Source organism: Lepidochelys kempii, chromosome 8 (genome assembly GCF_965140285.1).
Source record: "Lepidochelys kempii isolate rLepKem1 chromosome 8, rLepKem1.hap1, whole genome shotgun sequence".
Lineage (NCBI taxonomy): Eukaryota > Metazoa > Chordata > Testudines > Cheloniidae > Lepidochelys > Lepidochelys kempii.
In genome coordinates this window covers 59,242,838-59,819,553 of record NC_136387.1, presented here as the reverse complement: position 1 = coordinate 59,819,553, position 576,716 = coordinate 59,242,838, and the positions used below count along the sequence as shown (strand labels likewise).

At 40.5% G+C, this 576,716-nt stretch overlaps 1 protein-coding gene and 2 long non-coding RNA genes across 6 annotated transcripts; 1 reads left to right on the top strand and 2 right to left on the bottom strand.

Annotated features, from left to right (window-relative positions):
• Positions 1-146,253: 146,253 nt before the first annotated feature.
• On the bottom strand, positions 146,254-154,843 carry LOC140915972 (uncharacterized). The gene is made up of 5 exons (XR_012160333.2): positions 151,550-154,843; positions 150,581-150,752; positions 150,119-150,301; positions 147,804-147,991; positions 146,254-146,618 (listed from the first exon to the last, which is right to left on the bottom strand). It is a non-coding gene; the product is annotated as an uncharacterized LOC140915972 (long non-coding RNA).
• A 2,650-nt stretch (positions 154,844-157,493) lies between these two features.
• Positions 157,494-168,829, bottom strand: LOC140915973 (uncharacterized). Its single transcript, XR_012160334.2, has 3 exons — positions 168,710-168,829; positions 163,721-163,810; positions 157,494-161,273 (listed from the first exon to the last, which is right to left on the bottom strand). It is a non-coding gene; the product is annotated as an uncharacterized LOC140915973 (long non-coding RNA).
• Positions 168,830-208,728: 39,899 nt separating this feature from the next.
• Positions 208,729-499,205, top strand: BRINP3 (BMP/retinoic acid inducible neural specific 3). Of its 4 annotated transcripts, none has more exons than XM_073356709.2 (8): positions 208,729-209,617; positions 230,032-230,317; positions 367,522-367,712; positions 380,944-381,134; positions 412,844-412,949; positions 416,481-416,717; positions 444,704-444,926; positions 497,750-499,205. In XM_073356709.2, the coding sequence occupies exons 2-8, from the start codon at positions 230,082-230,084 to the stop codon at positions 498,864-498,866; spliced, it is 2,301 nt and encodes a 766-aa protein (XP_073212810.1). In that variant the 5' UTR covers positions 208,729-209,617; positions 230,032-230,081; the 3' UTR covers positions 498,867-499,205. The 4 variants fall into 4 exon arrangements, with proteins under 4 accessions (XP_073212810.1, XP_073212812.1, XP_073212811.1 ...); XM_073356711.1 differs by lacking the exon at positions 208,729-209,617 and adding an exon at positions 211,068-211,314; XM_073356710.2 differs by lacking the exon at positions 208,729-209,617 and adding an exon at positions 212,431-212,871.
• The last annotated feature ends 77,511 nt before the right edge of the window (positions 499,206-576,716 follow it).

Below are 576,716 nucleotides of genomic sequence, written 5' to 3'. Positions count from 1 at the left end.
CTTAGAAGATAAATTAAATCTAATATTTCTTGCAAGTTTATCAAAAAAATTAGGATGTTCTCCTCTAAGATAGAATAACTATGTTTATTGGAAGACCGTGCTTGAATATGTTACAATACAAATTGAATGATGTTTACAAATAGCTTTAGCTTCCTGAACTCCCTACCAACCAAAATCATATGTAATTATGAGGAAATGTTCTGTTTTCTGTGTACTATACCTTTAAATGTAGACTGCTTGAGATGCCACTGCCATTGTGTGTTTCAGTTCACAGACTGAATTGCTAAAAGAACGAGTCACTGTGTCTCTCTCCAAGCCTAATTATGTTGCTGTTTTGTCATTTTTCTTCATCTGAAATAAGTAATCAAGACTGAAAAACATACACATTTTCCTGTTGGTTTCTGGGGAAAAAACCATAAGAATCAAAGACTGAACTCACTGGTGTGTTGCAGGTCACAGTCAAGGTGGTTAGGCAGCAGAGAATGGAGAATTTTATACTGTGCCTGAGTTTCAACAATACTGTTAATCAGTCATCTTCATGAGCACACTCACAAAAAAGAAAACCAAACAAAATGTAAACATGAAGGATGTTACATTGAGACAACATACTGGATTCTAGAAACTTTTATAGCTAAAAAGGAAGAAAAGCATCTACAGCAGACTCTCTCTCCCTCTCAACTAGAACAAAAATGGAAAAGAATCCTTTAATACTGGATTTTGTGTAAGCAATTTGGGGGATATCCATTCCAGTAATCTGATGAATGTCAAATACAGACTTTGTCATGGATGGAAAAGAGCTCATTTTCATTTTCTCAGGGCCAGAATAACTCTTCTGAAAACATGGATGAAAACATGACAATTTCCATCTTGGCCAACATTGGAGATTTAAACTAGGGAGCTGCAGAGCTAAAAGGAGTCAATTGTAACAGCCTGTGAACTGAGCAGGGGTTGGGGGGAGATAAGACATACACTGACTTAGAGGGTAAGAAAAGCTATGAGAGGGGCTCTAAGAGAGAAATTCTACAATGTTCCCCTGAGTCCCATTCAGAGCGGGTGGGTTTCTCCCACATGTGGAGCAGGCCACAGGGTCCATCCAGTATTCTGCAGATTCTAGAAGATTCTTAGTAGGTTAGAGCCATCTACACTGGAGGCGCAATGTCAGGCCTCTAACAGTCAGCACCGCCATGCAGAGAGGGCTCCACAGAACCTTAAGCCTTATTATATGTTCTAGATAACCTTCCTGGGGCGTGAAAGAAGATGTGTCAATTTTCCACACACCCCCATTATTCCCACTTGTATCCTTATCTTATAAAGGTGCTATTGTGTGGTCAAGAGCAATTGGGTGGACGATGGTTGTGGTATGGAGACGGTATCATGAATGTGACCGGGGAACAATATCCAAACTCATTTAATTGTTGATAGAAGCCTTTGCTGCCAAAGCCATAAAAAAAGTTTAATTTTCTTATTTCTGTACTCTGCAGTTTAGTTCATAATCTTTCACTAGCTGTACGACTGCATAGCGAATAGAATACTTTTTTTTTTTGGTAAAGTCTGTGACCAATTATGAAACCCTCCAAAGTCAAAGTGGTCATATGATCTTTATGATCACTTTCTTGATTTGTGAACCTGTTTCTTATGATGAATAGATGAATCAGCATTCATTTTTCATCTATAATAGCAATGCTGTGCTACCCATTATCAGAGGCTTCACTGTTTCTTTAGTTTTCTCAAGTAGGAAACATTCCATATTAAGGAAAGTAGACACATTTGATTGATAGAAGCCCAGATGCTCTCTCAGGCTGCCCTGGGATGTATTTGCTCTTGTTTATTTTTACATATATAAGGAATACAATGCTTTGTTGTAGCTACTAAGTCTTCTGCAATACAGTATGAATTTGTTTCCTTCGCACTAGTGAGCTATTATTGTTAATGTGTTGCTGTAAGTTATCTTTTAAATATTATTTTATGCCTTTCATCCTTGTCATTAGAAGGCTGCTAACTGATAAATTTATTTTAAATGACTATTGGTAGGTCTCTATGTCAACTCTGACATGTTTAAAGCATTGTCCACAGGGTAGATTTTATTGAAGTTCACATAAGTGTAGCCACACTTGATTTATTTATACATTTTTACTGCAATGCATCTAGATTAAAATATGTGTGAGCACTGACAAAATTTGAACTCTGGGTTCTCATTTAGTGATGAGAAAGTAGCATGTTGGATCTGCTAAGCAGAGGACTAAAACTCTCATCAGCCCACACCCCACTTCACACCCCTTTCCTCTGACCAGGTGAGCAGGAAGCTGGAGAGAAGCTGGAAGCAGAAACAGATGCACAGCCATGTGTAGAACAGGCTGTGACTGCCATACATTACAGCTGAGTGCAGGCCTGTTTGGGGATTTTGGAGCAGCAGCATTGGCTGGGCATGGAAGAAGTGCAGAGAAGCTCAATGAGAAACATTAAGTGAGCCTGGCCCAGAAACCCAAAAGCTCCTATTTTCTTTGAATATAGACTGGAATGGAGAGGGCCTCCCAGGGCAGCAACCCTGATGACACCTGACTCTTGATGGACTGCCCCAAGGACCCAAAAATATATAACCATCACTCACTCTGAACTGTAACAGTTTCAGCCTCTGTCCTTTGGTATTTCTCCTCCTTTAATAGAATCATAGAACTGGAAGGGACCTCGAGAGGTCATCTAGTTCAGTCCCCTGCATTCATGGCAGGACTAAGTATTAGCTAGACCATCCCTGAGAGGTGTTTGTCCAACCTGCTCTTTAAAATCCCCAATAATGGAGATTCCACAACCTTGCTAGTCAATTTATTCCAGTGCTTACCTACCCTGACAGTTAGGAAGTTTTTCCTCATGTCCAACCTAAACCTCCCTTGCTGCAATTTAAGCCCATTGCTTTCTATCCTATCCTCAGAGGTCAAGGATAATTTTTTTTCTCCCTCACCCTTGTAACAAGCTTTTATATATTTGTATATATATTTTGAGAGGGAGAGAGAATGAACCAAAAGCCTTACTAAAGTCAAGATATACCACATGTTCCCATCCACAAGGCTTGTTATCCTGTCAAAGAAAGCTATTAGGTTGGTTTGATATGATTTGTTCTTGACAAATCCATGCTGACTGTTACTTACCACATTATCTTATAGTTGTCTGCAAATTGATTGCTTAATTATTTGCTCCATTATCTTTTCGGATACTGACATTGAGCTGACTGCTCTGTAATTTCCCAGGTTGTCCTTATTCCCCTTTTTATAGATGGACACTCTATTTGCCCTTTTCCAGTCCTCTGGAACTTCTCCCATCTTTCATGACTTTACAAAGATAATCATTAATGGCTCTGACATCTCCTCAGTCAGCTCCCTTAGTATTCTAGGATGCATTTCATCAGGCCCTGGTCACTTAAAGATATCTAACTTGTCTAAGTAACTTTTAGTTTGTTCTTTCACTATTTTAGCCTCTGATCCTACCTCATTTTCCCTGGCATTCACTATGTTAGACATCCAAACGCTGCTAACCTTTTTGATGAAAATGTATATATATATCATTTAGCACTTCTTCCATTTCCACATTTTCTGTTATTGTTCCTCCCCCCCCCCCCCAACACCTACAGTGCTTGCCTCAAAGCTGTGGTACACCTGGCATGGTACTGGCAACCTAGGGGTTTGGTGTACTTTGGTACTGAGCAGCAATAATAAGTGCACTGGAATTAATCAGGTTTCTATGGAGAACCATTTCTCCATTTTATTTATTTTATGTACGAAAGCTATATCATCTACTTGGCATTAAAAATTCACAGTGCATTTCAAGGGGAGAACTTCATTATGCCTTGACTTCAAGCATTTTCTAGGAGAATCCTTAAATTATATAGACAAACAGTTTGCCACCATGGACAAAGTGACATTTTATCCCGAAGTGTCTGAAAAGCATGCAATTTCTGCCTTCTGTTAAGATTAAAGCTACAAGCCTCTTCTTTCATCTGGGTTTATACACCATTGAATAGGGTGATGATCCTTAACATCCATTAATTATTCACCAGGAGAGGGGAAAAAAACCACAGGAGTCTGCAGACAGATTATTACAAAGCTAAGCTTATTCATCTGCACACAAAATGTTACCTGAATTCATTGTCCAAGCCCCTGAGCATGACTCAGTAAGAATTTGAATATATTCATTGCTGAAAAGTTCCCATAATACCCTGAACTCTGTAACATGCAAATTAAAAGGAACAAACAGATTCCATTAATATTGCATCCTGAAAACCCACTTGCAGATAGTACACAGATGAGTGTTGAATAGGCGCAGAAGAAAACACCTAGAAACAGTGCAAAGGCAGATTGGACTTTGAGAGGAGATTTGAGCTGGAATAACTAACAGATATGTTAAACATTACCCACAGGAGTTGGCCTCCCCATAGTAGACCACCAAATATTGAGATTGAGGAACTTTTAAAGAGAAACTTGCATAATTAATGAAAAACAACAGGCATACGAAAGATTTATAAAAGAACAGAAGCATACTTATGCAAAATTCTGTCACATCCTATTCATAACAAAGACTGGGGATACACATAACCCCAGATGCCAGCTACTTCATGTAGTTCTACATTTGGAGAGAAAGTAAATATCCGTATTCTCTTCATAAGAGGCCAGATTCACCACCTTCTTGCTCCTTGTCTAGCTATTTATGTTCAAAATATGTATAATACATACAAACAAAATCAGTATGGTAATATATTACACACCTTTGAAGTCTCAGTTACTACACAGGATGTGAAACAGAGAATCAGGCCAAAAGGGCATGACCAACTCCCACAACCATGAATGGCAATGGAGCCCATGCAGCCAAAAGGTAGAATTTTGGCCCAGGTTAAGTAACTCTAAGTAGGCTGATCCTGTTTCCACTGAAGTCAATATGACTTTTGCCATTCACTTCAGAGGAAACAGGATCAGCCTATATGAGACCTGTGAATTGCAAATGCCAGATACAATCGTTTTATTGTGAAAGTCATATTCTTGTGGGTGGCTAAGAGAGTAAAGGAAAGTAAATGAGAGAAGAAATTATTTCATATAGAAGGCTTTCTGATGAGACCCCTTATTTTTACTGCACACTAATGTTTAGGCCCTTTTTCACACAGTTACTATCCTCCAAGCCAAATTCCCTTGCGAGATCCAGACCCATCAATGCTGCTACTGTATTTAACTTAATACAAGTTAATAGTAATAAAAATATAATAATTTCAATAGGTGTAAAATGTTTATACACTGAAGAAGGTCTATTTTGGGGTGTGTATGTGTGTGTGTGTATATATCTCCCTCTGTTACTATAGTTTCTAAGTGACTCAGTGTCTTTTAGTGTATATATCCTCACAAGACCCCTTGGAGGACAGGAAGTGCTATTACCCCCAGTTTAGAAATAGGGAAATGAGGCAGACAGACAAAGTGACAGGTTGAAGGTCAGAGGAAATCTGTGGGGAAACAGGGAATTGAAGTCTCAGGAGAGCACCCTAACTGCTCATCCATCCTTCTTCTCATTCTGATCCCGATGAGAAAAACAAGAGTTTTGTCCTTCTGCTGGAAAGGAAGATGGGATAGTTCCTATCGCATCCTTACCCCATGTGGCCACGAAAGGATGGGACACAACTAAGCCCTTAATTATTATTTGTTCTACACCCAAAGATGTACACAACGCACCTAACAGAACAGATAGCTAGAAAGATTTGTGGCCAACGTAACTTAATCTAGGCCAAGATTTTTAAAGAGACTAGAGATTCTGGAAGCTCAATTTGAGAAAGGCTAAAGGACCCAATTACAGGAAGGCAGGTTCTCAGAACTTTATGACTTATCTAGTATGCTCCTGACAATTGAGGCGACCTATTACTTTTGAAAATCTTGGTCCTAGGGTTAAGAGAAGACATAAAAGCTAGTGTGATTTATGGAGAAGTGGGCATGAGATGCAGTTGGCCATGGGTACACTTTTGTGGCCCTGTTAATTAATAAGAATTGGGATTTTCCTTTTATGTTTTAGTTTAATACATTAATAAGTTACTTACTTGTAGGCTCTGTGGTAAAAGTGAGACTTTACTTGTTCAATGCACTCATCTGCCATAGACATAACCGATATCTGTGTGTAGAATACCCGTGATATACCCATTGAAGACTGGCAAAACAAAATAGAAGATGTACAGTGCAGTTTGGAGGAGATAATTTTGCCTTTAATAAAATTAGTCCACCTGAACATAAGCAGAATATAATACTTATGGGAGAATTACATAACATAACCAGGCCTTCAACATCATGACTGCTGCCTCTCTAATTCTTTTTTTTTAAGATAGCTTTTGTTTTGGATTTTTTATGATAGAATTAAAAAAAAAAGTTATTCTCATGCCAAACTTCTTCTAACCCCACATTCTGTAATGTGACCCATTAATCACTTGTCAAATTGTGACTCCCTTATATGCATTCTTCGCATATGTCTTCAGAACAATTACGGTATAGAATATGCATGAATAGCATGTATTCCATAAATATGGATTCAAATTAGAGCATTCATTTAGTTAAGTTTTGTTTATTCTTAATATGCATTCACAGCATATTGTACAGCATAGCAGCTCCTTTGAATCTTTTAGAGAGTATGCTGTGAATTAATATTAACAAAAGCATAATCTGCAAATTATGGATCTTCATTACACATGTATTTGTGATGGACCAGAATATCAATCTTGTAGTAAAAGTCTTTATGAAAAGTAGTTACTTAGGGAGAATTTACAGCAGTTGCATTTTAAACCCCAATATTTTTAATTTGCAAGCGCATACCTACAGAGGCCAAGTTCACATTATGGATTATGGGTCTGAAATGCTGCAGTTTAATTGCAGTCATTCTATGTTCACAGTGATTTTTTTTAAAATAAATTCTAAATAATGTTTAAGACTCCAATCCCATTATGTACATTAGTTTAAATTTTAATTGTGCATTTTGTAACAAAACAATTAAACAAACAACAACAACAAAAAGAAACTTTCAATTTATCTACCCAGGCCTGATTGGCACATTCTGTTTCCTCATGCCATTGATGACACCTAAAACAAAACAATCTCCTTTCATGGCCTTTAGTGTCAGTGATAACATCTGTTTCAGGAGATGAAAACGTGAAATTTTAAATTAGAGGGCCAGATCTTATAGACTCAGTTTTAAAGACAGAAGGTACCATCATGATCATCTAATATAACCCCCTGCACATGGAGGTTCTGTGGCCTGTACTCACCCATTCCTGCAATAGATCCACAACCTCTGGCTGAGTTACTGAAGTCCTCAAATCTAGCACTTCTTAGGAATGTGTGTTTCTGCAGTATTAGCCCTGTTCTTGCCAGATTCTGTGAGCAGGGCCTGCCTCTAGCTCACAGCCTGATTTTGCTTTATATCTGCAAACTTTTGACTGCTACTTTAGCCCAGTCCTCAGGCCTCTGATACAAAGGCTTATGTCTCAGTCTCTCTTCCTACTACAGATCTTATCTATAACAATTCTCATTATCTGAGGAAATGGCCCATCAAAGTAAAAACACATATAATGGGATATGAAAATGTGAGCAATATATGCTCACATTATAGTGGTGTAGGGACACAAAAAACAAAACAAGGAGGTCAGCAACAGACATGGTTTATGTTATAGAAATCTTTCAGTGTGGCAGGAAGTAGGTGCAGCTCCAGAATCAGCAACGGCGAGCAATTGGCACTGTTCGGAATTAGGACTGCAACGATGGGCAAGCCTGAATTGTTTTGGATAATTACCTAAAAGTTCTTCAGTGCTTCCTTTTTATACAATATTCCTGCTTTCAAATAGGTGCACTCTCTCCCAATCTTAAAATAGTTTTTCAGCACCACATTGTTTGGGCAGTCCAACTACTGGCCTTCTGTCCTATCTGCAGTGGTGACAGAATCCAGGGAACCTCTATCTATTTGGAACTCAGCAGCTCCCTGAAGTTTATGCCTTAGAGTGGAGTACGTGCTTCCAATATCTCAAAATGTGCAAGAGTCAAACAAAACCATCCTCTCTGGGACACAATAACTGTACCAGGCCTGTCCCAGGGTGACAATTCTTCAGAAAAGATCCAGGTGAAGAGATTTGCTGAGTCTTCCAACCATTGCTGTCAGACTTGAAACTTTAGTTTTTCCAATAAGAACTGCACAAGTTTTATTCATGATTAAACATGTGGCAACTGAATAGGCACAGGGGCCTGCCACACACACTGATTAAATGGAATCCAAAGTTAATGGTGTTGGGAGCCACTAGTCTAGGGAGAGATGTACAAAGGGAAGTTGGGAGCCCAGCTCCCATTAAGAGTCAACATGAGTCAGTCACCTAACTCCCATTTTTGACTTTCAGTGAGAATTATTCCATTAAGTGCCCAAGGCTCAGATTTTTAACGGTATGTAGGCATTGTTCTGCTCAGTGCCTAAGTCACTTTAGAAAATGAGAGACTCCACAGTTAGATAGATGTTGCAATGCTGTTTGGAGCAACACCTAATACCTACATTTTCAAGTGACTTAAGCCCCTATTTGTAAAGGTATGTGCTTTGTTGGTTTTTTTCCTTTATTATGTTGCCCCAAACTAGTTCCCTAGTGTTCCTCAGAATCCTACTTCATAAAATCATTCAGACATGGATCTGTTACCTGAAAAGAACTAACTAATAAGCTAGAGGGGGGAATGTACTACCTTGACTTTCAGTGAGATATTGGTCTCCAGTAACAATTGAATTACAGCCCTCTAGGATAGAGATAGATTATTTCAAAACCTAGAGCACTCAAAAGTATATCCATTGATATTACTACAATTCCACTTGAAGTTTTTTAGGCTGTCATAGGTGAACTGGTAATATTTAAAGACAGGTATTTATGAGGTTTTAGTCAATAATTCCCATGTGAGGGAAACAAATTATTTGAAAGCTTCAGAGAGTGTTGTGAAAACAGCCCATATTCAAAAGGCATATATCAAAGGAAACAAGTTTTTATTTTTAAATAAAAATAATGACTCCTCAGAAGATAACATGAGTCAGTAGCTGAGTTATTTCAAAACAATCACTCCTGTTAAGATATCCCTGTGAACATGAGCATTAGGGAGTACAGAAGGTGAAGCTATTTAGATATACCAGACTGGTGGAATTCTTAAAAGAGGCAACCGCAATACTTATATGACCCTGGGAACAATATTTGAGAATACAATTTTTGTTGATTAAAGTAATAGTGTTGATGTAATATACTTAGACTGCTGTAAGGTGTTTAACTTGGTACCACAACATTTTGATTAAACAATAGAATATAAAATTAACATGACACACATTAAGTAGATTAAAAACGGAAAGGTTTCAAAATGTAACCATAAACAGGAATCATCATTAAACAGATGTGTTTCCAGTAGGGTCCTGAAAGGATCAGTTCTTGACCTTGTGCTATATAATTTTTTTTTTTTATTAATGACCTAGAACAGTGGTTCCCAAACTTGTTCTGCCGCTTGTGCAGGGAAAGCCCCTGGTGGGCCCGGCCGGTTTGTCTACCTGCTGCATCTGTGGGTTTGGCCGATCGCGGCTCCCAGTGGCCGCAGTTCACTGCTCCAGGCCAATGGGCGCTGCTGGAAGCAGCGGCCAGTACGTCCCTCAGCCCGCGCTGCTTCCAGCAGCTCCTATTGGCCTGGAGCAATGAACCGCAGCCACTGGGAGCCGCGATCGGCCGAACCTGCGGCCACAGCAGGTAGACAAACCGGCACGGCCTGCCAGGGGCTTTCCCTGCACAAGTGGCAGAACAAGTTTGGTAACCACTGACCTCGAAGAAAACATGAAATCACACCCTGATAAAATTTGCAGATGACACAAATGGGGGGAAATGATAAATTATCAAGAGGACAGGTCACTTATTCAGAGCTATCTGGATTGTTTGATAAGCTGGGGGCAAGCAAATAACATATGTTTTAAGGGGGCTAAATGTAAATGTATACATCTAGGAACAAAGAATGTAAGCCATTTGTACAGGATGTGGGATTATATCATGGGAAGCAGTGATTCTCAAAGATTGGGGGTAGCTGATAATTAGCTGAACATGAGCTCCCAGTGTGACACTGTGACCAAGAGAGCTTCTGCGATTCTGGGTTGCGTAATTAGGGGAATCTTGAGTAGGAGTAGAAAGCTTATTTTGCCTCTGTATTTGGCACTGGTTGACTGCTGCTGGAAAACTGTGTCCGGTTCTAGTGCCACAATTCAATAAGTATGTTGATGAACTGGAGAGGATTCTGAGAAAAGCCATGAAAATGATTAGAAATATGCCTTATAGTGGTAGACTCAAAGAGCTCAAACAATTTAACTTAACAAAATAATTTTGAGGGGTGACTATTACAGTCTATAGGTATCTACATGGGGAACAAATATTTAATACTAGGCTCTTCAATCTAGCAGAGAAAGAACACAGTACAATGGTTGGAAGTTGAAACTAGTCAAATACAAGCTGGAACAAGGCATAGATTTTTACCAGTGAGTAATTAACCATTGAACAATTTACCAAAGTTCATGTTGGATTCTCCATCACTGACAATTTTAAAATCAAGATTGAATGTTTTTTCTAAAAGATGCTCTAGGAATTATTTTGGGGAAATCCTATGGCCTGTGTTATACAGAAGGTCAAAACTATAGGATCACAATTCTTCCTTACAACCTTGGAATCAAGGAATTTAATTCATGGCTTTAGTATTAAAGCTCTTAGGATAGCACAGGTCTATCTGAAGACAGAATTGGACTTATTCATGTGTTTTATATCACTAATCAATAAGGGTAATGGTGATGGTTTGAAATTCTGACACTATCTCTCATTTCACCTGCTACTCATGCATGTGGTTTCCTTCAGATCAGAAAATTAAATTCCTTCCTGTTTGGTGATTGAGTAAAAGGACTGATCTCACTATTTGTATTTCTTTAAGGTTTACAAAGTTTGACGTATCTAAACCAAATGCTCATACCAGATGAAAGAACCCCATACTCATTATTGCTAGGAACATTATACAAAAACCTCTTACAACGTACAGTCCAAAACTACTCGGGGATCTTTAAAAGTTTCACTTTGGTGTATTCATACCTTTAGTAATAAAAAGGGTAAATGATCTAATCTTCAGGAGAGTTTGTATTTCTAAAGTCATTTTATAAAGAATCAAAGAGTGAGTTAGTTCATTATGTGAAAAAGGTCTAATAATTTCTCCCCTTCAAATTTTACTCTGTATGAACTAAGTTACTAGAATAAATGTAGGCCTACAGTAGATTGCTGGAGCTATATCTCAACCTGTTTGTGGGTAAAATGCTGGGTTAAATCAGGTTAATGTCAAAACCCCCATTTATTTCAACAGAACCAGGATTTCATGTTATTTCTAGCAGGTATATTAGCCTCTTGTCTCTCCAAGGAAATGGTGCTGAAGAAATCCAACATGGTGATTCCATGAGGTGAAGAGGTTCTCTATGCCTTCTCTCTCCATTACATACACACTTGATCACCCAGGGTTTGATCCAACTGTTACTGAAGTGAGTGACAATCTTTCTGTTTTCTTCAGTGGGAGTTGGATAGGTTCCCATAGAAACAGAGGCCATTAATGGAAGAAATTAAAACAAATCTGATAATACTTTCAATTTTCTATGACCACCTTAATTTTGTACATTTTTCCTTAAAGATGTCAAAGACACCATGGAGGCCACTTCAGCCCAATAATGGAACTAGTGCAGTATGTTACATGAGACCCACCAGAGAGGTGTTGAGTTTCTGTGCTGCAGAAGATTCCTGGCTCCACCTATGCTCAGTATCCATTTGCCAATTGCTTGCTGCCACATACAGGGATTCACAATGTACAGGAGATCTGGTTGAAATTTGGCTCCCTCTCCCCCCCGCACACACCCCACATCCAGTTTCAAAAGAAAATTAACATTTTTTGTTTCATGTAAAATTGTTTACTTTCAGTTTTCATTTACAAACATTTAAAAATAAAAAAATGGGGAAAAGGCTGGGAAAAGCAACAAAAGTAAGAGAACATGGGGGAAGAAAGCACTTCATTATCCTCCCACCATTAAAAAAAATAAATCTCCCTTTTCCAAGGAGAAAAATTAAATACATAAGAAAAAACCCACCTTTTCCTACTCATGTTTTTGTTTTTAAACTTTTTTCTCTATTTCTGCTGTCTCTCATTAGCAACAAGTAGATCAATATTAATTCATTGAGAGAGTTAGCTCCTTTATTCAAAGGAAGATGGTCCTGCCATCAATGCAGTAAAATAAAATAATAATGACTCCTATTTATAAAGTGACTTCCATTTAGAAGGCTCCCAGAATGCTTTCCAGCCTGTATAGTCAAAAGGAAACATTTGCTAGCTATTGCTGAGACAGAGTCACCTTTGGAGTAAAATTAAAGCTGTGTAAAATGTTGCAGTTTTACTGCAGAGGACTGAGAGGAAGGCACTATGGCCTGGAAGAGCAAAATTAAGATTAGAAGGGGCCTCAAATTCTGAACTTAGCTTTGCTACTGACTTGCTTTATGTCCTTCCACAAGTCTTTTCACCTTTCTGACTCAGTTCCTTTATCTCTAAAGTGAACATAACTTTCACCTATTTTACAAAGGTATGGGGATTAATGTCTGTATAATGTCTTGAATATGTAGAGTCCCAAACAAAAGTTACATATTAAGTGTTTAGATACCATAATGCTAAAGCAAATCCTATAATAAAAGGACACAGGACTGAGCTGCTGGACAATAGTTACACAGTATTTTATAGTGCCTGCATGATTATTTTCTTGATCACATCACATCACTGGGGTGTTCAAGAACTCATGTGATCTCATTACATTTCAATATTTACGTATATGGAGCAGAAAAAAAAATCATTCATCACGTTGATTATATATTTGAAAAGTTCTTCAAAGGAGGATTTATATTTTTTAGTCTGGTGCTCTTCTGTTTTTGAACATCTGACTTAAATATTGCATTCCAAAATTACATGAACCCTAGTGGTAGCTGATTTGAAAAGAGGATATACATGTGACAAATTAAGTATTTGTATAGCTTTATTTTTGGCATATCTACATCTACAGCACTGTGAAAATTAACTTTCCTGTGATATTTCAACATTGCAACACATTCTGTTCTTTGACTGCTTTTTTTCCTATCAACTTCACTAACTGGTGAAGCCCCGCAGTCATATAATAAATAGTATCAAGAATGACAGAAAATGAATCCATCTCATGAAAATATGGGGCCTGATTTTCAAAACTGATTAGTGACTTGCAGTGCCCAATTTGGGACCTATGTTCCATCTAAGCTGCAGAGCTGTGCAACAGCCTATTTAGCACCACGCAGGTGCTCAGGGAACCCACCCAAAAACTTCCCCATTTTTAACATTTCACAATGGGCCAAATTTGCCAATGGTTTAATTTTCTGGAAACCCAAGATTTATAGCATGAACCAATTCTGCACCACTGTGTTTGCCCGATGAAAAGTTTCTAAAAATAAATAAATGCATCCAGCACACTCTGAGTTCTGCTTATAAGCCTAAAATGGCCAGATCTTCAGCTAGAGTTAGCTGGAGTAGTTCCCATAGAGCTATGCCAATCAACACTAGCTAAGGATCTAGGCCAATGTGTGGTTTACAGGTCACTGTTCTCTCACGCCTTCTAAAACAGTTCTGTTGGGAATCAGATGAGAAAAAGGAAACTCTCAGATAAATACACTCAAATCAGTCCGTAATTAAATGAATGAAAAGCTATGCACATATATCTCTATTAAAAGTAGAAATCCTTCATATTCCATAGCCTTGTTGTACAATACAATGTGAAGAACAAAATGCACTAGTAGCATTTAGCTAGTAGTAGAAAGGACACAAAGAAGCAATACTCCTCCATTTACTTAACTGCAATTTGGACTTATTTTTCCCTATAGCTTGAGATTTAATGAGAAACTAAGATTTAGTGATAAACATGCTATTAAAACACGAAAAATGGTATGGAGAGAGATGGAGACAGTCATTACCATGAACATGCAGATGTTTTCTGTTTATATTATAGTGCAAGCTTCCATCAGACACTCCTAATTATAGCCTGTACACTGGTGTTCCTGCAATGCTAGCCATTAACCTTCAACTGAATCACCAGTTTTTGCATAAGGTGCATTGTCATTGTAGTGCTCTCTCTAGTTGAAACAGTATCAATATGTCCAGAATGAAAGATTGGTTTTTTCGGTGGTGGTGTTTTTGAAATGTGGCTTATAGCACTTTTATTGTTTTTTCCCCCATTTGGTCTTTTTTCCAAGACAAACCATACACACTAAACTGAGGATAAGCTATTTTGCCATTTACAAGTAGAAACAAAACAAAAAGATCTTGTAATTGCAGCATCAGTAATAATGAGTTTCTGAAGAATGCTTTTGCTCAGAATCAAGAGAAATACAAAGAGAATTACAGGAATAATTTAGGAAATTCAAAAGGAAAGATGTGCATTTATAACATGCAATTAAATTCAAGGCTATGCTTGACAAAAGAAAGGGAAAGCTGTATTGCACAATCCAGGGGTACATCATTTAACAAGCAAGTACTTCTAGTTTGGTTAATTACTACTTAAGATTCAATTCTCTCTCTCTCTCTCTCTCTTTTTTTTTTTAAACTAAAGGGTACAGCAGTGTTACGCTAGAGCAAGGTTATTACTAGTTTATCGATGAATTTCTGAAAACGCTTTGTTTTAAATGACTCAAATTTTCCTTACTTGAAGAAATACATTTTGAAGTTAAATATGCCAAAATTAACCAAGCCATGTGTTAAGAAATAAACCATAATCTTATAAATTAGGTTTGGTTAACCCAAGAAAGTATTATTTTTGACATTTTCATTTCAATCATTAAAAGGGATCAATATTTTTAAAACATAAAATCCATCATTCTCTATTAAACTTGGGGGAAAAGTTTGTTAAATTTCTATTGACTATGCATGTAACAAAGCCTAATTGTTAATGCAGACTAAAAATGTTTCTAATTTGACTATTTTGCTGTGGGTTTTATTTTATTTTTTTTAATATTTTTTCCAGATGATTCAGTAGCTTGATTCAGTATAGCTGCTACTTTGCCATCTGCACTGTGTTTTGAAATATGGAATGACTTTAAAGTTTTCAACTGAATGTTCATGGAGACCTATGGGTCTGCACACCAGGATCAAAATTTTCAAAGTGATCTGAGGGAAATCTTCTACTTGAAAATAGTGAAATAGACCACTTTCAAAATCTCAGTGTGGGTATCTTACTCAGCTACGGTTATTGCCTATCATCTTGTTCTCTTAGGTTGGAGTGAATTAAACTTTTAGGTCTGCAACTAAGAATTGTGACAGAATTGATTTCGCAGATATTTTGGCCTTCACAGCCCTTGGCCTCTCAAATAAGTTTTTCTTAATGTTGTGCAATTAACCTCTTAGACAGGCCTGAGGACCTTAATTTGATTAAGTTCTGACACAATTTAATGTTAGAAACCTAACACTGTTACACCTTTGTAAAAGTCTAAGAACATGTAGGTATATTGGCGCCACATCAATAAAAAGGTACAATCATCTTTAGCGCCCTGAGAGTGTGGTTTGTCTCTCTGATCCCCAGTCTCACTTCCAAGACTCACTCTGGAGGATATGAAGCAAGTTTTTGAAAAAGCGAGGACATTATCAAGGCCCTCCGGAAGAAGCGTACAGTTGCTGAGGGATAGTATGCCCACCAGAAATTCCAGATCGCTTTTAAATAAAAAAACCCCACCACCACAACAACATTCAAAGTATGACTTATCTATTTTAGGTGGGGGGGGGAAGCAATATTTGCTTGGCTATTTCACTGTTCAGTTGATTTTTCAAGCAAGCGAGATTTTCTCTATTACTCTATTCTCTATTTCTCTATTTTCTCTATCAGTTAGGGTGACCTGACATCCTGTTTTTAAAGGGACAGTACCGTATTTAAGACCCTCCTGCAGGTGTCCTGACTTTCTTAGGCAAATTGTCCCATATTTTCTGTCTCTCCTCCCTCCTCCCCCCCCGCCCCATCAGTACTAGTGGGTCCTGCTGCTGGCCAGATCCTTGCTCACCAGCTGGGGGTGGGGGGCATGTGACCCTGCATGCCCCTTAATGTGTTGCCTCGGGAAGACACAGTGCCAGGTACCATGAGAGGCGGTTATGTCCTGGAGGCTCAGCCAGGCATGAAGGGTGGCAAGCGCCAGGTAGGGTCAGGTTGGCTGGCCACACCCCACCTCCACATGAGAGAGGTGTACGGGAGTGTGTGCGTCACCCCTGCCCATGTGAGCCCTAAAGCCTTACAGATATGAAGGTAAATAAAAAGAATCCAACTACGCCGTATTTCTTTTAAATGGGGGCTCAGTCAACTGGATGTTAATTTGAACATTTGTACAACTGATTGCTGTTGAACTCATTTGAATAAGAGTAATTTTACCAGGTGTCCATATTCAGCACAGGGAAATATGGTCACCCTAATTAAAGTTAATATACAAAACATTCCTGAAAACATTGGTGCTAGAACAATCTTTACAGTTGGCGTGCTGAAGGCCGAAATCATGTATTTGGGCTATTACTACTTCAAGTCAGGGGGTGTGGCAGCACCTCCAAAACCTCTAGTTCCAGCACCTGTGCCCAAAGAAAAGAGACTTTGTTATATGCTGAGTGACTCAACATTAGCCAACTCCAAAATTTACCTGTTTAACTTTAGTTGGGTTAAGAACTTAATACTACTGGTCATTCCCAGTTACCCCAAAATATGTACAGATAATCAAGCTCTATAACAGACTTCCATTTACCTCTATTCCAGTACCCTATCTACTATCCCATATAATAAAGTGATACTGAAGGGAAGCGTGATTAATGAGGAATGATACTGAGTACAGAAATGGCTGGACATCCAAGAGGAAATGTCCCAAAGGGAGCTAGAACTATGTGACTGGATGAAATAGGAGCACTGAGGTATGCAGTGGTACACTGGAGAAGATCAGTATAGGTGAAACCAAAAAATAAATAATAGGAGAAAGAGATGATGATGGAACTGAGAATTGAACCCTGAGGGTCACCACTACATGGGGGGAATGACAAAAAGTGGAGGGAGGGAGGAATGAAGAGCTATTAAAGGAATGATCAGTAAGAAGTACCAGGAGAACAGAGGCCTTGATTTAACAAAACACTTAAACAACATACTAAAAGTGGTTTGCTGAATAAGGGATGAACTTTCTCTCATGCTAAGTGTTTTGATGCATCAGGGCCATTGTAACTGAGACAGGCAAAAAGGAGTAGGGTCAAGAGGATACATTCAAGAATTAGGGCAAAAAAGTGTGAGGTTTTAAGACAACCGTCTCCTCTTTCAAACCCTTTTCTCAAACCCACTTTTGCTGTGAAATCGACAAGAATTCCACTGATGGTTAGGTTGTGGAGCAGATTGTGTTATTTGATATTTATATATTTTAAGCCCAAGTGGATTGTTTTTCAAGAAAAATGAGACCCTCACAACAAAACAATATTTAGATGATTCAGAAGCATCTTTTTGCTCATATTTAACTGATTACTGTTGTTACCTCACTATTTCCCAAATTTGCTTGTTACAGCCTGTCTCTAAATTAAATTGTAAACTCATCAGTACCAGGGCTATGCCTCCCCATAGATTTGTACAGATGTTATCACAATAAAATAAACAAAGCATGCACGGAACACTCGGTTGGAAACAGGCGTAAAGGATGAGAGGGTCAAATTAGGAAAGAAGAGAGGGGATTGGCAAGGCTTCTTCTCCCCCAGCCTATTACTATCAGTTTTGTTTTTGCTGAGGTTGGCTAGATTCTAGGAAGGAAAAGGATAGGGAGGAGAAAAAAGGGTGTTTGAAAAAGGATTTAAGAAAGAAACTGAAGACAAAGGTCATCAGGGGCTATAGGCATAAGAGTTCATTAGGGAGAAGTAAAGTTCTTTGGAAAGGAAGAGGGCAGAGCTGAGAGACACTCGAGAGTTTTTTTTTTCCCTCCCTTAATGTGTTTTTTTTTTTCAGTAAAAAAAGTTCTATGTTCCTCTTAGTGATTTTCATATCAAGTGTGATCTACGTATAGGTAAAGAGAGCTAGTCAGCCTGCAAATTCAACTAGAGACCTGAAAACCAAGCTGGGATCCTTCCAGCTCATAATCACACCCCTCACTGCCCTCCCTTCCCCCTCCCTTCCCCCCCCAAAAAAGGGTTCTGTGGCCCAAGCAGGCCCATGGCTACACCTGTTCAATGCCTCAGTTTTGAGGTAAAAGGATTAGACAGCAGTACACACTTAGGTTGGTCACTGAAATAGCAAGTCTTATTGTGAAAGTGTTCTGGGAGTAGGTCTGTGACCATATGGATATGACCACATTTTAGAGTACACTACTTAGTTTGCAGACTCTTCATGGTAGGGGCCATCTCTTTGCTATATATTTGTGCAGTGCCCGGCTGGGCACTCTAAGCACTACCACAATGCAAACCAACAACAATGGAGCAGAATTGCATCTTAGCATGGAAGAGGCCAACATAGCCACCAGACTTTCTCCAAAGTAATTCAGTAGCACAAAAGCAAGGCTGGAGATAAGAGAGCAGATTTGCAAAGTAATGACGAGGGATTAGAGATGCAGACTGGAAAGTATGGGAGGGAGGTAAAGGAATTCAGAATAAGAGCGAGGATGCAACTAAAAATAGTGGAAAGGGAGAGACCAGGGTTAGAGCCCGAGATACTTTGGGATACTTTTAGTAAAACTGCACTGTATTGAACTCTCTAAGGGTTAGGCACCTAAAATAACTTTGGAGCAGAAAAACCAAATACATTTAGGTTTCAAATTAAAACACCTATATTCAATTAGCAACCTAACAAAGAACTGCTACATTTCTAAAGATGTTATTGAGCCATATCACCCATTTTTACTGGGGATGAAGATATTTCACAAGCTCAGTAAACCAACTTAGGTACTGAATATTTGCAAACACACATGATTCCCTGGACGAGAGCTCAGGGAATCATGTCATGTAAAATTTTTGCTATTTGAAATGACAAAGTTTACTTTAAATGCTATAACCAGAAAGGACAAGAAATGTACAAAATGAAATGTGTGCCCAAGTTACTAAAATGCTATGGTCTACATGTCTTTGTATTGCAATCTCCAGCAGGGCACTTGAGTCTATTGAAAAGGTTGGAAGTTACTTATTGGATTGGCATGAATACTGATATCAGAAAATGTCAAAGGTTTAAAGATGAGCTCGACATTCAAACTTGAAAACTTCTTTCCTGCAGGTTTCACAATAGCTGTAGAAATTGTTCAGCCTCTGGAAATGTCATAAATATACCCAAATCTATTTCATATACTACACCAAAATGATAGAAGAGAACATCCTTTCTTGATATTTTTCATTCTCAATTCAAATACATGATCAGCTTTTCTGCCAAGTGGTAAAACCAAGGACAAATACTGAACACGCACAGACACGGTTAGTCAAAAACGCAAAGGACCTCTTCTATGAGCACAGTGAGGAAGTATATGAGAACATGGTACAAACCTGTGTAAAAATTAAGGGCCAGATCCCTAACAACTGTAAATAAGTTTAAATCAGTGTAACTCTAGAAGCTAGACTAGCTAAGGATCTGGTCCTTACACTCTAAAGCAAGAAAGACACTCTACATTAGCACCTTTACTTTTTTATATGCTTTTTGCCCCTGCACACAGAAGAACAAACATCAAACTCAGATGCCTTAAGTTAGTCTCTGATTTTCAGAAGTTCTGAGCAGCTACAAACTCCAGTGAAGTCAAGGGGAGCAAGTGCTCAAGATCTTTGAAAGATCAAGCTATTTTTATTTAAGTGCTTAAATATGGTCCTTAGGGTCAACATTTTTAAACCTGAAGCCTAAAAGTCACTCTGTATTAATTAGTTTTCATTACTTAACTGCTGTCATAGCAACAAGAGATATAACGGCAGGTTCCGCTTGCATAATTGCATATCAAATACTGAAAACTTTGGGAAAAAGTAAGTAACATAAGTAGAGCATTTTCTTGGAATTTCAGTGTCTGTATAGTTTCCCACAAAAGGTACACCCTGGTGGATATGACCATGTATTTCCTTCATATAGAAAAACTAGAGCTGGGTAAAAATGTTCAGTCATAACTTTTTTTCCCACTACTGGAAAAGAAAAAAAACAAAACAAAACAAACAGATTCAGGTCTACCACAACACGTTGGGAATTTGTGCTGAATCTGGCACATCGTTTAGGTCCAAATTACACCCCTCCCCCCCCCCGCGCACCCCCCAGAAATGTCTATGTGAATCCTTTCAACGTTATCAAAAGAAAGTGTTTGGATTTTTTGGGCTACATTCACAATGAGGAGGAAGATGGGGATGGAGTGGTGCCGTCACTTACCTTATAACCCAGTGGTTGGGGCATTCACAAAGGGCTTGAAGAAGACAGATTTGAATCCTTGTTCTGGAGCAAAGACTTGAACCAATGTTTCCCCCACTCAGGTAAGTTCCCACACTGAACTAAGAGGTACACTGGGACAGGGTTCTCATTTTCTCCTACTGAAACTTTTCCACATTGTAGAAATGATTAAATATTCTTTAGCCCAGGGACTTGAAGCCAGGTTTCTCTCACAGTAACAATGGTCTAACCACAAAGCTAGACAAACACTCTTCTTCTCCCTCCCTCTCCCCAATGACTTTACAAATATTTGATACTAAGTTGAACAGCTTCAACAAAATACTTGAAAAGTCATTGGGCTAGAATGAGAGCAAGAATGAATTATTCTCTAATTCATAGATTAGCCTTGAGAACCACCTCACCTGTTATAAATCTGGACAAAGTACTACCTTCTGAACTGAGGATGGGATCCCTCCAACTTCCTTATGACTTCCCTCCACTCTCATCAAATATTATATATTTTATTAATATATTAATATATATTAGAGTGCTGTGGATTTCTCTCAACTGAAATTTTAGGTTGCCCATAGGTTTGCACACAAATAAGAAAAAGTAAATGTCCTTCAAATAATCTGACATAGCAAAAATACCTCCTGAAGCTCAGTGGGTGAAATTTACCCCCGTGCAAAAGGCCAGCACAAAGGACTGATCACCACTTAAGTTCTCAAAATAAGAACTGAAAGGGATTTAGTGTGCTGTTTTGGGTTTTACTAGCCCATTCACTGGGGTAGACTTTATCCAACAGGATAAAGGCTCGGCTCATGTGTATCAGTCCCACAAGGATTATTGATCTAAACCCCAAATAGGTCCATTTCTGAATATTCATCATTCTTGTAAGGTAAAATAAGCAGATTCATTGTGCACTATTAGCAGTCTGTGCCATGTGGCTGGTTACCAGGTCTTATCTTCTACAGAAGAAATTTGCTTACTCACTCCCATACTTTCACCCACAAAAGAAGTTTAGAAAGACAAAAACAAATGTAGATAACCACATGTACAACCTTAATCCCATAATGTACACACAAGGAGCACTGCACAACTTCTGTAGCCCGCCTGGAGCACACACAAGTTAAAAATGTTGGGTAAAAAGCCCCTCTCCATATTAGCTACAGAATGTAGGCAACAAGGCCTGTTAAATGTGTAACCATTGTGAGAGAGTTCCTGATTCACATCAGAATAAGAGTTATCGTGTTAAGGGAACAGTGGGTAGCTGAAATGGCTTGTAGGAACTTTTCCTTCCTTTACCCTTTGTTTTTTTCATCCAGAGATCAAACCTTCTCTATGCTTTTCTTTATTTTGTTGCAGTTTGGTTTTCCTTCTCACCCCAGGTCTCTGCTTTAAGACAAGGAGCTGTGATGCTCTGTAAAATATTTCTTCGGGGGAATAAATCAATGAAGAGACAATATTCTCAACCCCTCCCAGTGAGACTCCTGTCTCTGCAGCATCCCCATGAATGCTATTTTAGAAGACTGTGAGATTTTTAAAAGGCAGAGCACAAGAAGCAGTGAACCATCGGTGTGCATGAGGGAATGAACAGAACACATTACTAGGTACATTCTTCCATTAAAAAAAAAGTTTCCCCTGACCGAGGATAAACGTATGAATGAGAGCTATAGCAGAAAGGCATTCTGGGATTCTAATAAAGCGGTCTGAAAGGGACAATGCACATTGGATTATCAGAACTATGTACTGTCCTAAATAAGCCATTCTTCACCCACTTTCAGTCTTACCCTGTTGTAAGATCAAGCTTTTACTATTCTGGTTTCTAATGCAAATTGCATATACAAAACCTATTAGAATGAATCATATGTTGTGTCCAATCTGCTGTGTGTGGTGCTAAAGATTTTACTCGTTATTTTGGTTACACAATACTTTTAAATGGTAGAAGGGTGAGTATTGTGTGAAGAGAAAAGGAGTACTTGTGGCACCTTAGAGACTAACCAATTTATTTGAGCATAAGCTTTCGTGAGCTACAGCTCACTTCCTTGGATGTTGTAGCTCACGAAAGCTTATGCTCAAATAAATTGGTTAGTCTCTAAGGTGCCACAAGTACTCCTTTTCTTTTTGCGAATACAGACTAACATGGCTGTTACTCTGAAACCCGTTATTGTGTGAAGTAAACTCTTCTCCCTCACACAAATTTACAAAATCTTTAAAGCTCATCCATCACTAACTCCCCTGCCCCACCCCTCTCTCCCTCAGTCATCCTGGAGCCCTATCTTTGAAGCGAGAGAGATTCCCTTCTGCCAGCAAAAGATTCCCAAGCTTGCCGCTGGAATCCTACCCACCGTAATCAGGAGCTTGCTTCGTTTTTCTCCTTGTCCCCAAGTTACAAAAGAACTCTTCCCTGCCTTCAAAGGATCTGACAATAATAAATCAGAGCAGAAAACAATCAGTTGTCATTTTAGTAGAAATGAAATGTTTGACTTTAATTACTTATGGGCTTTAAAAAGTCTCTGTGGCCAAGAAGGAGAACAACAGTGCTCCTAACAGGAGCAAAAGGCAAAAAGTTCCTCTGTTTATGGTTATCTATTTTAATGACATGTGTAAGCAAAAGCAAAGTCTTCCAACTGCTACCATGGGTGGGTAGTTCTGAAGTTAAGTTCTGCTGGTATGTCTTGTGTGATCTAACAAGGCCTGTCTCATGTAGATCCTGGCTTCCGTGGGAATATCTTCCTGTTCTTTCAAGGCATTAAATTGTATACAACAGTGTTTTGTGCATTAAAATGACTTACCTTTGAGAACTCCCAGAAATGGAAAGTGAGCTGAAGCTCACTTTGCACTCAAAATCTTGCTCCAGTCAGGCTCAAGTGAAGCCATTTTCCAGAGTTCAATGTATTCCTGATCTATGCAATCAGTGTCTCTATTCAGAGGGCACATATAGCATAATTATTTAAAAAACAAACAAAATAAGGAGCTTTACAGAGGCAAAAAACTGGAATATTAAACATTTTCAATATAAATGTTTTGCTAGAGTCCAAAGATGGCCCTACTGATGTATACCCCCCTCCCCATCTTATTTATCCATAAGGAATTAAAAAATTCTTCAAACTTAATTAAAACATGTTCAAGGGCAAATAAATCTACATGAATGTAAACTTTAAGGGTTTCTCTAATAACTCAGTAAACTGTGAGCCCAAAGGGATGCAATAAGAATTAAAGTCATTCTTTAAAAATAATTTACTAACAGGATCTTCTGAAAACTGGAGAGTTGGAAATAACTTGTTGCTAGGAAGAAAATTAAATATTTTTCTAGGAAAATTCCCATTCATTTTAATAGTCTGATAGTATTACCATTTTCAAATCAATTACTGTTTCCTTGGTCCTTGTGTTTTCTCCTTAGCAGAGAACAAATGAAAAAGCAAACAATCACATTTGGTAACTTTGCCTTGACTTTCAACAAAGTCACATGTATTGCATAGACATACATAATATTAAAAGAATGCAAGCACTCAAAAGTTAGGAAATGCCAGAATTAAGAGGTTCAGTCTCCTCCTTACTGCCACCCCAAGGGCTGGCTCTACCATTTTTGCCGCCCCAAGCAGTGGAAAAAACCTGTTGCTGCCGAATTGCCGCCGCGGACGGCGGGACAGAGAGAAGCTGCCACCGAATTGCTGCTGCCGCGGAAACTCTGCCGCCCCTTTCTTACTGCCGCCCCAAGCACCTGCTTGGAACTCTGCTGCCTGGAGCCGGCTCTGGCCACCCCCACTCCCCAAACAGCTCACAGTCCCAGTCTCCTTGCCCAGCCAGTTTTAGTCCCTTCACCCCAACTCTCAGTCTATTTCCCTCTTACACTCCACCAGCCTCCAAACCCAGTCTCTGCCCACTCTTCTCTCCATGGGGTGGGGGTGGGGGGTTTCTCCTCAGCATTCAAATCAGAAACCTTTCTTCTCCAGACTGCCTGTGTCTAGCAGGGGGGTCATTGAGAGCACAAGAGGCAACATCCTTGTTTTCAGTTCAGGTGCCCAAACTTTGACCCAGCACCGGCCTGCAGCAGACCAGAGTCACAATTGCATGGAAAGTCTTGCTTTTCCCCAAGTTGGAACATGTCCAGTGTGACAGAAGAATCTTCAGGAAATTTAGTTGCTAAAATATTAGTGTCTACTGAGCATGTGCAAACTATGCTTATTCAAAGGCTTATAACTTGACCAGATTTTCACAAGGGTTGCAAAAGGCATGTCCTTGACACAAAAGCCACCCCTTTGACAAATATCAAGTCGCTGATCCAAAATATGGGTGGTGCTAGAACCTTTCAAATAAAAGGTCACTAGAATTTTCTAACATGTGCAAAACAACTTATTGAAATGAGTCTCGTTCTCAGAAGCAACTAAACAGTTTTAGCTGAAATTAAAAACAACAAAAATCAGCCTGAGGCAGACAACCAACATGGAAACTTTCAGTCCAAACAATTAAATTTTGGCCAAGTTATAAGCAGGATCTTACAAGGGGAAGTGCTGCACAACATTAATAATAGGTGGTGATTCTAGCTCCTCCTATAATTTATATATTTTAGATTATTTTACTGGAGACAGGCAAAGCCTGAAGTGATTGAGTGGCTGTCTTTTTACAAAACATCATTGGGTAGTTCAGATCCAAGACCCACTATATATTTGAACACAAAATTTAAGGTTGGTTGTGGCAAATAGAGGTGGTCTTCTTTTATACCCTACTACAGTTGTTATAACCACATTACGAACAAGATTGTCACTTGCTCCCTTCTACTAGCTAAGAGGACATAACGTGTTCAGCATTAATCGAGGCCCAGTGCAGCATCCCTGCCTCTGATTCAAACATAAGAAAGCTCCATCTTCTATCCCTGACTTCATTAATAGTGCTTCCCCACAGTTTAACCTCCTTTTTCAGTGTATTTCCACTACTGATGCTGTTAACTTATTCCTCAGCATGGGCTACCTGCATCAACAGTCTATGCAAGAAGGGGGGAAAAGTAATTTCTGCTTGTCTATCAGTTGGAGATGGTTAGGGAATATCCAGAAAGGTGCATGGGCAGAGCTGAGCCAGCACATAAGAAGAATCTTCTAGCATAGGCGCCAAGTTCTACTGATGCCAGTGGGTACTCGACCCCTGCTCTGCCCCGGTCCCCGCCCTGACTCCACCCCTGCCCTGCCCCGCCCCCTCCCATCTCCATTCCAACTCCTTCCTCCACCCCCTCCCTGCCCCTATTCAACTCCTTCCTCAAATCCTGGCCCTGGCCCCACCTCCTCCCCTGAGTGCACCATGTCCCCGCTCCTCCCCTCTCTCTCCCGGAGCTTGCTACAGCTGTTTGGCGGCAGCAAGCACTGGGAGGTAGGCGGAGGAGCGGGGATGGGGCATGCTTAGGGGAGGGGGAGGAGAGGGCGGGGCGCTTGGCTGCCAGTGGGTGCAGAGCACCCCCTAAATTTTCCCTGTGGGTGTTCCAGTCTATGTCTTCTAGTAGTATAGACCAGTGATTCTCAACCAGGGGTAAACATCTCCCCGGAGGTATGCAGAGGTCTTCCAGGGGGTAGATCAACTCATCTAGATATTTCCCTAGTTTTACAGCAGGCTACGTAAAAAGCACTAGCGAAGTCAGTACAAACTAAAATTTCATACAATGACTTCTTTATACTGCTCTATATACTATACACTGAAATGTAAGTACAAGATTTATATTCCAGCTGATTTATTTTATAATGATATGGTAAAAATGAGGAAGTAAAAAATTTGTCAGTAATAGTGTGCTGTGACACTTTTGTATTTGTATGTCTGATTTGGTAAGCAAGTCGTTTTGAAGTGAGGTAACTTGGGGGTAGGCAAAACAAATCAGACTCCTGAAAGGGGTACAGTAGTCTGGAAAGGTTGAAAACCAGAGGTAGAGACAAGTACCTGATTACTTCCTGCTAGAGGGGAGCCAAAAAGACAACTGTGACTCAGATTCACAATTTGTTCTCTGAACTGCTCCACTGGTGGCATAGCTACATATTACTCCTCACCAGGAGCTGGGAGTAATATCTTCATCTAGCCCTAAACAATTAACACAGAAGTTCTAAACATATAATATTATTTTGTCATTTTTGCTGTTTGTTTATGTTTTGTTTTTCACTCATTCAGTTTAGGCAATGAAAATAAACTGGAATATTCACTGAATGCAATTCCAAATAACTTGAAGTACTGTGCTACCACAAGACAGGCTTCACCCATTAGAAAACCGGACACAATTGGATGGAATCACAACAACCTGGATCTCAGGCCAAATCCCACTCTCCTAGCGTGTATTCGGGAACTTTATTCACCTTTGCTAACACCAGTTCAGATCCGCAGTTGTCAGCAACAATATGAGCATTCCTTAGCATAGACAAGGGTCTTAGAGCGTAGTCCACTGAAGTCAGTAGTACTATTGCATTAGTACAGTGAGCAGCATTTGACCCTCTGCTTGCCGTAGTTATACACATTGTCCATTGTCTTCAGCAAGATTACACTCAAGCCTTGTCTAATCTAGTGATGGTTTCCAATCTTGCCAATACTTTTCACCCAGACAATACATTCAGACTTTATGCATGTAGAAGGTAAAAATTAAATGTACTCCCCCAACTCAATACCTGGACATGGGGCTACAGTAGATGGGTGCCTATGGCTTGGGTAAAGTTGTCACAGCGCCTTCAGTGACCAGATGCAAAAGATTTATGACCACTAGATACATATAAATTCAGATCTGCAGACTCTCCTTTGGCCTTCCCTGACTATACACTTGCCTACCAGCCTACAATAGGGCTAGTGAGGTGACCATATTATGTCCTTATGACATAAGTAGTGCAGAGGGCCTTGCCCTTTCTCACTACCCAATAGATGAATTTCACCTAAAATTCCTACTGAAATTAAATGAAAGAATGCAAGTCTCTCTTCTCAAAAAGTTTTAGAATAAGAGAGAACAAGGAGTCAGTAGGAAAACCCATAAGCTTGCCATCCCCCAGTATAAAGGGTCCTTTCAGTGATAAAATTATAGTACTTTAACTGATGCAATGCTCCTAACTTTTCAGGTGTGGAGCCTTACCATCCTGATGATCTGCTCACAGACCTTCCCTTTGACAATTGGCACTCTCTTCCATGACATGTTAACTAAAGCCAGGGAACATGTGCATGTTGTATAGACCACCTAGGAGAGTATCTGAACACATTGTTTCTAACAACTACTGCTGGGACAAGTGCATAATAAGTTAAGCACAGTGAAGGAGTTCTAAAATTGCTAGTTAAAAAAGGAGCTATATACAATATGAGCAAAAGCACACTTTAACTGTATTATAAATAAAGCCCCCTTTCCCCCCAGTTGGAATAAGGGGGAGAAATAACATTAAACCAAAAAAACTAAATTGCCATACATTTCACGCTCCCCCCCAAAAAAATCAAGATGAAGTGTCATCAATACAGAGCAACAATGTACCTGCGGTGAATCACTTTGTAGAAAAAATAATTCCTTTCATGATGTTTTCTTCAAGTGTGAAAAATGTTTCATGCATGGTAATATTCTGTCTCATTCAAGCATACAAAATGATTGTGCAGCATGTAGATGGGGTTAATTATTTTTTCTTTACTTTTAACATATATGATGCAGGAGTACTTTTGTTGAACCCCTATTTAGAGCATATATTATCTACGTAGATAGCAGCACCTGCCACAACACACTTGGCTAAATTCTTGGTCTTGTTTCAACTGCTTTATGTTGCTCTTGTGGTTGAAAGGCAGCTTCATAGCCCACTGGGGACTCTCCAGGCAAACCATCAGATACTGGCCACCCCTCTTTAGGCATACACAAAGTTCAGGGAACATCTTGAGAGTGTGTCCAGACCACTTTGCACTCCAGAAATCCTAGGTTAGTGCAGTGCCCCCTAAGGGGCAGTCACCAGTTGGTAGGTCTAAGAGCAGCAGCCCTGAAGCTGCTCCAAGTTACATGGGTAGGAGAACTGATTCCCTACTGTTCCAGAAACAGGATATGGGAATATAAAGTTGATATAACGCCATCCTTCGAGTCCCACATCAAGCAGAGCTTGGCCTGACCCAAGAATCTCACTCACCATTTCTCCTGCGTTGTAACACGACATTGCCTAGAGTTGTACCTGCCCTAATATTTACTTTCAATCATTTATAATTGAAGTTTTAAAATTATGGAAGTGACACAGCTAGGAGCAATCTCTCCTTTATAGTATTGGTTGGGAATTAAGTTAACACACATCCCCAACTAAACCTTACAAGCCTGAGCCATGAATAGCTCTTTCCTATAAATTTATTACCTTTTGATGTTCTTAGTGAGCTGTCAGTTTACTTACTGAAAAGTCTGTGGGGGGGAGATATGCTAATTTGAGTTTATTTATTTTTGTTATACATTTGTTTAACAGTTTGCGTTTGGAAGACAAACTCAAGAAGTTTGGTTATGACACCTTTCCTTTATGAAATGCAAAGAACCTTAGTAATACAGTCACATAGCAGCTTGTTTACAATGATAAAAACTGAACTCTCTGACATCTACTGCTGACTTGCTGGGAACAGCTAAGAAGATTGCACGGAAATGGGCTATTAAAGAAAGAGCAACTCACTTAATTTTTGCTGGAAGAAAAGAAAGACTTTGCCAAACTTTTGTAAAGTCAAACTTATAATTATCACTCACAAAAGGTAAATTTATTGCACTTAAAGCCAGTAAGGCATTTTTAAATTTAAATATATCATTTTTGTGCTCTGACATTGAACATTACAGCAGAATATTTAAAAATACCCTGCACAATTTGAAACAGGATGTGTCACCTCAGCACTATCTATTGATTGAACAAAATCTCACTAACTGGAAGCTGAAGAGCTCCATCAGGCAAAGACAGCACCTACCAAGTGAGTTCAATAGACTCACTTGTGCCACTAATGATAATAAAGTGGAATCCAGACACCACCATTGTGATAAGAATAATAAATGGCTATTGAATCTATCCTGCAAAATTTTGCCTTATACAGAAAAAGGGGAATACATTGTCCATAAACAAGTCACATCCCATACACAACTACTCAGCAGCTCAACATAATCCTGTTGAACATAACAATGTTAGCATTTAAATTTCTACCATTTTAAATCATCTATGGAACACAATCATGCACAACCACTGTTAAAAGGAAATCAAAATGAAGTACCTTAAGGGGGCTATTTGTTATGGGTGAAATTTGCACAACACCCTCCCGCCCCCAAAGAGAAAGCCACTGGAAAGGAGCTTTGTCACAATGTATGGAGTCCAGTCCTTCAACATCAGGAATGTGTTAGGAAGAACAGTAATAGGTTTCAGATGAAACATGCTGGCTTCCATCTTTTATTTTTGACTAAACACCACTCTCTATTGTAGAATTTTCCATACAACATTGACAGGTTTCAGAGTAACAGCTGTGTTGGTCTGTATTCGCAAAAGAAAAGGAGTACTTGTGGCACCTTAGAGACTAACCAATTTATCTGAGCATAAGCTTTCGTGAGCTACAGCTCACTATGAAGTGAGCTGTAGCTCACGAAAGCTTATGCTCAGATAAATTGGTTAGTCTCTAAGGTGCCACAAGTACTCCTTTTCTTCATACAACATTGAAACATTTAGTGACCAGACAGCATAATGGCAAGAGATTATGATGACAGACTTCATACAGGGAACTCCAAAGAGGTTGCAAAGATAGAATCCATTTGTAACAGACTTACTATTCACTGCTGGGGTCCTTCCTTGTGGCTAGGTTTGATGCCCTGTTTCTTTAATCACTTGAGCCACAATCCCTCTTGCTCTCTACGAGCCACAGTGTTTCCTCTTCATGGCTTTGCCCTTTCTGGCCAGGTCACTGAAGAGTTTTTCCCTTCTAGAGCATCAAAATCTCACCAGATCATCTGACCAGATGTTTTTTTCAGGCAGTCTTTCAATTCAAGACTGTGTCACTCTCCCAGGGGCCAATAGAGGATCCCAGCCCTACCCACTACTCCAGCCCAGGACCCTACAATTAGTACCTAAGTTATGCACGGTCTCAACCCTTGCTGCCACTTCCCTGGCCTTCTTCCTACTTTGCCATACCTCTGGGTAAACCCCTTCCCTCAGGGTCAGGATCCCAGGGCTTCTACTTTCACCCTGACTTTCCTCCTTTTCTCCTCACTGTGACTGCAGAGCTCCACACTGCAACACCCTTCTCTCACACTTCCTGGTTTTAAACAAACCCCTGCCTACACCTGCCCCGATGGCTCCATCTTGTCAGTCAAGCCTAAATCTTCCCCCCAAGTGCAGCCTACTAGGTTAATTAACCTCTTCTGAGCCACCTTCAACCCCTGAAGGAGTGGTATCGGATGAATACCCCATCACACCACAAAAAACATTTAGGAACCCCCCTGAGTAGCAACATTATTCTACCCTAGAGACTGGAATATAACCCTATAGCCCTGTGGGGGGTTGTATAATCTTTCCAGATCTCAAGGATTATATTAATACAGAGAATAGCAAGCTATTAGGCATAAATTTAACAAAGTCAAATTATAAGTATTTTAAAAAGTCTAACACCAAACTTTAATTTTATTTACTGCTGATTTCCTGTCTCTTCAGCTTTATGAAGCTTAGTTAATACAAATTTTAAGTTCTTGATTACAATAGCCTTAAAGGAACATAATTGCAATTCTTAGTTGGGAGAAGCAACAAACGTAAGTGAGGATACAGCAGTAGGAAAGAAAAGTGCCTTTCTTGCCACAGATAAGGAATTTAAAAGAATGCAGTCAGTGGCAATGCATAAAATAACTATTTAAAGCACACTAAACGGAATGACTGCTGCATGATGTGCTTCTTTCAAAGTTCCTAAAAATCCAGACAGATCAGTATGCAAAGAGGTTAATACCAAGTCTGACTGACCAAGGAAAGAAAACCTTTCTCCAAGTGGGAATTCACTAAACCTGAATTTTCAAAGCATTGCAGGAGTGTTAGCCAACAATTTGCATTACCTTTGAGGAAGGAAAAAAAAGTTATGGGTAAATCCCATGTAACTGACAGTTTCAAGTACATCCCCAAGCAACACTAACCTTCTAGTGAAGTGGTGCCCAAACTTCTCCTGTCACGCCCCACACCTAACCAGTAATGGAATTTGTCTATGCCCCCCTCCGTTACTGCAAAATTGGCTCAGCAGAGGAGCTTGGCCTGAAAGCAGAGCTGGGGGAAGAATTGGGGATGTGGGAGGAGCTGGGAAGAGAGGCAGAGCTGGCCTGGGGGAGGAGCGGGAATGAGGGCAAGCAGGGGCTGGAGTGGAGCTATGGCTGGGGGTGGAGCAGAGTTGAGGATGTTCCCTTCCTGCCCCCCGTGGGAGCTGTCCTGTGCCCCCCCAAATATTCCTCCCTGCCCTCTTACGGAGGCACACCCCATAGTTTGGGTACCATTGTTCTAGTGACTGGTCCACATAAAAAAATAACCAACTAGTGTTCCCAACTAATGAAATTATTCACACCTTTCAAGTAATACAAATCTGTGCTGTGCTCAGTCTGGGGGGCGGGGGTTGAACCCTGATAACGATGACTCACACGGGAGGTTGTTAGCCTTTTCTGGAAACTACTGGATTGATCACAATAATTGATGGAACCTTGCCAATGGATGGGCTGCAGAATCACAATAATTTAAAGATTGGATGAGCTCTTCAGAATCACTAAATTGTGCCACCATATTGGGTGGAACAATTACAAAAAGTGTACATGACCTATAGTGGATAGGATTTCCTATTTGTATGATGGACACAAATAATTTATGGATAATTAGGAACACAATCAAGCCAATTTATTATATGGCCCACTTTTGTTTAAACAAGGAGCAGCTATAGGTTTTGGTTTTTTTAAAGTACTGCTCACTACCGAGTTATTCAGACAATTTTTAGAGATCACCTTTACTACAGTTTGTGAAACAGATCTGATTTTTATTATCTTTTTTGGAAATGCAATCAAGTACTCAGTGTTACTGGCTATGAAATACACTGCTATAGGTGTATGCATATACAGAAATACACACACTGTGCAACTCTGCACACAAGGTCTTCATGACTGTGTGTGGTTTTATTTGTTTTTAGTATTTACTAACCAATGTGCTTTACAAATGGAGGACATATGCTAAGCTCATCTTTTTCTATTCTTTGCTAGAATTCTGAACATTGTAAGCTTTGTGCAATATTTACTCTCTGCTACTGTGCTTCTCTTAGGGCAGGAAAATTTAGAGCAAAGCCAGCAATGTATCTGCTAATGGCAGATTGATTTGCCATAAAGAATATGGCTAAACGCCTCACATCCTACTACTTGGCATATAGCGTCAAACTATCTCATCTGTCTAGGAGATGGAAAGCCTGACAAATACAGCTAAGGGAGAATTACATACATTTCTCCAAATCTGGGATTTTTACTGATGATTTAGTGGTGGGCTGATCTACAGCAGCCCCATTAAAATCTTAGCAAATAATTAATGTTACTGCAAAATTTGCTAGGGATTATATTGAGATAAACCCATCTGTGACTGCATAGGGAGAGGGAATAAAGATGCTCATTCCGCCTTGTGTGTGGCCCATGTATACATCAGCCAAGTTTGCAGCCCTTGTGATCAGGTGAACACAGCAGCTGTGATCAAAAAGGAACAACATGGTGAACAGGAGGCATAGTCATGATTGTATCCCTACACATAACTCAGCAGATCTGGCTTCGGTAGGGTTAGAAAACTATGCTGCACTGTAGTGATACAACGACGCACTGGCGCGGTGCTTCCTGCTGCCCGCCCTGGGAATTAGCTCTTTTCCAGTGTACGGCGTGTCCTCTGCAAGCCGGTGTCTCGCCTGCTGCTGGCCCCATGTTCCTCCTGGACCTTGGTGCCCTTTACCTAAGGGTTCTGCCCCAGCAGTACCCCCTTACTTTAGGTTTCCCCTCCCAGGGGAACCCCCAACCCTCTAAACCCACCTTCTCTCAGTGGCTACTGCCAGTCATCATCTAGTCTCCACTCACTGCGGCAGACTGCAGTCTGTCATCGCCACTCATCATTGGCGAGGAGGTTGGACCAGCTGTCTCTGCCTAACCCTGGGCTGCCCTTTTGCAACCCCAGCACCTGTGTAGGCCTTCACCAAGGCCTGCAGCCTGGGGGTTTACCAGGTGGGAGCTGCCCTTGCCCTTGCCCTGCTCAGGCACCTTCAGCTCCCAGGCAGCTAGCCCTTCCCACTCCAGGGCTAGAGTGAGACTCCTCTGCTTCTGGCCCACAGCCCTCTTATAAGTCAGGAAGTCTTATAAATACAGTCAGGAAGCCCTAGGGTGATGAGATAACTCCAAGAGTGGGATTTTTAGAAAACATCATCTTGAGATTTGTGATGAAATCACAAGTATTGGCAAGAGACTAAGCTCCCCAAAGGGCTCTTAGAAGTGCAAAAACATGATAGCCCATCTCCTCACACATTTGTCCCACATGCACATGGTGAATTAGTGATGGGGTTTGGGAATGAAATGCTCTTCCTTCTTTTACCTTCTTTTCATTCTATTCCTACCTGAATTTTTAAGAGGGGTTTTCCCCTCATTGTTTCAATGCGTAATATCTTATAAATATTTTAATTCTCCACTGTATAAAACACAATACTATGGGAGTGGAGTCAGAATGATGTATGTGTGGTGTATATACAATAATTTACCATCTCTTCAGGAATAAGATAGGAAGAGCAACAAGAAAATATTATGGGATTTAAGAACACTTACCAGTGAGAAAAGCAGGTGACATAGTAAACAGCATTAAGTTACAAGATGGCCACTTAAGGGGAGCAGCTGCTTGCGACTGCCAAATTTAAAGGGCCAATACCAGAAAGGCATGATGGGAAAAAAGAGCCTTCAAAACAGAGTCCTTGTCGAAAAGGGGATTAAAAACAGTTAGGGAACTACAAAGAAAAGTACTATTGGGGCTTACACAGCCATTTAGGGGATTTATTTTTATTCATTTTAAATGGGAGTTGGGTGTCCAACTCCTTCAACAGTTTGGGAAATCCCAGTCTTTATTTATAACATGTGACTTTCAAAAGTACTCAGTGTTGGCTAAAGTCTGCTTCTGCTGAGTCAATGAGAGCAGAGTTAAGTCATTATCAAGTGCTGAAAATCTCCTCCCTCTCATGCAAACCACCACCACTTAGAGAAAGATTGCATTCTGTATATTTTATCTGATGACAAATATTTTTATTGTATTCTGTATATGTCTTTTCATTAAATACACTAAAATACATATTACAAATCAATTCTGGAACATGCAGTGCTCTTCCAAGTCAATTTTCTTCTTTAAAATTATCTTGCAAATGCAGTCGTCAGTAGCATGTATGTGCCCAACTTTAATATTCACGTGATGGAGAATGTTTTTGTAGCTATTATACAATTATTTACTTTTAAATGGAAAAGATAACAGAGAATCTTTCCTTCAGCATTAGTTAAGTGTTTTCTTTTCAATGTCTTTGGTATTAGTATCTACTGCTTTTATGAATAATGATGTATAAGGAAGCTCCAATACTATGGAGTAAATTATAAGGTGCAAATTTTTAACAGTGAGGGCAATTGACCATTAGAACAATTTATCCAGGGTCCTGGAGCATTCCCCAACACTGGCCATTTGAAAATCACAATAGGATGTTTGTCTAAAAGTTCTGCTCTACGAATTATTCTGGGAAGGTTTTATGGCCTGTGTGATCATAGAATATCACCGTTGGAAGGGACCTCAGGAAGTCATCTAGTCCAACCCCCCTGCTCAAAGCAGGACCAATCCCCAATTTTTGGACCAGATCCCTGAATGGCCCCCTCAAAGATTGAACTCACAATCCTGGGTTTAGCAGGCCAATGCTCAAACCCCTGAGCTATACCTCCCCCATATATAGTTATATAGGAGGTCAGACTAGATGATCACAATGGTCTCTTCCTGCTTTTGAATCTATGAAATTCTGATTTCTATTATATGGTTCTAAAATTCAGGGACACTGCTGTGAAATGATTCCCATGTACACCTGTTAATGAGAGCAGGATTTGGCCTTTGATATTTGAGTTCCCCCAGTTATTGAATGTCTCCTTATTTGAGTGATTGGTGGGGTTCAGATTTTTATTTATTGTTTCTCATTCTAGTTGGTTATTTTTCTTCCCCAAGCTGTGCTCTAGATGACAGTTTTAAGAAAATCTTTGCTAGTTATTAGATTTCACCATCTGAAAGCCCTTTTCAGAGACCAATTTGGTTAAATCCGTAATTTCATTTTAATTTATGAGGGACAGAAAATGTACACACCATGACTAAAACCTTGTTTTGCATATAACAGGATAAGAAAAAGGCATGCATTTCTCAATTAATCCAAAACCAAGAACCATTCAGTCAGTAACACTGAGAATCTCCATGTTCCAGAAGCAATAATGTATGAAGACCCTTAAGCTTCATCACGCCCTCCCCCCCCCCCCGCCAAAAAAAGCTGCTTAACTTGATACTTTTTCTAATTTTATCCAAACTGAAAAACTAATTGGCAAAGACCAAAATGAAAACTTCCCTCCAGCCTGACACTTCACCTTTCAGTATGACACATTGTAGTGTCCCTATAAGAAGTTCCTTATCCATCTTTCAAGTCTCATATTAATCCCCATCTTCTCCAATTTAACTAATAATTAACTAATAATTTGAAATTGTATCAAATGCCTTACTCAAATCTAGGTAGATTAAATCTACTGCATTTCCTTTGTCTAAAATATCAGTTACCTTTTGAAAGGAGTTGGTCTGGCACGATCTATCTTTTGTAAAATCATGTTGTATTTTATCCCAGTTACCAACCACCTCTAAGTCCTTCACTACTTTCCCTTTCAAAATTTGTTCCAAGACCTTGCATACAATTGAGATCAAACTAACAGGCCTTTAATTTCCCTAATCGCATTTTCCCCCTTTCTTAAAAATAAGAACGGTATTAGCAATTGGGCTTGCAATTTTATGTGCCACTTTAATATTCTTCTGTACCCCCTGATTTAGAGATTGTCTGTACCCCCTGATTTAGAGTCCTATTAAGCTGTTGGAGTTTGACTTTCACCTCAGATGTGGTAATTTATACTTCCATATCTTTATTCCCATTTGTCACTGTGACCAGAATCCCAGAGGAGTCAACTGAGGTCACTCAATTAGGGTAAACTGCAAAGAATGGAGCAGACAATCCCCAAAGCTGGTAGATATTCCAATACTTAGATTTACCAAGATAGCACAAAAACAGCTTCTATTATACCTCACTGATTACTCAGAAGTCAACACCACAGTTCCCTTAAACTAACCCAGCCTCAGGCCTCCACCTAGACACCTAAGTCAAAAAATGATGATAATGAAAATCTTATTAATCACATAAAAAAGTTCTACCAATCCCAAAGGATTGGACACATTACCTCCCAGGTTAATAAATATTCCAGATTTTACCCAAATACACGCTTACAGCCAATTCTTATTAACTAAACTAAAAGTTATTAAAAAAGAAAAGACAGAATGTATGGTTAGTACACCTACAGACATAAATACAATCTTGAGCTTCAGATTTATAGCAGAGATGGTGAGTATTTTAGCTGCAGAGAGTTCTTTCCAAAATAGTTCATAGGTTATAGTCAAATATTTGTATTTAGGGTGGTCCAGTCAGAACTGGGATCTCAGACCTTATGGCTTAGGCTAGCCCTGCATGAAGCCTCAAGCTGATATGAGATAAAAAGGATTGGGACCCAAACATCTTTATACAATTTCAGGCCTTCTTTGACAGCTTGGAGTCCTTCAGCGAACAAAGGCACTCATGTGGACTTTGAAGTGGACCCATTTCCTGAGCATCACTGGTAATTATTCACACAGATTAACATAAGGCAATTGCCTGTTTTTCTACCCTTCACAGATGATTTGCTATACATTTCAAACAGAGACGACTACAGCGATATCCTATGTTTACAGTTTAAATGTTAAGATGTCCTTTTGAGGTCTGAATTAACAGAATACAGCAGAGACAGGGACTGTTTGTTTACATTGTTGACCTCTACCAATATATATGTAAATACACAAAAACACAAACATTATCTACCCATATGTTTTTAAGGATTGAATTTGAGTCATTTGCCCTGCAGGGTGCATCTGTCCATGTGTCACAGCCACCCTGTCACTACCCCTAAGCTTTTTATTAGCCTTATTAAAAACTGAGGCAAAGTATTTGTTTAGGTGTTGGGCCATGCCTAGATTATCTTTAATCTTCACCCCATTCTCAGTGCTTAGCAGCTCCACTTCTTCTTCCCTTCTTTTCTTTGTATTTATATGGCTATAGAATCTTTCACTATTGGTTTTAATTCCCTTTGCAAAGTCCAACTCTGCTTAGTTTTTGGCAGTTCTTACTTTATCCCTACACTGTCTGACCTCCAAGAGGTAGCTTTCCTTGCTGATCCATCCCATCTTTCATTCCATGTATGTTTTCTGCTTTCACATATATACCTATTTGAGATACTTATTCATCCAGCTTGGTCTGCCACCCTTCCCTATACATTGTTTCCCCTTGGTTAGGATTCAGGCTTCAGATAGTTTCTGGACTATGACAAAGGCATTGCAAGCCTCCTCCACATTCAGATCTTTGAGTTTTTCAGTACAGTCCACTTCCCTAAGTCCCTTAATTTTTTAAAGTTATCCCTTTTGAAATGAAGGGCCCTAGTTGCAGATCTTTTTTTTTTTAAATCCTTCCATTTAGTATAAAGTGAATTACCTCATGATCACTCGAACCAAGGTTGTCCTCTACAACCAGCTCTTCTATGAGGTCCTCAATATTCACCAGTACCAAATCTAGAATTGCATCACCTCTTGATGGTTCAGTGACTATTTGGTGAAGAAATCTGTCAGCTATCACATCCAGGAAAATCTGGATCCTACTCTTATTAGTAGCACTTGTCCTCCAAACTATATCTGGGAAGTTAAATTCTCCCATAATCACACAAATGTACTTCATTAAAAACATTAAAGAGGTCTCTATACATATCCAAATCTGATCCTGGGGTTCTGCAGCATACCCCAAGTACTAGCCCAGTGAAACCTCTAATAGTTTTTTTTCCCCAAATTTATTTTAGCCTAAGCAGACTGTCTTATCCATTCCATCAATTCTAATTTCTTTACAGCTTATCTCATCATTAACCACTCCATCACCTTTGCCTTTATTTTTGTCTTTTCTGAAGAGCACATACTCTTCAGTACCTTTATTCCAGTCATGACGACTATTCTATCCCATTTCTGTTACTCCTATAATATCTGGTTTCACTTCCTTCACCAGTAGCTCTAGTTCCTCCATTTTGTTATCCAGGCTCCTTGCATTGGTGTACAAGCATCTTAATTGTTGCTGCTTGGCTTCACCCTCATTCCTCATCCAATTTGGGTACAGTCAGTCATTCTACTGCCAGTTTCACTTACCGGACTGCTAGCTTCCTTGGTATCAGCAAGCGTCCTTTCTGTATTACTGTATCCTTTCTTACTTGATTTTCCTCCCTCTCAATGTTAAAAATGAAGCATGGAGATTACATATATATCTCCCAGCTGCCTCCCTCAAGATTCTAGTTTAAAGCTCTTTTAATCAGATTTGTTAATCTCCATTCCAGAAAACAGTTTCCCTCCCTACTCAGATGCAGACTACCGATTAAATCTGTCCTTTGTCCATGAATACCTCCCAGTGGTCAAACATCCCAAACCCCTGCTTATAGCACCACTGTCTCAGCCACCTGTTGATCATCATACTCTCATCTTGCCTTTGTTCCCCTCTTCTAGGGACAGGTAGAATCCCACTGAAGATCACCTGAGCCTCCATTTCCTTAAGTTTCTTCCCCATCCTGGCATAGTCTCTCTTCATACGTTCCAGTGAGAATCTAGCTATATCATTTGTTCCCACATAAAGGACAATCAGTGGATTCTTTCCTGCTCCCATTAGGATCTTCTTCAGTCTCAGGTCCACATCCTTATCTTCACTCTCGGCAGACAGCACCCCCTTCTGTTCTCCAGCTCAGCTCTGGTGACAAGTCTGTCTGTTCTTCTTAATAGGGAGTCCCCAGTCATGTAGATCTGCTTGTCCTGGTGATGGTGTGATTCTCCAGCCTTCCTTTTGTTCTTTCTGGCTCCAAGTCCTCTTGTATTTTATTCTCCCTTGCAATCTTTGTATCTTCCTGGGGCTCTGAACTCAGGGTATCTCCATTGACTCTTTCCCTTTTCTAGTCACTCTTCTCTTCTTCCTTGTCCTCCCAACTTCAATCACTGCCTGCTGTATCCCTTCTCCATTTTCCAACTCAGCAAACCGAGTGCAGATGCAGATGATGGAAAGGGTGAAGGAATTCTAACCCCTAGACTGCCTGTCCTAGAAACAACCACCATTTGCTTCCAGCACACAAATGAGAGGAAAGGAGAGTTCTCTGTCTGCATGGCTGAGCAACCCAGATTAGGCATTTGGAAAATGAGCCATCACCCCCATACCCTTTTCGTCATGATAGGTGTTCTGGGGGAGAGCTCATTAAACCTTGACAAATCTGAGACTGTATACTCTTTGGGACACGGACTGTCAGTTACTATATTTATCTAGACCTAGTGCAATGTGATCCCAAACTGGGTTGGCCTCTAGGCACTACAGTAACATAAATGTGAAATAACAAAAAGTATAGCAAGAGGCCTCTTTCATCCCTTCCCCTGTCAGCCCTTCTTTTGTTCTCCTGCCCACTCACAGGGTTGTCAAGGTTCCTTCCACACTCTGAACTCTAGGGTACAGATGTGGGGACCTGCATAAAAAAAACCCTAAGTTTATTCTTACCAGCTTAGATTAAAAACTTCCCCAAGGTACAAACTTTGCCTTGTCCTTGAACCATATGCTGCCACCACCAAACGTTTTAAAGAAAGAACAGGGAAAGAGCCCACTTGGAGTCGTCTTCCCCCAAAGCCCTACACCCCCTTTCCTGGGGAAGACTTGATAAGAATCCTCACCAATTTGTACAGGTGAACACAGACCCAAACCCTTGAATCTTAAGAACAATGAAAAATCAATCAGGCTCTTAAAAGAAGAATTTTAATTAAAGAAAAGGTAAAAGAATCACCTCTGTAAAATCAGGATGTTTTGTAAATACCTTACAGGGTAATCAGATTCAAAATGTAGAGAATCCCTCTCAGCAAAACCTTCAGTTACAAAAAGACACAAAAACAGGAATATAGATTCCATCCAGCACAGCTTATTTTACCAGCCATTAAATAAAAGGAAATCTGAATGCATTTCTAGCTAGATTACTTACTAACTTAACAGGAGTTGTAAGGCTGCATTCCTGATCTGTTCCCAGCAAAAGCATCACGCAGACAGACAAACCCTTTGTACCCGTCCCCCCTCCAGATTTGAAAATCTCTTGTCCCCACATTGGTCATTTTGGTCAGGTGCCAGAGAGGTTATCTTAGCTTCTTAACACTTTACAGGTGAAAGGTTTTTGCCTCTGGCCAGGAGGGATTTTTATAGCATTGTATACAGAAAGGTGGTTACCCTTCCCTTTATATTTATGAGAAGGGTACATACTACATTTCATCTTGTGACACTTTTAGTGGTATTTAAGCAGAAAAATTTGCACTGCCATCATTAAGGAGGTACACTTGAGAGGGAACTAAAATGTGCTTATCACAAGTCAATGTAGTGAGAGCTGCAGGAAGTAAACAGATGACAAAGATCTCTGTTTACATTTTGGGCAGTCTTTCTCAGATATTAATGAATCCTTCTATTCCAATGGCAATTTGCAGATATTTATTGTAGGTGCCAAGCTGCTAAACCATTTCCCAAGAGATCCGTGGAACTTGCAGCAAGCAGGGTAAGATAGATATTTTATTTCTAGGGCAGCTCTAGCTATTACTATTGGTAATGAATTGATAGATGTTATTTATCCTGGGTACAGATCTGGGCAGTGGCACAAAGATGTTCTGTCAGTCAGCGATGGCTCAACCCTACTACAGCAAAGGAAAAATCTAACTGTTTTTCTGACAAACTACAAAAGAGTCTTGAATCATGTTGGTAGCTGTGCTTTTGTCCAATTCAAAACAAAACATCCTTACAGAAGATGAACTTAGAAGAGGAAAATACAATAATGTGTCCTCCACAATAAACAGAAAGGATAACATAGAAAGCAGATGTGTATTGTTGCAACATTTAACATGCTAGCTATCAGTCTTGGCTTTATTCGCTTAAACTGGAAGCAGATGCTCATAAGAAAATAAAGAAGAATGACACTTAAACAAAAGTAGTATATCTTCAGTGAAATTGAACCAGCTGTGCATCAGTAAAATAGAGTCAAGCCACCCTTTAGGATTAGAACCAGATATTCAAGGGAAAGAAGCATTTCTCAGAGTTCAAATGATTTTATTGCGTGTTCAGTTTATATTCCTACAGGAAATCAAAAGCCATAACTAAAGACTCATAAACAAAGTCAATTTAAAGATTTTTTGCAACGAACAGAAATACTTTATATGATATCAGAAGGCAACAAAAACATCAAATAATTTTCCCTAGTGTTTTTGTTTGTTTGATTTGTTTGAATTTCTAAAAGCTGAGAATTAAACTGCTTTGGAAGAATAATAAGTATTACCAGCCTCGATAGTATTGGTGATTTTATGGGTATGTTGGTCTTGGGGCTATTTTACATGACTGGGAGTGATCTGGGTTCTGTGCCCAGTTCTGCGTGACACTGGGAGTCACTTTACCTATCTGTGCCTCGGTTTCACTCCCTGTGAAATAAGGAGTAATAATAATTCAAATTTGTTAGTAAAAGGCTGAGATTCTTGGGTGGAACTTGCTATAGAGCTGCAAATAATATATAATAATTTCTATCTATCTAAAGCAAGTCAATTAAGTTTGCATACTTTTAAATTATATAATACTTGGCTAATATGACCATGTTTTAATTTTTTAAACTATGGTAGGTAAGGATTAAATTGTTCCTTTGCCATACATTCCAAGCAAGGGGCAAGGTGTAGTTCCCTCTCCCAGGAGCAGACAATCACTTTTCCTGGCATTGCCATGGCTTTCTATTGGTTTGAATGGACTTTGGATCAGGACTAGAGTGTCAATGAGTCAAATTATGTACTGTTTTAACTCCGATCCATTTCCACTTATTTCCAAGAGACTTCACAGGGTTTAAATCATCCGCACATAACTTGGCCTATAGTTATGTAGCCTTGTTCTAGCAGCCAATATTTCTGAAAAAAATGTGGTAACATCCTTTAGCACTCAGCATACCCATTGGAATATCAGACACTTTATTTGGGAATGCAGGTGGACACTTGGAGGGAATCAGATTAGTTAATCTTACTGCTTTATAATCCAAGAAGTATCTATTGTATATCAGTATAACTGCTGAAGTCCCTTTGGTGATGCAGCACCTATTGGTCTCAAAATAATCAGGTATAATCCAACAGTACTCCAACCCAAGAAACAAAGCATCAGAAGTTCAGTATCAGAGGTTAATAAAAAGTCAGATTTCACTTTTTTTCCTTTCAGAAAGAGAGAGATCTTCACTACTGTTTAAAACAACAGTACAAGACACAAATTGATTGACAAATATGCATCAATACAAAAGGTACTGTAGTCATTTCATCACACTTATTTGGCTTCACCACAGACCTATTTTAACCTTCCCCTTCTTCAGAGGCTTTCAGGTACAGATGCTTACTGTCCAAGGGCTAGTTTCTGCCACCCATATTTACCCTGACCAGTATCTTTTTTCCTTGAGGAGTCCTATGAACACCAACAGAACTCCTCAGTGACAAAGGTACTATGCAACAGCAGGTAAGAGTAGGAAATTTGTGACATAACTCGATAAACTTTGTCAAATAATACACTGCCAACATTAGTGCAACCACTGAACCATCCACTGATGGTAAGAAATACCATTACCAAGAAATTAGAAACTTTTCTCGGATACCAATTACTGCTCATTGTCAATCTTAATGCACTTAAGAGATAAAAGGTGAGTGAGATAATATATTTTATTGGACCAACCTCTGTTGGTGGAAGGGACAAACTTTTGAGCTTCACAAATCATAAGGTCAGGCCTTACTTTCCAGAAGCCAATATTGTACTAGAACTTCTGATATTTTGTAATGATCAGTGTGCATTTGATGGCAATACATACAGATGTGGGAAGTCCTGTAGAATTTAATAGGGATGAATGAAATTAAGATTTTGAGAAATAAAGCAGGGTTCATAAAAGAAGCTACTATATCTATATATAGAATAGTACCTTTTCTATAGAATGATTACACTATTGTATAGAATTCATTAGACTGGCCACCAACCAGAGCAACTTTACATCTGCTATACTGAAGCAAATATAAAGTTTTCTTCACCTCCTGCATTGTTTCAGCATAATTTACAACATAAAATAGAAACTTTCTTGCTATATAGTGCTATATTGTGACTGAGATAATTATAATACCCTGTAATTTTGGTGTAAGGTTATTTGGATTCTGTAAATAATGTAACAGCCTTATTCTATTCTACAAAAATCCTATCCTGTTTCAGCTTCTTTTTCCACAGCTAGCATGACACAGCAATTCTTGTAGACATTGTACCAATTTATTCCAGCAGAAACCCCTTCCTTTCCCAGTGCAATTTGGATGCCTGCTCTCTCGGGGTGCACAGTAGGGTGGAAGGATGGCTCAGTGGTTAGGTACTAGCCTGGGATTTGGGAGAACCTGATTCAATTACCTGCCCTGCCACAAACTTCCTCTGTGAGCCTGGGAAATTCACCAACACTCTCCGGTCTTTGGCTCTCCAACTGTAAAATGGGATGATAGCATTTCTCTCCATCACAGAGGTGTTGGGAGGATAAATACATTAAAGTCTGTGAGGCACTCAGACAGTTCAGTGATAGGGTGTCATGTAAGTATCTTAGTTAGATTGGAGCCTAGCCTGCAGTTCTCCAGGACTCAGAGGGTATGTATTTGAGCCAGAAGTGGGTGGGACCATGACCCTTCTTGCTTTCAACTGTAGAGCAGCACCTTGTTCTAATTATTTTCTTACCGTTGTGTTCCATAAAGTGTTGAAGTCTTTTGTAACGAGGGCCTGGAAGATGAATCTGATAAGGTTACTGTGATTAAGACACTGATGAGAAAATACATTTTGGAAATGAAGCCATATCTTTATGTTACATCAATGTATTAAAGTTTCCATTGGCATTTTGATTTTGATTTTAGTTTTAGTGATTTTCATCCAAAAGCATATGTTATAAAAAAAATTGGAAACCGATTTAGTAAAGCCAAATGGTTCCAGTATATAATAATACAGTTGGCAGTCTCAGGTCAAGCAATTAGTAATATATAACCCTGGCTAGGAATAAAAAGATGCATTACAGTAATAGAACGAGTCAGTTAAATGCATCTGATTTTAAAATGGTTCATTTAGTGAACATCTTACTGAAATATTAAAATGGTTGTAATCTGTGTGAGGACATTAAACCATCAATTGATAGCAAGGGTCAAATTTAACTGAGATTTCCTTCAATCCACAGAGTCAGATTTCAACTTAAATAACTTGCATGTCATCATATCAAATGGTAGAGCTATAAAACTGTGGTGTTCTTGAGCCAAAACTAAAAGGAGAAACAGATAACGGGACATGATTAATCTTTCTCTGGATGGGTAATTAATCAATATGAAGCATCTCAAAACTTTGAAAACTGTCAAGACTTTTTTTTTCTTTTTTTTCTTTTTTACACATAAAGTTCAGAAAGTTTGAAAATTAAATGGAAAATTCAGCAAGGTCTTTGACATCTCTATGAATATTTAAAAGCAGAGCCAATTAAAATTATCATTTCATAAAACTGCATAAAAAACGAAAGGGATACTAATTCTCCATGGCCAGTAATAAATCCCTCAAAATAAGAGCATGCAGTTTTGCTGTTTGTGCACCCATGTGTGTACTCTCTAGCTTTATTAGTTGTATCTGTTTCACATACAGTTCTTTGAATGCTTGTATCAAGGAAATGAATTCTAAAGGAGGAAGGTCAATGGGATTAACAAAGCAAACCACAAGTTATTTTATGATTTGTAGCTTGCACTATATTACATTGACCTACGCTGGAGAGTCAATCCAAATCAGGTTTCAGTTTCAGAATCTTACACAGTCCTAACATTTGAAAACCATTTAGAATTGTGCCTAAGTAGTTCGTAAATTATCATACAACACTTTACACTTAGACAGATATACAGCTTTGCAGCGTTTACTAACATTTTGCAGGTTAAGAATAGAGTTATCTTGCTAGCTCCAGTTAAAATAAAGGCAAATGTATAACTGATTCATTCATCTGGGGCTAGAATCTGACTTTAGGCACAGCCCTGAAAAAGATGTGATGCATTCACTGCACTAATCAAAGAGCAGCTCCTTGGAAGCACAGCACCTCAGACACACACCTCTGAGTCACAATTCCTCCCCTAGTTCCTCATTGTTACCATGGCACAGTAATTGATTCTTGGTCTATACCAGTGAGCTGAGAGAGTGAAGCTAAGCCACTACCTACTCCCTGTGCCATTGCCCTCCACAGCTGCTCCAGGGAGGATATTAGCATCGTATAGTCCTGCTTATTCCTATGAACCTGGATCCAACTTCTGGGTAGTCCTCATAGGGGTGCAAAAGAAGTTCTTACATTTTCTTACTCAGTTTTGTGAGCACATGCTTTAAGTCAAGATCTAGCCCATAAAGGATTTTTTTCATATTTTTTATTGTTTTTGTGGGAAATATGAGACCAAGCTCAGATTAAAGTCATGTAAAGGGGAAATAAATTACCTGTTCTTACATTATACAAGGCTGAAAGGCTTTACATAGTGCAAAGAAACAGCTCCACTCTGAGATTCCAAATGAGTGGACAATATGAATTCAGTTTTAAAATCCTATATGGAATTAGGTAAAGGAAGACAATTGAGACAACTAATGCGGGCTATAGGAAAAAGATCCCCAGACTTTAGCAAACTATTATTGTTATGCAATGGATCACTGTTTTCATGTGATTCTAATAACTAGAGTAATTTGATTCTGCATAGTGCTTTTTTATTAAGTGTTGAAATGCTAGGGTTCAGTCAAAGAGTTTGCTGAACTTTAAGCTTCTGAGTAGGCCCATTGACTTGAGTGGCACAGTTTTTGAGCTTAAATTTGAGCATGTGCATAAGTGCTCTGCTGGATCAGAGACAGACTGTCTTTCAGGATTGAGTTCCTATAATGTGTATTATAATCAAAACCAACATAATCAAACAAAGGGGTGAACACCTTCCAAATTTTGATTAATAATGTGACATTTAAAAAAAGAGAGAGAGGTTCTCTTAAATGCTGGGAGACAAAATAAAATAAAACCAAGAGATGGGTAATCCTGACCTTGAAAAGACTTTTCCTATTATACTAGCAATGGCAGCCAGATAGAGTCCATCAGTGTAATCTAAGAAAGAAAATATGTTCAAACTCCACTATAAAGAAAGTTTACAGTGTATACTATATATATACACTCTATAAAGGGAGAGAGAAAAATCAATCCATGATAGAACCTCATCTTTCCAAAATTTGGCCATGTTTTCAAAGTTTCTATCTCTGTGCACATAAAAATTGCACATGCATTTCTATCACATGAACTCACAGGTGACATAATTCACATGTGTAAACTCTACTTGTACAAAATGGCAGGTTTCAGAGTAGCAGCTGTGTTAGTCTGTATTCGCAAAAAGAAAGCTCACAAAAGCTTATGTTCAAATAAATTTGTTAGTATCTACGGTGCCACAAGTACTCCTTTTCTTTTTGTACAAAATGGGTTATGTGCTTGTAAATTCTGTCATGGGATCAGTCACAAGCACAGCATGCAAAAATGTTTGCACCTCCAAGCCTGTACTCATACAAATGCAAACCAGGCTGGGAACCACTGGAAAATTGTCCTTTAATATTCTATTTATTACAACTATTGGGGAGGGGGGAGACAGGCACAGTGGGGTTATATTAAAGCAGGGGTTCTCAAACTTCATTGCACTGTGACCATCTTCTGACAACAAAAATTACTACATGACCCCAGGAGTGGGTACCGAAGCCTGAGGTTCCCACCCCAGGTTAGAGGGCCAAAAGCCCAATCCCCACCACCCCAGGTGGGGTGGCAAAGCCGAAACACAAGGGCTTCAGCCCTGGGCAGGGGCATGTAACCTGAGCCCTGAAGCCCATGGGCTTCAGCTTTGGTCCGAGGCAGTGGGACTCGGGCTTCAGCCCCCAGCAAGTCTAATGCTAGCCTTGGCGACCCCATTAAAACGGGGTCACAACCCGCTTTGGGGTCCCAAACCACAGTTTGATAACCTCTTTATTAAAGTAATAACATGCTTAAAAGATACTGAAGAAAAACATATGCTTTCTGGGTTTTTTATTTTAAAGGCTATGATTCAAGGGAAGAAAGAATAATGTTAAAGTGCATTTCTGAGGCTGAAAGTATCATTATTTCTTGCATAGAGAAGATTTTACATAACAATGGTCATAATATTTCTGGGAACAGATGGCTCTGTTTATTGTTTTCAAACTTTGGCTAAAACATGAAAAGGAAACAAACAAAAAACTTCAACAACAATGACAAAGACAAACTTCAATAAAAACATATTTTTGAAATACATTCATCCACATTATACAGTGATCTAAATAAATATTGTTGAATTTTCATTAGTTTAGAAATCCCTGAGACCATGTGAACAGTGCTAAAAAACGAGGGATGGAATTTTGAGCAGGTTGTCTGGTTATATCATTAATGTCACATTTAATTTATGTTTGTGACCTGTAATTAAGGCTTTTTGTTCATTTTCCACAATTCAAAGCATATTTATAACAGCCTTAATGAAGCCAATTGCCAAGTAGGCATATTATTTGAATCAAAGACCTGAAGCACTCTCTTAGGTGATCATTTTCAGCAGCTTTATTCTTACAGTTCAAGATTTTATTATTTTGTTACTTCTTTCTGAAGTCAGATAACTTCAAGCCTACAATGTATCAGAAACCAAGAATACATTTTACTATACTTATTACATTTTCTATTCATTTAGAGCAAGAACCTATTGTTTCACCTCTGCTTCTGCTACATATCACTATACTGCAGCAAAGGTCTGGACCTTTTCAATTAGAAATCCATCAAGAGTAGACATACTTTTCATATTATCCAAATCTAAAAATCCTCCCACATTGCTCTTGTTTGGCTATTTATTTACTTAAAATATCACTAAGATGCTAAATTTTGTTTAGAAAATTAGAGAGAGAGAGTGAGACAGTGCATGTGCAAAATCCAATTATGCAGTATATAGAATCATAGGATGGGAAGGGACCTCGAGAGGTCATCTAGTCCAGCCCCCAACACTTATGACAGGAGTAACTAGTATGTAGACCATCCCTGACAGGTACTTGTGTAACCTACCCTTAAAAATCTTTAATGATGGAGATTCCACAACCTCCCTGTGCAATTTATTACAGTGCATAACTACCCTGAAAATAAGGAAGTTTTTCCTAATGTCCAACCTAAACTGCCTTTGCTATAATTTAAGCCCATTGTTTCTTGTCCTATCCTCAGAGGTTAAGGAGAACAATTTTTCTCCCTTCTCCTTTTGACAACTTTTTATCTACTTGAAAACTGCCATCACGTCCCCTCTCAGTCTACTCTTCTCCAGACTAAACAAACGTAATTTTTTTCAATCTTCCCTCATCAATCATGTTTTCCAGACATTTAATATTTTTTTTATTGCTGTTCTTTGGACTTTCTCCAATTTTCCCACATCTTACCTGAATGTAGGGCCCAAAACTGGACACAATACTCCAGTTGAGGCCTAATCAGCACAGAGTAGAGCAGAAAAATTATTTCTCATCTTACTTACAACATTCCTGCTAATACAGCCCAGAATAATGTTTTGCTTTTTTTTTTTTGCAACAGTGTAACACTGTTGAGTTATATTTAGCTGTGATCCACTACAACCTCCAGAACCCTTTCTGCAGTGCTCCTTCCTAGGGAGTCATTTCCCATTTTCTATGTGTGCAACTGATTGTTCCTTCCTAAGTGGAGTACTTTGCATTTGTGCATATTGAATTTCACCCTGTTTACTTCTGACTAAAATTCAAATTGGAGGAATAGTCTGATTCTCCAAAGCACTTGCAACCCCTCCCACTTTGGTATTGTTCACAAACTTTATAAGTGTACTCTCTATGCCATTATCTAAGTCATTGATGAAGGTATTGAACAGAACTGGACCCAGAACTGATCCCTGTGGGATCCCACTTGATATGTCCTTCCAGCTTGACTGTGAACCACTGATGATTACTCTCTGGGAACAGGTTTCAGAGTAACAACCAACCAGTTTTGCACCGACCTTATAGTAGCTCCATCTAGGTTGTATTTCCCTTGTTTGCTTATGAGAAGGTCATGGGAGTCAGTACCAAAAACCTTACTAAAATCAAGATATACCACATCTACTGCTTCCTCCCATCCACAAGGGTTGTTACTCTGTCAAAGAAAGCTATTAGGTTGGTTTGACATGATTTGTTCTTGAAAAATCCATGCTGACTGTTACTTATCACCTTATTATCTTCTACATGTTTGCAAATTGATTGCTTAATTATTTGCTCCATTATCTTTCTGGGTACAGACATTAAACTCTCTGATCTATTTCCCTGGGTTGTCCTTATTTTCCTTTTATAGATTGGCACTATATTCGTGCTTTTCCATTCCTCTAGAATCTGTCCTGTCTTGCATTACTTTTCAAAGATAATCACCAATGGTTCTGATATCTCCTCAGTCAGCTCCTTGAGTATTTTAGGATTTATTTAATCAGGCCCTGGTGACTTGAAGACATTTAATTTGTCTAAGTATTTTTTAACTTAATCTGTTGCGGTTCAAATACAAGACAGAACAAGGCTTTAAGCAAGCAAGCAGGCTGGTCTGCCAACGGGCTGGTCTGCCTGTCAGCTTTCCACCCTCTCTTTTATTTCTCTCCCTCCTCCTGCGCATTACATACTTCAACAGATAAAAGGAATACACTGTCTTTGTTTAATATTCTTATTTACCAATTTCTATCTACCGCATTCCTTGCTCTCGGGCCTTGAGCCCAGTCCTGGGAGGCTTCCCACGGTTTATGTCATCTGGGCGAGTTTCCAAGGTTCATGCCCTTGAGAGGAGCCGTGTGTGCACTGCTCCTACACAACACTCAGGGTGTGCCCTGAATGTTGCCAAGCGCATGAACCCTGTATGAATCCTACATCCCCTCCTTTTTTGTTTATTTGTGCTCAGCCATCTCATGGTAGCCATCAATTTGCTTTTGCAAGCCATTAACTCCCGGACAAACGAGGTATAACTCGTGGAGCCTGCTAGGGCGGGTCTCGACAAAGCCTTAACAAAAAGGAAATACATTGCACACAGCAACACCAAAAAATAAGCCCAAAAAGGTAAAGTGTAATTGGCCGGGCCCCAATTAGCCATGCTAGAGTACTTGGAAGAGAGGTTTGCGTAAGCAGTAAGCATCGTCTCATTCCCTATTTCCTCAGGGTGATGACATACTGGAATAAGGCACGTACCTAACAATTCTTCAGCTGCTACAAAATCAGATAAACAAAGGTGGGTAACATTTGCTATTGAAGCCAATATTTCCCATAGGTTATATGTCATTCGGGCCCGTAACGGAGGAGGCGCTCCCGAGTCAACCCCTATAGGAAATAGCAGGCACATAAGGCCACAATCAATACAGAATTAGCAGTGATTTGGGCGAGAATGGCCACAAACAGAGTCTCAGGAGTCTCTGGCTGTTGGTTTGCTGCCAGTCTTCGTTGAGCCGCGGCGACCAATGCTTTCACTGCTCCCCATGTCACAGGCTGGCTTGGGACTCTACGTCTCCTCCGTCTCCATCCTGCCATTGTCGACCCGGGAGGCACTGTGTTCTCCTCCAAGGTCAGCTGAAACTCCAGTATGGGGTTCGACAGCCCCTGGTGCCACACGCCATGCTGTTTCAGTGCCGGTCGCACACACTGGGCCAGAACTCACAACGGTCCTGCAGGGAGAGACATAGCGGCATATCCCCGACCCCAAGTAATTAAAGGTACTGGGCCCAACCATTGCGGATCGGGCAGCTAACGGTAATAGACATGCGGTCTTTCCAGTACCTCAGACTTATGAAAATACCAATTCGCAGGGGTCTGCTGATCTGTATTCAGTGTTAAATTATTTAAAGTAAACAAAAGGACATGCAATTGTTGCTGAATGTCTCCTAAGGTTCGGAGACGCAGCTCCCCTTGTTTTAATTGTTTGTCAAGCAAGATTTTTAGCGTGCAATTTGCACATTCAACAATAGCTTGGCATGTGGAATTATAAGGGATCCCGTGTTTGAGACGGACGTCCCATTGGGCACAAAAGGTGGAGAGGGCTGTGGAGCAATAGGCTGGGGCATTATCCGTTTTTATCTGGCTTGGGCGACCCATAACAGCAAAACAGGCTAACAAATGGTGAATAACTTTGGGAGAGGCTTCCCCATGCTGTTGGGTCGCCCAGAGGAATCCCGATTGGTATCAATGGAAACATGTAAAAACTAATAGGGGCGGAATTGTGGCACACGAGTGACATCCATTGGTCACAGCTGATTCGCTGCGGTGCCTCTGGGGTTAATGGCATAAGAAAAGGTAGGGGCAGCAGCGGCACAGTGGGGGCAGGAACGAACAATAGAACGTGCATGATCAGCAGGAATGTGAAACTGTCGGGCCAAAACAGAGGCAGACTGATTTAAAAAGGAATGGCTTTCAATGGGGTCAGAAAAGAGGGAATTTACCTGACCACATAATGCACGATCAGCGCGTGCATTGCCCTCAGTGAGTATCCCAGGCAGAGGGGTATGACTGTGAATATGAGCAACAAAATAAGGGAAATTACGAGTGGTGATGAGATACTGTAAGGACAAAAACAGGCGAAGAAGGTCCGCATCGACCTGAGGGGTAATGAGGGCAAGGGGTAAATGATCAATTACCTGATAAACATAATGCGTGTCCACAATTAAATTAAAGGGACAATCAGCAAAAAATTGAAAGGCCAAAATAACAGCAGCTAGTTCCAAGGACTAGTGAAGCTCTCCAAGCGCTGTGCATGCAAATATTGTTGCACAAGCGAATGAAGCGCTTTCAGCTTTTCTAGGGGGAGGGACCACTGGTCAATCCATACGGGCTCTAAGGATTGCCATACCAATGGTAATGCAGAGGGCAAGGTGGGTGGGGGAGGGTTTTGGGCCATTATATATTAATATCGAGGGTGGTGTCTAGCTTTACAAGTAAGTCACGGCCCCAAATATTGAGGTGGACAGGGAGCACAAAAGGGCGGATCGTAGCAAGGGCACAGCCTCCTGGTTTAGAGACTGTGACCCAAGACAAACTTTGGCGCCCGGGTTTGCTACCCCAGATCCTCCACAACTCTTTAGAAGGAACTGTTGGCCAACTGACCGGCCAGTCCTGATCATGAATCACCGTAACATCAGCTCCAGTGTCCACCAGCCCTGTAAAAGGAAAATTATTTAAAAGAAGTGTTAACTGAGGTTTCGAGGGGTGGAGCGACATTGTTAGAGCAACAAATTGAGAGGATGTGTCGTGAGGCGGCGACTGAGACAGCGTCGATCCAAAGCCGCCTCCGCCCCAGGCTCGATCCTCTGCGGCTGGCACCTGATGGGGGACTAAAATCAATTGTGCAATTGACCGTCCACGTGGGAGCAACTGAGGAAGATGGGTCCACACCTGAACCTTAATAACGCCGGTGTAATCGGCGTCAATGACCCCTGGGATGACAAAAAAACCCTGTTTCCCAGCGTGTAAGCGAGGGAGAACCAGACCCACAAATCCGGCAGGGAGAGGTCCCATCACCTGTGTAGGTATGGCACAAACCTCCCCCGGCAACTGAAAATCAGCGTCCTCCTGCATAATCAAATCAAGCCCTGCACTTCCGGCAGTCGCCGCCCTCATGGAGTCTATGAATTTTAAGGCAGAGGAACAGTTGTCTGAGTGGGGAACACCCCCGTTTGGCCCTGGGTTCGGGGGGGGACCCGTCGTGCGGTTTGCAAGCTGGTTGTCCTGGCCATCATCCTGCCAGGTCACCGGGCAAAGTGAGACCAGATCAGCTAATTCCTCTCCTGTAAGATCTGGGCGAGTCTTCGCTGCGTGAACCATTTGTTGCACCAGCGAAAGCCCCTGAGCAGATGTGGATGACCCCCCAGGGGGCCCCAGAGCATGGGGCCCCATGTGGGGATGGTGACCACTAACCGGTTCCATAGGGGAAGACAAAGGAGGCGGCAGTAATTGAGGCACTGGGGGCGAAGCAGGGGGAGGGATGGCTGCAGGAGCGGACGGGGGTGGCGAGATCGGCAGCCCCTCTATTGGCGTGGGAGAGGGTCTTTCTGAGGCGACACGCTGTGTCGCATCGCCAGGAGGGGGGATGGCTGCAGGAGCGGACGGGAGTGGTGAGATCACCAGCCTCTCTATTGGCGCAAGGGAGGGTCTTTCCGAGGCGACACACTGTATCGCATCGCGGCAGAGGTGCCAGGCATGTAAAGCCTGCACGGGCGCCTGAGGCTCTTTGTGCAATGTCTGGCCCAACCGCTCCCAGTCCTCTAGCTTAAGGGTTCCGGCTTCAGGGTACCACGGGCATTGGGCACTCACCTCCTGTAGCAGGAGAGTGAGTTCTCGAGTGGGGCAATCATGCTGAGCCTTACGCAGCAAATACTGTAGCTCATTGCGGTGTTGCACTTGCAAAGCAGAGAGGGAGCTTCCCATACTTACCACGACGAAAAATTTTCACCGGGATCCGCGAAGCGGATGAGTGACGTGTCTGAAACCCTTGCTGGGCGAGGTGAGTGCTGAGGGCCCCACGTTTGGGTGCCAGTTGTTGCGGTTCAAATACAAGACAGAACAAGGCTTTAAGCAAGCAAGCAGGCTGGTCTGCCAACGGGCTGGCCTGCCTGTCAGCTTTCCACCCTCTCTTTTATTTCTCTCCCTCCTCCTGCGCATTACATACTTCAACAGATAAAAGGAATACACTGTCTTTGTTTAATATTCTTATTTACCAATTTCTATCTACCGCATTCCTTGCTCTCGGGCCTTGAGCCCAGTCCTGGGAGGCTTCCCACGGTTTATGTCATCTGGGCGAGTTTCCAAGGTTCATGCCCTTGAGAGGAGCCGTGTGTGCACTGCTCCTACACAACACTCAGGGTGTGTCCTGAATGTTGCCAAGCGCATGAACCCTGTATGAATCCTACATTAATCTTTCCCTATTTTAGCCTCTGATCCACCCTCTTTTTCACTAACATTTACTATGTTCGATGTCTAATTGCTACTAATCTTTTTGGTGAAAAACAAAGTCATTTAACGCTTCTGCTATTTCCACATTTTCTATTATTGTTTCCCCCCCCTCATTGGGAAACAGGGGGAAGTTCATTGACCCGTAGTTCTCTATGAAAGGGCAGTATATGTAGTACAGTAGAAAAATTATTTTGCCTGTATGTCTTCCATAATATGCTCTTGGTTTATAACAGAGATACAGAAAACAAGTAAAAGATCAAATTGTGAATTGTGCTCAGCAAGTGCACCACTAAAATTATGGGAGAGGGGTGCTATTATTAAAAAAAAAATCTGCCAGTTTGGTGGCAACTGAAAGCATGAGAAATACTTCCTCCACTCCAGCCACCCTGTATCTGTTAAATTTGAAGCACCCTTGAGGCAGCTCATGATTACATATAGGCACTTCCATAGGTTGATAGGAGCAAACCCGAAGTCTCGTTTGAAGTCATCCTACATAAAGTCAATGGCTCTGGTTGGACACCTCTTCCCTACTCATGCTCACTGGAAGAGCTACTTGGAAAATGGTGAAAATAGTTCTTTAAAAAATGTGAAACATTTTGGACAAAATTTTGACCAGTGTTGACTTGTTTTAGTGGAATGCTGGTGCTGCTCCCCATCCTCATGCTGTAGCCTCAGTAGCTCATGTCTTCAAGTCACCAGGGCCTGATTAAATAAATCCTAAAATACTCAAGGAGCTGACTGAGGAGATATCAGAACCATTGGTGATTATCTTTGAAAAGTAATGCAAGACAGGACAGATTCTAGAGGAATGGAAAAGCACGAATATAGTGCCAATCTATAAAAGGAAAATAAGGACAACCCAGGGAAATAGATCAGAGAGTTTAATGTCTGTACCCAGAAAGATAATGGAGCAAATAATTAAGCAATCAATTTGCAAACATGTAGAAGATAATAAGATGATAAGTAACAGTCAGCATGGATTTTTCAAGAACAAATCATGTCAAACCAACCTAATAGCTTTCTTTGACAGAGTAACAACCCTTGTGGATAGGGGGGAAGCAGTAGATGTGGTATATCTTGATTTTAGTAAGGTTTTTGGTACTGACTCCCATGACCTTCTCATAAGCAAACAAGGGAAATACAACCTAGATGGAGCTACTATAAGGTGGGTGCATAACTGGTTGGAAAACTGTTCCCAGAGAGTAATCATCAGTGGTTCACAGTCAAGCTGGAAGGACATATCAAGTGGGATCCCACAGGGATCAGTTCTGGGTCCAGTTCTGTTCCTTTTAAAGCCATTAGCCACCCACTGCATAGAATATCCCATAGATATCCCATAGAATCATAGAATATCAGGGTTGGAAGGGACCTCAGGAGGTCATCTAATCCAACCCCCTGCTCAAAGCAGGACCAATCCCCAACTAAATCATCCCAGCCAGGGCTTTGTCAAGCCTGACCTTAAAAATATCTAAGGAAGGAGATTCCACCACCTCCCAAGGTAACGCATTCCAGTGTTTCACCACTCTCCTAGTGAAAAAGATTTTTTCTACTATCCAACCTAAACCTCCTCCACTGCAACTTGAGACCATTACTCCTTGTTCTGTCATCAGCTTCCACTGAGAACAGTCTAGCTCCATCCTCTTTGGAACCCCCTTTCAGGTAGTTGAAAGCAGCTATCAAATCCCCCCTCATTCTTCTCTTCCGCAGACTAAACAATCCCAGTTCCCTCAGCCTCTCCTCATAAGTCATGTGTTCCAGTCCCCTAATCATTTTTGTTGCCCTCCGCTGGACTCTTTCCAATTTTTCCACATCCTTCTTGTAGTGTGGGGCCCAAAACTGGACACAGTACTCCAGATGAGGCCTCACCAATGTTGAACAGAGGGGAACGATCACGACCCTCGATGTGCTGGCAATGCCCCTACGTATACATCCCAAAACGCCATTGGCCTTCTTGGCAACAAGGGCACACTGTTGACTCATATCCAGCTTCTCATCCACTGTAACCCCTAGGTCCTTTTCTGCAGAACTGCTGCCTACCCATTCGGTCCCTAGTCTGTAGCGGTGCATAGGATTCTTCCATCCTAAGTGCAGGACTCTGCACTTGTCCTTGTTGAACCTCATCAGATTTCTTTTGGCCCAATCCTCTAATTTGTCTAGGGCCCTCTGTATCCTATCCCTAGCCTCCAGCGTATTTACCTCTCCTCCCAGTTTAGCGTCATCTGCAAACTTGCTGAGGGTGCAATCCACACCATCCTCCAGATCATTTATGAAGATATTGAATAAACCCGGCCCGAGGACCGACCCTTTGGGCACTCCTCTTGATACCGGCTGCCAACTAGACATGGAGCCATTGATCACTACCCATTGAGCCCGACAATCTAGCCAACTTTCTATCCACCTTATAGTCTCCTTGCAGCTGAATCACTGTGAAACAATGAGGTACTATTGATGTAGGATGATGAGGTCTAGGAACACCCTGCTTCTAGCTAGCAGGGTGAGCATGTAATCTAATGGACAGGACAAAGAAAGAAAGCTAGGTTCTCTTACTGGCTCTGCAATTGACCTGCTATATAACTCTAGCCAACTGAAATCACCTCTCCATACCTCCACTTCTCCTCCGATCCTTTTTTGGTCTGGTCTAGTTAGACTGTAAACTCTTCAGGGCATGGATTATTTCTCACTTTATATATGAACACAGCCTACAACAGTAGGACTTCAGTCTCAGCTGTGGCCCCTAAATGCTACCATACAAATAAATAAGCATCTGATCTTGTTACATCAATGCCACTCCCAGGACTGAGGCATCCTCTTCAGTGACACTACCCTCTGGCTGTGCCACACTGTGTTCCCCCCTTCTGAGGGACCTGCAATCTCTGTCTAGCCACTTCTCTGAGTGGCAACTGTGATCCATTTTCCCAGGGCTGCTTCCCATAATGCTCCAGCACCCTCTTCTGCCCTTATCTCAGGGCCTCAGCCTGAAGTCCCTATCAGCTAGCCAGCAGCTCTCTCTAGCTCCCTCAGTCCCTGCTTTCAGCACTTCTCTGTCCCAGGTGTTGGCACTCCTTCCTCCTGTTAGGAGCCTGGTCTTCTCCCCTGGAGCTCCAGTCAGCTACTCAACTCTGCTCTGCTCTGCAGCCCTTCTTATATGAGTCTGCAGCGCCATGACTAGCTGCTCCTCTCAGTCCCTTTCTAACTGGCTGCCTCCAGCACAGCTTCTCTAGAGCTGCTTTTAACCCCTTTTCTGCCAGTGAGGGGTGGCCTCCCCATCAGTGCCTGTCTCATCCAATGCAGCTGGTTGTGCTAAATGCTTTATCCAGTGTTTGGGATACAGCTGAGAATTAGATGGCTGTAGCTCACTCTGAATCAGACAAACAATGTTAGTAGATTGGGGTGAGCAACCAACAGATGCGGAGGGGATTATATCTGCCTCGTTGATAGAGGATGTATACACCTGACAATTTTTTACTGGAGTTCACAACATCAGGGCTTTGTTATCCCCCTAGCTGCTGTTGGAAAGTCTTATAGCAAAAGCAGTAGCAAGGAATGGTTTCCCTCTTTAGGTTTTTGAGCAGGGAGGGATACAATGAATTTATGAGATGTCTAATTGGTTATTTTCTAATTTTGATGTTGGAGACTTGAGCCCAGGACAGGATTTTGTTTGTATATTGGTTAGTAATATTATTAAATACTGTATATAAAGCTAGTCAAACTTTTTATAAACTGTGCTTTATTTACAAAATCTGTAGCTACAAGCTACAATCATCTCTCTTTTGGCTGATGGATTGAAAACTGAAGAGGGGCCTAATTGCTTTAAAATATCTTCATTATACATGCTTTGACAAAGTGAATAGACTGTATAATTTCATTGTTCATGATCCAGATTACAAAGAATACTAAAACCAAACCATATATTTCCCCCTACCCTCGGCCATTGCTTCACCACCAGTGAGATTAGAGCTCAGATTCAATGCTTTGGGAAAGAAAGTGGAAAGTAATGCAGTTTCTGCCCATAGTTATATTTATTCATATATAGAACATCACATAATGCCAGCTAAGACAGAAGCCCATCATTCAGTTAATGGTTTACCCTGATCTCATTAACTACAAGCATACAGCAGAACTGCAGGATTGAATTCAAGTCTAGCTTTACCAAGATCACATACTACTGTTAATACACAAATCCCAAGTTCAAAAGTGAAGGAAAAAGGGCCATATTTTTAAAAGCTAGCCTCCTTTTATTGGGCCTCTATGTTAGATGCACATGGCTATACCTACAGTTATATATATGTATAATATACATGTATGTACGTAGCTTGTTTAAATGCCTATCAGATTTTTTGGGAGGGGGGAGCTACCTCTATTAGGTGCCTACAAATTTAGGTGACAGCAGAGTGGATTCTAAGGGTGCCTAAAATGTCATCTAAGTACCTTTTGTGTTTCCGATCTTTAATTGTCTACCTCTATTAGGCAGATGATTAAGGATCAGACACACAAAAGGTACTTAGATGACATTTTAGGCACCCATAGAATCCACTCTGCTGTCACCTAAGTTTGTAGGCACCTACATTCTCTCAGTGACTAAGATTTTGTAGTAAAAGTTCCCTAGGCACCTATGTTCTTGCCCCTGAGCACATGCATTGCTCCCTCATTCTAGGTGAAGAACTCCAAGAGAGGGGCATTCACCCATCTCGCTGAATCTCCCATTGGCTAGCTTAGAGAGCTCCCTGCCTAGTGTGCTGGTTTTTGGGGATCACACTCCGAGGCACCTGTCTCTCCCCGTGCATTGTATTGGGAGTCTAGGAGCTTAACTCAGACTTTGTGGATTGCAGTGTCATTCCTGTGGTTTTCTAGGTGCCTAAAATTTAGATGATGTGATGCTCAGCATTGCAATGCTTAGGTGACCATACCTGTACCGGTATATAATGGATAGTCCAAAACAAGGGGAAGGTGACTTGTTAAAAATCTCACCCAAAATATATCTAAAACTGCTAAAGGGGAGATGAAATAATGCAAGAATATTCAATAAATATGAAGAAAACTAAATTGATTCAGTGAGAGAAACTTTTCATTGATTGCCAGTGGTACCAGAGGGGGCAGAGACATAGCACATTTTTACATATTAATAAATCCCTCAAACATGAAGTGTTAGATTGAACAAAATCTACTCACACTGCTGCAATGCTTGCTGTCTAAAATCATCATTGCTCTGGGTCACACAATCTAGCTGTATACTGTTTGGAAAGAAATGGATAGATTCTCTCCTTTACCAGAGAGCTGGTTCATGATTTTGAGGGCCTGCCACAGCACATCCTAGGTTTGCTGCCAGATAACTATGTTTGATCCTTGGCTTGGGGTTCTTAACAGACTATGACAGTAGAGGATTGGCATAGTGTAACTCTGCCATATTCCCTATGTTAGAGGTGCGGGCAGAAGGGAACAGGTTCTGGTTGCCGGGCAGATGCATCAGCAGAATTCTCCTACACCAACATTGTTTCTCTATTTCAATGGTGCAAACGGGCTGTAGCCTGACTGGAGAATCTAACACATCCCCAACCTTGTGAGCAGGGTTTTCAACAAGATTCAAAGGAGGCAGGTGAAAAAAGCCCACAAATAAAAAAGGTATAAAAAAATGGTGACCTTAACAGAGGGTTAAATGTTGCGGGGACGAGGAATGGAAAATTACATTAGGATCATAGAATCATCAGGCTGGAAGGGACCTCATCTAGTCCAGTCCCCTGCATAGAGGCAATCAGGGGAAAAACAGTGAGGGGATCTGGGCAACATCTGAGATATCTATGCACAATGCAAGCAGGAGAGGAAATAAAGAGTAAAAAATGGAAGTATTTGTCCAGAAGCTAACTTAGCATCACAGAGAGTTGGTGGGATAAGTCTCATGACTGGAATATTGGTACAGAGGGGTATAGCTTGTTCAGGAGGGGCAGGCAGGGGAAAGGAGAGGTATTGTTGTAGTATATGTTCTTGATGTATTAATTCATTTGTTCTAGATGCACGTGTTCTGAGGTCCAGAAGGAGGCGGGGGGGGGGGGGGGAGAACAATTAAAAGTCATAATGAAGTTAAAAAGGAAAAAAAATATGGGTGATGTCATGGTAGGGGGTTACTGTAGACTACCTAATCAGAAGGAGAAGGAAGCGGAAGAGGCATTTCTAGAACAAATGAAAATAATAAACAAAACAAAAGACATGTTAGTAATGGGGGACTTTAAGTTCCCAGACATCTGTTGGGAAAGTAATACAGCAAAACACAAAATTTACAATAAGTTCTTGGAATGTACCGAGGACAACTTTTTGTTTCAGAAGATGGAGGAAGTAACCAGGGGCATAGCCATTTTAGACTTGATTCTGATTAACAAGGAGGAATTGAGGAAAGGAGGAACAACTCCTGAAAGCAATGTGGGTGCAAATGATCATGAAATGATGATTTTGTTATTCTAAATAGAGGAAATAGCAAAAGCAGCAGAATAAGGAGACTGAACTTCAAGAAAAGCAGACTTTAATAAATTCAGAAACTGATAGGAAGAAAATCAAAGGGAAATTGGACTTCAGAAGACCTGTCATTTTCCTCAAAGAAACAGTATTAAAGGTGCAACAGCAAACTATCCTAATGAAAAGGAAAGACAGGAAGAATAAGAGGTCAATATGGCTCCATCAGGAGCTCTTTAATGACCTGAAAAATCAAGTGAAAATCTTACAAAAACTGGAAACATGAACCAATTCCTAAGTACAAAAGAATCACAAAAGGCATGTAGGGACCAAGTCAGAAAGGCTAAGGCAAAAAATGAGTTACACTTAGCAAGGGACATAAAAGTCAATAAGAAAGGCGTTTTCAAATACATTAGGAACAAGAGAAAGATAAAAGAAAGTATAAGTTCCTCTACTTAGCAGGGAAGGAGAGCTAATAACAGATGACACCAAGAAAGCTGATTTCACTTCAGTCTTCACTAAAGAGGTTGTTTGTAACCAGATACTAAACTTTATTTCCTTATTTGAAAAGATTGCTGACTTGGGGGTAGGGAGGGAAGATATAGACATGATATATCTTGATTTTAGTAAGGCTTTTGACACAATCCCTTATGATATTCTCATAAGCAAACTCAGGAAATATGGTCTTTATTAAATTATATAAGGTAGGTGAAAAACTGGTTAGAGACTGTACTCAAAAAGTGGTTATCAGTGGTTCACTGTCAGACTCTGGGGACATATCTAATGGGGTCTCTGTTCTGAGTCTGGTACTATTCAATATTTTCTTTACCGACTTGGATACGGGATTGGAAAGTATGCTTGTAAAATTTGCAGATAACAGCATGTTGGGAGGGGTTGCTAGCATTTTGGAGGACAAAATTAGAATTCAAAAAGACCTTGATAAATTGGAGAATTGGTTTGAAATAAAAAAGATTAAATTCAATAAATACAAGTACCATGTTTAGGATGGAGGGGGAAAAATCACATGTACAACTACATAAGAGGAATAACTGTCTACACAGTAGTACTTCTGAAAAGAACCTGAGGGTGATAATGGATCACAAAAATTTAGATGATGTGATGCTCAGCATTGCAATGCTTAGGTGACCATACCTGTACCTGAAAATAATGGATAGGCCAAAACAAGGGGAAGGTGACTTGTTAAAAATCTCAATGATGTGATGCAGTGATGACAATGGTTAATATTCTGTGGTGTATTAACAGGAGCGCTGTATGTTTAGGACACATGTGGTAGTTATGGAGCTCTACTCATCAATGGTGAGGCTTCAGCTAGAGAATGGTGTCCAGTTCTGGATACCATACTTTAACAAAGATGTGAACAAATTGAAGAGAGTCCAGAGGACAGCGACAAAGATGGTTCAAATTTTAGAAAACTTAATCTGTGAGGAAAAAAGTTTTTAAAAAATGGGCGTGATTAGTTTTTGGAAAATAAGACTAAAATCTGATAAAGTCTTCACATATGTTAACTGCCATTATTAAAAGAAGACTAATAAACTGCCCTCCATGTCCACTGAAGGTAGTACAAGAATTAATAGGCTTAGTCTGCAGCAAGGGAGATTTAGGTTAGATATTAGGAAAATCTAACTATAAGTGTACTTAAGCACTAAAATAGGCTTCCAAGGGAACTGATGGCAGAAACCAACGGAGGCTTAAGAAGAGGTCAGACAAACACCTGTGAGGTATGGTCTAGGTAGGCTTAATCCTGCCTCAGAATGGGGCTGGACTAGATAACCTCTCAAGGTCCCGTCTAGTCCCACATTTCTATGATTCTGTGTAACCACATGATCTAAAATAACTGTAAGTTTTGTTTTTCCTATCCTCTTGTTTGTCACAAATATGGCAAAAATTACATTATAGTTTTGTAAAGAAACAAACTTGACAGGGTTCAATAGAAATGGAGTCTAGGTTTGATACAAAGGTTCATGAGTCTTAATGAAGCTTTCAGTTAAACTGTTCTGCATTTCAACTTTGTAACAAAAAATAAACCGGACAAGTTTTGCATGATTTTGGAGTGAAAACAATATAGGAGCTGTACTAGAAGAAACTGTTTTAATACCAGTTCAAAAAATCTGATTAAGCCTCAGTTCCATCAAGTCTTTCTAAATCTTTCTGAATTTATATTGAAAATAGCTTTGCAATGTAGCCGTTTTCAAATAACAGTTCAGAGGGAACCATTAATATAATTCATTTTCAACAACAGTGCAGATTCACGGTGTAAATAGATAGGGCTTTAAAGGGTCCCAGCATGATTTCCCAGCCTAATCTGGACAAGGATTTTATTCCAAGGATTATGTTGGCATGTCTTGTGCCATAGACTCCCATTGACTACAGGGAGCTAGCATTTCACCCTGGCTCTCTAGATGGCCCTACAGTATCATTTCTAACATGTTTTTAACAGGTTTCAGACAAAAACATTCCTGCCCAGACTGGTTTAGTCATTTCAGTCACATTTATATCTACACTAGCCTTTCCCCCCCTAAAATATATCTTTCTGTTTTTTCATGATGTTAGCAACAATGGGAGCTTTAGAGTAGGCCCACAGCACTGAACCAGCATTTTGTCTTGCCATCACTAAAGCAAATCTAGACAACATGGGCAAAACAAATCCATCATATAATGTAGTTGGGGGGAATGTTGTGTTCTTACACCATCTTCCAGCATGGTAGGTTTAATAGTGTAAATGGGTCTTTGAGTGACTAACCTCTTCTCTTGTATGTTCCAAAATGAGCTGCTCTGAACAACAGTCATTTATAGCAAAACTTGCTTCTCCAAACCATGTCTCCACAACCCGTTCAGCCAGTCAATAATATTGCTGGTTTAAGTAACCAGTCTTTATATTGTCACTCTGGAACATTTTGCAACTTCTTTAGGGTCTGAGTCTGTAATCCTTACAAATATTATAGAACACCTTCTCAAATGATTAGCCCCATTGAGGAAAGTGGGCCTTACCACAGGAGTAATTGTTATTCAGTGTAATTAAGAGGTACAAAATAAAGGCTTTTATTTTCTTAATTTATTAGATTCCTTCTTATTCCGATCTAGAAGCCTTGCAGTTTTTAGATCCATAATTCTGTTTATTTTCATTACATGGGTTTGTACACATATTCCTCTATCCTGAGAAGATCAAAAAAGAACATTATTCTCCAAAAAAATTGAAAATGATACATTTCTAAAGTATATAAGATGAAATTTGAGATGAAAGAAATACTATGGACCAAGTTGTAAATACATTAGATTTGTACTGTTCAGTAAATGCTTTACATGGTTGATGATAAAATAAACCTTAATCTAAGCATACACAAAGTTAATTCCCATTTTTCAGACAGAAATTTATATAGCTACAAAACCTATTTGTATCACAAATGTTGAAAATACAATAAGGTAGTGGGAGATTTATAAGAGTAGCTTACATTCTAATTAAGTGTCTTATGGACTTGTAGAAACTATATTTACTTTATTTATTTGATATGAGATGAGGAAAAGCTAATATTAAGCCATTATTGTTTCAATGTTATGAACCTGCAAGGCAAAGTGGCATGCTGTACACAACAGATTTATATGCACTAATTATTACATACACTCTTCAGGATACAAGATAAATGCAAAAGGGCAATTTAGATTTCACTATGTTTCTATACTGGTAGGGCTGGATGCCGAGTTACAAACTTTCTCTTTTGTTCCTCCCTGCTGACCCCAAAGCCTTTACTTTCACAGGAACAATAGAGTTGAGTTTTTGATTGTTATTTGTGCCTCACATAAAAAGACAAAAATAATCTTAGTCTTACACCCTTTATTCAGGCAAAAATACTATTGGGTGCATCTATACTGCTCTCTTCATATTAATGTCCCACTATTGCTATTGCTGATACAGCTCCACCAGTGGTAAGAAATCTAGGACATGTCTACACTACAGACTAGAGTACATTGAGAGGGAGGAAAATCAAGTAAGAGAGGATAGAGGAATGGAGAAAAGAACAGCAATAGGTAGAAGAATGGACATTAAGAGGAAGAATAGTGCTGATACCAGTCAGATAGGTGATGTTGGTTGTAAAATGACAGTACCCAATAAGGTGAAGAATGTGGGTGAGGTCAAACAGCAACAGTTAAGATGATTGTACACCAGTGCAAAGGGCCTGGGTAACAAAATGGAGGAATTAGAACTACTGGTGCAAGAATTGAAACCAGATATTATAGGGACAACAGAAACATGATGGAATAGCAGTCATGACTGGAGTACAGGTATTGAAGGGCAGTATGTGCTGGTCAGGAAAGACAGAAATAAAGATAAATGTGGTGGAGTAGCAATGCATATTAATGATTAAATATACTGTTAAGAAATTAGAAGTGATAGAATGGATGAGAGAGTCTGTTTGGGCCAAAATCACTTTGGGGAAGAAAGCTACTAGAGGTTCCCTTTATATAGTGCTGGGGTGTGCTATAGACCGCCAGGATCAGAGCTGAATATGGATAGAGACCTATTTTATATTTTTAATGACATAAATACTACTGGGAATTGTGTGATTATGGGAAACTTTAACTTCCCAGATTTAAATTTGAGGACAAGTGTTACAAATAATAGTAGGGCTCAGATTTTCCTGGATCTGACAGATGATAGATTTCTTCACCAAATAGTTGCTGAAACAACAAGAGGTGATGCAATCCTAGATTTGGTATTGGTGAGTATTGAGGACCTGATAGAAGAACTGGTAGTAGAGGACAACCTTATTTTGACTGATCATGAACTAATTCAGTTTAAGCTAAATGGAAGGATAAACAAAAATAGATCTATAACAAGGTCCTTGATTTCAAAATGGCTAACTTAAAAAAAAAAGTTAAGGGAATTAGGGAAGTGAACTGGACTGAACAATACAAGGATCTGAATGTGGAGGAGGCTTGGAATTACTTTAAGTCAAAGTTTCAGACACTCTCTGAAGCCTGTATCCCAGGCAAGGGGGAAAAAGTCATCAAAGAAGGGCTGCAGACCAAGCTGGATGAGTAAAAATTTCAAACAGGTGCATAAGGGAAAGCAGAAAGCCTACAGGGAATGGAAGATGGGATGGATCAACAAGGACAGTTACCTCTTGGAGATCAGAAAGTGTAGGGATAAAGTGAGAATTGCCAACAGCTAAGCAGAGTTGGACCTTGCAAAGGAAATTAAAACAAAGAGAAAAAGGTTCTACAGCCATAAAAAAAGTGGGATGTTTAAACACTGAGGAGATTAAAGATTACCCAGAGATGGCCCAGTAGATAAATAAAAACTTTGCCTCCGTTTTTAATGAGGCTAATGAAGAGCTTAAAGGTAGTGGCAGGGTGGCTAACTGCCATGAGGAAATTAAAATAGAAACTACCACACCCGAGGTGGAAGTCAAACTCAAACAGCTTAATGGGACCAAATTGGGAGGCCCAGATAACCCCTTCCCAAGAATATTAAAAGGAATTGGCCCATGAAATTGCAAGTCCAAAAGCAAGAATTTTTAATGAATCTCGGAGGTCATACCCTATGTTCGGAGAACTGCTTATCTGCTTCCTATTTTTAAGAAAGGGGGGAAAATCTGATCCAGGAAACTACAGGCCTGTTAGGTTCACATCAATTGTATGCAAGGCCTTGGAACAAATTTTGAAAGAGAAAGTAGTTAAGGGCATAGAGGTGATCAGTAATTGGGATAAAATACATGGTTTTACATATGGTAAAATCATGCCAAGCCAACCTGATTCTCCTTCTTTGAGAAGAGAACTTACTTTTTGACAAAGGAAATGCAGTAGATCTAATCCATCTGGATTTCAGTATTCCATTTGATACAGTTCCACATGGCAAATTAATACTTATATTGGAGAAGATGGGGAGTAATATGGGAATTGAAAGGTGGATAAAGAACTGGTTAGAGGGGACACTACAATGGCTCACTGAAAGGTGAACTGTCAGGCTGGAGGGAGGTAACTAGTAGACTTCTTCAGTGATCAGTCTTGGGATCAATCTTATTTAACATTTTTATTACTGATCTTGACACAAAAAGTGAATGTGCACTAATAAAATTTGCAGAGGACACAAAAAGTTGTGAGGGATAGTCAATATGGAGGACCACCATAAAATCATACAAGAAGATCTGGATGACCATGTAAAGTGGAATAATAGAAATGGGATGAAATTTAATAGTGCAAAGTGAAAGGTCATGTATTTAGTGACTAACAACAAGAATTTTTGCTATAAGCTTGGGATTTATCAGTTGGAAGCGACAGAGTTAGGAGAAAGACCTATGTGTGTTGGTTGATCACAGGATGACTATGAGACAATGTGATGTGGCTGTGAAAAAAGCTAATGCAGTCCTAGGATGCCTCAGATGAGGTATTTCAAGTAAAGACTGGGAAGTAGGGTGATCAGATGTCTCGATTTTATAGGGACAGTTCTGATTTTTGGATCTTTTTCTTATATAGGCTCCTATTACCTCCGACCCTCTTCCCAATTTTTCACATTTGCTGTCTGGTCACCCTACTGGGAAGTGTTAGTACTATTATACAAGGCAGTGGTGAGATCTTATCTGGAAAGCTGTGTGCAGTTCTGGTGTCAAGTGTTTAAGAAAAATTAATTCAAATTGGAACAGGTGCAGAGAAGGGCTACTGTATGATCCGAGGAATGGAAACCCTACCTTATAAGAGGAGACCCAAAGAGGTTGGCTTGTTTAGCCTAACATAAAGAAGGCTGAGGGTAGGTATGATTACTCTTATAAATACATCAGAGGGATAAATACCAGGGAGGGGAGGAGTTGAGTTAAGCACTAGTTTGGACACAAGAACAAATGGATATAAACTGGACATCAACGAGTTTAGGTTTGAAATTAAGTGAATGTTTCTAATCATCACAGGAGTGAAATTCTGGAAGAGCCTTCCAATAGAAGAAATGGTGGGGAAAAAACCTAACTGGGTTCAAGCCTAAGATTGATAAATTTATGGAGGGGCTAATATGATGGGACTGCCTATGATGGCATATGGCCCATGGGCGACTGCCAGTAGCAAACATTCTCAACAACTGAAGACTAGACACTAGATGGTGAGGGCTCTGAGTTACTACAGAGAATTCTTTCCCAGGTATCTGCCTGGTGGGTCTTGCCCACATACTTAGGGACTCACTGATTGCCATATTTGGGGATGAGAAGGAATTTTCCCCCAGGTCGCCTTACTCTGCTGCATGGAGCATGGGTCATTTGCAGATTTAAACTAGTGTAAAAGGTGAATTCTCGTTAAGAATGGTGAAGTGTTTAAACCATGATTTGAGGACTTCAGTAACTCAGCCAGAACCTAGAGGTCTATTACAGGATTGAGTGGGTTTGGCTCTCTGGCCTGCAATGTGCAGGAAGTCAGATTAGGTGATCACAATGGTCCTTTCTGACCTTAAATTCTAGGAGTCTATGAGAATTACGTCAACCTAAGTTATGTTGGCATACAGTCACTTCGGTTTTTTAATTGTTTGTATATGCCCACATGGCTCCTTGTGCCAGCAGTGCACATCCTCACCAGGAGTGCCTCTACTAATTGTAATGTCAGTGTGGGGCACTGAGGGACAGTTCCTGTAGACCAATAACAGTCTACGTAAGCAATGCAGTGTCTACGTTGACTCTGCATCAACCTAATTACATCCACTGTGAATCTATGCCGCTCAGGAAGCTGGTGCTACTAAATTGACATACAGAAGCACTTCATTGGTGGGAGCCAAATTTAAGTGAAGACACTGCCACAAGACACATAAGTCAATGCAAGGCAGCTTACATCAACCTAACCATGTGGTAAAGACCAAGCCTTAGTACAGACAAGGCTGCTGCAGATTCCACAATGTTTAGCACCTTGTTGATTACTCTTGCTTGGAGGAGGTCTAGATGACACAGAGGTAGATATGCCAGTGGCTACCAATCTTGCAGCTGTACCAGCAACAATTAGAACTTTCAGGAGAAAAAGGCTAGCAGTGTAGACAAGACCACTATAAGCAGTGGGATTTTTCAACGTGAGTGGAATACCCCTTCATCATGGATGCAGCAAGAAAGCTAAAAGATTTTTTATGTCTATTGAGCTTTCAAGTAGATGGCAACCCTAAATAGACTTGCATATAATGGCACATATGCTAAAGGAATACATTACATAAAGGCACAATTGCTTTTACCCTTTTTTCTCTCTCACCATTTCTTTCATCAGGAAGTAAAGCTTTCACTAGGTGTTTTTAAAAGCAACCACCTCTTTTTTAGCCACCAGAGAAATCAGACCCTCCATTTGCTCTTAACTACCATTCTCCTACTACATTATCACAAACCCTTTACACTAGCCTTTACATTAAATACATGTGTACAGTGCCTAGGACTGGGACCTTTAGGCACTGGTGCAATACAAATAATTGTTTCCAGTGGCATCCAGGTTGAGATGTGTGTTGCCCAAAAACAAAAAAGGCATCCTCCCCACTCCAAGGGGCTTATCTTCGGAGGAGACAAATGCAGGGCGGGTAAAGTCCTTGCTCCACTGCGGTTATTGACTTCAATAATACCAGGATTTCACCGAGAGGGAAAAGGTAGGAGAAAAGGTTAAATCTATTGTGATGTTTTAGCAGGTGATAATCAGCCAGGTCTTGATCATTTTCTTCATTATATTAAGATATATAGACCATCACCAGGTACCTCCACAACCTCATCATAATCGTTACTATCTTATTTAAATTAGGAAATTGTGCTCTGACCTATTTTCCACACGTTTAAATAGTTTAGAGTTACAAGACTGCACATTATAAGGAATATGTATTCAGATCACGAAAGCAATGTCTAGAAAGAATACGATTTCATTCATTCACAATTTTATCTACCAGATAAATTATTTTAAATTCAAAGAACTTTAAGACTCCTTTAATTATTTGGAGACAGTCAGTATGCTTTAGCAGAGCTCTAGGAAAGAAAAAGAAGCAGATTTGGTTGCCAAAAATATCCTAAGGATCAGACACTATTAAAGTGGGAGGTATAAAATCTCCAGTTAGTCCGATATATCCAAAGCAGGGATTCTCCTTCTTTGCTCTCAGTTTTTCTCCTCCTCTGACCCAGTCTCACTTTCATTTAATTGATTTTAGAACATGTTCTTTATCTTTGCTGATATTCCTATCATTAGTTCTTTGCAAGTATGGTGGTCTCTGCTGAATGCAAGATGGCTGGTTTTGCTCTATCGAGCTCCCCCATATCAGTATTATACACGTGTAGTGTCTCTGCTCCTCCAGGAACCTCAGTAATTCTGGGCCAATTCTTTGACTCGGACTCACATTAAGTAGTACTTCACTGCACAATGAAATGAAAGATACCACTTGAAGCAAGAGGTGGCAGAATCTGTCTTTATGAGATTAGAAATCAGAAGAGGCTACCAAATTTACTGTAATCCCACCATGGACTTTCTGAGATATCAGCAGAGATGTTGGAGGTACTGTGATATGGCTGGAGAAGGAGACAGAACACACCTTGAAATGAGCTAAGGGTTTGTTTGTTTGTTCCCCTTCTCTTGACTCTTAAAGGTTCATATTTGATTCAGTATTTGTGAGGAGTTTGTGGCCAGTTCTTTTTTCCCTGAACTGGTTTGACCATCTCTACTTTTGATTTATTTATGTAAGCCTCATGAGTCTATCAGCATTCAATTGAATAACCTTCATGAGACACATGGGTAAATTTACTCTAATTCCTTTGCAACTCTATTGAAATGCTAATGGAGGTAAGTAATAATTACAGTATATAGATGTTGCACAAGAGAAAAAGTATCTTCAATTCATTCAGTGTAATAAACAATTTCACTTAATGAATCTTGTGTTCATTTGTATGCATAAATATCTTGGTATATTTTGAGGCATAAAATTCTCATATGTAAATCACAGTTATCTATAGTCAGTAGATGTTAGCAACCAAAGTTCATAGAAGTAGAATATACTATTCACAATCCCACAAATTAAGTAAACTGCACTTGGAACTTTTAACTATTGCTATGTTCTATCCTGTTCCTCCTTTGTAGACATTTAAGGAAAGTACTAATTCTGTCAGACCTTACATAACATGGTTCACAATCAAAATACCTACTACTTTTATAATAGGGTCCATCCTATTCCCCCAAATCCTGGCACACAGCCTATTGAAGTTAACAAAACACGCTCTCATTGATTTCAGTGATTTTTGCTACAGGCCCCGAGTTAATAGAAAAAACCCCAAAGATTTGTGAAGTACATGGTCCAATTTTTAGAGAAATATCAAAATTTGCTTTTAAGTAATAGCTCAGTCAAAAGTTACAGACTTCCCCAAAGGATCCAATGGATTTGAAATAATGGCATAACTGAATAGAAACACAGGAATTAGTTAAAAGATGTTATTTAGCTTATCCCCTACCAGTTCAGATAAGAATTTTTCCTACAGCCATTTGAGATCTCATGAAGTTTATCACAATTATACAGCTACTGTAATTGATTCTTAACATTTATTTTTCCTCCCTTTAGCGGGGATACAAAATCCTGGTCCTATTTTTAGAGAAATATCAAAATTTGCTTTTAAGTAATAGCTCAGTCAAAAGTTACAGACTTCCCCAAAGGATCCAATGGATTTGAAATAATGGCATAACTGAATAGAAACACAGGAATTAGTTAAAAGATGTTATTTAGCTTATCCCCTACGAGTTCAGATAAGAATTTTTCCTACAGCCATTTGAGATCTCATGAAGTTTATCACAATTATACAGCTACTGTAATTGATTCTTAACATTTATTTTTCCTCTCTTTAGCAGGGATACAAAATCCTGGTCCTCAGTCACTTTACTAAGGAATACCATAAAGCCTGCAGAGAAATAAAAGCCAAGCAGATTCTCTTTCTTGCAACAGGGTTTATTATAACCTCCTCTTGGTTCCTTAATTGCTTCAGTGTGAAACTTGAGATGGGTTGTGCAATTTTACCTTGAGGTGTTGTGCCACACAGGAGTTCAGATTGGATTTTGTCTCCTCCTAGCACTTTTATGTGCTATTATTCCTACCTTTTGGTTCTTTCCACTATGTGTAGTGTGAGGCCTGGGAATTTGATTGCATACACAGTGATATCAAAATTACAGGTTACTTTATCCTTTATATCCAGTTTTTTTGCCGGAGTGCAGAATATGAAACTGCTTCCCCATATATGTGTTATTGGATTGCACACAAGGCCTCCATGGGTAGTTGCAAATTGTATGGAGAGCAACACCAAGCAGGGCAAACTCCATTGTTTCTGTACCTCTCTAACATCACTCCTTTTCCGCATGCCAATGCCCAGTTTGAGTGTTTCCAATTTGGCATTTCATTATGGTAGACTCAGATGTGGTTGGAATGATCAGTGACTTTACAGTTACAATAATGTAGCTTCTTTCTAAATTGTTTTAAGAGTATAACTCATTATTAGCAAGCAAATGTAGAGGTAGAGGCACATTGCATATTTAAAATGGATCCATTTCAAATATACAGGGCCAGACCCTGAGCCAGTGTAAATTGTCACAGCACCACTCAAGTCAGAGCTATGCCAACTTATGTCAATTGAGGAACTAGCCCCTAATTTTATTATCTTTACCATGCTAAAAGAAGGGTGCCATCATGATTAGGGGACTAACAGGGCACACTCACCCTTGGAGCACTGCCCTGCATTTGTGCCCAATGTCACCAGCATCCATGGCTCCTGCACCTCCTGCTGGCTGACCCCGGGTCTTACCAAGAGATACCAGGTCCTCTGTGGCTCATCCTTCCAGCCAAGTCACAAAGTTCAGTCCTATTCCAGGGTAACTGGAAGATCCAAATGAAAATCCCAAAAAATGTGTTCTGTCCCTTGGGATATTGAAGTCTTCTGGTTCAGCTTAAAACCCTTATCTCAGTGGGGTCCCTCCCACGGCATCCTATGTTACCTGTGGGTTTCTCTCTGTAGGTAACTCCTACCCCCTCTGCAGTATCTCCATGGGTATTGCTCCCTTTCCAGTGCCTGTCACAGGGATCAATTCTGTTGCAGCAGCCTTCCTCAGTCTGCCTACCCCAGGCCCTTCCCAGAAACCATGGGAAATCCCAGCCTGCTTCCTCCTGGGTTCTCCTCCCCTCAGTTGAGCTCCCTCCACTCCTTTAAGGAATAGCTCCACTTCTTCTGGCCAGGATGTAATAAGTTAATTGCCATTGCCCCAGCTGGGGAGTATGACTAATTGGGGTTCTCTCCTTTGCCTTCCAGGTGATGGGTGTAAGGCCCATCACAGATCCAATCCAATCCAATCAGCGGAAAGTATCTCCTGTCAAGTAACAATGAGTGAACTTCAGGTTCCATTGGACAAAGGGTACTTTCTTCACAACTCTACCTTGTTGATAGTAGATTCGGCATCTCACCACAGGAGCTCAGCACTCTCAGAATTGGGTCCTGTCACCACAGTCCACTGCTTCTTCCCAACTCCAAAGCATACACTGACACACTCACTTTCAGTCAAGGAGGTTTATTTTCATAACAAAAGTTAAACAAAACACAGTCTTAACCCAACCCTTGGCCCTCCAGCTTCAGGACCACTGCTCCAAGCGGTCTCTGGCACGCCAATTCCTGGCAGCTTCCTAGCCTCAGCCAGCTCTGCTCCCCTCTTGGAGCAGTAGCTGCAGGGTTGCTTCCCTGAGCTCTTGGCCCCCTTGCTTCAGGGATCCACCACAGGAGTTAGCTCCACTTCAGCGTGGCATTTGCTGCTCAAGGCTCAGCCTTCTCAATTCTTTCTCCCCAGCTGCCGACTAGCAGCCCTTTATAGTCCTAGGTGTATCCCAGCCCTCTTTAACTAATTGTATTAATCTCACTTGTTCCCGTCAAGCGGAGCTGGGCTCAGTTTATTAAGGCTACATACCCTGTGACAGGCCCTATATTCTTTATGACATCAAAACCTAAACTATTTTTGAGAACTGGTCATGTGGTTCTTGCACACCCTGAGACAAGTGTAGGTTGGAATGGAAATATCCTGTCATGTTCCAGCTTTTGTTTATTCAGTCACTGCCTCGGATGTCCCACTCCTTTCTGTTTTTCTACCTCTGCTTTTCAATCTGTGAAAGTTATCATTAGGCAATGTGATCTATCAACATGCACTTACTTTTCAATTGTCTACCTTTCCACTCTCAGCTTGTCTAATCATTATTCAGACTTGGCACTTCTGAACATTCTCACAAATGAATACTATTTCTAGTGGGATACAGATACGAGCTTCTATCACCCACCTATTATACACTGACTCTTAATGGCTGTTTTATTGTTAAAACCTCAAAAACCCTGCTGAGTTAAAACTTTGCATCACATGTTTTTGCTCTGGTTAATCAGCCTTTGGGGCAGTGTAGGAATACAGGCATTCCTTCTTTCTAATGTGGTCTTTTTTATGCCTTTGTTTCATGCTCTAATGTCCTGTATACTAATATTGCTGCATGTAACAAAAAAATCGACATCTGTCACAAACTGCTCTAGCTAGGAATTTGTCTCAATGCATGCAGAGAGAATACATACTGTAACCCAATTGCATTTAAATTATGCATTAACATTAAAAGAAACTTCTCTTAATCTCTAAGACCTTTGGAACCTTGGTCTTAGCTATCTCCTGGACTTTATCACCTGTCCATCCTCAAGAACCTACACAAGTTGTCTGATGCTAGTGTCCCTGTCTTTCCAGGACCTAAATGTGTTACACCAAGGGTCTGATTCACCATTGTGTAACTCCCAGTTTTACGCCAATGTAGCTCCACTGATTTCAATGTAATTCAACTGATGTGAAACCAAAATTATGTGAAACTGAAGTGATGCAGTAATGAACCAAGACCTGTTTGTTCATTATTTGATTCATATGGTATCTGCTTTATGGAATCCCCTGATGAGACATCTCAAGTACACAACCACTCAAACTCAGAACCTGAAACTCAATTCTCACTTTATTTCTCCTTGCATTCAGTTGTTATCTGGGTATTGCATGTTGCTGTTGCTTGGCCTGATAAATTGAAAAAGTCAGCTTGATTAACAAAGAGACCCGTTTATTTCTCCATATTTGTAAATGCTGCAAGATCAGTACTTAAATGCTCCATGCTGCAAAATGCCCCATGCCAAGTCTCTATGCAAAATGCCCCATGACTTTAAAGGAGATTCTGATCACTGAGCCATTGACACATCAGTACTTAAATCATCCACATGTGGAGATGAATCCACCCAGATTTTGCCAGACCTAATTATATCAATATAAGAACATTAGTTATGTGCTTGTTCTCTAACATCTGGTTTAAAAAACTAAGAGGGAAAATATAATACTGAGTCAGGGGACAGAGAGAAAACAGCATAAAACCTTTACAGGGAACACAACTAATCCTACTATGAAAAAAGATTAGAATGATATTTAATTAAAACCAACTTGGGCTCAGCAGGACAGATCTTCCACCTGTTAGGCTATAGGAAATGAACTGGCATCCATTGTTATATGGACCGGACGTTGTCCAATGAACACCTGCAGTAATTTTTGCCAGTTGTAGCAGTAAAACAGTAACAGATAAGAATCAGTCACACTATCTCTCGGTGATCAATGAATTAATCCATTACTTCAAAACAACAGCCACAGATAAACATGGTCATAGGTAAACACAGCAGGATAGTTTAGTCTGTATGCTGCGTAATAGCTATTTTTAATCAACTGCTAAAAGAGATTCTCTTCTGGTTGGACATTCTTCAAATTGAGCTGCAAATTTCTGGAAGTAATGGTAAGTATACAAAAACTTTTCTAGTACATCAAGAATTCTAACCCCTTCATCAATCATAACAGTAAATTTGACCTCTGAATGTTTTATAGTAACATTTTCCAAGAACATCTGTGTCTTAAAATGAAGTTTGAAGACATTAATAATATCGTATTAGTACCTCTAATTCATTTGCTATTTAAGGACTGAATTGGTGTTTAACAGCCTAGAGCAAAGTTAAGGACCATTTAAATGTTCTCAGATCTGACTAATTATTCATCATTCATTAACTCACACCAATTGTTCTATCAAAACATTGAGTTTTTCCACATAAAATGCTAAAATTTCAGCTTCTTTCATTATTTTAACCATTATTTAGAAATATAAGGAGCTCTGAATATTTACATCTGAAGAGGTTCTCAGTTTTGTAACAAATGAGTGAAAGTTGTGCTGAATGGCATGTCTATATCTATGATATCTTCAGAAGATGAGGATGTCATATTAAATGCATCCAGCACCCCCTCAATGAACTAATACATGAACTAATACATGAATAACTCAAGTTTTATTAAAAAGAAAAAGAGGACTTGTGGCACCTTAGAGAGTAACAAATTTATTTGAGCATAAGCTTTCGTGAGCTACAGCTCACTTCATCAGATGCATCATCATTTAAGCCTCTCTACATGGGCTCCATATTATTATTAGATATTTAATTATCTGGTAATCAGGTAAACTGAGTGCTATCTTTCTGCCTTTTGGCATTGCTTCGGGGGGGTTATCTGGCTGGTCTCCGTACTTGTGAAAATGAAGGGCATGATGAGTCTTAATTTATTTCACATACAACAGAGAGGTCTACTCTGCCGTCAACTTGCTTATAGGATTATGACAAAGGTCTAAAATGCTTTAAAATCATGAGAGTTGGTGGCAGTAAGCCATCTTCCTTTAGCTTTTGCTGATTCCCAAACATATTTTGAATGTGTGCACTCTCACACATCTTGGGAGACAGGCCAGTCCTTGCCTACAGACAGCCCCGCAACCTGAAGCAAATACTCACCAACAACCACATACCACACAACAGAACCACTAACCCAGGAACTTATCCTTGCAACAAAGCCCGTTGCCAACTGTGCCACATATCTATTCAGGGGACATCATCACAGGGCCCTAATAACATCAGCCACACTATCAGAGGCTCGTTCACCTGCACATCCACCAATGTGATATATGCCATCATGTGCCAGCAATGCCCCTCTGCCATTTACATTGGTCAAACTGGACAGTCTCTACGTAAAAGAATAAATGGACACAAATCAGATGTCAAGAATTATAACATTCATAAACCAGTCGGAGAACACTTCAATCTCTCTGGTCACGCAATCACAGACATGAAGGTCGCTATCTTAAAACAAAAAAACTTCAAATCTAGACTCCAGCGAGAAACTGCTGAATTGGAATTCATTTGCAAATTGGATACTATTAATTTAGGCTTAAATAGAGACTTGGAGTGGCTAAGTCATTATGCAAGGTAGCCTATTTCCCCTTGTTTTTTCCTACCCCCCCCCAGATGTTCTGGTTAAACTTGGATTTAAACTTGGAGAGTGGTCAGTTTGGATGAGCTATTGCCAGCAGGAGAGTGAGTTTGTGTGTGTGTGTGTGTCCCCGGGAAAAAAAAAGGGGGGGGGGTGAGAAAGCCTGGATTTGTGCTGGACATGGCCCACTTTGATTACCATGCACATTGTAGGGAGAGTGGTCACTTTGGATGAGCTATTACCAGCAGGATAGTGAGTTTGTGTGTGTATGGGGGTGAGAGAACCTGGATTTGTGCAGGAAATGGCCCACCTTGATTATCATGCACATTGTGTAGAGAGTTGTCACTTTGGATGGGCTATTGCCAGCAGGAGAGTGAGTTTGTGGGTGGGGGGGTGGAGGGTGAGAAAACCTGGATTTGTGCTGGAAATGGCCCAACTTGATGATCACTTTAGATAAGCTATTACCAGCGGGACAGTGGGGTGGGAGGAGGTATTGTTTTATGATCTCTGTGTGTATATAAAGTCTGCTGCAGTTTCCACAGTATGCATCCGATGAAGTGAGCTGTAGCTCACGAAAGCTCATGCTCAAATAAATTGGTTAGTCTCTAAGGTGCCACAAGTACTCCTTTTCTTTTTGCGAATACAGACTAACACGGCTGTTACTCTGAAACACTAACTTCTGAATCTTTGGAGGTTTGCCCAAACCTAATTATTCCCCCTTCATTATTTAAACACAGATTTAAACAATGACCTACATAATAGTCAAATAACTGAACAGTAATAAAATACTCCAGGGAACAATTTTTCATTGGCAGTGGAAGGACTAAGTGACTTTACTGGTCTTCTCTATCTAAAATTCTATGATCCGAGTTCCTCCTTTCAAAACAATCATTGTGGTCACCAGTGGCACCCCTTTACACCTAAACTAACAGGGTTGGGAAGAACAGCATAAAATATGGCACTTTTTTAACAGAAATAAAAGGCAAAGGAAAAGAGCAGTGCGAGCCTCATGGGGAGGGGCATGAGCAGTGGAAAGATTTTCATGGGAAGATAAAAAGTGAGTGGGGAATGTTTCCTCAAGGCCTATCTTTGTAATTATTGCAATTCCTTTAAACATTTACAGAAGACCACCACTGAAGTTTTGAACACTGTACACTTACCCTGCACTTGAGAAAGTAGCCAGACTATTTTAGTACTTGCGCAATACAACGTATCAGGTTGCCCAGCATATACAGTGCAGGAAGGTCGGAAAAGGAAGAGTGAAATGATGGTCAAGAGAGCAAGTCCTCGGGAGTATTGTATTATCTCATTGACCAAGAAATCTGAGATTTGCAGTCCATCGTGCTGCATCTCTTTACTGGATAGGCCATAGGCTGGGGAAATGTTTTCAGACAGAGCCCTAGTGCCTAGTGCATTAAATAAGGTTGTCAATGGTTCGTCAAAGATGAAGTAGCCAAGGAGGATAGACTCAGTACTCTGGAGGTTAAAGCCTACTTCATAAAGACCTGAAAAGTATTTCTGTGTCTGTGCAAGGAAGTCTGCAGTGTTTTCTCATGTTTTCTCAAGACCTCAGTGTTTTCTTCTCATGCAAGGGAAAAGTCCTAAACATTTTGCTTTTAGCTGTGGCCCCATTTTGCCTGATGGAATCCAGTTTGGGCGTTCAATGACACTGGTAGTGCTATATTTTTCCCAGTAGCTACACTCAGGAAGTGGAAGAACTGAGATGCTGGTGGTTTACATAACTAGATGCAGAAAGGTATCCCAGTTTGTGTTTGTAAGTTTGTTCCTAGCTCATTTCTGTAGCTTTGAGTCTAGGAGCTACAGTTCTCAGGATGCACGAGAGGGGTAGGGAAGAGAGAGAGGAGAAGGAAAGGAAAGAAGGTGAGCTCTGTGAAAGAGTGAGGGCATAAACCTTAACTTTGCTATTATCAAGCTTCCTTAGTCTTCCTCAAAGGGGTTCAAGTACAAAACAAGCTGGCGACTAACGTAAAAGAACCACAGAGAAACAGAAATCCTACTTATCTAAGTGCCTGTACAAAATGGGAGAGATTTTCTGTGTACTTTCCTCTCTTGTGCATATGCACAAGGGAGCCAAAATTTTACCCATTATCTATCTTAGATTGCTCAATAATTCTTTATATGCATTAGAGTCAAACCTGATTATGGCCTTTAGGTATTATTGCAATGTATATGTTAAATCAAATATGTTAATACAGTAAAAAAAATAAAATAAGTTTATGTTACTTTCCTCTCTTCCTACAGAGCAAGACTACATTAGGGAAGTGATTAGATGAACTGAAGTGGGATCACAAGACCTGGGTTCTGGTCCCAGCTCTGTCACTGACATGCTGTGTGACCCTGACACAAGGTACTTTGTTTCTCTGTGTCCACTCACACCCCTGGTCTATTTAGACAATAAGCTCTTCAGGGAAAGAACAGTTGTCGCAGTGGTATTTATACAGAGTCCAGCACAATGGGTGGGGGTCTCTATATAATACAAATTAATAGGTTAACATTTTCCTATTACTCTTCATGAAAGACATTTAGAGTAAAAGGTTATATTTACCTGTCTCTTCCAGTTCAGTTCTATTGTTGAGATACTTGCATATTCACTTGGCTAAAATCTAATACTACTACAATGTACAGGGTTAGTACTTTGGTATATTATGTAGATTCAGACTGAAGTGAGAAACTATTGTTGAATTTGTGTAGAATTAAAATGATCTCAGTAAAACCAATTTTCTGAAAATTGGTATCCCTGCTATATCTATAAACATTTTAGTTAATCATCTTTATGTTCTTACTATACACTTGGGTCCAGAGTTGTCTCAGTACAGAGAGAAAGGTCTCTGTCTTTGACATAAATGTTTATTCTGTTTATGCTCTTTTTTAGGATTTGACCTATATAAATACAGTTTTATTCATATCTCAGTCATCTTCAAACTGATCTTTCCATCTTTTGGTAGCTACGTGTGTATGTTGTGGGGAGGGGTGTTGTTTTTTGCTCCCTCAGAGAGGTTCATTGATCTTGTTGACATTTTTCCATTCTGTCTCCTACAGTTCAATGATTCAGGCAGTTCCCTCATGTTCTCCTCTTTTTGTATTCAGATTTTTTTTAAAGTGTGTACTTTAGCTTAGTTTTTATGACATTTCTTTCAGAGTGACACTAGGTTCTATTCTGGTTTCACTTGGTTTTTCCTTTTTTTGTTCAGCTGGTTTTAACCTGTTCCTTTGTCTCTGGACTTTTATTATTCCTATGGGTGCACAGCCTTCATGGCTATCAAGTATATACTGTGCTATTACAGTTCAAGATGTCTCCCTGTGTGGGAGACAGATTATTCCACATCTGCCCACTGCAGGGTTCTTACACCTTCCTCTGAAGCATCTGGTACTGGCCACTGTCAGGGATAGGACACTGGACTAGACAACATGGTCTCTAGTAGGGAGATAGATCAGCACCCAAGGCTACTTGGTACTAGAGAGTTCCCCTTCCAGCCATGTACTAGGATTACTGCATGGAGAATCCAACCTATGCTGCTCTGGATTCCCAGGTTTTTTAACCCCCTGAAGTCTGAATGGAGTACAGCCACTGCCCAAGTGCTGGGGTCCTTAGGCATATTCTCAGGGCAGAGACCTATCCTGACATCCCCTTTGAGAGATGGAGCCAGTTGCCCACCTGCCTACCTTCAGATTCCCAATTACTGAAACTTACCTTTGGGGTGGAGTTCTGGGAGAGGGTGTGAAGCTCTAGGAGAGAGTAAACTCTCTCAGGGGTATGCAGCAATTGTAATGTAGTTTACACAGAGACACACTTTTCTCAGAGTCTAACACCTTAATGCTCCTTTACTTAATCATAATCATATAAAATGCACATTACACCACAGCCCCTGCCTCAGTTTCCTCAACTCTTCAGGACACTCTTTTGGACGGGGGTCAGAATCCCTACGGTTGTCTAGAGTTCTTCTGCTTCAGTGTATGGCTTGTGGATGACAACATGCTGGGTTGCTTCTCCCTTGTGGACTGGAGGAAAATAACCCCTGAGAAGAACAGCTTCTGCCCTTTTAAAACCTTCTAGCTACATCTGTCAGGTGACTCCCTTGTCAGCTTATCTACATGAGCACAAACTCTGCCAGGAGACTTCATTGCCAGGTGACCTCTCCCCTGCTAAACCAGTTGTTTTGGGTCAGAGCTAAGCTTTTGTCTAGAGTGACTAGATCTCCAGTGACTGGGTACTTAAAACAGTTACCCTCTGATATCAACCCATTATCTCTACATGTTGGGACTTCAGGCCAACACAGAAGAAAACAGGCAATAGAGAAGGCAAAAAAACCCCTGCACATTCCAAAAGGAGTTTGCAGCCTGACACAGATACATAGAATTCATCATTTCACACAGACTTCTTAGATTGTACAGACAGGTTTCTAAGTCATCACAGGCCCTTATTTAGCAAGATACTAAAGAGACCACCTGCATGTTTAAAGTTAAGAACATGCTTAAGTACCTTACTGAATCCAGACCAAGCTGCTCCTAGAACATGGGTCTCTACCACTTGAACTAAAGCAGAACCACTATTATCTGTCAGTAGTATCCGGGCCTTTACATTATATTTGTAAACCATCTGCTAGAAGATGATATAATCACAGACACTTAAGAGGAAACAGAACAGGGAGATGGTGCATCTAAATGCTTAGCTAGTGCATTAGAAATTCTTCCTAAATTGCACATTGGAAACCCATGTCTTCAGTATTCCCCTCTTCACTGTAGGCCAGTGCTTCACAGGAGTAGCTGGATTTGGTGCTGAACAGATGCACAAGAGTGTTGGGGAGGCAGGAGAAGAGAAACCTGTTCCATATACTATGGGGTGATTGCAAAGCCGCTCCATTAAAGCCACCTTACTCCAGTAGCTGACTTAAGCCTTTACTCAGATCCCTACGGTAGGGAGTAGGAAAGATAATGAGTTGATCTGTGCAGGAACAGATCCTCAAAAAATGCCAGCTCATGCCTCACTACCTTCTCCTTGTATACTGCCACTTAAGACACCTTTCAGAGCTTATCAATGTGCCAGGGTTATGTACTCGCTGTATTGTTCCCCCATACCTAGCATTCCCTTACACTGTAGAATCCATATCTCCTGACCCCCTTCCGTCTATGGCCATGGAGGAGAATAAGGCTGGATTTATCAGATATAGTTTTGCTGTATCATATTATCTACTTTCTCTATTTCTGGAAGTTGAGCCTAATCTCCACATAGATTTCTACATTTGATTCCTTAGTTATTTGACATATTTTGCCTCTGTCCTTTTTTATGCACTTCCACCTTATAATCTGCCATAGCAATAACAAATTCATATTTTATTTTGTATCGACACTGATTTTTCCATATCATTTTTGAACTTTACTTTTAACAGTATCCATTTGTATTTCACTGTGAATGACACCATTCCTATTATTTTTTTTGATCTGGATTTTTTTTATACTCTTGTAGATGCAATGAAGGAGAAGTTACATTTGCATGAGTCATTGGAATATATCAGCTTTTGTACTTTACTCTTTTACCAGTATACCATAATTCATAACTAGCAGATTTTAGGAGTCCTTCCCACCCTCAGTACTGAATGTTAACTTTGATTAGCCTTCACTATATAGCACAGAAATACAGCCAAAGGACCTCCAGTAGTGTAAATCAAGAGATAATTGGGAGGTGGTATGCAGATATCTAAGAAGCAAATATGGACCCCTCAATTTAAGATGCAGATATATGTTCACCTTAGGTTCACAAGAAATCTTAATTCCTTCTCCTTTTATAAATGTTAGGGGTTTTGTTTTGTTTTTGTTTTTTAAAGTTTGTATACCATGTATCCCTCTGTGACTATGAATCCCTGGTGGTACATATTACTGGTTTTACAGTAAATATCTGCATTTGGTTACAGTGCCCTGAACCACTGGGCATATTGTGGAGTTCTTTGTACCATGTAGATGCTGCTAGTGTAACCCACACACCTCCTGGGTGTGGTGTTCTGTCCCATCTAGTGGCACCAAGACCCCTTAGAGAGAGTTAATGAGTCTATTCTACAGCCTTAGCTAAGGGGCATAGGGCTTTTAGCTCATGCAGTAGAGGCTCATGCACTAAGCTCCAGAGGCCCCAGGTTCAATTCCACCTGCTGATGACTGGGGTCTGTCGGTGTTAAAGTAGGATACCTATTAAGCATGTATACACAGCTTATTGGGTGCACTTTATGCTATTTCTGTGCAACATAAGGGCTTGTAGTATCATCCCCTTAGGTTTTTACTCTTCATACAGTCAATGCCTCTGACAAAAGCAGTAGATTTATTTACTGACCGGATTCTTTCCGACTTTAAAAAAAAAAAACCCCAGTCTGTCAGACATTATCTCAAAGACTCACCTATTGGGCCATTCCCTTAGACCCCTCTATATCATAGCATCCATTTTCTGAGATACCAGTAGATTTGACATGATGTAGAACTTTCTCTGGCTTCACTGGTCTCGGATAGTATAGAACATTATGTAACTCTTCAGGTAGCTTGTTATACTTCCAAGACCAAAAATATAATTCCCATTAATGAGAATCCCACATCAGAACAATGTTCTAGTCCTATTACATATGGACATCTCTGAAAACCTGAAAAGTTTGCAACCTACTGGAAGTCCACCACCAGCCTTTTAAAAGCAGAAATTGCTGGAAGCTTAATGAAAATTATTGAAGTCCACCACTTGTGAAATCCACAGACCACCACTAGAGACTGAGCTTTTGGCTAGACGGGGGAGAAACCTAATGCTTTATGTACCATTAGGAAAACACACCAAATTCTGGAATTAACCTGTGGTGTGGATTTTTCCTTGAATTTAACCTCATGCCACTCCAGAGTCTATGATGATTTTACAGAAATCTCTTTGGTAAAAGAAAGGAACATAATTTTAACGTGATTTTCTCAGCAAAACATACCTGGCTGAGCCATAGGCTGTCACAATTCCTTGTTAAACTGCCTTTCTAAGTGCCCTTTTCCAGCCCACTCCTTCCTCCTGTGAGTCTCACCCCTTCCAGTGACAACCCATGCCTCCACGTTTTTGTGGGGTGGGTCTCATCTTTCAACTGCACTCCAGCTGCGTCTACATGTTTTATCCTCTTGCAACCATGATATCTAGCAGGCCCAAATGGGTTTAGCACTGGCAAGAGCCCATGTACAGTAATAGTTTGCAGTAACACAAACAGCTTCTTCAAAACCAGCTATAATCTATTTGCCAAAAAGGTCCACAGTACTCAGAGAAATTGATTTAAAGCAATGACGTACATGCATACTATCTAAACTATGCCTGGCATTCCCCGTAAGCCCCTACATAGAAAAGTCTTAGTCTTGGTGCACCCCCATTTTCTTGGAGATCAACATACAGCCTGCTCGCTGCAGACCCAGATTGTGAGTCAGTCAGTCAGTCTCAGCCTGCTGCAGATGACAGCTTTTCCCTTCCTTCCCTACAGGGCAGATCATTTAACAGGTCAGTGTCTTTTGACCTCCTTTTTCAGAGCCATGGCAAAACAGCTATAGAATTGAGGATGGGGCAGACAAGTTTCCTCTTTGCGGCTTTTAACTGAGCTATTGCGTACACAAGTGCTTGTTGGAATGCTCTTTATCTAGATCATTGTGTTATCTTTCGTGCTTGGTGCCTGTGACACTAATGCCATAGCAAGGAACTCAAACACAGAAGCATGTACAAAGTTGTTAAAAAACAAACAGATATTTTCCACTCCTTTACAGGCAGCTTCTGGTGAAATACAGAGGTCAAAGTCAGGCCAGCTGTTATTTTCACTGGGCTTGAAAAACCACAGAATTTGTGGCTATAGGAATTATTAGTACTTGGCCATCCCTAACCTTTTCAGAAACATTCTCTGGATCAGTGATGGGGAGAAGAAAAGACAAAATAGTTTTCTAATAGTTACTCTAGGGAATAATCATGGGCAGCCATACACCGGGCAGCCATTCTTGACAACTTTTTTATCCTAAGGCATTGATTATGCCAATGCTAAAAGAATTTAGGGTGGAACAGCTCAATTGCTATGCAGTTTCAATTACAGAGTCATGCAGCACACCTGTACCCTCCATAAACACACATTGCTTTTTATCTGGTCATAGCAGGCACTGTTGTGCAAGTTGGACAAACAACAACTCTTCTTGCCATGCCATCTATTTTAGGGCTATTTGGAAAAGAAAACAAATAGAAAACATGAACTGTTGAGAGTTCTCCATTTTGTTGGCATTGTTCTCCTCATGGACAATTATCACAGGATGATATTTCCAAGTCCTCTAAAAACAAACAAGCTTGGTAGCTTGTGCATTCAAAAAAGATTGATAGCATATTATAGATATTCATTAGTTTGGCTCATGGTGGATCAATCTGACAGCATAGCATTAGAGGACTAAAATTCCCAACTAAAGTGGCAGTTCAGAAAATAAATTTCAAGTAAACAGTTACAATAAAATATGGAATCTCAATTCAGTATTTTTTGAAACAATAAACCTCAGCTTTTCAATTGCCTTTTTGTCCCAAAGAAAGAAAAAAAAATTCTGACCATAGAAAATTTGGGGTTAGATGTTTCACTTGGCTTAACTGAGTACAAGCAGCAGTTATTTTGAAGTAGCCATGGGGTTTTCTGTCTACCAGATCATATTTTTTATAATAAAAGTGAACATGAATTAAAATATATTTGTCCCATTGATCTTCAAAGCCCAGATTAATGCAACTAGAGTGGCCTGGTAAATGGATATTGCTGCCTTGTACCGTCTGAGGCAATGTTAAAAGCTTCTGGAGAAGATCAAGCAATATGTTATAAGTTCATTAACAGAGTTTTACTTTTCTAAATCACTGTGTTACAGATGTTATTTGAGCTTTTTCCCCTTGCTGCTGTTACCTATCTTACCCAGTCTTGAACATTTCTTTCAGAAGACTATGTAATTATTTCCCTTTTATAATTCATTAGAGTGTCCCAGAGGCTGGAAATTTTCCAGGTCTCTGTTTTGCTTACACATTATTGGCAACAGAAATAAAGAGAAAGGGGGAATATGCTGGAACAGTGCCACTTGTAACCCATTTAATCAAAAGCATTTCTTGGTGCAGAGCCTATTACTCAATCATGTCCTCATACTCCTAAATAATTAACTTTTAATTTAAAAAAAATCTAAATTATTAGAATGTCCTTGAATTGTTTAGAGTTTGATGTTCCTGTTCACTCTTGTTTTTACCAGCTTAGGCTGGTTGGAGAAATTAAAATATTATTAAAAATTACGTGAGGCCAGAATACTCTAATCTACCCAATGCATTATCTGTAGGTGAACCTAAAATATTTCAGTTCCATTACTTTGCTTCTCAACATTACGCTAAAGGGTTTTGAATTTGAAGCAGTAAAGAAATAAAAGGTAAACTTATATTTTGATTGAAGAGTGCAGAACACAGATTCTAGTAAATACCCACCAATGATCATACTAAAATAAAATTCCCTCCACAGCAAACTCCTAAATGGGCACCCTCTGAGAACGACTTTGTAATGTGTCTGGAAATTTATCAGACTGCTGGCTGACCAAACTCCAGCTCAAACTCTTCTGCTGATCACAACTGCACGTTTAGGGCACAGGTAGGCAATCAGTGCCAGATCGCCTGGTCCCGAACCATTTACTGTTTTAAAGGTAACAATATCATCTTGCATTTAAACTGCTTTTCAGACTTAAGGATTTTTCAAATTGTATATGACTGAGGTCACTTCCCTGAAATCAGCCAAACTTTTAAGTTTCAGGTATTTTTTTCCAATCACACAGCAGCATGAGGGGCCACTAGAGGCATAATTCAAAACTTCAGTTGAGAAATTCCTGTCACTTTTAAAAGGCAGATGTCATAAACTGAAATGCATGCATCTTCTACAGCAGCATTACACTGGAGAGGAGAGTGATGATTAGCACAGGAGCACAGTGAATATTCTATTTGGCCACATTTACGGCTGTTCCGACATTTGCTTTCTGTGAACCTTCAGGAAGATGAGCTTTAAAAGGAGAAAAATTCACAATAAGCACACTTTAAATTAAAAAGCTTCAATAATCAGTATAAGTAAGTTTACAATTATATAACAATTTGGGCTGGGTTTGTTCTTTGTTCGTTACATAAATTGCTCTGTAGGAACAGCTGAAGGAGTTGGCTTTGCTAGTAGTAATTATATTTGTTGAGTCTTAACAGTATTCTTACAGTAGATATATAAGAGATATAGACGCTATTAATCACACTTCAGTGTGAGGGGCAAGGCCACTGCCTTCACCTCCCAATATTTTGTATTTTCATCATTTATATGAATTAGAAAAGTAACAACAATATTAACTTCTGAAAATACATTCTCATGGGAACACTATATTAGAAGTCTGAGAACAAAAGAAAGTTCCCTAACATTATCTTCCTAACATTAACCTTTCAAACACCAAGCAAACTTAATGAATATAGTTTAATTGCTTAAAATGCTTCTACAGCCAAACAGTTTAACAACATGAATTCTGGAGTAAATGTTTAAAGACACCCTTCAGCAATATCTTTGTTTTTGAAGTGGGATAGAGGGTTCTTTGTTTTGAAAGGAAGAGGTGAAAAATCAGAGAGGTAAAGATTTGAATACCTAAAGAAAAAAAATAGCCACTGTTACTAAGATACATGGTTAGAAAACAGTTAAGGCCCCATTGTTTTCCCACTGAAGCTAATGGATTTGATACCTTTGACTTGAAATGGAGCAGGATCAAGCTTTGCATCTTGACAAAAATAATTAATATCTTAAATATTAATAAAGTTAAATATTCTAGCTAACGGTGGGCCTCATCCTGCTCCCATTGTAGAATTATGTAAACTGCATCTTATTTCCTAGCTATTGTTTTGAGACAGTAGGGGCATATACCAGAGTGATAGGTGCTCTAAAAATTCCATATGTGGACTGACTGATTCTGTGAAAAATCAGCTTCTCTTCCTTTTAGATCCTCCTCATTAGCGCTTGAGTTCACACCAAACCTTAAGGGTTGCTTGATGGTGAATGTAAGTCTCAGCTCTCTACAATACCTACATGGTTCTGGTTGCAGGCAAGTGTCTGAATGTCTTTCTAACCAGCACAGGGCAAACCATAAAAGACATTTTTACAGTCATGCACACAGTATTTTCATCTGTACACATGCATACTCATGGGATAGCAGGTTGCAAGTTGCCTTGTACTGTGATTAAGACCTGAAGAGTTCTGTAAAAGCTTCTCTCTCACCAAGAGAAGATGATCCAGTATTATTTCACCCACCTTGTGTCTCTCTGATTAAGACTACTAAAATTTTCACACATATTCATGGATACGTTATCAGTTTCACATATGATTCATGTCACCTCTATTTCTGGATAGTCCTAACTCCTCCAGGAAGTAGCCTCCTACATTCTGGAAGAGTTTTCCCTTAATTCTTCTTCAGTTTACCACTATAACCTTTAGGGATGTCGGACCACACATAATTCCTCTGTTTTATTCCTCTCTTCTGCAACCTATTGAGCAGCACTTATTCAAGAGTAGACCCACAGATCTCAAAGAATGCACTTACATAAACAAGTACAACTCAATGAATTAAGAGTTGCAGAATTAGGAGATATGGTAATTTTGATATTATCTTCTCACTAGCAGTGGACAATACTGTGTGGAATGTAGTGCCACCTCCAGATGACAGAAAACATTGCGATGGAAGCTTAAAGCACAAGGACACTCTCCTTCCAACACCTCTTTTATTGAAATGATCAAATAAAATGAGAAAGTAAAAAGCATTAAAAAATAATTGAGAGGGGTTTTTTTGTTTGTTTTTTTAAATATAATGGTATTATAAAATTATTTGACATCCTGGATTTTTAACATTTTGTAATGATTGGCTAGAAAAGAAAACTTACAAACCTATGGTAGTGCCGGAATACTTGATACTAAAAAGAAAAGGAGTACTTGTGGCACCTTAGAGACTAACCAATTTATTTGTTTGAAGAATTGCAACTTTCATGTCTGTAATCGCGTGACCGGAGACCAGAGAACACTTCAATCTCTCTGGTCACGCGATTACAGATGTGAAAGTTGCAATTCTTCAACAAAAAAACTTCAAATCCAGACTCTAGGGAGAAACTGTTGAATTGGAATTCATTTGCAAATTGGATACAATTAACTTAGGCTTGAATAGAGACTGGGAGTGGCTAAGTCATTATGCAAGGTAACCTATTTCCCCTTGTTTTTTCCTACCCCCCGCCCCCAGACATTCTTGTTAAACCCTGGATTTGTGCTGGAAATGGCCCAACTTGATTATCATACACATTGTAAGGAGAGTGATCACTTTAGATAAGCTATTGCCAGCAGGAGAGTGGGGTGGGGGGAGGTATTTTTTCATGCTTTGTGTGTATAAAAGATCTTCTACACTTTCCACAGTATGCATCCGATGAAGTGAGCTGTAGCTCATGAAAGCTTATGCTCAAATAAATTGGTTAGTCTCTAAGGTGCCACAAGTACTCCTTTTCTTTTTGTAAATACAGACTAACACGGCTGTTACTCTGAAATACTTGATACTAGTTTCCCTACAGATGGCCAGTAATTTATTCTTTCTTATCAGCTGATTTCTATTAGTCACTCCTTACATCCATGTACTAAATAGGGCCTAATTCTGCATTCCTGACTCACAGTGAATACAATTTACAAGAGTAGCTCCACCAAAGGCAATGAGATTATGTGCATCCATAAGTGCTAAGCATAAAAGTTGCAGCATCCACCCCATAATTTTCCAATATTTGGTATCTCAGCAAGTATCTAAATCTGTCATAGTTTATCATTAATCACAGGTTGAACTCCACTCTGACTTGCAAAGTATTACAAACAGAACAATAAAGAGGTGAAATATGTTTCACCATATGCTGTGATCTAGGATATAGTAAATAACTAATGCAAATAGTCTAATAATGCCAGATAAAAGATTCCTTTGTAATTGTTAAACAACAATTACAAATGCTTCATTTACTTATAACAATTTCTCATTGTTCTGGAGAGCAAACTCCAGTTGAATATGCTTAACTATTTGTTAATATTCCAGAATAATCTCAGGCAAAGTGAAAACAAAGCTATTTAGATCATGATGTCTTTATACATTAGGAAGGAACTCGTGGGTTTCCTGTTATGGAAAAAAGAAGTTGGATTGCTTTTGCTTTTAGACATATGTAATTGTGAAATAGTTACCTGGGGCTGAATTTTTTAAATATTTTACATGCCTGAAGAGGTAGAAAGATGCTTAGTGGAAGTTGGGTGCTTTACCTGCTGAAGCGTTTGGGGGGTGGGTGGGAGGAACGGGACAGAGAACAACAACAACTAGGCACCTATTTGCATCTTCATGCACCTAAATGCCTTTGAAAAATAAGTGTAAGGATAATATTTAACATTTTGTTAATGTATAAGCCTCATGAGATGAGGCTTAAGTAGCCCAATCTATTTCACATATAAGGAGAAAGTTGACAGGTGACTTGATCACTTTGTATAGGGACTTACACACGGAAAAGATATCTGATAGAGGAGGGACTTTTCAATCTTGCTGACAGGGTCATAATATCAAGTGGCTGGAAGCTGAACTTAAGTATGTTCAGCCTTGAAATAAGATGCAATTTCCTAGCAGGGAGGGTAATTAAGGATTGGAACAGTTTACTAGGAGAGGTGATGGACTTACCATCACGTGGCGTCTTTAAAAAGAGCTTTGATATCCTCTAAGAGATAGGATTTCCCAGCTTCTGGGGAAAAAATTCTATGGGCCATGGGTGCAGAGAGTCCCCTAGATGCATAGGGACCTTTGTGATCATCTAGTCAGACCTCCTGTATAACACAGGCCACAGAACTTCCCCAACATAATTCCTAGAGCATAGCTTTTAGAAGAAACATCCAATCTTGATTTTAAAATTGTCTGTGATGGAGAATCAAACACAACTCTTGTTAAGTGGTTCATTACCCTTGCTGTCATAGAATCATAGAATATCAGGGTTGGAAGGGACCTCAGGAGGTCATCTAGTCAAACGCCCTGCTCGAAGCAGGACCAATCCCCAGTTTTTGCCCCATATCCCTAAATGGCCCCCTCAAGGATTGAACTCACAACCCTGGGTTTAGCAGGCCAAAGCTCAAACCACTGAGCTATCCCTCCCCTTTTTTCCAGTCTGAATTTGGATAGCTTCAACTTTCCATCATTAGACTGTGTCAGACTTTTCTCTGCAAGATTGAAGGGCCTATTATTGAATATTTGTTCCCCATGTAGATATTTATAGACCGTAGTCAAGTCTATAAATTCTCCTTAACTTTCTCTTTGTTAAGCTAAATAGATAGACTCAAAGAACACAATCACTATAAGGCATATTTAACCATATTGGACATAATCCTTTAATCATTCTCATGGCTCTTCTCTGAACCCTCTCCAACTTATCAATGTTCTTTTTGAATTCTGGGCACCAGAACTGGACACAGTATTCCAGCAGCAGTCACACCAGTGCCAACAGGTAAAATAATCTCTCTAGTCCTACTTGAGAGAACCATGTTTATGCATCCCAGAATCACATTAGCTCTTTTGGACACAGAACCACACTGGAAGTTTCTATTCAGGAGATTATCCACCAAGACTCTCAAATCTTTTTTTCAGAATCATTGCTTCCCAGGATACATCCTGTAAGTATAGCCTATATTATTTGTTCATAAATGTATACAATTATAATGAGCCATATTCAAATGCCTATTGTTTGTTTGTACCCAGTTTACCAAGTGATCCAGATCATTCTGAATCAATTACCTGTTTTTTCCCTATTATTTACCATTCCCCCAATTTTTGTGTCATCTGTAAACTATCAGTGATGACTTTGTTTTATTCAAGGTCATTTATAAAAATGGCATAGGGTAGTGCTTTTCAACCTTTGGTTCACAGACCCTGGGGGTCCGCAGACTAAGTCTAAGATTTTCAAAGGGGTCCAAACTGCCATTTGACATTTTCTAGAAGTCTGCAAATGGGGGAGAAAAAAAAATTGAAAGCCATTGGCACAGGACCGATCCCTGCAGGACCCCACTGGAAACACAGCCTTTCTATAACGATCCCCAATTTATGATTACATTTTGAGAGGTATCAGTTAGCCAGTTTTGTAATCCATTTAATTTGTGTCATATTAACTTTAAATTGTTCTAGTTTTTTAATCAAAATATCGTGTGGTATCAAATCAAATGACTTACAGAAATGTATCATGTCAACACTTCTACCTTCATCAACCAAACGTGTAACCTTATCAAGAAAAGATGTTAGTTTGACAGGATCTATTTTCCATAAAAACATGTTGATTTGCATTAATTTTATTATCTTCCTTCAATTCTTTATTAATCAAGCCCTATATCAGCCACTCCATTATCTTGCCTGGGAGTGATGTCAGGTTAACAGGCCTGTAATTTGTTGAGTCATCCCATTATAAAAATTTGCACAACATTAGTTCTCTTTTAGCCTTCTGGAGCACTGGGGAAGTTCTAAGACATATTGAAAATCAATATTAACAATCCAGCAAGTTCCTTTGCCAGCTCTTTTAAAACTCTTGGATACAAGTTATCTAGTACTGCTGATTTTAAAATTTCTATATTGAGCTTGAAAATGAGCTCAGGGATTCTGAGAGTAAGGCTCTAAATCTGGTTCCTTTGATTATGTTAGTTAAAACCTGAGATTTCCTGCTTCATTAAGGATGAACAGGATAAAGACAGTTTTGCAACTTGTGCAATTTTATTAAGTCTCACAATATCTGGTGTTTTTATTAAAGCTCCCTACAGCACAAGACACCTCAAATGGGGCAGGGACAAGGAAGGCCCACAACCTGCTCCTTCTACACAAAGGCAAGCAGAGCTGATTGCACGGTGGGATGTATGCTGCACACACTGAATGGGATATAGACCTTTGGGGCAAAATTCTTCCCAGAGCTCCCCCAACGGAAATGTGGCACTCTCCTGACTCAGGCCTGCATCTAAATAGCATCCATGAGCTACAGATAAGTTTGTTGAATATCTGTTGGTCTATTAAAGAGTCAAAATTATGGGATCTTTACAAAATTGTGAACTGCAAGTATTCAAAAGTAAAGAGTTGGACTCCCCAAAATTATGAGATTATTTTTAAACCAATAAACTTTGGATTCTTTGTTTGCCATCTAGTTTCTGACCCTTTAAATTATACTAATTTCACAATTTCAGGCTTTTGTCTCCATCCATGGGAAAGGAAGGGAAGAAAAGAAGAAGGTAAAAAAGATGATCTTAGCTATCACCTGACATCATAAATTCAGGCTTTAATAATAATACCAGATATTGTGAAACCTAAAAAAATTGCACAAGTTGCAAAACTGTCTTTATGGATGTTATAAACTGTTTTATTCTTAAGGAATCATAGAATCATAGGACTGGAAGGCACTTTGAGATGTTATCTACTCCAGTCCCCTGCACTCATGGCAGGACTAAGTATTATCTAGACCATTCCTGACAGGTGTTTGTCTAACCTGCTTTTAAAAATCTCCAGTGATAGAGATTCCACAACCTCCCCAGACAATTTTGTTGCTCTCCTCTGGACTTTCTCCAGTTTGTGAGGCCTAATCAACATGGAGTAGAGCGGAAGAATTACTTCTCGTGTCTTGCTTACAACACTCCTGCTAATACATTCCAGAATGATGTTCACTTTTTTGCAACAGTGTTACACTGTTGGCTCATATTTACCTTGTGATCCACTAGGACCCCCAGATCCCTTTCCTCAGTAGTCCTTCCTAGCAGTCATTTCCCATTTTGTATATGTGCAACTGATTGTTCCTTCCTAAGTGGAGTACTTTGCATTTGTCCTTATTGAATTTCATCCTATTTACTTCAGACCATTTCTCCAGTTCGTCCAGATCATTTTGAATTATAATCCTATCAATCCTTAACGAAGCAGGAAATCTCCAGTTTTAGCCAACATAATCAAAGGAACCAGATTTAGTGCCTTACTCTCAGAATTCCTGAGCTCATTTTCCACATCTCGCGCAAGCCTACTTCCTGGTGGATACATGCAGCGTCCACAAGATGATACCATGCCATATAAATAGCAAAGGTAAAAAACATTTAAATAAAAATTAAATTACAGACAAAAATTAAGCAGAGATATTTGGTGATAATCAGGGGTGGCAGAACTGAGGAGCATGGGGGTTAGTGCACATGCAATGGAAATATGGAGGGCTCTACCTCTGTGGAAACTTGTGCATGGAGGAGTGACGGGGTGGGGGGGGGGGGGGGACATAGTGAGAGTGATACTTCAAGGGGATGGAGTGGCCACTGTGGGTCCTGCAAACAGGAAGCAGGACCTGGAGAGATTGGAATGGGCTGGGAGCAAGTAAGAATCCCGGGATGACAATGATGAGTCTTAGTACCTCCCTTTACTCCCCCTATGCACCCACATTCACAGGGAGCTTCCACTGCCGAGTGGTAATAATGGAATTGAATATGCAAATTTAACACAGAGCAACCAAAATGTATCTGGTGTTGCTGATAGAAATCATCAAAATGTATATTTACACGACAATCTTATCTAATGCTACTCTAGAAAGACAATTTTGTTATTATCCATATTCAAACTATAGATCACTAAGTAAAGAGAGTCTTACCAGTGCCACTCAGACTTCTAAAGTCAGTGTAATAGTCTAATCAATGTTAATTGCTAATTAATCCAAAAGTGTGTCTTTCTAGACAATTCCTGCTGTAGTCAACATTATATTGATGTGTAATTGACCTAATTATTCAGTTAATATGTTATCCACTGAATTTAGCCCTTTTTTCCTATTCATAAATCATTTGCAAACTGGTTTTGATTTCTATGACTCTATTCCTTATTTTTAAGAAATTGCTAAATAGCTTGTGATCAAGTTTATGTCTATGGTTTGTTCATGAGATACTCATAACATTTGACTGGTAACAAGTCACATCATGTTATTTCTGTCCACTGATTAGACTAGTAGACTTTTTAAAACAGGAGAATTAACAACTATGCATGGTGAATAATCACTAATTCATGTCCATTACTATTGTAAGAATTTTAGGGATTTGCAGACATTTTCACAAATGTTGACCACATCAAGGAATCCAAATACAGGTGAACAAGGAATGATTCAACACCTACAAATAATTATGGAACAAAGTAACCATACTTACTCATTAATAGAGCTGGGCCAAAAATTTCAGGTAACACTTTTTGCTGAATTGGATCAACTGAAACGTGTCACAAATTCAGGATGAATAATACTCTGAACTTGTGGCACCTTAGAGACTAACCAATTTATTAGAGCATAAGCTTTCGTGAGCTACAGCTCACTTCCTCAGATGCATATCGTGGAAACTGCAGCAGGCTTTATATATACACAGAGAATATGAAACAATACCTATTCCCACCCCACTGTCCTGCTGGTAATAGCTTATCTAAAGTGATTTCCAGCACAAATCCAGGTTTTCTCACCCTCCACCCCCCCACACAAATTCACTCACCAGCAGGAGAGTGAATTTGTGTGGGGGGGTGGAGGGTGAGAAAACCTGGATTTGTGCTGGAAATCACTTTAGATAAGCTATTACCAGCAGGACAGTGGGGTGGGAATAGGTATTGTTTCATATTCTCTGTGTATATATAAAGCCTGCTGCAGTTTCCACGATATGCATCTGAGGAAGTGAGCTGTAGCTCACGAAAGCTTATGCTCTAATAAATTGGTTAGTCTCTAAGGTGCCACAAGTCCTCCTTTTCTTTTTGCGAATACAGACTAACACGGCTGTTACTCTGAATACTCTGAACTGTTTCAATAACAAAAAAGACTAAAGTTTTGTTTCAGGATTTTTTTGAAGCACTTCATTTTTTAATTTGAAATGACTGTTTAGAATTTTAGTTCTATTTTATTTTTTAAAAAAGAAGGCTTTTAAAAAACCAAAAATGCTTTCGAACAAAATGTTAGATTTGATCCAAAAAGTGTTGGTTGTGGTGTTGTTTTTTACTTTTTCATTAAACCAAAAAAATTGAATAATTTTTTTTTGTTTCGAGTCAACCCAAATTTTCAAGATTTTTTGGTTTGGTCACTGAACTAAAAAAAAGACAAATAATTGTTAACCTCCTCTCCCCCCCTCTCCACCCTGCCAAAAACCCCTCAGTGTTATTCAATAAGTCCCTGATTCAGCAATACTTAAGCATAGGCACTGACTTTTATTTTTCCCCAGGGCTACTCCACCCCCACTCTGCCTCTTCCCACCCCCAGCTCCACTCCCTCCCCCAAGGCCCCACACTCACTCCACCGCTTCCTGCCCACATTCCATCCTCTCCCTGAGGCCCCCGCCTGCTCACTGCTTTCTGCCCTCCCCTACGCTGCTCCCTAAGCCCCTGATTAGCTGATCGGAAGTGGCACCACTGCTGTTGAGCGGTGGCTGATAGGTGCACTATTTTTTTTCCCCGGGGGTGCTCCAGCCCTGGAGCATCTATGGAGTTGGCACCTATGTACTTAAGCATGTGCATAGTCTCACTGACTTCAGTGGAACTACTCACATGCTTAAATTAGCTATGTACAGGGCATTCTACTCACTCCACATAGACACTTATACACGTTTCCTAATATCTGAAGGCTGTGCCTTTGCTCAGAAGCAAGTGGGGGGAAGTCCTCAAAGGAAAAGTGTTACATGCACATGACTTTTTTCTATGCATCTTTACACCGCCCCAGATCACGGTGCTAACTTGGCATCTTCGGGCATCTATGAAATTCACACAGTGTAGGCAAATCACAACAAAAGTTTTCCCATACTGGATCAGACTCATGGTCCATCTAGTCCAGTGTCTTGTCATTGACAGTGGCCAATACAAAATCACCTGATCTTCATAGGATAGTAAAAGAAACCCCATAGTGGGCAGAAGGAATAGTTTCTCTCCCCTGATGTATATAACTAGAACAACAAAATGTAAATTTGAAATCTGCTTTTGGCAAGCATTGAAGCTTAAAGTTTGACCTTCCAAAGTATTCATACAAATAAAGCATAAATGCGCTGATATATGCGGAAAGCCAATGCAGAAGGGTTGAAAACACTGTTGAATCAAATTTTGAGTTTGATTTTCAAGGCATATTCACAGAAAAATAAATCCACCATTCACTTAGTTCCAGTTTTATACTTACTGGAATATTCTGTAAAGTTTTCAGTTCAAAAATGAGACTTCTTTAATCAATCTTTCATTGTATAGATCACTAAATTTAGTTTGAAAATGCTTGAAAGAGTTTGTGTTTAGCAGCTTTTTCTAGTTATGAAAGTCACACTGAGTTTTCAGTAATAAAAGAAGTCAATAGCTACTCAACATCTTCTACCTTATGCATGAATCACCAACCTGCTCATGGTCATACAAATAATAAATACTTCAAACTATCTAAAATTTTAGAACATTTCCATTCTAGAAATGCCAAGTAGATGACAATAAATGTTTAATTATTACCAGGTTTAAAATGGTCCTTCTATTAAAATCTGAAGAGAAGTAAGTGACAAAATTTCAAAACACTGAGTAGAAGATATATTCTAGGAAACACAAAGTGTAACACTAGAAATGCATTAGAAGGCTGAAAATCCTTGTCTGCTCCTGAGAAAAAAAGAATTACGCCGAAAGCCTGCATTAGTGAAAAGTGTCAGATGATCTAAGTAAAACTTTTATTATTTTGACCTTACCACTTTTCTTGCATAGTTTTTCCCCTGACAAATGAAATGTTATTCAATAGATTAATCCACTAACAGTTTTAAAATACTGTATATTTTATTTGCTTAAAATACTGAAATATCCAATACCTATGTTATAAATATACAATACATCAAAAATTAAACCGATATTTTCTGAAAGGAAACAATGTTAAATGTCTTATTTTATAGTTGAGAGTAAAAATTAACTGAAGTTGTTGTCTTTCATTTAATTTGGTCCACATACTTACCATATTTGTCAATAACCTAGTCCTATAGCACTTACTCGCATGAACAGTCCCATTGTCCCCCATGGAACAACTCAAGATCAGGCTGTTTGCATGGAAAAGGACTGCAGTCTCTATCTGACTTAGGCTTGATCTTGACACACATACTGATGTTGACCAATACCTTATGCCACAGGCGGTCTCACCGATACCAGTGGTACTACTTGTGGGGTATGAGGACAACACAAACTGGTCTTTGTTTGGTTCTTTGTGAGTAATCTGCCCCGTACTGGAATGAACTAGTGATGACTGGATCCCAGCATGATACCTTTATTTGTCTAGCTATGACAGAGGAAAATCTTCATTAGTATTCCCTTTCAAGCTTCCCCACTAGAAGAGCTGGAATGTTCCCCTGTCCCTCTAGCACAAGCAGATTCCTGCTATTGCAGTTTACTGACACAATAAAATGTCACTGCATAAAAGATATGAATTTGCTATTTATTTATTTAGCTCAGTGGTTTGAGCATTGGCCTGCTAAATCCAGGGTTTTAAGTTCAATCCTTGAGGGGGTCATTTAGGGATCTGGGGCAGAAATTGGGGATTGGTCCTTCTTTGAGCAGGGGGTGACTAGATGATCTCCTGAGGTCCCTTCCAACCCTGATATGCTATGATTCTATTTGGATTGGTGTTTCTACTGCAAGTTTTATTGTCTATAAATAGGTGAGCAGGTAAAAAATTAAACATCAAACTCGGAATTCTTTATTTCTCACGGATGTTTTATAATTCACCTGCACTTTGTCTGCCTTTCCTTCTTTCTCCTGCTCTATTCCCCCTCCCTCCTCACCCACCATGCCCAGACAGAGACAATTGTACAGGACATATCTGGAGGAAAGAAAGCAAGCCATGCATTTCTAACTCGTTAAAGCTCCAGCACTTGCAGACACTCTGAGCAGAACCTATAACCATGACTATTAATTTCTCTTTTGTGATTTCTTGCTTTTCAGTACAATACCTTTGTGCCTGAAGTGATATTTGTTCAAGACTAGTAGCCTGTATCAGTTGGCTGGAGAAATAAGACTTCACTGTAACACAAAGCATCAAATAAGAGAACCTGTTTAGTATTTTGCAAAAGAGAGTTTCCTGTTTTTTTTATTATTTCACAAAAATGTAAAAAAGTCTGACTTCTCACTTGAAAAGTCCTATCTTCCCCATATGAAAGATATCCCTGAGTGCCATGGTGTTCCTCTTAGTCCCACAAAAGGAAAGACCAACAACTTTCCAAACATACCATAAGTCTCATGTTTGAAATGTGCTGCAGTGCGAATACATAGTAACGATACCTTGCACTTCTATAGGTCTGAAAGCCCAGAAGAGCCCTGATCATGGGACGGCTATCTTCATCCAACCCTGCTAAGACACCATGGGATTCATGGTTGGGGGGAGAGGGTGGTGTCAGAGTTTAGGTGTCCCTCCTCTGCCATACCTCCCCAGAACAGCCTTAGAACTTTAGTGAGTAACTCAGCACTAATTTCAGTCATGTGAATCAGATACTGTAGTGATGGGGACAGACAGATAGGCGAACCCAAACAAGAACTGGTCCTTGGTAATCTGCACCTCAACATTATGTAATAGAAATTATGATTTGTACATTTGCTAAATGTATCATTATATATAATGCACTATTCTTATGGTAAATCATCATCACTGTGCGGTCATGCACACCTGAGTATTTTACAGACATAAAACATTTCCCTTTAACTTACTTAAAAATATTGTTGAGAGACTTCTTGGCCAAAACTAACTTTTAGAAGTTTTTTTTGGCAGTAGCTAGTTTTTTAAAAAAGTGAAATTGGGGACTTTATTCTTTAAATTTCAAAACAGTTTGGCTGAAGGCACAGTGTTCTTGTTATTAATGATTTATTTCCCACCAAGTATCAAGTACATGATGCTGCTCTTTCCACTGCCAGACAAGTACAATGAATGTGTGGGTATTTCAGAGACAAACTAAGGAAAAAAGTGGCTTTTGCCATGAGTCACCATTTTTCATACACAAGGTGGCTTCCAATGAGATATGTGAAGTCTTTCTACTTCACTGTCCAGTGTTAGAAATAATACAGCACTGACTGGGGAAAATCCATCACTAGAACCCGTTCAGGTAAATATGGGAACCCTATGAAGTGGATTGGGCCCCTAGCTACTAGGTCCAACATTCAGTGTTGGACTTTCCCCCTGTACCTATCACCGTCTTCCAACAGCTGTCCCTCAATTAGATGCTGAGAGAAAGATAATGAGCTAGTCTCTCTTGGAGTAGGGACAAAAAGGCACAACTTTCAGGAGCTGATTCTGTCTCAGGGACAGGGTTAGCACAGGGACAGGGTTGGCCCAATTTAAAGCTGCTGCCAATGAGGACCCTACACCAATAGAGGAATGCTTCAGCAGTCTGCCCAACCCCTACCCTCCATGCAGAGGGTGAGGCAGAGGCATAGAGACATTCCGCAGCAAAGATGCAATAGCTGGGAATTAGTCAATACCAAGGAAATTTCCTGCTGAGCATTTGCAGCCAAATTACAGCTCTTTTGTGGTACCTGAGTAATCTGAACTCAGTAATCTGCCAGAGAATCTGGCCCAATATGTCCAGAACTGCTATGCACATTTGTGGAGAGACTGTAATAAATGGAGGTTTCCAGGTAAGTAGGATGGGGAGACATCCTGATTCCACAGGGGATTAGAGTTATTACTGCGGAACTCTCAGGCAGCATGAAACAACTCTCACTCCTCTTCCCAAGATGCTGGAGTGGAAGTGTGCATTACACTAGCATTTTCCCTTGCCTGTGTGGAGAGCCCCCCCTTGCAGCAGCATTTTCTCAACAGGTCTCATTTACCAGCCCCAGCTATAGTTTTACACAGGGTGAAGGAAGGTAGTCAGAGAGTAGGGGAAGGGAGTAAGCAAAGAGAAGCAGGTCTGTGTCTATTACGTGTAAGGGTAAGTCACCCATTGTAATTGTGGATGATGTTAATTCTGGCTACAATGGGATTTTGAGCTCAATAAACACTATGCAGATTACCCATCTACTGAAAGCAGTGCAACTCTAGAAGACTAAAGGCCTGGTATCGGAAAAGACTCATAAACAGACTATCAGGTGGGGCTCGGCAAGAAAGATTTGCTTGTTCAGAATCTTATTAATTTTCTGTAGAACCCTATTGGCTTTATCCCTATTATATTTCATAGAATTTTTCTAAGGGAATAAAGTATTTGAGACGGATATGGAGAACAAATATTTCAGTATTTTTACCTTTGGCAAAACAAACCTAGTTTATATTGGGCTATGAAAAAAACTATTGATATAAGCACTCATTCATACCAATTCACAATATTAAAATACTTAATAGTCAAGCAGGATCCTAATGGAATGCTATGAAAGATCCAGATAATCAGAGATCCATCCACTGCTTTGAAGACGGTGGAAGCTTGGTCTATTAAACTTCCATATGTATAAGTAATTTATTAAGAGTTTTTTAGTTGTATGAAGCCATTTTGTATATAAATAGCAGAAAGCACCAGACAAGATTAATACTTAAGTGCCTGCCAAATTTCTTGTTTAATTAAATATGCCTTTTTCATACTAAATGAGAGGAAAAAAACCTGAAGGTACTGAAAAGCTAGACTCAAAACAACAACAACAAAAAACCCACAAAAAACCAAAAAGCCAACACACACCGTCACCAGACTTGACTAATTTTAAATAATAATAGAGTTTCATTGTGGTAGGTCTGAACAAGTAGCTTTACCATTTTTTTTAATAAAGTCACTCTGATATGCACTTTAAACTCCATTTCTACTTCCATAGAATCATAGTACTAGAAGGGACCTGGCAGAACTAGGTATTATCTAGTGGTTCCCAAACTTGTTCTGCCGCTTGTGCAGCGAAAGCCCCTGGTGGGCTGGATGGTTTGTTTATCTGCCGCATCCGCAGGTTCGGCCGATCGCGGCTCCCGGTGGCTGCGGTTCGCTACTCCAGGCCAATGGGAGCTGCTAGAAGTGACGCGGGCCCAGGGACGTACTGGCCGCTGCTTCCAGCAGCTCCCATTGGCCTGCAGCAGCGAACCGCGGCCACTGGGAGCCGCAATTGGCCGAACCTGCAGACACGGCAGGTAAACCAATCGTCGGGCCCGCCAGGGGCTTTCCCTGCACAAGCGGCGGAACAAGTTTGGGAACCACTGATCTAGACCATTCCTGGCAGGTGTTTGTCTAACCCGCACTTAAAAATCTCCAGTGATGCAGATTCCACAACCTCCCTAGGCAATTTATTCCAGTGCTTAACCACCCTGACAGTTAGGAAGGTTTTCCTAATGTCCAACCTAAACCTCCCTTGCTTCAATTTAAGCCCATTGCTTCTTGTCCTATCCTCAGAGGTTAAGGAGAACAATTTTTCTCCCTCCTCCTTGTAACAACCTTTTACATACTTGAAAACTGTTATGTCCCCTCTCAGTCTTCTCCTTGCCAGACTAAACAAACCCATTTTTTTCAATCTTCCCTCATAGGTCATGTTTTCCAGACCTTTATGCATTTTTGTTGCTCTTCTCTGGACTTTCTCCAATTTCTCCACATCTTTCCCGAAAATGTGGCACACAGAACTGGACACATTGCTCCAGTTGAGGCCTAATCCGCACAGAATAGAGCAGAAGAATTACTTCTCATGTCTTACTTACAACACTCCTGCTAATCATCCCAGAATGATGTTTGCTTTTTTTTCAACAGTGTTACACTGTTGACTCATATTTAGCTTATGGTCCATTACGATCGCCAGATCCCTTTCCACGGTACTATCTGTTTGGTACTATCTGTTTGGCACTATCTGTTCTTGCCAAATCCAGACTGACTGTTACTTACACTTTTTTATCTTCTAGATAATTGTAAATTCGTTGCTTAATTATTTGCTCCATTATCTTTCTGGGTACAGAAGATAAGCTGATTGTTCTGAAATTCCCCGGGTTGTCCTTATTTCCCTTTTTATAGATGGGCACTATATTTGCCCTTTTCCAGTCTTCTGGAATCTCTCCTATCTTCCATGACTTTTCAAAGATAATTGCTAATGGCTCACATATCTCCTCAGTCAGCTCCTTGAGTATTCCAGGATGCATTTAATCAGATCTGGTGACTTGAAGACATCTAACTTGTCTAAGTAATTTTTAACTTGTTCTTTTCCTATTTTAGCCTCTGATCCTACCTCGTTATCACTGACATTCGCTATCTTAGAAGTCCAATCACCACCAACCTTCTTAGTGAAAACCAAAACAAAGAAGTCATTAAGCACAAATACATTGTCTTTATTTTGCTATTTTCCCTCCTACCATTCCTTAGAATAATGAACTCTATCATTTCATGATCACTTTAATCCAAACTGCCTTCCACTTTCAAATTCTCAACCAGTTCTGAAATAAAAAATTGTCTCCAATACATTCCAAGAACTTGTTGGATAATCTGTGTCCTGTTGGGAAAATAACACAGCAAATGTCTGAGTAGTTGAAGTCCCCCATCACCACCAAGTCCAGGATGATGATTTTGGATGATTTTGTTAGTTTTTTAAAAAAAAGCCTCATCCACCTCTTCTTCCTTCCTCCCTACCATGACATCACCCGTGGTTTTTATCCCTTTTATCCTTACCCAGAGACTTTCAACAAGTCTGTCTCCTATTTCCATCTGAACCTCAGTCCAAGTGTATACATTTTTAATGTACAAGGCAACACCACCTCCCTTTTTTCCCTGCCTGTCCTTCCTGAGCAAGCTTTACTCTACTATACCAATATTCCAGTCATGCATATTATCCCACCAAGTCTCTGTGATGCCAACTATGTCATAGTTCTGTTTATTTACTAGCATTTCAAGTTCTTTCTGCTTATTCCCCATACTTCTCGCATTAGTATACAGACTTCTAAGATACTGATTTGATTTCCACCCCCCAGTTCTATCTTGTCTCTCCTTTATCCCTGCTATAACAGCCCATGCTCCCCCCAAATTCTGATCCTTCTTCCAAGTCTCCATGTTTTTGACTTACCTGTGGGCTTTGGTCACCTGCCCTCTTCAAACCTAGTTTAAAGCCCTCCTCACTACATTATCCAGTCTGTATCCAAATATGCTCTTCCCCTCCCTGAACAGGTGGCCCCCATCTTGCTTAGCAGTCCTTCCTGGAACAGCATCCCTAAAACCATTTTATTTTTCATTGGCCTAAAATCTGAATACTAGTTTCACACATCTAAAAAAAAAAATAAGCTGCATTACAACATCACCTGGAGGGTCTAGATCAGGGTCTCAATTTGCTTGAGGCTGTACCAACAAAGCAAGACACAGTCCCTGCCCTAAAGGCTTTACAATCTAAACAGATAAGACAGACAGGTGTGTGGAAGTAGCATTATCCCCATTTCACTGACAAGGAACAGAGGCACAAACAGGTGGACTCTCAGTCAGATTTGAAGCCATACAGTCTGTGTTCTAGTGCAGTGTATTAGCCGCATGACTATCCTTCCTCCCCAGAGGTTCTGAAACAACGTTAAATGTATCATAGCATCCCATCTCATGATGGAAAGTGATTCCAAATTTTGGACAACAGAAGGCGTTTTCAGAGGGATTCACCTCAACCTCAGGAAGGCTATTTTTTTATTCCTCTTATTCCTTCCCCCTACCATCTAATAAAGGGGCTAGATTGTTGGATATAGAGAGGAAAGGGACCGTTTGATGCTGTTTAAGATATGCAAGGGTCTGTTCATGAAACAGCCTCTCATTTCTTCCCCTCTCAACTCCTATGCGAGTCTTCAGGGGTTTGGAGGGCTTTGAACCAGGCCTCAAGACCACAGCTCACTTTCACTCCCATAGTAGGAATCACTATTTTATCTCAGAAGTTGTTTAAATTTGTTATTATTGAAAATGCCTATAAACGCATCAAAGGGGAAAAAAAAACATAAGAGGAGCATACGCCGCCCACAATGGGTAACAAACTGCCCCTTTTAAACTATGAAGTATATATTCTTGTCTGGAAATAGAAGGTTTTATACAACTATCGTCCCATGCACCAAAGTGAGAAGAGACCCTTTTGTTGATAGGCTACTATTTATTCCAGTACAGTGCTTAGCAGAATGGGACTGAGACCTATTGGCATGACTGTAATACAAATAAGAATGATCCTGGGTATTCTCCTGACCTCCTGGTATGGATAGATCTTGAGACTCCACTGCAGTAATCCATTTCTCATAGCAACCATATCTCAAATTAGCAAGAGGATTGAGTAGGCCCCATGTAATACTGCAGAACTATACCTCTTTCCCACCCTCCTTGTTCCCCCAAATATGCTTTCCAATTTGTATACAGTTCCTCAGTCTTTATTATATGTGAATTATAAGTGAAACAGTAAAAATAAATTTTACATCTGTTTAGCTTTAGGAGAAGTACTAATACTGAATGCCTGATTAGTAAATAGAATCCTGGAAACAGCAGTCAGTTGCTGTAAGCTACTGTTCACTTGGGGCACTTCGGGACATAAACAAAGTTCAAGATGATGTTTTCTCTTGTTGGACTGGCACATATTAATTTGGGCAGCACAATTCTTTCTTGGCATCCTCTACGTATCATGTCCCTGTACTTATATTTGTTTTAGTTAGCTGGCATTAGTCAAAAAGCCTAAAATATATTTCAAAAGGATGTTCCTTCATTTAGAGCGGTTTCATGTCTCTACTGTTCCGGTGATTTTATTTATATACCAGAACACGCTCTCATCCATTATTGATTAAGAGCAACAGACTGTTCCTAGGGAAGACAATTCTAGCTGACTATTGCATAAACCAACCACTCTTATTTACCCTTTCCCATAGCAGAAGAGTGTGAGATATTGAAATTAGAAGGTTGTGTCTATAGAGGGACGAGACAATTAATCTTGCATTGAATAGAAGAGTAATATAATTAGCAAGTGTCAATAAAGGATTGTTGTGTTAATTTAGATAGATTATACGGACTTTTGACAAAAAGAGTCAAAGTTGTTAACTTTGTTACTGTGCAACATTAAACAGTTTTAGAAAAGGTCTGGTATACAGATACCTCAGCCAGCTTAGTATCATGACTAACATACCACTAAAAAAAATCTTTTTAAAGATACAGAAAAAGGGAAAAGAGAGTTAACACATTTTAAATGTAAATTATTAAATACAGCTTTAACATCCACTGTTCCCTTTGGCTGTAGAAAGTTTTTAGAAGGACCCTGCCCCTCCTCCCACTCCCCATCTGACAACCTTAGAAGTTATTAAAGAAGGAACTGTTCTTTTTGAAGAAAGTTAGTTTAGATGGACCGGAACTGCTACTGTTAGAGTTCAACCCTGTTTTCTAGAAAATAAAAAACAAAACACACATGTGGGGGTGGAGTGGGGGAAACTGCAAGCATGGCAGACAGTCTTATCAGCCACACCAAGAACTGACAAACTTGTACCAGTGTTGGGCTGTTCAGGGCATTGCACTTATCTGCCTCTCTGGTCACAGACTGACAATAGTGTTGCAAAATATTCAGTCTTGGCTGGCTAAGATAGATGTCAATTAAACAGAAGGAAAAAGGAAAGGGACAGAAAAGAGATGAAATAACATGGGGAAGGAAGAGGACATGGTGGGAGGGGGAGAGACGAGGTGACAGACCAACATCACAGGTGATATTTGGGATTTAGCTGGAGTCGGTAGAGGTGGTGCTGTCATCTGGTTCCCTCTCTGTAGCCTGGTCTGGATATTTCCCAAGATGAGGATGGTGAAGATCTGGAGTCCCAGGAGGTGATAGGGATGGAAACCATGATGGTGAAGCTTGCTCATTCCTTTCCTCTCATCTTTCAGTCAGCCAGCGTCAGACGCCCCAAAAAGGAGTGAAGGGCAGAATAATCCATTCCCTCATTATTTTGTCCACCAGTTAGGCCTAAATTCCAACACATCCATTTTGATTCATTAGTTTCTGGTTCTACTCTTATAGTGTTTACCAAACCTTAACACAGCCCTATCAATAGGGCATTTTGTTAAGAGTAGTTCTCACTGGCTCCCTTTAGCACCACCCTCTCCCATCAACATATCATTATAGGTAAATCCAAAGGCCCAATTATCACAATCTCATAAAAATACTTTTGTATTCCTAAAAAAGGACTGCTTGTCATTATTCTAACTAGGATAAGAATTTTAAGGGCAATCAAACCTCCCCTGTTAAGGAATAACATGATCACATGGGTCAGATTGTGAATCTGTTACTTAGACTGATGGGACATTAGTTACTTATTCAAATTGTCCCATTGAGTCAATTTAATCCTCCCCAGTGGGATTACATGGCTCACTCTGGCTTCATGTGGATTCAGGGAGATATCTGCTTCCATATTCAATACTGCACAGTTATGGACATCATAAGGGCTTCATGTTTTCCCCTAAATCATTGATATTGGTCACTGCAGGAGACAAAATATATTAGGCTATATGGAAAAAAAATCTAATTGTGTGTTTAAAATTGTCTACTTACCTGCAGTTGTGTAGAGCTATTATTCTATTCTAATTAGTAATACCTGACAATGAAAACTAGCAAGTGCAATTAGTCTATTAATTGCTGTGGTATAGATTGGATATAACTTGATTCAGTCAAGCAAACTATGGGATGTCAACTTTTCTATTGTTCTTTGCTCATTCCAATTTACTCTCATACATATCAGCTAGAAAATGTGGACTGTTAAACTATTTCACTGAATCTGCAGTATTTATTTTGAAGAAGAAAAAAAAAAGATATACCATCTAGGCTCAGAAGAATAATGACACAGAAAATATCTGTGTTTGCATTACTAACAATCCTCTGGTTTATATGCAGAAGAGATAAAGTAACAGTAAAATATGAGGTTATTAATCAAATCCTCATGCAGCATGACTGGCTAATCCAGGAAAATTTTCCTTTCTTCCTATTCTGAAAGAACATGTACATTGTTAAAGTTAGCATATCCAAGCTCAAGCAATAAATTCATATGAAATACTGGCCTAACTGCCTCCCCACTCTCAAGGAAAGGCACTCTGTGAAATGGTTGGACAGAATCCTAAAGCCTTTGCTCAATCTAATTCAGATAGAGACTTCCGCTGAAGTCAAAACACATTGAAGTCAATAGGTTTCAGAGTAACAGCCGTGTTAGTCTGTATTCGCAAAAAGAAAAGGAGGACTTGTGGCACCTTAGAGACTAACCAATTTATTAGAGCATAAGCTTTCGTGAGCTACAGCTCACTTCCTCAGATGCATATCGTGGAAACTGCAGCAGGCTTTATATATACACAGAGAATATGAAACAATACCTATTCCCACCCCACTGTCCTGCTGGTAATAGCTTATCTAAAGTGATTTCCAGCACAAATCCAGGTTTTCTCACCCTCCACCCCCCCACACAAATTCACTCTCCTGCTGGTGATAGCCCATCCAAAGTGACAACTCTTTACACAATGTGCATGACAATCAAGCTGGGCTATTTCCTGCACAAATCCAGGTTCTCACATCCCCCCCACCCCCATATACACACAAACTCACTCTCCTGCTGGTAATAGTTCATCCAAACTGACCACTCTAGCCCTCTACACCAACATTCCACACAAAGATGGACTACAAGCCGTCAAGAACACTATCCCCGATAATGTTACGGCTAACCTGGTGGCTGAACTTTGTGACTTTGTCCTTACCCATAACTACTTCACATTTGGGGACAATGTATACCTTCAGATCAGCGGCACTGCTATGGGTACCCGCATGGCCCCACAGTATGCCAACATTTTTATGGCTGATTTAGAACAACGCTTCCTCAGCTCTCGTCCCCTAAAGCCCCTACTCTACTTGCGCTATATTGATGACATCTTCATCATCTGGACCCATGGAAAAGAAGCCCTTGAGGAATTCCACCATGATTTCAACAATTTCCATCCCACCACCAACCTCAGCCTGGTCCAGTCCACACAAGAGATCCACTTCCTGGACACTACAGTGCTAATAAACAATGGTCACATAAACACCACCCTATACCGGAAACCTACTGACCGCTATTCCTACCTGCATGCCTCCAGCTTTCACCCTGACCACACCACACGATCCATTGTCTACAGCCAAGCTCTGCGATACAACCGCATTTGCTCCAACCCCTCAGACAGAGACAAACACCTACAAGATCTCTGTCAAGCTTTCTTACAACTACAATACCCACCTGCAGAAGTAAAGAAACAGATTGATAGAGCCAGAAGAGTTCCCAGAAGTTACCTACTACAGGACAGGCCTAACAAAGAAAATAACAGAGCGCCACTAGCCGTCACCTTCAGCCCCCAACTAAAACCCCTCCAACGCATTATTAAGGATCTACAACCTATCCTAAAGGATGACCCAACACTCTCACAAATCTTGGGAGACAGGCCAGTCCTTGCCTACAGACAGCCCCGCAACCTGAAGCAAATACTCACCAACAACCACATACCACACAACAGAACCACTAACCCAGGAACTTATCCTTGCAACAAAGCCCGTTGCCAACTGTGCCCACATATCTATTCAGGGGACACCATCACAGGGCCTAATAACATCAGCCACACTATCAGAGGCTCGTTCACCTGCACATCCACCAATGTGATCTATGCCATCATGTGCCAGCAATGCCCCTCTGCCATGTACATTGGTCAAACTGGACAGTCTCTACGTAAAAGAATAAATGGACACAAATCAGATGTCAAGAATTATAACATTCATAAACCAGTCGGAGAACACTTCAATCTCTCTGGTCACGCGATCACAGACATGAAGGTCGCTATCTTAAAACAAAAAAACTTCAAATCCAGACTCCAGCGAGAAACTACTGAATTGGAATTCATTTGCAAATTGGATACTATTAATTTAGGCTTAAATAGAGACTTGGAGTGGCTAAGTCATTATGCAAGGTAGCCTGTTTCCTCTTGTTTTTTCCTACCCCCCCCCCCCCCAGATGTTCTGGTTTAACTTGGATTTTAACTTGAAGAGTGGTCAGTTTGGATGAGCTATTACCAGCAGGAGAGTGAGTTTGTGTGTGTATGGGGGTGGGGGGGATGTGAGAACCTGGATTTGTGCAGGAAATAGCCCAGCTTGATTGTCATGCACATTGTGTAAAGAGTTGTCACTTTGGATGGGCTATCACCAGCAGGAGAGTGAATTTGTGTGCGGGGGTGGAGGGTGAGAAAACCTGGATTTGTGCTGGAAATCACTTTAGATAAGCTATTACCAGCAGGACAGTGGGGTGGGAATAGGTATTGTTTCATATTCTCTGTGTATATATAAAGCCTGCTGCAGTTTCCACGATATGCATCTGAGGAAGTGAGCTGTAGCTCACGAAAGCTTATGCTCTAATAAATTGGTTAGTCTCTAAGGTGCCACAAGTCCTCCTTTTCTTTTTATTGAAGTCAATAGGAGTTTTGTCTGAAAAACGATTGTTCCACAATCCTGACTTCTACAAAAGCTCCTATTGTAGGTGAGGGGGAAACAGTTAATGACTCATACAGGGGGCAAGAAGATTTGGTAAATACAAGAAACCACGGGAAACCTAGATCTAGCCAAATGCAGGCCTGTTGTGGTGTCACAGGGCAGCTTCCAAGTACACACTATCCTGACAAGTCTCTTTTAAGAAAGTTTATTGTCCAAACACAAATAAGTAAAACAAATAGAAAGTTTTTTAGCTCACCCTTTGTCTTTGGGATTCATGGCGACCCCTGCCAGGAGTCTCTGGTGATCCTGCTCCTTACAGTTCCCTTCTTCTAGCCAGCTCTGCTCCCTTTTTTGGAGCACCTGGCTCCTTACTCCAGGGACCCGCCGCAGGCATTAAATCTACTGCTCTGTGGCTTTTCTTCCCTAGGCAAAGGAATGCAAATTCACGCCTCTTCTGATGCTCTGACAGGTCTTTATGGACACAGATATAGCTCTGCCCCCTTTAATTGGCTCAGCTGGGACCACCTGCTCTGGTACAAGCGTGCTGGGCCAGGTCTACTCACAGGATCCAGTTTTCCCCTGACAGGTGGGGGCAGGTCAAAGGTACCTTTATGCTTCCTTTTGTGGAACAGCTAATTTGGCACCCACTGCAAACTGGAGAAGCCTTAGCTGCTCTAATAACCCCAAGGAATCCATTCTAGTGGCTGGGGATTGCGAGAACAGCCTGTGCTCTGGGCACAAACTCTTCCCTTTGGAATATAGGGCTGGCTGTGCACCACCAAAGGATTCCTCCATCTGGGCACTCTCCAGGATTAAGCCTGATGTAAGACTGCTTTATGTCACTGCAACAGTGTAAAGCAGGCTTAGAGGGGCCAAGGATTTGGGATAACAGATGATGTGATGGGCAATCACTCGTTACCGAGTGTCATAAATATAAAGGGAAGGGTAAACACCTTTAAAATCCCTCCTGGCCAGAGGAAAAACCATTTCATATCATGGCTCCCAAAGTTCCATTAAACTTCTCCACCATGACATTTGTTTGATGGTGGTAAGGAGTGGCAACCAAGTGATTTACCCCATGAGCTTCCCAAAGGCTTTCCATAGTTCCTGCCAGGAAATTAGTTCCTGCATCTGTGAGGATGTCGGAGGGCCAACCTACCCTGGCAAAAATGTCTGCTAGTACTTGGCACACACTTTTTCGCCCTGGTTTTGCTTAGAGCTACTGCTTCTGGCCATCGGGTGGCAAAATCCATGAAAGTCAGTAGGTACTGCTTCCCTCTGGGTTTCTTTTTCGGAAAACGACCCAGAATATCCACAGCTACTCACTGAAATGGAACTTCAATGATGGGGAGTGGCTGGAGAGGGGCTTTGACCTGGTCTTAGGGTTTTCCCACTTTTTGGCATACCTCACAAGACCGGACATAGGTAGAAACATCCTTACCCATTTCCTGCCAGTGGAATGACCTCCCCAAACAGTCTTCGGTCCTGTTCACCCCAACATGGCCACTAGGATGATCGTGGGCTAAGCTCAAGAGCTTGGTCTGGTACTTAGTTGGAACTACCAACTGTCTCTGAGGATGCCAGTCTTCCTGATGTCCACCAGAAAGAGTTTCCTTTTATAAAAGTCCTCTTTCTACAACAAACCTGGATCGATTAGAAGAGCTGAGAGGCGGGGGGTTGCTCCGTGCCACCGTCCAAGCTTTCTGGAGGCTTTCATCTGCTTCCTGTTCGGTCTGGAACTGTTCCCTTGATGCTGGAGACATGAGTTCCTCATTGGATTGTGGACCTATGCTTGGTCCCTCTGGAAGCGATGTAGGGGATGGGGCTGTTTCCATTGACTGTGAACCGCTCTCCGCTGGTGCACTAGGTTGGGGTTCAGGCTCCAGCTGAGCCTCTTGTGTAGTGTTATCGGCTGCTGCCGGTTCAGGTTCGGTGGGGACCTCTGGTGTTGGGGTTGCAAGTACTGGATTCAGTGCTGGTAATGGGTCTGGTGCTAGTTGTTCCACCAGTTCCGGTTCTGGGACTGGCTCTGTCTGGGTCTCTGGGACTGGATCCACTACTGCTGTTGCAGACATTGGCCTGGGGTCCAGGTCCATCACCTCTGACCAGGTCCTGGTAGAAGTTTCTAGAAGAGAGCTAGGCATGATGGCTTGTTTAGCCTGGCTGTGGGTGACCATTCCCACCCTCTTGGCTAGCTTCACACGATTGGCCAAGTCTTCCCCCAACAGCATGGGGATGGGATAATCATCATAGACTGCAAAAGTCCACTTTCCTGACCAGCCCTTGTACTGGACAGGCAACTTGGCTGTAGGCAAATTGAAAGAGTTGGACTTGAAGGGTTGAATCGTCACTTGGATCTCTGGGTTGATTAAATTGGGGTCCACTAAGGAAGCATGGATAGCCGACACTTGTGCTCCGGTGTCCCTCCACACGGTGACCTTCTTCCCGCCCACACTCACAGTTTCCCTCCGCTCCGAGGGTATCTGGGAGGTATCTGGGCCTGAGGACCTCTGGTGTGATTCCGGTGCAATGAACTGTAATCTGTTGGGGTTCTTGGGGCAGTTGACCTTTACATGCCCCAGCTCGTTACATTTAAAACATCGTCCAGCTGACGGGTCACTGGGGCGAGGTGGGTTGCTGGAGAATGGTGTGGTGGGACAATAAGGTGTCTGGAGGGTTCCTTGGGGGTAGAGGTGGGGCCTTGGGCTGCCCCTGATAGTAGGGTGTGGTCTGAGGTTGTCTCTTCTGGTATCCACTCCAACTGCAACCAGTTTTTTTTCTTTTCTGCCACCTCCACCCATTTGGCTCCAATCTTCCCTGCCTCGATTACAGTTTTGGGCTTCCCATTTAGGATGTATCTTTCTATTTCCTCAGGAACACCCTCTAAGAACTGCTCCATTTGCATTAGGAAGGGCAAATCTTCTGGAGATTTAACACTTGCTCCCGACATCCAGGCATCACAATGTTTCACAATGTGGTAGGCATGTCGGGTAAATGACACGTCTGGTTTCCACCTTAGGGCTCTGAACCGCCGATAGGAATGCTCGGGTGTTAGCCCCATTCTGACTCTCACCTTGGTTTTAAACAGTTCATACTGGTTCATGTGTTCCTTGGGCATTTCAGCCACCACCTCAGCTAAGGATCCACTGATCTGCGGCCTCAGCTCTACCATGTATTGGTCTGTAGAGATGCTGTACCCAAGGCAGGCCCTTTCGAAGTTTTCTAAGAAGGCCTCATTATGATCGCTTGCCTTGTAGGTGGGGAACTTTCTGGGATGAGAAGTGGTACCTGGAGAAGGATTGCTAGGGTTTGTTGGTATATTCTGCTGAGTCTTTGCCTTCTCCATCTCCAGTGCATGCTTCCTCTCTTTTTCCTTTTCCTCCTCTGCATGCTTCCTCTCTTTTTCCTTCTCCTCCAGTTCTTTGTCCCTTGCCTCCATTTCTTTTTCCCTTGCCTCCATTTCTCTCCTGTGGGCAGCCTCCATTTCTTTTTCTTTCGCCGCTTGTACATCCATCTCCATCTGTCTGAGTTCTACCCATCTTTCATGTTCCTCTTGTCTTTCCTCAGCCTCAGATTTGGCTAATTCCAGCTTCTGTTGAACAGTGCAGTCTGTCATCCTAACCTCTCTGTTTTTAACTAACTTTACACCCAAAAGTTAGAAATAAAACAAACAAAAAAAAACTTGGCTTGCAAAATTTTGCTGTGCTGTCCGGATACCTAAGTTCTCTGATAGTGATTGTCAGCCTACAGAAAAATCCTTAAAAAAAACCCCAAAAACCTAACACCTTTGTCTCCAGGTAAATAGGCAGAAAACCCCTCTAGTTGCTCTTAGGTAAAAAAACAACTTCAGGTCTGTGAAGACTTGTGAATTTCCCTGCAGGAGGTTAACTACCCTGCCTTTAGGTAGAGAAAACTCCAGCTCACAAAAGACAATCCCCTTTTGTCTCCGCTCTGGCCCCCAAGCAGGGAAAAAAAAAACAACTCTAACTGCTTTCAGCTTAAAACCTGCTTTCCAGCAGCCCAAAGGAAAAAAAAAACCTTTTAAAGTTTTAGTTCAAAAAATCTTAAATTGATCTCAAAATGATTTCACGTTAATCCCACCGCTCTGCCACCATGTCAAGGTTCCTTCCCCACTCTGAACTCTAGGGTACAGATGTGGGGACCCGCTTGAAAACCCCCTAAGCTTATTTTTACCAGCTTAGGTTAAAACTTCCCCAAGGTACAAACTATTTTACCTTTTGTCCTTGTACTTTATCGCTGCCACCACCAAACGTCTAACAGATATATAACCGCTTGGAAAACGTCTTTCCCCCAAAAATCCTCCCAAACTCTACACCCCCTTTTCTGGGAAAGGCTTGATCAAAATCCTCACCAATTTGCATAGGTGATCACAGACACAAACCCTTAGATCTCAAGAACAATGAAAAAAGCAATCAGGTTCTTAAAAGAAGAATTTTAATAGACGACAAAGTAAAAAGAATCACCTCTGTAAAATCAGGATGGTAAATACCTTACAGGGTAATTAGATTCAAAACATAGAGAATCCCTCTAGGCAAAACCTTAAGTTACAAAAAGACACAAAAACAGGAATATACATTCCATTCAGCACAGCTTATTTTCTCAGCCATTTAAACAAACAGAATGTAACGCATATCTAGCTAGATTACTTACTAAGTTGTAAGACTCCATTCCTGTTCTGTTCCCGGCAAAAGCATCACACAGACAGAGAGAGAGGCTTTGCTTCTCCCTCCCCACAGCTTTTGAAAGTATCTTGTCTCCTCATTGGTCATTTTGGCCAGGTGCCAGCGAGGTTATAACCCTTTACAGGTTATTAACCCTTTACAGGTTAAAGAGTTTTTCCCTCTGGCCGGGAGGGATTTTAAAGGTGTTTACCCTTCCCTTTATATTTATGACACCGAGTATGATCATCTTCCAAGGGAGTTATGGGTCCTCAGGTGGCTAATAAGGCCAATCCTTGAACCACAAGTTCTATTGCAATGAGGGCAGATGTTTTCAGATTCAGCAAGAGGCTGTTGACCTTGATTGGAAGCCAGTCTCTTCTTCCTTCTGCACCTCTTGTCCTCTTCAGCTTGTAAGTGAACAAGTTCAAAATGCAGGGGACCATCACGTAGGACTTCACTCCATTTTAAGCGATCCTGGGCAAGTGTCTCCCAAGTGTCATTGTCAATATTACACATTTTTAGGTTGTCCTTCAGTAAATCCTTATAACGCTTCTGTTGTCCACCCTTGTTACAGTATCCTTCTTTCATCTGAGAGAACATGACCTGTTTTGTAAGGTGATGGTCTGGCATCCGGTGACCAGTCCAACGTGACCAGTCCAGCGGAATTGCGGATGGATGATCATTGCCTCAATACTGGTGGTCTTTGCCTCTTCCAGGACACTAATATTGGTGTGCCTGTCTTCTCATTTTATTTTCAGAATCTTATGAAGCAGTGTTGATGGTGCCTCTCAAGGACTTTCAAGTGGTGCCCATAGGTTGTCCAAGTTTCGGACCCATACAACAGTGTTGGAAGAATAACGGCTTAATAAATAAGAAGCTTGGTGTCTGTTCAAATGTCATGATCTTCAAAAACCCTGTGCCGTAAAAGAGAAAAAGCTACACTGGCACAGCTCAGGTGATGCTGAATTTCTGCATCAATATCTGCCTTGGATGAAAGATGACTTCCAAGGTAGAGGAAATGATCAATATCTCTCCAGTGCCACTCCGTTGATTTTGATAGATGGGACATGTAATACCTCATTTGAGAGGGCTGATAGAGCACTTTAGTCTTCTTGATATTAAGAGTGAGACCAAGACATGCGTAAGCATCGGCAAACACATTCAAGATAGTTTGAAGATCTTTCTCAGAGCGGGCAAAGATTGCATTGTCATCAGCATACTGAAGTTCCATAATAGACGTTGTGGAGATCTTACTCTTGGATTTCAGCCTGCTAAGCCTGAACAGTTTTCCGTCCATTCTGTAAATGATTTCAATGCCAGCTGTAAACTTTCCAGCAACTAGGTAAAAGAATGACAGCGATAAAAACCGCAAACATGATTGGAGCATGATACAGCCCTGTTTTACTCCCGTTTGTACTTTGAAAGGTTCACTCCAGGAGCCAGTGCTGCTCAGAACAGTCCATTTCATGTTATCATGAAGCAATTTTAGGACATTGATGTATTTATCAGGACATCCAATTTTAGAGAGTACAGTCCAGAGGGCATGGCGATTCACTGAATCAAAGGCTTTAGTTAAATCAATAAAAGCCATGTACAGTGGTTGGTTTTGCTCCTGACACTTTTCTTGCAGATGCTGTGCTGTGAAGATCATATCCACAGTTCCACGACATGGTTGGAAACCACTCTGACTCCAGTAAAATTTCTTCCGATGGGGCAGAAGGTGAGTTGCAAGGATCCATGCCAGAACTTTGCCTACAATGGCTAGGAGAGAGATACCACGATAATTTCCACAACAGTCACCACACTATCCTTGACAGATAGAGGACTTGAAACCAATGGCATGGGCACCATGACGATTAGAGATCCTCTATTTGCTGCAGCCTTCATCCACCTTCACATTCACCTTAACATTACACAACAGTTTCACCTCCATTGTTCAGATATCCTCTGTCTGCTCTGCTGTTAGGGACTTCTTGGATCACACTTTGTCTGGAACCTCATCCTTGACCGTTCTGCCCTGGGTAGCCTTAAGGGAGTACATAACTCCAGGCAGCGTCGCTCTCAGGGTCATTGAGACATGCAAGCCTCTCCACCACTACAAGGTGGTGATCCATGGAGAGGACAGATACAAGTATTATAGAGCTATACTAGAACCTTAATCTTTCCACTCCAAAAACAGAGGCCTCCAGCATTTGAGCTAAAGTAGTAGTCCCTTAAAGCTGACAGTAGTTACTGAACCATTGTCATCTTGGTGGACCAGCCCCTAGAGGGGCCCACCACACAATCATGTTCACAAAACTCAATATATTACCCCAGAGCATGGCTATGCAGCTGCAGTCTCTACATGGCCTGACTGTTATAAAAAAGCCAGTCAGCTGCCAACCAGCTGAGTGGCGAACAGCAGAGAGGCTAACAGAGGGAGTTTACCTGGGATCTGTCTGAGAGGAGGTACGCTAAGTGCTACATTAGGGGGGCTGTGTTGGTGAGTATCTGAGTGTCTGTTGTGGGGACAGTTTGACAGTTTGACCGTGTGCTTGATTGATTGTTTTAAAAGCGTGAATTGGGAGTGCTTTGTTCCAGGTGAGCCTTGAGTGGTCCTGACTGTTATAAAAAGCCTGTCAGCTGTGAACCAGCTGAGCGGTGAACAGTGGAGCGGCTAACAGAGGGAGCTCGTCTGGGGAGAGCCCACTGAGGCTTACATTTTGCCTGCTTCTCTGAGTAGTCACTTCTCTGAGTAGTCACTACAACTCCTGAGGAAGCTCGTAGAAGGAAGGTAATATGGATGGGGAGTGTTCAGCTGTTGTGACCTGCACTGGATGTGCCATGTTTGTCTTTCTTCCACAGGACAGAAGTGACTTTGTCTATACAAAGTGCAAGCTGGTCTCCATATTGGAAGAGAAGGTTCAAGATCTGGAGAAACAAGTATCAACCCTGCATTGCATAAGAGAAACTGAAGATTTCCTGGCCAGACATCAGGATATGCTTCTACGGACACAATGTTCTGAAGATTCAGAGCAGGCTGTGCAGCAGGGATAGAAGGACGGTGAAGAAATTTGGCAGCATGTGACCTCCAGAAAAAGAAAGGGGAGCGTCCATGTACGAGCAACGCAGATACAGGTAATCCAACATTTTCATGTTTTCTCCACAGGTACTAATGCGGAGAGTGGACTAGATGATGCATCTGAGGGAAGGGAACAGAAGGAGACTCTGCCGATTGGAAGGCATGAGATGCACTCTCCTAGGGATGGGGGTTCCATGACCACCGCTCCGAAGAAAAGGAGGCGGGTGGTGGTGGTCAGGGACTCTCTCCTGAGGGGGACTGAATCATCTATCTGCTGCCCTGACCAGAAAAACCGAGAAGTCTGCTGCTTGCCAGGAGCTAGGATTCACCATATGACGGAGAGACTGTCGAGACTCATCGAGCCCTCGGATCACTACCCCTTCCTGCTTCTCCATGTGGGCACCAATGATACTGCCAAGAATGACCTTGAGTGGATCACTTCAGACTACGTGGCTCTGGGAAGAAGGATAAAGGAGTTTGACACGCAAGTGGTGTTCTCGTCGATCCTTCCTGTGGAAGGAAAAATGCCTGGGTAGAGACCGTCGAATCGTGGAAGTCAACGAATGGCTACGCAGGTGGTGTTGGAGAGAAGGCTTTGGATTCTTTGACCATGGGATGGAGTTCCAAGAAGGAGGAGTGCTAGGCAGAGACGGGCTCCACTTAATGAAGAGAAGGAAGAGCATCTTTGCAAGCAGGCTGGCTAACCTAGTGAGGTAGGCTTTAAAGTAGGTTCACCGAGGGAAGGAGACCAAAGCCCTGAGGTAAGTGGGGACGTGGGATACTGGGATGAAGCATGAGCAGGAGAGCGCGAGAGGGGAGGGATCCTGCCTCACACTAAGAAAGCAGGACAAACAGCAAGTTATCTCAAGTGCCTATACACAAATGCAAGAAGACTGGGAAACAAGCAGAGAGAACTGGAATTCCTGGCACAGTCAAGGAATTATGATGTGATTGGAATAACAGAGACTTGGTGGGATAACTCACATGACTGAAGTACTGTCATGGATGGATATCAACTGTTCAGGAAAGACAGGCAGGGCAGAAAAGGTGGAGGAGTTGCGTTGTATGTAAGAGAACAGTATGACTGCTCAGAGATCTGGTATGAAACTGCAGAAAAACCTGAGAGTCTCTTGATTAAGTTTAGAAGTGTGAGCAACAAGGGTGATGTCGTGGTGGAAGTCTACTATAGACCACCGGACCAGGGGGATGAGGTGGACGAGGCTTTCTTCCGGCAACTAACCGAAGTTACTAGATCAAAGGCCCTGGTTCTCATGGGAGACTTCAATCACCCTGATATCTGCTGAGAGAGCAATAGAGCGGTGCACAGACAATCCAGGAAGTTTTTGGAAAGTGTTGGGGACAATTTCCTGGTGCAAGTGCTGGAGGAACCAACTAGGGGCAGAGCTCTTCTTGACCTTCCTGCTCAAACCGGGAAGAATTAGTAGGGGAAGCAAAAGTGGATGGGAACCTGGGAGGCAGTGACCATGAGATGGTCGAGTTCAGTATCCTGACATAAGGAAGAAAGGAGAGTAGTAGAATACAGACCCTGGACTTCAGAAAAGCAGATTTTGACTCCCTCAGGGAACTGATGGGCAGGATCCCCTGGGAGAATAACATGGCGGGGGGAAAGGAGTCCAGGAGAGCTGGCTGTATTTTAAAGAATCCTTATTGAGGTTAAAGGGACAAACCATCCCGATGTGTAGAAAGAATAGTAAATATGGCAGACAACCAGCTTGGCTTAACAGTGAAATCCTTGCTGATCTTAAACACAAAAAAGAAGCTTACAAGAAGTGGAAGATTGGACAAATGACCAGGGAAGAGTATAAAAATATTACTCAGGCATGAAGGACTGAAATCAGGAAGGCCAAATCACACCTGGAGTTGCAGCTAGCAAGAGATGTTAAGAGTAACAAGAAGGGTTTCTTCAGGTATGTTAGCAACAAGAGGAAAGTCAAGGAAAGTGTGGGCCCCTTACTGAATGAGGGAGGCAACCTAGTGGCAGAGGATGTGGAAAAAGCTAATGTACTCAATAGTTTTTTTGCCTCTGTCTTCACAAATAAGTTCAGCTCCCAGACTACTGCACTGGACAGCACAGCATGGGGAGGAGGTGACCAGCCCTCTGTGGAAAAAGAAGTGGTTCAGGACTATTTAGAAAAGCTGGAAGAGCACAAGTTCATGGGGCCAGATGCGCTGCATCCGAGAGTGCTAAAGGAGTTGGTGGATGTGATTGCAGAGCCATTGGCCATTATCTTTGAAAACTCGTGGCGATCGGGGGAGGTCCCAGATGACTGGAAAAAGGCTAATATAGTGCCCATTTTTAAAAAAAGGGAAGGAGGCGGATCCGGGGAACTACAGGCCAGTCAGCCTCACCTCAGTCCCTGGAAAAACCATGGAGCATGTCCTCAAGGAATCAATTCTGAAGCACTTAGAAGAGAGGAAAGTGATCAGGAGCAGTCAGCATGGATTCACCAAGGGCAAGTCATGCCTGACTAATCTAATTGCCTTCTATGACGAGATAACTGGCTCTGTGGATGAGGGGAAAGCAGTGGACATGTTGTTCCTTGACTTTAGCAAAGCTTTTGACATGGTCTCCCATACTATACTTGCCAGCAAGTTAAAGAAATATGGGCTGTATGAATGGACTATCAGGTGGACAGAAAGTTGGCTAGATTGTCAGTCTCAATGGGTAGTGATCAATGTCTCCATGTCTAGTTGGCAGCCGGTATCAAGAGGAGTGCCCCAAGGGTTGGTCCTCGGGCCAGTTTTGTTCAATATCTTTCTTAATGATCTGGAGGATTGCGTGGATTGCACCCTCAGCTAGTTTGCAGATGATACTAAACTGGGAGGAGAGGTAGATATGCTGGAGGGTAGGGATAGGATACAGAGGGCCCTAGACAAATTAGAGGATTGGGCCAAAAGAAATCTGATGAGGTTCAACAAGGACAAGTGCAGAGTCCTGCACTTAGGATGGAAGAATCCCATGCACCGCTACAGACTAGGGACCGAATGGGTAGGCAGCAGTTCTGCAGAAAAGGACCTGGGGTTACAGTGGATGAGAAGCTGGATATGAGTCAACAGTGTGCCCTTGTTGCCAAGAACGCCAATGGCATTTTGGGATTATAAGTAGGGGCATTGCCAGCAGATAAGAGGGATGTGATCGTTCCCCTCTATTCAACAGAGGCCTCGTCTGGAGTACTGTGTCCAGTTTTGGGCCCCACACAACAAGAAGGATGTGGAAAAATTGGAAAGAGTCCAGCGGAGGGCAACAAAAATGATTAGGGGACTGGAACACATGACTTATGAGGAGAGGCTGAGGGAACTGGGATTGTTTAGCCTGCAGAAAAGAAGAATGAGGGGGGATTTGATAGCTGCTTTCAACTACCTGAAAGGGGGTTCCAAAGAGGATGGATCTAGACTGTTCTCAGTGGTAACAGATGACAGAACGAGGAGTAATGCTCTCAAGTTGCAGTGGAGGAGGTTTAGGTTGGATATTATGAAAAACTTTTTCACTAGGAGGGTGGTGAAACACTGGAATGCGTTACCTAGGGAGGTGGTGGAATCTCCTTCCTTAGAAGTTTTTAAGGTCAGGCTTGACAAAGCCCTGTCTGGGATGATTTAGTTGGGGATTGGTCCTGCTTTGAGCAGGGGGTTGGACTAGATGACCTCCTGAGGTCCCTTCCAACCCTGATATTCTATGATTCTATAAGCCCTCCCTGCAAAGCCACTGTTCCTCATTATCTTTCTCCCTCACAACTGTACATTAGATACCTGAAGCTCTCGGAGGCTGCAACTCCTCCCACCATCTATCTAGGCAGTTTTAACATTGTCAAGGTTACAGATGAGCTACACTTTAGACACCTTTTTGTGCCTCGAGTGTACCCCTCAGGTGACAGGCCTGGCTTTCTTCACCTCTCTCAAGGGTAGAGCCACATAGTTTGACTACTCAGGGATTGGAGCTCAGCACTGCAGCCCGATGTGAACTTGAGAGGCCCAACTGGGTTTGGCATCTATAAGCCCTTTTTTTCCAGGAGCCTATGAGTAACAAGCTAATTTGAAGTTGCATTTGCTCCATAGCAGAAATGGAGGGAAGGCAGGAAGAAGAAACAACCCCCACCCCCAAATCCCAACCATATTACTGCCAAGCTAGATTTACACATGGAAATCCAAGTGATGACACCACAGGGAAAATAGCCTCTCTACAGCTTTCACCCCTTTCTGCTCCCTGAACTCCATACAGCTCCACCAACATACATCTCCATCAGAGGGGCCTCTGTGCAGGGCAATGAAAGATTGGGGACAGAGCAGTGGAGGCAGCAAGCACAGAGGGCCCTCCATATGTAAACCAAGATAAGACAATCTGGCTTGATATATGATGGGGCTGGCATTTTTCCACATAATACATGAAAATAGAAAGTTGTGGGTTGCTTATACCTCATCTTCTGCTGCTGGCATAAGCTCTAGGCATGCCTTCTCAGGAACCAAAACCAACTATTTTTGAGCCCACAAGCTAGTGATTTCCTCAAGTTTTCATGACTAATAAAATCTCTAATTCCTGTCTGCTGTCATCTTTTTTTGTCATTACTCATGTATGTGGTATATTTTAAGGATTTATATACATTATTAATGATAAGTGGATAAATGGTTTTTAATCACTGACAAAAGCTGAACAAGCTTCCAATGCATGTTTGCTCATTCATACATCTAATAATGAATCAGCACCAATACTGGGTATGTTAATATGTGCAACAAGCATGATGTAAAAAAATACATAACATATTGGATGATATTTGAGAATAATGCAACCCATGTATATTTGTTAGTGATGACTTCAGTGAGGTTCTGCCAACTTTCAATTCAGAGGCTTTTGCCCCCCCATCCTCCCAAATCGTCCTGAGTCTGTGCTAAGCTCCATTTGGCAGGGCTATTTGTGTATCCAGGGATGAGATGGGGAAGAATAGGGAAATCTAACACTTTGAATTCCTATTTAAATAATAAAAAGAACAAAAAAACCCCAAACACTCCCTTTCTATATAAATAGTATTGTACTCTACAGCAGTTAATATAACAGACTCTTACAATGATAATACTGCAGATGCTATATTTTGGATAATTACTGTAAGTTGGTTTGTTTTTTAACAGAAGGTTATGATTAAGTAGGGAAGCACCATCACTTGCAAAGCAAACTTAAATAAGTGTACATATTAATACCTTAACACAATTTAGTCTTTGCCTTAAAATTTTGGAAGTACAGCAGGGGTGGGCGGGAATGGACCAGGAGAACCCTGGTAAACCGACCCAGAAATATTTTCATCTGGGCTTCTTCTTAAAATTAATACCTGACCCTTGGTGCAATCCGTTTCATTCCAATGCAAACACTGTAGCCTTCAAAAGTATTTTATGTGTCAGACCTAAATGTCAACTGAAGCAGGAATGATTTAGCAGTATCCAGGGATGGGGTGAACTCCATCAGAAACATAGAGGTCACCTCAAGCCTCTCTCTAGTTTGATGTTGAGTTTTAAAAATGGGTTCCCATGAGCTCCCTCTAGCACATCACTGTATGATTTATTGTGAATAGTATACAAGTAAGGGCTATGCTTTTCCCTAGGTTAAAATATACAAGAACTATATTAGTGCTATATGATTAATAAAGATGGGCTGGTTTTAGAACACTAGGTTATGTAGAAAAATAAGTGCTTGCTTTAAATTTCACATGAAATGTATATTTTCTTCTCTAATAAATATTCCTCCAAACCGTAAAAGTGTCAAAAAGTGCAAATTTGAACTTGAAGTATGGCTGGAGAATTATCTTGACTGCTCTGTTAAAGTTCTCAATAGCCATATTGAAGAAATCCAGAGTTATGAAAAGCCCCTGATTAGAAGGTCTGAAGACAATGTTTGACATGGAACATCACAGCTGATACCACTAGACATTGGTCCCATGTAGAACAGTTTCAAGCAGTTCCTTGCCTCTGTGCTCTCACCTTATCCTACATATCAAAATTGCCTGTATCAGATAAAGCTATTTCTGGTTGCTACAAAAATTTGTTTGCAATCAGGTACAGATGCCCCTTCCTCACAGCCATCAAAGTGGTGGACCTGTACTTGTTGTACCAATAAAATAAAAACCAGCAGGATCTTATTAAAGGGAAAAAGGCAAAATACCACATTTACTGTGAATACAGAAAGAATCATAGTAAGCAGTTAGTTATAGTTATAACATTCCATTCAATCTCATATTTATTCACACATTCATTCATACAAACATACACACACACACACACACAGGTTCTGCAAGGTTGTTATCATAGTTACCAGCCTTAGAGTTGCTCATGCCAAGCCACTGGCCAGGTGGCCTGGACATGAGGAGGGAGCAGGGCCTTGTCAGATGCTCATCTGATGCTCCTGGAAGTTGGTTTGCAGAATCAGACCCCAAAGTTCTCACTTTTTAGAGTCTATTTTTATAGGAATTTCTTCCTATGCCAGTCTATGGGAATTGCTTCATCATGCTGTTGCTGAATCAATCGCAGATAGCACATTCCTGACGGCTCCAAGATGTTATCTTGTTCTTTGGTTCTCCCATTCTTGAGGCTGTTGGGTGGATTCCAGTCTGCCCTCCGGGGGGGGGGGTGGTCCTCTGGTTAATTCCACTTGACGCCTTCTTCAGCCGATGGACACTGGATTCTTAGGCTGGCACCTCCCTGATCATTCAGTTATTATCCACACCAAGCATCCATCCACATACATCCTCTATCTCTATTTTAATCACAATTGTTAATACAACAAAAGGGCAGGGAGTCTCTGGTTGCCGTTTCTGTTGTTAGAGTATTGCTTTGAGTCTCTCTCTCTGTGAATTGCTTTGAGAACAGACTCTGTCTTAGAATGTACTAACACAGTTAGCAGCTTGCAAGTTTCACACATAGAGGGAGAGAAACAGTACCAAAAACCAAGAGACCTCTTAATTAGTAATACCCTGGAATTTGAACTATGGGGAATCAAACGCATTTGTGATTTTAATACAGAACTTCTTTAATATGATCCAACATACTCATGGCCCATCCAACACTGTCCAGCTTCCCTTAGGCCCCAATTTAATAGTCAATCTTTACTCACCTCAGTACAGCACTTAATCATCATGTGCCTAAATTCCAGTGAAGTTCATGGCATTTAGGCACGTGCTTAGATCATCTGCTGAACTGTGGCTTTGCTGCTGTAGTACCTCCCTTTCCCTTCCTCTGGTAGCTCACCCTTTGCCCTACTCCCTCCCACAGCCTTACCACGTTTTGATAATTATTGGCCCATTGTGGCCACTGTCCCTCTTTCAGATTGACTTATTTTATGCACCACGGTCTAACAGGATGAAATTGAACAATGGAAAGCGTAGGGTGAAACAATTAGGTAAGACTTCCTAAAAAAGATCTTTAAACTGTAGAATAGTCTTTTTAGGGAAGTAATGCAAGTCTAGCATCGGTGTTATTTAAAACTAGATTTTGCAAATTCCTGGCACACACTTTAGAGATGAATCCTATAAGTGGCTCTCAGGGGAGCATTAGATGAACTAATAGGTCTCTTCAATCTAGCTTTTGTATATAGTTAGCCAATAGGTATCTAGAGCCCAACTCTCCTTTCACGCTAGCATTAACTCAGTTGAAGACAATTGACTTATACTGGTGAAAAAAATTGTAAATGAGTTCATAATCAGTCCTAGTAGCTTTTATTTCTGCTGAACGGGTTAACCATTATGACATTTAAACTGTCATCCTTGGGCTTCAGAGTTAACATTCGACAAAGATGAATGGAAGTAGTCCACAGTTCTCTTTAGTCAATTGTTGAAGGCTGTCTCTCTACAAGATTAAACTGCATCCATTTGCAGAGGAACATGTTTTGTTGTGTGTCTGCTGCCATTAGAGAACAAGATTCGCCATCACTCCATAGTGCTTTGCGAAAGTAAATTCTGCTGAAACTAATGGGGCCACTACCAAAACACTATAATGGAATTCCAGCTTCTGGCCCATTCGGCTTGCTCTTGAGCTTCACTTGTTCAAAACAAGTGACTTGTAAGAGATTGCTCAAGCTTGCAGTTTCTAACTTTACCTTCTATAGTTTACTGTCACTTGACTGTGACTCCTACACTTTGATTTGCATCAAAGGGGGGGTAGCAGGAAAGGAGGAAGGAATGAGTATCTTAAAGAGTTAATCTTTGTGAATGAGTCTTTGATGAAACAATAGCGTACACTTATACATTCTAGTTTTATTTTTTTATTAAGATTGGAACAAAACAATGTTATTCTATTTTGGGATTTGCATTCCTAAGCACTTTATTCATAGATATTTCAGAGTACTGTATTGGATAGGATGCAGCATATTAATCTTTCAGAAATTTGAATTAACCTTTTAAACAAGAGTTTTCAGGACAGAAAAAGAAAGGGGACAGAGTATTTAATCCAAATGACATCCTGGAATTAGTTATATTTTTCACAACTAGATAACAGCTTCTATTGAAATAAAAGGAAAAGTGAGAGAGATATTTAATCCTAATGACACTTTGAGTGTAGTAATGTTTTCAGGATTGTGCTACCTAACAGAGATAGATAATGTTATTTTTTCTTTTAATGGAAAAGTGCAGAAAGAAAAGGGAACAGGCAAAAAAAGCCCTCTATTTGCAGGAGAGGTGATGAATTTAACTCTATTTAAAATAAAGGTTATTCTCTTAGTAACTCCTTAAAAGGAATGGGCATATTTTCTGCTGTATTGACAGGGAAAGGTAATCCTAGGAGATTATATTTTAGCAAATCACTAATCACAAAGAGCAATAGCTTAAACCATATGGTAAACACAGAAGATGAGCTAAATCTGTCATTGCTTCCCTGCCTTTGAAAGCCAAGGTGTTTTTTCCATGAGAGAACAATGTTTTTCAGATGTTTATGGTGAAGCTGTGACTACTGAGATTCATAACAAGTGTATAAATTTAAGGGTATCAATAGATTTTCCCCATGTGTATTTCCACCCTCTTCTCTCCCCCCCACCCCACGGCGGCTGAATCTGCATCAGATATCCATTATACAAGAAGTGTGGTACATCAGAGAAATAAAAAGAAGTGGGAACATATACACACATATAGAGAGTCCACATACAGAGTCTCATTGTTGACAACCTCAAGTGTTGAGAGAGAGAGAGAGAGAGAGAGAGAGGACAGACAAGTCAGGCCTGAAAGTCATGAGAGCTTTAAAATCCTCTGTGTTTTAAGCCAAATAAGTCTGGGATTCACTTTTATTTTCTAGTGGCTGAGAGTCTTTAGAGGTGATGTTTTCAAACTTCTCTATGCAACTGATGAGGGCTAGAACTTACTTAAAAAAAAAAAAAAACCTGACTCTCTCACATGATCCCCTGACTCCCTGGTCTGGGACTTTCAGGGAAAAAATAAAGACAAAAATAAAAAATAACTTACACCCACACATACCATATATTGCAAGTCTGGCAACAGGCATTCCTTTCACAGGCAAAATAGACTCCCAATGAAATCAGAGGGAGTCAAGGGACATTTTGGTCTCTCCCCCACTTGCCCTCTTTGAGGAGTGTAGCAGCTACTTAGTTTATTAGCCACTAGCTGGAGAAGAAACCTGTTCCTGTGACAAATGGATTAACAGGTTCCTCTCACCTAATGTGGAATCAGAGTGTGACGCAGCAGTTCCAGGAGGAGAATGTTCTTTACTTCATCTTAGTCACATGACATAGGTCAGGGTTACAAAAAGTTACACTGCAGGGTTAGGATCAATTAACTCCAGTGGCTTTGAATACAGGTTGGTCTGTCATTTGTGTTTTAAGTGCTGACAGACAGTTGCCTGGAAGTTCACAAGATCAGACATTTCTAGGCAAATTGGCCTTCGTCCTCCCTGCACATTGGGCAAATGAATACTGAGGCTGGGTGGGGGAGCAAGGAATCCTCCCTACAGGATGCAGAGCTACCCTGCAAAGGCAGTTTCAGCCAGTTGCCCCATACTTGCCCACCTGGAAGCTGGAAATCCCAAGGATCTCTGTAGAAGTGAATCTTTGGACCCCATAGTAACTTTCCTATGCTCACTCATTAAATGGCCTCCTAAATCCTACCTGCTCTTCTAGAGCAGAAAAAATACTGCGGCCAGGGAACCTCCCAGAACTTTTGCTGAAAGCAAAAATATTGTAGTCTTATACATTTGGAGAACAAAACAGTTTAAACATGCAAGTTCGTCTACTGTTAAAGAGAAGTTATATACAACATAGAATAGGCATATGAAGAGTCACTTAAAAAAAGCCAGTCACAGAAATCTAATGATAACACATACTTTTAAAGATGAAATACAGACATACCAAAATAACTTAGTCTTTTGGCCCTGGTCTACACTGGGGGTGGGGGGATTGATCTAAGTTATGCAACTTCAGCTATGTGAATAATGTAGCTGAAGTAGATGTACTTAGATGTACTCACCCCGGTGTCTTCACTGCGGTGAGTTGACTGCTGTTGCTCCCCTGTCGACTCTGCCTGCGCCTCTCATGGTGGTGGAGTACAGGAGTCGACAGGAGAGCGCTCGGGGATCGATTTATCACATCTAGACTAGACACGATAAATTGACCCCCGCTGGATTGATTGCTGCCCATCGATCCGGCGGGTAGTGTAGACATACCCCTAGTATTACAGCTCCAATGACAAACATCAGGCTTTTCAATGAGATACGGTGGGCCAGATCCTTAGCTAGTGGAAATCAATTAGAGCTACGCTGATTTATGGAGGCTGAAAATCTGGCTCATAAGTACATGGGAAAACTTAAATAACTCAGCTATTTTGAAACTTCTCAAAGCACCGAAAGTCAGGAGTTTACAAAGAATATGAACTGCCTGGAAAATTCAATGTTTAAAATTAAGTAATTAAATATGAAGAACTAAAAATAAAAATAAGTAATATTTTCAAGGTATGTATAGTTTATTAAAAAGAAAAGGAGTACTTGTGGCACCTTAGAGACTAACCAATTTATTTGAGCATAAGCTTTCGTGAGCTACAGCTCACTTCATCCGATGCATCCGAAGAAGTGAGCTGTAGCTCACGAAAGCTTATGCTCAAATAAATTGGTTAGTCTCTAAGGTGCTACAAGTACTCCTTTTCTTTTTGAGAATACAGACTAACACGGCTGTTACTCTGAAACGTATAATTTATTGTAACAGCACTGGAAAACAGCTGAAATGAAGTTTTGCAATTAGGAAAACATAAGATATGGAGAGCACTACACAGCTATTTATGGGTTTGCTAAAAAAAGACATGGTATGTTTTTGGATGGTTGAGTCTAGGTACAATTTTTCAAGAGAAAAGAAAAAAAGATACATTCCATAGTGTGACAACGTTTCTCCTCTACCTTGGTGGGTCTTGCGCTTATTGGCGGATTTGCTCATATTGGAGCTTCACCCCAGTCCTCAGTTTGGCTGTTTTCGTGAACCCACAGTCCAGGTCAACTCCTCCTGTGTCTGACCAGGAGTTGGGAGGTTTGGGGGGAACCCAGGCCCACCCCCTACTCCAGGTTCCAGCCCAGGGCCCTGTGGAATGCAGCTGTTTAGAGTGCCTCCTGGAACAACTGTGCAACAGCTACAACACCCTGGGCTACTTCCCCATGGCCTCCTCCCAACACCTTCTTAATTCTCACCATACCACCTTCCTCTTGGTGTCTGATAAAGCTTGTACTCCTCAGTCCTCCAACAGTATGTTTTCTTACTCTCAGCTCCTAGCGCCTCTTGCTCCCAGCTCCTCACACGTACAACACAACCTGAAGTGAGCTCCTTTTTAAACCTAGGTGCCCTGATTAGCCTGCCTTAATTGATTCTAGCAGCTTCTTGATTGGCTGCAGGTGTTCTAATCAGCCTGTCTGTTTTAATTGTCTCCAGAAGGTTCCTGATTGTTCTGGAACCTTCCCTGTTACCTTACCCAGCGATCAGGGACCTACTTAACCTGGGGCTAATATATCTGCCTTCTATTACTCTCCTGTAGCCATCTGGCCTGACCCTGTCACAATAGGTAAAAGGAGATGGTAAAAACCTCAAAAAGGTACTGAGTTTGCTTTATCTTTTCATTTTGTTTCCACTGAACCCCAGAAGTCCAGGGGTCTATGTAAATGAAAAATCAGGAAATTATTTCAGTTTTTTTTGAACCTCAAATATAGGTTCAGTTCTGTTTCCTTGTATTGAGTGAGAATATAAGGTAAAGGGACTTAGAAGGGTAACTACTCTTGAAAATCAATGAGAATTAGGCTTCTAACTTGTTTAGGCACTTCTGGAAATCTTTAGGCACCTTTGAAAATCTGGCCCTATGGGATAAAGACAAAATAACTGGAGTCTGTTTTCATAAAATCCTCTTCCCCTGCCAGGAATAATAAGGAACCAGATTTTTCTGAGAAAATGTTATACAAACTCTCTTGGGCACTCATTCAAATATGCCTAACTCTAAAGATGACTGTCGGGTGATATATGTAAAAGCAGGTGGACTATTTAGTCCAGTTCTCTGTAGTCAGGCACTCATTTGGCAACACTGCCACCACTTAGCACTCACTTCTATTATGTGGAGCAGCTGCTACTTTTTGGAAGGGGTGAAGAGGGTGTTAGGGTGGGATTTAGGATTGCAGCTTGCTGCGGTCAACACCAGGTTCTCTTTGATTCTGTAAAAGAGTAATTTTTAAATATAAACAATAATTGATGAGATGTCAATACCAAGAGAGGGAAAATTGATTTTGTAGTGAGCCAGCCACTTGAATAGGCACTGGGAATGGCTGGCTCACTACAAAATCAGTTTTACCTCTCTTGGTATTGACACCTCCTCATCAATTATTGGGAGTGGACCACATCCGCCCTGACTGAACTGGCCTTGTCAACACTGGTTCTTCACTTGTAAGGTAACTCTCTTCTTGCCATGTGCCGGTATATTTATGCCTGTATTTGTAATTTTCACTCTATGCATCTGAAGAAGTGGGTTTTTTACCTATGAAAGCTTATGCCCAAATAAATCTGTTAGTATTTAAGGTGCCACCGGACTCCTTGTTGTTTTGGTGGATGCACACTAACACGGCTACCCCTCTGTATTTAAATATTCATAATTTAAGTGTTAAATACAGGTTCTTTGTGCCTGACTGAAGAATACCAGAGCACCTTCATTAGCAATCTCAGCAGAGACACTCTGGATCTAGAGAGCCAACAATTCTTTCATTCACTAAAGATGGTCCCTCCAGCTCAGAGTTGAGGTACATAGGTAGGGGGTTGGAGTCAATACAGCTCCTTTCAGTCACTAAAATCCCCTCTTTAAACATATATAGGGTGACCATATTTCCCTATGCTGAATACAGGACACCTGGTAAAATTACTCATATTCAAGTGAGTTCAACGGCAATCAGTCATACAAATATTCAAGCTGACTGAGCCCCCATTAAAAAGAAATATTGTGTAGTTGGATTTTTTTTAATTTACCTTCTTATCTTTAAGGCTTTAGGGTTCACACAGGGAGGGGTCACACACACACACACACACACACTGACTCCCATACACCTCTCTCACACGGTGTGTGTGTGCGCGCGCGCATGTGTGTCTGACGAACCAACCTGACCCTCCCTGCCTGGTGCTTTCCACCCTCCATGACTGGCTGGGCCCCGGGAGGTACCCGCCTCTCATGGGCTCTGGCACTGCATCTTCCCGAGGCAACACAGGAGGGTCATCAAGGGTCACATGACCCTCTCCAGATTTCTGCCAGGGTTCACACCAGAATGTGGCCAACAGCAGCCTTTCAGCACTGTGCAGGAAGGAAGAGACGGAAGCTGTTTCCAGCCGTAGGGGAGAAGGAAGTAGGGTTGCCAACCTTCCAGCATTCCAGGAGTCTCCAGGAATTAAAGATTAATCTTTAATTCAAGATAATATCATATGATGAAACCTCCATGAATTCATCCAATGAAAGTTGGCAATCCTAAACAGGAGGGGGGGAGGAGAGATTACCTGGCCTGTGTCTTTGCAGAGCTCATCTCTCCCCACCCCATGCCCCACTGCTCCCGTGTGGCTGGAAGCAGCTTGTCCCTGCCTGCCTGCACAGAGTCAAAAGGCAGCTAACTCCTCCAGGCTTCTCCTGGCCAACAACATAACCCAGCCGCTTCCTGTCCCACTGGCCACAGCATGGGCAGGAAGGGGTTAAGTCCTAAGGAGGCATTGTGCTCCAGGCCCAGAGAACCTGACTGCAGGAGCCTCAGCAAACTGACCAGAGAGGTGGGCTCACCATGGGACAGTGCCTAGGGGATGGAGCAGCCCTGCACTCCCTGTGGGCAGGACCCAGGACTGAAGGGAGGGGGGAGGGGTGAAGAGGGTGCTAATCCCCTGCCTGAGGGGTTGCTGTGGAGCCTGCAGGGTTGGAGCGCAAACACGATGGAAATCACTTCTCCCCCAACTCTAGAGCTTAACTCAGAGGCAGAGTCTTCCTCGTGCCAGCGCTTTCGCAGGGCTCAGCGCCTCCTGGCCAGCACCCTGAGCTGGAGGGTCTTGGGCTTTCCTGGGGCACCATCCCAGCCAGAAGTAGTGGGGGAAGGACAGAGCCTGCTGGCGAGCTGAGCGCTCTGACCAGGGGCTGGCTGGAGGGGGATATGAAGGAGCAGTGGAGTTGGGGGTGCAAAGGGTAAAGCAGGGGGAGAACAGCAAGAGCGGAAGCACATAAAGGGCCAATGGGTGGGCAGCAGAGGCGACATGTAACCATCCGCTCCCTGGCGCCTGCCTGGACTCACCAACCACTGCAGCTCGCAGCCAGTGCCAGCTGGAAACAGGACAGGGTTGGAGCCTTGCTGGCCAAGAGCTGGCATGCAGAGGGGGTTGCACTGACAGACCAGCAGGGGGAGCAGTGGCCCCGTATGCTGCATCTTCACCCCTCCACCAGCCTTGCACAGCAACTCAGCACAGCAATCATTGGTCACCCCCCACTACTCACCGATGGTGGGTGGGCAGCTGGCGAGCAGGCATCTGGCAAGCAGGCATCCAGCCAGCATCTGGACCTGCCAGTACTGATGGAGGTGCGGGGGAGAGAAAGACAGAAAATACGGGACAATTTGCCCATTTTTAAGAAAAAGTCGGGACACCTGCAGGAGGGCTTAACTACGGGACTGTCCCTTTAAAAACGGGACGTCTGGTCACCCTAAGCATACAGAAATGGATTCTCTAGTATCTGGCACTTTTGAGTTACTCAGGAGGTAGCAAAGGACTGGAAACTACCCTCAATTAGCGAACACAGTATCCCCCTTTCAGGGGAGCGGAGATATCCTGGCCAAAGCCCTGTGCTTTTGAACGCAAACATGATACATATCCCTGAGGTGCAGTAGTGATCAAGGAGTGGAGTAGTTGCCACTTGTCCCAGCTTCTGTTTGTCACCATTCCAAGTTTCTCTTACTTGCCATTACATTTTGGCCTAGTTCCTTCACTTTTCTATTTCAGGATGAATTATGCTGGCAATATTATGTAAGTTAACAAAATAATGTATACGGGAATTAGAAGTACACCGTATGCCAAACTCTGGCTATAATTCTTCAGTTCTGCATGTTGGCTTATGTGCAGTCCCTTTTCCAACCATTTAATACAGTACTTGATCTATTTTTGCTCAGTGGTTTTGGATACAACAGAGAAGCATCTAACTGAAAATAAATTATGTGTTTTTTATAGATATGAAATATTGTTTGCTCTAGAAACATGATGCATTTCTATTTTTGTTCAAACTATTTTTGGTGGATTTCCATGCATAATAACTTTTATTTAATATGGAATTTGTTAAAGAAACATAAGAGAGCTGGATAGAGGTGCAAGATCACGACTTCCTAAGTCAGAAAAAGACAGGGTATTTTAAAACCAGTTATTCTCTGTATAGAAACACCAGCTAAACTTCCGTGTTGACTCCAACTTCCATTCTCAACAAAACCAAAACATTTATGTTCGCCTAGACCAGGGGTTTTCAAACTGGGGGTTGGGACCTCTCAGGGGGTTGTGAGGTTATTACATGTGGGGTCGCAAGCTGTCAGCCTTTACCCCAAACCCTGCTTTGCATCCAGCATTTATAATTGTGTTAAATATATAAAAAAGTGTTTTTAATTTATAAGGTGGGTGGTCGCACTCAGAGGCTTGCTATGTGAAGGGGGTCACCAGTTTGAGAACCACTGACCTAGACCCTACTGCACTCAGCCAGATGAGTCTAACTTTTACATTTTTGTAGACAGGTTTCCCATAATCAGTCTTGCAGAAACTGACAGCTAATAAGCTCAACTCAAGGGAAGATGCAAGAACATAAGACTGGAAGGGACCTCTTGGGCCATAGAGCCCAGTCCCCTGCAACTACAGGCAATCAAGTTGTAATTCCTTTCGTAAATTTATCAAAAGGGAGCCCCTTTCCTGCCAGCATACACATTCCCTTACTTATCCCATCTTAGTATTTTTCTGCCTTAGGAAATTCTTAAGAATAAAGATGAAGGTTAAAGATTTTTCATGGTGTATTATTTATATTGTGCATAGCACCATGAGGCCAGCAGCTCAGGGTTTCTTTGTGCTAGGCACTGAACGAACACTGAAAACAATATTCCCTATGCTGAAGGGCTCACAGTCTAAACCACAAGACATAACGGATGGATGAGACAAAGAATAAAGTGTTGTAATTCACAATTCCCAGCAGCTATCAGCAACTTGACCAAACAGTTTAACACTCAGACTTCTCACACAGACACTCATATATAAAGTTTAAGATCATCCCCGTTTGGAACACTATCCAATCCAGACTCTACCATCTTCAGTATAGTTCAGATTAAGATTTATGCCTATACTTCTCCTGAACTAGAATTAAATAATTATTCAGCCAGCTTTGGACACAGTCCTGCAATGAGCTCTCCATAGGTGAACATATGCAACTGCTTGGAGCTGGATTAATTTACATGGGGCATCACCAAAGAGCAAGGATCTGTCTTTCTGGGTGAAATTTTCCAAAATGCCTAAGCGACTTAAGAGCAAAAGTCCCATAGAAAGTCTTTTCTAAAATGTTCAAAAGCACCCAAGTCATTTGGGAGACTTAAAAAATTCACCCAAGAAGCCTGTGGCAGGTGTGGAGCCCACATTAGGAATTAAATAATACAAGGGGAATCTAGTTTTCCCCTCCCAGTTTTACTTGTATTGTCTTCTGAGATATTCAATGGGAGCAGTCTGAGCTCTTCTATCTTTAGAAAGACTTATTACTTGTCAATGTCCCTTTAAATGACTGATAATTATCAGTTGTTTATTTTGAAATTCTTTTCAACTTTTTTTTCTGTTTGCTTTGATGATCAAGGTAGTCTCATGATCCAGGACAAAGTAAAGCTATGTTGCAGCTATGTTGCAACTGTTAAAATAGACAGTACCGAATGAGAATACCCCTATGCTGGTGGTTATCCTTCCTTATTTTTATTAGCTCTAACTGCATTAAGAAAGGGATGTGAAATTGAAACAGCTTAATTTAATTCACTTACTGAAGCACACGCACACACAAATAGGATGTCACAGTGTAAACTACAGTCCTATAGCTCTGAGAGTACATTTCCCATATGTTAAATTGACAAAAGCTGAAGGAGTATGGTGAAGAAACTTGTTATCAGGCCAATCAAGTTCCCTCTCACTTAGCATAATGCAATTGCAGTTACCTTTTCTTATTCTTCTGGTATATGACTGACAAAAGACTTTGATAGCATGGTGCTATCAAACAAACCTTCCTTGGTATATCACTTCTGACAAATCTGCAATCAATCTATACTTCAAGAATTAATGTTAGCTCTAATAAGAGAGTAAATGAAAATGTGGGCAGCTTCCAGCGAAGCTATTTCCTGTTTCCATATATTGGAGGAGATTATTTACAGCTATGACACATTGTACACAGTTATGGTAGTAAATCTGGTTATTCAGAGAATAATGGGAGCTGTGTAAATAGAAATACTTAAGGGTAAGTATTATATGAAAGTTGCTTCTGTTCAGGACACTAAAGTGAAATATTAACGAACATTTATTTCTAATAAACTAGGTTGTTGAAAAATTCCCACAGCATGAAATGCTAAATCTGGATTAAAAGTTGGTAGTACTTTGAAATCTCCTGTGTCCATGTGCAGATAATAGTTGAAATATTCTATTTTTAAAATCCGTAATAGCAGCTGCTACTTAGTATTGATCATTCTAGAAAAGAAGAGGGTGTGCCTCCTCTTTGATCTGTAAACAAAACAGACATTTGATCAAGAAAAGTTGATAAACACTCCGTGCTCCTAATTAACTGAGCACCTATTTTCAACATCCTACAGATGATTCCAGGCTAACACAAGGATATTTTAAACAGGTGCTTCTCTAATAGATATGCTGAGTGAATACTTATCCTCTTTTCTTGGCCAAAATATCAGACTCTTCAGTTAACAGAAGCTGGTGCCCTTCCATAAGTAGGACCTCCCATAAGATTTCCCCAACCTTTACAGGCAGATGGAACCTTGGCCCACAGTTTGCAGCACTATGCCCTGCACAGTCTGTCTAATATCTGTTGTAATCAGTGGGCAATCCTGTTTAGCGTCCAGACTTTCCACATTTCCAGCACACCAAACCTTCTGTGGCATTTAGTAATTCACTCCAGTCCCCCATGGGTCCCTAATCAGGGCATTGCCTTGACCAAAAACCTGCATGTCTCAATCTCAATACGTAAGAGCCACTTTTGTTACTTTGGAGTTGCCTGTTGTTTGTCCATCTGGGAGTGGTCTGACTTCCCTAGTTGTATTTCCACCACTTCCTGAAGACTTGATTGTATAATTGACCCCTTCACTCTCACTGCTGAGATCCTGATCTCTGTGGCCCTGGATCCTTGGTGCTGCTCCCCCATGCTTTCCTGGCTCATGGATATGCTCCAGTTCATTTGCTAGCATGATAGCTTTAATTAAGAGTCTGCAATTTTGCCTTCCAAAGTTGTATTCATACATTCCCTCGGCCTGCGTTAGCAGTGACGTGATCTTGCGCTAGGCTATCCCATACTGCGGTGTCTCATCCTGAGTAGATTTCTGTTGCTAGACAGAGTATTTTCAGTCTGCAAATGCTGCCCAATCCCAGTCTTCATGTGAGGGAAGCTCAACCTGCTGCTCCAGTGCCTCTTTTAGGGGAAGCAAGAGCAGTCATGTGCAAGCCTGCCATGCCCAGCCTTTCAATGGCAACAGCAACCCAAGCCTAACTTCTTTCCTTCAGACAAGTGAGTCACCCCTGCAGCCTATTTAAGGTGTCAGAGAAAAGACATAATAGGTGGGATGAGACAAACAAGTGCCATGACAAAGGGAGGACAGGATAACAAAAAAAAAGTGTATGCTTTAGTGCAGACTAGCAGTGTGCATAGGGCTTAAATAATCAGTGACAGTAAACCAAGTTCACCACCTGCACGTCGTGTCTTCCTTCATTTGCTATTGTTGCTAGTGATTTTAAAGAAAAAAATACTGGTATGATTTTATTGCAGTTCTAGCTATATGATATTTATCATCAGTCTAGCAAATTAGGCACTTTACAGTCTTAAATATGGGCTGTTTTGTTGTAGTCCATTACAATTTCTATAGTACCAGTGGAATGCATGGTGTCTTGCAGACAAGAAACAAGAGAGCAGGCATATATTCTGATCTGTTATACTGGTGTATATCCAGAGTTACTCCACTGACTTCAGTGGAGTTACTTTGGAATTATACTGGAAACAAATATTGATCTCCATTATCCAAGACCCCTATCCTAGCTGTTCACATTCTAAAATCCTGGATCTCCCACTGAAGACAGTAGGAATTGTGAACACTCTACCCTTCTCAGAATCAAGTCTTTAATTAAATAAATATGAGTGACTGGTATAGCTTGACCAGTGTTCCTAACTCAGGTCTAGACTTCAGAACCAACAAACCAATGGAACATTTAGTGTCCATATACTATATAGGAAGAAAAATTGCACATGCTCCTGTTGATTTCCTGTGACATGGTCCACTTATCCACTGAATGCTCCATAGACTCCAGGACATGATAGCATGGAGAGAATTCTGTGGGGCTGGAACAAAAGCTGAAGGTGTCAGCAGAGCCGTCAGTCTAGTAGCCACAAGCGTAAGTTATTGATCAAATAGCTCCTTCTGTGCTCTCTTCCTCCCTCAACTCCTGGTTATGCTCCATGAATCTGTCTGCAAATCTCTCCTTGTGCTGTGCAGCCTCTCTTTCCCCTTCTCTTGCATCCTTAGCCTTCTGGTATTCAGTGTGGTATTTCTGGCACTGTGTCTACGGATTCATTTTATCTAGAATCTCTCCCAACAACTCATTGCTGACACTTTCTCCTTGCCTGCAGCAGGTGGGCCTGGTGCCCTAGGCTCCTTGTGCCACGTATTTGCCCGCAGATGTGGAAGGGCATTGAACAGAAAGTGAAAGAGCACGTTATCTGGCCATGAAGGAAAAAAAAATACATTTTTCACTTTATGAAAGGGGCAGTTCTAATTCAAGGTCAAAACATGATATTGTATTATCAATGGGCTTTGTTTTATTCTCTCTCACACTCACACAAACACATCAACCACTCAGACATCCTTTGGAGCAGCTTTGAAAGCCATCAAATATTGTGGTAAGAGGCATATTAAAAATTGATTGAAATGATTTCTACATGCCCTGGATTGTATTGTGGGGGAAGAGGAGAGGTGTGCTGTAGGAGAAGGGAATGAGAAGTGAGATTGTAATTTGGGGAACCTCAACATATACTTGTAACAATCATCAATTAACTAGTAAAACTTTCATAACTACTTGTTTAACTTTCTTCCTTATTTCATGGTGTCCATTTTGAATTCCAAGGGGTGTCAGGGTGTATGTAGGGACAAGAGGGGAAAGAGGGAGTGGCTGGAGGGTACCCTAGAGGAATGGTATGGGTTCTGCCCTGAATGGAAGCACACCAAAAAAGACAACTTGTATTAAATCACTTAATGGACCCATAAGCCAGAAATCCCTCTCATCTATACAACTAACTAGGTAGCAGAAACTTACCAAGTGTCAGGACTTGCTCTGATGCTGATTCTGCAGCAGCCTACTCCCCAGAGCCATCCCCAAACAGCTTCTCTGACTACAGGGTTAGGGTGTGCTGTAGTTTCTCTGGTGGGATAGCTTCTTCCATTAGTAACCTCAGCACCAAGGTCATTTCTTGCCCTCCATTTGGTGGCTGGCTCTGCTCTGGCGGTGCTTGTTGCTGGGGGATATAAGGGTACCATCCCTCCTCAACAGATTGTTGTGTGTTACTGATGGTGCAGTGCTCACTGCTCTCTCCCCACTCTGTATATCTTTGAAAACTAAATATTTTTACAGCAAACCTGTCTTTTTATCGATTTCTGTACAGAAACACAACTTGTGTTGAAGAGCGAGAGTGTGATTGCAGATAGTCATTTCCACCACCAGTCCACAACCAGCAAGGACTCAACAACATATGTATTTGCATGAATCTGCTAGTTTTTGTCCCAATTTTTCATTTTCAAAGTGATTGACTGCTGATGGCCCACAACAGCTTCCTATGATATTATACAAAGCTTTATATTTCAGTCAAATGCAGGCCCAAAGATGTCCAAGTGGGTTTCATTCCTTGGACATCTTTCGGCCAAATTAAGTTGTGACATAAATGTTAGCCTAAGTTACATGTTAGGTCTAAATGAGTCACAGAATGGGTATAATTATATTTAAATGGCATAAAGCAAGGTAGCTTGTAGCAATTTGATATTCCCTTTGGATGTAAAATTGGGGCAACTTACATGCTAAGGAGTTAGGAATAAGTAAGAGCATAGAGGTTTCCTATTCCATCCTCAAAGACAATTTGCATTCTGGTATAAAACTTGCATTGACTTCATTGTGGGTTGGGTCTGCTTTTACTGGGACTGAATTTAGTACCCAGAGAATAAGTCAGGATAAATTATCTATGACTTGATTTAAAACAAAAAGAAAGTCTGGTCCAATTTGTTGAATGACTGTAGTTTTTCCATTTATCACACTCCACTCCTCCGAGAACAGCTCCCATGCTTTGCTACAAGTCTCTCCCTTCATCCTCAGAAGGGTAACAGCTTCTGCGTTTTTGTGGAGAATGTTCACAAGTCTAAGGATTTTACTTAGAACTGGGTGCAGGTAACAGAATTTCCTCAGTTTCAGTAAGGAACTGCCACGGACATAAATGCATTGGATGCTAGTTATTGGCCAAAAATTTGAAACATAAAAATGATTTATGTCCTCCCGCCTCCCGAAATGTAAACTTTTGAAGAACAAGGGAAACAGTTGTGGAATAAACAACAGCTGTTCAGGGCTCAAGCTATTTATTTCCACAATTATCCACTATTCAGCAGAGCAATTCTTAAAGAACTGTGGCAAATCATACAATTTTCCAGTAGCTTCATAAAATAACCTCCAAGGTGATTTCAGCAACAGCACCTTGTCACTAAAAATGCTTTCCAGGTAATTGATTTTGCAGGTGCTGATATAAGCCTTTTAGAATGGGAGGCATAATGTTATCCCACGCATAATGGTACACTATAACCTCTGTAGCTCAGTAGAAGTGCACAACCTCCACCATTATTATTAACCTAATTTTGTACAGTTTTTAGGAAAGTTAAAGCTGAAAAAAAGATCTCCTACCAAAAAAAAAGAAAAAGAAAAAGAAAAAAGGGAGCTTATCAATAAGGGTGTCAGTTTGTTAACCAATGCAGTTTTCAGTTGTCTAATTATTCAGTAGTGTAACATCTCAAAAACCAATACAGAAAATAAATTGATAGACAGTTATAAGAATAATGGATAAAAACACACTAAAACATAAATCCCCAGGAGCTATTTTCTAACATGAAAACTTTCTGTATCAAAGAGTAAATAGCAAGACCCTACTAAATATCCAGAAACAAAATCTGGCAGACTTATTTGCATAATTTTCTTAACCGCTTAAAGGTGTTGATTTCATTGTATGGATCCAAGCTCATGGGGCTTTCCCAAATTTTAATAAAACTTTGGCTTGTGATATACATGAATTAGGCTGCAATGTTCAAGACTGGAACATTTTGAAGACAATAGCAAGTTTTTTTTCATGATAAATCTACATCCTTGTACTCCCTTCTAAATTGTACCATTTCCAAACTGACATTTAAATGACTGCAGAGATGTCATATCCTTAATTGTATTCACATGCTAACAAGACTGACAATGTGGATTAAAAGTGGTTGCTTTACAGGTCTGAAATGGACAGAAAAACAAAACACAATACAGGTTGTTAATCTTTTCTATCATTAGTTCCCTACCAGAGCATCAGATTGACTTCTGTAACCTGATCTCATGATATTGATTTGGATCACAGTTAGAGGTGAATCTGTTTCTTATTGTTTTGGCTGCCAATTTGGTCCTTCCTGGAATCAACTTTAAATACCAGCCCTGACTTGCACTTTCACATACAATCAGGTGTTTTCATGACTGGAAATATTTAATTATAGGTAGTTGCCAGCCTGCAAACTGCCTTTTTTATTTAATTTAAAACAAACAAAAAAAACCCCACCATGATTCTTACCACTAAACATTGTATTTTACTAAAAAACAAAACAAACAAACAAAAGCAAAACAACCAATATGAATGTTTTGCAACATCAGCAAACTGCATCTCCTGTAAGGAATCTAATTAAAGAGTGCATATAAGTAACTAGCTCTTGAGGAAAAAGAGGCTGTCTGAAAAGCGAGATCACATGTGGTATTAATATTCTCCTTTACCATCTAATCATACAGACAGCAGAAAAATAAAGGGTTATACTATAATAAGTTGCCTTTCAATTCATGCTAATGAAGTGAAGCTTAGATTTATCTGCAGTATGCAAAGCCTTTGCTTAGATCCAGAACAGAAAAGTAGAAAACTTTTTTTAACCTAGTACATCATCCATTCTATAGATAGAGACTGTATTTGGAACTCTGCTCTCTAATTATTTTATTTATCACATGTAACATAACTTGGTACATATCTCAGGGCATGTCACCCAGCTCTGCTGCAGTGAAAAATACAAGGAAGTCAAGATGCCCCAAGGGGGCTGATTGTAATTGATCTACCTGCTCTCAGACAACATAGTTATGCCCTGTGCTAATACTAAGAGCTTTACACCATCGAGATGAGGAAGAAGTGTAGCTCTCCAGCTGGGTCACCCCTTTGGGTTGGGCGCAGCACTACAGGACCTTCCCCTCAGATGCTGCCTTCTGAGGACTGTTCAAGCTCAGTAGTAGTCTGGTTCTTCTAGTGATTCATCTCCCCTGCCAGGTCAGAAAGAGTCCTACCTCTTCCAAGGTATGAATGTCCCAGATAAACATCATCCATCACAATACTAGTCATCCATACATTATTTTCCTCCCCTCCTGGGCACCCCTTCAATCTTCTTTCAGAATGACAAGTTCCTCCCAGCATTCCTCAGCAGAAACCAAATAAAACCAAACAAAAGACTTAAGCCTCTTCTGCCTGCCTCAAGCTTCAGCTTTTAGCCCACCTAGTTTCTCCTCAACTCCCTGTTCCTCTTCCAGAACACTGACCCCACATAGCTCCCTCTCTAGAGCCTTACCCCTGTTTCAAGCCCACCCCAAGACTAGCTCTACTCCTGTTTAGTTCCCTTCCCAGAGAGAAGGCATTCCAAATCCCTTCTTTCCAAGTCTCTTCTCTCTGAGCTCCTTCCTTTGTAAAGTAGATGCAGCCTCCTCCCTTGCTGGGTCTCATAAACTGAGGTTAACATACCCTGCTCCAGGTATAAGCAACTGAGCCCTCAGCCTCCCATTAACCCTTCAGCTACTGGTGTGGGGTTTGTATACCATTTTCCAATGGAAAATATTGGAATATAATAGCGAACCTTTTCATATTTATACCTGTTTATTACACTGAATGAGAGATTTGCTGCAAAAGTAGAACGTACAGTTAGGCCCCACTTCTGCATTTCTCCTGCACCTAGAATTCCCGCTGAGATCAGTGTGAATTTTTGGTAGAGCAGTAATGCACGTACAAGTCCTTGGTTAGTTTTACTGTAGCACATGATTTCAATATATGCCCCGTGAAATGTGCATCTATATTTATTCAAATAATGACAGCCTATGTTTTATTTCCATTAATTTTCCAAAAGGAATACCATTAATTAGATATTAAAGATGTTAAAATCTATAGTATTCTATAATATAGTATAGTAATTACTACAGTATTCAGAGTATATGTAGAAATCAATTATTGTTTTCTATTAAAGTAGGAGTTATGGACTATTAAGCAATGTCTCAAATGGATTGAGGTTATTACTGAAAAAAATGGAAAACATTCTAATTCAATGTGCTCATGAACTCTCATTTCAAAAGCCTTAATAGTCAGTATTTCAAAATGATGTAGCATTACTAATCAATACAGAGGTAGGAATGACCACCAGATTATATCAGGCCACTGTGTAATGAAAACTAATGAAGTTTATGGGGAAGTGACACATATTCACATGCTTGCAAATAGGATAAAATACATTAATTTGATTCACAATATATAATTAGCTAGTAAACCCCAGACTACATCAGACCTTGACTGCACTGCTCAGCTGCTACTGTAGAATGTGTTTCGTGTAGGTCTCTAGTGTTTAACTGACAGGGCTTCCAGAAAAATCACAAAAGTTAGAGATGGAGATGGTAAATTAGTCAATTTTCAATCTACATGACAGTTCCTATGCCATCTAATTTGAAATAATTTTTCAGTTAAGATTTTGAGAGACATGATATTACATGTATTACTGAAAAACTAATGTCTTACACATACAGCATTCCCCTTCTTCCATTATTATTATTTTTAAATAAGGCTTCTCTGTATAAACTCATGTCACTTATTGCTCATGGTTTTGTTAACACTGATTGCTATAGTTATTCAAGTAGAGTCCTATCCAAATCTTATTGTCATTAATGAAACTGGCTCAGAGCCTTAATTCTTGTTTAAATTTCAGTCTCCCGTAAAGAATAATCCTAGTCAGATCTCAAGAGGTGTTAAAAAAAAAAAAGTGGTGCCCACTTGTATTACTACAACCCCCTGTCTATATTATACAATGTATATTGCAGCTCAGTACACAGAATATTTTTAAAAGCTAAAATATGCCAGTATAACAGAACAAAGTCAGCATAGTACCATCAGACATTTAGATGGTAAAAACTAAGTATACTATTCAAATGATTTACTGGGTCTCTGGGGAAAAGGCTGGCTAACTACACAAGCCACTGACATCTCTTTCCCATTGATCGATGAAGTGGTCCGAACTAGTGTTGAGGGAAGCATCTCACCCTCAATCCCAACAGGTGCTATAAAGCTAATGTGGTTTTAGTGTGTGAATGAAAGAAAGGAATACATGGCCAGTACTAAGAGGAAAAGACCCTTTTGAATATGTAAACTGCAATAATTTTAGTAAAAGATAAAATAAGAGGTAGCTTTGGAGATCCCTACAAGAAGATGTATTTGAGAGATTTGGCGTAGCATATTTATGTTCTACAGTCCAAATTCTCAGTTCAGAGGAGTTCTGTTGTAGCTTGCAGTAGGCACAGCCCTATCTCTATTCCTGTATAGGGTGCATGTGGAGGAGTATTCAGTGGCTATATGTCATCATGGATCAACCAGCGCCTATCATATCTCAGACCTTTTCCACTCTCTTCCCCCTAAAGTCTTTCCATGCTAGGACACTGTAAAGCACCCCCTGCAGCACAGCTGTGCAGTGTCCAAGAACTGCACTCAGGCACCCTGAATCTGGTCAATCCTGAATTAGGGGATCATACCAGTTGCACCGTATTCAGGGTCCTCTACACCCCTGGCTAAGGGAGAAGGGTGGACTTGCCATTTAAGTTGGCATTTGCAAAGGGACGAATTTAGGTGCCCCACTCATGGAAATTCAATGAGGCGGTACATTTGAAAATTTCATCTTCTCTCAACTGTCTACCCCAAGTGATAGTTCTAAGATTCTTTATATAGAATCAGCCAAGCTTTTAGTAGATTCTTCCCCCCCCTTGTTACAAATCCTACACCCTCTCTCTCTCTGTTACTTTTACTATCCGTCACTTTATGACTTCATCGTTGCCCCCTTCCTTTGAAGATTGTACCAGAACTTTTATAAAGCAGCAGGCCCTTGTTTTTTTTTATTTATTTTATTATGAACATCAGATAATATCACTATAGCTTTGGGACGCTATTAATAAATAAGAGGTAGCTACTGTGAAAAAGCAATTTCATGTGTTAATAGGGGAAATGTTTTTAGAATTTGCTTCACAAGAGAAGAAATGGCAGCATGTCAGTTATGTGAACAGTATGGGGTGAATATAGTAGAATAAAGAGTTGCTTAGATCATTTTTAAAAGGATGGGAAACTAGTGCATGAATTAAACACAAGGAAAATATTTTATCCTTTATTTTTATAGTCATGGCTAATTTTCATTTGCCTTTCATTTCTTTGTAATAATCGAATATTCAGTATAATTATTTTTCACTTTGGCATACAGTGGAAAAGGTGCTTTCCATTAGTTAAATTATGGTACAGCCAACAGTAATAAGCTTGCAATTACATTGTGGTTTTCATGCCAAAGGATACCAAAGTGCTTTAGACATGTTAAGGAAATTATATACAGACTTTATAGATTAATCATATTCCCCCTTGCTGAAATACCAGTTATGGTGTATAGCAACACTTCATGCAGTTAAAGAGCCAGATTCTGCTTTTGGTTTCACCAGTGCAAATCTGAAGTATTTCCACTGACTTGTTACACTGGTGTCAGAGAGAGTAGATTTTGTCCCAAGGAGTTATGTCCAACTGCAACATAATAGGAAACTTAACATAAGCCAGATATAATATCCGAAATGGAATTTTAGCCAGGATATGAGTATTAGCATCTCTGCCCTTGTTTAAAAAATATGTATCAATGAATCATGATTATGGGTAAACTAGTGTGAATCAGCATAATAGTGACAATACATAGTTCTTATATAACACTTTTTACCCATAGATTTCCCTGGGGCAACTGATTCTATGTTTAGCAACCTATCCCTGCAGCAGGCAACCTAACCTATGTCTAACCTAACTCCATCCCTGCAGCAGGCAGTTAGGATATAACTGTCTCTGAGAAGCAGGTTATCTCCTAATCGCCACTAGTTAGAGGTTAGTTTATTCCTGAAAGCATGAGAGTTTGTAACACTTGTTATAAAAGATTATATTCTTAAATCCCTCTAGGTATGTTCGCTATATACATCTATATTACTTATAGATACTACTGATGCTAGAGGACAGCTCATCGTCCCTGCTAATGCTCCCCTTCCTGTGACACAAAATGGCTTAACTGACATCCTGTTTGGCTTCTACATGGCTGCCAGCCCAGCTGTACAAACTCTGATCCTAATCTTCCCTCCTAAATTGACCCTCCAATCCTCTAATAATTTTGCTGCTCTTCTCTGAGCTTCTTTCATTTTCTCAATACATTTCTGGTGATGAGGTGTCCTGTGCAATGTTTTGTCCCTGCACAGTGTTTTGTCACTTGTATGGGTTCAACCAATAAACAAGACCCCTTGCACTGCACATCAAACTTGAGCTACATTCTGTACCAAGAGCACTGTGTTCTGTAGCACTCCAGTGCAACAAACAAAATATTTTGTGGCAGCTTCTGATCACCTGAAAACATGCCATTTTGATTGGATTACATTTGAAAATGGATGATGCAGATCACTACTAAGGCCTTTCAATTCTATTTTACCTTGCCCTAATTTTTTTAATCATTATGCTGCAGAATTTTTCTTTGAAAATGCACTGCTATTAAGGTATATGGTAAAGCATAAAGTCTGACAATTGACTAGGAAAGGGAGTTCTTGGTTTTGGCAGGAGTGAGAGGCAGTTTGAGGGATAAGTGCATTGGCTAGAAGTTAAAATAAACCACTGATGTTGAAATCTGCATGGTTAGGTTTCACAATTAACACAGCTCATTGAGGTAAAAGGGACAGATCATACCTCAGAATTGTTTCAGGCTGTCTGCCAACTCAGGAAAACACCACTGCATCAGTCTATGCTTCTTCAGCTAGAAGTGTTATTTAAATAGTCTTGGGTTCTGGAACATCTGCCTCCAGCCAGAAGTGGATTCTACGGTGAGTTCTGTAACCAGGATATCCAGGGCTCTGCCTGCAGGCAAAAACTCCACACTACGGTAAGTTAGGATGGAGAGAGAGTACCATATTGAGATATTGCAAACTTTACTAGCAACTTGCTTCCTTAAGAGAACAGCATCACAACTGTCAAGCATTTCTTCCATGTCAACTACTTATTTATTGAAATGAGTAGAATTTAAACAACTAGATCTGCCGCAGGTGTTTACTGGTGTTATTCTATTGACTTTAGTTTATATTAGCTAAGGATCTCCATTACAAATGCCATCTGATTACTTCCAATAATTATTACAAGCTGAAGAGAATGTAACATTCCAGGTGTGGTTGCACTAGAGCTGAACTGACATTACTATTACTGCCCTGTGATAAGATTTTTATCTATACAATTCAAAATTGTATTGGCTTTTTCCCCCTGTCATACTGCATTACCACCGCATAGGCAATAAATTACATATCAGTCCTAGGTCTCTTTCAGCATTAATACTTTTCACATCTCTACCTACCCTCTCCAGCACTGAAGATTTGGGTTTCAAATTATTTTTCCTCAGGTCTATTAGCTTGACATTGTCAAAGTTCATTCTCACTGTGTGACTCCCTTCTCTGGTTTTTAATTCCTTTCTCTAGGTCCATCCACATTATTGCTCTGCCCCATCATCTGTGATTTGTACCTATATCTAGGTACTGGTATAAGGACTCAAATTTTCAATAATTTATGTTGAAGGTGCAATTTTTACAGGCAAAAGTTTTACCTCCACAGAGGCGGACTGGGCCTCAGTTGTGTTGAAAACTGATCTCCTGGAATTAATTGTGAATTTACTGATGCTAATGATATTAAGTACTGTTGCCTTTTAAAACCAGGTTACTCTGATTACTGAGTGAAAATTTCTATAAGATGCCTATTGGTCTTCCTCTACAATTCACATGATATATTGTTGACCCTCATGAGCGTTCAGCACATTTCACCACAGTCCATTTTCTCATTGCAAAATAAAAGTTCTTGTGCTGATAGGCACCAATCCTACATGCTGTTCCAGGCAAAGGAACTCCTCCCTCCAGTCTAACAGAACCCCTAGTCAGACTGAAACTAAAGAGAATGGCTTTAGATTTTCCCATCCCATAGCTCCTGGAAATAGATGCGGAGGAAAAGTGAACTAAAATAAGATATATTTGTTTAAGTTCTGCCAAGCCAACTGTGTTCTGAAGCCTGTGACAACAGTGAGAAAAGTACTAAAAGAAAAAGGCAGTCACTCACTCACTTTATTATTGCAGAGTATGTGGGTGAATTTAACCTGCTGATGAAAAATGAAGAATTTGGTGGTTGCGTTTTAGCAGTGATTCCAGAGAGGTCAGGGATGAAATAGCAGCAGATGGAGGAATGGACATAAATAAAACAGACCCAGTAGCAAAGGAGAGGTTCAGCAGCTGTAGTTGCTTACTTGACACTGTCTTCTATGAGATTGTCGCTTGCCTGCGGCAAGATTAATTCCACAAGCATCTTATTAAAGTCAGTGTAGCTGGTTGGGTTTTCCTATAGATTTGTCTGGCAATTTGTTTTAAGTAATAGAAACACAGATGTTGTTTAACCTTATGGTATACAGAATTCATTGAAGAGTTGGGATAATAGTTTATTATAGTTCTCACAAAGCTACCATCAGGTGCTCAAGAAGAGGAACATCTTTAAGATAAATTGGATGGGCTATAGAAAATTAGCCATCTGAGATGATTTTGTCTTCATCTCTCTCATTCCTAGTTTCCTCATAGAAGATTGAAAAACTCTTGCAGATTAGAATCAAAGTATTGTGAGAAATAGGAATAAATATGCTATGTGACTGCTCAAAGGCGACAAGCCTTTGGAGCGTGTGTGATGTGATAGACAAAGTTGATCATATTATAAAAGACAGCCTTTCAGTGATATCAGAGTAATATTTCTTATGTGGTGTTTCTGGGCTCTAATGTTCTTTAAAGAAATCACTGGGGTTTTTGGTATATTAATAGCAAAGACCATTCTTCTAAGAAAGTGTAAAGCAAACATGAGCCTCTGACTACAGGAATATCTCACAACATTAGCAGAAATTGCCTTATATGTCAAAGTACAGTAATTCACAGTATGCAGTGTAGTTGTAGCAGTGTCCATTCCAGAATATTAGATGTTGCCTCACTCACCTTGTCTCTCAAAGCAATCCACAAACTGCTGGATGATGGTTGCAAGTTTCAAAGCATCTGGGATGGAGAGGCAGATTGCCACAATTTGGCTGTATGTAGCCTTTTAACCAGTGGCTAAGTGAAGGCAAGATAGAGCTTCGCCACCTCAGGGAGAACTCGGAAAGATTGTGCTTCAGTGAGCTCCTTTAAGAGATAATATTCAAGACAATACTTTGATATAAAGCCCAGTTCTTTCCTGTGATAGTTTGGGTCTAAGAGAGGTGTTTCATACTACTAGAAAGTGAGTTTCCAAGTTCCCATTCAGGACACCCACCGCATGCTTCTAGTGGTGGGAGGCCCTACCTACAATTAGTCAAAACTCAGCATTTCCATTTAATAGGAACTTGACATTTAGAATTTTTTGTTCCACTCAGAATGAAAAAAATTCAGAATTTCCTATGTGTGAAAGAGTGCCCCACTCACCACTAGGATGGTGCCTTCTCTTGATGGTTCTGGGGAATAGCACACGAAGTCAACACCTCTTCCCACAGTTTCACACCATTTCTCCAGGTCTGCAGCCCCTCTCTTGCTCCAGGAACCACTGCTGCCTCTTTGTGACTTGTCCCTCTGCCCAGGTCACCAAATGGTTCCCCGTCTAGTGTTGGAAAATCTTTCTTCACCAGCAGTCCTAGGCAGTTTTCCCATTCACTGCCCCACGGGTGCCACTTTCCCAGTAGCTGGCTAGGCAATTCAGACCAGCCCTCTACTCCGGGTTCTAGCTCGGGGCCCCTCTAGTCAGCAATCAAGGTTTGTTCTACTCTGGACCTTGCTGCATTTCCTCAAGCCCTTTCCTAACCTTTGCGTTCTCCCTTCCTTCTCTGAGTCTGCCAGCTTCACCCACTCCCTCCTCCTAGGGAGCAACTGCAGGCTACCTGTCCTTATAACCTCCAGATACTCCTCCCTTCTCCCAGGGAGTGACTGCAGTTTTTCCCAGTTGCCCTGTTCTGCTGCCAATTTCCTGCCTCTATAAATCCAGCCCAGCTCATTCCTCCTCAGATGGACTCCCTCACTCAGACAAGGCCACCTAATTCACTTCAGATTCTTTTCTCTCTTTAAATGAAAGAACACACAGAGTTTAGCAAATATAGACAAGGTAATGGTTAATTCAGTTAAATGACAAACTATTCAATGACAATTATTCAATGCCTCTTTTTAAAAAGTGTTCTTTGGTAGGAGTTCAGGTGGAAAATTGCTATAGATCTGCTTGGGCTCCCCTAGATTTGTTCCAGTTGTTTCCTAAGGTCAGTGCATGCATACACAGACATCTGCCTAAGCACACAAAATCCAAGCAAATGTTTATTTGATATGACTTTTCAATGTATAACTTAAATACTAGATTCTTGCTCCTGACACATTGATTACAGAAAAATAGCAGAGTAATGCTTTACTCACAATAGGTAACGTGTCAGAATCTAGTCTGAAAGCAGATGGCCATTTCCGGTTTTCACTCCCTAAGAAGTTGAATAGGACTTGACACTCCTGCATTTTTAAATACAATTTCAGTGTTAATAAGTTACTGGTATTACTTACAAGCTTTATTACCCCCATTTAACATTCTTACATTGGGTGCTCATCATCAATTCTCCAAGTGCCCCATCAAACAAAAAAAATCCACAAAACACCACACACTCACACAGCACTGGGGTGAAATTTACAACATAACTTTAAAATTGAAAGGCCTTCTGAAGGTTTGTGCCAAAATCTGTGCAAATGTAAGAAGTATACAAAAACATAAGATCTACTGCTTTGTTAGAGGATGTTGTTGTTAGATATACTGCCATATATTCTCTGTGCATACACAAAATATTGATTCATAAATATATGCCACTTAAAGTCTAAGTTAAAAAGCCAACACCATTGCCACTAACATTAGTGGTTGTTGTAGAATGTTAATGCACACAGAAGTACACAAGGGAATTGTAATAGATAATATTTTCAATGTCCTAGTCTGTCTTCATTTACTTCAGTGCTTTGTCATACTTATTATACTACAAAGATGTTGCAGAGATATTTCTGAAAGCTATTCATGGAGAAAGCAATAAGCACATAGATAGATGGCCTAGCCAATACCTATGCTTTGCCTCTGAAATATTGGAAGTTATTGAAAGTTTTAATATTCATGTATTAAACTATCAATTGCAATAGGGATACAAACCTTCCACTCAAATTCTATGTCAGGTAAAGTTGCTTGTTATAAAAAATGCATAATCTTTCTTTAGCTCATAATATCAGCCTAAAGAGATAGCTCCTGCTACATTGAAATTATTTTACGGAGCAGTTGTGCTTGTCAAGAGAAGTGTAAGGTAACTCAGGTCCACTGAGAATCATCTTTTCTTCTCCCTCTCCCATTGTGTTAAGATACTATAATTTAAAACACAACAGTAATATTTCCTTGCTTCCTTTCACAACTTCTAGAGATTTATTCTTAAGAATCAATGCAGTCCGCATCAACTGATCTCAACTCCTTAAGTAAGAAAACCTCAGCTTTATTTGCAACACTCAGCTACATACAGTGTACCAAGATCATTTCCCTCCATGGAGAAATTCACAGGAAGAGGGAGAGAAGAGACAAATTTCACCAGGGTAAAACCTGGACTACCTGTGGATCTAAGTGGGGTTGGAGAGGCAGCAGGGGTTCCTTCCACCCCAAACTATTCTGCAGGAGCTGTGCTGTCAGGGGTAGGGCAGCCAGGAGGAGCCACAGTTTCACTAGTGGCTAAGTCCCACTGGGCTGCGATAGCAGCTATGGAGGTGTCCCCAAGCATTAGTGTTCTTTTTCCCATGGGGTTGGCAGAAGAGAATGCAGCAGAAAACACACGGTTCCCAACTTCAGATCCACCCATCCCAACTCCATGCCCAAGACTGTACACACCCTATTCCACAGCAGCCTCCAGTTTAGGGTGGAAGAGGAGGCAAATATGCCACAGTACTGGACCGCTCCTTGCTTCCTCACCAAGTAATCCACTGGGTCTCAAACCTTTCTGCTCACAGAAAGGGAAAGAAGACTGGATCATCATTAATTGTGTGACCTGCACAAGAGCCTGACCTAATCCCCATTGACTTTAGCAGGGGGCACAAGGGGGAAAGTCTCCTGTAGACTTCATTGTGCGTATGTCTATTCTATCAACTGTAGAAGTGTCCATGCACAGGCTTGTGCCATAATCCTCCTATGGCCCATGTGTAAACCCCCCTGAAGCACACCTGAAGGCAAGTGGAGGGAGAGCAAGTTAGCACGCCTGAGGAATGTGGGTAAGTACACACATAAACAGCTGAATAGGCCTGTACCTATGCCAATTTACAGGGTGTACCAGGTCTCAAGTTTCCACCCTTCCACCCACATTCCCACAATGCACAGAAGTTTTTCCTTCCCGACCTTTACACAATGTATAAAGGTCCTCATACACCCGTTTTCACCGGTAGTAGCGCATTGCCCTGACAATATCAAAACAGACTTCCACTGCACTCTTCTCAGATCAGTACAGATGTGAATAATAGATACAGCTCTGAAAGCAGGCACTTGGCCCATGGACCATAGCTGGGTGCTGATCAGTGTCTGGATGGAGTACACCATTCTCCATGACTTAGGCCTGAGCAGCAGGAACATTTACTTGTACTGGAACATTTCACAGAGGCTGCAGCAGCAGGCATAAACAGACTCCATCCCAGTGCCAGGAACGGATTAAAAGCTTGAGGCTCCTGTAAACTGTAGTTTTCTCAGTATAAGGCAGTGACTAAGAATTTGCAGGTGTCACATATATACTGTTCCTGAGTGGCTGGGAGAGCACTCATATAACCTTGCTGGCAGAGACTCTACATGTTAATGTTTGTGTGTGAGCAAAACCTAGAGAGGCTGCTTTTCATAGCCAGCAAAGCAGTGAAAGAGGCATCCTGGGCTGAAGTGTTAAGGGGACAAGCAGTTCAGTGGTTCAGGTTGTACCCCGAGGAATGTCACAGTCTCTTTCTTCCTGAGTATGATGAGCTGAAGGTGTTTTTGGGGGTTTAGAAATGGACCCCAACCTTCCTACCTCACGTAATAGAATTTTTGTGCCACGACAGTGGAAATATTTGAAGCTTGCCCCAGTTTCAAATATTTGCAGTCCTAGGAGAAGTTTTCTGTGCTGTAAACCACGCCCCTTCCTTTCCTCCTCCCCCCTCCGACTAATCTTCAACTCAACGGATGTCTTACACTTAGGCAGTAAAGGGAGAATCAATTAGTTTCTTAATGACATTAGTGAATGTGCTGAAATTTGAAAACCTAAATAAATAAATAAATAAACAAACAAACAGAGCAATCACCCAGCATCTGCTGGTACCCTATACAAACTCCTCCTCTCTCCCTCCCCCCATAAAAGGCCATAAACCCCTTATAAACCCATAAGTACTTTGAAGCAAACCAGGAACTAGTGATGTCCACTAGCTGTGAATTGCACTTGGCATTGTTGACAATTCTAAATCACTACATTAGCAAAGTGGTTTACCTTCCTCCCTGCGTTCCACCTCCCCAAATAATCCCTCAAACACGTTAAAATATTTAAGTACTCTCAACAACAGGTATTTCAAAAGAGGTGTGACTTGTATCACATAGTTCAGGCATCCAAAACTTATGTAGGCACACTAATGATTGTTTCCATAATGGAGAAAACCCACACCTAAAATAAATCTCTAAACTGAATGTTTCAATTAAGTCAGTGGTGTGTAAATTTTTGAATAGTTCCCCCCCTTCCCGTTAATGGAAACTGACCACACCCTCTTCCATTACTGCACAGCCAAGGCTTCCTCGGCAGCAGGGCTTGGGCTGAAGTCGAAGCTGGGCCTGGGGCTGAGCTGGTCTAGAAGCATAGCGCTCCCTCCGCCCCCCATGAGGGCTGGCTCAGGCCCCATTGTGTGTCCCTGTCCCTCCCCCCCCCCGAATGTTCCTCCATGATCCCCTAGGGAGCATGCACCCCCAGTTTGGGGCTACTGAGTTAAATACTTTGCATGCCAGTGTAAGCATAGCCTTAGTTTTGAATTGAATGCAAGGTTTTCCTCACCCATCCAGCAGATAACAAGGTGGAAACCTCTTGACAAAATAATATGCAAGAATCTAGTGCATTTGAAGCTAGGGCCTTGGCTACAGCATGGCTAGGGCCTTGGCTACACTTGGGCATTAGAGAGCATTAAAGGAGCCCTGGGCACACTAGCTCACTGCCTGTCCACACTGGCAAGGCACGTAGAGCGCCCAGACTCCGTGGCTGGAGCGCTCCTGGCAATACACATCGGCAAGTGGAATGATATTTGCTGCACTTCCGCTGGAGCACCAGCACGCCAGTGTGGACACCCTGGTCCTATAGTGCACTCTGATCGGCCTCCAGAAGTGTCCCACAATGCCTGTGCTAGCCACTCTGGTCATCTCTTTGAACTCTACTGCCCCGCCCTCAGGTGACAAAATATCGGACCCACCCTTTAAATTCTCTGGGAATTTTGAAAAAATCCCTTCCTGTTTGCTTAGCCAGGTGTGGAGTGCTCTCAGCAAATCTTTCCAGGTGACCATGCCTCCACACGCCAGGTAAGCCCCAGTGTGGAGCAATGGCAACAGATGGACCTCATCAGTGTTTGGGGGGAGAAAGCTGTCCAGTCTCAACTGCGCTCCAGCAGTAGGAATTACGATACCTTCGGGCAGATATCAAGGGACATGATGGAAAGGGGCCATGACCGGGAAGCACTGCAGTGCAGGGTTAAAGTGAAGGAGCTGCGGAATGTGTACCCCAAAGCCTGTGAGGCAAACAGCCATTCTGGTGCTGCCCCTGCGACCTGCCATTTCTACAAAGAGCTGGACGTGATACTTGGGGGCGACCCCACCTCCACTCCAGGGACCACCATGGACATCTCAGAGCCCAGTGCAACAAGGCAGGAGGAGGAGCAGGAGCAGGAGCAGCAAAGCGGGTGTGAGGGTGCTGAGGCAGAAGAAGACACGCCAGAATCCCTAGCTGCATGCAGCCAGGAGGAAGGTAGCCAGTTGGGGTGGCCGGTGCTTGGGGAAGGACAAACACCAGAGGAGGTTCCCAGTAAGCGGCTTTTATTTGGGGAAGAAAGTTATTCAGTGAGGGCAGAGGAAGGCTAGGGCTGAACGCATGCCTAGATGTGGAATAGAGCATTGATGTGCTCTCTCACATTGCGGGAATCGGCCTCAGTGATCTCTTCAAAGGTCTCATCCAGAAATTGGGCAATGCGCTTGCGCAGGTTTCTCAGGAGAGCCACTGTGGTCCTTATCCCAGTCAGGCTAACTTGTCCATGCCACTGTGCTGTGGGGGGCGGGGGGACTATTGCTGCACACAGGGAAACTGCATCTGGGCCAGGGCAGAAGCCACACTGCAGTAGAAGACCCCTCCTTGCTTCCCTGGTCACCCTCAGCAGCGAGATATCTTCCAGGATGAACTCCTGTGGAAAATGTGGGGACAGTGTTCAGTATAGGGGCCCAGTGCTGCTGCTGGCTCTCCCAAAGGCACAGAAACCCACAGGACAGTACAGCCGTGAAACAATCAGTCATACTTGACCCTGTGTTTACTCACCATTTTGGGGCTCCCATGTGTTATATGCTCTCAGTTTGGGACGGGCAAATTATGCTATTGCGTAGACTGTGCTTGCCCTTAAATACAGGGGAATCATTGCTCTGTCTGGTGTGAACAATGCTGCCTCTGTTAAGTGTTGCATTTTGCCTTTACAGATGCAACCTTGAAATCTCAGGTCGATGTTATCACTGGCCAAAAGACTCCAAAGAATCAGAAAGAGGCCATGTAGAAGCAAGGAAGACATCTTGCATGAAGTAATGCAGCATTCAAGTAATGAAAATCAAAAAGCGCAGGAGTGGTGGGCGAGTGAAAGGAGGGTCCGCCAGCAAAATGCAGATCGCCGGCACGAAAGCACGGAGCGGCTGCTAAGCATCATGTAGTGCCAAGTGGACTCTATATAGGTGCTCGTAGCAATGCAGGCGGAGCAATACCACCGCCCCCCCCTCGCAGTCCTTGTCCCAAAACTCTTTCCTTGTGCCCCCATGTCACCTCCAACCCACTTTCCCCAACATCCGGGTTCTTACTGCCACCAGCTGCCTCCATACCTGTAGCTTCACCACCCAGCCCTGCAAACTATGACCCTTACCCACTGCACTCAACCCCCATCGCCATACAGTATAGCCATCCTGAAGTGCAGCACTCATTGCACAGCACTCCAGCCAGGACATACGCAAATCTGTGATTGTACCGTTCCCCACCCCACCCCCTTGCCCTTTGTGTTTCCCAAGGAATTGTGTCTCTTTTCAATAAAAGAATTTTCTTTTCAATAAATGGATTTTTTTGGCTTTGAAAACATTCTTTATTATTGCATAAAGTAAAAAATACGTTAGCCCAGGAAAGAAACAGGCACTGCAAGTCAGCGTAGCAAACACAGATTCCTACTCACATTGGAACCACTGCACTTCACTCCCGTGCAGGGCACCAGACATTACCGGTGGCTTTCAGCCTCTAATTGCTCCCTCAAAACATCCCTAATCCTTGCAGCCCCGCGCTGGGCCCCTCTAATAGCCCTGCTCTCTGGCTGTTCAAATTCAGCCTCCACGTGTTGAACCTCCTAGTTCCATGCCTGAGTGAATCTTTCACCCTTCTCTTCACAAATGTTATGGAGGGTACAGCATGTAGATATAACCACAGGGATGCTGTCATCAGCCAGGTCCAGCGTCCCATACAGAGAGCGCCAGTGGCTCTTTAAACGCCCAAAAGCACACTCCACAGTCATTCTGCACCTGCTCAGCCTGTTGTTGGACAGCTTCTTGCTGCTGTCAAGGCTCCCTGTGTAGGGTTTCATGAGCCACGGCATTAAAGGGTAAGCGGGGTCTCCAAGGATCACAATGGGCATTTCGATTTCCCCTACGGTAATCTTCTGGTCTGGGAAAAAAGTCCTGGCCTGCAGCTTCCTGAACAGGCCATTGTTCCGAAAGATACATGTGTCAGGCACCTTTCCGGGCCAGCCTGCATTAATGTCAATGAAACGCTCACGATGATCCACAAGCGCCTGGAGACCCATCAAGAAATACACCTTCCAATTAATGTACTCGGAGGCTAGGTGGGCTGGTGCCAGAATTGGAATATGCGTCCCATCTATTGCCCCTCCACAGTTAGGGAAACCCATTTGTGTACAGCCAGCCACAATGTCATGCACGTTACTCAGAGTCACGGTTCTTCTGAGCAGGATGTGATCAATGGCCCTGCAAACTTGCATCAACACGATTCCAACGGTCGACTTCCCCACTCCAAACTGGTTAGCGACCGATCAGTAGCTGTCTGGAGTTACCAGCTTCCAGATTGCAATAGCCACCCGCTTCTCCACCGTCAAGGCAGCTCTCAATCTCGTGTTCTTGCGCTGCAGGATGGGGGCGAGCTCTTCACAAAGTCCCTTGAAAGTGGCTTTTCTCATCCGAAGGTTCTGCAGCCACTGCTTGTCATCCCACATTTGCATGACAATGTGATCCCACCACTCAGCGCTTGTTTCCCGAGCCCCAAAGTGGCATTCCATGGTGGTGACCATGTCCGTGAATGCCACAAGCAAACTCGTGTCATAGGTGTTACTCGAGTCGATATCATCGTCTGAGCCCTCACTGTCACTTTGGATCCTAAGAAATAACTCGATTGCCAAACGTGACCTGCTGGCGAGAGTTGTCAGCATACTCCTCAGCAGTTCAGGCTCTATTCCCACAGACCGAAAGGGAAGACAGTGCACGCAGTACAAAAACCGTTGAAAGATGGCACCAAATGTGGACAGAAGCAAAGGGAATGTGAACCGATGCATCACGGGGCATTGGGACAAGACCCAGAATGCCCCGCACTCCCCACCCCTTTCCCACAAGCCACAGCACCAGAATGGGAAGAGGAGCTCTAAGGGATAGCTGCAATGCTGCTGCACGTACCGTAAATGTGGCCATACTAGTGTGCTTGCAGCTGTCAGTGTGGACAGACTGCAGCGCTTTCCCTACTGCCCTCTGCGAAGGCTAGTTTAACTCAAAGTGCTCTACATCTGCAAGCGTAGCCATGCCCTAGGTCTCTAAAAACATTTGAGGGAAGGTGTCTCCCTCATGAGTTCTGTGAAATTATCTGATGAGCTTACCCTTTTCCTTTGTAATGCAGCCTTTGACAATCTTAAAGTTAGCGAAAAAGCTATTAATGGTTTCTATAGCAAAGTTTCACAGGAACACCTAACTTACCACCACACAATGTAAACCATCCTCCCAGCTTATGAGAGAGAGTGAGAGAGCACCTTGCAGAGATATCTTCAAGATGTCAGTCTTTAAAAACAGATAGTAACCTTAGTAACCTAACCTTACAGTTAGTAACCTTACCTTACAGATTAGTCCAGAGTCATCATTACTGGTTGCAGTGAAGTAACATCAGGAATGAATTTGGCCTGCATTTACTTCCAAGTCTCTACTAAACAATTTCTGAATTATTTTCTTAAGCTGCTCTTTAAAAACTTTGGGAAAAAAATTTTCCCCAGTGAGAGATCAGAATATCTAGTTGCATGATTCTGATCGAGTCATACTTTTTCATTTATCACATTCATTTGTATATGTGGTATTTTTTGCTGCTTATTCATTGGGACCCTGATCCAAAGCACAAACACTGATGTTAAACTCAGTTGCTAAAATTTCTAAAGTTAATTGCAAATACTCACCTGCTTAAAGCTAAGCATATGTTGGAAATGTCTTAAGGGATTTGGACCACCTTGCTTATTGTCTACATTTTAGATTATGAGCTCTCATGGACAGGGGATTACCGGTGTTTAATACAATGGGGGACCCAATACCTATTTGGGGTCTAAAGGTACTACCACCATTTAGGTAAGCTATTGGGTTGACTCATTATGACTATGTCTACACTATGAGCTAGGGCTTTAATTCCCAGATCAGACACACATATGCACATTTGAGGAGACCTAGCATAAGTGAGGTACAAATAGCAGGGTAGCCAGGATAGCTTGGGTAGTGGCAGCAGAGCCATACTCAGTACATATCCATCAGTTTCTGGTGGGTTTGTACTCAGCATGGCTCAGCTTTGCCTTTGCTTCTGCTTTTTTGGCTCTACTGCTGTTTATACTCATATTTATACTTGACAAAAGCTGAACTAGTATGTGTATGCGAGCTGTGGGGGAAAAAAAACCCTAGTTGGTAGCATAGATGTAGCTGAAGGATAAGTCTATATTGCAAAAAAACTCCATGGCAGCAAGTCTTAGAGCCCAGGTCTAAATACTTGAGCTCATGCTACGTCACTAAAAATAGCAGTATAGAGGTTCCTGTTTGGGCTCTGAAATGTTACGAGGGGGTTGGGTCTGAGATCCTAGGCAGCAATGTAGACATTCCTATTTCTAGCACTGTATGTTAGCCCAAAGTCCTTATTCCTAGGCTCTGAGACTTGCTGCTGCCCGTGTGGTTTTGCAGTGTAAACATATCCTAAGAGACCCAACCCTGCAATTTCTTTCTTGAATAAATAAGACCAAGCCTCATACTTACAACTGCTCAAATTTAACAAACCGAGGTGTTCAAAGATCTTTTGCCAGTTTGAAATGAGTAAGTGGTGTAGTAGATTCCCCGCCCCCCTATACTTTGAAAAAAAAAAATTCCTTATGTCCCAACTTTCTGGCCAGCTCTAGTTGCAGTATAGTCTGAAGAATAGTCAGGGGACAGCTGCAGAAGCCAATTTTATGGACATCCTCTATAGAGATCCCCCTGCCTTCCATTTCTGTTAGAGCCAACTTCCAGCCTGCTGAGTAGGAAATACAGATCATACAGTTAGCTGGGGGGGGGGGGAAGGGGGAGGGAGAGAGACACACCACACAATGACATTTGAATATTGAGAAGTAGCCTCTACTGTGTAGATAGCGCAGGGTTGTAGATTCTCTCTGCAACTTCGAGTTCAGATGCCAGACTCGTATAGATGTTAAAAAAAAAATTACAGGAAAGCAGTGTTCTTATCCCAGCATCTTCATCCACAGTGATATTTTCATTTCTTTTCAGCATATTGGCTCCCTTATGACTTGATCCTGTACCATAGGATTCAGTGGGAGCTTTGCCATTAAGGCGGAGTATCACTGCATCCTGAGAAGAAAATGAAAGACTCCTATAGGAATAGCCTTTTAACAACAGAGGGTATTACCTTTCTTTTGACCAATTAGAAAGGACACCTATAAAAGTATGAACCATTTTAAAGTAGTAAAGAGTATGGTCCTTCCAGGGGAACTTTGCTACATTGGTTCTTGTAACCAGTACCTAGACACCCTGGTGATTAGCATACTTGCAATATACCTATTGATAGCTAAATAAGATCTTATTTAAACTACTTTAAGTTCCCTTTATGACTTTGTGGGTGTGCATTCCAATTGTTACAGATGGTATTTTTTTCTAATTATTAATGTTGATCAGTCATTTTCTATTAGAAAATTTAACAATCATAGAATACCAGGGTTGGAAGGGACCTCAGAAGGTCATCTAGTCCAACCCCCTGCTCAAAGCAGGACCAATCCCCAATTTTTGCCCTCATCCCAAATGGCCTCCTCAAGGATTGAACTCACAACCCTGGGTTTAGCAGGCCAATGCTCAAACCACTGAGCTATCCCTCCCCTCCTCCATAATCATATAACCAACTTATCACATGAAAGCATAGGTGCCAACTCCGTGGGTGCTCTGGGGCTGGAGCACCCATGGGGAAAAATGGTGGGTGTCGGCAGCCCCACTATCAGCTCCCCCTCACCCCCAGTGCCTCCCACCTACCGGCAGGCCCCGCAGATCAGCACCTCCCGCTCCTTCCCTGCGCCTCCTGCCTGCCACAATCAGCTGTTTCGCAGCATGCAGGAGACTAGGGGGAAGGGGAGAGGACTGGGGATGTGGCACATTCATTGGAGGGGGTGGAACTGGGTGGGAAGAGGTGGGGCAGAGCCTTGGAGGAAGGGGTGGAGTGGAGGCGAGTCCTGGGGCAGAGCTAGGGTTGCCAACTTTCTAATTGCACAAAACCAAACACCCTAGCCCCACCCTTCCCTGAGGCCCCACCCCCTGCTCACTACATTCCCCCTCCCTTGGTGGCTCGCTCTCCCCCACCCTCACTCACTTTCACTGGGCTGGGGCAGGTGGTTGGGGTGCGGGAGCGGGTGAAGGTTCTAACTGGGAGTGTGGGCTCTGGGGTTGGGCCAGAAATGAGGGGTTCAGGGTGTAGGAGGGGGCTCCAGGCTGGGGCAGGGAGTTGGGGTATAGGAGGGGGTGAGGGCTCAGGCTGTGGGTGGGGATGAGGGGTTTGAGGTGCAAGAGGGGGTTCCTGGTTGAGGGGGGTCAGGACTGGGGCAGGGGGTTGGGGTGCGGGCTTACCTCAGCAGCTCCCAGTCAGCAGTGCAACAGGACTAAGGAAGGCTCCCTGCCTGTCCTGGCTCCACGCTGTGCCCAATAAGCAACCAGCAGTAGGTCTGGCTCCTAGACCAGGGGGCCAGGAGGCTTTGCGTGCTGCTATCACACATAGGCACTGCCCCCCCCCAGCTGCCATTGGCTGCAGTTCCCAGCCAATGGGAGTGTGGAGCCGGTGCTCAGGGCAGAGGCAGTGCACAGAGCCCCATGGTCCCCCAGCCTCAGAGTTGTACCTGCTAGCCACTTCTGGGGTGCAGCATGGTGCCAGGACAGGCAGAGACTTGCCTGACTAAGACCCGGAGCAACGCCAACTGGACTTTTAACGGCCCAGTCGGTGGTGCTGACTGGAGCCAGCAGGGTCCCTTTTCGACTGGGTGTTCTGGTCAGAAACTGGACACCTGGCAACCATAGGCAGATCTGGAGGCTAACTCCCCCTCCCCAGGACTTTGGAAAGTTGGCGCCTGTGCATGAAAGCAGCATGAATTCCTACATCCTGCTTATACATGCTATGGTCCCTGGAGTCTCAGATTCCACTAAGACACTGCAGTGTTAGATACCTGGTTTTACATTTATGTTCCTCAGAGGGTGTAATCCTAGGGTATCATTTAAACACCTCAGCTTCTCCCTCTGATTCCCCTATAGGATATTAATAACAAATGTGTAATCACCATGCATTTGCTATGCTAGGATAAAAAAGTTCACCAGGAGTTCTGTTCCTTCTGTGGCTATATTTGCAAAACATAAAATGTGTATCACATAGTTCCAATATAGGGCCCACTTCTTCCCTTTTTAAGTTCAGATGGGAGCAGGAATGAACTCTAAGCATGACTTCAAATGAATTTGATTGTTCCCAATGCCTTATTCACAATGCCTTATCTTCCTTTGTAAAGTGCCTTGCAGTTATATGCATGCAAGTGATGAGGATTTTGTGCAAGGCAGAGTGTCAATCAAATGAACAATATGGTTAAAACAGTCACAATATACCACTTTTCATAAAGAGATACATAGGTATAAGCCTCTTTCACTTACATGAAGGAGGTTTGCCTGATCATTTTCAAGAGTCAACCTCCACTATAACTTGTGTTTGCAAACTGGTCCTGTCACAAGAGATGGGGAGCTGCCACCTCACAAAAGGCTTATGCCACAAGGCTTACCTATCCATCTTTGGTTGCACAACCATGTCTGTTTCCCTCATGAAGACAGGTCTCTCTCCAACAGGTTGGTAGTTCAGCCCTCCAGCTTTTCTATGGTATTAAATGAAAATATTAGGGCTGTCAAGCGATTAAAAATATTAAAACAATGTAAAATTTTAGAGCCTGCAAGTCCACTTAGTCCTACTTCTTGTTCAGCCAATCACTCAAACAAGTTTGTTTACATATGCAGGAGATAATGCTGCCCGCTTCTTGTTCACAATGTCACCTGAAAGTGAGAACAGATGTTCTCATGGCACTGTTGTAGCTGTGCTCACAAGATATTTACGTGCTAGATGCGGAATTCATATTTCGCTTCATCCCACCATCCCAGGGGACACATCTCCATGTATAAATAAGAAGAGGGCAGCATTATCTCCTGTAAATATAAAAAAAGGTCTGTGTCTTAGAGACTGACTGAACAAGAAGTAAGACTGTGTGGACTTGTAGGCGCTGAAGTTTTACATTGTTTTGTTTTTGAGTGTAGTTATGTAAAAAAAAATCTAAATTTGTAAGTTGCACTTTCACAACAAAGATTGTACTACAGTACTTGTATGAGGTGAATTGAAAAATACTATTTCTTTTATGATTTTTACAGTGCAAATATTTGTAATAAAAATAATATACACTTTGATTTAAATTACAACACAGAAAACAATATATATGAAAATGTAGCAAAAATCCAAAATATTTAATAAATTTCAATTGGTACTATATTGTTTAACAATGCAATTAAAATTGCGATTAATCACAATTTATTTTTTTGAGTTAATCACGTGAATTAACTGTGATTAATTGACAGCCCTAAAAATATGGATATAATAGGCATCACACAAACTTGCGGGAATTATGCGAATAAATGGGACACAGTAATACTAGAGTACACAACATACAGAAATGACAAGTAAGTTGTGCTGGTAGGGGAGTGGCACTGTGTGAGAAAGAAAGCAGAGTCAAATAGAGGAAAAGTCTTAAATAAATCAAACTGTACCATAGAATCTCTATGGATATAAATTCCATGCTTGAATAATAAGAATACAGCGGTAGCAATATACTACTGATCATGATGGTGATTGTGAAATGCTCAGGAAGATTAGAGAAACTATGAGAATAGAAAACTCAATATGGGATTTCAACTACCACCATATTTACTGGGTACATGTCAGCTCAAGATGGGATACAGAGATACAATTTCTCGACACCATTAATGACTGCTTCTTGGAGTAGCTAGTCCTGGAACCCACAAGGGAGAGGCAATTCTTGATTTAGTCCTAAATCGAGCACAGGATCTGGTCCTCAAGGTGAATATAGCTGAAATTCTCAGTAATAGTGGCCATAATGTAATTAAATTTAACATCCTAGTGGGAAAGAAAATACCAAAGACGCCCACCACAGTAACATTTAATTTCAGAAAGGGGAATGGCATTGAAAGTGAGGAAGCAAGTTAAACAAATTAAAAGAAACAGTCACAGGAGTGAAATGCCTGCAAGCTGCATGGAAACTTGTTTTTAAAAACACCATAACAGAGGCTCAAATTAAATGTATAAGAGGACCAAAAAAGTGCCATCATGGCCAAACAAAGCAAAAGAATTGGTTAGAGCAAAAATGCATCCTTTAAAATCTGAAAGGCAAATCCTACTGAGGAAAATAGAAAGGAGTATAACCTCTGGCAAGTCCAGGGTAAAAGTACAATCAGGCAGGCCAAAAAAGAATTTGAAGAGCAACTAGAAAAAGACAAAAACAAATAGGAAAAAAAGTTAAGTCCATCAGGAGCAGGATACCTACCAAACAGTCAGTGAGGTCATTGGACCATAAAGGTGCTTAAGGAGCACTCAAGACAGACAAGGCCACTGCAGAGAAGCTAAATGAATTCTTTGCTTTAGTCCGCACTGCAGAGGATGTGAAAAAGATTCCCACACCTAAGCCATTCTTTTTAAGTGACATATCTGAGGAACTGTCCAGACTGATGTGTCAATAGGGGAGGTTTTGGAACAAGTTGAATAATTTAACAGTAATAAGTCACCAGGACCAGATGGTATTCACCCAAGATGACAAAATATCTCAATGCCACGCTAAATCCATGATACACCTTCAACTTGAATACCATGTGCAGTTCTGATTACCCCATCTCGAAAAGATTTAGAATTGGAAAAAGTACAGAGAAAGGCAACAAAAATTATTAGGGGTATGGAACCTCTTCCATCTGAGGATAGATTAAAAAGACTGGGACTCTTCAGCTTTGAAAAGAGGTGACGGTGGGGTAGGGGGGTGATATGATAGAGATCTATAAAATCATGAATCGTGTGGAGAAAGTGAATAAAGTGTTTTTTACCCCTTCAATTAATACAAGAACCAGGGATCACCCAACAAAATTAATAGGTAGGTTTAAAAAAAAAAAGGAAGTACTACTTCACACAATGCTAAGTCTACCTGTGGAACTCATTGCCAGGGGATGTTGAAGGCCAAAAGTATAACTGGGTTCAAAAAAAGAATTAGATAAGTTCATGGACGATAGGTCCATAATGGCTATTAGCCAAAATTAGAGATAAACCCCCATGTTCCAGGTGTCCGTAAACTTCCAAGTGCCAGAAGCTGGGAGTGGATGACAGGGGATGGATCACTCAAAAATAGCCCTGTTCTGTTCATTCCTTTTAAAGCATCTGGAACTGGCCACTCTTGGAAGACCGGATATTGGGCTACATGGACCATTGGTCTGATCCAGTATGGCTGTTCTTTTGATGCCCATTTTTTCCTAATCTGGAGAAAGTTCTCTTTAGCCAAGCCCTTCCTGGGTGCCCCCCTCCTCTATCCACGGGGATCTGTCTCAGCCCCTGGAAAGCACTCCCAAGCTCTATGTCCTTTTGAGGCACTATCCATTATTGACAACAGGAAGCTTTTATATCCCAGTTCCTCCTTTCCCAAAATAACATATTCAGTCCCCTGATTCCTAGATTACAAGTCCCATGACCTGAAGGACAGGCATCAGTCTTTCCTTTTAGGATATTTCAGATCCTACATCTTCCTCAGAGTTTCAATTTGCCTTGGATATATTGGCAAAGTCTGGTTAATCTTCCATCATGGTACATTTCCCCTGCAACCTAAACTGTTTTTGTTGCACTTTGCTATGGACTTTGATCTTTCATTCTTCATATAATACACTGACCAGAATTGCACACAACATTCCAAATGGGACTTCACTATTGTGCCATATGACAGACTAACTTCTGCCAATTTGTACAACTCACTCACATAGATACAGTGTGTGCCAAGACCTTGTTTGCCCTTTTGCTGCTATGTGATATTGTGCAAATGGCTAATATATGATCCTGAATCACCCTCAGGTGTCTCTGCTGTTCTGTTTTGTAAGGTATGTTCTTATTTATGCTGCAGTCGCTATGTTATTGTGGTCTCCACTTTCATGTCACTCTCTCACACACACACACAGGGAAAATCTTGTCTCCCAAGACAAGTTGGAATGCAGGAACTTTGAGGGATAGCAACCTCCCTGAGGCTCCAGAGATAGCTGTAGAGGTTTCTTCTCTGGTTGTACTTTTTCTTCATGTGAGGAAACTATAGTATATCCATATCATTGTAGATTTCCCAGCACCTCTGTATGAGGTCAGCCAAATAGCACACATGGTGCACATTTCCATCCTAGGATCCCAGGCTCCTGGCTCAGTACAGCCATTTCAGTTTCTCTGTGGGCAATGCTGTAGCCACCATAGGACAAGAATTTCCCTATAGAATTTAAGAACCATTGATCTCTGAACCAAAATTATTCATGTTATTTCAAGTTTGTTTGCTGATCTGTATCTCTGTAGCCTCCCTGTTTTTGAGGCCAAACATAGCTCAGCCGCCTCCAGGCACAGCGGAAAAGGAAGAGTGAGCCCTGAAGCTTAAATTATACAGCTTATTTATTTACACCTCCTTTTCATAAGCACCAGCATCACAAGAAGAAAGCAGAGATGAGACTTGCTTTTCCAGTTTTGTTCAGAGGGCACAAAACAAGCCGTTTAGGAGCAACATGAAAGCTGGCTTAGCTTTTAGGTCACAAAAAGTGGTGTTTACACTAAATATCTATTCAGAACCTCATTACTTCAGATGAGCTCCTGCGTGTTATTATTGGAACTATTACTTTAATATGTTTTAGGAGTAGTTTTCTTTCCTTGAGTGAAGCCTGTGAAATTGTGGGCAAGAGCATCTGACATGCACATTTAAATGAAATTTTAGCTTTGTGGATTAGACTAGTGCAATTACAAGTAAAAACCTACACACTAAAATATAGTATCAAATAATGGCTTCACAGGGATGATTGGTGTCTAAACTCCAGCTTCAGCCCTTGCCTAGCTCTCAGGACAAGACAAAAGAGGTTTAAATCATGTATTTTTCTCAAATTATTCCAGAGCGCTTGTACCAGGATGCAGAGGTACTATCTGGGCTCCTGTGCATCAGACCAGAACTCCACCTTCCCTTTCCCCTCCCCAGTGTGAAGGAAACAGGTATGAGAAGGGTTGCTGGAAAGACTGGAAGAGGAGAATGCCTAGGGGAGGAAAAGACTCTGTGAGAATCAGTGAACCTTCTCATAGGAATTTTAAAAAACCTCAAGTGTTGAAATTTTGTATTGGAATAAAAATGGTTCTATGCAGTGTAGTTGTAGCCATGTCAGTCCCAGGATACCAGAGACAAGGTGGGTGAGGTAACATTTTATTGGCTATACTTCTGGTGGTCCAAGACAAAGATGCTACCTCACCCATCTTGTCTGTCTAATCAAAATGGTTGACAATTTGTGATGTTCATGTCAACCCACCCCCTGCCCCAGTGCACTCCGTTTTTCCAAGCAATGTGTACAGCTAGTCAAAATGTGTGGACTTTTGAGATGCTGAACTTATATTGAGAGCATTTTCATTCCTCCCCCAGTGCCCAAGCCCCCTTTTCAGCAGTTCTATTCCCTACCTGAGTCCCAAGGCCTGTTGATATCCCGCTGAGAAATGCTCTTGTTCGTAACTCTTTGGTTTGTTGCTAGAGGGTCATTCCTGCTGAACGCACCTTACTGCCTCTTGCTGTGTTCTGATGCTGCTCACTCATCCCACTAGTTTACAAATAAATTATTCATAGCAGCTCCTATGAGCTGAGCAATAGCTCACACACTCCTGCTGAGAGAGAAAATGTTCAAAGTCCAGCAGTGTTTAAAACAGGACACCGAGTTTCTCTCAGTATTTTCAGAAGGTGCAATGGGATCTTTTAGCTTCCTTTTTGAATCACCTTTGTTCACAATCACACATTAAGATCAACACACCCTTAGGACTGCAGTGAATTGCGTGTGATCTTCATGCCTCAAGTGATGTGTGACTTGGATCCTTGTCAATCTGGGAAAAGGAGAGCAACAAATGGAATCATTTTAATACTGGCTACTTATCAGCACTGTGGTTATCAGCAAAAATATGGGGATTGGGCTCCTTATCCTTTAATCTTGGAGGCACACACTTTAAGCTTATGGTGCCTTGTAGTACTGGATAAGTGACTTAAGTTCATCCAAATGTTATTTCCTCTGCACTTTCCTAACAAGTTTTTCTACCTTAGTCTGTCCAAGCAATTTATATTACAAGTGCAGAAATTCATTAACAGTTTAGCTCCAGATCTGCCAATCAATCCAAATTACAGCAGCTACTATATGGTGGTTTATATATTTGGATTACTGCCCATTACTGAATGAAAAAAAAATCTACTCAGAAGCAAAGGTGAACTGCAGCATAGGACAATAGAGCCAAAGGTTTATTTAATTTACTGCCTTCATTTTCCATCAGCTTTACTGTGGCGATCCTAGGTACTATAATAGTGTTAACACAAGCTAGCATTCTCAGGCATTATTGTAAAGCATTGGCTGTGATGATCAATGAGAAGTCAGTTCTTATTTATTCTGCTATATGGGCAAATACCTTTCAGATGGCCCAAACTGAAAAATGCTGGTATGTTAGAATATGAAGTATCACCACAAGTTTGGAAATCTGACTGAAAGATTGCTTTACAGATTCATTAAAGATAAATTGGTGCTCACCAACAGTACTGCTGTTGTGGATCTCCTGTATTTAGTATCTAAGATCTTAAACTCAATTGTTGTGGAGAACAACAAAAAGAATCAGACTTTAGGATTATCTGAAATCTTCAGAAGTATTGAACTCACCACTAATATACCATGGCCATATAATGAGCTACTTTACCCAATTTCTTTGCATGGATACACCAACTGAAGTAAAGTTCACGTGGTCTGATGCTAAGTTTGTTCGTGGTTTGTTTGCTCTCTCTCTCTCTCTCTCTCTCTCTCACACACACACACAGAATCACTTGCTGTAATAGAACAAAGCTGTACAGCTTCAAGCTCCAAAACAGCCCTCCTTCAGAGATTCCAGGGTCACTTTCTACTTCTGCCTTCTCTTGTTAGGCCTTCATCCCTGTGTCTTGCAGAAATTCTTGGCTATACACTTCCCATGTTCCACTCCCAGCTCCCTTTTTTCAGAGGACCATCACTGAGGTCAGACTAATACCCTGGCTGCTGCTCTTACCAGGTTGCCTCCAAGACCTCCTCAGGCAGCTTCTGTTACAGAGCTCTTCAGCATCATTCCCCTCTACATGGAACCATATCAGCCCTAACCCAACTGATGGAGCTTTCCCAGACAGCTGCTACTCTCCTTGCATCATCATCTGCTCTTTCTGCAAGCAGAAAGCTCTTGATATCCTGTTTCATAGTTTACTTTCAGTCACCTGATCAAGTAGGAAAACAAGAGAGGTGGTAGGTGGGGCCTCAACTTCTCTTACAGGCCTGCCTCTCCTGTGACATTATCTTCTGTGACTACTAGTAGTCCTGGGAAGGAACTGTGCTTCAGAGATGCTCCTGAATAGTGGATTGGGTGAAAGTGACAGAGCTCCAACCATTCTCACCTGTTCCCCACTCACCTTCTCCAAGGCAGAGGTGTATGCCCACTTTCTTTGGCATGTCTGGACTGAAGGTGCAATGTGGGTCAGAGCAAGGGTCTATGGGGGAAGGGAAGGATGGGTTCTAAATCCCTGGTGTGGTGATTCTGGGAATTCACAATCCATGCATGGTTTTGTTCTTTATAAACCTTGACTTTTAGCCACCTCCCCTCCACATTAATGATGGTGAAAAAAGACCATCAAAATAGAAACTGAGTAAAAACAAAACAACCCCCTCCCCTGCATCATTCCCCACTCTATTCTGAGACTTATCCCCCTACATACAAACACTGGTGAAAAAGGGGTTCAATCCTGAAATTTCTTCCCCTTAGCAAGAGAGATCTTAATGCTCTTTTGACCTCCCGTGCATTACATTGGGATTTTGAATATTTTCATGTATTCAATTCCATGCTTCCCCCCCCCCAAATCTTTCTTTTAATCATAGAAACAATGGGCCAGATGATTATCTGCTGTGAATCTATATAGTGACACACAAAATCAGTGAATATGCCTGTACATGGTTGAGGATCTGGCCCAACACCCTCACTGGGAATCGGTTAAGTATGACTATATCTGCTGAGAGTGGCAATGAGAGAGTCATTGCAGTGTCTATGTATTTTTTGATTGTGGCCCTCTTATTTTCATTCCTCCTTATGGCTAAAACTAATGAGCCACTGGATCTGTCAGCCGAAGTGACAAATTCCTAACACAGCCGCCGTTAATTTCTTGAGAGAGCTGAATGTATAAAATAAATGCATTTAAGTACCCAAATTACAGATTTAGGGAGTTGATTGCTATGCATTTTCAATTCTAATTTCATTTTATACCATTCCTGTAGCACATATACCATATAGAAACATTTTGTATCCTTTAATAATTAGTTGCATGACATTAGTTTTGACATCTTAGAAAGACTTCTATTACCTTAGCTCATTCAGAAACTCTTGTTTTTAAATTGACAATTTGCATTCTTCATCAGGTTACAAATAAATTGCATTTTAAGCTAAAAATACAAGCTGTTTAAAGCAGAGAAGGATAAAACCTCTTAAGTGATTTTGTCCATCCCACTGTTAATGAAGAATTCTTCCTAATAGTACAACTTGAATATTTTACTCCTTTTGCAAGCACTTAAGCATGTGCTTAACTTCATTACTATAAGTAGTCCTGTGGATTTGACTACCCCTGGAAGTAAAATTAAGCGCGCGCACACACACACACACACACACACACTTGTTTTACAGGATTGGTGCTTACTTGTAAATGACTCAAACAAAGCTTCTATCCAGATAAAGCTCCTATTGCTTCCCTTGAGAAACTATTACATAGATAAAAAGACCACACTTATTATGAAGCAACACTAATGGCTTCATAGTTAAAAATGAAGCTGGTTTCCCATTACCATTCCCTCATTTTTCTTCCCGTCTTACATTTCCCAAAGAAACGGCACATTTTAACCAGAATGGTTAGTAGTGATTGGACATCTAACAGTGAAGGAAAATGAAAATGAGGTCGGATCAGAGGCTAAAATAGGGAAAGAACAAGTTAAAATTTATACACGTTAGATGCCTTCAGGTCACCAGGACCTCATGAAATACACCCTAGAATACTGTAGGAGTTTACTGAGGAGATATCTAAGCCATTAACAATTATCTTCAAGTAGTCATGAAACACAAGAGAGATCCCAGAGGACAGGAAAAGAACAAATATAGTGCCAATATATAAAAAGTGAAATAAGAACAACCTGGGATATTTCAGACCAGTCAGCTTAACTTCAGTACCCGTAAGATAATGGAGCAAATATTCAAGCAATTTACAGACACCTAGAAGATAATAAGGTGACAAGTAACAGTCAGGCATGGATTAGTCAAGAACAAATCATGTCAAACCACCCTAACAAGCATTGTGGATGGGTGGGAAGCGGTAAATGTAGTATACCTTGACTTTAGTAAGGCTTTTGATACTGTCTCACATGAACTTCTCATAAACAAACTAGGGAAATACAACCTACATGGAGCTGCAATATGGTGGATGTATAACTGATTGGAAAACCATTCCCAGAGAAAAAACAACAAGGAGTACTTGTGGCACCTTAAGAACAAGTACTTATGACACCTTAGAGACTAACAAATTTATTTGGGCATAAGCTTTCGTGACTAAAATCCACTTCATCAGATGCATGGAGTGGAAAATACAGTAGGCAGACCAGATCTTCTACAGACCTCCCTACTGTATTTCCACGCCATGCATCTGATGAAGTGGGTTTTAGCCCACAAAAGCCTTATGCCCAAGTACATTTGTTAGTCTCTAAGGTGTCATAAGTACTTGTTCTTGTTTTTGCGGATACAGACTAACATGGCTACCACTCTGAAACCATTCCCAGAGAGTAGTTATCAGTGGTTCACAGTCAAGCTGGAAAGACATATCTAGTGGGGTCCCACAGAGATCAGTTCTGGGTGCAGTTCTGTTCAATAGCTTCATCAATGATTTAGATAATGGCATAGAGAGTACACTTATAAAGTTTGCCGATGATACCAAGCTGCGAGGGGTTGCAAGTGCCTTGGAGGGTAGGACTACAATTCAAAATGATATGGAGAAATGGATGAAACAGGATGAAATTCAATAAGGACAAATGCAAAGTACTCCACTTAGGAAGGAACAATCAGTTGCACACATACAAAATGGGAAATGACTGCATAGTAAGGAGTACTGCAGAAAGGGATTGGGGTCATAGTAGATCACACGCTAAATATGAGTGAACAGTGTAACACTATTGCAAAAAAAGCAAACATTCTTGGATGTATTAACAGGAATGATGTAAGCAAGACATAAGAAGTAATTCTTCTGCTCTACTCAGTGCTGATTGGGCCTCAGCTGGAGTACTGTGTCCAGTTCTGGACATCACATTTTAGGAAAGATGTGTACAAATTGGAGAAAGTCCAGAGGAGAGCAACAAAAATGATTAAGGGTCTAGAAAACTGGAGCCCAAGTTTTAGTTAGGGGCATGTTGTACCATGAATTTTTGCTTATTGCCCATGACCTATCCATGACTTTTACTAAAAATACCCATGACTAAAAAGTAGCTTTACTCATCACATGCAGTATATCGAATAAGGTTAGTCCCAGAAAACCTATTCCTCATGCAACCTGAAGAGATTATAAAGAGAGGATGCAAGTTGCTATACAATACAGCCAACCATAGGCACTGACTCTGTGAGTGCTCTGGGGCTGGAGCATCCACGGGGAAAAATTGGTGGGTGCTCTGCACCCACCGGCAGCCAAGCTCTCCACCTCAGCCCCAGCTCACCTCACCTCCGCCTCCTCCCCTGAGCATGCCGTGTCCCTGCTTCTCCTCCCAATGGTTGCCGCCTCAAAACAGCTGTTTCACGGCATAACAAGCTCTGGGAGGAAGGGGGAATGCGGCATGCTCAGGGAAGGAGGTGGGGCTGGGGCGGGGATTTGGTTGGAATAGGGGCAGGGAGAGGCAGAGTTGGGATGGGGCTGGCAGGAGGGGGGTGTCAAGCACCCACCAGCGCCAGCTGAAGTCGGCGCCTATGTAGCCAACTGATAAAGACATGATGATCTCTTGTGAAAAAGCCAAATCAAGTACAATCAAGAAGGATAGAAAATTCTGGGTTTTGGTTGTTGGCATTTATTATATTGTTAGACATAAAACAGATCCTAGATACAGTATGAAACAGAAAATTATATATAAATTCTGATGAACATAAATTACTGCTCTGGGATGAGGGAATAAAGACTCAAAAGAGTAGAGAAATTCTTGTAAAAATGTGAACTGCAAACTAAATCAAGGAAAGTAATGAGGAGATTTGTGGCTATTTGGGACTTTTTTATGAACTTGTCCAAGTTCTAAAGGTTACATTTCTGATAATTTTATGCTCACTGTACATAACTGGAAAAGAATTTCTGAATGCAGAGCTTAAGCAAGGTGCCTGAAGTTTGTCTCTCACAGAATTTCTGCTAGGATCTGGGTACACTTAATAGATGGCACTGCTTGCTTTCAGTGGAATAACGTACTTACTGTTCCATTGCCAACATTCAGCAATACTAGTTTGTGGAAAAGTAAACTAGGGGCATCCCCAAAGCCTATGTCATGCAGCTACACCTATTCAAAGGGACACTGGGAAAGTTTAAAATCCCTTTTCCACCCTAGATGCTGTGCTGCCGCCTAGGGCTTGACAGACCCACTTGGATGGCTATATAGCTGACAGGCAGATGCCATTTTTTTAATATGCACTGTACCCTTAAATGGTGAGTCTCCCTTCCTCCTGCAAGGGGAGCTGTGGGACAGCTACTGTTTTGAATTGCAGGATGATTTGCCCACTAACCCTAACATCCTCTAATACAGCCAAGAAACATACTGTGCCACTTGGGGGCTGGAGGGGTGCAAAGATGGCCTTTGTGTTCCTGTGATTCTGGATTGTGTGCCAAGTCAGCCTCCCAGCAGCCAGGGATCAGCAGGATATAAGGAAGTCCTTCCTGTGCCACCTATCCCCTAGACATCCCCTTACAATGGGCTCAGTAGAGGGTGGAGGGGTATAGGAGCTGCTATGTTGGTTCTGTAGAACTTGAGGAGTTCTCAGACACAGGGGTGATCCTCCTGCTGCCAATGCACCAATCATCATGTGACTTTGTAGTATACAGGGCAAAATAGCCGCCACACAGGATCCAATCTATGGGGTTTTTGTCTGTTTCTTAGACTTCATGGTGGTTTTTCGTTGCCTTTCTTAATCTGAAAATAAAACAAATGTATACTGAAAAATAACCTCATCTGCTCTTTATGTGTGCGTGGGGGGAAATAATTGCTCGTAGCAGGGCATGCTATGAGAGAAGATTTAAGACTGCTCTGCATTCTTTGCTGCTGCAGCACATGCCATTCCTTTGTACAGTATGGACATCACCAGTTTAGCTGTCCTTCAAGTATTTTCCCCTTTTCCGGTTATAATAATTGGCTTTTTATTTTCTTTTAACTTCATATTTCTGGGTGACAAGGACTACACTGTCCTCTCATACTGATCTTACGATGTCCTCAAAGACAAGACAAAATGAACAAAAAGGGCAGAGGGCAGGAGAAATTTTGTTCAGAGGCCATTATAGTGACAGCTGAAGAGGATGGCATGAAGAGGACCACTGCTCCCTAGAGCTTGTATTTATTTTATTGTATTTTATTTCCTTGACAATTTATGGAATATGCTCACCATTTTTCAATAATTGTTTATTGATCAAAGTTTTATATAACAAAACTAGAATAAACTTTTGTACAGTTTAGCTTCCACGCAGATTTTGGCCCAGATTCCAAAAAGCACATACACAAGTCCATTCTTGTTCAGAACAGCACATAACTGTGAGCTTAAAGATAAAACACATGCTTAGTGTTGCAAAAAGGGAAACTTTCCTGAACTGTCATCTTGAGTTGTAGATCTAGGATATTTTAGGATTACAGGGTTAACATTTGCTACAATACTTAGTTTGTAAGAAGGTAAATTTCACTGAGCTAAAATAACCTCTAGGAATATATAGAAAGCAATGTTTGTTATCCTCTTGTATTCTTGATAGCCACAGATTGCATTTTAAAGTGATGGAAAAATTACTAAAAACAGATAATACCATGAACTTCAGTACAGACAGAGCCAAGAGATGTACAAACATATCATGCCTGAACATGTCTTTTGAAAGAGCACAGCTTAGCCATAAGCATTGAACTCAAATCTCACCATTGTGCAGAATGCTGAAGTAGTTTTCTCTTTTCAACCAGAAGGAAGGTTAAGAGTTGCATGTACATGAGTCTGTGCTTCTAGCTCTGGCATTCAAGCCTCACTAGTAATGGTATTGCTATCTTGACAACTCCAAGACCCTGTAGTGATATCTCAGAACTGCCCAGAAAATCAAAATTGACATTCTCTACACAGGTGGTGAGTGTCGGAGCCAATAGCTAAACCCTCATTTGAGAGATTTTCATAGGAAGATGCCACATCTGTAACAGCTGAACATTCCATTTGCACCCCAGTTTGAATTTACACACAAAAAAATTAATAGTTGTGCTCTCAGTTGATGCTGAAGGTATAGAAAGAAAAATGCTTATGTAATGAACCCCTCTGGTTCTCTCATCCTGTTTGTTAATTGTAGTAAGGAGAAATGAGAGACAAAACAGATCTATTCATTTAGTTCTAAACACTATTAAAGACAGAAGAGACTAGCAGGTTGTTTATATTCAAAGTGTCTTAATGTGATTTTTACTTTTCTGTACCTCAGAGTGCTAGGATTGTGTCTATACTTGTGAGTATACACACATTTGTAGGCATAAATGATAGACATTATAATTAATTTGTGCTGTGACACAATCCCTGGAGCTGCTTACCAAGAATGAATCCCCAGTGTGCTATGCACTAACCAAAATACATAGTAAGAGACAGAGAGCTTGCAATCAAAATAGATAGCAGGTGAGAGAAAGAAAGGATTATTTAATTGAATAGAGGGGGAACTGCAGTGCAGTAAAGTTAATTCGTTTTCCAAGGTCACATGAAGTGTTTGTGGTAGAGGCAGGAAGTAAACCCAGATTCTCTAAATCCCAGTCTATTGTGTGTGAGTGCGCGTGGAAGGGGGAGGGGCACATCAGCATCTGATACATAATGGTCATTGAATCTGATCCTGTACCCTTACATACTTTAGTACCACTAACTATCAAGGAACTTGATGACTAGGTAATAGTGGTGCAGGAAAAGGTTGAGGGATTCAGCCCCTTGATTTTGTTTATGTTTTTCTGTTTCACCATCACAAGACCCAGTACAAAGTTTAGAATCTCTCAGCAGAAGCGGAGGACACTTAGCATATTACATGATAGAGACCATATCCAACTCCTTTTCCATAAAATAAAACAAAACCCTAAACTTTTCCCATCTGACCCCTAGTACTGCATGAAGGTTCCTAATTAAAGAGTGTCTGGAAGCCAGGCCCTGCAGAAGTTTAATGCTGGTAGCAAGAAAACACTTCAAAGCCCTGGTCTACACTACAGGGTTAGGTCGAATTTAGCCACGTTAGGTCGATTTTATAATGAATGCGTCTACACAAGCAACCCCATTCCATCGACCTAAAAGGCTCTTAAAATTGATTTCTGTACTCCTCCCTGGCGAGGGGAGGAGCACTAAAATTGACCTTGCTGGGTCGAATTTGGGGTAGTATGGACGCAAATCGACGTTATTGGCCTCCGGGAGCTGTCCCAGAGTGCTCCAATGTGACTGCTCTGCACAGCACTTTCAACTCAGATGCACTAGCCAGGTACACAAGAAAAGCCCTGGGAACTTTTGAATTTCATTTCCTGTTTGGTCAGCGTGGCGAGCTCAGCAGCACAGGTGACCATGCAGTCCCCCCAGAATCGCAAACGAGCTCCAGCATGGAGCGAACGGGAGACACTGGATCTGATTGCTGTATGGGGAGAAGAATCTGTGCAGGCAGAACTCCGATCAAAAGAAAAAATGCTAATATATGTGCCAAAAAAAAATCACACGGGGCATGGTGGAGAGAGGTTAAAACAGGGGGACACAGTAGTGCCACGTGAAAGTCAAGGAGCTCAGGCAAGCCTATCAAAAGACAAAGGAGGCAAAATGGTCACTCCGGGTCAGAGCCCCATACATGCTGCTTCTATGATCAGATGCATGGCATTCTAGGTGGGGACCCTACCACTACCCCACCACTATCCGTGGACACCTGCAGGGAGTGGGGAGTCTCATGCTGGGAAACTGTCCTAGGCTTCCAGATGAAGGGAACATAGCTGCCTATGCAACACAGTTTTGTTCTTCCCTGCTCACTGGGGAGTTGTGATACTTCAGCTCTGTGGGGATAGGGAGGCCAGGCTTTCTCTGCTGAAATTACTCTTCTTGATAGAACATTGCTATCGTGGCTTCTTTGCTTAGCCTAAATTGGGACTAAGAGTTAACAGGAAAACATCTAGTAACCAAATGGCCATAGTAGCTTTTGCAGGGTGGGAGGGTCAAGATGCATTGCTATAAACTTTAGTTTTTCAGTGTCACTTCCATTTCCTTGTGATTTGTCATGCACTGCACTGAACATCATGTTCAATAGACTTCAGATTGTGGCAGAGAAAAATCACAAATCTGGGGAGAAAACTGCCATATCTTCGTATTCTGTGCATAAACATAGACATTCAGCACACAGAAATTGGAAGCTTTTGAGTATGTAAACATCCACGTTGTTACCCAGGGTTCTTTCAACCCAAAGCTCTTGGTAACTTTTACTCTGTGCAATGTGGTGTCAGGAAATAAATCAGGGAGACACAGCCCTCCGACCATCAACACAAGAGGGCTTTCATTTAAAGCTAAACTTTACTTAGTGTCAAGCACTTACATGCAACAGTAAAACACCCCCAATCTTCGATAATTGCCAAAGCTGAGTGTGGCTCTTGAGTGGCACAGCGGGGCGGGAGGGGAGAGAGTTCCCCTACCTCAAACTTTTCCTCCTTATTTATACTTTAGTAATACAATCACGTCACTTAAAGAAAACTTGTTAAGCAAGCATTTTCAAAGGTCAAGCAAAGTTTTCAAAGTTCCTTCTGGTCATCGATTAACCAGGTGTGTTTTTTTCCAGAGTTTGCACACCTTGAGGCCCCTAAAATGCATGTATCAGCAATGTCAACACAATTCTTATCAGGAAGGATGCGGGGGTCAAGCTACCCTTTCTGTGGCACCCAAAACGCCCTTCCCTTCTGCCTTGCTTAAGCTAAGCCTGCTGCATGGTCACTTTATGGCCTGCTGACTTGGCTACTTTTAGCAATCAGCAATAGTGGTTTCAGGCACTTTACTGGTTTGCCAAAATCTCCCTGTACAACATGAGAAACTAAACGAGCTTCCTGAATTCTAAAGGAAAAAGGATTTATAATGCAGTCTGCATTTGGCGACCACAAATCTTCTGCAGCTGCTTAATATGAAACATGCAACTAGTCGCATTTACTTCAGTGAAATTACTCATGTGCTTAAAGTTAAGCATGTGTGTGTTTGCACACACAGTTTGGAAACTTCTTCCCCCCCCCAAAATCCTCCCAACCCTTGCACCCCACTTCCTGGGGAAGGTTTGGTAAAAATCCTCACCAATTTGCATAGGTGACCACAGACCCAAACCCTTGGATCTTAGAACAATGAAAAAGCATTCAGTTTCCTTACAAGAAGACTTTTAATAGAAGTAAAAAAGAATCATCTCTAAAATCAGGATGGTAAATACCTTACAGGGTAATTAGATTCAAAACATAGAGAATCCCTCTAGGCAAAACCTTAAGTTACAAAAAAGACACACAGACAGGAATATTCATTCTATTCAGCACAGCTATTTTCTCAGCCATTTAAAGAAATCATAATCTAAACACATACCTAGCTAGATTACTTACTAAGTTCTAAGACTCTATTCCTGTTCTGTCTCTGGCAAAAGCATCACACAGACAGACCCAGACCCTTTGTTTTTCTCCCTTCTCCCAGCTTTTTGAAAGTATCTTGTCTCCTCATTGGTCATTTTGGTCAGGTGCCAGCGAGGTTACCTTTAGCTTCTTAACCCTTTACAGGTGAGAGGATTTTTCCTCTGGCCCGGAGGGATTTTAAAAGGGGTTTACTCTTCCCTTTATATTTATGACAGAGGCATTCAGTGGCAGAGTCCAGGAAAGCATTAAGTGAGCGTGATGAGAAGAGACAGGATGCAATGCTGAGGCTAATGAGGGAGCAAACAGACATGCTCAGGCATCTGGTGGAGCTTCAGGAAAGCCAACAAGAGCAGACTGCTGCTGCATCCACTATACAACTGCCTGCCCTTCTCCCCAAGTTCCATGGCCTCCTCACCCAGACGCCCAAGAACACAGTGCGGGGCGGGAGGGAGGCTCCGGGCATGCAGCCATTCCAGAGGATGGCCCAAGCAACAGAAGACTGTCATTCAAACAGTTTTGATTTGTAGTGTGGCTGCAATAAGCAGTGTGCCCTTGTCCTCTCCTGCTCCCCCACCCCATCCAGGCTACCTTATCAGTTATCTCCCCTTTTTTTTTTAAATTAATAAAGAAAGAATGCATGGTTTCAAAATAATAGTGACTTTATTTCCTTTACGAGCTGTGATCAAAGGGGGGAGGGTAGTTGGCTTACAGAAAATTGAAATCAACAAAGGGGGCTGGTTTGCATCAAGGAGAAACAGACAAAAAACTGTCACACTATAGCCTGGCCAGTTATGAAACTGGTTTTCAAAGCCTTTCTGATGCGCAGCGCACCTACCTGTGCTCTTCTAATCACCCTGGTGTCTGGCTGTTCAAAATTGGCAGCCAGACGATTTACCTCAACCTCCCATCCCACCATAAATGCCTCCCCTTTACTCTCAGATATTATGGAGCACACAGCAAGCAGTAATAACAGTGGGAATATTGGTTGCGCTGAGGTCTAACCTAGTCAGCAAACAGCACCAGTGAGCTTTTAAACATCCAAAGGCACATTCTACCACCATTCTGCACTTGCTCAGCCTCTAGTTGAACTGCTCCTTACTACTGTCTAGGCTGCCTGCATATGGCTTCATGAGCCACGGGAGGAAGGGGTAGGCTGGGTCTCCAAGGATAACTATTGGCATTTCAACATCCCCAACAGTAATTTTCTGGTCTGGGAAGTCAGTCCCCTCAACTGCTCGAACAGCCCAGAATTCCTAAAGATGCGAGCATCATGCACCTTTCCCAGACATCCCATGCTGATGTCGGTGAAACATCCCTTGTGATCCACCAGCACTTGCAGCACCATTGAGAAGTACCCATTGCGGTTTATGTACTGGTTGGCAAGGTGGTTTGGTGCCAAGGTAGGGATATGATTCCATCTATCGTCCCATCACAGTTAAGGAACCCCATTGCAGCAAAGCCATCCACTAGGACCTGCACATTTCCCAGAGTCACTACCCTTGATAGCAGAACATCAGTGATTGCATTGGCTACTTGAAACACAGCAGTCCCCACAGTAGACTTGCCCAGTCCAAATTGATTCCTGACTGACTGGTAGCAGTCGGGGGTTGCAAACTTCTGCAGGGCTATCATCACTTGCTTCTCAACTATCAGAGCAGCTCTCATCTTGGTATTCCTGTACTTCAGGGCAGGGGAAAGCAACTCCAGGAAAGTTGCCTTATGCATGCAAAAGTTTTGCGGCCACTGGGAATCATCCCATACCTGAAGACTATTTGGTCCCACCAGTCTGTGCTTGTTTGCCGGGCCCAGAATTGGCATTCCACTGTATCAACCAGCCCCACTGCCACCATGATGTCCCAATTGCCACATCCCATGCTTTCAGGAATGTCTGTGTCCATATCCTCCTCATAGTTGTCCTTGTGATGCTGTCTCTTAGCCAGGTTCTGCACATACTGCAGTATAATGTACAAGGTGTTTACAATGCTTGCAACAGCAGTGGTGAGCTGAGCGGGCTCCATACTTGCCGTGCTATGGCGTCTGCATGGGTAACCCAGGAAAAAAGGCGCAAAATGATGGTCTGCAGTTGCTTTCATGGAGGGAGGGAGGGGAAAACTGATGACATGTACCCAAAAACTATCCGTGACAATGTTTTTGCTCCATCAAGCATTGGGAGCTTAACCCAGAATTTCAATGGGCAGCAGAGACCGTTGGAACTGTGGGATAGCTTTCCACAGAGCACCGCTCCATGAGTCGATGCTAGCCATGGTAGTGAGGACGCACTCTGCTGACTTAATGCGCTTAGTGGGGACATACACAATTGACTGTATAAAGTCAATTTCTAAAAATTTACTTCTATAAAATTGACCTAATTTTGTAGTGTAGACATTCCCAAGTCAGTTACTGGAACATGAGAACCATGTTTATTTCAAACATCTTGCAGACCATGAGGGAGATGGGGCAACTATGGACTTGCACTAGGGACAGAAGATGGATAGGTGTGGATAAGACATCTATTCATGTCAGAGTGACAATATACATTCGGAGTAGCACCTATGACAGATTCTTTCAGAAAAAAAACCTCACTTACCAATCAACACATCAGATATGCTAGATTCCCAACATGTTAATCATACAGTGCTGTGCTCCAACAGAGGGACATAGTAACAAGGACAAAGATAACTTCTTTCAACCCACACATCAGAGGCAATTAGAGAATACCAAAACATATAGAAAAGTAGGGCAGGAAGGGACCTCAAGGGGTCATCTAGTCCAACACCCCTTGTTGAGGCAGGACCAAGTATACCTAGATTATCCTCCACCCCTCTCAGGCTTCTTTTCTCCCAACTATATAGGACTATAAAAAAAAGTCCTTTCCTCATAGGTAAGTTAAACCTTTTATCATTTTTCAGAGTGGTAGCCATGTTAGTCTGTATCCACAAAACCAACAAGGAATCCAGTGGTACCTTAAAGACTAAGGGATTTATTTGGGCATAAGCTTTCATAGGTAAAAAATCCACTTCTTCAGATGCATGGTGGGTGTTTTACCTACGAAAGCTTATGCCCAAATAAATCTGTTAGTCTTTAAGGTGTCACTGGACTCCTCAATTTTTTTTTTTTTCATCATTTTTGCTGCTCTCCTCTGGACACTCCAATGTAGTCACAAATCTCTTAATGTGGTGCCCAGAACTGGATACAATACTCCAGCTGAAGCCTCACTAGTGCTGAGCAGAGTGGGACAATTACCTCCTGAGTCTTACATACAATATTCTTGTTAATATACATCCAGGTTGATATTAACCTTTTTTGCAACTGTATCACATTGACTTGCTCAATGTGATTCATTATAACCTTCAGTTCATTATCAGCAGTTCTGCCACCTAGCAAATTATTCCTCATTTTGTTGTTGTGCATTTTATTTTTCCTTTCTAAGTGAACTACTTTGCTCTTGTCTTATTGAATTTCATCTTGCTGATTCCAGATGAATTCTCCAATTTGTCAAGGTTGTTTTGAATTCTAATCCTGTCCTCCAAAGTGCTTGCAGCCCCTTCCAGCTTGGTTTCATCTGCAAACTTTATAAGCAGGCTCTCCACTCCATTATCAGATTCATTAATGAAAGTATTGATAGTATCAGACCCACAACCAACTCGTGTTGGGCCCCAGTAGATATACTGTACCAGTTGAACAGCAAACTATTAATAGCTACTCTGAGTATGATTATTGGTCAGTTTTTCCACTCATCTTATAGTAATTTCATCAGACCACATTTCCAAAGTTTACATATGAGATTTCCACTGGGATTGTGTCAAAAGCCTTACTAGAAGTCAAAATATATCATGTCTAAAATTTCCAACCCCCCTCCGGGGCCATTAGGACAGTACAAATTTTGTCCTATATCTAACCTAAAATCTCCCAAATAAGAAAGTTAGGTTTGTTTGGCCCGATTTCTTCTTGACAAATCCATGTTGACTATTACTTATAAGTCAATTTCTCCAGGTGCTTACCAATTGATTTTTTAATTATTTGTTCCAGTATTTTTCCAGGCATTGAAGTTATGTTGACTGGTCTATAATTCCCCAAGTCTTCTTTGTTCTCCCGTTAAATTATGTACTAATTTTGCCCTTCTCTCATCATCTGGGACCTTGCCCATCCTCCATGATTTCTCAAAGAAAATTGCTAACAGTTCAGAGATTGCCTCAGCTTCCCCAAGTACCCTCTGGTGCATTTCTTAAGGCCCTGCCAACTTAAATAAATGTAATAATATTTAATCCATTTTTCTCCATTTTGGCTTCTGTCCCTTCCTCTTGTTGTTAATATTAATTGTATTTATTTTGGTCACCACTAATCCTTTTAGTGAAAGCTGAAGCAAAGTAGGCACTAGACAACCCAGCCTACTTGATATCTTCTCAGCAGGGAAGGAGAGCTAATAACAGAAGAGTAATTACACTTTGCTTCATCTTTCTCTTGCTCCTAATGTATTTAAAGAACCTCTTCCTACTGCCTTTTATGTCCCTTGCTAGTTATAAAATTGGAAAGGCTAAGGCACAAAAGTTGTCTCTACATACTTGTGCTATCTGTAGTATTCTACCAAAGCAATTTGAACATGTTTCCACATTTTGTAAGATTCCTCTTTGATTTTTTGGTCATTAAAGAGCTCCCGATGGAGCCATATTGGCTTTTTTAGTATTCTTCTGATCTTCCCTTCACAATGGAACAGTTTCCAATTGAGTCTTCAATATTTTTGCTTTGAGAAGCTGCCAGTTCTCCTGAACTCATCTTTCCCTTATATTTTCTTTCTATGGGACCATACCTATCATTTCCCTGAGTTTATAAAGTCTGCTTCTTTGAACTCCATTGTCCTTACTCTGCTCATCAGTCCTTCCTTTCCTTATAATTATTAAATTAATTCATGAGCACTTCCCCCAAAATTGCCCTCCACCTTCAGATTTGCTACCAATTCCTCCCTGTTGGCCAGAATAGGCTCTAAAATGGCTGTATCCCAGGTTACTTCTTCTATCCTTGGAAATAAATATCTGCCTTCAACATATTCCAAAAACTTATTGGAAATTGTGTTTTTTCTATATTATGTTTCCTACACAGCTGGATAGTTAAAGTGTACTATTTCTACCAGAACTTGTGTTCTGCATATTTCTGATATTTGTTCAGGAAATTCCTCATCTGCCTCTTCCTGAGTTGGTGGTCTATAGTAGGCTCCTCCCATGAAATCACCCGGTTTTTATTTTGCCTTGTATCTTCACCCAGCGACTTCCAACTGATCTGCCTCTCACCAATATACACCAAGCCTCAAACGTGTATATATTCTTGATGTACAATGCAACACCTCCTCCCTTAAGCACCCTGTGTGTCCTTCCTGAACAATTGCTCTATACCAGTATTCCAGTTATGACATTTATACCATCAAGTCTTTGTGCCACCAATGAAGTCAACATTATTTACTCCTTTTGGTGAGCAGTTTTAACTCTAGAGTAAGATGTTATTACCTAGGAATGGCATGGAAATGGAAAGAGTGGAAAGAATGGAAATAGAAAGAGGAGTGTGGAAGCATGGTTGGGAATCATTAACTTAAAAGGCTAGAGACTCATTGAACTGAGCTTAGTGACCAATCTTGCAAGTATCCTGTTCCCTCAAAGACATACATAAAATGGGAATTCATCAAATGGCAAAAAAAAAAAAAAACACACACACATCCAAGATTAATCACATCTGCACTAGCTCAAGATAGTGTTTCTATCCAAAACTAAAGGCCATGTCAAGCAGCAGATTTCAGCACTGACCAGTCTTCGCCAAGCTGAAGTTAAAATTGAGAAAGATCAATTTTAAAACAGAAAGTGGCAAAGAAAATCAATAAAACAGAACTGAAAAAAAGTATTGTAAGAAATTTAAACTTGAACTAAGGAACAGATATGAGGCACGGGCAGAGGAAGGAGAGACTATGCAGAGACCAATGTGCTTCAAGCTGCAGCAGTCCCAGTTGGATATCAGCAGAGACAGATCAAGAGTTGGCTAAGCCAAAAGATGTGGTGTCTTATTGAGGAAAGAAAAATCATGGAAGAGGAAAAACTTCTGAATGCAAAGACCAGTGGAATATTGGAAAAGCCAGAGGAGTACAAGAAAGCAGTGAAAAGCAAAGGAAAGGAAAAGTAAATGGAGATATGTTGAAGACCTAGCAGCTGAAGTTCGTGCTATAGTAGGAAGCCAAAGAGTTATTTATCAAGTGACTCAAATCCTGGAAGTGGTCCAATAAAAAAGTAAAGATAGAAAAATGCCTACAACTGAGGTAAAAAAAAAGTACAGGTGGGCAGGGCTTTTCCAAAAGAGTCCTGAGCAGACCCACCCACACATACCTCAGCCCCAGAGTTGATGAAACATGTGAACTTGATCAACATCACCCCAAAAGGGATTTCAGAAGCATAGGCTACAATCAAGAAGCGGCAGGTGATCAAATCAAAGCAGAAATGCTAAAAGCATTTCACTCTCCCTCCCCAACAAACTAGCAAAGCTATTCAATGAAATCTGGGAAAGAGACTGCTCCTAACCTGTGAAAACATGGAATAATTGTCAGAATGGCCAAAAAGGGTGTTGTTACTGACTGCAACAACTGGAGAGTCACATTGCTCTGTTGTAAGGAATATCTTCTGTGATGTGATACAGAAAGAAAGAGGCAGTGCATGCAAAGTGTAAGGAAAAAACAGCTGAATTCAGACCCAAATGATCCTGTGTAGATCAGACAGTCACACTAAGGATGATCATAGAAGAATGGATGGAATGGCAGGCTCTCCTTATCAATGTCACTGGTTTTCAAAAGGCCTTTGACAGCCTGTATAGGGATCTTTTCTTTCTCCCCCTGCAGCCTAAAGCATGTAGGGCATCCACCAGTTATTTTGGTCTTGGGCTGGTCTGTTTAGGCTCTTTAGTGTCACATTGATGGATTTGGCTTCTTTTGCTATTGTTCTGTGTAACATTTCTCTGGGTTGCCCTCTTTTTCCTCTTTCCACTCAGTGTCCCTACATTATGGCATATATTGTGGGATGGTGACAATTTGGGGGTTCATCCAGAGCAAGAAGGGGTTCTGCCACCACCTACAACCCTGGATGCTTCAGTGCTGTTCTGCTTTCGCTCAGCACCCTGAAACCAGCAGCCTGCTTTACAGCATAATGTACTCATGCTGGCTTCCACAAGCCTGTTTACTCCTTGCAGGGTGACACCAAGAGCCCTTCCAGTCCTGATTCTCCCCCAAACCATCTGCCCTGGAGTGTCCGGTCCCTCTCACTGGGAATTCCCAGAAAGGTTCACTGCCTTTAAAGAGACAGAACACACACCAGCCTGTTAGTTTGGCTGAGGATTTTACTCTTCAGTTTGAAGCTCAGCACAGAGATGGTTTTGTAATAAAAAAAAAGATTAAATTTATACTAGAGGAGAAAGGTGTGATTACAAGTAAAATAAAAACACACTTCCTAGTGACAAGCTTAATTTCACCAAGTTACAGTCCCTGTGTAAGCAGGTTTCTCGCCTACAGTCTGTTTTCAGTTACTCGTAACTCCTGGAAAAATAGATCCTCTTGTCCCATAAGCTCCGAGCATAAGAACACCCATACTGGCTCAGACCAAAGGTCCATTTAGCCCAGGATCCTGTCTTCCAACAGTGGCCAGTGTCAGGTGCCCCAGAGGGAATGAACAGAATAGGTAATCATCAAGTGATCCACCCCCTGTCGCTCATTCACAGCTTCTGGCAAACAGATGTTGGGGACACCATCCCTGCCCATCCTGGCTAATAGCCATTGATGGACCTATCCTTCATGAATTTATAGAGTTTTTTAGTATTACATTATATATCTATTATATTCTTGGCCTTCACAGCATCCTCTGGCAAAGAGTTCCAAAGGTTGACTGTGCATTGTGTGAAGAAATACTTCCTTCTGTTTGTTTTAAGCCTTATGCCTATTAATTTCATTTAGTGACCCCTAGTTCCTGTGTTATGAGAAGGAGTAAACACTTTCTTATTTACTTTCTCCTCACCAGTCATGATATTATAGACCTCAAACATATCCCCCCTTAGTCATCTCTTTTCCAAGCTGAAAAGTCCCAGTCTTATTAATCTTTCCTCATATGGCAGTTGTTCCATACCCCTAATCATTTTTGTTGCCCTTTTCCAAACCTTTTCCAATTCCAATAGATATTTTCTGAGATGTGGCAACCACATCTGCAGGCACATCACTATTTACCCCTTTTTCCAGATCATTTATGAATATGTTGAATAGGACTATATATGTTCCAAATACAGACCCCTGGGGGACACCACTATTTACCTCTCTCCATTCTGAAAATGGACCATTTATTCCTACCCTTTGTTTCCTATCTTTTAACCAGTTACCAATCCATGAGAGGACCTGCCCTCTTTTAAGTGGTCATAAGAGCCTTTGGTGGGGAACTGGTCAAAAAGGCTCTGAAAATCTAAGTACACTATATCCATTGGATCCCCCTTGTCCACATGCTTGTTGATCCCCTCAAATAATTCTAGTAGATTAGTGAGGCATGATTTCCCTTTTAGAAAACTATGTTGACTCTTCTCCAACAAATTATGCTTATCTATGTGTCTGACAATTTTGTTCTTTACTATAGTTTCAACCAGTTTGCCCAGTACTGAAGTCAGGTTTACCAGCCTGTAATTGCTGGGATCACCTCTTTTGCTGGAGCTCTTTTTAAAAATTGGCATCACATTAGCGATCCTCCTGTCATTTGGTACAGAAGCTGATTTAAATGATAGCACTACTAGCTGTGGTTTGTAACCTACAATTTCACATTCGAGTTCCTTCAGAACTCCTGGGTGAATACCATCAGGTCCTGGTGACTTATTACTGTTTAGCTTAATCAATTTGTTCTAAAACCTCCTCTAATGACACCTCAATCTGGGACAGTTCCTCAGATTTGTCACCTAAAAAGAATGGCTCAGCTTTGGGAATCTCCCTCACATTCTCAGCCATGAAGACCGATGCAAAACATTCATTTAGTTTCTCTGCAATGGCCTTATCCTTGAGTGCTCCTTCAGCATTTTGATCATCCAGTGGCTCCACTGGTCGTTTAGCAAGCTTCCTGCTTCTGATGTACTTTTAAAAAAATGTTGCTATTACTTTGAGTCTTTGGCTAACTGTTCTTCAAATTCTTGGTTATTCAGAGGTTATTGCTTCCTTTTTGTCCCCTACATGTTGGATCACAAAATGTTTGGTTTTTTTTGCACCTCGGCTTGTATCTTCTCATAGTACAACGGTTTCATGAGGCAGGATGGTTTTCTGAGGGCGAAGTCTCCATCCTTTGTTGAGACTAAAGTCATATTCTCCACTGGCTTTGTTTACCATGCATGTGAGAGTGTGCTTTTCCTGGTCTTTGGCCACACCTTCCTTAATTTGCACTGGACACACAGTCAAGCCTGTGAAACAGCATTCCTTCATCTAGGACACAGTGGGCTTAGGCATTGTCTACCAACGTGTTGTAGGAATATATGTCAAGCACACATCTAAAATTCTTTAGACACCACCCATACATACATCACACAATATTAATAACCAGTGTTAATTTGCATGTGACATCTTTTATACAGATTATGACAACTGAGTTGGGTCAATAAGTGTGTCAGCCTGATGACTTACGATATGGTGTGCCCTTTGCTAGTTGGCATTCAAGGGCTCCCTGGGTCACAGGAATATTCTTCAGGCTAAGTCACCATCATCAATGCCATGTACTGCCGTGCAAAATGTTCTGTAAGGATGAACAACCAGAGAGAGTGGCTCAGCGTGTACACTGCTGTGAAAACAGGGCTGCATACCATCTTCACTGTTTGATAGTGCCATAGCAAATACATACACTAGCATAGCATAGTTAGATGGCAAATGCCTAGAAGACCCAGGGTTTCCTGATATTGCCTTATTGAGCAACAGCCCTGAAATGCTACTAACAGAAATATTGTGGCAAAATCAGTTACGCTAAAACAAACATCCTTGAAACTTAAATATCAAGCAGTATCATATTAGAAGGCAAAAAATATCAAGAAAGTTGAACATTCCATTTACCTGGGCAGCACCATACTAGCCAATGGAGACCTCAGTAAAGCAGTGACAAGGATAGAAAGGCATCCACAGCATTCACTAAACCCAACAACATATGGAAATCAAAGAAGTAAACCAATATCAAAATGGAACTGAAAACTTTCAACTCACCTAATCTCAGTGCTAACATATGGTTGTGAGACCTGAAGATCTATTAAAATATCCAATAGGTACTTATTTTCAAATGCATTTAGTTTTCTATGGAAGTGTTTCCAGCCAATGCCCAGAATCTATGAAAGATCTGAAGAAGTTACCAGCCAGCAGCCTGTCTCCACTGGAATTAGAAGGAAACATTGGACATTTATAGGACATCTACTCCAGATGCCAAGACACAGCCATGAAGCTGTTAAGCAGAAACCAACTGATGTGAGGAAATGGGGGGCAATGAAGAGAAACCTTAAAAAGGAACCCTTTTCAGGGAAGGCAGAACAGACAAACTTAACAGCATAGAGCAGATGGAAGCCTGAGCTAATGACAGAAAGCAATGGAAGAGACTAGTTTCTACCCTGGGCACCAAAACTGATATGAGAAGGATGTAATAAAATATACTGTAGCATTTCCATACAGTTGCAGAATGCACTCATCTCTAAAAGGCAGAAAGTTACTTTAAAAAAAAGTAACTAGAATTGATCATGGAAACTATTTCTCATGAAAAGCAATGTGTGTCCTTTTAAAGACAAAAGGCTTAGATTTAGTGGGCTGATCAAGTTGTGTTCATGCAGCTCTGGAGGGTGGGTGTTGGCGGCAAAAAGGTAGCGGGGGCTCCTCTATGTTATGCCATCTGCCTGTGTGACTAAGTGATACAGCAGCCTGAGATAAAGTAGGTGTTTTCTTTAAAAAAAAAGAAAAAAAAACCCAAAAACCAAACACCCTCCCCCCCCCCAACATTTTTAACAAGGCAAAAATGCATCTTTTATCTCAGAAATGCAAGTTATTTCATAAAGGCTAACATTTATGATTTTACAAATTAATACCCCATTTCTGAAACGTCAGATGATCTCATCTTTTTTCTAATAGACTATCCCAGTTTATAGAAAAACCCACACTTAAATACAAAAAAAAGAGAACAAAAACCAAATAGATTTTTCTAAAATAGTCACTATTTTCATAAAGGCAAAGCTTTTCTTCTAAAGAACAGAAACATTAAAAACATAAATAAAAAGGATTTAATCTACTCATAAAAACTGATTTTCACTGAAGGAAAAAGATTTTTTCACAGCAATACTCTTTTTAAATAAAAATGTTTATAAACTCAAAACATTATAGAAACAAGAAACCAGTAAATTCTACACAATACTATTTTTATATCATAAAAATTCTCTCTTCATAGGCCAGCTAAAAAACTCATCTTTTTTTGTTTTTACAAAAGACACACCATACTCGGCAAAGGAGGGAAAAAAGCAGCAAAAGAAATATAGCATTGAGTGAAAACTCATTGTTCAAACAAAAAAATTGCATGTGCTTCTTTATAGAGGCAGAGGAGTTCTGGGGATGGAAAACAAAGGTAGCGGAATCTCTATCTTGTGCCAGCTCCTTAAAGTCCTAGTGGCCCTCATGGCAAATGGGGATCAGCTGGATTGCAAAAAAGTAACTGTATTTCAAAATGGCATTATTTCCAAATATACAGCAACTGCCAGTTTTACTCATTTTCAGTCACATAAATTGTTATTTTTAGGGTAGTAGGAAATAAGCCCTTCACCTTCTTGTAAGTGCTCTTCAGGGAGTGGTGGAAATGTAGAGGAGATTGTTTTCAGCAGAACAGATCAAGTGTGTGTTTGTGAAAAGATCTGTGCCCAGATTCTCCGTCCCCCATCCCGATTTAGATGCAGGAAAAGTGCATCTAGAAGAAGCCCCCCCTCCGCATTCTGTCTTCCTCCAAGCAAACCTCCACAATGCTGTACAGCTCCACCCCCATCCCTGCTTCAGTGACTCCATCATTGTTCCAGCCCCACCCTACTCCTCTTGCATTCTCACTACCTGCCCTTACTGTCTGTTGCAGGAAAGGAAGTTTTTTTTCCTTTTAGGCGCCGCTCATCCTGTACTCAAGGGAGCGGAGAGAACGTGGGCCCCGATTTCTCATCTTAGCTGCCGAAATCCCCCCCTTCAGATGGTGGACACATTACTGTCTCTCCATACATTGAGTCCCAGTCTCCTTCCTATTCCCTTCCTAGCAAAGGAAGGTGCAGGTCATCTTGTGGTAAAGGAAGGAGAGAAGAGGACATGGAGGGACATAGCCAGGGGAGCACGGCATGTCATAGCACCTGGGCTGAGGCCAAACAGGCAGCATTGTAGTGTGGCATCTTCCCAAATGCCCTCTCATGGCCTGGGAGGGTCTGCACAACCCTTCCCTGTCAGACTCCCCCTCCTCAGGGCTCCAAAACACCACACTCACAGGTCAGTCTCACAGGTTCTTCTGGCAGGGCTCTGTGTGTTTATTAAGAAACAACCAATCAAAATGAGATCATGATCAGGTAACTGCCCTTCATCTCTTCCCACAATCTTTTCTCCAAGACTACTGCCAGGCCTCCTGTTCTCGGCAGCCCCTTTCTTTTTCCAACAGTTCCAGCAACTTGTCTCATTCCCCTGCCTTCAGCTTCATCATGCTCTTTCTCGGGGAGTCAGCTGAGCCCTGCTCAGGTGTGCCTTCTTAGTAACAAGGGTTGACTGACCCCAGGATCTTAAAGGGACAAGCCACCCTGTTACAGGCAGGCAGACAACATTAACTTGATGATGTTGGATGCGGCAGCCAGCAGCAAGGTCAAAGACTATAAAGTGACTGTCACAGAGTTCACTCACCACTAGGGATGTCTCTTCCTAGTTGCTCTGAGGATTAGCTCCTTCCAGGACAGAGATCCCCTTCTTCCTCCCATTCACACATCCTGCTGCCTCTCTCTGTGACTCTCCTAACGGCTTGGTCCTCCAGCCAGATCACTGTAGTCCTCTCCTTCTGGTGTAGCAAAGTCATAACAGACAACTGTCCCAGACAGTCTTCTGCTCTATTGTCCAGTCTGTACTACCTGCCAGTGGCTGATAGGGGAATCCAGACCCCCCTCTACACAGGGTTCTAGTCCAAGGACCCCATGTCAAGCAGCTGGGGATCTGCTTTCTCCCAGATCCTATTGCTCTTTCCCTAGATTCTTTTCTACACATTCTGGCTCTCTGGGTTTGCCAGCCCCTCCTCCCATGGAGTAACTGGGGACTGCTTTCCCTATAACCCTTTTCTGTTACCAACTTCCTGTTCCTTCTCAGCTGGGTTGCATCTTCAATCAGCCTTTCAATTCCTGGCTCTTCCTGAGGTGCACCCTATCAGGTTAAATGACCTCACTTACTGTGCTCTGCCTCATGTGGGGTGAACATCCCATCACATTGCCCTGAGGCTTTCCTCTGACTCCATGCTCCCCACCTCTCTACTATAGCAGGTGCTGGAAACAAGGTACCATGGCAGGCTGTACCCCTGCAGATCTGTACCCCACCCTCAGTGTCATGGATCTATAGGATCTGGTCTATGACCCAGTCTGTAACCAGTCCCTTAGGAGTGACCCCTTTGGTGTGCCAGACCCAAAGACCAACACAGTTCCACAGGGGCATGCCCGTGGCCTCTAAAACTTAAAACTGGGTCTTTGGGTATCAGCGATCCCTGTATCACTCTGTGGGTCCCCTCTCAGTGAGCATTTGCAGTGAAAGCAGGCAGCCTCTTCAAAAAAAAGGTAACATTATTGACTGGTCACCTGGCACACAGAATCTGAAAGTGCTTAGGTTGGCACAGAGAGGGAAAGGTTAAGCCATCGTCCATCCTGGCCAAGCCAGTACAATCAGCCGTACAAACTGTTGTGGTCTCCCTTTGTGGCTTTGTTTCACTCCCTTTGTCCTTAGTCCCACTTGAGAACAGCTGAGTCCCTCCAAAAACCAAATTGTATTCCTGTATCCTGACACTTTTTGATCCATTGTTCTCAATCCAAGCCCTCTGATCTGCTTCTCTACTGAGATGTGCATGTGTGTGAGGAATCTCCTTCCTCTTGACTGCTGATTGTTAGGTGTGAGTGTCCTGGCCGTTGGGTTCCTATTGTCGTTTTGAGATTCTCCATTGATATTGCTCAGTTTCAGCAAGTTCCAGCCAGTTGCTTAATGACCCATTAATTCCACCCCAGACCAGACAGTTACATGTCACAAACACTTCCATCATGTCTCTTGCTCTGCTCCAACAGCAGCTTTATTCCTTTTGCACCCTCTGGATAGCAATGCAAAGTACATAGGTAAACTGAGGCATGCATGGGAGGCATAAAAATATTGCAGAAAATTCCCACTTCATCATACTCAGCCAATACCTAATACATGTGAAATCGAAAGAAAAAAAGTAAATACTCCCTTATACTTAAAGGGAGTTTTTCACAGCACTCAGCATTGGCCTAACTCTGCTCCCATTGAATTCAGTAGTAAAATTCCCATTAATTCAATGGGAGCAGATTTAGGCCAATGATGAGTGCTTTGGAAAACCTCACCCTAAAGATCTTGCAATATAAAAAGTAGTATTATAGAACTCTCCGCAGCTATTTCAACATACTGTCTCTGACTTTAATAACGATTTTATATGATTTGCAGTGTGGGGAGGGGTTGTGCATTTACATACAAGGTAGAGGCCTAAATGAATAATTATCAGAGAGGAACATAGCTTAGTGAGATGATTATGCTTTTGCACAGAGGGACCTTTAATTAATATTGGTGCGGGGCGGGGCTGGTGAGGAGGATTTCTGGCTGGAATTAAATTTGCATAGAGAAGGTGGTCAAATCCCTGTAAATCTGCTTTAGTTACCTGAAAGAAAAATCCTACAGAAAACTTGTTAGTATAATTGTTTTAATTTTACAGTGCTGCAAGATATTGCAGGTAATGATACAGTAATTACTGTGCAAAGAGCACATTAAGAAACAGCATAATTCAAAATGACTTCATTGTTCCAATTGCTGATTTGAGAATGGAAAATACTCCCAGTACTATTATAAATAGCAGAAACATTGGCAAACTTTACAGAAAAAAATTCTTCTGTGATGTTTGCCAATTTCACCGCTCCACAGGTAGTTACATTGTTTAAATAAACCTTTGTAATATGCGCCACAATTACCCACTACAAACATAATTATTGTATTTATTAGGCACCTAGTCATTGTCTGATGGTTTAGGTAACTCACCCAGTAAAAATATTGAGCATATAAATGTATCAAACCAAACTAACATGCCATGTTAAAGGAATTTTAAACTCTTTGAAAACACTTTAAACCTAGGGGTCTCTGTGATGGCACTCACTCATCTCAGGTGCCACCCATTCTTCAGCCAGGGCAAGGTAGGTTCTTTTCTTTCCTGACTCACTCTCTTGACAGGTTTCAGAGTAGCAGCCGTGTTAGTCTGTATTCGCAAAAAGAAAAGGAGTACTTGTGGCACCTTAGAGAATAACCAATTTATTTGAGCATAAGCTTTCGTGAGCTACAGCTCACTTCATCAGATGCATTCAGCAGAAAATACAGTGAGGAGATTTATATACACACAGAACATGAAAAAATGGGTGTTATCATACACACTGTAAGGAGAGTGATCACTTAAGATGAGCTATTACCAGCAGGAGAGTGGGGCGGAGGGGAGGGGTGAAGAAAACCTTTTGTAGTGATAATCAAGGTGGGCCATTTCCAGCAGTTAACAAGAACCTCTGAGGAACAGTGGGGGGAGGGAAATAAACATGGGGAAATAGTTTTACTTTGTGTAATGACTTATCCACTCCCAGTCTCTATTCAAGCCTGAGTTAATTGTATCCAGTTTGCAAATTAATTCCAATTCAGCAGTGTCTCGCTGGAGTCTGTTTTTGAAGTCTTTTTGTTGTAATATAGCAACTTTTAGGTCAGAGATCAAGTGACCAGAGAGATTGAAGTGTTCTCTGACTGATTTATGAATGTTATAATTCTTGACATCTGATTTGTGTCCATTTATTCTTGTAAGTAGAGACTGTCCAGTTTGCCCAATGTACATGGCAGAGGGGCATTGCTGGCACATGATGGCATAGATCACATTGGTAGATGTGCAGGTGAACGAGCCTCTGATAGTGTGGCTGATGTGGTTAGGTCCTATGATAGTGTCCCCTGAATAGATATGTGGACACAGTTGGCAATGGGCTTTGTTGCAAGGATAGGTTCCTGGGTTAGTGGGTCTGTTGTGTGGTGTGTGGTTGCTGGTGAGTATTTGCTTCAGGTTAGGGGGCTGTCTGTAGGCAAGAACTGGCCTGTCTCCCAAGATTTGTGAGAGTGATGGGTCGTCCTTCAGGATAGGTTGTAGACCCTTGATGATGTGTTGGAGAGGTTTTAGTTAGGGGCTGAAGGTGATGGCTAGTGGCGTTCTGTTATTTTCTTTGTTGGGCCTGTCCTGTAGCAGGTGACTTCTGGGTACTCTTCTGGCTCTGTCAATCTGTTTCTTCACTTCAGCAGGTGGGTATTGTAGTTGTAAGAATGCTTGATAGAGCTCTTGTAGGTGTTTGTCTCTGTCTGAGGGGTTGGAGCAAATGCGGTTGTATCGTAGAGCTTGGTTGTAGACGATGGATTGTGTGGTGTGGTCTGGGTGAAAACTGGAGGCATGTAGGTAGGAATAGCGGTCAGTAAGTTTCCGGTATAGGGTGGTGTTTATGTGACCATCACTTATTAGCACCGTAGTGTCTAGGAAGTGGATCTGTTGTGTGGACTGGTCCAGGCTGAGGTTGATAGTGGGATAGAAATTGTTGAAATCATGGTGGAATTCCTCAAGGGCTTCTTTTCCATGGGTCCAGATGATGAAGCTATCATCAATATAGCGCAAGTAGAGTAGGGGCATTAGGGGACGAGAGCTGAGGAAGCATTGTTCTAAGTCAGCCATAAAAATGTTGGCATACTGTGAGGCCATGCGGGTACCCATAGCAGTGCCACTGATTTGAAGGTATACATTCTCCCCAAATGTGTAAGAGTTGTGGGTGAGGACAAAGTCACAAAGTTCAGCCACCAAGTTTGCCGTGACATTATCAGGGATACTGTTCCTGACGGCTTGTAGTCCATCTTTGTGTGGAATGTTGAAATTGTGGAAAAGCAGCATCTGTACCCATAAACCAGTCGGAGAATACTTCAATCTCTCTGGTCACTCGATCTCTGACCTATAAGTCGCTATATTACAACAAAAAGACTTCAAACACAGACTCCAACGAGAGACTGCTGAATTGGAATTAATCTGCAAACTGGATACAATTAACTCAGGCTTGAATAGAGACTGGGAGTGGATAAGTCATTACACAAAGTAAAACTATTTCCCCTTGTTTATTTCCCCTCCCCCCCCCCCCCCGTTCCTCAGAGGTTCTTGTTAACTGCTGGAAATGGCCCACCTTGATTATCACTACAAGAGGTTTTCTCTCCCCCCCCCCCCCGCCCCACTCTCCTGCTGGTAATAGCTCATCTTAAATGATCACTCTCCTTACAGTGTCTGATAATACCCATTTTTTCATGTTCTGTGTGTATATAAATCTCCTCACTGTATTTTCCACTGAATGCATCCAATGAAGTGAGCTGTACCTCACAAAAGCTTATGCTCAAATAAATTGGTTATTCTCTAAGGTACCACAAGTACTCCTTTACTCTCTTGACAGACACTCTGGTCCTGTGGTGGTCCGCTGCTTCTGTCACTCAGTCCTCTGACCAGGTCACACATTGATGTCAACCCCTTCCAAGATATATAAAGAGTTCAGCAATGGGGTCATGCTCTAGGTAAAACAAGGAGCTCCAAGGTCTGCCACCCCAGAATCAGGATCTCACAATCTTGACCATTCTGTCTCCTCAGGACCTTCTCTTGTCTATATTACTCATTGTGATCCAGGAACAGCTTGATGCCAACTGGCAGATGGTACAGAGGATGCACCAAGTTTTACAGGGATCTCTTCAGGCAGATATATGCATAATAATTCACTGGCAGGTGACATGAAGTCTCTACTAAGAGCCAATAGCCCATAGTTATATTAATCATTGCAAAATGTGTATATGGATAGTATTTGAATTATACACATCTACTGGAAACTATGTTTTTAAGTGATATGAGTCAAAACAGGTCCCTAGAATGTGATAAACAAGTTCACCAGACAAAAGTTAGTAGATGATTATCTCCCTGGCTGGTCACTATGTGTCTTGCAGTGTAAGTCTGGTGCTAATGAAGAGATTGTGAATTCACATGAGAGAAGATCTGTAGGAAAAACAAAAAATAGCAGGAGCGTGTTCTGATTCTGACTAAGATCAAAGGATTAGTCTGGTGTATGCAGAGAATGCCAGGAGACAACAGTATCCTTCACCAAGGAGACAAATGGCCAGTGTGTTCCATCTTATGAAAGGAGGGTCACAACCAACCTGGATGGAAAACACTGCAAAGACTTCGGGTAAGCTAACTTCATCAGGCAGGAAAATATCTTGTTACTTAAGTCTAGGCTCTAGAGTGCAAGTTACAATTCTGTTTTACATATAACCATTTTTTCCAATACTTTTGCTTGCTGCTTCTTGAATCTCCACTCTTTGTTAATTAAACTTATACTCATTTTCACTATAAACATATGTATGTGTTGTATGTTAAGTGAAACTGTGATCTAAGGTGCAACTAGCAAGCTGGGGTGTACTGCTTCTTTGGGAGCAGCAGATCTATGAATTCTGCAAGCATCCAGTGGAACAGGGGTGGGACACTCAGAGAGCTTGGGGGTTGCAGTATGCCTATCATTAACCTGTAGAGAGAGAACAGGGCCTGTGCAGGCCTGGAGGGAAGTGCTTGTGTTACCCATGGCTAGGAGGACTGCGGAGCTGTCCCCTTGCAGGCACAGACAAGGCTTCCTCACGCTAAGGGCACGTGCCTCACAACCCTGCATACCCCCAGGAAGCAACACTCCCATATCATGATACAGTTTCTGGCTTCAGTGATCCTAGGAGTTGGTAGAAAAACCCAGGCCCATTCTCCTCATACAGTTCCAATACAGGGCCTGGTGTTAAGCAGCTGAGTCCTGCACCCCAGAGCATTATACTGCTGCCTCCCTGGATCACTTCTTAACAGTCCCCTCTTTTCCCAACAGATAAAAACAAAACCTTAAATAATTGGAATCAAGGATCAAATCTTCTGAAAATCACAAGTCTCTTCCCTTTGGTTTGGCATAGGGTTCTCAACCCTCCTGGTTTTGCTGGGAGTCTCTCAGAAATGGGCTCTATCTCCCAGAGGCTACTGAAGCCAAACCAGAAGATTTTAGGCTGCTAAAAGTCTGGTGGTGCAGTGGGGCTAAGGCAGGCTCCCTATCTGCCCTGGCCCCGCACTGCTCCCAGAAGTGGCCAGCACATCCCTGTGGCCTCTGGGGAGAGGCCAGGTGGTCTCTGTGCACTGCCCCTGCCCCAAGTGCTGACCATGCAGCTCTCATTGGCCAGGAACTGTGGCTGATGGGAGCTGCAGGGGCAGTGCCTGCAGGCAGGGGCAGCACACGGAGCCCACTGCTCCCCCATCCCTGCCCCCAGGGACCACAGAGATGTGCCAGCCACTTCTATGAGTGTTGAGGGGCCAGGGGAATTAGGGAGCCTGCCTTAGCCCTACTGTGCCACTGAACGGGAGCCACCTGAGGTAAACGTCGTCAGACCCTACAACCCAAATCCCTTCCCCAGCCCTGAGCCCCTTCCCATAGCCAGCACCTCAAACCCCCTCTTGTACCCCAAACCCCTGCCCCAGCCCTGAGCCCTCTCCTGCACTCAAACTCCCTCCCAGAGCCCGCATGCCATCCTTCAACCCAACCCCCTGCCCCAACCCAGAACCTCCTCCCAGAACCAGCACCCAGCACACCCTTGCACACCCCTGCCCCAGCCCTGAGCCCCCTCCAGCACCCAAACTCCTTGTCAGAGCTTGCACCCTACACCTTCTCCTGCACCTTAACCTTCTGCCCCAGGCTCAGCCCAGAGCTCCCTCCCACACTCCGAACCCCTCGGCCCCAGTCTAGAGGACATGCCCCTTCCCACACCCCACCGCTCTGCCCCAGCCCAGTGAAAGTAAGTGAGGGGAGAGCAAGCAACGGAGAGGGCGGGTTGGAGTGAGCAGGGTGAGGCCTTGGAGAAAGGGCAGGGCGGGGGCAGGGCTTTGGGGAAGGGATGTGGGAGGGAGTGGCGCAAGGGTGTTTGGGTTTGTGTGATTAGATAGTTGGCAACCCTAGTTTGGCAACATCACTATAACCAGCTGTCAGACAGCAGGAGCACAGAACATAGGTCAGTTCATCTCCACTATTTGCTGCCTTAGTTAGCTGGCCAGTTCCCCTTTTAAGCTTCTCCTCCAAGCCATGCATGGTTTGCAGGTGGGGTAAGGCTGCCTGGGCCAGGAATGGCTGCCTAACTCCTTCTTTACTGGTGCAGGGTTAGTATGCCCTGTCACATGGCCCCATAGCTTTGGCATTTGGTCCCTATTCTAGTCTGAAATAGTGCACACTTGATGACCATCAGGGTATGGTGCTAAACTCATCTTGTCCCCTAGGTTTTGAAAATGAGATGGGAACAGGACTGTAAGTATGGGGAATTGTTGGAGGTGAAGGAAGATTAGAGTTATTAAAAGTTACCTGGCTCATTGGTGGTGGGTTATATTTCTGCATTTATGGATTTATTTGTGATGCGTTTTAGAATTTCTGTAAATACAAATAAATAAAAATAATCCTGATTTAGAAAGGGTTAGCACTAAGCGGCTTATTCAGGTTGTTAGGGAGAGCATTCCAAAGAGATGAATATATCAACAGTACCCAATCTACTTCTGGGTTGCTATTGTGATAACACTAAAGGCCCCAGCCAGAATCAGGGCCCCATTGTGCTAAGCTACATGAAAACACACTGGAAGGCACAGTTCCTATTCCAAAGCTTGCAACCTCACTTGGATCAAAGCACAGCTAATAAGTGTAACAGATTGTATGAGGGAAGTAGAAATGAAGGATTAGAATAGGATAAGGAGGTCTTGTAGTTACATAAATCAGTGGTGTGCATAAATTGATGGTTTGATTTCATTTAAGATTTGAAAAATAAATAAATATTATCAGCCATCCCTGGTTGTGGCTCATCCTAATCATTACTGTGTTGGCTGATTCCTTGTAGACCTCACAGCACAACCAATATCAAGATGAGTGTTTTTAGGACACAGTGTGCGAACCATGTTTTTATTGTTTTTTTGTGGCATTTTGTCCCACAAACAGAATAGAAGTGAAAGAAAGGACCTGCTTCATATCTGATGGAAACAAGCAAAAAGTAAGACTCTCGTTAAGTGGCAGGCACAATATAACAAAATAACTTATTTAGAAAATGATTTATTGCACCAAATATAAGCTTGACTTACTACTGTTTGTGTGACAATGGACTCTTACCATATCTAGTAATAGACCCATGGACTACAAAATTATTATTCTTACAGTACTATATAATGAGACAAAGTAAGTGAGGTAATATATTTTATTGGACCAACTTCTGTTGTTGGAAAAGACAAACTTTCTGCACTACAACTGGTTATGGGTGTCTGATTTGCAAAATCACTCCATGTTATTTCTTAATACCTTTAGAATAGGCAAATCCCCTCTATTCTGAGAACTTGTCTACATAGTGCATTAGTCCACACCAGAAGGGTGTAAATTCTAGTGCACACTGTTGAGAACACTAACTGGCCACATAGATCCTCCTTAATGTATGTTGATGTTGTCCTGTTTTGAACAGTACTATATTAGTGCCAAGCTCTGATCGGCTGACAGCTTCACACAAGAGGGATTTGTATAATTACTTTATGGTTATTTCTCAATAATTGTACAATGTATATGCAAATATCTTCATTCTAATTAGCTAATTGTGTATTGACCATATTCTGGGTCAATAAACTCCCATTGGCCTCAAAATTTACTTTCAGCATTAAAGTATATTCAGATATCTGATTTTTGCATCATAAACAAGAAGCAACCTTAAATTATAATTATATCACTGAATTAGCAGACAAAATCCAATGATTGGCTGAGATAGCCTCAAAAAGTTTCCTACTATTGCCTTCCAAACATTCCAGTAGTTTTTTGTGACCAAACATTGTTGAGTGAGAGGTTCATGTCACATTGTCCTTTTACCTAGTCATGTAACCGCCTAGGTTCATTAAAGTTGTTCCATGTGTATGAGTTTCTACATAGTGTCACTTTTCATGACTTCCTGTAAAGTATCAGGGGAAATATATTTTTCACTCTCCTTATACTCAAAAATAGCTTAATGTTTTGGCTCAATCTTTACAAAAATATCATTTCTGGGAAGATCCCTGATCCAGCAAAGTACTGATTCTGTGTCTATTTCAAATGTAGACTACATATGTAAGAATTTAGGTGAATCGGGGCCTAACTAGAAAATCGCAGTGTGAAAGGAGAAAGTTTCAAAAAATAACTGAAAACAGGGGTTTAGAATGGAAACACATATACAACCTTAAATGGGAGTTTTCTGCTGCTGGGTCAAGATTCAACAAAGAACTTATGTACATGCTTAAATTTGATCATATGCTTAAATCCATCCCTGTTCAGCAAAGCACTTAAGCATGTTGGTGTGCTTTGATAAATGAAAGTCAGCGTCCGAAAGTCCTACTAAGGCACTTATAATTGTTGTGTCTAAATACCTGCTGTTCGGGGTGAGGTAGGATTCACCTTTTTTTCTTCCTCCTTCTCTCTGAGATTGAATAGGATACCTGGGATCTTCAAAACCTCTGTATCCCCAAGTTTGGGAGGCTTGGGAATGGTTAGCCTCTAGGGCTGCTGCTGGCAGAAGCACATATGCTGTAATCAGCATCAATAACACAAACTGTTGCAAGACAAGAACTCTAAAAAACATATATTCGCTGCCTAATTTTTGATCCATTATGTTCAAGTGGGATCAGAATTAAGCAAACTTAATTCACACATCTAAACTCTTAACAGTCTTTCTAGCTCATTAGCCCCATGGCCCTGACAAATGATCAATTGCTTACAGTATTGTTTATTTATTTTAGAGAATGGAATATATTGAACAGATTGCTCAAAGAATGGTATTATATTAATGGTGTAACATTAGTGGCCCATGTATTTTGATTCTTATGGAGTAATGACAAATAACAACAAAGATTGTTTTAAATTCTGCCACAGATTTTTTATAATATGACTGTTAGGCTCATTTTTATGGGGGGTAACTACATCTATTGAGATAATGCACCAGATGTTAGGAAATAATTATCTTTTTGAACTACTGTCAGTAAAATATTGTCAGGTTTCAGAGTAACAGTAAAATATTGTGTTTTTCCAACTGCAAATTGCTTTCCCCACAGACCCTCTTCTCTCTGGGGCCTGAAACACAAAACCACCTTCCAAAGTCTAGCGTTGTCTTTAGGCAGTTTCTTGACACTACAGCAGGTGAATGGAGAGTTTTACCAAAGCCTTCCAGCCCTTGGTCCCTCCTTGGGCCTCAGTAAACTTCATTTAAACACATTGGCAAAATATATTTTATTGTTGCAAATACCCATGAATTGAAAGGACACAGCTGTACCAGGTTCTTATCAGTGCTACTTCCACCTTCAGTTGTACAGAATGGCGTTTGCTATAACTTATACATGTGTCTAAAGCTGACTCTTGTTCCAAGCACCAAGCACAACAGAGCTTCATTCGACTGAATCACTCTATCTGAAATTGTGTCTTGTTTTTTGACATGAATCACTGATATGCTTTGAAAAGTCCCCTATTTATGTCAACCTCCATTTATCCAAATACATTCCAGATTGTAACCTCTTCAGGACAGGGACTGCTGATTTCTTTGTGTTTGTACAGCACCTAGCACAACAAGGCCTTAGTTATCTAGATCCTCTGGGAATGACGGTAACACAATTATAGTGGGCTAAATTTTACCCAGCCCTGAGAGAGATCACCAATGAGGCAGTGGAGGTAAGGGGGGAATGGAAGGTGCAGGACCACAACCCCAAACATATTCACAAACAATCCTGTGCAGGAATATTGTGCAATCCTATTAGGAAATGGAGGCACTTCAGGCTAGTCACACTGCCCATGCTAGCTCCCTGAAAGGGAGGGGTGGGAAGAGGGCAGGACCAATAACTCCAACTACACCACACCAATCAGTGGAAGCACATGTTGCACTAAATCAGTGGATAGCTAAACTGCTGTTGACGTGTGTGCTATTCTAGAGTCCCAGGAGAAATTCTGTTTGAGTCAGTCAGAAGTGTAACCCATAGCATCCCACCCCAAGATGGTGCAAGTGGCCTAAAAGCCAGAATCTCCTCTTCCACCCCTTTTCTCTTCAGATAAACACAGTTTTGGCCATCTCTTGGGATTTTATTGGAAATCTCACAATATTTGATGCTGTTCTTAAAGGGCCAGCTGCTGGAGATAAGTAAATGCCACGGAATCTCAGTTTTTATTTTAAAAAGTCTCTAGTCTTCTTAGTTGCAGAAAAAAACTTGGAAATGTGACCAAGTCACAAACTAGCAGACAAAGGAGCCACAACGTATTTATATTTGTTTTTTTTTTTTTAATCTCCTGCTTTTTAAGTCAATCTCATTTTTGGATACCTTACCCATAATTTTTGAACAATTTGGGTTAGCAATTTGTTGCCATTTTACTTTACCTAACTTAAGCCTTCTATCCTGCCTTACCCATCTGACTGTAAAATTATAGCTGTTGCTCTACAACTACATCAGCCATACGAAGAAGAAGATCCATCTGTCTCACACTAGTCACTACTATATATAGATGCAAAGGAGAATTAATAGTAGATAAACAGTATTTCTGGTGGTGAAACCGCATCCAATCCCCACGCTGATTAACACACACACAGTTTCTGGCCCAGATGTGTTACTAGATTAATTTTCTCTTTGTGGAGGGCAGCCGATCTCAGAAGAGTAGGACAATATACAGCATCCCATGAAGTGAGTTCGGGGATAACTCATGCAGGTTTCAGGTATGTGTGTGAGTGTATGACTTTGTATTAAACATAGATAAATAACTTTTTTTTTATTTGTGGAAGTTAGGAAGAAAATATACAGAAGCAGCTCATTCCCTATGAATGAAATGTTGAAAAATACTAAAATAGAGCTCTCCAGAAAAGGCAGGGGAGAAAGTCACTGGACTTCAGTGTAATAGATGGAACCATGTCTCTATTAAAACCAAGATATCAAGGTCAAAATGTTTCTACCAAATAAAATTCTAGCTAATATTCTGTTTGTTTTGTATTGCACAAACATTCTATTCATTTACAGATTTAGTTTAATAACTCTGGGTGTTAAAAGAACTAGAGACTGAACAAGAAAGATTCAAAATCTGAGAAATGTGACAAGCCATTTAAAAAGAAAAATATATACGGTATAAATAGATGGCAATTAAATATTCACTGGTGGGTTTTCTTGCTTAATATGCAATCTTTTTTGACATTTAAATCACAGCTTTTTAAAAAAATCTCACTAATGCAAAAACACTGACAACATAAGGAGTCAAGAGATTAAGGCTTTTTGCTTTAACTTTAATTACTTTGTCATAATTTCAGTTAAGGGCAAGGCACTTTAATAGGTTATTACATTTCTCCTCCCAAGTGTTTCAAAAGTCAAGTACAGTTTCCTCGGACTACATATGTAGTGTATGAAATATTTAGATGAAAAGTTATAGCAGAATAGGATGCAGAGAATTTATTATAGCTGGTATGTAGGCACTTTAAGAAGATGGCAGTATTGCTCACATAAAATGTTGTCAATAGAAGATTTTTTTTGTAAGAAACCAATTGCAATCTAAGTGTCAGTGCTGTGTTTGCCTGATAAATTACATGCAGCCTCAAAAACTCCAAAATAAACTTGTATGTAGTTTTGGAAGAAAGATGAGTTCAAAAAAGACATTGATAATGAAGAAAAACAAAAACAAATTACTGTGTGATACATTGTTGCTGTGTGTATGTGCAACTTTCACACACATGATTAATGTTAATAACACTTTTATTGCACCAGTTTTTTCAGTATTTAAGTAAAATTCAACTGCTTGAAATTTCAGTATTCTGGCCCATAATGGATAATATCTGGTGACCTTATAGTAGGGCCGTTGTAAACATTAATGGTGAATGCACCCCTGACCAACGCCTGCACAAGTCCTATGCACCACTGAAGTGCTATTTTGTGGGCTCAAGTGGAACTGAAGCAGCCACTAGGTCTTGAGCTGATCCTCTGCACGGGGGTGAATTTCACCCCCAAATTGTTTTGCATTTATTTTCCTGAAGCTGTAGAACACATATATGAAATATAATAATAACAGAGTAAACATATTAAGAAAGATTAGGTGAGGTGTCACTTGCTCAGCAATTAGAGTTGGACTGCTCTGAATATTAAACATGTGGATGTGTGTGCTGTGAATACTAGACATCAAATGTAAATCAAATCACACTGTTTCCATTGCATCTTGAGATGCCTTGCTATGAAATTAAAATCACTATAATTATGAAAAAAAGATTAAAGGGCCCGATCTGAAGCCCCGTGAAATCAATGGAAGTATTTCCATTAATTATATTGGGTTTTGGATCAGGCTCTAAACAAAACCTTCTTGAACAGTAATCTTCTGCAAAATCAGCCGACCCCTCCCCCCTTATCCTTTATCAACAAGATGACTTCAGAACAGTTCTGGCTAGGACATCATTAGACTGGCATAAAACCTATAGAGAAAAACAGAAAGGCATTAGCATATCAACACGTCTTTATCTAAAAAGTATCCTTCAGAGCTTGCCAATGTTCTTAATAATAAACTCACACACAAAGATAGTGCTGCACGTGCACAACCTGGCACTGTTGATTTACCCTATCCATACAACTTCATCTCACTGACTTTCTCTTGTGTTTTCCTGGGGATTTTGTCCTTTTCAGAAAATGGACAATGTACTTATTGAATATCTTGAATCCACAAGTCTATTTGATAGTCACTGCGGGTTTTATGCACAACAATCTTTGTTAAGGAGAACACTGATCTTTACATAAACAAAGTGACCTTTCCTCTCACTAGCATTGGGGGGGTGGGGGGCGGAGGGAAAGCAAGGGGAAAGGAAGGAGGGGCGAGTCCTGTACTACTTTGACACTCGGGAATCACTGATGCTCTTATAAAAAGACTGATGGAAATGGAATATAAAAAAAGGTGTTGACCAGTTTACACACACACATCACAGTCGAGTACATATAAATGACTGTGAGAAAGCCAAACTGAGGGGTCAATGAAATCATCAGAAAAAAAAAATCTTACTGAAAAGCCGACATCGTCTAATACATACAATACAGCATAGTGCCTTGTATACTGCGTAATCCCTACAATACAACAAAGTGCAATGTGTATGCGGGTTAACATATACAGTCATGTTGCGTATTGATGGGGCTCACTGATCACTGGAAGCATGGTAGAACATGGCCAAGCTATGTTACGCTTGTAAAAATTCAAAGATTGCACAGTTTCTTGCTGGCTCTGCAGGCTATTCATGTCGACATATTAAGGCAGGCAATCAGGAATTAGCTTTCATTTAATTAATGTCAAATTGTCAACTTCAATATATGTCTATATACTGAGAGGGACAGTGAGGATATGGAGAAGGGGGAGCCCTGTGATTGCTTGCCCCCGCCCCCCACACACACCTTGAAATTCACTACACACTCAAGAGCCACTGTTATAGAAAAGAGAAAAGGAAATTTTCCACTAACCCAGGTCCTGATTTACATGCAGAGAGCAAGCGAATGAATAGCGGCGAGAAGCGGTGCGCGTCTTTAGCCACAGCAGCAAATAAGATTACTTACTTACCAGGGACGCTTTGCACCGGGGGCAATGTTTATTCCCTCGATCACCCACCTCAAGGAAATCAATCTCCTGCATTGTCCCCTCCCTCTCGCCCAAGGAGAGAGAACAAGATAGAGAGCGAGAGGGGAAAGATAGGAGAGAGGGCAAACGGCTACCTGGGAGCTCATTGTCTAATGTCCCTGTGGGTGGATAAACCTGGAAGCACAAAACCAGGCACCTGGGATCAGCAGACGCTCAGCTGGGAAGAGAGGCTGCTCCTTGAGGAGGAGGAGGACCCTTAGGGAAGAAGCCTGACTTAGAACAAGAGGGTCTCAGCTAAAAGGCTTGGTTAAAAAGTAGCCGTAGGGAATAGGGGGGGGGGTAATCTTACCCGATCCATACTGTAGCTATCGTGTGTTCAACTGCAGCCTGCGCGGCACGAGGATACAGGAACGGCACAGTCACGCCGGGGACAGCCGCAGCAGGCCAATTTCCCACCGCCTTTGCCGAACGCGAAAACCAAACACAGAACATAGCCCCCGCCCCCGTCCACTCCCAGCCCCCCCGGCCCGGGGACCCGGCGGAATCAAGCCCATCGCCTTGCGCGGGGGATTCACACTCTCACTGGGGGAGCTGGAGCCGCTGCCGGGGCGCCTAGTCACTTTCCCTTTCTCCAAAAGCGCCGCGCTCCCCGCGCAGCTGCTTTCTGCTCCGTCTTCCCTGTAGCATCTTCTACGCTACGCTTGTTCCTCGAGCAAATCACGGTAGATTGAGTCAATGGTTTGGTGTGGTTAGTTCCCTCCGCGCGCTTCCACACACACACACACACCCCATGGTGTTTGCTCGCGGGGGTTCAGAGGAAAGCCGAGGGAAAGGCACTGACTTACCATTCAACTCTTAATAATCATGAACCACAGCCCAGGGTATCTCTAGAGAAGTACAGAGCAGTGCAGTATCTCCGAGGTTGCCCCCTCTTGAATTCTCATTGGATCCTCCCCAGCTCCCTAAATCATCCCCGCTGCTATATCTATCAGGATGACTACAGCCACGCTCACCAGTATCTCATTGTCTCCACCACATCCCTGTACTTCTCTGTGCAGATTTCTCTGTGCTCCTTCCTCTCGAGCTGGGTTGGCAGAGCCTCTCCCCTTTTTTAACCTCTAGGAAGTCTCACGGTTTATTATTATTATTTCTCTCTTTTGCCTGAGGATCGTCACAGAGCCCACTCCCCTCCCCACACCTTGTCTTCACATATTTGTTTCTTTTTTCTGTTTGTTTCGTTGGGGGCTTGGGTGCTCTCTTTCAATCACTTCTATCCTTCCCCACCCCCCTCACACACACACACACACACACAAAGTGGGTTCTTTTCCTTGGTGCTGTGCCACCAGGAACTGCTGATTATTTCTAAAGGGCCACCACCATGCAGCTCACTTTTTTAGCTTGAAACTGAAGAGCATGGACTGTCTGCTTGGATTCTGGCTACGTTTCGCCCACAATCATCTCGCTTCCTGAAATTTCATCTGGTGAGTAAGTTTATTTCCCGCGCATGCCGTTTTTAACAAATTTGACACTAATCTGGAGTAATGTTTAGGTCTCGCCATGCTAATGCTCTATCCCTTTACTTTCCGAAGTCGAAGAATTACCAAGCATCAGCCCTACTTGACCACATCCATTAATGTTACTCACAGCCAGAGGCAGTAAGTTATAACCTGCACCACGATTACACTACATTCCGCTGCTTATTCATCATATTTTATTAATGTTTGATCAGACAATGTACCTGCTACCTACATCCCTTGCTTCCTTAACCCGTTCCTCAACCCCACACATATACACCGGCCCTCGTATGTATTTTGAAAGGACGCATTATTTCTATTCAATATAGGAGAATGGGTCCCATGAGAATAGTTGGGGGGTTGAAGGGAGCTGTGTCTGAGAAAGTTCATTCCTTTTGCTGATCCCCACAGAAGAAGGTTGTTCAGGTTGGTTAGGCTTTTGCTGTATTTTCAGTCAATTCAATCAAAGAGAAAGGGAAGGGAGAGATTCTCAGACCTGATCAAGTATACTCGTTGGAGCTGCACGGAAGGTCTTGAAGTTGAAGGTGATGTCTGGAATTTGGGTTTACGGAAAGGAGGCGTAGTTTGAGCATGCTGTGGACACCTCTCTTTCCCTTCATGACAGAGGAAGGGAATCCTGTGGAATTATAACAATCCTGGCATAATTCGAATCCTGGCATAAAGCGAATTTGCTCTCATCTCCTTCCTGCACATCCATTTCTGATCGCACCTTCTGATTCCACCCCTGCGCCCCCATACCTGTATTTTACTACAGTGCAGACAGCAGCTCAGGAGCCTGCTGTGTTCTCAATAAAACGCACGCACATTTACATGGAGCCCATCTTTTGATGAACTGAGGACTTTAGGTTTCCTTGAAAAAAACCGCAATTAGTATAGAAATAAAAAATGTCGGGTGTCTTCATGGAGCCATTTAGAGCAACGTCTTTTAACGTTCATATTTCTTTAATTAGAGCTCTTTCCACATTCAATAGTAGAAGATGGGGAGGGAAATACCTTCAACAGTGAGTTATTGGTTTAGTTCCAATACTGTCGAGGTGATTTGGCTTGAGCTGGGTATGGTAAGTAATATGATCATGTCTATCACATTACATACATGGATCACGGAAGGAACTCAGTTTGTGGTCTTAATAGGCAGATGGGCCAGTGAGAGAGAATGAGGATTTGATTGACTGTATTGGCTGGTGGATGGGAGAGGAGAGAAAAAGATCAGTGTTCTCTCAGTACCTGCTCCTGTCCCCGAGAGTCCCCCTTCCTTCTCCTTCAAGTGCTGGATTATCTGGGGAGGGAGGAGTTAAAAAGCCCTTCAGCCCTGGGATCCAGTTGAGAAAGTCCATTTCCCTTTCAACTCCTTTCCTCGGAGCTGAGCATGGAACCCCTACGCCTGGTCACCTTGCTATAGCTGTGTGTGACTTTCCGCTTCAGTCTTCCCTCCAGGGGAACCTATCGGGAGCACCATTATTGACCGTTCTCCTTCACCCATTCAGCCAGGGTTTGTGTAATTAATCAAATCCAGTAGGGGCTAGTGAATTGCGCTTCCTCTGCTGCTGCTGGGAAGGATCCTCCACTACCAAACGGGTCAGGGGAAAGAAACTTTCAGTGCAGTCAGATCCTTTTCCCCACCCCAGATGTAGCCGAATGTCTAGGTAAGTGCATGTCAGAGGCTCTGCCTAATTGTTGTTCTTAATTGTATTATTATTCTTAATTACAAAAACCCGAACAGTAAGGTGCACATTGAGGAGAGGGGATTTCATCTGTGCATCATCTACAAGCTGTTAAATGTTTGTACTCTGGAAAGGCGATTTATATTGCTATTTCCCAGGTTGAATAGCACCTTCTATGCCCTCGGAGGGGGTTGGGCACTGGTTAAGGTATAGCATTAGGGAAGCTGACTTGGTTAGATCACGTTCAGTTGATGGATGGTGTGAATGCATCGGAAATAAGAACTGACATAGGTTGGCCCGTGTGGCTTTTCGTACTTTACTGGAGGAATAAAAAGATCCTTTGCATACAAACACCAAATAAATCAATGCAATTAATGTAGTCTAAATGGGCATTTGCAGCCAGCAAGCATGAGGCATACTTAATAGAGAAGGTTCCCATTAGCCTTAATGTTTCATTTCCAGCGTTCAACAGTTCTAACCAGAGGAAACCCGCTGCTCACCACACCGTCAGGATAGATGACTCAGAAAATCTGTATCCTCATTCAACAGCCTGAAACTCCCTCCCCCGTCTGGTTTTGTTTTAAAGTCGTGGTAGTGCGTAAATAAAATTAACTCCCTTAGGGGGAGAGACCTGCAATATCCAGCGTGGTTTCCTTTAAGTTTGTATAATAGCCTTCCTAAATTGCCTTCACTGACAAAGATCACCAGCACCATCATCAATCATCATCATCATCATCGTCTCCCCCCCAGTAGCTTCATGGATCCTGTTCCAAATCTTAAAATGATTTTGAATCTTTCCATTGTGAGTGATAGAAACTAAGGTAGAGGGGTCTTTAGGGGGAGTTAGTTGCCTGTCTCCTTTATAACGCACTTCACAAGCAAGTAGGTCTGGTCATTAGTCTGCTGTTTGAATTCGACTCAACTCTTGAAAGTTTCGCTTTTCTTTTGGGCGGTGGCAGTTGGGGGAGGAGGAAAGGGCTGAGCCCTGGTAGTGTCTGTCCTTCACCGGCAGAGGGCGGGGTTCCCAGAGTGGAGTGAGCGAGTTACTTTTGCAGCCAGGCGGTGGCAGACTCTTGTAGTCTCTGGCAGCTGGAGTTCTCTTTCTCGGAGTTTCTCACCTTAGAGGTCACTTTGCTTTGCATCAGATTGAGGAGCACAAAGTGACCTGCCCCTGCACCATCTCGCATCCCCCACCCCAACAAAAAGCCTGTCTGAGAATTATCCAGGGGATTTGTTGCCTGCTATCTCCCCCCAGAAGATGAGATGCATGCATTTGTGTAAGCTTGCCAAATCTATGTGCACCCGGGGTGACCAGAAAGAGTTAATAAAGAGTGCAGGCTGCTCCCAGCATGAATCCTATGTGTACCTCATAGCTATGCTAGCCAATCATAGGCAACAGAGGTATGAACTATAGGATGGTGTAAAAGCTAAGGTAAAGAAATTTGGGTGTAAATTGTCACAGCATATTGGAGTACAGGAGTCTGGGCTGTCTTGGCTACTGCTGTCTGTGCACTTACAGACCATCATGCATTTTAGCAGGTAAGGGTTTTGTTACCAGCAATCTATACTGTGTCTTATTTCTGCATTCATGTGCATTTTCTGTGTACATTTCATTAAGTGTTTAATTGCATCCTGCCCTGAATTACTCTTTCACAAACTATTCCATACCATTTCGTTTTGGTTGATTGCACCATAGAATTGTTACTTTTCTGAAAGGGGGACTGGGGAAAACTGTAACATGATATCATTTAGTGTGGGTGAGGCGTTTCTTAAGGCTGTTTTAGTTTTAAATGTTAATGATTTCCTTTAGAGAAGAAGTAAGCATATGGAAAGTGTATTTGTGCACTACAGTAATTCATGACTGGCATACAAATATAATGCATGTGCTGAGTGAAAAATGTTCTCTGTATAATATTGATATCTGCCACAGATCCCCACCAAATAAAGGCCACTTTGAGACAGACTTATAATAAAACAAACCTTTTGTGCACTTTCAGTTAATTAGGGACACAGCTGTTTAGCTGGCTCACAAGTCTGAGAGAAGAAACCATAATATATTATTTGCTAGAAACTGTCATGTCTAACTCTTCTTTTAAATGTCGCACAAGAGAAGGGTTTTTTTAAACAAACAAAATATCTGTTTTTTTAAAAAGAGTGTAACTGGCACACTAAGCATATGTGGATAAATGTACGTTGACAGTATAAAGAGTAACTTCAACATCACAGGCTGTATAGATATTGGAGTTTAGGTAGTGCTGTCAATGCTCAAACTTCGAAGTGTAGCACACTCCTATTATTAAAAAGAATTAGATCTGGTAGCATAGCTGTATGGTATGATATGAAGAGACCTTGCTTTGAAAATAGAAATGTTTAAATTGTAGTGGAGGAAGCAGTCGTCAGACTCTGTTGCATTGCTCTCTGTTTCAGAGATATCACAATTTCATGTACAGACGAGATGAAAAAAATCTTGCCCTGAATAATTTTCTCTTTAAATCTTGTATATAAGTTTAGGGGGAAAATATTCAATGTTATTTCCTGTAGCCTTACAACCACCTGCATTGAGAAGAGGTAAACCCTACAACATAAATTTATCAATACAGTTTCTGCATTTGGAGTGTTCACTCATGAAATGTTGAAGGATTGAGAATGAACATGTTAACTAGCAAACATGCAAACCAGCAGCTGAACATTTTACAGATCTCACGGCAAAAGTCAGCATTTGTACAACTAACAAACAATCGCAACAACTTGAGAATCTTCGAGCAATATAATCACTGTCTATTCCTCCCTTATTCTTTCTATTACTGAGTGTCTGAGTTCTATTGTGAAGAATTAATTACACTAGTTCACTAGTTGTTCATGCCAACCTGTGTTTGAGAAGTTTTTTGTTTCTAATTTATATAAATGGTAGTGACTTTCCACTGCTCTCAAAATACGGGAGATACATGTTGACTTATGGGACTAAAATAGTTGATTTTATTTGGATTAGTTTGAAATCAGGTTTTCCTATTTGACTTTGATCAATCTAGAAAACATCTAATTTTTTAAATTCAATGGAAAGAAGTAATGTCCATCTAAAAGTGATACAAGCTTGTTTTCCTTCACCAGTAGCTTTCGCAAATCTAAATGGAAAATTGGGAGAAGATCAAGAATACTATCAATTTATCAGAAATATTTTAGTTCTCATTTAGCATACAAAAAGGTGGGAATTTCTAAATTGTAGTTTCTGGAAATATTCAATATTTATCAACTGTCATATGTAATCTGTGAACCCCTCTTTCTATTCCCCCAAAAGACTACTCTTTTTACATATCAGAGATAGGCACTGATTTTTCAAAACATTGGTAACGTCTTTTGGGAGTGAAATCACCAGAAGTACAATTTGACAGATGTTTCTGAAATATGCTTTCAGGAAGCTCATGTTAAGAAAGGCTAGCCCATGTGATTCTTAACATGGGTAACTTCATTTTATGAGACTGACATTTCACCCCTTCCTAATTCCAAACGTTACTATTGATGTGAAATTTTCAACAACAATCCTCCTTTAGAATTTATTGTCTTATTTAGTATGTCTGCTCCTCATGAAAGGCCTGGTGTTGCATCATTAAAAATTATGGGAGTTTTGTTATTGACTTCACTGAGGGCAGGATCAATCACCAAGAGTATAATTTGGAATAAGAAGTGGATTTTAATATTAAAAAAAACCCAACCCTCTGGGGACACTATTATATTACATGTTGCATACACACTAGTACCAGAGGACTTCATTGGAATGAATACTATTAAAAGAGACTAGAAGTGAAGTGTTATGGAACTGGTCTTATTGTTTTATGTCATACTGTTCAAATGATGTGTGATATATTATCGTACTTTCACATATAGCAAAAATGTATTAAGAGCCTCATTTTCAAAAGTGCACACCTCCCACTGAGCTGCAGGTGCCCTCTGAATATCAGGGCATTACATTGTAAGGCACATTGAAATTAGTGTCAATAATAAAGTTTTCTAGCCTTGAAATTAAATAGCCAGGTAGATATTGTTCTCCATGCACTGGGCTATATTATGGCATGAATTTTAAGCAGAACCCCCACTGAAGTGATTGGGGAGTTGTACTTAAATCCAGTGGTATCATATAGTCTATTATCAGAAATAACCAAGGACATTCACCAGAATGTTGAGGCTTTATGAGTTTAACTAATGCACTTTTCACAAAGACCATAGATTTTTTTCCCCTATCTTTAAAGGAAAATTGACCAGGTTATATATATACTGTTAGCTCAATTAAGATTATTAAACCATAGTGGTTTCTCTTATAACGAGGTGAGATCCCATGGCTTTTCAGTCAGGTACCTTTGCTGAAGCAGTCACATTAATGGTGATTAGAAAATGCTGCACATTTGCAGTAACACCTTCATTGCCAGACTTACCAGCCACTTGGTTAATGAGAGAAGCAGTTTTGTGACATCATTAATATTTTTACAATAGTTATTGTTTTAGTGAACAAAAGTCTTAAATCCAGCACTATTTATATTATTATTTAATCATTTTAAGTTCATATTATTCATAATTAAAAAGAACTATTGTAAGTCATATTAACTGAGGCTAATTTATATCCCTTTCTTTAAAACCAGCACTCACACAGCGATATTTACTAATTACACCCAGTACACTGAGCTTGACTGACTGCTAGTAAAGATCGTCTCTAAATTCAAACAAGGGAATATTAAAGTGATTCCATTTTTAACATTAGCCAAGTTTTCCATTGCAAATCTCTGTTTTTAAGGCGCTTTAAACTCAGATATAAAATATATACAATCGGTGCTGAATCCTGGTATTACCATTTGAGGTGTCAAGCTGGGAGTGAATGTTTTTTTTCAAATAAAGTATGATCAGTAGTCACTAGCTCAATACTGAGAGTGCATCCTTTTCTCAGTGGGAGACGTAGATGCTCAGCACTTCCTAGGATCAGATCTTACTCCTTAAATCTGTGCTGAGACTTCTAACAAGGATGCCAGTTAGTGTCAATTGCATCATTGTTAGTATGATTAGAGAGGAAGACCTGTTCATTAGGGAATGGACTAAGACCACCAACTTTTTCACATACAGTCATTGGATGGTAATTACTTTTATCACTGTTGACCTGGGATATGAATTTGAACCACCAGTGGCTTAAAAAGACAGAGGTTTTGTATCTCATTAGCTACTCCCCGAGCCATCTAATTACATATATTTTAACAGTTTCCCTCACATTAACTTGAGAGGCAGAAATGGTTCTTTTCATTTATATAGTTATTGATAGGTCCGATAAACTTCTGTAAGCAGGTTTTCTTGATTAGGCAAAGTCCTTGGAAAAAATCTCCCTAATTTATTACAGTGTTTCAAATAAATAAATAAAAATGGTGATAGTTTATAATTAAGAAAACCCCACAAACAATGGGTAACATTTTGTTACCTAAACTATAAGTCCTTGTATCTTCTTTTTTTATTAGAAAGATTAGAGCTGAAATGTCAGCTTTCAAGTATTAACCGTAAACATCTTTCCATTGGTACTTCTAAATAAAATTGTTTGTTATTTTTACTAGTTGCATTATATTATGGTTGGTAATATTGCTGAACTACAAACTGTTTTAGAACCAACTTATAGATACACTATGCAGTTTAAATCCCATCCTTTCTGCCGCTACAGAAAAGATTCTCTAATAAGTCAAAATTGTTCAAATACACCAGAAAATACAACATTTTTCCCAGATGAACATGTTTTAGGAACAAGACTGATTAGAAGCCTAGAATAATACACACACACACACACACACACACAGAGTAGACTGCCCAATCCGCATGACATAATTATTACTTCCAATCAAGCATTGTGTATCATCATCCTGAGATGCAGTTAAATCCAGCTGACTTGCTGAGATTTGAATCTTTGCTCAGTCAGCCATAAAGTTCCTGTGCTTAGACCCATAAATTAATAACTATAATGTGAACATTTAAGAGCATCTGGACATTACCCATATACTAGCTACAGGATTATAAAAACCACCTCCTTCCAGCTAGATAGTGTCAATAGTCCTGGAAAAGGAATACAAACAGTTCTGGAAAGTAGAACAAACTTTGCAGATTACAAGTACCTGTATAACAACACCTCGCTGTGATATAGTAGTTTTCACCCAAAGTACTTTACAAAGGAACTGAGTTTCACCGTTTTCTAGATGGAGAAACTGAGGCACAGGAGGTTAAAGTGACTTGCCCAAGATCATCAAACAGGCACAACCAGGCATAGAACCAGGGGGCTAGAGTTGTTAGCTTCCACTTTAGGCACCAAAGTCCCAGATAAAGGCGGTACCGCTCCTAAGCCCTGCTCAGCTGGTGCCAAACTCTGTAGGTAATTAAACTAAGTTGTTTGTGAAGTTTTCACAGTAAAAGTTCCCTATGTGCCAATGTTCCTGCCTCACTCTAGGAATCTGTCTCTTGCCTAAGACCCAGTGGATTCATGAATCAGGGGAAGACAGGAGTTCCTCTATCTACCTCACCTTCAGGGCCCAATCCACAGGTTCCTTTGTGAACGTAGTCCATGAGCTATGTACAAGCTGTCCTTTAAGTGTGAGGACTGGCTAGGAATAATGTGATGCTGTTCATGAAGCAGCAGCAGAAATTTGGCCCTCTGCTTAAGTGATATATGAACTGTGTGGACAAATTTTCTGCAGGTATAAATGGGTACAACTACACTGACTTGCATGGAGTTTTACTCATTTACCCCAGCAGACAACTGGACCCATAGCCTGTACAGTCAAGTATTAAATCTGTTATGGACTTTGGAGCCCATTTGGATGAAAGGCACTATAGAAATGGAACATATGATCTTTACTATTCTGTTTGATACTGCCATCTTTTAAAGTTTTGTTTTTCATTTGTTTATAAAATAACAGACTTTTTAAAAAATATATAACGTAATTGGAGTGGGGGGAAATGTGGTGAAAGAAAAATGAGACATCACTGAGACCTGCACTGCTGTAGAGGACTTCTGGCTGACTATGAATCCTAATTGGAAAAACAGGGTTTGACCTGCCTCACATGAAAATGAAATCCAGCCAGACTGAAAGTTTGTACAGGAAACTTCTAGAGCAGGTGACATCTCTATGAAAGTACAGGATGATGTCCATTTCCCAAGTCAAGTCACAAGAATCTCCCAAGCAGAGGATCAAACCGAACAACTCCAAAAATAAATAGACAATAATAATAATAATAAAATAATAAATTTAATAAAGAGCTACCTACAAGATATATTTGGGGCACCATTAGAAACAAGGGGACCAGGATAATGGGAGTAAGTGCAATAACATTTGAGAAGATGGACAACAGGAAGAAATTGAAGCCACTGAGCCTTTGGGACTTCAATATCAGGCAGCCACCCTTAAAGCTTCAATTCAAAACTGATCTTATTACAATTGATAGAGTGCTCTGCTCACTTGGCCCTCTTCCTAAAGCCAGAGAACACCCATATGTCATTATTTTCACTCTCCATTACTTTGGGAAGAATATTAGCATTTTAGCAGCTACCAGAAAACTTCTATTTTATCTGAAGTGCAGAAGGTTTCCTCCCTGCCTCAGGATTTGACTCAGAACCTCCAGAGACAGGAACTATAAATAGAGAGAAATGGTTCCTGGGGGAATAGGGCGAACAGCATCATCATCATCATATGTTGCACTTTTATGTGGCCTCTTTCATCTAATGATCTGAAAACACTTTACAGGCATTAATTAATTAAGCCTCACAACGCTCCTGTGAGGAAAGTGTTATCATGATTTTATGTATGGAAAGCTGAGATAAAGAAAGGTTAAAGGAATTGTCTAAAATTCCCATGAACTGGGCTCTAATCCAGTAGCCTCTTGCTGCAACCACTTTCCTTCCCCTAGTTGGTACCTAGTTATGCTTGGAAAGCTGTTGGTCACCAAAGGTTTTTGCTTTAGGGCTTGATCCAACCTCTATTGCAGTTAATGGGAGCCTTTCCTTTGATTGCAGTGGGATTTAGAGTGGGCCTTCAGAGTAGAAGGGGTGGAGCTAACAGTTTATATATCTGATCTCCACTTTAAGATGACAGGAATACTTCCTTAAGTTGAAATTGAGCATTCAGTTTAGAAACCAACCTGGGTTGAGCAGATGGATGGGAATAAATAGACCAGAGCTGTTTTGTTATTTGGTGGTGTGGCTTCTTACATATGCTCATGCTTATGTTTGTATATGTGTGTTTCTCACAGATATGTGATACTCAGTAGGCATGCTGGGCCAGAAAAGTCTGGCCGGGACAGATTATGAATGAGGTGGATATTAGTTCTCTTTGATTTCTGTGCTCTTCTGCAGTGGACAATATTGTTCTTGTCTAGTTTTTAGAAGCTTCCAGCTAGCTAAAACTTCCCTGAGTCTGATTTTAAAATAGGTGTCCTACAAAACAAATGAGTGAAAACATCTGTCTACCAATGGAATTTTCTATAGTGCTCACCCCCATAGTAGCTAAGTGCCAACTATTATAGATTCAGGGTTAACTGCACTTCTCTCTCCCCCGCTTAGCCTCCCCCGTCCCTTTGGACGGAAGGCCTGTCCATTTGCTGGATCAGAAAGAAAAACTCTGTATCAGTTCAAGCTCACCTTTTTATGCCAAAAATCCTTTTGTTGAGTCTCTGGAAAACCCAGCCTGAACCAGTATATGTAAACACCCCAGGAGATGGTGCTTCTTTGCGGTTGTTTACAATCCCAGGTGTAATCACTACTGTCATAAAGTAGAAACAATCCTACATAACCCATTTATAAATTTAATACAGTGATCCCCTAAGATACTGCATGGGGTTGCAATATCTGTCACACTAACATTGGCTACATATAAGTCTGCATTTGATGCCTTTGGTTGAGTGTGCCTTTTGATCTGATGAAATACTGGGCCTGCTGCTGCTGTCCCTGTAGGATACGTTCCTAGCATTCTCTTTTCGCAAGAGAGTTGGTGCCATTTCTATTATAAATACCCCAATATCATTTGAAGTTTTAATTAAAGTGTGTGGGCCAGATTGTAAGTGTCCTTGTGTAGGTGCACAGAGAGTTGCCATAAAGCATTTTCCTCTGCCCTTCTCCAGTTGCACAAAGATCTCCGCAGTAGCACTCCTTGTGTTTAGGCAGGAACTGCTCACCACTAATTCCCATCTTGGGACATAACCCCACCTTCTTTGCACCAGCCTGCAGAGTCAGGCTGGTGCACCACCAGGAGCAATCTTCCTGATTTTAAGGTGTGGCGCTTCCCAGCCCTGTTCACATGGAGAAGCCTGAGGAGAGAGCTTGTGACTGCCTGTGTCAGAATCTTTGTTGGTTGAGCTCTTCTGACAGCATGACTGTACACTGCATACTATGTGGGGCCGTGGCATAAATAGCAGGATCTAGCCCTTTGCAAGTTTTTCTACAAGAGAGTAGGGTGAGAAGGATTTTACATTAGGGACCAAGCACCAAACTCTGGATGTAATTTCATATGTCCCACAATGCCTAGTGTACATACACAGAGTTGAGATGGCAATTTCTGTGGATCCAGTAAATCCACTCCACCTGCATTTGATATCAAAACCTTTTCTCTCCATGCAAAGGGGTCAGTAACTTCAGAAAAAGGTTCTCACATCGCTTAAACACCCGAGGCGTAAAGAATTGCCTTTCTACAAGCAACCTCACCGGTGCCCTTGTGAGCATGGAAAGCGAAATAGAGATTTAATCGGGCATGCCTTTTATGCCTCTTGGAATTTGTGTAAATACAGATCCATAGGGCTTTCCGACTTGCAGCATGCTGTATGGCTCTAGAGTTGATAGTAAGGTATATGCTGGCTCAGTTTCAACACAACACTGGCAAATACAACAAAAAGACTTTTGGTTAGTATACACATTCCCTTTAATATAGACATATAGTTTTCCCATAATTTAACTGTGTTCTATCTACCAGATGCTTAGATAGTCATTACTGTAGTATTTAAGAGCCTCACATCAATAATGGATTTTATTCTCCAACATCTGTATGAGGTAGGAAAGTATTATTTCTAATGTAAAGATTAAGACCTGAGGCACTGGGTTGAATACGTGCATTTTCCTGTTTATCATAGATACCTAATCAGCTGCTATTTCTGTAGTCTCAGAGCTTCACAACACCCCTGCAAGATGGAGAAATGTTATTGTCCCCATTTTACAGGTGGGGAACTAAGGCACAGACAGACTCACTTGAGGTCACAGAGGAAGTCTGTGGCAGAACAGGGATTTGAATGCAGCCCCAGGTTATTACCCTACCCAGTGGATCATTCTTCCTGCCCTAACTGCTCAGGATTCTCTCAGCACAAGAGAAATGCCTGTCAATTCCACCTACTCTGGACAGATTAGGTGGATTAGATTTTTCCAGCCCACACTTTTCTAAGGCTGATTTACCAACTGAGGACTGTTTCCCTATCTGGGAGACACAAAACACAGGAAGAAACAATCTTGGGCCACCACCAAGTCTCACTCTTCCCATTCACTTCCAGCATCTCTTCTTTATTTGGAATATTAACATACAGGAAAGATCAAGCAGGAAACTGATTCCTTTGAGACTATACACGCCACAGAGCAAGAGCCTCCTCCACTAAGATGGGAAAATAACTAAAACTGTAATTTGGGGACCCTGCATCACATCATCAGCTAAAATACATAAAGACCAATGAGCACAAGAGGATGAACGTAGATTAAGAATACGGAAAGAGTATGAAGGTGCTTGTGATTTGGGTTCTACCTTACACATTAAGATGTAGGTGGCAAAAGATAAATTAGCTCCTTTACAAATATGATGGATTAAGAGAAAATCAAGTTTGATATACCTGACAGGTATTATATAAGGAGAAGCTAAAGTGATTGGCACTGGTGGTACACAGGTACAATAAAAACACACAGATGCATTCTATTAAGCACTCACAGGGATCCTTTGGAGTTAATTCTCTATAGGGATAGAAACACTACATATTTTAAACCACAGTAATGCAAGCTAAGAATGTGATCAAGATAATGAAATCTTACAATCCAGACAAACCAGATGATAGCTGCAGCAGTCAGGGTTGTCCCCTGACGGTTTAGATATTGCTCACTGCTAGAGGCAATGAACGATGGCTAATAGAACAATGGGATCACCTGGTACAGAAAACCCAAAGTTCCTATCAACTCATGTTCTCTGACCTCCCGGGTCATAATTTAAAGGGGCCCTAACCTGTTTAGATTTGGATTTTATAGTGAAGACAAAGGGAGGATATTGGTCCATTAAAAAGGTGCTATAAAAGAAAACACATTAGCTATGAAGAGCATATAATCAGGTAGGGCATCAGGACCTGGAGGCAGCCCGTGCTATTTTAGAGCCTGCAGTATAAAGCTTTTGCAAAATCTGTCTGGTCTGAAAAGTTTAACCATATTCATTCTTCTGAAACGCTCCCTCTACTATGGTCAGACACAGACACAGTGGAAATAATAATAAAAAAGGGCACGGACATCAGAATTCCTAAGAGATATCTGACCATGTCCTGCTATCCTGTGGGTCAAACTACAGGCTAACATAATGCTCAGACTCTGCAGGGTCAAAGTGACTGGAGGGAGGACTTTTCAAAAGTGCTCCCCATTGGCCTACACTCTGCTGCCATGAAAGTCAATGGTAAAACTCCTGATGGCTTCAGTGCTAAATGCTCAGTGCTTTTGAAACACCCAATCAGAAGGTTTAACATGCTAGACAAAAGTCTTTTGACTGCCCAAACCTGCCTGTGGAAAACTTTCTCTGGCAGGCATCCTTCTCAAGCAGTCTCTGTCCCTTTTAGAAACATCACCAAGAATTTATGTTAGGGTCACATGGGTAAGATACATTTTCTTTCTTCATGGGTCATAAGTGGTTTTCCCCACACAAAGTCTGTGTCAATCTCAAGAATCTCATGTAACAGCCGTCCCTAAGACGGATTTATTGTAGCTCTGTCCAAATGAAAGAGAATGATTGGCTGCAGCCAGCCCCAGTAAAAACAATTGTCCACCCTAAGTGCCTCTTACTTCTGGCCCAGACACACTCAGTGTCCTTCAGTCAGGAAAGCTACTCTCTGGGAGAGCTTCCCTTTCTTCCTTCCCCCACAGAACCCTATGCTCTGAAATTATAGCCGAGCTTTCAGGTAGTTATCTCCTGCTTCTCCTGGTCCTCATTAACTACTTCTTTGCCCTCCGAGTGCATAGAGTCTATGTACCCCTCTCCAAACTCCTACTCACACAAAGCACAATATCATGCCTTTGACTATATCAAGCATAGGTTCATATTGGGAAAGTGTTTACTTCAAGGATTCACTGCTTTCCTTCAAGCAACAGATAAATATTGAAGTAAATGGCCAAAATTCCCATATTGTTGGATGGTGTATGCTAGGAATGTACCTTGTCCTATTTGTTACTCATTCATTAATGACCCTTCTTCACAATCCATAAAGAATTCTGACCCAATCCATGGTTATAATGCTGCAAGGAAATCTCATAGCTCTCTATTCTTTTTTTAGGCAATAACTAGTTGAACTCATGGCTAGTGTTTTGCTAATGTTGGACAGTGTGGGCCAGATTTTTAAAGATATTTAGGGACCTAAAGATGCAGACATGCACATAGTAGCTTTTAAATCAATGACAGCTAGGCACCTAACTTGCTTAGTTACTTTTGAAAACCCCAGTAGGTGCCTAGGTGCATGTTTAGGTGTTTGAATATCTTTGAAGGTCTGGCCCTGTGTTACTCTTTTAGGGTGACTAGACAGCAAATGTGAAAAATCAGGACGGGGAGTGAGGGGGGAGGGTAATAGGAGCCTATATAAAAAAAAAACCCAAAAATCAGGACTGTCCCTATAAAATCAGGACATCTGGTCACCCTATACTCTCTCAGCTGAAGTGAGCTTTACTGCTTTGTGTGCAATGACTCTTCAGATTGCTTGTTATTAAGAACATAACAGTGGACAAAATTATTGACAATTACCATCGTCCCAAATTTGAAACACATCAAGATCCTGCTCTATTGAAGTCAATGGTAAAAGTCAATGGCAAAGCCAGAGCCCTAGTGTTATGTGCTTTGGTTATCTTTTGGAAAGACTGCACTGTATTTAATGCTTCTTTCCTCAATAGTACAAAAATCCACTTCCAGATTTCAGTTAGTTAGAGATGATCCTGTCTGGTCACTGTTTGAACTGTAAACCTCTTTGGGAGAGGGGCAAGCTATTTTCATTTCATGTGGATAGGTACATATGAGGCCCTGATCTGGGACTGCTGGGTGCTAGTGTAATACAAATACATGATGATAATATCTGAAATTGAAATCACTGAGACCTTTGGGCAGCCAGTGGGGTTAACACAATACTCATGGATAAGTGCTTCACTCTGACCATCTAATTTCCAAAGGGATAATTAGTTGTTTGTTTACCCATCTGACTGTGAATATTCCTGTTTGCGCTCTCTCTCTCTCTCTTTTGGTTAGATCTGAAGGAAATAGGATTCCTCTATTACTGGCTACTGAAGCAGAAACTCAAGCTTGGAAACATTACAATTTTCTAATATTTGTGCAGTGATGGAAATTATATTTCCTTCTAAATTACATATTATTTGTCCTTTGAAATGCCACATTTATATAAGTATATATGAGTAGGACTATGTTTTCTTTGCATTTAACCATAGAGGAAACAAAGGGCCAGATCACCTGTACTCCCTCAGCAGAGAAACCTTTTTCTTTTTCCTGCCATTCATTGGGTCCCTCTTTGGCTGCACGGTAGCAACTGCAGTGTAAATGCAAGGGAGAGTTATGACAACTCAAAGCTCTGGGAGTATTAACTCTCTCTCCTGTGTGGGGTTTGGGTGAGTGGGCAGGTGATAGTTCCTCAGATTGCCTGGTCCCCTGTTCCTCCTCCTCTTCCCTTCATGTGAGAGATGACACTGCTTTCTGCTCTGGTGACAGGAGAGCCACATGTGTTGTTTCATGTTTGCATGGGGTGGGAGCCAAGGATGTAGAGGCTGCTGGACAGATATATGAGCTGAAAAGAAAGAGGGGTGGGGGAAAAACATAGTCTATCATTAGATTCCATTTTTCCACAGTTCTAAAAGACATGCTTGTGCAACCTGCTAGGACACTTTGCTTCCACTGTTAAGAACAGCACACAGGAAGCCATTTATGGTTAATAAAAAACAACTTTATTGAACCTATTATGCAAGGCTACTCATCCTTATTCACCAGTAGATGACTATCTATCTATCTATCTATCTACAGACATACCTCTTTTATAGAATACTTTTAACATCACTGCCCACCTGGCCAAGAAGTCAAGGATACCATGTTTCGTTAAGGAAACCATGAATTTTGGCTTAAGGTGACTTTACATTGTTTCTTTCTTGTGAGGATTTAAGTTGGCATAATTTGCTTTTTCTTGAACATGCTGTTTAAGATGTTCCCGCACAAAGCAGCCCACATCTTAATTACATAGCTGAGATAGTTCCATACTTCTTCTGTATACTCTGTCCTGATCACATATGAATTAGCAATTTGTGTTCTGTAAGCAAAAGAGTGCTTTACGAGCCCAAGAAGACACTTCTATTTTGTTCTGTCTGGGGTATTATTCACTTTCCTAGTGGGTTTTCATGATAGTGTGATATAATTATATGAAATCAATACATTAAAAACAAAATGTTCTTCAATTGACAAAGGGGAATACCTATGTTGTTTCTTGTAACTGGAACTAGTAAAGTTTGTGTTAGTGGCAATACCTGTTCTGCACTGGTTGGGGCCAGATTCTCAGCTAGTCTAAACTGGCATAGCTCCATATCCTTCAATTTACACAAGCTGAGTATCTAGTTTTGATAACCCAAGAAGATACTGAGTCAAATTCATCCCCAGGTAACTCCAAGGAGGTCACTTGATTTATACCAGGGAGGAGTTTGGCCTATCATGTTCCTTGAATGATACCTGACTGCAAAAGCTAGAAGAGAGAAGGATGAGAACTTGCATCTGCAAGAGGTGGAAGAATGATCCTTCAGTCATGGATCAAATAATTTTGCAAAAATATCTGTGCTCATTTCAGTAATCTCATTCTGAGGCAGTACTTTTGAGAGGCAATATTTTGATTCATTTGCGTGGTTGCATCTAGTTTAAAATCCACAATCCCTATTTTCCAGCAGAGGTCCCTGTCTTCACATCCCACACCCCAAATCAACAGGAGTTCCACATTAAACTTAATGCCTCATGGAAGACTCTTGTGAAGCTCTCCGGCAGGGATTCAAACTATGGGCTTTGTTTGCTCTATCAGTCCTGTAACAGTCTTTGAACATTGTTTTCTGCGTGTGTTTTATTTCTAACAGCAACATTTCTTTCCCCCTGGTGTCATCCCTTCCCAATAAAGAAAGGGTAACTAAAACAAATGACTATGAGGAATGATGGTCTTGTGGTTAAAGTACTGGATGGGGACTTAGAGATTGGGGTTCACATCACAGTCTCACTGCACAACCTTGGGACAATCACTTAGGCTGAGATTTTCAAAGCTGTCATAGGGAGTCAACTTTTAATGGAAATTATCCCTAAGATTGCTTTAAAAATCATACCCTTAGTCTCTTTATTTTTCAGTTCCTCATCTGTAAAACGTGAGAATAGTCCTCCTTTACCTTTGGAGGATGTTTTGAAGATAAATATGCTAATGATTTGGAGATAGTCAAATACCATATAAGCTTCTAGATAGATGTAACATAAAATTTACACAATTTGTAAATGTACAATTTTAAAAGCATATATAGTATACTTAGTAGTTTCTATGAGACTACAGTGTTTGTAAGGAGCAAACACATATTTAAACTCCTGTTTTAGACTAAAATATAGATATCTTTTTAAAAAGTGGTTTATTTACTTCATAGACTATACTGGGCTCTTCAGTACTGTTATGCAAATCATTGATTTATGATATTCTGTTGGGTGTAGTGTCATAGCAAGTTATAGTACAGGATCCATAAAGGAACTCAATCAGTCATCATTATAATTTAATGGTCTGAAAGAAGCACCAGAAGAGTAAACTTCTTGTCTTTCATTCTTGCAATTTAAAACATTATTTTTTCATAAAAAGGCAATTTAAAAGGACTCGGTGTCTTAACTGTTAGTGGCAAATTGTCAGGGGAATTTAGCTGTACAAATCAGAGCCCTCCTACTCCCATTTGCTGCTGTCTATGCTGGGATGCTGTCCTAGGCTTCCAGATGAATGGAACATAGCTGCCTATGCAACACAGTTTTGTTCTTCCCTGCTCACTGGGGAGTTTTATGATACTTCAGCTCTGTGGGGATAGGGAGGCCAGGCTTTCTCTGCTGAAATTATTCTTCTTGATAGAACATTGCTATCGTGGCTTCTTTGCTTAGCCTAAATTGGGACTAAGAATTAACAGGAAAACATCTAGTAACCATATATGGCCATAGTAGCTTTTGCAGGATGGGAGGGTCAAGATGCATTGCTATAAACTTTAGTTTTTCAGTGTCACTTCCATTTCCTTGTGATTTGTCATGCACTGCACTGAACATCATGTTCAATAGACTTCAGATTGTGGCAGAGAAAAATCACAAATCTGGGGAGAAAACTGCCATATCTTCGTATTCTGTGCATAAACGTAGACATTCAGCACACACACAGAAATTGGAAGCTTTTGAGTATGTAAACATCCACGTTGTTACCCAGGGTTCTTTCAACCCAAAGCTCTTGGTAACTTTTACTCTGTGCAATGTGGTGTCAGGAAATAAATCAGGGAGACACAGCCCTCCGACCATCAACACAAGAGTGCTTTCACTTAAAGCTAAACTTTACTTAGTGTCAAGCACTTACACGCAACAGTAAAACACCCCCAATCTTTGATAATTGCCAAAGCTGAGTGTGGCTCTCGAGTGGCACAGCGGGGGCCGGTCTGCTGGTGGGGAACACAAGATGCATCCAGAGAGAGAGTTCCCCTACCTCAAACTTTTCCTCCTTATTTATACATTAGTAATACAATCACGTCACTTAAAGAAAACTTGTTAAGCAAGCAGTTTCAAAGGTCAAGCAATAGGTTTCCTTCTGGTCATCGATTAACCAGGTGTGTTTTTTTCAGAGTTTGCACACCTTGAGGTCCCTAAAATGCATGTATCAGCAATGTCAACACAATTCTTATCAGGAAGGATGCGTGGGGGTCAAGCTACCCTTTCTGTGGCACCCAAAACGCCCTCCCCTTCTGCCTTGGTTAAGCTAAGCCTGCTCATGGCCACTTTACGGCCTGCTGACTTGGCTACTTTTAGCAATCAGCAATAGTGGATTCAGGCACTTTACTGGTTTGCCAAAATCTCCCTGTACAACATGAGAAACTAAACGAGCTTCCTGAATTCTAAAGGAAAAAGGATTTATAATGCAGTCTGCATTTGGTGACCACAAATCTTCTGCAGCTGCTTAATTTGAAACATGTGAATAGTCACATTTACTTCAGTGAAATTACTCATGTGCTTAAAGTTAAGCATATGTGTGTTTGCAGGATCAGGACTAAACTGATCAATAGCCATATTCGTGCCTTAGACAAGGATAGTAAACCTTAACAGTTCCTTTGGGTACGTGAACGGGATGATGCTTATATCCTCAGACTACAGGGGATCCTTGGGTTCAAATCTACTGTTGCTCCATGCTTGAGCCAGTTGGCTTCCTGCAGCTGATGCGTTTATAATCCATACCCAGGACTTTCTAGAGTAATTAATGTACTGTCTAGAATAAGTGCATGGTGCATCTTTATTCAGCCACAGCACCTCTTTTGTAATGGACTAATAATTAGAAAATGTGTAACCGCAACACATCTATTTTATATGAAAATAGACTTCATTTCGGAAATGTTTGTAGATAAAGGTGTTGGTGTCAACCATAATACTCTCGGCCAAGATAAAAAAAATTCACAGCAGGGGCCTTTGTAAAAATGGTTATAGCGGTTGCTGTCATAATTAAATATGAATAAAAAGGACATTTTTCTTTGTAAATGCATCCACTAGAAAAAAAGATCACAGAACCAGACTCTATTCAATTCCATGCTGATTCAAAATGAAGTGAAGATAACAACTACATTGTTTTAATCAATCTATGTACCTTTATGGCGCTCAGCACCATAGTATCTATGAGGACCTCACAATCATGAATGGATTTTATCCTCACAAAGACCCTGTGAGTAAGGGAGGCATTTTCCTGTTTCACAGATGAGGAACTGAGGCACACAAAGATGAAGTGACTTTTCCATGGTCACCCTGAAAGTCTTTGGTGGAACAGATAATTGAATCCAGGTTTCCTGAATCCCTCCATTGTTTTGTCCACTAGATCAGTCTTCCTATCGTTTATAACATACGTGTTACTGGAACGTTGTATGCCAGTATTAAGAGGTAATAACTACTCCTTTGCTTGTTTGTAGGGTTTTAGGAAACAAACATACATCCCTTAGAGGTTTCCACGCAACAGGGAAATGGCACAGGCTACTGAGAAACTAAACCGTATGCTGTTAACTAGGCTAGTGGGTTTATGCTAATATAAAATGTAATAAAAATAGAGGCCACTCTCTCTTTAAGATGAAAGGAAGGAAACTTGTATCAGCTTCCAAGGAATGACTAGCGTGTACTTATCTAATTGACTGTATATTTTGTCTAGGTGTTGAGGGAAAGCTAAGAGAATGAAGACTCTAAGCCCACAGTGGAAGCATGATATGGCGATGCAGTGCTGGTGCTGAATTGTTCTCTCTGATGGCTCTATGGGAGTGGATAGCACTGAGTCTTCATTGCTGGGTTTTAGCGGTTGCTGCTGTTTCGGATCAGCATGCCACAAGCTCCTTCGACTGGCTCCTCTCTGATAAGGGACCCTTCCATCGCTCACAGGAATACACAGATTTTGTGGACAGAAGTCGACAGGGATTTAGCACAAGATACAAGATTTACAGGTATGAAGCCAAGGGAAGGCAATTATAGAGCTTTCATCCTTAGAAGTTATACATACATAATAAGAGTTCGTTTGTTTTTTAAGGGAAAGTGTCAGATGTGGGGACAAACTCATAGAGAAATTAACTTCTGAAATATATGTAGGGCCATTTTTGCATTATATATTATGGGAATGCTTGCTTATGCTGTTTTTGTCGTACTTTAAGAGATTTTGGTGACTGATAAAGTTGATCTGGAAATAATTGACAGCAACCATCTGTTGCCGAAATTCCTGGGCTCTCCTCCAAAGTAACATTAACTCCCAATAATATCCTTAGACATTAATTTATCTTCCCTAATTGCTGAGGGACAGATCATAGCACCCTTGTTCACCCAGAATAGTACCTTGCTTCTCGAGTAGTTCCGTTGACTGAAACCTATGACAAAACATTGACTTCAGTGGGGCCAGGATTTCACCCAGACTCAGTATCAGTAGCTTAAAATGGCTTAAAGATTTTAGATATAGGTAAGTCCGTGGTTTCAAAAGCAGCTTTTAACTTTGGATTCTTCATTCCTAAGGACCTGATCTTCCACAATGTGGAACACCCTTAGGTGCTATTGACTGGAGCTGTGGGTGCTCAGCCCTTCTGAAATCAGGCATTTAGTTGGCCTGTTTATGGTTGAATAGACAAAAACAGAGGCACCCAAATTAGAGGCCAGTTTTGAAAATGCAGGTTTCACTGCAGAATTGCTTTTGCAGATTGTCTGCAGCCTGCCAGTCCTCCGTCCTGCTGAATCAGCAGGAAGAACTACATCCCTCTTGTCACTATGACAAGGTAAACAATTCAAGACGTACTTTAACAAATATGTTATCTTTAAAAAAGAAATGGGAAGTAGAAGGGAGAATACAATGGGATGGTAGAGAACATATGGGTAAAGGGAAAGAAGGGAAAAAAGGGGTCACAGGAGACAAAGGGAAAAGGAGGGAAGTCTGACAGAAGACACATTTTTCTCTCTTAATGTTCTGAACACAGCCAAACAGTTCTCCACCAGCCAAAGTAAAGAGGCTTCAACAATACAGTACAGGCCATCTGTCAGCTTCTCCCATAATGCAGGCCCCCTATCTGCACTTAAGCCCATAAAATGGTTTACCTGTGTTGCACAGATTGGTCTGTGGCACTTTCCAGCTCTTTTGTAAACAGGAAGCAGTGAATTAGAGAAAGGGAAAAGATTATTTATTTATTTGCCTGTGTGTTCAACCAAATTGCTGGTAATTTGTAATGGGTTTTTTTTTTTAGAATGTTGAAGCTGATGCATTTTGTATGTTAAAACACCTTGCCTATTTCCTTTTCTTGTGCGTGCACCAGAGGGCGCTGTGTTGCAGGTTAATTTTGCTGTAGGATCTCCTGCAGCATAAAGAGGGATTTAAAAACATTTTGTAATAAAATGGGATTCAGAAATATGCACTGATGAAGTAATCTGTCTCAACAAAATAGTAGCACTCGATATGTACTGCATTTTCAGAGCCAGCCATCAGAGCCAATAATATAAAGTCTGAAAGAATGTATTTTATTTGTATTATTTTCTATTAGTCAACAGTGAATCAACATTATCTTGGTAACAAAATGAAAGAAGTGTATTTTAGTTTAATCCTTTCAATACGGTCATGGAGAATGTACCATGTCCAACCACCTTTATGACTACAAGAAACTGAGGTGATTTTTTTGTGTTGTTTTTTTTTTTTCCCCTCCTCCTCCAAGCCATCATTATAGAAACATTGTCAAGTCTGGCAGGTCTATAATCAGACCTGTCATATTTGTTTAAGTTTGTGGGTGTATTTACATTGCTCCATCCCTCAGAGAGCAGGATTTGTGTATATTTCAATACCATGCCTACTCCCCTCAAGAAATGTGCAGGCAGGCAAAACAGAAGAGTAGAACATTAAATTGCTACTGCTGATCAACAAGAAACAGCACCCTGTGAAGATCAATTCCCCAGATAAGAAACCTAACCGTAAAATCTCCGTATAAGAATACCACACTCTTAATATGTTGTTCATAACCAATGTTAAATATGGGAAAATACTATAAAATATTGGAGAATTTTTTAAAATAAAGGTTGTTTTTAATCCCTATTGATTTTCTATGGACTGTCACAGATACAGGTATTTGGGGCCTAGTTGTGCTCCTCCTGCCTGACAACCCTCCCTATTTCCTGCATGAATGCAACCCTACCATGTCCAGGGTTAAAGGAAGGTGGTGTCAGCTGCCTTCATGTCATCACATCCACATTAGCCCCAAAAGGCTCGCCAGTGGATTGCTGATGATGACTGGGGAGGGGATGAAATGGACTGAGAGAATGAATTATTTTATGTATGATTCCCTTCTGTGCTTCCCATTGAGGAGGTTGTGGGAGCATTGCTGGCTGGCGTAGCCTTTATAACACAGCAGTGATGGAATAGGTGGCGTGATTCAGGGCAAATAGTTTGAAGTGTTCCTTGTGAAGTTCATTTTTCACCAGAGTCCTTTTTCAGTAATGGGGAACAGATGAAGGTAATAGAATCCTTGTGTATTGTGTGGAGTAGCTGCTAGCATATGGGGAGTAGGAGCAGAGACTAAAAAACAACCTATAGTTTGGAAGGTAGGTTTCTGCACTGCAGGGACAGAACTAGCTGCGGCAGGCAGCAGCTCACTTGCTGTCTCTGCAGCCCAGAGCCCCACCAGCCAATATGGAAAGTGACCCATTTGATCTCTAGATCCACACCCCACATCCTTACACAACTGCTCTACTCAGTTATTGTCTAATCAGCAACAGCCTAAAGCTGACTAGGTGCTCATATAAATACATACAAATAAAATAATCATAGTAAAAGTGTTCAGCTGCTGGAAACCTGTATTTTGTGACATATTTAACTACTGTTCAAAAATGTATTGTTAATGGTGCCTTTTTTTCTTGTGGATGATGTTTGATCAGGAGGAGAGCACAACGTATGATTTTTGCTTTCCAAAAGCAGAAAAATTATGCTATGACTAAAATTCTGTTCTGTTTCCCATAGGATATTTTTGCTTTAGCAGCCTCAGGAGATGCAGTGAGAATTTAGAATAAATAAAAAATCAGTTAAATAATTCATTTCCACATTTTTGTATTTCAGTGTAGTATTTTCTATTACAATCATGTTGACAATAAAAACAGATCATTCATTTTATCTTGTTGTAGATCTTTATTCTCTAGCATTTTACTGTTTCTGTAAATATGCATTAAATGTCCTTATTTAAAGACACGACCCTGTATCATTAAAACCAGTGCAAGTTTTGCCGTTGACTTGAATGGGAGCAGGATCATGCCCTAAATGCCCAACAAAAATACAGAATTATTAAAAGCAGGACAAAATGATAGACCACTGACGTGTCAAATACCAAGAAGAATGGGATTTTACTATAACTAGTGCTATAAGCCTGATGGCTATGCTGAATGGGGGAGCTCTGTGGGAGCATTTTGCGGCTGTCTGATAACTATTGCCTGAAAACAATCTTATACAATTGAACTCAAGAATATTCATTGACTAAGAATCTCCAGTTGTAACTGGACAAGTTAGATTTGTTTGAAAACCATCATTCTCATATCAGAGGATAGATCAATTTTAGATGTTTTGTCTAGGTACGTCTGTCTAGATATAAGTCTAAGCCCACAATACAATCTAACTTCCTTGAGTTTCCATTACTTTAATTTTCATTATCCACTGGGTTCCCAAACTACATAACCTACCTACATTTTAGAAAGTCATGCTCTGGGCTAAAACACTTATCAAAATCTCCAGACCCGTATGTTCTAAATTCTACAGGTACAAACACCAAGATTATATGCTGATGTTCCTAATTTCTCTCTATTTCCTAATTTAGTTTGTATATCCATGTAGTAGAGAGAGAACGAATCATGTTGCACAAGCGCTCTCTTGTCACTATAAACGAGCATTCACCTTGCCATGAAAGTTATTGGTGGTATAAATCGTAGAGATAAAGTCAAAGGTTGGTACTGTGTGAGTGGTGCATATTAACTGAATCGTTTTTTTATAGAAGGTTCCTAACCTAAGCAGAACAGGCACATTTCTGAAGGAAAAAGGTGTAATTTCTCCCACCTCCTTATTTAGCTTTCAGAGAGTATAACAGCCAGTGAAAATAAAACAGGCACGTGAAGTAGGGAAGAACAGTGTTAGTGCCTGGCTAGTTGTTATATTTTAGTCCCTTAACTGAGGATCAATTATTTCTCTGTGTCTACATAGGCAAGTGATCTGATTCTGCAAAAGTACAGAGTGCTTTCAACTCCCTCAACACTAGGGCAGGGATGGAAACTAGCACACACGTAATTTGCTGTATTCCTGTTAGTTACAGGAATCAGAGAACAATGCAGTATTACAACTAATGTTATAGACTGTGCCACTAAAAAGGTAGTCATTTTCTGCACTGCAGTATGATATTCCCTATAATTTTCAATATGCCATGGACAAATTTAACTACTGCAGAGGGTGAATCTTTTGTTTTTTGCGGACTCCACTACAATTAAGTTACAGACAAAGCTGTGCAGGAAAGCACCAGGACTGCTTCTGAAGAAGTGTGCTGGCCTCTAAATTAGCTGGATTGCTGTACTGATATTTTATGATACTTTCTGTGTTGAATTTCAAGTTTGTGCTTTGTTACTGAATACTCACACACTACACAGTGTTACTTATGCAAATCAGCAGACAGGGAAGTGGGATCTAAAACCAGACAAAAGGAGACTTGAGAAATGCTAAGGATGGAAAGAGTGATTGGGAAATTGGGGAAAGCAGGTGTAAAGATCATTCTTTCGTGGATTGTTTAGAACATTACAACTATGTATTATGGACCTGACTGCACACTTGCCTTTGTCATATAGAGCTCCTTGCTAGATTGAGTAGGAATCTGTGTAATTTTTCTACTGTAATCTGACCGTTTCCTTCCAAAATTTGTGATGTATCAGCCAGGATTATTTCCTCTTTTTCTTTTCTACCTATTGCACAAGGCTTTATTCTGATAATGTAATGACAGATAATTTAGTCAGAAGGAGAATAATTTAAAATATGAATTAACTTGTTAGACTGAGCAGTGACTAAAACTGTGTAAACCTAACGAATGAACAATAGAAATTCACAGACAATTTAGCCCCCCGCCGCACCCAAAAATGATGAGTTTCTCACAGACCTGTAGAATTCTATGCAACCATGAAATGAACATCCTATTTTTTAAAATGCCCTTTTCTAATGAAGATGGTCTGTTTCTTTGTTGTTGGGTCAGGGATGCAGATAAGAAATAAAAAAAATGTTATATACCTAACAAATACTTACGTGGTAAAGAATACTGGTTTATCTGATGTATTCTAAATTCATTTCTAACGTACAACTTAAAGTAAACAACATTAAGAGCCAGATTATGGAGTTCTTAATAATATTCTTGAGCACTTTGTCATACAGGTAGTCCCCACTGAAGTCAAATGTGGTATTGGGGACTGTGCCTTCAAAGGCTGAGCTTCCCAAACAGAGTATCTGTGCAGGGCGCTTTGAAGCTTTTGTTATGCTCAGTGAGTTGGAAAGGGACACAGAATAAATCAGATCTCTTGAAAACTCCATAAACAGTGAGTGATCTCTCAACTACACAACTAGCAGCCGCACAAGCTGTCTTTCACTGCCCTATCAATGTAGCTTAACACTGAGCTGGATAGATCACCCCTAGATTAAAGAGGTGGTTCCATCTCTGTGTCTATAATGTCCATAACCACTCTGATGAGAGTGCTAATAATGCTAACTGTCGGTTGGGTTGTGGAAACCTCCTACACTGGGTGAAGTACTGAAACTATTGGCTACAATGAACATCAGACAGAAACAGCCTTTAGTTGCTACCAATTTGTGGTTGATCTGAATTGCTGAGCCAGAGATTTTAGGGGGAAGAGAGAGATTAATTCTCGTACCCACATTAAATAATGGATAATGAAGTTTCTGTAATAAAATGTAAGATGTTTGTATTGTTTTGGACACATAGCCTATCCAAATCTGTAGTGAGCATGACGGAAAGTATGGAGAAGTTTCTGATAGCATCCCTTTCAAATGACTAAGGTCACTTTACACCTTCCTTGGTTCTATTATTTCAATTTGTCAGGCTGAAGACTTTACAAGGCATTACTACTTCTAGTTGGGCTTTACTGTGACTGTTCTCTTTTTACGCAGAAGGGGCAGAAATGTCCTTTCCTTGAAATAAAAAAAACTTCTTCAGCATGCAGGGGGAAACCCAATTCCTCAGTTTCTGTGCGTTCCCATTGTTCCTTGTTTTGTCCTTAATGCTAACACAAACATCCCGAACCCCACAATAAATAAAACAGATTGGTAGTGATAGGCAAAGGAAACATGACCAAAGTGATTGGAAGGAAAACTATAGGAAAAATGAAGTGTGCTCAGACATTAATGTACTTTAGGCAGCTTTATGAAAGTAGGGAACCTCTGACTTCATCTAGGCTGAAGCTCTGGCTGCTTGTACATTGCACAGCATGCACAATATCATTGCTAGACACTGAGAACTGAGATTATAAATGCACTTCAGGGAAAACATGTTTACTCTCCATAACTGTAGTTTCAAAGACGAATAATCAGCAGAAACAGTCCAGTCTGCTTTTTCCAGAGAATCTCTGCATTGGTAAATTGCTTTTGGCTTGTATCATAATTGGTCCATTTCCTTTAGGGAATTTTCCATTCAGCCTGATGGAAAAAAGCATACAATATTCAGAGGGGATCATCATTCTCTGAAGGTGTGCCAAGGAATAGTCTACTGAATACACAAATTCCTCATTCTAAATCCAGTGGCTAACAGATCTGGGAAGGAGAAGAGGAGCTCCAAGTTTTTGGAGGCTTGAGATGGGGGGAACTTTGGTGAATGCCTAAAGTGACAAATACAACAGAAGTGCCATGTTTCTGCTGCATGCACCAGCCCATGTAGCCAGTTATGGGGAGGATAAGGTACCCTATAAAAAGAATGTAGTAATGGATTTAATAAACCTGCACACTTGAGAGCTCCGTGGATAAATGCCTCTCTATGTTCCCTCTGGAGCAGTGCAGCTCCATGAGGCAGTGAATTCAATGCCCAGAATGTCCCTCCCACTCAGTTTTGCTCATCACCTCTGTTCTAACATTACCCAGATTGATATTTGGCAAATCAAAGACAAATTCCAGGCAAATGAGCCAAGTCCAGTGATATTAATTCATGTGTAACTTCAATTCAACGTGAGTAAGTATTACAAAGTCAAGCCCAAAAAACTCCATAAGCTAATACCGAGTCCAGCTAATAGTTCAGATACTCACCTGTCTTTAACAAAAGAATATTGTATTGACAATTGTATAGAAAAAGAGAAAATAAAATAAAAGACAAGCAAATACAAATATAACTATGGGTCAGAACAGAAATGAATGGAAAGACTCCCGTTGTTTCCGAAGGGCCTTGGACTAGACCCCATATGAGTCCTACAGAAAGCCTAGTAAAAGCGACACTGAGCAGTTATAGAATAATTAAACATTATTTGGACCTTCTATATGGTAGAAAAGTCTTTACATCCAACTCAAAACTCTCTCTCTTTTGTCAGCTCTGTGTGGTTGGTCACACATCCAGTGTAACTAGAAAGGGCTGTAGATGTAAACCTCGGGCTCTTAGATATCACAGTGAGAAGTACCTTAGAAAAATCTTGTATAGATAGGCAGACACATAGATTGGTTGGCAGGTAGAAGCCCAAGACCTAAGACTCCAGATAAATCTGGGGTTATACCATTCTTTGTCAGTGCACGTATATCCTAAGCTTTTCCTTTTATGGTGTATGACCTGACCCTGCAGCCCTTCTTCGTATGAGTAGTCTCACTGAAATTGTGGGTGCAAGAGCACAACTGGTTAATATGAATGAAATTTTTAAGGGGAAAACAGCAGAACTTCTTGTGTTGAAATCTGTAGCTGGAAGAAGCCAACAGAAATGGATACTGATAGAGCACATCTTTGGACCAGGAAGAAATATAATGGTTAATTTCTAGACATTGGGTCTGATTTTCAAAGGTGCTGGACACCTACAGCTTCTACTGGTTTTAATGATTTTAAACTGCAGACCATAGGGACCTGATCCAGGACCTTTATTCTTGTGAGTAAAACTATTAACTTCAGTGTGGCTACTCTTAGATTCATAGATTCATATATACTAAGGTCAGAAGGGACCATTATGATCATCTAGTCCGACCTCCTGCACAACGCAGGCCACAGAATCTCACTCACCCACTCCTGCAATAAACCTCTCACCTATGTCTGACCTATTGAAGTCTTCAAATCATGGTTTAAAGACTTCAAGGAGCAGAGAATCCTCCAGCAAGTGACCTGTGCTCCATGCTACAGAGGAAGGCGAAAAACCTCCAGGGCCTCTTCCAATCTGCCCTGGAGGAAAATTCCTTCCTGACCCCAAATGTGGCAATCAGCTGAACCCTGAGCATATGGGCAAGATTCACCAGCCAGATACCCAGGAAAGAATTTTCTGTAGTAACTCAGATCCCACCCCATCTAACATCCCATCACAACCCATTGGGCCTATTTGCCATTAATATTTAAAGATCAATTAATTACCAAAATCATGTTATCCCATCATACCATCTCCTCCATAAACTTATCAAGTTTAATCTTAAAGCCATATAGGTCTTTTGCCCCCACTGCTTCCCTTGGAAGGCTATTCCAAAACTTCACTCCTCTGCTGGTTAGAAACCTTCATCTAATTTCAAGTCTAAACTTCCCAATGATCAGTTTATATCCATATGTTCTTGTGTCCACATTGGTACTGAGCTTAAATAATTCCTCTCCCTCCTTGTGAAGAAGCATCATTTGCTTGAACAAGGTTGGAGGAGCTTAAATATTTTATTTCCTGATCCAACTTCTGATGACATTTCCAAATGCAGATTTCCCCTCACAAGGAAGCATTGTTGGTTTTTTTTGTTGTTTTTTAACCCTTAAGGATTATGTATGTTAGCCAGTGATGCTTTTATTGCTTTCCATCACCAAATATATATTAGGAGCATTTCTCAACATATTTGAGAACCCTTGGAGGGCACAGACCTGTAGTAAAACGATTAGAAAGATACCAGATGGAAACAGAAACTGAGAATTAAAAATGGACAAGTTGGACACACTTCTCATAGAGAACATTCATTGAATTATAAGTTTCTGGCAACACAAACAACCAACAGTCTCAAAGGACTCAGTAGTGACCTGTGGTATGTGTTCACACAGGCACACGGGGGAGTGTGAGTTGCTCCTGTTATTCCCCTGTATGGAATAACTTGTATGGCAGACAGCACACTCCCGTATGTCTACACAGAAAGTAGGATCCTGTGGCAGTGAGTCTCAGAGCACAGGCCTACAGACTCGGGACCATGCTGCGGCGCTAAAACTAGCTGCGTAGATGCTTGGGTTCAGGCTGGAGTTCAGGCTCTGAAGCCTAGGGCGGGGAGTGTGATTCAGAATCCGAGCTCCAGCCTGAATATCTACACAGCTAGTTTTAGCATCATAGTCCTGCAAGCCTGATTCTGTAGCCCTGGGCTCTGAAACTCACTGCCACAGATCCTGCTTGCTGTGTAGACATACCATGAGAAGCCTCTACTTCTCCTTCCATCCAGTGGAGACAGGCAGGCAGGGTTGGAGACTGGCAGAGCCTTATCTCTGTCCTCACAATATACCAGCCAACACAGCAGAGCTGTCATGGAAGATGAAGTAGTCTGTCCTCGGTAAAGTGCTGGCACAGATTCTTTCTCTTTTTGGAATAAGGAGGAAACTAGGGACAAAGTTGTGACTTGGAGAGACAGTTCAGTCCCTAATATGTCTCTTACACATGGTATTTGGTAATTTCACAATGGCAAAAAGTGTCGGATCTGAAGAGGTGCTGGACACTTACAGCTCCTACTGAATTCAAAGAAAAGAAGTGTGCTCAGCATCTCACAGGAGGCCTAATCCTACCAAATTCAATTTTATCCCATTTTATCTGGAGCTGGATCTCAATAAGGGCAGACTCAGGCCAAAGCACAGCTTCTTCCCCCTGTTCCCCACCCTCTATGTCATGTTGGCTATGTCTAAGGGCTTGACTACACAGCAGGGTGTGATTCTACAACACACCAGTTTGTCACGCAGGAATGTCCTGTGTGGACACTCCTACAGTGCAGGGAAAGTCCCCGAGTGCAGCTTGAAATATTATTGTTTCAGAGTGGTAGGCTGGGCTTCTCTCCGGGACTTTCCCTACACTATAGCAGTGTCCACTTGGGAACTTTCTGTGTGGGAAGCTGGTGTGCGGGAGATTCACATCCTGGCTTACAAGGCAGTAACTAGCTGTGTAGACAAGCCCTTAAATTATTGGGGTTGAATATAGAAGGAAGGTAGAGTTTCTCTTTCAATGAAGTAAACAACTGTTAATGCTGGATAGGATACACTGGGCCGTAGAGTTAGCTAGGCCAGCAGGATTAGAAGTGTTCTCAGGAGTCAGTCTGTTTGAGAAGAGCACAAGTGTGTTTTTGTTCGGCAACAAAACAAAATATCACTGCCAACCTTGCCTTCTGTCTTTTTTTTTAATACACAGTAGGATCTGTGTTTTGACAATCCCTCTTTTTATTTCTTCCTATTTGTTTGGAGTATTTAACCAAAGGAAAGTTATTTCTCTCTTAGTTCGTAATACTCTTTTTTGGACAGGAATTTTCAAGATCACAAGCAAAACTCAGAAGAGGGGGAAAAAACCTAAATAAACAAATGAATACCAAACAACCCCCCCTACTTTTATAATCACCGCTCTAATCTGCTTCCAGAATAGGGTTGTTTTAAAATGTCAATGTTTTGAGTAAGGATAAATTTTACATCCAAGGGTAGGTTTCCTTAGCACTGAGGTGATTTATTTAGAGAATTCCAAGTATCATAATTTCCAGTTAGTGAGTTTATGAAAGCATTTAATTTGCCCTAAAAATATAAAGATAAAAGAGGCTTTAGCTTAACAGTTCCATGCAGCCACCAGAGTAGCATAAGAGCTATTTAACACTAATAATAGATTCATTCTCCAGTCAGCAGGCTGGACTGCCAGGATCTTGGAAATGAAATCAGGTCATTATCATTAATTCTTTGAAGATTTTGGTTAGTTGCATCTTTGTTCTCTCATTTGCCATTCGTTTTCATTTTCCTTTGAATGCCCTGCCTATACTGTCACTTTTATTCAAGATGTAGACTAGTCAATAAAAATGATCATTTTAGGAAAATGAAATAACAATTACATGTATTTATCTTGGTATCTGAAACAGGATTTTTATTATATGGTTTCACTCCTCTCTACTTTTGCCTTAGCCAGCCTTTCTCATTCTTTATTGCTATTAGCTCAATGGTCATCTCCCATATTGAATTTCTGTAATTTTCAGGAATTGTTTTCTTTGGTTATATATGATGAGTACATCTGATTTTCTACATCTTAAGTGTCAGTATTCATACTTTGCTTAAGGACATATTATGCAAAGTGTAATTTTTGTCATTAGGGAGAAGAACTAGATAGCAGCAGTTGCCTTGTTTTTATGTTGCCACGGTTATAGGTTTGAAGGAATGAGCTATTCTTAGTAAACACAAGTATTTGTATGCTTCCTGTATATGAAAAAAAACACATAGATAACCAACATTTTCACTCTGTTTTAGTTATTTGTCATTTTCTCCTGATATAATTGTTTTAAGTTGATGGTCAATGCCCCAGACTTCAAATCTTTGTTATCTTCTTGGCTTTGATTGATTCTACAGAATGTGCTAATCATTATGCTGGTCGTGAACTGCAAGCATGTAGCTTCTAATGTACTAGTAAAACTATAAACATTGACAGACCAAACTCCTTCCAACAGAGGCCTGTGTGAAGTAAAACAATTCTTTAAAAAGAATTTCTACTCCCTGATTGCTGGGTTCACAGTAGATTCCCAATATGCCTGTTACAGATAATAATCATTCTCCGGAAGGTTTACCAAAATTAACCTTCTGATACATCTAATTTGTAGTTTATTTAAACAATATTGAAAAAAGGTATTTTCAGGGGCCTATATATGTTCTTAAAACTGCACTTGCAAATCCCACTAACAGTTCCAGAAGTTGAGCACATAACTCCCTTGTGCACTGAGGACAGAATATCTGGCCTTCAGTAATGAATATTAATTCATCAGGGGGACAAAACTTATACACTTTTGACTCGATAGTAATACAGTTTAAAGTCAAAAGCACCAGCCACATTCCAAATATTTGAAAGACTGACAGAATCTCAGACTTCAGGAACTATCATAACCAATAAGTTTAAAAGGAATCTCTCCATTTGAAGTAATTCTGAACAAACTATAGTTTATAAGAACTAAGACAAGCCTATAGATTAATAAATTATGTCTGTTTTGACTAATGTGACTTTGGATGTTGCAAATGGGAATAAATCCAGCTACTGATCATAGAAAAGGATGTTCTAATCAGAAAGTCTTGCATTCAGCTCTTATGTACATAGTTTCATACACTATTTTTATGAAGCCCTACACAGCGACAATACCTGTTACAGATCATTTTCGTTAACATTTTATTCAAACTACTTATAGGATGCCTTCCAAACAGCACCTGCAGTAGATTCTATACAATAAAATCAAAATACAGTACAGAGCATTAAGAACTAAAGAACCAATCTTATAAATTCCATGGCCAGATGGAACCAAGGCATATATTAAATAGAAATTCAGTGACTGGATAAACCAGTACGCTAAGAAAATATTAATAGAGAATCATTTCTTAATTGATGCAAACATTTTGCTCTTTCTCAGCAGAGGTGCAAAGCTAGAAATGCTGTAGTGAGGTCTCATGATACTAAGTTCTGATTAATTATTATTATTATTGTTTTATTTTATTTTAAAAGCATACTGCACTTGGACCTATGGAATTTGATAAAAGAGGACATTGCTTGCAATAGATGGATAATGTACATTCTGTAGTGTATTACTCTCACTTTTATTATTGCTGGTTCACTCATTCACTAGTTTCTAAAATTCAGGCATTTCCAGTTGATCTCTCAGTCAGTGTGCATTATCATTTGAGAGAGAGAGAGAGTATATGCGCGTAAGAGAGAATTTCAGTCTATATAGGATCAGGAAGGATACTGGCTGGTTAGGGAGAGCAGAAAGTAACTTCTGGAATGTGCCTTCCCCTATAACTGAGGGGCTCTGCCAGTGAGATCTGGGGGTATTTCTGGATCCCAGACGGCTCTTGAAGTTCATTGCAGTGCTGGTCACAAGAACCTTTTCTTATCTCATTTTGGTGCAAACCTTGTAATTGTTTCTTTCTGAGGTAGACCTTGCTTCAGTTACCCATGTTTTTTGTCATCTGTAGGCTAGATTACTGCATAGAATCATAGAATATCAGGGTTGGAAGGGACCACCGGAGGTCATCTAGTCCAACCCCCTGCTCAAAGCAGGACCAATCCCCAATTTTTGCCCCAGAACCCTAAATGGCCCCCTCAAGGATTGAACTCACAACCCTGGGTTTAGGAGGCCAATGCTCAAATCCCTGAGCTATCCCTCCCCCCAAAATGTGCAATATGCTATATGTAGGGCTACAATGGAAGATGTCTAACAATCTATTGCTTGTGCAGAATTCAGCAGCCCATGTATGCAGCGGTGCTAACCACAGCGACCATATTACACCTATGCTCCAAATAATACATTATCTTTCTGTTTGACTCTGGGTGTAATTCAGAATTTTGATATGGGTCTTGAGGTCGTCTTTTTGTTAAGCCACTAGGTAGACTTGGGTTTAATTCCTAGCTTTAAGACAGACTTCTTGTGTGACCTTGGGCAAATCATTTAACCTATGTGTGCCTCAGTTTGTCCATCTGTAAAATGAGGATAAACTCCGTTACATCTGTGAGTTATGAACATACCAAGGTGATGATCACCATAGAAAAGACTATCAATAAATAAATATCTGTAAAGCACTACTACCTTAGGAACTACTTCCCTCCTCATGTATTGCCATGACATTTTAAATGTCTGCTTCTTTGTTTGCAATGTCTGTGTGGTTGGTGGCCAGGGGTTTACAGTGCAGGGCCCTTGTCTCCGGAATGTGCTTCCACTTGGGTAGAATCCTGAATTTATTGACTTTCAGGACAGAGTACAGCCCCATCCATTTACTCAGACTTTTGCCTGAGACGGTCATGGTGATATGTATGTTTTGTTTCATCCCTGGGATGAAACTCAGGAGATCTGTGTTCATTAGCAGGCTCTGCCACAGACATCCTGTATGTCATTGGGGCAACCATTTAATCTCTCTGTGCCTCAGTTTCCCATAGGTACAAGAGGGAAAATAATTCCCCCCCACACACTCTTTTCCTGTCTTGCAGTATTTTTGGGGCAGGTGCTGTTTCTTAGTATATGTTTGTAAATTGCTCAATACATGGGACCCAGTCTCAGTTGGGTACTCTAGACACGACTGTAATACAAAAATTGTATTACTACTGTTACTACTGCTAGATGTGGAATTAAGCTTGTCAACACGTATCAATAACTTAAGCAGTGGAAGTGGACTCTCAAAAGAATATTATAGTTTAATGATACACCCAAAAACTTTTGAAAGCCAAGAAATTAAGTTAAAATAAAAACCAAGAAAAAAAAAAGAAAACATTGTAGGCTTTGGAGATGTAGTGGTTTTATATACTTAGTTTCTTGCAAAACAGAAGCCTGAAGTGTGATTCTACTCTGAAAAGAGCCCCAGTGAATATAGCATTGTGGAGTTTTAGGTTTGCTGTCCCACAAAATTGTATACAGGATTATCTCATTTCATTCTTTTTTTTTCTCAATCTGAAAACTATGAAAATTTAACCTAAACCTTCAAATTCAAGCGCAGGTCTGTGTGACTTGTGCATCATCCTAGTAATAAATATTCTGGGATTTGAGATTTCAGTTAACTATAGTGAGTGAGATTTTTAAAAGCCTCTAAGTGACAGAGAAACACAAGTCCAAGGATTTCTGTTTCTAAGGCACTTTGGCTTCTTTGAAATTCCTATCCACTGTTGGTAATGCATGAGCCAGTATCAAATCCAGCTCATTCTCAGATGCACTAGTTCTGTCACATTAACTGCAATAAAAAGTATGAACAAGGCATATCTTATTTCAGTAAAGTAAGCAGCTAGGTTTCAGAGTTCATCCTGGGAACATATCTCTTGGAGGAGATGTGTGTACATAGTCACTTTTCAGACTATAACCACACTTTAACATGTCTGTGACAGATAGCTGTGTCTGGAAATACGGTGTACTAAACTTACAAGACAGTTTTATCTTAAAATCTATATGATTTCCGTATGCCAGGGCTGTTGCTGGATAAAAGCACTCTCCCCCCTCCTCTATTCTGCTGAAAGTGAGAACAGTCTGAACCTGCTAACAAAGAGTCCAATCCAAATGATGCTATTCTAAGAAATCACATCCCTTAAAGCCAGGCAGTAACTGGGCAAAAGACTAATGGAGAGATTATCCACAAACCCTTTTTTGGGGTTCTGGGCAAAGGATAATGGTGTACTTATTTTATTTTTTTTTGAGGTAAGGGTTTTGCCTGGCAAGGTTTTAGCTAGAGCTGGTTAGGAATTTCCTCACAACATGGTTTTCAATGGAAAATGACATTTTATTGCATTGAACTTTTCACTGGAAAGAGTTGATTTTGATGAATTTTTCAACTCAAAATTTTGTTTTGAAAAAAACTTTCCAAATTTTCAAAACATTTCATTTTAAAATTTTTAACACCAAAAAAAATTCTAGTTTTCTCATTCTAACATGGCATTTTGTTTTGAAATTTAAGCTAATTCTATTAAAAATTAAAATGGTCAAAACTGAAACAACATGTTTCAAAATTATCAAAATAGAACATTTCAATTGACTGAAACGGATTTTTTTTCAGGTCTTTGGTCTGTGATATTTTCAAGACTTCACTTTTTGTCCTGATTTGGGATCAGAAAAAAATTAGATACCTCAAAAATGTCTTCAGGATGGAAAATTCATTATGAGACTGAGGCTAGTTTGTGTTCAGATACCTTTTAATTAATTATTTTCACCCCTTTTTCTATAATAAACTTTCTTTTAAACAAGAAAAGGGGAAGTGGATTTAATGCTTACTGTTTATTATTTCTAGTGTATGGTTTCGAGCCGTGATCAGGGTTTCATTGTGCTGCTCTTGGTAAGTGACAGTCCCTGCCTGTAAGAGTTTACACTGTAAAGAGACAAGACAAATGGAGCTGGGTGGAAAGAGGGATTATTATTCCTGTTTTATAGATAGGACAACTGAGTCACAGAGAGTTTATGTGATTTACCCAAAATCACATAGGAATTTTGATGGCAGTCCTGGGAAATAAACCTAGATCTTCCAAGTCCTAGTCTAGTGACTTAAATACAGTATTATACTTCCTTGCCATGGGACAAACTTTAAACTCCAGAGAAAGAGAACTGATTTCTGACTTTTAGGAAGCAGGAAAAAATAATGGGGTAAACTCTCCAGTCTGTTTAGGAAACTGGGGTAAGCAAAGGTTCTGCAGAGGGTGCTATCTGTGTTCAGATTTACCCTAGGGAATGCCTAATGACCTGTGGAGTGTGAAGCCTAGTTACAGTATTATAGACTGTTTTATTAATGCATACCGTAGAATAGATTCTATGTTCAACATGACCTAGACAACCTTGTGTTTTGGAATTTCTTAAGTTTTGGGTGATGATTTCTAAACCTGGAAGTTGTTACTGTTAGCTGGTTGTATATAATAGTGTGTGCCATTACATTACTGCAGAGATATACTATATACATTCATTATTCAAGAATACATAAATTGTTAGGCTTAATACAATAATAAACTGGATGAAGTTCTATGGCTTGTGCTATAAAGGAATTCAGACTAGTTGAACAAATGGTGCCTTCTCATCTTAAAATCTCTGAATCTTTAATATAAGGAAATTATTAATTTTGTAATTTCATTAAGCAGTTTAAAAACTGGCTAACTGATAGGTCTCAAAATATAACTGTAAATGGGGAATTGTCATTGAGCAGGTTTGTTTCCAATGGGGTCCCACAGGGATCGATCTTTATTAATGACCTTGGAAGAAAACATAAAATTGTCACTGATAAAGTTAGCAGATGACACAAACATTGGGGGAGTGATAAATAATGAAGAGGACCGGTCACTGGTACAGGGTGATCAAGATCACTTGGTAAACTGGGTGCAAGCAAACAATATGCATTTTACTATGTCTAACTGTAAATGTATACATTTAGGAACAATGAATGTAGGCCCCGCTTGCATAATAGGGGACTCAATCCTGGAAAGAAATGACTCTGAAAAAGATTTGTGTGGGAGTGGGAGGTGGTCATGGTGGATAATCAATTGACCATGAGCTCTCAGTGTGTCAAAGTGGCCAAAAAACCTAATGTGATCCTAGGACATATAAACGGGAATCTTGAGTCGGAGTAAAGACTTTTTTACCTCTATATTTCGCACTGGTGCTGAAATACGGTGTCCTTTCCAGTGCCCACAATTCAAAAAGGATTTTGATAAATGGAGAGAGTTCAGAGAAGAGCTATGAGAATGTGGAATGAGAATGAAAACATTGCCTTAAAGTAATAGACTCAAGGAGCTCAATCTATTTAGCTTAACAAAGAGAAGATTAAGCGGTGACTTGATTACAGTCAATAAGTACGTACATGGGGAACAATCAATAAGTACGTACATGGGGAACAAATATTTAATAGTAGGCTTTTCAGTCTATCGGAAAAGGTATACGTGATTCAATGGCTGGAAACTGCAGCTAGACAAATTGAGGCTGGAAATAAGTCATACATTTTTAATAGACAATTAAAACAATTTACCAACTATCATGGTGGATTCTCTATCACTGACAATTTTAAAATCAAGTTTGGAGTATTTTTTCTAAAAATTATGCTCTAGGAATTATTTTTGGGAAGTCCTATGGCCTGTGTTATACAGGAGATCAAACTGGATGATCACAATGATCCCTTCTAGCCTTAGAATCTATGACTCTGTGAATGAGGTATAGCATTAAATGTCTCAACTCAGGGTATGTCTACACTGCCCACATTACAGCGCGGGCGCGGCTGCGCTGTGCCGTGGGCAGTGTAGTTATGCTTTATCACCAGGGGAGAGCTCTCCTGGCAATAAAGAATAACCACCCCGAATGAGGGATGGTAGCTTCATGCTCCCAGCGATATAGCGCGGTCTATACTGGCGTTTTTCAGCGCTAAAACTTTTGTCACTCGGGGCGTGTGTGTGTTTTTTCACACCCCTGAACGACTAAAGTTTTAGCGCTGAAAGTGGCAGTGTAGACGCACACTCACATTTGGGTCTTAGCAAACGTTCAGTGAAACAGCATACAACTCCTACCCACAAACACAGCCACTAACCTTTCCTGCTTCAATCAGCACGTCACTAAACTATTCTCTTGCCTCAGGAGTGCCTGTTTAATCAAGGCTGAGATCTTATAATGGAGCAGTATGAAGGAGCTCCCATTACAGGTGCCTGTGTTAATCCCCTACAGTGCACTACTTTATCTTCCCTTTGGCTATCACTGCATCCGGAAAACTATGAACCAAATTAAGTTATAAAAACACTTTTTATTTTATAATGGCAAAGAATCAACAGTAAATTCGCCTTTGCAGATCAGAAACCCAATAGCTCAGGTGAAGTAAATTCATTTGTAATTAAACAAAAGAGGAAGCAAAGGATCTGAACTGAATTTAACTAAAGAGATTTCTGTTCTTTGACTGTGATGAAATGGTGTGTTGATCTTAATTGTAAATAGACAACCGAACACTGAGGAAAGTATGTAAAGGCATCAGCCTGTCCATTCCAGAATTGGTGCTGAAACTAATCCAGGAAAAGGATTAGAATTTTGGATTTATTTGACTCCTACTCACATGAAGAAAAATGGTTTTATCGCTGATAACAAATGCTGGAACTTGGAACAGTGGTATGGAGATTTAATCCTCCTGCTGTGAAACTGCAAATGGTCACACTTCTTTTAGGCAGAAGCAAAGTGCTGTCTTCCCAACTAATATGCCCAAGAACTCCACATTATTTATTTTTAGGAGATCTCAATTTATAAATGTGAATGCAGTACATAAATACTTCATACCAAGAGTTACCCAGCTGGATAAGGTTAGAGCTGGTCAAAAAATTTCCATGAAAACATTTTCTCAATGGAAAATGGCTTTTCCATGAAATGGACATTTTTTGCAAAAATGTTTGCATCTGCGTCAAAAATTTTCAAGTTTCTTTGAAAACCCCAAACCAAAAAAATGTTTTGGTTTAAAACGCAAAAGAAGTCCATTTTAAGGTGCCAGTATATATTTTTGGGTTTTTGTTTTTGTTATTTTTTACAAAGAAAAATTTTAACCAAAAGGAAAAATAAACCAAACCCCCCACATCCCCCCACAAATGTTTTCAGTGATTGTTTTTCCCAGGAGAATAATAGTTTCCCTCCCAGGGCGAGTTACGAGCCGCTTCCTAGCTAAACATGCAGAGAGGGGAACACACTGACCAAAGCTTTTAAAGTTCATTTGCTGGAACGCCTCATTTTCCAGCTCTGCAGAAGAGCAGCAGTGTGCCTAAGTCAGGGGTGTGGCTTGCGGAAAGAAGAGGAGGCTGGGGATCTGTGAGACACCCGAGTCCCAATCACATTCATGCCTAGCTGGCATCAAAGGATGATCACAGTGCAAAAGAGAGGTTAATGCTGTACAAAGCAGTTGTTTCTTGACCCCCCCCTTCCTCTCCCCTGTGGGGGGTATATAGCTATACAACTATGGTGCCTTTTGTTTTCTGTGTTCTGTAACCTTTGTATTTCCAAGTACTTTTTCTGGGCCAGGTTGGGATACCTTTTCTCATGCTGGATAGTGACTTTCTGATGAGCAGTCCCACTGAAGTCAATGGTGTGATAAGGTATTATTAAACAGGAGTAAGGGTATCAAAGTTTCTGTATGCAGACTTCAGCAGCCATTTTGTTCTGTGATCATGGCAGGCAGTCAGAGACACATACACACACACTGTGCTCCCTAATAGAGAATTTACTTTTGTTTTCATTTGTTTGGTTATTCTCATAAGCTAAAACATGGTGAAATATAATTGTTTGCTCTTTGGAGAGGAAGACATGTGACCTCCCCCAGCTTCATGGCCATGCCTCATTTTCTGTGTGGCAGAAAGATTTTGCTAAGCAGCTGGTGTGGGCAGAAAGAAAAACTTCCAATCCGAGCTGCCCCTTCACCTCATTTGTAGGGGACTTCTACAGTGTCATTGCCCACCATATTGCACAGTGGGGGAGAACATAGCATCCTAAGAGACCAAGTACAAGAGTCTCTGGGAGAGGAAGGTGCTGACTGAAGCTCCCTTTTGTCAGGGGGTGCACTGGGGAGGACAACTGGAGTCTAGATTGCTGACCTCCATCAGGGTTTCCACTGATGAAGGCAATTTCAGTTTCCGGGTTCCATACGAACCCTTGTGTGGGAGTCTGTAGTGGGCATGTGATGAATCAGATCATCCCCATATTGGTCTGGCTATATCCCTCCACCAGGCATACCATCCACTTTTCAGACTACTCTAGACCTCCAGCAGCAACACAGTTGCAGCTGTCTTGCTCCATTTCAGCATTGACTAGACTAGCTGCTGCTGGAGGCGGTGTCCCATACTTTACGCTGCTAAACAGGAGGTTGAGCTACTCCTGATTCTCCAAAATGGGAAAACTCAAGTCTCCTATTCTAGGCTGATATATTGGGTGTCTGCCTTTTCTACCTCGAAATATACTGTCAGGTACCTGAGATGGCAGAAAAACTTATGAACATGTGGTGTAATTTTCCAGCTATATATTTAGCTGTTGTAGAATATTTGCTGAAAGATGTAGTATAATGTTACGATATCTCGCCCCTGGCAAGGGTTAGGTCATACAGGTTTTTTTAGCTTATCTTTCTCACACTAGAAAATAATAAACTAGGAAAACAAAGTAGAGTCTGACTCCCACATTATCCTGTTATAAATATTGTGCCTAGATAAAGTCTGCTAAATACTAAGCCATCTCCTGCTGTCAATACATATCCAATTTGCAGATTCACAGCAGAAAATGTTCCTTAATTACATATTTTTGTTATACCTTTTTCTAGGCAAGCATCTCTGATGTATAAAAAACATAATTAAAATTTATAACTCAACTGTCTGGTTACTATGAGACTAAGTATAACCTCATTTTATATGGACTTTTAACAATTTAACAGTACTGTGTTTGCAAAGAAATAGATTAATGCAAATAGCCTGCAGAGCAAGATAAAACCTTCAATCTCAACAATCTGAAAAATGTTGCATTTTGATGCAATCCAATTTCAGGCAATACAAATAAGAGGATGAGTAGATTTGCTGTATAAAATATACTGTTATCCTAACTATTGTTGTTCATATTCACGAAATTAAACTCGAGCATTCTGCTGAAGTTCCAATTTTTCCTTTTCTTAAGAAAAGCACATTCATTCCTCATAAGCATGGATATGTATTAGTTTAGGCCTTCTCTAAACATCAGTGAAACCAGTCTAATCGAGTTCTATCATATATTAGTTTTTTTGTCTCCCAGTCAAACTTTGTTGAAACTTAAAATACAATTCAGCACAATCAGAAGCAGATTTTCAAAAGAGACTAATCATGTTGGGAACTGAAGTCTTTTGAAAATCCAACCCTTATTTAGGTGCCTAAATAAGAGCTGAGTTCTTCTAGTCCAACCTGTGAAATGCAGCCCTGGTGTACCTTCATTGATATCACTTTGAAGTACCCCAGGGATTAATTTGCCCCCATATGTTTGATCTGTTGAATGAGACTATTCATGTCTGCAAAATAACTTTCATGCATAATTAGCTAGTGGGATTATGGCCTAGTTTTAAATGAGATGCAACAAGTGAAGGTAATACAGTGTAGTGGAGAATGGCATGAGCGACGATGAGTGTGTGTTCATGCAAATTCAGTTTTGAAAGTGACCTGGCCATTAGGATTTGAATGAGTATTGTATGGCTTGGCAAATAGCAGTGTGGATTTGGAAGAAGGAGAGTGCTGGTGTTATTGTTGATGTAGGAAAGGACTGATAGGAGACAAGGTCAGAGCAGAAAGGCTAGGGCAGGATGTGAGCCATTTTATGTATAATATTTTTATTCTAGTCTCTTTACTCATAAAACTGTGTAATCCTGTCTGGAGTCACATTTAGCTCTGTGCCATATGTTGTGGCTGTGAGTTCCAGAAGCTAATTATGCATCTGCAACTTTAAAAACTACCACCTTTTATGTGTTTTAAACCTCGTTACTTTTCATTGTTTCATTAGAAGACCCCTTTGTTTTTGTGTTAGAGGAAAGGGTAAATAGGAGTCCCAGTTCACCTTTTTTTACACTATTACATTATTTTAGATGCAGAATTTTAAATCACTCTCTGCATGTATTTTCCCTTCCCCAGAGAGCAACCTCATGCCCTGTGCATGCCATACTGCTGCTAATACTGGCCTTCACAGGGCACTTACCAAAAAGTGGGCACCAGATTTCTCACATCCACTTCCCCCACCCCACAATGCAAATGGAAGCAGAAAGGTTCCTGTTCACCCTCTTCCCTCAACAACTGAGCCCACCCACAAGAAGTCAGAATCTGTCTTATGGTAGGTAGCAAAGGGAAGAACTACAAATCAAGCCCACTCCAAAGATATTATGATGCAAAGATTTGGTTTGTGGTGACCTAGTTGGGAAATTACAAGCCATGCCTGAGTTTATGGACCTTGGAAAAAAGTAAAGCAGGCTTGGTTCTGTCGAGCATCAGTATTGACACTGCAGCTGATGCCATTGCATTAACAGAGTCATTGTTGTGTGGCTGTGCAAGTTTCTATGTTCGTTTCCTGTTTATTGCTGTTGGCCTTTTGGGAAGAAAATAATGCCCTTTGCCAGGCCCCAGTTGCTAATGAGCAAGCTCTCTGCCAGTAGGATATGTAGTAAACTGTTGGAGAGATACCCCCAGGAGAAAAAAAAGAAAAAGAAATTACCCTGTTGTTGCTAAAGGTTCAGGCAGCTTGGCTACTTTGATTATTACAGCTGTTCTTCATTTTACAAGGGAAAAATAAGCTTAACAAGCTCTCCAGTGGGAAACTAGGAGCAGTTGTTGTTTTTTGGGGTGTTTTTTTGGTTGACTGGCTGTTTCCTTTTGGGGTACAGGCCATTTGTCAAACTGTTTGGAACACTTTCTTCTTTGAACAGCATTTCATAGAAGAGAAAAATATTTTGGCTGAACTTTTATAGCTATCGTCTTATCAAGAAGCTCTCCCCTGTTCCTTTTATTTCCCTTATGTACCTTATAGCTACTGGTAAGTAACATAGGAACAAAATGAAAAGAGTGCTGTGAACTACAGCAATTTATCTATACTCAGTGGATTAGCACTATAGGAAAAGCTGAGTGGTAGAAATTCATGGACAATTTTTTTCTATAAAATATTGTATGGGAAACTGGCACCCAAGCCACAAACACACTAGTGTTTTCTTTTTTGGGGTGTGTGGATGTGGGTGATCATTCAACTTTCAAGAGTTTGCAGGCAATATCCACTTGATTCCCCCTGCCCCACCCCGAACCCACTGCCAAGTTTCAGGATATCATAAGGTGTTGACTTCACTGTGGGAAAACTATATTGGGCTTCCCTGTGACTTTGCATGGGCCCTTGCTTGGAACATTAAATTGGAGGCTTTAATCTTTGCAACATAAGTAATTAACTAAAGGGATTTAAGACAAAATGTTGGGTTGTCTTACCTAGGGGTGCAAGGGCAAGTGAGGTAACCCCTCACTCCTCTGCATGGGTGACTGGCATCGTGGGTCAGAGCATGGGGTTAGGGAAACCTCTGCTAGGCTGCAATTTTCTCCCCTCCAATCCCCTTGCCCCAAGCAAGTGGGTGGAGAGTGTCTGGGGAGGAAATAGATAGAGGTTTGTCTCCGCCCCTCCAAAGCATCAGCTGGCACAGCTGAGGAGACAGTGCAGAGCAGGAAGTAAGCTATGCCCAGAAAAGAGCTGGTGCAGATTATTTCCTCTGGAGAGCAAGACAGGAAACCGGAGACTGAATTGTAACTGAGTTACAATTTGATCCCTAGTTTGAGAGGGCACAACGATATGTTTTGCCTCAATCAGGGCATAAATCCACAATTCTTAGTATATGTAGTCTGATCATCGTATCTAGAAAAGTCTTATAAATAATGCCTTTAAGTTTAATATATTAAACTTCTTTATTTATTTTGCAAACCATTTGTCTTGGAGGGAGGGACTCAGAGTAGCGAACCGCTCCATAAAGGAGTCTGAAGGGGAAAAAAAGCTATTTTGACCTGCAAGTTGCTGATCTGATTTAAAAACCAAAAACAAACAACCAAAACATGCACAAAACATAGGAATATTGGTCAATTCAATCAAACCTCAAAGGTTAATCTACTTCCCAGAAAAATGTTCCTTTACTGTACATTTTTTGGTATTTGGTGGTTGAAATTAGTTTTGTGTGTGCAATGCAATTTTTCATCATCTTGACATAGTAGTATGGTTTACATGGACTTGGACTGATAGCTTTATGAGATCATGGTAATAACTGTAAATATCCTCATTCGTCTGAACACTATAAATAAAAGAACAGAAATGGGATGTGTCACTGTGTATGTCTGGTTATGGTAGTAGTTCATAAAATAATAATGTAACACAATATCTGCATTTTTAGACCTGATTTACAGAGGGACATTACATGTTATCTGGTAATATAGAACAACCTAACACAGAAGGAGATTGTAAATTCTTTGGGGCAGGGACTGTTTATTTTTCCTGTGTTTGTACAGCACTTGGCACACAGGGATCCTGTGTCCTTGAGTGAGTCTTCTAGGAACTAGTGTAATCCAAATTATTATTAATAATAATAATGAGTAATTAATGATGCAACTCCTCTTCCCAATGTTTATTGAAAGCAAAATAATTATTTTTTTAGTACAAAACATTTCAGTCAGCCAAACGGTGCATATAAAAAATGTGCCACTAAATTACAGCTCCTTTGTACCTTTTGGGGATGCAAATGGGCTGTAATCTAGCTGCAGGTGCACATCAGAGAATTACCTGTCAGATAAGAACTCCCTGCTTCCATAGCTATAACACTACTGAGACTGTGACTATGGACTTTCCCCTGCCTGCATGACATAGGGGGTAGAGATGATCAGGTAAGGGACTGAGTAATCGTTGACTGACATAGGGGTCCATTAAGGACCCTATATTAGTGGCACAACTTTGAGCAGCTCCACAGCTGCTGTAGGTGGTCTCAGGGTTCACCCTGAGAATCATAAAGCCATACCCAGCTTCCTAATGCCTCCTTCATTAAGCAGGGCTCTGACCCAGGAGATAATCTAACCCTCAGAGGTAAATCCCCATCCATGACAATTTACACCCTCTAAGGATCTTCCCTGCCGTCTTTCTGCTCTTTAAAAATAAAGTTATCTAGACAAAAGCCATCTGAAAAGCTCAAATAAATGGAAAAATAAAGGGTTACCATTTCTTTATTTCATTGCTTTAATTTCAAATAAGACAGCTTGCCCAAAAATGTACAGGCAGAAATACTTGTAGAAAGCCCCAATGAAACAGAGCTAGATTATCAAATATATTCCACTGTACTGTTCAAGGTGAAAAACAAACAAACACAGGACATTACAACATTGCCCCTTAAAAGAAAGGGGATGGTGACTCACTATGCCATGGACCACAATCTGGACCAATGTCTCTATACACAAAACATCTGGATACAGGTTGCCAGTCATATCCTGCCCTAAAACAGAACTTTAAAAGAGCATCACTGCTCAGAAACTTGCAAGATAAATTCACTAATCTGAAATTATCAAAATAGGGAATTTGATTTATGAAATTTAAAATTCAACTATGGTAAGGAAAAAACAACCAAACAAAAAACCCAAAAAACAACCTCCCCCACCACACACCTAATTTAAATTCAAGCCAAGTTGTAGGGAAGCTACTAGCACATCTGCAGTGTAAACTGTGCAATATTTTTCTCCAATGTTTACGGCCCTCTTTCTCACCTATCAACTTTTTTAAGATTTTGATCTGTCCACAGATTGCAATTTGTAATCACCAGATATTTAGATTTAGACTTGGCCGTTTTGAAGAGGTCACAGAGTATTCCTGGAGGCAGAGCCGGCTCCAGCATTTTTGCCGCCCCAAGCCTGGAGGGAAATATTATTCACTTCAAGATATCTAGTGTGTTGGCATACATAATTAAAAAGCTGTTCAGACTATTACTCCAATTAGCTAGTATCTCTTTCAGACTGCAGGCTTGGATGAGAGCTACAGTAACTCTACTAGTAGGAGAACACTGTGCATAAGATTATATATTTCTTGCCCATATGGCATTCGCCAGGCATATAGGCCACGTATGTCAACTATCCCTTAGTAACAACTAGTGGATAGCCAGGTCAGCCTGCAGACAGATCTCAGTTTTTCATCTACCTCCTTTGCTAGGGCAATATCCTTTTCTATTTGCTTCTCATCACTTCTGTTCCTTACACAGATGGGCCTTGAGCAGCAAGAGCTAAAGCAATGGTCTTTAAAAAAAATGAGGCCACTTGTGTAAGGGTAGGACTTGGTACTATTCCAAGACATTCCTTAACATCTACTTTGCTGGATGAATAAAAACCACTTCATATGCAATCACCTTTATCTCCTGTGTGATAAAAGTTCATAAAATGTCTCTTATCTTCCTAGACCTGCTGTGACTAGCAATCGTCTGCACTGTCCTACTAGATTTAAACTTTGTATATAGTGTGTTTTTTATGGACCTGGTCAACGGGAGGTGAGGCCACTTGGCCTTTGCAGGATCAGGGTCTATACTCCATCTATTGCCCTGAAATCATTATTTTTCTTTCCTAACCTCACTTATGCTTGCCTCCCTAAAAAAAACAAAAACAAAATATAGTGCTTGTGGAATGTGAGAGATTACAGCTGTAGAAATTCCACTCCACTAATTTAACCTCTTGAACAGGTACAGCTCTGTCAGTGGCAGTGCAATTCTCCTTAGCCCCTCATCTGCATGCCTCAGTCTTGTCCTGGAGAGGCTGTTTCTAAAGGTTTCCACTGCAACTGCTAGCAAGGGTGCCAATTATGGTGGTGAAATTGTTGTAGCAAAGACATAAGCTCTAGGGCTCATTTATTTTAAGCGCCTAAGTGGTTTAGGAGCTTAGGTCCAATTTTTCAAAAAGTCACTTTGGGGCTTAAGAGCCTGGTCTCATTGAAATTAGAGGGGACTTGAATTCCTAAGTAATGTAGGTGTATTCAACATTTTACTGTATTTCTCATTCTTCATTTCCTGAGTCATCCAGTTTATCATAAAAGCCTCAAAAATATATGCAGTAAATACTGTATCATCACTTGCAAAATTGAACAGTATTTAAGAAATGTTTTGTTGTCATGTCTGTAGAGATGTAGGTGTCAGAAAGTATGCAATTCTGATCAAAATGTAACTAAGCCCTGCAGTTACTGCTCACCACAAGAGAGGTTTACTTGCCTTTTCCTCATAGAGAGAGGGGAATCATTATAATGTTTATTTTAGTTCATATTTCTATTTTCTAAATCTTGGATAGTTTGATTTGTATAAAAGGGGCAAAACCAGTGAATTAGACTAACCAACTAAATCCTTAAGTTATTAACTGTAGATGGAAAAGAGGGCATTAAAGCTGATTCTATTGAAGTTTACACCCTTTTCTTTTAAATTTCCTTTACCTTCATATCACTACCACTCCATACATATGCATGGGATCTAACATTCTCAAGAATATTGAAAACCTTCTACATCTTACAATTCAAATAGGACTATCTCTTGCTTTCAGTCTGTCTATATAGGTTCTCATACCATGCTCATTGCCACACTATTGGAGAGCCTGAATCCACACCATCTTGTGTTATAACCTTTGCAGATGTTACAGGCTAGTAAGTAGGGGCAATATTAGGAGAAAATCCTAGGTATTACAGGAAATGGAGATATGATTTAGTAGAAGTTGTGTAAGGAACTCGTAGCTGATCATTTGGCTTTCTTTTTCTCCAATCTACCTGTCAGTTAATTAGAAAGAAAACAGACTTCGTTCTAGTTTTTGTCATACCTCACTTCTCTGGCTGTAGTTTTAAAATTATTTTTTGGTCCTTGTCTTTCTGCTTCTGTGCATAAGGAGCTGTATTTCATTTCTGTTGTTATTGTTGTTTTGAAGCAGACATTCCATATGCAGAAGACAACTTGTCCACGGTGACCAGCTGTGCTAAGCTCCATCTATCCATCTGTACCCTGTCTTAACACAGTGTAGCTCTTTGTCTTCCTCTGGTGGGCTAGACAGTTTACAGAGCTTTATGAGGCTGCTACTATCTCTGCTCTAAAGGAGGTGGTACTTTAGCTCAAGCCATAGAGAGACATACTTTTAAATCAAGAAGTCCTGGGTTCAGCCCTTTCTGATGAATTGACAAGGGGCATCAACACATAGCTGTGGCATTCAGCTGCAGTGTAGTTGGGTTAGAGCTGGGATATGGAGGAGACGAAGTCTTGGGTTGATTTTTTTCCTGACACTGCTGAAAGCCATTTTTCTTTGTTGATACAATGTACATGTAAGATATAGTCAGTTCGTCCTTTATTAGTTTTATTCATTGTCCTTGCATACTGCAACCACATGTTGTAATAAAAACTGCCTAAGCACTGCATGTTGCACTTAATGTACTGATAAAGGACTGCTCATTACCATCCTTCATATTCATTAATACATGCACCTGTCCTCTGAGTAAGTTCTGAACCAATTCCTCAGCCTTCTGTTTGGGAGCACTCTCCTACTGGAGGGGCCATCATTTTGATGAGATGTAAAACTGAGGTCTTGACCACTCCTGTCCATTAAATATTCCCTGGCGCTTTTTGCAAGAGTAACTCAATGAATGTAGGAAGGCAGAATATAATGGCTCCCTTGGAATTTAGCCAGGATACAGGGACTAACGTCTCTAAAGAACTACTGCATTCCACCTCAGTAGTGAGTGAATGTTCTAGGGCAGACCCTCAGCTGATGGAAATCAGTGTAATTCCATTGAGCTCAGTGGAACAACAACAAATGAGGATCTGGCCCAGAGACTAAACAGTCTGGAATTGAAGGGATTATGTAATGCTTGAATGTTAGTATGGTCTTGCCATAGCAAGACTGTAGTTAACATTGCATTAGACTTTTCTGTTTATAGGGTCTTTACCTCAGTGTCTCACCTGATTTCAGAACTCTCTTTTTGTAAACCATGGAGAATTTGAACTAAATTTCAGCCACTAATTAATATGTGTCTGGAATGATCTTCAGTATGTATTTTGTGTCTCTATGTTAGATTTTTAGGAATTTTGGGAAGACAGGAACAGTAGAAAAGCCTGATATTTCCCCCCCACTCATTGTACAGTTATTTCCACCTGTGGCTTCCTGAGCAGTAACATTGTGACATCAGAGATGATTAGCCACTCAGCACTCCCTCCAATCCTTTTGCGTACTTGGGCGGGAGGTTACATTTAGAATATACACACACTCCATGTCGCCGATTTCTCTTCCACTGGGAAGTTGTCTTTCAAGGCCTTGGACATTTGCTACACCTCAGCAGAGGGGCAACATTGATGTTAGGACAGGACACCAGTGTCCGAAGATGGGGAAAATATGTATCTGCAGAATGCATTTCCTTTATCACCCTATGTTTTAAAAAGTGCACTGTTAAAGCAGTCACCTCAAAGGGAGCATCACTACGTATTCTTAAAAATACCAATGAAGCCTTTGCCAATTGCAAACAAAAACTTGCTGTTTACTTAATGTATTCATTCTGACTCTACATGAAAGCAAGATTTATTGGCTGCATACTACAGTGGGCACTGTTAGAGAGAAAAGCTTTATTGCAACCATTTTGATTTCAGTCTTTTTCCTTTCAATAAAATTGCAAATCAACACTGTTTGTGTCTAAAGATTATTGATTTGGAAAAAATCTTAAATAGGGCTGTTTCTTAAAGTCATACAAACACTCCAACCTGGGTGTTCAACAGTGTTACCAATTGAATTTTCTATATTCTGTGCAGCTTTTTTCAGAGGAGCAGTGTTGCATAGCTAACTGTTAGGGTGTCATATCGAACGTCATATGGAACGTCTGCACTGGGATTCTGTGCCGTGACTTGCAGTTTAGCTTTACTGTAATGCCAAATCTCAGAAATACTTGCACCCAAATGAGTCTTAAAGAAAGTGGGGCATTTTCCCTTAAAATGAGATTCCATAAAATCATTTGCATTGAAGCACACAATCGTATGCTTACCACAAAAAATATATTGCTGATTATTTTGTCTCTTGTTGGAACCTGAGTGGAGCCCCGAGCAGCCTGAAAAAGAGATATTAAGTGTTTCAGATGTTCTTTTGAGAGCTTTTTGCTGCTCTAGAAGAGAGGAGGTATGTAGAGATATTAGCCCACAAACTGAGCTGTGGCTGAGGAGCACTTGACGCAGAAGTATCTATTATGCTTCCCTGCTTTAATGGATAACATTTGTCCAAATATTTGTGATCTCTGCCATATAATATCTGTAGTCATGGCCTTCCCAATAGTGTAACTATCACCTCTGAGAACTGGGTGTTTAGTTATGTAAGCTTCTTCCAATACAGCATTATGCATCTGTAATACAATATTGTTATATCATTATCTTTAACATCTACCACTCTTTGAGTGGTAAGTTGAAAGTGTTAGGATCTTTATTAGCACTCATCAGAAATTGCCCCTCTCTCCCAGCCCCAGGTGGAAAACTTTGACTTCAGAAAAAGGAAAAACAAAACAAACAAAAACAAAAAGATTCAGATATGCTGGTGCAAAGCCACATAGGATCATCATTTAGGTGTTTTATGTTCCCTTTTTTCTCTCTAGACCTGTGTAATGTACTGGCTTGTCCGCAACCTCAGAGGACCCACTGACACATCCAGAGAATCTTTCCAGACACAGTTTTATTGTTCAAATATGAGCAAAAACCACAAACACAGTTTCTCAGCCCACCCTGGGCTACTGCTCCCCTGGGATTTTCTCTTTACCTCTCTTAGTGACTCCTGCAGAATTCTTCCTTGCACTCTTAAGTGAGCACTGCTTCCCAGGGCTTTCTCCCTGAAGGCCTCTTCTTCCCCAGCCCCATCAGGGTCTCTTCCAGGGGACACAGGCAGCATCTCCCAGAGAACTCACACCTGCTGCTTCATTTCTGACAGCCTGGCTTTTGACAGGGAACACCTGTCCCCACCTCAGATGCCCCTAATTCATAAACAGGGCCAGCCAGCCCCATACCTCTGGACTTTGAAGCGGCAGACCATCCTGTTACTTCCAGGCTGCCTTGTTGGACTATATCTCCCATGATACACTACAGTCTCCCCTCTTGGTAAGGCAAAGTGATGTATCATGAGATTCCTGTGGCCACACTGCATGATGGGAGATGAAATCTGGCAGGCGAACTGAGCCCCTAGAGCAGAATGGAAGAAGGAGGCAACCGAATTACGACTCATGGATTTCCAAATTGAAACGTTTCACTTTTGGGCTCAAAATATTTTGGCTTTCAGATGAAAACATGTCAAATTTTGGGTGCTCAGCTTTTGGACAAAAAAATCAAAATTTTCCACAGAAAGCAGACAGTTTTGTGGAAATAATTATTTAATCAAAGACCATTTAACTGTTTTCCAGTGGAATATCTCTTTGTTATCTAAACTGAGAAAACACGAAGGGTTAAGTACATATGACCTATCTGAAAGACATGCTTTCTGTGAGATCCAACACTATGGACTTCTCACAGTCTGTGATTTCTTCATTAGAGCCCAAAGATATTGAAAGTGCTGTTTTATTAAATTCTTTAAGAACATTAAGAGTTGGCCTTTGCTGAGAAAGTATAAATTATTGTTCTGATAGGCCTTTGAATGGCGTGGAATGATGGACTAGTGATGAGGGTGCTAGTCTGGAATTGGGAAAATCTGTGCTCAATTCCTTGTGTGACTGTGCAGAAGTCATTTAGACACTCTGTGCCTCAGTTTACCCTCTGTAAAAATGGGGATAATAGTATTTCCCTACCTCACAGGGATTTGTGAGGATCCATACATGAAGGTGTGAGGTACTCAGATACTATGATGATGGTTGGGGTTATATAATGCATTTGCTGAATTTCAATTTGATTGGCCTTTCCCTTTTTGATACATTATGTCTAACTAAACTGAGGACTCTAGGTAGTAATACATAATCTCAGACAAAGAGTTCTAATTATTACCACCAGTATTTTGGTAATGTCTATAATATTATTTTATAATCTTAACTGCATGATCATTAAACTAATCAGGAGCTATGCCTTTTATTTAACATTTAAATTGCCATGAGAGGGTTTGTTTACTGCCTACATTTCTATGTGTGTCCCCAGTAGAATTTCTGTGAAGATCAAAGTCTTACTAGAAGACAATAATGGTGAATATAAATAGAATTTTATTTTGAAAGGTGTTTATTTTTGTTATCTGAGGGGGTGAGAGAGGATTGTTGCATTGATACCAGTGTTCTGCATTTTGTTATTTGTGTAATAGCATGTCCATCTTTATCCCGGTTTTCAAGAATTCATAATATTGTGGGGTTGATTTTCGTTGCAATATGTTCCACCTTGTTATCTGTATGAAAAAGGCAAGTGAATAAATAGGATTGAAAAAGGATTCCAGGACTAATTCCTTGCCTCTGTCACTCTGGGAGGGTGAGACTGTGGCTTTAAGTCCCTGGACATATAAAGTAGTGATGGTGAGGAGGGGCTGCACACTTGACAGCAACTCCAGAGCACAGAGTGATTTGGATCACTTTGTAAACTGGGCTCAGTCAAACATGTTTGCATACAACTAAATACAGGGCCGTACATTTAGGAACAAAGAATGTAGATCATGATTATTGGATGGGGGACTGTACCCTGGAGAGCAGTGACTTTGAAAGGAACTATGGGTACATCTTCACAGCAGCAGGGAATGAGCCTGGTAGACAGACTCGCTCTATCAGGGCTTGAGCTAGTGCTCTAAAATAGTAATGTAGACTTCACGGCTTGAGCAGCAACTCGGGCTGTCAAACCCACCCAGCTCCCTGGGTCTGAGCTCAGGGTGCTGGAGCTGCAACGTCCACACAGCTATTTTTAGCGTGCTGGTTTGCACTCCACTAGTGCAGGTCTGTCTACCAGCACTGGGAGGTTCACTCCCAGCTGCAGTGTAGATATACATTTAGGGATCAGTGTAGTTTCTAGTGCAATGATGGGACAAAACATGATAAATAAATTCACTGTCACTTGAATGGCTTGATTCTCATTTACCCCAAGGCCCCTTTATGTGACCCTGGCAGTATGTGGCCTTTAAAGAGGGTTTAAATTACATTTCCATCCCTTTAAGGCCCTCCTGTACTGCCAGAGGGCTGTAAATAAGGATCAGGGCCAAAGTGTATCAAGCAAGATTGGATATCTTTCTAAGAGAGATGTTCTCATTTTGTCATGAGTTACAGGGCTCAATAGTGTTCACTTATGTAGTAGGGAAGAATATTTCTATCCACTGAATTACTAGGTGGAATTCCATAGCCTGTGTTATGCAGGATGTCAGACTAAATAATCATAGTGTACCCTGGTGGCCTTAAAATCTATGAATGTATGAATCAAGAATGCAGCGTGCTTACAGCAGACCACCAGGCCTGTAGGAGCATTGGGGGAGTGTGTAGTGGTGGCATTTATTACATATTTTTACACAGTGCATTACTCGCTCGCTGCCTGTCTGTCTGTCTAAGTATTTATTCTGCGCTCTGGACTACCAGTACCTGAGCACCTTACAAGGATCATCTGTGGCTCAGTTTCTCCATTCTCACTAGAGACTATTGGGACCTGCCCTCAAGTCTCTTATATCAATGTATAAAAGTATGTGCATCAGTTAGTATTTCTATGATCTGGCCACTGCCTGAAGACATTTTTAATATTTTACATCATCAAATGGCACTCTACTCAGCCCACCTTTAGAACTGTATTTGCAATTCCCTACCTGTATCATGGTGATAATAAAAGCCTTGTCTCATTCAGACATTCTCCTCCCAAAAAATGCCTTAGCAAAAGTTGAGCCTTTCACTATTACAAGATTAACAAAATGGCTTCTGATGGACTGCAGGACTCGGACATGAATTTTGGAACAAAGGAACTCTCATTTTCACCCAGTATTCTAGGGGTTGCCAGTGTAGTGAGCAAAACTTTGGAATATATGAAGCTAATGGTGTTAAGGAGATGAGCTGTTGTATTCTGGACAAACTGGTCTGCCAGTATAGAGGGAGTCTATTGGGCAGCAGGTAGGGAGTGTACAGCAGCAGCCCCACTTTCTCTGAGGCTTCTAGTTTTTTGTCAATATCCCCAGGCAGTGCATTGGGACCACAAGGACCAGTTGTGCCTTGCACCTGTGTACAAGAACATAGCGGGGAGGAGGGAGAACTTTTGGTGACCCTTCCTCTCCTTGCACACCAATGCAGGGCTACTCATAATCTGTATTTGTTCAATAAACATAATCTGTATTTGAATAAATGTTCTGTTTATTGAAAGAGGAAGCTGCAGATAAAGCAGCAGGCTGTGTTACCATGCTTCTGTTTTACAGGAAGCATGAGAAATTTTCAGGCTCCAAAATAAATATCTTGAGAATGTTGTATGCTGATAATAGGGTTTTGAAGGGAATTGCCATCTCAAGCAGAATATTTCTACAACAAAGATACACGAGGATCACAATTAGAACTGGGACAGAAACGGTTTACGTATCCTAGAGAAACAAATAAGATTTCATTTTTGATTCTAGTGTTAAATTGGGATGAGAATTAAATCTCAAAAGATTTTGTGAACTGAAAAACTGAAAATAAATTGTGCTTGATCTATCAAAATGTTTCATTCTGACGTTTTTGCAGGGGAAGAAAGGACACACAGAACACTTTAGCTCTTGCCTCTCTGGTACTCCCACACTGTAGGTAGCCATAATGTGATTGTAAATTCTCTGGAGCACAAAGCGAGCAGGTGGCTTACATAGCCAGCAGCATTTACTGCTCTGGGGACTCTTTCTGTGTAAAGTGGAAGCACAGCCATTGTCCTCATCACTGTGTACCAGCGGGGCCACGCTGAGCTGCTCATGCCATATACATAGCAAGTACTCCTGCCTCAATGGAGGCATTATGCCTTACATAGGTATAATGCTTCCAACTATTGCTCTCAGGCACTGCATCTCTTTCCCCCACCCCCAGCAGCATGGCTCACATTCTGAGCTGAAACAGAGCTCTTTTGCAGAGCCGCTGCAAGCTAAATTCCCATTTTAGTTACTGAATCAAGCAGAGCATTCTATGCTATTTAGACATGCATCTTCATAATCCTCCATGATCAGCAGCTTCTCATGTAATTTGTAGTTGTATAAGGTTTAAATTATATAAGGTTTAACTTACAAGTGAAGAACAAGAATTGAATGTAAAAGCTTGTTTTATTTAGCTGTAAGCATGCCAGATTGCCTGTAGGCTTCCTTGTAGATGTATATCGAAACAGCTATCTTGGTAGAGTTCCACTGTCCATTCTGGCACTGAGAAAGCCACTTGACCCTTGCAATGCCACGGGGAAAAAGCAGCGTTGGTAGTGGAATACTGGGAAACGGTGAATATTTTACCTCCAGAATATCTTGCTTCTGTTAGATTATTTCCCATTTGAAGGAAATGTCCTATTATTGAATTCTTAGCTGAGTGATATTTTGACATACTGCTAATATATCCACGTACTCTTATCTGATTGTGGCTAAAAAACTATTTAGGGTTTATAGAAAATTGTGATAATAGCATTGTGAGAATTTGACTGCTTACAGTGGACAGAACTAACTCCACTTTCTATGCTCTGATTTTTAAATATCTGCTTTAAAAATGAGTCACTAAATCTCAGTTTTGGTGCTAAAATTTTGTTGGCGACTCCCCCCCCCCCGCACCTGCTTATTCTCCAGTGCTATCACATTATTGTTATTATTTTTTGGAGTGCCACATTGATAGCTTTTTGTATATTTTTGTAAATCAAAATATTAACAACCATCTATATAAAGTCATGGCTGTGGATTTCACTTTACAATACACATCGTGATTCCCTGCACTGAGGAGGTTATAATCTAAGGCTCCAGACCTGCATAGACACATATGCTTAACTTTGTGCACTGTGTACTGCCACTGACGTCAAGAGGTTACTCAAAGTGTATGAGATGAATCCTGGATATTGTAGCCCGATCTATAGATTATGTATTAACTCTATAGATTACTTAAGAATCCGCAGTTGTCACTTTGAAGGTTGACAGGTTCTTGTCCCAAGATCAGGCCCATTCATAGATATTTAGGTCAGAAGGGACCATTATGATCATCTAGTCTGACCTCTTGCACAACACAGGCCACAGAATTTCACCCACCACTCCTGCAAAAAACCTCACACCTATATCTGTGCTACTGAAGTCCTCAAATCGTGGTTTAAAGACTTCAAGGAGCAGAGAATCCTCCAGCAAGTGACCCGTGCCCCATGCTACAGAGGAAGGCGAAAAACCTCCAGGGCCTCTTCCGATCTGCCCTGGAGGAAAATTCCTTCCCAACTCCAAATATGGCGATCAGCTAAACCCTGAGCATATGGGCAAGATTCACCAGCCAGATACTACAGAAAATTCTTTCCTGGGTAATTCAGATCCCACCCCATCTAATATCCCATCACAGGCCATTGGGCCTATTTACCATGAATATTTAATTACCAAAACCATGTTATTCCATCATACCATCTCCTCCATAAACTTATCGAGTTTAATCTTAAAGCCAGATAGATCTTTTGCCCCCACTGCTTCCCTTGGAAGGCTATTCCAAAACTTCACTCCTCTGCTGGTTAGAAACCTTCGTCTAATTTCAAGTCTAAACTTCCTGGTGGCCAGTTTATATCCATTTGTTCTTGTGTCCACATTGGTACTGAGCTTAAATAATTCCTCTCCCTCTCCGGTATTTATCCCTCTGATATATTTATAGAGAGCAATCATATCTCCCCTCAACCTTCTTTTAGTTAGGCTGAACAAGCCAAGCTCCTTGAGTCTCCTTTCATAAGACAAGTTTTCCATTCCTCGGATCATCCTAGTAGCCCTTCTCTGTACCTGTTCCATTATTATGTCACAGTCACAAACACCCCAACTCGGTATGGTAGATATAGAACAACCTGAAATGTTAGCCATCGTGGTTGGGTCATGTTCCTGTGGTCAGATATTCTCTATTTTCAGCTTCCCAGTACTTAGGGTTTCTGTTGGGCTGTTCATCTGTTCCAAGTTCAGAGGCCTCAAACCTTATGCTAACTTGCTGAAGCTAATGTCTTACAGGACACAGGCCTGTACATTGCTTGCATTACTACGGAATATAATAAAAGCAATTATTTGCAGGGAATATAAGCAAGGCAAGCTAGCCCACTGGGCTACAGATATAAACCTTTCCAGGATCAGGAGTCAGGAACCAAAGGGAAAGTACAAAGGAGAGACGGGTAGGAAAAGGCAAGAGCAATATGTTTATGCAGTCACTTGGGAGGCTAGACTGTGAGGTGCTTTGAGATCTACTGATGAAAAAGCACTAGATAAGAGCCAGGTATTAATTATTAATTAATTATTATTATTATTATGTAGAGAACAACAACATTGTTTGTCGCTTGTTTTTCTCCATTGAATACAGGTTAGTAAAATGTGGCAGACTGGCCCCCACAGCTGCAGAACAGTGACTCTATTGTATTCCCTCCCCAGATTCCCAGCACTACAGAAACCACACTGTGCAGCAGAGTCTGTGTTGCTCTGAGGCATGGAGCCAAGGGCGGTGATAAGGATGAACCAGGAAACATTTGTTCATGGGCTGGCAGAGCTGGCCAGCTGGGTGGAGGTGGAGAATGCTGTATTCCTTACAAGGGTATTAGCCGCGCACATTAGCAGCGTTCCAGCAGTCATCCTGTCTCCCTAAATGCTTCCAGTGCCCCTTCTAGTGAGGTGCAGCTCAAGTCAGTGGAGCACTCCATATATTTACGTAGCCCAAGAACAAAAGAACAGTCAATGAAATTAAAAAGGCAACACATGTAAAGTAAGAGGAAACATTTTGGGCATATATAAACAATCTGTTGAACTTGCAGTCACCTGATATCACTGAGGCAAATGCTAGCTAGATTCCAAAGAGGAATGAACAAAGCTGATGTCTGCAGATCGTCCAGGATAAAAATGACTAGGCTGCCAAAGTTCACAATTCATCATTTAAACTGGTAACCAGCAAGGGGGTGGGAAGAAATTTACTTCCATGGTAAACTATTGCTCAATTAAGGCATGTTTTGTAAAGTGCCAAAGCCTTCAACTCCTTGAAGTTGAGCATCATACATGATTGGGTCTTTAGCCAAATGCTTAATGGGTGTTTATCCAGCTCTTATGAAGCACCCAGCAGAAGCCACTCTGCCACAGCTGGATAGAAGATATTGAAGCAGATGGAACAATAGCAATTCCTACAGAACAGAGGTGGGCAAACTATGGCCTGTGGGCCACATCCGGCCTATGGGACCGTCCTGCTGGGTCCTTGAGCTCCTCGCCAGGAAGGTAGCCCCCGACCTCTTCCCTGCTGTCCTTCTTCCCCCACAGGCTCAACTCGCCGTGCTGCCAGTGCTCTGGGCGGCGCGGCTGGCTCCGGTGGGGTGGCAGGGCTGCGAGCTCCTGCTGCTCTGAGCTGCATGGTAAGGGGGCGGGGAGTGGAGGGTTGGATAAGGGGCAGGAGGTCCTGGAGGGGCAGTTAAGGGACAGGGAGCAGGGGGCGATTGGATGGGGCAGAGGTTCTGGGGTGGGGCGGTCAGGGGACAGGGGGGTTTGGATAGGTGTGGGAGTCTGGGGAGGCCTGTCAGGGGAAGGGGTGTGGATAGAGGTTGGGGCAGTCAGGGGACGGAGAAAAGGGGTGTTGGATAGGGGCTGGGGTTCCAGGGGGCCTTTCAGGGGGTGGGGGGGTGGATAGGGGTCAGGGTGGGCAGTTGGGACAGGGAGCGGGGGGTTGGATAGGGGGTGGGGTCCTGCGGGGCGGTTAGGGGGGTCCAGGATGGGAGGTGGTTATGGGACAAGGAGCATGGGGGTTGGATGGGTCTGGGGTTCTGTGGGGGGCAGTCAGGGGGCGGGAAGTGGGAGGGGGCGGATAGGGGGTGGGGCCAGGATGTTTGGGGAGGCACAGCCTTCCCTACCTGGCCCTCCATACAGTTTCACACCCCAATGGGGCCCTTGGGCCAAAAAGTTTGCCCACCCCGGTATAGAACAATATTTTGTGGGTGGGTGGAGGGAAATGAACTGAACCTATGAGGACTGTTGAAGGAAAAAGAATTAGGCATTTGGTAACTTCAAAAGTAAAAATATTGAGATAACTTTTCCAAAGCTAGCTCAGGAGCTAGAAAGTGTATCTGGCATCTCATAATATTTCTTAGGATTTCTAAGAGTTATAACATTTTTACCATTCTCCCCCGCCCAAATCTTAGTGTGATAAGTTTACAGTCCATTTTACTTTGTTAGTTAATTTTTTGCTTGTAAAGTGATGGATTAAATACCCTGAAGACCAAAAATCTTTACTTATCCTCGTAACAAGGAGAACACGTGCAATCACGCTGTAAGCCAGGGATCGGCAACCTTTGGCACACGGACCACCAGGGTAATCCCCTGGCGGGCCAGGCCAGTTTGTTTACCTGCCGCGTCTGCAGGTTACGCTGATCACAGCTCCCACTGGCCGTGGTTCGCCGCTCCAGGCCAATGGGGGCTGCGGGAAGCGGTGAGGGCCTAGGGATGTGCTGGCCACTGCTTCCCACAGCTCACATTGGCCTGGAGCGGCGAACCGTGGCCAGGAGGAGCTGCAATCTGCCAAACCTGTGGATACAGTAGGTAAACAAACCGGCCCGACCTGCGGCGGGGTTTACCCTGGAGGGCCGCATGCCAAAGGTTGCTGATCCCTGTTGTAAGCTTTCCCACAAGACTCTGGTCAATTTGCCTCAGTTCTGACCATAAGAGGTCTCCTCTGGAAATGAGATAGTTGTTCAGCGTAGCAGGAGAGTTACATCAGCAGGAGCAAAATTTAAGTGTAGACATGTGACATTACCCAGAGCACAATCTGGATTGAACAGCTATGTCCCCTTAACTCTTTAGCCCGGGATGTATTTTACCCTGCTTTGCTGTCAGAACATCCTCTCCTGGCCTGTTCACACAACTTTGAGCATGCAAATTCACTCCCAGATACATGAGCACTCTGACCAATCACTCATGAATTACATACAGGGCAACACCTGCAAATTCCTAGTCCCAGCCTTGTCCCCCCCAGAAATGTACTTCTGAACAGTAATACCACATAGAAAGTCCATCATTTCATTAAGGGAAAATAATAATGCACCAACTTTGTTATCCCAAGTGGAGCTTCCCACACACTCTAATCCAAACACACTAGTTAATATAAAACAGTAAGAGAAGTTTCTTAACTGCAGAAAGATAGATTTTAAGTGATTTCAAGTGATGATGTGTATAAGTTACAAAAGAAAAGGAAAAAAATGCAAGCTAATACCTAATTTAGCAAGCTAAGTGAACTTAAAAACAAAAGTTTTGTCTCACCATATGCTGCAGTAAATTTCACAGGTTGTGTCTTATTTAATTTTTTCAAATTTGTCTCCTTGTACAAATTTATCATAGTCTTGTAAAAGTAGTGACCATAATAGTATAGATCATCACAGCACATTTCCATAGTTAGTTCAATATAAGTTGCTTTGTATCTACATAACTCTATAGTGTAGATCAGAGATATCAGGGAATTTTGCCACTATAGCCATATTATTTTTATATCCTAAACCAGACCATTTTGGAGGGAGGCCAGTTGCTTAAGAAAGTCTAGTTGTCACACTCTGTGAGAGGGCAGGAAATATGAGAGAGGGGCTATAAGAGAAAGAGGCTATAAGAGAAAGAGAAAAGCTGTGATCTAGCAGGACTTAACCTTGCAAGGTACTGATTGCAAAAGTACACTCTGGATCTGGTTTAGCAAAGCACTTAAGCATGCATTCAGTATTAAGCAGCTCACTCGTCCCACTGATTCAATGGGCACATGCAGAGGCAGATTATGAGTTTGTGGGGCCCCTCCCCACCCCTTCCACCTGCAGTCCCTCCTCCCCTCCCAGCACTCCTGCTGAGGAGTGGGGTCAGGCCATGGGGGGGTGCCCATTTTTCTGAGGTCCCCCCAGTTGGCTGGGGCCCCTGGGCATGGGCCCCATTGGCCCAGTGGCTAATCTGCCACTGGGCACATGCTTAAGTGCTTTTCTGGAATGGGGCCAGAATGCTCAGCATCTGGCAGGATGAAACCCACAATTTCTAAAGTTCACCGAGGGAGATGAAATGTCTGTGTATTCTGTGTCTCTTTTCTCACTTTTGTTTTCTTCTCCTGCTCAGTGCAACCCCAATTTCAGTGAGTGGTGGTGGTGGGGGGGAATCAGATTTTTTGTTTTCAGGCAAGGCAGAGAGCCTTTGCATAATGGACAGTATTTTGCCAGAGAAATATAAATAAATATACTGATAAACAAGGACATTTGCCGTTGAGGAAATAGCCTGAGCTCTCTATCTCTTTCCCAACTACCAAATGAGCACGGTTTTCAGCCCAGTGCTGTTTCCCTCCCATTCACCAAACGTGCATGCATAATTCTTTATCCTACCAGATTTTCTTGTTCTTTTAATCTCGCTAAATGCTACACTGAAGTAATAAAATCCTATTCCCTTTGCTTTTTATAGGGACATAGCTGTAGCTCACAGCAGCTCCATAGATTTTCAAGTGAATAAAAATGGCATTTACTCTAATCTAATAATCTTAGAAACTGTATTTAAGCAGTTAATGACTCATTACAGTATGTTTTTATTAGCTTGCTTTTTACTTTACTTTTATTTTCAAGTCCCCTCTGTTGTGCTGGATTGGGAATAATAACGTTTTATATCATGATAGAAGTCTTCACTTGTTTGCTTACAGCAGTGGGTCTCAGAGTCTTTCATACTGAGGCCCTGTTCCATCCCAGAATCTCCTAGTGACTCCCATTGCACCGAGGTGGAAACCCCACCCATGTGGTAATATGGAAAAGGCAGGGTGTTAATCATGGCACCCTGAAGCCTGTTTGCATCAACTTGGGTCACGAGTCTTAAACTGAGAAACTGTGTTCTAGAGTGATCAGACATACGGCTCAAATGTCCCTCATTTTAAAGAGCACCGCTTGTTTTTGTTTCAAAGTTAGCTACATTTCACATACATTTGATGTTCCACTCTTGCCACTGAAAATTATTCCAATTAATGTGCCCCATAGATTTTATGTGTCCTACATGAATAATAATTTTGGGTCTTTGTCACACATTTAGCCTTGGTAGGTTGGGATTTAGGCATATAATAGTTTATTATTTTAGTTTCTTAAATAATAATTTTAAATGGTTTTTCTTTGGTTTCTTTGAAAGCACGTTTCCCACCACTATATAAGATGTGACTGCAATGGGAACACAATTATGAACAACTAGGTATGCAGTATAGCTATGATGGCAGCTTTTTATACGAGATGTCCCAGAGGGCAATACTGGGCAATTAACTGTTGCTTCAATGGCAGTCTCACGCAGGATCCATAGGTTCTATCCCATCCCCTCTCCTGTTTTGGTTGTGATCCCAATGAGGGAGAGAATAGGGCCTGTTGAGCTGTGTTTTCTTCCACATATAGAGGACACCAAGCTCTTAATCTCAGTGTCATCATATCAAGACAGTACTCTTTCTAGTTGAGATTGTGGCCTGGATTAGAGCTGGCTGGCTGAGATTTAGTCTGGATATAACTGATGTTTGTGAAATGGAAGAAGCAACTGGGAAAATTAGCAGAGATTACATCAGCTCCTTCAACTGGGGGAATGTGGCTGTTATGTGCCCACTACTTGGAAATCAGATAAGATCCTTGACTGTTCATGGAGGTCCAGACAATAGCTGTGGCCAACAGCTAATTATTTTAATTCCTGTGTGGCAAGCAGATGTCAGTCTTTACTTTCAGAAGGACATCTCAGTACAGCTATCCTTGCCTCTTACCTCTTGAGAATGGATTATAACAATGCAAGGATAGCTGTACTGTGATGTCCACAACACATGAGATGTTTTAAGTTACAAAGATTGGGAGCTGGCCATTTTCAGTGAAGAGCCCTCAACTCTGGAACTTTCCCTTGTGGTGCCTTGAGTTGGTGTCCTTCAAAGCATGCTGCATGACTAATCCACTCTTCCAGGTTTACCCAATAGAGGCTGGGGACAATTTATTATATTTGTGGTGGATCAGGATCTAAAGAGGAATTTAAATGGGCTAGAGTGGGAGATATGAATGTATGTTGGTCAAACAGATATTTTGTATATGGTTTTAATATTTTTATAATGTCGAAAGATCAAAGCAGGTGTTTATGAATTTGAGATAAATAATAAACAAACATAGCTGTTTCTGTAGCTATGAGGAAAACTATAGCTAGGAAGCTTATGTTAATCAGTTTCAACAAATATAGTAAGGAAGTCAGTGCAAGGCCCTTTTTTCAGCTTCTATCATATTTTCTCTTCCATTAAAACAAAGGGTGAGAGGGATGCAGTGAATTAGAAAAATACAAAGGTTCCAAACCTGTCTGTGGGCACCAGCAATAGTACTGGGTCTTGTTAAATGATTGAGCCATGTTTCCTGGCATGCTCAGCTGGGCCATGTCATGTAAGACACTCGTGCTATTTTCATCACCGTGATATGACATACTATGTAGGTTCTCGGGCCATGCAGCTGCCACTTCTTTGGTTTGAGAGTGTTGCCATCCAATGGCACTAAAGGGGTTAAGCAAAATACATTTAATAACTTTTCTATATGTTCAGATAGAAGATTACAAACCTGAAACAGAGGGCCAGACTGTAATAAGCCCTTGCTGAGATTTAAGGAATGGATGGGTGAAGGAAACCAGCCTTGACAAAGACATGTCAGCTGCCATTCTACACTGGGGAGAGTGCAGATACTGCTTCTTCAGTGTGCTATTAGAAAAGTCTGGTCCCCTAAACAGGATACGAAAAAGGTTGAGTTATGGCATCTTCCCCTTCCCCTCCTCCCAACCAACTTACAAAGTAGGCTGTCTGTACTTTTGGGAAGGAGAGTGCAGATTTCCTGTGCACTGGACAACTAGAGGAGGGACTGTATCTAAGGCACAAGCAACTCTCTGTGAGGTGGTGTGATTTTGCACCACCATCTACTTGGACTAGTGAATAAATGCTACAGTTTAATCCATAATGAGCTATATCAAGTCATTCCATCTCATCTAAGCATCAACATGTGGATCCAGTAGTAGACCAGCCTTCATTAACAATTTTAGGGGATGTTATCTTTTCACAGGTGGGCAGAACAAGTGTCTTATGAAAAGGAATAGAGCTGAGACCACTCACACACAACTGAGATTGGGATGTCCAATTCCTGTTACAATAAGAACTGTGTATCCCCACAGACTTTCAAAATCCCACCCCAATGCAAATAGATCAAAGGGTATTAAATGGTAGAAGATGTGAGCCGCAGTTCTCAGATCACTTTCCATTTCAGATAATACTTTCTTTCAGATGGAGAAATTATCCTTCACTTCCTTGCTTAAGTCCTTGTGCACTACTGTTTTACACTGTTAAACAGCTGCCATATTTCACACCACATATAGTTCCACTGTAATGATTCATCTGTATAAACTTCCATATAACTTTAAATTTCTGTAAGAGCTTAAAGATCATTTGGGCTTAAAAAGGAACTGTATAAATTAAAATATTATTCAGTATTAATCAAAGTTAAACGGTTTAATTACTCAGCTAGTGACTTTGTTCTCAATTGTGGAAACACTAACCAAGTCAAGCCTATTAATGAAGGATTGGTTGAGCCAAAACTCTGCACTGCTGTGCCAAGAGATTTTTCATCTCTACTGCATATCGTCCTGTTGGATTTAATAATGGGACTATCCGTTCTATGGATATACCCTCAAAGACATTTGATTCAAACATAAGCAGTCAGTAAGGATTTTTTTTCAGTCACCTTGATTTTTTTTTAAAAAATTGATAATTGCTGTTTACATTTTTAAAAGATGTAGCTCATTTCAGATGGCATTTATGAGTCATTTGAAACCAATAACATTTGCATATGCTGTGTGTTTCAAATGTCCCCAACTTGGCATAATTGTCTAACTTTGAAAGAATCTCCTCTTCATTTTTCAGACTAACAAAGCATGGAGGGCAGTTGAAAATTGGTTCTTTTTTACAGCAGTACACTGTTTTTATCTGCAACTCAATTATGACATAGAATAGGCATTTAATGAGCTTTGGGAAACAAAAGCCTATTTTTAAGGAGATTATGCTTCCCTTATATCCATGTATAGATGATATTCATTTCAGCCCTTCATCAGAGGCTCTCTCTGTTCATGCTGCAACAGCCAGTGACTTCAGAGACCATTTGCATGTTATTGTTTCATCTTGGTAGACATGTAATGTCCATCTGATGCTAACCACATTGCAGTCTCCCCTCTAGTTAATCATCATGGCTAGAACATCAACTCTCCTATACTTTATTGTTTCTGACTCATCATTCTTTATCCAAGGGAAGAAGCATATGTATTTAATAAATGATATTTCATTAGGGTAATCCACAAAATCCCTTCAATGCAAACATACAACATGCATTCCATGGGGTACTTCTAAGGGCCAGTGAATATGTGCTGGGTGTCTTGATGCTCCATTAAAATCAGTTGGACAAATTCATCCCAAGATAATGCACCAGGGGAGAATTTGATATTCTTATAAATGAATAAATAAATAAAGTTATTCATAGGAAATCTACCCAGCAATTATTCCGATGAGGTTGTTTACAGTGAGTCCCTTTAAATAAACTCATCCAACAGCCCATGTGGGAATTGGAATGAATGTAGTGCTGTAATTTTTTGTGATTTTTTACAAGTCTCATGATATTTGGTGTTTTTCTTGAAGCCCCAGTAATCCTAGGGTTATGTTATCATGGGTGAATCTCAGCTATCAATAACAAAAAAGTATGTGTCTAGTCCTTGTGGTTGAGGAGAAAATTGGAAAACATGCTCCACAAAGACTCAAAAACCCAAAGGCAAATTAAAAGACCCCAAATTTATTTTTTAATCATGATTTGAAAGCCAATGTAATGCTTTTGGAGGCCCAAATCATGAATTTTGCATGCTTAGGTGTGGCCTGTTTTTGGAATTGATATTGAAATATGCAAAGGGATTCTCTGAGATACAGATGCTGGACCTGAGCATGTAGCTTTGCTGGTTGAGGTATTCTGCCTGGCTGCTCAATAAATGTGCTGCTCTTGCAAATGCAGCCTTGGGCTGCTATGAAGCTTCCCCTACTGCCCTGCATAGGTGAGTCACATAGCCATTAATCCACAGCCTTGGCCCGGCCCCTACTCCAACTTTGTCCCAACCTCTTCCCTTCCTGGTGTGATAGTATAATCCACTGGCGAGGGTATTTTACAGGTACCCCTCTGTGTCCAATCCACAGAAGAAATGAGTTGTTGTAGCCCTGACCTCCAAAGGCTTGGCTCTTTAGCTCAAAGTGTAGCAGTTCATATCTTTAGCTTTAGAGGTCTGCAGTTCACACTCTACCACGTTGGACAAGAGAGGGCCATCACATAAGCTCACAAGGAGCCCTTATGATAATACACATTCCCAGCATGGGTTTCACAAATTCTGCCCTCGACCTGTTCAGTGTAAGCATACGTGTTCTGTTAGGTGTGGGGGACCATTCTGATGAGGGAAAGATTTCCCCTTATTGTCTAATCAAGAGAGCATATACCACTGGGGGTCCCTGCTCTAATAAGATTAAAGGAAATAACCCAAGTCACAAATATATATAAATGCACAAACAATAAGCAATTGGGTTTCTGCTTTGATACATGAAATAGATAAATTTAAGTTCCCATCAAGTGGAAGAGACAGAGGATTTTAGCTGCCTGAAACAGCCTCTCGATAGGTGCTGAACGAAATCTGATGGGACTCCCCGTGGCCACCTGGAACCACAAGCATTCATTAGGAATAGAGGAAACACCTTTTTATTAAAAGGCACATTATTATCCATCATCCATTATCTATTGCCCGTTCAAACAAACAAACAGACAAACAAAGATCAGACAAGGATTTAGCATTTAGTTAAAATAAGGAAAAGAAATAAGGCACAGACCCATCCTTCCCTAAGAAAACCCACTGAAAGGGGTTAGGGAAACAGAACTTTATGAGGTCCACTGGAGGCGGCAGCACAATCTATTGACTAGTATGGATGGCTGTGATTCAGGACATGTGGAGTCTATCCTGGCTCTGCCAATAACCCGTTGTGTAATGTTGGGCAAGGCTCTGGGCCTGTCTGTCTTGCCTATTTCTTGCCTATATATCTCACAAGCTCTTTGAGGCTGCTTCTCTCTATGTTGTATAGTGCCTAGCACAGTGATGTGCCAGTCTTAGTTGGAGTCTCTAGGTGCTATTGTAATACAAATAAGTAATAATAATAATAATAGTAATTAATAATATTTCATGGATTCTGAAGGCCAAAAGGGACCATTATGATCATCTAGTCTGACCACCTGCACAACACAGGCCATAAAACCTTACCCGATAATTTCTGCAACAAGCCCATAATTTTTTCAAATTATTTCATTGGTGATTGGGGACAGTACTAGGCTCAAGTCACAGCCTTGGTAAATCTTCTCCATTGGAGACTCACCAGGCTACTGTGGGACACACCACAATAATACCTATACTCTTAAGAGTTCCTTAATCTGTGTGGTTTTAGAGTAGCAGCCGTGTTAGTCTGTATCCGCAAAAAGAACAGGAGAACTTGTGGTACCTTAGAGACTAACAAATTTATTAGAGCATAAGCTTTCATGGGCTACAGCTCAATTCATCGGATGCATAGAATGGAACATATAGGAAGAAGATATATATATATATACAAAGAAGTTGGAAGTTTCCATACAAACTGTAAGAGGCTAATTAGTTAAGATGAGCTACTATCAGCACGAGAAAAAAACTTTTGTAGTAATAATCAAGATGGCCCATTTAGACAGTTGACAAGAAGGTGTGAGGATACTTAATTTAGGGAAATAGATTCAATATGTGTAATGACCCAGCCATTCCCAGTCTCTATTCAAAGCCAAGTTAATGGTATCTAGTTTGCATATTAATTCAAGCTCAGCAGTTTCTCCTTGGAGTCTGTTTTTGAAGCTTTTCTGTTGCAAAATTGCCACCCTTAAATCTTTTACCGAGTGGCCAGAGAGGTTGAAATGTTCTCCTACCAGTTTTTGAATGTTATGATTCCTGATGGCAGATTTGTGTCCATGTATTCTTTTGCGTAGAGACTATCAGGTTTGGCCAATGTACATGGCAGAGGGGCATTGCTGTCACATGATGGCATATATCACATTGGTAGATGTGCAGGTGGGTAGATGTGCAGGTGAACGAGCCCCTGATGGTGTGGCTAATGTGATTAGCTCCCATGATGGTGTCTCTTGAATAAATATGTGGACAGAGTTGGCATCGGGCTTTGTTGCCTGGGTTAGTGTTTTTGTTGTGTGGTGTGTGGTTGTTCGAGAGTATTTGTTTCAGGTTGGGGGGCTGTCTGTAAGTGAGAACTGGTCTGTCTCCCAAGATCTGTGAGAGTGAGGGATCATTTTTCAGGATAGGTTGTAGATCTTTGATGATGCGCTGGAGAGCTTTTAGTTGGGGGCTGAAGGTGACAGCTAGTGGCGTTCTGTTATTTTCTTTGTTCTTCTGTTATTTTCTTTGACAGGGGCCTGTCCTGTAGTAGGTGACTTCTGGGTACTCTTCTGGCTCTGTCAATCTGTTTTTTAACTTCAGCAGGTGGGTATACTCCAATGAGAAACTGCTGAGCTTGAATTAATATGCAAAGTAGATACCATTAACTTGGGTTTGAAAAGAGACGGGTAGTGGCTGGGTCATTACACATATTGAATCTATTTCCCTAAGTTAAGTTTCCTCACACCTTCTTGTCAACTGTCTAAATGGGCCATCTTGATTATCACTACAAAAGTTTTTTTCTCGTGATGATAGTAGCTCATCTTAACTAATTAGCCTCTTACAGTTTGTATGGAAACTTCCAACTTCTCTGTATGTGTATATATATATATATATATATCTTCTTACTATATGTTCCATTCTATGCATCCGATAAATTGGGCTGTAGCCCATGAAAGCTTATGTTCTAATAAATTTGTTTTTCTCTAAGGTGCCACAAGTACTCCTGTCCTGTTCTTTTTAATCTGTGTGGTCTGCATCACTGTCTCTTTCATTGGCCTCTTTGGCACACTTCCAGGGCACAGACTCTCTGGCCATGTCTACACTTACTGGTAAATTGGTATTGCTGCAATTGATGCAATGAGTGTCGATTTAGTGGGACTGGTGAAGACATGCTAAATCTATGGGAGAGCACTCTCCCGTCGATTTGTGTACTCCACCTCCCCAAGAAACATAAGGGAAGTCAGCAGGAGAGCATCTCCCATCAACACAGTGCAGTGTAGACACCGCAGTAAGTGGATCTAGCTACATCAACTTCAGTTACATTATTCACATAACTAAAGTTGCATAACTTACATCAATTTACCGCAGTAGTTTAGACCAAGCCTCTGTTTCTTATACATTTTGTGGAAATGGCATTCCACAGCCAACCTGCCCTAAGGCCTCCAAGACCACTGCTGACCCTCACTCTCTTCAGTAGTTTAAGCACACCCTTTCCCTGAGTTCCAACCTTTGGGGCACTCTAGGTTTACAATTACCTCTTCAGGGGCACGTAACAATGAAAACAAACAGGTACACAGACTTTGTAATGGTTCCAAATCCCCATCAAACTTTACTTTAGCTAGCACAAGGCATGTACAAATCTTGAGAACATAAACACCTCTACACATTTCCCTGGCTTCATTTCCTCATCACATTTGAGTGTTCTCTGGGCTTAGGTCAGAGGAGTCCTTTGGTCAGAGGATAGTCCTCTGAGGAGTCCAGTATACCTTCTCCAACACATGGCTTCTCCTCCAAATTATGGAGTCGCTCTCTCCCCTGCAATAAGTTTCCATTTTCCTTGGCTGGTCTACAGGTAAAAAGGACGCCATCGTATGAACACATGAGCTCTGTCCCTTGTTCCTGCCCACGCATCCTTTATATCTGTGAGTCCCTCTGAGTTCTCCTTGAGTCTCTCAGGACTCTTTGTTCTCCTGTTTGTGGATTTTCCACTTTCCAAATCCCAGCTCCCTACAGAGAAGTTGGAGAAAAATGGTTTCACCCAGGCAACACTGAATCATTCAATAGTACAGCAATTTCATAATATCAACCAGAGTTCATAATTTGTGCATAGACAGATTCCCCAAATTGCCATAGCATACAGTGGAGAAACGAGGAGTTTCAGTCCTGAAAGTCCATGGATCCAATGGAAAGATCTGAAATTTCCAGCCATACAGCCACTGATATTCTGAATATTTTGCATGTCCCCCAAGACTCTGGAATAATTAGGATTTATCTGCATATCAATAAAGCAATCGAATGACCCACCACCATCCATTAGTTGCACAGTACTTCCATTTTCAAACAGCTTCCTTGTTATTATTTGTGCTTTTTCTTAAGAAATATTTATCACCTCTATCTTACATTGTTTAATAGCTACACCATTTCATATTGACACCATCTGTTCATGAGAAATAGCAATATTTTCCTCACTCGCTAATACTGGAGGCTCTGTTAGTTTTCTTATATCAGCTTTCTACTGGCAAAGTACTATTAATACAACACTACTGCTGCTAGGAGATGTCTTGCATTCTTTGCCTGAAGTATGATGTGCTGGAAGATGAAAGCTACAAATACTATGAGATTCTAGAATTTTAGTTCTTGCCAAAATAAAGGAGATTGTGCCCCCCCCAAAGCATTTAGACACAACCAACAAAAATATTTTCTTTGTCAGAATACTAAATATCATATTTAATTATAGATTCAAGACCATTTTATTTTTAGGAAAAATATTTTAGAAAAAAAATCATTATAGTGGAAAAATATGAACCCCCAGCTTCACTGAATAACAGATATATTTTCCTTCCTGGTTTTGATTTAGATAACTCCATTAAACTAAACAGAAAACACATCTTCCTCTTTACAAGTGCAGTAAAATCACCAGGTGTTATACAGGATATCATATTTTGTTATCTGAGGAGTTATAGCTGTGATGAAAACTTATAATTTTATGGCACAGGCCATTCTGAAGGATCATGGTGTTGGTTTAAAAATAAGCAGGGATTTTTATAATTAGCAATGATTTAGGGCTAAATCGTCAAATGGTGTATTGCATTATAGTATGCCAATTTTTTCCAGCTGTTGCAAAGTGTTTTATTTTTTAAGATATTCTTTATGATAATGGAATGGATATTTTTGATGGAAGGCAGATTATGGACAAAAATGTTATAAAACCATATGAAAGCATTCAAAGTTTATCCACATTTTTAAAAACAAGGAATAGAAATAATGAACATTGGACAAAAGTTCTTTCTTCTTATCTTTATTTAATTGAATTATATTTCTTAATCTCCTCATTGTCTGTCAGACCTCAGTAATTTTTATGTTTTAATCTCTCTCCTTATAGTAACAAATGGATGATATTACAGAACTAAAGTGTTTACAAAAAAAAAAGGCCCCCAAGGTTACCATTTAAAATGCGTTCATAAGAGAAACCAATTTGTTTTGTGACAATATAAATTCAAAGCCTTGTCTGTTTTGGCATATATATATACACATTCTCCGTGGGAAAAAAGATTTAGCAGTTTGAAAAACTGTATAAGGGAACCATTATCAGCTGAAATTGCTGTTATTGAAAATAATGACACTTTAATTGTACTCTCCTTAATATGCCCATTTTTATTTTAAGAAAAGAAATTATATTCTGTGGAGAGCATTCATGAAGTACTCAATAATGCTCGTGCTAAATAAACGTAAGTTAGGAGTGAAATTTTTGTAATACTGTAAAAAGCCTCACAGCTGCATCTCTGCAGTGTACATAACCTTAAAACGAAACTGACTAATTTCAAATAACTTCTGAAATCGTGAGGAATACTTTTCTATGCACTTCTGTGTGTCAGAGATACCACACCACCTGCTCCCCAGATAATTAGATCAGGTTCTGTCAGAGATACCCAGGAGTCTCTGCACACCCTTACAGTACCACTGGGGCTTGAGGCTAATGGAGCTACACAGTGACACAATCATTGACTACTGCTCAGCTCCTACCTAACATTAGTCCAACCCTCAAAATACCCTCCATTCATACCATGTCCTGCCACCTGTGTGGTCTGAGGGATGTCTATATGACAGCACATTTCTGCTTTAAAAAGCACAAGAGCTGAGTTAACTTCCAGAGGTCTACATACTGAAGTAATTGTTACATTGCATTCTAAGTAAATGATGGACTACACACAGTAGTGTTGCCACCTGAATTCACAAAAACTAAACAGGTGGTGATGAACTTGTGCAGGAAGGCACATGAGTGCAGTTGCCTCAGATCACTGTGCCAGAGACAGTTCTGACAGCAGCATATAAAAAAGAGGAAATAAAACTCAAACCTCATCAATTATTTCCCCCTGACCTGAGGCCAGTAATTCAGAGGAGGAAAGTACTTGTTATCAAAGCTTTTATTGAGGAAGGCTTCTCTGACTCTATCTTGTTCCTAGCAAAACTCTGTATAATTCACTCAAACAAAGGCCTCCTATTTTGAGATTAGTCACTTTTGCAATGCAGCTTGTGGAAGAGAGTGAAGAGAAGAAGATGATTCCAGTGAGGATTTTCCAGAGAATTTAATTCACCTAATAATATTTTAATACTTATTTACACAAATGTGGTGGGACTTTGATGTTTGCTGCTACTGAGAATCCGCCGTACTTTATTTTCACATTTCAGAGAAAGGCAGACCTGATGTCATATTAAGATTTCTCTTTAGTGTAGTCCAGAAATACTATCATTAGAGTGATCATTAGAGGGCATTCAAAACATTATGTACATATGTAACATTACACTTCCTTCATAATTAGAAAGCTCTATAATGCATGCATATAATATAGCATTAACAACAATTTGGTTTTTTTTGTGTAGTATTATGTAATATATATAAAGATAGACTTGTAAGCACATTACAAGACTTTTCCTTCATTTGGATGGGAATATGTTTTAAGTGTTTATAGGCTGACTATGCAATAATTCTTGTGGGATGTTTAGGTCTGCACAAGAATCTTTCAATCTCTGCAGATTTATTCCCCGTATTGATTGTGACACTGGCAGAACACATACTAGTTCATGCCAAAGGCCCACAACCTCAGTGAACACTGAAAAATGCATAGCTGGAAACCGGTGTGCTTAACTGTGGGTTAGTGTATGTTAGAACCTGAGAGTTATGAACACAAGAGTTATGAACTGACTTGTCAGCCACATACACCTCGTTTGGAACTGGAAATACACAATCGGGCAGCAGCAGAGACCAAAAACAAACCAAAAAAAAAGCAAATACAGTACAGCACTGAGCCAGAAGAGTACCCAGAAGTTACCTACTACAGGACAGGCCCAACAAAGAAAATAACAGAATGCCACTAGCCATCACCTTCAGCCCCCAACTAAAACCTCTCCAATGCATCATCAAGGATCTACAACCTATCCTGAAGGACGACCCACCACTCTCACAGATCTTGGGAGACAGGCCAGTCCTTGCTTACAGACAGCCCCCCAACCTGAAGCAAATACTCATCAGCAACACACCACACAACAGAACCACTAACCAAGCAACCTATCCTTGCAACAAAGCCTGTTGCCAAATGTGTCCACATATTTATTCAGGGGACACCATCATAGGGCCTAATCACATCAGTCACACTATCAGAGGCTTGTTCACCTGCACATCTACCAATGTGATCTATGCCATCATGTGCCAACAATGCCCCTCTGCCATGTACATTGGCCAAACTGGACAGTCCCTACATAAAAGAATAAATGGACACAAATCAGACGTCAAGAATTATAACATTCAAAAACCAGTTGGAGAACACTTCAATCTCTTTGGTCACTCGAATACAGACCTAAAAGCGGTAATTCTTCAACAAAAAAACCTTCAAAAACAGACTCCAAGGAGAGACTGCTGAATTGGAATTAATTTGCAAACTGGATACAATTAACTTAGGCTTGAATAAAGACTTGGAGTGGATGGGTCATTACACAAAGTAAAACTATTTCCCCAGTTTATTCCCCCTCCCCCCCACGCTGTTCCTCAGACATTCTAGTCAAGTGCTGGCAATCACCTTGATTATCACAAGAAAAAGTTTTTTCCCTCCCCACTCTCCTGCTGGTAATAGCTCACCTTACCTGATCATTCTCGTTACAGTGTGTATGGTAACACCCATTGTTTCATGTTCTCTGTGTATATAAATCTTCCCACTGTATTTTCCACTGAATGCATCCGATGAAGTGAGCTATGTAGCTCATGAAAGCCTATGCTCAAATAAATTTGTTAGTCTCTAAGGTGCCACAAGTACTCCTTTTCTTTTTGCGGATACGGACTAACACGACTGCTACTCTGAAACCTGTCATTTATGTGTGTGTGTGTTTCCTGTTTTAACTGTGTAAATAACTCTCATTTCTTTTCTTAGTTAATAAATCTTTAGTTAGTTTATTACAGGATTGTTTACAGGCATTGTTTTTGATTTGAGATCAGTACAATTGACCTGGGGAAAGTGACTGGTGCTTTTGAACTGAGAGTAACCTGAATAGTGTTGTGATATTTGGGGTAAAATTATTCTCTCTCACATAGTCTAGTTTGCCTGTGTGGCAAGACAGACTGGCATGCCCAAAGGGACTCCATGGTAAGACTATTATAGTGCTTAAGGAGTTCATACTTGTCACTGGGTTGGTGAAATCTAATTACAGAACATACAACCAGTTTGAAGATTATGTCCTGCAGACAGCATGACTTTGGTTTCAATTACATTCTACATAGTGTTCATGTTCATTCAGAGCTGTCAGCACTATGTGTTCTATAGTTCCATAGAACCCAAACATTGGCTAGTCACTTTCCTTGATACTGTGTAGGTACCCGCTGGTTTTGTGGTAGGTGCACATGAATTCCTACATTCTCAGGACATGAAAACAATTCTTGCTCAGAGTTTTTAACTGATTCTGGGAAATTTTATCTTTTGAGATCTCCAGAGACTGATGTTCTAGATAATACTTAGTCCTGCCATGAGGGCAGGGAACTAGACTAGATGACCTCTCAAGGTTCCTTCCAGTCCTATGATTCTATGTAAGCTGAACATCATAGATACAATGTGAACCACATACACAGAAAGGACAGAACCTCTTTACAATGGTTCAGAATTCCCATTTTCCCTTCTCCTGGACTGATCATAGTCTCACTCACTTTCTCATTGATATTAAGTTCCCAGAGTTTAACATGGGCTTGGTCCTAGTGCACTTTGTGTTTCTCTTGAGTTTTTTTCAACTGTTCTTAGATGATAAGGTTAAAGTATATCTTAACTGTTGCTTTAGGAGTTATCATCAGGATATATCTGAAAACAATGTGTGGAATTCACCAACTCATTAGTTAAAAAATATGTTCTGGACAAAGCTAAGATCATTTCATTTTTCTTTTCTCAGCATTTAGGACATTTGAAAAGGGAGAAAACCTACCACTTTCCACAGAACGCTCTGAAGTTTACAGGGTAGTCTCAGAAAATGGTTGGCATTGGTCTATTGATTTTCAGTATTCAGTATCATCACAGTATAGACAAATCAGAACAATTCTTCACCTAATTTTGGATCGTCTATGGTTTGGGATTTAAAATAGCCATCCAGGGCTTGTCTGTGGTAACTATGATGAATTCCTGACCATGCAGAACTTGGACACAGCACCAATACAGCTAGCAATACGTTTTCAATTTGTGCAATATCACAGCTTGCACTTTTTAAGATTATACTAAGCTGAGTTGTTTGTTAGTGTCAACATAATGAACATAAAAATAACCAATGCATAGTTACATAATAGCAGATTTTTATATTAACTGAGAACAGAATTACATGCACCTTTCACCATTTCCAGGCTTTATTACTCCCCTCCCCTGCACCCTTCTTGACTAGTACACGACCATACACTAAAGAAGGAACTTTCAAAAGAACTTGGCATTGACCTAACTCTATCTAAATTTGTTACTTCTTCATGTACATGCTTTGTCTGGGCTCTAGATAACAATGTAATCTTTCAAGTGACGTATATTATTTGGTTATTGGATCCTGTAGCAGCCTCACACTTTTTACTTTGATGTGCAGGGGTATTTCTGTTCTGTCCAAACAATAAATACTGACCCATTTAGCTGAAGATGCTTTAGCTAATTTCTGCCTGTTAAAGGTGGGCTTTCCTGTTATTATATTTGAGAGTTCTTCATATTTGACAAGGAGTTCTAGGTTTGTAATTGTACAGTGATACTTTCAAGTTGTAAATATGAAACACTCATTTTTTTTCTAGCAAAACTGACAAGAAGAAGGTCACGGAAAGTGTGGCCCCCTTACTGAATGGGGGAAGCAACCTAGTGACAGAGGATGTGTCAAAAAGCTAATGTACTCAATGCTTTTTTTTGCCTCTCTCTTCACAAACAAGGTCAGCTCCCAGACTACTGAACTGGGCAGCACAGTATGGGGAGGAGGTGACCAGCCCTTTGTGGAGAAACAAGTGGTTTGGGACTATTTAGAAGAGCTGAATGAGCACAAGTCCATGGGGCTGGATGCACTGCATCCAAGGGTGCTAAAGGAGTTGGCGGGTGTGATTGCAGAGCCATTGGCCATTATCTTTGAAAACTCATGGTGATCGGGGGAGGTCCCGGATGACTGGAAAAAGGCTAATGTAGTGCCCATCTTTTAAAAAGGGAAGGAGGAGGATCTGGGGAACAACAAGCCAGTCAGCCTCACCGCAGTCCCTGGAAAAATCATGGAGCAGTTCCTCAAGGAATCAATTTTGAAGCACTTTGAGTAGAGGAAAGTGATCAGGAACAGTCAGCATGGATTCACCACGGACAAGTCATGCCTGACTAACCTAATTGCCTTCTATGACAAGATAACTGGCTCTGTGGATGAGGGGAAAGCGGTGGATGTGTTATTCCTTCACTTTAACAAAGCTTTTGACATGGTCTCCCAGAGTATTCTTGCCAGCGAGTTAAGGAAGTATGGGCTGGATGAATGGACTATAAGGTGGATAGAAAGCTGGCTAGATTGTCGGGCTCAACGGGTAGTGATCAATGGCTCCATGTCTAGTTGGCAGCTGGTATCAAGCGGAGTGCCCCAAGGGTTGGTCCTGGGGCTGGTTTTGTTCAATATCTTCATTAAATGATCTGGAGGACGGCATGGGTTGCACCCTCAGCAAGTTTGCAGATGACACTAAACTGGGAGGAGAGGTAGATACACTGGAGGGAAGGGATAGGATACAGAGGGACCTAGACAAATTAGAGGATTGGGCCAAAAGAAATCTGATGAGGTTCAACAAGGACAAGTGCAGAGTCCTGCACTTAGCAGGGAAGAATTGCATGCACTGCTACAGACTAGGGACCAAGTGGCTAGGCAGCAGTTCTGCAGAAAAGGATCTAGGGTTTACAGTGGACGAGAAGCTGGATGTGAGTCAACAGTGTGCCCTTGTGGCCAAGGCGGCTAACGGCATTTTGGGATGTATAAGTAGGAGCATTGCCAGCAGATCAAGGGACGTGATCATTCCTCTCTATTCGACATTGGTGAGGCCTCATCTGGAGTACTGTGTCCACTTTGGGGCCCCAGACTACAAGAAGGATGTGGAAAAATTGGAAAACGTCCAGCGGAGGGCAACAAAAATGATTAGGGGACTGGAGCACATGACTTATGAGGCGAGGCTGAGGAAACTGGGATTATTTAGTCTGCAGAAGAGAAGAATGAGGGGAGATTTGATAGCTGCTTTCAACTACCTGAAAGGGGGTTCCAAAGAGGATGGATCTAGACTGTTCTCAGTGGTACCAGATGACAGAACAAGTAATAATGGTCTCAAGTTGCAGTGGGGGAGGTTTAGGTTGGATATTAGGAAACATTATTTCACTAGGAGGATGGTGAAGCACTGGAATGGGTTACCTAGGGAGGTGGGGGAAACCACTTCCTTCGAGGTTTTTAAGGTCAGGCTTGACGAAGTCCTGTCTGGGATGATTAAATTGGGGGTTGGTCCTGCTTTGAGCAGGGGTTTAGACTAGATGACCTCCTGAGGTCCCTTCCAACCCTGCTATTCTATGATTCTATGACACTGCTGACAAAGGCATACCTTTAAACAGTTTTTAGAGGGCCACTCTCTTCTCTCACTTACTGGCTGCATTAACTGTAAATATTCCCAAACTACCATTCAAGATGAAAATCCCTGGGACTTTTCAACATACTGAGTCTCCCTCCCCCTTTTTTTGTTTGATTGTTTTTATACTAATTGGTCTGATTTTACAGCCTACCTGACACTTCCCAGATTTATATCTGTATTTTCAAGATATTTGGTTTATCCCACATTTGCAACAGTTTTGCTGACCCCTCTCCCTAGCAACTATTTATTCTTTTTCACAAGCTCATTTGGGAGGAAATGCTTTGCATATTTTTCTGCTCAAAGTTTTAGTCCACATATCACAAAGTCTAAGAACACTTCATTTAGAGCCAGATGCTGATACCCTTACTCACATTGATTAGTGCCTGTTCCGTGAATGGCCATACTGAAATCATGGGAGTAGATTGTGACTTTACAATCTGCCCTGTGTAACAAACAGGTGGCATGTAGCTTTCACAGCCACAGTGGTAGATCAGGGGTATACCAAGACCCATACAGTCACAGTTCTGCACATACTCCTTTTCTGCTTTGAGTGTGAAGTAAGTTACTTCATCCCTTCCCAAGGTGCAGTGTATTCTTCCTTGTGTGCCTCATCTTTACTCTGGCTAGTGAGCCATAAGGGTGCAGCCAGAGCTCCTGATAAACTCTGATTATTGCTGTCCATTTGTTTGAGGGGGAGCATTGGGAAGAGAAAAATCTCTTCTCCATGCCAGGTGCAGAATCACAGTCTGACGAGGTCCAAGTAGGAGAATAAGGGGCGGGTGTAGAAATTTTGCTTTAAATATACAGTATAATCAGAAACACATGAAATCTGAAATGTTCTGCAGTAAACAAGGCTTCAGTTCTCAAGTAGTTTTTCAGTAAATGGGTGAGCTCTCCAAATGATATCTCATTTGGTTTATTTGATGCTTTTAAGTCACTGATACTCAGACCTTAGTGGTTGTTGACCCAAATTAGTGATCAACATTATCCAAAAGAGCCACAATGGTGTTAATTTATTGTTTCATTTAGTATAATATAAAAATTTTCACCACAAAATGACTGACCTCAAGCATTATTACTTTATCAACTACAATTGGTTAACAATGTAGTAAAGGCATACTGATTGGTTAGTAACTTAGATTGGCTAAAATAAATCACAGTGTTTTAATATCCTGTGCTGCAAAGAGATGCAGGAGACACATTAAAGAGCCGCTTGTGGCTTGTGAGCCTTAGTCTAGGTATCACTGTACTAAATTCTTTAGTAGCCAATAGGCTATGGGCCCTATTACTGTCAATGTATCTGCTGTTTTTCTTCAGTCATTTATTATCAATTGTCCACTGCTCCAGCATCTCTAGAAAACAGGCATAATTTCTTTTAATTTTCCTTGTAGTCTGTTGCTTTGTATAGGTGCAATATTTTGCTTCTGTCCTTTCTTTTTAGCAGCAGTGTGCTTTTCCTTACAAGTTCATCTCGTCCTCACCAAATCTGTAGCCTAGTATACACACATGAGATTTCAGTGAAAAAAAAAAAAGAGAGAGCTTGAGGGCTTCAGTCAGCGAGTCGCCACATATTTTATTTTCACAATCGAAATTGCAGCATACCCAATTTCCTATACAAAGAACCTGAGTAGCATAAACAGACAATTCCTGTACTAAAAAGTACTATAATGAGAACTACCACTAGAGGGCATTCAAAACACAGTGGGCCCAATTCCGAAGTCATTGCCTAGTCTTAATTAATGAGACTGATGCTGTCCAAAGATAGGACGGAGTGAAAAATGAATAGACTTCAAAATATAGCCTTATTTTCATTTACTACTACATCACATGTAGTAGAAGTTGACTTACAGTGTTACTGCCCTTCCAGGGAACTACTGGCCTGACAGTTACCTTGGAAAAATGGCACATTCTGCTGAGGATAAATAGAGGTCCTTTTTGAAAGATCTGATAATTCTGTACCTTTCCCAAGGACTAAAATCAAATGTGTGTGTGTGTGTGTGTGCATGCATGCTTTGTTTTATATAACACTTTGGTTTAAGGAGGTACCTATATATTCTCAGACTGACATCTCTGGAAGACAGCAGAGCTCCATCCAAGTCAGTTTTTTTTTTTTTTTTTTTGTTATGTAGCCTTTCTGTCCCATCCTTCAAATACGGCTGTTTTAATGAATATATTGTTAGAAGCAAAATTGCATCAAAATACTTGGAAGGGGGTACTAGACCCTAGTTCAAAATAAAAATATGCCAACAGCAGCAAAGGAAAAATATGGAGAAAACATCAAATATAAAATAAGCTTATTGTAAATAATGGCTTTTGCTCACTCTAACTCATTATAAAATGCAATATACTTTGCCTAAGATCTTAGGACAGGAATGGTATTCACTTACATCCCAATCACCATTGTAATAATTAATTGAATCCTATATTCTTCTTCTATGTAGAACTAAGAGGCTAATGCACCCATTACTCTCAAATACAGTAATCTGGTTCTATACTGGTCTGACTGAATCTAAGGATGATAGGCCAGATGAAGACAAGAGGAACAGATATCCTACTGAGAGAGATATCACATATATGGGAATACAGGTCTTGTATAACCCTTAATTACTTTTATTGTAAATAGTTCTATCCTGATAAGCTTTAAAGTAACTTTTTTTTGTTTGGACTGAAATTTCCAAAGGGATAAGCTGTGTGACTTATGACCCAGTTCTTAAAATATAAAGATTCACAAACTGTCTTGTTTGCAAGAGAGATGGTGTCACAGGCGTCCATGTTTATATTTAATGTTGCTGATAGATGCATGTTTTGTGGCTAGTGGTTTTTATAGGGTCTTTGCAACCAATTATAGAATTTGAGAAAGGACACAGCCTTTTCACTCTGGGGTGGAGTGGTTTACTTCCTTAAAAGTGGCCTTGGGTCCTAAAAATCAAGCTCTTTTGTGTCTTGGGAGACAATATGCCACCCGAGAGAAGACTGGCATTCTAGAATTCCAAGACTGATCACCTCTGGGGAAGGAAGTCATGACACAAATAAATAGGCTATGCCAGCCTTTGAACAGACTCCTTATCCCTGAAAATACTGCTATCATGAAGCACTGTGCCAGCAACATAACTGTCAGGCTTCTTGGCTGCAATTGTATCACCTTACCAATGACAGGCCAGACAATTACAAGAACTGAACAGTTTGCAACTACGTCTGTTATCTTATTTTTCTTTTTTTCCTTTTGTCTGTATTAACTGGGAGATATCCCAGGCTTTTTATTTTTTATTTTTAGGGTATGTATCCTAAGAAACTTAAAACTATTTTATCTGTGTTGATGGTTGAGGGGTGGGGGAGAAAGGGGAGGAATAAAGGATTAGCTACCACATGAGAATTGAAATCTAAGGAGGAATCTTTAATTGTCTTTGAGGTTGTTGCTTAGACATTGAAGAGTCATTTGGTTTCAATATTAAAATATTCAACTAACATTAAGTTATGATTTCATGGTTCTTTGGTAATTTTTTTTAGCTGGGGTTTATAATCAGGCAGCCACCTCTCACAACGGTATAAATAGGTAGAGATATGAAACTCATTGACATCAACTCCAGGACCCACTCTTCCAGCAACTCTCTGCAGATCCTGCCCATTTCTCTCCCCTCTGGGGATTACTACAGACCAACTACCATAGAGAGGAGTATTTTTTGGGAGTGGCCAAAGTAGTCTTCTTCATGTCAGTTACCCCAAGGTGTGGTCTTTGACTTCAATGGCCTTATTGTTCCTAGCTATCACCACTATGTGGGGGTTGCAGCCAAGCCTGTTGGTTCTGTACTGCATTTTTTCCATCCAGGTACCCCAGCTGACCCATGGCTTGGACCTTACCATAGGCTATGAGAACGGGGGTGGGGGGGATGGCTCCCTCCCATACCGATCAGAGGAGTCCCCAAACCCCTCCCCCATTCTGTTCCTTTATCCAGTACCTCCTTTTAAGTCATTTACCAGGCCATTTATTTGGTCACTGACTGCCTTCCCTATTGGAGTACCTGCACTGGACATCTGCCCAACCTTACAAAATAAGTTGCGACATATGGCCTACCACCTTTCAAAGAAACTTTCCCCACCCAGGTTTCGTACCTTTGTGCCCTTCGGACTTCACATTCCTGGCGGGGGTGTGAGTCATTGCTGCAAAGCTGACCACCTTTTTTACGGCAGCTTCTGATCTTCTTCCCTCCCCCATAAAGCAGGGCTGTCCTTCCTGTACTTAGTTGTGGTGCAGTTCTCTGTGGCTCAGCTGTGGAAGAGAGCTACAACCTACTGCTCTAGCTGGAACAGTTAGTCATTTAGTGCACTTGGGAAAGGCCTATGCTTTAGCGAGGCAAGCCCCATGTTCAGGCCTACCTGATGACACAACCAGCAGTTAATACGTTTGTTTTTTTCAAGGTAATATTCCTGTGTCTTCTGTTGCAACTGGGAGGCTTTGGTGAACAGACAGTTCTTGCAGCATGTTCTGAAGATTGTTTAGCTATATCCCCCAATAGCTTGTTCAAAGTCATGCACATTTCACTGAGAAGGGCACAAAAATTTTTAGTCACCACCTTTATCTTCTGTAAATTGACTGTTAATACAGCATAAATTGTTATAATTTTTTATGCTTGTGCAGGTTTATGCCATCTTAATGGGTTCAGAGTTCATTTTTTATTGTAGCAGTTTATCCAGTGGGTTGAAAGTGACCACTGATGTGCTATGTGCTATAATAATCCCTGAATCCACACATTATTTTTAAAATCCACAGTGCAATATACAGTACTTTCCTCATAGAAAAGAGTCAAACTACCAGTCTGTAGTAGTTCAAATAAAAGACAGACAAAGCTGAAGCAATGAGTCCTGCGTAGTTTGATATATGGATGAGATGAGACTTTAGTGTACCTCAGAGAAGAGGCTCATCACTCTATAGAAAAGAGCACAATTATTTAGTCACATTTGGTGAAGAGCTGGATACTGTGGTTAGGGAAAAATTCATTTTTCCATTAATATTAGCAGCTCTACAGCATATTATAAAAGGGTATGACCCCATTGGTCAATAGTCTTTTTGACTAGATTGACTGTGCAACTTTTTTTTTTTATCTTTATTTTGGGATGTGAAATCAATACCGTTTTTAGCACTTTCATGTACTGAATGATCAGAAGTGGCTATATGGTAGTTAAGCAAGGCTAGGTATAGTATTATAAGAACAACACTTTCAAAAACAGAAGCTAGAACAGTATGGCTAATACATGTAAAATGCTATACAGGTAGTAAAGCTGACTAAATTTTCACATACCAAAAAAGTGCCAAATAGAGCTGATGTGTTTATGTTGTGAAAGCTGAAACAGCAACCATTAGGAGACTTGACTTGCAGTTTTTAGCTGATCTCTGCTTCTTAATCTGCTGCTAGCTGTCATATCAGATGCTTTCACTCTCATCCTTGGCACTGATACAGCAGGTAAAATCTGTTTTTTCTACTTTTGAAATTCAAAAAAAATAATTCTTCTATCTGTACTGTACCAAGGCTGCATACTAAGTATTCAGGTTTTTTTTTCTTTTCCTCTTCAATTTTATAGACTCCTGAATATCTCAGTATTGAATATAATGGGTTTGAGAATCAGTTATTATGAATATAACAAATTACCCACAGGATAATGGACAGAAAGTGATGAATTACCTGAACATAAATCTATATAATTCTTTCATGTTCAGTAATAACAGGAAAATGGCAAAACTGATTTGTAACTTGCTAGTGCATCTATTCCTACTTGTTTTTTTTTAATTATAGTATGCAGAAAGATGTAATTATTACAGTAGCAAAACCATTTTCTGTTTTCTATTCTGTAACTTTAAAAGTTTTTAATCGAGTCCAGAAAAGCAGGGCCTTGTGCATAAGCAAAAATTGCATCCAACTGTGAAGTATGCTTATTAGCAACATAGTTTGTTCATATTTTAGTCCCCGTATTTCAACAGTAAGTGACATTGCACAAGAGAAAGCAAAAATCTGAGCTCCTGCTTTAGCAAATGTACTGTTTGTAAAATGCAACTGAGAAATGAAACTTCTTTTGGGGAAAATCCTGAATTCATGGAAAAATAATTGAAGGCATCGGGTTTCAGATGCCCAGCTGGTATAGATCAGCATAGCTTAGTTTATTTTGGTGAAGTTACATCAATTTATACCAGTTAAGGTTCTGGCCCTCGGAATTTTGACAGAAAAAGACTAATAAAGCTGAATGCAACAATCCCCTCTTTCCTTTACTGTACATAAAAATAAGCCAGGTATGAAACAGGAAAGTCCATTCCTACTCATTCTGGAGACTCTCCACTGCACTAACCCACAAATTCCTTGAGATCAATGCAAATCTAGAGGTATCTGTAGGAGTCAAATGGTATCCATGCAGATGCCCATTGCCTGTTCTCTGTTGTCTAGTCCTACAGACCCCTAGACAAGATGGGTCCCTCAGAAGCTAAACTTCCAGGTCTCCTGTACTATCTCTGCCTTCAAAACTCCCCTGGAAGCACAGGCTCCACAGTACAGAAGGGAAAACAACATCCAAATGAACTCTGCAGACTATTAACTTGGGACAGTTTCCCATGAGTTTAGCAGGAAGCAGGGGTGGGGTAACTGAGGGAAGCCTTATTCTCCTGCTCTACTCAGCTGGAATCTGGCAGCTGTCTGTGAGAGGTTCTCTCAGGGCTGATAGGAAAGGGGAATATGTTGCAAGGTGGACCTGCCTATCGCCCCATGATTACATTGGTGTACTGTCCCTTCTGTATCAGCATGCAGAAGCAGCATGGGCCCATGAGTAAGAACATAAGGGACCGGCCACTTACTTTTGGCATACCAGTGAAATGGAATGGATTCTCCCTTTCCAGCTTGACACAATTCAGACCTCGATAAGGAAGGTAAATGTAGGAGAATATTTATAAATATATTGACAATAAATGTTATAAAGAGTCCATCCTGAAACTCGCCAAATGTTTAGATTTTATTTATTTATATCTGTACTAGGTTTTCGTTTATTGGACATTTTATTGATATCAACCTGTCCAGAAATTTGAATGATTTCTACACAGAACCAATACAAAATGTCTCATTCCAAGCAACAAAATCATTTCAATTTTATTTTAGACAAGGAAGACAAAATTAACAGGTGGTTACACGAACTTCCAAGGGATGCAATAAAAAAGAGAACTTCACCAAATATTAGACACTCGGAAATTGCCGGACGTTTTGGTTTGTTACTGAATACAAACTTCAGCTCAGGTTTGAGAGAGGTTCTACCCAATAAAATTTGTAGTCCCACTTCATGACACCATGTATACCAGCACCTGTGGCGTTTTCACAGCTCTAGTAGGAATCTCATTTCTTAAAGCTAAAATGGGATACACTAAAAATATATTAAAGGGAAAATTTTGAATTAATAGAGAAATAGATTAGATTATTTGGTCACACATTTTACTATAGTTCTATTTATAAATAATTCATAAATGATTAATAGATGGAATGGTCAATCAATTGTTATAAAGTCCCATAGGTCCACAGCTTGTTTATTACTGTGGTTTATAATAATCTATAACACACTACGTGTACCATGCTATCCATCCTTTATAATCATTTATAAATGAGACCTTAATGTAAAGTGTGATCAACAACCTGAACATTTTCAACTCCAATTTCTACAATCTTACAAAAGTATTTAGTTTTGTTCCATTTTTTAGTAATTTAAAGGGAAACTGCTCAAATTTTAGACAGTTTTGCCTTTTCTGTGTTGCTGAATACTTAGAACTCTGTCCTCTGACACCAATTTTTTTAATCATTCACCCATTTGAGTATCCTTGCAGCAAGTGAAATACATTATGATTATTAATGCTCACCAGCTCTTTCCATTGTGAAATTGGATTTCACAAACAGAATCTGTACTAGTCCTTGGTTGTACCTTGACTTGATATTTGGCTATGCCTATGAAAGAACGGAAGAAGGAACCTGTGAATACAAGGATATTTGTCTACTCCAGAATAGAAAAAGGAAAGTGGCATATTCATCAGCTGAACAACAGAAGGCTTATTTTTTGCCAACTGACTACCTGTAATAGGAATTCTGGAAGGTATAATAAAAGCAGCTTTCTGCTAGATTTATGACACTAAATTGCAAACTGACTAAGGGTCCAATCCAAAACCCATTGAATTAAATGTGATTTCTTCCACTGACTTCAATGGGCATTATATCAAATCCTAACTGCAGAGGTCTCTTACTGCATCTGTCAGGCCCACCAGTACCACTAGGAAGACTAGTTATCTTTCAATGCCAATTGGCCATTAGCCAGACTGATCTGGCAAAAGTACTTGAGGAAATTTAGATTCAGTGTGGTGAGAGCAAAGTTGGATGGAAAGATTTGAGAACCTTTAATTTTTGACACAGAAAGATGAGCTTGTCAGTTGAGGTGAAGCTTCTGCAAGTGATCAAAGGGTATTTGATGTCACATGTGTAGTAGGAATTTATTTTAGTTCTAATATCTGCATCTTTCAATTGCAATTTGTCAATTTGCAGGAAAATTAGGAGAGAAGTTCCTATTGCCTTCTGGCCAACAATATAAATAAGCTGAAAACCTGCTACCTGCTGTCTGATCTTCATGTCTAATTGGCAAGTCAGGTTGATCTCCTGAAGCAAATAGATTTCCTCCTGTGTAGTAGGTAGTTTAGTTTAGTGCCCATCCATTTCTATTTTGCCTTGCTTGTTGCTGTGTTTTCTTTAGCTTTTAACTTTTTTAAAAAGCTGTCAATCTCATATGGAATAATAAAACCATGCAATGCTTGTAAAAATCTTCTCTACAAAGAAAAAGAATATACCTGATAGAAAGGAAAGGAGCAGTTGCTATAAGCATGTATGTATCAAAGGAAGACTGAAAAAAGGATTTGTGATGCTAACAATGACTGGATTAAAGTGGAAATTGGGAAAGTGGCTTAATTAGACATAGCACTTCTCTGCTGCCAAATGGCAGCAATTTATAGAAGTGTACAGTCAGTAAAATGATTAGAGATTGTGTAACTGTCTCCTCCCATCCCCCCAATAATGAGTGGAAAATAGAAAAGTGTCCTGGTTTCTTTTTGTTTTTATAACCACTAGAGAGTATGTGTGTGATTTATTTGATCCCAAGACTGCTTATGTTATTTATGAGAGATAGGACACAAGGCTCCAATTCTGCAAACATTTAAGCATGTGCTGAACTTTATGCATGTGAGTGGTGCCCGTTGAACTGAAGGCCTCAAGCCACTTTAGTTCTAAAGACTGTGCTTTATTTTATTTGTATGAGTAGTTCCTCTGAAAGCATGGGACTTTTTCAACCCCTGCACAATTCAGAGCAGTCTCCTTGGTGCTGTAAGTAAGCTCCCAGCTGCCAATGGTCCTCAAGGGACCATTCCAACCTCTGCAGTCTACCAGATCAGAGCAAGAGTTGACCACACCCTAGAGCTAGGGGCAAAGAAAAGGAGTATCATAGAACTGATAATGTCAGCTGTATGTCACCTGATTCTTCTTACACAAGAGGAATCCTTAGGAGTCTGAGGAAGCCAGCATTATTATGCTTTATCACCAGTGGAATGGAAGAAAGGTACCATAACAGGTGCTAGAATCTGGTCTGTTGCCTACATCTCTCTCTGTGCCCATTTGGCTTAACTACTTTGCACTAGATGCCCATTCCTGGCCCATATTGCCTCTGGCTTAAGTATATTCTGAAGACAGATCTCTCAAGTTAACCGTACCCTTTTCAAACTTTCAGATAGGCAACACTCACTGGTTATAAATACAAAACACCATGGTTTATTTACAACAGTATTTACATGGAAACCTAAATACTAAACCATACACAAGCATCATTTTGAAGCATTGACAGTAATACATTGCTATGAAATTTTCAATTATAAAGTGAAATATCTCTCTTAGCTCTTAAGGTGTATATGTATATCCAGTTGGGATGGATGTAAGTTCATGTTGAGCATTAAAGTCTTGTGTAAGTACTTTTGTGAATCAGGACCCAAGTTGTTAGGGGTCTGTGTTTGTATACATATATTATAATATTTTATATATATACACATACACCCTTTAAGAGCTAACAACTTGGGCTCTGATTCAGCAAAATACTTACACAAGAGTTTAATGCTTAACATGCACTTACATCCATCTGAATTGGGCATATGATTAAGGTATTACTTAGAAAATGGTAATAAATTAAAAATAGAAATCAATGAAATTTAAGCACATGCTTAGCACCTTGGTCAAATAAGTTACATATTAAGCTTGCCTTGAGAGAAGAGAACTTCTCCAGAGCATAATCACATACAAATCACAACAGGAACCTTCCCTGAAAATCTTCATCTGAACTTCTACCTTCTGTTAGTCTCCCCACTCTTACAGTTTCATATGAGATTTGCTTAATTATTTGTGGAAGTCAGTGCTTCTTAAATGAAGTAGTAGTGCTTGTATTCTCTATGGCCCAGTCATTAGAGTGACTAATATTTATACTTGAGGTGGTCAGATAGTCCAGCCAGTAAACAGCTGTAGTATACAAACAGGTTAATCAGTACATTACACTGCCCTCAAATCCAAGAAAACATCACACACATTTTCAACTCAGGATTCCTATTATCTAACCTGAAGGCCCTTCTAAAACGATATTCCTCATTAACATGCTGCTGTGCTCCTGAGCCTTAAAAAGAGGCCAGATTATTCATAAACTTTTCCCTGAAGCATGACACAAGTTATGAGGGAAACTGAATGTGTTATAAAGGTTTCAGATACTAGATTTATAGCTATGTTGTAACACTTGATTCAAATTGTATTTTGTTACCATAAGTAGTGTTCATGTATTCAAGGCTTTCAATATGCTCAGCTCTGTACACACACACAGTCAGCGAGAGAGACCCTGCTCAGAAGGGCTTGCCACCTAAATAGGCAAAACAGACAAAAGTAGGAGAAACCAAGCATCATCTCCCCATTTTACAGATTGGTGAGTGAGGCACAGAGAGATTTTCACCCAAGGTCACATAGGAGGTTCTGGCAGAATAAGGAATTGAACCTATATTTCCTGCATCCTAGTCTAGTGCCTTTACCATAATAAAATCCTTCCCTGTCAGTCATATGCCAGACCAAGGGATTTCTAAGTACAATGAGGTTTTTAGCATAAAAGATGCACACCTGTCCGCCATGCGATCATCCATTTTAAAGATGTTCATTTGAAGGATGTATAAACCGCTTATGTTTATTTATGAAATGCTAAATGACTCTCCAAGCAATATGAGCCGTGGTATATGAAAGACAGTTCTGATCATTATTTTCTAGAAATATTTCGTATCTAAATATTGTCACCGGTTTGTCTCATCAGTTAGATATTCACAAAAATGGGTAATTTGGAGCAATAGATAACAGCAAATAGATGTAAATTGGCATATGTAGTAATGCTGACTCTGACTAAGCCCTGGCATAATAAGAGGTGCCGAGTGAAACTGAAACACCAGTAGCTGAACAGAAACACTTCATTGTCTGCACAGAGCTAAAGAAAATCGTCTTTCATCACAAATAACGACAGAATTAGCTAGCTGTGGTTTCCAGTTATTTTCAATAAAGTGCCACTGCTTCATACAAATCAGTGATTAAAGGTAAGACAGAAGAAAGAAACCATTCTTCCTGACGTCAATTCTGATTCATCAGATGTGTCAGTATCCCAAGGATAATGAGGGATGGATTCACTCTCCTAATAGACCTGGGTGATACACCTGAAAAAGCAGGTGGGAAATGAGTCATGAAGCTTTGTCAGATAGCTTGAGTTTAGCAGGAATCTAAAAAGGTCAAAACAATCTGTAAAAAATAATTTATAAACAACTCTTCAGAATGCCACTTTTCCTCAAAATAAAATCATTGATGCAGCTGATTGCCAAAACATTGATGATACCCTTAAATTCTATACAGGGTGGGAGTAATTTAACAAAAAGCAGCTTAATGTAAATATTATTTTCCTGTTGTCTGCTCCCTTAGGTTTACTGTCAGGTCTTAAAACAACAGTATGCTTTAGCTTTCCAGAAACCAGTACCTTTATCCAAGGTGAATGATGGTATGTGAGAGTGCCACACAGGAACACATAAGTTTAAAATCCTTTTATGGAACTTGATTACATTTTAGTTCTCAGTACTGTAACATGAAATATATTCAGTTCCTGTAAATGAATATATTTAAATGCAAAATATAGCTCAGTGTCCATACACTCATATTTGTTGATAAATATACATTATATGAATACCCTTCTTGGTGAAATTCAATTAACTAGGTTGAGCTTCCTGAAAATTCTCAGTTCCATGTTCCATTTAGGGCCAAATTCTGACACCCTTATTCATGCTGATAATCACCCTACTCCATGAGTAGTCCCACTGGCGTCTATGGGCCTACTTGCAGAGCAAGATGCTACTCAGGCTGGGGAAAAGAAGGGTATCAGTATCTGACCCTTAGCCAAAATAAGGAAAGAAAAAGTTAAAGACTATTTAAATAAGCTAGATGTATTCAAATCAGCAGGGCCTGATGAACTTCACTGTAGAGTACCTAAGGAACTAGTTGAAGCAATCTCAGAACTATTAGCAATTATCTTTGAGAACTCCTGAAGGATGGTTGCAGTCCCAGGAGACTGGAGAAGGGCAAACATAGCACCTAGTTTTAAACAGGGGAACAAAAAAGGAATCAGAGAATTATAGAATAGTCAGCCAAACTTTGACACCTGAAAATATACTGGAACAAGTTATTAAACAATCAGTTTATAAGCACCTGGAGGATGAAAGAGTTATAAGGACTAGCCAGCATGTATTTGTTAAGAACAAATCATGCCAAACTAACCTAATTTCCTTCTTTGACAGGATCACTGGCCTAGTGGAAAAAGGGGAAGGAGTATGTGTGATATATCTTGATTTTAGTAAGGCTTTTGGCCTAGTTAGTTCCAAATAACATTCTCAGATGTGGTCTAGATGAAATTACTATAAGGTGAGTGCACAACTGGTTGAAAGACCATATTCAAAAAGCGGTTATCAGTATTCATTGTCAAACTGGGAGGGTGTATCTACTCTGGTCCCACAGCAGTCAATCCTGGGTCTAGTACTATTCAATATTTTCATGAATGACTTGCATAATGGAGTGGAGCATATGCTTGAAAAAATTGCAGATATCACAAAGCTTGTAGGGTTCGCACACACTTTGGAGGACAGGACTAGAATTAAAAATGACCTTGACAAGTTGGAGAATTGGTCTGAATTCAACAAGGTGAAATTCAGTAAAGGCAAGTGCAAAATTCTTCAATTAGACTTTGTCTACACTAGCACTTTTGTCGGCAAAACATTTGTTGGTCAGGGGTGTGAAAAAACACACCCCGACCAATGTAAGTTTCACCGACAAAAGCATCAATGTGGACAGCACTATGTTGGTTGGAGTGTGTCTCCCACTGGCATAGAGCAGCTACGCAGGAGACCTTACAGCGGCACATTTCTTGCAGTAGAGTTGTGCTGCTTTAAGGTCTGTAGAGTAGACATAGCCTTAGAAAGGAAAAATCAAATGCACGGCTAGAAAATGGGAAACTATTGCCTAGATGGTAGTACTGCTGAAAAGGATCTGGCAGTTATAGTGGATCACAGATTGTGAGTCAATAATGTGATGTAGCTGTAAAAAAGGATAATATCTTCCTGAAGTATACTAACAGGAGTGTTGTATGTAAGACCAGGGAAATAATTGTCCCACTCTACTTGTCCATTGAAGATAGGACAAGAAGTTATGGGCTTAATGTGCAGCATGGGAGATTTAGGTTAGATATTAGGAAAAAACTCTAACTCTAAGGGCACGTAAGCTCTGCAGTAGGTTTCCAAAGAAGGTTGTGGAATCCCCATCACTGGAGGTGTTTGAAAACATGTTGGACAAACACTTGTCAGAGATGGTCTATGGTTTACTTGGTCCTGTCTCAGCAGAGGGGGTAGGATTTGAGGACTTCTTGAAGTCCCTTCCAGCCCTATATTTCCATGGTTCTGTGCGAATATCTTTTTACAAAGTTTTTTACAAACATTTATTGAAATTAAGTCTCAGTCTACTCTTCTGCAAAGTAAGTATTATACATAGCCTACAGGATTCTACTAAGGCACAAAGAGGCAAATGTAATATACATAATCAAATAGTATATCAGTAAGGAATAGAACCCAGGAGCTTGTCTCCCAGCCTCCAACCATGAGACAGTCTTCAAGGGTCAGATTTTGATATGGTCTGCCTCTTTTCTGTGGGAACTGTCACAGCGTCAGAACAACTGCATCTTTAACCCTGCTCCAAACCCTGCTCAAATTCTGGCCCTCAAATCTCAGGCCTCTCGCTTTCATCTCACTCTGGACAGGCACCTGCATCCAACTCTCCTCTGACGAGGCTTTTAGGTGGTAGCCCCTGCACTTTACTGTGATTGTCCCAAACAGGTCTGACAAATGTTCCTTAGTTTCTCTCCAAGGACAATGACACTCCTCTTACCATTAGCCAGACAACCTTCATAAGCAGAGTAAGTTTACTTAGAGGACAAAATTATACAGAGGAAACATATAAAAAAAAGAATACAAAGATGTAAACACACACTAAGAAACATATCAGAAACCATCCATCTTCCACTAGGGGAGGTCTGGCAGGCCAAAGTAATTCCAACACTGTCAGCAGGATTGCCCCACACTCTCCCTTTGAAAAAAGGGCATGTTCATTTGCTGGATCAGAAAGAAGGCCCTGAATCTATTTAAACTCAGTGTCTTATGCACAAAGCCTCTTGTTTATTTCCTTGGGCCTCTGATACCCATTTGAACCACTATATGCAACCCACTCCTGGAGGAGCTGTGGTATCCCTGCCATATGGAGTTGAGTACAGTTCTCTGCCCACAATGATATGTAGAGCATTCGTAAAATGGTATACAATGGTCTCCAAAGATACTGCATGGGACTGCACACTCTGTGATAAGTATAGTTTGTACTTGCATTGTGGGTGCAAATCTATGTATTTGTTCCTCTGAGTACTTTATTGCAGATGCATTGTTTCTAGACAAAAATACTTGAACCCCTGTGAGCACACTAGATAACTGTTTGGACCTGCCACCTCTGGGAAGGGCAGATACCAAAACAGTGAACACCCATCATACCCAAGGGCCTCTGAAAACCCTAAAGGCAGGCTATTGTTTTCAAATTTATTCAGTTCCTGTCTGATAGGGAACCGCTACTGTACTGCATGTGACTGGCAACCTTTAAGCTTTTAATAGATCTAAAACATTGTGGGGAGTGGGGACGTGATCATTTCTGCAGAAAAGCTTTTATGTAGTACAGATAAATTGCAAAATATCCTGGATTTCAAAGACACACACACACACAATTCAGAAGAATACTTTCTCAGTTACATTAGAAAAATATTTTTTTGGTCATTTTAGGCAAGCTCAGTTTCAAATTATCTTCTGTTCAACAATCTGCTTTGCTTGTAAAAGCATAGAAATGACTGTTTTACTAACAACTAGGCTTGGTGTTTAGTGCCTGAAAATAATATGCACAGAAAGTATGGCATGGAATCTTATTAAAATAATAATAAAGTAAATTAAATCTTTACCTTTTACAAAGGTGAAAAATAGCAATAGCAAACATGGCTACTTTCCTGGAAGCATATTCTCAAAATGCATCCTTGGTGGGAACTCTAGCTTTAAAAAAGAATGTTTCATTTAATTAATTTATATAGCAATATCACTCGGTATAGCAAGCAGAGATGGGTACACACTGAGAAGGGCTTTTGATTCTACAATACCTCAGTGGTCAAATTTTGGGTCAGCCAAATTAGGGTGGTAAGGATTTTTATTCCTATGTTATCTTAACCTTTAAAATTCAGGAGGTTTAGACAAATGACACCAGTTTTGGTCCATATCTATTTTGAAATAACTGGATCTGGAATCAGAACAAAAATATGTAGGATAACAAAGCAGGCAAAAAAAAATTGGAAACCTCTAACATTCATTTTTCAAGAGCAAGCTCCCTAGTTGTAATACAGGTTCCAAGCCTGCTCCTAGTGAATTCAATGGGAGCTTTGTTGTTGATTTCACTAGGAACAGTGCCATATTGCAGACCTGTTTATTTTAGCATATAATTAGTTGGCCACACATTTGCATTACATTTACATTCCCACTACTATCCTAGTCTTTGAAGATGAGAGTTTTGGAGCAAGTCCATTAATATAGCGACAAAATAATTCCAATATTTTCGGTTATACAGTGTTTTCCAGCACAGGAAGTTCCTCTTGCTTAACTGTAATTAGTATTCTTACCACAGACATCTTCCTGACAGTGCTCCTTCCACCTTATTGATCAGGTCACTGAATGAACCTTCAAAGTACAATATTTGTCATACATTCTTCAGACTTCAGAGATGAAACCCCAAGCATGTCAAACATCTTCAGATAGTCACCTGTTCAGTGGCCAGTGTAAAAGGAACTGATGACCTCATTCCATTCCTAAAGGAGTGGTATCCACAGCATTAAAAATACCAACCATAGCCAGAACCGATAGCCATGTTTACAGTCTCATTATAGCAGCCAAGGGCTGAACTTGCATGGAAAATGAACCACTTCCTCCCCTATACAGGTGGCACCTTCAGGGTAGATTTCACATTTGATGATACACTATATAATGACTGCAATTGTTGTTTTTTCAGTAGCACCATTTGTCTGGCTCCTGGATTTCTGCATGAAAATATGTATAGCAGGTGTTCGAGCTCAAAGTTGTGACACTGGTAGACCAGATGCTAGCTCATGCCAAGGCTCCTACCCCTCATTGAACACTGGCAAATGCACACTTGGAAACCAGTGTGGCTCACCTGTGTGTTCATATTGTTAAAATAGGTATTTGATTTATACATATGAGTTTAGAATTTTGACTAGATGAAAGGTTTCTAAGTTGCTGCATCCATTATTCTCAACTAATGCATCTATATCCTATGTTATAAGATAATATTTCAGTGTTTGCTCTATAACTGTGGAAGTGTTTGCTATGAAACCAGAAGTGCCCACAGTCAGGAGAGAAGCATTACCAGGTGTGAAATACTAATTTACCACAAAAGATGTCATCTTGTGCCTAACAAATGAAAACACCAGACAAACCATTGTGGAACATCAGTGGGCAAAATACTTTGTTCATTGCTTTTCCCATACCCACGAAGAGGGGACATGCACAAACACTTGTCCCATCACAGCTTGAATTCTGAGACCCCCAGACCTTTTTTGTCCTAATCCTGAAGGATGTCCTGAACAAATCAGGGCAGAGAAAGGGATCCAGATGACATCGTCACCCCTACCAGCTCCAGTTGTCACAAACACTGCCTGAGATGAAATGGGATCAGACTTGATCAGCAGCAGCTGCAACAGTTCCAGCACATCACAACTAACTTCTCTTTTCTGCAAAAGGACAATTATTACCATAGTTGATACCATTTAAAAGACTGCCAAATGGGGTGCAGGAGGGGGTGGGCTGGGGATGGAGTGGAGTTCTAAAACTTTCTCCAGCTAAAGGGAAAGGAAACAAAAGAAATGATGTTAAAATGAAAGTCTTATTTAATACTTTACATTTGAAATGCTATTAACAGTTTTACTTTTTCTGTATCTTTAATAAAAGGTTAAAATTATTTTTATTAGTAGTACTAAGGCCTCTGTATACCAAACTCTGAACTTGTTTAACACTGTTTAATATTGGACAGAAGTTGAGTTAACACCTTTGGTCCATAACGTCCATCTAAATTAATACAGCAGGTTCCACCAGCCTCCCTGCAGAATACTTTGGATGTAAATAAGTTTTCAATTTTTTTACTTCTATCTCCTTGCCAAGAGCTCATACACAAAATAATAGGAAAAGTTTTAGACAGATAGTAGAGAATATTTATATACACTTAACAAGAACTTGCCATTTACGCATATCCTCATATTCATACTGCTAATATGGCTCACAAACCCTTGGAGTGATTGCTATGTCTGGTTTACTCAAATCAATCATTTTATTAGCATTTAAATAACAGAAGCATTAGTCTTCAGAATTAAAAGGCATTCCCCCATCATGGCTATCAGATTTTATCCTCATTCTAGTTTACATTATATTATATATAATCAGTAGAATTGCAGCTGTTGTTAGATTTAGCTGTATGGAAATGTAAATGGAAGAGGAAGGGTTCTGTTTTAGTAACAGAATTAAACAATGACTCCAATATTGAAGTTTTTGCTAAATCTAAATACCCAGTGTGGTGCACCAGATAATTTGGACTCAGTTTCCCATGCCTGCACCTCTCCAGTTTCTAGGGTCTGATTCTGCAGGTATGTCTCTACCTGATCTAACACCCATTAAAGTCAATGGGAAGACTCCCACTGTGAGTATGGCTCTTTTAAAACAGCCATTTCTCTTCCCTGTAAAATAGTGGACCATATGCTGGCATCCAGTTCCACTGGCAGAGGGGAACAAAATGCATCAACCAAACATACATTTGACTCCACCCGCCAATCTATGAGAGGCCATGCACAGATGAATAGTTTGAAAATTCGACCACCATCTTTTATTTTTTAAAAGGAATAAAATAAATCCTCAGTTGTACTTCATTTTCCTGAAGCAACATACACTGTCAAGGGCTATGCACAGTCAGTGAAATATACTACAGATTATAAATACCTTTGGATGAACTGATGATTAAACAAAGTATATATACTTAGCTATCTAAGTATGTATACAGTCTCCATGGGTGTAGTATCTGTGCACCTCACAATTCTTTTATATGTATTTATCCTCACAACACTCTTCTGAGGTAAGGAAGTACCATTATTCCCAGATGAAGAATAAAGGCACACAGAGACTAAGTGACTTACTCAAGGTCATACAAGATGTCTGTGGCATAGCAGCGAATCATACCAGGTCTCCAGAATTCCTAGCCCCTAATCACTGGATCATGCTTTCTCTTCCAGAAAGCTAATAATGGCCTGACAGGAAATATTTATTAGTATTCTTTTAACAGGGACGCTGCTATGAAAAGCACAATGATGTTGATGTTACATTAAATATTTAATATTTATAGTGCCACTTTAACACAGTTGAGATCAGTATGGGCACTTGAATTTGAACCTCCGTACTATAAAAGAGATGTCAATCGGAAGCCTGGAATTGCTATTGTCAGTAGGACTACTCAGAATATTGAGCACTACACCTCGAGTAAATCCTTGCAGGATCGAGCTTTGAATTAGAAAGAAAACAGTGTGGGTTAGTAAATAGTATGCACAGCACAGAATACTGTGTGACAGCAGCCTTTTTAGTATGTTCCATTTTACTGTCCCTGAGCTGTTGAAGTGAACAGTCAGCACTTGCTGTTCTCTTTCCATTACTGTAGCTATTGGTTTGGGTGGCTTCCAGTATTTGGTCAATCTGCAACAGCATACAACTCCTCTCTTGAGGCTGAAGATTATTTTTTACGAAACTTAATTTATGCTAGTGTCCCGCTCTCATTGTGAATGTTGGCCACAGGGAAGGAACAAATACAATTTGTAATGCTTGAGTTGAATGAAGTACAATGTTCATTCCTGAAAAATCTAAAATTGTACCATGGACTATTGCGTTGTAGTCAAAGGGAAATGCCATTAGATGGAATGTGTCTCTTATTGCCATTGTTTATTTCCTCACATGCTGTGTATTAGCATAAATATAGCACAGAATAAACATTGGACAGATTCTCCTTTCCTTTTGAGGTCTACTCAATGCAGGAATGGGGCATAGGGCATAAGAGGTAAAGGTTGCTTTAGGACCACCTTTACACCTTCCCCTTTTTCTGGGGCTATTCAGGCTACCTGGCCTATGACACAAATTAGAGAAGCCTCTGGGGGGCTCTAATTGAAACTCAGCTGTAATACTATATGGGTTGTTCTGGCAGTTGGGAAAGGAATGTAATGCTCTGTGCCCTATCACACTCCTTTACCAGACATGTCCCCGTATGTCCCCCTACAGCAGGAATGATACACAGCAGTTCCAGGAGCTCTGCATTGCCTGATGAACCCTCCTATTCTGGGGATATTTCTCAAGGACAACTTCTACCAGTGAAATGGCATCTTTATGTTGCTGGAGTGGGGTGAAGGAGCTGGAGTGGAACACAAAATCTGGTCCCAAATATTCTTCTTTGTCTTAATCCATGAGAGCAATCTCAAAGTAAAATAAACAAACAAAAACTTCAACTGCATCTGAATAATTTTTTTTTCAAGATGCCCATACTGAAATAATAACGGTAACTGTCATTTAATTATTTTACTGGTAAGAGATTTTATTTAAGAGTCTGCAATTTTCAATATTTAATTCAATGAGTATATTTAGGACCAAATTCTGTTCTTGTTTACCAATGAAGAAAATCCAGATTACCTACACTGATTTTTGGAGTCATTCCAGATTTACACTTGGGGTAACTGAGAGCAGAACCAGTCTGTATTAGTTATGGAATAACTTGGCAGATTCAAATGTTGTCAAAAACATTTTGTAGATATGAGTCTGACAAATCAAAACTGTTGGCATCTAAACTATGAGAAAAATCACAAAGGCCTGTAACTATTTCAGGGTATTTGAAGTACATCTGCATAGTATCTTTTATTTGAAAACCAGAACTGAATGTCTGTAAATGAAGTATGGTAACAGAATATCATATTCTTATTATCAAAAACTAAGTATACTTTTACTGCTTGGATAAAGGATTTTTCTCCCCTGCAGTATGCGGCATTAGTGAGTTTGCAATTTCCAAGTCTGAAATGTCATGAATGCAGATTGAGCTGACACTTTTGGCAAGATAAAAGTATTTCATCCCTTTCAGAAATGGTTAGTGCAGATTGGTGGGTGAGGAGACATGTATTTAGAATTTGTAATACAAACAGAAAGCATTTGTTCTCCTAAAGAGGGGATTTCTTAAATTCAGCGGCTCATGCAACTGGTTTATCCAAGAAAGGCTTTCAGTTCTTGATCAGTCAGTGCACGTTATCTCTATTCAAGTCACACTTGCACAGAAGTTTCACAGTATTCCCTTATTCTTTGAGATAATTTACTTTTCAGCTTGATCCTGAATAAGTGGTCAGAGCTGGTTTGTTCATCTGTGAAACAGTGAATATTACCTCAATGCTAAAAGTGCCCATGAAATTCAAACACTGGAAATACCAGCATTAAGTGTATATCCATTTGGAGTATTATTGTTTTATTTTTTAACTCCTCAAGCAACATCTCCCCTATAGTTTTCCTTACAACCCTGTGAATAGCTGTCAAGGTTCCTCCCCCACTCTGAACTCTAGGGTACAGATGTGGGGACCTGCATGAAAAACCTCCTAAGCTTATCTTTACCAGCTTAGGTCAAAACTTCCCCAAGGTACAAAATATTCCACCTGTCGTCCTTGGATTGGCCGCTACCACCACCAAACTAATACTGATTACTGGGGAAGAGCTGTTTGGATGCGTCTTTCCCCCCAAAATACTTCCCAAAACCTTGCACCCCACTTCCTGGACAAGGTTTGGTAAAAAACCTCACCAATTTGCCTAGGTGACTACAGACCCAAACCCTTGGATCTTAAGAACAATGAACAATCCTCCCAACAATTGAACCCCCCTCCTTTCCTGGGAAATGTTGGATAAAAAGCCTCACCAATTTGCATAGGTGACCACAGACCCAAACCCTTGGATCTGAGAACAATGAAAAAGCATTCAGTTTTCTTACAAGAAAACTTTTAATAAAAATAGAAGTAAATAGAAATAAAGAAATCCCCCCCTGTAAAATCAGGATGGTAGATATCTTACAGGGTAATTAGATTCAAAAACATAGAGAACCCCTCTAGGCAAAACCTTAAGTTACAAAAAAGCTACACAGACAGAAATAGTTATTCTATTCAGCACAATTCTTTTCTCAGCCATTTAAAGAAATCATAATCTAACGCATACCTAGCTAGATTACTTACTAAAAGTTCTAAGACTCCATTCCTGGTCTATCCCCGGCAGAAAACCAGTATATAGACAGACCCACAGACCCTTTGTTTCTCTCCCTCCTCCCAGCTTTTGAAAGTATCTTGTCTCCTCATTGGTCATTTTGGTCAGGTGCCAGCGAGGTTACCTTTAGCTTCTTAACCCTTTACAGGTGACAGGAGCTTTCCCCTGGCCAGGAGGGATTTCAAAGGGGTTTACCCTTCCCTTTATATTTATGACAATAGCTGTGTGCATACAACTGAAGTGGTGATACGGTGCAATGTAACAGATATAAAAAGTTGCCATTACAGATCCATGCTCTTTTGATGTGATGAAGAGATCAGCAGAAAGATTTCTATGTTAATATTCTGCCATGGAGTTTACATTCTTGCCTCTGAGATCTCCATTCACTTCTACTGCCCATGAACAAATTAATTATAATTCAAGCTTACTGTGTTTGTCAGTCACATGCAGTGCTAGTGATTTCTCTATCTCCCTTCTCTGTACCCTCATTCACTTTTGGTCTCATCAATATATCTTCAGTGTGTGTACATCAGCATAGCTCCACGATCTTCAATGGTGCTATGCTGATCTCCACCAGCTGACAATCTGCCCACCATAAAAAGTCTGTAGACTTGTCACTGCATTGATTTCTTGAAAACAAAGAGAAGGCGGCATACAATTTTTTCATTAAAATAAACTTACAGCCGGGTTTGAAGAGGTTTTGTACTGAATTACCACCCACATGTCCTGTAAGTATAAAGAGGACACAGTCTGCAATCCCTGCTCCTGATCTCAGTGGAGACATGCTGGTTGGCTTAGTTTGTCTATGTTTATAAGCTCCCATCCTCTGCGAATAAGAAAGGCATGCCTATTGATTTGAAGCAGTTACAGAACAGACTGTGGTGAGACCTTATCTGAAACTACAAAACTGGCCATGACTCACCCATAAATGACATATTAAAAAAAAATACAATTTCACCACATTCCACTGTGTAGAAAAGGCCTATTACATTTTTCACAGTGCTAGAATTTTGGACAAGATACTTCATTTCCAAAGAGGTACATTTGGAACCAGATTAATCTGGAAGTAGTGCACCATCAGACATTTTTAACTGCCATAATTGATTAAGTACCTCGTTGTACTTTAACACATTATATCTTATTTATTTCTATGATCTGAATAAATGTACATTTAAGCAGACAACATACTGTGTGACACAGATACAACATTCGGGCATCAAATGTTTCCCTAACGTCCCTCCTCATGAAACAAAGCAGACCTTCTCACAAACTATATTATCCTGCCTCCAGGGCTGCAAGAGATGAGAGCCCAAAAAAACCCAGACACCTCAAGTTTTAGAACTGAATACATTTTGTGTGATAGACCATGGTTGAAAAATCTTGCCAAATTAGACATTCAAAATAGACTTCAACTGGGAACAGAACATAATAGCTAAAGCAGTTAGGAACTTAGGCTAGATTGCGCCCTTGATGGGTCCAGGTATCCTGGGGCAGGTGTGCAGATCTGTCATGTAGCCATCAGAATTCCAGCTGATGCTGTCAAAATTACTTTGGCGTTACAGAGCAGTGCACACAGGTTTGTCCATTTCTCTACCCTTGGGGATGTTGTAATATTTTCCTCATTTTGTTTGTGTTTGTACAGAACCTAGCACAATAGGGTCCTGATCCTTGGCTGGGGTTCCTAGACATGATTACAATACAAATAAATAATAATAATAACAACAACTAATATCATCCTCTTCAGTATACAAAGGAGTACAGGAGACATCCTTATCCAGCCCTTCCTGAATCTTTAAAGCAACTTGTGCCTGGAGGGGGAGCAAGAAGGGAGCTTTTTCTGCAGCTGACTTTTCTACCGAGTCACTTATGGTTGGGAAAAGTTCCTTTTCACCTTCTCCCTCACCTCACCATGCACCTGTATGCAGGTACTGGCACAATCTAACCTTGAATAGTCCAGGAATATGGCTCTTTCTGGGAAGAGGCTCATTCACATTACACTACCTAGCTGTTCTGGTATCAAATTGGCCAAAAAACCACACATACATACACACTCTTTCCTTTAGAAAAAGATTCACTCTCAGCCTCCCACCACTTCAGGAACTCTGACTAGATGGAGGTTACCTTTCTAATTTTTATTCTCTGATTCATCCATCCTTGAAGCTAAAACACTGATTATTTTTCATAACTGCAGCCACAAGAACCTCCATCCTCTACAAAACATTTTCTAAACCAGTGACTCTAAATTTCAAATTCTGAAGAGAACAGTAGAATATATTAAATTAATATCTCAACTTCAGTAAAGCATTTGAAACAGTAGCTTACAAAATCTTATATGAAAAAAATCCATATTGGCTTGGATATGACCCTTTGGAGGCATCTGCACTTAAAAAGTACTCAAAAGTAAATGGCTGCCAAAAAAGTAAATGGCTGTAGTTGATCTAGAGAGCAATCATGTCAACCCCAAACCTCAGAATGAAAATAAAATTAAAGTCACTTGCATACTCACTTATCTCACTCAAGGGATCAAACACCTCATCCTAGAGTCAAAGCAGTATTTGAAAAGGGCTTTGTTGAAAGTGCTCTGGACATTTCAGCTGACATTCTTTAATAGCAACAGTTTTTAGCTTACTTGCATATAACTACTGTCTTCCCCCCTCCAGGCCCCTGGGTGCATTTCATCCATTAAAAGCACATTTTAAAACCATTAACAAACACACTGCCAACAACTGGCAGAATTCATTCAAGCTCCAGAATAAATTTAAAGATGACACAACACAACTAGCAAAAAGTAACATCGCCCACATCTTTTTATACTATATTATTTTTTTATTAAAATCCCAGAGAAAGGAGGAGCAGCAAATACCTGGGTGATGGGTGCAGTATAAGAGCTGTCAGGGTTCCTTCCCCACTCTGAACTCGAAGGTACAGATGTGGGGACCCACATGAAAACCCCCCTAAGCTTATTCTTACCAGCTTAGGTTGAAAACTTCCCCATGGTACAAACTTTGCCTTGTCCTTGAATAGTATGTTGCCACCACCAAGCGTTTTAAGCAAAGAACAGGGAAAGAGACCACTTGGAGACGTCTTCCCCCAAAATATCCCCCCAAGTCTTAAACCCCCTTTCCTGGGGAGCCTTGGGAATAATATCCTAACCAATTTCTTACAAAATGATCAAAGACACAAACCCCTGGATCTTGGAACAATGGAAAAATCAGTCAGGTTCTTAAAAGAAGGATTTTATTAAAAAAAAAGAAAGGTAAAGATCATCTCTGTAAAATCGGGATGGAAAATACTTTACATGGTATTCAGATTCAAAACACAGAGGATCCCCCTCTGGGCAAAACCTTAAAGTTACAGAAAACAGGAAAAAACCTCCCTCTTAACACAGGGAAAACTAATCTGCCTTGCCTGATTTACCTATACTGGTTGCAATATTGGAGACTTGGATTAGAATGGGTTGAAGAAGATGGATTTCTGTCTGGCCTCTCTCAGTCCCAAGAGAGAACAAACCGCATAAACAAAGAGCACAAACAAAAGCCTTCCCCCCACCCCAAAGATTTGAAAGTATCTTGTCCCCTTACTGGTCCTTTGGGTCAGGTGCCAGCCAGGTTAGCTGAGCTTCTTAACCCTTACAGGTAATAGGATGTTGCCTCTGGCCAGGAGGGATTTTACAGCACTGTATACAGAAAGGTGGTTACCCTTCCCTTTATATTTATGACAAGAGCCTATATAGAATACAAATACAACTGAACTGTAAAGTGGGGGAGAGGATCTGTTGTACTCAACTGTTTTTTATGCAAATATGCAGAAAGCAAGCCAGGGAGCTCAGCTATAAGTGGTCCAGGAACCTAGCATTACTAAAGACAATCAATTCAGCATGTCACACACATATTCAGCCCAGAAACTTGTGGCCTTGAGCCAATCAGAACTCAAGGGGAAAAGGCCACATAGAGTATAGTAGCTGGCTGACTTTGCCAACCAGACTCAGCGGGAAAAATTCAGCTGGAGGAGGACATGTGACCTGAAAGACAGAGAAGTCAAGAAAAGGAAACTGCTGTAAGGCTGAGTCTCAGTGCCTGCGTTGCTTTGACTACAGGTGAAAATATGTTCTATTACCCAGTAGGGAAGTCCTTGTGAAGATAATTTGTGGCCTACAATACTGTAGCTTATGGAGCTGAAGGCAGCATTGGGAAAGACCCTCTTGACATCTCTGAAAGTTATATGAAAGAACCAAGAGAGCTCAATGAGATGAGGATCTGTAAATGTTTAATTTGAATCAGCCAGAACAACTGGGAAAGGACAGTGTCACACTGTAAGTAGGAGTCCTGTGGATTTCCAGGCATTGACTTATTGTTATATTGGATCTCAACGGTAGCATGATTGTGAATACAGGCAAGATTTTCTGACCTGATCAGATTGGAACTAGAAATGGGTCAGCTGTTGACTAAAGGAACGACCCTATAAGCCAGAAGAACTCAGAGACTAGATATTTCATTTGTGTCGCAAAGGCAGAGGAAAATTTGGTATAGATTGAAAGGCATTTCAGCTTCATTCTAATTCTGAAGTAGACAGCTGGCGAAATTAGGTGATGCATGCTAGGGATATATTTATATGTATGCTTGGCTTACATTTCTGCATGTTACTCACACAACTTCTGATAATTTTAAGAGACTATTCCAACCTCTCATGGGATCTAAACTACTGTCAGTGAAAACTCTGATTTCATAGCATTTCTGAAATTTAGGCCACTTTAATTGAGGCCTAAATATTGGTTTAGTTGCTTAACATTAAGTACCCAAGTTTGGAATTTTTGGCCTAAATATATGCACTAGTAAACTAGATAACTCTGATCCTCACTCTTTGAAAATGATAGGAGGTATTAATAAAACAGAGCATTCAAGAGCCTATAAACAAAGTGCCTTGTTTAACATCTTTCATTCCATGATCAAAAATAGAATCATGATCATTATCATGTACTTTATAATTCAGTCAATCACAGAGCATGACACTTCATATTATAAAATACAGTGATAGTTTTGAACACTACAGCAGACACATCGATTTAACCAGTGGTTATACACAGCCATTGTGTTACTGCTTTTTCTATTCCAAAGCAGTCCAATTGTCAGGACACAGAACAAGGCACTCAGAACTAGTGCTCAGAGCCAGGGATGGAGTTGGGTTCATGGTCAGGAATCACACCATAGATTAAACCCAGAGTTAGAGTCCGAAGCCACTCCAAGGGTCAATCCAGAATCAGAAGTCACCCCGGGGATCAGAGCCAGAATCAGAATTAGAGCCACACCTAGGCCAGAACTGGAGTCAGATGTCACTCCAAAGTCAAAGATAGAAGCAGCATCAGGGGTCAGGGTGAGGAAGCAGGAACCAGGAACAAAGAATGGTAGCAGCAGCGGGGATGAGGCATGTTAGCAGGAGCAAGAAGTAATATCCAAACAAAGAAGCAGGGATTTAGGTCTTATCTTAACTACCGTGCTAAATTGGCACCGCTGCGATCAATGCAGCGGCATCAATTTAGCAGGTCTGGTGAAGACAAGTCAACAGGAGAGCACTCTCCTGTCGATGTAATTAATCCACCTCAATGAGAGGCGGAAGTTTGTTGACAGGAGAGCATCTCCCACCAACATAGCGCAGTGTAGGCACCACGTTAAGTCGACGTAAGTTATGTCACTCGGGGGGGGGGGGGGGTTACACCCCCAAGTGATGTAACTTATGTCAACTTAAGTGGTAGTGTAGACAAGGACGGTGTCTCAGGAAGTTCAAGCACCAACAGGCCTAGCAACAGGCCTAGTCACTCAGACAAGGGGTGGGACAGGAATGGGAAGCTGATGTCCCATCAGCTGCTATTTACCTGACCCTGCTGAGTCAGTGGGGATATGGTGTGATGGCGGAGAATTAGCTGCATTCCCACAGCTGACCATATAGTACAGCAGTCCAAAAGATAAAGAGCTTGCTTTGGGAACCCCCCAACCCCCACCATGGCTGGATTCAAAATCTGTAGTGCCTGAGACAAAGAACAAATGTAATGGCAACTCTTATATTTAATACTACTAGTAAGTATTTCAGCATCCTGAAAACAATTTATTTCATTTCAGCAATGAAATAAACAACAAAGCTTGGCTACAGTCTTCAGTGGTTCTTGGATGTCATTTGTGTGTATGATGTATATGCCTATAGATTTGTTATCAGTGCATTTTCTTTATTCTTCAGTGACATTATTGTGCCTTACGTCCTTAAAGGCTGACATCTCACTGAAAACTTTGTAAAAAAAAAAAATAAATAAAAACTCTTCTGTGTCTCTCATATTTATTGTCGTTTTATTCTGACATTTTCTCCCAGTAATGAGATTACCATAAAAATAGCATCCTCATTTCCTAAGAGTTCATCCTTTCCTGCTGTTTACTAATCACCTGAAGATATTGTCCAGAATTTGTGCTGTTATAAGTTTTTCCATAAAAGCCATTTGTAATGCCACAGGCTGAGTGTTCTCTCATATCAAGGAGAGACTAACCTGCAGGGAGCAGGCACAAAAGCAGAAGCAAAGACTGTTTATGAAGATTCACTCATTAATAAAGAATGGGGGAACATAATACACAAGCTGATTTTTTTTCCTAACTAGAAAGTTTTGCCAAAGCTGACCAAGACAGGAATCCGCAGCTTTTTGAGAAGAATGTCTATTATACTGCTATATTGCATTGCTTACTGTATCATGACATTTCAAAACAAAAGTGAAAAACACTCAGATTTGGCAGGTTGCATGTAAGATGTGACCACACTTGAAATTACGCAACCCTCACTGTACAGCAAATTAGGATTCATTTTGCAAAATGTTATCATTGTTTACCCATTGATGTCAGGACAAGCAGTAAAGACTGGAATGAAATATATAGCTGGGAAATTAAATTCATTCAGGGGTTTGTTTAAATGGCAAATTAGTCACGCATTTCTGAAAGCTTATGCTTTCTGGAGTCCCAATTTAGTTTTTTTTCTTAACTATGGTGCTACTGTCTAATGATTCTAGTGGAGCCCTAGTTGTCTTCCCCCCCACCCCCAGCCTTGTAATGGGGTCCCTGCAGGGCCCTCCTAGCTCCTAACCCCACTAGGCTGAGAAAGTCACACAGAGATCTTGGTGCAGTGCTCACCTGGTGCTTTTATTTACAGGCCATGCTCCCACCACTTTTCCACTATATACATAGCCCACCAGCAGGAGAGAGAAGGCAAGCTATCTCTCTCTGATTGTCCTATACTACAGCTTCCCTCTTTACAGCTCCTCCATGGCTTCCTTTCCCTGGGGCTCTTATCCAGCCCCAGCCTGATGAGGCAGCAGCTGTTCCAGCTTCCCCAGTCAGGACCAGGCGATCTACCCAGCTCCAATTCAGCTCCCTAAATGGGAGCTGGAGTAACAGAGGGTTGGCTAAACAGTTTTCTGCTTAGCACCCTGTCACAAGCCTCCTAAATTGAGGCCAGGGATTCCCAATGAACAGATTCTTCTGTTACTTTTGACTTCCACAGCTTCTGACTGATCCAGATACTGCAGGTGTGAGTAGGTAGGTGTTATATGGATATATCTGAGTTTCAATCAGTGGTAAACAAACTTAGCTGAAGGTAAAATGTTAGGTCAAAGCTGGAAGAACTTATTATTTTGCCTTTGCTCTCTGTACAGTAGTTTCAATGAAGAATTAGATCTGAGTAGGAATATTTTACTTGAGGCTCATTTCTACAAGGTGCTGATGAACACCCTATTTAGAGAGCTTAACTCTGAATGACTTCACTGGGTATTGAAGGTACTCAGTACCTCGCAGGACTGACCCTAAGTGCACTGCTGTGTGAGAAAAATAGAAGTCACAGGGGGTAAGTGGCAACACAGGGAGCCAAAAATATATATTGAGGGAGTGGGGCAGGCAGGTATTCGCTGGGAAACAGGCAACTCAATCAAGGTTACTGAAATACACTGACTTAAAAACAGACACATAAAATAAAGGAGTTGAAGACTTCTCTGGTGCCAATAGACATGTGCAGGGAAAACCAGGGATGATTAGGAAAGGAAACACAACGAGGAGTCCAGTGGCACCTTAAAGACTAACAGACTAATAGGAAAGGAACGAAACAGCAGTGGAAATCTGAGCTCAACTTCAAACTACCATTTTTTTAAAAAAAATAGTTTATGTTTTTTCTAGGGGTTAAGATGAAGATCTTGGAATGACAGCAAGTGACAGGCAAGATTTTCTTTGTTTAAAATAAATGTTTAGCGGATGCTCTCTTCAGGAGCAAGGAAGATGATATCACTCTTGACTTCCTATATTATGTTGTGAACAGTATACTGTAAGTCTGGCCTACATCAAATGCTGTTTCCACATTGAGAATCAAATGATCTCTCTTCACCAGCATGTGGTATTTCAGACCAGGAAGATGAACGGGAAAGGAAAGCCTTTTCTCCTCTGCAGTAGGGCTGTACTTTGTTACATCTTATTCCATAATAAGAAAAGAAATATTAGGACAAAGTATCTTCATTAGTACACCAGAAGTAACTTTCATGTGTCTGAGAGTCAGTTCAAGAAATGTGCCCAGAGGCCTTTACTAACAGCACAATAAATTACTTTAGCATAAGGACTACAATTTCTCTCTCCCCAACTCCATCCTTCAAACTCACTCCAGCTTTTGTAACAGTGCTTAGTTTTTGTTGTTCAGAGGTTGGCCAGGGCATTTTATTTTGTGAGAACTGACAATGTTTCCTTCAGTCTCCTCTTAAGCACAAAAAGCTAAGACAACTTTGACCCTCTGTCCTATATGAGGTTTGTCAAGCAATTCCATTCTAGACCTTTAGCTTGCAAACACAATTGCCAGAAGTATATTCAAATTCCAAACCTGAATGGGCAGTTCTTTCTGAGCAACCAGAATACATTTCAAGGATTGTGTGTGTGTTCAGCTCCATTCCATCTGGCTTCTCCCACCCCAAAAATAAAAAATCCATTCAATTTTCCTTCAACCATCACAAATTATTCTTTCCTCTGCTTCCAAAAATTAATTTTCTCCACCCTCTAAAAATCCAGTCCCTCCTTTCCCACAAAACAATACCCTTTTGCTGGGCGTGTGGAGACAGGAACAACACTGCCAGTTACACAGAGTAAGGGAAGATTGGTGATGGGTTGTGATCTCATTGGGCAGAGGATTTTAGTGTCTGGGAGAGGCACAAGTCTCCTCTAAACAGCTTGTAAGCTGCGTATAAGTGATCTGGCAGCAGTGTGCACCTGCAGGTCCTGATCTGTGTGGCAGTGGGTGTAGCAGTTAACATATGGTGCTTTCGCACACCTTCTGCTGTAGCAATAGCAGCCTCAGACCTTGCTGGTTGCTTCAGAGGTGGTAGTTCTGGTTAGCTCTTAGATTGGGGAACCTTTTGGTCCTTTACCTGGTCCAACAGCCTAGCATGCTTCTTACACAGTTACCTATAATAGCCTATCCTAGTGCTCAAATGTTTACTTTGTTGTTTTTACAATGTATTTAATTTGTATGTGGGGTTATGAAATTCTGTTCTTATTTCTGGCTTGGCAGATAAATACTTCTCCATCAGCACTCTTATTCATTCAGCCTTCAATATGAACCTGTTATAAATATTCACCCCACCCTTCACAAACTCAAAAATGTATCTAAAGGCTTTTTCAGAGGTATGTAATTATGCAGCTGCTTCATGCTCCTGTTTTCCTTGTCATGTTTATTCTTCTTGCTAGTATAATCTCAGTGACAGGAGTTATGATACTGGAACCACAGAGCCTGTTAAATCAGCAGTCCTAATGCAAACCAGAAAGTCTTCATCCATTTTGGAACCTTCAGCCTCTATTAATGATGCTTACACAATTTCAGTTACATGCAAAGTGAGTGTTCCCACGTCTGCTGCATTATCCTGTCATGTCTTTGGTGTATTTCATTTGCTAAATAATGTTATGTGATGGAATATGTATGTAAACTGAAGTATTTTTAAGTGGTATCATAGGTTGCTCGTCAGTTTTCTGGAAGTCTGAGACGTTTTGTGAATGGAGAAGACTTCAATAAAATACTGGTGACACCATTTGGGAGTGCCATATGCATCCTGATAAACTGTGTCAGATACATCTTAAAACATATCGAGTTTGACCTCCAAATTGCTTTTAATTCTCTTTTAGCCACGGACACTTCATAGTGACATCTTCTATCTGAGTTCAGTTGGCTGGAAAAATGGGAATAAGCTTTAAAGGGGAAGGTGTAATATCACAGTTCTTGTGTTTTTGTTATTTTTTACACTAACTTCTGATCTATCAAGGTTACTGTGTAAAGTGTATAATGCAGTGGTTGGAAATTGTCTAGCAACTCAAAAACTTTACTTGCATCACACAATTATTAATTTAGGCTATGGGCTGTACAGGGCCTTGGCTCCCCATGTCTTGAAATGACAGCAGTAAAAAAAGAATATAGTATTTAGGGGTATGAAGCCAGTCATCAGAAGGCAAAGAGAGGGTAATTGGTAACAGGATAATCTCCTCTGTTTTATGCATAGCATGAACAAAGAGAAAAAGGGCAGTAACTCTCTTTTCTAATGGTGTGAGGATTAGACTGATGCTGAGTAAAGAGAGAAGGAACTTAAGTGAAGCTTGATCTGAAAATAAACCCAATATGCACCTCTTTGAGGTGTTTGGAGAGCAAGATCTTCTGAGCTGAATCTGAAGTTGGTATCAGAGATAAAGGGGTTTCCCTACAATATTACAGGCCATTATTGTCAGCGTTGTCAGAAAACCTCAGTACCTACAACATGGGCCAGGTTTTCAAAACTGCTCAGAACCCACAACAACAATGGATGCCCTCAGGTACTGATGAGGTTGGTTACAAATTTTCTGTTGAAAGTTGGGTTTTCAACTAAATGGAATTTTTCAAGGAAAGTGTCTTGTTTTCCCAGAAAATATCAACTTTTCTCTAAAACCCCCATAATTGAAAACCTTTTTTTTTCCTTAGAAAGTCAATTTTCTTTGGGGGAGGATGGGAGGAAGATGGTGAACTCCAACTACTTCTAGTGCTGAGTTAAAAAAGAAAATCTGTCACTATGTAAAATAAAACGTCTGGGATCCTATCCAGCTCTCACTGCTATAATAAATCTAAGTGCTGCAGTCCATAGACACAATTATGATGCATCAGCTACACACGTAAGGATATGTGAAGAATTGGTAAGGGTGAGTAGGTGCCAAAAGGAGGAAGAGAGGAAGGAAGGAAGAGACCAAATTAGAGGCAGGAAGAGTGCCGGGGGGGAAGGACCAAATTGGAAAGAAAGTACACTGAAAGTAATACTAACAGTAAATACTGAGGGGGAAAAAAGGACCAGTAGAAATAGAACAGAACAGAAAAGAAGAGAGACATAGAAAGTTACCTCTTATCGTTTTATAGAAGTCAGTACCAAAATGTTGTAAATAATTAACATATATGAGTCCACATATTAGAAAACAGGTTCATGGCACAAATTTTAAAACATCCTTTGATTACTGGATTCATATTTTTGTATTTCTTTAAAACTGTAACAAAATAAGATATATACTTAATGGAGTGGTAGTAGAACTTGCCAATGGAGTGGTAACAGAAATTGCCACTGTTGCTTCTTTAGCTGCAGGTGGAGATGCAGATTCATAATAGCTTGTACATTTCCTGTCCTTTTTATTTGTGGAATTAAAAAAAAGTCTGAGGAGGGAGCTCTTTGACGTCTGCCTTTAATCTCTCCAGGTACCTTTGGAATGTGCAGAACCTGTTGTACCTTTCATATTAGGTAATTTTTATTAATTATTACAATTAAGCTTTTGTAAACCCTTCAAAAAGAGTTTAAAACAATTACTTTTGTACACAGGGAGATAAGGGAATAATCAGAGAAATAATATGAATATAATATACAGTGTGTTTGGGACAAAATGGACTCCCAATGTTTTTATTGCAAGTAACATTGAAAAGAGATTTTAAGAAATGATCTTTCTTAGACAGGCTGTAACATATGGAAGTTTTTTTGTGTAATCCTGTTATGATGTTTGAAGTATCTTGGTCGAATTCCAAACCAGAAAAATATCAAATACAAATATTTATTGATATGATTTTCCTAATATTGCAGCTATAGAGCTTTGGATACTGGTTTCTTAAAAATTAAGGATGAGGCTTTCAAAGGAGTATAAATCTATTGAAATTCTATGGGAATTGGGTGCCTAGCTCCCTTACGCGCCTTGAAAAATGACAGCCTAAAAGATCTATAACACTAGATGGAAAATAAAATATTATACTGACTATTCAAATGAACTAGTTTTTCTTTATTTTGTATTTATGAATTTAGTATAAAGTATTTTAATAGAGTCTAATTTTCCCTTAGTCTTTGCTACTGGAGTTTAATTTTTCTGATTATGAATCAGAAACCTTACAACCAAGTTTTTGTTTTGTAAAATATGAAATTAGTTAGCACATGTTATTGCTGAGGGTTTTGCTGGCACTATATACAAAAGACAAGGGGAAGCTTTGCAGTCAGATGTTTTCTGATTTTAGACCTAAACATCTTTCCTTATAAATTCATGTTTTAAAGCTTCTGTTTTCTTAGGATTGGTCACAGGCTCTTCTGCAATCTATCTCCGGGGTTTTGCTCCCATCTCTCTCACCATGCATTAGTACAAGCATGGGTCCCATTCTGTGGCCACATGCTCAATTTTGAGTTCACTGCAACAGTCTTTAGGACTCCCAGATTTATAAATGGTTTGATGATAATGTCTCTTTGAATTATATAAACCAGAAGTTACTGCACATAGCTTTGGAAAATAACTGGATCCATCAGCTAACCAAATGCATATAATACCCATTTTCCATCAGTACACAAACAGAACAGATACAACAAATTTATTTTAACAATGAAGTGTTTAAAATGCTAAACACTTATCCTATCTTAGTCTAATGTACATTCTGAGCTCACAGAAGTCTAGACATCGTCATCATCCCAGTAAGCTAGAGCTGATGTTCCACTGACCTGACAGAGGCCAGTACCTTGCAACGGCCCAGGGAACTGGATATGCTGAGGCCAGTTACCTTGATATCATCCCAGCATACTGCAGTTGCTGAGCTAGTGACCTTATAGAGACCTGCACCTTAACATCAAACCATCAAAGCTCAAGCATTCAATCAATTACTTCACAGAGACCTGTTCTTCCCCATCAAACGAGCAAATGAGAAGTACTGAACCAGAGACTTCACAGAAATATATTCCTCAAAATCATCCAAGCAAGCTAGAGGTGCTGAGACAGTTTTTAACAGCAGACTTGGAAGCTAGAATTCTGAACTAGTGAATTTACAAGGCTTGTGCTTTACCGCCATTCCTACAGCAGGCTATAGGTGTTGAGCCTGTAACCCGCATAGAGACCTATCCATCAGCTCAGCAAACTCAAGATGCTGCTCTAATGACCTGTGCTAGACATCATCTGCGGAAGATAGATGTGCAGAGCCAGGAACTCATAAAGGTTGGTGCCTTTATATCAGCCCAGTGTGTTACAGCTGCTGAGCTTAGTGACCTCCCAGAGACCTGATCCTGGACATCTACCCGGCAAGCCAGAGAGGCTGAAACAGTAATTGTGACAGAGTCCTGTGCCTATATAAGCCCATCATGCTAAAGCTGCTGAACTAGTGATCTCAGAGAGGCATGTAGTGTCATCAAATGGACAGGCTTTCACTTCTGCTCAGTAACCTCACAGATGAGTATGCCTTCATGTGAGCCGCTCAAGCTAGAAATGTTGAACCACCCATGTCTCAGAAGCTTTTGCTTTGAAGTCTGCCCAACAATCTAACCATGCTGGAACAATGACCTCCCAGCAGCCTGTTTCCTGCAATCAGCCCAGCAAGCATGAATTGTTGTCAGTTCACTTGCTCAAGGCTTTTGCCTTGGTGCCATGTGAGCAAGATAGAGGTGTTTTTTCCAACAATTTCACAGAGGCCTGTATCTGGACGTTAACTCCAAAAACCTAGAAAAACCGAGCCAGTAACTTCACAGAGGCCTGTGCGATGGCATCATCCCAGTAAGCAAGGTGCTGAACCAGAGAACCCCTGTACGCCTAGCATGCCCAGCAAGCCAAAGGTGCTATTCCAGTGACCTCATAGTTGCCTGCACCTGGATTTAAGCCCAGCAAACAGGAAGTACTGAGTCTATGACCTTTACGGATGCCTGTTCCTTGATATGAAACCAACAGCTATTAACCTTGCTGATATCTGTGCTTTCATAGAAAGAGAAATATCCCTCATATAGATTTCAGAGAGATTCGCTTGTTTTGTTTTTAGCGTCTGGTATTGGTGTCTGCTGAATTTTCATTAAATCAGAAATCCTGCTATATGTCCTCGTCCAAAGATCACTGGAGCCAATGGAAAGACTCACGTTGACTTCAGTGTGCCTCAGATTAGGCAAATAATGCCTAAACCCATGCTAGAAGTAACAACCCCCCTCTAGTTCAGATTTAACCTAGCATTAACAAAGCTACACACCAATATGGCTGTATCGTCACATATGACATATGTTTTTTTCCCATTGCCTTTCCAAGTGCTTGGCTGATTTATGACTAAACAATCCTAAATACGAGGTACAATTATGGTGTGCAATACTTTGTGTTTGGGTGGGAATAGCATGGTTCAATGAGCTCAGAAGCCAATCAAGTTTACAATTAAAGTGGCTGCAAATGGAGGGCAATCATTTACAGTATTTTTCATTCTATAGGCAGTACACCAGAACTTCAACTGGGTAAATCAGGAGCCACACTGATTGATTTATGCAAGCTGGCTCAGTACATCTGAAATTGTTGGAATGTAGGTGTCACAGTTCCTTGCGAGTGAACCTTCTTCACCACCTACTGAGACTGCTGTGGGGGAGTCCAAGCCTCTGTGCTCTGGATTTTCAAGATGTTTCAAAGCTCCTGGAGTCTGAATAGAATCCAGCCACTGCTCCAATCTCAGGGTCTCTAGGCACACACTCGGAGTGCAGTCCTTCTATCTGGCATCTCCCCCCGAGTGTTGGTACCCACTGTCCAGCCACCTAGCCCTTCTGAGTGCAGCATTGACCCATCAGACCCCCCCGGTACCTAAACACACCCTTCTCCCAGAACTCCACACCAAAGGTGTGAAGCTTCTGATTTACCGTTTCTCTCTCTGAGGGGCATGCAATATTTGTGATACAATCAATACGTGCGCGCACACACACACATTCTGCCAAATCTCACATCTTTATGCCCTGTACTTTATCTGTTAAATAAAGAGAAGTAGAGATCATATAAAACAAGAACACATCCTAAACACAATTTCACTCACTAGCTCACCTTTCTCTTGGGATTCCTTGGGGATCATCTGTATTCTGCCAGGGACGCAGGCAGACTTCTCCTGCTCCTTGCCTACACTGCCCTTGCAGCAGCTTCCCTCATCTTAATCTGGTACAAAAGGCCCCTGACAGGCCCTTTTATAAACTCTTGCTGGGGTCACCTGCTCCTTTTGTTCTGACTTTTGGTAATTTTCTAATACTACTAAATCCTGCTCCTTCAAGCCAAGAGGAGGAAGTGTCCTCTCCCAGCTAGAGCAAACCTGTCATCCCAAGGTGCTTTACTTTGAATAGAGGATCACTGAGGGCTGATCACTTACCCTTGTCTCTGGCCTGGCTGAGACAGGACACAGCCCTGTTAATTCATGGGGGATCCACATAAACATAGGCTTTCCATGACACAGTAATTTCATGATACAATTCCATAAAATATCCACAATTCAGAAGTGATACAGCCAGAACCCCAAATTTGTCACAATAGGTAGCCATTTTTCCAACAAAACATATGACCGCTATTGTGGCTTGCAGTGATAATACACACTGGCCCACAAGCAAGAGCAGATGTGTTGTGGTATTGATGCTTGTTATGAGTAACGTAGGAGTAGTTGTTTGTAGTGATGTTATAGCCCTGTTGGTGAAAGAGAGACGCTTTCTTCTTCAGCTCCAGTTCAGGAGAAGTTGCAAATTCAATTGCTGTTGAACAATGATGCTGCAACACAGCAGTAACTGCTCCTTTCCCAGAACAAAATTCCGTGCTCATGTACCCTCATGCAGCCCCACAATTGCACAGCTGTCATGGAGGGTACATTTTAGCTTCATTTTTTATGTTCATCTCTTTAAGTCCAATCTCTTCTGTGCTTTCAGTCACAACCTATTCCAGTCCCGCTCTCTCAATGGACGTTAGTCTGTTGTAGTGAGATCCAACTGCTGAATGACATATTCTGCTAAGCTCCTTGGGTCTGGGTAGCAACTGATCGCTGTTTCTAGCTCTGGGTCACTCAGGAGCACTCCCCAGGTGCAGACCCTATGCCTTACACTTTTCTTGAGTTAGGGGACCCCATAGTCTGGCTGCCTAGCCTTGAAACTAGTGCCTCAGCCTCCTGAGTCCCCAGTTGCATAGACATATTCCTCCTAGAGACCACCTGGCTCTGGGACCTCCAGTTTTAATTGAACCCTGCACAGACAATGTGGCAGTAAAGCAAAGAAACACAATCTTAGCAAAGAATTCTTACACACACCCACACACTCACTTTATTCTTAAAAGATGCAAGGGAGTTACAGATCTTTGGAAAACAAACTCCTGAATGCAGTCACCCACATGTGATCTCATCCCCCTTTGAGAGTCTCCGTATTTAGTCAAGTCCTTTAAGGAAGACTAAATCTCTCCTGCCTCCTCTCGCTCTAGCTGTGTCTTCTGTTTCTGATGATGAAATGGCTACCTTTGCTTAGAGAATAACACCCTTTTTCAAACAGAGAACAGAATCTGTCCTTCTGGTCAGTTGGTCAAATTTCAGTTCTCCCAGACTTGTGCTTAGACCAGGAGTAGTCAGTTATTTGTTTATCAAGGTCCAAATTTCTTGGTCAAGGTATAGTAAAGGTCCAGACTCTAGAGAAAATAACAACAAAATAACAATATTGATAACAATAAGTAAATAAAAAGATTTTGGGGTCCATTCTAAAACATCTGGTGGTCAGGATTTGACTATCTCAGGCTTAGACCATGGTGGGGGTAATTCCAGCCACCTTCTGCCAGGCAGATTTCTGATAATAGTCCATTCAAAGGCAATCTTGACTGCTGCTTACAGAAACTCCCACTTTTTCAAGCATGGTTCAATGTTGATAGCTCTCAATTGCTCTGTCACAGCTTTCCCGAGAGTCTCCCCAATATGCGTCAAATTCCTGCTACAATATGAATGACCTAATCCACGAGTGTTCCCATTATAATTAGTGTTCATAAAGTCGAATGGAGTTAATAACTGGACAAAGACATATCCCCAAAACTCTCACATTCTCTTTCATTCACAGAACAGCTGGGAGAGGAGATATCTGAAAAAAGCAAGTAAAATTATTAATTTGGATGATTACACTAAAAATGGTTCATTATTGTTGTGCAGGATAGGTTACTAACTTTCCCCCGTTCCATTTGTATCCATTTTTTCAATGAAAGCATGACACAAAACACTTAGGTTCTGATTAAGGAGACCTAAACAGCTGATACTGAGTGACTCCTTGGGGAGACCTCTCAGAAGAGGCACACTCTACAACACAGAAATCTGAAAATGCCACTAATGTTCATGTTGACACAAAAGAGAATGAGAAATTAGCACTGGTGGATTTGGATCTTTGCTTCTCTTTGTCACATTGACTGAGTGGTAGTGATACTTACTGTGACTGCTTTACAGGTTTTAATATCATTACTGCTATTTGTCCTCCCCACTTCTACAGGATATCTAATTTTTGGTAGGAGGATCAAGTTCACAACTAATTTATCAATGTCACTCTCTATGGGATTTTTTTTCTCACTCCTTCTTCTAATGTTTATGTGTAGCACTCGATCAGAGGTTATAAAACAATGGATAGAAAACAAGGTATGCTGTATGTGTTGGTGTAACAAGCATTTTTGGTGTTTTTGGGGGCTAGAACCAATGACCATTTAAGACCATCAGATTCTTTCCATTGACTTCAATGGGATATAATTCTGTCCTTTATCATGTCTGCTGCCATGCAAGTCAAAATTGTTAAAAATGGGTGCCTAAAGTTAAGATTCGTGAATCCATATTAAGGCTCCTAAATTAAAGGTGTCCCAAGTTGGATGGGGTTACCCAAAATCAATGGCCACTTTAAAAAAAATGACAGGTTTCAGAGTAGCAGCCCTGTTACTCTGTATCTGCAAAAAGAAAAGGTCTACTTGTGGCACCTTAGAGACTAACACATTTATTTGAGCATCACGAAAGCTTATGCTCAAATAAATTTGTTAGTCTCTAAGGTGCCACAAGTACTCCTTTTCTTTTTTTAAAAAATGGCCTGAATCACTAATTTGTTTCCAGCTTTTATTTTTCTCATTTTGGTTTAGACCCCTTTTTGCTGTAAGATTGTTCATATTTTTAAAGATGAGCATTATTTTACCTGAATTTAGCCAAACTGCTTAGTGGAGGGTCAAAGCTATAAAATGACACTACTTTTCTCCTTTTTACTTACACATGCACACTCACAATTATTTCCTTTTTAAAAATATTACATTGATTTAGCATGTGGGTGATCATAGCTTAAGGATAATTTGATTTGAATGGTGACTCTAACGTTATCTGAACTTTAGGATCCCTGAATGAATGCTAATAAATCTGCATTATGATGTGCCACTGTTAAGATTTTTTTGTTATTTAATCTTAACTAAGTTTATTTGGTAAACTGTGTGTGTTCCGGAAGAATGGATAAAAGGCTAGGAAATTATTAGTGTCGAGTTCTAGTTCAGACTCCACCACTGGTCCCTTGGACAAGTCACACAGCCTTTATCTCCATTTTCTCCATCTGTGAAATGGGAATAATGTTGCTTATTCACTTACTTCAAAAGGGTATTGCAAAGATGAATTAGTTAATATCTCTTCAGGGGTCTGAACATGTAAAGTGCTATGTAAATACTATGTAGTATTATCAAAGGGTGATGCATATCTAATTATTTTACAAAATAAAATCTATCTAATCCCTGGACTGATCCTCTTGGCAAATCACTTAACCTTTCTTTCTCAGTTTCCCCATTTGAAAAATTTTGATAATATCTTTCTCACTGGGGTAAGACATCTATCTCACAGAGGTATTATGAGGATTAGTTAAGTTAATGCTTATAGCGCTTGGAAGATTTAAAGAGCTATTGAAGTGCTAATTATTAATTAATAATAATTATATGAATGCACTCACTACTACATCAATGAGATCTTTCATACAAGAGAGTGGATTTCTATTTCTGTTTCTCTTGCACATGGCCATGTGTTGGAGTGAGAGTATCCAAAATGAAGACAGAAAGAGAATTAGCACAGTACAGGCATTCTAAAGAGTGATTTCACATGCATTCTATTGTTTTTGTTAGCCTGTCCTCTCTCCCTGCACCTTGCCCTTTTGTTTCTCATCCTCCTCTCTTATTCCTTCTCTGAGCTTGTCTTCACTACCGGGGTAAGTCGACCTAAGTTATGCTACTCGAGCCACATGAATAACGTAGCTGGAGTCAACATAGTCTAGGTCGGCTTAACCCAGTGACTTCACTGCGCTACATCAATGGGAGACACTCTCCAATCAACTTACCTTACTCTTGGAAAGCTGGAGTCGACCAGAGAACATTCTGCCGTCGATTTAGCGGGTCTTCACTAGACCTGCTAAATCAACACCCACTGCATTGATTGCAGCAGCGTCGATCTCCATGGCAGTGAAGACAAGCCCTCTGTTTACATTTTAAGCTCTTTGGGGCAGAAGTGGCCATTTACTCTTTGTTCTGTGTCTAACATAATAGGGTCACAGTCTGCTGGTACCACAATGTACATTTTTAATAATACTAAAAAATAATTTGGCTAATTACAATAATAATAGAAGGAAGTGTGGACCTCTGTGCTTTTCTAGAATCTTTCTGTAAATATTGCTGTTGTTCAGAATGTTGTGGTTTCTTTCTGACAATTTTTAACACATTTATTTCTATTCTTATGAAAAAAATTTTTGGGACTGTCTGGTCCCTTTTTATGGCCACATAGCCCTTTTTTTCTGCTGACACAGCCAGCTCACTGCCAGCATGCATATGCACACAACTCCTTGCTTTTTCCTTTCCAGGAAGGTCAGACATGACCTAGACTTGGGGAAGAGAAGTGCTGAATGGGATAGGAGATAGCAAGAGAACAACCTAAAACAACTGTTTCCATTTGTGTCCTGGCCTGAAATAGGAAAGGTCAGCCTAGAAAAGTGAAATCAGGGCCCTATTCTGCAATGCACTATGCACTCATAAGGAAAAAAGATGGCCCTTGCCCCAAGGTGCTTATAATCTATTTGTAAGATAAGAGACAACAACAAACAGATCGGGGGAGCACAGACAATAATGACCAGAGTCCCAATTTTATAGGGACAGTCTCGATATTCAGGGCTTTGCCTTATGTGGGTACCTATTACCCTCCACCCCTGTCCTGATTTTTCACACTTGCTATCTGGTCACCCTATAATAATGAAACAGCTCTGGTTTGCATAGTCAGCAGTGATTATATGACCCCAGTGGCCTAGCCATTGCTAAATATCATAGAGACACCATAGCAGTCCTGAGGTTTAGGGCAAGGGACCTGTTTGAGCCATTTGTTAGTTTAGTGAAACATGTTTGCCCATTGCTATTAGTGCTCCCCAACCATTCTCTATTGACGGGTCTCTGGATGGAGCAAGGGATTATCTCTCTTCTGAACAGTATGGTCTAGTAGAGAGAATACTGGCTGGGTATTCAGGAGACCTGGTTTCTATTCCTGGCTCTGCCATTGACCTGGTGAGTTACCTTGGGCACATCATGTCACCTGTCTGTGCCTCAGTTTCCCCATCTGTAAAATGGGGATAATGATACTGATTGCCTTTGTAAAGCAGTTTGAGGCCTATTGATGAAAACTGGATGTAAGAGAGAGGTATTATGTTTTTTTCCCTTTGAGTCATTGAATAGGATTTCTTCAACAACTTATTTTAAACACTAAGTCCTTTTTAATTAATTTTAACTTAACTAGACACACTCTAGAATTCTGATTTGATTTTCTGAGGCCAACAAACATACTGCAACTCTAACAAGTAAAAGCCAACCTGCATTATTTCTGTACATTTTTAAGAAGATTAACAATAATTCCCTTTTTGTAAAGTATTATTAAAATGACACTATTTAAAAACATACTAGTAGTTAAATTAAAAAAAAAAAAGTTAGTTTCTCAGTTATATTAAGGGCTATCCTCTTTACATTGCTCCAGCACTGTAAGAGAGTCTTAGAAAGTGTGTTCAAAGAGTATCATTTACACCTACTATAAGGTTCCTTCACGCTTCCAGAGTAATGTACAGGGGCCTTAGTGTAAATTATACCCTAGTTTGTCTGATTTTTTTGTTTAAATAAAGGTGCTATCTTTTCAGATTTTTCTGTTACAATAAAAAGATATTCCTGTTTGTTGTAATCCCTCTAGAATAGGGCTTGTCTCCTACCTATGTTTATACAGCACCTAGTATAAAGGGGCCCTGAAGCACTTGGGCACTATCAAACTATAACTGTTAACTACTAATTTGGTTTCTGTTTACATACTTAGGGTTTTGCCAACTGTCGTATTTTACATATGACTATACGTTTCCAAACAGAAACATTAAAGGTGATATGGTTTCTTTCAATGCTCTCCAGCACACAGTCCCTTGCTCCCAAATGCCTTCCATCCTTCTTCATGACCCTCAGTTCTCTGCACCTCCCTAGATTCCAGAGGAGTTGGGAAAGGAGAATCCACATCTTGGGGAAGAAAATGAAATATTTCTCTGCCATGTTTGAAAAAAACAAACATACGTGCACAATTAAACTGGGTGGTTGAAGCTGCTCAGAGGTTCAGAATGTCAGAATAAATCCTAAGGACAAGGAGCTACATTAATGGGGGAGCGAAGGTGTGAGGGAGGGTGTGAGCGTGTGTGAGTGAAATTACACATGCACATCCATGTGTAATCTGACAAGGGAAGGATACTTTAAAAGTAAGCTTTTTTTCAATACGATAGGTAGTATCTTTTTTTTAGAAACACTTTTATATTTTATGACAAGGATAGGTGAACTGTACTCTGTTTGGCTCAGAAAACTGGCTACAAAGACTCTCTTTTGTAGCTCACTGTTGTTTTTAGAACACCAGCTGAAATGAGTTACCACAGCATTTTTTTACATCTTCCTCTAAATTATCCATTGCTGGTCACTGGGTGGTAGAAGATATTAGGCTAGGTATGCCACTGCTGTGATGTGGTAGGACATTCGCTGTGTTTCTACATTACTTTGAGTTGGTTATCTCACACTGCAACACCTAGGGGCAGTATCCCTTTATGATTGGCATCCTTGCTAGCAGCCTTAGTTGGAAGGTCAGTGATTGAAGGATCATGTCAATGGACCATAGAGGTGGCCTGCTAGGGTTAGATGGAAGACACAGTGATGTGGGAATGGGAAAGTTGATGCTCCTGTTGATAGAGAATGTCTAGATTCCAGTGCTGTCAGTCTAACAGCTTTTACAAAGTAGGGGAGGCAGTGTGGCATAGAGAGGGGAGAGCACTGGAACTAGACATCTGAGACTTGTGTTTTCTTCCCATCTTTGTTGCTGGCTTGCTGGGTGGCCATGGACAGTCACTTCATCTATCTCTGCATCAGTTTTCCCCATATGTAAAATAGGACAATGATACTAGCCTCCTTTCTAAAGCGCTTTGAGGTTTACTGATTAAGGGAGCTATATAGGAGAGTGGTATTATTATACATAGTACAAATTGACTTTAGAGGTTTGTTTGTTTTCATTTTTAAAAAGCAGGAAGGAAAAATTATTAGGTTTATGGTGATAGTAGGAGCAGCCTTTTTTAAAATATGCATTGTCTTGCTGAGAAATGAAACAAACATGCTTCTAAGTGTGCAATGTAACATTTTCAATAAATACAATAAAGACTATCAGCTTCTCATTGCTGTATAAGGCAAGAGTATCACAGTAATAGGAAGAACATCATTTGTCTGAGAGAACATATCCTGCGTGATTATCTGAAGGTTTCATTTCTAGCTTGCCTGGTTCTTATTAAATCCTGTATAATTTCAGTGGCACTGGTTTTACTGCTATAATGTGTCAGCATTTCCTCTGTAAACCCCATTTTAATGGGAATGTAGCTCATCTGCAAAAATTGTGTTCCAAGCAGAAAATTGACACATACAGGATCACGTTCAAAAGCAAGAGCAGTGAAGGAGAAATAGTGATTCACCTGCCTCTCTTAAAAACACAGATAACAAATCTTTAAAAATTGACTTAATATTCTTGACAAGTATCACTTGAAGATGACCAGGCCAATAAGAAACATTTTATAAGATTATTTGTGGGGGGGGGGGGAGGAAACATCTTCTGGCTAGAACTGTATAGAACTTTAATATGGGGGGAAGCCAGCAGGAAAGAAGTAATGGACAGTGGAGAAAAAAACAAATAGCAGGGTGGAAAAAAGGATGACATTTAACAGAATAAATACAAAAGAAAGGAGTACTTGTGGCACCTTAGAGACTAACCAATTTATTTGAGCATGAGCTTTCGTGAGCTACAGCTCACTTCATCAGATGTATGCCGTGGAAACTGCAGCAGACTTTATATATACACAGAGAATATGAAAAAATACCTCCTCCCACCCCATTGTCCAGCTGGTAATAAAAAAATTAAAAATTTTAAATTTTAATTTAAAAATTAAAAATAAAAAAATAAAAAAATTGGTTAGTCTCTAAGGTGCCACAAGTACTCCTTTTCTTTTTGCGAATACAGACTAACACGGCTGTTACTCTGAAACCTGTCAGAATAAATACAGTGTCCCTGATCCTCAGCTGCAGCAGGGGATCTCACAGCACAACTCAGGGTGCATGCACAAAGGGGGCTTCAAGGTTCAGAGGCCATTACTGTCCCTGGCTCCATGCTCTCACAGAGCAAGGCTTGGGAGAATCTAGCACCACCGCCTCTGGAAAGGAACAGGGGGAAAAGGCAGATCCACAGTGGCTTCTCCCCCTGGGTACTAGCCACCAGCCCACGGTCAGCATGGGGGCAGTGATTTTTGCACCCTGTTAAAAGAGTATCAGAGCTCCTGCTCTGGTGTGTTGTGAAGTCCTCCTGAATTCTTAGTGGCCTTCTGATTGGAATAATCACAGTGCCAATGATTTCCATGGTGAGTAGCCTCTGAACAACAATGCAGATTCTGGTTTAACAGTCTCACTAAGTATAGCCCTTGGGTTATCTATGGCTAGATAATGTCAATGATGTGATGTAAACAAGCAAAAGCAAGAAAGTTCAAAGATAGGGCTGTTGTCACTCAGTCTTTGCATTGCCTCAGTGTGTGCATGCGTTGCCGGTGTCCGATCAGTGCCTTGCATTGGGAACATTTTGTCCTCAGAATATTTTGCAACAAGCACCTGCTCACGGTTTGCCTTTTACTCATCATTTGTAACTCTTCCAAAATATTTTCTGTGCATAGCCTCAGGCACAAAATCAGCTGCCTGAGAATAAGTGCCTTGGTTATAAATTTAGTGGTTTCTTCAGCACAAACTCTTTAAAATGTCACTGTTAAACAGCTTTCCCGTGATTTGTAGATACTGTTGTGTCACCATGCCAACTGATTGGCAAAATGGGGGAAGGGCAAACAAAGTCATTTCTGCACAGTGCAATATCTTACGGAGAAAAGGAATTGACTATTATGGGAAAAATAATTCCCTAGACTGAAAGCTCTCTCTGAGTGTGGGATGGTAGAAAGAAAGACTTTTATTCCAAAAGAAAATTTGATTGCGAATGTCACCAGCACGAAAGAGGTTAAACAGATCAGAAGTTAGGATTTTTTTTTCCTGGAAATAGCTTCGGGAGAATAAACCAGTATTGGCTCCTGTGATTATTGTTATTAACTGTGGTTTTTTACAGCTTGGTGTTTTGAGAAAAATGCATAGAATTACCAAGCAAACACCCACTTTAGTTTCCAATTTTCTGGACTGGTGGAGACCAGTGTTTTATTTTTTTAAACCTATGGGGTGGGAGGGTGTAGGAGGAATAAAACAAAGATCTTGATGCCACAAACTATTTTATATTACAGTAGTGCTTAGAGGCCCCAACCAGGGTCCCAAAGTGCTAGGCACTCTATGGCATATCCCTATGGCATATTGCCCATATGACACTTGCTGCCCCAGTCTGTAGATATCACTGTGACACACATTATCATGGCATACACTATCTTTGGAGACAATATAGTATTAAATCATATTGGTTCTTAGAATGATTTATGTATGATTGTATTCTACGCCATGGGGGGAGGGTTACCACAGCTTCTACAGGAACTAAAACAGTGGGAGGTGATAAAGGTGAATCACTGAGATTAAGGAACTCTACAGAGATACAGGTTTCAGAGTAACCGCCCTGTTAGTCTGTATTCGCAAAAAGAAAAGGAGTACTTGTGGCAGCTTAGAGACTAACCAATTTATCTGAGCATAAGCTTTCGTGAGCTACAGCTCACTTCATCGGATGCATACTGTGGAAAGTATAGAAGATATTTTATACACACAAAGCATGAAAAAATGGGTGTTTATCACTACAAAAGGTTTTCTCTCCCCCCACCCCACTCTCCTGCTGGTAATAGCTCATCTAAAGTGATCACTCTCCTTACAATTTATTTGAGCATAAGCTTGCAACAAAGCCTGTTGCCAACTGTGCCCACATATCTATTCAGGGGACACCATCACAGGGCCTAATCACATCAGCCACACTATCAGAGGCTCGTTCACCTGCACATCCACCAATGTGATATATGCCATCATGTGCCAGCAATGCCCCTCTGCTATGTACATTGGTAAAACTGGACAGTCTCTACGTAAAAGAATAAATGGACACAAATCAGATGTCAAGAATTATAACATTCTTAAACCAGTCAGAGAACACTTCAATCTCTCTGGTCACGCAATTACAGACATGAAGGTCGCTATCTTAAAACAAAAAAACTTCAAATCCAGACTCCAGCGAGAAACTGCTGAATTGGAATTCATTTGCAAATTGGATACTATTAATTTAGGCTTAAATAGAGACTGGGAGTGGCTAAGTCATTATGCAAGGTAGCCTATTTCCCCTTGTTTTTTCCTACCCCCCTCCCCCAGACGTTCTGGTTAAACTTGGATTTATGCTGGAAATGGCCCACCTTGATTATCATACACATTGTAAGGAGAGTGGTCAGTTTGGATGAGCTATTGCCAGCAGGAGAGTGAGTTTGTGTGTGTTTGTTTTGGAAAAAAGGGGGGGGTGAGAAAACCTGGATTTGTGCTGGAAATGGCCCACCTTGATTATCATGCACATTGTAGGGAGAGTGGTCACTTTGGATAAGCAATTACCAGCAGGAGAGTGAGTTTGTGTGTGTGTGTGTGGGGGGGGGGGGGTCAGAAAACCTGGATTTGTGCTGGAAATGGCCCAACTTGATTATCATACACATTGTAAGGAGAGTGATCACTTTAGATAAGCTATTACCAGCAGGAGAGTGGAGTGGGAGGAGGTATTGTTTCATGGACTCTGTGTATATAATGTCTTCTGCAGTTTCCATAGTATGCATCCGATGAAGTGAGCTGTAGCTCACGAAAGCTTATGCTCAAATAAATTGGTTAGTCTCTAAGGTGCCACAAGTACTCCTTTTCTTTTTGAGAATACAGACTAACACGGCTGTTACTCTGAAACCTCTCCTTACAATGTGTATGATAATCAAGGTGGGCCATTTCCAGCACAAATCCAGGGTTTAACAAGAACGTCTGGGGGGGAGGGGGGGGCGATAGGAAAAAACATGGGGAAATAGGTTACCTTGCATAATGACTTAGCCACTCCCAGTCTCTATTCAAACCTAAGTTAATTGTATCCAATTTGCAAATGAATTCCAATTCAGCAGTCTCTCGCTGGAGTCTGGATTTGAAGTTTTTTTGTTGTAATATCGCAACTTTCATGTCTGTAATCGCGTGACCAGAGAGATTGAAGTGTTCTCCGACTGGTTTATGAATGTTATAATATCGCAACTTTCATGTCTGTAATCGCGTGACCAGAGAGATTGAAGTGTTCTCCGACTGGTTTATGAATGTTATCGCAACTTTCATGTCTGTAATCGCGTGACCAGAGAGATTGAAGTGTTCTCCGACTGGTTTATGAATGTTATAATTCTTGACATGTCAAGAATTATAACATTCATAAACCAGTCGGAGAACAAACCAGTCGGAGAACACTTCAATCTCTCTGGTCACGCGATTACAGACATGAAAGTTGCGATATTACAACAAAAAAACTTCAAATCCAGACTCCAGCGAGAGACTGCTGAATTGGAATTCATTTGCAAATTGGATACAATTAACTTAGGCTTGAATAGAGACTGGGAGTGGCTAAGTCATTATGCAAGGTAACCTATTTCCCCATGTTTTTTCCTATCGCCCCCCCCCCCCCCCCAGACGTTCTTGTTAAACCCTGGATTTGTGCTGGAAATGGCCCACCTTGATTATCATACACATTGTAAGGAGAGTGATCACTTTAGATAAGCTATTACCAGCAGGAGAGTGGGGTGGGGGGAGAGAAAACCTTTTGTAGTGGTAAACACCCATTTTTTCATGCTTTGTGTGTATAAAATATCTTCTATACTTTCCACAGTATGCATCCGATGAAGTGAGCTGTAGCTCATGAAAGCTTATGCTCAAATAAATTGGTTAGTCTCTAAGCTGCCACAAGTACTCCTTTTCTTTTTACAGAGATACAGCCCCCTGGAGTGGTTTACATAGATTTGTTCAGGATGGGTTTTCTAAAGACTAGGAGACAAAGAAAGGGCTATTGGTATAAAAGGATAACTGGGAACTGACACAGGGCCTTCCTGCTAATCCAGCAAAGGGACAGGACCTCTGTCCAATGGGGCCCCCAACCCTTGTGGAAAGGGACTTTGACCTACTAAGACTCTATAATACTGATGGGTGAGCTGTGGTAAGCTTTTAGCATTCACATAGAAACTGTTATGGATTTTTATATGTTTTCTTTGTAATTCTTTGTCCTTAAGAATGAAGATGCTTGCTTAGGAAGAGCTGTATTGTAATTGCTGGCACTACACTGGTCGTAGACCTCGAAGAGATAGCAAAGCATAGGCACTGGCCTTTAAGCAGACTAGATAGGTGGGAATATCACAATGTAAGGCAGGCAGCTGTGCAACCTTAAAACAACTAAATAGGGCAGAGGTGGGCAAACTACGGCCTGTGGGTCACATCCAGCCCACGGGACGGTCTTGCCTGGCCCTTGTGCTCCCGGCCGGGGAGGCTAGCACCCAGCCCCTGCCCCGCTGTCCCCCCCTTCCCCCGCAGCCTCAGCTCGCTGTTCTTCCAGTGCTCTGGGCGGCGGGGCTGCTGGCCAGCGCAGCGGCGTGGCTGGGTCCTGCCGGGTGCTTTGGCTGCCTGCCCTGGTGCTCTGAGCGGCATAGTAAGGGGTTGGGGAATGGGGGGGGGGGTGGATTGGGGGTGGGGCAGTCAGGGGACAGGGGGGTTGGATAGGGGTGGGGTCCCGGGGGGGGCGGTTAGGGGCAGGGGGTCCTGGGAGAAGGTGGTCAGGAGACAAGGAGCAGGGCAGGTTGGATGGGTTAGTGATTCTGAGGGGGGCAGTCAGGAGGCGGGAAGTTGGAGGGGGCGGATAGTGGGCAGGGCTAGGCTGTTTGGGGAGGCACAACCTTCCCTACCTGGTCCTCCATACAGTTTTGGAACCCTGATTTGGCCCTCGGGCCAAAAAGTTTGCCCACCCCTGAAATAAGGAGAGGACAAAGCTAACAAACACTCATGATTAGCATCTGTAGAAATCTCAGCACACCACCGCACCCTAGCCATTGTCTAAAGCCCTATTGACAATGACACTAAAGCAAACAAATTAATGTATTTAGTCAATAAAAATGAAATAACAGAAAAATATAAATAGGAGGGAATGCATTCCTTCATTAGGAAGGTATTGAGCATGGAGCCAGGGAAATGGTAAGCTGAATGCTTGGAAGAGGGTGAGCGCTATTTACTGGCTTTTCCTTTAAAAACAGCACTGGGAAAACGTATCTAGTTCTTCTCTCCATTCAAGATAGAACTTCCACTGAAGTGTAATGGATGTCAATATTTGCTCCACTCTGACAATTGTGATTTAAGGGAGCACAGAGGAATGCACTGAAGGAAGTCCTGATTTTAGAATTCTGCTCTGTGCTTATAATGTCAGGCTACCTTCCAGGCTGGAGGAAAATCTCAAAAAATCTACAGATGAGGGAAAACACTGATGAGGCAAAAAGAAAAGAGATGGAGGAAGCAGCTTTCCATCTCATTTCTGCTGCAAACACACCACACTCACATACCTGACTTGTTTTTTCTCAATGCTCATTGCAGCTACTGCAGGGTCCTAGGCTGAAAAAAAACTATGTTCATTTAAAATCCTTTAGCCAGGTAAATCAATTGAGATGCAACATCTCATTTACAATGCTGATTTAGGGCAGCAATTCAGCATCAGCATTTAGATTACAATATAATCTGTTATTTGTTACAGTTTTATGCTTTGAATGTCTAACAAAGAAATGCACACAAATATAGCAGGTAACACAAAATACATTCAAATTGCTACTATCTGTTGAAAAAATTGAATATACAAATGTGTTTTTGTTACATTAGGCTCATACTGAATTGTATGTTCATTTTGTAAAAGGAATTTAGAGATAATAAGATTATACACTTACACACATACACAGAGAACATTAAGATTGTGCAAATATGGCATCTGTTGGCTACCGTTTGGCAAATTCCACCATTGCCTAGAAATTACATCAACATTATTTAAGCATTCTGAGTCTGGCATATGTAGCTATGCCTTTAATGATCTTTAATCAGTATTTCTATTAATTTTAATGTGCAAATTTTAATCTTATTTTTCAAAACAGGAAAACAAAAAGTTAGGCTTTTGTCCAGTCAATCAACTGAATATTTGAATTTTATTTTCTGCATTCAGTGTTAGTTTGTTGGCAAACTTTAAAACACAAAATAATTGCAAACAACACTAGGCAGTTTACCACCACAAAGAAAACCGGGTCTCTTAATAAATTTTGTAAATGCGCTATATCTCATTCATTACATTAAATGAAATCAGGAAGCACTGTTAGAACTCCCATTCTTGTTTGTTTTTTGGCCAAGTGTGCTTCTATTAAAATTAAAGTACTATTAACTTGTTCACAATCAGAGAGTACTTTTTTTGGCCTAGGTTTAAGATAGATAGATAGATAGACTTCAGAGTGGCATGCTATTAATCACAAAAAACTTCTTGCCCTTATAAAATCAGAGATGTTTTGTTAGAAGGGACAAGAGATCATTAAGTCCAGTCCCCTGCTCTGAGGCAGGACCAAGTAAACCTAGACCACCGCTGACAGGTGTATATCCAAACTGTTCTTAAAAATCCTCTAATAATGGGGCTTCCACAACCTCCTTTAGAAACCTATTCCAGTGCTTAACTACCCTTATAGTGGACAAGGAGAAAAATTGATCATTGTCCTCTTTATAACAACCATTAACATATTTGAAGACTTATCAGACACCACCTCCTCACCCCCATATTTTTTTCTCAAAACTAATCAGACCCTAGGTTTTTTAACTTTTCCTCATAGGTCAGGTTTTTTATTCCTGGTATCATTTTTGTTGCTGTCCTTTGAGCTCTATCTGGTTTCTTCACATCTCTCCTAAAGTGTGGAGCTGGAGAACTTTACTCCAACTGAGGCCTCACCAGTGCCAAATAGAGTGGGACAATAATGTCTTACATATAACACTGCTGTTAATACACCCCTAGTTATTTCATGTAATGTTTATGAAATGTGCAACAGAAAATCTTATGGTAAAGCAAGACCTGGGGAAATATGGGACTGGTATTAACCCAGTTGTATTGCTGGAGATTTCTAGCAACAATAAATTGTACCAAAGAAACTTAGCAACATTCTTGAAAAAATTACTCTCTACTCGTAGAAGATATCACATGCACACTCAGTGAGCTTCCAATATTTTCAGTAGTGTCTTCTCCACTTGGAACCAGAATATCCGGAAATAAACATGTATATCCATAGAAAGACATACAAGATCCCCATATGCTAAGTCAATGTGGGTCTCAACCAGAGGTACACATATCCCTGAGGGTACGCAGAGGTCTTACGGGGTGTACATCAACTCATAGATATTTGCCTAGTTTTACAACAGGCTATATAAAAAGCACTAGCAAAGTCAGTACAAACTAAAATTTCATACAGACAATGTCTTGTTTATACTGCTCTATATATTGTGTGCAGATGTGGTCACCCTATCTCAAAAAAGATATATTGGAATTGGAAAAGGTTCAGAAAAGGGCAACAAAAATTATTAAGGGTTTGAAATGGCTTCCGTATGAGGAGTGATTAATAGGACTGGGAATTTTCAGCTTTGAAAAGAGATGACTAAGGGGCGATATGCTAGAGGTCTTTAAAATCATGACTGGTGTGGAGAAAGTAAATAAGGAAGTGTTGTTGTTTACTCCTTCTCATAACGCAAGAACTAGGAGTCACCAAATAAAATTAATAGGCCCCAGGTTTAAAACAAACAAAAGGAAGTATTTTTTCACACAATGCACAGTCAACCTGTGGAACCCCTGGCCAGAGGATGTTGTGAAGGACAAGACTATAACAGGGTTCAAAAAAGAACTAGAGAAGTTCATGGAGGATAGGTTCATCAATGGCTATTAACCAGGATGGGCAGGGATGGTGTCCCTAGCCTCTGTTTGCCAGAAACTGGGAATGGGCTACAGGGGATGGATCACTTGATGATTACCTGTTCTGTTCATTCCCTCTGGGGCACCCAGCATTGGCTGCTGTTGGAAGACAGGATACTGGGATAGATGGACCTTTGCTCTGTCCCAGTGTGGCCATTCATGTGTTCTTATGTACTGTACACTGAAATGTAAGTAAAATATTTATATTCCAATTGATTTTATAATGATATGGCAAAAATGAGAAAGTAAGCAATTTTTCAGAAATAGCGTGGTGTGACATTTTTGTGTCGGATTTTGTAAGCAAGTAGTTTTATGTGAGGTGAAAATTGTGTGGTATGCAAGACAAATCAGAAGAGGGTACAGGAGTCTGCAAAGGTTGACGGCTACTGGCATAAGTATATATTTTGTGCTCCCTTGACAGTAGAAGTTTTGTGAAATTCACTATAAATATACTATATCTGCATACTTTAGTTATAATTTGACAAGATCTACAGCCAATTCATACTATCTTAGATGAAATTAGATCTGGGGCATTTTCAATTAGGCTTGTATTCAATTCAACACTGTCAAGCTTTATCATTTTTAGGCAATGTCCTATCATTTATATATATATTGTAGGTGTTTATTGCATTCATCATATATTAGTGGGATATCATTCATGAGAGAAGACAGAAAAAATGTTCTTCTGTCATAAATTCACAGGGTATGGTGATTCCCCAGTCTGTAACCAGTCTCTCCTTTAGTGTGCTGGACCCTAAGGATCCACACAGTTCCCCGTGGGTAGGCCCACAACCTCCATGACTTTGAAACTGGGCCTTCAGGTGCAAGCAATCCCTGTCTCTCTGTCCATGGCTCCCTTCAGCAAGTGCAGCCAAACCAAATTTCTGCAGGAGACTTGTTCCTACCCCTTCAGGGTGCAATGCTCCCAGTAAGTAATTGCAGTGACCGCAGGTAGCTTTTCAAAACAAGGTAACAATGTATTTAGTCATCTGGAATACAGAATCAAAGTCTTTGGGTTAGAATGAGAAAGAGAGGCTAGTTTAGGATATGGTTCCTGTTGATGAAAGCCAGGGCATCTCCATGCCTTACTTCACCTGAGCCCATCCTTGCCCTCTCTGTCTCTTTTTCTTCTCAGTTCTAAGAAAGCCCTCTATTTGTGTTCCTTGCTCTTAATACACACACTTGACACCTGTTGTCTTTATTCTTCAGACACAGCCATGCTGTATTCACATGTTCAACCCGTGCAGTTATGTGTTAATCTTTGGTCATTGGTTTCTATTGACTCTGTAGCGTCTTCTTGTTGACTCCACAACAAAGTTCTAGTGGCTGTATATCTCAAATACCTAGCCTGATCTCCCATGTCCTACGGTGGAAATAAATTCTTTCCCCCAAAACAGGTAGTAATGCCAAGGTGATAGGTACAAAGTCAAATAAATAGTTCATAAGAATATTACAGAAAATTCCCACATTTGTCATAACTCTCTTTACTTATTAGTATGTTGGTAGAGACTGTACCAAAACTTGGTTGTCATATCCCATGGTCTATTATTTAAGTAACAAAATACAATCAACAATATAGTTCATGGCACTGGGTCACCACTGAAATACAAATAAGAGTTTATTCTCTTCATCCAAAACCTCTGAGATGAATATATATTGGATTGGAGAAAATGTCATTAGCTATTTTGTGAAAATCATCTGAGATTTTGATTGGTAAGGGAAAAAACTGAGGGTTCCGTTCTGAAGACATATTAAGAAACACAAACTGTTTTCATTATGGAACACAAGCTGTTGGTTAAAAAGTAATTTCTTATATATTTTGCATAAAAAAGTGAACTACTGTATTATAAAGTTCCTTAATTGTAAAAACAAAATAAAACAAACACAAAACCCTAAATCACATACCATATTAAGGGGTACAGTTTTGGTAGTTTTCTGGTTTGCCAGAAATTCACGTAGATCAATAAAATAATTAAATAGATAAGAGACAATGAGCCCAAAATGATGCAGCTAATTTTAGTAGGTTGCAGTCAACACCATCTGGACTGCTGGCTTCACTATCATTATACTGATCCAATCTTTCAGAACCCTTTGATACCAGATATGTAAGCTAGTTTTTCAGGATCATAAGTAATGGGATGGCTAATGGGATAGCTTGTTTGAACATCTTCATTTACAATTTCTTCAGAGCTTCCCTCTTGAACTAGTTCAAATACTATAAGTAACAAGTAGAGTTCAAAAGTTCTTTTGTGTTAGAGCTGGGTGAATAGTTTCTGTGAATAACATTCTCCTTGAGTATTTGCATTGATTTAAAATGTTTGCATCCATTTTGTGCTCAGTTTCAAACAAACATTTGAACAATCAAGTTTTACTCATGCAGATGGTCACAGAAATCAAGTATGAAATCCATGTCCAAGTGTATATTCATGTCAGTTGCCCTTTCTCTTAACCATATGTTATACTCATCCATTCAGAGAACAGGAAACAAACAAAAATGTGACTTATGTGGCCAATCATAACTAACCAGATTTTTGAATATTTTATATTGAGTATCCAATACATACAGCAGGCTTTGCAATTTGTCCATAAGGTAAGAACAAATGTTCAGTACATTCAAATAATGAATGAATTACAGAAAATAATTATCTTCAAATGGGCAATCTGTGAGCAGAAAGAAGCCAAAATAACTAAACACTTTCTTTTTAATAAATAACGTGCTTAAATTTGTTTAAAAACTGAAGCAGTAAAAATACAATTTTGAATAAACAGTGGCTCATGGATTTTGTTTTGCTAGCCTTTTCATCGGGCTTGAGGTCAGGCTCTAATAGAGTAAAAGATCATACTTTATACTGTCCTTTGCATCTGTGATCTTAGAACTTGGTATGCAAATTAATTCATTTCTACTGTGATTGTTTATTCTGTTCAGACCTCTAATTAGAATCAATCAGTTTCACTAAACCCATAGGATTGTTGTCTTCTTTCACAGAGTTTGAGGTTGAGGATTGTTCATTATATAGTATAATAGTATATTATAGTGGTTTTATTATTTGTGATAAATATAGTTATTTTGATTTATGCCTATAAAACTTCTATACTTCATCATGAATGGTATTATGTATACACATATACCTATCTATATACTCCCCATGCACAAAGAATAATTATTTCAGTTGATTTTTAATTAAATTTATTTTGTTAAAATTCTCAACTATTGTGCAAGTTTTAATTGAGGACCATACACATTTCCAGTCACACACATTGTATACATAAAGATACATCTCAAACTAATCAGAGATTACTGTAAAAACTGTATAAAAAACATCAAATCTCCATTGTCACTACGTGGGCAAGAAGATGTGGCTAAAATAATTACTAATATACAGGATGCATCCGATGAAGTGAGCTGTGGCTCACGAAAGCTCATGCTCAAATAAATTGGTTAGTCTCTAAGGTGCCACAAGTACTCCTTTTCTTTTTGCGAATACAGACTAACACAGCTGTTACTCTGAAACCTGTCAGTATGTTAAATAATATTTCAGAAGATTCCTTTGTAGTTGTACACTGAGATAGATCCTTGTGTTCACTGTTTTGTACTTAAAAGACTGAGTTGCTAGCACGAGCCATCTTGATTATCACTACAAAAGTTTTTTTTTTCTCCTGCTGATAATAGCTCATCTTAACTAATTAGCCCCCACAGTTTGTATGGCAACTTCCAACTTATCTGTATGTGTGTATATATATCTATCTTCTTACTATATGTTCCATTCTATGGATCCGATGAAGCGAGCTGTAGCCCACAAAAGCTTATGCTCTAATAAATTTGTTAGTCTCTGTGGTGCCACAAGTACTCCTGTTCTTGTCTCAGCTGTGAGACTGTCTGTGTACTATATATATTTGTCATCACTGATGTGCCCGAGAGTGCCTATGTGTAAAACACACATCTTTTAAAAAAAATACAAAACCCTCACATACACATTTTCATCTTTCTCAAAAACAAACAGGTCTTGGCTGGATGTTACATCCTTTCTTATTACACAAGTGCAGGGAAATAATGTTTGACTCACACTACAAAAGGCTTCCACCCACACTCCCAAAACACATCTCATCCTATTTGGATATTGCCTTCTCTATGATTAGGCTATCGGAGATAATGCCTAAGCTATCCTATCTGGGTCATAGGACTAGCACATTTGACAAATGATTGCTTCTGCTGCATGTATATTACTTTCTTATTCTCATTGAAATGTGTGAATGTAACTAGTAGGTTTGTGTCCAATAACACCAAAATTCAGAACAACTGTAACTTCCTTGTCTCTGTAGCAGGACAGAGAATCTGTGGTTAGGAAAGGATTGATCAGCCAGAGTTAGTGAAGCCTCGCTGACTGGTAAAAATACATTTAATGGAGCCTATTTAAAACAAACAAACAAACAACAACAAAAACCGAAGCAAACATAAAGCCTTCTTCCTAACTAAGAATTCAAGAGGCTCCCTTCAGCCTAATCACCACATTATTTAAACATAAAGGAATAACCTAGAAAGCTGTAGCTGCAATCCATTAGCAAAACTTGCACCCTACTCCTCCAGAAGGTCTGCCCTATTCTGCTGCCGAACCAGAAGGCATTAAAGCACATCTCTTTTATTGCATGCTGGGGGGAATTACCTAATTCCTCACACCTGGTTCCAGCCTTGTTTCCCATACCAACCGATTACCTGACAATCTCTACTCATAGTGAAAGAGTTAACCCTCTCACTGACAGTCTATCGACATGGGTGTGTGGGTGTCTGTCACATCCTACAAAATGAAACTGTAGCTTGCAAAATAATACAGGTTTGGTAGAGTTAAACCTCTTCCCATTCACCTCCTTGCAATCTAAAGAAAAACCACACCCTTTATATGGAAGCATGCCTGTGACCGGCTGGATTACAGAAACCCCCTAGGTGCTGCCACCTGTTGTGCCCAGACTACTTCTGCTCCTGCTTTCCTGCCCTTTCAGCTTAGGACTTCAGTACCCTGCCTGGCTTGAACCAGACCCTCTAGCCTGCTGGAAACCCAGACCCAGGGTCCCCTAACAGCTGTAGGCTTAACTGAAAGCAACTTACAGAAGTGGTCCTGTTTTTAACACTCAGATCCTCAACTCCTAAAGGGGTCCAAACCCCAAATAAATCCGTTTTACCCTGTATAAAGCTTATACGGGGTAAACTCATAAATTGTTCGCCCTCTATGACACTGATCAAGAGATATGCACAGCTGTTCTCCCCCCACCCCACAGTATTAATATATACTCTGGGTTAATAAGTAAAAAGTGATTTTATTAAATACAGAAAGTAGGATTTAAGTGGTTCCAAGTAGTAACAGAGAGAACAAAGTGAATTACCAAGCAAAATAAAATAAAACACCCAAACCTAAGCCTAATACAGTAATAAAACTGAATACAGATAAAATCTCACCCTCAGAGATGTTTCAATAAGTTTCTTTCACAGACTGGAGGCCTTCCTAGTCTGGGAACAGTCCTTTCCCCTGGTACAGCCCTTGTTTCAGCTCAGGTGGCAGCTAGGGGATTTCTCATGATGGCTACCTCCCTTGTTCTGTTCCACTCACTTACATATCTTTTGCATAAGGCGGGAATCCTTTGTCCCTCTCTGGGTTCCCATCCCCTCCTTCTCAATGGAAAAACACCAGATTAAGGATGGATTCCAGTTCAGGTGACATGATCACATGTCATTGTAAGATTCATTACTCACTTGTCAGCACACACACATAGGGGAAGACTTACAAGTGAAGCAGAGCCATCTACAGACAATTGTCCTGTTTAATGGGAGCCATCAAGATTCCAAACCACCATTAATGGCCCACACTTTGCATAATTACAATAGGCCCTCAGAGTTGTGTTTTATATTTCTAGTTTCAGGTACAAGAGTGATACATTTATACAAATAGGATGACCACACTCAGTAGATTATAAGCTGTGTAATGATACCTTACAAGAGACCTTTTGCATGAAGCATATTCCAGTTATATTATATTCGCACTCATTAGCATATTTTTATAAAACCATATAGAGTGGGTCACAATGCCCATACAAAAAGAAGAAAGATGCCTCTCCTCCCCTCCAAACATGGACCATGTAAACATATACCACTGGAACCCAGAAAAGGGAGGGAGAAAAACAGTTTCCGGACCCTTATGTTTCTCTGTAAATGTGTTCAGTCTTCTTATGCATTTGCAGCCCCTTCCAAAATTCTGTTCTCCTTGCACTGCAGACCTGCATTAGTTCATAGGGCAGAATTTGTGACTTACATAGCACTTTACAATCATAATATATTAGGCCTCATATTGTTATGAATAGGTAAGTGTCATTATCCATATCATTTTCCAAATGGGGAAACTGAGGCTCAAAGAGGCTAATGTCTCTATTTTCAAAAGTGTGCAGTACCTTATGTTCCTGACCTAAGACATTTGTAGGTCTCACGGTCTCCTCACTCCACATCCCATGCGTCATCAACTACGAGTGTCTGATCGGTAAGTCATTCAACTTCTCTGTGTCTCAGTTTCCCTGTTTAGAAAATGGAAATATAACTATTGATGTAGCTACTGAAGAAGGTAATGTACATACCTAAGAAGAATTGTAAAGTAGTTTATTCCAGAACTATTAAGACCAGTCACTTGTAGAGGCTGGAATAAAATTCTTAAGTTTCTGGCTTCCAGCCCTGTTCTTAGTCCACGAATGCACACACACAAACCAATTTTATAGCTTGATTCTCATAAATGAAAATGTGAAGCTAAAGGAGGTTTCAAGCAGTGGGTCTAAGGCACCAAACTTCTTAAGAAAAGTCAAATTTTTTCAAATATAGTGTCCCATATACACTTCTAACATCTTGTCATTTAAAATGCGAAAAGCTGAACATTCTCCCAGACTGTACCCCTCATATACAACCCTTTTGAATTTCATCTCCCCGAGCTAGCATTCATCCTTTGCAAATGTTTAATAAATGTGTTTACTCTGTTTTCAGTACAATGGGATCACAATTACTACAGCCAACTGGAACAATCTAGAACTGGTGTGTTAGTATAAGCAGAAGGAATATTCCTTGTACTTGTGTTTTGTAACTACTTACTCATGTTCCTTCCTCTATCCATTTTGACAGCACATTTCAATTATGTCAGTGTCTCACCTCTGAGAGCTATTTGTCAGACTATCTACAGCTGTCAAAACAGCCCATCATCCCTGTGTTACAGGCACTTTTGAATTACAGTAGAGAAGGGCAGTCAGGGATTGATTTTGCTGCATAGTTAGCTAGTTAAAGAACTACAGATGTATTATGGAAAACTTTGGAAACTTCCTATTAGGAAACAATTCTGTTCCTATGTGTACTGTTCTTCTTCCTATTTTCCTTCCTATTAAGGACATTGGCTTGAAAAGAAGCTCCTGTTTTTAAGTGTTCAGCTACCTAAATACTCCAACTGAAGTCTTTGGAATCCTGTTTGTGACTTCATAATAATTACTGTAACCCCAGTAATTATTAAGATAACACAGCTTTGCCAAGCAATGATCTAGCCTCAACAGTATTACTATTGCTAGCTGTAGCACTTGGGAGTCACTATTTTTGCAGAATATGCTAGGATTATAAATGTAGGTGAGGAATTCGCCTCATCCAGGAAGGAAATGGTCAAGAGAGAGAAATCCCATTATTCAAAGCAAATCATGGCATTTCCCCCATTCATTCAGTCAGGAATTCTGATTTATCCACCACAATAGAACAAAGCCTCCAGCTTTCACCCAGACCAGACCACACCACACAATCCATCGTCTACAGCCAAGCTCTACGATACAACTGCATTTGCTCCAACCCCTCAGACAGAGACAAACGCCTACAAGATCTCTATCAAGCATTCTTACAACTACAATACCTACCTGCTGAAGTGAAGAAACAAATTGACAGAGCCAGAAGAGTACCCAGAAGTCACCTACTGCAGGACAGGCCCAACAAAGACAATAACAGAACGCCACTAGCCATCACCTTCAGTCCCCAACTAAAACCTCTCCAATGCATCATCAAGGATCTACAACCTATCCTGAAGGACGACCCATCACTCTCACAAATCTTGGACAGTCCTTGCCTACAGACAACCCCCCAACCTGAAGCAAATACTCACCAGCAACCACACACCACACAACAGACCCACTAACCCAGGAACCTATCCTTGCAACAAAGCCCGTTGCCAACTGTGCTACATATTTATTCGGGGACACCATCATAGGGCCTAATCACATCAGCCACACTATCAGAGGCTCGTTCACCTGCACATCTACCAATGTGATATATGTCATCATGTGCCAGCAATGCCCCTCTGCCATGTACATTGGTCAAACTGGACAGTCTCTACGTAAAAGAATAAATGGACACAAATCAGATGTCAAGAATTATAACATTCATAAAACAGTCAGAGAACACTTCAATCTCTCTGGTCACTCAATCTCTGACCTAAAAATCGCTATATTACAACAAAAAGACTTCAAAAACAGACTCCAAGGATCCAGAGTAACAGCCGTGTTAGTCTGTATTCGCAAAAAGAAAAGGAGGACTTGTGGCACCTTAGAGACTAACCAATTTATTAGAGCATGAGCTTTCGTGAGCTACAGCTCACTTCCTCAGATGCATATCGTGGAAACTGCAGCAGGCTTTATATATACACAGAGAATATGAAACAATACCTATTCCCACCCCACTGTCCTGCTGGTAATAGCTTATCTAAAGTGATTTCCAGCACAAATCCAGGTTTTCTCACCCTCCACCCCCCCACACAAATTCACTCTCCTGCTGGTGATAGCCCATCCAAAGTGACAAGGAGAGACTGCTGAATTGGAATTAATTTGCAAACTGGATACAATTAACTTAGGCTTGAATAGAGACTGGGAGTGGATGTGTCATTACACAAAGTAAAACTATTTCCCCATGTTTATTTCCCCCCCACCCCCCCCCACTGCTTCTCAGACGTTCGTGTTAACTGCTGGCAATGACCCACCTTGATTATCACTACAAAAGGTTTTCTCCTGCTCTCCTGCTGGTAATAGCTCATCTTAAGTGATCACTCTCCTTACAGTGTGTATAACACCCATTTTTTCATGTTCTGTGTGTATATAAATCTCCTCACTGTATTTTCCACTGAATGCATCCGATGAAGTGAGCTGTAGCTCACGAAAGCTTATGCTCATATAAATTGGTTCGTCTCTAAGGTGCCATTAGTACTGCTTTTCTTTTTGAGAATACAGACTAACACGGCTGCTACTCTGAAAATAGAACAAACAGGGAGTTTGACCCTCAGAACACACAGATAGTGCGGGATCAGCTGGAGGACAAGCCTATCTGTGGGAAGGCAATATGCCTTTGAACTGGCTATGGAGAAGATCAGCAGGTCTCCTCCCACATCTCAGAGGAAGAAGCCTTTCGATGGGATAATGGGAAGGGGTAGGAATCTGTGGATTTCATGTCCCCACTGTACCGAGATCTGTTGATTCTTTTTCTTTTTTCTTTTTTTACTTTTTGGCCTGTGGATACTGCACAATATTGTATTCAGGCTATATATATTCAGAGAAAAGTATATATAATATGTTAGTATGAGCTGTACTCTTTATAAATTATATGCTTTTGTTAGTTTTTTCCATGAGGCATTAGGATTTTTTTATGAACATTTTAGTGATGTCTCTGCATTGAATTCTGTCAGGATTGAAACAAGTTAGTCTTGAGTAAAAATTTATCTTCAGACATTTTGTGCTGTCATTTTAGCAAACCATTTTAACTGGGCATAATAAATCTACTTAAATGCTGGGCTAGCTAATAAATTTTGCATATTTGACATCTTTATCAGTAAGAAGCAGCATGCTTGAATGGACAAATCCAGCCTGTCTCCATCTCTACTCTCATTCCAGCCAACATTCGCCCTCACACCTTACATGCTCTATGTCCTCTATATGATTACATAATTTTGTGAATATAATTATTATTAATAAACACGGTCTAAACTCCATTGTGCACCAAACACATCTCTTTACACTCCTTTGCCAAGGCTTCATATGTTCTCCTTCACTAATATTTCCACACTCGTTTATGTCGGGGCTATTGTACAGGGCATTGTTTTAAATTATCATTAATATTACCACAGCACCTGGGAGCCCTAATCATGGACCAGGACGCCATTGTGCTAGATATTGTACAAACACAGCACAAGAAGATTGTCCCTGCCCCAGAAAGCTTACCATCCGACTATAAGACAAATGACAACAGATGCCTGCAGAGAGACTGGGGAGGACAAGAAAACAATAGTGGCCAGCCAGATGGGTGATACTAATCTGATTTAGTCAGCATTCCTGCAATTGGACACATAAGCATAGCTCCCCAGCACTTGTTCAAAGACTCATTACCATCTTCTTAACTTTTTGGGGATCTGCCTGGATACTGGTGATCAAATTGTGGTATTGACTGGGCTTCAAGCTAATCCATAATGTGTTGCTATATTCACTTCTTGGCACTTGCTCGGGGGATGCAGGGATCCACTGGTGAGGAGCAGATTATAGGACCAAGTCCTTAGATTGTAAATTTTAAGCTAAGTCATCCTCTCTTCATGCATGTTGTGAAAGTGCCATTTATATTTACAGATTTTTACAAAAAATACTACAAAAGTAAATATTCCAACAGCTACACTGCATATCCCCTATGATTTACGTTCCAACGTCAGCCAAAATATTGTAAGCCATTAACCAGAGAGAAATAAATAAATATTCCTATGTATATGCAAACTGGCTAAGTTACCATCATTGTAGGAACCTTCCATTTTGCATTTTTTTTACTTTATTTTGTTACTTCAATTGAGCAAACCTAAGGATGCACAGATGTAGGTCCTCCATATAATTTCCTTGGATTTTAGTAAATGTATTGATTTTTTTTATATGATGATGCAGCCTATATAGATAAATAACAAGCTATGATGAAAAAGCAACTAGCATTTTATAAAACATAGTCCTGGACTACTGCACCCCTCAACTTTTTTTGTTTGTTTGTTTTTAAAGATGGGTCTTTCTGTGTTAGAAATTTCCTGTTATTAATAAGATTAGCATTTAAATAGTCTTCATTTGACAATTAACTCTGGGTCTTATTTAGGTTAATGATGTGGGGGAAGAGTTGTTCTCATCTTTGCTGCTATGACTCTCTGGTCTGCTGCTGGTGTGGTGTAGCTACTCACTATCTCTTATTCACGGAAGATTGCAAAGGTATGGTCTAGCACAGGGTGAGCAGGGCTCACTGAATGTGGTGATCTATCCATTGTTTATAATTATCCCCCTCCCACAACCGAAAAAAGTGGAAGGAGGGCTATACACTGGAATAACTGTTGGTCTCTTTTGCTGAGAGCAGTCAGATCAAGATGCCAATTAGTATCCATTTTAAGTGTGTGTGTGTGTGTGTGTGTGTGTTGGGGGATATAGACATTCCTTCTCGAGAAAATGGACTGAGATATGGTAGTGGGTTACCACCAGCTTCTTTCAGATTGCCCCTCTGAACAGCCATCAGATGGTAAAAGCGTTTCATCACTGCCAAGCTGAAAGGGAAAGATTTTATGATCCACTACCAGGGTTCTCGGGCCTCCAGACCTCTAACAAACCACGTTGAACAGAATTGTTGTAACACACTACTATTTGTTCTTAGGTAAACATTGTGTAAGCAGAGTCAGGATGAGCTCCACCCTGACATCTGGTGGTGAGGTGTGGCAAGTTGTGGAAAAGAACTTCAGGAGCTGATCTCATTTGCATAGACACACCCACCCTGCCTAGAATGAGGCCATAGCTGCCCAAATGGTCACTTTGGCTGCTGTGGGATCCCCAGTGTCTCTGTTATTGGGGCAGGAAGAATGAATTGTTATTACCCTGATTATGGGAATCAAGGACAGTGGAACTGTACTTGGCCTTTTGTTATGATGGAGGGACTCACCATCACCTAAGTAGCACTCGCTAGGCAAGGGTCATGGGTTCCAAAACTCTGTGAATAGAGAGAGTCTGGGGACAGGTATTAATACCTGGTGGTATGGGCCCCCTGGTGAGGGCTTTATATGCTAATTGCACTTCCTCCTCTCTCCACTGTGGAATATCAGATCTAATTTTGATTCAATTAGGAGTCTAGTTACAGGCTGCTGAGCTGAATTCACTTTGGGCTGATGGTGCACCAGCACTGAGGCTCCCCCTACTACAAGCTGAAATCACAAAAGAGCTAAACTTACTGAGAGCTGAAATCACTGAGTGTTGTGTTAAGTAGTGGGGGAGCCTGAAGATATATGGTGGAGCAGTTTGCGGGACGGCGAGCAGAGCGGCTTGTGGAGCAGAGCAGTTTGCGGGATGGCTGGCAGAGCAGAGCATTGCAGTTTGCAGGATGGCGAGCAGAGCAACTTGTGGAGCAGAGTGGCTGGTGGAGTAGAGCAGTTTGTCGGATACCTAGAGCAGCTCATGGGGCGGCTGGCAGAGCAAAGCCCCATGGAGAGGTGGGGCTATCAGCTTTGGACCATGTAAGGTGCCCCTTAACCCCCCCCCCCATCTCCACCCAGGTTGGGAGGTAAAACTCGGCAGATAAACTTTCGAACTCTGGGGCTGCCCTGACCAGGGACCAAGACTTTTGGGTCTTTGGACTTTTGGGACTTTGGGTGATTTTGGGTTGCTGGACTCAAGAACCAAAGGAAAGGACATGCCCCAATTTGCTTGGAGTGGGTTTTTTGCTCATGTTTTTTGCTCATGGGTGTGTTATGAATCCTGTTGGTGGTGTTTCCCCAACATAATGCCACATTGTTTCTCTCTGTTATTAAAAGGCTTTTTGCTACACTCAGACTCTGTGCTTGCGAGAGGGGAAGTATTGCCTCTTGGAGGTGCCCAGCGGGGGTGATATATATTTGTCCCAGGTCACTGGGTGGGGGCTCGAGCCGGTTTGCATTGTGTTATTGGAATGGAACCCCTAGATACTGAACCCAGCCCTTGTTGCTGCCAAATCTGACAGGCAGAAGGGTTACAATTGATTAATTCATTTTTCCTTTAACCTATTTTATTTCACATATGTAAGATACTGGAATATAGTTAATGGGTTTGGAATACCTATTTTTTTAAGAACATTAAACCATCCCATGTGCCCGGACTAGTATATTTTTATGGCAAAAGCTTGCAATGTTATACAGCAGGATGGAATTCTTTGCAGCTAAAACTAAACAGCTGTCACCTTAAACTCAACATGTCCAAAACCTAAATCTCCTAATGGTTCCCCACAAACCCTCCCTTTTCCTCCTTTCTCAATTGCTATGGACAATGCCACCATCCTCTCTGTCACTCAGGCCTGTAACCTGGACATCATCTTAGACTCGGACCTAATATCCAGGCTGTATCTAAATCTTCCTCGTCCGCCCCCCGTAACATCTCTAAAATGTGAGATTTTCTGTTCATCCACATATCTGAAACTCCCATCCCAACCCTCCTTATCTCACATCTTGACTACTGCAACCTCGCCTCTGGTTTTGGCAAATGTAGCCTTGCTCTGCTCATATCTAGGGCCCTACCAAATTCACCTCCGTTTTGATCAATTTCACCATCCTAGGATTTTAAAAATTGTAAATTTCATGATTTCAGCTACTTAAATCTGAAATTTCAGGGCCTTGTAATTGTCGGGATCCTGACCCAAAAAAGGAGGGGTGGGGGGTCGCAAGGTCAGTGTGCGGGGGAGGGATTGCAGCGCTGCTACCCTTACTCCTGTGCTGCTGAGGGCGGTGGTGCTGCCTTCAGAGCTGGGCAGCTGGAGAGCGGTGGCTGCTGGCCAGGAGCCCAGCTCAGAAGGCAGAGCTGCTGCTAGCAGCAGTGCAGAAGTAAGCGTGGCATGGTATGGGATTGCCACCCTTACTTCTGGCCTGCTGCTGGTGGGGCGCTGCCTTCAGAGCTGGCACCTGGCTAATAGCCACTGCTCTCTGACCAACCAGCTAACAAGGCAGCAGAGAAGTAAGGGTGGCAATACTGCAGCACTCCTAAAATAAACTTGCGACCCCCCCCCTCCCCCAACTCCATTTTCGGTCAGGACCCCCAATTTGAGAAATGCTGGTCTCCCCCATTAAATCTGTACAGTATAGAGTAAAAGCACACAAAAGACCAGATTTCCAGGTCTGTGAATTTTTCATGGCTGTGAATTTGGTAGGGCCCTACTCATACCTATTCAGACGGCTGTTGCAAAGATCACTTTCCTAGCTTGTTGCTTTGACTGTCACCCCTCTCACTGCATCTCTCCACTTGCTCCCCTTTCAGCATCACATCAAAAATAAGCAATTTGCCTTCATCACCTCTCATTTATTGTCGAGATGCCGACTGCCATCTCTGATCAGCTCATGATGCCAGCCTCCTTTGCTCGCTTGTTAAGTTTTCAAATAAGCACCTTCCTGCTTTCCCCTATGCTGCCACTCATGCATTGGAGAAACTCCCCATAATTGTCCACACAACTGTCCTCCTTCAAATCTCTCCTTAAACTCTTATACCTATAAAAAATTGAAAATGGTTAGTGTGCTGAGACCACACCTTATCATGACGATGAGTCTTTTCTCAGTTCGCCTGTTGTCTTTTGATTTATACTTAGATTGTTAAGATATTTGGGGCAGGGCCTGCCTTTCTATTATGTATTTGTACAACACCTAGCACAATGGGTTCCTGGTCCATGACTCAGATTCTAAGGCACTGTCACAATGCAAGTAAATAATAGTAAACACCTAAGATTAAAATTTGTTTACAAGATATATAATGGCCTAATGAATTATTTTAATGATGATAATTAATTTTTCTTCTTTTCGTATGTATCCTGAATTGTAAAGTGGTGTATCACTCTATATCACATATGTTGATTGTTTATAACACTCTTTCTTCCCTAAACCCATTATCGAGTGAAATTAAATTACTGAAAGTCTTGATCATTCCCAATCAATTGCAAATTCTGTGGTGGTGTAATTTACTTAACCAGTGCCTTATCTGGATCTCATTTGAACATATTCCTTAATTTTTTTTTAATTGTTCTGCAAAAAGAACCTTCCTAAGAAAAGCTTGCGTAGTATAAAAAATGAATCTCATAGTTGGACTATGCAGAGAAATTAAGTATCTGATGTAGAATTTTTTCAATGTATTCAGAGCTTTTACAGGTATCTTTGCAGACCCAACTTCATCTAAAATCTCTAATGTGCATGTTATAAGCCGTATTCTAAATTTAGTGCCATAATTATATAGAAGAAAAATCAACCCTTGGATCCTAAGTGCTTTGACGTTAGTGAAAGTGCTGCTTATGAGTTTCACAATTAACCTCTGTATATTTGTCATTTATGGAAGCCAGAAGGAAAACTAAATGCATCAAATGAACAAAACTTTGTTCCTTCAGTGGATATTTGTTTTAAAACTTAGCTTTTCACAGGAGCCTAAGGGAGCTAGGTACTGAACTCCTATTGAAATTCAAGTAACTAATTTACTCAGTCTCCTTTGAAAATCTCAACCTAAATGTCTCTTTACCATCTATGTGTATATATACATTGGGCTCAATTTAATTCCTTTGACTTCAGTGGAGTTACTTCTGATTTACACCACCACAGGTGGGAGGGATACTAATGCCATTGTATTTAGATCAGATTGTGTGTTTCTTTTTGAATGTTTTGGGGACAATGATTTCTCTGTATAGTGTCCGGGAGGCAGGAAGCACAATACAGGGAAAAGGCAAAAGAAATTTGCATGTTTTTTTGTGTGCAGCTAGAGAGCATTTAATATCACTGAACAGTAGAGCATGCCTATATTGTGGTAAAAAAGTTAAGCACAAAAAATGGCAGCCATACATTTCCCAAAAGAGCAAAGTAGTAAAAAATGAACATATGCACAAAGAATTTGCAGAAGATTATTTGTTAACCACCACATTATCATTCGATCTATCCTACAAAAGCTATAGCAGAGGATTATGTTATTCCAGAATGTCAAAACAGAGTATGAGGGCCAATTTCTGTAAGAGTTACACCCATGGAAATCTGAAGTCAGTAGAGGCACTCCATTTTCAAATGTGTAATTCTAGACAGTGGAAACGCACATAAATAAAAATTGTATAACAGTAAGATAACCATAAACAATACTTCTGGAATATATTTCTTCCTTGCCAAGTGTTAGTCATAAAAAAAGGATGTTATACAGAATAAGTAATTTGCAAACAGTGTAGAATATGGGCGAGATCCGAAGCTGGTATAAATCAACATAGCTACATTGAAATCACCAAAGCTAAGATGATTAACTACAGCTGAGGATTTGCCCCTGTATATTTTAATCACACAAATCTATACACTATACCAGACAGAGTATTTAGATATCCTCATGTATCCATCCATTGTTATAAGAAATGGAACGAGCCTGGAGAGGGAGAATAGTGTTATGGAAAAGGCATTGGTTTGAGACTCAGGAGATCTGTCTTCAGTTCAATTCCTATATAACCTTGGACAAGACAGTCAAATTCATTCTCTTGGGGTGTAAACTCTTCTGGACAGGGCCTGTTCCTTACTATGTAAACATACAAAACCTAGCACAATGCCCCCCCCCCCCCACTATCAGTGGGGAACTAATTTAATACAAATAATGAGAGATGGAAAAATGTATATAACCAAACACTGTCGCCAATGCCTTACAGAAATATTAAAGATAAATTTTACCAGAGTGTGCTTCCTTTATGATTTATATGGAAAGTGCCTGTCATCATCATCATCATCTCCTGTGCTCTTGATGCAGATTTATGTTTTATTTCCTCCAACAGCATTTTTCTGGTCCTTCCTTCCTTCCAAATTTGTGTATTTTTTCCCTTCTATCGATTCCTAAGCCAGGGTGGTTATTTGATGTGGGCCCACTTTCAAGAGATTTCCCAGTCTCTGCTAGAAACCTACATGCTTTTATGTAATAAGACTGAGTCCAGAAAGGAGAAGAGTTAGATTTCTACCATACAGAATTTTTCTTTTGTTCTAGCCAATCCTGTTAGTCAGGTCCATGAAGGCAGACACACTGTATTAATGCAGGGCCCCATAGATTTAAATTAGACTTTCCACAGGCATAAGGTCTGTCCAGGGACACCCAATTGCAGATGCTGGGCCTTAGTAATCTATTGGTGCTGAACTTTAGATAAAGTGACTATAAAGTTACTGTATTTATCTTGCTTTATAATATTTCTCCTTTTTGGTATTGGGACTGATATTTTTCTATAGATAAACTTTAAAATCGAAGAGTCTAGCACTAGTGCCAGGGATTCAGCTATACCTGCAGATATGTGCTCATTCCACCTCTGCTGGGAACCCAAGAGTGCACAATATTCAGTGTATTGTACAAATGTGGGAAATGATTCAAAAGATTGTTGTATTAGGTTACAGAAAGAAATCCATAGCTTTTCAGTGCATTTGAAGTTTAATAACTTACACATCTTTAAAACAAAAACATTTAAAATAGGCAAGATTAAAAAGCATGAACTCTACAAAAATTTCCTAAATGAATCTCAGCAATATTGCTAGTTTTGCTTCATGAGTGTTTGCCTTGCAAAACGTGAATTTTTTTCATCTTGCATACATATGATCAATGCTGATATTTCACAATATTGGTTAAAAAGAATTTTCATATTTGCAGTTGGTCAGTAATAGAAATCTGGATAATAGATCCCCACTTCTAGCAGATGACAATGGGGAAAAAAATATTTTTGTGATGTCAAGACTTCATAGAAGAGCTGGATCTGGCTGAGCAATTTTGGCGTAGTGTTGGAACCTCTACCTCAGAAATTAAGATGAGCAACATTTTTATCATGATTTTTACATGCCACATCTTGAAATTAATATCACACTTCAGACAGTGTAGAATGAAGGCATAGACCAGAATTATGAGCAAGGCTGACTTGGCTGTTTCAGAATGGATTGGATGGACATCTTCTTGATTATCAGTCCAAACTGCCACTGACTGTAAATGGCCCTTCCCACAACGCTTCCATTTTAGGGGCCTGGAGCGCCTTTAAGATCATGACCTGGTCCCCCTACTTTGAAGGAACACTCTCTGGCATGTTTATCGTACCAGGCTTTTTGCTCTTTCTGAGCATCCTGTAGGTTTTCTTTAGCAAGGGCTAGAGAGATTCGGAGAGTGTTTTGTAGGTTGGTTACAAAGTCCAGAATGCTAGTTCCTGGAGAAGGTGTAAATCCCTCCCATTGTTGCTTCACCAACTGTAATGGCCCCTTAATCTCACGGCCATATATAAATTCAAATGGTGAAAACCCTAAACTGGGATGTGGTACAGCTCTGTAGGCAAAGAGCAACTGCTGCAACACTAAGTCCCAATCATTGGAGTGCTCATTTACGAATTTATGTATCATGGTCCCCAAAGTTCCATTAAACTTCTCCACCATGCCATTTGTTTGATGGTGGTAAGGAGTGGCAACCAAGAGATTTACCCCATGAGCTTCCCAAAGGCTTTCCATAGTTCCTGCCAGGAAATTAGTTCCTGCATCTGTGAGGATGCTACAAAATCATGCATCGATGTCTTGTCCACAAACCCAGGGTTTTTGAACATCATTATTAGTGCCGTAGCATAGTTGCAAAAGAAGAAAATTAAATTAATAAAATAAGGAAATAATATTGAATTTAAAAAAATAGATGACTTTGGACTGTATCATGTACTTTTATTTTCTCTCTGGCTGATCATCTTTCTTCTAAGCTCACCCTACATTGAATGAATGGCACAGACCTGTTCAGCAAATAGAGAGTCTGTGGCATGCATATAATACAGCTGGGCATATTTGGAACAATTATGCTTCAGCATTTTGCTGTTAGGTAACCAGCCAGTAACCAGTTTTTTGGGGAGTGGTAGAAACCTATAGTTACTTTGTACAGAAGAAGGAGTGAACAGTTTTCATGGACTTTCACAATAGCTTAGCTCATGTGTTTCCATTATAGTTTCAGTTCTCTGAACCAGAGTTACTAAATCTTTTCTCACTTGCAAACCAACCAACTCAAAGCTGTCATCCTTTGCTACAAGAGACTTGGCCCTGAACTTTAGAGAACTCCATCCAATAGCTGACCTATCATTTGGACTGAAAATAAGTGGGCATGTAGTTGGTAGCACCTGCTACTAATTCTTCACTACTTGATAGCACCAAAACAGGCTGCTGTTTTTGGCTCTTTAACAGCAGAGGAAGAGGAAGGGATAGGCATCTAATACTTCCAGTGTTTGTATGCAAGGCATAATTGGTTTTCTTGAGTAGGAGCCAGCACTGATGCTCTGCTGTTCTGGAGGAAAGTGTTATTTTGATGAATGGTACCCCCACTGACTTTGGAACACAGGCTTTACCATATTAGGAAGATCATTAAGACTGCCTGGTCTACTGTTAGTGTTCTGCCTCTGGCAGTGGACAAAGCCTGATATTTCATATGTCAGAGGAAGAATAATGCATATGCAGTATAAAAAGTGGTTAGAGAGCTGGAGAGATTGTAGTAGAAACAATGATTACAAGATTATATTATATATATTTAAACTTGGCTAAGCAATAACTAAGCAAGGACATGACAATACTTGCAGGGTGTAAAACACCAGGGAAGAAGAAGAATTATGTGGCATAATAATACAATTAAGAAAGAGAAAAATAGGCATAATTCCAGGAAAAAAAGAAGCTTCTTGTGAGTGCTATCTGGTATCCCATGGAATGGATCACAGTCAAGCTGGGTTCCCACAGGAATTGGTCCTGGGACCAGTTCTCTTCAATATCTTCATAAATGATTTAGATAATGGCACAGAGAGTACACTTATAAAGTTTTGAGAACAATACCAAGCTGGGAGGGTTGAGAGTACTTTGGAGGATAGGATTAAAATGCAAAATGATCTGGACAAACTGGAGAAATGGTCTGAAGTAAACAGGATGAAATTCAATGAGGACAAATGCAAAGTACTCCGCTTAGGAAGGAACAATCAATTGCACACACACAAAATGACTGCCTAGGAAGGAGTACTGTGGAAAGGGATCTGGGGGTTTTAGTGAATCACATGATATGAGTCAACAGAGTGTAACACTGTTGCAAAAAATGTGATCATTATCCTGGGATGTATTAGCAGGAGTGTTGCAAGCAAGGAATAAGAAGTAATTCTTCTGCTCTACTCCATGCTGATAAGGCCTCAGTTGGAGCATTTTGTCCAGGTCTGGGTGTCATATTTCAGGAAAGATGCGAACAAATTGGAGAAAATCCAGAGGAGAGTAACAAAAATGCTCAAAGGTCTTCAAAACATAACCTATGATGGAAGCTTGGAAAAAAATGTGTTTGTTTAGTCTGGAGAAGAGAAGACTCACAGGGGGACATGCTAACAATTTTCATGTACATAAAAGGTTTTTACAAGGAGGATGGAGGAAAATTGTTCTTTTTAACCTTTGAGGATAGAACAAGAAGCAATGGGCTTAAAGTGCAGCAAGGGCAGTTTAAGTTGGACATTAGGAAAAACTTCCTAACTGTCGGGGTAGTTAAGCACTGAAATAAATAGTTAGGGAGGTTGTAGAATCTCCATCTTTGGAGGTTTATAAGAGTAGGTTACATAAACACCTGTAGAATGGTCTGGGTAATACTTAGTCCTGCCTTGAATTCAGGGGACTGGACTTGATGACCTCTTGAGGTTCCTTCCAGTCCTACATTTCTATAATTCTATAACCTCTGAGGTTTGTGGAAGCGCCATCACTTGACATACTAGAAATGAGTTAAGTATAGTCCTTAGTAGATGAAAAATAGGAACAACCCTTAGTAGTAAGATGGACAGAATGAACTAATCCATCATCTTTTATGATTCAACAGTAGCCATGTGTGTTTTTTGTAAGGGGTAGGGAATTCTTCCTGAACTTTTTTGGCCCTTAAATGTCATATTTGACAGTACATATCGTAGCATTTATATCTACAAATATTATGGGTCTGTGATCTCAGTTTCTCTTTCTTTGTAGAGAGGGGGTACTTCCTCAGCCCACTCCAAACCAATCTTGCCTCTGCTGGTTGAATAAAGTCTCAGACAGCAACATCCCTCCTTCTGGGGTTTGGTTTCATATCAACACAAAATATCTCAAACAGGAGGTTTGGGATCTCTCAGGATTCCTTCTTGCCAACTCAGTCAATTCCAGACTCTTAAGTCTCACCTCAGGCTTCCCCATGTAGAGGTTCCTAAGCAGCTCCTGCTACTCATCAACTAGGAATTATTGCTGGTCCTTCCTCAGGCCACATGTCCAGGACAGCACACTTCTGCTTGTTGAGAATAGGTTGCCACTGATATCTCCCAGAAGGGCTGGCTCTGAGTCAACCAGGTCTGTGCTCTCTGTTCTCCAAATACTACAGTTTAGGAGGGGAGCCAGGCAGAGATCAGAGTTGGGTGTTGAACCCTTTACTAGCCCAAGATCAACCTGTGACAGGGACACAAAACTGTCCAGCCATTTTTAAAATTCAACTTACAACTTTAGTCCCCTGACCTTCTATAGCAAAGACTGCCCCAAAGGCTGATTACCTGCTGTGTGAAAAAATTATTTCAATTTAGTTGTTTTAAATCTACCGGTCATTAAATTTATGGAACAATCCCCTTGTTTGTGTATTATATGTAAAAAAGAAGTACAAGACCCCATTAGTGGTGGAACTGCTAGTAGAGATAATAAAACCGAAGAAATTTTATATTATGTTAGAAGACTAACACAATACCTGGATGTATAAAGAGAGGACTTTTAAGAAAGAGAAAGGAGGTGATATTGTCTCTGAATCTGGCATCTGTGAGCCCAACTGGAATACATATTCTGGTGTTGATATTTAAAAAAAAAAATTGGACATGGTTCAGAAAAGAGCTACAAAAATGATTTGTAGTCTGGAAAACATGCCTTTAAAATGAGACTCTAAAGGACCTTAATTTCATTTATCTTGGAGAAGATTAAGAGGCAACTCAATCATGGTCTTTAATTATTTACATGGAGAAAAGACATCTGACACTAGAGGTCTCTTTAATCTAGTTGACGAGGGCATTATGAAATCCAAGGGTTTGAAGTTGAAATCAGTGAAGTTCAAACTGTAAATAAAATATAAGTTAACACTAAAAGTAATTACTCATACTAATAGATTATTAAGAAATTTGGTAAATTCTTTATTGGTTGGTGTGTTTAAATCAGGCTTGTCTGTCTTTCTAACCAACATGCCCTTGTTCAACCACAAGTTGTTGTTATAGATGTAGGAATCATTGGGTAACATTCTATGGTCTGTGTTATGAGGGAAGTCATGATAATCAGACTAGATTATCATAATGATCTCTTCCAGCCAAAAAATCTATGACACTGAAAATCCAAGGAGAAGTGCCAACTATCTCGTATAATGTTTTCCCCTTTTTCTTTATTCTCCATGTGTTTGAAACTCAGTTTTGACACAGATCATTAGCCGGACAGTAAGTTTGTAAGAAAAGACTCCAGAAAGATATAAAATGTATTTTATATGAATATTTAATTAAAAGCTTGCATTTTAATCTTGCTGTCAAAGCATCTTTATCTTGATGGTACGTCCAGGTGCTATAACTGAGGTAGCTTTTTTGGATATGTTGAAATGAAAGCACCCAGTATACTGACAATCACAAAATATGTAATGTTTTCTTCCACAGTTCTTCTTCATTAAGTTATTGATTAAATCAGGTTATTGATTAAATCAAGTTAATATATAACCAGCTTTGTCCAAGCACAAGACAGTGGTATGTAGTATTTGGGTATTCAGTTGTTCAATAGCTAGGGCTTACTTCTGTAAGAGAAGAATGTTTTGTTAATTTATTTTGGTATTAACTTAAAGGGAAACAAAATCCATTTCAATAGAATCATAGAATCATAGAATATCAGGGTTGGAAGGGACCTCAGGTGGTCATCTAGTCCAACCCCCTGCTCAAAGCAGGACCAATCCCCAAATAAATCATCCCAGCCAGGGCTTTGTCAAGCCTGACCGTAAAAATATCTAAGGAAGGAGATTCCACCACCTCCCTAGGTAACGCATTCCAGTGGTTCACCACCCTCCTAGTGAAAAAGTTTTTCCTAATATCCAACCTAAACCTCCCCCACTGCAACTTGAGACCATTACACCTTGTTCTGTCATCAGCTACCACTGAGAACAGTCTAGATCCATCCTCTTTGAAACCCCCCCTTTTAGGTAGTTGAAAGCAGCTATCAAATCCTCCCCTCCCCCCCATTCTTCTCTTCCACAGACTAAAATAGTGCAGGAGCAGTTGAGATTTGTGACGGTACATGTTATCACAGCCTCATGTCTGCTTCAGAGTAGAGTACATTTGTGGGAGACAATCTTTTTAAAAAAGTAAAAAAAGGGTTTAAGTGATTTCTGAACTATGGTCCATGGACCACTGGTGCTGTGCAGACTCTTTGCTGATAGAGAAGTTTGTGACTCCAAATAATATGACAAATAGAAAATAAAGTGCTATTTATCACATGACCTATCCCAGCCATTCTAACTAGTTAGCCATTTGCATTGCATTGTGTATTACAGCCCACAATCTTTATTCTTGTCTTGCATTCTGGATTTTTTGTATTCTCAAAATATATGTCATCTCTTTATTTAGCTGGGACTTTCTGTAGGGTTTTTCAAGCACTCTAAAAATGAATTTTTGCTTTTACGTGATATCATTTCAAAAGGGGGGAGGGACATATCCATCCAAGTGACAATCCTTTTACCCTAAAAAGCAGCCCATATGTTATATCACTGTAGTAGCCAGAAACCAGGCCATGACTTTACTCTGAAGCAAAAACCAAACCAAAACAAAACCAAAACAAAAGCACTTCATAAAGGCAAAGCTACTGCAGACATTGAGAAATAAAAATAGTCCCTTGATTAGATTTTGAGGACAACATGTCCTTTTGCTAATAACTCTCTGCTACATCTTAATTGGTAAGTAAATCAATAAAAGATGTGTTTATTACTGCTTAATTGACTTGCTTGCTTTCATTGCAATCACTGATTTATTTTGAAATGGGGGATGGGTGCATGTTGCATTTGGTCTTTGAATTTATTTAGCTTCATCTTTACATAGAAAAGTGCATTCTGTTTCCGAGAATCTTATCAGCTTGAAGAATATGTTTCAAAATCAGGGTCAAAAGCACCAGAAACTTCAGCAAGGTCTCTGCTTGGCCAAATGGAGGCTGACAATGTCTTTCTAATGCCTTTAAAGTAGTGAGCTAAAGTAGACAGGGAGATTATTGTGCAAAAGAAATTGTGCTCTTAAAAATGATATTTTTAATTTCCTTTACAAAGTGCTAACAAAAAACCCTTATTTTATGTTGAACCTTGTATAATTCTGAATTTATATTCAGTGCCTAACAAAATCAAGTTGTTCTGGAGTTATGGTCACATCACAGGCTGAACAAAAGCAACAGGAACTGGTGCATCCTAAGTGGCTTATTTATTTCTTCTCCAGATGACAATTTTGTTATGGAGTATTCCCTCCATTTCTAACAAATAATACTTGTTGCTTGTTCCATGTGTATATAATCCATGACAGAGTATCACAAGCAAGGCTTGTTGTAATACATTGCCCCTAGCTAGGGAACAGAGCGGTGTACTTTGCAAATGAAAACATTTGTCTGAATGATGCATTTCTGAATGAGGATTGTTTTATTTTGCAGAGAGTTTGGCCGCTGGAAAGTAAACAATCTAGCAGTTGAAAGAAGAAATTTCCTCGGCTCCCCACTGCCTCTCGCACCAGAATTCTTTCGCAACATAAGACTACTAGGACGTCGCCCAACCCTTCAGCAAATCACAGAGAACCTTATCAAGAAATATGGGACACATTTCCTACTGTCAGCTACCTTGGGAGGTATGGTCAGTGATAGGAAACAGCTTTGTTATGCATACAGCGCCATTATAAAAATAACCACAAACGGTCAGAGTGCGTATAAATTGCTACTTTTATATTATCAATACCATTAACATCAAATCCTTCAATTAACTTTTCTAGCTGAGAACATAGGGCCTGACTGAAGATCTGAGGTCTCTGTCTTGTTAATGCTTAACCATCATTTTGTTCAACTTATGTTCGATCAACCAATACAAAACCGTTTTACTGATTTATTTGGACATTTTTAAACATTTTGCAGAAATTCAAAGGCATGACATTTTGCATTTTTAGTCAAAATAGTTCTATTTGCAAGTGAATAACATGAACATTTCCAATTTTTCAGTTATGAAATTTGGAAATTGGACTAAAACAATTGGCCTACAGAACAACGAAGTTCCTCATTGCATCCATGCTGAACTCAGTTATGATACTGGCTCAGTTACGATACTTTGATACCTGGCAAAATACTGGACCAAATGATTAAACAATAAGTTTTTAAGAACCTAAAGGGTACTAGGATTATAAGGAATAGCCAACATAAATTTGTCAAGAACAAATTATGTCAAACCAACCTAATTTCCTTCTTTGACAGGGTAATTGGCCTACTGGATAGAGGGGAAGCTGTAGACCTGTTATAGCTTGATTTAGTAAGGCCTTTGAAAACAGTCCCACGTGACTCATAAGCAAACTAGGGAAATGTGGTCTAGATGAAATTACTATAAGGTGGATGCACAACTGGTTGAAAGACTTTATTCATGAAGTAATTATCACTGTTCCTTGTCAAACTTGTAGGGTGTATCTAATGGGATTGCACAAGGGTTAGTCCTAGGTACTACAGTACTCAATATTTTGATTGGTGTCTTGGATAATGGAGTGGAGAGTATACTTATAAAATTTGCAGATAACGCCAAGCTTGGAGGGTTTGCATATCCATTGGAGGACAGGATTAGAATTCAAAATGACTTTGACAAATTGGGGAATTGGTCTGAATTCAACAAGATGAAACTCAATAAAGACAAGTGCAAAGTACTTCATTTAGGAAGGAAAAATGAAATATACAACTACAAAAATGGGGACTAATTGATTAGGAGGTAGTACTTCTGGAAAGGATCGGTGGGTTATAGTGGATAACAAATTGAATGAGTCAACAATGTGATGCAGTTGCAAAAAAGGCTATCATAATTCTGGGGTGTATTAACAGCAGTGATGTATATAAGACATGGGGAGATAATTGTCCTTTTCTGGTGGCATTGGTGAGGCCTCAGCTAGAGTAGCGTGTCCAGTTCTCGGTGCCACACTTTAGGAAAGGTGTGGCTAGATTGCAGAGTCCAGAGATAAACACCAAAAATGATAAAAAGGTTTAGAAAACCTGACCTAAGAGGAAAGATTAAAAAAAACAAAAACTGAGCATGTTTAGTCTTGTGAAAAGGAGCTTGATGGGGGACATGATAAGTGTTCAAATATGTTGACGACTGTGGTAAATTGTTTTCCATATCCACTGATGGTAGAACAAGAACTAATGGGTTTAATCTGCAGCAAGGTAGATTTAGGTGAGATATTAGGAAACACTTTAAGGGTATTTAAGCACTGGAATAGGCTTGCAACAGAGGCTGCGGAATCCCCATCATTGGAGATTTTTAAGCACACATTGGACAAACACCTGCCAGGGATTGTCTTGGTTTACTTGGTCCTGACTCAGCTCAGAGCACTGGACTTGTTGACCTCTCAAGGTCTTTTCCACACCTTGATTTCTATTATTGTGTTCTGGGTCAGGTCTTTGCAAAGAAAAAGCATTTGGTATCCAAGGCAGGAGAACAAGCCATCATGTTGCCCCAACATATGTTTCATGAGGCCCATAACTGACTCTCCATTGATAAGACACTTCTTCCTTCACTGCAGGCAATTGTGGTGATGGGAAAAAATAGAGCCCCCAGGTCCACCCTGTCTAAGACACTGGGGGTTCTTTCTGAGTTCTCTGCTCTTTGCCATCCTTCTATCTCAGGAAGGCTGCTCCACAATATTTAGTCTTTAAGCAAAATTATATTTTGCTGTGACTATTAGAGTCCCTACTACAACTCGTTCAAATATTGGGCCCAATTATAGTAGCTGAAAGATGCAGCATCAACAGAAGGCAGTCCATCAACAAATGGATATCCAGCTAGGAAACCTTTTAAAGCTACTTTGCTGTAGATTCTGCATACTATTGCTCCATCTTCCTGAGAATCAGGCTACAGTTAGTCTGTTAAATTATTTTTTTTCAAAACAGGCCAGAAATGTACTTAAACCTGATCCCATTAACAATAAGGGAAGCTGTGTATCTAAATCCCTATGTCATGTTTTGGAAAATGATGGTTCAATGTGTAACTAGGATCCAGTTTCACAACAGATTGAAGAACTCTAGGATAGGGGCTGTTGGAGGGTCTAAGTCCAGCTGCATTGCTCAGTGGTGAGAGTCTGTGTGGCTAGCGGTAGGGAAACTCAGGACCTTCTGCTCCACCAGGGCTCTGTGACCACCAGGTTCCAACCCGGGGCCCTGTGACTAGCAGGTTGGATATATGGCCTGCCAGGTAGACACCACTAAACCTGCTCCCTGAGTCACCTCATACCATGGCCTCTACCTTTCCAAAGTCACAACAAAGCTAGGCTTGGGGACTCTTAGGTTCTCACTGACTGTGGGCTGGAGGCTCTTCTCCTTCAATCATGGCCCACCATTCCTGGTCTCCAGGAGCTCTGAAAGCTCAGCAGCAGGGTCTGGTCCAGGCAGTGAGGAGCTCCTATGGCCTCTCTGCAGGTGCTAACAGCATAGGACTACACCCTTGCTCTGTCCATCATGACTGAACAGGGTGCCTCCCTTTTAAGATCTGCCTCCAATGTGGGTATGCCCAGCAGGTGCAGCTGGGTAGGGCCTTCTGGGCCCAATGCAGCTCGTTAACCCTTGGCTCTCCCATGTGGAGCTTATACACTCCATCATGGAGGCCTAGTGTTAACTACAGAGTACACCTGTACCCCAATATAATGCAACCCGATATAACACAAATTTGGATATAACGTGGTAAAGCAGCACTCTAGGGGGTACTTGTGGCACCTTAGAGACTAACCAATTTATTTGAGCATGAGCTTTCGTGAGCTACAGCTCACTTCCTCGGATGCATATCGTGGAAACTGCAGAAGACATTATATACACACAGATTATATTATATATATTATATATATATATATACACATTATATAGTGTATATAATATCTTCTGCAGTTTCCACGATATGCATCCGAGGAAGTGAGTTGTAGCTCACGAAAGCTCATGCTCAAATAGATTGGTTAGTCTCTAAGGTGCCACAAGTACTCCTTTTCTTTTTGCGAATACAGACTAACACGGCTGTTACTCGGAAACTCTAGGGGGTGGGGCTGTGTGCTCCGGCAGATCAGCGCGTCAGCGTGTCTGGTTCCAACATGCCGCTCTGAGCGGCATGTTAAGGGTGCCGAGCCAGGGCCGAGGGGTTGGATAAGGGGCAGAGGGTCTCGGGGGGGCTGGGGGTGGTCAGGGGACAGGGAGCAGGGAGGGTTGGATGGTTCAGAGGTTTTGGGAGCAGGCCGGTCAGGTGACGGAGGCGTTGGATAGGGTGTGGGAGTCCCGGGGGGCCTGTCAGGGGGTGGGGATGTGGATAGGGGTCGGGGAAGTCAGAGGACAGGGAGCTGGAGGTGGGGGGTTGGATGGGTCGGGGGTTCTGAGGGGTCAGTCAGGGGGCGGGAAGTGACTATTAACAGAAATGCTTGAGGCCAAAGCAAGTTCAATATAACGCGGTAAGATTTTTTTTGGCTCCTGAGGACTGCGTTATACCAGGGTAGAGGTGTATAAATTGTTCTGCATAAAAGAGAATTAGCACACAGATTACCCAACCAGACATTACAAAATGAAATGACATTTTAGAGGTGCAGTTTTATTCCTTGGTGGGTGATTATATTAAATATATTTCCAGTGATTTGAGTATTATTCTTGCAGGGCAATCTTGTCAAAAGCCCTTATTCACCTGAGGAATGGTTTTCTTTAATATATTTCATAACTGAATTCCAACTATATATTAATAAAATGACAGTAACCCTATTCTCCTTTGGCTGATATCTGAGTTCCATAACAAGTGAAATGTGATCTTGGAAAAGAGCATTTCAGAAGTATGTTGAATTTCTGTGCCACCTTAATAATTTAAAACAAAACATTAAATTATATCATCATTTTAAGAAATAGTACTTCTGTGGCAAATACATCCTAATTTAATTGAAATCTAAGAACAAATTGTACACGTGTTGATCAGCAATCTGTTACTGGCACTTCATTTGATACAAAACTTCCAGGATTGCTGGTAATTTCCCATAGCAAAGTGTGAGCTCTCCAGGACAGGGACAGTACTTAGAAACTAGAGGTGACATCCTGACTTCATTGAATGCAGTCGTAAAATGTCCATTGATGTAAATGTGGTTAGGAGGACCCTACATATTTGATAATTATTACAAAAAATTATACAGCACTGAAATCCAGATCCTGCAAATCGTCCTTGTGGGGGACCATTGTTTCCTTCTATTGGAGTTCTACATCTGGAAGCTTTTCAGATTGGGGAAAAGATAATTTTTTGATAATGACTGTTGAACCCTGGGTCACATACCAGAATTCTGCTATTACAGAGTAAAAATGATAGGGTTCGATCCATCGGAAGTACTGAGCATCTGTATCCCTGGACCACAAATAATTTGCTGTTGTTCAATGCCTTTTGAGGAGGAGACCTGTAACAGGGTGCTTGGAGGGCCAGGCAGCCTAGTGGTTGGTGTGCTTGACTGCCAGCCCCATGTTTCCCTGGTCAAAGTGCCTCAGTCTTCTAGGCGATGGGGTCAGGGGATTTGGGCCCTCCCACTCCACTGAGTCCCAGGCCCGTGCCCTGCGTGAGTCGAAACTTGAACAGGGGGCCCTCCCAGTCTCAATCCACCACTCTAGACTACTTCCTATCACTGTCGCTTCAGTTGGGGGCATGTTTCCTATTGTCCCATTTGCTGGGGTGGCTGGGCCTCCAATAGTGCCCTCATATGTGTCTTGGACAGCATCCTGCCATGGTCCCAAGCTCCTTCGGGCAGGGCAGCCATAAATTTGGTGAGGCTGAACCTCACATTGGCTCTGGGCTTCAGTCACTCAGTTACCTCATTTGCCTTAGACTCCTAGGTCTCCTCCACAGTCTCCTGTGGCTGGGGAGACAGTACATACTCCCTGGTGGCTGCTTTGGCTGTTACACTAGTGACCCTTTCTCTCATGGAGAGCGACAGCTAGTGCCTGCCTCTTTGCCAGCCAGCCCTGAACTGAGCCAGGCTCTCTCCCTTTCTCCCCCGCACCCTAGGCATGACGTTGATTGCAAGTATAACGAGGAAAGGCTCACTGGGCCCAAAGACTCCTTTTTTTACCTCTGCTGTGCTGCTGGGCAGCTTCATCCCAAGCCCCTTAAACCTTGAAGCTGTGAGTTTCAAAGGCACTTGAAAATCCCAGCCTGTACAAAACACTACCCAAAAGCAAACGAAGACAGTGGGAACCTTTCCATTGACTTTAGGGGACTTGGGCTTAAAGACACAGCCTCATTTTTCAGAGGTGATGAGTATACCTACATTTCCCATTGGCTTTGGTGCAGCGGGCACTGAGCATTTGAAAATCAAACCATCTAAACTAAATTCAGGAAATTAGTATTTTATAAGATTGTTGTCAAGTGACACCTAATATCATATACATAGTCCCCTTTTCTGTTGTTAGAATTCCTTTTGGGGTTAGAGTATATGGGGAATCCTAAAACATGCACTTCCCTGCTTCATTAACATATAGCTGTAGTAGTCCCCCCACATAATACCACACTTTTACCTTTCCTTTGATTATGCCTCTGAAAGGGCTATTGCCTTTATACTCTCTGATAAGAAAAGACCAAGCCAAATATGCACATTTCTTTTTTTTAATAGTGCTCCTGAAAATTTGTATTCATGGGCATAAAAGAAAACTTGGCAAATGACTGACCTTGCAGTAAGATTTGTGTGCCTCTGCGACCACTTGGCTTGCGTGACTATCCCTTTTTGACCATAAAGGGAATGCTTGCACATGGTTGTCTGTGAAATGTTCTCAACTCTTTATTCACAAACATAGAAATATACTCCTCAAGGGCATTCTAAAATGAGACCTCTGAAGTTATACAATATTTTATGTTGTTATAACACGGAAGACAGCATTTCTAGTTGCTCTTATTTCTGTTAGAAATTGTGGCTAAGTGGTTAAGGAACGTCAAATATCTCATAATGGAAAGCAACATGGGCAAGACTGTAATGCCTAGAAGGATGTTGTGGTATATTGCACTAACCCACCAGGCATCAGAAACATACAAAGGGTCACTCATGAGTTTCCCTGCATGGACCATCTGAATGGCCGGAACTTGTGAGGTAACCTCACATACCGCTGTGTGAGTGGAGCCAAGTGTCCCCCTCCCCACTGTTCCAGTCTGTGCAATGGAATCTAGTTTCTACCCAACTCCTGGAGCAGCACAGTGCCTTCTTATTCAGGCTGGAGTGTAAGGTTACAGCCCAGCCCAAAATTAGAAAAGTGGCAATGAGTGAATTGCCCCTCCTCAGTCCCTTCAGTATGACAGTCTGCAAGAGGATTCTAAAGGGATTTTTATTTTTAAATTTCATGTAGGCTTTTGACCTAGAAGCTCTGAAAGGCCCAAAATGTGCAAAGATTCTCCTGTGAGCAGCACACAATGCAAAAGGTCCAACTTTTTTCCTCTGAATGTTGTTGTCAGGGTTCCCTCCCCACTCTGAACTCTAGGGTACAGATGTGGGGACCCGCGTGAAAGACCCCCTAAGCTTATTTCTACCAACTTAGGTTAAAAACATACAGAGCTCTATACTGATAATTGGGGACATAGGTGTATAAATAAAAAAATAAATTTTGTCTTGCAAATTTAATCACTGATCTTCCTGCTTAATGACAGTATCACTTAATTCATACCTATAACATTTCAGACTTTAACTATAATTTGAAACACAGCTTTATGATCCTTTTATTACGATCAGGAAGAGGGAATCAGAAGAAGAGATGTATTTTTGAGCTGAAAGACTAAGTTACGTGAGGCAGATAATAGTTCTAAGTACTTTAATATGAATATTTATTGTTGCACATTATAAAAATACATTTTCTCCAGCCACAGACATTTATATTTAGTTACAGCTGTTATAGTATTATTATAAGTCTACTTGTGTCAATGCTGACTATTTGCATTTTTTATTTAAATAATTATTGAAGACGTTCTTAAGACCCACACAGCTTTAATTCTTTACTTTTGAATGCCATTTATAAACTATTGTACAGACTTTTCCCAGTTAAATGGCCACAAATTGGTTATATCTCTGTTCATTTTCAAACACCCACTCTTGTTTTGCAGGCATTTTTTGAGAGACAGCATGCAGAAAATTTGTTTCAGTTGAAGAGTTTAAATTTCAAATATAAATCCTGGAAAATATGTTTTTATAAACCTAGAAATAATTAAATATATAGACTAAATAAGAGTCTTGTAAATGCCGGGGCTTGAGGGGACATCGGAATATATTGTGCGAAGGTCACTTTAGAGTGTGAATGTCAGTCACTATCCATTGACGAACATCTGTTAATGATAGCAGCTACACGGTAATAAAGCATCAGCATAGAGGGTCTGCTAATCTCTTGAACCAATTATTGGATTATATGGAGTTATTTTGTGAGCAGGAACAAAATGTATTTTTATGCTACTTCTTTTTTACCCTAGGAAACTGAAGCAATCTGCCTCCTGAATTTTGTAAACCAAAGAGAAAATACTGATTTTAGAAATTGCAGGAAGCACAGCTGTGTGGATCTGATGCTGAATAAAAAAAAACCCAAACAAAAAAAAACCACATTATTATTCACTGTCATTAATCCTTTTCAGTTCTTAAGACTCATAACCTTGAATAGTTTTCTAAATCACATCTATTTTTTAGCTAATGCTTAGATGTCTTCTTAGCCTATTTCATGGTTGCAGACTACAGCTGGTAAGAAAGATTCATCCATGTTTCAGATATGACAGAGAAGTCATATTGTGTGGGGATTTCTGGGGTTTTTTGTTTGTAAAAATGTAGTTCACTCCATCTCTGGCTAGTGCCAAATCAGCCTTGCCAGAGATGCATTCATAAGAATACTTCTGGAGAGGAGTTATTTTATCTTTGAAATGTCCCATGTTGCACTTTGTGGCAGGTATTTTCCAAAACAAATGCCCTGACACTCATTTACACCAATGGCCCTTTACATCACCTTAACCATTAAAGGGGCCTAAAATGGACATTTACACCCACTGTAAGGCCCAAGTATATGGGAACCTTCGTGTAAAGGAGAATCAATCCCAAATTTCTTGAGGGAAGATTGTCCTGGATTCTCTTAAAACCTCTTCACCATTCCATAGACTCACAGGATTCAAGTTACATATATGATACTTTGTACTATCCTATCATTATATGCAGTATAGATTTCAGGACCAATTACAAACATTTCCAGAAAAGTGCTCATTTGCTACGCGATGTTTCCTCCTGTCTTAGGACAAATTTCTACCCCACCCCCTTTCACAGGCTGAGTAGCACCTAATTCCTCATGTAGTCACCATAGATTTCAAATGGGACTGTCCGATGAACAAGGTACTACTCACAGTGAGTAATGGGGGCAGAATCAAGCACTAAATTATAAGAAACTATTTTTATTTATACTGTAATATTTATAATGTAAAGCTCTTCCAGTCCTTCACTTCTCCTCTCTGAGTAGTTCTTTGGGACAGAGCCTGTCATTTACTATCTGCCCATACAGTGCTTATGAGAATGGAGCCCCAACTTGGTTGAAGCCTCTAGGTGCTACTGGGATATAAATGTACATAATGATGATAATGGCTGGGCTTTTGAAAGGAGTCTGAGGGCAGTAGATGTGGAAATTCCACTAAAATTCAATGGGAGCTGGATGTCTAATTCCTTAAATCTTCTTTGAAAGTCTCAGCCAGTATTAATAAATTTTAATATGTACAGTTATCTGTTTTATCATGAGCTAAGGGAGAAAAAATTGTTAGATCCTCTTGTCTAAACAGTTGTAGCATGTCCCTGAATCGATATTATTCTATATGCATGCCTGAGCTTAACATTGGACAAAACGTAGTTTTGTTTGATTTGATTCAGTGAAAATATTCAGCTCTTTTCAAGCTTGTTACAGCAGATCTGAAACAAAATGTACTTCTCAGGAAGCAGAACACAGAGTAGAGAGGTAGGAATGAGAACAATGTTTTGCTTGCCATGATAACCCTCGCCTCATCCCTCACATAAGGCAAGAATGGACTTGAACCAGACTGTGATAATAGGACAATGTGCTAAGTAGAGCCAAGTCCCAAGTATATTTTTTCATACAGCCATTTTTTTTGGGGGGGGGGCAAACAAACCTTCATTTTGGTTAATATTATCCACAAACATTTCCATATATTTTTGCTGAAATATTACAATGAAAAAAATCCTAAATTTTCTGTGGAAAGACAACCTCTGTGAAAAATTCCATTCTGTCATAAATCCAATTTTCCACTGAAAGTTTTCAACCAGCTGTAGAATAGTTAGGGGAATTTAAAAGTGGCTACTGAAAAGAGAAATAATCGCAAAATATGCAGAAAATCAAGGGATTTTGCAAGGATTTTTCTCAAGTTTGAGGGGATGTTACCATTTATCTTGCAATGGATTGATAGCTTGGCTGTTGATTTCAAATGGAAGGATGATCAAGCTCATTGTGATAGTCACTTTAAAGGAAAAACACCTCACTAGGGCTAATGGAAAACTGCAGGAAAAGTAAAAAATCTGATGCATTCCCCTGATTTATGTAGGGATTTTTTGTACTTTGTTTTTGTTTTTTTGCAATGCATTATGCTGGACACTCCCTTACTCATTGACAGTTACTTATCTGAAACAAGTTGCTGTGTAGTTGCTGTCCAAATGTCAAAGAGGTTGTCACATGGAAGACAAAAGGCTCAGCAAATCGTTGAAGTAATTACACAAAGTAAAAGGTTGAGGCTTAGCCTGTCACTTAACCTTGACTCAGTCTGTCACTCCATATCTTGTAAAGGGATTTAACACAGTTATAATTTTGTGGCATGGTTTGTAAAACTATTTTACAGCTATATTTGAACCATGACAATATGTAGTCTGGAGCCAGAATCTGTTAAAAATAATTTGGGGCCAAATTCTTGTCTCTTTCACATCCCAGGAAGATCCACTAGGCTTTGTTGACCCTCCCCACAAGCATTTGCTACTTATGTACAGCAGTTTGTAACAGCAGTTAAGTAAAAAGTAATTCTATGTCTACTTCTGATAACAGAGACTGGGGAACGAGAGGGGAACAATCCTAGTATCTATGGAGGCTAAGAGGATTCACATTTCCTTGCAGCTCAAGCTATGTACAAACATCCATCTTACAGGTAATGGCAGGAGGAAGAGCATAAATACAATGGGCTGAATTCTGGCAGGTTCTGCCCATTTGATCCACTTCAGAAAATCCTTCGGTAAGACTCTAAGATAACAGTTGTCTGCTCCAGAGTAAAACCAGTATTTTGGGTCAAACCTTTCTGGACTTAACTCAGACAAAAAAAACCTCTCCTTCAATTTGCGGTAGTATTGGCAGAGTAGGGACTGTCGGATTTAGCATTGCATGTGAATTTCCAGGATGGTGGCCTTCAGGAAAAAAACATTACAGAGGCCGTTGATTGTCTTAGATTAACATGAAAATCTTTTCCTTCTCCCAATGAAGAATTCGAAATGAAATTTCCAGTCAAAAGGTATTTGGTGACTGTATAATCCTTACAAGTGTCAACAGATGTGATCTCTTGCACTGAAACATGTGTTCTTAAATTGGAATTGTTGCCACCAACAGTATATTCTTTTAGAGTTTGTCAATTTTTGCATCCCACATGTTATAATTCTACAGCTATATTTGTTGGCACATATGCCCACTTGAAATTGGCATACCATCTTGTGAGTGGGCATAATGCCATCACAACAGATGGGCATGCAATGAAACTAGTACAAGCATCAACTCTGACTATAATGGGATAGATTCCCTACTGGGAATGAGGAAACAGTAGTCTCTGTAGATATTTGGCTTCTAAAGTTAAGGCGAACTGGTATTGCTCATTCAATTCATGGGCAGATTAATCTCTGAAAATCCAAAATTAGCAACCAGAGACTTGAAAGGTGAGTTTTTGATTAACTTGGACTTGTGTGGCACAGGAGTAAATGTTACTACATCACCATCAGATTCTTACTTTTAAGTTTTATTTTCTGCAGTGGCATTTTACGATTTCATTTAAACCCATCACAAAATTAAGCATGAAATCTTCTTCCCGTGGAAGTCAGCAGAACAAAAGCGTGGAAGTCAACAGAACAAAAGATCATCATTAAGTGTCAAATTAAAAAAAAACGAACAAAAAAAACCAAAACCCACACACCTCTTCCATGAGAAGCAAACATGAACCTTATGGGAAATTTCCTGTAAAATTTAATAGTAATCTTATAAAAAAGGCTCTATAGAAATTACGTTAACAGTTTAGTAGAGAATGATATTCAGGGGGAGGCTGTTTTGTTTTTTTAACAATCTTACAGAAATCTATAGCACGGACATAATTTTCTAAAACCTGTAGGATTTTTCTATACGAAAAGGAACTGAAAGAAATAGGAGAACAGGTAAAGCTCTGATGTAGCAGTCCTCTTGGATCTTATTTTTGCATTTGTAAACATAGCTCCACTTTGGAAGTCTTTCTTCCAGTTACAGAATGTTATGTAAAAGAGGCCTGAGGCAAGATTCCTCTTCCACCAGTGTTGCACTATTCAGTGGTAGTGATGCAAAGGAATTGTAAACTTACCTTAATTTGTTGACTACATTGGGTTTAGCTCAGCTTTGTGTTGCTGCAGTGGTGCAAAGGCAGCAAGAAAGAACTGGTCATGCCCGACCCTTTAAAAATTTAATCACCCGATATTAGATGATTCCAATACAACATTTACTAGTAAACACTTCAGTCCATGTGCATAATAGGGTACCTAGCTTTCAGTCCAGATGAGAAGAAAAGACACAGTAAAGATGTATGAAAAGACACAGTAAAAATAATAAATAATAATAAAGTCAGGTCTAAAGTATAATACTGGTATTTTTCTTTTGTATAAGCAATTAATACAATAAAAATAAAGGTTTGGAGACAGCCTCTAAATCTAGCTCTCAGGCAAACTAAATCTGCAGAAAAATATATATTGAGGATAAGCAAGTAAGGTTGGATCCCTTGAAGGAAACTCATTCCTGGTGTAACTCCACTGGAAACATTGGAGGTACACAAGGATTGAATTTGGCCTATTGTGTTTTTATCATCTTATTATACAGTCAATTAAGGAACCAGAAATATGAAAACTGTCTCTCTCTTCTGACTTCTAATAAGTGCCAGAAGAATGGTATTACATTTTTAGGCCTAGATTTTCAAACCTCGGTAACTGAGGCAACTAGACAAGTGGCCTGATTCTCAAAAGCACTGGACACCCGAAGAGTCCTATGGACTTCATTGGAAAATGCTTGGTGCTCAGCATTTTTGGAAATTAGGGTTCTGTCTAAGATGCCTAAATATGGACTTAAGAGGGAGAATTTCAAAGACATAAACAACAGTTAGGCCCTAAACTCCCATGAGTGTTTTCAAGGCACAAATAGTAGTTAGGCCCTTATCTTCCATGGGAGTTTGATGCTTGCCACTAATGCTTTCGGAACTCTCTTTCTTAGGAGCCTAACTTTACACAGGTTTCAGAGTAACAGCCGTGTTAGTCTGTATTCGCAAAAAGAAAAGGAGCACTTGTGGCACCTTAGAGACTAACCAATTTATTAGAGCATAAGCTTTTGTGAGCTACAGCTCACTTCCTCAGATGCATATCGTGCCATCCACGATATGCATCTGAGGAAGTGAGCTGTAGCTCACGAAAGCTTATGCTCTAATAAATTGGTTAGTCTCTAAGGTGCCACAAGTACTCCTTTTCTTTTAACTTTACACAGTAACTTTTAACACCATTGGCCTTGCAACATAGTTCAGGCAAAATAAGAGATATGGAAGATGTAACTGATTGTTTTAATATATTGTTTATACAGGAGAGGAGTCACTCACAATTTTTGTCGACAAGCGGAAGCTGAGTAAGCGATCAGAAGGAAGTGATCCCAGCACCAACAGTTCTTCTGTGACTCTGGAGACTCTGCACCAACTGGCAGCCTCTTACTTCATTGACAGGGACAGTACTCTCCGTAGACTTCACCATATTCAAATTGCCTCCACTGCCATCAAGGTATGAGAAGTCGCTCTGGAGTCTAGCCGCAAACATTTTCACAGATTAAGTAGATCCTCCCCTTACCAGACATGCCTGGGATTTCACTGATAAAACAGACTTGTTATGAAATGAATAAATGTGTAAAAATACTCTGACACACAATTTGCAATTTCCCAGTGATTATTTATCTATCATCATCATCATCCATACATTTGATCGTAGACACCTGTTTTTGAAAAATATATCCTTTTCATGTTCCAGAACAAAGCAGTGCCCAAGCCTGCTTACTCAACTGCCTTAGGATTTCCCCAGTGATTCAGCATAGAATATCAGGGTGGGAAGGGACCTCAGGAGGTCATTTAGTCCAACCCCCTGCTCAAAGCAGGAGCTATCCCCAATTTTGGCCCAGATCCCTAAATGGCCCCCTCAAGGATTGAACTCACAACCCTGAGTTTAGCAGGCCAGTGCTCAATATCCCTCCCTCCCTGTAGTGTAGGTTATCTGTGTATGTATTGTATGAAGCAATATCTATGCATTTGTACATCTGTCCAGCTGTGCTTTTAAAACAAGCGTAGAAATAATACACATATTTAATGGCAATGGTTAGCGTAAGTTTACTTAGCAGAAATAGCTTCTCTCGGGACAGGACTTCCTATCAGACAGAGAAGCAAATTGAATTGTACTTTTAATAGAAGGTGCCTTCATTATAAAGCGTTTACTCCAGAATCTACTGAAGTCAACAGGAATCTTTTCCTTCACTTGATGGGGCTTTGAATTAGGCCCTTAGTTACCAGTTTCTGGTTTTCAACTATATTAGTTGATTATTTACAGTATCATAGTACATAGTGTCTTATTACTTTTGTCCTTCAAACAGTATTATGTAATATGCAGATCTGAAGTAAATTGAAAAATACACTTCTCTTTGAGGTTTAGAAAGGAGGCCTTTCCTTTATATTAAAAGGACACACAAAACAAATCAGCAAAAAATTAAATATTGGCAAATGGAGATAATGACTTGGGTAATGAGTACTAACTATATACCAAAGCTTTTAGCAAACAGCACAAAATCACCTTGTTACCCCCGGATCCCATCACCATTCATGAGATGCATACAAATGGAAACTAGAGTCCATCAACACATCTGCAAATTACAAAGAAGGTGTTCAAGATCACACATGTCTGATTGAGGTAATCAACTGCAGCAGGCCTCTAGAAAATGGTAAATGTCATATGTGACAATACCAATGTATGAAATTATGTATGCTGTACTATCACACTGATTGAGGGGTCTGTTAGTATTTGCACGACATTTCCATTTTCAGAGCATTTTATTCACTAGAAAAACGTAATGCTAACTGAAATTTGGAATGAAAGAGCACTGAAAGGAAGGAAATATGTTTTGGTGTCCCCCCACCCCCTCCACAAGTTTTCAAAACACTGCATTTGGTTCTTTTAAAGTAGATGGGTATCAGATCGTGTGTGACAACAGTCAACTCTCATTGTGATCTTATATTTCAGCCATTTTATTTATACAAATTGCATTGATGTTGCAGTTAGAATAGGGTCCAAATTCTACAAAACCCACCTCACAGGCAGATCCCTGCACCTGTGGCAGATCATACAGGATCAGGGCCTAAAATAGCATGGGTGAAATTCTACAGACCTCACAGTCCAGGAGGAGCTGTGGGTTTGATGGCTTTAAGACATGTTTGTGCACTCCCAATCCTGAGGTGCTCCAGATGTTGGATAATTTAGACTTTTCTAAGTTACAACATCTTCCCTGGTCTGTCTATGGGACACAGTGTTGCTCAGAATCTCCACTCCCTATGTCAGTGATAGGGGATCCTCTGAAAGCAGCCTTATAACGGTCTTACACAGGGCCTGTGCCAGGGAAATCCTTCTCTGCTAGAGACAGAACATTTAGAGCTAGCTCCTTGATGACATTCTCTGGCACCTTATCAAATAAATGTGCCAGAATTGGTGAAAAATTCACCCCATAATTTTTTAAAGGATCTAAAATCCTTGTTTTATGTGATATGTTGGAAATGGATCAAATAATTAAAATAAACAAACAAAAGGATTACTGACAAGTTGGAAATTCAAGAATTAGAGTTACAATTCACATTAAATTTAATGGAAATTGAGCATCCAAATCTCTGAGATGGCTTTGAAAATCTCAGCCATAGTTTCCCAATTTTCAGCTTCATGATTTGTTTGTTAAATGTACATCGGATTTTAAAATGAGTATTATATGTAATATTTTCCCCATTTCTTTAAACCAATGTATAGAAATGATAAAAATAAATTCAGGGAAAATGTTCATTAAAATAATGTTAAGGCACTACTGGAAATTAAAAATAAAATCAGAACTCTGGATACAAGTTAAACACTGTAATTCATGCAATTTTACTGCAGTCCGTGGCAAGAAACGTCATCTACTGTTCCAAAACTTCAACAGTGTTAAAGAATTGCAGAAGACTTAAGTATTTCCAGCTACAATCATTTAAAAAAAAAAAAAAGCGAAGCTTCTAGAAATGAAAAAGGTTAACTTAAAAACCAAGAGATTTTTTAAAAAAATAATACATTGTCCATGTTTGTTTTTGCCTTCTGGTTATTGAGCATTTAGGGATCATATTTTCAAGCTTTTCTCTGCAATCATCTGGGCTTCATAGACTGAGCTTCAGCAATAACTAATTTCATTTTGGCTCAATAAAAACCATTTTGTCTCAATAAATTTGGAATGTTTAGTTTTGATTTTGACCCCCTCTCCTTTTTAAAAAAAATATAAAGTAAAGTCAATTTTGAAAGGAAGTTATTTGAAACGAAAAAGAAAATCATAACTTTTTGTTCCAGGACATTTTTGAAACTTTTTGCCAATCTTTTTCTAAACAAATTGTCATCAAAATTGATAGAATTTTGCAAAATAAATAATAATAATAATCAATTCAGTCAAAATTCAGTTGATCAAAAGGATAGAATGCAAGCCATATGAGCAAAGGCTGAAGGAACTGGGTATGCTTAGTTTGGAAAAGAAGAGATTAAGGGGAGGACTTGATAGTCTTCAAATACTTGAAAGGCTGCCATAAAAAAAGATGGAGACGTCCTGCCCTGTGTGGCAAGAATGAACAAGAGGCAATGGGTTCAAATTACAGTATATCAGATTCAGATTAAATCTCAGGAAAAACTTCCTAACTGTAACAACAGTAGGTCAATGGAACAGACTGCCTTGAGAGGTTGTGGAAGTGCCTTCATTGGAGGTTTTTAAAAGGAGGCTGTATAGCCATCTGTCTTGGATGGTTTAGACACAACAACTTCTGCATCTTGGCAGGGGGTTAGACTAGATGAGCTTTGTGGTCCCTTGACAAAAACTTTCCAACCATCTCTAATGACAAGCTTGTTTTGAATAGCTCTCCTACCAAACTGGCTGAATGTTAGAAAACTGCAATTTAGCATAGTAATAAACCTTACCGAGGAAGAGGATCCTTGGATGTTTGGGTGAAAGTTGTGTGTGAGTTGTGAGCCTCTGAAAATTCCCTGTGCATACAAATTAGAATTGACATACATCTTCATTTTCTTACAAAAAGTGAAGTTAATAAAGACCGTGTAGCTAATACAAGTGCATATAGGTGCAATACTGCCACCAAATCAACTTTTTGCCATCACTTCGACTGCACCATCCACAGAGTCATTTCACTGGTTTCTTAATGCACCATCCATCAAGATCAAATATTTTATTCTTCCACTTAGGCTCAACATCATAAAGGCCAGGTCTACATATCTGACTGTCACTGATTCCCCTTATGCTAAGAATGCCCTTTCAAAATCTGTTTATTAAGCCTCCATCCTCACCTTATTTAGATTATATTTCTCATTCCTGCTTAATCACCTACAAAATCTAATGTTTGTACTTTGAAAAATCATGCACTACAAACCATTTGAACTGCCAGGCATTGTTCACTCCTAAACACATTAGTAAATGCTACAGAATATTTGATGACCACTATAACAACAACAGCAATAATAATGGGCTGAGAGAATGGCTCCTATAAATCTTTGCCTCCATCTTGTTTAAGGGGTTAGGAGTAAGAAAAAGCTGATACTGACTTTGTAAGGTGTGCAGGAATTAGCCCAGCTGATCCACTTTAGGAGTTCCATAGGGAGCATCTCATCCTTACTTATCTCCTAATCTGTGCAAGAGTGGGTGTCCCTCCTGCAGATTTCCTAAGCAGCTTCCAATTCACAGATGGGGCATTGCTCTCTAAGCTTCCAAAGGTGTGTGTGTGGGGAAATCAGCTTATTTGTAGGAAACAGAAAATATTAATGAAGTACACTTCATCCTTCGAATAACAACATGAAGGTGATATCCATTGCACTCAGAACAATTAACACTTGATCAGTTTGTATATCAATTTTCACATTCCCAGCAAGAAAATTATAGCGATAAATTACATTTTCTGTCCATCCCTGATGTCTAATTGGGACTGGAGGAGGAGGATTGAATTTCTGATGCATTAGGCTGCTAATTTATCAGCTATTCTATCCCACACCTAACATATGTCATCAAAGGTGGGGGGGAAGGTCTCTTTTAAATCTTTAATCAGCTGGGGTAAAATAATGTTATCTCAAGCAGAACAGTTGTTTTCTCAAGTATGCAAATGTACAGTGCAAGGAAGGGACTGGTGCCAGTATATCTGATGAATGTAATCAAGTTAATTGTGATATAATTAATCTTGAATACAATATGTGCAGAATTGATGGAGACCTTGCTATTAAAACTCAACATTATATTGTCAATCTGACACTCTCCAAGTAAAGATATCAAGCCATAGCATCCTTGATACTATTTTCCAACTGGAAGCCAAGTGTTTAAGGGTGTTACATGAAGCTTGTATCAATATTTACCTTATTTAAAAATATTCCAATACATACATTATTTCAATAGTATTTTAATGCATGCATTTTAGTGTAAGTGGTTAGATTAATGTTCTAAATCAACAGTTTGCAGCCTCAAGGGCTTCAGTGGCAACTTGCCAGAAGCCTGAGAGCTGTATCTAATTTGCATGTACATTTACATAAGTGTACATCCTGTCATGTTTGAAGTATTATAGATCCAATATTACTGTACTTGTATGCCCATTTTAAAAGCTTTTTGCTATGGACATTCCACTAGCTTCTGGGTCAGCTTCTTATTGAACGCTGGGAGGGCTATTGACTCTCCTTCCCTCTCTTCTGGCTATTGTGAGGGCAGGGCTGTCTCCTCTCCTAACTGCTTGGTGGAACAGGGGTTGTCTTGCTCTCTCACTATGAAACTGGGGGACCAACTCCACAGAAACAAAATATAGTTATAGTCAGTAAATACTTTTTCCCAAGGGATAGATTTTATGAGCCAGACCTCCAGCTAATGTAAATTCGTATTTTTCTATTGACTTCAATGGAGCTACACTAAGAAGATCTCACCATATAACTAGAAATCAAAGAAAGCTACTGTAAGCAAAAAAGAGTAACAGAAGTCCCCATGTCTGGTATTCAGTCCAGTCCTATGACACTTGGCTTTGGAGCCCTCTCTGCCTCTTACTTTATAGGTCCTCTTCTAAGCATCTGTGTGGCTATGTCCACACTGGAGTTGGAAGTGTAACTTCCAGACAAAACTGAGGTAGCGTGCTGAAAACAGCAGTGTAGTCATGGTGGCATGATCAGTGGGAGGGACTAGCTGCCCAAAACCAGACATTTTCCAGCCCCAGTGTAGACATATCCTGTAGGAGGAAGGTGGTCTTGTTCGTCAAGGACCACGTAGTGACTCTGCAGTTTCTTACAGCCTACTTTTCCCCCTAATTGCTGGATGGCCCACCAAGGCAAAAATCATTCCCCCTACCTCCAACACCATTGGCTGTTGGCAGCATGACCTGATCTACTACACTGAGGTGGTACATCATACTCCTAGTATCTAATTAGGAAACTATTTCAGTTGCATGGCGGGGGGGAGGGAGCGGGAGGAGAGTGGTGCTTAACATATTCAGGCTTTATCTACCACCTTAACGGGATTGCAAGAAACAGCTCAAAGGCTGTTGTTCAAATAAGCCTCAGCGTTCACTTCACCAGAAGCCATAATTGTACTTCTCACAAAGCTGTGAGTGAATTCAGACCAATGATGTCCCAGTGCTCAATATTGCAGATGGGCTGTACTTAAGTTCCATGTGAGAAGAACATAAAAGTGTTAGGCTGGACCACACAAATCCATGCAGATTTGCTAGTCAGATATTGAGGTCCAAGAACCATTGTGTTGAAGACATAAGACCCATATTCGTAACATTGTGTATGAAATATCATTGATGTTCTTTGTGTGTCCTTTTGTAGAACTATGTTCTACAAGAGGACAAACACAGTTATATCAGGCTGTTAAAATGTTGCATCATTGCTTGTTTAATAAGAGGAAGACATTTTGGTCAGTAATACCTAGAAGCAGATCACATCTTGGCTCAGGAGAGAGGGTGTCAGAGAGCTGATTTCAGTTGGATGCAGGGATACAGTTTTCCCCTGGTTTAGGGTCTCTGGTGAACCCTACTTTAGTGAGGGATTGGCATAATCCAGTAGTGGGCGGGGCAAAGGGCGGAGAATTGGTAGTAGAACAGACTCATTAGCAGGAAGCTCCCTTGAATCAGTGGAATTTTCAGTTGGATATTACAGCCTCTTTATGCCATCTGAGTGGAACAAAAGAGTTATAACCAACCTTGAGAACCTGGCCCTTAAATTTCAATACCAATTGCATTGTACAATTTGTTCTCAGAGCTCTAAAACAGTAATTTTGCTGCTATTAGAAATTTAAGCACATTGGTGATATCTGGATATTTTAGAACATATCTAGAAAAGTGATGCCCTTATAGTGGCAAGTATCTTTCGGCTCCATTGAAATGTAAATATGGGCCATTTGTGGGGTTAAAGAGAACACTTATTAGGATTGGGTAAAATAAAAAATTATCCAAACTTTTGGCCAAAACATAAATTGAACCCAAACCAAACTTTTTTTTTAAGTTTGTTTAACTTATTTCCCTCTATTTATTACTCCTTATTTTGGTATACTGGTGTTTCTGTGATAGGACCAGAAGGAGAACTGTTGAAATACAGTGAAAAAGATGGCTTTCGTAAGATTTCCAGGCAAACCTGGCAGCCTCACAAACGTGGAGGATATGCATAATTTGGTATAAACATCTGAACTTTTGGGAGCTCATGGGTTTCAGCTCTCTGGACCTTTTGATAATCAACATTTCCTGCACTCACCGGCACTTTCATATGTCATGGTTTATTTGCAAACTGATTGTTTTGGAATTCATAGCTCAGATTTAAACATTTGTAATAAGCCAAAACTTGGCATACACTATAAAGGTGGAGACTAAGAGGCGCTTTAAGATTTAATGCCACACATGAAAACATTGAATTGGCAAGGAAATGATCATATCAGGTATGTCTGACAACAGTAAACAACACATATACCCTGTTAAACGTAGCAGGGGAATGGGAGTCAGGAGTTCTTGATTCTAGTCATAGCTTGTCATATGACTCTCTATGTGAGTATGGGCAAATGACTTAAAATTTAGACCAACATTTTCAAACTTGGGTGCCATTGAAGTCAGTGGCAGGTATGGATTGCTCAGCACCTCTGAAAATTAGGCCACTTTTATTTGATGCCAAGGGCTGCGATTTTCAAAGGAACCTGAGACAGTTAAGATGGGAGTTTCAAAGGCTCCTAAGAGAAAAGCCAGTAAGACTTCTGCTCCTAAATCATGCAGGTAATTTAGAAAATTCCTCCTTATGCACCCAACTCCAACTGAATTTCAATGAGATTAGGTACCTAAATCCAATAGGCTCCTTTGAAAAATCTCAGGCAATATTTCCAAAATAGAAGCCTAAATTTATTCTCTTAAATCCATATTTAGGCACCTAAATAAGTGGTAATTGTTTTCAAAAGTGATAATGCTCAATTTTTATTGACCTCAGTGAGAGCAATTGAATATCTAACATTTTTGAAAAGATGCTTAAATATGGATTTAGGATTTTAACATTGGACTCCTATTTTTGAACATCTTGACCAAAGTGACTAGGGCTGGAATTTGCAAAGGGGCCTATGAAAGTTGTGCCCAAATCACATTAAAATGTAACTTACTTCCTTAGGCTCCTTTGGTAATCCTAGCCTAAATACAGATTTGAGGGGCTAACTTTAGACATGTGAGGTTGAAAATGTTGACACAAACATTTTTGTCCCCCAGTTTTCTCATTTGTAAGATAGGGGTGTCTGAGGTTCTGTTCACTAAGGTTTATCCAAATCACCTTGGATAAAAGTCCCTAAATAAATACCAAGTATTGTCTTTGGTGTATTTTGGAGCACTTTTTAACTGGATACCTCTCCGGGGGAGGGAACTCCAGCTATTAGAAAGAGACCGTTATTAGTAATGGGCGATTCCATCATTAGAAACATAGATAGCTGGGTTTGCAATGACTGGGAGAACCACATGGTGACTTGCCTGCCTGGTGCGAAGGTTGCGGATCTCTCGACACATCTAGATAGATGTATGTGTAGTGCTGGGGAGGAGCCAGTGGTTGTGGTACATGTAGGTACCAATGACATAGGGAAGGATAGGAGAGAGGTCCTGGAGGCCACATTTAGGCTGCTAGGTAAGAGATTGAAGTCCAAGACCTCCATGATAGGATTCTCTGAGATGCTCCCAGTTCCACATGCAGGGCCAATTAGACAGGCAGAATTGCAGAGTCTCAATGCATGGATGAGATGATGGTGTAGAGAGAAGGGATTAGATTTATTACTCGGGAACTTTTTGGGATGGGGGAGCCTATACAGGAAGGATGGGCTCCACCTAAACCAAAATGGAACCAGATTGCTGGCACTTAACGTTTGTTTACCTGCCGCGTCCCTTGGCCTGTGCCACTTCCCGCAGCCCCCATTGACCTGCAGCAGCAAACCGCAGCCAATGGGAGCCACGATAAGCCGAACCTGCGGACGTGGCAGGTAAACAAACCGGCCCGGCCCGCCAGGGGCTTTCCCTGAACAAGTGGCATCCCAAGTTCAGGAAACACTGGTTTAGGGGGAAACTCTGGAAGCATGGCTCCTGGAGGAGCTGTGATGTTTGAAAGCTGTCAGTGACCAGTGGGCCAGTCAATAGAGAAGAGGTAAGAAGCTTCTATATGGACCTTTTCAAGATTTGAGGCTTTTTATCACTGATTGGAGAGTAAGCCTCTGCCCTGCACCCAACCCAGTGGAACAATTTCGAGGAAACTCTGCAAAGTGAAAAGTACCAAGTTTCCTCTCTACTAGATGGTTTATGCTTCAGCTTTAAAACTCCCCATCCTCTGTCTGCTTTCCTCATTATTACACATTCACTTTTTGCAGGGGTTTCCCCCTTATGCACACTCATTTTTCCTCCTCTTCCAGAGGAAGAAAGTGGAGGAAAAAAGCAAATGGGTGAGAGTCATAGAGTTTAAGGTCAGCGGGGACCATTAGTTCGTCTCGTCTGACCTTCTGAAGGCCATAGATTTCACCCAGTTTCCTCTGCTCTGGATAGCTGTTGCACTGCTAAGGATTTACATCAGTGTAGCCAGGGGTAGGATTGGGCCCCGAGTACAAGGATAACTTCATCCCAGCTGCCATCAAAATTGGAGCTCCAGGTTGAATGGAAGAGACCTAATCCTATGTCCACAGAAGTCAGTTAAAAGTTCCCTTTAACTAGTGGTTCATGATAACTGAATTAGCAATGCTACACATCTGTATAAGGCCAAGATCCTAAATACTACTAATAAAATCCATTGGAAGCAGCAGTAAGGGAATTTTAGCTAAGATGATCATTAAAATTATTGGCAATTGGAATAAGGTATCTTGCCCTTGGAGAGGAAAAACTTTTTGAAAAACATTTTTTTTTTTGTTTCCATTATGTTGATAAGCTGGAAAAATTTGTGAAAATTTCTGAGTGCAACTAACATTTTAATTTGTCATTTCCCCCACCCCCCCACCCCCGAAAATACAGATTTTTTCAAGGAGGATTATATATCACACAGCATGACACCCTTCACGTTGTCTTGTTGGAACCTGGAGTGCACAACTGATTCTGGGCTTCAAATATTTTTTAATAAGAAAATATATAGCAAGAAGATTTTTACTGTACTGAAACACCCACCAAAAGAAAAAAAAATAGTCACAAGACATGTAATAAACCCAAAATAGCTAAGTCACCAAGTATATCCCTGCATATTGTTACTGAATATTTTATCATTGGAAACGCATTTAATTCCAAAACAGTCAAAGCAAAACAATGGGCCAGATAACCAGTTCCTTATCCACCTTTCACTTCTCAGATTAATCCACATCTTCTCCAATTTAACTAATAATTTCCCATGTGTAGAGAGGTTAGCTGGGGCTCATCTCTCTCTGGGGCGGCGGGGTCCCCCACCACCCCACTAAGTTCAGGAGGAGGTCTAGCAGGGAATTAGTCTGGCCGCAGGAGTCTTCCTCCACGAGCTTTGTAAGAGCAGAAATAAACAGTTAGTCTTAAGCCCAGGCCTTTGGTCAGGACAGGGCAAGGGTGAATCAGTTTCTCAGGCCCTCATGTAGGGACCGAGCAATAGCAGTACATAAACAGTGAGCCCAGGCCCTAGGTGTGAAGGGCCTGGGAGTGGGGGAGGCTGCCACCCACGACTTGGGTGGCAGGGGGTGCACAGGCCGTCCAACTCCACTGTGTCCCAGCCTGGGGCCCTAGCAGCAGCAGAAGACCCGCTGCTGCATCAGTGGGGATCCTGGCTGCAACACACTGACATGGGTTCTGTCAGTGTCGCAGCCAGACAGGGTCGGCTGCCCCCGGGCTACTTCCAGACTCCCCCTCTGGAGGTACCTGGGTCAGGATTGTGTCTTCAGGGGGGTCCAGCACTATGGGTTCCTCGGGATCGCTGGTGCCAGGCAGGCTCGGCAACTCCTCTGGGTAGCTGGCCTAGGGCAGGCCCAACCAGCCCTTGGGTCCGCCACAGGTCACTGGGGTTTCCCAACCAGGAGGTAGGCTGGAGGCATCTGGTCTCCCTGGTGGCTACCCTCCGAGTGAGCTCTGGGGTCGGGCCTTTATACTTCCTGTGCCATGCTTGTCCCTCTGGGGAGCGGGCTCAGAGTTCCCTGGCTCTGCCCACTCTGGTATCTGGAGGGGCTCTTCTCTCTCTGGGGACCCACACTGCCTCACTACACCATGTGAAACTGGGAATCTCTTACTGAAATGCAGATAGATTAGACCTACTCAATTTCCTTTGTCTAAAAAAATCAGTTACTCTTTCAAAGAAGGAAATCAGGTTGGTCTGGCATGATCTATCTTTTGTAAAACCATGTTGTATGTTATCCCAATTACTGTTTACCTCTATGTCCCTAACTACTTTCTCTTTCAAAAATTGTTCCAAGACCTTGCATACAATTGAGGTTAAAGTAACAGGCCTGTAGTTTCCCAGATCACTCCCCCCACCCCTTCTTAAAAATCTGAACTATATTAGCAATTTTCCAGTCATAGAGTATGACCTCTGAATTTACAGATTCATTAAAAATCCTTGCTATTATATTTGCAATTTCATGTGCCAGTTCCTTTAATATTCTTGGATGAAGATTATCTGGAGCTCCTGATTTGGTCCCATTAAGCTGTTTGAATTTGACTTCCACCTCGGATGTGGTAAATTGTGCTTCCATATCCTTATTTCCATTAGCCACTACACCTAAGCTCTTCATTACCCTTATTAAAAACTGAGGCAAAAGATATATTTTAGGTGTTAGGCCATGCCTGGATAATCTTTAATCTCCTCAGTGATTAGCAGTTCAACTTTTTCTTTCCTTGTTTTCTTATTTATTTATATGGCAATAGAACCTTTTACTATGGGCTTTAATTTCCCTTACAAGGTCCAACTCTGCTTGGCTTTTGGAAGTTCCCTACACTTTGTGACATCCAAGAGGCAGCTTTCCTCATTGCTTCATCCCATTTACCATTTTTTTAAACTTTCTGCTTTCTCTTAATCACCTGTTTGAGATGCTTGCTTATCCAGCTTCATCAGCAACCCCTACCTACATTTTTCCCCTTGCATGAGATGCAGGCTTCAGATAGTTTCTGCAACTTTGACTTAAAGAAATTCCAAGCCTCCTCCACATTCAGATCCTTGGGTTCTTCAGTCCAGTCTACTTCCCTAACTAATTTTGTTAATTTTTTAGTTTGCTCTTTTGAAATAAACAAAATAGATCTGCAACTTGGGTCTTTCCATCTTTCCATTTAGCTTAAGCTGAATTAGCTCATGGTCACTTGTCCTCTACAATCTCTACACTTCTCCTCTGAGGTCCTCACTACCCACCAACACCAAATCTAAAGTGGCATCAACTCTTGTAGGTTCAGCAACTGTTTGAGAAGACATCTGGGCCATAGTATTATTAGTAGTACTTGTCCTCCAATATATATCTGGGAAGTTAAAGTATTCCATATTCACACAATTCCCAGTAGTTTTCATTTCATTAAAAACATTAAAGAGGTCTCTGTCCCTATCCAGATCAGATCCTGAGGGTCAGTAGCATAGTCCAAGCACTGTCCCATGGATGCCTCTGGTAGCTTTCTTTCCCAAATGATTTTGACCCAAACAGACTCTGTTTCATCCATTCTATCACTCCTAATTTCTTTACAGTCTACCTCAGCATTAATATAAAATGTTATTCCACCACCTTTACCTTTTTCTGTCTTTCCTGAACAGCACATAGCCTTCAGAGCCTGTACTCCAGTCATGACGACTATTCCACCATGTTTCTGTTGTCCCTCTAATATCTGGTTTCACTTCCTGCACCAGTAGTTCTAGTTCCTCCATTTTGTTACCCTGGCTCCTTGCACTGGTGCACAGACATCTTAGTTACTTCCGCTTGGCTTCACCCAGATTTCTCAGCTGATTAGATACGGACTGTATTGCCTACCTGATTGTTAGATTCATTGGTATTAGTACTATCTTTCCTCTTAATGTCCATTCTCCTACCCACTGCTATTCCTTTCTTCATTGCTATATTCTTTCTATCTTGATTTTCCTCCTGCTCAATGTTAGGCTCAGGCATAGAGATTACTTGAACATCTCCCATCTGTCTCCCCCAGTTCCTAGTTTAAAGCTCTTTTAATCAGTTGTGCCAATTTTCCTCCCTACTCCGGTGCAGTCCATCCCATAAGAACAGTCCTCTGCCCATGAATGCCTTTAAACATCCGAAAGGCCTCCTTATAGTACCATTGCCTGAGCCATCTGTTAACCATCACAGTCTTATCTCACCTTCATTCTCCTCCTCTAGGGACAGGTAGAATCCACTGAAGATCACCTGAGCCTCCATTTCTTTAAGTGTCTTTCACAGCCTGGCATAGTCTCCTTTTTTACATTCCAGCAAGGACCCAGTAGTATCATTTGTTCCCCTGTGAAAGAGAATCAGTGGATTCTTTCCTGCTTCCATTGGGATCCTCTTCAGCCTCAGGTCCACATCCCGTATCTTAGCTCCTGGCAGACACCACACCATTCTGTCCTCTGGATCAGCTATGGTGACAGGTCTGTTCTTCTTAGTAAGGAGTTTTCTAATCATATAAACCTGTCTTTTCCTGGTGTTGGTGTGATTCTCCAGCCTTCCTCCTGTTCTTTCTGGCTGCAAGTCCTCTTGTTTTTTGGTCTCTCTTGCAATCTTCTGCCAATTCATCCTCTATCCTCCTAGGGCTCCAATACTGTCTATCTCCATTTAGTCTTCCCCTCTTCCTGTAGCACTAGCCACTCTTCTCTTCTTCCTTGCCTTCCCACCTTCTGTTACTATCAGCTGGGCTCCTTCTTCATTTTTCCAACTCAGCAAACCTGTACCTGAACTCTATTTCTCCTTCACTAGTTGGTCTTTTCCTCCCTCTGGTTCTTGTAGTCACATGTTTCACAGATTACTTTCATGTGTCTCAAAAGTGAACGGTACCTTCACACATGGAAGAAAATAGCTACACCACGGGTCCCTAACGTGGTGCCTGCGGGCACAACGGCACCCGCTGGGGCAGTTGTGTGCGCCCGCAGGACACCATGCCGTCAAAATGCTGTCAAGAAGTGTTGCTGTTTCTCGGTGGCATTTCGGTGGCAACACTTCTTGCTGATGCCACTTCTCAGCGGCATTTCAGCGGCAGGGTGTCTGGTGCCCGCCACAGTCTTCTGGGAATAGGAATATGCTATTCCCACAGAAAGGTTGGTGACCACTGAGCTACACCATCTTCATGGGCCTGGATGTTATAATGATAACTAAGCTTATAATCATCCTATTTTAATGGCACAAAAGAATGAAGCCACTAAATCCCTGAGTGACCATGATAGTTCACTCTGATTGCCATTCCCACCTGGAGAGCCACATGTAGTATTTTGGTAAGATTTATACTTTCTGCAGCATGCGACACATTAACAATGACAATTTGTATGTAGAATGGTAGAAGTTAGAGATGGAAAAGGCCAACTGACTCATCTATTATATCCTTATGTATTATATTTTATATGGTATTTATTGTTCAGTATATTTTCTAGTCTAGTTTTAAATATCTCCCATTTTTCCCTTGGGAATATATTCCACAGACACAGATCTTTGGATTATGATTTCCCCCCGGTATTGTGAAATATTCTTATCTCAATTACACAAGGAGCAAACCCCAATGAAATTAATGAAGTTTCTCCAGATTTGACACTTATGGAACTGAAATCAGTCTTCTCCATTCAAACTAAATTGCCATTTTCTTAATTTCAGTCCTTTGTTCTTAGTTACATTCCTTTGGACTACCCTAAATAATATTTCTCATTTTTTGGCACTAACACTCTTCATATTCTTGTCGGTAATTACCATTTCTTTTCTTTATTTGCCACCTGAATAAATAAAGGCAAAGCTGCAGTGGCTTAGTTATGTTAGTCTATCATACTCCAGTACTGTAATAATAATGGTAACACCAATAGAGAACATTGGTACACAACTGCCTAGTTAGTATGCAGATATGTAATGGCACATATTGTACCTTTTCAAGGAGCACCTATAGTACTGCAAGAAACATTCCTTGTTTTCCCTCTTGATTTTTCATGGAGCTCTTAATATGTAACAATAAGTGATGACTCAAATGTTGGAGAAAATGATTTGAAGAGTCCCATTCAATTTGTTTTTCCTCCTTCATATTTTGGCCTATTTAAGTGGAATTTATTCTGAATCCAATTCTCCAACTGAAATATAACATTCAGAGCTACATTGATCCCTGTATACTGAGTGTAAGAAATAAATACAGTTCATTAATTCAAACATCGTCATTTACATCCTCAGTCACTATATAACTGTAAACCCTGTGGATCTTCAAAAGAAACTAAATGCCCTTGTAATAATTGTTGAGGCTTTAAAGCTTTTCAAACATGCAAAATCCTATATTGCTTTACTTGCTAAATTTAATCTTGGAATTTGCAGTTAGGAAAACTTTTCTAAAAGTTACCTGAAAAGGAAAATATATTGGGTTTGTGACTTTTTTTTAACATGTTCATGATTATAAAAGAGGCTTATATATTTTGCTTTAGCTATATCAGGAAATAATGTGTTGTCTTCACTGTTTTTGCCGGAGAACTTTGCAAAGGAATATAGAACTGGTGCGGGAGCTTTCCCATCCTGCACATTTAAGGAGTTGGGGCTTGACTCTTTTACTATGAAAACTTTTTTTCTCAAGAGCTTGTCAATCATTTGAGTTAATTAAATATTAACAAAGAGCAACAAAAATGTAAAGAGTCTAAAATAATCCTTGTTCTTTCAATTTCACTCATTACTTTTGATGTTATAATCCAACTGTTCTTCAGTTGGCCATGATGTCTTCGAGGAAATACAGTTTAGACAAGATTTGATTTTCTAATATAATAAAAATAAGCAGCAAGGAAAAAATACATAAAGAAAAGGCACTTTTCCGTATTTATAGATCACTTAATAAAGTGGATCTATACACTGGGAAACAACAAAATGTATTTAGTTAGGAGTCAGGACAAATACTAAGGAAATATGATCCGAGTTCAGCAAAGCACCTAAGCATGTGCTTAACATTAAGCACGTACCCATAGCCACCTTCATAGTATGAAATATCTTCCTAATGCTCTTCACAGACGCTCTTCAGGGTCATAGTTCCACAAGTGAAGTGGGCAGGTCTCTGCTGAATTCTTCCCTATCAAACCCATAGGTCAAAGTAACAGCAAAACAGTACAGCTTACTGCCAGCATTGTTTACAGTATTTTACACTACTTTCTTGTCTGTGCTATAGACCTGTCACCCAATCTGTATGAGGGGGATTCCAGAGGTAGCCCAAGCCACAGTCTGAGAAGCATGGCCCCTTTCAAATGACCCAAGTAAATTTATTTAGTCTCCATTACATATTTTCTTGATCACTATTGTTCGCAGATTCCAAGGCCAGAGGGACTACTGTGATCAAGTGTTGTTTACACTCATTTTCTCCTGTTATTCAATCCTGCCTCATAATGCTGATTCTATAGTAACATAAATTTCCCCCATGATAACAGATTTTGATGTCAAATAAAAATAGAATTCTAACTTCACTGCAGACTCAAGTTAGAAAAGCCAAGTTCTGAGGGAAAGAAAAACACAGAAGTGTTAAAGAGATAAAATAAAGCTTCTCAAGTTTGCCTCAGTGTAAGAAGTCCTTCATAAATGCAAATCAACATCCAACATTCAATGCTTTGGTTTAAGAGCTCAAGATCATTCATGGTATTAAAATCCTTTGTAGGAGATTTTTTTACCCAAATGCAAATCCCTCTCAGAACCTTCTGCCTAAAGTCCAGTTTTAGCATATATTTAAACTAAATGCTTTCAAGAGCTCTCTGTAGACTTTTTATGTCTTACTACATCTCTCCTCCCACATCAGGATAAAATTCTTGTTGCTTTGGAGAGGCGAAGAGCAATTCCCTGAAATCTCTAGCATAATGCTTTACCTCCTCAGAGAGCTCTTAGAGCTATTTGCTCTGACTTTGGAAGTTAGTCTTATGCCCCTAACCCCTTGTGAATATTTTATCCTCCAGGAAGTTGTAATAATACTTAGTAAAAGAAAGGAATGCGAGCTAGTAGGCAGCACATAGTCAAGAGTTCTGGACTGTATTCCTGGCTCATTTTATGACCTAGGGCAAGTCATTTGCACTTCTCAGTGCCTTTGTTTCTCCCATAATTAAAATGGGAAGAATAATATATACCTATCTCACACGGGAGTTGTGTGGCTTAATTCCGTCATGTGTGCAATGCACTTTGCAATCTTGGGATGAAAGGTGCTTTACATCAGTAAGATGAGTGAGTGTCACTGTCCCCATTTTGTAACATCTGATCAAATTTAAAAAAAAAATACAATCTCTGTCATGTGACAATCCTCTGGATACCCAGGACTGTGAGTCACCTTGTTATCCCCTGCCTCCAGCAAGAGGAAGTCTTGCCTGGGATAGCTCCCTAACATCCCCCATCTGTCAGCCATTCAAGCACTCCCTTCACGCTATGCCAGCCCTGTCTTCGCTTGTACGTGAATGAGAGGTGCACCCCAGTCTCTGAGTCTCTTTGAAGCATTTCCATTATAAGTCAGCCCAACACAAGCTGCTCACAGAAATCCCAGATCCTCTTCTCCCCAGTTTACCAGTTTTACCTTAAATCACTGCTCTTGTATAATACACAACACTTGTGAACACTTAAAACAACAAAAGGTTTATTTAAGAAAGAATAGGGGTTCCACTAGAAACGAGAAAGTATGATAGAAACAAATTGTTACAATGCAAACAAAAGCATAAAATGCGAACTAGGACCTACACATATTAATCATAGAAGTTACCTTTCCTGTCTTATAAAGTAGATCTCTCTCCCACCCGCCCCCTTCTTCCCAGCCAAAGTTCAGTCTATTGCAGAGCTGACTGGCTTTCCAGGAACCAGGATCCAACCTTTCATAAAACACCCCTTCTCAACAAGATGTATCCTCAGTGAATGAATGAAAAGTGTCTCTCTCTACGCTGTGATATAATGAATCCATCTTTGGTCTTTATTTACAGTCAGGGAAATTCCCTGTTAATTAAAACATAAAACCAGAATAAAATGCTATGAAATATAAACAGAGCAAAATCTTGGACCAAAGGCTGTCTCCTGTATCTAACCTACCAGTGGTTCTAAAATGAAAAGCTTCTGACAGCACATCATTTGCCAGAACTGAGGGACGTCTCAAGGCAGATGTCTAGGTGGAGTGGGTTCCACGTGTTGGGATGCAGTATGTAATGTAATGGGTGGTTATGGCTAGGGCTTTTAATCTAATATACTTTGAGAGGAAGTAGGTAGTCCTCCTCTGCTACTGCACTTCACCACAATCCATTCATCTGAAGAAGTGGGGTTTTCACTCACGAAAGCTTATGCCCAAATAAATCTGTAAGTCCGTGCCACCGGATTCCTCATTGTTCTTTACCACAGTGAAATTTACTAGGCTCTGGCTTCACAAGTAATTCGGATGGAGACAAAATGAGCTTGTGGAAGGTGGAGTTCCCACCCTGCTCTGAACATGAGGTAATCCTATCCTTCCTGGGGTTTGCTTTTATTAATAGTAGATGGCTACAACAAACTCTGTACCTTGGCCTAGGCTTTCTCCCCTCAAACCTATCTCTTCCTAGTAGGACCACCTCTGTCTCACTCCTACTTCCCCACATTCAGGGAAACATGCCAAGCCCTCTTTTATACTGATGAGAGTTAGAAAAAAATACACCAGTCATTATGAAGCAGAAGCAGTTACTCTGCACTTATTCAGGGCCTTAGAAAGTGTCTGACCTTTGTTACAGAGTCAAGGAGAGATTAAAAATAAAAATGTTTACACAGAAACCTATATTCTTTGAATACTCTTAAAACATTAATGTAAGAAGCACATTACAAAAGATCCATGTAAGGTCTAACAAATAGGCTTTAAAATTTGATAGGCCTGTGGAGCTCCAGGTGTATTCAAATTAAGAGGATTTGAAGGATTTTCCAGCTGAGCATATATTCTGCCTGGCTAGTGTTGTCTCTTGAGCCTAATACCAAGAGCAGCCTTGTTTTGTATTAAATATGTTCTTTTTGTCTAGTTCATGAAATAAAGCTATCAAGAACCACTGTGTTGTTATCTGAAACTCTCCAAAGGGTAGCTATGGTGCTCATACACTTACCTTTTTAGATGGGGGATGAATTAGAGGCTGGTGGCTAAGCTAGATCAAGCAGCCTAACCAGAGTGTACTTGTAAAATGGTGTCACGACTGTGCACTCATGGGCTAGAGAATTCACCTGGGGTAAATCAACATAGATTGATTTATTTCCACAGAGCTACTTCAGAGCTAGTTGTTAGTAGGTTAGGATCTGCCCCCCATGAAGGATTTTATACATCAAGAAACACTTCTCTATGGAAGATATATGGAGTTTCAAGATTTTCAACTCAACTGGTTTTGTTTGTTGAGGTCTTTTTTTTCTTTTGTATTTTATCTAGCTAATCTATTATTTTTCTAAGTTTCACTGTGGTACTTATATGCTGTTAGAAGTACTCAAAGTTACAAGTACTCTGCTTAATTATTAGGTCTGATAATCCAACTCAGGAAGCCTAGTTAGTCTAATGCAGAAATGTTTATGGTCTTGTGACCAGGGCAGAGTCAAGAAACCTGGGTTCTATTTCCAGTTCTGGTACTGACCTACCATATGACTTTAGGCAAATTATTTCACCTTTTGTGACTCTCTTTCCTTCCCATCCTTTATCTGTCTTGTCCATTTAAACATCTGCTTACAATCACTTCAGATATGCACACAAACTGTATTTAAGTATGTGTGTTGGGGGAGGACAAAATCATACTGGACTTCTTTTTTTTTTAAGAATAAAATTACTAGAAATGAAGTCCCAAAGATCAAATATTTGTAAGAGTCCTTGTGAGGATTACATCTTTTTAAAGTGGCACATTGTGACCTTAGATCTATCAGAGCTAGCCTGCAGCAGAGCTAATCCCCTGGCAACCTAATAAGTGCAGCTGACCCTGATAGAAACTGTCCAGTTGACTGTGCCATGATTGGTTGCAGGAGTCAACAGGATGATACTTAAGCTCAGTAGCAGCATTAGTCCAGCATCCCCATTGATCACCTTTTATGGGTACATAAGGGTTTTGATAAAGAAAGGGAAAAGGTTTGTGAAATTGTAATTTAAGAAATTTAAGAAATTTTTCTTAAGGTAAAAAAATTATATTACACTCCAGCCATTAGGCCAGACTGACAACAACTCGGTCACTTTGAAGTTTTCTGTTTATTCAAATATAGTGAAGGCTGATGATATAGGATGGTAGACAGGAAGAACAGGCATGCCACTGTATGCTCAGAGGCACCTTACAGCTGCAGGTAAAGAACATAATACATCTCACTCAAAACAGAGTTATTTATCTAAAATAACACTGATCATCTCACTAATCACAAAGCAGAGAATTCCCTGTGAAAAACATGATCTAATTAATATTTGGCTGAGATTATAGAGGCCCAGCTAGAGTTGTGTGGCTTAGTTGTATCCCACTCAAACTTAGCCTTGTGGTAGAGGATCTGTGCAATCACAACCCTCACCTCATGCTTCTAGAAGTTCCCCTATCCTTGCACAGCTGAGAATCCAAACACCCTGCCTTCTTCCCTAGCTATTCCTTGTGTAACCCACACACCTCCTGGGTGTCGTGTTCTGTCCCATCTTGTGGCACTGAGACCACTTAGCGAGAGAAAGACAGAGAGATTAATGAGTCTGCTCTACAACTTAGCTAACAGCCAGTTGGCTTTTAGCTTATGCAGTAGAGGCTCATGCACTAAGCTCCAGAAGTCCCAGGTTCGATCCTGCCCACTGATGACCGGGGGCTGTCGGTGTTACAAGTGGGGGCACATCCGGGATTTCAACTGGGAAGTCTCTGAAGCTTAGGATGTGCTTCCTCAGCTCAGGGAAGTATGTAACCCACACACCTCCTGGATGTGGTGTTCTGTCCCATCTAGTGGCACCGAGACCACTTAGAGAAAGACAGAGAGATTAATGAGTCTACTCTACAGCCTTAGCTAACGGCCAAATGGCTTTTAGCTCATGCAGTAGAACAGGGGAGGGCAAACTTTTTGGTCTGAGGGCCACATCAGGGTTCTGAAACTGTATGGAGGGCCAGGTTGGGAAGGTTGTGCCTCCCCAAACATCCTGGCCCCCTCCTCCCATCTGCCACATCCCAATTCCCACCCCCTGACTGCCCCCTCAGACTCCCCGACCCATCCAACCCCCCTGCTCCTTGTCCCCTGACTGCCCCCTCCCAGGACCCCCCCGCCTCTAACTGCTTCTCCCCCAGGACCTCACCGCCTATCGAACCTCCCTGTCCCCTGACTTCCCAGACCCCTATTCACATCCCCACCCCCTGACAGGCCCCCCAGGACTCCCACGCCTATCCAACCATCCCCTGCTCCCTGTCGCCTGACTGCCCTTGGGACCCCCTGCCCCTTATCCAACCCCCGCTCCCCACCCCCCCTACCATGCCTCTCAGAGCACCAAGACTGGCAGCCGCGCTGCCCAGCCAGAGCCAGCCACACCGCTGCACAGTCTAGAGCACTGGGGCAGGCCAGCTGGTGGCACAGCGAGCTGAGACTGCAGGGGAGGGGCTAGAGGCTAGCCTCCCCAGCCGGGAGCTCAAGGGCAGGGCAGGATGGTCCTGCAGGCTGGATGTGGCCCACAGGCCATAGTTTGCCCACCTCTGCAGTAGAGGCTTATGTACTAAGCTCCAGAGGTCCCAGGTTTGATCCTGCATACCGACGATGGGGTCTGCTGGTGTTACGCTTGCTCCTCCCACAATTGCTTCGCAAGCTAGGCTTGGGGCCAGAAGCTTTCTGCAGGGATGTGGACTGAAGTCCCTGTTGGGGAAGAAGGGCAGATGGGAGGGGAAGGTGCTTACTATGGGCAGTTCCCCTGGGAGGATCAAACATAATACATTTGTTCTCCCAAAACCTGAAGCTTTTGTTCATTTCCAACCATCATGAACCAAACTCTTCCACAAAATGAGCCCCGAAGGGTTCACAATCACACAGTCCTTGTCCTAACAGCTAAACCTAAAGTTTAATACCTGATGGAGTAATTTGAATATTATTGGGCCGATCCTTCCAAAATCAACAAAAGTTAATGAAGATGCATCGGTTTATACTGGCTGAGAGGATCTGACCTGAGAAGAAGGGTAAAATTTTCAAAAAGCACTTAAGTGACCTAGGAGCCATTTTCAAAAGGAACCTAGGCACCTAGCAGTCCTAGTTTCCCAATGAGATTTAGGATTCTCCTAAATTATGGCATTATTTTTAAATATGGGACTTAATACATCCTAAGTCACTCAGGCACTTTTGAAAATGTTACCATAATGGTACAGATTTCGAAACAGAGTCTGCATTAAGCATGTGTTTACATCAAGCAACATTCTTTAAGGTTAACTGGTGAGACCCTTGAGTTTAATTGAACGTTGATAATTCTTTTGCTTATGCTAATAGTCGGCCTTGATAAGACTATGCAATGCTATTGGAGGTAAGTAATGATGGATATTTTTCCTGAGAAATAACATTTGACAGCCAATGAATGCATTTTTCTGAGAGACAAATATCAGAGTACAGACTTTTGGTGAACAGGGGAGCATAAAATGTTAATATGATCCCCCTTCCAACTTTGGACAAAGAAGATATGCATGTATTACAATTTTTTAAAACCTAATTGTTGTTTTTGGAATAATAGAAACAATAATCTATGGCTGTACAATAAACATGACATATTTATGGCAACATTATTAAGAATCAGATTCCAATCTGATGTGTTCTTTCATAGTGTCTTACTAAGAGTTTATGAAAAATGGATAGTATAGGCTAAAGATTTGGTTTTCCTATAGATGAAACTACACGATATTAATGGAGTTGTAAAGAATTACATCATGACTTATTCAGCAATATAGGGGAGATGTCACTGGACATTGATACATATAGGAAGAACACTGATGGATGGAGAACTTTTAAGGGTAAAGGTTGAGTGTTTTCTAAAATTAATGTAATCCAACATCTCGGTTAAACGTCTGAGGAAATTCAAAAAAGTCAGCTATTACATTATGGCTCTGCTGAAATTTAAATTTCTGAAATTGGATCCACATTCTCTTGGGACTGATGATAAACTCAAATGCTTCTTGCACGATCAAAAATGGGCAATGGAGACTGGTATCACAGTAGAGCACAAAAGGATAAGGGGTTTTGCAATCAGATATAAGAGTGGATAAGTAGGCAGAAATTGAATTGTGATGGGCCTTAAAAGTGAGGAAGAGAAACTTGTATTTGATGGAATGGCAGAGAGGGCGTCAATGGACGGATGCAAATGGGGAGGTGACACAGTCTGATGGGCCAGGAATGATTTTACCAGAGGTATTTTGAATGGATGTAAGGGGAGCAAGGTGGGTGTCAGGAAGGCCAGAGAGAGGGAGGCTGCAGTAATCAAGATGGGAGAGAGTGAGGGCATAGCTAGTAGTTTTAGTGATGTGGGCCATGAGAAAAAACAGGATTGTAGAGATATTATGGAAGAAGAAGCAGCAAGATTTGAACACAGGTTGGATGTGCAGGTTTTCAAGTAGAATATGGTGATGGGAGCCATATACAGACCTACATAGAGAGAAATGTTTCAATGTAGGATTTTCAAAGAGGATGCTATCTGTGTTTGACTGAAGTGATGTTTCCTACATCAGGTGTATTGCCTAAGAATTCCTGTACAGGAATTTCTTTTTTAAAACTGCTTCTGCTGTAGAAAGATAAGGGAAAAAATAGAATTAAAATAACATATGTGAAGTAAGGGGTGGTGTGTGTTTGTCTTTACCCCTTTTTCCTGCTGTTTAAATCATAATTATTAGATCTGCTCATGATTTTTTTTTACAAGACACTTTTCCTGCCCCCTCCCAAAAAGGAAAGCTAAGATCATGGTGCTGTCTCCAGGCCCTGCTCTGCTCTTGTTGTCACGTCAGCTGTGCCCTGCTGCTGCTGCTCCTCCTCCTCTCCTGACAGCCTCAACTCCTGTCCTGAGCACCTCCCTGCTCCTGCACACACAGAGGGTAAAGTGTTCTACCCCATACACCCTCCTGAGGCCATCTGACAGGGAATGGGTTTGAGATGCTCTTCACACATACATGCCTAGGATGAAATCATGACTCCACTAAGGCCAATGACAGAACTGTCATTGACTTCAGTAAAAAGAAAAGGAGTACTTGTGGCACCTTAGAGACTAACCAATTTATTAGAGCATAAGCTTTCGTGAGCTACAGCTCACTTCATCAGATGCATATCGTGGAAACTGCAGCAGACTTTATATATACACAGAGAATATGAACCAATACCTCTGTGTATGAACCAATATTCTCTGTGTATATATAAAGTCTGCTGCAGTTTCCACGATATGCATCTGATGAAGTGAGCTGTAGCTCACGAAAGCTTATGCTCTGATAAATTGGTTAGTCTCTAAGGTGCCACAAGTACTCCTTTTCTTTTTGCGAATACAGACTAACACGGCTGTTACTCTGAAAATTGACTTCAGTGGCGCCAAAATGTCACCTCTAGTCTCTGTGGTCTCAGGTAGGTTGCTTCAACCATAGACTGGATCAATGTAGCTGAACCCATAGAGACTCAGGAGCCTCATTGCCTGCAGTGACACCATGAGGCGTGAACATTAAAAACAGAAGCTCAATGTGTCTTTAAAAAATGGTTTAAGCTAAACTGAAACCCTAAACATTAACTGTTTTTAATCATAATTGTACGGCTATTGCATAGCATCACAAGAGGGCACAGTAAGGTGGCTTGAATTTATTTCCATACCTTAAAATATTTGGTTCTCTTATAGAGTAATCTTAAATCCAAATTTTCTGGATTTGTAATGCTTGGTTTTGGGATAACCACAACATCCCTGTAATAGTTTTTGCTGTTAAGTTACTCATATATACTCTCAGCCTATTTTTTAATTTAGATACTTGAGAGTAGAGAAGGGAGGGAAACCGAACAAATCTTCTTGGGAAGCTCTATTGACGCGTTCAAATAAAGTCTGTTGTCAAAAAGAGAAATAGCTTTTTAAAAAGCCCCATCCTACTTCTATTTAAGTTAATGGCAGTTATGTCTTGTAACAGTAGAGTCTGTGATATCATCATGAGAATGATTCTGGCTCTGCTGAACGAGTGGTCTCCTTAGACAATAATTCCTACGATGTCATTCACATTGCTGCTAGAAAAGGCACTGAAGATGTTATATACTTACAAGCCATATAACAGATACATTCCAAAAATGTTTTAAAATATTGCACAAAAGACCTCTAACTCTCTGGGTAATGTGGGTTGATATATGCATCCTGCTGATACATCCACATGGCTGGTTGTGTGGCAAGTGCCAGTGTTTGACAGGTTAATGAGGTTTGCTTTATTTTGAATTATGCAGCCATTAGTGTGATTCAGGTTTCTTTGAATATACATTCTGACACAAATAGGGCAGCAGAGGAGTAACCTTCATATTGTGAAGAGTCTGAAGAAGCAGTCCTGAAGGCAAGGCTTTCTTGTTAAAATATTGTAGCATATGGAAGGAGATGAGAGCCTAAGTTTTTATAAAAAGAAAAGGAATACTTGTGGCACCTTAGAGACTAAATACGTACTCCTTTTCTTTTTGTGAATACAGACTAACACAGCTGTTACTCTGAAACCTAAATTTTTTATATACATATGGTTCCTATTCATTTGATTCTCCTTTTTAGGGTGTAATAGACTTTGCCAGCAGTTGCATCTGCACTTTCTGCAATGTGGCTGGAGTGTTGAGTTGTTGAAAGGTGAGGTCCACCGTCTCAAACCATGGCTAGAGTGTGGAACAGTTGTGAAGACCTCCATTCCCTCTCATCAGTTGATATTGGCTGAAATAGCCACTGCAGCCCCTTTCCAATGGTTGTACGGGTTACTGATGCCCCCATGCAAACATGAATTTGCAGCACCTCTATGAAGCTGCACCAGACCCTTCCGCACCCAGCTATAACCCTTTCTGTGGCATATTGGATGTGCACAGCACCCCTGTATGGTTACTCTGTCAGCAGACTGTCAGTGCAGCCCCTATGCAGAGCTTAAGAGGTGGGGAGGCATTTTGCTCCCTGGCTGAATTTTCCCCTTAGTAAACAATGCTTTGCACTTATATCAGAGGAACTCAAATCACAATGGACCACACATTTCCACTCTCACTCACACAGAGTAGCAATTTACTATGTTATTAGTCCCATTGAATGATGTATGGAGTAAAGTACAACTAAGTATGGGGGACATTAGCAGAATCTGGCCCTGTCTAAACATTAATTAAGCATCACAACACCATAAGAGAGAAGTATTTAAAATAACTAAACTGAGGCACTAAAAGACTAAGTGTTATATAACCCAGGAGCACTAACTCCGAGTTTTATGCTCTAATCAAAGCATAACGCTCCTTTGCCACAACTAGAATTGTATGTGCTGAGTTTGTTACTAGAACCACTCATTTAACATACTAAACAGTATTGTCGGACACCAAGATGAATGTGCACTTAGCTGCCTATTCATAGATAAATGGTACCATCTCATTCTCCTTAGGGCTGGCTTAGTTACCTTTCTTGGAAGTCAAATACGTTTTTAAAGACTCTTCACACAAGATGAGACATGGACTTTCCATGGGCAAGTAGTTAGGAATATTAGCAGCATGAATTTTAAAAGAATCAGTAATCTCTGCATAAATATTTTTCCCTTTTGGTAGGAAAGCCTTGTTATAGGCTTAATTATCACTGACAAAAAACACACCGTTTCCTAGGGAAATACTACCTACTGATATCACAGAATTCAGTCCTGCTACAGAGCTAGGAGGTATGCTCTCAGTTCACTTATAATCGGGTCATTATCACCATGGTTCTGAGTCTTAACTGACTGAAAATGGTCGGCAGTTGTCTCATTAATGCCAAATGTTATAGTTTATTTCTGGGAATTGAAAAGCCTGCTGACCAGGGAAACCTGTGCTGTGATAATCCTTGGAAACAAGGCAGCTGAGAATAACATTCCTGCCTCACATCAGATTGGTTTATGCACCTTTAGTTCTTGGTACTTAGGGGTTTTTGGTTATTAACCAACTTTGTTCTGTAATATTTTTACTATGTGAGCTCAAGTTCTTTGTGGACAATAGGTCTGGTGTTTACAGAACAAGAGGGAAACCAAGATGCTTTTCTTTCATCTTCCACCACTTATAAATTAAGCTTGCCACTGTAGTGTGTGCATTACACTGTATGCATTATCCTCTACTGTTTATAGGGCTACCTTATACTGTTTACCTTCAGACTTAACAGTTCCGATGCATAGCCTCGGCAGTGCGTACAATCACAGTTCTACATCTGAAAGACAATTAAATACATTCATTTTCCTCTCCTCCCCCCAATCTGGATATAATCACTGGAATCATGCTGTCGTCATAGAGAGAAATACGCCAGCAAACAGTGGAAGTGGCTTTTGTAAATGACTATAATTTCATTTCCTTACTATTCCAATTCTTTCCCAGAATACACCCTCTGTTCAGCAGGGTATGTATATTTGTAGCAGGAATTTATATAACTACTTCAATTTGATCACTGTTAACAAGCACCTCTAGAGAGGTAGAATTTCAGGCAGCTTCATTATTGGCCTTTATTCCTTATGCACAACAATGCACCACTTACATTTTTGTTTTGTTTCACAATACAAATCCTTCTATGACATGTGTAGCATATTTTGCATGCAGAACCTAAGAATTGCAGGGTGAAGGGGTTTCATCAGAGGAAAGCTCTACTTTGTCAAAACTCAAAATGACATATATATATATATATAATCAATACAAATTAGAGTGAAAGAGTAGATTGTGGGCCAGTCCTCAGGTAGGGTAGACCGGTGTAGCTCCATGGATGTCAATGAAGCTACACCAACTGAAGGTCTGATTCTGTGACTGTAGGCACATCCCTGAGTAAGCGGCTGGGCATACACTGCACCAACTCAGGCAGCCTGGGAAGCACTGCGACATGGAGACACACCTCCAAGTCACTTCCCTGTTTCATCCTTGTTCCAGAGAGGAAAGAGAGTGCTAATAATTGCTGCTGTCCTATACGTGCAGGACATTAAAACACTCTCTGTGAACTGGCTCACCTGTAATCCCCTTGCACTTTTTTGCCGGCATGTAGCCCAAATCACAATCGAGCCCTAATTATTTGGACACACACATAGGGTTTTTTTGTTTTTGTTTTTTAAGTTTTGTGATTGGTTATAACCATTGAAGTCAGAGGTAATTTATGGATAACTATTTTGCACTTCCCCACCCAGACCTCAGCAAACCAACTCCTGATGCTCCCATAAGCAAGTCAGTGGTAATGCCCACCTATATTGAATTGCCTTTAATCATCCATCTGAATGATAAATGAATCTGCATGCACAAAATGAGAGTCTGTAATGATGCTAATTACTAACCTTCCTTAGTCTGTTACCTCAGGATATCCAAGCAGTAAATGAGAATGAATAAGCATTATAAATTTGGTCACATAAATCCTACTTTTGAAGTTACATTGTATGGTCACCTTGCCTTAAAGACAAACGGGTTTAAAACCAACAGTCTAAGAATAACACAATATGGAAAAGGGTATTTAAAATTATTAACCATAATATTTACAAAATAGAATAAATAATACAATAATCACCGTCTCCACCCCCCCTTATGTGAGCTGTTGCCCTGGTTATCATCTGGTGTGAGTTTGCCTTGTTTTACATAGGTTCCCATCCTGCCCATCTTTTCTCATACAAGGATTCCCATTCACTGAATTAGGACTCCTCATGTGGGTAAGGATTGCTCACATGAGAAAGGGTTTGCAGGAAACATAGGCCTTGGATTGTAGGCGAGTGCACAAAGGGGGAAGAGAACACAAGGAGCAAGGGGTAGTTCACTGTTCCAGACCTTGTGCTTCCTGGGCCCAATCCATGGCCATGTTAGTCAATGGGCGTCTTTGTGCTGGTTCACGACCACCAAGCCTCACCAATGTCGAATAGAGGGGGACAATCATGTCCCTCGATCTGCTCGCTATGCCCCTACTTATACATCCCAAAATGCCATTGGCCTTCTTGGCAACAAGGGCACACTGCTGACTCATATCCAGCTTCTCGTCCACTGTCACCCCTAGGTCCTTTTCTGCAGAACTGCTGCCTAGCCATTCGGTCCCTAGTCTGTAGCTGTGCATTGGGTTCTTCCGTCCTAAGTGCAGGACCCTGCACTTATCCTTATTGAACCTCATCAGATTTCTTTTGGCCCAATCCTCCAATTTGTCTAGGTCCCTCTGTATCCTATCCCTGCCCTCCAGCGTATCTACCACTCCTCCCAGTTTAGTATCATCCTCAAATTTGCTGAGAGTGCAATCCACACCATCCTCCAGATCATTTATGAAGATATTGAACAAAACCGGCCCCAGGACCGACCCCTGGGGCACTCCACTTGACACCGGCTGCCAACTAGACATGGAGCCATTGATCACTACCCGTTAGATAATTTAAAGGGAGTATAGAAGAGAGGGGTGTCCAGACCTAGCCTCACTACCATGCTCCAGAGTGTAGCAGGGTATTTCTACACTTCCCATAGCAGCATGGCTTTTAGCCAGGGTAGACAGACTGACGCAAGCTCTACTTGAGCTAGCATAACCAGGAGTTAGGTGGGCTTGTACACTGGTGGCTAGCCTATAACATCCATGCTATTTTTAGCATGCTAGCTTGAGCAGAGTTGCATGTGTCTATGTACCCAGGCAGGGAGGCACACTGCCAGCTGCAGTGCAGACATAACTACAGAGGGTCAATTCTGCATGCATTCCCTGAGTGCTTCTGAAGACATCGAGCCTGCCTCCAGACTCAATGGGCCTGAGTCTCCATTGCTCTGAGTACAAAATGGGCATATGCAGCTAACAAATCAGAATAGCAATGTTTTCATAATCACTTTGCACAGGTGCTAGGCAAAGGATAATCAAGTCCAATGCCTTTCAGAGCTGAGGGGTCTGTCCCACAGCCATATCTACTTTGCAGGCGGTGGTGGTTCATAGGCCACTACAGAACAATGTGTGGGTGAAGAGGCAAGTAAATGTAGGGGATTACACGTTTCTTTAAGATTAGCAATAGGAAGACAAAGAGAACCTCCTAATTCCTAATTTTTATAAGAGCTTTTGAAAGTACAATATTTCTCCTGCTTAAAAGACTGCACCTGAACTGGCAATATGTAACTGATTTATCTAATGCATTTGCTTATTTTAAGTGTGGCTCTTAAAATCAAGTTCCCCAACCTCATAAGTTAGGCTCCTTCTCCAAGAGATCCTAAAGTAACATAGCTGGGGTAGACTGGAAGAACAGTTGTTTGTATTACTTTTATTCTAGCTTACTTTCAGTTAGAAGAAGAGTTCAACTTAATGAACAAGCTAACAGTTCTTGTGCATCAAGATGTAGATGGAATTGGAAGTAGAAATACCTAGGGGAACAGTCTCAGACTACTGGAGACATTACAAGAACAGTTTTCTCACAAGATTCCTATCCTCAGTTATGGATTCAAGGCTCGATTGTCAGTTTACAGTCTATCCCATAGGGAGGGGCAGGAGTCATTGTGCTGCCCCTAGAGAAGCTCAGGCAGTGCTGGTAAAAACTAGCGGTAAGTTACCAACTCCTGTGTGCAAGGAGGAAATGGGGCAATTGTGACTCCTTGCCTCAAAGGGCTGCTGCTGGGCATCTAATTTAGATACCACCCTTTACTCAGAGCGGCACCTGAAGTCACGATCTAGCCCTTAACATAGTTTTACAAAGCTTAGAAAATATCTTCATGTTACTGCATAAAGTATGCAGAATTACTCACTTTGGCTGAGATTCTTTTCACATCCATTAATTAAATAAACCTTATGTCCCCAGTCCCATCTCTTTACTTACAGTGCCTCAGCCTCACACCCCATCTGGAATTATCTTGCTTTGATCAGTTCAGCTGTGATTTGACTCCATAGTTAGGCTTCCCTGGTGCCTCTGATTACAAACAGCTTGAATTTGTATAGGAGACTGGCCTTATTTTAGATCATCTCCTAATTGAAAGACATCCAGCAAGTTCAGGAGCTTTTGTAAGAACACTTCACAAAAGGTAACACTAGAGTTCAAAAAATGTATTTTCTCCTAAATTACACTGAAATAAATCAGGAGCCTATCTACTGAAGTCAGTGGAATTAGTCTTATGTAAGAGAGGCATGTGGGAGATCAGAATCAAGCCCCACATCTCTAGTGCAGAGTTTGCTACAGCTTTGCACACTGATGTGAGAATTAAATTTGGTACAAGCTATCGTCTAACTCACTTTAACACTCAGCCATGAAGAAATGTAACATGTCTTAAGTTCTTGGGCTGATAAAGCCTTTAAGGAATCCCTTGCTATGGAAATGACACCAAATTTTTTGCTGTACTGGTAAAATATTTGTAGCAATACTTTTAGCTGATAAAATGAGAGAATGTTGCATTGTCAGCATACAAAATATACAACCTGCCGATTTGGATGGGAATTTCATTAAACAAACTCTTAATGCCGTAGCTTGTTTTGTATAATGTAGCAAATGGTTTTCCATTCCCTCACCATTAGGTAACAGAAACCCGGACTGGTCCTCTTGGCTGCAGTAACTATGACAACCTAGATTCTGTCAGTTCTGTTCTGGTTCAGAGTCCTGAAAATAAGATTCAGTTACAAGGTACGTAGGTGCAATTTTGTTAAATATCCTCCTGTTCCATAAAAAAATATTTTCTCTTTTAACTTTTGCTGCCTTCGTAAAAGGTCATTTCCCTAATTTTTTGTCCAATAAGCACATTCTGGACAAAGTGAAGGAAGTGTCAGTAACTCATGTTGTGTTTGAACTAGAAACAAAGTTGGTACTAACCAGAAAATAATGTAAGTCTGTTAACATTTTACAGCCTTATTTAACAATCAATCATGAATGCACTCTTTACCCACCGAAACTGCCAAAGTGTACACTGAACAGGAAATGAAATGTAAACCCCTTAGTACATCCTAGCTCATTTTGAGTAGTCCCAACTGAAATTGATGGGACTATTTGAAGAGTAAAGGCCAGAGTTTTAAAGGTATGTAGGTGCCTAAAGATGCAGATGGGCACCTGGAGCTGGATTTTCAGAAGTATTTAGTTGCCTAATGAGATTTTGAAAAGAAAATAAGCTTGTTAGGCACTTACTTGCAATTAAAATCAGTGGGAGTTAGGTACCTATCTGCTTCTTCAGGTGCTTAAATATCTTTAAAAATCTTGGCCATAGTGTCTATGGCAAAAGTACCCAAACAGGTTATGTGCCTAACTCCCATTAAAATCCAGGAAACTGAGGCATCTATCCTACATAAGCACTTAAGAAAATCCCATTAGGTGCTTATGTGCATCTTTAGGTGCTTAAATGCTTTGAAAAATCTACTCATACCTAAAACCCCACATCAGCAAAGATGGCAGAATCTAGCCATTAATCATTGCTTTTATCAGTTACACAAGGGGTACTGTGTATAGAGGCTCAGTATTATTGCAGCTAACAGACCCAATTGTAGTTTCTTTCCAGTTGCAAGAATTCTGGATAATTACATATATTAAAAAAAACAAAGAAGATGTATTTAACTGTGAAAGTGTGTATTGCACTTTCACTTTTCCAGAACAAGGGGTGGGATTTTCAAAAGCACGGAAATAGGAGCTCAAAGAGATTTTTTTCAAGGGCAGGGGCACTTAGAGTAGGCCCAATCACGTGAGTGGGATTACTTGGTGTGTAAAGGGAGCAAGATTTGGCTCATTTTGCAAATTAAGGCTCCAGCCCTGCAAACACTTGCTGCTAATGTAATGTCTACACATGCAAGTAGCACCCCTAATTTCCACCGAAATGCTCACTTACTACTTGTATTAAATGTTTGCAGTATCAGGCCATAAATTGGCAGAACATAATATAAAAAGTGTTTTTCAGTTATCAAGATAGACTATCAGGATTATTTTATCTCCCTGTTGAATATGTACACATTCTTTTTTCTCCTACGTCTGTCTCGCTAGCAGTTTATGAGGACATTAAGGAGAGCATAGGTTAAACATCATGTGATAATCTTTTTTTTAAGGCATAAAACAATTTGATAGATGATGTTATTTACATGGAGGCTCATCTCTTCCACTGGGTCTGCAGAAATAATTTGCCATTTTGGAATGTTCTTTGATAACTCACAGTTGTCAATAAAATGGTTATTATGTCAATGAAAGACAGATTTGATACATGCCATTGGATTACATTAAAAATCGTAATGTTATTGCTGCTTAAATTATTTTATATTTAATCATGTTGAACAAAGGATTGCCTACTGAGATTTTCTTTTCACTTTGCAACTTCAAGGCTTTTCAGAAGTATGTTGATATGTTTACAATCATGCCTAAGTAACAGCTGAGTTTTACATGATTTGACATGAGGTAGAGGACCAGTAAAAAGACAGCTGGTTTTAGCAATGGCATCAGTGTTCTCAAACCATTGTGGTATGGCTTTCTACTTGCAAAATTTTACAATATTATTATTATTTACTAATGTATTAAAAACAAGAAAGATTTTCCTGTGAACTTGAACAAGCTCCTGTATAGTAGAGGCATATGTAACAAATAACCTGTTATCTATGGATTATGATACTCTTATTCACATTGAAAAGCAATTTGCTCCACAAGTATTCCCGTTGATTCCAGTCAGACTGCTCATGGAGTTAGATACTTTTCAGTGTAAAAGTATCACGGTCTGACCCCAAATCTTTGGCAAAAGATTAATATTAATAAGGTAGCTGGCTGTATTTTATTGTTGCTGTTTAATACTGTAGCTAGCATGACTGACAGCCATAACTAAATTAGAATTCAGTAATTACCATATAATCATGCTCATTGGCATCATGCAAATGCTACTCCATTATTATAAAAGTAGATCTTAATTTCCAGTTGCAAGAATTCTGGATAATTACCTATATTAAAAAAACAAAGAAGATGTATTGAACTGTGAAAGTGTGTATTGCACTTTCACTTTTTCAGAACAAGGGGTGGGATTTTCAAAAGCACCAAAATAGGAGCTCAGGGAGATTTTTTTCAAGGGCAGGGGCACTTAGCCCCAACCCCCACTGACTTTCAATGAGAGTTTGGGGGCCTACCCCCAATTTGTGCCTCTGAAAATTTACCCTACAAGTCTCATTGACCTTCAGTAGGACTTGTGCTCCTAACTCAATTTTGAAAATCCCTTCCAAGACATACCAGCCAGTTTGGTGATAATCATTTTGGTCCTGGTCTAATATCTCTTGAAGTCAACAGGAATCCTGGAAAAATGGATCTGGCCCTATGGGCCCAATCCTGCAAGGTGCTGAGTGTGTCCCCTTGAGGCACTCCCAGTGAGAACTGGGTTCTCAGCACTTAATAAAACAGATAGCAAATCTTCAATTTTATTTTGTGCACCATCATAGAAATACAGTTGGCAATGAATCATCGTACATATATTTTTGCAGCATACTATTAAGACACTAAACACCTACATTAAAAGGATAAAAGAATGAAGCATACGCATAGGAAATAAAAAGTGGGGGGGGTTAGCTCATAGTTTCTGTTCTTCCTCATTTGTCTTCACAGCTTCGTGGACAGATAATTGGAATACATTAGACATTACGTTGTGAAAAGGAAACAACAAAAATGTACTAAAGCTAGCATGTGACTGCACACTTTTTCCCCTGATTGTTTCCCTTTCCCCCTTGTCCTTTGTAATTGGTTTATCTACATCCATTTTTCCAAAGTTTACATTAACTGCTTATATCAAGATTGTAATTTCACAGCATTTTTTTGCTGCAGAAAAGCCCTTCTGACTCTGGCTATTTACTCATCAATTCTTAACGAGGTGAGGTTGATATAATCCATCCCACCACCCTTTTTTTTTCCTGACAGTCTCCTCAGAAGGAAAGTTCTCCAGTAAGCCCTCTATCTGGAGAGCATAGATTACTAGGATTGATATTCTGAACTCAGATGGAAATAAGGAATTCATCTGAGGTTAAGCCTTGAGAGAGGAAAAATACTATACAGTGGGAATGCTAGACAGAAAGGTCAATTGACCTAATTAGGCCACATAGTTCCCTTCTGTACCTAAAATGTTACTTTGTCACTATGATATGTAGATTTCTGAATCTGTTTGGGTCAACCCTATCTCACATTTCAATGAGATTATTCCTATTTTATTTTCTGAAGGTCTTCAGCTCATCCTGCCTGAATATCTGCAGGAGCGTTTTGTGCAGGCAGCTTTGAGTTATATTGCCTGCAATTCAGAGGGGGAGTTTATCTGCAGAGATAATGATTGCTGGTGTCAGTGTGGCCCCAAATTCCCAGAGTGCAACTGTCCGTACATGGACATTCAAGCCATGGAAGAAACCCTGCTTCGCATAAGTGAAACCTGGAATGCTTACAACAGCGAATTTGAAGAGTCAGGTGTGATCTTTTTAAATATTTGTATTTGTGTTACTGAATATCACAGAATTTCCTTAACAATGAGGGGTGAGCAGTCCCTTTGAAGCCCCTGGGACTATGTATGTGCTCAAAGGTAAGCATATGCTTCAGTGCTTTGCTGGATCTGTGCCTTAGTTATTATAACTCCTTGATCCCTATAGGACAAATGCTACCCCAACCTCCAACAGGTGGTGAGGGCAGTGGAATTGGTTTTGGATTTGGGCCGGCTGCTCAGAGAATACTTATCTCCTGTAAGCGATGAAGCCCAGCTCCGTGAGGGCCCTTTCCGTGGCAGTGTGAATGAATATATGGGAAAGGGAGGAGACAGATGGGAGAAGGGTCAGCATTGGCCAATTCACTGTTACACAGATTCTCGTTCTGCAGCAGAAATACACTAGAACTGCAGCTGCCACTAGAGCCCACCTCTGCTCTGCAGCCTTAGGTGGAAGATTCCTTCCACACTTCCGACCCCCACACTGCTGTTGAGATACACAGTACCCAGCTGGGATATTTGGGTTGAGCACTGGGGATTGGATTTGCCCCTAAATTAACATGGACCTGATGAATCATCCGTGTAAGAATTGGTACTCCAAACACTTCTCTTCAATCCCATGAGGACTGTTTAAACTGGACTAGTTCCATCTCATTCCCCCACCACATTCTGTGTAACACTGGCTTTCTTCAAAACATCAGGGTTTGTTTCACACACCATTTCCCTCCTTCTCATCCCCAGGACTTCCAGTCCCATAGAGAATGGAAACTGCAGGTAAAATTGGCTTCTGAACAACTGTTTTCACAACTCATTCACTCAGTATTATCAGGACCAGCTGTCTAGCCAGCTGGCAGAAAAGGAAAGGAGAGCTTAGGGAAAAAAATATCAGACAGAAAAATAGAAGTGAAGGTATGTAAGGGAGGAGTAGAGAAAAGTGGAAATTGTAGAATGAAATAAAATGTATGGGAGACAGGACCGAGAGGAAAAAAAGCAAATGCAAGAACAGGAAACGGGGAGAAAAAGACTGAACACTAAAATGCTTGCTTATAAATGGGGGTGGATGGGGGAATTTATAAGTACTATGTTTTGTTGTAATGAAAAATATCCTAATTTCTCTTTTGAGGCCGGGAAATTCAAAGCTGTTAATCATCCAACTCCCACTGACTTTCAATAGGATTTGGATGCCTAATTCTCTTAGGCTCCTTTGAAAATCTCAGCTCAAGGCCCTAGCACTGGTCCTGCACCTGAACTGAGGATGTGGACCATGGAGTTCTGAGAGGATGCCATGAATCAACCATTGTTTAAAATATTCATATATTTGTTGTTTTTTTATAAAGCATCCTTCTTTGAAATTCCTCCATTTTGACACATTTGTACATTTCTGAAATCACACCTTCACTTAGAACATTATACATCAGTACAATTACATTGTAGGTACTGACAAGATGTAGTTTTGCCTATCCATATAGTGTCCTGTTTGAATGGGAGGTGATATTGGTTAGCAATTCAAGAATGTCAGATGAAGCCATCTCATAACATCAAGTGCCTTGATGCATCACTGTCTGAGAATATTCTCTTTTGAGCTGCATTTCATCTAAAGATGACTGCACTTCTTTGAGTGTCCACTCTTGGCACATGTGCTGACTCGTGCCAATGAATGGTAGAGCCTTCTACTAGTAGTGTCTGTTAGAGTTCTTGTGCATCCCATCTAGCTCCTCCCCTCAAAGCTCTAGCATGTTAGGTTAGAATTAAGTATTTGTAGTTAGACAGTTATAGTTACCATTGATAGCAGATCCAAAACCCAAGAAGTATGGGTTCAAGAGATGCACTCCATGTCGTGTTGTCTTCCCAGCATTGGACACTCTCACACTCTGTCTGAAGTGCTTTGGAGAAGAGCTTTCTCCTTCTACCTGCAGAAACTTCACAGAACGAGCTAGAGGCAAGAGGCAAAATAGCATTCAGTTCCTCTTACTACAGGAAGCCTCATCAGTTATATCTTCCAGGTCAGAGATTTCTGAGGCTCCTGACAAAATGGATAAGAGGCCTGAATCAGCTCCAGTACCCTACAGTTTCAGGAAGCCTTCTAGTCTAAACTATCAGCATCTAGCTCTAAAAGACTGGCACTCCCTGATTAACCCCACAGATCTGATTCCTACAAGGGTACAAGCCCATGATGGAAACACGTCTGGGCAATTACCAATCTGTGACTAAAACTCCAGATCCAAAGATCTGAAGAAGGGGAAAAAAAAGCCAAAACGAAACACTTGTCAGTACCTGGGGCCACTCCCCATACTGGGGACTCTGTCTCCCGGACCAAGAGCATGCAGAGCTGAAGACCTCCAGGGACTGGAGTCATAAAATATGGAGTCATCTGACCATCCTTTTATGTCAGTTGTTGGATCTGAATACTACCCCGGCACCAATACTGTCTGTTGTTATAACTGCACAATTTTACTCCAAACTGAACTCCTCAGATTTTGTTGGATCTTTGCAGAGACAAGGGAAGAGATGCATGGATAATGAAGCCTGCAGTGTCTCTCCCTGCTCACAAGAAACAAAAGGTAGATACTTCACCACCTGGGTTGTCGCTTATGCTTCCCCTCCACCCTGCCCCGAAGACCTACTTTCTCTTGTAGGGGAGCTGTATCACCTCTTTTGTAGATTCCCCATGTCAGTGGTATCTCCAATTGTCACCTTGTTGGATCTGGGATGTTTACAACATGTCCCACTAGCTGAAATTGGTAAAGATCAGTGCAGAGCTCAATGCATGCTTTTACTTAGCATTATGTGATAGATATCTAAACTGGACCAGATGCCCATTTTGGCAGATCAGTTCTTCAATCTTTATTTAACTTAAGGCTTTTTACCCCTCATCCTACTCTGATTACCATTGGCTAAGCCTTCCCAAGGGTGGGAATATGCAGAGGACACTTGAAGAAGAAAATAAGGTTATTTATTTGAAGCAGGTTCTTTGAGATGTACTCTGCATATCCACTGTTCCAACCCTCCTTCCCCTTTGAGGAGCATTAGTTTTGTTAATGGTGGAAAGCCCTGAGGTGCATTAATGGTGGGAAGAACTGAGATGACCACTGCTACAGTGCTCCCTTTAATAGCCCCATCCTGATAATGTGCTGGAGTGATAAGGGGAGTGGCGAGAGGGGGCCTCACAAGTGTTCTAACAGTAGAAGACTGTACCATTCAGTACATATTCCAAGTGTGGGAATATGCAGAGTCCATCTCAAAGAACCTCAGTTTCAAGTAAGTAACATCCCTTTTTGTTTGTCTCAGACTGTAAATGTGTTAAAAACTGCTACATATCATATCTCTTATGGTACCATGTTGATTTTGCTGCTGAATATTTAGGTCAATGACAAGTTTCCCAGTAAAAGTAATTGTCTTTCCATGGCCTCTATGGTATTACAATTTTTTTCTGTTGCTGCATCTTACCCAAGCAGTATTATTTATACTGCAATAGCACCTAGAAGCTAAACTCATGGACTGGGACTCCATTGTGCTAGCTTCTGTACAAAGACTGTTCTTGCCCCCAAAATAGCTTACTATCTAAACACCTCTTCTCCCTTTGTTGAGAACAATAGAGTGACTTCATTTAATAAGGCGGAGATTCATCAATGTGGTTATGAATAGATACTTTCCCCTGGATGTTAACCAACAGGAATGTTTTGGTTAGTTATTTCTCAGTTGTCTATTTTAATAAATAATGCCAATGAGAATTACTGAACATTAATGGGCAGTATCCATCTAAAACTACATGTGGTATTCTCGGGGGAGGGCAGCCCCTTATACCAGGCCAAGAGGAATACTGGATAGAAAGACAGCTAAAACTTAGCTTTAACTCTACTCCATGGAGTTTATTGGTGTTACTAGAGAGAAGAAGACAGCTGCTTTAAATAAGATCCCTGAGTCACACACAGTTAAGTTTCACTGCAGCAGTAACGACCTTGGGCAGTCCACCATGAAGGAGAAGATCATTTCCCTAAACAACATGGATGCTTGAGAAGATCTTTGTGCCCCATTTGAGCTGTGATAAGCTGAGTATAAAACCTGTTTTTCTATGGACTGAGCAATACACAATTGAAAAATACCCAGAGCTCAATAGCACCTTCCCAGCCCATCAGATGCAATCAGTGTCATCTCTCAGCTAAGGGAGAGCTTGGCTGAAGTCTGAAAGTAGATGAAGAGCAACTCACTGAAGCGACATCCAGGAAATATTGAGTGAGGGGAGAGGGATGCCATTTTGAACAATGCAACACCTTTATAACCCTTATATCATCACCCATCATTGAGGGAATCTAGCCAGAGATTATTAAAACAGTTTACAGCTTTAGTATTCAGCTGGACTTTTCACCACTTATGTATAGTGAAAGCTATGACTGCAAATATATCCCTTTTTAATGAGTATCTGGAAAGCGGGCTACTCAATCCCCATCAAATTCAGACTTAGCCACAAATCTGTAAAAGTCTAGCCTTATAGTTTTTCAGTATCTCAGAAAGAGGTTACTAAACATATCAATAGGACAAGAAAGAAGTAAAACCCACTCACGGTGTGCTCTCAGGGTGCAGCGATCATAATGTCAAGGGAAAAATCGGTAATAGTGGAGCACTACATTTATAAAAAATTGGCAATTCAACTATATTTAAAATTATATTGATCTGCATGTCAGTTTAACATTAACACAGCATGTTGGTAATTATTACTAGGCTTATTCCTTAAACAATATGAAAGTAAATACATTATTAATAGGATTTCCATTAAACTATTTCTCTCGACCCCTCACACACCTTTCTTGAATTTATTTCAATAAATGTAGACAATATAGTGAGATCTGAGCGTCTAAATCCCTTAGGGAAGCTTTGAAAATCTCTGCCTTACATTTTTAGAATATTTTGTGTAAAGATATATACTGAAAGCAAGGACAACTTAGGTGAAAAATGTTGTCCTGCATTGGGTACTTTTCTGAATCGGGGGGAAAAAAAAAGGGACAGTGTTTGACAGAAGATGGTGGAGTTTCTATGGGGAATGACAAAGTCTGCATAAATCATATTACTTTTTGAAAAGCCCGTCCAACAGAAATTTCACTTAATGTCTCAAATTTCTATTGAAACTGGTTATTATGAGACATTATGAATGCTTTGGATATTCTGAAACATGGGAGATATTATTTAATACATGTTAATAGCATATTTCAGGAAAAACTATTATAAATGAAGAGGCCATTTTAAACAGCTCACATTTAATTTCCCTGCAGCAAATAAGGAAAATTCCTGTAGTCCTTCCTCAGGCCAACATCCCATTTTAATGGATTTGAGGGCACAAGCGGGTGGAGAGGCCTTTTATTTTCTTGTCCTAATGAGCCTAGACTCTAAATAGACAAGACAGTGATGATGGGAGTGAAAATGACTTGTCCAAGGTCATACAGCATATCATTATTGAATTAAAGATTAGAACCTAGGCTCCTTTCAGTCACAGCCCAATGTGCTTCCCCTGTGTGGGTTTTCTGTACACAAAACGGATTTTATCCAGTGTTATTTATGTAACTCAAATCCAGGTAAACATGAGTATGTGAGTTTACGAGTTTTCTAACTCCCCTGATTTCCACTCCTCTTTAGTTTAAATATATAACAAACGTGTCTTCAAACAGAGAAACTCTGCCACATAAACAGATCTGTAATTGCTGTTGAGTTCAACAGGGGTCACACACGTATCCATGGCCGGAATTTGTCCTAAAGAATAAGACTGCAAACAGTCTCTTTAAGACAACCTGTCTGCTGTCAATGTTCTCTCTCCTTTTGTCTGTTTCAGATAAAACAACTAAAGGGTAGATTTGGAGATTTTCAAAGCCATAAAATACCAGTTCAATGCCATTTGTGCCTTTGAAAATCTCCATCTGGATTTCTAGTACTAATGAATTAAAAAAAAAAAAAAACCCTCAAAATGCTTCTCTTAGCTCCACTGCCCCCTAAGAAAAGTAGAGCACTTAACATGTTTTCTCCTAGATAGAATTTTAAGGCCCAGTTTACCAAAATGTATATGCGAGAATTTAAGTACAGTTGAAAGTCAAATTTGTAGATCCATACTGCAGTTGCACAGGCATATAGCCAGTTACTGTGTATATCTAACAAACCTCTTGCAGACACAGATAACAGATTGGTGCATACAATCATGTTAAATGCACACCAAATTAGGTGATTAATTAGTGTACACATTATTGGAAAAAATCAGGTAGGTACCCCTCAGCTGTGGATGATTTTCCATGAACAATTCATAGCTAGCAGCAATTTGTCCCTAGGAGAATGACGATTAATAAAGATTTGGTAGGCTAACAAAATTCAAATATGAAATGTCCCAGTCATTGTTATGTGTAGATTTAATTTAACACAGTCTTTTCTGGCATCTTACAAGAACTCAAATCCCATTTTGGGCAATGAACGTTTCCAATAGCATATTACTTTTCTCACAGTGTCCTTCGCTGGCTTTATCATTGTAGTTTTCCTCCAGAAACTCAAAACACAGTTAGGTCTTTGAGTTTCATGTAGCCACTTAATATCAGAAAACATACTGTGTTTTCACCCAAAGAATTGGCAGCTATTTTGAATTGTTTACTCTAAGCCATCTGCTTATTCCTTATCATGTCTTATACACACAGCCATATCTTCTGGCCTTCAGACTTAGCTACCACCCTTCCAAGATGAGCAGCTGTTTTCTTAACAAAAATTCATGCTGGAACTGTTCATCCTGAATTCTTAGTACATTTTGTTAGTGTCTCAAGGACCTTGGCTGAATTCATGTTTAAGCACGATCCTCCAGGAGAAGAATATTCTAAGAAGCTGTATTTTAACAGTGGCATAAAGAGTGCTTTTGGTCAAAACAAAGCCATGTTTCATATATCCCATTTTTATGTACAATAACTTGGAGCTATTCTGAAGTTATGCCAGCTACAAATGGTTTTAAAAATTGTCCAGTGTCACCTGTACTTATTATAACATTCAGGAAAGCACTTAAGCACACACATAATTTTCAGCACAGAACCTATCCCATTGACACCCATGTGCTCAAGGACTCCATCCAGTATCCACTGATGTCCACAAAAAGACACCAAGTGGTGCTGAGTCAGTCCCCAGAGCTTTGATGGACTGGGATTATAATAAGCAAACTCACTTTACTGTGTGACTGTCATACCAACATGACAAATACTATTTGTGAAGACGACATTGTTAACAGTGCATTACTATTTTAAAAGGCTTTTTGGACTCTCTTAAGCAAGAATAAAAAATATCCCATGTAAAGAAGGATTGTAAGTATTCTGCTATATCAGCTACTAGATCTGTAGAATAAATGAGAAGTCACCCTTTCCAGAGGGAGTCTTTGTGAGGGCATACAAGAGTCAGGTCATGACCCACTGAATGCCTTAAAATCCATGGAGACTCCAGGGAATTTTTGTAAATGGCCATACCCTCTGCATTACTCCCTGGCCCACATTCCCTGCTGGCAGCAAGGTTTACTGAGCAATCTGCTCATTGCTACACCCTCTTCCACATCACCCCATTCGATGGGCAGACATCGCAGAATAAGAGTTAATATGACAATTAGCATAATCAGCTTTTGCCCGAATTTCTGACAAATGGGTGGTTTCATCATGAGGTCAGATTGCATAGTGCACCACCATCCCCCGCAAACAAACACCTGCAGAATCCCAGTAGTAATTTGATTACATGGATGATCTTTTGCCATCTTAGAGGGAAGGAGTGATGATGTTTCTTTAGGATTCTCCACTCTTTCCTTCCATGTTCATTGCCCGGTTTTGGCTGGTACTTGTACCTATTGGATTTCCTCCCCACCTCAGACCATAATGGATTATTTTATTCATAGCAGGTAAGTACCAGTAAGTTGACACCTACCTCCACATTGTCTGGAGAGGTGAGGGAAAAAAAGACCTGAGCAGGGGAGAGAAGGGCAGGATCCTGTACTGCCTGTGCTTTAATCCTGCCCTAGGTGTGGGCTGAGTGTCTTTGAAAAGCCGGCCACTTCACTGAGCTGCCTGAATTGGAGCAGAGCTTTTTTTGAACATTTAGCCCCAATATTAGATGCTGAGCCCTTTGAAAAGCTAAACCCATGATCACTGGGCCAGGAGCAATCTACCTATATTTGTACAGTAGTTAGTGGAAGAAAGATCCTTATCAAGATGTATTTTAATTTATAACAATAACTTAAGATAGATTTGAGTGGTGCCCCAAGCAGAAAATTTTCTATAGTAACACAGAACTGTACAACACCTAGCAACATCCCATATAAATTGCTTCAAACCACTGAGCACTTATATTTAAAAAGTGTTACCAAAAGATAGTGACAATTTTCCACAAAATTCACTGAAATAAAAGAAACGTACTGGTACTTCTTAGTGTATGTGCAACGTGCCTCAGGTGGCACGTGACCAGGATTCATCACTGAATCTGGTCCGCTGACTGGATCATCATCTTCCCTGGTCTGGGACTGGTACTGACAGGGAGTGCGACATGAATGCTGATGCATGTGGGCTGCTCCGTGGCATTTAAGTGTGTTGCCCTGATAGCAAGGGATTAGACGCAATGACCTGTGAGCTCCCTTCCAGTCCTAGCTTCGTAAAAGAAAATTACATTAACTATCGTAAATTAATTGTTGACACTGCACTGCATGTTTTAAAATAATAATAAAGAGGAAGACCGTTCAAGAAAACAAAATATGAAGATGTGGATAGCAGGATTATTAAGATTATGAAAATTGTGACATATCCTCAGATATATACCAGTTTCATAATCATGTTTTAAGTTATTTATAACTTCTGAAAACCTGAAAGTAAAATCTTTTTCCATCCTGATATTTTATTTTCATCCTGTGCACATGCACAGAATGCTTACTTTCTCTTTATTTTTTCTTTCCTTGTAAGTGAGGCTGTTGGTGTTGAAATTCCCCCTTAAGAAACAAATGTCATTTTGTGTGTTTGTTTTGAAAAGGATGTGGGGGGAAAAGAAAGGGGAAGAAGTCTACAAAGAATTATAGAGACTTAGCTCAGTGATCAAATGATAAGTAAACATTTTTGAATTATATCCTTTTCAGTCTCTATGCATTCATTAGGAATATAGAAAAGTTAATTTTACTGTTTATAAAAGATATCAGAAGTCATATTTTCAAAGCCACTTTGAAAAAGGCCACTGCAAAACATTTCCCAGACAAACATGCTTTAACTGTCAAGATACAGAAGTAGTACGTGTGCATATACAGTGGATAGGTAGCTTACCACTCTGCTTGAGCTCAAGCGATCAGGCAAAGCCAGCCCTGAAACTTGCTTAAATGAGCCTGTGGTGAGTAGTCCTACTGAATTAATTGAGATGATATGTGTGCTACATGTTAAACATTTGCTTAAATGGATCAGGGCCACAGTATCTTGCAGGTGTGTGCCCATTAAAACATGTATTGTTTTCCCTCACAAATGTGTGGTTATGCACAAATTTAGAGGCCAGAGTGTGGCCTTTTTGTAAATTTGGCCCTTTATAACTTGAAAGGTGAACCTTTGAAAACTTTTATTGGCATGAACAAAACTGGGAATGAAACTAAAGACAATTCTGTGGACAAGAATTTCCCTGAAAGAGTGTGCAAACACTTCAGGAGCAAACACACAAATTTAAAGTTTTGCTCTCTGCAAAAACTCCTACATGACACTTGAAAATGTGCTTGGCACAGATGTTGTGAAAGAAAAACTCAGTGTCTGCAGAAAGCAAAACAAAAGGGGCATGAACATCGCTAAAATCAACTGCTTTTAAAATTTGAATAAATCTTTGCTGAAAATGTTGTTCATTATGAGCCCAGCTTCCATCTTAGCTGTGATTGAAATGTATTATTACAGCTGCATTGCTTTTTATGTTATTTCTTTAAGTCCCTTGAGTCAATGGATTTAGGCTGCATAAAGAATATCTGAAACAGTGCATAATTCCTTAATAACTGCTGGATTTCCTGTTGCTGAACAGTGATGTGTTTTGTAAATAGTGATACATAATCATCAGAAGAAATGAAAACACTGAAAGATTTATCTGAAATGGAGGGCTAGATCCTCGGTTGATGTAAATCAGCATAACTCCCCTGAAGTCAATAAAGCTATTCTGATTTACACCAACCAATGATCTACCCTGAAATTATATATTTTCAAATCTTTGAATTATTAACACCCTCTTTCTGAAAACATCTTGTCTAAAAGAATGGGATTTAAAGGGAAAAGGAAATTCATTAGGAGACTCTAGTAGAAGGGCCAATCCTACTTATTATTGAATTAAATGTCAGTAAAGTTAAAGTTCATGTATCTTTCATTTTTGTGGACAGTGTTTGCATCTCGAACAATCCACATAAATCAACGGAAGAGAATGGCTCTGATGTGTCTGGTCCTATTTTTCAGAGGACGATTTAGGGAATTATCTATTATTAGTGTGGTGAACTTGTCTACTGTATTTTGGGAATAACAAAATGCCACACTATTTTCAGACACCATCTTGGATATGCTGTTTCATCTAAGACCGACATAAAAGCTTTCAGGGGTTGATTCTCAAAAGCTCTAATGGTAGTTAGGTGCTGAGCACTCACTGAAAGTCAATGAAGTTTAGATACCTAATTGCCATTTGTGCCTTTGAAAATCTGCTCCTTAAATCCTCTTGTCAATTACAGAAGCCTGAAAATGAACCATAATGTATACTTCCAAACAACATGGTTCACAAAATCATGCTCTAATATTTTAAAGCACATATTTCTACAGTCTTGTAGAGATTTGTCATTAAGCCAATTATAATGATAAAGTAGTTGCTAAAGTCAGAGTAATAATAAATGAGTGCTTTAATTTGTAAAAAGCAAATATAGGATCAGCCTTGTTGGTGATCACCAGGTAAGCAGGTGAATCACTCTCTCAATTTGAGAGAAAGGTGTTTTGTTGTTGACTCCTATCACAACAAAGGAGGTTCTGGGTAAAATGGTAAAACAACAGCATGGAGGAAGATTATGTTTAGTGGAGTGAGATTTGCGCTAAGGCTCACTTTCAATAGGCAAATCCCTGCTGTTTCTATAGAGGTTCTTATCCCACCCTCATCTCTGTAGTATCTCAGCTTCTTCCAGTACTGCATTATGCAGTGTGACTAACATCACCTGTTGTTCTCCCATCCTCTCCATTAAGGAAGCACTTTTACGTGTGATTACTGTGTGTCGGATGTTTGTTGATGGATGACTCTCGTGAAGGGTCAGCAAGGCTAAATTTGGCCTATAATGTTTAGCTTTTACCATTCTTCAGTTTAGTAGAAAAATCCAGTACAATTTTGTTTTTCTTTTACTTAAAGACTACCCTCACCCACAATAAACTGTTGATATTTGCTGTTTCCTTGGGTGTAGTTTACTCTGAAAATTATCTCAGTAAAAATGGGCACCGTGGGATTCAATAGCTCCAAATCAAATTAGCTCAGTTTAGATTTGGTTTTCCCCCACAGCTGCGAACCCTTCAGAGTCTGCCTGTGATGTGGACTCCAGTTTGGGTTTGTTCTTTCTCCTATATCATCACTGGTAAAAAGAGACCCTAAATTCCAAATTATGCCCTCAGTAGCTCACATGCAGCCTCATTCTCTTTAATTTGTAGTAGTCATGCTTAACATATTTCCAGATTACCTTTAGCTAACAACTAGTTTAAAATTATCTTGATATTTTCAGTATTTCATGTGCTTCCCTTGGTAGTGGGAAAGATTATATAGGAAAATGTCTGAAGGTAACTGACAAGTTTAAGATGTGCCGTTCTACAGTGTGTCCTCATTTGCACTTGTCCTATCTAATAAGAAGTAATGGGATTGTAGAAGCATTACTGAAGGCATAATTTAGAGACAGTGGGGTTGCACAGATGTCACTATGGGTACATTTTTATGTACAGTCTATTGTGCTGATGCAAAGGAAGGAGAGTACCCAGTTTAGCTTTCAGATCACAGGCTGAATTTGCAGGGCTAATAGCTAGAACTAAATACATCTCCTTGTACACTGAGCAAATTTGATCTGGAAATAGTAAGACAATGCATTTGGAATCCCACAATACTCTTTGCAAAGAAACACTTTTCTCAACAGAAGTGTTTTTGTACAGTAGCTTGATGATCCACTACTGGCTTTTCAAGTACTCCATTTTAACTGGGAGAGAAAATGCTGCATAAACTTAATAAATCAAACTTAAAATTAAAACTGGAGGGTGAAGGACTCCTTTAATCTATAAAGAAGACAGATTTAACCTTGTGCCATGATAGGTTATGTTATAATTGATTCAAAAGGGAGAAAGAATGTGTCTGTGAAAGATCCATGCGATCTCACAGTATTTAGGAGGTGTGATTACTTGCATCATTCACTCAGCGCCCACTGCCTCTCCTCTGACCAAAACAGACCAATTGTTAAATCAGAATTGGAAGCCAATTGCTATGCCAAGTGAGTCTCATTCTAAATTTTAATTGAAAGACTCATTGTGAAGAGTCTGAACTGAATCACTGGCAGTAGAAGTTCCTTGTTAAACATTGTGAATAAAGCCATTAGTCAATATGGTTCAATCCATTTGCCCCAGAGCTGTATAGCAGTGGTTCTTTTAAGATGGGGCTTAGAGCTTCAGGCTCAAGGGGAAAAAAAGCGTCAAGCCTCTTGTGTTCGTAATATAATTATTGTTTACTCTATTATCTTGCAAGGGTGTTAATTTGCCTCCCAGTAATTAGCTTCCCCATGTGGTTGTCAGGCAATTTAATCAATAGTAAGAACAGATATACCCAGATGTCATTGCTTCTGTGACCAATATTCTCTCCTCACCCCTGCGGAGGTGTCAGTGTTTTAATAAAGTGAACAGGTGCAACATACAGAATTTCTTCAGAACCAATTTCTAAATTGTTCATCTCATATTCCAAAAGTGAAAGGACAGCCAATCAGACTCTGACAACATAATTGCCTCATTTTCAACCCTAAAAGCATTATGTGCTTCCTGCTAGTTTAGCACTTGGCAAATCTACTTAAAGTTATGGAAGATGTTGTTTGCTCAGATAATGCTTAAAGTACGATGACATTGTAATGAAGGAGAAGGTTTCATCTAGTATGACTCTACATTAGTCCTGTACATGGTGGACATAAGTAGTTTCTTTGAAAGCTGGTAACAAATCTCACTCTTGGGACGATTCTAATCCATTCTGGCAGCCCTGAACTCAATATTACAAGAGATGTCATTCTTGTCTTCTCTTTCCTCTTTATGGAGATTGTCTCTTGTGATTTGTCATTTCTTAATCTTTTGTAATGTATATACAATACTTCTACATTCCCTCCTCCTCTCCCCCCAGTAATCTCCCCTTCCTTTTCTAGAACTATAGTTCTGGGACAAGTCTTTCTTTCTTTTTTTTTTTTGTCTTGTCTAATTTAGGGCCAAATCCCAAAACAAAGACTGCAGGAGTCAGCCCACATGGTGCTCCCTGTAGGATCAGGGCCTTAGATTTTAATTTTTTGGAGGCAGAAGTGGTTATGCTTAAGTTTCTGGTTTTTAAGCACTATGTTAGTCTGCAACTTTATGAAAATTATATCTATGATGATAGCTGGGCAACACCCCCCTCTAAAACAAACAAACAAAAAAACCCAACAAAAACAGAATTTCCGTCCCATGGTAAATTCTGATATTTTCACATTTGTTTTCATTCCAAATTAGGACAAATAAGTCAAGACAGATTTGTCATAGAATGAAGAGTTCTTTTAAAAATCTGATTTGGAAGTGTTGAAACATTTCATTTTTGATATTGCCCATCAAAATTAAACACACATTCCCAAACAGAACATTTAATAGTGGGTTATTGAACTGAGTCCAGACATACTGTGCTGAGTGAGTGCTACTTTAAACAGCATCTGACTAAGATTTACAGTGTCTCCTGGGAGTTTCAGTTCTTGTTGTCCATGCTACCTCTCTCTCCACATTCTCTCCTATGGCTCAGGCTCCCTGTATAAATTACATATCCCATGATGCAGCTGCAACCATGTGACTCCCATGGTACACCACACTGCCAGTCTTAAGGAAACTGCAATGCATTATGAGAGATGTAGTCTGGCTAAGATGCCCAGTTTATAGGGAAGAATGGGTGGGGCATATGGAACTGGAACTATAGCTCCTCTGAAAAACTGCACAGTTTAGACAGAAGCAGTTTAATGTCAAACTAACTTGAAATGAAATGTCTCAATTCAGCTCAGACTAAATTATATGATTCAGGTTGTACCAAACTAAAACAAAAATGTTTTGTTTTTCATAATAGAAAAATGAATAAAAGAAGAGATCAAATGGAAGTTGTCCACAGAAACTATTATATAGAAATTGCATTTTACCAAGAAAAAAATTGTTTCAGCAGAAAACTTCCAGACACCCTAAAACAGCCATAATGTGACACATGAAATGGGCTGGAGAATTGAAATTTGGCTCAAGCAACACCAAAACTTCAAAATCTGTATTTTAAAAGGTTCAAATAACTTGGATAAACACTCCCTCTATCTTGCCTATAATCTGTTTTTCCAGGTAGCTGGTCCACAAACTTCTGATGGGTTGGTCATTTTCAAAGAGTGCTGGGTCATTCCATTCGATCAGAAGAATTGCAGTTCATCATGGAAAAGTCTAGACAGTGATTAAGGACATGCACACTTTTTAAAAAAAGCAGCCAGCCAAAAAATCTACAACAGCGAGAGGAGGAGCACCCACTCATGCCATAGTGTAGGATTACAGCAGCTCTGCCTCAACTTCTTCACCACACTCTTCAGCCTACTCCCATTATAGATGTGACTTGCCTTATGGCAAGTCATGTTAGAAAGAGTTCAGCCCCTTCCAGTGCAACAAAGTCCTTTATCTAGTGTCCAACAAACACAGAACAAAGGAATCTTTGGCCTAGCACAGTTTGGTATTCAGCCACCTTCCTCACCTTCCTTACAGAGAGTTAAGGAGGGGCAGTGGGGGGATATCTTTGGGATTACAGTGAGATTTGGAGGTTGGAGAAGAGCAGCAGGACAGAGAAATATAAGATGGTGGTTGAGAGAAGTGAAAAGGATCTGACCAGTGGTTTGTGTGAAAGATGAGAGATAGGAGAAAGATGTGAGAGTGTTCCTAACCTTTGATGAGCATCCAAACTTTGAAGATAATTTCTGAGTCAGACCTTTTCGTATTTGCATGTGACATACCATAGCAAAGGAGCTTACTGATTATCGTAGTCTATTTTAATTATAAAAATAGTCTAAAGAAAGTTGGAAGGATTTTGTTTACAGAGGGCCACGGTGCTGAATGCTTCATTCTAAGGTGGAACCCTTAAACTGTCAATGAACTCTGTGGGAGAGGAATCATAGAACTGGAAAGGACCTTGAGAGGTCATCTAGTCCAGTCCCCTGAACTCTTGGCAGGACTAATTATCTAGACCATTCCTGACAGTTTGACAGTTCTAACCTGCTTGTAAACATCTCCAATGATGGAGATTCCACAACCTCCTTAGGCAATTTATTCCAGTGCTTAACCACCCTGACAGTTAGGAAGTTTTCCCTAATGTCCAACCTAAACCTCCTTTGTTGCAATTTAAGCCCATTGCTTCTTGTCCTATCCTCAGAGGTTAAGAAAAACATTTTTTCTTCCTCCTCCTTGTAACAACCTTTTACATACTTGAAAACTGTTATCATGTCCTGTCTGTCTTCTCTTTTCCAGACTAAACAAAACCATTTTTCTTCAATCTTCCCTCATAGGTCATGTTTTCTAGACCTTTAATCATTTTCTAGACCTTTACTCTTTGTTGCTCTTCTCTGGACTCTCTCCAATTTGTCCACATACTTCCTGAAATGTGACACCCAGAACTGGACACAATACTCCAGTTGAGGCCTAATCAGAGCACAGTAACGCAGAAGAATTACTTCTTCTGTCTTGCTTACAACACTCCTGCTAAAACATCCCAGAATGATGTTCGCTTTTTTTGTGACAGTGTCACACTGTTGATTCATATTTAGCTTGTGATCCACTATGATGCCCAAATCTCTTTCCAAAATACTCCTTCCTAGGCTGTCATTTCCCATTTTGTATGTGTGCAACTGATTGTTCCTTCCTAAATGGAGTACTTTGCATTTGTCCTTACTGAATTCATTCTATTTACTTCAGACTATTTCTCCAGTTTGTCCAGATCATTTTGAATTTTAATCCTATCCTCCAAAGCATTTGCAACCCCTCCCAGCTTGGTATTGTCCACAAACTTTATAAGTGTTCTCTGTATGCCATTATCTAAATCATTGATGAAGATATTGAACAGAACTGGACCAGAACCGATCCCTGTGGGACCCCACTCATTATGCCCTTCCAGCATGACTGTTATCCACTGATAATTACTCTCTGGGAATGGTTTTCCAATCAGTTATGCACCAATCTTATAGTAGCTCCATCTAGGTTGCATTGTTTATTTATGAGACGGTCATGCGAGACAGTAACAAAAGCTTTACTGAAGTCAAGATATACTACATCTACCTCTTCCCCTGCTATCCACAATGCTTGTTACCCTGTCAAAGAAAGCTATCAGGTTGGTGTGACAAGATTTGTTTCTGACAAATCCATGCGGATTGTTTCTTATTACCTTATTATGTTCTAAATGTTTGCAAATTGATGGCTTAATTATTTGCTCCATTATCTTTCCGGGTACAGAAGTTAAGCTGACTGGTCTGTAATTCCCTGGGTTGTCCTTATTTCCCTTTTTATAGATAGGCACTATATTTGTCTTTTTCCAGTCTTGTGGAATCTCTCCCATCTTCTATGATAAATTGCTAATGGCTCAGATATCTCCTCTGTCAGCTCCTTGAGTATTCTAGGATGCATTTCATCAGGCCCTGGCGACCTGAAGACATCTAATTTGTCCATTTAATGTTTAACTTGTTCTTTCCCTATTTTAGCATCTTCTGATCCTACCTCATTTTCACTGTCATTCACTACGTTAGACTTCCAATCACCAACAACCTTCTCAGTGAAAACCAAAACAAATAAGCCATTAGGCATCTCTGCCCATTTCCACATTTTCTTTATTATTTTTTCCCCTCATTAAATAATGGGCCTACCCCGTCCTTGGTCTTCCTCTTGTTTCTAATGTATTTGTAGAATGTTTTCTTGTTACCCTTTATGTCTCTAGCTAGTATTATCTCGATTTGTGCCTTGGCCTTTCTAATTTTGTCCCTACATGCTTGTGTTTTTTGTTTATTTTCATCCTTTGTAATGTGACCTCGTTTCCACTTTTTGTAGAACTCTTTTTTGATTTTTAGATCATTGAAAATCTCCTGGTTAAGCTAGGGTGGTCTCTTTCTGTCTTTCCTATGCGGTGGGATAGTTTTCTCTTGTGCCCTTAATAATGTCTCTTTGAAAAACTGAAAACTGGCTTCAATTGTTTTTCCCCTTAGATTTGCTTCCCATGGGATCTTACCTATCAGCTCCCTGAGTTTGCTAAAGTCTGCCTTCTTGAAATCCACTGTCTTTATTCTGCTGTTCTCCCTCCTACCATTCCTTAGAATCATGAACTCTATCATTTCATGATCACTTTCACCCTAGCTGCCTTCCACTTTCAAATTCTCAACCAGTTCCTCCCTATTTGTCAAAATCAAATATAGAACAGCCTCTCCCCCTGGTAGTTGTCTCCACCTTCTGAAATTAAACAAAAAGTCTCCAATACATTCCAAGAACTTGTTGGATAATCTGTGCCCTGCTGTGTTATTTTCCCAGCAGATGTCTGGGTAGTTGAAGTCCCCCATAACCACCAAGTCCTGTGCTCTGTATGATTTTGTTAGCTGTTTAAAAAAAGCTTCATCCACCTCTTCTTCCTGGTTAGGTGGTCTGTAGTAGACCTCTACCATGACATCACCCTTGTTTTTTACCCCTTTTATCCTTACCCAGAGACTTTCAAAAAGTCTGTCTCCTATTTCAATGAGAGCACTCATGTTACAGGTAGTGCCATGTATACCTCAAGTTTAGTCCCTAATTGGGTGATGAGACTCTACCCTTAATAGAAGTGCTGAATTCTCTAACATCTTCCCCTGCATCTGAGCTCCAGTCAATGCAAGGGAGGGTGAAGATCTAAGAGAGCCAGTTACAGCTCCCTGATTCTGCATCAATTTGACACTTAAATCATCATGGGGGCTACTGTAATTTACACCACCTCCATATGGTCCAAAAGAGATCCTATACTTGTGGAGGACCAGTGCACTGTACCCCACCCTACACTTCCCTCCAACTGACACTCTGATATGCACATCCCCTGACATTCTTCCTCCAGTAGGGTTGCGGGAGGAACTCCCAGCACAGCAGTTGCCCCAACAGGCTTATGCTAGTGGAGAGAGTTCCCCACTTGCCATTTCTGGCAAGAATCCAGCTACTTTGCGCCTGAGCAGCACAAACTGACCAGATCATACCAGATAGTTTGTTCCTATGATTTTTAACACTTATTCTAAATCCCAGCTTCATGTCTGGTCCATCCCTTTCACAGTACACACGTTTGGTTCCTGTACTTAGGCCTTAAGAGAGTAAGAAGAGCGAATTATTTCATTACACAGCGGGCTGAATGATTTACACAATCCCATTTAAAGTTCACCTCTGCTACCTTTTCTGTGGAATAAAAACAAAGTCATTTCAATCCAAGGTTGTATGGTTATATGTTTGTATGATATTTTCTTTTTACAATATATATTTCTTGTAACACTGCTGCTACTTCTTTAGATGAATTAATGTATATCAAACAACTAAAATTAATTGGAACATAAAAACAAATATATATATAATTACTGCTTTGTTTTTCCTGGGCCGTTAGAACAGAGTGAGTCATTAATTTTTTATTATTATTATTATTATTATTATTTTATTATTTAAATCTCTAAAGTCTGGACAATACTGGAACAGCATTTTATTGGATATTTACAGTATTTGGCCATTTGAATTATCAGTTCTATTGCACATCAGTCCCTTACACAAAATTTTGGTAGATTTGTGGTTCGGAATTTCAATTTGATGCTTCCATTGGTGTTTGACCAACTACAACATTTATTGCCCTGATTATAATTAAAAGTATTATGATGGGGAAAGGAGTTCTATTGCCATGGTCTTCTTGTCAGAAGAGAGTTTTAACATGCAGTGCTGTTATTTGAAGAATAGGCCGCACTGCTGGGGATTTTGAAATTCTCTACCACGGCTCTTGATCATGGACTTTGCTGAGGCCACAGGTGCCTGAGGTAGAGTCAGATTTCTTGAAGCTCAGTTCCGTGCTTTAACCTCAACTTTCCGTGCTCAAAATCCTCCGTGTTCTCAAATGTGCAACTTTAAATAGCTTTATTTAGCTTGGGTGAAGAGATAGGGTAGTATCAATTTCCGTTCTTAGTTTGTAATCACGAAATAAACAGTATTGGTAGTCAACAATACTCTTGTTGACAGCACAGACATAAAAGATTTAGGACTGAAATGGCCATGGAGGAGGAATATTCCTATCGGGTTAGGGTTGAGGCATATTGGCAGTGCAGGGTTGGGTGACCTGCTTTGCTGCTGGCCACATCCACTACCTCTACTGTGAATAAAGGACTGTAGTTCCCAGAGGTGTTTGCCTAGTTAATAAGGCCTACATTCACAGCAACCAAAATACTGTGATCTAAAGGTTTCAAGAATATAAGCTGGAGCAAGTTCATTCCTAGACAATTCTGGATTTCATCCCTCTAGAAAGGAGAGGAGAGAATCCCTGAAATCACATCAGTAGCTTTAAACACCTTCTCCTTTTGGACTTGACTCCTGCTCATTTGCACACTGTGATCCTATTAATTATTTTAAACTTATTTTAAGGAATTGTCTCTCTCAACTAAACTTAAATGGGATTCACATTAAAATCAGACCTAGATAAATTAAGACTAAATAAACTGACAGATAGGGCATTCCAGAGGGTCCATGGGGAGTTGAATGTATCACAATGAAAACTTTTATTTTCATATAAAATTACAAGACCCTTAGCTATTGAAAGCCAGGAATCTTGGGATATGTATTCAAAGCTATATCTCTGGAACTAGATCACCTGAGGGAACCATTCCATGAGGGGAGACAACACTCAGTTTAAGATGGAGCAGGGAAGCCTGGTCATGAGTGATCATTCCAGGGTAGATTCTCAGTTTGACAGACAGCAGGATAGAGAATTGAGTTACCCTGGATAAATATGAGGCTCTAGAAGCCACAGCAATCTGGGGCAAAATGTGGAATCACAGATTCTTTGAGTCTTCTGCATCTGCCAGGAATTAACTAGCAGGTGTTTTGATGTGCCCACATATAGATATGCCCTACCTTGCTGGATAGAAGAGACAACTTTGTAAAAGTGACCTTTCTTTGATGCACTGAGCAGAAGACTGAAAGTCTTCTGGTCAGATCAGAGGGTAGGTTTATTTCTGGAGTCCCATGGTGATGGAAGATGAGATGTAGCAGTCTGATGAAGGGGCTGTTTGATTTGACAAGAGCATCTGCAATGTGTCTTCTAATTTTCCATTAACAAACTGGCAACTAGAATTATATTGTGTGCTGGCATTCATGCCAAACATTACATGTTTGCAGTGTCAGAGAGAAGATACTGGTTTATGTGTTGATACAGAAAACATGGCTGCTGAAATGGCCATTTGAATCAACAGAACCTTTTGCAGCGCTACATAACTGATGCATACACAATCATTTTAATGTCCAGAGGATTACTTATATTTGCCATTCAAAGAGATCCCAAATTTTTCGGTATGATGCCCCTCTGCATGGGATCTCTATTCAAGGATGGAGTCCGGTGTGCCACTACCACATGGCAGGATTGAATTTGGAAGTCCAGTCCTACTTGGAGATTTTTGCTGGATTGCCATGATCTCTGACATATCTCAAAGTCTGTCTTCACTGGGATCTTAATGGTAGCTATGGTTGTCCAATGGGGAAATTGCTGAGGACCAACTGAATCTTGTTAATGCGTTTTAAATTCAGTGAATTCACAATATTGTATGGTGCCAGAGCAGAATATCCTCCTCACAGTGATGTTTATTGCTGAACTAATCATCCAGATAAAGAAATCTGTGCACTTCTTGCCTGTGCAAGTAGAACATGAGTACCACCATGAATTATATGAGCATGACCAGGGCTGATACCAGCCAAGAGGTGAGACACAGATGAAGTGCCAATATCAGCATGTGGTAGAGACAGATTTTACTGACAATGTTTAAATTATAATACTGTCAATCAAGTGAAAACAAAGAATGTACATAAGTGTACATTCCATCCTTTACACACATTTTGTACATTTTTATTCACAACTTCTCTACTTATTGAAAGTATTTTTGTTAGAAAAATGTGTCAGTGTTTTGAAAAGTGACAGAATAGACCACTGAAATTGCTGTCAAGATGCTTTAACATTTTTACTTTAACGAAGTATTGTATTGAAAAATGCATTTTTCTACAGAGCTACATTTACTGTGGATTGTTGTTTACAAGCAGCTGCCCTTCAATTTCTTCATTTAAATAAAAAAATCTAACCAACCTACACCCAAAGCTTATTTACATTACTGTAGCACTTGGGAGTCCTAGACCAGGACCCCATTGTGCAAGACACTTTAAGAGGAAATTTAAGTACAAGACAAACAACAGGTGTATACAGAAAGACAGATGAGGGCACACAGGAAATCAAAGAGACACTCAGCATGAGAGCCAGTGGTCTCAGCACACCAGAGGCCTAGCCATTGTCAATTTTTTTGCAGACAATACAGCAGAGGAGAGTTTTAAGGAAGGTTTGTAGGAGGATAATGACTTATTCTTGCAGAAAGGAGGAACTACCTGTAAACAAGTGTAAGGGACTGCATGAGAGAAAGCACAAAGGTACTTGCCTGAAAATTTAACAGGTGGTGATGGAGGGTGGCTTCATGTGTCTGATCAGAAGCTGGGAGGAACTTTCAATACAATTGAGGAATTGTTAAAAGTAGGAATGACTGCCTTCCAGTTTATTTTCATTTAAAGGGGGAACCCCTAGCAAAACCACACCCCAAACAAACATCTGTTTGATAAAAAATTCTGAAACTGATCAATGAACACACCTTTTCAGTTTGTGAGAGATTGTTTTAACTCATTTTGTGGTTGTTGTTTTTCTTTGTGAAGATTGGTTTTAAGAAATAAAAATTCTGCTTAGTTTAGACTTCTTACACGAAGCCTGAACAGAAGCAAGTCTTTATGGTATTGTTACATTATAATTTACAGAAAGTGGGTTGATGCTGCAAAATGAAACTATTCCAGATTGGATATCAGTGCTACTCGAAATATAATATTAAAACACAAACTATAAGTTAATGAAGGACCAGATCCCCAGCTGCACTCATTTATACCACTTGAGGATCTAGCAAAAACTTTTTTTCTGGTTTGTTTTGTTGTGAACCACTTTTTTTTTTTCTGGTAAAGCATGAACCACTACCACCACATTCAACTAGCATATTGTACCTACCCATTGTGTTTTACCTGCTCTCTCTCTCTCACTCACACACACACTCACACACATATAGATTTCTTCCTGGCACCTTCTGAATTTTGCACATCCCCTCAAAATCACAGGACCTCCCTGTCAACTTCTTCCTAGGACTGGCCAAGGTGGTCTAGGAGGAGGAAGCTGGACAGGGAAGTGAGAGGTACTCTGGAACTGTGGGGCCTATTTCATGTCCCTTGTCCTCTCATGTCTCTAGGTAGAGTTCCTCTGGGTAGTGTCCATTGGCTCCTCAGATGCCTCTGAGAAGTGGTGGGTGCTATCCAGGGGGTCTTTGTTTGGTTTCTCCTGATTTTCAACCTTTAACTTCACTTCCATTCCTGTTTTCTCCTTCCATAGAATCATAGAATATCAGGGTTGGAAGGGACCTCAGGACGTCATCTAGTCCAACCCCCTGCTCAAAGCAGGACCAATCACCAGCTAAATCACCCTAGCCAAGGCTTTGTCAAGCCTGACCTTAAAAACCTCTAAGGAAGGTGATTCCACCACCTCCTAGGTAACCCATTCCAGTGCTTCACCAACCTCCTAGTGAAAAAGTTTTTCCTAATATCCAACCTAAACCTCCCGCACTGCAACTTGAGACCATTACTCCTTGTTCTGTCATCTGGTACCACTGAGAACAGTCTAGCTCCGTCCTCTTTGGAATCCCCTTTCAGCTATCGGAAAGCAGCTATCAAATCCCCACTCATTTTTCTCTTCTGCAGACTAAATAATCCCAGTTCCCTCAGCCTCTCCCCATAAGTCATGTGCTCCAGCCCCCTAATCATTTTTGTTGCCCTCCACTGGACTTTTTCCAATTTTTCCACATCCATCTTGCAGTGTGGGGTCCCAAACTCGACACAGTAGTCCAGATGAGGCCTCACCAATGTCGAATAGAGGGGAATGATCACGTTCCTCGATCTGCTGGCAATGCTCCTACTTATACAGCCCAAAATGACATTAGCCATCTTGGCAGCAAGGGCACACTGTTGACTCATATCCAGCTTCTCGTCCACTGTCACCCCTCGGTCCTTTTCTGCTGCCTAGCCATTCGGTCCCTAGTCTGTAGCAGTGCATGGGATTCTTCCATCCTCAGTGCAGAACTCTTCACTTGTCCTTGTTGAACTTCATCAGCTTTCTTTTGGCTCAATCCTCTATTTTGTCTAGGTCCCTCTGTATCCTATCCTTACCCTCCAATGTATCTACCACTCCTCCCAGTTTAGTGTCATCTACAAACTTGCTGAGAGTGCAATCCACCCCATCCTCCAGGTCATTAATGAAGATATTGAACTGATTGTTTTCCCTAGCAATCAGTTATAGCCTGGATTTAGGGTTCCTCCCCCTTAACTAAGGGGGTGGTTCTTCAGTTATGGGAGGGCCTAGATCCTCCTATCTCAATACTATAAATAGTATGTATATTAATTTCAGTTCTAATATAGATCCAAGAGGAGACGGAAGAGGAAAGAAGCTTTAGTCTTTTTTTTCCAGGGAACACTGAGATAAATCCACACTTAAATAAATGGGAAAGGACAGATTAAGGACCTGGGAAAAATGTGACCTTCTCTATGGTATTAGGTGCTGAAATACCTAAACATGAGTTCAATATCTCACTTTGTTTCTCAGTGACACTCTTTCTCCTACCCCCATTCATGTTTTATTATATGGGCCTGACCCTACCTTGGCTTCAGGATGTGAGATGTTCCCCTTAGGGGTTGTGAGGGGCCAAGATTCTTGATCCCAACTCAGTTATACCCCTGGCCAAAGGGCCACAGCTAATCAACCAACAACATCTCTGTGTTCAGTTACTATACGGAATCAAGGGGAGACTACTACTAGACTTTGTCTAAGAACATCTTAAAAGAAATAATTTGACATACATTGCAGGACCCGGTTCTGCTCCTCTTGAAGTTAGCAAGAGCAGGACCAAGCTCTTGGAACAGTATCTCATAGCATTTCCAGCTTAACTGGAAGCAAACTATATAGGAATCACATGAGAGAGCCGATTCTGGTCTGTTACGCCAGTAGCAATTCTTTATGCCTGATTCTCCTCTCACACTGGCATACAGTTTCTTCTCAAAGTGGAATTGAGAAACAGTCTGGAAAGGTTCCAGTAAGCACCCAGGCTCATCAGTCACTAAATCAAAAGTTTCAGAGTAGCAGCCATGTTAGTCTGTATCCACAAAAAGAACAGGAGTATTTGTGGCACCTTAGAGACTAACAAATTTACACATATTGAATCTATTTCCCTATGTTAAGTATCCTCACACCTTCTTGTAAACTGTCTAAATGGGCCATCTTGATTATCACTACAAAAGTTTTTTTTCTCCTGCTGATAATACCTCATCTTAATTAATTAGCCTCTTACAGTTTGTAAGGCAACTTCCACCTTCTCTGTATGTATAAATATATCTTCTTACTATATGTTCCATTCTATGCATCTGATGAAGTGGGCTGTAGCCCATGAAAGCTTATGCTCTCATAAATTTGTTAGTCTCTAAGGTGCCACAAGTACTCCTGTTCTTTAAATCAAGTGTGCAATTTATAGTTAGGCATTTTCATTCAAAATACCAGGAAATTTTTCAATGTGATTTAAAATCATTACCTGAACATTCTGCTTCAAAGACTAAATAATTCATAGGAACAATGCACTGGTTTGTTGTTATATATTTTTCTTCCCCATGAAGCAGACTGGGAGAGGAAACTCACAAGAGAAGATTGCCCTTCCCCATCCCAACACATGGACCAGGTGCTTTCTGTGAGGAGTTCTCCTATTCCCTATCAGAGGCCATGTTGTGGAGGATTTTAGTTCAACCACAACTTTTTTGGGGTGGTATTAAAAGTGTTTGTAGTCTTTGCTAGCTCTGTGTGTAGAATGCTAATCAGTGCATTCAACAGCACACCACACTTTGATGCTAACACTTAAAATCCAGCAAAATGGCTCTGGATATTGGTTGGAATGTGATATTCAGGTTGTTTAGGGAAACATTGGTTCCCATTGTTACTATTTTATTCCCATTGTTGTCAAGCGTACAATATGTGTGATGTCTAGGTGTTTATATACTGCTAACTATGAATGGCTTGTTAGCATCGCAAACTATCAGGTATAAGTAATTTTTTTATAGCTGGTCAAGTAAACTATTTTGATTAACCTTTCTAACTTTATTTTCTATTTATAGACCATTTGAATGTAATATAACATTTCGGTGGGGATGCATGACTATCTATTGAAATGATATCACTCTGGAATTATACATTAGCTGATAATCTAGTATCATGTTCTACGTATATCTAGGCACTTGTATGGCCACCTAACGCTGTAGTGTGATATATTGTGTTTATTCGAAGATGATTACAGTATTGCACTCTCATGGTTCATGATGTGAGACTGTCCTCATATCTGAAACAGATGATTTTGGGGTGGGGTGGTAAGGCACTGTATAACCATATTACTTTTCTCTGTCATACAATACAGGGCTGTTTAACATGATAGTAGAGGGTACAGCGACAGTGCAGGGCAGTGATAATTAAGTAAGCAAATGTATTTTCATGTTGGAAATGGTATTGTATTTTGCAATTTTGTATTGCAAGTTGAGCATAGAACTTTCTTGTTTCTTGTAAACAAATTGTAGGACTGCAAATAGACCAAGTTCCTTACAGAAGGGATCATAGCAGTGTGAAAACTTAAAAGAAATTATGATGATGTTGTTTTCTCTATTTTTCAGCAGTAAGAAACTAAGCTTAAGTAGAAATACAAATACTTACTAGTAATGGAAGGTAAATTATAGTTCTATGGTTAAAGCGTAGGACTGGTAGACAGGAGAACTACTGGGCCAGATCCTTATCTGGTGGAATCAACATAGCTCCATGGAAGTCAGAGGAGTGATGCTGATTTACACTAGCTGAGGATCAGGGCCTCTATTCTTTAGTTCTGCCAAAGGGGATATTTTAAAGCAATGCATAGTTAAACTTATTTGCCTGTCACTTGCTTTCCATAATTTATCTTTTTGTGTTCTCTTAAGTTATGACAATGTGTTTGCATAAGAAAATCCAGTACTGAAAATTTACTATTCTTAAACCTACATCATGCCAAAATGTTGATGCCCATTTCCATGCCCTAGATTGTGATCCTATAACTAGAGCAGGTCTGAATTTCCCTCTCTCCTCCCCATCACCCCACGCTACCCCAAAAAAGAAGTTTGGTAAACTAACCAACAAGCAAAAAAATGCAACAGTTTTCTATGAGGGACCAGATATTTTCCTCAAAAACCAAGCCATTTTCTGACAAAAAATAGGATGGGTGTTTTTTACACCAGATGTGGTTGTAACTAAGGTCCCAGCCCTGCAAGCTACTCCATGAAGATAGACCACTCTACTATGCAGACCCATTGCAGTCAATGGGGGTTCTGTTCTGGAGCTGGGGTCAACCCAAATTTGTCAGGTTAAGGAGTTGTGGTGGGAAAATTATGACTTCTGTGTAGGACCAATCTGACAAAACATGGATTGTCAAAAAACAGTGGGAAGATGAGGGAAATAGACACCAATATATAGAACAATGGTGGTAAGGGGAAAGCACAAAATTACATAAGAGTACAGTATTTAAGATCTTTTGTAACATTAAGGTCCCTTTTAAAAAGGAAATAAGGGATGGTCTAAGTTCTACAAATAAGCATCTGGATCCCACTACTCATGTGAATAATCCCATTGACTTCTTATTATCTAAGGTACTTGTATGGCCTGCATTATTATATTATAATGTTTGAGTCTCTCTCAGTCTTCAGTGTATTTATCCTTACAACATCCTTGTGAGGTATGAAAATCCTGTTCTCCCCATTTTACAGAAGGGGAACTGAAGTTCAGAGGGAGCAAGTGACAGGTTTTTAAAAGGACGTTTAAAGATGCAGATAAGCACCTAATGGGATTTTCAAAAGGTGCTTTTCAACTAGGCACCTACTGCCTCTTTGACCACCTAAATACCTTTAAAGATCTGGCCCTAAGTAACTTGCCCAAGGTGACACAGAAAGGCTGTGCTAGAACAAGGATATGAACCTAAATATTCCATACCTAAGGCTAGTGCCTTAATCACTGGACCATCCATTTCTATTCCTTGTCTGAATAAAACTGTGTGCCCTGAAATGTTTTCAAAACCAGGTCCTTTATTTGGATATAAGACAGCCTGATTCTTATTTACAATAAGGCACCTTTTTGTTACCAAAGTGGCGAATAAGGATCATGTGTATTTACTCTTAATTATGTTACTATTTATGTAATTTATGTTATTGTATCATTGTCATCTAGTTGTCATTGGTAATGCAATTATGTTTTATTGTAAAATGATACATTTTGCAGCCAAATATAACTTAATTTGTGTCCAAAAAACCCATAGATACATAATTACAACACATTGAATCTTGCCATTTTTCAGATGAATTCAAGTTCTTTATGAAAAGGCTGCCCATGAACTATTTCCTCAACACGTCTACCATAATGCATTTGTGGACAATGGATTCTAATTTTCAGCGTCGCTATGAGCAACTGGAAAACAGCATGAAACAACTTTTCCTTAAGGCACAGAAAATTGTACACAAGCTCTTTAGCCTAAGTAAGAGGTGCCATAAACAGCCACTCATCAGCTTGCCAAGACAGAGGTAAGAAATGCTGTGAAAACCTGACATACTCAGGACATTGTTTTGAGACTGACGCCTGCTTAAAAGTACAGGTATGCTAATAAGTATAGTATACAACCTTTATAACCATAACAGCAAGACAATGGTATTGAGTCTTCTAACTTTTAATGCTGTTCTGGTCAGACCTTCCCAAAGGGGATGCCAAAATGAGAAAAGTAAAATGCAAACTACAACTGAATATCCTTGTGTATTACTGGAATCAACAAATCAAAGTAACATGCACCCCGCTCTCTCCCCCTCCCTCCACACACATCCCCACTGAGGTCAAATTCATCCCTCATTTGATCCATTAACTTCAGCAGAGTTATATCTACTCCTAGGCCTCCTATGTAATGCCTGAGAAAGTCAATGGAAGGACTTTCATTGACTTCAACAGGTATTTGATCAGGCCCTTATACCAGGTCTTACACAGGAGCAACCTATAATCTAGTAGAGAACAAAAAAAAAATAATGCAATAAAGTTACACCAGTAGAAGATTTGGCCTACTCTACTGAAGGGCAGTAGTGGACCTAAAATGAGCAGATTGTAGTATTATAAAAAATATAGATTAAAGATTAGATTTTGATTTCTCTTGTAGGAAGCCAGGAGGGATGTCCTAAAAATTTAGTATAACTAATAGGCTCTTTCTGTCAGAAAGTATTTCTATAGGGATTTCAATATGCAACGTATAAGAAATCCTAGTGCCACAGATGGAAAAGATAACTGCAAATATTTATTGTAACACTTCCTTGTGGAAAACAAAACAAAACTCAAGCCTCTTTCCTTGTCCTCCTATAGCTGGTTTCTTAACATTTTGCTTAGTTTTTAAAACTATGCCTTAGTTAGGAAAAAAAGGAAAAGGAAAAAAGTTAATTGAAATTGACTGTGTCTCCCCCTCCGCCCCCGGCTCTTGATTGAAGCAAAGAATCAAGGCATTTAAAGTAATTCCATCTCATGATTTTATAGTCTTCAAACCCAAACAGCTTTACATATTTTTCCCAACATTAACAGAAATAATTAATTGACTCCTGAGCTACAGAAGCCACCTTCTCACAATTTATAATCTACAATCAACATAACACAGATAGAACAGAATAGAATGAGACAAAACTAACAATCCTCATACTTTTGTTCCTTGCCACAGTTTTAGCATACATGGGGGGGAGGGGGGATCCCATTTTCATTTTATTCTTCTCAGTGTCAATTCCTTTCCAATTCTAGATGTTTTTCTTAGATTTTAAGGTCAATTTAATAAAATAAATGTATTATTTCAATTTCTGATTTAATGACGCAGTAGTTAGAATCACACCAAGATCAACTGTACAAGTCAATGGTAAGTTTTTATGGGCTGTTTAGATGTGATTTATTCTGACATTTAAAATTCCTCTAAGTCAATAAGGAAGTGTGCTATGTATCAGTGAAGGGGATTTTTTCAGGCTGTCTAATTTCAGTGGCAGAAGAACTTTTTGGAATAAATAGTGAGAATCAAATAGTAACATAGGAATTGCCAGATTGGCTCAGACCTGATGTCCATCTGGTACATCATTCTGTGGCCATTCGTGACCAGCCCCAAATGCTTCAGAGGAAGGTATAAGAACTATGCAGTAGGCAGGTGTGGGATAATTTACTCCCCCACCCCCAATGCTCCATCTTGGGTTCTACTTCTTGGGATAAAGTGGCAGAATAAAGTTTGTTTTCTGTATACCAGTTGTGTCACCTTCTTTTGGTAAACTATTTCAGGGGAGAAAAACAACTTACCTAGCTATACAGAATTAGAAAAGTTAAGATAAACAAAAGTATGAGTGTGTATCCAGGATCCTGCCTTCCTTACACACCTAAAACTTCATTTCAGTGAGGTATTTGGGTGTACAAGGACTATTGGCTAGAGTCCAATAATTTAACACACGTATGAAAAATGCTTTTGAGGAGCTGACACTAAACAAGTTGCACTGAAATTATTTATATACTGATAAGTAAATGAATTGCTAGAGGCATTCTGTGTCATTCCTTTATTTATCACCGCTATCCTTGGCTACTACTAATTATATAGCAAAGTGTAGATTATTCTAGGAGGGTTGCAGGGAAGGGTTTGTAGGGCTGTGGGGTCTTTCCCCTCCCAGTCATATCATAAGCATCCTTGACAAGATAATTTTCATCTACTGAGGCATACAGTGAAGCTTTATGTTGAGTAAGAAAACAATTTAGATTAACTTGTGATTTGTTAGTTGGAATTTAATAAAAAGTTATCACAACTGTATGTAACAGGCACAAGCCTTTGCAACATGGACGTTATCCAAATCACTCCAAGCATGAAAAGAAAAAGTTACAATTTGAAAGAAAATTTCTTTATTTTCTGTGAAATGATGTCACAGAGTGTTCTGCATGGGCTTCAGGGCTTGCTATGCCAAATGGGTCAAGGATGGTCACTAAAACGTTCTCCGTTAGCTGCTTTGATACATTAACAATTACATCTGCCTTAAGAATTGTGTGACATCATACACTCATTCACTGTGTTGTCTTTGCTTGACCAGCCTCTATTGCCTGCATTAGTTGGAATTCCACTAGGTGGCCAGCTCTTGCTACAGTTGATATCACAGAAAGATACAGCAATGCTGCAGATCACAAAATATGTTGTCTCAAAAGATTGGCTGTCGTGGGCAGAGAGTTCTGTATGAGGATAATCATGTGTAAAGAAGGATTGTGAATTGAGAAAGATATTAAAATGGCATATGTATGGAAGCTTTTGACTCTATTATATTTGTCGGACATACAGAGTTACTTCAACTTATTAGGTGTAGCAGCATCTTTCGCAAATAAGGTGAAATGTACAGAGGGGCACCAACTGGAGCACAGCTTTCTAAACTCCGTACATTTTAGGAACCTGGTCCAAACTTTACAGTTCTGGATGATCACTATGGTCCGTAGCTAAACCTGAAAGATGGGATTTATGCAAATTTAACATTGTAGTAATGTGGGCTGTATTTAATGTTCTTATTTTACAAAGCCGTGTTCAACATGGTCAACTTTTAAATACTCATGATAGGTCACTGAAGTTCACACCTCACTGAGGTGAAAGGTCAAATTTTTGTCACTGCTCTTGTTTGGCTGGATTGTCATAGCAACAGCACCTCCTTTTATATTTTAGTAGCTATATTCTGGGCACCTGAAAATCATAGGAACATGAGACCCCCCATTGCAGTTGTTACTTGGAATCAATGGGACTACAGTTGGCAAGGTCAGGCACCAAATCCCTCAAAATTAATGGCCCAAACCTGCTCTCACTGACATTGATGGCAGTATTCCTATTAACTTCAATAACAGAAAACAAAGACCCATGTCAAAGAGCATGGTCTGACCATAGAATGAGCTAAAGGAAAAGGCTATTTTCTCTAAACATGACTATATCCACATTAGGGCTGCTGTTTCCAAAGATCAGAGATTTTGTGCCTAACCTCCATTTAACGTGGGGCGCCGAAGTCACATACATTTTGGAAATACAAGCTAAAGTACTTACTATCCAAACTTTTCCATATCATTCATAGTGATTCCAAGGATAGCATATCATTCATTTGAATGGATATATGTGGTACAGAATATTACAGCATGGACACTAGCTGCACTAGCCTAATTTGTATGCAGTTTAAATAACTTTCTAATGAAAAGCCATCATTTTGTGCCAAATCTAAATAGCATAATTTGTCATTTAATAAATAGATAAAATATTAAAAAGAGAAACAATGTAAATACAGCAGTAAAACATTAGAATAAATTATATCTTTGGCACTTAAGCAAAGTGGAAATCTGTTCCAACAAATTGCAATGCAGAATTGAACTTGAGCAAATATGAATGTTGGCTTAAAAAGTATATGTACAAAATTTGCACACAGAAGCACACTCTTTTGGTAAAACATCAGTATTTGATTTTTTTTTAACTTAGTGTTTAATCTTACTATGTAATTTGTAACAGCAGCTAAACCCATTGGGCTTGATCCTCACCTAGTACAAATTCAATCAGCTTCTCTGAAGTAAGAAGAGCTAGGTCAATTTACACCAGCTGAGGATCTAGCCCAGTGTCATGTTATGGACAAAACTCTGGCCCCTTATCTCAGATGGAGCTTTTAATTTGTCACGTCATTCACTGCAGCTTGAAAGCCATATGTGAAAAACAAGGAAACCAGTTTACTGTTCTTTTTGAAAGAAGTTACAAATAAATCAGGTTGCTGATCTATTGTATACTCTTAGCCATATATTTGAAGACCCTGCCCAAGACATATCATCTACATACAGGATTTCCTTAACCTGGGGGGGGGAAAGCACAGTTATGTCCATAAGACACAGCTCAGTGTTGGGGCTAGTGAACACATGTCTCAAAGCATGATGAGTCCCAGGAAGAATTCTACCTTTGGGATACAGAATTCTTCCTGGAGCTCTCCAGCATACAGCGGGACTTATGCCCACTGCAGTTTAATCTTCCCCAGGGTGCACCTAAATGTTCTATAGACTTCTGTGTAAGGAGGAAGAGCCATACAGCTGCCTCCTTACCATCTCACTCTGCTCTATTTTGGATGTTTATACCCCAATATTCTCACAGGAGGAGCAGAGTTTGAGTGCCAGGGAACACAAGGACACCAGTTAAGAACATAAGAACAGCCATACTGGGTCAGACCAAAGGTCCATCTAGCCCAGTATCCTGTCTTCTGAAAGTGACCAATGCCAGGTGCCCCAGAGGGAATGAACAGAAGCTGATTTAAATGATAGGTTACATACCATAGTTAGTAGTTCTGCAATTTCACATTTGAGTTCCTTCAGAACTCTTGGGTAAATATCATCTGGTCCTGGTAACTTGTTACTGTTTAGCTTACCAATTTGTTCCAAAACCTCCTCAACTGACACCTCAATCTGGGACAGTTCCTCAGATTTGTCACCTAAAAAGAATGGCTCAGGTTTGGGAATCTCCCTCACATCCTCAGCCATTAAGACCGGTGCAAAGAATTAATTTAGTTTTTCCTCAATGGTCTTATTGTCCTTGAGTGATCCTTTAGCATCTCGATTGTCCAGTGTCCCCACTAGTGGTTTAGCAGGCTTCCTGCTTCTGATATACTTAAAAAAAAATTGCTATGACTTTTTGACTCTTTGGTTAGCTGTTCTTCAAATTCTTTTTGGCCCTTCCTAGTTATATTTTTACACTTCATTTGCAAGAGTTTATATTCCTTTCTATTTTTCCTCACTAGGATTTAACTTCCTCTTTTTAAAGGATGCCTTTTTGTCTCTCACTGCTTCTTTTACTTTGAGGTTTAGCCACAGTGGCACTTTTTTGGTTCTCTATGGTTTTTAATTTGTGGTATACTTTTAAGTTGAGCCTCTATTATGGTGTCATTAAAGTGCTTCCATATAACTTGCAGGGATTTCACTTTTGGCACTGTACCTTTTAATTTCTGTTTAACTAACTTCCTCATTTTTTTGTAGTCCCCCTTTCTGAAATTAAATGCTACAGTGTTGGGATGCTGTGATATTTTCCCTACCATACGAATGTTAAAATTAATTATATTATCATCACTATTACCAAGCGGTCCAGCTATATTCACCACTTGGACCAGATCCTGTGCTCCACTTAGGATTACATCAAGAATTGCGTCTTCTCTTGTGGGTTCCAGGACTAGCTGCTCCAAGAAGCAGTCATTTAACGTGTCAAGAAACTTCATCTCTGCATCCCATCCTGAGGTGACATGTATCCAGTCAATATGGTAATAGTTGAAATTCCCCATTATTACAGAGGTTTTTTTAATTTTTATAGCCTCTCTAATCTTCCTGAACATTTCATTTCACAGTCACTGTCACCATCCTGGTCAGGTGGTGAGTAATATATCCCTATTGCTCTATTCTTATTATTAGAGCATGGAATTACTATCCATAGAGATTCTATGGTACAGTTTGGTTCATTTAAGATTTTTACTTCATTTGATTATGTAGGGAACCATGCTATCTGGGCCTAGCAGTGGTCAGCTTATAATACGGTAAGGTCAGTTCTGCCTCTCAGTGTTAGGAATCAGCCTGCTCTCTCTCTCGTTCTGTGTTCTTCCAGGTCATTGTTCTGGATTTTTCAGACATAAAATAGTGTTACATTGAAATCTTACAACAAGGTTATTTTATATTGTTATCTAATATCAGCTGAGTATTGCTTTAGACCAAGACAATACAAGCAAGCAAGAGCCCTGTTCATTGAATGGACTGGGGCTGAGCTTCATCTAGTGCTGCTCTAGAAGCAATGTTAAACCAGAGATGTTAAACGTTAACATGTTTTTACTGTGACAGGTTTACTGTAGTTTATTAGAAAAGTCCTTTCTTTCTAGAACAGCATACACAAGTTTCTAAATACAATTTGCCCTAGGAATGAAGAAAAACAGTACCTAAGTTATACATCACTTTAAATCACAAACAATAAAAAGCTTTTTTTGATTCACTTCATTCAGATATTGCATGTGGGAGTTAAAATGGGTTTGCAGGTTTAAAAGGTAAAAGAGAACTTCCAGTAGAAATCAGAGTCATCTAGCTCACACACCAGGTGCACATCAGAAAGCTGCATGCAATACTAAGATGAAAGAATGCAAGATAAAATGAAGGTCAGTGGCTGTGTGTGGGGTTTTTTTGAACATGGAAGTCTCCATGGAAGTTTCTCCAGGGAAATAAATTAGTGAACTCTGAAGTAATACCTTTAATTGGACGGAAGATTAGAGTTATTTAAATCAGATGTGACACACATACAAACATGATCCATAGGCCTGTGACTAAACGGTCTGATCACAATCAAAAGCAGAAAGAAGTTACACATACAAGCTAATAGCAATATCCACTCAACAGGCTGTTGCCTCACGAGCAACACACTTTGTTGTGGCTGGGCATGACATAGCAAGCACTTATCCTCTGGCACAGACATCTGCTCCAGCCCTGTGGTGATCTATTTCTCATGGCTTGGCCCAATCGTGTGCAATCTGACCCTTTCCAGGGTAACCAAGTCCACAAATCAGTAGTCCAGTGACTTAACACCAGGTCTTTGGCTCAACAGTTCTTGCACCCCTTATATCACGGGGATTTTAGCCATTTTGCTTGGTGGCTGATGGAAGGACCTTGGTTCCCCTTTATTCTCTGCGTTCTTGAAGTCCTTTTAACCAGCCTGTTTCTGGGCTCACTTATCAGCATATCACTCCCCCTTCCTGGGTTCTACAGGTATCACCACTGGGAGACAGGCAGTCTGGCATAGTGGGTAGGACCAGAAGTCAGATATCAAGCCAGGGATCAGAGCCAGGGAATGTGAGTAGGGTCTGTTGTAATAACAGACTAGGTACTTCCAGATTGTACATATATCTTTCTGGAACTCCCTCTGTGCTTAAATAGTGTGCCTGGACAGAACAATCAATCAGAGATCAAGCAGGCGGGGAAGGGTGTGCTGCTAATCAGGTCTTTCATGGGTAGAACTTCCTATGGTGCTAATTTTGCCCCTAGTTTATAGTTAATGGCTAACACCTCTGCCATAGGCCACGGTGTGGAAGCACTAGTCACCTGGAGCCCCACGGACCTATGTTCTAGATCTCATGATCCTTACAGCAGCATTCTTTCCATCTCCTGTACAAAACCATCCTTAGGGCTTTCTCATAGATTCATAGATATTTAGGTCAGAAGGGACCATTATGATCATCTAGTCTGACCTCCTGCACAATGCAGGCCACAGAATTTCACCCACCACTCCTGCAAAAAACCTCACACCTATATCTGCGCTATTGAAGTCCTCAAATCATAGTTTAAAGACTTCAAGGAGCAGAGAATCCTCCAGCAAGTGACCCGTGCCCCATGCTACAGAGGAAGGCGAAAAACCTCCAGGGCCTCTTCCAATCTGCCCTGGAGGAAAATTCCTTCCCGACCCCAAATGTGGTGATCAGCTGAATCCTGAGCATATGGGCAAGACTCATCAGCCAGATACTACAGAAAATTCTTTCCTGGGTAACTCGGATCCCACCCCATCTAATATCCCATCACAGGCCATTGGGCCTATTTACCATGAATATTTAATTACCAAAACCATGTTATCCCATCATACCTTCTCCTCCATAAACTTATCGAGTTTAATCTTAATCCCTAGAGGCCTGGCTCCTGTTGCTTCAAGCCTCTCTGTGTGTTTGCATCTCGCTCAGAAACCCAATCCTTGGGGTCTTGCCCTTTTGTCAAGGCTCACCACAAGAATCTGCTCCACCCTCTGACTTCCCAGTATCTCTCCTAGACTTTTACAGGAAAGGATCGCAAAGCCTTCTTCCCTCCCCTCAACACCTACCTCTTCTCTACTGCCCTGAATTTCTTCCCTTATTAGTCACTCTGCTTCTCTCAGATGGAACTCATTCCTCATTCAACCGTTGAACTCCTCCCCAGTTGGGCCTAATCCTAAATTAGGCCTTGCCTAATCTCCCGGTGCACTAATTGTACTCTGGCTCCAGTTAAATCTTTCTCTTCCAGGATGGGATATAAATCACAGCTGACTGTGCTATTGAAACGCCTGCCCTCAACAAATGTGAGCTTTTTAATTTTGCAGCTTTATTTAGTTTTATTATATCAATCAGAGAGAATGGGATATGGTTAATATAGGGATGATTTGGTTCTTTTTGATTGGTCACTTATTAATACCTATGAAATGTTCCAGCCTACCAGAAACACTGCTTATGATTTTTTGATGAATGATAAAAATTAAAAAAAATATTTCACTATATTATAAAGCACTGTAAAACTAGTGAACAGGTTATATTAATGTCACAAGAACAGGCTTGTACCTATTTCCAACATGTGGAAATACTAAGACAAAGATAGGGGAAAAGAACATAACATACAAGCAGAGTGAACGATGCAAGGGTGGAGAATTTCATATTAGAGCCATGATTTTGGGGGTGGGAGGGGCAGGGGATTTTATTATTATTTAAATCCTTTCAGTGAGGTTAGGTTATGAGGGCACTAGTCAGATGGAAGGGAGTGTGCAGAACAAATATCCAGTCAGTACCGGGGAGAGAATGTTCATAGTGAAAACTGCAGAATGTACTCCTATGACGACATCATTGTCCAGGGTTCCTTGCTTGAACTCTTTCCTGCAGCAGGTCTGCTGGCTTCAGTCTCTGGCTGTCTACCTCCTGCAGTTTCTTTCCCAATGGCAATAGGGCTGTGGTGAAGAGAGATGCTGCATGGATCCAAGTGCCCCCAGAGGAGAGATCTCTTCCTTGCCCAGTTCTGGATCTGGGGGTGGGGTGGGTAAGGGTGGCCCTTGGTGGGCCACATTTTGTTCCCTCAATCCCAGTGCAGCTGTACCTCTTACAACTGCTTTCTGGCAGCTGCTGTGAAGAATATGCTTATTCTACAATCCCAGACTGCTTTGTCTGCTTTCTTAGATGCCAAAAGTCTTGCTTGTCACCTACCCTGCTGTCCAAACCTCCAAATTTCCTCCTGAAAACAGTTATGATTCAGTTAGGCATTGACAATACTGGAATCTGTCTGTCTACTGAACACTGAAAATATGAGGCCAGCATAAAATAAATTCAACTTATTAAAAAATTACAATTTTTTCTTTAATTAAATAAAAACTTCAATTTTTTAAACTTAAATTGAAGTGTTGCAGAATTTCCACTAGAACAATGCAAAATACAGGACATTTGCTGAGGTGGTTACAGAGTCTTGCCATTAAGGCCCCCGGGTTCTCTAAAAGAGATGGAACGCAGAACTGCGGTTGTGTCTGTCTCAAAAGGGTGAAAAAACCCACAAAATATACCTCAGTGAAACAGGCAGTTCAGCTTATTTGTTGTGTAGGTTACTAAACAAGCCATGACAACAAAGACCTAAAGAGAGGGATGATGGTCTTGTAATTCAGGTACTACACTAGGACTCAGGAACTCTCAATTCAATTCCCAGCTGTACAACAGGCTTCTTTGCTCTACTCAGTTTCCCATGTGAAATGGGGATAATGATATTACCTTTCTTCCTCCCCTTTACATGTTGTATCTATTTAGATTGTAATCCCTTTGGGACAGCAGTTCTCTCTCACTATGTTTGTACAGCCCCTAGCATAACAGGGTCCTGATGTTGGTTGAGGCTGCTAGGTGCTACTGTAATTCAAATAGTTCTCAGCTGATTCCCCACTGTTGTGCTACTTTTAAAAAAATCATTAAAATGTTCTTTCTGTATGGGAACAATTGTCTAATGATGAACTAAAGAGCTTTGACATGGCTGGAGAAAGAAAGAGATGAAGGTCAAAGTTGGGGACAGCAAGTATTGTCATGCACGTCCACATTTCAGGCAATACCTTTTACTGCACTGATGCTACACTTCGATAGAGATTTCTGCTTGTGAAATCATGTCTGTCAGAGCTCTCAGAACAGGCTTTTCCAGGCTCTGAATCAGAATGTTCTCAATTACATGAGAAGAGGCACTGTGATATATGCATTGATGTAGGTATGGACACACAAGAGCAAGCTTCTTTTATTCTTCACCTATCTTATACCACATGCAATTACACTATTATCTCACTCAAAACTAAGGCATTAGTTTTTCAGATGGGACAGCTGACACTACTTCTGAGTTGTGGCTTAGGTCACCATAACCATTTACTTACTGTACCCTGTCATTAGATTAATTTGGAGTATGGCTAGATCTACCTCTGTTGATGCTGAATTTTCACTTTTTGGAATTGAAGATTCCTTTGAAAATTACTGTAAGGTTGCCTTTGAAACTGCTATTCTCTCATGTTTATTCTTGGTTTTTCCCCACAAAAAAAACCCCTGACCTTCATTCCAACAGCTGGAATGAAATAAATCTATTCCACCATAAATTCTTCTAATTCACATAGCTGAGGGAGCAATAATTCCTGTCCAGCAGGTATGAGACAGACAAATCAATAAATCAGCTTTGAGGAACTCAGATTCTTGTATTTCCATTGTGTCACATTCAAAGTTTGCCATTCTATCTAATTTATTGGTTATACAAACCAAGAGCATCAAAGAGTTTCTGGTATATAATATATTCTTCAACTTTTCTTATATCCCCATTATGAGAATAAAGCAGAGTGATGGAAGGAGCATACTACAAGCTGACAAACACACCTGACCTTTTTGAAAGTGATATTTTAGCCAGCAATATGGTGTGCAATTGTAGTGTCATATGGATAATCTCAAGGCTAGCTTCATCTGTGGACAGAAATACCAAGAAGAGTCAACTGCTGCAGCTCCATATCTAGAACATGAAAAAGGACTTGATTTAAAAAAAATAAGAATATGACAATGAAAAATATGAATGGAAAAATAGTGTATATGGTATGTGCCTAGTGAGGGACTGAAACAGAGATCCCACGTGCCATAAACAGTACTGAATAGCAGACTCACAGCTCCACTCTGTCAGTGATCGCTCAGGAATACAAGTCAGAAAGCTTCTGTTTTTAATCTTTGTATTGTTGTTGTTTGTTTTTCCTTCCCACCAGTTTCTAAGTCAGTTTAGTCCTCCTATGAGAAGTGTTGGATTGGCAGCTCTGGAATATGCAGTCTTCTGCACTAGATAGATAGGCACAGGCAGTAGCAGTATAGGCCCATGTTGTCTTGCCAACATGTCTCAATTCTTCCTTGGAGGGACCACCTATACGGGTGGGAAGGCAAATTGGTCTTCATGTCCCTTAACACCTTGGTCTCTTTTCCGAGAATGCTCGAAAGGTGCCAGCTATGGCATTGATGTGTGTCATGTGGGCACATATTAGCTAGGAGGAAAGTTCATTGTTGACTAAAGTAGGAATCCTCTTGTAACTTCGATTGCCAGAGTATCTAAATTCCTGACAGAATTGGTACAGACTTCCATGTATCTCCAGGGCTAGACTTTGGCACCCTAGTTAACAGAGTAGTACCTTACTCCCTGAGTAATTCCATTGATATGAAAGGGACTATTCTAAGGATAAAATATTACTTAGTGAGAGTCAGTGTCAGAATAGGGCCCTACACTATTGTTTATAACTCACATATTTCTGTAGCTTGGAAGAAATTCCAGGTATTTATTAAGCACCATATTGTGAAGCTGTTACTCCCCTGTAGATGTATCTATTCACACATGTAATCCCAATGACTTCAGTAGGGCTACTTGCATGTGTAATTGCTTACCAGGTTGGATAGGGTTTCTACATTCTTGCTCTAATATTGAGCCTTATTCTACCACCCTTACTCAGTATGGATAAGCACCTGACTTCATGAATAGTACCACTGATTTCACTGCGCCTACTTGCAGAGTAAGGTACTACACAACCTGAGTAAGGCTGGAAGAATTTTCCCCTTAGTAATAGTAAAACTATCAGTGCAAACATTTGTTTCCATGCGGGGTTATAATCCAATATGAGAAACCATGATCCTACTGTTTATGTGAATAGTTCAGATGCAAATAAATATATCTGCAGTTAAAACTGTATTATCATATATCTGTTTTGCACAATGCTGGGAAAAAGTCAACTGTCCTTTGGCAGACACTATCTTGACCGAGAAGCCTTTCTCTTCACTACTTTCAGAAGGTTATCAGCAGACAGAATGGAGGCAAAGGCATATCCCTTCTGGTGGGAAGATTATGTCTGCATGACTTTCTTCCCAGACATCCATTATCTTGAAAAGGTGCCATGGTAATGCCAGGAAGTGTGAGAACAAGACCTGTGCTATGCAATGAAGTTCTTCTTAAATCCATTTTACAGTCTTTGTGGTAGGACGGAGACAGAAAGGTTTCAGAACAATGGAGATGTAAGTGAAGTTCTATTTGCCTTCAATAACTAAATGAAAGGAGGCCAGTGCCTTAAAACCACAGCTGAAATGAAAACAAGATTCCATTTCTGTCATGTTTCCTTTCTCCACAGTTGCAGTTGACCAGTGTCTTGAAGTTAAAGAGTGACCTTCACATCTTCCAGCTCTGAGTACTACCTACAAGTCAAAAGGAGAGAAGAAAATTATCTAAGACATCTATGTATGCCCTCATCCTGGGCTTGGACCCTCTCATCACTGAAGGTGATGGCAAGATGGCCTCTTGGCAGAAATCAGTACAGGAAATAACACTTTGTCTTGCCTAAATCCTAGGGCTTCATATCCACACTTTCCCATGATTTAACTGTTTTTCTAACAGCCTACTGAGAATGTGAGAGAGCTGACTCAGAATGTGACATCTCTGTCTCTCTGAGTACATGCCTACAATAAGTCCTAAGACTGGATGTAATCAGCAGACTAGTTTGGTACTGATGCCCAGACATTCCTAAAGAGAATTGACATAGCAGATGAAACAAAGCAGCTGCTGCAGTATAGAAGACACTTTGTTCTTGTTCATGTGACAGGAGAATGAACCAATTGTAGCATCCGTTCTCCGGTGACATACTTAGAAGCAGAGAGGATGAATATTAAGCAGGAGTTATGTATCTAGAGCAGCATGTGCATCACCAACTGTTGGCTGGAGGAGTAGGCACCGAGTCAGGAAATTCAGTCTTATTTATTATCTTTTATGATTGACTTCTATCAACAACCAAGATACAGTAGTTAAACAAAGAAACAAACATCAAATTTGAAGTTGACCTGGAAGAATCTTCTTGCTCAGTCCACAGCAAGATCATGTGTTTGTTTCAGCCTGAGGAGCTCTTAACAATATACATAACATTTACAGCTGGAAGAACAAGAGTAGCATACTTAGTCCAAAATTTCTCCCTATGAAGACACTATCAGATTCATCATAAAACATGTTTTGACGTGGTTTTGTCAAAAAAAAAAACAAAACCTTTCATTTTTCCCTTTAAAAAAAAAGAATATTTATTTATTTATTTATTTATTTATGGACTAACTGGATTTTTAGCCAGGTCTCTTACAAAGAATTTCTTTGATAAATAGCTTCAGGTTGTGTGTCACAGAAGAGACTTTACTGTAGTCAGACAAATACCTGGCAACCACAGATGCCTGGGTTTTTTGCACCATTTTAAACTCATGCATATGTCTTTGTATTCAGAGAGAACCTCAATTTTATAATCCATAACCCATTTATGTAACGACACAGCCAGAAGTATCAAGCATAGCTACTTTGGCGAGCTTCATTTTTTATTCTATATCTAAGGAAAACACCCATAAAATAATGAAAGTCTTTGTGCAAACGGATGGCAGGGTCTTCACCTTCATTATTTATTTTTAAACCCCTTTATTAGTGCCCAAACTAAGGAAATAATTCTCAGGGCAATGCACACAATTAAAAATCCCAATGTTTCACAGCCAGCCTAAGAAAACAGCATGACCTTGAAAACCAGGATATTATTCTGTACATTCATTTTGTCATTATAACCTTAATTTTGAAAAAAAAAAAGAAATGAGATAATAATTTATATTGTTTTTCTAATTTGAGCTGAAAGCTCACAATCTGTGAACATTTGGAGTGCTTTCATCATAGTATTATCTGCACAAAACAGCACCAGTTTAGATTATTCCTAGAGTGATGGCTAAGTTACAGTATAAATATACACCAAATAGCTGACACATATGTCTGAGGTACTGCAAAATGGGTAGCTATGCTGTTGACTGTATGATATGTAAGGCTACATTTTCGTCATGGGTATTTTTAGTAAAAGTCATGGACTGGTCATGGGCAGTAAACAAAATTCACAGGTGCTGGGAGGGGGTGGCCTGGGACCCCTGCTGGTGCTGGGAGGAGGTGGGTGGCCGCACGCGGCCGGGCCACCTGTTGGTGCTGGGAGGGAAGAGGCAGGCAGCAGTGCACAGCCCGGGACCTCTCCTGGTCCTGCAGGGGGAGGGTTGGCTCCCTACCCGGCTCCGACCAGCATGTCCCTGCAGCTTCTAGAGGAAGGGTGGCCAGGGAGTCTCTGCACTCTGCTCCCGCCACAAGCACTGGCTCCACAGCTCTCATTGGCCGGGAACCACAGCCAATGGGAGCTGTGGGAGCAGCGCCAGTGGGAGGGGGCAGCGCATAGAGCCCCCCTGGGCCATTCTGCCTAGGAGCTGGAGGGACATGCCGGTAAGAGCTGGGGAGACCTTCACCCCTGGTAAGCGCTGCCAGGCACCCCATCCCCCTTCCCCAGCACTGAGCCCCCTCCCACACACCAAAACTGCTGCTGCTGGCCGCTGCAGAAGTCACGGAGGTCACGGAAAGTCATAGAATCTGTGACTTCTGTGACCTCTGTGACAAACACGTAGCCTTAATGATATGTAATGATTCTCTACAAAATTTGTGTCAAAGAAACTCAGGGTCGAGAGAATCTTAACCGATTCCAAGGCAGCATGTAGTTTCTTCTTTGTCCAGTTTCCTTAGATTTCAGTATGTTGCAACATATTTGATTATAATTTTTGTCTTGCTGAATCCAGTCTATGTGATCCAATGAACCCTGCAGCCAATATGGAATTACTCACAATTAGTAGATTTCTTTTTCCTATAAGGATCCATCATGTATAGTATTCAGGCTACACATGTGTACCACGTTTGGATATAATCTCCACCATACTGAGATAGGCAATATCTTATTTGTTGTAAGGCGATAAGCAAGGGTTCAGAAATGCCAGAGAACCCATCTCAGCTTTTACATTTTAGTATTAAGAGGGCCAGGTTTCCAACTATGAATATTTAAAAGGAAGTCTATGCAGAATTTCTACATCTGTGCTTAAGAGGATGTATAATTGTTGCTGCAACTTGGAATTGGATTAACTTCAAAAATAAAAATAGACTCTTTCTCTACATAAATCAATTTTTTATCTCTAGTGAATAGAGATTATTGTCCTGAAAGGGGGGAGGGGGATAGGGCAGAGAAGTATTATAAAGAAGATCTCTACAGGAGGCACCTGTGAATCTTGGCAAAATATAATTCCTTAGCCTGCTTGGTCTCCTGAATAGTTTACTGTTATCTGAGTATAGAGGTCTACAGATAATCTGAGATGAATAGAGCCATGGAATTTTGACTATAAGTCCTATAAGTCTTTGGAAATGCATAGCAGCCGGAGAATTCTTAACGTTTTCTCATAAAACTGTTTTCACTTATTTCATTAGGTTTGCAAAAATATTGTTGTTTTAAGGTTTCACTTTTTTGAGGATGTGGAGGGAGAGAGGGTGGAACTGTTTTTTTCTGTGAGATCCATGTAAAAAGCATTTTTAGTAGCTTTGCCCAGCTGCATTGCTAGAAAATTATGAGCATAGAATTAATTATAATGACTTTGTAGTGTTTGCATATGTTTCTGCTTCCAACATTATAAGGTATGAATGAATGGACTAGCTTAGGGCTAGAGAAAAAACTGATGGGAAATCATTTTGACAACCTGGTTTGTATGTCAGATGAACAACTCTTACATAAAGACAAAGATGAACACATACTTTATTTTAATTAGGAATAATCCTAAAAAAAATATGTTCCAAGTTCTATGTAACTCTCTGCCTACACAAATTTGTGCACCTAGGTATTTCCAGAATATTTAGGCCAAAATTTTCAAAACTGTGCATAAAATCAGTTGGCCAAATCCCCATGTAGGAATTTCAGTAAAACTGCCTTGATTTCTAGAATTGAATCCTCCTTACTTTAATTACTAGTGGTTCATAAGCTACTCTGCCGAAGCCTCAGAGGCAATCTGTCTCTCACTACACACCTCTGAATCACAATTTCTTCCATGCCTCCTCCTTGCTCTGGTGGACTGCAGGGCAGGGCTTATGCCAACAGCAACTTACAATGCCTTCTCCACTCTGAGCTGCTTCAACTGCATTGGCCAATTAGAAGGGGGAGCCTTGTTTGTGTTGTTTTCTGCAGATTTGAATTCAGGCATTTACCTGCATGTCCTCCAGTTGCATTCACTGTATTAGGGGTATTGAATTGAATGTATTGAATGTTGGATTGAATGTTGGAAGGATTAATTAGAGCAGTTTGGCAGACCTGTGACTGATATTCTGAGAGGTGCCCATGTACCTTAAGAAATCAACTGTGTCTCACTTGCAGCACTGATTTTTCTAGGTTGTGGCAGAAGAGTGTCATCTTGTATAAATCCCATTGAAACTCAGTCAGAGTGAGGTGTTTAGGAGCAGATTTTTGAAAGTATTCAGTTGTCTAGCTCACATTGATTTAGTTGGGAGTTAGGCACCTAAACACCTTTAAAAATCTGTCCCTTAGTTGTCATTTCTGTCTTTGAAAAATCTCCCCCACATAGGGACTTGATCCAAAAGCCCACCAAAGTCAATGGAAAGATTCTCATTGAGCTCAACTGGCTTTTGATTAAGTCTTATGATATTTGTACAGGGATTGTGCTTATCAAAGATGATATCCTTCTTTTGTTTGCTTTATACTAATTAGAATTAAAGTAGAATTACTGTAGATGCATTATGTGCTCAAAATTAAATGCATATTTTATAACACTGATTATATGTTATAGAAAGTGTTTACCAACCAGGACAATGGGCATAAAACATCCATTTGTACCACTTTGTCATATAATGAATGATTGTTGACAAGAAATACGAATGTAGCAGAAAAGTGTTCTGTGAGTATTTTTGAATGTCAATTGGTTATCACAATGAAATCATTTTATTCAAAACTGGCATTTTCCTTGATTGGCAGTCTTTCTTTTTGAAGTTTTCACTATATGATCTGTCAAATGACAAGAAAAAATATTTTCCTGTGGCTCTGAATGCCATTCATTCTTCTTTCTCTTCTCATATTTGCAAAGCTTATAGTATAATTTTATGTTTATGAGACACTAGCTTTCTTTTCATTCAGTGTAACTGTATATGTTCATTATACAAGGAAATCTGATTGTCTTCTGCAGCACTTATCATGTTTATCTGCAATACAATATGCTGTTACATTGTCATCTTCTCAAAGAATAATAATAAAAAAATACACGAAGGAAGTTTAAGGGTAGAAAAGAGGATAACAACTTTTTCCACAATGCATTCATATTATATAAAATAAACTCTTGACTAACAGAATTCTTATTTTTGTTCATTGTATACCTTGTTTTTAAAAGGAAAGAATAACTGTCAGGTAGCTCACATGTCTGATATTGTATATTATTTTCTTACAAGTTAGATATGATTAAAAATAACATTTTTGTTGTCTTAGATACAACATATGACCTTTATGCAACTATTATTTTTCCATATGCTAATATAGCTAAGGAATTTTATGACTATTATGGAGATGCGCATAATTTGCTATGTGCTTTCCATACACTTATAAAGGACAGTCCCTGCTTGGAGGAGCTCATAGTCTAATGAGTAATTGGTAGAGAGGTCAGGGGAAAAGTAGAAATAAGTGGTTTGTTATTTTGTATGATTAAAAATGAGAAACACCTCAGAAATCTTAAAACTTGGCAGAAGCATCTTTATACATGACATACAATCTAAACCAAGATTGATTTATTGTGTTCTTTGGTCAAAAATTACACCTGCTTTTATTTTATGGGTAAAAAATTCACATATGTAAAAAAGTCACATATGGGATGATCTCCAGTTGCTCTGTTTACCGATATATCTGCAGTTGCTCTGTTTACCAATATATCTTTTATCTCTTGAGAGCAAGAATGTGCTACTATAAAGGCTGCTTTTCAATGTAAATGGTACAGGATGTGACATATTCCAACTTTTACAGTGTATTTTTGTCATCATCTGTTTGATTAATTTATCATTTTTGTTTGATACTGTGTGATAGTATGTTTACAAACTTGTATGTTTGCAAACATAATTGCTATTAGCTTCATTGTGTTAAAGAACAGGCAAGCTTTTGACATGGGCTTGGATTATTATTTTCCTATAATTATTTCCATTTCAGAGAATGACTAAGGGAGAAATGTAGATGTTTCCATGGCCTAAGGGAGACTGGTTTTGGATGACTGAAGGTTTCTAACAGAAGAAATATTGAAGATGTGAACCTTTTAAAACAAGTTTATTCTTACCAAATTTTCCCTTTTTGTTTTACATCACTTTTCGCCTTTGTTTTAATGGGCTATTATTTAAACAGTAAGGCCCAAGCCAAGATTAAAAAAAAGACTAGTGATTTTGGGTGCCCACATTGTTGGATAGGCAACTTGAGACAACTAAAAGAGGGATAAGTTTACAGTCAGTCGATTCTCATCATTCTATGAAAATCAAAATTGGAACTATGCTGATTTTCAGCAGCTGGGGATCTGGCCTACTGATCACATTTGTGCATGTATATTTAAAATTATTCATCTTTTTCATTAAAATGGACACACTCCCTATGTCCCTATGTGACCTTGTTCTAATTCTTAAAAACACACACACACACACACACAGAGGAACTTTTGATTCTGTATTTTCTATGAACTGTTTGTTAATTTACAGTCTCAGCATTACAGCCAGAATTTTGTATTATTTTTTCCATATCCAGAGAGGGTATAAAGGTAGTTTCAGTCTGACAGACATTAGTAATATAGCCACAGTTAGCATGGGGAGTGGCAAGCAGTAGCACAAGCTAGCCATGCTGAGTATGTAACTATAGAATCCAGGGGGATGGGGGCCGGGGGGGATTGTTTTAAAGTTGGCTACCCCATGCCATTGCTTGCCACTGCCCATGCTACTGTGGTGCACTACTATTTTTAGCATGCTAGCTATGCAAGCTGGGAATCACATCCCTAGCTCCAAATATAGGCACAGACTTAGAGGAGCAGTGCATTGAAAACAAAGGCATAACAATTAATGGCCACATGCGCTACAACAAGCATTTTCAACCCCCATAATAAATTAAGGTGGGTGGGGGGAGGGTAAGAGCACTGAGCATCTCAATGGATTGAAATGTAGTTTGAGAACCATTTTATCTGAACCAACCCCATCCTCCTGGGATTTAGATAAAGTGGGTCCAAGATCTTAGTCATAGAGTTTAAGGCTTGAAGGGACCACCAGATCATCTAGTACCTCACAGGCCACCAATACCACTCAGCACACATATACTAACTAAACCTAACAACTGAAATCAGACCAAGGGATTACAACCCTCAAAAGACTAAATTATTATATGCCAAAGGCAGAGAATAGGGGTAATGGAGGCACCACGATGCCCAAGCCCCCCTGCAACAGCGAACAAGCAATTGATCTCTGAAAACATCTGTAGGTTTGTTTTCAATTTTGCAAAACCAAAATCCAACCCATGAGGCTTTGGTAAATGAAAACCAAACTAGTCCCTGCTTTGCCCATCTCCAGTACTTTAGCTAAGATACAAAATTACAAACAAGTTATAAATATAGAGACTAAACTATAGACATGCAATAACTAGCACATTTAGAAACAGATGGCCGAAAACTGAATGTGCTTTCTTGTTAGGGGCAATAAAGAAAACAGTTGGGGTAAACTGGTTGCAAAAGTGAGAGAAAAATGTGTTGCTTTTTCTACTACAAACACCCAGATCACGTTCCTAGATTCTCTTGAGACCAGACAGTCTGCTTTTAATTGGAAAGGGCTTCATGAGCTTGTAAATGTGGGATATGTGCTCATCTAAAGAGTATTTTGCATATTCTTGTCATGCTGCGTACAACAGGTTCTGCTCAGCCACTAAATTAGTTTCCCTGCTTAGAGCCTGAACAGCTTTAATACTTTTTAGTTCTAAAATGGAAGAGTAATGTACAGCTGTTGAAACACCTTCCCAAGTCATATCCATTTTATTGTATCATGTTTACAGAAGTTGCATGCTTCTAGAACTGAACTCAAAGAGAACATTAAAGATTCTGAAGCCTTACTTTAACATACCCTCTTCATTTGCTGAAGCCCATCTTTACATTACCAGAATTCTTTCTAGTGCCAGAAACAGTAAGTTTTAAAATACTAAAGACTTGGTTATGGCTTATTATACTAGTGGTGTCTCTAGTTAAGATTGACTGACATTTTCCATTATAAGACCCTATTTTTCGTTGCTTATACATTTGCCAAGCTAACTATTTGGGCTTAAGTTTTCCGTGCCAGGTATCTGCCTAAAGCTAAAATGGCTCGGCTGTTTCCAAGAATAAGGCAAGGTGGGAAATATGTTGCTTTTCTCACATTAAAAAATTTCTACAGCCATGTCATTGAGAAGTGAGCATGTCACTGCTTTGGAACTGGGACTTGAAATGTAACCGGAGGGTGGCCATTTGCTTAATCAGCTCAAATGTGACCAAATTATAAATCCATGAAAAGTCTCAGTTCCCACATACTCAGTAGAGACTTGGTTGAGTTTGGCTATCTGGCCCCGAGAAAGAGGCTATGCCACAATTTTAATGGGGCTTCTCACAGAATAGGGTGTTACTGAACATGACTAAAATGGCAGAATTGGCCTGCTTTGCTGATGAAAAACAGTATGGGCCTGATTGTGAACCTCAACTCACCTTGGTGAGCATGAGTAATTCCATTGATATCCATGGGACTATCCATGTGAGAAACTGATCAGCATTGTGAGTAAGAAGTTCACAGATGGTCCTATGCTTGGATCATTGCTTAATATTGTTATATCTTAGTAAGGTAAATAAGTCATGCTTTAATGAAAACCAAAAGAGAAATATAAAAGTAACCAGTCAGGTGACAGCACCAGTTCCCAATGTGTGATTAAACTATTATCCTGTACACTAGGATAAGTGTTGATATATTTCTCCTTGATACGGTAGATACAAAAGTTTGACATCCATAGAAAGTTTGTCCCCCTCCCCCATCCCCTTGTTCCTCACCTTGTTTCATTTGCAGCTTGGTAGTTCTGCTTCTAAATTTTAATTCATTTGACCCTAAGTCAAGATTCCTTAGTTCACTAAAGGGCATTGGGATCAATTACCAAAGGCATCCTATCAGAATCCAGTCACTCTTGCTACTTTGTGCTACCTGTTCACACGCCTGAAAATTACATGTGGTGCTAAGATCTCCTGGGGGATGAGAACCATGATTTTAGGGTTATGTATGGTTAGGAATACCAGCCTGGCTTCTAAGCTTAGCTAGTAATTATATGATGCATGTGCCTCTTGTCAGAAATACTTGCCCATCATATGGCTACCAAAACATGGGATTTCTTTAACTTTTCTGAAGCACTTGCTGCAAAATGGAAAGTATAAGCAATATTAAACTGCTCACAGATTAAATGGCCCAAGGACTGCCACACTGATAATTGTGCTAAACTTCAGAAGTTATAAAATTTGGAAAAACAAAACAGACCAAATTATGTGCTAGAAGGTGTCTAAAGGCACAGTCATGCGCAAAGCAAGGGGTGGTGGTTTGCTCCATCCCAGGAGGCAATGTAGCTCAGAGATACTCCTGTGACGCACTGTTCTCTCCCTGCTTCCTCTTTGCATTATGTGTAGCACTTTGTTGCAGGCCTATACTAGTTGCGCTGGCTGAAATATTCTGGAGTGCGTGGCAAGGTTCTACCAGTATCGTGGCCCTCCCCACCCACCTTCTCCAAGGGGAATAAGTGGGCCTGCAATACCTCTTAACTCCTACCTGCCTGGGCTCATGAAAGAGTTTAAGGGTGTAACATAAATCTCCCTGCATGGGCAGGTAATCCAAGTCATAATCTAGACCTATATGAAAATGTTAATTGACAGTGTTTCCATAGAAACTAATAAATGGAAGCCTTTAGCCAAAATGAAATGAATGCAATCAAGTTACCTTCTGATAAGCAAGGACAAACTATAAAGAATTTATTTTGTGCAAGGAAGCCAGGCTTCAAATATTTTTAAATATAGCCAAGTTGCCCTCTCCAACATTGTGCATTGTTAACTGGTTTCTCACTAAGAAGTATATTTTTTCATGAAGAAATATTGGAGTTCATGGGAGTCTTTCCATTTATCTCAGTACTCTTTGGATCATGTCCACAAGGAAATAGATTGTAACCCAGTTTTGTGAAACACAAACGTTATCTGAGTGACTACCTATTACTAATCCAAACAGCAATCATTTACTGTTAAATTTCTGCCATGCATAAAACAAACATGAATAGTAGAATTGGCAAGCTTTACACTGTAATTTGCTTTGGATTTATGTGAGTGGACATTTAGCTTTAAAGGGTTAACTTCAAATCAATCAAACACGCAATGTTTGAGCAGGATCATTTTTTTCTTTAACCTTCTTGTAATGTCAATCCTAGTTGTATAGCAGTGAAGCCTCCAGCTGCCTTTTGAAAAACATTGGATTATGAGTGGATTTGAGATTTTCCATCCTTTAGCCAGTAGAGACTGATTGTGTTTCATAGGCAATGTGATTAGGCATCAAGGTAAAGGTGTGTACATTACCCCCTGATTACGTTACCGGTGACAAAGCTGCTCACCTTTACTGCCAATCAGATGTACCACAAAACAGTAGCTGCTTGACATGGGGGAGAAGGGATTACAGCACTGAGAAGAAAATATAAGAAATGGGCTGGAAAGAATCCAAATGAAATGTCTGGTTCAAATATAAATGCTCTTTCAATATAAATGTAGTACAACCCTTCCCACCAAAAACATGTAAGAGCAATATCAAAACCATTTTGATAAATTGGGTTTCAGAAAATCAGGAGAGTTAATGGGTAAGGGATTCATGCCTCAGGGCATTAAAAAAAAGTGTATATATACACAAGAGTTCATTGTTATTCAGTGGAATTCACCCTGCACAGGAGAAAATCCTTTGCAGGAAAGAAGGAATATTAAATCTACTGGAGTACACTTTAGCTAGTTATTTAGTAATATGCTTCAGTTATCCACCCCCACTCTCCATCATCACCTTTCTAACATTCTTACTCTGTGTGGCTGAGAGAGAGAGAGAGGGGCATCGCTTTTCCTTTCCTTTTGTCTTGTTCATTTAGATGAGAAGATCTTCAAGGCAGAAGTCTGTGTTTGTACGTGACTTAGCACAGTGGGGCTGTGTTCTCATTTGGCCCGTGGCCACTACTCTAATAAACATAATTAATAATGTATGTACAGTGCCTAGCACAATAGAGCCCCAATCTTGGTTTGAGCCACTAGGTGATACTTTATACTATGCAAGTAATTAATAATAATGTAAGAATTATGGGTACCTGTTAAAATTGCTGATTTTTCACAAAGCTGAATAGCAGCCTTAAAGTGTAATAACCTTAAACTCTTCCTGAGCATTATTTGCTTCAGGTTTGACATCACTGAAACACATGGACTGTGTTAAAATTTTGTATAAGAAAAAAATGTTTTGTATATAGATTCCCAGGTAAATACATGTGACATCTAAATGTATTAAACAATGAGGAATAAGCTGCAGTACATGGCATATCGTTTTGGAATAACTGAGGGTAATATTACATTTTTCTGCAGCTCACAGATCAGTCTCCCTTCAGGTAGCTCCCCAGAAATAAGAACTTTCACACTAGAGACCCCATTTAATAAGATAATATAAAATAGACATTTTAACAGTTTGATTTAAACATACTGTACATATTGTTTCTCTGGAGTTCTGGGCTGTGACTGAGTGTTTACATTGCGATGATTCAGCAGAGCATTTCACCTCATAATTCAGTACTTTTCAAACTACTTGTGTCCAGGAAGCCTGGTACCATTTCTCTATCATCACATCCAAATTCATGCTCTTCTCAGCTTATCAATCATTTTCATTAATTGTAATAAGTATGGATTTCACTCCACTTCGACCCATATCCAACTTCAGTGTTACTGGGACAGCTGCAGGGGTTAGAGTTCTGGCTGTTTTTTTGGGGAGATGCAACTTGTTTCCACAGCTGGAGTAGAAGACTTTCTCCATGTGATAGCATCTGAGCAACCTATTAGATGTTTGAGTTGTTTGTAGAGGAATATACAAATCCTCTGAGGGGATGTCCAGATTATTGTGGATAGGATTTTTTATTGAAGCATCCATATTCATGACTGAATTTCTCTAAGGTGTTTTATCATCCTACACTGCTTATCAGAGAAACCACAGAGCTATTAAAAATAAGTTTGTTGGGACTATTACAAGTGTTAGGTTTTACTACACATGTGGATATGCCGTAGTAGGCTCTAAAATTCATCACTTGTCAGAAAAATATATTCTTTAATGGATTTTTTGTAGCAGCAAATGGTGTCCACTCCAATCCATTTTTAGTTATTAATGTTGTTTTTTAGGAAGTTTCTATCAAAGGCAGGTACATTTGATTACTCTTTTTCAGGAGTATAATGTCATTTCTACTGAGGAGAAATTTAAGGGGGCCTAAAATGCCAGTAATATGACTTTGCTTTAAATGAAGATTACCAAATGTAAGCAGTTCTTTAAAAAACTACTTTCGGGACAAGTTTTATTTTCCCCATCTCGTATAGTAAATATAAGCAAGCAATAATCAAGAGAAAATATCCTCAGTGGAGTGAGAACAAAACACTAAGACCACTGCAAATAGATTATCAAAGATATGCGCCTTCTCAATAACAAAAGGCATGCTTAGGTTTTATGATTACTTTCTAAATTCTTCTTGGGCCACACTCACTTGTTCAGATCCTGTTAACATGCTGATGTAAAAAGAAAACGTCTGTACTTGACAGACTGCTCACACTGTATCTTCAGTGTTTCCAAAGTCATTAAAACCCACAGCTCTAAATGAAAGATTACAGAAGTTCAGTTAGAGTTCAGATAGATGTAAGATGGCACCTTTTGGTTTTTTAATGGAATTTTAAATTGTTGCACATCAGTTCATCAATATAAACAAAGAGAGCAATGGCACATGCAATAATTAAACAATTACTTAAGATAAATTTGCTCCTGCCACAAGAACTTTTGATGGGTTCCTGAGAGTGCATAATGGCTTCTGGTAGTATGATCCATCACATTTTGTGGCTCCATTTGCATCTTTATAACTGTAGACTGAACTACCTTGATTGCAAAAGTCATGATGCTGCTGGTGGGGGCGACGGGGTGTTGGAATTCGTTAATAACATGACAACAATGCTGATCAGAAGAGTATTCTTCAGAAACACAGTTGCAATTAATTTAAACAAAAATCATTAAATATTTTACTTAAGAAAGAATATATCTAGATAAGACAGAGCCATTCTGTAGTCCCTAAATATGATGCCATTCATTTTATGCATACGATGTATATGCAATTTGCATTACCATGCAAGGTGTCAAAGTGTGATTTAGGAACTTTTTAAGAAGGGACTTAGGCTCTTCAGCCACTTACAAGTTTTACCTGTGCTGTATGTCTCTGCATCATAGGCTTTTAGTATTGACTAGATGATACACTCAGCGCTTACTTTAATATATAGTCTACATTTTGGGTTTTTATGCAAGACAAATAAGAGAGTCCAAAAAGACACAACATTTCTTACTGGTTATGCAGCAATTGAGCTCATTGCCATATAATGACTTTCTAAAACTCCCCAGGCTTCTGCTTGGGAGCATATAGATCCAAAATCTGGTCAGTCGGTCATATTCATGTTTTCCTCATTTTGGGGAATGAAGCGACAACTTGTTTTAATGAAGTATGATACAATTATTTCAGGAAGCCTCTGCTTTTTTACCTAACAAAAGATTTAGTGATCCCTTTCCATTTGTTTGGACACGTCATGACAGCTGTAGCCATGTTAAATTGGTGCCCAGAATTTAGCTCAGGTTGAATAAAAAGAGAAAATTAGGTAATTGTCCGATTAGTCCATCATGTCTTGGGTTTTTTTTGTTTTTTGTTTTACATCAAGAAATGCTGAAGTATGAATGCAAAATTGACATCTGTGTTTAATTGAAACTGACTCTTTACTAGTATATTCGTTGTTTCAGTTAATTCTAATGCTGTATAATGGAAAATAATGATATATTACTTCTATTTGAATTACAGTAACATACAGAGGTGAAAACTGTGGTACAAAAGCTAGTCTCTGAACCAAAGATCTTGCAATTTAATGAGCCAAGACTTTCAGAAGGTGAAGAAAGTGAAAGACTATTATCCCCACTTTATAGATATGAATCTGAAGCAAAAAAAAAAATGAAGTGACTTGCCCAAGGTCACACAAGAAGTCTGTGGCAGAATCAGGAATTGAACAGATCTTCTAAGACCAAGTCAGGTGCCTTAATCGCTGGCCCATGAACATGGGTATAATTCATGTTGTAAGGATAGGAATAGGTTTTATTTCTTCAGATTATTTTCAAGGATGATACAAATGAGAACAGAGATGCCTTAATAATCATGTTATAAATATAGTGAACGATGCCAGGTCCCTTGAAGTCAATGGGAGTCTTTCAGTTGAATTTAATGTACTTTGTATCAAGCCCATATGTGAAATCCTGACATAACGGTTTTTGGGGTACCCAGGACTGAGAGTCACCTTATTATCCCCTGCCTCTAGCATGAGGAAGCCTGATGAATGCTTAGCTGGGTATCAGGTCCCTAAAACCACCAGATTTTCAGCCACGCAAACACTCTGCTATGGACTATGCCAGCTCTTACTTTGCCCTGAAAGTTAACAATAGGTGCACCCCAGTCCCTTTGAAGCATTCCCCTGCAATATCTAGCCCCTGACACTGGCTATTCACAGAGATATGAGGTCTGCTGTCCCCAAAGGAATAGTATACACACCAGCTTGTAGGATTCAGCTCAGGACACAGCACTGAGATATGAGTATCATGAAAACAAGAATAAGAGTATTGATTATCAAAGACTAGAGATTCAAGACATAGTGAATAAGGATATTGGAAACAAATGGTTGCATATAAAACAAAATCATAACATGTTTTCTAGAGACTAAATTTAAGAGGTTAACTTCCTATTTAAAGAAGTTTATTTCACCCAAAGTCCTCTGCAGTGTTTTCAACCAAGATTGGCAGAGATCCCGTTTTCATGAATGTAAACACTCTGTTTACTTCCTAGGTCCAGAATGAGGGGGTGTCTTCTTTGCCTCTTAAATATACCCTTAAAGTTCATTGTCTTAGCACACAGCCAGGATAACTCTCCATGCCTTGTTTTTCCTGTGTGTTCCTTTTCTGTTAACTTCATATGTAAATAGACATCCATTGTGTTAGCTTACAATGCTTTATGTACACCCCAACCGCGAGATACACATTTCTTACCTCCTGTCCAGATGAAAACCTGTATTTCATCTTTGCTGGTAACTACTACCATGATAGAGACTTTAAACATTTTCAATATACTTAAACACTGCGTTATCCAGTACTTTACCAACCGAAAAGCTACAGAAACCGGCATTTCTGATAGGGTTGCCAGGTGTCCAGATCCAGGCAGCGCTCACCTCGGGCAGCTCCCTGCAAGCAGTGACATGTCCCTGCTGCTCCTAGGTGGAGGTGCAGCCAGGAGGCTCTGCGCGCTGCCCCCACCATTCCCCCCCCCCCTCGAGCACTGGCACTGAAGCTCCCACTGGCCAGGAACCATGTCCAATGGGAGCTGCAGGGGCAGCACCTGTGGGCGGAGGCAGCGCGCACAGTCGCCTGGCCACGCTTCCACCTAGGAGCAACAGGGACATGTCTTCACTTGCGGGGAGCTGTCCGAGGTGAGCACTGCCCAGTTCCGGTACCCCGAAACCCCTCCTGCACCCTAACCACCTGCCTGAGCGCCCTCTCTCACCAAACTCCCTCCCTCCATTGGTAAATATAACCCTTAGTTAACTGGAATTTTTTACTAGCCGGCACCCCTCCCTTTCCCCAACATGCCAGATAACAAAACTTTTACTGTACATACATTACTATTTAAATCGTACCTGTACATCCATTTCACAACAATATTAAGGATCAGGGTGACACTGGCTTTCATTTAGGACCTCACATGACATTCTTTGGTGAACTAGAGTGAACAAACCAGAATCAGGATATTCCAATAGCCCCCTTGCCAGTTGGCATAAAGGGGTTCTTGGGTCACACCTGGACCCATTTGAAATCAATGGCAGTTTTAACATGATCAATAGGGCCAGGATTTCACCCATAGTACTTAGGCTAAATTCTAGGCAAGCAGGAAATTCAAAGTTAAGATGCTAACACCAATACTAAATCTCTTCCTATATCCCTATCCACCCTCCAACCTCGTGTCAGTGATCCTATCCCCCTGCTATCTGAGTTTCTAGTTCAGAAAACCCACTCCCACCAGTCACCTATTACCTACATACTCTGTTATCTCACACAAAAAATTGAAAGCTGTCAACTTTGGGAATTAAGTAGTTTTCACTAATAGCGTTCATGCCGAAGTTCTACATTATTCTTGTTTTGGAGTAAAGAACTACTAGCATATGTTCCTGGCCTGTTCCTATGTTGCAACACAAGCATTTAAGGAGATATTTTTTCTGCATTTATACATACACTCTGACAATAGAGTTAAATGATTTCTATAATCACAGTACTGTAGGCCAAATATTGTGCTAGATTTGTTGGCTCCTCGATTTGCATTAAAAAGAAGATTTTGTGGTGCATTTTCTATTGTTGCTACTTCAGGATACATCTGGGTCTTAGAATCTGTGACCTGTCATCCAGATCCCCACTGAACTGCTGGTAATTTAGAGAAGACACAGTCAGTTATCAGGGAAGAATTACACAAATTAGAAATGGAAACAGCCTATGGTATTAGCCCATCAACCTCATATTTTGGCAAATACGGAATAGCTCCATGCAGTATATTGTCCAATTGTTTTTCCATACCCATATGAAGTGACTCAAATGAAAGGATTATCATCATTCTCTTTGGATCTTTCCCCCTCCCCCACTTCAAAATCTCACTTTTAGGAGATTATTTCCTGGATGTTAAGCCAAAAGTTTTCCTTTGCTTAATTCAATTGTTCTTTGTTTATTCTCTTCAGACCTCCCTAAAATTAGTTTCTTCCTCCTTGAGGTTTTTATCCTTTCAACTGCCATATGTACAGACAGTTATCACATTCACAAATGTGCTAGTCATTGTTAAAACCAAGCTATGTTAAATTAGTTTCTTAATCTTTCCTCTTATTCCCTTATCAATCATTTATGTTGCCTTTCCTTGAATTCCTTCCAATTTCTGGTATTGAGGTGCTCAGAATTGAAGCATTATTCTAAGTACAGTCTTACACTATATAGGAAGGGACTGAAGTTGACTTACCAGAGGAACTGGTTAAAAAGTTTCAAGTTTTCCAAACAAAAAGTGGGACACATTTTTGACCAAATAAATAAATGAATAAATAAAAAAAAAAATCACAAAACATTCCCATTTTTTTACTAACTCTACATACAAACTGGCAGTCACTAGAATTATTTCCCATGTTCTCTTTTTTTTTTTTTTTTTTTTTGATTTGGCCAGTCTTATACCTCCTTAGTTCTCCGTGATTTTTATGAAATGATAACATTTCAGTCAGCTTATTAGTTATTTCCCTGGGTACCCCAAGAACCCTAAGGAGACATACCATCCAGACTTCTAATATGTCTTTCAAATGTAACTGAAACCAAATTTCACTTCTCATAATTATTTTAATTGCTTTTTCCCCCGTACCTATAAAGTCTGACCAAAAGCTCATTGAAGTTAATGAATAGACTTGCAGCTAAAATGAGCTTTGGCTCAAGCCCATATAGAGGAAATCTTTATAAGTACCAAATTGTTCTCACCTCTTTGTTGTTAGTCCTTTAAAAAGGGAATTTAAGTAATCCAGCTGAGTGGTTTTCAGAAGACTTAGTTATTTTGTAATTCTTCTAATTTATTTTTTAGATCACCCTTCTTGTGTATACGTTCTTCCTCTCATACGTGGAAAAAGTCCTTCTAGTTCCCTTTAATTGTTATATTATTCTGCTTTTGCCAGTCTTAAACCATTCAACCCTTATTTCCCTGTATAATTGCAGTACCTTGGACCATTAATAGAGTTACTGTGAAGGCTTTGGAAGAGTGCCTCAGATGTAAACCTCTTCAAATAAGTAGATGGTACTACAAAGCAGTTTGGTTTTGACCTAGTGATAAAGTGATGGTTTAAATGTAACTTTGGTTTTATTGTAAACTGTGATAACCGCATGGACAGGTCTAAAATTGACTTGGGTATGACTATTCCTTGACACAAAACTAGGAACAGGGAAAATGCCTGGTCATGAGAATAACTGGATACACAAATTACTGTGGTTAAACCCACAAATCTTTAAATGAAATTTTATGTCTGAGGACAATTACTCAGTTTAGCAGAAATCTCAATATAACGTACTGCATACTGTATCAACCAACCCTACATATTTTGAGTAGAAAGACATGATGCTGAAGACACATATCAGGATCAAGGTGTGAATCTGGTGTATATTTATGCACTTTCAAGTTACACTTTCGCAAAAGAGCATATTAAAGGGTGATGTTAAATGCCATGCTCATCAGAAGGGGAAATTCTGAACTTTCCAGGAAGTTTACACATCAGATGCAACTTCGTATAATCAATAAGGATCAATAATGGGAGTCTGTTATTAAGAAGATAAGAACATGCCATGATAATTTAGCAAGCAGCTGCTCCTTATCTGACTGATGTGATAGTTTGATAAGCTAAATTCTAAATAATGAAAACTACCCTTTTAAGGTTGAAGTATCTTTTAATCTGAAACTTTGCGTAACTTGTGGCTGTACCATTCTACTAGATCTGAGATGACCAAACTGATCAATAAGAACATAAGAACGGCCATACTGGGTCAGTCCAATGCTCCATCTAGCCCAGTATCCTGTCTCCAACAGTGGCCAGTAACAGAGCTTCTTGGTGAATGTACAGAACAAGGCAGTTGAAGTGATCCACCCTTGTCTTCCTCTCCCAGCTTCTGGCAGTCAGAGATTTAGGATTGCCCTGAGTATAGGGATGGTATTCCTGACCACTTTGTCTAAAAGCCATTGATTGACCTATCTTCCATTAACTTATCTGGAATCATAGAAATGTAAGATTGGAAGGGACCTTTATAGGTCATCTAGTACAGTTCCTTGCACTGAGGCAGGACTAAGTATTATCTAGACCATTTCTGACAGATCTTTGTCTAACCTGTTCTTAAAAACCTCAGACAAAAAACAAACAAAGAGAGAGATTCCACAACCTCTCTAGGTAATTTGTTTCAGTGCTTAACTACCCTTACAGTTAGGAAGTTTTTCCTCATGTCCAACCTAAATCTCCCTTGCTATAATTTAAGCCCATTGCCTCTTCTCCTATCCTAAATGATTAAGAACAATATATCTCCTCTTTATAACAACCTTTATGTACTTGAAGACTATGTCCCCCAACTTTCCTCTTCTCTAGACCAAACAAATCCATTTTTTCAATCTTTTCGTATAGATCATGTTTTCTAGACTTTTAATCATTTTTGTTTCTCTCCTCTGGACGTTCTCCAATTTGTCCACAACTTTACGGAAGTGTAGTACCCAGAACTGGATACAATACTTCAATTAAGGCCATATCAGTGCTGAGTAGAGTGGAAGACTTAATTCTCCGTTCTTGCTTACAGCATTTCTATAAATACATCCCAGAATTATATCCACTCCTTTTTGCAACTTTTTTTTACATTGTGATCCATTATAACCCGCCCCCCTCCCAATCCTTTTCTGCAGTAATCCTTCCTTGGCAGTCGTTTCCCATTTTGTATTTGTGCAATTGATCGTTCCTTTTTAAGTGTAGTACTTTCCATTTGTCCTTGTTTAGTTTCATCCTATTTATTTTAGACTATTTTACCAGTATGCCAAGATCATTTTGAATTTTAATCCTGTCCTTCAAAGCGCTTGTGACTCCTTCCAGTGTGGTACCATCTGCAAACTTTATAAGTGTACTCTCTATGACATTATTCAAATTGTTTATGAGATAATTGAAGAGAACCACACCAGGACAGATTCCTGCAGGACCCCACTCAATATGGCCTTCCAGCTTGATTGTGAACCATTTGTAACTACACTCCGAATACGTTTTCCAAACAGTTGTGCACCCACCTTATAGTAGGTTGATCTAAGCTGTATTTCTCCAGTTTGTTTATGGGGTCATGTGGGGCACTATCAAACACCTTATTAAAGTTGAGTTATATAACACTGACTACTTCTCCCCCATTCTCACCCCCCCCCCCCCCCCACATCCCACAAGGTGAGTTACCTTGTCAAAGGAGGATATTAGGTTGGTTTGACATGATTTGTTCTCAACAAATCCATGTTGACTTATTTTATATTCTTATAGGTGCTTACACATTGATTGATTGATTGATTATTGGCTCCATTATCTTTCAGGGTACCCAGACTATAGAATTGTCCTTATTCCTCTTTTTATAGATAGGTCCTATATTTTCCCTTTTCCAGTCCTCTGGGATCTCTCCCATCATTGATAATCACTAATGACTCAGATATCTCTACAGCTAGGCCTTAAGTAGTCTAGGATGTATTTCATCAGGCCCTACTGACCTGAAGACACCTAATTTGTATAAGTAATTCTTAACTTGTTCTTTTCCTATTTTAGCCGTAGATCAAATTCTTTTTTTAACCTAGTTATACTTTTCACCATCACACCAGCTCATGGCAATGAGTTCCACAGATTAATTGTAAGTTGTCTGAGAAAGTACAACTCTTGTTTGTATTAAACCTGCTGCCTATTAATGTCATCAGGTGACCCCTGGCTTGTATTGAGGAAAAGGGTAAATAACATGTCTCTACTCACTTTTCCCACACCATTCCTGATTTTATAGAAGTCTATCATCTCCCCCCCCCCCTTACTTCTCTCTTTTCTAAGCTGTACAGTCCTAATCTTTTTTAGTTTCTCCTTGTATGGAAGCCATTCCATATCCTTGATAATCTCTGTTGCCCTTCTCTGAATCTTTTCCAGTTCCACTAGATCTTTGTGAGATGGGGTAACCACAACTGGACTCAGTATTCAAGGTGTGGGCACATCATGGTTTCTATACCTTTCATTATAGATCCTAACATTCTGTTAGCCTTTTTGACTGTTGCTGTGCATTGAGGTGGAGCTTTTAGAATACTATCCACAGTGGTCCAAGATCTCTTCCTTGAGTGGTGACAGCAAATTTAGAACCCATTGTTTTATATGTGTAGTTGGGATTATTTTTTCCAATGTGTATTACTTTGAATTTATCAATACAAAGACTTAATTATTGTTTTGTAATACCATTAAGGCCACAGGGAAATTAAAGTGGGCATATGTTATGGGCTGAAGTGTAAAGGATTTCAGCAGCACAGAGAAGTTGGGTTGGAGACAGTCTAGGGTGGCATGAACATTTGGATAAATGTGAAGTTTTTTAATAGGAGAGTATGGAAGGATTTTGGAAGCTGGGAGCATGGTCAGTTTGAAAAAGTTGTGCAATAACAGTAGGTTCTAGGAAGGGGGTTAGGGACTGCAATCAAGTTGTGGGATAAGGAACTCTGGCTGGAATGAACAGTGGCTGGAGTGAAGGTTGGAAGGATCATCTCACATGCATCCAAAACCCCCGCAACCCCTGTGACTTCTTCATCTCCAAACCATCTTACCTATTCATTTGTAGCATCCCTACTCTGATTTACAAATCTTATGCTAAACCTTAGCTAGTGCTTCCCTTTTGAATGGATAAGTAGTATGAGCTCTGGATGTTTTAAATCTCAAATGAGACCAGGATTCAGAGTGTCCTGGAATATCCAACAGTTCAAAGCAGAAGCACTATGCAGGGGCCCAGCTGGCTATGTTTCTGCAGTTGAGATTTACATACACCCAAGCACAGCCCTCTCTTCCAAAAAGCTATTTGGTTATCCCTCAATTAGAAGCAGTTCCACGGGGACAACAAGAGTGGCTGCTGCTGGTCATCCATACACATTTTGTCACCTCTAGTATAACATGAATATGTAGGTATTTTCTGATTACATTCCCTGATTAGCTTAGAAGACATTTATCAGATCCAGTAAGTGCCATTAGCACACTGCTGATTAACATGCTAGAATTTCATTTAAATACCTGCATTTCCTCGATTTTGGAATAAAACTCTGCAGCATGTATCTGTTCCTTTAATTGCCTAAGGGGTTGATAATAGGATCCCTAGCCTTGCACCTCTATCCTGCTAATGCAAATTAAATCCAGGTTGTTAATTATCAGATATTACCACCTGGTGGCTGATTTGGAATGAGTTGGTAGTCTCAGTCTACCTCCTAAAGGACAAACATCCACACCACAAGTCCACCACCTGATTTATGGACAATTAATCTCCCTATCAGCAGTTTCAGTGCAGAAACAAAGAACATGGAGATTTCTGTACTCATCTCTTATGGATGTGGTTAAGACAGATCAAGTTTAGGACATTTTAGAGAAGCTTGTGCTGCAATTGCCTTTGCTGTTCCTGTTCTGTGGATTTATACTGGATTTTAGTCTGCCCCCTCAAAAAATGTAGTAATGGGTGTTTTACTGCCCACCCATTTCTTGTTAAATTGTCTGTTTTTTACTCAGCATCTGCCTCACTGAGCTGCTAGTGAACCATCTGATGTACAGCAGATGTTAAGTACTCAGCAAGCTGGAGAGGGAGGCAAAAGTGTCACATCATGATTAAATACTTGCTACAGTTATTACATACTGTGTTCCATTTTTATGGTTAATATTTGTGTGTGTACTGGGGAAGCATTAAGACCTATTTTGTATTTTACTTAAAATGCTATTGTCCAAATAAATTTATTTTCTGTTTGTATCACTGTCATATAATTAGAAAGCGGTAGCAAGTGATTATTTTTTTAAGACACAGTAGAGAAATAAATAATTAAGGAAACATTTGATAAGTGTGCAATGGAATATAAATTCACATTCAATCATTTTATTTAATTGTCACTAAATTGCTAAGTACAAATAGTTAATATTTGTAAATTGCATTGAGACATTTATAGAGATAACTTGAACCAGAATCTCAGCTGGCGATAACTGGTGTAACTTCTTTGACTTCATTGGAATTATCCTATTTTACACCAGTGAGCATCTGGCCCTTAATCTTTTTGTAGGTCACTCATGAGTTTGGTCAGACATACACTGGTATAAATTCACCATGTGGTTTCCCTGATTGAAACCACTGTAGCACATTGCATAGGACACATAGCAACAGAAAGTCCATTTGGAAGTTGACTATGGTGGCACACTCCAGCCAAAACAGCCTAAAAAATGGTGACAAATTTTGGGGAAGGGTGAAAGGCTGAGGAAAGTACCAGTTTAGTGCATCCCTTGCTCATGCTCCATCAGCTGGTCTCCTACTGAGTCCTGACTATGATTTGAAGATATCTTTCCTGGCGCAACCCTCAAGGGAGAGTGACAGTTCAACTATTCCCTGTCCTTGACCAGCAGTGAATCTTTAGTTGGAAGCAGCAATCCTTGCTCTATCAGGCAACTGCAGTTTGTACCTTTCTGGATCACTGTAGCCCAGCATCTTTTTGAAATAGTGTCTAAAACGGAAGGTAAAACCGTACTGTTGTTACTTGCATTGAACACCTACATACAGAAAAAAAATGCATATTCATGGACTTTTATATCTACATCATTAGTTTTGTGATTCTGTGCACACAGACACACACACAGAAAAAAAAAGGTCAATACTTTTATAGGCTCTTACTGCTTACCCACTGGACAGAGCCTACATAGTATAGAATCACATTCTATCTGATTACCCACCCAGCTCTCCTAAGGTTTACAATTCAGAATTCATCATCTGCCTCAAGAAAATATATTCCAATTGAAAACATGTAAGAAAGATCATCAGATTTCAGAACAGGTTTGTTTTTCAGTCCCCTCTGCTGCAATAATCGAACAAGAGTTACACAGTAAATCAAATACACCGCTACTTTTGGGAAGAAAATAAACAAAAACTGAGCAGAATTTTCTAAAATATTCTGACTGCTAAACAAAACCACAAAATGTGTTTAGAATATATGGTTTGTAATCATACCCTAGGTTCAAAAAAGAATTAGATAAGTTCCAGGAGGATAGGTTCACCAATGGCTATAGCCAAGATGGACAGGGATGCAACCTTATGCTCCGGGTGTTCCTAAACCTCCATCTGCCAGAAAATGGGATTGGATGACAGGGGATGGATCACTCAAAAGTGCCCTGTTATGTTTATACCCTGTGAAACACTGGCACTGGCCACTGTTTGAAGACAGGACTTGATGGACCATTGGTAAGGCCAGTATGGCTGTTCTTACATTCTTAATCATTCTGGGGAGACCATCTCCCCAGTACCAATATACTGGAGGTCACCTCCATAGAAAGAAGTCAGCTATCTCTATAGCAACTTTCCCTTTGTCTTCGACTCTGTGGCAGATGCTACAAAGGGATCTCCACTGCAAAGGTGTGGCAAGGAATAATTCTGGGGAAAAGGCACATTGGCCCTTCTTCTCCAGCATTGGTAAATCAGCCCAAAAGTTTAAGGCAGACTGGAACCCCCTGTGTACTGTAGGATTCCTCTTTCCCCTTTATTTTGTGATAATTCTGGGGGCAGCAGGACATCCTTAGCAGTGCAGTTCAGGAGCATGAAGATGTGGAGCCAGTGCAAAGTCACAGGGCCTCTGGGCAGATGGCCCTGTGCCTCCTGCTGATACACCCAGAATCACACTCAGATTGTGGGACCCAACACATTTGGTAGGTAACACCTGGCTTCTAGCAAAGGCTCCCTGTCTTGAAAGAACTTTGTTGAGTTTTTCTCCTTCCAGGAAAACTTTACAGGTAGATGTACTGACTCCAAGTTCTTGTTATCCATAGAAGTGTTTATTGCAAGATAGTGCTGAAGCACAATGCAGGAACAACATAAGAAAGCACTGTGCTGCCCACACTATACTTTCTCCACAAAGAGGAGAATGCACAAGGCTGAGAATTCTCTAAATCTATTCAAAGAAATATAAAGTTTATTTTTGTAAAAGTGAAGAATTCAGAAGTTGTGTAACAGAAGTAAGTAATTTCTCACGGACTAATGGTTCAGACACATCCTTTCCATAAGGAAATGCCGAAAATACAATTTGTCACAAGCAAATTTAACATTTGAAAGGATTTGTAAATGGTATCATACATCACAAAGCAAGACTGTATCCGTGTTTCTGGATAAAATAAGTGAATTAGTCTGGGCAGGACAGAAAGTCATTTGTAGAAGAAATGCTCAATATAATTTAAAACATTTTAATAAAGTGATTTAGGACTCTTGTTTTTTTAAGTAGGATGCAATAAATAATAGTTCTTGATAATGTTTTATGGCAAACTACCATTTACTCAGGAATGGTCAAATTGGGAGACTTTATGCATTTGAAGCTTGATCTGAAGTCCATTGAAGTCAATGAAAAGGTGTCCATTGATTTCAGTAGACTTTGGTCACGTCCTATATTGCAGTAGTATTACTTCATCACCTGACTTTCACACTTGAAAACCAAACACACATTACTTCTAAAATTCGTCTCCAGGTTGAAATAATAATGACAGCCTGTCATAAAATGTAGTGCAGTGTATTGTAAAGCACTTTCAGTGCTGTCTAATGCACCAGTTATTTTTATACTAATTATAACTGTTAAGCACTGACAGCATGCTTGGGACAGTACAAGACATAAAGGACCCGAAAGTGGTACTCCTACTCAGTAAGTAAGATAAGTTGGTGAGGGTTCAGACAGCCACCAGAATGATTAAAGGATTATAAATAATGCTTTATATTACACTCAAGAAGCTCAATATTTTAGTTTAATTATGGGACAGTTAAGGAGTGACTTGATCAGAGTACCTATATAAGTACCTACATAGGAAACAAATATTTGATAATGGGCTCTTCTATATAGCAAAGATGTAACACAATCAAATGACTGGCCATTGAACCTAAATAAATTCAGACTGTAAATAAGGCATACATTTAACTGTGAGGGTAATTAACAATTGCAACAATTTACCAATGGTCATGATTGATTCTCCTCACTGGACATTTTTAAAATCAAGCATTTTTTCCCTAAAAGATATACTCTAGGAATTATTGTGGGGGTATTCTGTTGCCTGTGATATACAGGCGGTCAGACTATGTGATCACAATGGTCCCTTCTAGTTTTGGAATCTAGGAATAAGTAGGTCCTCACTTATTGACTAGTCCCATTTTAACCAGTGGGAATGACAGTGTTTACTGAATAAGATGGCACAATTGGTCCAAAAAGCAGACACTCCCTTAGTGATGTGGCCACAGACTTAAAAAAAAAAAAAGCTGATGGAAAGCAGTAGTGGGAAAGCATTAGTCTTGAGCGGAACAGTAACAGCCTAGTAAACAAAAAAAGACAGGTGTGATCTATAGTGTCACCCAAGAGCTTACAATCTAAGGGTAAATGGGTCAGTTCCCATTGATGTGAATGTGAGTTCTGCTACTGGCATAAGTGGGGCCAGATTTCACTCCAAAAGATTAATGAAATGGGATATGCTCTGAAGCCACAAGGAACTTTGAATGGTATGTTTTCCCCATTTCTTGTGGTCATGGCTGAAGATGTGAGTCTGGAATGTGGAGAGAAGTGAGTCTTGAATATGGAGAGGGTAGTGTTTTGGTGAACTGGTCCTGGGAGGACATTCCATGAGGAGTTAGCATCAGTAAATGAAGAGGGGGAATGGTGCTTTGAGGCTGGTATCACTGACAGAGTAAGGGAGGGGACAAGAGACAACCATGCTGGAGCAGAGCTGGGAAGAACTTTAAAAATATAAAAAATATATAAACAATGTAGTTGGACAGGGGAATCCAGTGGAGGGAATCCAGTACAAAGTTCCATTGTCTGAATGGCAGGTAAGGAAAGTAGTTATCTGAGCAAAGTGATACTCCGGTGTGGCTCCATGTGCCAAGTACACTGAACTTCACAGTAAGTTCCCACATTCTACCCTTGTAGGCTGGCCACAGCAGTATTATTAAAGATGGAAAGGAAATTGGGTCCCGTTAAGATCCAAAATGGACATAAAGCAATTGAAAGACAGTTTATGAGATGTACTTAAATTTCCCCATACAGAGCTGTTCAATTTAACAGTATTTCTGGAAGTGCCCAGTATAACATAGATGATAATTCTTTACTTGGAATATCAGTCACGTGTGGAAAGTTTTCAATTAATTGAAGAAGCTGTTGTGGGAGTATTAAAAGGGGTATTAAAAAGTTTCGTGTTTTATGAATATAGTGTTATCATAAACTTGTTTCATTTAGTGAAACAAGGAAAGCATAAAATTTAGACCTTGGATTGCTAATGAAACAAAGACATCTGGGGCCCTGTGAAAGAGTGCACTGTCCACTACTGCATCTTCTCATGGCTGGAAATGAGGACACATGCTCTCTCATCTCTAATGCCCCCTGCCAAAGGTCACTCTGGCTCTGCAGTAATGTCTTTTCCTGTAACTCAGCCATCCAGTAATCCAGGTCATGATTTAAGTCCACCCCTTCCAGGGTAAGTCCAACAAATAAAAGTCCTTACAAAGAGAGCTTTGACCCCCAACCCCAGGCCCCGTTGTCCTCAGACCCTTCTTTCAGGGCTTTCCATCATCCCTATCTCCTTTTCTGGCCTCACACCACCTTGTCAGTGGCTAGTAGGGGAACTCAGTCCCACTCCCCTACAGTAGGTTCCAGTCCAGTGACCCTATAACTAGCAACTGAGGACTGCTCCATCCCCAACTAATTTTTGATACATCTCTGGACTTCTTCCTACCCAACTTTTCTTAACATAGAAAATCTGTGAAGCAAAATGCCTAACTCTTCTTTCAGGGCTGGAACTATCAGGGTCTACCCCTGATTTACCCCAACAAAATCCCAGCATAAAAATATATAGTTAAACCCACTTCCACTCACCTTGGGCTTGAACTTTCTTCTTTCTTGAGCTTCCTTTACTCTACTTCTCAATCAAACATCTCCCAGGACTCTCCACTGGAAATCTGGTTCCTGCCCGTTTATCAGCCTGCTCCATTCCCAGTGGCTGTCTCTCTCTCCTGGCCTCTTTCAAGAATTCTCTGTTTATAAGAGGATCCCAGGGCCAATTCCCTGCCGTGGGCTACCTTCCTGATCTCTCCACTCTCTAATTCCAGAGTGACTGCAGAGGTCCTTCCTCTCTTCCCTGCAGCCACCTTCTTTCTTTTTCTTTTTTTTTTTTTCCAGTGGTGAAGCAGATTTAACTGAGTAGTCTGTAGCTGCCAACTATAATTCCTAAATACTTAGCAGTTTATATTCTCTCGCTCTGTCCTGAGTCCTTCAGGTAATGTAACAGAATCTTTCTAAAACTATCCCATTTCCCTGACATTTTTACTAAATAACAATGTAACTTTTGTTACCTTAAGCTGTTTGAATTTTTCAGAAAGCTTTTCCCTTTATTTATCAAAGCCCCATACAAGGTGATCAGTTTTATCTTCCACCTTTTAGAGTGTACATTGTCTATCATTGTGTCTGTTCATTCAAAACAGATTTTTGTTTAAGGCACAATGTCCAGTTAGTACTCTAAACAACATCTGCTCATTTTTCCAAACCAGTCCCTGAAGTATATTGTTATCTTCAACTCTAGGGCACAATAAAAAAAAAATCTTCTATTTTTCGTTAGTCCATTTATTTATGTATGTATTTATTTATTTATTTTACTGTTACTTTTTTAACATTTTTCTGTACTGGGCTTTTGAATTCCTGTTTACTCCAGGGTATTTCCATGTCAGTGTTTCAATTTCTTGAAGCATTTTTATCTGCTTTGTCCACCATTTCATTCTCTGCTGTTCTAATATACACTAGGGTCCAAGCTAATGCTACAGGTAACCCCATCTGTTATTAGAAATATAATTTCATTGATTAAATCACAACATACTGAGATACCCTCTTTTATCACCTTAAAGCCTAAGACTGAATTGAAAAAAAGATAGCCACCTATCCTGGGTGTACATTCCTGATTTAATTTAATGCTACTGTATTGTTACTAGTTTGTCTGTTGGTACTATTTTAGATGTACTTATTCCACATTTTGATATACAATATGTTGTCCCTGTTCTTCCTGTTTTGTCTCATTTGGCCCCATCTGTCTATATTTGACAGAATTGACTCCACTTTTCATCTATAGACTGGTACACTTCAGTTTTCATACCTACTCTCTCTTTTTTACCCTTAAGTTTATAAATAAATCTAAATCCATGTTTGGACATATGACTTTCCGTCTACATCAAATTTTCCCATGACTAAAAGTTTTTATGCCATTTAGCTCTCCCTTGTCTTTCAACTTCTGCAGCCACATTTAACTTGAATGGCATGCGGAGTTCTAACGTCATGTGTTATAGTTTGCCTATCAAATTCCCAGCAACCCTCTTATGTTTGTTTGGTGTTTTCATTATTACAATTCCCATTAATTTTAGCCCAGAAAGTTAGATCCAGTGGTTTCAAGTTCTGATTTTGATGTTGATCCTAAAACTTGGCAGCCATAATCAATTACCAGCCTGATTATGGCTCTGTATATCAACAGCAATGCTTTCAGCTCCATTATCCAATTAGCCCAACAAGACTTTTATGTGGTTTAATCCTTCCTGTATATATATCTTTAACATAGTCTATATGATCTTTCCAAAGTAATTTAGCATCAAATATTACCTCTAGGAATTTAAACCTTTTAACTTTATCTATTTGTTCTCCATACAGATACAGTTTACATTCCTTTGTAACTTTCTTTTTTGTAAAGATCAGTCATTTGGTTTTGGCAATGAAGAACTTGATACCTCATGCAGTTCCCTAATCAGAGGTCTCTTGTAATGTTTTATTGATTCTCTTTTCTGCCACCTCAGTATTCCTGCTGCTTATCCACAGAGCACAATTATCTGAGAATAGATTGACCCCAGCACTTATTTGTTTTGGGAGATCATTTATCATATTAAATAAGGTCAGGCTGATAATACTTCCCTGTGGTGTACCATTTTTAATCTTAGCTATAGTCAACATAACTTTCCCAACTCCAATCTCCATGGTCCTGTTACTGAAAAAGTCCCTAATTCACCCATATATTCTTCCCCTTATTCCTAAATGTATCTACTTTGTACAAGCCTTCCCTCTATAGCATGTCATATGCCTTGTCAATATCTAGAAAGACAGCGATCATGAAACCTTTGTGACTCATTTTTTGTTTTGTATTTCAATTTCTAATTTATCAATGTGATCAATGGGTGCATTTTACACTCTTAAAACCAGACTGTACCTTAGCTATAATGTCACTGTTTTCCAAATAGACGATGAATCTTTCATTCACCATTCTCTCCATGATTTTAGCCAGACAGGACATAAGGTCAATAGATCTATAAACATCCACTTGTGCAGATAATTTGCCTGGTTTTTAAACTGGAATTACTACTACATGTTTACACCCTAGTGGTATCACTCCTTCCCCTCCCATATAGTTTGTTATATAATTCCAAGTGAACCCTCAAACTGCTTTCAAATAGATATTAAAATGTTGCATATATTATTTTTAGCTGGGGATGTATTCTTGCTGTTAGCAATAGCTTTCTCAAGCTCCCATTTACAAAACCATTCATTCAGTATAGTAGCTTCATGTTTACCCCACCTATATAGTAGATCATGATTCTCTTAAATGAATTGTCTTTTAATCTGGGAGAAAAGCTGCACTTTGATTTCATTATTACTCACTCCTCAGAAAGTTTCTGCTAAATGTCTGCTGTTTTGTTATCAGACCTTCTAACTATTGTGTCAGTCCCAATAAAACAGGGGAAGTTACTACTCTTTGTCTTAATTCTATGCATTCTTCTAATTTGCCTGTATATTTCTGGTGTCTTGGTATCTTTATTTATCCACCTACGGTACTTCCTCCACCTGTCTTTCTTTTCTTTCTTTCTTTTTTTAAATAATTCTTTCGGCTGTTGTCTTACTTCTTCTATATTTCATTGGATCTTTACTATTCATTTTCTGTTTTTCTTTTTATAGACTTTGTTCCTTTCCTTAAGTGCCATTTTGCGGTCCTCATTCTATTATAGAACTGAGGTTTTAGTTTTGGGGTATTTCAGTATCTTAGGTATGGCTACCATAGCTGCTGCTATTAATCCCTGTATTACATTGGCATTGAAATTCTCTATGTCATCATCACTCACACAATGAATATTCAGAAATTCAGTACACTGAGTTGTAAATAGCTCTGAGTTAGCTTTTTTAAAACTCCCAGGTTGGTATTTTTCCATTAGTTTTCAAGGGCAAAGTAAGGTTGAAGGTATGGAGAAATGGTCACTCCCCATTCCTTCTTCCCTATTTATTTCCCAGTTGTATCTACTTGCAGTATCTGCTGTTATAATTGCCAGGTCTAAGCAAAAAAACTATTTTCTGCTTTAAATCTGTTTTGGGGTGTTGGTGTGCCATTGTTTAAAATCATGAGTTTGTTTTTAATGAAGTTTTCTAAGCATGTGCCATTCTTATCAGTTGTCTTACTGTCCCACAAATTATTATGACTATTTAGGTCACTGCATAAAATATGTGGTCTTTCTAGTAAGTCTGAGCATTCTAATTTCCTACGCAGGTTATAGATATTATAGATCTTTAAAGAAAAAAATCTCTTGTGAATTGGGATTACTTTACCTTCCACATCATTACTTTTTTGTTCTCTACGGCTTTGTAGTTTAGTCTATCCTTTATGAAAGTGCAAATGACTCCTCCTTGTCCTACTTTTCAGTCTTGTCTAAGTAACCTGTAAATTTAAAAGGAAGCTTTTTAACCAACCATGTTTCCTAGAGACATAGGATAGCTGGTTTAGTTTTCATTTCCAGGATGTTTTCTTTTAGTTCTTGCATGTGCTGTAAAACTGTGCACATTCCAACAAAAGATTGTGATCCCCATAGCAATCATATTTCACCCTTAACCTAATTTCAGATCACATAAATCTGATCTATTGACAGATTGTTAGTATACAAGATTTTTTCTGCAATCCTTCCTGTAATTTTCATTTTTTTCTGATTTTTCCATTTATGATGTGCAATTTATCATTTACATCATAATGCAAAAAACTTTTCTTTATTCTTTTTTTTTTCTCCACTACCAGTATACCATCACCTATTCCTTCCAGTTTATCATATTTTAATAGAAGGAAGCTGTGTATGCAATTCCCCTTTTCCTATTCTGATTTTCTCTTCCTTCTCCACCTGATGTTTTGAGAGTCTTACAGTTTCCAGATAAAATGTTAACAGTTTTTGCCTTTTGTATCTCCTTAACTCGTCTTGCCACAATACACCCTTGCCTGTGGTTATCACTGCAGTTGCTACATTTGACCTCCACCCCCCTTCAATGCAATTGTCATAGGAATGCTCTTCCACACATTTATAATATCTCATTTTCACTTTAGAAACATTTGCTACATGCCCTTACCATTGGCACTTATAACAGTGTAGGGGTAGGGGAACATGTGGCTTGGCTCTAAAGATCTGAAACCCTAATATTACTTTCTCAGGTAGAGTCCCTTTCTGAAATGTAATCAGGACTGCTATAGATGACTTGCTTTTTCCTCCTTGTTTACTAATTAGTCACTAACACTTTTTTTTCTCCTATGCTTTCGGTATTTCATCATTGATCAGTTCTAATGGCACTCCATGTATCACCCGCTTTTTGCAGGATATATTTTAGTAGCTGGCAATTTATTTTAATTTTCCCAAGCATTTTAGTTTTTAAGCAGTTTAGCAGCCTGTTCTTTGTCTGACCATTCAACTAAAAATCCCCATATTACAACCTCTTGGCTGTTAATATATCCCCTATGCTTTTTTTGATCTAGTTAGCTGCTTTCACAAACTGAATGGTACCTAATCTTATTGCTTTGGCAAGGGAATTTACAATTTTAACATTTTGGTTTATTACTTTCCCAAGCTTTGCTTTGTTGCTAATATCATCATGCTCTGATTCTACTCTTTTCTTTTTTTCCCTACTGTGCATCCATTCTCCCTCTCTAACAGAATCTTCTTCTGATTTGGGGTCAGAAAATCTTCCATCATAATCCTGCCAAAAGCACTCTCCACACTCTAGCCGCCAGCCACCTTCTGCTCTCAAGTTCCTTAGTTTATAATCCTCTCCCAGACCCCATCCCTAGCTGGGCTTCATCCTCAGTTAAGCCTGGCCCACTCTCCAAGTGCAGCCCAGTATGTTAGTTGTTCTCAGGCCCATTTGAAGACTGTGTGGGATATATACCTTATCACAGGCCTCATCCTGTAAAGTGCTGGTTCCCCTCATTACTGCTTTCAATAGGACGAGTTGAGGGATCTCAATAATCAGTACAATGCATATAACCAGCCCCTTCAAACTCAAGGGTTCACAAAACATACAGACATGAAAATCTGTTAGGCGATGCGATCATGGAACTGAAACCGTTTGTATATTTTTTTTCCCCTAAGCATAATTTGTTACACATTTTTAAAATTTCCTAATTATGACTAGAATCTAAATCATTTTTTTCCAGATGAGTTATTTAAATGACCATCTCTACTCCTAGAACGAGGACAAAAAATTCAGAATCACTGTCTAAAATGAGTGCAAATTTATGCATTACGGACTAGTAGGATAAATAAAGTATGGTTACTTCCCTTCCATGTAGATTTTTTTCACTTAATTTATTTCAGTAAAAGTAATATGACAACAGTGAACTAGGAAGTATAGTATTACTGCTTAATGCCAACGTTAAAGAGGTAAAGTAATACAAAGCAATTAGTTTCATTCATGCAAATAACAAAGGAATCATACTGGTAAATATTCCTGGACCATTTGAGAGGTGAGTGGAAACAAGTCTGAGCGCTTGTCTACATTTGAAAAGCGACAGAAAGTAGCGCTGCAGCTCCATTGCTGCCGTGCGTCCCTGTAGACACTCCCTATGCTGACAGGAGGGAGTGTCCCATCAGCAGAGTTAATCCACCTCCATGGACAGGTCAACAGAAAAATTGTGTCTGTTGACCTAGGGCTGCCTATACCAGGAGTTAGGTTGGCTTAACTATATCACTCAGAGGTATGGATTTTTCACATTCCAGAGTGACGTAGTTGGGTTTTTAATGTGGACTAGGCTTCAGTGTAAGGAAAACTAAGAAAACTAAGAAAGTCCTCTTAGATATCCTTAGATTTACCAAAAAGAAAAGGAGTACTTGTGGCACCTTAGAGACTAACTAATTTATTTGAGCATGAGCTTTCGTGAGCTACAGCTCACTTCATCGGATGCATGCCGTGGAAACTGCAGCAGACTTTATTTGAGAGAACCTGGATTTGTGCAGGAAATGGCCCAACTTTATTATCATGCACATTGTGTAAAGAGTTGTCACTTTGGATGGGCTATCACCAGCAGGAGAGTGAATTTGTGTGGGGGGTGGAGGGTGAGAAAACCTGGATTTGTGCTGGAAATGGCCCACCTGATGATCACTTTAGATAAGCTATTACCAGCAGGACAGTGGGCTGGGAGGAGGTATTTTTTCATATTCTCTGTGTATAAATAAAGTCTGCTGCAGTTTCCATGGCATGCATCCGATGAAGTGACCTGTAGCTCACGAAAGCTCATGCTCAAATAAATTGGTTAGTCTCTAAGGTGCCACAAGTACTCCTTTTCTTTTTGCAAATACAGACTAACACGGCTGTTACTCTGAAACCTTAGATTTACCCACATTCTCTAAGGGTTTGTCTACAAAGACGACGTTAAAGTGCTGCCGGGGCAGTGCTTTACCTTGGCTGTGTAGTCGCGGCTCCAGTGCTGGGAGAGAGCTCTCCCAGTGCTGTAATAAAAACACCCCTGCGAGGGGTATAGCTCCCAGTGCTGGGAGCGTGGCTCCCTGCCCTGTAGCACTATCTACACCGCCGCTTTACAGCACTGAAACTTGCATTGCTCAGGGGGGCGGGTTTTCACACCCCCGAGCGAAGAAAGTTTCAGCGCTGTAAGTGGCAGCGTAGACAAGGCCTTCATCTTATTTAGACATTGTAGAAATCTTTAGACTCATACTCACCAAAGAGAAACATACAGGTCACCCTGTGGCATGTCATTTCTGAATTTGGCCCGCTGCGTTTACATTAAAAGGAGTCAAAAGGTTTTACTGATATGCCCAAGGGACAGAAGAGAGAAGTTCAGAAAAGAAAGTAACTAACAGGTGAGTGTAAGAGTGTCTGTTAAAAGTAGGCCATGCCCATACTTAGAGCTTCTTTGTGTGTGTTTGTTATGACAACATAGACTCCTTTCCAGTCACTCACACATTTTTGGGTGAGTGCCAATAGGAGTAAAGGTGTCTGAATAAAATGGAATCTAAGTTAGCATAACTAATTTATTGCCCCTGAATTTGGCCCACCCCCTTTAGAAGACCTAAGTACTGATGTTTGTTGTTTGGGCTGCATGTTAATATGTAGATAATTCTTTGAAATAGGCAAGAAACAAAATAATAAAGCGATATAACTGTATCTTAAGGTGTCAAAGGGATGCTATCAGGTACAATTAATTATTTTTTGAATTAAATTCCATTAGATTATTAACAATGATATCACTTTTGAAATCTTCACCTAACGTTATTTGTTATGTTAGCTTGCCTTTTGCTTTTTTGTTATTGTGGACATTGAAAACAGGGTAGTGATTTCCCTTTTGTTTATTGTCAATGAGACAATTCCTGCTCATCTCATTCACACAAGCAGTCTCGTTCACTGCAGTGTAATTACATCAGTTAGGAAGGTAAACAGGAGATGACCCACCACCTACTCCATTAGAAGTATTACATTGCTCACACAGGTGCAACTCTTCAGAGTACAGATAAGCTCATAAGACAAAGAAATGCTGAACAAAAAGGTTTGATTGTTAAAAGAAAATATATTGGGGTTTTTTTATACATAGTTTCATACAAGCACCTCTCTTGGTCATCACCTATTTTGTAAAATACACTTAAAATTTCAGATGAATTCTGAGCCACCACTTTTTGTTTGTTTATTTGTTGGCAGCATGAGGAATGCAGAAATGATAGATAATTTACATAAAACGATTGCTAACTCTGAGGTGATTTTAAATTAATATTAGCTCTCTGGAATTAGGATTCCACTCTGTTTTGCATGCACTTTTTTTAAGGAATTAGGTGATTAGAGGAAACAGAAGACAAAAAGGTAAAAGATTCATGAGAATTTTCTGACACAAATACACACAATGACTCAAAGCTCCATCTTTTCTTCCTTTTTTCAGTAAAACAATATTCAAAGTTTCAATTACAAATTTTTTATTAACATAGATTACCACTCCAATTATCAGAAACTTGTGCCTGAAATTAGGCTCCTAAATCAATACTTAGATGTCCAAAATAATTGGACAGCATGATGATTTATGTGAATAAAATAAGCCAGATTTGGCCTCTATTGCTGATGCCCTAAAACAGAAAAAGGAATCTTTACAATAATTCTGCAAATAACTGTCCTGCCACTTTTCAGAGTAGCAGCCGTGTTAGTCTGTATCCGCAAAAAGAAAAGGAGTACTTGTGGCATCTTAGAGACTAACAAAGTTATTTTAAAATCCATGCCTGGATAATGGAGTTTCTCTTGTGCAAGAAGCTTTTTGTTCACATATTCTTATTTATGAACAAAACTTTTCAAAGAAACTGAACTTTCGTTGGGAACTGATAATGAGGGTTGTGCTGCTAGAATTCACGTTTGTAGATCAGATCAACCCCCATCAGGGTAAGTGCTTAAACTGGATACTGTAATTGTATAGTTCCAACTGTTACCAACAGGGCAGGCCTAATTTTTAAAGATTATTTAAAAGTAATGACATAGTCTAAAGATTTAAAGGGAGAAAAAAATCTCTGGAGTTCCATGTTCTCTATCTTGTAGCTTTTGGAACTCTGGTTAGGATATTTCTCAGAGAGGCCCAAGCCATAAAGCTCTAGAAAAAGGCAGTAGTGAGGGACCTTTGAGATGAGACTTTCAATCCTTCAGCCAAGGACAGAATTTTATTAAGAAGATTTATTTCAGTAATGTGGCATCATTAATATAAATTACTATGTATATTCGTACACCATTATTTCCAGTGTAGTTAACGTATAGTAGCAAAGCAATCAACTCTTTTAGCTTTCACTAATGATACATAAAGGAAGTGCCTTCCAAAGATAGGAACAAAATGGGCAATAATTGGAGAACTATGTATTCTGTGATTCCATATCCATGTAATTTTCCACAGGAAATTTGCCCCCATCCCGCACCTCCCTTTGGTGAAGAACAGTATTTCCAAATCTTAGCTTTCATTTAAACAAACGTTGTTAGCCTTCTGCTGCAGGACAAAATGCTGCACTACATGATTTGCCCAGTCTAACACAGAAAGTATATACTTGAGATGGGAACTGAAGCCAGAAGTTGAGATTGGAACTGAAGTCCCCATCTGTTGCCTTAACAACAAGGCCATCCTTTCTCTCTACTATAGGACCTCTCTTTAATTTGGGATACTTGAAAAGATGTATACCGATTTGTTATCTCCAGTTTTAAATGTTATGATGCCCAAATATTTAAAATAAGCTCATTTGTGTCTATCAGTATGAGGAGCCACATGATATCTCAGTAGTTCGGTTCCAGCAGAAACTGGAGACTATAATTGAGAAGTTAAAACTAGAACTGACAGGGAATTTTTAACAGAAATTTTTTGGGTAGAAAATGCTTATTCATCTTAACTGAAACTTAGCAGGAAACTGTGAGTTTTGAGCAATTTCTTGTTTAAAAAAATGGAAAAAAGTTTCAAAATTGTCCAAATCTTGACATTTAAGTTAATTATAGTAAAAAAGCTCAACATTGAAACAAAGCATTTTGAAATTATCAAAATAAAATATTTTGATTGACCCTTAACCAAATTATTTTTCGATTGTCAGTTTCTGAAAATTGTTGAGATTTATATTTTTTGTCTTAATTTGGGACAGGAGGTTTAAAATAACCAATCTTTTCCCAATACAAAAAAGCCATGTCCCACCCAGCTCTAGTTGTAAATATGTCACAAAGCTACTCAAGGCTTTTGTAATGTTTACTTTTGAAACAGTCAGATAATACATACTATGAAGCAGTAATAATTAGAGCTGGTTATGAATTTTCCATTAAAATATATCTGCATGAAAATTTCAATTTTGCCATTTTTTTTAACTTTTCAGGTAAATAATTAAACAAAATATTTAATTTCATATCTGGCTGAGCCAAATCAGAACATTGTAGTTTGTTACATCAAATAAAAATATTTAGTTTTGGGTCAATTTGACAATAATCTGTGTCCACCTGAGCTGCCATGATGTCTTATGGAAGCTGTAGTTTAGATATCTCATGCTCCCATTTTCCTTTACAGATTGAGCTCCTTGGCTGGACTACATTCCCCATGGTGCACCACAGTCTTACCTCTGATTGGACTGCCACAGTGCTTCATGATGATGCATTATGGGAGATATTTTCTGGCTGTGTACCCAGCCCATAGGGTAGAATGGGGGACAAAAGGAACCTTAAATATAATTTTCATGAGGCACCATAGCAACACAGGCAGACACAGATTAATGGTGAATGTACCCAAAACCTGAACATTTTAATTTGGTTCAATAAACCAAAATGTTTTGATTCAGGTTAATCAAAACTACAGCTTCCCTGAGGTACCACTGCAGTCCACATAGACACCGGTCAATTTTTAACTAAGCCAAACAAACCATTTTGCCTTTCCAAATTGAATTATTTTGTAACTTTCCATTCCATGCAAAGTTTCAATATTTTCACTTTTTGTCTTGATTTGGACAATAACAAATGCCATAATATTGGAATTTTCTGCAAGATGGAAATTCCAGTTTTTGACCAGCTCTAATAATAACATTCTTGCTTAATGTCTGCTTTCAACTAGATACAAAGCACAAAGAATGCACTTTAGTCAACCATGTTTTTATTTTTTTTAAAATATGTTTCATGCACAAAGAGTTGTTATTCATGTAAAATATTGATATGCAATAAATGACATACAAAAAGAAAAAAGATCAAATAGCAAGGGTACAGGTTAACTTGTTTTTACTGTTTCAGACTGACACTTTTACAAAGCCAAATTTTGAGATCATATATGTTTCCAGTGTTAATGTTTATTTTATAGTTATGAGGAGAAACAAATTGTACAACATCTTTATCAACATTAGAAGAATGGAATTTGACATAGCAGCAACTAAAATGTGTTCTTCAAGCAATGCATCAATAAAACTAGCAAGCACAAAAGCTGAAAAATAGAAAAACAATGCAGATTATTTTTGCTCTGAGCCATTTCCAGATTCTGTTTGGTCATATTGTGTTTCTCTTGGAAACTGTCCCTTACCAGTCCAGTCAGGGGAAAATGAAAGACATATTCACCCATGCTTAACAATAGGAGTATACTGGTAGACGTGACTCAAATAATTCAGTCTGAATCTATTTTAATGTTTTCTCTTACCTGGTATTCCAGCTAAACGTTTGGTCTCTAAATCTCACTATCTGTAAATCACAGTACAAGAACAAGAAAGTTGAAAATATCATGTAAACCTCCAAAGACTACGTAACAAAGATGAAAGATGGTACACATCCACCCACACAAATAACAACTTAACTAGTAAAATAGCACCAAAATAAATAAATAAATAAATAAATAAATAAAAATCCAGCCTGGATAGAGTACTAAAGTGAAGTCAGATGCAGAAAATTAGCTATTTACTTGACAGGGTTTCTTAGCAATGATGTGCAGTGAATAGAAAATATAAACCAATTGTCTTGTTACACCACTGAGTTTATGAGGTAACATTCTTTTGTGATTTTTCATTATATTGGAAATTTATATATTCATTGATATCACTCCAGATGTCATCATCTGACATTTTAGAGATGTTTATACTGTCTGAATTTGCTGCCAATATCAGTTTTCTTTGTCTCTTTCAAAGTGAAAAAATACAAGGTTGTATTGATTGAATTCTGACAGCTTCTTTGTATTATTAATTATTATTGTTATTATTTTTATCTTTACAGATCGTCAATCTATTGGCTAAACCGCATCCAGTCCTTTCTGTACTGCAATGAAAATGGTCTTCTGGGAAGCTTTTCTGAAGAGACTCATTCGTGCACCTGCCCTAATGATCAGGTTGCCTGCAATGGATTCCTTCCCTGCATTGTGGGAGATGGCTCTGCATGCTTGACCTGTGCACCTGACAACCGCACCCGCTGTGGGAACTGTAATACCGGATACATGCTGAGCCAAGGGCTTTGCAAACCTGAAGTGGCAGACTCCACAGAGCACTACATTGGGTTTGAGACAGATCTTCAGGACTTGGAGATGAAGTATTTATTGCAAAAAACAGACCGGAGGATTGAAGTCCATGCCATTTTCATCAGCAATGACATGCGCCTCAATAGCTGGTTCGATCCCTCCTGGCGCAAACGGATGCTCCTTACCCTTAAGAGTAACAAGTACAAGTCTAGCTTGGTCCATATGATACTGGGTATCTCTCTTCAAATTTGCCTAACAAAAAACAGCACCTTGGAACCTGTTCTAGCTGTTTATGTCAACCCTTTTGGAGGCAGCCACTCTGAAAGCTGGTTCATGCCTGTGAATGAAAACAGTTTCCCAGACTGGGAGCGGACTAAGCTGGACTTACCTCTTCAGTGTTATAACTGGACGCTGACTCTAGGCAACAAATGGAAGACATTTTTTGAAACAGTACATATCTACTTGAGGAGTCGAATTAAGTCAAATGGTCCCAATGGCAATGAAAGCATCTACTATGAACCCCTGGAATTTATCGATCCTTCACGTAACCTAGGCTACATGAAAATCAACAACATCCAAGTGTTTGGCTACAGCATGCACTTTGACCCTGAAGCAATTCGGGACTTAATTTTGCAGCTGGACTACCCCTATACTCAGGGATCACAGGACTCAGCACTTTTGCAGCTATTAGAGATACGGGACCGTGTAAATAAACTCTCCCCGCCTGGCCAGCGTCGTCTAGACCTGTTCTCTTGCTTGCTACGTCATAGACTCAAACTATCTACCAGTGAGGTGGTGAGGATTCAATCCGCTTTGCAGGCCTTTAATGCCAAATTACCAAACACAGTGGATTATGACACAACCAAATTATGTAGTTAACCATCAATGTGAAGCACAATACAAAACCTTGAAGGAGTTTTTACAGTGCTTTTTGTGGAACAGTTTATGTTTGGAAGAGTAAATTTAAATTGTCTTTTCAATATCTGTCTTATATCAGTCAATACCATTGGATGGCAATTTACACACATGAACTTGCTGACAATGAATATATTATACCTGCAGTTTTGGTTTATGAATGAAATAAATACTGACACCAGTCTAGAAGACATTCTACTTTTTACAATAAATTTCATTTGTAATTTTATATGTTCCGTGGCAATGCTTTTGTGCATTACATCCTCTAGAGGGAACATAAAACGATACCAATAAAATTTTGTAGCTGAACAGTTATTAAAAAGAAATGCTGTGGGATTCTTTTTTTCCTCCACAAAATAAGTAATATTCTTCATATACTTTTGTGTCTGCAGTGTATTAGAGGTGTGGGTGGGGAGGAGATAGTCACACATTATTTTTATATAAATCCTAGAAAAGCCAAAAAAATAGGAATCTTATATTATTCGTATGAGACACAAATCCAAATGTTCATGTCAAGGCAAACTGACATCTGTTGTTGATGGCTCACTTGTCCCTGCACCTGGGAGACTTGCTAAGGGCATGACTTTTTCAAGATACTGTACCACAGCATACAGATTCCCAGAGCTGTAGTGGCGTCCATTTTAGAATGGACAGGATGCTAGTACTGGTGTCCTGTGGGATACAAAGTAATGAAAGGTTGCCTTGGTTACAGTATATGAGCACATGAAAGGCGAGCTATCTTACTAATATCCAGTAGTTTACAGCAGATAAATCCCTTTCCACTGAGAACAGGTTTAGTCTCCATAATTATTTGAGTTACATGATTGCTTGCATATTTATTGAAGAATATGTAGAGAAAGACCTCTAAAAGAAATGTCATATTGCATGCCCCACCCCTTGCTCATATATATCCTGTATGCATGATACCCTCTGTGCAGATAGACCAATGTAGATGGATCTAGATAAATACAGAAAAAAATATAGATATACATTATATATATACACACACACATGCATACATACACACATACAGAGAATACAGATAGCGTATGTGTGTATATAAATATAAACTATATAAGCTAAATAACTTCCTTGAGACTCCCTACTACATAGTTTCAACATAGGTGATTTTTTCCAAAGAACCAAAAAGATGTTTTCCTGTGATAGAATCATGCCTCCAACTTCATGGCTGTGCAGGATTCTCTTGTAGTTCAGCAATTTGAAACAAAATAAGCACTTTTTTTTTTTTTTTTTTTTGTAAATGTATCTAACTACCTGGCTGAAATCTAGTTTAATGAGAAGAAAGTATATATGATTACCCTGTTACTTTATATATTACTGTTACAGGTGTCAGAGTAGCAGCCGTGTTAGTCTGTATTCGCAAAAAAAAAGGAGGACTTGTGGCACCTTAGAGACTAACAAATTTATTAGAGCATAAGCTTTCGTGAGCTACAGCTCGCTTCATCGGATGCATTCAGTGGAAAATACAGTGGGGAGATTTATATACACAGAGAACATGAAACAATGGGTGTTACCATACACACTGTAAGGAGAGTGATCACTTAAGGTGAGCTATTACCAGCAGGAGGGTGGGGGGAGGGGGACTTTTGTAGTGATAATCAAGGTGGGCCATTTCCAGCAGTTGACAAGAACATCTGATGAATAGTGGGTGGGGGAAGGGGAGGGGAATAAACATGGGGAAATAGTTTTACTTTGTGTAAGGTGTGCGTGCATTCAGTGAGGGTCAGAATCAGAATCTTGCGGGGGAGGGCGGGAATATAAAATGGCAAAGGGACAGTCAGTCTTTAGTTAAACCCCAAAGCAAGGAATTTTAGAATTAAGGAAAAGGTAGTCCATTATCAGAGGGCTTTCAAGTTCAGCTCTGATGTAATCACAATATCATCATTGGAGTTAAAGCAGGGTTGCAGTTAGACAAGCAAATCTAAGATATTACAAAAACTGAAGCACATTGTCAACCAGTAGGGAAAATGACATTAAAAAAACATGGACAAGCTGCCATCTTTCAAACCCACATAACTCAGCTGTCTCAAAAAGGGTATCACCAAATAATAAAAAGGGCTTAATTTCACCATTGATAGTGATTAAAAATGTATCTTTTATCTGGCGACAATGGAGAATGACTTTTGTTCAACAAGAAAGCTTTGCTATATCCTGCAGCAATGTAATAATGTTTTGTGGGGTTTGTGGCCTGTCAGAGGGAATTTGTTTATTAATATGTTATGTACCCCACAATACATCAATTAATTAGCCTCTAATTAATTAGTATATAGTGGTGCAACTGGGTTTAGCCCTACTGATTTTAATGGAGTTGCACCCACTTTTGCCAACACCAAATTTGTCTCATTGGTGTTAGGTGGAAATGTTGAAAGGTTCTGTGAAATGAAAACATAATTATAGAAGAAAAATACTGGTGCACATGCACGTACAGAAAGGAAAAAAAAAACCATCTGACATATACTAGAAATATTCCAATGCACCAGTTCATTTACATAGCAGTTTCACTCAGAATCGGTAGGCTGTGATCCTGGCATAGGAGCACAAACATCTCAATGTTTTTTTAAACATGAACAAAGAAAAGCTATGTCTCAGTCACTGGCTCACTCTTGGTATTGGTAAGACATTTCTCATTCTACACTCCCATTCCTCTCCTCCAAATGTGTGGCAGATTCTCTCAACCTTTCCTCCTATTTTTCTCTGGCAAGTATAATAAAGGAAGGAGTTTGGCCAATTCGATCCGATTTTATTGTAATTACACCATATAGTTCATTCTGTGTCCCTTTTATACAGCAAAATGACCCTCAGGTAAGAAAAGTGAGCTAAAAGCAAACTTCCCTTTATGATGTATTAAGTACAGAAAAGCAAGAAGCTGGGACTAAAATGCATGAAAATTAGAAATCATAGAAACCATTCACTATTAAAGATCCCTCTCTCTAAGGAAAAGTCCCCATAGTCCATTCTAAATGTTCTGAGAATGATTTTTTTCCCCCAGACATAGCAATGCTTGTTTAAAAAACAAACAAAAAAAACCTAATTTTCTCATTATTTCACGTTTATATAGTGCTGACAGCAACTTTTGGTTGACTTAACTCAGAGAAAAAGGGTTTGTACTAATGAATAACAATTTTAACTAACTTTTATTCAGATTATGATTTAATACTAGCCCCAGACCAGCTGGATCTGGATTCTTCAGGCCTTAAAGTGAAACCTTGTCAGTAAGTAAAACACTTTTCTTGATTATAGGCAACTTCCTTCCTTTCACGACTAACTTCTTGGCAATCTGACCCCAGAGCATTAAACTGGTGATTTAAAAGTGATTCACTCTAAAGTTTCTCTTCTCACCAAGTCCCATGTTAAAACCTGAGAACATCTATTTTGATTATCTATAAATTTGCAAAGCAAATGTATAATGAATGTATAGTTTGAATAAAATGAAACAGATAAGTGAAAAGCAAGTGAATGAAGAATGCAAAGCAAATGAACTTTCCCTACCAAATCAGGAAGTAGCATCTTTGGATGCTTTCCTTTCACAATCAGTATAATTAAATCTGTTAGTGTCTTGCATTCGCAAAAGAGTTTAAAACCTATAGACAGATACATAAATAATTTCCTAATATTACTTTTCTAGGGAAGCAATTCCCAGATTTGCCACAGGGAACTTTTGGGAATGGGAAGCAGGTGGTCTGTGAATTAAAAAATGAACAGGGAGGTGGTCCACAAGACAATATTATTATTAAGAGATGGGCCTCCCTGTGAAAAGATTTGGGAACCGCTGTCACACATAATCTCAGCAATCACATGAATATACTAGGAACTGTTTCTGAAATACCAATGAAGTCCTTTAAAAAACAAAAACCTCTTTTTTTAGTTCCATTCTAATATAGAAATCAATTCTGGTAGAACTCTCTATTGTGTGGGGACAGGCTACTTTCATGTTTTGGCAGTTTTGTGTAAGTGCAACCTAAAGGGAAATCCCTGTTGTTGAATGTCACATTGGGAGTATGTGTGGGGGAAGGAGCCATATCTTACTTTTGATGTACCTGTTTGCAATTCTGGTCCCTCAAGGCACAGCTGACACCATTAAATATGTTTTTAAAGTCACATTTGAAAGAGAGACAGATCACCAAGTGTAAAAAGCTAAGCAGAGTTCATTGTTCTGCTTTTTATACTGGAAACCATCACCTGATGTTGCCAAAAGGAGTCTGCCAATGAAAATAAATAAGAGTGCAATTCTTATTTACAAAACTAAGGAGAGACATTTTTTAAATCCCAAGCAACAAGTGCAGGTGGGAAGCCCCTACCAAATCATTTTCTAACTTTTCTAAACCGACTAAGGTGCTGAAGCTCCACCATGGGATACAGGGACTCCTAGATTCTAGGATAAAATATAAGAGAGCCTATGCCCAAACAAAAAAAGAGAGGAACAACAATTTAGATTCCCAGTCCAATAGGAAATATTGTCATAGGACACAACCCTATGTAACAGCAGAACAGCATGTTCTTATAGAAGAAATGGGCCATCGTTATAGATGTACACCATAACGTCTACTCAATCCTTGTGGATTCTCTTCCCCCTAACGTTGCAGCTCAATCTTAGCTTTCAAAAACTGACTCTTTGCTATAACACCCTGCACTCCCCAGCTCACCTGCCTCTGTTGTTATATTTACCATTATAAAAAATAGAGAAAGACAAGGATACAATAGTAGCACATGCAACAGACCCACACCAACAAAGGCAAACCTACAAGTGACTATAGATGTAATAATCAAACTGATAATGGTAACATATGACTCCTTCCTCAGATACAGGGAGCTGATAACTGCCATACAGTTCCTATAAGACCTCCTTTCCAAGATAGGAGATGCATTCTCAGACATTAGTCCAACCAAGAGGAGCCCAAATAAAGTCCAGAATGTTCTGTTGTGAAAGTAGACTTCCACACTGACTTGAGGAGTGAGGGGTGGGAGCAAATTGCAGCAGCCAGTCTGGCAATGCTAGCTAGGCTTGCCAATACAAACCAGCATTAAATGGAAGTTAGCCATCCAGGTTCAGGAGTGTTCCTTTTGATTCTGTCCAGTAAACATGAGCAGACCCCCTGTACGCAGATAACATGGTGATGGTCAAGATTTAAATGCCTGGAATGGAATAGAACGGACCACTTCTAGTACTGTGTGGGTTTCAGTTCATATTGGTCATTACGGAGACAGAGATCAGACTTGAAATTAGGAGCAACGTCATAAATGCCTTTTCCAGTAATATTTTTAGAAGATTTAAGTATGATTTTGCAAAAGGAAAAAAGATAACATGAATTGCTATTTTTCTTTCTTAACAATCTAGCTCCCACTCTTTTCCCTTTTAATCTTTTTATTGTATGGTTTATTTTTAAATTGGATTTTGTAGGGTTATATGTGACTTCAGAAAGCAGTTGAATAATAGTTTAAAAACGCTGGTGCTGAAGTAAGGTGGAGTACAGTGTTTTAAATACCAGTCCAACGAGCTCTGTAGAGTTATGTTAGGTTTTTGAAATCTTATTGGGTTATGAAAAATATTTCTTTTAATGCTTTTGTTATATGACTGGATTTTCTCAGTTAGTGATAAATGAATTTGGGAGACAAATATTCACAACCATATTCACAATTTTTAATGGGATTTGATCCGATCACATTTAGGTCTCTTTTTATTTCCTTTAACACAAACAATCATGTAACTGGACTGGGTTTGCACAAATAATTTGGGGAGTGTGATGGGGTGTACATACCCCACACTGGGCAACAAGAGTTTAAGGGATTATTTTGGGCTCAGCCAGCCCGACTCTGCCACACCTGCAGCAAATGCTCTATCTGCTGGCAGAATTAAAAGGCAGGGAGTTAGCTCATTTGGGTGCAGAGCTGGAGGTGAGCAGACCTTCAGCTCCAGAGCTGAGTGGGAAGTCAAAAGGCTCTGACATAGCTGCCCAAAGGGGCTCTGCCTGAGGGAAGTGAGGACCCACCCCAGAGACAGAATTATCCTGTGGACCTTGAATGTTGGTAACCCCCTTTTACTTATTTTGGTGTGGACTTCCCCAGCAGGGGGTAGGCTGTGGACTAAGCTGACCCAGAGGGATGAGAGAAAAAGGCCCAAGAAGGACAGCCTTAAGCAGCCTTGGTTGCCAGATCACTGGTAGCCCAAAGAGCCCTGGGTTAGAGCCTGATGAAATGGGAGAGCCTGGGCTCCCCTCTCCATAACCCCCTTGGCAGTTGGGGTTGTGGTCATGACCACTAGGCCATGCTCCCCAGCCAGACCCAGAGTGAGGACCATTACAGAGAGGAGCTTTTACCAGCATAGCTAAGAGTATTTATATATAAAAGGCATATATCTGTATGAATACACATAATTTATTCATCATTGAAAATATGTGAAATGGCTGTGAGTGTGTCAGGAGGCAGGGATGGAGGAGAGGACTGGGAAGGCCTTTGGTTCCAAGCAAACTGAGAGATCATGCAGCTGTAGCAGGAGAGGAAAGGGGTGTGGAAGGAAAAGTGCTAGAGCAACAGAATGGTCTCTTGCACAAGACACTGAACATGTTCTAATCTCACAGCATGGAGCAAGGTGCCCACAATGTGGATAGATGAGGTAAAGAATCATCACCCAGACAGCTACCCTCCAGAATCACCTCTACACATGACACATTGATGCTCACATGGTCCTGAGTCAGATGGTTAGCCACTGAGGTGACGTCAAAGAGCTGCTGTGTTTTTAGAGAGAAATGGAGGGGTCAGCGAATAGCAGCTCCCTTTAGGAAGTAAGGATGACAGCCACAGAAGCAGCAAACTAGGTAAATGTAGGCAGATGCAATATGGTACTGGAGAGATCCTTTCTGCAGTTTCATTCGACAAGCAGCTGGCAGAAACCAGGATTGTGGCTCACGATGAGGAAATCACTCTGATGAATGGGGTTGTGCCCTGGATAGTGTGATAGCGGGGCCAAGAGACTGGAAGGTTCTGCAGGGGCAACAGGAACACAGCAGGAGATGCTTGTGCAAGGCTTTAAGCAACTGTAAGAGGGCCAGCACCTATTTTTTCCAGCTGCAGCAGGGGGCCAAGTGCATCTATAACAAAATAATAAATTATAATACCTAGCTTTCCTACAGTGCTTTTCATCAGTAGATCTCCAAGTGCTTTACAAAGGAGATCAGTATGATTATCCCCATTTTACTGATGGGGAAACTGAAGCACAGAATGGAGGAGTGAGTCACCCAGCAGGCCTATGGCAAAATCAGTTATAGAACCCAAGTTCCCTGAATCTCAATCTAGTGCTCTATCTACTCAACTATGCTGCCTCCCCTTTAATGTTCTTTTATCATTTCTGGCTGGACTGAATGATACCACAGAGATGAAGAATGCTCTGAATCCACATGCTGCTGAGGTGGGACATACTGATACTGCTGCTCTCTGGGAAGTTGGATTGAATACAGTTGCTTCTTCTAATGAAAATTTGCAACACGATACATCCACCGTTGCTGGGGCTGAGACGGGTTACTGCTACTTCTGCTGCTCTCAGTTGCTGGTATGTGTGTCTGTGTTTTACTGCACCAAACTGATGCAAAACAGAGCTGACTGACAGTTATGATCCTCACGAAGGCAGCCACCGGATTGCATGACATAGATGACTAAATCTTTATACACACACTGAGGCCCATAAATTAAATTAGAGATCTCTGCCAGCAGCAGAATTTCCTTGAGGCCTCATATATTCAGGGTGTCACTCAAACATTAGCACACAAATTCAAGGCTAGATTGTGCCTAGCCCTAACACAGCGGTGTAGGGGAAGAGGGAAAATAAGCTCTTGTGTGGCTTCATGAGGGCTTCCAGGACGATGGCTTCTGGCACCTGGAGGAACACAGTATTGATGCTCTTCACTCTGGGAGCAAGGGGGTAGGAGAAGCAATGCTTCTTTTCCCTCCCTTTCTCATGACACCTGAATGCAGTTGGTTGCCTATGTGCAGGGAGGATGTTGTACCCCATAAAGGATATTGCCTACTGTTTCTCCTTCAGTGCAACATTATCCTTGGGAAGACCTGTGTCTGGAAGGGGTGTTTCTGAGATCATAGCCCACAAGGCTTTCCCTGAAAGTGTGTCCATCCATTGCACATTGCTTCATGGCACAACTTAAGCCAAATTGCTAATGTCCTAAATGGAAATACTGCTAAATAAAGTTGGTGATAACAATGATGTTAATCCCTAGACCCAGCTACACTAGTCATAGAATCATAGAATATCAGAGTTGGAAGGGACCTCTGGAGGTCATCTAGTCCAACCCCCTGCCCAGAGCAGGACCAATCCCAACTAAATCATCCCAGCCAGGGCTTTGTCAAGCCTGACCTTAAAAACTTCTAAGGAAGGGGATTCCACCACCTCCCTAGGTAACGCATTCCAGTGTTTCACCACCCTCCTAGTGAAAGAGTTTTTCCTAATATCCAACCTAAATCTCCCCCACTGCAACTTGAGATCATTACTCCTTGTCCTGTCATCTGCTACCACTGAGAACAGTCTAGATCCATCCTCTTTGGATCCACCTTTCAGGTAGTTAAAAGCAGCTATCAAATCCTCATTCTTCTCTTCCGTAGACTAAACAATCCCAGTTCCCTCAGCCTCTCCTCATAAGTCATTTGTTCCAGACCCCTAATCATTTTTGTTGCCCTTTGCTGGACTCTCTCCAATTTTTCCACATCCTTCTTGTAGTCTGGGGCCCAAAACTGGACACAGTACTCCAGATGAGGCCTCAAAAATGTCGAATAGAGGGGAACGATCACGTCCCTCGATCTGCTGGCAATGCCCCTACATATACACCCCAAAATGCCATTGGCCTTCTTGGCAACAAGGGCACACTGTTGACTCATATCCAGCTTCTCGTCCACTGTCACCCCTAGGTCCTTCTCTGCAGAACTGCTGCCTAGCCATTCGGTCCCTAGTCTATAGCGGTGCATTGGAATCTTCCGTCCTAAGTGCAGGACTCTGCACTTGTCCTTGTTGAACTGCATCAGATTTCTTTTGGCCCAATCCTCCAATTTGTCTAGGTCCCTCTGTATCCTATCCTTACCCTCCAGCGTATCTACCACTCCTTCCAGTTTAGTGTCATCTGCAAACTTGCTGAGGATGCAATCCACACCATCCTCCAGATCATTAATGAAGATATTGAACAAAACCGGCCCCAGGTCCGACACTTGGGGCATTTTGCTAGATACCGGCTGCCAACTAGACATGGAGCCATTGATCACTACCCGTTGAGCCCTACAATCTAGCCAACTTTCTACCCACCTTGTAGTGCGTCTATCCAGCCCATACTTCTTTAACTTGCTGACAAGAATACTGTGGGAGACCATGTCAAAAGCTTTTCTAAAGTCAAGGAATAACATGTCCACCTGGATAGTGAGTTTGTGTGTGTGGTTTTTGGAGGGGGGTGAGAGGGTGAGAAAACCTGGATTTGTGCAGGAAATGGCCCACCTTGATTATCATGCACATTGTGAAGAGAGTTGTCACTTTGGATGGGCTATTACCAGCAGGAGAGTGAGTTTGTGTGTGGGGGAGTGGAGGGTGAGAAAACCTGGATTTGTGCTGGAAATGGCCCAACTTGATGATCACTTTAGATAAGCTATTACCAGCAGGACAGTGGGGTGGGAGGAGGTATTGTTTCATGATCTCTGTGTGTATATAATGTCTGCTGCAGTTTCCACGGTATGCATCTGATGAAGTGAGCTGTAGCTCACGAAAGCTCATGCTCAAATAAATTGGTTAGTCTCTAAGGTGCCACAAGTACTCCTTTTCTTTATGCATATCTAACTAACTTTGGAAGCATGTCTAGCCTTATGGCAGCATGCAGAGTTCAAAAGGTATGTGTAGCTACTGGATGCAATGGAAGACAGGCTGTGTCCGCACTTGTCTCAGACATAGGTAGCTATATGCCATAGCAAAAGTCTTTGGAAGCAGGGAGGCAATGGGAAAAGGCTCTAGCAGCTCCCCATGGCCAGAACCTTTCACTGCAACAAGGAAAGGCTCAGGCAGGAGGGGGCAGAGGAGAAAGGCTCTGGCAGAAGGTAGCTGCAGGAGCCTTTCCCCACTGCCTCCTACCCTAGCTAGAGCTTTTCTTTCACTGGGGTGAACAAAAGGCTCCGGCAACAGGGAGGCAGAGGGACACTACAGTGCTAAAAATAGCAGAGTTGATGTGGGAGGTATGGCTTGGGCATGTAGAGAGCAGTGTAGGGTTGGTACTTTGGTGCTTCAGGTGTATAGGGTACTCTACTATACTCATCTAAGCCACGTCTCACCATCTACACTACTATTTATACCTGTGCTAGCCAGACAGGCACTGTCTATCCTCTAGGCACAGCCGTAAGTGTCGACATACCCTTACATATTAGAGTGATTGGTGCTATAGTACACCCTAAAATCAACAGATTACAAGCAGTTACTCACTCTGACAAGAAAATTAAATGTAAAGTCTCATGGTCATCCAGTAATTCTGGCTTACATCTTTCTCCCTCAGTCAGGATATTACCCAGCATTTTTCAAAATCTGCAAAACACAAAGAAAAATATAATGGTCTTTCTTGTACAAAAGAGGACAAGAAATGATTTAAATGTTTTAATCCTGCTGATCTCCTGCTACAGTATGTATCTCTTGCTAAAGTGCTCCATGTCCTCTTCCTTAGCGATTCAGCATTCCAGTGATTTCTTCAGGCACTGCTGCTGAAGTTAAGACATTCACTCAGGGAACAGAAACCATGCAATATGATTTAGATGACCAGTCAAACAGCTGAATATTGAAATATCAAACACAGAGAATCTTATTTTAAATTTCCAAGCAATCCACAGACCCAAATGTGTATAAAACCTATTCATTAAAAAAAAGTACAAATACTCAGTAAGTCTGAGATGGTGATGATTCCCAAAAAAGATAAAGGAACAAATCTTTCATCAACAAATCTGATGGATAATTTTTTTGTATTGAAAAAAATAATTGAACTAATTCTGTGTTTAACACCTTGCAATTAAAGTTATTATGATAAGCAATGTAATTGTTTTTCTTCTTTTTCTTTTTAATATTATTCTGAAACTTTACCATAGAATGTTTTTCCTCTTCCTAGGATGCAGGTTCTTTGATATGTGTGAGAGTGTGCTTTTTATGAGTAATGTCAAACTCTAGCATCTAAATCTGTGTTGTCAGTTACTGTTATGAAAGCAGACTGTTTGTTTGTGTTCTTTTTTAACTTGATTTACAGATCTTTGTTCTCTTGCAGTTCAAGTTTGCTCGTTGCATTTCTGTTTGGTGTTTCAGATTTTGAAGTGAAGCCAGTACTTCTGGAAGACACTACTTGATAGTGCAGTTTTATATCCAATGCTATTTAGCCACAGAGCAGATACATCCAAGGGTAATGCAAGCAGGTGAGTTGCTAGTGGCTATATTTGAATTCCAAAAGGTAAAAGAAGAGTTGAATATCCATGCCCATTCAGTTCTTGACTTGTTACAAGAGCTCTCGGTGGGATCATGTTTTTTGTTTTGTTTTTTATTTAGAAATTGGATCTGGATCACAATTAAATCTCATTCACCAAATAGCCACCAGATCACAATACACTGTATTTGCTGCAGGACATAAGATCTGTGGATAGTGTTCCTATGAAGGAAAAGACAGTTAGAAACATTTGTACTTTACTTATAATGCTTCATTAACTTGGGGAGGAAAGGTTGTTTTGCAGTTAAAAGAACGGACTGGTACTCAGCAAATCTGGGTTCAATTCTTGGCTCTACCAGAGTCCTCAGGAATGTACTGAATCTCTCTGTTTCCCCACCTGTCAAATGGAGATACTGATTCTGCTTTACCTATGTAGCTTGTAAGAATTTTGAGGCAGGGGCTGACTGTTAGGATATGATTATACAAGGCCCTTGAATAATGGTGACCCAATCGAGCCCCAGTTGGGGCCTGAGACACACTGTAATATTCAGAAATAAATAAATCATAGATAAGTGTTACCTGGGATTTAGTAAACTCTCCGCATGTTTCTTCTGAATATAAAGACCATTAACATTTGAGAATTAATGATGGAAAAAATGGGGGCGGGAGATAAACTTGGAGGAATGGGTGATACAATCTGTTTTTAAACCCTGTATTTCCCAAGCTCCTAGTTCACATCTAGCCTCTCAAGGTAACAATCTACACGTGTATATACAGCATGTTCTTTGTGTTTATGTGCATATTATATACCCAAGCTACACCCATATACTGAGCCAAGTTCAGCAACACTGTTATAGGAAGAAGTAGAGTGTACACTCCTGCACTAGCTATGCCCATGGTAGCTTAAGAGATTCACTCATATGGATAATAGACACAGTTTATGCCTAAGCACCACTGGGATTCTGCCATGGAGTGGGGGAGCAATTTAAATCCTGTGTGGGCTCTGCAGGAACTCCAGCAGAGGCAGTCATGGAGAGGAGACACTGTACAAATAGATTCCCTATCTGCCAGCCATGTCCACTTTTGGTGCAATAATGTCACTCCACATTCACAGGCAGTTGCAGTCACCTTGGACCTCTAAAAGGAGACTCTGAGCACTGCACTTTCTACTGTGATGTCCACTCCTATTTACATCAGCTAATGCAAGCTTCAGAACACAGTATTCATTTATACACATCCACAATCAAGTGAGGCTGGTTTTAAACTAAGGAGAAGGGTTTCAAACTAGGTTCAAAGTGGGAAGGTGACAAAAGCCCACAAATAGGTATAAAAACAAAGTGCTGAATGTTGGTGGGGGCGGAAGGAAAGGCGGACAATTACAAGAGGTAAAATAGTGGAGGAATCTGCTCGATGTCCTGGATGTCTATACATAAATGCAAGGAGTGGGGTGAATAAACAGGAAGTACTGAAATATTAGTACATAAGTGAATTTATGACATCATTGGCATTACAGAGACTTGGTGGGATATAGCTCATGACAGGAATACTGGCATAGAGGGGTATAGATAGCTTGCTCAGGAATGACAGGCATGGGGGGAAAGGTGGTGTTGCATTATACATCAAGAATATATACACTTACTTGTTCTGCGGTCCAAAAGAAAGTGAGAGGTAGACTGGTTGAAAGTGTCTGGGTGAAGATAAATGGGGAAATATAGGGATGATGTCATATTAGGGGTCTACTATAGTCCACCAAATCAGGAGGAGGTGGAGGAGGAGGCATTTCTAGAACAAAGAACAGAAATATCCAAGACACAAGACGCGGTAGTAATGGGGACTTTAACTACCAAACATCTGTTGGCAAAGGAATATGGAAAAACACAAAATGTCTAAGAAGTTTTTGGAATGTATTGGGAACAACTTTTTGCTTCGGGAGTGGAGGAAGTGACCAGAAATTGTAAGGCAATTTGTGTGAAAGTGATCATGAAATGAGAGATTTTGTGATACTAAGGAAAGCAAGGAGTGAGCAGCAAAATAAGGTCAATGGATTTCAAAAAAGCAGATTTTAACACATTCAGAGAACCAGTAGGCTAGACTCCACTGGAAGAAAATTTAAGGAAAAAGGAGTTCAGGAGAGCTGGCAGTTTCTCAAAGAATAAATTTAAAGGTACAGTCATAAACTATGCCAAAGCAAAGGAAAGATAAGAATAGTAAGAAACCAATATGGCTCTTTCAGGAGTTCTTCAATGAATGGCAATTCAAAAAGGACTCCTACAAATAATGGAAATATGGACAAATTTCTAAGGATGAGTATAAAAGAACAGCACAAGCATGTAGGAAAAAATCAGAAAGTCTAAGACACAAAATTAGTTTCTCTAAGCAAGGAATATAAAAGGCAATAAGAAAAGGTTCTTTAAACACATTAGGAGTAAGAGAAAGAGGAAGAAAGGTATAGCTCCTCTACTTAGTGGGGAAGGAGATCTCTTAATGGATGACACCAAGACGGCTGAGGTGTTTAACACCTATTTTGCTTCTGTCTTCACTAAAAAGGTAAATTGTGACCACATATTTAACACAATTAATATTAACAATAAGGGGGAAGGAATACAACCCAAAATAGGGAAAGAACAGGTTAAAGAATATTTAGATAAGTTAGATGTATTTAGGTTGGCAGGCCTGATGAAATTCACCATAAAGTAGTAAAGGAACTAGCTGAAATAATCTTGGAACTGTTAGCAATTGTCTTTGAGAATTTGTCAAGGATAGGATGAGGTCCCAGAGGACTGGACAAAGGCAAGCATGGTACATATCTTTTAAAAGGGGAACATAGAGGACCTGGGGAATTACAGACCAGGCAACATGTCTTCAATACTAAGAAAGATACAGGAATACATTATTAAACAATCAATTTGTAAACACACAGAAGACAATAGGTTTATAAGTAACAGTAAACATGTATTTGTCAAGAACAAATCATGCCAAACTAATCCAGTTTCCTTCTTTGACAGGGTTATTGGCCTAGTGGATGGGGTGTTGGGGGCAGGAGGTTGGGAAGCTGTAGATGCTGATTTTAGTAAGGATTTTGACACAGTTTCATATGACATTCTCATAACCAAATTAGGAAAATGTGATCTGGTGAAATTACTATAAGGTGAGTGAAAAATGAATAGAAAGAGCAGTTATCAGTGGTTCACTGTCAAATTTGGGGTCTGTGCTGGGTCCAGTACTATTCAATATTCTCATGTATTATTTGGATAATGGAGTGGAGAGTGTGCTTAGAAAATGTGTATATTACATCAAGATGGGAGGAGTTGCTACCACTTTGGAGGACAGTATAAGATTTCAAAATGACCTTGAAAAATTGGAGAACTGTGAAATCAACAAGATCAAATTTAATAAACAAGTGAAAAGTACTACACTTGGGAAGAAAAAAATCAAATATCCAGCTACAAAATGGGAAATAACTGGTTAGGTGTTAATACTGAGAAAAGGTCTGGGTTTATAATTGATCATAAATTGAATATGAGTCAGCAATGTGATGCAGTTGCGAAAAAGACTAATATCATTCTGGGGTGTATTAATTGGAGTGTTGGTTGTAAGATATGGGAGGTAATTGTCCTGCTCTACCCAGTACTGGTGAGGCCTCAGCTGGAGTATTATGTCCAGTTTGTCTACCAAAAATGTGGACAAGCTGGAGGAAGTCCAGATAAGAGTAACAAAAATTATAAAAGCTTTAGAAAACCTGTCCTATGAGGAAAGGTTAAAAAACCTGTGCGTGTTTATTCTTGAGAATAGAAGCCTGAGAGAAAACCTGAGAACAGTCTTCAAATATGTTAAGGGCTATAATAAAGAGGATGGTACTTAATAACTTGTTCTCCACATCCACTAAAAGTAAGACAAGAAGGATTTGACATAATCTGCAGCTAAGGAAATGTAGGTTACATACTAGAACAAAATCATTTTAATTATAAGAATAGTTATATAATAGGCTTCCCAGGGAGACTGTGGAATCCCCATCTTTAAGAACTGGATAAACACCTGTCAGGATGGTCTAGGTATATTTGATCCTGCCTCAGCACAGGGAGGTGGACTAGATGATCTCAAGGTCCCTTCCCGCCCTGTATTGCTCTTTCTATGATTTTACATATCATATGCAAGGAGGCAGAGTTCCTAGAGGCTCTCTAGCATGTGGCGAGTGTTGGTTCAGCTCTTCAGTCAGCACAGAATCATACCCATAGATTTTATGTATCCTAAGCAAGTAATTAGAAAACAACAACTTAATCAGAGATATTATCTATACATCATCTGCTTATTAAGGGTCAGATTTGGCCACCCTTGAGTGATTGAATTTCAGTGGGGTTAGTAGTTGAGCAAAATGCAGCTCAGTATAATGGCTACCAAATCAGATCCTAAAGGAATATTTAAAACATTAGAAGAAAGTTTAAAGCCTCTGATGAAATATCCAGTGTTTTGATTTATAACAGTTTCTCTTGATAAATGTTGGGAAATTTCCTCAAATCAAATTAAACTCAGTGAGATCATTCTGTGTCTCATAAATCATTTGTCGGAAACATGCAATCTTCAACTGATCCAAGTCCCAATTATGAATGAAGGGCATGAATTTGGTATCATAAACTCAGCTATTTAGCACTGGATAAAACTGTGAATAGGCATATCTTAAACCTTGCTGTGGCAACTATAAATGAGGAATATTCATGTAGCAGTATGAAATGAAGTGTCTGTACATGGGAAGGCACATTCCCCCACCACAGTGATCACGCCAAAGGGGTTGATTGGTTACACATGCATCCAGGAGCTTAAGTTTGAGAAAGAATTGTACTTAAGCACACATCTGGGCTTCCTGGTGCTTGAGTCTGGCTGCGCTCGGGTAAATAGGTGCTGCAAGCCTGCTAACCCCACCCTTATACAAGGGGTCATGAGATGGACAGAGAATAGAAAGAACATCGGCTCTAACCCCAATATGATTAATGGAGCGAGCATGGATGAGGAAATAATTTTCTGGTGGTACAGAATAAATATGTCTGGGAAAAGGAGAGGATCAGGGAGGGACTTCCATACACAGGGCTCGTGACAAATGTGCAGTCTAGCGCCCATAACGTTTGATCAATATGTAAAAATTCTTATGCAAGAGTGTAGAATATGAGTTAATTCTTACCCCCTCATCCCTAGGTGCTCATGCTTCTTACAGTTAATGTTGCATTTCAGACCATATCTACCATTTGGCAATATGAATGGGTCCAATATTAGGCTTGTTCAAAATTTTTCAGCGGAAACTCTTTTTCAACAGAAAATTGGATTTTTGTCTAAATGTCATTTTTGTAAAAGGTGCTTTATCTGGAAACTTGCCTTTTATTTGACAAACTGAACAGCTGAAAACCAAAAAAGATTTTGGTTTTGTGGCTGAGAGCTAAAATCCTTCAATCAGTCTTCAAATCAGAAATGCCTCTGTGAGTCTAGTGTGAGTTGTCATTCAGATGCATTGTGTCCCAAGTTTTCTCTATGTGCCAAGCTCCCCAGCTGGACTACATCTCCCATGTTGCCCCAAGGCCAGGGGACTTCCATATGATACACTGTTGTGGCTCAGCAAGAGGGGAGACTGTTGTGCATCATGAAGATGTAATCCAACCAGGGATCCTGGTCCATTGAGGAGAATGGAGTCAGTTCTATCTGATATGTGCTAAACAAACTTCTGTGAGTCATCATCTTCAGTTATTCATAATATATAGAGAGTCAAATGTTACTACCAGAAACTGGGAGCAAATCATCTGGCAAAACAATAGGATCAACTTATTCCTGCACAAAGGGAGGCCAGGCCTCAATTCTTTTAAAAATGCACTTCTGTAGGTTTCCCTTATACCTCTGTTCCATGTACTTTTTGTGATGAATAGTAACACCGCCTCGTTATGGACCCAATCCAATAAAGTTCTTAAGCATGTGGTTAACTTTAAGCATGCAAATATTCCTACTGCAGTCAATTGGACTACTCCTGTGTTGAAAGTTTATGAGCTTTTTTAGATTGGGGCTTCTTACAATGAAACAAATCCTATTTCAGTTCCTATTCTGAAAGGCCACTGGAAGATATTTTCAGAACTGCTTAATTCTTTAAATATAGCCCTGTGCATGAGGTGGTGCATAAGCTACACCACTGCACAAGTAGCACCATGAGTCACTGTGACACATCTCTCAGCCATATCTCCTCCTCTGCTTCCTTCTTACTCAGTGACGGTAGTAATTTCCATCTGGCTTGTGGCAAATTACAACACCGCCTGCAAGCAGGAGGGGGTGGAGCCAAGGAACTGGCCACTCCTCACCCCTCTCTTTCCACTCGCACCAATTTCAGGGGTGGCTGGAATGGCACATAGTGTCTACCGTGGTCTCCTGCATGACCAGACCTGAAGTCTGGGCTTTCCACGCAAAGGCATAAGAGAAGTTTCTGCTGCTCCTTCCTTCTTTGTATGGGCCTGCAGTCCAGTCCCAATCTAGTCGCTGGGTTTGTGGATCCTTGTGATGTCATCTCCTTGTGTTATTTCAATCTTGTTTTAAGAATTAAATAAGCAAAACGCCTTTACAGCCTATAGAGTTTCTAAGGATGTCAATATTACAAAAGAAAGAGTTTAGAGATTAGGACGAGACTGTTGTGAGGGTGGGTTCTACCATATCTGCCTACTGTGGGGGTTTTTGCACCTTCAACTGCAACCTCTGGTAGTGGCCACTGTAAGAAGCAGGATATTGAACTAGATGGACCATAGGCATGATCAAGTCTGACAAATCCTGTTTAATAAAATTATGTTTTTGCATTGTTTACAGTAACAAGATTTTCCAGGGTACACATTTCTTCCCACTGAAAATAAACACATTAACCTCAGGGACACATTAAAAATATATCAGGACCTCAGCTACTCTTGTGCTTCCAGTCTAATGAACCAATTCCCTATTTGGAGGAGTTGGATTTCCTTTGTTTTGCATTTTCAAAGAGTTCCATTAAGTTTAAAAATGTTCCGTTAAATTTTATTAAACTCATTAAGTTGAGAGAGGGAGAAGTTGCATTTTACACACTATGCGAGAGCTAGTGCACTGAGAGAGCCATTGAGAGTTTAGGTTTATTGAGGGTGGGAGTGTTAAATAGGGAAAGAGAAATCAGACACTGACATTCTGCTAAATGTGACAACCAGAAAAAAAAAATCATCCTAGTCTTATGTGGAATTTTTCAGGTTTTGCGTTTGTTTTTTCCCATAGTAATGTGTATTCTCCTTTCCAAAAGCACAAGGCTCTTTTGAGTCAGTTGGGAAGTATTGACACTGTTGCCAATTTTCATGGTCTTACCACAAGTCTAATGATCTTTGGTGAGTTTCTGAAAGCCCCAGCTCCTGAAGGCATGTGAGAATTTCAGCTTTCATTAATAAAATAAAATAGTAAGTTTTTCGAGCTCATGGTTATGAAGAAGTTGAAAACGTGGCAAATGCATCTTAAAGGCTCAAAACCCAGAAGGCAATTAAAAAAATAATACTTCACGTTTTGGGGTTTTTTTTAAGATCATGATTTTTAATCTCATAATTTGGAGGGGTGGGGAATGACTTGTCATTTTTAAATGTTTTGGGGTTAGCAATGCTGGGCTGAAGATATGCCACTCTGATTGACAAATCTCTCTTTTTTTTCTGCTTTGCTGGGAAGCTACTCTCTAGTTAACAGATGTTAGTCCCTTCTATGTCTTATATTCAATTATGATTGTAATTTTTATGTTCAATTTGTGTGTGGTAATATACTGTAATGCTCTTGGTTCCTTGAGAGGGGAAACAGTGTTGGGCAGAAAGTGACCTCATTCAACCTATATTTGTCCTAGTCATATTTATTTCACATAATATTAGGGCAAATCATCAAGTGGCATAAGTTGGCATAACTCAATTGATATTAATGGAGCTATCCTAGTTTACGCTATCCTAGTTTACACTATAATCCCTTTGGTACAGTAAATACTCCTTTTTAATGAAAAGCCAATACGATTGTTTAAAAATCTATAAAAGAGACAAATAAAACTATCCACGTAAATATAGATTACACAAAATGTATTTCATAATTGCAATGGTATTATAATAAAATGGAAGTGTCACTGTATGGTGAGGGAGAAAGGTGAAAACAAAGTAAAGTAAAATAAGTATAACAAAGTTATACTTCAAAAGGCTTTCAAACACGATTTCTGATCTGAAACTAATCAATATTATCTCCCAAGAACGGTAATTGAGATTGCAAGGTTTTCCTTTTATCTGGCGATGCCAAAAGAAGGGCAGGAGACATTTGACATGGGTTTAATCAGGCCACAACTTTATTATTAGATGTCTGTGACTACCCGGCAGATAAAACTGTATAGTGCAGGTAACCCCATGTTTATATCATAATTACCTGGGGGGCTTTTACCAGCTCCCCCTCTTTTTCCATCCATGTCCCTCCAGCAAATCCATTGCTGGGACATTACCATATCCGGGGTGAAGGGCTTCCACCAGCTCCCCCTCTTTTTCCTTCCTGGTCCCTCCAGAAAATCCATTGCCGGGACCTTACCATCCACCCCCACCTCATAGGAGGGTTAAGGTGGGCTATAAGAATGTGGGGTTGGCTCCCTGCCATACCAATCATAGGAGTCTCCAACTGCCGCCCATTCTCCTCCTTTAATGAACATCTCTTTTTAAGTCGTTTTCCAAGGCACTAATCCAGTCACTGTATCCTTTCCTATGGAGTACAGCACTGGACATCTGCCGTACACTTAAATAATGAGTTACAACATATGGCCTACCGCCCATCATGCCATGCACGAACAAAGCCCTTCCTGAAACCCACTGTGGGGAAGGCGAAAAAAAATGCAACTGCACCCAAGCTAATATGGTGATAAGGGAAAAATTCCTTCCCAGACCCCCTAAAAGAGGGGCAACTAGCATAATACTCACAGCAGGTGTTGACTAAACATGGTATTTTACCACCTAAAAGGGAGGGAGGGTGAGTCCTGCCTCAGCCTTGGTCTGTGTAAAAAGGAAGGCTCCAGGTATGGTGTTGCTCCTTTTCAAACCCTGCATTCCCAGGGGATGAGTCAGCAACTGCTCTGCCCCTCTTGCAGCAGTTTTCATCACCCCATAAAGCACTGTCCTCTTCACTCAGCCAGAGCAGCCAAAAACTCCCCTGCTTAAAGCTGCAGGATGATCATTTGCAGAACTAAGGGAATGACTCAAATTTAATTTCAAAATGGATTCATGGAAGTCCAGATTTGGAAGAACCTGTAGGTTTTTAAAATGTGTTATGGTAATAATATTACATTTATATACCACCTTTATTCAAATGTCTCCCAAAATTCCACTTGTCAAATTTAAGATCTGACTCTAAAGCCCCTCCTGTGCACAGGTCACAGATATGAGATTAGCATTATATACAGACTCCAGACATATTAGTTAATATGTCAGCATGCCAGAAAACACAACACTTGTAATATCTGTCCTCATTTCTCATGTCCTGTTTATTACTAGCATCAGTCTAAATTACATTTTACCCAGCAATATTACATATCTGGCTAATATTTAATTATAACAGGTTGCAGTTAGGAGTTGAGGCACTCTGTGACAGGTGACATGCCTCTCAGCCAAGTGAAAGGCATATCACACGTTGGCGCTTTCGCTGTGCATGCATCCATGGAAAAGGCATAGTGTGACATTCTTTTCATCTCCCTGAAACACATGCCACTGGTCACAGAATGCTGAAGTAACCCTCTCAAATTTTGCCTAAACTTTTCATCCAACTACGTTTCTCCTACATGTTGTGTTGAAACAATACGCGGATATTATTTTAACTCATATTAGTAACTGGTGTGGAGTTATGGGGATTAGATATAGCATGACAAATATTAACGTAACGATACCAAGTAAAAGTCTGGGATAGATCCTCAGCTAGTGTAAATTGGCATCACTCCATTGGCTTCAGTGTAGTTATGCTGATTAACACCAGGTGAGGAGATGACCCCGTGGGTGAGTTCAATATGTTCTTTATTGTATGACACTAGTTGGATTGCCCTGTTAACAGCGAAGTGTGTGAAGTCTATTGCAGATAAAGAGTTCCCTAATGATTACTCATCTGAAGAATCTTGTGTGTGTATTGTATATTCCAAAGTACAGGGAATGTATTATGCAGTGACACTATTTCAGCCCGCAGTGGCATGTAAATCTAAAACAAATCCTTCAGTAAGGTGATGACAAGTACATTGTCTCTCCAAGAGACCCGCCCATAAAACATATTATAGATATAGATATTACAATATACAAAATTTGCCTTTATATTTAAACAGAGAGAGAGGATTTAATAGCTTTATCTTAGAGGTCAAGTCAGAATTGCATCATTTATTAACTATTATTTTTCAGAGTATGAAAAATTAATTAAATACAATGGGCCAGATGCTTAGGTGATGTATCTGCATAGCTTCACTCACTCTGAGGAGCTATGCTAATTTACACCAGCTGTAGCTCTGCTGAAACTCAAATTTTCCTTGAGGCACCTATTTAAAAACTTTATTTCCCAAGTTAATTTATAGCTTGAGCTGTAGGGACAGGTTTAGTTAATGTTTCCTGATCATCTCTATTGTAACTGAGTTTTCAGTCACTCCGAACAGACTCTGGAACAGTTATAGTTGCAAGTAAAACCTGAACCTTCATTTGCAGCTTTTGAATACAGCTAAGAGATGGACCTGAACTATAGAGTTTCTAGCAGGATCAAACTTCTCCAGGCATTGGGGGTGTTGAGATACAAAGAGCTGATTCAGACCCATCTCTAATGACAGTAAATGTTTTTGCCTTTAAAGGCTATTGTTTCAGTTGAGCAAGGATTCAAAGTCACTGCTGGATTGCTGCTGAAGACTACTGGGCCTGGGCGCCCTTATTGTCAGACGATCTCATAATAAAAGTGCGTGTGCGCCTTTCCTTTATGAATCACTGGTCTCTGAGTTTGAAGCAGGCCTTGCTTCAATGAACCCACATTAATTACTGCTCATCAGCATTAATCATGGTGACAGCTTCTGTTAGCAGCACTGTTTATTTTGTGTCCACCTTTTCAGCTCTGCTGTCAAATGGAGAATGTTCATTGTTCCCAAGGGAGTGATACTTCTCTATGACTAGCTGCTGAGAGAACTCCCTCTCCTCTACAGTCTCAAACTTGCCTTCTCCCTTTCCTTCCAAATTAAATGATATAAACACTGTCTTTATAGGCACCAATATGTTTATCATGAAATAGATTTTTTTGAAAAGCCTGATAAAAACTGTGGCTCCAGATACTGATCTCAGTTATGCTGGTGTAAATCCACAGTGATTCCATTGGAATGGGTGGAGGCACAGTGCTGAAAAACCAGTATAAGTGAGATGAGAAACAAAGCAGTCTAGCCTAGAGCTCCCAGATCAATTGTGATTTTGATTTATAATTACCTATGCTAGATAAATACAGCTGTCACTAGGAGAAAAGCTGTTTAATTGTCCTGTATAAATACCCAGATGCTTTTAACCATTTTTAATTTTGTTGAAAACATTACACAATGGTCTGATTTGCCATTGCATAGCCATTTACACTAGTGTAGCCATTTGCATCGTGCAAAGTACATGTAAAACCTTGCACAGGTGTTAATGACCGCAAAAGGTTCAGTGGAGAACCAGACCCATCTTGTCTGTGGGCTGGAGAGGCACCTTTCAATCCAGCTCAAAGAAGGGCCCCACAGGGACTGACAAGAGACTCTGACTTCAGGAGGAAGCATACTGCACCAGCCATTTTCCAGGAACAGTTTACTTCCCCATCTACATTGGCTCAGCTGTGCTGGCTAGTGTGTTGAGAACGCACAGTCATGACTCTGGCTACTCCCTGTCAGCCCACCTGCACAAAAGGGGGATAATGAGCCCACGGGTGCCCTGAGGCACCCGCTATCGGGTGTAAGGAGCTGGGTTAATGACTGAGCTCTCTGTTATTTTAACAATTTTAAAACTATCCTGATTAAAAAAAATGTCAGTATTTATACAAGACAATTAAACAACTGGTCTTCAAGTGACAAACAAATCTAGCTGACATAGGTTAATATAAATCAAAATAGCATATGATCCAGGATCTCCAGATATGCCCTGCATTTATGCTTAACCTCTGTATTTTCTATGAGTAACTTGTTTCATGGCATCAGATCTATAGCAGATGTCTAACAAATATGCACATGGAAGGCTGGAGATCAACTTCTTTTGCAAAGAACACCTTTAAAATATAATGTGTGTCCACTAGCTCATCTATCCCAGGCATATTGTCACCATTGTTATTTCACTGCCTGCTTAGATACCTTAACATATAACTGACTAAAAGTTATGTAAATGCCCAACCAGTAGCATGCTCCAACTATTTTAAAGTTCTTCACTGACAGCCTGTAATTTCAGTGGGATCACTGCCTACAAGAAAGATATCTGTCATGTAGCTTCCTTTGTGACTCTCTGCAGGATCCTACACAATGTGAAAATCTATCTCTGTGGGAAATCCTATTTATCAATCTTTTCCACTATACTTCAAGGAAGCAAACTGTCTTAAGTATCTCACTTACAAGCTATAAACACAACCATAATCACTTCTGTTTTCTTTTCTTTTCTTTTTCTTTTTTCCATGTGTTGCACTGTACGTACCTGAATTTCCCCCTCCACTTTCAACCACCAGATTAAAAAGAAAAACAACTTACTATCAATTTTTTTAAGAAAGACAAAAGGGGAAAACATCACAAATGTGAGGGGGCAGACAAAGAAACAAACGTTTTCTAAGACTGAACTCTTTTGAGAATTTCCAAGTGTACTACATTGCACTGTTTAGAACAAACATTCCTCGGCATTGTTTCCTTGTATAGCACCAATTACAGTGTTTAGCAAATGGTAAATCATTTAAAAATACCAACAACTGGGAAAGATGATTGTAGCCATTCCAATGCCTGTCATACTTGCAAGTTTGGCATGGTCATTTGGTTCACCAAATAAACAAGAATCAAAGCAACTGGGTTTTAACCTCTGCTGTCCTACCCTGGTCCCAGGGGTGACAACCATGAAAAATAATGCCTTCTGTGATACAGCATAGTTTCAATGTGGTCTAGTCACCAAAAGTAACCAGTCATATTATTTAGCAGCACTAGTGGTGATGGTGATATTTGTCCATTACTATTACTCCATCGAATAAAAGTACAATGACCAACATTGTTTTAGGGAAATAACAAAAGACTTCCAGAGAGTGTAGCACACATGGTAGCAGCAGCTGCAAACATAGGCCTACTCTACATCCGAAACTTAGGTCAACCTAGCTAGACCGAGCAGGGTTGTGAAAAACGTTACCCTCTGTGTGATCTAGTTGGGTCGACTTAACTCCCACCATACATGCAGCTAGGTCAACCTAACTACTGTCTTTCTGAGAGGAAGATTACCAACATCAACAGAAAAAACGCTTTTGTCAGTGTAGGAAGTGTCCACACTACAGTAAAAGCCTTATGCAAGTCTTTTAACCTCCATAACACATCCCAGACTGCAAAATGGGAAAAGACAACAATATAGGGAGGTATACTGTGCAGACATGGCAGAGGTTAAAAAAATGAACAATCCTGTTAAGCAAGAGAAGAATATGCCACTGATTTATAAAGTCATGTGCACTTGTTGATAGCAAGAGACCTACCTCACTGCAAAACACCATCAGGTTTTCATTTTACACTCTAAGGTCACCGTTTGTGGAAAAGGGTTGGTTTTGAGGAATCTCTTCAGTCAAAATTTTTGAAAAAACAAAGACACTTTTTTTAATTGTCAAAATGTCCTGCATGGACATTTTCAAAATAAAAAGTTTCATTTTCCAGCTCTAAACAACTTAGAAATGTAGAAAAGTAAGAAAATTAAAAATGTAAGTTAACTATTTTTTTAAAAAAACATGAAATTTAAATGAAATGTTTCAAACTTTATCAAAATGAAACATTCCGATGCCCTGATCTGATTTTTCCCCCTTGATTATCAGTTCATGACATTTTTTGAGAATATTCAAGATTTTGCTTTTTCATCCCTATTGGGGATGGGGAAAAAAATTAAATTTTAAAACTTTTGTGTAATGGCCATTTTTTTTCTTGCCCACCTTTATTTGTGGCTTTATTTTCAACAGTAGCATAGCCATATGCAGTTTTCATTCCACTTATCTATTTGTATGGGCGATAAAAAGTATCCTTTCTACTTATCTACATACTCATATTCTACTCTACTGTGAAGTGATTTGCAGTACTTTGGTATGAATTTGAGTATACAGGACAAACTCATTACTGGTGTGAGTGCATTGATTTCAGTGGTGTTTTACTTGCTTACCTCAGTAGTAAATTTGGCATGACACAAATAATTTGTATTATCTCTATGATACTTCAGGCTGGAGCATAGTAAAGTAAGTCAGAACAGGACCAATCCCCAATTAAATCATCCCAGCCAGGGCTTTGTCAAGCCTGACCTTAACAATTTCTAAGGAAGGAGATTCTACCACCTCCCCAGGTAATGCATTCCAGTGTTTCACCACCCTCCTAGTGAAGAAGTTTTTCCTAATATCCAATCTAAACCTCCCCCACTGCAACTTGAGACCATTACTCCTTGTCCTGTCCTCTTCCACCACTGAGAATAGTCTAGAACCATCCTCTCTGGAACCACCTCTCAGGTAGTTGAAAGCAGCTATCAAATCCACCCTCATTCTTCTCTTCTGCAGACTAAACAATCCCAGTTCCCTCAGCCTCTCCTCATAAGTCATGTGTTTCAGACCCCTAATCATTTTTGTTGCCCTTCGCTGGACTCTCTCCAATTTCTCCACATCCTTCTTGTAGTGTGGGGCCCAAAACTGGACACAGTACTCCAGATGAGGCCTCACCAATGTCGAATAGAGGGGAATGATCACGTCCCTCGATCTGCTTGCTATGCCCCTACTTATACATCCCAAAATGCCATTGGCCTTCTTGGCAGCAAGGGCACACTGCTGACTCATATCCAGCTTCTCGTCCACTGTCACCCCTAGGTCCTTTTCCGCAGAACTGCTGCCTAGCCATTCCGTCCCTAGACTGTAGCTGTGCATTGGGTTCTTCCATCCTAAGTGCAGGATCCTGCACTTATCCTTATTGAACCTCATCAGATTTCTTTTGGCCCAATCCTCCAATTTGTCTAGGTCCCTCTGTATCCTATCCCTGCCCTCCAGCATATCTACCACTCCTCCCAGTTTAGTATCATCCGCAAATTTGCTGAGAGTGCAATCCACACCATCCTCCAGATCATTTATGAAGATATTGAACAAAACCGGCCCCAGGACCGACCCCTGGGGCACTCCACTTGACACCGGCTGCCAACTAGACATGGAGCCATTGATCACTACCCGTTGAGCCCGACAATCTAGCCAACTTTCTACCCACCTTATAGTGCATTCATCCAGCCCATACTTCTTTAACTTGCTGACAAGAATACTGTGGGAGACCGTGTCAAAAGCTTTGCTAAAGTCAAGAAACAATACATCCACTGCTTTCCCTTCATCCACAGAACTAGTAATCTCATCGTAGAAGGTGATTAGATTAGTCAGGCATGACCTTCCCTTGGTGAATCCATGCTGACTGTTCCTGATCACTTTCCTCTCACGTAAGTGCTTCAGGATTGATTCTTTGAGGACCTGCTCCATGATTTTTCCGGGGACTGAGGTGAGGCTGACTGGCCTGCAGTTCCCAGGATCCTCCTTCCTCCCTTTTTTAAAGATTGGCACTACATTAGCCTTTTTCCAGTCATCTGGGACTTCCCCTGTTCGCCACAAGTTTTCAAAGTGTTTTCATATGAGTTTTCATATGGAACAGCACACAAGGAACCCCTGAAAATCCAAGAAGTAGGGGCAGGATTTGCCAGTAAATGTCTAAGAGCCCCAAGTCATGATGTCAGGTATATCTGAAAGAGATTCCGATCCAAAAATCTCAGAAAAATACAAATACATATTTCTTATTATTTTTAATAATTCAAAAAGGGAGCATTTAGATGTACTCTATGTTCCGTTAATAAGAGTAAGATTTATCCAACACCAACAAGGGAATCTGAAAATCCCCATCTGTGAATGAACGATTTTAAAAAAGTAGATATTACAATGATATATTCTGTTGTTAGATATCGTAGTGAGAATCCAGTTTGCCTCAAATATCATGATTAAATGAAATTATATGTTCAAAGGGACATCGACTATAAGTGATACTGCTTTGGGCAAACTAGTTTACAATACAAACAATAGTTTGCCCAAAGCAGTAAACTTTGAGTTTACCCCAATGGCAATTCTGTTAGAGAAAGAAAGGGATTTTGTTCATGGTGATTTCTTTTACTTTAGTGACAAAAATAAAAACATAAGGTTAATATTTGCGATCAAGTATGCATATTTATGCTATTAAGTTTGTGAAACACAGTTTTGCTGAGAGAGGCAATAAATAAGAGGAACTCAAACCAAATACTGTACTATAAGGAGAGTTGTTCACAGGGTGGACTAATCAGAACTTTAACTGTTTGGCCAATAATTCACAGACACAGTTCAGCCATACATAACAAGGAAGATTTATATAGCTGTTCCAGCATGCTGAAGAACAACAGTTCTTGAGGTGACTTTGCATTGTATAATGGACTGTAAAAACAAGTTTAAAAAGCATCAAAGAACATGGAGGCATGTTATATAAACTATATAAACTTTTAAATGGGCATTTCAGCAGCCCGTATTGTGTTGTGAAGAAACTGCAATTTGAGTAAACATAGTTTGCAAAATTGGCTACAGCGGGTCCCACAGAAATCAACTTACAGCAGTTAGTTGCTGAATGGAGTAAACCAGCTGGTGTTCAATATATGTCCTAAGATGGCTGTACCAACAGGTATGGCCTAATTTGTCTTAAGCAAGCTAGTATGACATGATGTGTTGCACAAAGACATTGGAAAATTACAACCCTAGTTGCAAGAACTGACTGGTGAAGCCTCATTCCTTGATTAGATGGTGACAGAGGGCAACGTTCACTTTGGTTGGACATTTTGAATCTTTGAAAGAAGTGTGGGTCAACAATCCACCCAGCAGAAATGAGATAAAATGGGTATTCTTCTTCAGCACATTGCTTCCAATAGGTCTTCTACTGGAAGGGAGAAGACCAAAGTCCTAGGCCAGCCACCTGTGAGTCCTTCTGGAGATACCAAGTAACTATCTGAGATAGGCACCTTTAATTCTCTCTTTATATTTTCCAGTAGTTCAGGTTGCCTGGTAGCTCACCGGAAGAAGATTAGTCATGTCCATCCTTTACTCCACCTGTGTTTGCAGTGTCAACTCCTGCTGTGAACAATAACTGAGTGGGAAACTGACAGCTGAGCAAAGATCTGGTGATAAGTAACACACAGAGTTTCTCTTGGGAGATGACCCAAATCTGTAAGTTGACTACTTCCTGAAACTGGGTACCTAATCAGTAAGGATGTGTACAAGTTTGTGTGTGTGCTTTAAAGATTGCCACATAGTTATATGGTGTGTCCTTGTTTTGTTACAGGTTCCCATCAAGACTGTTGTTAAGTAGCTTTGAAACTGAGCAAGTCAGCATTGTACATGTGTCTACCAGAGTTAATTGTTTAATACTGCCTTTCAAGTTCTAGGTGTATGCAGACATAAAACAAGGTCAAGTATGCAACCCTCTTGAACTGCACTCAGTCTCTACAGTTTGTTAGAAATGTATGCATTTATGTTAGATAGTTAGGAATGCTAATCAGCTTTTGGGACTAATATAATAGCTGGGAAGTACGATAAAAGTACTGACTACTGTGCATGGTTTGGGAAGGAGACCTAGGTGCATTGGTATGCAAATAATTGACCAGATTTTTTATGATTTTGGAATTGTTTTTACTCTGTGGTGTTAGCAACACTGGAGTTGATAACCAATTGGCACAAGTGAGGCCCCACTCTTACTCAAAATCTAAACAAAGTCACCTTCCCAGAATAGTGACTAAGTGTTATTTTCTATTGTGGTTGTTTGACTTGATCCTGAAACCTGGATAGTTACTGTATGGACCAATTTTCCAGTTTATCTTAGCAAAATCATAGCCCGATACTATTTTTGCCTTCTTACATTCTATGTTATTAGTTGCTGTTGACAAGGATAGTAAAATTCTATATAAATTAAATTCAACTCTCAAATTCTATTTCTTTAATCAATCAAAATTCAAGGAACTCAAAGAAATGTGGAATGGGTAATCAGTGAAGCAGTTTGTTTAATTAAAATTTGTTTTATATCCTATCTTTCTTACAAGGTATAGCTGTATACCAGGTGTTCTATAATACCTAAGCACACTAAGGTTAAGGACTGAATTTTGGCTTCAGAGCTGTATTTTGTTTATTTGTATGCACAACAGTAGATTCACAAGAAAGAGTGGGAAATTACATACCATAAACTACAGCTGAAATGAAGAGGAGGTGGAGGAGGAGGAGGAGGAAGGCTGACTTTCTTTCTAGTACTTTATTAATATTTTATTTACCACTTATATCGTGGATGTGCCCCAAGACCTACAAGGGTGGGGTGGCATCATGCTATGTTCTGTACAAACATTTAGTAAATTACAATCCCTGCCCCAATGCAGCAATAAATCTGTACATACATTAAGAACAAAGTATTTCCTAAGTACTGAATAATTAGTACATATACTAATTTCTTGTGCCTGTTTACAGAGAACTCAACGTAAAGACTCTTTCCATCAATTGTCAGTAACTGGTTTGGAAACCGAAAAGGAGCTGTGATCCATACGTCAAGTAAAGGAAATGTCAAGGAGCACATTAAACTAGCCCTAAAGTAAGCATTCAAAATAAACTAATAAGTAGAAATACTAAATTAAAAAACATTACAGCGACAAATTGCAACCCTTTTTCCCCCAATCACTCTGTAAGACTCCACTAAACTGGTAGTGTGGGATTTTCAGAAGCCTAACTTTGCTTTATTGAAGTCAGTGGAAAAACTCCTATTGGGGTCAATAGAAGCCGAATTGTGTCTGGGCAAAGCACTTTAGAAAATCCCGCAGATAATGTTTAATGCCCTTTGATGACCAGGAGATATTGTACCTGAAAGCCTTTGGGTGCTCCCATTGGAACAGTGTGGCTTCACACTGATTCCTAGTCAGTGTGGAGCCTTGACTCTCAGTCCCCAATACTGCCCCTCTTCAGTCTGTGGAAGCATTCCTGGTGAGGACACACACCACTGACTGAAGGTAGCGTGGACATAGGTTGACTTAAGATTGTAGTGTAGACATGCCCATTGTCTAGGATTCAGGGTGACATAATGCTTCTTGGATCTCAGTGGTATGCAGAGAAGTGGTGGGGCTACCATTCTGGCCAGCCCCAGTGCTCAAGACACTAGAATCTGAAATTTAAATGAAGAATGTGACAAATTAGGTCTGGAAACATTTCTATCTCATAGTAATGGGTAAACAGCAACAACTGAAGTTCAGATAAACTGCTAGAAGTTCACATGCTCATCTGATCATGGGAAATCTCTCAAGTATAAGCTCTTCCAGAATTCCTGGAGCTTTCTGCAGTTGGACAATGTGCCCCAGGCTGCATAAGACATAATGCACTATCCAGTGGAGAGATAAGTCTAACTGATGGGTGAGATAGAAGATTTTAAAACTGCAACTTTTTGGACTGAGTGAAGTGGGAGTGAGACAGAAGTTGGGAAGCCAGAGGAAAAGAGGCTGAAGTAGTGAAAACTGGTGACAACCAAAGAATGGGCAAATAAGTAAGAGTCAGTGTTTTGAGATGCTGTAGAGAAAACAACCAGCAAAACTTGGCAACAGCCTGGATACATGGGGAGAAGGAGAATGCATGGTTGATTGGACACAAAATTCTGGATAATAGGTAGGCTTGATTTATATTCTTGATCTTTCTACTTTTGTGTTTACATTTATTAATAAACAAAGATTAACTTTGAATGGAGATTGGGATTTCCCACCCACAGGCCACAATAAACATATTTTCAGGTTGAAATGTGACAAAAAAAACCCCTTCATATGTCAAATACACAGAAGCATTTATTCAAGAACAACTGATCTGTATGTAAAGATTGCCCCCAGTTACACCATGTTCAATGGCATTCTGAGTTAGCAGGTGTACCAGTGTAAGCCCTAGTCTACACTAGGAGTTGAGGTCGAATTTAGCAGCATTAAATCGATTTAACCGTGCACCTGTCCACACGACTAAGCCCTTTTTTCGACTTCAAGGGCTCTTAAAATCGATTTCCTTACTCCATACCCGACAAGGGGATTAGCGCTGAAATCGGCCTTGCCGAATCAAATGTGGGGTATTGTGGATGCAATTAGATGGTATTGGCCTCCGGGAGCTATCCCAGAGTGCTCCATTGTGACCGCTCTGGACAGCACTCTCAACTCAGATGCACTGGCCAGGTAGACAGGAAAAGGCCTGCGAACTTTTGAATTTCAATTTCCTGTTTGGCCAGTGTGGCGAGCTGCAGGGGACCATGCAGAGCTCATCAGCAGTGGTGACCATGCAGAGCTCATCAGCAGCGGTGACCATGATGCAGTCCCAGAATCGCAAAAGAGCTCCAGCATGGACCGAACGGGAGGTACGGGATCCGATTGCTGTATGGGGAGAGGAATCCGTGCTATCAGAACTACGTTCCAGTTTTCGAAATTCCAAAACATTTCTCAAAATCTCCCAGAGCATGAAGGACAGAGGTCATAACAGGGACCCGAAGCAGTGCCGCGTGAAACTTAAGGAGCCGAGGCAAGCCTACCAGAAAACCAGAGAGGCGAACGGCCGCTCCAGGTCAGAGCCCCAAACATGCCGCTTCTATGATGAGCTGCATGCCATCTTAGGGGGTTCAGCTGCCACTACCCTAGCCATGTTGTTTGACTCCTTCAATGGAGATGGAGGCAACATGGAAGCAGGTTTTGGGGACAAAGAAGATGATGATGATGATGAAGTTGTAGATAGCTCACAGCAAGCAAGCAGAGAAACCGGTTTTCCCGACAGCCAGGAACTGTTTCTCACCCTGGACCTGGAGCCAGTACCCCCCAAACTCACCCAAGGACCCGCCAGGTGGGGAAGGGACCTCTGGTGAGTGTACCTTTTAAAATAGTATACATGGTTTAAAAGCAAGCATGTTTAATGATTAATTTGCCCTGGCATTCGCGGCTCTCCTGGATGTACTCCCAGAGCCTTTGCAAAAGGTTTCTGCGAAGGGCAGCCTTATTCCGTCCACCATGGTAGGACACTTTACCACTCCAGGCCAGTAGCACATGCTCGGGAATCACTGAAGAAAAAAGCATTGCAGTGCATGTTTGCTGGCATTCAAACAACATCCATTCTTTATCTCTCTGTGTTATCCCCAGGAGAGTGATATCATTCATGGTCACCTGGTTGAAATAGGGTGCTTTTCTTAAGGGGACATTCAGAGGTGCCCATTCCTGCTGGGCTGTTTGCCTGTGGCTGAACAGAAATTTTCCCCGCTGTTAGCCACGGGGACAGAGGAGGGGTGAGAGGCTAGCCACGTGGTGGGCGGGGGAGGCAAAATGTGTCCTTGGAAAGAAAGCACATGTGCTATTTATGTAATGTTAACAGCAAGGTTTACCCACGTGAAAGAGTGTACCCATTGTTCTATAAAATGTCTTTTTAAATACCACTGTACCTTTTTTTTTCTCCACCAGCTGCATGTGCTTCAAAGATCACAGGATCTTCTCCTTCCCAGAGGCTAGCGAAGATTAGAAGGCGAAAAAAACGCACATGCGATGAAATGTTCTCTGAGCTCATGGTGTCCTCCCACACTGACAGAGCACAGACAAATGCATGGAGGCAGACAATGTCAGAGTGCAGGAAAGCACAAAATGACTGGGAGGAGAGGTCGCGGACTGAAGAGAGTAAGTGGCAAGCTGAAGAGAGGGCTAAAGCTGAAAGGTGGAGGCAGCATGATGAGAGGAGGCAGGATTCAATGCTGAGGCTACTGGAGGATCAAACTAATATGCTCCAGCATATGGTTGAGCTGCAAGAAAGGCAGGTGGAGCACAGACCATTGCTACAGCCCCTGTGTAACCAATGGCCCTCCTCCCCAACCTCTATAGCCTCCTCACCCAGAAGCCCAAGAACGCGGTGTGGGGGGGCCTCCGGCCACCCAGCCGCTCCACCCCAGAGGATTGTCCAAGCAACAGAAGGCTGGCATTCAATAAGTTTTAAAGTATTAAACTTTTAAAGTGCTGTGTGGCCTACTCCTTCCCTCCTCCACCACCCCTCCCGGTGCTTCTCTCCTCCAAGACCCCTCCCGGGCTACCTTGTTAGTTATCTGCCTATTTGTGTGATGAATGAATAAAGAATGCATGAATGTGAAGCAACAATGACTTTATTGCCTCTGCAAGCGGTGATCAAAGGGACGAGGGGAGGGTGGTTAGCTTACAGGGACGTAGAGTGAACCAAGAGGCGGGGGGTTTCATCCAGGAGAAACAAACAGACCTTTCACACCGTAGCCTGGCCAATCATGAAACTGGTTTTCAAAGCTTCTCTGATGCGCACCGCGCCCTCCTGTACTCTTCTAACCACCCTGGTGTCTGGCTGTACGTAACCAGCAGCCAGACGAATTTCCTCAACCTCCCACCCCGCAATAAACATCTCCCCCTTACTCTCACGGATATTGTGGAGCGCACAGCAAGCAGTAATAACAGTGAGAATATTGGTTTTGCTGAGGTCTAACCGAGTCACTAAACTGCACCAATGCACTTTTAAACGTCCAAATGCACATTCTACCACCATTCTGGACTTGCTCAGCTTGTAGTTGAACAGCTCCTGACTACTGTCCAGGCTGCCTGTGTATGGCTTCATGACCATGGCATTAAGGGGTAGGCTGGGTCCCCAAGGATAACTATAGGCGTTTCAACATCCCCAACAGTTATTTTCTGTTCTGGAAATAAAGTCCCTTCCTGCAGCTTTTGAAACAGACCAGAGTTCCTGAAGATGCGACCATCATGTACCTTTCCTGGACATCCCATGTTGATGTTGGTGAAACGTCCCTTGTGATCCACCAGTGCTTGCAGCACTATTGAAAAATACCCTTTGCGGTTTATATACTCTGCGGCTTGGTGCTCCGGTGCCAAGATAGGGATATGGGTTCCGTCTATGGCCCCACCACAGTTAGGGAATCCCACTGCAGCAAAGCCATCCACTATGACCTGCACATTTCCCAGGGTCACTACCCTTGATATCAGCAGATCTTTGATTGCGTTGGCTACTTGCATCACAGCAGCCCCCACAGTAGATTTGCCCACTCCAAATTGATTCCCGATTGACCGGTAGCTGTCTGGCGTTGCAAGCTTTCACAGGGCTATTGCCACTCGCTTCTCAACTGTGAGGGCTGCGCTCATCTTGGTATTCATGCGCTTCAGGGCAGGGGAAAGCAAGTCACAAAGTTCCATGAAAGTGCCCTTATGCATGCGAAAGTTTCGCAGCCACTGGGAATTGTCCCAGACCTGCAACACTATGCGGTCCCACCAGTCTGTGCTTGTTTCCTGAGCCCAGAATTGGCATTCCACCACATGAACGTGCCCCATTAGCACCATGATGCCCACATTGCCAGGGCCCGTGCTTTGAGAGAAGTCTGTGTCCATGTCCTCATCACTCTCGTCACCGCGCTGATGTTGCCTACTCGCCTGGTTTCGCTTTGCCAGGTTCTGGTGCTGCATATACTGCTGGATAATGCTTGTGGTGTTTAATGTGCTCCTAATTGCCAAAGTGATCTGAGCAGGCTCCATGTTTGCCGTGGTATGATGTCTGCACAGAAAAAAGGCGCGGAATGATTGTCTGCTGTTGCTCTGATGGAGGGAGGGGCGACTGACGACATGGCTTACAGGGTTGGCTTACAGGGAATTAAAATCAACAAAGGGGGTGGACTGAAATCAAGGAGAAACAAAAACAACTGTCACACAGAATGGCCCCCTCAAGGACTGAACTCAAAACCCTGGGCTTAGCAGGCCAATGCTCAACCCACTAAGTTATCCCTCCCTCTGGTAGTTCAGGCAGGACTGAATCTCCATTAAAGTTTTCAAGATGCCCCTGACATACCTCATCAAAATGATTGTCGGCCATTGATTTCACCGAGGGAGGGAGCGGGGAGCAAATGAATACAAAACAAATCTGGTCTATTTCTTGTTTTGATCCACTCCATCTATCTTGTACATCTTTGCCTGGCAGCAGACGGTGCAGTAGGACTGCAAGCCATCCACATCTCCTGGCTGCTTGGCAGAAGATGGTACAATAGGACTGGTAGCCATCCTCATCTCCTGCCTGCTCACTATAGGATGGTACAATAGGACTGCCTGCCTTCTAAAGAGAATGACCTGGTCAAGTCACTCCTAATTTAGTCCCTGTGCCCATGTCTGCCCAGGCGCTCCTGACCGACCTTACCAAGGCGGCCAGGAGCACCTCAGACACGATGGTGATGGTTTTCAGGGCTATTGCACCATCTACTGCCACAAGGCAATGGGTTGCTGCTGCTGTGTAGCAATGCAGTACCATGTCTGCCAGCACCCAGGAGACATATGGTGACAGTGAGCTGAGTGGGCTCCACGCTTGCCATGGTATGGCATCTGCACAGGTAACTCAGGAAAAAGGGTGCAAAACGATTGTCTGCCCTTGCTTTCACGGAGGGAGGGAGGGCCTGACGACATGAACCCAGAACCACCCGCGATAATGTTTTTTGCCCCATCAGGCATTGGGATCTCAACCCAGAATTCCAAAGGGCAGCGGAGACTGTGGGAACTGTGGGATAGCTACCCACAGTGCAACACTCCAGAAGTCGACACTAGCCTTGGTACTGTGGAAGCACTCCGCCGAGTTAATGCACTTAATGCACTTAGAACATTTTGTGTGGGGACATGCACAATCGACTATATAAAAACAATGTCTAAAAAACCAACTTCTATAAATTCGACCTAATTTTGTAGTGTAGACATACCCTTAGTGTACAATTTTAAAGCTTATTAAAGCTGAACCAGTGGAATTTATTTGTGCCACTTAACCCCTCTACTATAGCACAGTGTCTTATTACAAAGCAAAAACCAACCACAATGTTAAAGAATGACATTTTCCTATCAATCCAATGGGGGAATCATTCACCTTCAGGATGTGTAATGATTACAGCTATCAGTGAAAACTAATAACAAAACTGAGTACTCTAGGAAGTTATAATGCATAAAAGTAGCCAAAACAAACACAGAAAATTAGTAAAAGAAAACTAGATTCCCCTTGCATGTGTTTACTGAGCTTACCCAGGGAGTAATTTCTCTTGGAAGAGGGCTATAAATGTGTTTAAAAAGTGCAGTGGTTTTCTTCCTAAGCATTACCATTAGCACTGGGAGTCAGCAGCAATCCGTTCAGAACACCACTCTAACCTTTCTCTATCTACAGCGAATGAAAATTTCAGGCAGCAGCAGTTTCAATGTACTGTATAAATCATTCTTTTGGTTTATTACCCATAACTTCAAGAGAAAATGACCAAAAAACTATGCACATCAGAAATCCCGTCTTTTATATTATAATCCATTTAGTTTTCTTTGGGGAGAGGCTGTAACTTGTGAATGTGTTTGCCAGGTCTACTAAAGACATGAGGTACAGTCACAGTTTCGATACTCAAGAGCAATGTCCTAACTGAATAAATCACTATTTAGGTTTATTACCCATATCATCTAGAGAAAACCTTTTTCTGTGAATCAATACTGCTTTACAAGAGCTCTCTCAGCTCAAGCTGAGCTCTTCCTCCTGTCCCATCTGGCTGATATGATTTTTTTTCCCTAAAGAGAAACTTCATTTCCTCTGTGCAATTCACTGATTCAATATCAACTGCTAGTCTTTTCCAGAAAATCATTGCAATGTGTTTTTTCATAAACTGTACATACATATATATTTTAGGTGGAGTTATTAGTGTTTCAGCTGAAAGCATACAGTACAATAATGGGCCAAATCCAGCCTCTATGTAATACCATTGAAGACAATCTCATAATGGGAATAGGCAGGAAGGCACTGAGAGCCTATTACTTCTAGGACACTAGTTCAAATCCTGATCACATCACTAATGTCTAACACTCATTATCATCTGACTGATATTGACTGGAGGCGTATTTAAAATGAGTTAATGATCTCATGATAGTATCTCAGAGACAGCTTACCAATGATCACATTCACAAATATTAGTGAGATTTATGGTTTTGGTATGTGTGATTCATTGTTCAAAATCTTTATTGTCCAATATACCTGAGTTATGTAAAAAATTCAAGTCCACAGATAACCCCTCCTCTCCCCCCTCCCAAAAAAAACAACCTAAAACCAAACCAACTGGGCATGTGAAAATTCTCTTTCACTTCCCAAAACAGATAAAAAGAAAATATATATAAGGGCTTTGACAAAGTGCTAAACCCTTTCAGGGTTTTCCCTGTCCCTGCCAGAAAAATCACAGTTTCTTCTTAGCTCCTTTCTTTGTCAATTAAGATACTGGCTCATAAACTTCTGTTCTGTTCCATTGTTCTGTCTTTCCCTTTAAATGATTCTGTAGAGAGGAAAGAAAAATAGTGAATTCACTGAAAAGGAATGAGTATTCTTTAAGGGCAATGCCGGTGGAAGTTTGGCGTGCCTTTTTTTCCAATGATGAAATTTGATGATGGGAAATTATTAAATACTTTGATGAATTGTTATTGTACTCTTCCCGATAATTAATGTCCTATGATTTATGGGTAAGTGTGGGGGGAATCTATAAATGAAGGGGGGGAATCTCAATTTTTATGAAAACTTTGCATTACTGGCTTTGATGTACTAGACATAATGACAAGGATATCAGTGGATGCCATATAGCAGAGGTATGTTGTATATGTATATGTTTAGAAGGTCACTGTCACCAACCTGATCCCAACCTAAAAGCACTTTGGAGGTGGGGGAGAGAGAGATGAATTTGTCTGGGGGATGAAGAAACTGAATTGGAAAAAAAAAAACTATCCGATGATGCCATTAGTTACGCTGAAAAATATTTCAAGCATTTCAGGAGGAAATAAATGTCAATGTCTTTGACTTTACTCTTTGGCCCATGATAAATACAGAGTTATGCAGCACTTGGAAATGATAAAATTTCACAGCTCATTAGCCACTTTGGGTGAATTTTAAGTGATGAGGAACAATGCGTTCAGAGTGAGTGGTTTACTCTGAAATTAACAGTAAATAAGATGAAGGAGAATGCTTACAATCTGCTTCAGTTTAGAGATACAAGCCAAAAATGATTCAAAATGTTCTGTGGTTAATTGAGACCATTCCCTGTCTCAAAAGCACTTCAGTCTGCACAATAGGATTTAGTTTAATGAACAGATTAAAAATTCCACCTTGTTCTTATCTTGCTACAAACACCACAAATGGTCTCACTGGAATACGCATAGAAGATAAAATTCCATGCACGCGTGTTAATGGAACATCGAGGTGCGGGTGGAGGGGGTGATTTCCAAAAGTCCACAGGCAAGCATGCAACTAATTTGCATGTGCAATAGCTGTGACTCATTGTGTAAATTGGGTATTTGCAGAAACAAATGATCAGTTTGACATGTCCTATACTTGACTATTTGCATGCACAAATACCCAATTTGCATATAGATTCATAGTTATTGTAAGTGAAAACTAGATATGCAATTACTCAAGCAGTTTCTCAAAAATCAGGCCCTTGGATGTCTGAGCTTTTTGCACAAGACACATAGTAGAAGTTGAGTATGGGGAATTCATCTTCTTTATATTACAGTATGATATATTCATACCTAAAGGCTAGGGACAAGGGAGACCAGCAGTGGGTATCATTAAAGGATTGGTTGTAATCATCCCAGTTTTTAAAATGTGTATAGTATATGGGAGAGCACAGATTCAAGTGGTGAAAAAGCCAGCAGGTTGTTCATAGTTATTGAGCATGTTCAGTAGCTGCTTGAAATCAATGTAGAAACCATGATAAAGAGCAAGTAACTCAGACACCTTGTGATCATATTATCCTTTGGGGCCTTTTATCAACTATGGTAATTGTGGAACTGATGTAACCAGGTTCTAGTCCCAGTTTTCAGGGAGATGTATAAGAGTGAGTGTGTGTGTATGATTTATCTACTAATTTGGACCACTGTCTATAGCACATAGATTTCTTACAACCCCCAGCCCAGAACTGCATAGAATCAAGCCAATGAGAGATCACAGGATAGCCTTTCAGATCCATCTGCAAGATTCAGGGAGGCAGGTGAGCTGGGAGCAGGGAGAGAACCTGAAAGAATATACAGTTTAGTAGCATCTCTATTTCTGTGTTGCTTAAGTGTATTCTAGCTATTGTCCAATATCTAAGTAGGTCAGTCTATTTTTATTTTAACTTTCCATGCCAAATAAATAAATAAAACAGTTTTTATTTTTTTTTACAATTTTTCACTCTTTTATTTCTTAATTAGAAATTAGAAATCATAATTTTTGAACAAAATGAAACATTTTTTTTTTCATTTAGAAAAAAAATTGAGTATTTTTCCCTCTTTCATTTTTCTACTTTCCTCTCCTTTTTCTCTACTGGAAAAGAATGGGTTGGTGGGGATGTTACAAAGAAAGAAAGAAAAAAAACTAAAAATGTGGGACAATGGATTCCCCCCTTTTCTCTAACTGTTTAAACACCTTTTCCAACTTCTTTCAATATGGAAAAAGTAAATAAGTGAGAAAAAAGTGGTTTTTGGTTTGTGTACCTGTGTGTTTCATTCCCCCCCACACCTTTTCTACCTTCCCTTTCTTGGAGCAGTACATATCTGAAAGTGGGAATTGTCCCAGTGTTTGGAAAAAATGAAAAAAAATCAAAAATGTTTTGTAACTTTTCCTTTTGTGTTGACTTTTTTTTAAAAAAAAAATAATATGAAAATGTTCATTTTCAGTGAAACACTTAAAATCTCTCTTGAAAAAACCTTTGATCCAAAAAGTCTAATCTTTAAATACATCACTGTGATGTCCTTGTAAAAATAAAGCATAAAGATGGACCCCAGGACGGGATGTCTTGTCACTGGGAGAGGTTAGAGACACTAGGAAAATGAGGTTTAGTTTTGTTTCCCACACTATTGGTGAACAATGATAGTGCTTTATTCCACTTTGACATGTACGGACAATTGCACCTTCTAATGCAGGAGTTGGCAAATATTAATTGCACCTTCTAATGCAGGAGTTGGCAAACTATCTCAAACTAAACATTAAATTTAATGTAGTTTTCATTGATCATAACATATGGAAACTTAGGTAATAATAATTAGGCCCTGAGCATCACTAGGGTCCTCATAAGAAAAGAGAGACAAGAGCCAGCCAATTCTAGACTCCACCCTCACTGAACACTTTAGATGCTGATAATGTCACCAGCATCACTGGTACCCACACATGCATGACTCCTTAGCTGCCCTACTTCATTCTGCCTTGCCCTCATGCTTTGAAGCTTCTATGGGTATGTCTACAGTTTAATTAAAAAGGCATGTGCCAGCTGACTCAAGCTCATGAGGCTAAGCCCTGGTCTACACTAGGACTTTAGGTCGAATTTAGCAGCGTTAAATCGATGTAAACCTGCACCCATCCACATGATGAAGCCCTTTTCTTCAATTTAAAGGGCTCTTAAAATCGATATCCTTACTCCACCCCTGACAAGTGGATTAACGCTTAAATCGGCCTTGACGGGTCGAATTTGGGGTACTGTGGACACAATTCAGTGGTATTGGCCTCTGGGAGCTATCCCAGAGTGCTCCATTGTGACCGCTCTGGACAGCACTCTCAACTCAGCTGTACTGGCCAGGTAGACAGGAAAAGAACCGTGAACTTTTGAATCTCATTTCCTGTTTGGCCAGCATGGCAAGCTGCAGGTGACCATGCAGAGCTCATCAGCAGAGGTGACCATGATGGAGTCCCAGAATCACAAAAGAGCTCCAGCATGGACTGAACGGGAGGTACGGGATCTGATCACTGTATGGGGAGAGGAATCCGTGCCACCAGAACTCCGTTCCAGTTTTCGAAATGCCAAAACCTTTGTCAAAATCTCCCAGGGCATGAAGGACAGAGGCCATAACAGGGACCTGAAGCAGTGCCGCGTGAAACTTAAGGAGCCGAGGCAAGCCTACCAGAAAACCAGAGAGGCGAACGGCCGCTCTGGGTCAGAGCCCCAAACATGCCGCTTCTATGATGAGCTGCATGCCATTTTAGGGGGTTCAGCCACCACTACCCCAGCCGTATTGTTTGACTCCTTCAATGGAGATGGAGGCAACACGGAAGCAGGTTTTGGGGACAAAGAAGAAGATGATGATGATGAGGTTGTAGATAGCTCACAGGAAGCAAGCAGAGAAACCGGTTTTCCTGACAGCCAGGAACTGTTTCTCACCCTGTACCTGGAGCCAGTACCCCCCGAACCCACCCAAGGCTGCCTCCTGGACCTGGCAGGCGGAGAAGGGACCTCCGGTGAGTATACATTTTAAAATACTATACATGGTTTAAAAGCAAAGATGTGAAAGGACTAATTTGCCCTGGCATTCATGGCTCTCCTCAATGTACTCCCAAAGCCTTTGCAAAAGGTTTCTGGGGAGGGCAGCCTTATTGCGTCCTCCATGGTAGGACACTTTACCACTCCAGGCCAGTAACATGTACTCGGGAATCAATGTACGACAAAGCATTGCAGTGTATGTTTGCTGGCGTTCAAACAACATCCGTTCTTTATCTCTCTGTGTTATCCTCAGGAGAGTGAGATATCATTCATGGTCACCTGGTTGAAATAGGGTTCTTTTCTTCAGGGGACACTCAGAGGTGCTCATTCCTTCTGGGCTGTTTGCCTGTGGCTGAACAGAAATGTTCCCTGCTGTTAGCCACGGGGAGTGGGGAGGGTTGAGGGAGTAGCCACGTGGTGGGGGGAGGCAAAATGCGACCTCGTAACGAAAGCGCTTGTGCTATGTATGTAATGTTAACAGCAAGGTTTACCCTGAAAGAGTGTAGCCATAGTTTTATAAAATGTGTCTTTTTAAATACCACTGTCCCTTTTTTTCCCCACCAGCTGCATGTGTTTCAATGATCACAGGATCTTCTCCTTTCCAGAGGCTAGTGAAGATTGGAAAGAAAAAAAATGCACTCGTGATGAAATGTTCTCTGAGCTCATGCTGTCCTCCCACACTGACAGAGCACAGATGAATGAGTGGAGGCAAATAATGTCAGAGTGCAGGAAAGCACAAAATGACCGGGAGGAGAGGTGGCGGGCTGAAGAGAGTAAGTGGCGGCTTGTCAAGGTTCCTCCCCCACTCTGAACTCTAGGGTACAGATGTGGGGACCTGCATGAAAAACCTCCTAAGCTTATCTTTACCAGCTTAGGTCAAAACTTCCCCAAGGTACAAAATATTCCACCCGTCATTCTTGGCTTGGCCGCTACCACCACCAAACTAATACTGGTTACTGGGGAAGAGCTGTTTGGACGCGTCTTTCCCCCCAAAATACTTCCCAAAACCTTGCACCCCACTTCCTGGACAAGGTTTGGTAAAAAGCCTCACCAATTTGCCTAGGTGACTACAGACCCAGACCCTTGGATTTTAAGAACAATGAACAATCCTCCCAACACTTGCACCCCCCTTTCCTGGGAAATATTGGATAAAAAGCCTCACCAATTTGCATAGGTGACCACAGACCCAAACCCTTGGATCTGAGAACAATGAAAAAGCATTCCGTTTTCTTACAAGAAGACTTTTAATAAAAATAGAAGTAAAAAGAAATAAAGAAATCCCCCCTGTAAAATCAGGATGGTAGATATCTTACAGGGTAATTAGATTCAAAAACATAGAGAACCCCTCTAGGCAAAACCTTAAGTTACAAAAAAGATACACAGACAGAAATAGTTATTCTATTCAGCACAATTCTTTTCTCTACCATTTAAAGAAATCATAATCTAACACATACCTAGCTAGATTACTTACTAAAAGTTCTAAGACTCCATTCCTGGTCTATCCCCTGCAGAAACCAGCATATAGACAGACCCACAGACCCTTTGTTTCTCTCCCTCCTCCCAGCTTTTGAAAGTATCTTGTCTCCTCATTGGTCATTTTGGTCAGGTGCCAGTGAGGTTACCTTTAGCTTCTTAACCCTTTACAGGTGAGAGGAGCTTTCCCCTGGCCAGGAGGGATTTCAAAGGGGTTTACCCTTCCCTTTATATTTATGACACGGCTGAAGACAGGGCTGAAGCTAAATGTGGCGGCAGCGTGATGAGAGGAGGCAGGATTCAATGCTGAGGCTGCTGGAGGATCAAACCAATATGTTCCAGTGTATGGTTGAGCTGCAGCAAAGGCAGCTGGAGCACAGACTGCCGCTACAGCCCCTGTGTAACCAACCCTCCTCCCCAAGTTCCATAGCCTCCTGACCCAGACGCCCAAGAAGGCGGTGGGGGGGGGGGGCGGGCTCCGGCCAACCAGCCACTCCACCACAGAGGATTGCCCAAAAAAAAGAAGGCTGTCATTCAATAAATTTTAAAGTTGTAAACTTTTAAAGTGCTGTGTGTCATTTTCCTTCCTTCCTCCACCACGCCTCCTGGGATACCTTGGTAGTCATCCGCCTATTTGTGTGATGAATGAATAAAGAATGAATGAATGTGAAGCCACAATGACTTTATTGCCTCTGCACGTGGTGATCAAAGGGACGAGGGGAGGGTGGTTAGCTTACAGGGAAGTAGAGTGAACCAAGAGGCGGGGGGTTTCATCCAGGAGAAACAAACAGAACTTTCACACCATAGCCTGGCCAGTCATGAAACTGGTTTTCAAAGCTTCTCTGATGCGTACCGCGCCCTCCTGTGCTCTTCTAACCACCCTGGTGTCTGGCTGCACGTAACCAGCAGCCAGGCGATTTGCCTCAACCTCCCACCCCGCCATAAACGTCTCCCCCTTACTCTCACAGATATTCTGGAGCGCACAGGAAGCAGTAATAACAGTGGAAATATTGGTTTCGCTGAGGTCTAAGCGAGTCAGTAAACTGCGCCAGCGCACCTTTAAATGTCCAAATGCACATTCTACCACCATTCTGGACTTGCTCAGCCTGTAGTTGAACAGCTCCTGACTACTGTCCAGGCTGACTGCGTACGGCTTCATGAGCCATGGCAGTAAGGGGTAGGCTGGATCCCCAAGGGTAACTATAGGCATTTCAACATCCCCAACAGTTATTTTCTGGTCTGGGAATAAAGTCCCTTCCTGCAGCTTTTGAAACAGACCAGAGTTCCTGAAGATGCGACCATCATGTACCTTTCCCGGCCATCCCATGTTGATGTTGGTGAAATGTCCCTTGTGATCCACCAGAGCTTGCAGCACTATTGAAAAGTACCCCTTGCAGTTTATGTACTCGCCGGCTTCATGCTCCGGTGCCAAGATAGGGATATGGGTTCCGTCTATGGCCCCACCACAGTTAGGGAATCCCACTGCAGCAAAGCCATCCACTATGACCTGCACATTTCCCAGGGTCACTACCCTTGATATAAGCAGATCTTTGATTGTGTGGGCTACTTGCATCACAGCAGCCCCCACAGTAGATTTGCCCACTCCAAATTGATTCCCGATTGACCGGTAGCTGTCTGGCGTTGCAAGCTTCCACAGGGCTATCGCCACTCGCTTCTCAACTGTGAGGGCTGTGCTCATCTTGGTATTCATGCGCTTCAGGGCAGGGGAAAGCAAGTCACAAAGTTCCATGAAAGTGCCCTTATGCATGCGAAAGTTTCGCAGCCACTGGGAACTGTCCCAGACCTGCAACACTATGCGGTCCCACCAGTCTGTGCTTGTTTCCTGAGCCCAGAATTGGCATTCCACCACATGAACGTGCCCCATTAGCACCATGATGCCCACATTGCCAGGGCCCGTGCTTTGAGAGAAGTCTGTGTCCATGTCCTCATCACTCTTGTCACCGCGCTGATGTTGCCTACTCGCCTGGTTTCGCTTTGCCAGGTTCTGGTGCTGCATATACTGCTGGATAATGCTTGTGGTGTTTAATGTGCTCCTAATTGCCAAAGTGATCTGAGCAGGCTCCATGTTTGCCGTGGTATGATGTCTGCACAGAAAAAAAGCGCGGAATGATTGTCTGCCGTTGCTCTGACGGAGGGAGGGGCGACTGACGACATGGCTTACAGGGAATTAAAATCAACAAAGGGGGTGGCTTTACATCAAGGAGTATTTCAGGCAGGACTTCACAGAGGGTTCCAATAAGAAATGGTGCACCTATGTAATTGTTCTTATTTGAACAAGCAGGTTGGTCTGGCCTCTGATTGATACATGGCTAGATTTACCTTGCTGCACCTTCTCTGTGAGTGACTGCAGTGTGACCTAGAGGAATGAGTCCCCTAGACAGCATGGGGGCGGGGAAGCAAATGAGTACAAAACAAATCTGGTCTATTTCTTGTTTTGATCCACTCCATCTATCTTTTACATCTTTGGCTGGCAGCAGACGGTGCAGAAGGACTGCAAGCCATCCACATCTCATGGCTGTTCGGCAGAAGATGGGACAGTAGGCCTGCTAGCCATCCTCTTCTCTTGCCTGCCCAGCAGAAGATGGTACAATAGGACAGCTAGCAGTCCGTATTGCCTGCCTGCTTGCCATAAGATGGTTCCATAGGACTGACTGCAGGACTAAAGAAAATGACCTGGTCAAGTCACTCCAAATTTAGTCTCTGCGTCCATGTCTGCCCAGGCGCTCCTGGCCGACGTGGCCTGGAGCACATCGGACATGACGATGACGGCTACCAGTCCTATTGTACCGTCTGCTGCCACAAGGCAAGGGGTTGCTGCTGCTGTGTAGCAATGCAGTACCACATCTGCCAGCACCCAGGAGACATATGGTGATGGTTACCTGAGTGGGCTCCATGCTTGCTGTGGTATGGCGTCTGCACAGGTAACTCAAGAAAAAAGGTGCGAAACGATTGTCTGCTGCTGCTTTCACGGAGCGAGGGAGGGAATGGGGGCCTGACGATATGTACCTAGAATCACCCGCGACAATGTTTTAGCCCCATCAGGCATTGGGATCTCAACCTAGAATTCCAATGGGCAGCGGAGACTGCGGGAACTGTGGGATAGCTACCCACAGAGCAACACTCCGGAAGTCGACACTTGCCTCGGTACTGTGGAAGCACTCCGCTGAGTTAATGCACTTAATGCACTTAGAGCATTTTCTGTGGGGATACACACACTCAAATATATAAAACCAATTTCTAAAAAAACGACTTCTATATATTCAACCTAATTTTGTAGTGTAGACATACCCTTCGGCTGTGGGGGAGTGTAACTGCTGTGTAGACATCTGGGCTCGGGTTGGAGCCCAGGCTCTAGGACCCTGCAAGATGGTGGAGCCCCAGAGCTCGGCCTGCAGCCTGAGCCGGAATGTCTACACCACAGTTTAACAGCCCCACTGCCCAAGTTCCATGAGCCTGACTCATCTGGCATGAGCCAGCTGTGGGTGTCTAATTGCAGCATAGACGGGGTGCTGGAACAATTTGTATGGTGGGGGTGCTTGGAGCCATTGAACCAAACTGTAAACCCTGTATCTGATAGAAACCACTTCAGGCTAGGGGGTGAGGCAGCACGCCTAGGTTCTTGCACCTGTGAGTGTAAACATACCCTATATGGACCTTGCCACTATAATATCTGAAGGTTTTACAATCAGTATGGATTTCAGACCAGTGAGGTAAAGACGTATTATCCTCATTTTACAGATTGGGAAACGAGTCTCCAGATTAAGTAATTTGCCCAAAGTCACACAGGAAGTCTGTGGCTGAACCAGCTAATTAGCACAGGTCTCTTGAATTGCCATTCCACTGCCCTATCCACCAAACCATAATTTTGCGTTGTCTTCTTTGCCCTCCTTCCCCCATCAACTTATTCTCTCCCCTCCTTTTGCATCCTTCAACCCTCACCCTCCCCACCATTTCACCAACCCATCTGACATGACCTCACCCCTCAAAACATTTAATAATGATAAATGAATATATACCCCCATATAAAATGGCCACACACAAAGAGTGGGATGATCAAGGTGGGAGCACAGCTCAAAATTAACCAAAGAACAGTGATCTTATTGTTGTAACCTTTTTCCTCCCTTCCACCCTAAACTGTTTATTGTCATTACTTGTCATGTTATGTCTACACTTAGATTATAAATACCTTAAGGCATTTAGGCATGCCTTTTATTTGCCTATAAAATGCTGTGAGCATACATAGACTGTATTAAAATATTAAAAATATTAATAGTTAATAACTGGTTGGGAAATCTGGCAGGTGCCAAAATGAGATAGAGGAGCTCTAGAGATTTTTCCTCCTCCAGCATAATTGACTAGAAGGTTAGCAATCCTTCTTTAGTTAAATTCAGCAGAAGACAACAATTTCATATTTCTCAGTAAAACAGTCACAATAACAACTGAGTGTTTTCTTGGTATTCCAAGATCTTAAAATAGCTAGCTGATTTACTGTTCAGTGAAAACAACCATCAGCAACTCACTGCCTTTAAAAGGTATCTCGCCTGCCCTTATGCAAACATGAAATTCACTAACAGCATAGGCCTGCCATCCTTGTTCAGTCAAAACTCCTAGTGACTTGAAAGGGATTTTTGTCTGATTAAGGAATACAAGCTCTGGCCCTGTATTTAGTATCAGAAACAGTAATATTTCACATGGTTTGTTGGAATAGCTCCTAGTTACACTACAATATACTCTTGGATGCATGCACTAGTCCTGTGTGCTGCATCCATTTGCACTCTAACTCCCTGTCACGGCTTGAAGAACTCAATGATTTTGCACAGTTCATATGGCACACTAGTGTGTACAGGATCAGCTTTCAAGAGGAGAAAATAATAATAAATTCCATGCTGGAGAGCATAACCCCCCAAAATAAATCTATACACATTTTAGTAAAAAGGTCTATAAAGTGTTGGACAGATAAAAGAGCATTATTTGTTTTGGTTTTTTTTACTTTATTTTTGTAATGATAGCATGACAATACATAGGCAGCAGGAGGATCCCACACAGATTTCCAAAGAACACAGATTGGTGAACAATAATACCCTTCTTTTTAAAGCTTCATGACTTCTCCCACTGGAAAAGTAGGAAGCATGCAAGAAGGATGGCCTTCAGGTTAATCATCATTACTGAAGTAGCACCTAAGAGTCTCAGTCACAGACAAGGACCCCGTTGTGCTAGGCACTGTGTATGTATGTGCATGCACACACACGCACACACACACACACACACACACATATATATGCAGAGCTTACAATCTAAGTATACAACAAGGGGGAATAGAGGAATACAGAAAGACTAACAGGAGAGTATAAGGAAATAATCAGGCAATAGACTAGGATTCTGGCTTCAATTACAAGCTTTGCCAGTCACTTAACTAGTCTGTGCTTCACTTCCGCAGCTGTAAAATGGGGTTTATGCTTGTTCCATTGCCCTACCCTTTGCCTATCTTGTCTATTTAGGTTCTAAGCTCTTCAGAGTAGTGACGGTCTCTTACTATGTGTCCTTAACAAAGGCTAGCACAATGGGGCCCCTATCTCAGTTGGATCTGTTAGGCATAACTGCAATTCTGAAGAGCACCATGTAAGCTCAGAAGCTTGTCTCACTAACAGAAGTTGGTTCAATAAAACATATTACCGCGCCCACCTTGTCTCTCTAATATCCTGGGACCAACACAGTGACAACAACTCCTCAAACATACAAATAAGAAGAAGATACAGTCTATTCCTGTAATTAACATATGCTATGCTATTTTTTAATAGTTTTGAATTAATGCACACAAGAATGTTTACAGAAAGACTACTGGCCTAGGTAAACCTGCTTCTGCAAAAGTTTCTATATAATTAACTCATAGCTCCATGTAACTTATTTTCCATCTTTTTTCTTTCCAAAAATATGAGGATACAGGCAGTCACCTGTCTGGTCCATCTGCCGAGGTCTGATTTACCCAGCACCACTCACACACGTGCTTGAGGTCCTTGATTTTGATACTGAGTCACTTCATGCCTCTCTGCACTCCCTGTATCTTCTTCTTGGTGCACTTGGTTAGCATCCATGTGTACACTATGTAGGTGATGGATAGGAGAGCACCTTAACTGAATTATTTTTGGACAAATCAGATGCTTACTTCTTATAATATTTTCTAAGCCTTCCAAAGGTTCTCTGATCAGCTCTGAGACTCTTCTCTCTTTCATTATTTTAATTCTTTGGCTCATGCATTGTCCCAGGTATATAAAACCACTGACTCTCTGCAGAGGGGATTCTTCAGTAATCATTTCCCTTGATTTGCAAGATAGTTGGTCATGACCTTGGCTTTATACACATTCATTTTTAGATTAAAAGCAAAAATCCACTGAGTCACAATTTGACAAACCCATAGAAATACAACATATATATTCTTGAAGATTTTTTTTGTTCTTGATATTCTACATAATTTACTATCTGGGCAGAATGAGTGGGATTAAAGGGAGCATTCAGGGTGAAATAAAAAGTACAACATCTGAATAGTAATTTAGAAAGGGAGGGTGCTTTTAGTGTTATGGCCACAGACTCTCAGTGTGGCAGGATGCTATGCAGTTGGTGAGAGACAAAGGGAAATGTTGCTTTAAGCCTCACTGACCTTCAGGATGGAAAACAAGAGAGAGAAAAAGGAAAACTACTGTTAGATTAACTAAGAGACAGTGAAAATCTAGGCATCATCTAGGAACAGCCAGCTATCAGGTCCATGAGTTTACTAGCCTGAATGCAGAAAGTAGGAACCCAGCCAGCCAGCTATCTGTGAAGGGAATGAGTGAATCAGTTAATCACCCATCCAGATGACAGTCAGGTAGCAGTGGTACAGAAGGCAGCACACTAACAGATAAGAGAGGGAGCCCTCTGACTAACCTAACCACTATACATAGCAGTTAGCCCTACCCAGAGTATGAGGAGTTCAGGATGTTAAACGACACCAAGGTCCACAAAGACAACTGGTGTCGCACAATGATATTCAAGAATAGACATAGCATTTTTTATTTATTTATTTTGTCGGTCTCATGCAAATCTCTGTTTGATTTATCTTTTATAGTTTATATTACTTATTTATATATTGGATTAATCTGAAAGAGATGAGTATTTGATCTCTACTGTTGCAGGAAAATGAATCAATAAATTATATCTCTCCTAACTTGAAATCGTATATTTCCTATCCAATCTGTAATGGTCTTATCCCCCCGCCCAACTTCCTAATGAATTTTTAAAAACATATATGAAAATATTTTTAGTTTTCTTGCGAAGAAAGTTACACCTGATTGACCAAGGGAAACCATGAAACTATGGCATCTGTATAACCTCGTTGTCCTAATGTATTTTCTGAATGCAAACTCTTAACACTTGTAGCCATTCAAATGTTCAAATTTTTTAAGTATGCACAAAGTTGACAGTCCCTGCAAAGTGCAGACACATGCATGGGCACATGAAATTTTGCATGGTCATAAAAAACACTGAAATTCTGCATTCTTAGGGAGAACTGAGAATTTGTTCCTAAAATTCTTCTACTGAGACCCTGTGATCTTGTTCTATGTGAGCTGAAGTCTGAGAAATCCTAGGGTACTGTGGTTAAGGGTACAGTTTTGTCACAGAGGTCATGGAAGTCATGGAATCCGTGACTTGCAAAGACCTCCGTGACTTCAGCTCTGGCAGCCAGGAGCTCCAGGGCCCTGCTGCCTCCATCAGTGGCAGGGTGCTGTGAGGTACCCCCGTTGCCTGAGGCAGCACTCCCCCAAGCTCTCAGCCTTCATGGGCAGTGGGGATCCTTGCAGCTCCCAGCTGCTGCAGGCAGAGTGGGTACCCCACAGCTCCTGGCCTTTGAGGGGGACAGGAGGATCCCCGCAGCTCCCAGGCAGCCACGGTGGCAGGGGGACCCTGGCATCTCCCCAGCTGCCGCTATGGGGCTGGTGAACCCTGGAAGCTCACCACCGCGGGGCTAGTGGACCCCCGCATCTCCCGGCCACCACAGCAGGACAGGGGACACCCACAGCTCCCCACTGTGGCAATGGCAGGGGGATTCCTGAAGCTCCCCACCGCTGGGGAGGGGGCAAGGGGACCCTGCAGCTCCCCTCTGCCCCTGGGGGCCAGGGGACTCTGGAGCTCTGAGTCCCCACAGGTGGTGTTAGTCCCAGAGCTCCCAGCCACCCTGTAGCTAGCTGCCAAGATGCCTTCCCATTTTATCATAGATATTTTTATTAAAGTCAGGGACAGGTCATGGGCTTCCATGAATTTTTCTTTATTGCCCACGACCTCTCCCTGACTTTTACGAAAAATATCCATGACAAAATCTTAGCCTTAACTATGGTTATAGTATTGTGATTGTTTTGCATGTAGAGATGGTTGAAACCTAGACTTAACATTTGCAAAAATTTTCTTTTATATTGAAATATTGATGAAAAACTTTAATCAAAAGGACCACATCACCTTTTCCTTTCCATATGGTCACAGACTTCTTCGGCCAGGTGAGAGTGAGGAGGTAACTCCACAAGGGTCTCTCACCTAGGTTTTACTGCTAAAAGGGATTATTAGGCCCTGTGTGTTGGCCTTAAAAATGATGCTTTAGGATATCAGAATAGGAATAACTTACTGTATACATCTCATTATATCTGTCTGCTTCTTTTCACAGTGCACTCATCTACTGTAGCAGCTGTGAATCCTAGAGAGATAGTGATTTTGAGGTCTGGGGGGATGTGCTGGTTTAATTTAAATTGAGAAAAACTGGTTACATAGTTCTCTTGTTTAACTACAGAGGAAGCAGATACGGGGATGCGCACCACATATTGCCCCTGCCATATGTTCACTTCTCGCTGCATTGCCATTTCTTGTCTTTTTGCTTACTTCTGTGATAACAATGCAGATGGATGGAAGAGATATTGCTGTTGCCATACTCATCATTATCTTGCTCTTTTCAGTTCATAAAGGAAGTTCAGTATTTGGAAATTTGTTTCTACAGTTCTCTTCTTCGTCTGGAATTATTTCTCACCCTTGGCTACTTTGTAATTCATGGATTATTATTGCTCTATTTTTTACATTCTGATAATTGTAGTTTCACCCTCCTCTCAAAAATAAAGTTGCACAAATGAAATTATTTCCCCCTATGCCTTTAAGAAGTTTGCATTTGAGAAATTCATTATGAATTTACATAAGAGCAAACAATACGACATTCAAAGAATAACTAACTTCAGTGCTACCCCCCATGTTCCATGAAAGGAACCTAACGAATGCAATGCTAACACAGAGGTCATTAACCATGACAAAGGAAGAAAGAATGACTTATTTGTATACAATTTTCCATTATTTTTAACCATAATGTATAGGAAAAACAAGCAATCAAATCTCCATCTTTGACATGCTTGTTACAATAGGTTAATAAGCCCTATCTATTTTGATAATTTCCACCTGATAGGTATTGACAGTACCTTTGTCTGCTCTCTCAAGTCATAAAATAACATGGCAGATTATATACTGTATTTGAACATACATTCACTCCCAGTATTCAGTGTCTTAAGGGAAATGTGCTATATATGAACCAATGGAATGATTTCACTAGGGGCATAGAAATTTGAAACATACAGCATTAGGATAACATTTCAGAACCACACTGTCCCATGCATGAGCTATTCCTGTGTAGGGTCTATGAACTCTGTGAGATGGAAAACTCAAGAATTTCTGCCTGACCATTTCCTTGAGGATGAGAAGGGCTTGCTCCCTTTCCCCCATCACCCCATTTCCAAACTTCTTAAAGGAACTGGAAAAATGAGACCTAGAGGTTCTGTGTTGATCTCCGGGAATCCAAATAATATAGAAGAGATCACTGCTAGGGGATCTTATCAGAAATTCCCTCTCCAAAGCACTGTATATGGGAGCAGATGATCTGGTGCAACAGCAACAGTAATCATCCAATGATCATTCTTTTGGGAATCCTTTCTTGCATATGATAGTACTTCTCATAAACAAGATGTCTGCATATGCTTTTTTCTTGTGCAATTCCATGTTTCACAAGGTAACAGAAATGAGAAATGGCCCCCATGGTAATTAATACCTTTGCAAAGACACACATTGTGCCACAAGCAAAGAACACGTTTATAGACAGAGAAATAATAATACAGCTTTTTAAAAAATCAACTCCTTGGTTAAGTACAAAGGTATAAATTAGACTATTCATTGCCTTTTATTTATTAATATATCATTATAGTAGTGCACAGGGTCTCCACTGTGCAGGGCATTCTGCATATACATACTAAACCACAGTGCCTATCTTGACAAGTTTACAGTGTAAAGCACCAATCCTGCAGACACTTATGCACGATTGACTTCATGCAAATAGTTTGTCCCACTGACCTCAATGGAATTACTCACATACGTAAATGTTTGCAAGATCAGTGGTTTATTAAGACAAGATGCAAAAAGGGGACTTGCAAACACTTGCAAAGAATGGGACAGGGAGGGATAGTGTAAAAGTGGTTAGATAGACTAAATATGGGTAGACTAGACATAACTGAAACCTGTTGAAGTCAATGAAAGCTTTTCAGTTGACTTCAGTGGTCTTTGGATCAGATCCTGTGACCACAGTGAGGTGGTTTAGATTCAATGTCTTTTTTCCCCCTAAATAAATTATCAGATATAAACTAACAAATAAAATAAAAGTTATGGCAGGAATCTCTCATTCGTTGTATACTCATTTTAATAGGAAAATAATTTAAATAAAAACTGGAAATCTGGCCTAATTTACATCTATAGAACTACTATTTACACATTCAAATAAAGATCTCTGAGTTATGAACAAGGCCCTCAATACTATTACATGAGTGAGCTCTGAGAGCCAAATGTTCTAATGAAGCATATCTACAGTGTATACTATTTAGCAATTGTGTTGCTTCAATTCAGTTACACTTAAAATAAATTAGCTTCTAATTACTATTGATTGTGAATTACACCACATTTACAACAGAGGGATATTCATTTAACAGACATACATCAATATACATGTCTTACGTTGTAAGTGCCACCCAGGGAGCCCAAGCCACTGTGGGAAGCCCTGGAGTTCCGGACCCTCCACCTGCCTTGGGCAGCATACCCCAAGAGGCAGGGAGGGACACAGACTAGGGGCTGCTCTTGGACACCCTGGCCCCCCATTCAGGGCAGGCGGAAGTTCCAGGCATCCATGGTGGTCCAGGAACCTTGGGTGGCTCTTACCACTGCCTGGCTCAGGCTTCCAGCCTGGTTAGAGAGCAGGGCCTCAGGGGAAAGAGGAGGAGCATGGGTGGGGCCACAGAGGAGGTGGGGCTCCTGCATGTATCCCATTTTTGCACCTTGAAAAAGTGGTCACCCTATAAATCAAGCCAGTATAAGAAACAGAGGTTATTTGCATAGAGGAGCTGACTGGAGCTGAGAAGGCACTACCATATATAATCAATGGTAGCAGAGAATGACTGGTTGGTTTAGGGGCCAGCAGGAGGGAGTGTAGGGTTGGAGAGAGAAAACTAAGGGTCAGGTCAGACTGTAGTGAGGACACGGTTATATTGACAAGAGAAAAAGACAAGAGTTGGAGAAGGATTAGCAATGGAGACAGGAGATCTCAAATGATTCAGATTCTGCATCCTTTGGATAAGCACCTAGGCTGAGATTTTCAAAGCGCTCTAAGAGATTCGCATAGTTGCCCTTAAAGAAAAGGAGTACTTGTGGCACCTTAGAGACTAACCAATTTATTTGAGCATGAGCTTTCGTGAGCTACAGCTCACTTCATCGGATGCATACCGTGGAAACTGCAGCAGACTTTATATACACACAGAGAATATGAAACAATACCTCCTCCCACCCCACTGTCCTGCTGGTAATAGCTTATCTAAAGTGATCATCAGGTTGGGCCATTTCCAGCACAAATCCAGGTTTTCACACCCTCCACCCCCCCCACACAAATTCACTCTCCTGCTGGTGATAGCCCATCCAAAGTGACAACTCTTTACACAATGTGCATGATAATCAAGTTGGGCCATTTCCTGCACAAATCCAGGTTCTCTCACCCCCTCACCCCCCTCCCAAAAAACACACACACAAACTCACTATCCTGCTGGTAATAGCTCATCCGAAGTGACCATTCTCCCTACAATGTGCATGATAATCAAGGTGGGCCATTTCCAGCACAAATCCAGGTTTTCTCACCCCCCACCCCCCACCCCCATACACACACAAACTCACTCTCCTGCTGGTAATAGCTCATCCAAACTGACCACTCTCCAAGTTTAAATCCAAGTTAAACCAGAACATCTGGGGGGGGGTAGGAAAAAACAAGAGGAAATAGGGTACCTTGCATAATGACTTAGCCACTCCCAGTCTCTATTTAAGCCTAAATTAATAGTATCCAATTTGCAAATGAATTCCAATTCAGCAGTTTCTCGCTGGAGTCTGGATTTGAAGTTTTTTTGTTTTAAGATAGCGACCTTCATGTCTGTGATTGCGTGACCAGAGAGATTGAAGTGTTCTCCGACTGGTTTATGAATGTTATAATTCTTGACATCTGATTTGTGTCCATTTATTCTTTTACGTAGAGACTGTCCAGTTTGACCAATGTACATGGCAGAGGGGCATTGCTGGCACATGATGGCATATATCACATTGGTGGATGTGCAGGGGTTGGGGGATTTGGCGGTGTGTGAGAAAACCTGGATTTGTGCTGGAAATGGCCCACCTTGATTATCATGCACATTGTAGGGAGAATGGTCACTTTGGATGAGCTATTACCAGCAGGATAGTGAGTTTGTGTGTGTGTTTTTTGGGAGGGGAGTGAGGGGGTGAGAGAACCTGGATTTGTGCAGGAAATGGCCCAACTTGATTATCATGCACATTGTGTAAAGAGTTGTCACTTTGGATGGGCTATCACCAGCAGGAGAGTGAATTTGTGGGGGGGGGGGGTGGAGGGTGAGAAAACCTGGATTTGTGCTGGAAATGGCCCAACCTGATGATCACTTTAGATAAGCTATTACCAGCAGGACAGTGGGGTGGGAGGAGGTATTGTTTCATATTCTCTGTGTGTATATAAAGTCTGCTGCAGTTTCCACGGTATGCATCCGATGAAGTGAGCTGTAGCTCACGAAAGCTCATGCTCAAATAAATTGGTTAGTCTCTAAGGTGCCACAAGTACTCCTTTTCTTTTTGCGAATACAGACTAACACGGCTGTTACTCTGAAACCTGTCATAGTTGCCCTTAACATTCATGGAACTGGGAGTCCAAGTCCTCCTAGTGTCTTTGAAAATCCCACCCCTGAACAATTGTGGGCTTTTGTGAACCAAAGCTATGACCCTAAAGAAGTTTGCCCATCTTTTAGTATGATGCAATAATCCCATTCCAAATATGGCCTTTTGTTTTAGCCATCTATTTGCACCATAACTTGGTGGGGGGAGGAAGGGAATCTCCTTTCAGGATAGTGAACTGAAGCATTTCTTCCTTGTAGAGTTGTCTTTCCTTCTGAGCATTATGGCCTTTTTCATTTTCAAGTATGTGTGATCACTTCCAAGTGCTTGCTGGTAAAATGGACATTTCATTTAACTTCTGCTAATTGCACTGACTATCTCAGTAGTTTATGTAATTCTCTCTGTATTTTTCATTATAATACTAATCAGAATATTATTTTCATCTTTGATGTTTCTCTTTGCTCTAGGAATATATTGCCTACATCAACTATTATAAGTTTTATTATTATCATCATCATTAAACATACCTATTATGGTAGTGCCTGAAGGCCTCAAATTAGGATTTGGTACTTTTTGTACTGGGCCCTTTAAAAACATTGAAAAGAGATAACTTCTGGGTAAGTTTCCTCTGCAATTAGTAGCCTCAATTTGTATGCTCACGTATAGTCAAAAACAATATTGCTGTTTCATTGCTTGTAATGGAAGCTGATTACTAAAGCAAGGATATCCTAGCTGAAATATCTTCAAAGGCTTTCTCTAATAGTTATTGTACATTTATTATAATTTGTCACATGCAGAATTTCATATATCCTACCTAACAGCACAAACATAATTTCGCTGAAAGGATCCTAACAAAGTAACTTTTATTGAAGATGAGGGCAGTGTAGTTGATATTGGTATTCGGATAAAGTCTAATGTATCTGAATCAGGGAAATATGCTTTTAGCATTCTTTTCTAGCCTTTCAAACAGCACATTTCTATATTCAGTAGCAAATACTTATTATATTTTGCTGCTTCTTGCTCTTTCAAAATAGGAAGGCAAATCTTTTTGATGCCATGGTGAATGTTAAAGCTGAGTAGAAGCTTTTCTCTTTTATAATTTAAATATTATGAGCCCCATTCTACATGATGTTTGGGGCAACTCTGCAGTACAAAGCTGCCCTGTAGACAGCTGAGCTACCCAGTGGAAGATCTCCTGGAGTAAGATGGATCTTTGGGTGGTGTAGAGCTTTTGAAGCAGCTGCCAGTGGCCAGAAAATGGGACATGGTGGATCTCTCGAGCACCTGTTTTATCCCTAGCTGGTGCACTCACAAAAGCTCTTGACAGCTAGCATCATTTAGAGCATTCCTCAGTTTGCTCTGATTGATGCCAAAGATTGGACCAATTCCAGGATCATTTTGATGTAAAAGCCACCTTTGCCTCCCCCTCCTGGGATGCATAGAGCACTCCTTGGCCGTAGCACAGGATCTGACCCAAAAGGGTTTTTGTTTGTTTTTAAACAAAAGATAAAGATGGCCAAGGACCTAGCTACTTTCATAATAAAATGTAAAACCCATTTCTGACATAGCTTTCTCTCAGTAATTTCTTCATACACAACCACAAATCCATATGCACACACAGCCATAACCAAGCAAACAACATTCTCCTTCTGTTTAAATTATTAAAACTATTTTTCCTAGAGGCTGGAAATGGAGAAAGTGAGTTATATTTTTAAATTTTTGGTGTGGGGCATAGAGACACGAAAATAGATAAGTTGGCAAATATAGATAGAAGTACTTTACTGGGAATTATCTTAGTTATTCTCTCATCCTTTGGCTACTGTACTGAAGCCAATAATAACATCATAGAATTATAAAAATCATTGTAACAGTTCAGCAATAGAGCAACATATCATTTCTGTTTGCATTTTATGCAGACCTCCAGTATCATATTATTCCTTCAGATATGAGATCTATAACTGTAATGAAATAAGAGAAGAAATGTGTTACACATAATTCTACTGCTTTCATTTGAATGGAAAAAAATGCTGCAATCTTCTTGTAGAGGAACAGATTATCAGCTGTTATGTGAATGCCGTTTGGGAAAGGCAGTTGGAGCTCAGACCACCCTTAGGCCCTCAACTTTAAGTATAACCTGTCATTTCAAATTGCTCTTTGGGGATTCAGTGAAATTATATACTTTGCTTATTATTAATTATTATTATTATTATTATGTAGAAATGATCAAAGAGTGAAAAATGTTCACTTCCCACATATTTCTTATAACACCTGATCCATCTATTGCAAATATGTGTAAAACATATTAATAATAATCATGCATATTATAGGAGCGCCTAGGGACCAAATGAAAACGGGGCTCCATTGTGCTAGACACTGTACAAACACAGAGTATTAGACAGCCCCTGCTCCAAACAGCTGACAAATCAAATTGACAACAGAGATAAAGAGTAGGGGAAAGAAACAGAAAATAAGCTGAATATATTATTATTATTATTATTATTATAATCTTTGAAGATACACCTCAAAAACCACATAAACCTCTATATCATGAGTGTTTACAAGTTAGAAAGCAGTATACACATCACCCAAGACTAAAATTCACCAATAACCTTTTTACCCTGTTTTTAGGTATCATTGTGTACCTTCCTTACATTTTTTAGGATATTGCTTTCCAAGTCATCTGGGAACAGCAGTACATCCCAACTGGTACTAGGACACACCAATCACACATTTTGTCTTTGACAGGTTTCCTGTTTTCTAATGCCAAAGCGGACTTCAGCTTTGCAAAGTGTGGTGGGACACTTGGCATAGGTGAACAGAATTGTGAGAAGAGCATAATACATTCAGTTAACCTTGTCCAAGTTAAGGTCAACTGCACATGTATTCACCCTCTATGGATCAGCAAAGGGCACATACTCTTAGGCTTCTAGCTCACCAGCCACCACTTCTCTCTGGCAGAGATAGGTGTCTCATTCTTTCCTGACTGGAGTATTTCCAGGGTTCACAGCTCCTTGCATACACTGTGAATTTCCCAGCAAACTCTGACTGCTGTTGCAGGCCTGCTTTACTTTTCTCCTCAGAGACAGTAAACAGTGTAACTACCACAGTTAAGTTACCACACAGCTCTTTCTAAGCAAGCTCATTTATTCTTAAGGTAAAACAGCATTACAAAGTAAACACACTAAAACAATAAAAGGCCCTACGAGCATGCTAATAAGCTTACCAGAGACCACCTCAACTCCAGCAAGGGCTCTGGCTGGTGAACAGTCCTTCAAACCCCACCAAGAGGTTTTTCTGTGGTTACTAGTTCATAAGTGCTTTGCCTCAGAACAAGCACACTCATGAATCTGAGTCACTCCTTTATCTAAGTTGTGTCTTTGAAGAGACCATGATTAGGTAAACAGCCAGGCAATGGGTTTTCTTCAGCTTCAAAAGGATGGGTCTAGTGGTGGTTAATTTGCATTCTCCTCCTCCCAAGTATTTTCTAGGAATCCCACTTAACTTTATTTGTCTAGCACAATGTTCCAAAGAGTACTTTGAAGTTCATAAGTGTTCATATTAGCCATGTCTCCACCTCAAAAATATTACAGATCATTCCACAATAATACATAACCATTTCCATTCTTAATATAATGAATTGCTAAAACACTTAAATTTATTGTAGAAAGTTGCTATCTTGGTCACAAACATAACTTTCCAATATATACATACTATATCTATATAGTATATCAGATTAACACCATGTATATAACATCTATGAATGTGGTATATACTTCGCCTAACACATATATATAGAAGATAACATCAATACGTTCAAGAAAAACTGACCATGCAAATTAAAAGGAGTCAACATTTGTCAAATAATTTCTTCATTATTAAATATTCCCAGCTCTATTTATTCACTACTATGGGTAGCACTGCTGGCCTGGAAATTATAGCATTCAAACTGTGTTATAAGAGTCTTTCGATAAAGTCTCTAAGTAACTTACACTCTCATAAGCATTATTATTTTAATTCAGTGGGACATTCCAAGTACATGCCTCAGTGTTAGCTGGATTAGGGTCAGAGTGCTTGACTGTCAGCATCTTTCAGGATTGAGTCCATAATGCTTTGAACAGTCAGATAGGAGTGCTACCAAATGAGTGCTTTGAGGCTTTTACACTCACAAGAATATTGTTACAGTCTTTTCTAATATATTGCAATGGGCTTTTTATGATACATTGGTCTTGGTTCACTTGTTGCAAGTAGAAGACAAAACCCATAGATTTTAATCTCACAATTGGTTGTTTTAATTATATTATCCATATTTTATTATTCCCTTGTATGAAAAGAGAATTTTGGATTCTTGGCACTTTGTTATATAGATTGTCCTGAAATCTGAAAATGTGGCCCTTTATGACTTTCATCCACCTTTCAGAAATGAAAAGTACCAAGTATTATTTAAATTATGAATTATTTCTGGGAAAGGCTAAGAAGCCGATTTGTTACTCAGAATGACTGACCGGCTGCACTTTATTTCAAATTGAGCATAGAAAAAAAATAACTGGGTTTCCTAACAATGGTATTTAAATGTCTGTTTACAGATAGAATTGAAATGCTTTTAGATGTAATAGAACTGACACTTTTAACATTGCTGTAGTACTTTATTACTTTTCTAACATTGTGCTTATTGTTTTGGAGTTTTGTTGCAAAATAACAAAATAAAGTTAGGTAATTGAAAATCCATTAAGAAGTGAAGGTGTCTTTACAAAAGGTGCTATTCAGGACAATGAAAAACTTTCTTTTATTCCTTATTCAGATCTCAGGACTTAGTTTTAGTACCACTAACCCACTACATTGTATCCTAGCCTTTAACCTTGCAGACGCCAAAGAGATTTGCCTCTTTTATGTCCTTGATTTGCAGGCTGCTCAAAACTGAGGAACTCAAACTAATATGCCATGGTTCAAATGACTTATGTGGAACTTATTGTTTAAGGGAATAAGTAACTGATGGTTTTAGCTTTTAACCGCATTGATAAAATACACAGGCCATAATATATCCTGCAATTTTTGAAAATAATCTTTAAACAGAACTGATCTTGAGGGCTTGTGTGTAAAGAATGATATATGGAAAGGAACTGTTTAAGTTGCGCTGGGTAGCAACTCGGATTTCTTTTCCACATCAATCATCTCTGCACAAGGATAAACAATTAAAATAGTTCAGGGCTGTAGGGTTTTTGACAATCCAAGTTCATCAGTTAAATGCCTATGATATCACTTTAGGGTGCAGGAAGCAGACTGAAAGCATAAATGTTAATTATGAGCTGGTAAAGGGAACGAAAGATCCTTACTCTCTAGTTTGCTTACTGGCAGTTTACAAGTTTAAAAAGCCCAGTAAATCTTACCTAGCTATACAAACATAGACACAAATTGGCATTTTCTTGTAAGGAAGCTATTCCCCATTACATAAAATCACTAAGCAGATGCTTGGTCAGATTCACTCTGCTTACTGCAAGGAGAAACAAACTATATTTTTCTGCATCTTGCCTGTGTAGAGAGGGATTGCTGGTAGTGGAATTCTTATTCTGGAGAAGGCATCCAGAGTTTCCATCTTGGATTCCTCCCTGGAGGGTAATTTCATTTCTACCAGCAGCTCCATAGGAGCCCTACAGGGTGAGACTGCTAGTCATGTGATGAAACAGACCCTTTTTGGGATGCACTTTATCGTTTTGCCCAAGAGGGACTGTAGCTACTTTGTGCCATCAAAATCTTCCTCCTGGGTGTATTTTCTTACACAAGCCCTGCACTTGGGTTAATAGTGGCACAACGCAAAGGTGAATCTGTCCACTTTGCGTCAATTAAAATTTTAATTCTGCAATGCATGTAAATTCTGCACTTTCTTTTTGTTTTGCTATTAAAAAAACATTTTTCACTATTTCAGAGTATTGTATGAACAGGTTCTACTGAATACCATAAATTGTTTGAATGGACTGTTTTTACTTGTACTGTAGAAAGGAATTGTAATATTGTAGGAAAGAGTTTTAAAGAGAAGTCTAAAATATGGGCCTGACTGTAAACTCATTTTCCACTGGTGTAGCTCCAATGGCTTCAGCAGAGGTTCTGCTGACTTACTTCATCTAAAGTTATATTTCTCTCTTATTCACTCTTTGATACCAGGTCTACTCCATTTGCATCCAGCTAAACCTCTCATAAGATGATGTCGTGACCCTTTCACTCTAAATCTTGGTCTTTTTACTTTATTATTTCACCATCTTTGCATGAAAGTTGAGCTTACTTATATGTAACTGGAGGTTCTTCGAGATGTGTGGTATGTTGCTTGGAGGGTAACATAGTGGGGAGACACTAGTTCCAGAAGTGGATGGACTCTGAGCAGAGTGACAGGGACTTGGTGCCCCCCTATATGTTGATGTAGGTGACCTCTGTCATGTTGTCAGAGACTAGCTGAACATGATGGGTACAGATGGGTGGCAGGAATGCATGGCAGGCAAAATGAACCACCCTCAGCTCCAGGACATGGATGTCCATGACTGCCTTGCATTGCATCCAAACCCCTGGGCAGTGTGCTGATGCAGATGACCACCCCAACTGGAGAGGGAGGCATCCATGTCAGGGTGTCAGTTGGGATAGGGAGGAGAAGGGGGTGCCAATGAGCACCTTGGGAGGATTGGTTCACCAGGTGAAGGAGGCCAGAACCAACCATGCGATGAGCACTGTGGCATTGAGGTGATCCCGGTGGGGTCTGAAGACTGACAGGAGCCACATATGTAGGCTGTGCATGTGCAAGCAGGAATGCGGTATCACATAGGTGCAGGCCACCTTGTGCTGAGGAGGCAGAAGCAATGACATACCATGGTGCATGGGTTGTGGCTTAAGTCCTCCATGAAAATGGTGAGGACCACAAAGCGGTCTGCAGGGAAAGTGGCACATGCCACTAAGGAATCCAGGTGTGTGCCAATGAAATTGATACAGACACCAAACGTGGTGAGAAGAGAGCGGAGAGTGTGAACTGCAGATGTAATCTCAGTGTGGGAGCATGCGACCAGAAGCCAGTAGTCCAGGTAAAGGTACATGAAGTACTCCAGATGTCTCATCTGGACCACCACCACCATGAATACCTTCATGAAAACCTGTGGGGCAGTCACGATGCTGAAGAGGAGAACCTAGAACTGGTCACCCACATGAAAGCAGAGAAATTTGTGAGCCAAAAGGATGTCAATATGAAAGTGTGCATCCTGCATGTCAAAAGCTGCAAACCCTGCTCCCTAAGTAAGGGAGAGGATGACTGATTTGAGCATCACCATATGGAACTTGATCCTCATGATGAAGGTGTTGAGGAGGTGAAGGTCCCTGATGCAAGGAAAAGGAGTGAAATTCTATAGAGTAACTATGCTGCACAATCTCTAGTACCCAATAATCTATGATCCTGCTGCAGCTGTGGGCCCTGGTATCGAAGATAGGAGGCCTGATATGTTGTGTCTGAGTGGGGATGGAAGAGTTGGCACTGATGTTTATGACAAGGTACCAGTGTAGATACTGAGGGACCTGTGACCTAAGGTTATCTGAACCCAAAGCTATGGTCATTAGTCTGTGTTTTCCAGGTGGTGTCAGGAAATACATCTGTGGGGGACATAGCACATCCACACTAGAAGGAATACTCACTACAGGTGAAAAGCGCTGCACCAAAGGGTCCAATGATCCAACTGCACCCACAGCTGGAGTGCTTTCTCCATAAGGAATTTGCGGAAGCAAAGTTGGCATGCTTCCTGAGTCCATGAAGGGAAGGAGCGAGAGATCTCACAGAAAGATGAGTGTCCCCAAGACAGTAGAAACAGCACTGGTGCTTGTTGCTCACTGAGAACAAATGAAGGCACAGCACGCAGTTTTGGAACCCCAGGACACAGGGCACAGTCCCTAGTGTGTGACACAGAGAACTGACTATGCTACACTAAGAACTATGTACATGTAACCCTTCTGCCCGTCAGAGTTGGCAGCAACAAGGGCCGGGTTCAATATCTAGGGGTTCCATTCCAATAACACAATGCAAACCGGCTCGAGCCCCCACCCAGTGACCTGGGACAAATATATACCACCCCTGCTGGGCGCCTCCAAGAGGCAATACTTCCCCTCTCGCAAGCACATAGTCTGAGTGTAGCAAAAGTCTTTTAATAACAGAGAGAAACAATGTGGCATTATGTTGGGGAAACACCACCAACCGGATTCATAACACAACCCATGAGCAAAAACAACCCCACCCCAGGCAAATTGGGGCATGCCCTTTTCCCTTTGGTTCTTGAGTCCAGCAACCCCAAAAGTCCAATGCCCCAAAAGTCTCTGTCCCTGGTCAGGGCAGCCCCAGAGTTCGAAAGCTTATCGGCGGAGCTTTACCTCCCAACCTGGGTGGAAATGGGACGGGGGTAAGAGGCACCTTACGTGATCTGAAGCTGACCGCCCCATAGCTCCATAGCGGCGCTCCGCTCCGCTCCGCCAGCCGCCCCACAAAACTCCTTCGCGCAGCTGCACTCCGCTCCGCCAGCCGCCCCACGAACTCCTTCGCTCAGCTGCGCTCCGCTCCGCCAGCCGCCCCACGAACTCCTTCGCTCAGCTGCGCTCCGCTCCGCCAGCCGCCCCACGAACTCCTTCGCTCAGCTGCGCTCCGCTCCGCCAGCCGCCCCACGAACTCCTTCGCTCAGCTCCACGGCCCACAAGCAGCTCCTGCCATCCACACACTGCTCCGTGTCGAACTGCTTCACCAGCCGTCCCGCAAACTGCTCCACAATATATCTTCAGGCTCCCCCATTACTTAACACAACACTCAGTGATTTCAGCTCTTAGGTGAATTCAGCTTGTAGTAGGGGAGCCCCAGTGCTGGTGCACTGTCAGCCCAAAGTGAGCTCAGCAGCCTATAACTAGACTTCTAATGAAATCAAAATTAGCTCTGATATTCCACAGTGGAGAGAGGAGGAAGTGCAATCAGCATGTAAGGCCCTCACCAAGGGGCCCATGCCACCAAGTATTAATACTTGTCCCCAGCCTCTCTCCATTCACACAGTTTTGGAACCCATGACCCTTGCCTAGCGAGTGCTACTTAGATGATGGTGAATCCCTCCATCGTAACAAAAGGCCACGTACAGTTCCAAGCACAGTTCCCATAATCAGGGTAATAACAATTTATTCTTCCTGCCCCAATAACAGAGACACTGGGGATCCCACAGCAGCCAAAGTGACCATTTGGGCAGCTATGGTCTCATTCTAGGCGTGGTGGGTGTACCTATGCAAATGAGATCGGCCCCTGAAGTTCTTTTCCACAACTTGCCACACCTCACCACCAGATGTCAGGGTGGAGCTCATCCTGACACTGCTTACATACAGTTAACTAAGGAGAAAAAACAAAAGAAGGCTAGCTATGAATGAACGACAGGGCTTTGTTAGGCAAAACCACGATTGCAGAGGAAGAGCAATTCTGACTCCAATTGTGTCGGTAAGAGGAAACTGAGAGGGCGTTGCTCCCCACAGCCTCATATAACCTTGCATGAACCATGTAGCTACATACAATGCTCATGTGGGTCCATGCACACTGCTACAGAAAACTTCCAGCTCTGGTGTATGGCGTATATGTGTACCCACATTTGCAATACATACAAGAACCATCACTCAAAGAAGAATGGCCTTTTGCCACACGATGACTGTATGCTAGGTACCACCACCTTTCTTGCTTGACATACGTTACTTTCATTTTTAAATCTCTCTTCTGCATTACCTTTGGTTCACATATAACTGGTTGATCCATCAAGCCAGGCATCACCTGGCATTCAAGCATTAACCTTCCTATGTACTAAGAGCCTAATCATATGGATTACCTGTGAAACTCAGCATTTTGTGCCATAATGAAACATGAAACTATTTTACATCTTTCTTCTGTAGCAGTAGGAGATTGAAGAAGAATTTTCAAAAATAGGCAAGAATATGGATAAAAATTTTGTAATATATCAGTATCTTGGGATAATATAAAAGGGAGATGAGAGCTTAAAAAATAATAGACAACAGACATTTTCCAGCTTTGTTCTCTAAAACATTTTTGGTCATGAAGGAAACAAAAAGAGTATAAAAGATGGATGCAACAAACCTGATATTGAAATGTAGCTTTTTTTAAAACAGACCAAAAAAAGGTTTAAGGCTTGCTTCAGAGCAAGACTCCCATGATGCTTTGAAGTTAAAGTAAAGCTAACCTTAGAAAGTGGAATTTTGCTGAGCAGTGACCTTTAACATATATTGAAATTGTTGTAACAGATACTGTAGTACTGTACTAATCACATAATGTATAACAAATGAAATTGTGCAAAAAAGGGCATGAACAATGACTAACCATCAAGTATTGAGACAGATGGAAAGTTACAATGGAACGGAGAACTTAGCAAATAACCCGAGATAAGGAGAAGTATGTATCAAAAGGGGGAAACAGATAATGGTTGGAATGATAAACAATGAAGGGTGCAAGGATATAATTACTCTAAGAAAACATGAGTAAGTAAGATCATTGGCAGTCTAGACACAGGCTGTCCAATGCTACGGGGAAGGTCTTCTGCAGCTGTTGGTAATTGTATGCCTCTCTGTGTATGTGCTATCTTTACTAATTGCTTGATCAATCAATCCAATGAAAGCTGATTTAGCCAAGGTCTCTTATTATTAAACAAATCAATTTGTAAACACCTAGAAGATAAAAAGGTGATAAGTAACAGTCAGCATAGATTTGCCCAGAACAAATAAAATCAAACCAACCTAATAGCTTTTTTAATAAGGTAACACGGCTAGTGGATAGGTGGGAAGTGGTAGATGTGGTATACCTTGACTTTAGTAAGGCTTTTTATGCTGTCGTGCATGACCTTCTTATAAACAAACTAGGGAAATACAGTCTAGATGGAACTACTATAAGGTAGGTGCATAACTGGTTGGAAAACCATTCCCAGAGAGTAGTTCACAGTCAAGACGGAAGGGAATATCAAGTGGGGTACTACAGGGATTAGTTCTGGTTCTGTTCAATATCTTAGTCAATTATTTAAATAATGGCATAGAGTACAAACTGTCTTCATTCCATGCAACCTAACTCAGAAAAATCCTCCATATCTTTTGACCCAGAACAATCTCAAACCAAGATCTACTGACACAGTGCAGCCAAGAAGATATGAGCACCATCATTGCCAGGAGGTGTTGGAGATGGATTGGCAATGTGCTTTGGATGGAAACTGATTCCATCACCAGAGTAGCAATAAGATGGACACCTGAAGGCAAGCAAAAATGCGGCCGCCCAAAAACAACATGGTAAAGAACTGTGGAAGCCAAGCTGAAAAATCTGGGGCACAGCTGGGGAACCATTGAAAGACTTGCTAGAAACAGACAGGAGTGGAGGAGCTTCGTCACTGCCCTAAATGCCAGAAGTGTAATGGGAACGTGATGATGATAGAGTACACTTATAATGTTTGTGGACGATACCAAACTCGGAAGGGTTGCAAGTGCTTTGGAGGATAGGATTACAATTCAAAATGATCTGGAGAAATGGTCTGAAGTAAAATGGTTGAAATTCAATGCAAATGCAAAGTACTCCACTTAAGAAGGAATAATCAATTGCACACATACAAAATGGGAAATGACTGCCTAGAAAGAAGTACTGGAGGGTCATAGTGGACCACAAGCTAAATATGAGTCAACAAGTGCAACACTGTTGCAAAAAAAGCAAACATCATTCTAGGATGTATTAGCAGGAGTGCTGTAAGCAAGACACAAGAAGTAATTCTTCTGCTCTACTCTGCGCTGATAAGACCTCAGCTGGAGTATTGTGTCCAGTTCTGGGTGCCACATTTCAGGACAGATGTAGACTAATTGAAGAAAGTCCAGAGAGGAGCAACAAAAATGATTAAAGGTCTAGAAAACATGATCGATGAGGGAAGATTGAAAACATTGGATGTGTTTACTCTGGAGAAGAAAAAACTGAGAGGGGATATGAAAACAGTTTTCAAGTACATAAGAGGCTGTTACAAGGTGGAGGGAGAAAAATTGTTCTTGTTAACCTCTGAGGATAGGACAAGAAGCAATGGGCTTAAGTTGGAGCAAGGGAGATTTCTGTTGAACATTAGGGGAAACTTCCTGTCAGGGTAGTTAAACACTTGAGATTCTTAAGAGCAGTTTAGACAAATGCTTGTCAGGGATGGTCGATAATACTGAGTCCTGCCTTGAGTGCTGGGGACTGGACTAGAAGACCTCTTGAGGTCCCTTCATGTCCTGTGATTCTATGAAATCTGAAGTCAAAGAATGCTACCTGCTAAATGTCTGATCATACTCAAGAAGTCTCCTAAATCATAGATTACTGACAAATTATTAATATTGATTATTAATTATCAATACCAGTTTCTTCCTCAGACATTTCAGAAAAACTTCATCCTTAATTTAAGGTTATTTCTTCATTTTGAATTTTATATTCTTATTCAGAAACATATTTCAAATTGAAGTTATCTCTTTGATGCTGCCAAGGTCGGATACAGAAAATTCCTGATTTATAAACTTGATTTTTTAAGCAAACATAAAAGGAGAGCAGCCTCAGTCTCTATGTTGTCAAACTTCTGTCCTCTTTTATTTACTCATTCACCTCTTCAAGCATAATATGGCCTAACAGTCTATTGAAATAAATGGGCATCTTTTCATTGACTTTACTTGGCTTTGGATCAGACCCATAGTGAAGAAGTGTCTCTTTTTTGGCAAATGCTAATAAAGAGTGCTTTTGTGCGAGCTAAATTAAGAAAACATAAATCAACCTTCTGCTTGTGACATCTGACTCAGATCATGAAAATAAGCATGTGTTGGTCCACACTGCTTTGGATCGTTATTGAGTAGCACCTGTCATCAGCATGTCCTCTGGAATGGTGGTTGAAGCACCAAGGGACTTATGAATCTTTAGCGCATCTCGCACATAAATATCTTGTGACGCTGGCTACAATGGTGCCACACGAATGCCTGTTCTCACTCTCAGGTGATATTGTAAACAAGAAGCAGGCAATGTTATCTCCTGAAAATGTAAACAAACTTGTTTGTAAAAAGAAAAAGAGTACTTGTGGCACCTTAGAGACTAACTAATTTATTTGAGCATAAGCTTTCGTGAGCTACAGCATCTGATGAAGTGAGCTGTAGCTCACAAAAGCTTATGCTCAAATAAATTGGTTAGTCTCTAAGGTGCCACAAGTACTCCTTTTCTTTTTGCGAATACAGACTAACACAGCTGCTACTCTGAAACTTGTTTGTCTGAGTGATTGGCTGAATGAGAAGTAGGACTGAATGTATTTGTAAGCTCTAAAGTTTTACATTGTTTTGTTTTAGAATGCAGTTTTTTGTACATAATTCTACATTTGTAAGTTCAACTTTCATGATAAAGAGATTGCACTACAGTAGTTGTTTTAGGTGAATTGAAAAATACTATTTATTTTATTTTTTACAGTGCAAATATTTGTAATAAAAATAAATATAAAGTGAGCACTGTACACTTTGTATTCTGTGCTGTAATGAGAGTAGCTGAACATGATGGGCATGGATGGGAAATCAATATATTTGAAAATTTAGAAAACATCCAAAATATTTAAATAAATGTTATTCTATTATTGTTTATAACCATTTGATTAATCATGATTAATTTTTTTAATTGCACGATTAATTGCAATTAATTTTTAAATCATTTAACTGCCCTAGTCTGGAGTTCAGTGAACAGATTCTTATGTATTGGTGCAACTGGCAAAAGTCAAGGGGGCAAATTTCAATTTAATTTACACTGGTGGGACAAGTTTCACCACCATGCTCTCACTAGAAGCTGTCGATATCTTTTCTTTTAACTAGCTCTCATGCCACACACCTGCAGGCCAGGTATAGGGGGTAATTATGGACGGGGAGAAATAGCAAATGGGAAGGACCTGGTTTTCTCTTGAGGGCTGTTACCCTCTTGTGCAGGTTAGTACAGCACCCAGGCTTGCCTGCCTTGTGCTGGAGTTGAGTTGGGCAGGAAAGGGGTATAAAGTCAGGGAGCCATAACTGTCTTCCCTTCTTTGCTGAATTGAGTGATTTTGGCTGCAAAAGAGAATCTGACCCATGTACTCCAAAGTTATTCCTTTCTTACACTGGCATGAGATAAGAACCAGGCACTAAACCATTAGCATCTATTCTTCATGAATAGATTTGGAAAGCTATTCTGGTTGCTGTAATAGGTTGCATTAGATGAACCTGCTTGTATTATACTATTGACCTAGTATTAGATCTGTAGTTGCTAGAGATAAATTAAAACTGGAGAACTGGCTAATCTCAAACACATTTTAATTAAAGCGCAACAAGCAATGCTTCACCAATTCTGAAATGAAAGAGGAAGCCACTCCACTGATGCACTGCTGTCGATCAGGCTCACTTGTACAGTACCAGATTGGTGGTGTCACGTTTTGTTTTGTTTTTCACTCATATAAGAAGAAATTAACTGATGCTCTTACCTGCTGTGTTGCTTCTGCAATTGTGTATTGATAACAATGTCACTTAGCAATGAATACCTCCACCAGAAAAACACTTACAGAAATGGTTTATCCTTGAATGTTTTGGTGGACTCATCCATGGGTAAAAAAAAGATTAATGTGAAGCAAGGTCACTAATTTAACTTCCTAGAAAAAAAAAATGGTTGCTGCAACAAGCACTCCGAATGTTTCCTCTATTAACTAAAAAGTTAAATTGTAATCAGAAGCTCTGAAAATATTCAGCTGTGAAAGTACCAGTGAACCCAAGTTAATTCCAACTCTGTTTTTAAACACTGCCTTACGATCTTATAACTCTGCAATCAAGTAACTCTTATGGTGTCAGCTAAATAGTCTTGTCTAGTGATTATTAACTAGTATGTATACTCTTGCTTTGAACAAATCTAACATTTTGTGTATCAAATCAGAATGAGAGAGGATTCCGCAAAAGGCCAGCTTCAGTCTTAAAGGCATCATCAGTGAAACATTCTGTAAACAAATTTTGTCTCAATTTTTTAAAAAAAAATCAGTTTAGTTATTTTCTCCAAGTCTTATTTTCTTCCAGTTCTTCTTGTCTGCTGCAGGAGATGTCTTTTCAGTCATGATCTCCTAATTCCTTCTACATTCAGATTCTCAAAATGGTTATTGCACAAATATTCCCTCCTTTTTCTTCTTGGAAATTTGAACATAAATGCCTCAATATGTTAGAGAATCTCACTGAACAATGATAACTATCAACTCAGGTTTTCTGAATGGACCACCTGGGTAATGAAAAGAAGTGAAGAATCAGAAAAAGAGCATCAGACCCAAGGCACAGCTCTGTGGTTAGATATGTAGAAAACCAGCTGTAACCAGGTCAAAGTCAATTATGTTTACAGGACAGCAAAAGAGATCCAAAGAAAAAGGAACAGCATATAATAATAATAATAATTAATAATGCCTAGTTCTTATATAGCACTTTTTATCAGCAGATCTCAAATCACTTTACAAAAGCCAAAAAGGTCTGGAAAGTTTGTGGAAAGACTTGACTTCGTGGGCCGTCAGTCAGGCCCTATGTATACTCAAGTGTAATGAAGTCACTTTAGATGAATACATTCCTTTGAGACTATGGTTAAATACGTTATACATTATTATCTTGGCTTTACAGTAAATTACCTTGGATTTCAATGCAAATTTCCTTTGGATAAACATTTACAGTAAGCTTAAATATACTTGTTTGTCTGCAATATTGGTGGGTGGTAGAAGGTGGGGTTAACAAACTGCTGGCAATATTTGCATTCATAAGCGTTATTAAAAAGCAATGAAAAAATGAATGATTTGCTTATGTCAGCATGTGTGTCTGGAGAAGGGCAGGAAGTGCTGGACGAGGAATATTTTTACTTGAGTAACCGTTTCTGATTATCATAAAATGTCATTCCCACTGTGACATTAGGTCAATGGTAAAGTAGACAAATTCACAAAAAGCTACTAAAATATATTAAATCAATAGCTACATCAATTATTTACAGGCTAGTGGGGAAAAATTCTGTTTATACTTAGAAGGATCCATTGCATGAATAAGAAATCAGTATGCTGTAGTCATGAGGGAGAGTCACTGCTGTAGTATGCTGAATGTATATGAGGCTGCCAAAACGAATGAATGCTGTAAACAATGCCTTTTATTCAGCAGTGATCCTCTGATTTGCGTATTACAAATATGATGTTTAAACATGAAATTATGTGGCATTGTTCAAATGCCCAAACACAGCTGTGATCATTCACTGTCCATCAGCACTTGACAAAAAGCAATAACTACCTTCAAAAAGTTATTTTTCTCCACTCTAAATTTTTGACTGAAGCTTCCCTTCCCAAAATGGCTTTTTGCCCTGTTATTGCATCTGAATCAATATAATACAGGCATGGAAGAATGGTTACATTTCCTTTAATTCCACTCTTAAGCTACATGGGAGCTTCCTGTAAGAAAATAAGAAGATATAGAACAGGTTTTTTGTTTTTTTTTCCCTTCAGACAACAAAATCCATTTACCTGGGACATGTTCGTCTTCTCTTGATCTCAGGGCATCTGCACAGATTACCTTTTCATCATTCTTCTCAGACTTCCTCTTCAATGCAGACAGCTCATTTTATTCAGCTGCTGTTGGTTGCCTCTCTCATTTTTGTTTGCCAAACCCTTAACCAATAAACTTATAAAGACCTGTGTCTTGGCATCATCTTACCAACCTGGACTCATGTAGTTAGTGACATTAAGAGATCTGCCCTTCTGTATTAGATCATCATGTTGGAAATGCCAAGCTAGTTACAGGGGCATTTGCACTGGCAAAATCTCAGCAATGTAGAAATGCTGAGCCAGTGACATCACATATGTATATCTTTTAACATCAAACCAGCATGCTAGATGTGCTGAGTCAATGAACTCACCAAGACCTGTGATTTTGCTTCATCCTAGCAAATTAGAGTTGTTGAACCAGAGGCCTCACAGAAGATTAGGCCTTCACATAAGGCCAGGAACCTAGAAGTGCTGATCCAGTGACCTGACTGAGACTGAGTGTTGACATAAGCCAGGCAAACTAGAGGTGTTCAGTCAATGACCTCACATTTGCCCCTTTCTAGACATGAGCCCAGAAATGGAGAAGTGTTGAGTCGTGGCATCACAGAGGCCTATCCTCTGATATCAGTGCACCAAGCTAATGATGCTGAACTGGAAACCCTGCTGAAAACAGTGACTTAAAATCAGCCCATTAAGCGAACAGTGCTCAGTCAACCTCACAAAAGTCTGTCTGGACATCAGTGCATTAGTTTAAGGTGCCGAGCTAGTGAGCTTACGGAGGTCTGTGTCTGGCATCTGAACAGCAAGCTATAAATGGTTGAGCTGAAGTTGAGAACCATATGGAAACATGGCTAAAAAGAGACAAAGTTCCCCATCCTCTCACTTTACTGGACTTGAAGGAACTGAACTCCTCTTCTCTTTTTCTGTTCTCTGACTGGTAAAATGAAGATTCCTCAGACAGGAGAATATAAAGCCAATTGGTACCTGGATGAGGAGTTTATTGGGGGCCAAGACTTCCCAGCGTCTGATATGAAAAGAACTGCCCAAGCTTAGAGTCTCCTATCTGTTTCCTTTTTTCTACAGGAAGATCAATTCTCCCTTCTTGGTTTCTCCTCCTACCCAGGATAACTTAACACCACCTAAAAATGGTGAGCAGGTACAATATGCAGTAGGCAATTAACATTTTTAAAAGCAGCAGGGACTTTCACTTGTTTTCTGGCAGTTTTTCTGTCTGGTTAGCAGGACACTTATTCCACTCCTAAAACCTGTAGAACTGAACTATGCGCTATTCCAAAAGATGAGCTACTGCGGATTGGAAGGTTGGGGAGTAGGGATTATTCCACTCAGCCCTCTCTTCCCTGCTTCCATTAGTTTTGAGTAGAGCTGATTCGGGGGGAAAATAATCTCCCTTTCAGTGAAAAAAGTTGATGAACACATTTTTTCATTTTCATCTAATTTTTTTCTTCCAAATGTTTTGGATGCTTGTCAGAAAAGCAAACACTGATTAATTTTCATTTCTTTTTTTACTTTTGGTGAAAAGCTGAAAATTTTTCATGAAAAATGAAATTGTTTTTTGAAAATTTCAATTTTGTCAAAAAGCCATTTTTAGTAAAAATTAAAGTTTCAATTAAAATTGTTCAACCACCTCTCATTTTGAGGCCTCACTCATTTGCTACAAGCTCCATGTTGTGTAATAAAAAAAAAAATACCTAGCTCTTATAGAGCACTTTTCATCAGTACATCTCAAAGCATTTTACAAAGGAGCTAAATGTAAAGAATGGGGCATTCCTCGCTAAGAGATCAACTACACTTTTAATCAGTTTAACCATAGTGGAAACTTGCTTTCTTCCTTTCTCCATTACTTTCCCTATTCTTTGTTCTAGTATGGGACATATTTCCACTGTAATGCTTGTTTTTAATTTAATGTTTATTGAATTTTATTAAAAAAAAGTAGGCTTGCAATATAACACAAATTATGTATAGTGTATGATGGGGTAGACTAGGCCCAGAGGCCCTTGCTGGAGGCCTCAGGGTCCTGCCACACTTGTCCCAGGTAAGGAGCAATGGAGAGGTCCTGCAAGCAGGCTAGAGTGGCTGCAGGGGAAGCAGCTAGTCAGAGCCCAGAAGGGCCCTATAAAAGGAGCTACAGTGGCAGAGACACGTCAGTTCCTTGCTAGGGTGGGAAGAGCGTGGATGGTGTGGCTTGCTGAGGGAACTGCAGCACAGTGGACAGCCCTGTGCTTGCAGGGACCAAGGAAGCAAGGAAGAGCTTCTGGCTGGCTACTGGATCTGTGCTTAGATGAGCCCTGAGCTAAAGCTGGGTCCAGGAGTAGTGGGTGGGCCCAGATTTCCCCACATAGGACACTGGGGAAGGGCCTTCAGTTGGAGATCAGTAATCCCCCAGAAGAGGCCTGAATTGTCAGGAGACTCAGCTGAAAGCTAGAGACAAATCAGACTAAGAGGTCAAAACCATTACCTCCAGGGAGCAAGCCCTGGGTTGTGGCCCGATGGCAGGGCTTAGACTAGTTTAAAGACTGCAGACACAGCAACCAGAGGGGGCACTTGTCAGTGGTGGGTGCTGACGCCATTGCAGGGTTCATTCCATGCATGAATGACAGATCTATAAAATATAGACCATAATGCATCAAGATATGAAAGTCCGCCATAACATACTCAGTCCATATTGCATAAATCATGGGTAACTATATGCCATGGAGAATCACGTTCAGTCGCAAAAGAGGCTTAGTGAATATGTGGAATAAGAAAACAAAGCATAGAGACAAGAGACACAAGCTGTTGAAGCAGATTCTCTCGTGCACCAGAACTCTGCTCAGCTAGCCCTGGTCTGATGTCACTTACAGCTGTTGCTAGGCAATTCTAAGTCCCACCCCTAGTTTAGGATTCCTTAATGGACCCCAATGTCTGTGGAGCATAGGTTTAGTGAAACTCTATTGCTCCTCCTACCTGTACCTGAAATCATGCCCCTTACCATTCCCCAGACATCTCCAGTGCCAAGATTGTATGGAAATGGTAAATACAGGACCCAGACCCCTACACCAAGGGAATTGTTTACTGGCTACTTACAGCCATTTCTGGCCCTTTTGCACCTCTTGGGTAGCACACAGGTTGCAGATCTGACTAACTAATCCAGCCCCTATATCGCAAAATACAGATCATTCCAGACAAGATTACATTTTCTATTGTACGCTGTGTTTTTTCTGATCAATAAAGTCTTTGGAATGACTCTCAACTACTTTTATAACAACATTAATGGCAATTCCATTAAGCAAATTAACATTATCAAGTAGATTCAAAGTCAAAATCTGCTAGATAGGGGGGCATTTAGAACACTATTCAGTGCAAGATATTTCAAGCTTACAGAGCTGAAATATGTCTAAGGCCTTAGTGTATTGGAGTAAATGACTATAAAATTAAATTTAAAAAAATGGTTTCTTCTGTAAAGATTCAAACCCTGCAAGGGTATAGTGGGAGATTTCCCTTAGTAGATGTAAGAAAATGTCTTTTTGTTTGGTAGCAGAGTCTTCTCTGAAGAGAGAGAAATTCATTTTTCAAATTACTTTGTTATCTAATATACAGAAGGCTATAATTAATGTATATGCATTTTCTTTCCTTGTGGGAGTGGTTCTTTTCTGCCACCCTTCTGAGAAATGCCCATTTCTTCTTTTCTTTTTTTTTAACTTTTCAGTTAGGACACCCTATGCGCCCACTAGGATTCACTATAAGACAACCATTATAGAACTTTATAAATGGTGTCTTTGGTAATGCCTGATCCCTAGCCAATCAGCTGGTCACACAATACAATTAAGCTCATTTTTTTTTTATCAGAGGAGGAATAATTTAAGTGGTCAGTGACACAGTATTAACCCTTTTTGAATGTGCTTTAAGGGTCATCTTCCTGCATCTGACGTGGATCATTGAGCAGTGTACTTCAAAGGTGATTGCATTAGAATCTGATCCTTCCTTTATTATATTATTCTAGTTATTTATTCAGTCTTCAAAAGCTAAGAGAAATACATATTATCCTTCTCATGGTGCAGTTTCTGCAGTAGTTAGTTTCACAGGGATTTACACCCAGAGGAAGTCCCTGGTAGCATAACTTCATGGGATCTGCACTGCCAGGGTGAGGGGATATAAGAAACATAGGCCCAGATCCACAAAGGTAGCTAGGCTGAAATCAGTGGAAGTTAGGAGCCTAAATATCTTTGTGGATTTGGGTCACTGATCAGAACCTGAATTAGAACCTACTTATAAATGGTCCTGACATTGAACAGTTGTCAGGGTTTCCACTGGATTTTGGGATCAGGCTTCAGGGTTCAATCACTGAGTAGGGAAAACCATACCATCTTCTACTCAATCATGGAGATTTTTAACTTCAGAGGGATAGTCTGGTCCAAAATGAGTGTAGAAAGTACAGGCAGTCAGATTCCCTGATACATAACATTTGGATGCTTCCTCAAAGAAGTTTGCTTTC

Bases quoted from the DNA above. Each gene is read 5' to 3' on its own strand.
- BRINP3 (XM_073356709.2), top strand. From the start codon at position 230,082: ATGATATGGCGATGCAGTGCTGGTGCTGAATTGTTCTCTCTGATGGCT. The intron at 412,950-416,480 runs GTACGTAGGTGC...TATTTTCTGAAG, and splicing joins AAATAAGATTCAGTTACAAG to GTCTTCAGCTCATCCTGCCT. The intron at 444,927-497,749 runs GTAAGAAATGCT...TTATCTTTACAG, and splicing joins ATCAGCTTGCCAAGACAGAG to ATCGTCAATCTATTGGCTAA.